The 539,153-nt window shown below is 62.1% G+C and overlaps 24 protein-coding genes and 2 long non-coding RNA genes across 107 annotated transcripts in view; 17 read left to right on the forward strand and 9 right to left on the reverse strand.

The window, feature by feature from the left end:
- On the reverse strand, positions 1,513-4,834 carry GRINA (glutamate ionotropic receptor NMDA type subunit associated protein 1). Of its 3 annotated transcripts, none has more exons than XM_021090537.1 (7): positions 4,682-4,834; positions 3,302-3,659; positions 3,106-3,218; positions 2,834-3,034; positions 2,558-2,686; positions 2,314-2,457; positions 1,513-2,229 (listed from the first exon to the last, which is right to left on the reverse strand). In XM_021090537.1, the coding sequence occupies exons 2-7, from the start codon at positions 3,633-3,635 to the stop codon at positions 2,080-2,082; spliced, it is 1,071 nt and encodes a 356-aa protein (XP_020946196.1). In that variant the 5' UTR covers positions 3,636-3,659; positions 4,682-4,834; the 3' UTR covers positions 1,513-2,079. The 3 variants fall into 3 exon arrangements, with proteins under 3 accessions (XP_020946196.1, XP_020946199.1, XP_020946197.1); XM_021090540.1 differs by lacking the exon at positions 4,682-4,834 and adding an exon at positions 3,979-4,036; XM_021090538.1 differs by lacking the exon at positions 4,682-4,834 and adding an exon at positions 3,898-3,918.
- Positions 7,201-14,498, forward strand: PARP10 (poly(ADP-ribose) polymerase family member 10). The gene is given in 11 exon segments (XM_003125470.6): positions 7,201-8,088; positions 8,169-8,423; positions 8,496-8,732; positions 8,815-9,398; positions 9,514-9,735; positions 9,856-9,919; positions 10,123-10,773; positions 10,872-11,005; positions 13,820-13,994; positions 14,067-14,195; positions 14,198-14,498. Coding segments are annotated over 11 exon segments (2,823 nt in total). The 5' UTR covers positions 7,201-7,922; the 3' UTR covers positions 14,404-14,498.
- Positions 15,045-72,549, forward strand: PLEC (plectin). Of its 30 annotated transcripts, none has more exons than XM_021090372.1 (35): positions 15,045-15,146; positions 16,383-16,581; positions 49,507-49,568; positions 49,804-49,818; positions 49,957-50,046; positions 50,334-50,369; positions 50,923-51,000; positions 51,084-51,176; positions 51,980-52,146; positions 52,836-52,951; positions 53,033-53,139; positions 53,221-53,340; positions 53,420-53,515; positions 53,669-53,796; positions 54,049-54,142; positions 54,552-54,706; positions 54,791-55,061; positions 55,143-55,220; positions 55,297-55,458; positions 55,580-55,684; positions 55,790-55,885; positions 56,111-56,236; positions 57,118-57,270; positions 57,351-57,505; positions 57,592-57,718; positions 57,804-57,987; positions 58,062-58,219; positions 58,309-58,487; positions 59,522-59,660; positions 59,765-60,121; positions 60,198-60,281; positions 60,438-60,542; positions 60,650-60,748; positions 61,679-65,059; positions 65,167-72,549. In XM_021090372.1, the coding sequence occupies exons 2-35, from the start codon at positions 16,389-16,391 to the stop codon at positions 71,383-71,385; spliced, it is 13,728 nt and encodes a 4,575-aa protein (XP_020946031.1). In that variant the 5' UTR covers positions 15,045-15,146; positions 16,383-16,388; the 3' UTR covers positions 71,386-72,549. The 30 variants fall into 30 exon arrangements, with proteins under 30 accessions (XP_020946031.1, XP_020946032.1, XP_020946030.1 ...); XM_021090373.1 differs by having other exon boundaries at positions 15,075-15,142; XM_021090371.1 differs by lacking the exon at positions 15,045-15,146 and having other exon boundaries at positions 15,605-16,581.
- Positions 98,966-117,450, forward strand: EPPK1 (epiplakin 1). Its single transcript, XM_021090394.1, is given in 3 exon segments — positions 98,966-99,071; positions 103,666-111,266; positions 111,269-117,450. Coding segments are annotated over 2 exon segments (13,533 nt in total). The 5' UTR covers positions 98,966-99,071; positions 103,666-103,718; the 3' UTR covers positions 117,254-117,450.
- On the forward strand, positions 119,412-126,721 carry NRBP2 (nuclear receptor binding protein 2). Of its 4 annotated transcripts, XM_021090472.1 has the most exons (20): positions 119,412-119,850; positions 120,322-120,444; positions 120,513-120,614; positions 120,709-120,798; positions 120,974-121,014; positions 121,110-121,204; positions 121,307-121,330; positions 121,402-121,485; positions 121,572-121,627; positions 121,722-121,817; positions 121,928-122,050; positions 122,833-122,965; positions 123,079-123,181; positions 123,285-123,335; positions 123,415-123,550; positions 123,934-124,116; positions 124,458-124,511; positions 124,605-124,668; positions 124,768-124,823; positions 124,916-126,721. In XM_021090472.1, the coding sequence occupies exons 1-20, from the start codon at positions 119,734-119,736 to the stop codon at positions 124,982-124,984; spliced, it is 1,800 nt and encodes a 599-aa protein (XP_020946131.1). In that variant the 5' UTR covers positions 119,412-119,733; the 3' UTR covers positions 124,985-126,721. The 4 variants fall into 4 exon arrangements, with proteins under 4 accessions (XP_020946131.1, XP_020946132.1, XP_020946133.1 ...); XM_021090473.1 differs by lacking the exon at positions 121,928-122,050 and having other exon boundaries at positions 119,413-119,850; XM_021090474.1 differs by lacking the exon at positions 123,934-124,116 and having other exon boundaries at positions 119,414-119,850.
- PUF60 (poly(U) binding splicing factor 60) lies at positions 130,827-143,011 on the forward strand. Of its 10 annotated transcripts, none has more exons than XM_021090440.1 (12): positions 130,860-131,054; positions 135,466-135,552; positions 137,719-137,814; positions 137,930-138,019; positions 138,950-139,000; positions 140,870-141,031; positions 141,103-141,195; positions 141,326-141,539; positions 141,625-141,815; positions 141,940-142,075; positions 142,269-142,504; positions 142,583-143,011. In XM_021090440.1, the coding sequence occupies exons 1-12, from the start codon at positions 131,031-131,033 to the stop codon at positions 142,880-142,882; spliced, it is 1,680 nt and encodes a 559-aa protein (XP_020946099.1). In that variant the 5' UTR covers positions 130,860-131,030; the 3' UTR covers positions 142,883-143,011. The 10 variants fall into 10 exon arrangements, with proteins under 10 accessions (XP_020946104.1, XP_020946101.1, XP_020946099.1 ...); XM_021090441.1 differs by having other exon boundaries at positions 130,917-131,054; positions 135,469-135,552; positions 142,583-143,004; XM_021090438.1 differs by lacking the exon at positions 130,860-131,054 and adding an exon at positions 133,679-134,956 and having other exon boundaries at positions 142,583-143,004.
- SCRIB (scribbled planar cell polarity protein) lies at positions 143,615-171,050 on the forward strand. Its single transcript, XM_021090546.1, is given in 38 exon segments — positions 143,615-144,109; positions 145,544-145,661; positions 145,766-145,844; positions 145,931-146,020; positions 146,116-146,172; positions 146,271-146,334; positions 146,426-146,500; positions 146,575-146,719; positions 147,121-147,239; positions 147,421-147,620; positions 147,697-147,866; positions 147,935-148,065; positions 148,151-148,245; positions 148,413-148,449; positions 149,083-149,250; positions 149,760-150,146; positions 150,797-150,859; positions 151,173-151,262; positions 151,689-151,766; positions 152,455-152,778; positions 152,864-152,944; positions 153,024-153,165; positions 153,168-153,280; positions 153,515-153,625; positions 153,727-154,020; positions 154,129-154,317; positions 166,526-166,636; positions 166,717-166,764; positions 168,206-168,265; positions 168,926-169,033; positions 169,118-169,277; positions 169,364-169,505; positions 169,595-169,783; positions 169,865-170,002; positions 170,077-170,119; positions 170,214-170,288; positions 170,508-170,559; positions 170,669-171,050. Coding segments are annotated over 38 exon segments (4,851 nt in total). The 5' UTR covers positions 143,615-143,950; the 3' UTR covers positions 170,815-171,050.
- On the reverse strand, positions 170,908-215,115 carry IQANK1 (IQ motif and ankyrin repeat containing 1). Its single transcript, XM_021090476.1, has 13 exons — positions 215,034-215,115; positions 213,313-213,469; positions 184,394-184,530; positions 183,958-184,122; positions 183,707-183,898; positions 183,494-183,619; positions 172,653-172,792; positions 172,513-172,567; positions 172,344-172,436; positions 172,052-172,160; positions 171,860-171,953; positions 171,635-171,769; positions 170,908-171,565 (listed from the first exon to the last, which is right to left on the reverse strand). The coding sequence occupies exons 2-13, from the start codon at positions 213,395-213,397 to the stop codon at positions 171,262-171,264; spliced, it is 1,635 nt and encodes a 544-aa protein (XP_020946135.1). The 5' UTR covers positions 213,398-213,469; positions 215,034-215,115; the 3' UTR covers positions 170,908-171,261.
- On the forward strand, positions 206,162-226,213 carry FAM83H (family with sequence similarity 83 member H). 4 transcript variants are annotated; one of them, XM_021090412.1, is made up of 5 exons: positions 206,162-208,741; positions 219,270-219,731; positions 220,536-220,700; positions 220,773-220,897; positions 221,191-226,213. In XM_021090412.1, the coding sequence occupies exons 2-5, from the start codon at positions 219,285-219,287 to the stop codon at positions 224,015-224,017; spliced, it is 3,564 nt and encodes a 1,187-aa protein (XP_020946071.1). In that variant the 5' UTR covers positions 206,162-208,741; positions 219,270-219,284; the 3' UTR covers positions 224,018-226,213. The 4 variants fall into 4 exon arrangements, with proteins under 4 accessions (XP_020946071.1, XP_020946068.1, XP_020946069.1 ...); XM_021090409.1 differs by lacking the exon at positions 206,162-208,741 and adding an exon at positions 210,911-211,487; XM_021090410.1 differs by lacking the exon at positions 206,162-208,741 and adding an exon at positions 215,113-215,262.
- On the reverse strand, positions 227,956-234,227 carry MAPK15 (mitogen-activated protein kinase 15). Of its 4 annotated transcripts, none has more exons than XM_021090469.1 (13): positions 234,025-234,227; positions 232,507-232,605; positions 232,285-232,314; positions 232,088-232,178; positions 231,121-231,251; positions 230,873-231,036; positions 230,588-230,727; positions 229,789-229,846; positions 229,343-229,480; positions 229,152-229,257; positions 228,670-229,044; positions 228,458-228,586; positions 227,956-228,363 (listed from the first exon to the last, which is right to left on the reverse strand). In XM_021090469.1, the coding sequence occupies exons 1-13, from the start codon at positions 234,091-234,093 to the stop codon at positions 228,175-228,177; spliced, it is 1,719 nt and encodes a 572-aa protein (XP_020946128.1). In that variant the 5' UTR covers positions 234,094-234,227; the 3' UTR covers positions 227,956-228,174. The 4 variants fall into 4 exon arrangements, with proteins under 4 accessions (XP_020946128.1, XP_020946130.1, XP_020946126.1 ...); XM_021090471.1 differs by lacking the exon at positions 234,025-234,227 and adding an exon at positions 232,983-233,859 and having other exon boundaries at positions 231,121-231,177; XM_021090467.1 differs by lacking the exon at positions 234,025-234,227 and adding an exon at positions 232,983-233,847.
- Positions 239,122-242,741, forward strand: CCDC166 (coiled-coil domain containing 166). The gene is made up of 2 exons (XM_013993490.2): positions 239,122-240,054; positions 240,148-242,741. Exons 1-2 carry the CDS (start codon positions 239,614-239,616, stop codon positions 241,084-241,086), a joined length of 1,380 nt encoding a protein of 459 aa, XP_013848944.2. The 5' UTR covers positions 239,122-239,613; the 3' UTR covers positions 241,087-242,741.
- Positions 247,476-269,607, reverse strand: ZNF623 (zinc finger protein 623). 6 transcript variants are annotated; one of them, XR_002343665.1, is made up of 3 exons: positions 269,435-269,607; positions 266,313-266,919; positions 265,226-265,618 (listed from the first exon to the last, which is right to left on the reverse strand). XR_002343665.1 is itself a non-coding variant. In XM_021090510.1 (2 exons), exon 2 carries the CDS (start codon positions 251,604-251,606, stop codon positions 250,191-250,193), a length of 1,416 nt encoding a protein of 471 aa, XP_020946169.1. In that variant the 5' UTR covers positions 251,607-251,676; positions 269,435-269,600; the 3' UTR covers positions 247,476-250,190. The 6 variants fall into 6 exon arrangements, 5 of the variants coding, with proteins under 5 accessions (XP_020946169.1, XP_020946167.1, XP_020946166.1 ...); XM_021090510.1 differs by lacking the exons at positions 265,226-265,618; positions 266,313-266,919 and adding an exon at positions 247,476-251,676 and having other exon boundaries at positions 269,435-269,600; XM_021090508.1 differs by lacking the exons at positions 265,226-265,618; positions 266,313-266,919; positions 269,435-269,607 and adding exons at positions 247,476-251,676; positions 259,294-259,384.
- Positions 259,457-268,550, forward strand: LOC102165528. 4 transcript variants are annotated; one of them, XR_002343674.1, is made up of 7 exons: positions 259,457-259,740; positions 260,710-264,534; positions 265,111-265,232; positions 265,584-265,697; positions 266,366-266,537; positions 266,692-266,793; positions 268,331-268,550. It is a non-coding gene; the product is annotated as an uncharacterized LOC102165528 (long non-coding RNA). The 4 variants fall into 4 exon arrangements; XR_002343673.1 differs by having other exon boundaries at positions 266,366-266,824; XR_002343676.1 differs by lacking the exon at positions 266,692-266,793 and having other exon boundaries at positions 266,366-266,566.
- TSTA3 (tissue specific transplantation antigen P35B) lies at positions 269,637-274,555 on the forward strand. 5 transcript variants are annotated; one of them, XM_021090527.1, is made up of 11 exons: positions 269,637-269,801; positions 270,760-270,916; positions 271,230-271,344; positions 272,321-272,449; positions 272,589-272,662; positions 272,866-272,999; positions 273,081-273,145; positions 273,467-273,533; positions 273,666-273,745; positions 273,913-274,012; positions 274,196-274,555. In XM_021090527.1, exons 2-11 carry the CDS (start codon positions 270,771-270,773, stop codon positions 274,249-274,251), a joined length of 966 nt encoding a protein of 321 aa, XP_020946186.1. In that variant the 5' UTR covers positions 269,637-269,801; positions 270,760-270,770; the 3' UTR covers positions 274,252-274,555. The 5 variants fall into 5 exon arrangements, with proteins under 5 accessions (XP_020946186.1, XP_020946187.1, XP_020946189.1 ...); XM_021090530.1 differs by having other exon boundaries at positions 269,679-269,785; XM_021090529.1 differs by lacking the exon at positions 269,637-269,801 and adding an exon at positions 270,212-270,304.
- PYCR3 (pyrroline-5-carboxylate reductase 3) lies at positions 278,399-282,885 on the forward strand. Its single transcript, XM_021090543.1, has 6 exons — positions 278,399-278,596; positions 280,439-280,503; positions 280,878-281,057; positions 281,265-281,477; positions 281,688-281,780; positions 281,984-282,885. Exons 1-6 carry the CDS (start codon positions 278,503-278,505, stop codon positions 282,161-282,163), a joined length of 825 nt encoding a protein of 274 aa, XP_020946202.1. The 5' UTR covers positions 278,399-278,502; the 3' UTR covers positions 282,164-282,885.
- Positions 283,417-288,081, reverse strand: TIGD5 (tigger transposable element derived 5). Its single transcript, XM_021090462.1, has one exon. The coding sequence runs from the start codon at positions 287,971-287,973 to the stop codon at positions 286,060-286,062; it is 1,914 nt and encodes a 637-aa protein (XP_020946121.1). The 5' UTR covers positions 287,974-288,081; the 3' UTR covers positions 283,417-286,059.
- On the forward strand, positions 288,222-300,940 carry EEF1D (eukaryotic translation elongation factor 1 delta). 3 transcript variants are annotated; one of them, XM_021090459.1, is made up of 8 exons: positions 288,222-288,538; positions 296,121-296,244; positions 296,497-296,568; positions 299,787-299,886; positions 299,964-300,064; positions 300,234-300,452; positions 300,563-300,757; positions 300,838-300,940. In XM_021090459.1, the coding sequence occupies exons 2-8, from the start codon at positions 296,128-296,130 to the stop codon at positions 300,874-300,876; spliced, it is 843 nt and encodes a 280-aa protein (XP_020946118.1). In that variant the 5' UTR covers positions 288,222-288,538; positions 296,121-296,127; the 3' UTR covers positions 300,877-300,940. The 3 variants fall into 3 exon arrangements, with proteins under 3 accessions (XP_020946118.1, XP_020946119.1, XP_020946117.1); XM_021090460.1 differs by having other exon boundaries at positions 288,229-288,538; positions 296,124-296,244; XM_021090458.1 differs by lacking the exon at positions 288,222-288,538 and adding an exon at positions 293,483-294,561.
- NAPRT (nicotinate phosphoribosyltransferase) lies at positions 302,118-305,440 on the forward strand. Of its 2 annotated transcripts, none has more exons than XM_021090465.1 (13): positions 302,118-302,413; positions 302,489-302,616; positions 302,714-302,796; positions 303,026-303,156; positions 303,264-303,379; positions 303,649-303,845; positions 303,921-304,061; positions 304,342-304,426; positions 304,523-304,603; positions 304,693-304,795; positions 304,878-305,032; positions 305,130-305,237; positions 305,325-305,440. In XM_021090465.1, the coding sequence occupies exons 1-13, from the start codon at positions 302,188-302,190 to the stop codon at positions 305,385-305,387; spliced, it is 1,617 nt and encodes a 538-aa protein (XP_020946124.1). In that variant the 5' UTR covers positions 302,118-302,187; the 3' UTR covers positions 305,388-305,440. The 2 variants fall into 2 exon arrangements, with proteins under 2 accessions (XP_020946124.1, XP_020946125.1); XM_021090466.1 differs by having other exon boundaries at positions 302,125-302,413; positions 302,489-302,577.
- Positions 307,057-313,303, forward strand: MROH6 (maestro heat like repeat family member 6). Of its 2 annotated transcripts, XM_021090448.1 has the most exons (14): positions 307,057-307,325; positions 307,454-307,606; positions 307,775-307,929; positions 308,520-308,637; positions 308,799-308,983; positions 309,072-309,209; positions 309,325-309,439; positions 309,549-309,692; positions 309,771-309,944; positions 310,145-310,312; positions 310,540-310,659; positions 310,911-311,013; positions 311,126-311,191; positions 311,340-313,303. In XM_021090448.1, exons 1-14 carry the CDS (start codon positions 307,074-307,076, stop codon positions 311,585-311,587), a joined length of 2,139 nt encoding a protein of 712 aa, XP_020946107.1. In that variant the 5' UTR covers positions 307,057-307,073; the 3' UTR covers positions 311,588-313,303. The 2 variants fall into 2 exon arrangements, with proteins under 2 accessions (XP_020946107.1, XP_020946105.1); XM_021090446.1 differs by having other exon boundaries at positions 309,549-309,944.
- Positions 314,443-320,654, reverse strand: GSDMD (gasdermin D). Of its 2 annotated transcripts, none has more exons than XM_021090506.1 (11): positions 320,502-320,654; positions 317,636-317,952; positions 317,263-317,455; positions 316,510-316,678; positions 316,286-316,388; positions 315,970-316,023; positions 315,559-315,657; positions 315,289-315,464; positions 315,067-315,208; positions 314,902-314,975; positions 314,443-314,798 (listed from the first exon to the last, which is right to left on the reverse strand). In XM_021090506.1, the coding sequence occupies exons 2-11, from the start codon at positions 317,850-317,852 to the stop codon at positions 314,559-314,561; spliced, it is 1,467 nt and encodes a 488-aa protein (XP_020946165.1). In that variant the 5' UTR covers positions 317,853-317,952; positions 320,502-320,654; the 3' UTR covers positions 314,443-314,558. The 2 variants fall into 2 exon arrangements, with proteins under 2 accessions (XP_020946165.1, XP_020946163.1); XM_021090504.1 differs by lacking the exon at positions 320,502-320,654 and adding an exon at positions 318,780-318,957.
- ZC3H3 (zinc finger CCCH-type containing 3) lies at positions 328,617-402,823 on the forward strand. 3 transcript variants are annotated; one of them, XM_021090417.1, is made up of 12 exons: positions 328,631-329,388; positions 330,763-332,089; positions 333,218-333,414; positions 356,907-357,060; positions 379,278-379,465; positions 383,696-383,738; positions 383,816-383,977; positions 384,062-384,131; positions 385,893-386,024; positions 399,863-400,032; positions 400,585-400,898; positions 402,384-402,823. In XM_021090417.1, the coding sequence occupies exons 1-12, from the start codon at positions 329,301-329,303 to the stop codon at positions 402,413-402,415; spliced, it is 2,877 nt and encodes a 958-aa protein (XP_020946076.1). In that variant the 5' UTR covers positions 328,631-329,300; the 3' UTR covers positions 402,416-402,823. The 3 variants fall into 3 exon arrangements, with proteins under 3 accessions (XP_020946077.1, XP_020946076.1, XP_020946075.1); XM_021090418.1 differs by having other exon boundaries at positions 328,617-329,001; positions 383,816-384,131; XM_021090416.1 differs by having other exon boundaries at positions 329,010-329,388; positions 383,816-384,131.
- MAFA (MAF bZIP transcription factor A) lies at positions 408,708-412,290 on the forward strand. The gene is given in 2 exon segments (XM_021090536.1): positions 408,708-410,528; positions 410,531-412,290. Coding segments are annotated over 2 exon segments (1,086 nt in total). The 5' UTR covers positions 408,708-409,934; the 3' UTR covers positions 411,023-412,290.
- On the reverse strand, positions 441,788-451,720 carry RHPN1 (rhophilin Rho GTPase binding protein 1). Its single transcript, XM_013993565.2, has 15 exons — positions 451,466-451,720; positions 449,161-449,276; positions 448,065-448,193; positions 447,768-447,849; positions 447,147-447,224; positions 446,690-446,814; positions 446,437-446,603; positions 446,037-446,230; positions 445,569-445,725; positions 445,379-445,492; positions 444,863-445,057; positions 444,403-444,479; positions 444,094-444,240; positions 443,843-444,001; positions 441,788-443,563 (listed from the first exon to the last, which is right to left on the reverse strand). Exons 1-15 carry the CDS (start codon positions 451,544-451,546, stop codon positions 443,405-443,407), a joined length of 1,980 nt encoding a protein of 659 aa, XP_013849019.1. The 5' UTR covers positions 451,547-451,720; the 3' UTR covers positions 441,788-443,404.
- TOP1MT (topoisomerase (DNA) I, mitochondrial) lies at positions 452,869-506,839 on the forward strand. 14 transcript variants are annotated; one of them, XM_013993526.2, is made up of 19 exons: positions 452,869-452,996; positions 462,395-462,493; positions 463,067-463,166; positions 463,644-463,690; positions 466,726-466,792; positions 466,895-467,727; positions 474,334-474,449; positions 492,310-492,431; positions 493,290-493,412; positions 494,068-494,255; positions 494,847-494,991; positions 495,784-495,927; positions 496,154-496,339; positions 498,135-498,203; positions 498,453-498,567; positions 499,089-499,233; positions 499,658-499,800; positions 506,132-506,281; positions 506,619-506,839. In XM_013993526.2, the coding sequence occupies exons 2-19, from the start codon at positions 462,411-462,413 to the stop codon at positions 506,771-506,773; spliced, it is 2,931 nt and encodes a 976-aa protein (XP_013848980.1). In that variant the 5' UTR covers positions 452,869-452,996; positions 462,395-462,410; the 3' UTR covers positions 506,774-506,839. The 14 variants fall into 14 exon arrangements, 12 of the variants coding, with proteins under 12 accessions (XP_013848980.1, XP_020946078.1, XP_020946079.1 ...); XR_002343655.1 differs by lacking the exon at positions 492,310-492,431 and having other exon boundaries at positions 466,874-467,727; positions 498,453-499,233; positions 499,658-499,743; positions 506,619-506,777; XM_021090419.1 differs by lacking the exons at positions 452,869-452,996; positions 462,395-462,493; positions 463,067-463,166; positions 463,644-463,690; positions 466,726-466,792 and having other exon boundaries at positions 466,874-467,727; positions 499,658-499,767.
- The window catches only part of GLI4 (GLI family zinc finger 4), a 27,043-nt gene continuing 1,993 nt past the window's right edge, over positions 514,104-539,153 (reverse strand). The window contains exons 2-17 of the mRNA XM_021090359.1: positions 538,781-538,920; positions 536,125-536,291; positions 535,534-535,650; positions 533,913-534,831; positions 533,337-533,344; positions 533,038-533,175; positions 532,931-532,974; positions 530,100-530,151; positions 529,059-529,176; positions 528,846-528,985; positions 527,216-527,333; positions 521,554-521,709; positions 520,880-521,244; positions 519,142-519,235; positions 516,045-516,214; positions 514,104-515,621 (exon numbers count right to left, since the gene is read on the reverse strand). Coding sequence (XP_020946018.1) covers positions 514,561-515,621; positions 516,045-516,214; positions 519,142-519,235; positions 520,880-521,244; positions 521,554-521,709; positions 527,216-527,333; positions 528,846-528,985; positions 529,059-529,176; positions 530,100-530,151; positions 532,931-532,974; positions 533,038-533,175; positions 533,337-533,344; positions 533,913-534,831; positions 535,534-535,650; positions 536,125-536,291; positions 538,781-538,920 — 3,807 coding nt within the window. The 3' untranslated portion in view covers positions 514,104-514,560. The remainder of the gene's footprint in view (positions 515,622-516,044; positions 516,215-519,141; positions 519,236-520,879; positions 521,245-521,553; positions 521,710-527,215; positions 527,334-528,845; positions 528,986-529,058; positions 529,177-530,099; positions 530,152-532,930; positions 532,975-533,037; positions 533,176-533,336; positions 533,345-533,912; positions 534,832-535,533; positions 535,651-536,124; positions 536,292-538,780; positions 538,921-539,153) is intronic.
- Positions 518,606-521,207, reverse strand: LOC110255235. Its single transcript, XR_002343678.1, has 3 exons — positions 521,138-521,207; positions 519,142-519,235; positions 518,606-518,888 (listed from the first exon to the last, which is right to left on the reverse strand). It is a non-coding gene; the product is annotated as an uncharacterized LOC110255235 (long non-coding RNA).

The following is a 539,153-nucleotide window of genomic DNA, read 5'->3' on the forward strand; positions in this document are numbered from 1 at the left end:
CAGGACACTGAGGCCTGCATCCAAGAGTGCCGGGCTGCTTCCCACGACGCCAGGGCCTCGCCGACAGGCCCAGCCCAGCTCCCGGGTGTTGGGGGCTGCTTCTTCCCTCGTCTGCACCATCCTGGTGGCTGACCTCACAACTGCTATGGCTCCTTCCACACACTCAGCCCCCAGCCAGATCATAAGCTGCCCCCTTTCTCCTTCTTGGGGGGCACACAGCAGACAGCAGGCCAAACTGCATTGGCAGAAATGTCCTGCCTACCTCCTCTGGGCCCATTCTGATCCTTGTGGCCCTGATGGCTGCCTGGTCCCAGGCCTCTCCGGATCTGCTCCTAGCTCCTCTTGGCACCTCTCCCAGCTTCTTCCTGCCTTGCTTTGCCTGCTCTCGCCTACCTCTTCTCCCGGGCATTCTCCTGCTGGACACAGACCCAGCAGCGGGTCCTGCCAATGTCCCATTCACCTGTAGAACAGGCCTGAGCTGTCCTCCGGTGTAGCCCCCGCCTTCCCCTCCAACCGGCCCCTGCTCTGCACGCCCCCCGCTGCCACTTCCTGGCCTGGCCCGAGCCTCCAGACCCTACCCATCCCCAGGGAGCCTCCCCCAAGGAGGAGCTCAGCCATGAGCTTGCCCCCTTCGAGTTCCTCGAGAAAAGAGTCCCTGCATGTCTTGCTTGGCATTCATCCCTGAGCGCCGCCTCCTGCCTCTAGGCGTGTTCTCTTTAACCACACGAAGGCCCCCGTCTCCTCGGTGGCGTGGCCGAGGCCGCGCGGGCTCCTGCACGCGGGGAGCACTTGTGGACAGGCTGCCCTGGATGAAGAGCCGCACCTGCTCAAGGAGCAGCCTGGGCTGCTGGTGCTCAGGCTTGTAGGGGCGAGGCCGACTCAAGGAGGGGCCCGGGGGGCTGGGAGAGCGGAAAGCACCCCTCCCTGGGGAGTGGGGCCACCTGTGGCCCACGCTGGGCCTTGGGCGAGGGGCGTGGGGACAGCAGAAGGCCGGCTGAAGCCATCAGGGCACGTGGACTTCGTCCCGCCGCCAGTAACCATCGGGCAGGTGGTGCCGTCAGTGTGTCAGGCGCACACCTGGCAGCCAGGCAGAGGGCTGGTGGGGGCCAGCCGACGGGTGAGCGGGAGGCCTCGGCAGGCAGGGGCAGGGGGGCTGGGCGCGGAGGCCTGGGCTGCAGGTCAGCCGCCCGCTGATGGGCTCCCTGGGGCCTTTCGGAGCAGAGGAGCAGCACTGCCCTGCCCGGGCCGGGCCAGTGACCTACGCCATCTCCCCTCAGGCCCCAGGGGAGAGGATGGGGGCCTCGCAGGACCCTCCATCGCGCTGAGCCGTTCCCAGGCACGATGCCTAACGTCCGGGACCCTCAGATGAGGTGGGAAGATTGGCCAGCGGAGGTGGGAGCCCGACAGAGAAAGGTCAGCCGCTGTCACTCATCTCCACCCCAGCCGACCCCCATCACGCTGGCAACACCGAGACCTGTGCCCCGGGACGAAGTGGCAGCGACAAGAGAGGGATGGAGGGAAGACAGAGCGTGGAAGGTCCCATTTATTGGAATTGAAAGACAGCACGTGAGAGGAAGGCGTCCTCCTCTGCTGAAACCGCCCCTCCCTCTGCCCTGGAGGACGCCCCCCGCCCCAAGCCCCCGGAGGGCAGCGCTCCAGCGTGGGGGCAGGGAGGGGAAGGGCTGCTCTAGGCCAGGCAGGGAGCTGGGACAGAGGGGAGACGTGCACCCTCACCTCTGGGCTCAGTCCCTCTCCCCTGGGACCTGGGGTTGCCGCCAGACCCCGGGGCGGGCTAGCGGTCGGGGCTCATGCAACAGTGAGTGGGCAGGGCAGGAGGTGGCACGGACACCCAGCTCCGCGGCCCTCGGCAGGGTGGGAGGCTAGGAGGGGCCATGCTGGCCGTGGCGGGTCCGGGCAGACGTGGCTGCGGTATACGCACGGGAGGGTGGGGGGGGCTCCCTCTGTCCCGGGCTGTGCTCGGGGGCGAGAGGGGGAGGTCCAGAGGAACTGCCACACCAAGGCCAGGGTCCGGGCCAGCCAGGCCACCTGAGCGGAGCCCCGCGCGAGCCGGGCGCCCGGCTACTCCTTGGCGCGGCCGATGATGGTGAGGACGTACAGGAAGATGTTGATGATGTCGGTGTAGAGGTTGAGCGCGGCAAACACGTGCTCCTCCGGGCTCAGGGACAGCTGCTTGTTCCCCAGCAGCAGCTGCGTGTCCACTGCCAGGAACTGGGGCGACAGCGCGGTCACGCGGAGGGACCAGCCCGCCCACCCAGCCCCCGGCCCGCCCGGCCCGCCCGGCCCGTCACTCACGCAGGTGAAGAGCAGAGCGCCGAGCGAGGCGTACACGATCTCCAGGATGCGGTTCCGGATGAAGATGCAGAGAAGGGTGAAGACGAGCAGCACCACCATGCTGACCAGCAGCACGCCCATGCAGGAGGTGAAGTCATAGCGCGTCTGCGGGCACAGCGAGGGTCAGGGGGCCCTGGGCGCCGCGCCCCCCGCAGGCCCCTGGGCCGCCGGGGCTGGCCAAGCCCTGCGCCGGGGGGCCCCTCACCTGCAGGGAGAAGATGACCACCGTGAAGCAGACGGTCGTGGTGATGCCGACGGCCATGATGACCGCCTCGGTGTTGTAGAAGCTGGCGATCATGCCCACCATGTAGGACAGGCTGACGGTCAGGATGGACTGCGGGGAGACGGCGCTGTGAGGCCCCTCCTCGCCACTGGGAGACGGAGCCGCGGCTGCTCGGCCGCCCCCCGCCCCGTGGCTCCAGGGAGTGGGGCGTGCAGAGGCCAGGCCCTGGGGGCCAGGGGCTCAGGGCTTGGGGGTTACCAGCGCCACGAGGTTCCAGGGGTGCTTTCGCCGGAAGTCCCCGCAGCAGCTGAGGACGATGAGGGAGATGAAGAAGACGGCGTAGGAGACGTAGTAGGTCCACACGTTCTTCCGGACGAAGCCCTTCACCTCCCCGACGAAGGTGAACACGGCCACGGTGGACAGAGTCACAGACAGCTGCAGCGTCAGCACCAGGAACACCTGGGGAGGGTGGCGGCTCAGAGCCCTGGCCGGCACCGCCGCCCACGCGCCCCCCGGCCGCCGCAGCCCACCTTCCGGATGAAGGCCTGGCGGATGCTCTTGTCATCCCAGTTGGTGGCAGGGAAGTCCTGGTTGTCGTAGTAGGACGGGGGCCCCTCCTCGTGATAGTTCCCATGCTCGGGTGCTGAGGAGCAGGACCGGCTGGGTCAGCGCCCTGCCCTGCTGCCTGGAGCCCCTGCCCGCGCCCCGCCCCTGTCCCCTACTCACAGCCAGGGTCCTGTACCGGGAAGACTTGTGGTTGTCCATAGGGGTTGGGGGGAAAGGGGCTCTGCGGATATGGCCCCTGAGGGTAGCCCCCTTGGGGGTAGGGGACCTGGGGGTAGCCCCCTTGGGGGTAGCCCCCTTGGGGGTAGCCGCCTTGGGGGTAGGGGCTGGGGCCCTGCGGATATCCTGGCTGGCCATAGGGGGAAGGCTGGAATGTGGGCTGTGGGTAAGGGGCCCCTGGGTAGGGAGGCATGGAGGGCTGGGGCCCCCCAGGATAGCCCGGGTTGGGGGGAGGGTAGCTGTCCGCAGACACCAGGAAACTCTTTTCATGGGACATGGCCTGCGGCTCTGCTGTCTCCCCCTAGAAGCGAGAGAGGGAGAGAGAGAGAGAGAGAGAACAGTTAGCCCTGCCGTGACAGGAACCCCCAGGGCCACCCACCCCACCTGCTGCCTGGAACCCGGCCGAAAGGAGGGGGACTCGTGACCTTTGCCCCAGGGCGGTAGGGAGGCGGTAGGGAGGCCCGAGCAGAGGGGCTGGGAAAGGCGGGTGGGAGCCGGCGGCTGGGCCTGGGGCTTCAGGAGGGCCGCGGCAGGCTGACCCCAAAGGTGGAGGAGGGAATGCGCGAGCGGATGACTGTCAGCCCCGGATTTCTGGATTTCTGGCTCCCGTGGTTTCTCACAAACAACTGGCGGGGCCTCGTCACCACTGCCGGCCTCTTCTGGGTCAGCGCTCGGCCCAGGTCGGGCTGGGGGCGCGGTCGGAGAGGGGCGGGGGTGTGCCCGGACCCTCCCCTTCACATCCCGCCCCTTAAGCAGCTTTAAGGGGCCAGAGCCGGCGGCTATTTCTATCCCAGGAAATCCCCTGTGAGCCATCTGTGAGCAGCTAGAACCCTGACCCCTCTCGGAGAGCAGGGCCCGGCTGTCCCTCGCTCCCGGGATGGGGGCAGCAGGCCTGGATCGGCTGCCGGGGTGGCTGCCAGTGGGGTGCGCCAGGAACAGCGGGCTGCGGGGGTGTGTGGGGGATGGAAGCGACCAGAGGGCGTGCGGGGGAACAAAGCAGACGTGGGGGCGAGGCTGGTGGTGGCGGCGGCGGCGGCGGCCGCGGAACCCGCACCGAGAGCGGGGTGGGCCCTCCTGCCCGTTGCGGGGGCGCTCGGGCCGCGGGCCCCGGTGTCGCCACAGCGCGCCGCCCCCGCCCTCCTCGGGGCCCTCCGGCTGCCCGCCCCCGCCGCCGTCCCCCGACCCGCAGGGGCCGCGGGCCCGGCCGGACCAACCGAATGACCCGCCGCGAGGCCTCTCCGCTGCGCAAGTCCCGCGCGGGGGCGGCAGGGGCCGGCCGGCTGAGCGAGTGGACAGGCTGCTGGGCTTGGGCCGGGGACTCACCGTTCGCGGGGCGCCTCTCAAGACGGTGCGCACAGGGTCCGCTGCGCGGCCGCGCGGTCAATGGCCGCTGTGCTCGCACCCGCGCCCGCACCTGCTCCGCGGCCGGCTTGGCTAGGCTTGCGCCTGCGGCGGGGGAGACGCAGCGGGGCCTTGTGACGGGGCGGGGCCTGGGCGGGGCCGGCGGCGCGGGGGCGGGGCCGGGGGGCGGGGCTCTGGGAATGCGGGGTTTCTCCCCGACGCACTGTAGCTGATGCTGCCGCCCTGCTGGCTTCTTGCCCGGCTCCCCGCATTGCCCGCGGAGGACGCAGCGGCGCCGGCGGTGACGGCTGTAGACTTCTGAGGCTGAGACCTAGCCTTGCCAGTTTGGTTCAGGGGGTTGAGAAATGTATTCCTAAATCTGGAGTTTGCTGAGTGGGACAAGCCCTCCTTGGCCTTAAAAACCCCACTTCTCCTTTCATCTAGGTCTGTCTCATATCGAGAGGCCTAATTGCTTAATTGCTCCTTATCAAACTAGTCCAGGTCCCTCCTAGACCGTTTATCCTCATTTGTCCTCATCGCGAATCCCCGAGCTGTAAGGGTGGCATTCTTAGCCCTGTTCCACTGCCAAGGGGGCTGAGGCATAGCGATGCCCCAGGACTGGAGGCCAAGTTAACTTCCCTGGACTTCAGCGGTCCTGAGGACGTGCTGACCGCCACAGCCAGGGTCATCCTCTGCAGGGCTGTCTCCTGGAGCCCCTTCGGGAGGGCCTCTCCACCTGGGGCCTGGCATCTTACTGCACTTTCCTGGCTCCCGGGCCCAGCAGTAGTTGGGAAAAGGCTCTGTCCTGTGTGGGTGGTGTGCTGGTTCAACGTTGAACTGACCCCTGAACAAGAAGGGAAGCCCCGATCTGTACTTTCTCGCACTTGTCCTTGGCATAAATACCCCATCCTGGCTGATTTCAAGCGACCGCCTGTTTTAACAACTGACTCATAATGATCCCCGAACACTTAACAGCGTGGTCATGATGAGAGCTGCTCCAGCACACAGGACAGATTTGTGTAACAAGTGGATTGCACAGCATAAGAGAAGGCAGCGAATCCTATGAGACGAGAAATATAGAGCCTGTAGTGATGACCTCGGGTTTTGTAGAACTGGAATTTCATACAATTTGAGGGGATTTCTTTAAGAAAAATAATTAAAACTGACAAACATGGGGAGTTCTCGTAGTGACTCAGTGGTTAACGAACCCAACTAGCATCCATGAGGATGCAGGTTCGATCCCTGGCCTTGCTCAGTGGGTTAAGGATCCGGCGTTGCCGTGAGCTGTGGTGTAGGTCACAGACACGGCTTGGACCTCGATTGCTGTGGCTGTGGTGTAGGCTGGCAGCTGCAGCTCCGATTCGACCCCTAGCCTGGGAACCTCCATATGCTGTGGGTGTGGCCCTAAAAAGACAACAAACAAACAAAAACAAATATGAAGTCAGGGCTCATGCAAGTCCCAGGTCCTTGAAGACTTTTAGGTTCAGGTTAAATCTGCCACTAAGAGCCTGGTAAGGTGAGTCAGGGGGAGGGGTGTCCCGGTGGCCCCATAGGAAAGGCTGGTGCAAGAAGAGGGAAGGGCCAGTGCAAGGGTCCCGAGGTGGGAGGGTCTGCTGCACTGGCCGACGGAGCTGAGGGCACGCGGCCAGACCAGAGACCAGGGCCCGGTCAGTCCAGCCTGGCGGGTCCGCCAAAGGACTCTGGCTTTACCATGGTCTGAGTTGTCGCAGCCCTTGGTGCCACTTCACAAGGTTCACTTTGCCCTCTGTGGAGAATGACAGTGGGCAGAGGGTGTGGGCAGGAGTGGCAGAGAGAGGTCAGTTAAGAGGTTAGCATAGTGATCCCGACGAGAGATGACGGCGGCTCAGACTACGGTAGGGACAACCGAAGTGTCGGCCGGACAGCTCAGGCTATAGGCTGGACAGGTGCTCAATCCCTTGGAGAAGTAGCTGGGGTGGAGGCTGGCTTTTAGTGGCTGAGGGGTCAGTGGGGGAGATGGGGAGCAGTGGTAGGCGCGACTCTTTGAGAGGCTGGAAGCAAATGGATCCAGGCAATGGGCAGGTTCAATGACAAGGGGCGCGTGGGTTCTAAAGGCGCAGCCTGTGTGTGCGGCTCCGCGCTGCCGTGGGTCCTATCCCTGCCTCCTTCTCTTCTGCGATGAGGATTTTTTCCTTTTAGGGTCACACCCGTGGCATACGGAAGTTCCCAGGCTAGGGGTCGAACCAGAGCTGCAGCCGAGGCCTACGCCACAGCCATGGCAATACCAGGTCCAAGCCACACCTGTAGCCTATGCCATAGCTTATGACGACGCCAGATCCTTAGTGCCCTGAGCGAGGCCAGGGATTGAACCCGAATCTTCGCTGAGACACGGGGGTCCTTAGCACTCTGAGCCACAACGAGAACTCCTGTGATAGGATTTGCTGCAGCCAGGCATGTCGGCCCAGCAGTGTGCCTGCTCCTTCTGGGGTTAGCCTTGGTGGTGTGGTGGTGATGACAACATCGGCTGGGAAGGCTGGGCAGGTGCACGGACTGGAGAGAGCCACAGGAGGGGAGTGCGGGGAGCAGCAGGAAGGCACTGGGGCAGAAGCTCCTGTAGGTCAAGAGCGGAAGCTGCTCACCCTCAGCACCCACAAGTTGGAGGTGTGGCCACCTGCTAGTTGTTTAAGCGTGAGCGATGCAGTCGCGAAGGCTGCCGGAAGAGTCCAAAGCCGGCCTCAGCCGGGGCCTGGCCTGGGGACCCAAGGTGCTCAGGCGGTGGAGGAGGGCCACGCAGAGGCTTGAGGTCCTTGACCCAAGTCCCCAGCCGGGCCCAGTAGGGAGGGTGATTGGCCGTTTTGAGGTTGACAGGGAAGGGCCCGTGGGGAGTGGAGGACCTCCAGGAGCCACTTCCCCCACCCTGGCGGCACCAGGCTGGGGTGGGGCAGATGGGGCTCGTGGGCTGGGCTGAGGACCTGGGGGGTGGGGCTGGAACATTCAGCAGGCAGGGCCTGAGAGGCAGCCTCTCAGCCCCAGCACTGCAGGCCCCTCCCTCCCTCTCTTCCTGCAACAGTTTCACTTTTGCTTTTGCGTCCCTGGCCTTCTGCTTCAGGGCTGGGGAGGAGGGGTCTGGGCTGAAGGCACGGGCTGGGCGGGCCAGGGGACACTGCCAAGGGGGAGGGGGCTGGGGGGAGCAGCCGGACTGCGGGGCTGCCACCCTACCCTCTCTTCTGGCCCCAGGGTTGCGATGGGGGAGGTGGGGACAGTGGTGGAAGTCAGCGGGCTGACCCCCGATGTCCCCGAGGAGCTGCTCATGCTCTACTTTGAGAACCGCAGGAGCTCTGGGGGTGGACCTGTGTTGAGCTGGCAGAGACTTGGCCCTGGGGGCATACTCAGCTTTCGGGAGCCTGCAGGTGAGGGCATGGACGGAAAGGGGCAGGCGGGCTCCCCGGCCGGCCTTCCGGCCTGACAGCCCCCTTTGCCCTGGCCGCAGATGCAGCGAGGGTCCTGGCCCAGGAGGAGCACACTCTGTGCGGTGCCCGGCTGAGCCTGCGGCCCGCCCCGCCCCGCGCCCCTGCGCGCCTGCTCCTCCAGGCACTGCCTCCCGGCCTCGCACCCCAGCGCCTGGAGCAGCACGTCCAAGCCTTGCTTCGTGCCACAGGTCACCCTGAGCAGCCCTGCCGTGCCCTGGCCAGTCCCCGACCAGACCGGGCCCTGGTCCAGCTGCCCAAGCCCCTTTCTGAGGCAGGTGAGAGGCGGGATGGGGGCAGAGGTGCCTGTTAGGGGAGAGGCTCTGAGCTGACTTACACCCTCCCCACAGAGTTCCGCGTGCTGGCGGAGCGGGCGCGGGCCGTGGGCCTGGAGGGGGCGGAGGTATCCCTGGCCTGGGTGCCCCAGGCCCGAGCGGTGCGTGTAGTGGGGGGCAGCCCCGCTGCGGACCCGCTGCTGTTGGAGCTGTACCTGGAGAACGAGCGCCGCAGTGGTGGGGGGCCCCTGGAAGGCTTGCGCAGGCTGCCGGGGACCCTGGGCACCGTCGCCTCCTTCCAGCAGTGGCAGGGTGAGTGGGGCTGGGTGGACCGGGCCCACCCCTCCCTGTGCCTTGGAGCCCTGACTCCTTCTGTCCTTTCCCTTCCTCCAAGCGGCTGAACGGGTGCTGCAGCGGGACCACCGGCTACAGGGCTCAGAGCTGAGCCTTGTCCCCCACTATGAAGTGCTGGAGCCGGAGGAGCTTGCTGAGGACACCCGTGGAGGGAGCCACCTGGCTGCGTTGGGCCCCGGGGCCCCCGAGCATGCTCTCCCGGAGGCTGGAAGGCCCACGAGGGCCCAGAGTTGTGCAGGGCCTGTGACATTGGGCTCGGAGGAGGCACCAGGGCCGTCAGGAGCTTCTGTGAGGACAGGTTCTCCCTGGCGCAGGTCCTCACTGGGACCGGCCGGGCCCATCAGCTCGGGGCCTATGGAGTCTTCAGAGCAGGCGGGGCTGGTAGGCCCGGGGCCTGGGGGCTCTCCAGGCCCAGTGGAGAACACCATGGGCTCTCCGGAGCAGGTGGAGTCGGTGAGCCTGGGGCCTGTGGGGTCACCGGGGCAGGAGGGCCCGATGGACACGGTGCTGCCGATGGAGCCGGGAGCAATGCGCTTCCTACAGCTCTATCATGAGGACCTTCTTGCTGGCCTGGGAGACGTCGCCCTCTTCCCACTCGAGGGATCAGATACGACTGGATTTCGAGTGAGTGACTCCTGAGGATTCCTCACCGTTTGCCCTCTGACCCCTCCCACTAGGGGCTCTGGGTTCCTTTCCTCTGCCCTAAACCTGCGCACAGCCCCTCCCTGTGATCCTGCAGCTCTGCGGAGCCCCGGGCCCGTGCCGGGCGGCCGAGGAGTTTCTGCAAAGTCTGCTTGGCAGCATCAGCTGTCATGTGCTGAGCCTGAAGCACCCAGGCAGTGCCGGGTTCCTGCTGAGCCCAGAGGGGCAGCACCTCCTCCGTGGGTTGGAGGCTCAGTTTCAGTGTGTCTTTGGGACAGAGCATCTGGCCAGGGCCGCCCTCCACACGGACCCTGAGGAGGTAGAGTTGCAGCCCATCCCGCCTCCCCTTCCTCACACCTCAGCCCCGGTGCCCCCTTCGCCCTCCCTGGGAGGCCCGGGAGGGGTGTGCCTGGCGGGCGCTGACATTCTCCCCCATCAGGTGGACCCCCGCGCCCTGGGGCCTCCAGATGACGCGGGACGTGACCAGGAGAATGTCAGCCTCGGTAGGGCTCCTGGGGACCCCCAGCACCTCCTGTGGTCCTTTCTTGACCTCACCCTCCATGCTGCCCTCCACTCCCACCTGCCTGGTGACCAGATGCCCTCTAACCCCTTCCTCCATCTTCCACTGGCCCCCTGACTCCTCCTGTCCCCCAGCTCCATCCTGGCTGGGCCCGACTCCTGACCCAGTGCATCTCCCCGCCCACAGAGGAGGTCCAAGAGCTGCTGGCCACCCTGGAGGGCCTGGAGGGGGAAGAGAGGCTGCCGCTGGTGCTGGGGGAGGAGGAGCCTGAGGGGCGGCCAGAGGAAGAGGAAGAGGAGGAGGCTGTGACTCCCAGGGCTGGCGAGGGGCCAGTGGCCCCAGGCACGGGGGTGCCTGGGCCGCTGGAGGAGGAGGCCGCCCTGCAGCTGGCTCTTTACCAGTCTCTGGAGCCACAAGACCAGGTGGCTGAGCGAGAGGAGGCTGTGGCCCTCCAGCGAGCCCTGGCCCTCTCTCTGCTGGAACCACCCTGGTTAGAGGAAGGAGAGCACGAGGGCCAGGGGCCTGGCGGCTGCGCCCAGCTGGTGGTGCATGTGGCCTTTGAGCAGGATCTGGACGAGCTGGACCGGGCACTGGAGGCTGCGTTGGAGGTGCACCTCCGGGAGGAGACGGTGGCGCCCCAGGGCTGCATGCTGCCCGCAGAGCTGTGCGCCCGCCTGGGGCGGTGCCACGGCGTGAGTGTTGCCCTTCGTGGCGACCACACTGTCTTCCGTGGCTTTGGGGCCCAACCCACACGAGCTGCCCGCCACTTAGCAGCGCTGCTGGCTGGCCCCCGGGATCAGAGTCTGGCCTTTCTCTTGGCAACTCTGGGCCCCACTTGTGAGTCTGCAGCCCAGACTGGAGAAGGGTGGGGTAGGCCAGCTACCAGGGACGGGAGCCCCGGCATGGCCTGCACTCCCTTTCGCCCTGTGTGTCAGGGCCACCGCAGAGGCCCAGGGAGCCCTTGGGCAGCCTGGAGCGACTGGCCGAGAGCAGCAGGGAGTTCCAGACGGTGGTGCAGGCTTTCTACGACACCCTGGACGCGGCCCACGGCAAGATCCTTGTTGTCCGGGTGAGTCCACGCTCCGTCTTGCCGGCCTCTGGCCTCCTGGGCTCCTGGCACCATTTTGCCTTGTAGAGCGCGTGGGCCGTCACCCTGCCCGTGTCAGGGTCAGCAGCCAGAAGTTGCCCTGTAGGCTGGAAACGGAGGGGGGCAGGGGACCCTGGGACTCCCCAGCCCCGTTCCCTGCCTGAAGGGTGTTCACAATTCTGGGACGGGGAGGCAGAGGGCTGCAGAGGCTGGGGAGGATGCAGTCCCCGCACAGGTCCCACTGTGCCAGTTAGAGCCAGTTTCCGCCTCTGGAGCACGGGGTGGTGATGCCATCTAGGGGCTACTGTGAGGATTACGCAGTCCGCGCATCGGACCCAGGGCTGCTCCAGCTGCAAGAAGGCTTGCCCCAGCGGGGCAGCCTCCTCCTACGCTTTCACCTTCGAGATGTGGCAACTCCGAGCACACGTGTGTTTCAGAAAAGGGTGCGAACAACTGGCAGTGGGGGTATAATGAAACTCTGGGAGCCCCAGGAGCCCTGGCTGTCCAGGCAGGAAGGGAGAAGAGGCTGAGGAGGCGAGGCTGGCAAGGCAACAGGGGATGCTGGAGGCAGCCCGGTCTAGAGTGTCTGCCTGGCCAGAAGGAGGCACTGGGGAGGAGCCTTGCCGCCTGGTCTGCCCAGGAGCAAGTGTGAGGGCGGTGCCCGGAGGCAAGGGTCACCGGGGAGAGGAAGGGCCGCGTCTGAGAAGGCGCTGGCTCCCGAAGCGAAGAAGCTGTGAGAGAGCCGTGGAGCTGAGTGCCTGGCCGAGGACGCGTCCTGGCGGCTGAGAGCTGGGCGGCCCTCTTGACCTGATGCACAAAACTGGGGGGGTTGGGCCCGGAGAAATGCAGACCCCCAGGCTCTTCCCACACCAGGCCGCACCCAGCAGCAGCAGCAGCAGCACCACTGCCGCTCTCCGGGAGGCGACCACTGCACCTCTGGGTGGAGGCCTGTCCCTCCATTTCTGGCCTCAGCAGCGGGCGCTTCTGCCCCTTGGAGAGGAGGGCGGGCTGCACTCATGCCCTGGACTCCTCTTGGGGTCTGTTGGCATCTGCTCTTGATTCTCTAGCAGGACCTTTGTGACTTTACATGGTGCGCCTGAGTCTTTTTCCACTGGACAGTTTTAGAGACTGTTTCTTGCCTCCCCGCTCAGAAGAGGAGGCGAATGGGCTTCCCTCCGCCCTTCGCCTCCTCCTCCCTCTTCCATCTCACACTTTGTCAGTGACCTTATTTTTATGTTGACGAGGTTGACGCAAACATCTTCTGTTCGGTGCCTGTCATGAGGCTGCATGCTCGGGCCATCGGTTGGTGGATATATAACGATAATGAAAAAATATTTACCTTTGGACCCTAGGAGAGGAAAGGGAAATGAAATCCTAGTTATTAAAACCATGTTGCATGAAAGAGAATATTCTAGGAGTCTAGGACTAATGGCTCCTAATTTTGTTTGTTGGCTTTCTTCATTTTTCTGTGTGGTTGCTCTTGGCGACCCTGTCACCCTCTTGCACAGGTTCCTTTTCTGTTTCGTAGTCTCTCCTTGAGTGTGTAGTAAACACCTCGGACTTTGACGTTTATTTTGCCTTTTACGATTAGACATAATTTGCAACTGTGATTTGATATTGGTGTATTTTTAAAACAAAAGACGCTATGTGTTGGGAGTTCCCGTCGTGGTGCAGCAGAAACGAATCTGACTAGGACCCATGAGGTTGTGGGTTCGATTCCTGGCCTCGTTCAGTGGGTTAAGGATCCGGTGTTGCCGAGAGCTGTGGTGTAGCTCGCAGATGCGGCTTGGATCCCCATGTTGCTGTGCCTGTGGTGTAGGCTGGCAGCTGTAGCTCTGATTCAACCCCTAGCCTGGGAACCTCCGTATATTGCAAATGTGGCCCTAAAAAGAAAGGAAGGGAGGAAGGGAGGGGAGGGAGGAAGGAAGGAAAGTCCTTCTGGGATGTCTTAGCCTCCAGCATCGGTGGTGAGGAGCAGGGAGGAGAATGCGAGGGTGTTTCCCACACGGGTACGTTGACTGGGAGGGGTGGACCCCTGTGGAGTTTTCTTTCGCTTTGAAGGTGAATTTCCCAGCGGGCAGGTCCGGGGGTGCCTCTCCCCACCGTCCTTCCTGGCGTTTGGTGGCAAGGTCCTTTCCCCCTGCATTGCCTCGCACTGCGCCCATCACTCGTCAGCTTCTGGAGCTCCCTACAGGTTTCCTTCAGATCTTTGAAAGACTTCACCTTTTCTGTCAAAGTCTTTCTTTGGAAGCCGGCTCTTTTCTCTGAGTCCCTTCCTGAGCTCGTCTTCATCGTCATCACCCACTGGATGCAGCTCAGCCATCAGTTCTTGATGCAGGAAGGCTCAGACCGCTTCTGTTTCACAGCAGGCAGTCTTGCTTCTTTTGCATCCCCCCCTGCCCCCGCAAGTGACTAGTTAGAATTTCTTTAGAATCTAGTTCCTGGTCCTCAAGTTGGCTCCCCTCCGGCTGCCTGTTGGGTTGGCCGCCGGGTCTCCCATCTCTGAGGTCCAGGGCATCTCTGGGGCACTGGGGGTGCAATCCTGCGCTGCAGGCACGGGGCTCTGCTTTTCCCGCAGAGGCCCGGTTGTAGGTGCGGGGTGCCGATGAGCGGCTGGGGCGCCCACCCACAGGCCTCCCTGGACGCCCTCTAGTGCCCCGTGGGGCCCCGTGGAGGTGGCTGACCTCGGCCCAGCGTCTGCCGCGCCCGCAGGTCTCCCCAGGCCCGGAACGCCTCCCGATTTCCCGAGGCGTGGAGGGCCCCACGAGCGTGGCTCTGACCGTGGCCGCCCCCCAGGTGGAGCGTGTGTTGCACCCGCTGCTGCAGCGGCAGTACGAGCTGCATCGGGATCGCCTGGAGCAGTGCTGCGAGCGGCGCCCGGCGGAGCAGGTCCTGTACCACGGCACCGCGGGGGCCACTGTCCCAGACATCTGCGCGCACGGCTTCAATCGCAGCTTCTGCGGCCGCAACGGTGAGGCCAGGGACCCCGCGGGGCGTGGGCTCTGCCGGGCGGGAGCCCCTGACCCCTCCCGTCCCGCCGCAGGTACGCTCTACGGGCAGGGCGTGTACTTCGCCAAGCGCGCCTCCCTGTCGGTGCAGGACCGCTACTCGCCCCCCGACGCCGAGGGCCACAAGGCGGTGTTTGTCGCGCGGGTGCTGACCGGCGACTACGGCAGGGCTGCCGCGGGCTGCGGGCCCCCCCTCTGCGGGCCCCGGGCCACGTGCCCCTGCGCTACGACAGCGCGGTGGACAGCCTCCGCCAGCCCAGCATCTTCGTCATCTTTCACGACACCCAGGCGCTGCCCACCCACCTCATCACTTGCAGGCACACCGCCGGGCCTCCCCCCGCAGGGCTCCCGGGCGACTCGACCCGAGCCTAGGGGCCCCCTCGGCCCCGCCTCTGTCCTCCTGCTCCCGGCTCCGCCCGGCCCTGCAGCCCCCTCCGCTGCCGGAGCCGCCCCTGGGGGCCCCCCTGCCCCCCTGTCGTGCTGCCGGTAAGGGCGGCGGGATGGGCAGAGCTGGGCCGTGTCCCCGCCGGGGCGGCCCAACCACCAGGGGTCAGCAGAGCACCAGGTGGGCCGGCCCGCCGCCTCCCGTCTCGGGCGCGACTGTGTCCTTTGAATAAACGTGTCCGTGAAACCCGGCGGGGAGCCTGCTGGAGCTCGGGTCCGACCTCTGCTTGGGGGTGGGGGGCAACCTCGGCGGGGCCAGGGTCGGGGGACCGAGGCCGCCGCTACTTCGGGGCGGCCCTGGGCAGCGGGCCAGGCCGGACTCGGCGCGCACTCGAGCGACCCCACGTCGCCTGGTGTCACGCACGCGCCCCGACACCGTCTCCTTGCCGACCGGCCGCCCTCGGCGCCCCGGGAGTGGGCCGAGAGCGGCCGCAGGGGTGCGCGCGGCGGGGGCGCTGCCTTCGCGCTCCGGGCCCGCTCCAGCCCCGCTGCCTGGGGGAGCCGCGGGCCCCGCGCGCACTCGGGCGCCGCGACCGCACGGGCGGCGCTCGGTTTGGGGCCTGGGCGGGGCTCCGGGCTCGCCCCGCCCGCGCAGCCTGCGCAGCCAGCCCGGCACCCGCAGTCAGGAGGCACCGGCCGAGCCCGCGGAGCTGAGCCACCGGACCCGGCACGTAAGACCGGGGCCCGGGCGGAGAGGCGCGCTGCGTGTGGGCTGGGGGCTCTCCCGCCGCGGGCATCCCGGAACCGGAGGCTGCCTCGCGGCCCATCCTCCCTCGGGAGGACGCCGCCTCCGCGCGGAGACTGCGGAACTGGACGGGCGGTGCCCGGGGTGTGGGCAGGAAGGGCTGCTGGGGAGGTGCGGCTGACAGCCGGACCCCGCGCGGGGGCCCGGAGCAGAGGCTGCCTGCCGAGGCGCCGGTGGGAGGCGGGGCGGGGGGCGTCCGCCTTCTCGTCCCCAGCCCTTAGCTTGAGGGCGGAGGCACAGAGCCCACATTGTGCCCCCACACCACCCTCCGCCGCCGGGACAGAGCCCCCATTCACCTCCTGCACGCCGGCGCTTGTGGGGACGGGGGGGGGGGGACGGGGCGCCGAGGAGCGTGCACGCGTGCACGAGGGCGCGCTTTGGCAGCCCAGGGGGGTGCGGGGGCGCGAGCTGCACCGGGTGGGCCGCTGGAGGGGCGGCCCGGGCTCCCTCCCAGCCCTGGCGCAGCAGAGCTGGGCGGCCCACGCTGATGCGGCTCCAGCTATTTATAGGCCTTCACTGCGGAGACCAAGGTGGGACTGCGCTAGGGCTGGGGTACGGCGCCCGGCAGCCCTATGCGCTCAGACAGCTTGGAGGCAGAGTGTCCGGGGTGTGGGGTCTGGATTCTTCCCTGCAGGCCGGGGGAGGGGAGAGGCAGCAGCCGGGGGTTGCCAGCGGCCTGGTTTGCCTACTGACCCGAGGATTAGAGGAGACAGGGTCCAGGTTTGGGACGGAGGGGGTGGCGGGTGAGATCCGTGTCCCCTAATGGGATGAGCCGGCCCCTGGGTGACAGCGAGGAGGGGTCGGTGTTTGGGTGACTAAGAGAAGGGAGTAGCAGTGAATGTTGGGCAGCAGGCGTCCGTGTCCTTGTGAGAGCCTGGAGGGAGGGAGGTCAGTGTCTTGGGGGAGAGGTCCCTGTGATGGCGTCTGAGGAAGGGGCTGGAGGGGTGAGGCCAGTTGAGATGGGGGAGAGGGTTGTCAGTGTCCTGCTTGGGAGGGAGGGGCGTCAGTACACAGACGAGATGGGACACGGCGCAAGTGTGGGTGTCCGTGTCCAGATGCTGGGGTGGATGGGGCGGGGTCAAGGTCCCGGTCAAGAACGTGGTGGGTTGGTATGCAGTTACCCCCCCGTACCCCAAGGTGTGACCTCCTGCTCCCTCTCCAGAAGGCCATGTCAGGCGAGGACCACGAGGTTCGGGCCACAGTGGAGGATGGCTCCAACGGCGGCAGCGGCTCGCCCAGCCCCGGGGACACACTGCCCTGGAACCTGGAGAAAACACAGCGGAGCCGCCGAAGCGGAGGCGGCCCTGGGGGTAACGGGAGCGTCTTGGACCCTGCTGAGCGGGCAGTCATCCGCATTGCAGGTAAGGTCCGAGGGCTTTGTCCAGCTCTCAAGCATCTGCTTGTGGACTGAGTGCTGCTGTGGGCTCCGTGCAGGTGTCTGGCCGGGGATGATCTGGCCCGAGGGTGATCTGTGGATAGGAGGGGGCCTCTCCTGTCCCGCTTGATGGCAGGCAGCACAGCGCCACCTGCTGGCCCCAACCGGCCTGCTGCAGGAGGCCTGAGGTTGAACTTGCTGCAGTGGCACCATCATTGGCCCCCGGACGAGGGTCCAGGGCCCAGATGTGATGCCGATCCTTTCTTGGGGCTGAGCCGCCTCACGGGCCCCTGGTCTTGGCTGCCCCCATGGGGTGGGTAGACGCATGTAGGAACAGGACGGGACCCGGTTGGCCAGGGCCCCAGCCCCTCCCTGAGCCAGAGTCTGGCCTTGCCCTCTAGGAGCTGGCCTACTGGGGGGAGGATGGGGAAGGTGCAGTGCCAGGCCCCCGGCAGTGCAGTGCTGGCAGCTGGACAGTGGCTCCTCCCTTTGGGAAGTAGGTGACCTAGGACTTGAGGCCATCAGGCAGGCTGTGCTGCCAAGGGAGGAGCCGGCTGAGGGGCTCTAGATCAGCCTGCAGAGTACTGACCACATTCCCGGCCAGGACAGAATAATGATGAGGCGTCCGGGGTGGGGGGTGGGGGGGCAGGCTGGCCCCGGCCGGAGACTGGGGGCGAGGCCTGAGGCCTGTGGGAGGCCTGGAAGCCCGGTGCTGCGCGAGGGTGCTGTTGTGGGCAGCCAGCAGCTTTGTGGGCGGAAGCTCAAGCAGCAGCTCCCGGGAACGCGGGGAAGCAGGACAGCGGGGAGGAAAACCGTCCCGGGCCGGGTGTGTACTTGGCGTGTGCCATCCCCCACATCTGGCGGGTGAAGAACAAGGTCCTTCTTCACCCACGTGGAAGTGCTTCCTGACTGTCCTCTCCCGCCGCGGCCAGCGCCCGGCGGAGGCGGGGTCCTCGGGCGCCCATCGGCCCTCCTAGTGCTGCTGGTAGAGCCCAGGGGGCTCCTGCAGTAAGCTGCGCAGTATTCTAAGTCGGAGACACATTGCCGGGGCCTTCCGGAAAGAATATCTTTTTTTTTTTTAACCAAGCAGTTTTCTTCTTAAATCTCCTGTTTCGGTCCTGTGGTGCGTAGTGAGATTTTTTGTGGCTCTGAGGGTTTTATATGGAAGCCCCCCCCCGCCGCCCCGTCCCCCTGCTGCAAGGCCGGCGGGATCCTCAGGAGCGGCGGAGGGAGCGAGCGGAAGGAGGTGGGACGGGGACGGCGCTCCCGGGCGCTGCCAGGTGAGGTCGCGGCGCCCCCGGGGGGCTGGGAGCCAGGCGAGGGCGATCCGGGCTGTCGGCGGCCCAGGGACCCGGCCGGGAGCGGGAAGGGCGCGTGTGCCCGCCGGGCCGAGCGTGGCACCGAGGCACGGAGCCGAGTGGCCGCCGCCGGGAGGCCGGGGCGCGCGGCCGCCGCTCCCCTGGGCCCCGCCCCGCCCGAGGGGCATCCTGGGTGCGGGGCGGGGCGGGGGCGGCCCCTTTAAGCGGGCGCGCGCGGCCGCGGGGCCAGAGGGGCCGCCGGGGCTGGAGGCTCGGTCTGCGCCGCAGCGCCCCGCCGCGTCCCGCGTCCCGCGCCCGCCCGCCCGCATGGCCGCCCTGCTGCCGCCCGGCCCGCCGCCCGACGAGCGGGACTTCATCCAGGCCTACGAGGAGGTGCGGGAGAAGTACAAAGGTACGCGCCGCCGGCCCCCAGCCCGCCCGCCCGCCCGGCCACCCTGCGGGCTGCCTGCTGCCTGCTGCCCCGCCGGCCCTGACGGGTCCTCCAGCCGGACAGGTCGGCCTCCGACACCGTGCCCGCGGGGGCGTCGCGATCAGAGCCCAGCCCCGCCCCCGCCCGCCTCGCTCGACCCCCGCAGCCGCCGGCGCCCTGCTCGGAGGAGCCCCGTGGTCATGCCCTTAATAGGGCATCGCGCGGCGCGGGCGGGTGGGGTGGGCCGCCCGGGCCAATGTCCTGTGTTCGGGCCTGTGCACGCCAGACACGTGGGTCAAGGCTGAGCTGTCCCCTGCCCCTCAGCTGGGTGCTTCCCGGTGGCTGCCACTGCCTGGCAGTGGGTCGCATAGTTGCTGCCTCTGCTCACCTCCCCAAAGTGGTGAGCACCTAGGCTGCCACCCTTCTTGGCAGGGACCCCTGTCACACCCGTTTACTGTCTCCTAGGGAGCAGCTGCTGGCTGGGGAGCGCAGGGCAGCCCCCTCTTCCTCTGTAGAGGAACCCACTCAGTGGCTTTGGCTTTGACAGACGCCCTTGCCCAGCTTCATGCCCCCTGGGCCCTCTGGACCCGCCCAGGCCCTCTGCTGTCACCTGCCTGCCGCCCAGCTGCTGGCATCTCTGGGCCCTGGCACCTGGCCCACAGAGGCTTAGTGGCCCGGGAGTAAGCTGCTAGAGAGGGTCGAGGTGGGGCGCCGGGCAGAGCTGACCCAGAGCGGGTTCCAGCTCCGCACGGCTGGCTGCGCTGGCTCTGCCCCCAAGGGCAGTTCAGGGAGAGAGGTCCTGCTGGGACCTTGCCTGCGGCTCTGGGCGGCCGCTTCCCGCCAGTGACCTCGCACAGGGGGAGGAGGTTTCCCCCGGGGTCGCGGGCTCGTCTCTGCCAGGCAGCCCTCCGCTGACAGCTCCTCTCGCTGGGCCCTGGGCAGGTGCGAGTGGTGTGTGGTCCTTGTCAGCGCTGTGGCCGAGCCATTTGCCTCTGTGACCAGTTCACCTGGGTCCTGTGACAGTGGGCTCCTGAGCCCGACCATGACACCTCCCGGGCACAGCTGGCCCGGCCTTGGAAGGTCCCTCTGGACAGGTCGGGGGCGGGGAGCTGCCCCCCCCCCCCCCCGGTGCTGGCTCTCCTGACAAACCCCAGGATGGACCTGTTTATGAGCTGGCTGCTCTGGTGAAAGTGCAGACACCTACCCAGAATAAATAGTGCCTTGTTCCAGAATCCTCTTTGGTCTGATCGCGTCACAGGACTGCGTGTGGTTCCAGAGCCCATCAGGGCATCGAGATGACGTGTCCTGGCCCGAGGAGCCAGGTTTCTCTGCTCCCTGCCTCTCGGGAGTGAGGGCCCCTCTCAGTGCCCCCCCTCCCCAACTCAGCTTCCTGGGACGCCAGGCTTGGTGCTGGGCGCGCTGGGCTACCTGGCCCATGTCTCTCTCCCAGGCTTGTATGGGTCTTGCCTGTGGTTGCCCAGGCACCGGCCTGCAGTGGACTCACAGCTCCCGCCTTGTGTGTGGCACTGGCCCGAGGGCGGCTGAGGGTTGGGGGGTGAGACTGCCGTGCAGCGCCGGGCCGGGGGAAAGCTCCTGGGTGCCCTGAGTCTCCTCAGCTTCTGGCTTGAGCCCAGGGCATGGGTGGGGGGCTGGGCTGGTGCCTGTAGCTGGGCCGGGGCCACTGCCAAGGCCGAGGCGTGGTCGAGAGGAGGCTGGAAGTGGCCAGGCGGGGGCTGCAGGCCTGATCCTTGTGCGCCCCTTGGACCTTCTAGAGGCCTGAGGCCCTGGCCCATCCGTCCCTGGAGCAGAGGGCGGCCCTGGTGACAGAGGGAGGGTGACACTTCTGACTCAGCCGTGGGTTCATTCCGGGGTGGTGGGAGAGATCCGCCCTCCTGGGGCCCGGCGGCAGTGCCGGCTCTGCCCTGAGGGAACCCCTGCCCAGCCCGGCACACACAGGGCTGGGCAGCACCGTCCCGTGAAGGCTCTGGCTTCTGCCTCCTGGCCTCTTCCCCACTCTGGCACTCGCCGCCTTGCCTCCCCCTGCCCTGCTCTCATCCGTGAGTGGGGCCTTCCTCCCAAATCCGGCCTCTTAGCCCTGGGCCCCAGTGACCCTACCACCCCAGGCACCTCGGGCCCCAGTGGGGACTCGTCCCTCCCCTGCTTTCCCTCTGGAAACCCCCAGTCCTCCCACGTGGTCCCTGCTGCTCCCAGAACATTCTCGGTTTCCTGTCTGCTGGAGCCCTGCCGTCCCTCGCCTGCCTGCCCTCTCTCCTGTGGGGCGAAGGCCCCTGGGGCCTGTGGCCGGAGAGCTCGGGGTTCTGTGGGCTGGTAGGGGTTTCCTCGTAGGGGCTGGGCCGGGGGAGCCTGGAGAGAGGCCTGGGGTCAGGCGTGGGAGGGCAGGATTTGGGGCGGGGAGGATTCAGGCGATGCAGGCAAGCGGGGGTGAGGGTGTGTGTGGAAGGACCCCCAACTGTGCTTGGCGCAGGGACCCAGAGGCCTGTCCAGGCCATCAGGGCAGGAAGTCCGGACAGGGCGTGGAAGGGCCAGCCGGACGGTCTGGGCGGCCTGGGTGGAGAGTCAAGGTTGTCTCCGCAGGGCTGGGAGCAGAGTGGCAGCGTGTCAGTGCGGATGGGCCCTGGGGGAGGGCTTGTGGGTGCAGACAGAGCTGCTTCAGTGGTCCTGGAGGGGGCCGTGGGCGTGGAGAGGGGAGGGCCGAGCGAGTACTGTTGGGGGGATGGCCGTGGGTACAGGTCCTCCAGGCAGGGGTTGGGGTAGGAGGCTGCAGGGGCCACTGCCCTGGGAGGCCCGCATTGGTCTAGGGGACCTGGGGCTGGAGGGAGGCAGGTGGGGTGGCGAGTGTCAGTCTGTCTGCAGGGCCTGCGCTTTTTTCGGGGTTCAGCCGGAGGGGTTCCCCCGCTTCCCCGTCTGGCCCTGGGCCCACGCGCTGCCCTAGTGCCTGGCGCCCTCTTCACCCTCTCCCACCCTGGACTCTGAGCTTGGTTATCTGTGTCCCTGGCACAGCCCAGCCGTCACCCAGCACTAGCAGGGTGCTTGCAGGAGTGAGGGGGTGATGGCATGGGTGTCATCTTTGGTGGCCAGAGCTTACATGGCAGGACAGGAGGCTGCAGGTTATTTGCAGCTCTTTGGGGAGGGCTTTTGGTCTGTTTATGGTCGAAGGCAAAATGTGCTGAAAACAAACAAATAAGCGCTCTGGAAGTACATAGAGAAGGAAGGTGGACGTCGCCTGTCTGGCCCCCGTTCTCCCGGGGCGGAGTGGCCCCTGCGCCGGAGGGGGGGCGCGGGGGGGAACGAGTGCGGTGGTTTTAGCATATTGATGGACCTAGGAAGCCATCCGTCCGTCATTTTCAGGATATTTATGTCACCCAGCTTCTGGCCAACACCGATCTGCTTTAGGTCTCCATGAATTTAATGCCTCTATCGACGTCTCATACAGCTTTCCGTCCAGCTTCTCTCGCTTCGCGGCGGCCCGCAGGGTTCAGCGTGGTGGGGTGTGCACGCGTACTTCATTCCTTTCTGGGTGGAATATGATGTTCCAAGGTACGGACAGACTCCGTTTAGTTTGCACAGAAGCTGGTGGATATTTGGGTTGCTTCCACCTGAGGTCGCCGTGGATGCTGCTGCTGTGGACTCCTGGGCGCCGGGTCTTGTGTGGACGTCCGTTTTCCCCCGTCTCGGGTGCACACCAAGGAGCGGGCTTGCCCGACCTTGTGTTTAACTACATTGAACTGTTTGAAGAACTGCCAATTGTTTTGCAAAGCAGCTGCATCCCAATCCTTCACAGCCTCACCAGCGCTTACCATTATTTGCCTTTTTGATTATAGACATTCAGTCCTAGTGGGTGTGAGGTGGTCTCTCTTGATTTTGGCTTGCATTTCCTGATGGCCAGCGATGCTGGGCATCTGTTCGTGTGCACATGGGTTACTTCTGTATCTTCTTTTGAGAGATGTCTGTCCAGAGGCTTTATCCACTTTTGAATTGGGTTTTCGTTTCTCTTTTCTTTTCTTTCTTTTTTTTTTTTTGCCTTTTCAGGGCCGCTCCCGTGGTATATGGAGGTTCCCAGTCTAGGGATCGAATCGGAGCGGTACCCACCGGCTTGTGCCAGAGCCACAGCAACGCGGGATCCAAGCCGCATCTGCGACCTACACCACAGCTCACGGCAACGTTGGATCCTTAACCCACTGAGCGAGGCTAGGGATCGAACCTGCAACCTCATGGTTCCTAGTGGGATTCATTAGCCACTGAACCATGACGGGAACTCCTGAATTGGGTTTTCTATTTTTATTATTGAGTTGTAAGTGTTCTTTGTGTATTCTATTTTTTTGTCTTTTTAGGGCCACACCTGTGGCATATGGAGGTTCCCAGGCTAGGGGTTGAATTGGAGCTGCAGCTGCCCAGCCTACACCACAGTCACAGCCACACGAGGTCCTTAACCCACTGAGTGAGGTCGGGGATCAAACCTTTGTCCTCACGGATGCTAGTCCAGTTCGTTTCCGCTGAGCCACAGCAGGAGCTCCTCTTTGTGTGTTCTAGGTACCAGTCCCTCATCAGATAGGTGATTTGCAAAAATATTCTTGATTCTATGGGTGGTTTTTTTTATTTTTTCGACAACGTCCTTTGAAGCACAAAGGTTTTTAACTGTGATGACTCCAGTTTGCTGTTTTTGTTGGTCGCTTGGGCTTTTGGTGTCAGACCTAAGGAATGCTTGTCCAAAGTAATGAAGACTTATGCCTGTGTTTTCTTCCAAGTGGTTTATGGTCTTAGCGCTTACATGTGGTCTTTGGTCTGTTTGGATTAATTTTTTTTTTTTTTTTTTTTTTTTTTTTGTTGTTGTTGCTGTTGTTGTTGCTATTTCTTGGGCCGCTCCTGCGGCATATGGAGGTTCCCAGGCTAGGGGTTGAATCGGAGCTGTAGCCACCGGCCTACGCCAGAGCCACAGCAACGCTGGATTAATTTTTGAGTGTGACGTGCGTGCTTCTGCCTGCGGGCCTCGGGGGCCAGCACCATTTGTTGCAGAGATTGCTCTTGCCCCGCCGAGAGCTCTTGGCTCCCTCGTGCTTTTTAACGGGTCCTAACGTCTTCTATTTCGTGGAAGCGCCTCAGTTGACTCCCTGATCCCTGTACATGGACCTTTGGACCTAATCCCTAAAATGACCGTATTTTGGGAGCTCCCGCTGTGGCACAGCGGAATGGGTGGCATCTCTGTGGTGCCAGGATGCAGGTTCGATTCCTGGCCAGGCACAGTGGGTTAAAGGATCTAGCATTGCCACAGCTGTGGCTTAGGTCACAACTGCAGCTTAGATCTGATCCCTGACCCGGAAACTCCGTGTGCTGCGGGGCGGCCAAAAAAAAACAAAAACAGGAGTTCCTGTCATGGCGAAATGGGAACGCAATGGGAAGGCATCTGACTAGGAACCATGAGGACGCAGGTTCGATCCCTGGCCTCGCTCAGTGGGTTGAGGATCTGGCGTTGACGTGAGCTGTGGTGTAGGTCGCAGATTCGGCTCGGATCCCATGTTGCTGTGACTGTGGTGTAGGCCAGCAGCTGTAGCTCCAATTGGACCCCTAGCCTGGGAACCTCCATATGCCTCAAGTGCGCCCTAAAAAGCAAAAAAAAAAAAAAAAAAAGATTTTTTTTTTTTTTGGTCTTTTGTCCGATAGCAACATGGGATCAGAGCCTCGTCTGCGACCTACACCACAGCTCATGGCAACGCCGCATCCTCAACCCACTGAGCGAGGCCAGGGACCGAACCCGCGTCCTCATGGTGCCTAGTCAGATTCATTAGCTGCTGAGCCATGACGGGAACACCAAAAGACCATGTTTCTGAATTGCCCTCTAGCATAGATGAGCCGACGGATACTAGGCATACTAGTTCCAATCCCTTGGCAAGTCATTGATGAGAAAATTCTAATTTATTCTAATTTGCATTCTTTGATTATTAATTACAGTGAGGATCGTTTCACAGTTAATTAAATCTGTATTATTTCTTTTATGAGTTTCCTATTCAAAAGCACTGTTCATTTCTCTGTACAGTAGTACTTTGTTTCTTTCTGAATTATGAGCTCTTTATATATTACCAATATTAACTTTGTCTGTTATCAAGTATGCAAATTTCTCTGTTCCTTTTTTATTTTTTATTTTTTTATTATTATTTTTTTTGTCTTTTTTGCTATTTCTTGGGCCGCTCCCGCGGCATATGGAGGTTCCCAGGCTAGGGGTCGAATCGGAGCCGTGGCCACCGGCCTATGCCAGAGCCACAGCAACGCAGGATCCGAGCCGCGTCTGCAACCTACACCACAGCTCACGGCAACGCCGGATCGTTAACCCACTGAGCAAGGGCAGGGACCCAACTCGCAACCTCATGGTTCCTAGTCGGATTCGTTAACCACTTCGCCACGACGGGAACTCCCTCTGTTCCTTTTTTAAAGTAAACTTTTAGTTGAACTATAATGTTCCGACAGCAATTATGCCTTTATAGCCTAAAGTTCTAAGTGGTCTGGTGACCGGTGCCCAGATCCGGAAACAGCTTTTTAGCCTATTCAGAGTCCCCTTGGGGTTCTTGCCATGGTGCAGTAGGTAACGAATCCCACTGCAGTGGCTGGGATGGCTGTGGAGTGCGGGTTCGATCCCTGGCTGGGCACAGTGGGCTGAGGATCTGGCTTTGTCGCAGCTGTGGTGTAGGTCACAGCTATGGCTCAGATCCAGTCTCTGGGCTGGAAACTTCCATGTGCTACAGGTGTGGCCATTAAAAAAGCAGTTCCCCTTGTCATTTAATTCTGTCTAGGTGCCCTACTAACCTGCAAAATTCACCAGTCTTTTACTTGTGGTCTCTGGGCTTTATGTCACGCTTCGAATGGCCTTCTTTTATAAAAATGTTCGCTGAGGATTCCCGTCATGGCTCAGTGGTTCATGACTCTGACTAGGAATCATGAGGTTGTGGGTTTGATCCCTGGCCTCACTCAGCTGGTTAAGGGTCCAGTGTTGCCATGAGCTGTGGTGTAGGTGGCAGACGCGGCTCGGATCCCACGTTGCTGTGGCTCTCGTGTAGGCCGGCGGGTACAGCTCCGATTCGACCCCTAGCCTGGGAACCTCCACATGCCGCGGGAAGCGGCCCTAGAAAAGGCAAAAAGACAAAAAAACAAAACAAAAGAAAAGAAAACGTTGGCTGAGAGTTGCGTCCAGTTCCGGTACATGGTTTTGTTTTTAACATCTTTGCTTTTAATCGGCCTGGAATTTGTTCTGGGCTGAGGGGTGTGGGACGCTCAGGGCCTGGATGTGGGTCCACGGGCGACAACGAGGGCTTTCAGCACCACCCCCCCAGCTCAGCTTCTCGAGGACGGGGTCCGGGAAGGTGCGTGCAGAGCTGGGGGCACCCGGCTGGGGGCCTGTGCTCTGAGCCTGGGGCTGCCAAGCCGGGCCGGGGGCGGGGGAGCCGCCCCCAGGGTCGGGCAGGGTGGTCCCAGGGAGGGGCAAGAGGCCTGGGTGAGGCCTTGGTCACCAGGGTTTTGGGGACCTTGGTGAGACCTGCTTGGGGGCGTGGTCAGATGGGAGGGGTGAGAAGGGAGGTGGAGACTGAGAGGGGCCAGCTGGCTGTGGACAGGAAGCTGCCCTCCAGGAGGGAGCAGTGTCGTGGGACATGGAGGTGGAGGCCATGCGGTCAGCAGCTTGCAGCCTTGGCAGGACGAGGCCCTGGGAGGCCCTGGGGAGGGGGACCTTGACCCAGGGGGGTGTCCATGGCCGTCGGGGCCTGGGCACCACGGAGCACTGGGTGAGTTCACGTGCTTGTTTGCCTGACCGCACATGTCGGGGGTGCCCGCGACAGCCCCTTGGCCCTGAGGGCCCCGTGGGTCATAAGGGGTAGAAACTTATCCAGGGAGGGGCCGTGGGCCAGGGGGATGGGAAGCTGTGGGCCGTGGTGCCTCCTGGCCTTAGTTTCCCCAGCAGAGCCTGAGGGGAGCTGGCAGCAGGTGGCCAGGATCTGGGCACCTGAGGAATGGCTGCACCAAGGCTGGGGAGGGTCGCTGCAGATGGGGGCCAGGTGCCCAGACCTGCCAGGCATGGGCCACAGTGGATGGAGATGCAGAGCTGGTGCTGTGGGTGCCTGGTGAAGTCGGGACTGCAGACGGGGGTGGGCTGGGCTGTCTGGCCGCCGCCCAGGGTGACGGTGGCCCTGGGGGGGGGGGTCAGGGCTTCATTCTGCAGGGTTTGCCCCCTCCATTCCTCCCCTTCCCTCCGGGGGAGCTTGGGTGGTGCTTTAGCTGTGCAAGGGTCTTCCCAGCTCTGTGGTGGGCTCTTGGCAGGGGCCTTTACTGCTATTCTGAGGCAGAGGGCATCTGCGGCCAGGAACGGAATGGGGGCATCTTCTCCCCACTCTGGTTCCTGGGCTGAGGCCGATCTGGGCCAGTGCTGCAGGGAAGGAAGGCCCTAGAAGCACATCGGTGTGGCCACTCTGGAGTCTGGGAGGCCTTGGGCAGGCTGATGGGTCAGGTGGGCTGGGGGCTGCACGGGTGCCTGTATGGTGGGGGCAGAGGAGGCCTCCAAGGAGGCCGCTTGGGGAGCTGGAAGTACAGGACCGCAGGGTGCAGGCAGGAGGCAGAAAGCCAGAAAGAGGCGGCCGCCTCAGGTGTCCGGCTTTCATGATCTTTATTCGGGTCTTTCGTTGTCTTTTTAGTGAGTGTGTATGGTTTGTTTTTTCTTTTTTTTTTGGCTGCCTCTCGGCACATGGAGTTCCCCGGCCAGGGATCAGATCTGAGCTGTGGTTGCGACCTAAGCTGCAGCTTCGGTCACGCCAGATCCTTAATCCACTGTGCCGGGCTGGGGATCGAACAACCTGCATCCCAGTGCTCCCAGGACGCCGCCAATCCTGTTGTGCCACAGTGGGAACTCCATAAGTGTGTACTTTGAAATATATCTTTTTTCTCCTTTCAAATTAAATGGATGGCTACATGGGAAGCTTATGGAAGGCCCAAGATTAAGCCTCAGGGAGACACAACCAAGCTTCACTGCTACTGTTGCCACGGGGCTCGTGGGCGTTTGCAGAATACAGATGCCCCCCGAGTACAGTTAGGTTCCTGTAATAAATTGCCACAATCTGGGTGACTTGAAACAGCCGAAATGCCTTCTGTCATGGTTTTGGAGGCTGAAAGTCTGAAGTCAGGGTGTCCCACGGCCACGCTCCCTCGGAGGCTGCAGGGCAGATACTATCTCTCGCGTCTCCTGGCTTCTGGTGGCTGTTGACACCCTTGGCTGGTGGTCCTGTCGCTGTGGTACCTGCCTCCCTCTTCGACGTGGCCTCTCTCCCGTGCCTTCTCTTCTGTCTCCTGTAAGGACACTTCTTATCGGATTTAGGGCCTCCCTGAGTAATCCAGGTTGACCTCATCTCAAGATTCTTAACTTAATTACAACACAAAGACCCTGTTTCCAAAAAATGTAACATTCCTGGGTCCTAGGGATTTGGAGGTAGACAGGGATTGGGGGAGCCACTATTCAGCCCACACAGTCAGCCCTCTGGCCTGTGAACGTTCACGTCCGTCATGTGCAAAATACGTCCGCCTCATCTCAGCATCTCCGAAAGGCTTAACCCCTTGCAGCAACAACGCTTAGGCCCAAATCTCATCTAAATCTCATCAGCTCAGAAGCCCCAGTCTCATCTAAATTGCCTAGATCAGGAAGTTCCCATTGTGGCTCAGCGGTGATAGACCCAGCTCGTATCCATGAGGATGTGGGTTTGATGCCTGGCCTCGCGTGGGGCGCGGTAGGTTAAGGATCCTGCGTTGCTGTGGCTGTGGTGCAGGCCGGCGGCTGTAGCCCCCATTCGACCCCTAGCCTGGGAGGGGCGAGGGCGCGGCCCTAAAAAGACAGAAAAGAAAAAAAATTGCCTAGATCAGGTATGGGTAAGGCTCTGCGGACGGTCTACCTGGACTTGCGAACCTCGAAAACAAGTTGCCCCCTTCCAGAATACGATGGTGGGACAGGCGCAGAAGAGACTTCCCCAGTCCCAAAGGGGGAATAAAGGAATAAAGGGCTCGTCAGTCCAACCACGTTGAAAACTTGGACTTCTCAGCTGAAAATCCGGGTTCAGCAGCGCAAATACTGTCAGATCCGAGGGCTTGAGGCTACTTCTCTGTGGCCTGACGCCCTGCTGTCCACGCCTTCAGCTCCCCCAGCCTCGGCCTTTGTGCCCAAGGCTCTGCCCTTGGAGTCTTTTGTCCTTTTTCTTGACAGGTAGCATATGTTTGAAGCTGAGTCGCTCTGTCACCCCATTTCCTGCCTGTAGAACCCCAGAATTCCAGCAGCTTTCCCTCATTTCATCCTGTCTCTGTCCTCTTCTGTCCCAGCTGGCAGCACTTCTGCTGATACCACATTCTCAGGCGCCTTGTGGGTCTCCCACGTGTGTCCCAGGGATCCACGTTGCTGGGTAAGAGGCTTCTCCAGAGACCTTTCGGGATGACCCCTCCCTGTCCCTAGCTTGTGCTGAGGTTGTTGAATGGATCTTTGAAAGAGTGTCCAGTGGACGCCTTGGCACTCTCTCCAGAACGCACCCTGACACGAGTCTCCCCACGTCAGTAGCTTCCGCCGCCTGAACGGGCTGCGGGTACCCGGAGCACCTGTGCTGGTTCCTTCTCTGCCAACATTTCCTTCCACAATTAACCTCTTTCCTCCTGCACTTTGCAACAAGGAACAAGAAAAAAACAGGTCCTACCTTTTGCGCTTTGCTTGGACAGCTCACCTAAAAATCCGGGTTCCTCACTTTTTTTGGCGGGCAGGGGGGAATCTTTTTAGGGCCTCACCTGCGGCATATGGAGTTTCCCAGGCTAAGGGTAGACTCAGAGCTACAGCTGCCGGCTTACACCACAGCCACAGCAATGCCAGATCCGAGCCACATCTGTGGCCTACGCCACAGCTCATGCAACACCCAATCCTTAACCCACTGAGCGAGGCCGGGGATTGAACCCCCATCCTCATGCATGCCAGTCGGATTCGTTTCCACTGCGCCGCAAAGGGAACTCCCAGGTTCATCACTTATAAACTGCACTTGCCACCCCGCAGTGGAACACTCGACGTTCAGCCAAGTTTTCTGCCAGAGTTTAATACACATCACCTTTCCTTCAGCTTCTGGTGACATGTGCCTCATTTCCTTCTGGGTTCTCACCAGCAACACCTTTCTTTTTTTTTTTTTTTTTTCTTGTTGTTGTTGTTGTTGCTATTTCTTGGGCCGCTCCCGCGGCATATGGAGGTTCCCAGGCTAGGGGTTGAATCGGAGCTGCAGCCACTGGCCTACGCCAGAGCCACAGCAACGCGGGATCCGAGCCGCGTCTGCAACCTACACCACAGCTCACGGCAACGCCGGATCGTTAACCCACTGAGCAAGGGCAGGGACCGAACCCACAACCTCATGGTTCCTAGTCGGATTCGTTAACCACTGCGCCACGACGGGAACTCCAACACCTTTCTTTTTTATTTTTTAATTTTATTTTTTATTTTTTTATTTTTAGGGCCGAACGCACGGCATATGGAAGTTTCCGGGCTAGGGGTTTAATGGGAGCTTCAGCTGCCGGCCTACACCACAGCTCACAGCGACAAACGTGGGATCCTTCCCCCACTGAGCAAGGCCAGGGATCGAACCCATGTCCTTGTGGATTCTAGTCGGGTTCGTTTCTGCTGAGCCACAAAGGGAACTCCCCATACGGTATTCTTTTGTATGGCAATCGTGTCCTATTTAAACTAATCTCCTCTCAGGGACCATTATGCTTGTTTTGGTTTGGTTTTTGGTGGTGGGAACTGCTGTGCTGAAGAGCTTTGTAGCCGCATCATTGTGTGTCTATAGCTATTAGAAACAGAACTCCTGGCTCATACAGTGTGTACACCTTAAGCTCCAGCTACACCAAAGTGTCGTTTTTATCACCTATCAGATTGGCAAAAATCCGGAAACCAGAATTTCTGGATTGTATGGGTGAAGCTGTGGGAACCAGGCCAGTGAAAAGGTCAGACCTAAAACGCAGCGCGTCGAGAGCAGAGGCCGGCAACCTGCAGCCTGAGGGAGGGCGGACGCAGACCCCCGGGCGCAGTGGCACCGAAAGGCAAGGGTCAGAAAAGTGCATGCGAGGCGTCACTTTTTGTGTTAAAAGGGTCGTGGCTCAGCGGGATCGAACCCAAGTGGCACCCAGGAGGACATGGGTCCGATCCCTGGCCTCGCTCAGTGGGTTAAGGATCCGGCGTTGTCGTGAGCTGTGGTGCAGGTCGCAGACGCGGCTCAGATCCCGTGTTGCTGTGACTGTGGGGTAGGCCAGCAGCAGCAGCTCCGATTGGACCCCTAGCCTGGGAGCCTCTATAGTCCATGGGTGCGGCCCTAAAAAGGCGAAAAAAAAAAAAGGAAAACCTAGAATCATGTTTGCATTGGCTCGACGTTCTATGTAAAGGAATTGCAGAGGGATAAACAGGAAGCCAGTAATGACAGTGACTTCCACTGTGCAGGGCTGGGGAGGCGACAAGCCAGTAGGACCTTCACTGCTGGGGTGGGGGGTTCCTGCTCAAACACAATCTTTTTAAAAAGTTTCCAAGTTATTTGCAAGGTATTAGCGGCGCCTGGAAGGTCTCAGGCCCTACACCTGCCAGCACCCAGTGCTGTGATTCCAGGCAAACAACAGAACCTCACCGAGCCGATACAACATCATGTGATCAGTAAAGGAGGCAATTATTAACTGCGGTGGCCAGTGGGGCGGGGTCGCAGCTCCAGCCCCACCGAGGGTCCCCTGCCAGCGGGGGTGTGGTGATGTTGCATCTGGCGACATGAAGCTCCTGCATCTGGTTCTTGCGCTTGCAGACCTTTCTGCACTGAAGTTCGGGCTGATTTTTATTATGTTAATCCAAGGTAGTTTATATCCTGTGTTGTGAACATTAAAAATATTAAGCAGGAGTTCCCGTCGTGGCGCAGTGGTTAACGAATCCGACTAGGAACCATGAGGTTGTGGGTTCGATCCCTGCCCTTGCTCAATGGGTTAAGGATCCGGCGTGGCCGTGAGCTGTGGTGTAGCTCGCAGACACGGCTCGGATCCTGCGTTGCTGTGGCTGTGGGGTAGGCTGGCAGTGACAGCTCTGATGAGACTCCTCGCCTGGGAACCTCCATATGCCACAGAAGCGGCCCAAGAAATGGCAAAAAGACAAAAAAAAAAAAAAAAAAAAAATTAAGCACTATTTTTTAAAATATTCTTTCCCTTGAGGTTTATTGCAGCCTATTGGGTATAGTTCCTCGTGCTGCATAGGAGGACGTGTTGTTTATCTTTTTTTTTTTTTTTTTTGCTTTTTAGGGACTCGCCCGCAGCATATGGAGGTTCCCAGGCTAGGGGTCGAACTGGAGCTGTAGCTGCCGGCCTGAACCACAGCCACCACATCTTCAACCTACACCACAGCTCATAGCAACACCCGATCCTTAACCCATTTAGCAGGGCCAGGGATCGAACCCGTGTCCTCATGGATGCAGGTTGCAGATGAGGCTTGGATCCCTCATTGCTGTGGCTCTGGTGTAGGCTGGCGGCTACAGCTCGATTAGACCCCGAGCCTGGGAACCTCCATATGCCGCAGGTGTGGCCTAGAAAAGGCAAAACAAACAAACAAAAAAACCACTACTACTTTGATCTATTAACGAAGTTCTACTGATAGAGCTGCTCGGAGGGACCCCATCTGTGAACTGCAGGATTCTTGCCTGGTTTCCCTGTGTGATGCCTCTGTGTCTAGGCCTGGGGTGCAGGGGTGGTGAGGCGGTGCCCCAGGGGCTCAGAGCAGCGTCTCTGTGTGAGAGCACGGCCCTGCCCCAGCTGGACAAGACCCCTGGGCTGGAGCAGGTGTGGCAGCAGGGCCGTGCCAGGACCTGTCTGGGCAGGAAAGCCCTCTGACTGCTGTCTGCAGAGCGCCTGGAGCTGGAGGGTGGGCCGGGGAGGCCGGCGCCGTCCTCGCCGGGAGAAGGGAGGCGGTGGAGACAGTGGGAGGACAGGTCTGGGAGGTTGCGGGGGGCAGAATGATGGGACCTCTGAATGGATGGAACGTAGGGGTGGCCCAAGGTCTCTGGTGCACACCTGGCAATGGTGCTATTTCTGCACTGGGCTGCATGGAGGGAGAGCTGGGCGGGGCCCCAAAGGGTAACCTCTCTGCCTCCCCAGCTTCACCAGGACCCCCAGGCCCCCAGCCACAACGCTGTGGACTTGGCCCTCCGAGGTGGAGCTGCACGGGGTGGCTGTCGGGCTGAGTTCTCGCTGTCCTCACCCAGCAGCTGCCCAGGTGGAGGAAGTTCTCCTGCCTCAGGCGGGCGGCCTCCCCACGGTGAGGGTTGACCCAGGGCCAGGGCCGTGGAATGGGGCAAGATGAGAAGGCCCCTGGTCCCACCGCCAGGGAGCTAGGTTGCAGGGACCATCACTGCAGGCACGGTCTGTGGTCCGGTGTCCCTGGGCCAGGCCGCCCCGGGTGATCGCGGTGGGGGTGGGGGAGCTATGTGGAAGGCGTCTGCTGGCAGGGGCTACAGCTGTCCCATGTCACCCCTGCACAGGATCACCTGCCCACCAAGCACTAGTGAGCTCCAGCAGGGCAGGCTGCCTGGGGTGGGGCACAGGTTTGAGGCTAGGTGCAGGCAGGCCAGCCGTGGGAACAGGTGGTGATCTGAATGGCAGGCGGGGGTGTGTGGGGGCAGGGGATTTGGCTCAGGCGGAGGGGCTGGGAGGGAGGGGGCCTGGCTGTGGCATTGGGGCTCAGGTTGTGGGGCCCACGAGGGTGTGAATGTGCAGAAAACTTCGAGAGGGTTCGGCCCTGCGCAGGACATGAGTCTCTGGCCCAGGGGACCTGAGAGGGCCCTCGCTGGGGAAGCTGTGCCAGGTCAGACACCTGCCCTCTTGATGACCCCAGAGTTAGGTCTCCGGGGCAGCCAGACTGTAACAGTTGGGCACTGCCACAAGGGTCAGGCCCTTTGCCTCTCACCCACCTACTGCCCACATCTCTTGCCCCAGGTCCTCGTCCTGAGTCTGAGGGACCTCCCTGGCCCGGTAGGGTCCCCACCCACAGCTCTGTCTCCAGGCCCCTCCCCACGTTCTTTGGGGTTGGCCGACCTTGGCCTTTGTACGTGTGCCCCTCTTCCTTGGCCGGCCAGCTGCCGCCCACCTTTCCTCCCCACTCAGCTGCCCCTTCCTCTGGGAAGCCTGCTCTGGAAAGGAAGCAAGGAACAGGCTTAGCGAGGCCCGTGGCATCTGTCCAGGGGCTGTGGCTGCACCCCACTTCCTGGGCCCTGCCACATGGCTGCTGTCGAGGGCCTCTTCCTGGGGCCACCCCTTCTCCATGAGCCCGTTTGCAAGTGGCCACTTATGGGTGGGCAGCCTGACTTAAGGGGGCCGGGGGCCTGGCACGGTCCCGTCTGCGAGGTCCCACAGAGTGAGAAGAGCTGCTGAAGTGGCCTGGTCCTCCTGCTACCCCAGTCCTTGCTTTTCTATCCTCACCTTTCCAGTAGCTTAAAATTGTAATCACAGGAGTTCCCATTGTGGCGCAGCGGAAACGAATCCGACTAGAACCCACGAGGTTGCAGGTTCAATCCCTGGCCTCGCTTGCTCAGTGGATTAAGGATCTGGCGTTGCTGTGAGCTGTGGTGTAGGTCACAGACGCGACTCGGCTTGGGTTCTGCGTTGCTGTGGCTGTGGTGTAGGCTGACAGCTACAGCTCCGATTCAACCCCTAGCCTGGGAATCTCCATGTGCCGTGAGTGTGGCCCTAAAAAGCAGGAAAAAAAAATTGTAATCGATTACGTGCAGTTTAAAAACTAGAGCCAGCACTGATTTTAGGTGTGCAAGTTTTTCCGTAGCTTTTTTTTTTTTTTTTTTTTAAGGGCCCCACGCTCAGCATATGGAAGTTCCCAGGCTAGGGGTCGAATTGGAGCTGTAGCCGCCGGCCTACGCCAGAGCCACAGCCACGTGGGATCCGAGCCGCGTCTGCAACCTACACCACAGCTCACGGCAATGCCGGATCCTTAACCCACTGAGGGAGGCCAGGGATCAAACCTGCGTCCTCATGGATGCTAGTCAGTTTTGTTTCCGCTGAGCCACAATGGGACCTCCTTGCGCATTTGCTTTTGGCTTCCTGCGGCACCACGAGGCAGAGCTGATGGCACCCTGGCAGTGCCAGCCCTGACAGTCTCCCCAGGGGGCAGGCAGTGACAGGCTGTGCCCGGGAGGCTGATCCTGTCAGCATTAGGGGTGGTGGTGCGGACCCTGCAAAGAGGTGTGCCAGGGCCTGGACAGTTAATGGCAGGTGGACAGACTGGAAGGTGGTGCCACCAGGACCTGTGGGTCTGGCTGTGGGGTGAGGTCACGGGGTGCTGGCCTGAGCCACCGTGGGGTAGATGGTGCCTCCACAGGGCTGGGAAAACACGTGTGTCCCAGGACAATCCTGGTGGGGATTTGCTGAGCGGGGGAGCAGCAGCTGGATGTGTCATCTTTGGGGTCAGAGGGTGGAGGGTATCTTTGAGTCAGGATGGGGCAAGGTGACCCAGAGGTGCACATGGGTGGAGAGGGCCCCCAGCCCAGGGCAGGCAGGACTGGGGGGGGGGCCTTGGCAGAGGAGGCCCCACCTTCCCTCCTCACTCAGGGTGCTGGCTCCGGAGGTCGCCAGGGGGCACAGACCGGTGGGTATCTCCTGCAGGGACTGAGTGACCATGACTTCAAGGCCAGGAAAGCCACATGCACAAGCAGCCAGGAGTGCACTCTGCGGGTGGCCAGGGGCGGAGGCCCGGGAACTGTGGGCTGCGGTGGGCGCCTGGATGCAGGCTGGTGGCCTGGCAGTCCGGCGGGAGTGAGCGGGGTCAGGCGACCGGGAGTTAGGGGCTGGAACGGTGGGGGCGGTGCACGACCTGAGCATGCGCCTGGCCGGCCTGGCCCTGCGCTTCGATCAGTTGAAGCCCCGCCCCGGCCGGCAAGCCCCGCCTCCCGGCTCCTCCTCCAGGCTGCGGCTCTGGCCGGGGCAGTGCGGTGCGGGGCTGGGCTCTGCTTGGCGGCAGCGACGCCGCCCTCAGCCCCGGCGGGGACATGGACCCCTCGCGAGCCATCCAGCATGAGATCAGCTCCCTCAAAGGTGCGGGCCAGGATGGGACTGAGCGGGGGCATGGGAGGCGTACCGGGCAGTGACCTCTGGCACGGCGATGCCCCCACAGGGCAGTGGTCGGGCTCTGCCGCCCCGAGGGCAGCCTTGCGGGTGGGGACCTGGAGCCGCAGGAGATCCCAGGCCTATACCCCTCAAAGACTGGTGCAGGGTCCGCCCGGGGCTGGCGGGGTAGGGGTGGGGGGACTCCAGACGCAGCCCTGCAGCCCTGCAGCCCTGCAGCCCTGCAGCCCTGCAGCCCTGCAGCCCTGCAGTGAGTGTCGGGGGGCGGGGCGGGCGGCTGCGGCGAGTGGGGGCGGGGCAGGGAGGAGGTGGGAGCGGGCCTCTGCTGCGGGTCTGGTAGGCACCTTCTCTCCTCTCTACTCGGCTGAGTCCCCGCCCCGCTTGCCGGCCTGCCCCCCAGCGTCCGAGGGGACAAGGGAGGGCCTTGGGGAATCACTGCGGGGAGGCGCCAGGAGGGCTGGCCCTGGGCAAGTCCACACTGCGGTTCTTTGTTCTGGGACGAGGGGGGCCTGGGGGCTGCCCGAGGGCCCCGACTGGTTGCCCTGGAGACCTGGAGGGGCCTGGAATGGGGCGGAGGGGGCCCCCTGCCTGCCCGCCCCGGCTGACCCTGTGCTGAATCAGCAACTGCGGCTGCGGTTTCCGCAGGGTGGGGGAGGGCAGAAAGGGCCGTTCTCCCAGCCGTGGGACCTGGGGGACGCCCCTACCCGGGCACGAGGAGGGATGTTGGGCAGAGGGAGGTATCCAGGGGCGGGCCCGGCGGGCCCGGCCGGAACTTTTTGCTGCTGGCTTGTCCCTGCTCCTCCGCCCACCCCCGAGGGCAGGGCTGGTGGGAGAGAGGGGGATTCCCCACCGCGCCCCGCCCCCTTCTCGGCGTCCCCAGTTGCGGTCCTTCTTCTGGGCGTCCTCAGTTGCGGTCCTCGGCCGCCGGGGAAGGCGCGGAGAGTGATGGGCTGAGGGGTCTGGCCAGAGACTCGTGCAAGCGTGGCTGGGAGGGGGCAAGAGCATAGGTCTAAGTGTTTGGGGACCCTGGACGTGGCTTGGAATTATTTGAGGAGGGGGACATGCTTTGCCGTTGGTTTGATGGGAGGCTTGGGGGTTGGGGAGGTTAGGTCAGGGGTCAGGTGTTGGGATGTACCGGGTGGCGGGGAGGGAGAGGTCAGTGTGCGGCTGTGCAGTGGGCGGGGGGGGGGTGGAGCCCTGGGAGTCTGAGGGGGGAGGCTGAGGGACAGGCCAGCCGTGGGCCTTCCGTGGGCACAGGGCTGGGCCAGGCCACTGGCCTGAAACCACGGCTGGTGCTGGTTCCCGCCGGGCCGCCAGGCTGAGGAGGCGTGGCCGCTGCCTCACTCCCGCGCAGGCCGGGCCTCTCTCTTCCCGCTGGAGTCCCGCGGGGCTGGCCCCCTTCCCGCCCGGCTGGCTGGAGGGGCGGGTGCAGGGAGAGCGGCGCCGCAGGGAGCTGGCGGGCCGGGCTGTGGGGACAGTTGGCTGTGCCTGCACTTTCCCCCGCCACAACTCCGCGTGTGTCTGCGTGCGTGTGCGCGCGTGTTGGGAGCTGGCCCTGCAGCGCCATGGTAACGGCCTCACAAACCCGCCCCCACGCGCTGCCTGTTGGCCGCCTGCCCGTCGGCGCCTCCCACCTCGGGATCCCCCCCCCCCCCGCCCTATTTATAACCAGTTCCGGGATGGGTGTGTCAGCTCCGAGGAGGGGGAGAGCGGGCGAGTGTGGGTGGGTGCTGCACAGAGTGGGAGGATGGGGTAGGGGGTGGGGGTGGAAGAAGGACCTCCGTGGTTGGAGCCTCACTTACTCTTAGGGGGGCCCTGGGGGGTGACTGCTGGGTGTGGCCCATTCAGGCTCCAGGGTCCTCACGTGGAACCTGCAGCCCCTCTTCCAGGCTGCTCGGGCCCCCTTTCACCTGGGCCCGCCGCTCCTCTAGTGCTCAGCTCCTCTGTGTCTGTCCAGCTGGCCCACAAGAGGCCCTCAGGCTGTCCAGGGTGGGGTGTCTCTTGGCGGCAGGGGCACCAGGCCTGGGGTGGCAGAGACGTGGTGACTTTGATTCCCTGTGGCAGCTGAGAGGTTCTGGCCTCCGACAGCTGGCCTGACGTGGTGGTGGGTGGAGGCCCCACTCAGCCCCCCACTTGTGCCCTGCTCTGAGCTGACTCCTTGCTCTTGGCCCGCTGTGATCTGGCCTGGCATGGCAAGTGTTAAATTGGGCGGTGGATATCTGGGGCTGGCCTTTGGTGGTGGAGGCTCTGTCCCCTTGCCTGCTGGATGGACAGTAGTGTCTGCAGCCCGCCTGTCCGTGTGCTGTAGCAGCTGCCCCAGCCATTCCCCTCTGCCCCCTAGACCCCAGCTCTCCTCCCTCAGATCTCGAGTGCCCCCCCCCAATAGCCCTGCACCCCCTTCAGGTCCTTGTGAATCCGTGAGGCCCGAGTCCACAAGCCCGAGTTGGGTCCTTGATCTGAGGACCCTCCTCCCTCTGCTCTGCCCTTCTGCCACCTTTTGGAGTCTTGGTCCTTGGCCACTCCTGGGTCCCCTCCCCCAGTCTTAGGAACCCCAAGGAAGTCTTTAGAAACTGATGTCATTTCTGACGCGGAGCTCTGGGTCTGGGAGGGGAGGGGGGCTGCCTTGGGGTGGCCGTCGCTGCGAGCGGGGTGCCCCCCATTCTACGAGGGGCCCCCCGCTGGCCGCGGGTGGGAGGGGCCGCCCTTGCTGCTGAGTCAGAGGGGGCCGGCCTGGGCGTCCTGGCGGGAGGGCCAGCCGGCGGGGCGGGAGCCTCGCGCAAGCGGTGGGCAGGCGGCAGTGCCGGCAGGATCACCAGCCCGCCCGCCCGGGAGCCAGGCGCCCGACCCACCAGCCCGGAGCCGGCGTCCTTGAGCTCAGTGCCACAGCCTGCCTGCCCCGCCGGCCACCGCTGCACCCTGTGCCCAGAGCGCCTCCTTGGCCTCCTTCCTGTGCCCCGCCTGCCGCCCTCCTCCCGACTCACCGGCTCCCAGCAGCCATGGTGGCCGGCATGCTCATGCCGCTGGACCAGCTGCGGGCCATTTACGAGGTCCTCTTCCGCGAGGGTGTGATGGTGGCCAAGAAGGACCGGCGGCCCCGCAGCCTGCACCCCCACGTGCCCGGCGTCAGCAACCTGCAGGTCATGCGCGCCATGGCCTCCCTGCGGGCACGGGGCTTGGTGCGAGAGACCTTCGCCTGGCGCCACTTTTACTGGTACCTCACCAACGAGGGCATCGCCCACCTGCGCCAGTACCTGCACCTGCCTCCAGAGATCGTGCCCGCCTCTCTGCAGCGAGTGCGCCGCCCTGTCGCCATGGTGATGCCCGCGCGCCGCCCCCCCCACGTGCAGGCCGTGCAGGGCCCCCTGGGCTGCCCACCCAAGCGAGGGCCACTGCCAGCTGAGGACCCTGCCCGGGAGGAGCGGTGGGTCTACCGCCGGAAGAAGCCTGAGGAGGGGGCACCTGAGCCCCCTGTGGTGCCCGCCACCACCCCAGGGACCCTGGTGAGGCCTGGCCCGGAGCCTGCCCCAGCCACAGGTAGCTGTGCCCTGGCCCCAGCATGGGGGATGGGAGGGGGTGCCGAGGTCTGAGCCTGGTGGGCTTGGGTGTGGGCAGCAAGTGTGTAAAAGGTTTGCTGCCGCCAGCAGGTGGCGTTGGGCCACGTGGCTCCTCCCAGCTTGAGGACCTTGGGGTGGCCAGGCCAAGGAAGAGCTGGCGGGTTGCTGCCAGCCCATCCCTGGGCACACCCTGGGGCTAGGGGTGGGGCTTGCAGTGCCTGGACTGGCAGGGCCAGCTGTTAGCACAGACCTGTCCTGCACCCTCTGCCCAGCACTGTCCTCGTCCCTGTGCCCTGCTCAGCCTTCTCCCCGCCCCAGGGACCTGCCTGCCCTGAGGCCCTCTTTGCATGCGGTGGGGGCAGCAGGGCAGGTGCTGGGTCGAGTAGGGCATAGCTGTGCCCTAGCAATGTGGGTCATGGCCTGACCTTGCTGAGCTGTTAGTTTGTGCACTGGGGGTGACACCTGCCCCCGTGGTTGTGTGGCACAGATGTGATATTGTGACTGTGCGCTTGGTGGGTTTGGGGTTGGCGGTGGCGTAGCGGGCAGCCTTGGGAGGGAGGGAGAAGAGCAGACCCCCACGTAGGACCATCCGCCACTGGGCCAGAGGCCAGGGCGTGGTGGGTGTTGGGCCCAGCCTGAGGCCTAGACAGAGCCTTCCCAGTGGGAGCGGGATCCCAGAACATGGAGCAGGTCCTGTGGTCCCAGGGGTGGCCAGCCGCCCCCTCACCACGCCCCTGCAATGGGGAGTCCCTCTGTGCCTAAGCTCTTGCCCTGCAGGAGCTGGTGGGCTTTGCTTCTGGGCTCGCTGGCCTTGGTGTCCACTTGGGCAGCCCAGCCCCCAGCACAGGCAGGCTCGGCTCCTGCTGCCATCCATGTCTCCCTACCTGGGGAGGAGCTTGGCCTCTGAGGGGTGGACAGGGGGCCTGGGGTGAGGCCAGCAGGGTGGGTGGGAGTTGGCTAGGTGAATGAATAGGCGTCAGGGGACCCAGTGCAGGTGCTGAACGGGAGCCCCAGCTCTGGCCTGGCCCGGGCTGGACTGGCTGGGGCCAAGCCCTGGGGAGCCCGCCTGGGAGGACAGGTGAGGTCGTGGGCTCCAGGGGTGGCCTCTGCAGCGCCTGCCTGGGGGTGACTGTGTCTCCCACAAGACAGTGGTGCTTGGCTGGGCACTCACAGCTCTGGCTAGAGGCTGGGGGCTGGTGTCGGCTTGGCCCGCTTCCTGCCTTGGCCTCGCTAGTGCCCAGCCCCTGCCCCACTCTGGCAGACCAGCCCCCTCCCCCTTCCCGGGTGGGGGGTGTGGCGAGCACCGGCCCCTCCCTCCTCTTCTTCCTTCCTTGTCTGGGGCCAGGCCTGGCGGCTGGGCTGGCAGTTGGCTGCAGGCCAGGAGGGGGACTGGGTGTGGCCGCAGTGGGCAGAGGGGAGGGCACCCCTGGCCCTGACGGAGGTGACTCAGTCTTCCCTTCCCGGCCGCAGCCGCTGGTGGCAGCTCAGAGTTTCCAACAGGAAATGAGCTCCAGCTCCAGGCTGAGTCAGGGCTGGCGGGCGTGGGCTCCCTTCCCCTCTGTTCTCCGGGGCTGAGCACGGGACCCGATCACCACTCTGGGCACAGGAGGACGCCCAGGGTGCCTTGGGTGCTGGGTGTGGCACAGGGCCACATGCTTGTCTGCAGGGGTGGTCACGGCTCCACACGGCTCAGGCTAGGCGGCTTCTCAGAATTTGAAGACTTACCCAGCAAGGAGCCACACAGCCCCTTCTTGCCCCTCCAGTTGGGCTGAGAAGGGCCAGGTCGGCAGCACGGGGGCTGGCTGCACTGCTCGCTGGCATGGCCTCCCCCCACCCCACCCCAGGGCCACCGCCGGCCGTGCCTGCTGTGCCTCACTCCCCCTCCACCGCGTGGGACTCTGTGCCCTGGTGCTCTGCTCTTGCACGTGGGAAGAGGTCCACTTGCTTGTTTGGCCACATACCAGCCAGACCCAGGCAGAGTCCCTGGCCGGGAGTCCCCAGCATCTGGGGGCAGTTAGGGAGGGGTCCTTCGAGGCGATGCCTTGAGCTGAGCCCCAACTGACGAGGACGGGGGTTGGCCAAGAGCTGCCCCTCAGGAGGGAGGGAGGCAGGCCGGGCGGCAGGAGAATTCGGGGCTCCTTGTGTGATGGAGAACTGGAGGGACGGGCTTGTCCGGGCCTGTACGTGTGAACTTCCTTTACGTTACAAACAGTACCACCTTGCCTGGCTCAAAATTCGGAAGGACTGATGCTCTCGTAGAGAAGAGGTGCCAGCTGAGCGCCCGCCTCGGGAGTGTGCCAATGTGCTGCTCACCCCCCCACCCCACCCCCCGTTTTATCTGTCAAATGCAGTGGCCCCCAGGGGCTTGCTTCTCCTGACCCCGCTGTGCACCTCTGTGCCCACGCCGCTTGTCCTGGGGACAGGGTCAGGTGCAGAGTGGCCATGCGGTGCCCTCTGTGCACTGGGACGTGTGGGTCCAGTCTGCTCCCTGTGAGCCCCAGCTTTGTGTCTGCCTTGTCTTTGCGCAGGCTCTGAACCTCTGGCAGGTTGTTTTCCTTGGCCCCCACCCCCGTGAGGAAGTTCCTGGGCCAGGGATCGAACCCGAGCCACAGCGGTGACGTCTGGCAGGTTTCCTAAGCAGGGTACCTCAGGATCAGGTGTGCCTTTGCCCGGGGCCTGCGGCCGCTGGGCAGGACAGCGCCTGGAGAAGGAGTGCCGGGCTGGACACGGCGAAGAGATGTCACGTTTGCCAGGGCTGGAGGCCCGGGGGCTGCGACGGAGCTGGTTGTGGGAGTGCTGCACGGGAGGGGCTGGGCAAGGGGGTGTCCAGGAGGGGCAGGGTGGGCTGGCCAGGAGGCGCGGTAGTGGCCCCGCTGGCTGCCCCTGAGGGCTCGGGGATTGCAGGCGGGCTGGTCTGACCCGTCGGTCCGCCGGGCTTGGGCTCTGCTCGGCCTGCTGACTAAGGGGCGGCGAGGAGGAGTCGCTCCCAGAGCTGGGTGGGGAGGCCAGGGCTCCAGCCCTCCCCCTGCCTCCCACCCTTCCCCTCCTTCCTGCTTTCCCTCCCTTGCCTCTCTGTCGTCTCTGGGAACGGCCTGGCCCCTGGTCGGCAGCCATGGACAGGTACAGCATGGAGGAACTGATTCAGCTGGGCCAAGGTAGGGCCGGCCGGGCAGGGGGCTGGGGCCCTGAGAGGCAGGCCTCGGGGATGTGGGGCTGAGCACAGCTCCCGCTCAGAGATGCCCAGGGTGTGTCTGACGTGGGGTGGAGGCGTCTGGGAGCCGTAGGTCCACCCCGTGGGGTGGCAGAGCTCTGCCCGTCCCCCTCGAGGGGCATTGGGCACTCGGTCCCCAGGAGCTGGTTCTCCTCCTGGCTGTTGAGTCACGGACTCTTTTGAGGAGGAGCCCAGCCCCAGCCTCAGCCCCCAGCGCTGGCCACTGCAGAGGAGTCTCCAGAATTGAGTATCTGAAGCACAGGCGGATGGGCAGGAGGCTTGGGTGGGCCTGGCCCTCCCTCCCCCTTCCCCCTCGTCGTCCCCACCCCGGGCGGTCAGCGGCCCAGCGCTTTGCTGTGTCTTGCTGCAGGCGGACTGCCGGCTGACGTCACAGCCTGTGCGTGACGGAGGGTTAGCTTCTCACTCCTTCTGGGCCGCGGTCTCCTCCTCTGTAGGATGCAGCAGGAGCACAGGGCTTACTTCCCAGCGCTCTGCGAGAATGAAGAGGGAACGGTGCCTGACACACCGTGCGATATACCGGGGAGTTCCCGGTGTGGTTCAGCGGGTGACGAACCCGACGTAGTGTCGGTGAGGATTCAGGTCCGATCCCTGGCCCTGCTCAGTGCGTTAGGCATCCGCTGTTGCCATGAGCTATGTGCAGGCTGGCAGCTGCAGTTCCGACTTGACCCCTAGCCTGGAAACTTCCATATGACATGGGTGCGACCATAAAAAGACAAAGCAAACACACACAAACAACTAGTGGGATAAACATAGAGGGATGTAAAAACCCTAAATGGCAATTCTCTGTCTGTAGGGCCCGTGGGGTCCAGGCCACTGGAGGAGGGGGGCAGGAATCGTGACCCTCCCCACGTCCTGTTTCCTGAGGACACAGGGGCCCTGGGCAGTCCAGGATGTGACGTGGGCCTGACTGGGGTTCTGGGGTGGGGAGGCCCGGCCTGAGCGGGGGGCCGCCTGGGTCTCGGGGCCAAGGTTGACTTTGGGGAGGCTGTTCCATCCCTCGAGGCGGGCATTGCGTTCGGTGACTTGTATGGGGACCCCTTGTCCCAGCCGCCTTTCCAAGCACCCCCTACTCCTTCCACACCCCGTAGGGCGAGCAGGGTGGGGCTGCGTCCCTTCACGTAGGGCCACCAGCCCCTGTGGTCTGAGTGCCAGTGCTCGGCCTTGATCCGAGGTGGACGCTGTCACCTGGAGGCTCCTTATTATTAGAATCGCCCATGGGAGCCCGGGGGGTGGTGGTGGTGGGTGGCGCCACCCAGGCAGACTGGGCTCCAGCGCAGGCTGTGGGTCCCGGTGCCCTCGCTCTGCACGTCATGTTCTAAGTCTGGACAAATGACGGGCCTTGCTTACCCTCCTGGGATATTTATATCCCCCGGGCCCCCTGCCCACCCCCCTCCCCCACGGACACAGGCACTGCTGCTGACAGCGGACAGCCGTGCCCTCCTCCACGGCACCGCCGCTGCCACTGCTCGGGCTCGCTGCCGCCTCCACCTCCAAGGGGCCTGTGACCCTCCCCACACCCTGCACCCACTCCCTGTCGGCCGAGGGCTCCTGCCGCTGCCCCCATGAAGATTGTGCCTGGTAGGTGGGGCGGCCTCTGACAGCTTGTGAGAGCCCAGCTGGGGCTGGGGACAAGGGCTCTGTCCTTGTGTCCTTCTCCCCTCCCCTCCGCTGTCCCACAGGGGGGCTTCGGGACTCTTGGCCGCTGGTCTTTGAGAGGGGTTGGGTCAGCTGTGAGCGCAGAGGCCCGTGTGGGCTGGGGCACCTGGCAGCTGTCACCAGGGGGCACCCTTGGAGGCAGAACGGGGTGCTTGGGCACCACGGTCACCGTCCTGGTGGGGGTGGCGTGGGGGGACGGAGCTGAGGCCGCCCAGGGCCCAGGCTGTGCTGGGGGGGCTGCGGTTTGGCCGTCTTCCCCGCAGGCGCCTCCTCCTGGCGGGTGGGGCCGCGGGCAAGCAGGGGTTAAGGCTCCCGCTAACCTTGAGCGTGACAGCTCTGCTCCAGGACAGCTGAGCCGGCGCCGCCGCGGGAGGGTGGGGAGCGCGAGCCGCCGAAGGCGGAGGGAGCGGGGCGGGCGGGAGCGCAGTTGGTGCAGCGGTGCGGCGGCGGCGGCGGGCTGGCCTCCGGGGCGCCGGACAGGCCGAGTGGTGGGGCGTGTGGCAGGCGGGGCGGTCCCGGCCTCCACGCCTGGCGGGAGGGGGCTGCCCGGCCCGCGCGCAGTCGGAAGGCAGCTCTGCCTGCCCGGCCCGCACGCGAGCGGCCCCGGAGCCATGGAGCCCTCGGGCAGCCTGTTTCCTTCCCTGGTGGTCGTGGGCCACGTTGTCACCTTGGCTGCTGTGTGGCACTGGCGCAGGGGCCGCCGGCGGGTGCAGGATGAGCAAGGTAAGGCCACTGGTGGCTAGCGCCTGGGGCTGCAGTCACTGGCCGCCACCCAAGTCGGGGGGCCTAGGGCGGGGCGGGCAAGGGGCCGCCTCCCTCCCGCCCCTGCATTTCCCTGTGCCCGCCCTTCCTGTCCCCAGTCCAGAACCTGCACGTGGTCTGAAAACCCCGTTGCCCCTGCCCCCAGCCTCCCACCCTGAGCCAAAGACCCTGCCGGCTTCCCGGAGGCAGGGCCCCGAGGCACCCTACTGGCAGGGGGTGAAGGGGAGGCTGCTCTGGACAGTGGGGGCAGAGCGGGCCACGTGGGCAGCATAGGAGCGTCCAGTCCAGTCCGGAAGGGCGACCCCTTCCTAGCTCTCAGGACAGGGTGAGCACAGGTGACTGTTAACACAGAAACCGCCCCTGGCAGGTGCAGGGCTGGTGTCCTGGGCTGCGTCTTGGGAGAGCTCCCGTGGCACCGAGGTGGGCGGGGCCTGGGCAGGGCCTCTCGGCCTCGTGGGAGGTCAGGCTTCACAGCTGTGAGGCAGGTGCCTGAGTGCCCTTGGCGAGGGCCTGGGAACACCTCGGGACAGGCCACCAGGCTGTGCTCTGCCCTCCTCCTGCTCAGATCACCCACCCACTCTGGGCTAGAGGCCTTGGAGACTGGTGGGGCCGAGGGAACGAGCTGGAGCGGGTGGTGGCATGGGGATCAAGGTTCTGGACACCGGAATGCCCCTTCCCCCACCACCAGGGACAGGCAGGCTGTGTCTAGGCCTGCTCAGGGCATACAGTAGGGTGGGGGGCTTGCCCTCAGTGGGGCTGCCTAGGTCTTAGCCTGGGCGCGTGGGCCTGTCGGATGGAGGTCTGAGTCAGGATGGGGCTTCTGGACTTGAGGCGTGGTTTGGGGGCTGGGGAGCAGCTGGTGACTCAGCTGCAGGGCTGGTTAGTGAAAACGCTCCCGCCAGGGCTGCACCCCCCCCCATTTGGCTTCCCTCCCTCGGCCTGCTTTTGTCCCCTGTCCCCACGTGGGGAGGGGTTCCCTGTCAGACGCTGGCCTGGCCTGCCCCTTGCCCCCGGTGCCCTCTGGGGCTTTGGCGCCTCCTGTTCTCGGCTGTTCTCAACCCCCCCCCCCCCCCGCGGGCTCCTTGCGCGCCCCCGGCCTCTCCTGGGAATCCTGCTGGGGGCGTTGTCCAGGGGAACGGCGGTCCGGGCTGTTCCCAGGCCTCTTTGTCCTGGAGGGCAGCCTCTCCCTGCCCCCGGTTCTCCAGGCCAAGCCGAGTCCTCCCCTCCAAGCAGGGGCGCGGCTTCCAGGCCCACATTGGGCGGGGCGCCCTCGGGGCAGGTTCTCCGCGTCTGGGCCAGGCGCCCGCAGCGGGGGAGGGCGTCGAGGGCAGAGCGGCCTGGCGGCGTGGGCTGAGGAGCAGACGGCACTGCCCTGTTTGCTGTCCTCGTGGGCGGGCGACCCCCGGCGCTCGGGCTCATGGCGGCTCCCGGCTCCCGGGGGGCGGGAGTAGCCTTCGCAGCGCAGGGGGTTGTGCTGGAGCGGCCCTGCTGGCTGGACGGGGGCTGCGAGCAGGCCCGCCGGGGCTACCTCTACCGGCAGCTGTGCTGCGTAGGTGGGTGCGGCTGCAGGGGCCGTGGCTCCGGAGGGGGCTCCCCTGGGGGGGGCCGACCGGGCTGGGCCGGGGGTGGCGCTCCTCCCAGGTACAGCCCCGCCCCCAGGCATGTTCCGGAAACACCTGGGGAGGAAGGCGGGCTGAGGTCCCCTCTGCCCCTTTGTTCCCTCCGGAGAGGGGGAGGGGGTGGTGGGCGGGGCCGGCTTGAGTTTTGGCCTCAGTTTCTGGGCTGCGGGGCAGAGAGGGAGGTGCCGAGGGCGGGGCTGCCCTGGGCGGGGGCGGGTACTCCTCTCCGCCGGGAGGCTTCCCATCCCAGGGTCGCGTTCGCCGGTGGTGGGACCACCAGCCTTTGTATGCACGTCTTAAAAGGGGCAGCGACTCTCTTCAGAGAGCTATGGGCAGCTCTAGGCGACATTGGACTGGAGGCAGAGGGACAGCTGCCCTGGGCAGGACGGGGGTCAGGCACCTGTGCAGGAGCAGCAGTGCTGGGCAGGCAGGGCCAGCTGAAGTGTGCCGCAGCACGGCCTGCTGGGGGCGCCAGGGCTGCCTGGGGAGGGGGGTTGTCTGTCGGTGCACGGGAGGGTCCACACTGGGAGGTGGGGGAAGAGGGTGAGCTCTGAGGCCCCTGGGCGGGGGGAACCTCGGGAGTAAGAGGCCCCAGAGGCAGGAGGGACCCCAGGGGAGACCCCGACCCCGACCACGACCATGAGACAGCATCCTTGGAGGCTCCTTCCCGCACAGAGGAAGCTGGAGAAGGGGTTTGGGCGGGGGGCTCACTTAAGTCTTGGACATCAGGCCCTGGTGCTTCAAGTTTCCTGCTTCTCCTGGGTCCACTGCTGCACGCTCCCAGCTCATTCCCTGGGGCCTCTGGTGTCTGTGCCCCTCAGCAAAGTGACACCCCAACCCCTGCAGGCAGGGACCCCGCTCCCCAGCGACTGCTGGACCTCCCCAGCGACTGCTGGACCGCTCAGCCTGTATATGCAGCGGCTCCTGCTGGTGTGAGGGGTCCAATGAAGGGGGCTGGGGGAGGGCAGGTGGGTGTGCTGGGACGAGGCTTCCTGGGTGTACCGCCCTGGGCGCTGGCCAGCCCAGCATCAGAGCTGGGGTTCCGGAGTGCCAGGGGAGCAGAGAGCTGTCTGGAGGGGGTCTCGTGGGGGGTGTTGAGAGCAAGGTCAGAGTCTGGGTTTGGGCCCCAGGGGCTCTCCAGAGGTGGGCAGGGGGTCCGACATCTGGCAGAGCCTGTGAGTTAGCCTGTGCCCCTGGGAGGGGTGCAGCCAGCTCCCAGCTTGGGCACCCCTGAAGCCCATGGGGTTTGGGCGCCCTCCCGTGGCCATAGAGGGGCAGCAGGGATGGGGGTGGGTGAGCTTTTCCCGGAACGTGGCCTGCAGGCTGGGGGTGGGGGGGGCGGCTCACAGCTGGATCACATCAAGCCAGATTCTGACTGGAAACTCCTGTGGTTGGTGGTGCATTCTTTCCTGCAGTTCCCAGGCGGCCTGGGCAGCCGTGTCCAAGACCAGAGGGAACCAGGCGCGCCCCTGTGCCCTTTGTCTCTCCACCTTTACAACCCAGAATAGCTGCTATCTGTGCGCCCCACCCAACTGCAAACAGCCCCCCACCCTCCTGCCCCCACCGCCCCAGGTGCGGTTCCCCTCCTGTGAGTCACCATGCCTGGACCCCTCCCCGTGCCTGACTCACTGGCCCCCTCGGGGTGCCCCCCACTGGCCCCAGCGCCCCCCACCCCCAACGTGGGGCAGAGTTCCTGCAGCTCAGGGCTGGGCGGTCCTGCCTGGTGAGTCAGCGCTCAGCTATGTGCCCCCTCCTGCCCTGCCGTGCGTGCTGCCCCCGGATGGGGCACGGCTCTGGGACCTGCCTGGTGGGCAGCTCGGGAAGGGCCAGCCCAGCACTGGACCTCGGGGCATAGCAGAGCCTAGAGCCTAGTGGGGGCAGGACAGGCTTAGGGCGTGTTGGCTTGTGAGGAGGGGTCATCTGGGGGCTTCAGGGCAAGGATGAGCCACCGGCCCTCAAGCCAGGTGGCATTCAGCTCGGGGTCCTACTTAGAGCCCCTCCGGCAGGTGGGGTGGGCAGGCTGAGGCCCGGCTCAGGGCTCCCTGGGCCCAGCCACACTCAGGCACCCCTCCCTGTGCCCGGGCCTTCTCCAGAGGGGCCACGGGGATGGCGTGTGGTTCTCTGCGGTCCTGGCACCAGTCTGTGTGCAGTGCAGGGTGCCAGGGCCCCTTGCACCCCGTCCCTCCAGGAGCTGCAGCAGGCCTGGCGGGTGCGGAAACCCCGGGGTTTCCTGTTTCTGGTGGCAGTGGGTGTGGCCGTGGGGGAGGGGTGCCTTCCTCCTTCCCGCGCCACCGGGACCTCCCTCTGGGGGAGGCGGGGGGGGGGGGGGGGTGCGGGGCGGGGCGGGGACAGCGCCGGGGAGACCAGCAGCAGGGAGTGGCCACACCGACTCCGCTCGACTCCGCTCGCAGCTGAGCTGAGCACGAGTGCGAGTGCTGAGCTGCCAGCTTCAGCGGCCTGTGCGAGGGGCACAGAGCGCGCAGCACCTGGGGGCTGAGGGACCGAGCAAGCGCCGAAGGGCGGGGCGGCAGCATGTCCCAGCACCGGCTCCGTGTGCCCGAGCCCGAGGGCCTGGGTCAGAAGAGAACTAGCTCCGAGGACAACCTCTACCTGGCTGTGCTCAGGGCTTCAGAGGGCAAGAAAGGTAGCAGGCACTCCTGTGGACAGGCCGGATGCGGGGCAGGGGGGACCCACGTTCTGAGGCAGGAGGCCTGGCCCCAGTAGCGGTGGGGCCCAGACCAAGGGTCTGGGTTTGGGAGGTACGGGGGCCATGGGCAGTGTGCTGTGTCCTGACCCAAGTGCAGAGTTGCCAGGGTGGAGGGTTGGGGCAGCGGGCGATGCCCAGCACAGGGAAGCTGCCAGTGGCCTCTGGGGCCTGGGAAAGGCCCGCTGCCCTGTTGGCAGGACAGAGCTCCCCCCTCACCACATCCCTGCCCAGTCCTGGGTCCCAGCCTGGAACCTCTGCTCAGCCCCAGAGGCGGCCTGCGTGGGGGTGGGGCAGGCTGGGACCTGCGGCCCGGGCGCGGCTGCCAGCTCCAGGGAGTGGAGCGGCACCTTGCATCCCAGCCCTGCCCCTCCAGGGCCTGGCCGACTGGGGCCTGGGTCTCCGGGTGTCCTTCAGGCACCAGCCGCGGGGGCTGCAGGGTGGTCACCTCCGGAGGGCTCCTGGGGCTTCTGCCAGGCTCCAGGTCACCTGGCCTTGTTTCCTCCAGATGAGCGGGACCGTGTGCAGAAGAAAACCTTCACCAAGTGGGTCAACAAGCACCTCATTAAGGTTGGTGGGGGCGCGGGTGGGCGCGGGTGAGGGAGGGTGCCCCTGGCCCTCCAGCCCCAACGCAGGTGCCGCGCCTTCTGCCACCCGCCTGCTCGCGGCCGTCCCTGGCCGCCAGGGAGCTCCCCCTTCGCCTCTGAAACCTGCTCTTTCTGTGCTCTTCGTCCTCCTCTGCGCCGCCTCCTGCCTCCTGTCTCTCTCCTCCTCCTCCTCCTCGCCTCTCCCGGTCTCTCTGTAGCACTGGAGGGCAGAGGTAGGTATCTCCCGGGGGCTGGTGTGTTCTGGGCCCCCCCCCGCCTCTTGCCCTCCGGGGTCGGTGCCCACTCGCCCCCCCCAGGGCCCGTGGGTGGCTCTGGAGACCTGCAGCCCGCCCGCCCTCCTGTGCTTCCAGGCCCAGAGGCACATCAGCGACCTGTATGAAGACCTCCGGGACGGCCACAACCTCATCTCCCTCCTGGAGGTGCTCTCGGGGGACAGCCTGGTAGGTGCACGCCGTCCCCCCACTCCCGGCCGGCCTTCCTTCCTTGGGTCTGTCCCACGTGCCCCCTCCGCGTCCAGCCTGGCCTCGCCCCCACCGCACCTCCTGGTCCAGAGTGTCGCCCGGCCTGGAGCGGCCCTGCCCCCCACGCCGCGGCACACGGCCCTGCTGCCCTCCGTGCCGGAGCCTTGACAGTAACCTCGTGCTCTGCTCTGCTTTGGTTTCTCTGCTGCTTGGACTCTGAACTTTGACCTCTGCCCTTTACCCTTTGCCCTGCTCTGGCCGAGCAGCCAAGAGAGCGGGACGTAATCAGGAGCTCACGCCTGGTGAGTGGTGGTGCCCGCCGGCCCTGGCGGCACGTGGGCTCCCTGAGACCAGGAGCCCAGCTCACCGGGGCTTGCGGCCCGTCTGGCTCCCCCCGCCCCAGCCCCGGTGCCTGGCGCTTGGGCAGGTGGATGGCGCTGTATCGAGCTCCCTCCCATCCTGCCCGCTGTGGCCTGGGGCCGGGCCTGAGACCCGCCCGGGCTGCCACTGCCAGGCAGGAGGACCCCTTTCCCCAAAGCCACGGGCCTCCGCCAGCAGCTTCCCGGCCATTGTCTCCTCCCCACCCCCGCCTTCCTTCCCGCAGCCTGGCCGCCGGACTTCCCAAGCACCCGCTGGGCCTGGCCTCTGGGCCCGTGGCCCGCTTTCCCAGCGGGGGTGGGGGGGTGGGGGGAGTGGTGGACCGGGGATGGGGAGGGGGCCGCTGCCCCCACGGGGGAAGACCCTCTGTCCAGCTGCCATAGACGTCTTGCGGGGTCCGAGGGAGGGTGGGAGCTGCACCGCGGGGCGCGTGGCGCGGTGCCGCGGGCATGCTGACCGGCTGTGCCGCCCCCACAGCCCCGGGAGAAGGGGAGGATGCGCTTCCACAAGCTACAGAACGTCCAGATCGCCCTGGACTACCTCCGGCACCGCCAGGTGAGGCTGCCCCCCGGCCGCAGGCCCCCGGGCCCCTTGCCCCGCGGCTCGTGGGCGGGACTGAGGACGGCCGGTTCCCGCAGGTGAAGCTGGTCAACATCAGGAATGACGACATTGCCGACGGCAACCCCAAGCTGACCCTCGGCCTGATCTGGACCATCATCCTGCACTTCCAGGTAGAGCGGCCGCCCTCGGACCCTCGCCACACCCCTCCCCGCTAGGCTGCGGCCTGGGAGCTGAGGCCTGTCCTGCCGCCTGTGCCCCAGCCCCCAGCTGATTGCACGGCCCGAAGGCCCAGGCCTCTCCCATCCCCTCTGGCCTGGCTGGGCAGGGCCCGCAGAGCCTCCCTGCACAGGAATGCATTCTCTGCTCCCGGGGCGCAGCCTTCTGCCCCAGGGAAGGTTCTGGAGAGGCACCCGCCACACTGGCTGACTCACCCACACCCTGCCCAGCCGCACAGGAAGCCACAAATCTGAGAGCTGGGCAGGCTGAGCCTGGCTGGCACGGCAGCTGACTCACACAGGCGAGCAGGCCGACAGACAGACAGCTAGGGAGAGGCGGGCGGGGGAACAGAGAGGCTGGCAGACCCAGGTCTGAAGGATGGGATGGCATGCAGGGCTGGGCCCGTTCTGTGGCCCTGCATGCCCAGCCCCCAGAGACCCATCCCTGGCCCGCGGCCAGAGAGGGGCTGACCCACTGCCCCCCACCTCCACCCCTTGTGACAGCCTTATCTAGGCCTGGGGCTTCCGGCGGGGGTGAGCTCTGGGCCCACTCTCCACCAGCGTGATTTGTGCACCCACCCTGGCAGCACTGGGGGCTAGGGGTGTGACATTCTCTGGTTGCTGCTGCCTTGAGTGGCTACAGAGGTGTGGCAGGCCCCAGCAGCTCCCTTGATGTGACATGAGCCCCTGCGGGCCCCGCTCTGCCTCAGCCGGGTGGGCGGCCGTGCCTGAGTGGCTGCCTCCTGCCCGCCGTGTAGATCTCAGACATCCAGGTGAGCGGACAGTCCGAGGACATGACGGCCAAGGAGAAGCTGCTGCTGTGGTCGCAGCGCATGGTAGAGGGCTACCAGGGCCTGCGCTGTGACAACTTCACCTCCAGCTGGCGCGACGGCCGCCTCTTCAACGCCATCATCCACCGGCACAAGTATGCGGCCCGGGACCAGCGAGGGGCTTGTGGGTTGGGGACGCCCCTGAAGCCTCGCAGCTGGGCGACTTCAAACATGATGGGGCAAGGAATGTGACAAGAAGGCGCCTGCCGCTTTCGGGAAACTGCTGCCCGCAGGGCCAGGTCCCAGTGCCAGCCCGCCTCCCTGGGGGAGGGTGCGGGCAGGGAGGCCCAGCCCTACCCACAGCCTTCCTGGCTCTGGGGCTCTTCCCGAGGCACTGCCGGCCTCCTGGAGGCCAGGGGACCATGGGCTGCTGGTTTTCCCAGCCGTGAGCATCTCCCCCATGTGGCCGCCCAAAGGGGTCTGGGCAGCTGGACCCTGGTGGGGTCCGCCCCTGGGGGACCTCAGCTCCCACCTAGGACCTGGGGTGTGGGGAGGGTGGCTGTGGGGAGCCCAGGCTGACTGGCACCCCGCCCTGGCCTGTGCCCTCTGTGGGACCTTGAGCTCCTGGGGGCAGGCCCAGCAGGCCCAGCACCTGCCCAAGGTGCCTGTGTGGGCAGGACGGGGCACGAGCGGGGCCGGGGTTTTTCCGGGGCCAGTGGCAGTTGCAGGGGTTCCGTGCGCTCGGGACCTGCTGTGGGTCTGCCGGCGTGCTGCCCTGCCCAGTGGGCCTCGGCGCTGCTCCTGCGTCCCCGCCTGCCTGCCCCACCCGCCCCGTTACCCGCAGGCCCATGCTCATCGACATGAACAAGGTGTATCGTCAGAGCAACCTGGAGAACCTGGACCAGGCCTTCTCTGTGGCGGAGCGGGACCTGGGGGTGACCCGGCTCCTGGACCCCGAGGGTACGTGCCGCTGCCCCTCGGCCCGCGCCTCTGCCCTGCAGCCCGCCAGGGCCCCGCTCACCCGCCCCACCTGCCCCGCAGATGTGGACGTCCCGCAGCCCGACGAGAAGTCCATCATCACCTACGTCTCGTCCTTGTACGACGCCATGCCCCGCGTGCCTGACGCGCAGGACGGGGTGAAGGCCAACGTGAGTGCCGGCCGGCAGGTCCCGGGCAGCGTGGGGCAGCCGGGCCTCGGCAGCGCCTAACGGCCCCCCTCCTGCCCCCAGGAGCTGCAGCTGCGCTGGCAGGAGTACCGGGAGCTGGTGCTGCTGCTGCTGCAGTGGGTCCGGCAGCACACGGCCGCCTTTGAGGAGCGCCGCTTCCCCTCCAGCTTCGAGGAAGTCGAGGTGGGCCGAGTGCTCCGCCAGGGTCCCGCGCCGGCAGCGGGGGCCCAGGCGTGGCTGCTGACGCCCCTCACGCCCACAGGTCCTGTGGTGCCAGTTCCTGAAGTTTAAGGAGACGGAGCTCCCAGCCAAGGAGGCGGACAAGAACCGGTCCAAGAGCATCTACCAGACCTTGGAGGTGAGGGGGCTGCCCAGGAGCTGGAGGCCTGCGGGCCCCGCCAGCAAGCCTGGCCTCCCCACCGAGCGGGAACCAGGGCTGTTCCAGCCAGGTAGTGCGGGCTGGGGCCCGGGTGGCTTGCTGGCCCAGGCCTGAGAGCAGCCCTGCCCACAGGGAGCGGTGCAAGCAGGCCAGCTCAAGATGCCCCCTGGCTACCACCCGCTGGACGTGGAGAAGGAGTGGGGCAAGCTGCACGTGGCCATCCTGGAGCGGGAGAAGCAGCTCCGGAGCGAGTTCGAGAGGTGGGCGGGCACTGCGGTGGGTGAGACAGCTGGCGGGTGGGGCCCCGCCGTGGCAGGGAAGCCACCCAGGGTGAGTCACTGCCTGGGGAGGAAATCCCCCCCCCAGGCTGGGAAACCCACACTCAGGGCCAGCTCAGCTGTGGCCGAGGGCCGGCAGGGAGGCCGGGCGCCGGAGGGAGCTGCAGTCAGTGCCGGGGAGCCTGGCGGCCCGACCCCACTCACGGCGGGTCCCGTGGGCGCTCTGGGCTGCAGACTGGAGTGTCTTCAGCGGATTGTGAGCAAACTGCAGATGGAGGCCGGGCTGTGTGAGGAGCAGCTGAACCAGGCCGACGCCCTGCTGCAGTCGGTGAGGGGCGGGGCCCCGGCTGAGGGGAGGCGGGGAGGGAGGCGCCTGAACCACCACGCCCGCTCGGCCGCTCCTCCCTCCTGGTGAGCAGCCAGCTCTGACCGCTAGCTTTGGGCAGAGGTGGCTTCTGGGCATGAGGCCCACCTTGCTGCCTGGGGGATGTAGGGAGGCCTAGCAGGGGCAGGACTGTGGGCCTGGGCAGGAGCTCTCGGGGACAACTCTCCCGAGTTCCATGGAGGAGGACGGGCTGGGAGGCCTCTGGCTCCTGGGACCCGAGGAGGCCTTTGGACTTGATCCCGCTTCCCAAAGAGAGCCAGGCCCAGAGGAGAGGAGGCCGTGGGGGAGACCCGTGCAGGCAGGCGGGAGGCGGGGCTGGCTGGGCTCAGATTCGGGGGCGACCACCTTCCAGGATGTGCGGCTGCTGGCAGCAGGCAAGGCGCCGCAGCGGGCCAGCGAGGTGGAGCGAGACCTGGACAAGGCGGACGGCATGATCCGGCTGCTCTTCAACGACGTGCAGACGCTCAAGGACGGGCGGCACCCGCAGGGCGAGCAGATGTACCGCAGGTGGGCCGTGCCCCTCTCGGGGCTGCGGGGGCGGGTGGGGCAGCCCAGTCCCGCTGACCGTCCTGCTGCCCGCACCGCCCGCAGGGTGTACCGCCTGCACGAACGCCTGGTGGCCATCCGCACTGAGTACAACCTGCGTCTCCGGGGCGCAGCGAGGCACCCGGAGCTGGAGGACTCCTCCCTGCGCTACCTTCAGGAACTGCTGGCCTGGGTGGAGGAGAACCAGCGCCGGGTGGATGGCGCTGAGTGGGGTGTGGACCTGCCCAGCGTGGAGGCGCAGCTGGGCAGCCACCGTGGCCTGCACCAGTCCATCGAGGAGTTCCGGGCCAAGATAGAGCGGGCACGCGCCGACGAGGTGAGTGGGCACCTGTGGGGCGGGCAGCGGGCAGGGGCCAGGTCGTGGCACGGCACCCTCACCCCTCCTCATCGCCCACAGGGCCAGCTCTCCCCGGCCACCCGGGGCGCTTACCGAGACTGCCTGGGTCGGCTGGACCTGCAGTACGCCAAGCTGCTGGTGAGTGGGGGGCTGGCGGGGGGCGGCGGCGGCGGCGGCGGTGCAGCGGCTGACACAGCCCCCCGCCTGCCCACAGAACTCCTCCAAGGCCCGCCTCCGGTCCCTGGAGAGCCTGCATGGCTTTGTGGCGGCTGCCACCAAGGAGCTGATGTGGCTGAGCGAGAAGGAGGAAGAGGAGGTGGCCTTTGACTGGAGCGAGCGCAACGCCAACATGGTCGCCAAGAAGGAGGCCTATTCGGTGAGACGGCCTCCGGCCTCCGCGACCGCCCGCCCCAGGCAGGGGCCCCTCGGGGTGGCGGGAGACGGGCAGACCCTGGCACAGCCCCGAGGCTGCCCCTGAGACCCTGCCTCCCTGTCAGGCCCTGATGCGCGAGCTGGAGCTGAAGGAGAAGAAAATCAAGGAGATCCAGAGCACCGGCGACCGCCTGCTGCGCGAGGACCACCCGGCGCGGCCCACGGTGGAGGTGGGCGGGGCCGAGGGCGGTGGCGGCGGCGGGTGGGCGGGGCCGAGGGCGGCGGGGGGCCGGGGCGGCGGGCGGGGCCTGACGACGGCCCGCCCTCTGCTGCAGTCCTTCCAGGCCGCCCTGCAGACGCAGTGGAGCTGGATGCTTCAGCTGTGCTGCTGCATCGAGGCGCATCTGAAGGAGAACACCGCCTACTTCCAGGTGAGAACTGGGCTCCCCGCCGCCGGGCTCTGCCGCAGGCTCCTCTTGGAGCCCCTCCTTCTGTCCCTGCAGGCGCAGATAACGGATCCTGCGCTGCAGCCCACTGATGTCTTGTCAGACCCCTCCCGGGTCCTTCGGCCCAGGCTCCTCCGGCCCATTGGGGGGGGAGGCAGCTCTGGCGGGGGGGCTCTGGATCCTTGTCGTGACCTCTTCCTGCTGGTCCAGTTCTTCTCAGATGTGCGGGAGGCTGAGGAGCAGCTGCGGAAGCTGCAGGAGACGCTCCGCAGGAAGTACACCTGTGACCGCTCCATCACTGTCACGCGACTTGAGGACCTCCTGCAGGACGCCCAGGTGAGCCGACCGCCCGGGCCTCCACCGGACCTGGGGCTCTGCAGCCTGGTGAGAGGCAGACTCTGCGGCACTGGCCCTCACGGCCTGGGTTCATGGGGTGGCGCAGGCCGGGCAGGTGCAGAGGTGGTGGGGGTCTCAGATCTGGGGTAGAACGCACGGAGAGGCTGACCCTGAGCGGCCCTCACGCTTCGGAGAGGTCCCCGTGGAGTAGGGGGTTGTGACTAGAGGAGCAGCAGGGATTGGAGGTGTGGGCAAACTGAGAAGTCAGTGGCGGGATCCTGGAGTGGGGCAGGTGGCTTGCCGGAGCTGGCATAAACTCCCCACCCTTGAAACCCCTGGAGTGAGTAGAGGCCGGAGTCGGCCGCACCACTGTCGGCGCTTTTGCTGGAGGTGGATCCCCTGGCCTCTTGACCTGACAGGGTCTGGGGCGGGCAGTCTGAGGGCTAAGGAGGACGGACAGGCAGCTGAGGGTGCTGCCCGGGTGCCTGGGGCTGGCAGTGATGGATGAGGGGAGGCTGCAAGGCTCCGCTGGCTGGGGGCTGCTGTGGTCAGCAAAGCACCCAGGGGTCCGGGTTGGCCGCAGCATTGCCCTGGGGGAGGGTGGGCCCAGCACAGGCGGCTTCCAGGTAGGCTGACCACAGCCTCAGTCCCTGATGTGCTCTGGTCCCTCATGGCTGGACCAGAGGAGGTGGGTGACTTTCTACGGCAGAGATGGGGGAGGGAAGAGGGGGCCCTGTCTGGGGACACAGTGTGTGACCCGGGCCAGGGGGAGGGCACTCGGTCCTGTCAGTGGGACCTATTGAGGGCCAGCCCCTGGCTGGGGTGCCAGCACATGGGCACTCATGTCTGGGGATGGTCTGTGACCCGCTCCTGCCCTGCAGGATGAGAAGGACCAGCTGAACGAGTACCGGGGGCACCTCTCCGGCCTGGCCAAGCGGGCCAAGGCCATAGTGCAGCTGAAGCCCCGCAACCCAGCCCACCCCACGCGGGGCCACGTGCCGCTGCTGGCTGTGTGCGACTACAAGCAGGTGGAGGTGAGGGCCTGGCCATGCGAGGAGAGCTCAGGAGGTGGGGTGTGGGCATGGCCATGCTGTGACAGCTCTGGTTGCTTCAGGTGACCGTGCACAAGGGTGACGAGTGCCAGATGGTGGGTCCCGCTCAGCCTTTCCACTGGAAGGTGCTCAGCAGCTCGGGCAGTGAGGCCGCCGTGCCCTCCGTGTGCTTCCTTGTGCCCCCGCCCAACCAGGAGGCCCAGGATGCCATCACCAGGTGGGGGCTGGGGCTGGGCTGGGGCCTTGAGTGGGTGGCACTGGGTCAGTGTCCAGACGCCTCTGATCGTGCCCCTGCCCCACCAGGCTGGAGGCCCAGCACCAGGCCTTGGTCGCCTTGTGGCACCAGCTGCATACAGACATGAAGAGCCTTCTGGCATGGCAGAGCCTCAGCCGCGACGTGCAGCTCATCCGCTCCTGGTCTCTGGTCACGGTACGCCAGCCCCTCCAGCCGGCTGGGTGGGTGGGGCTGGAGGCGTCTGCCTGCAGCCTGCACTCAGCCTGCGTGCCACCCACAGTTCCGCACCCTGAAGCCCGAGGAACAGCGCCAAGCCCTGCGCAGCCTGGAGCTGCACTACCAGGCCTTCCTGAGGGACAGCCAAGACGCTGGCGGCTTCGGGCCCGAGGACCGGCTGCAGGCTGAGCGCGAGTATGGCTCCTGCAGCCGCCACTACCAGCAGCTGCTGCAGAGCCTGGAGCAGGGTAGGCCCCAGGCAGCCTGGGTGGGGCGGTGGGAGGCCGGGCTGGGCAGCGCGTGAGCAGGATGTGTTCTCCAGGCGAGCAGGAGGAGTCCCGCTGTCAGCGCTGCATCTCAGAGCTCAAGGACATCCGGCTGCAACTGGAGGCTTGTGAGACACGCACGGTGCACCGCCTGCGGCTGCCGCTGGACAAGGAGCCCGCGAGGGAATGTGCCCAGCGCATCGCCGAGCAGCAGGCAGGCCCCGCCCCGCCCTGCCCGCCCGCCCCCAGGGCTGCTGTGTGCTGGGCTGGTGGCATCAGCTTGCTCCTCCCTTGTCTTCTCAGAAAGCGCAGGCGGAGGTGGAGGGGCTAGGCAAGGGGGTTGCCCGGCTCTCTGTTGAGGCCGAGAAGGTCCTGGCCCTGCCCGAGCCATCCCCTGCTGCCCCCACTCTGCGCTCGGAGCTGGAGCTGACCCTGGGCAAGTTGGAGCAGGTCCGCAGCCTGTCCGCCATTTACCTGGAGAAGTGAGTGCATGTGGAGCCCCAGGGCTGGGACATGGGAGCAGGAGCGCGCAGGCCACCGCGCGCTGGCCGAGAACGGGCTGAGGGGCAGGGGCGCGGGGGCTGTTGGGGGATCTGGCCTAGAGATGGCGGGCACAGGCGAGGGTGGGGGTCGTGGAGGGGCCGGAGGGATTCAGTCCTGACCTTCCTTAAAGGTAGGACTTCCTGATGACAGGACGGGGGTTGGGGGCTACGGGAGGAGGACTTGGGGGCGCAGGAACTGGGGTAGGGGAGTGTCAGGTGTGCCGGGCGTGCAGGTAGAGGGGAGGGGCCAGGGCGCACGGTGGGCAGGTGGGGCAGGTGAGGAGTGCTGCGAGGGGAGGTGGCCCACAGGGTCGGACCAAGGGCTCGGCCCCTGGGGGGCAGAGGGCGTCTTGGCAGAGGTGGAGATGAGGCCCTCCGAGGTGGGTGGGGTGAGCGGTGGGCGAGGCGGCTGAGGGCCCAGTCTCCCCTGCAGGCCCGCCTCGGCCCCGTGCACCGGGAAATGCAGAGTTCTCACCCGGGCCCCTCCCCACCCCCAGACTCTGGCGCCTCTTCTGTCCTCAAGGTTCATTTCAGGGTGTCTGCGGACATGGCTGCAAGGGAAACCCGCCCTCCGCCCTCAGGCCCACCTGGCCCACCCGCAGGGCCTGGCCTCCGTTGCAGTCTCTTAGCAGGCTTTCTCCACCCAGCCCCCTGCCATCCGTGAGCAGTGTCACAGCAGGCACGAGGTGCCCTCCCTTGAGGCCGGAAAACTGGCGGGGAGCCCCACCCCACAGTGCCTTGGCGCACGCTGCTCTCTGGCCAGCTCAGCCCCCTCCAGGACGGAGGCTGGAGCGGGGGCCACCTGCGTCCGAAACGTTCCTGACCACCTTCTGCCTGCACCTCCGTTTTTCTCCCCGAAGCCCGTGGACACAGGGGTCTGCTGGCCCCCAGGTCCCTGGTTGCACTGCGTTAGGCTGGCTTCCTCCAGCCCACCCCCGACCCCTGCCCCAGCGCTGAGCCCTCTTCTTCCTCAGGCTCAAGACCATCAGCCTGGTGATCCGCAGCACGCAGGGGGCCGAGGAGGTGCTCCGGGCCCACGAGGAGCACCTCAAGGAGGCCCAGACTGTGCCTGCCACCCTCCCAGAGCTCGAGGCCACCAAGGCTGCGCTGAAGGTACTGCTGCCAGGCTGGCGCCTTGTCACGAGGGCCCTAAGACGCGGGGGGCCAGCGGCAGGGGCCTCGGCCTGACATGGCGCCCTCTCCTCTGGTGTCCACAGAAGCTTCGGGCCCAGGCAGAGGCACAGCAGCCTGTGTTCGACGCCCTGCGCGACGAGCTTCGGGGAGCGCAGGAAGTGGGTGAGCGACTGCAGCAGCGGCACGGCGAGCGGGACGTGGAGGTGGAGCGCTGGCGCGAGCGGGTCACCCAGCTGCTGGAGCGCTGGCAGGCCGTGCTGGTCCAGACTGACGTGCGGCAACGCGAGCTCGAGCAGCTGGGGCGCCAGCTGCGTTACTACCGTGAGAGCGCCGACCCCCTGGGCGCCTGGCTGCAGGACGCCAAGCGGCGGCAAGAGCAGATCCAGGCCGTGCCGCTGGCCCACAGCCAGGCCGTGCGTGAGCAGCTGCGGCAGGAGAAGGTGGGCCTGGGCTGGGGGGGCAGGGGGGGCTCGGGGTGGGGTGCGCCCTGCGGTGCTGACCGCCCGGCCGTCCCAGGCGTTGCTGGAGGAGATCGAGCGCCACGGGGAGAAGGTGGAGGAGTGCCAGAAGTTCGCCAAGCAGTACATCAACGCCATCAAGGTGAGGCTGTGTGGCCTCGAGTCCCAGGGGACGTGTGCGTGGTGGGCCCGGGACCTCAGGGGACCCCAGCCCAGGCCATGCTGGGGGGAGCCTGGGGGCAGGTCCAGGGCCCGGTGGACAGGGCAGAGCTGGCGCCCAACCGGTCTGTCTCTGTAGGACTACGAGCTCCAGCTGGTCACGTACAAGGCACAGCTCGAGCCAGTGGCCTCCCCGGCCAAGAAGCCCAAGGTCCAGTCCGGGTCCGAGAGCGTCATCCAGGAGGTGAGGCGGGTGGGCGGAGGGCGGAGAGCGGGTGGGCTGCACTCTGCCCGGTAGGCTTGCGGCAAGGGCGGGGCTGACTCGGTGCCTCCGCCCTCCCGTCCCCCCAGTACGTGGACCTGCGAACCCGCTACAGTGAGCTGACCACGCTCACAAGCCAGTACATCAAGTTCATCACCGAGACGCTGCGGCGCATGGAGGAAGAGGAGGTATGGCTGCCGGCGGGGGCGGGGGGGGGGGGTGGCCTCCAGCTGCCTGCCCTGTGGCAGATGTAGCCCCTGGGGAGCCGTCTGAGACCAGGCAGCCAGCGCTCCCCACCCCTCCTGGCCCGTGCTGCCAGCACTCTCCCTTCAGCACAGCCTGCGCCAGGCTCTCCTCCCCCGTGGCCTGCCCCACCTCGGCCTGGCGCTGCACTGCTCTCCCCAAGGTGGCTGGCATCTCCTCCTTCTCTTCTCTGTCGGCATGTGCCCCGTGGGCATCCCACCCACTGGCTCTCTTGCGTGTGTTCCTCTTTGGGCTTCGGCGTTGGCCTCTTCACTCGGCCACTGGCTCTGGAAGGACTTGAGATCGTTGGGTTGGAGGGTTTGGGAGGGTGTGCCTGGGTGCTGGGGTGAGGCAGGGTACTGACCTGTTGTGTTCCTCCTACCTCCGGGGTGACCCCTCCATCTGGCCTGCCTGCAGCCTCTGATCAGAGCTTCTGAGGTGGCTCGGATCTGCACTGATGTCACCTGCTGGCCACCTGACCCCAGCCCGCTGGGTCAGGGAGGGGACCCCCCCCCTGCGTGAAGTCAGGCCGCGGGGCATCCAGCGGTGCCCAGATGGGGCTGTGGGGCGGGCCTGCACCCTGCCAACCTCCTGCTTTGCTCTCTCTCCTTGTCCGTCTCTGTCACCTGTCTGCGGGAAGAGGGGAGAACGCCTGGGTCCCCTTCTCCGGGCTGGCGAGCACCACGGGCCAAGCCGCACTCGCTGCCAAGTGCCCTGGGCGGGTGCACGCGCTCTCCCTCGGCTGGGCTCTGACCTCTGTCTTCCCTCGCCCCCCCCCCCCCCCCCGCACCGCGCTGTCAGAGTGAACCGTGCTGGAGCACAGGCTGTGAGCACTGCTCTCTCTGATTCTCTCCCTCTCTCTGCCGCGGCCGCAGAGGCTGGCTGAGCAGCAGCGGGCAGAGGAGCGGGAGCGGCTGGCTGAGGTGGAGGCCGCGCTGGAGAAGCAACGGCAGCTGGCTGAGGCGCACGCCCAGGCGAAGGCCCAGGCAGAGCGGGAGGCACAGGAGCTCCAGCGGCGCATGCAGGAGGAGGTGGCGCGTCGCGAGGAGGTGGCGGTGGACGCGCAGCAGCAGAAGCGCAGCATCCAGGAGGAGCTGCAGCACCTGCGGCAGAGCTCGGAGGCGGAGATCCAGGCCAAGGCCAGGCAGGTGGAGGCGGCTGAACGCAGCCGGCTGCGAATCGAGGAGGAAATCCGCGTGGTGCGGCTCCAGCTGGAGGCGACTGAGCGCCAGCGCGGTGGCGCGGAGGGGGAACTGCAGGCTCTGCGTGCGCGGGCCGAGGAAGCCGAGGCGCAGAAGCGGCAGGCCCAGGAGGAGGCAGAGCGCTTGCGGCGGCAGGTGCAAGATGAGACCCAGCGCAAGCGGCAGGCGGAGGCCGAGCTGGCTCTGCGCGTGAAGGCCGAGGCCGAGGCCGCTCGCGAGAAGCAGCGGGCTCTGCAGGCGCTGGAGGAGCTGCGGCTGCAGGCCGAGGAGGCAGAGCGGCGCCTGCGGCAGGCGGAGGCAGAACGGGCGCGCCAGGTGCAGGTGGCCCTGGAGACAGCCCAGCGCAGCGCCGAGGCCGAACTGCAGAGTAAGCAAGCATCCTTTGTGGAGAAGACGGCGCAGCTGGAGCGCACCCTCAAGGAGGAGCACGTGACCGTGGCGCAACTCCGGGAGGAAGCCACTCGGCGCGCACAGCAGCAGGCCGAGGCCGAGCGCGCCCGCGAGGAGGCCGAGCGCGAGCTGGAGCGCTGGCAGCTGAAGGCCAACGAGGCGCTGCGGCTGCGGCTGCAAGCAGAGGAGGTGGCGCAGCAGAAGAGCCTGGCACAGGCTGAGGCAGAGAAGCAGAAGGAGGAGGCAGAGCGGGAGGCACGGCGGCGCGGCAAGGCGGAGGAGCAGGCTGTGCGGCAGCGGGAACTAGCCGAGCAGGAGCTGGAGAAGCAACGGCAGCTGGCAGAGGGCACCGCGCAGCAGCGCCTGGCGGCGGAACAGGAGCTGATCCGGCTGCGGGCTGAGACGGAGCAGGGGGAGCAGCAGCGGCAGCTGCTAGAGGAGGAGCTGGCACGGCTGCAGCAGGAGGCGGCTGTGGCCACGCAGAAGCGTCAAGAGCTGGAGGCCGAGCTGGCCAAGGTGAGGGCTGAGATGGAGGTGCTGCTGGCCAGCAAGGCGCGGGCCGAGGAGGAGTCGCGCTCCACCAGCGAGAAGTCCAAGCAAAGGCTGGAAGCCGAGGCCGGCCGCTTCCGCGAGCTGGCGGAGGAGGCCGCTCGCCTGCGCGCCCTGGCCGAGGAGGCCAAGCGGCAGCGGCAGCTGGCGGAGGAGGATGCGGCGCGGCAGCGGGCAGAGGCGGAGCGGGTGCTCGCCGAGAAGCTGGCCGCCATCAGCGAGGCCACGCGGCTCAAGACTGAGGCGGAGATCGCGCTCAAGGAGAAGGAGGCGGAGAACGAGCGCCTGCGGCGCCTGGCGGAGGACGAAGCCTTCCAGCGGCGGCGGCTGGAGGAGCAGGCGGCCCAGCACAAGGCCGACATCGAGGAGCGGCTGGCGCAGCTGCGCAAGGCCTCGGAGAGCGAGCTGGAGCGGCAGAAGGGGCTGGTGGAGGACACGCTGCGGCAGCGCCGGCAGGTGGAGGAAGAGATTCTGGCCCTCAAGGCCAACTTCGAGAAAGCGGCCGCCGGCAAGGCGGAGCTGGAGCTGGAGCTGGGCCGCATCCGCGGCAACGCAGAGGACACGCTGCGCAGCAAGGAGCAGGCGGAGCAGGAGGCTGCGCGGCAGCGGCAGCTGGCGGCGGAGGAGGAGCGGCGGCGCCGTGAGGCCGAGGAGCGCGTGCAGAAGAGCCTGGCGGCGGAGGAGGAGGCCGCGCGGCAGCGGAAGGCTGCCCTGGAAGAGGTGGAGCGACTCAAGGCCAAAGTGGAGGAGGCCCGGCGCCTGCGGGAGCGTGCAGAGCAGGAGTCCGCCCGGCAGCTGCAGCTGGCCCAGGAGGCCGCCCAGAAGCGGCTGCAGGCAGAGGAGAAGGCGCACGCCTTCGCGGTGCAGCAGAAGGAGCAGGAGCTACAGCAGACCCTCCAGCAGGAGCAGAGCGTGCTGGAGCGGCTGCGCGGCGAGGCAGAGGCAGCCCGGCGGGCGGCGGAGGAGGCGGAGGAAGCGCGGGAGCGGGCCGAGCGCGAGGCGGCGCAGTCCCGCCGGCAGCTGGAGGAGGCAGAGCGCCTGAAGCAGTCCGCGGAGGAGCAGGCGCAGGCCCAGGCGCAGGCCCAGGCCGCCGCCGAGAAGCTGCGCAAGGAAGCTGAGCAGGAGGCAGCTCGGCGGGCCCAGGCGGAGCAGGCGGCTCTGCGGCAGAAGCAGGCTGCCGACGCGGAGATGGAGAAGCACAAGAAGTTCGCTGAGCAGACCCTGCGGCAGAAGGCGCAGGTGGAGCAGGAGCTGACGGCACTGCGGCTGCAGCTGGAGGAGACCGACCACCAGAAGAGCATCCTGGACGAGGAGCTGCAGCGGCTGAAGGCGGAGGTAACGGAGGCTGCCCGCCAGCGCAGCCAGGTGGAGGAGGAGCTCTTCTCTGTGCGCGTGCAGATGGAGGAGCTGGGCAAGCTCAAGGCCCGCATCGAGGCAGAGAACCGCGCGCTCGTTCTGCGGGACAAGGACAACACGCAGCGCCTCCTGCAGGAGGAGGCCGAGAAGATGAAGCAGGTGGCGGAGGAGGCCGCGCGGCTGACTGTGGCGGCCCAGGAAGCTGCACGGCTGCGGCAGCTGGCGGAGGAGGACCTGGCCCAGCAGCGCTCCCTGGCAGAGAAGATGCTCAAAGAGAAGATGCAGGCGGTTCAGGAGGCCACTCGGCTCAAGGCAGAGGCGGAGCTGCTGCAGCAGCAGAAGGATCTGGCTCAGGAGCAGGCCCGGAGGCTGCAGGAGGACAAGGAGCAGATGGCACAGCAGCTGGCACAGGAGACACAGGGCTTCCAGCGGACCCTGGAGACGGAACGGCAGCGGCAGCTGGAGATGAGTGCCGAGGCCGAACGGCTTAGGCTGCGCGTGGCTGAGATGAGCCGGGCACAGGCGCGAGCCGAGGAGGACGCCCAGCGCTTCCGGAAGCAGGCGGAGGAGATAGGCGAGAGGCTGCACCGCACAGAGCTTGCCACGCAGGAGAAGGTGACGCTGGTGCAGACCCTCGAGACCCAGCGGCAGCAGAGCGACCAGGATGCTGAGCGCCTGCGGGAGGCCATTGCTGAGCTGGAGCGCGAGAAGGCCAAGCTCAAGCAGGAGGCCGAGCTGCTGCAGCTCAAGTCCGAGGAGGTACCTCCCCACACGAGGGCGGGGCTCTGCGCTCAGGCGGGCGGCGGGTGGCCCCGGAGCCCCCGGCCTCCCTCACGGCCCCCACCTGCCCTCTTTCCCCTTTACAGATGCAGACGGTGCAGCAGGAACAGCTGCTGCAGGAGACCCAGGCCCTGCAGCAGAGCTTCCTCTCTGAGAAGGACAGCTTGCTGCAGCGGGAGCGCTTCATCGAGCAGGAGAAAGCCAAGCTGGAGCAGCTCTTCCAGGACGAGGTGGCCAAGGCGCAGAAGCTGCGAGAGGAGCAGCAGCGGCAGCAGCAGCAGATGGAGCAGGAGAAGCAGCAGCTGGTGGCCAGCATGGAGGAGGCCCGGCGGCGGCAGCACGCGGCTGAGGAGGGCGTGCGCCGCAAGCAGGAGGAGCTGCAGCGCTTGGAGCAGCAGCGGCAGCAGCAGGAGAAGCTGCTGGCTGAGGAGAACCAGAGGCTGCGTGAGCGGCTGCAGCACCTGGAGGAGGAGCACAGGGCTGCCTTGGCACACTCGGAGGAGATTGCCGCCTCGCAGGCTGCAGCTGCCAAAGCCCTGCCCAACGGCAGGGACGCACCCGACGGCCCGGCCGTGGAGGCAGAGCCCGAGCACGCCTTTGACGGCCTGCGGCGGAAGGTGCCAGCCCAGCGGCTGCAGGAGGTGGGCATCCTGAGCACGGAGGAACTGCAGCGGCTGGCGCAGGGCCGCACCACGGTGGCCGAGCTCGCGCAGCGGGAGGATGTGCGCCACTACTTACAGGGCCGCAGCGGCATTGCTGGGCTGCTGCTGAAGCCTGCCAACGAGAAGCTGACCATCTATGCAGCCCTGAGGAGGCAGCTGCTGAGCCCGGGCACGGCCCTCATCCTCTTGGAGGCCCAGGCGGCCTCCGGCTTCCTCCTCGACCCCGTTCGGAACAGGTGGCTCACCGTCAACGAGGCCGTGAAGGAGGGCCTCGTGGGCCCCGAGCTCCATCACAAGCTGCTGTCGGCCGAGCGCGCCGTCACCGGCTACAAGGACCCCTACACCGGGGAGCAGATCTCCCTCTTCCAGGCCATGAAGAAGGACCTCATCGTCCGCGAGCACGGCCTCCGCCTGCTGGAGGCCCAGATCGCCACGGGCGGCATCATCGACCCCGTGCGCAGCCACCGCGTGCCCGTGGCCGTGGCCTACCAGCGCGGCTACTTCGACGAGGAGATGAGCCGCGTGCTGGAGGACCCCAGCGACGACACCAAGGGCTTCTTCGACCCCAACACGCACGAGAACCTCACCTACATGCAGCTGCTGGAGCGCTGCGTGGAGGACCCCGAGACGGGCCTGCGGCTGCTGCCGCTCACAGATCAGGCTGCCAAGGCGGGCGAGCTGGTCTACACCGACTCGGAGGCCCGGGACGTGTTCGAGAAAGCCACGGTGTCCGCCCCGTTCGGCAAGTTCCAGGGCAGGACGGTGACCATCTGGGAGCTCATCAACTCGGAGTACTTCACGGCCGAGCAGCGGCAGGAGCTGCTGCGCCAGTTCCGCACGGGCAAGGTCACCGTGGAGAAGATCATCAAGATCGTGGTCACGGTGCTCGAGGAGCACGAGCAGAAGAGCCAGCTCTGCTTCAAGGGCCTGCGCGCCCTGGTCCCTGCTGCTGAGCTGCTCGAGAGCAGGGTCATTGACCACGACCTCTACCGCCAGCTGCAGCGGGGCGAGCGCTCCGTGCAGGAGGTGGCCGAGGTGGAGGCCGTGCGGCGGGCCCTGCGGGGCTCCAGCGTCATCGCAGGCGTGTGGCTGGAGGAGGCGGGGCGGAAGCTGAGTGTCTACGAGGCCCTGAAGAAGGACCTGCTGCAGCCGGAGGCGGCCGTGGCTCTGCTGGAGGCCCAGGCCGGCACAGGGCACATCATCGACCCTGCCACCAGCGCCCGGCTGACGGTGGACGAGGCGGTGCGCGCCGGCCTGGTGGGGCCCGAGCTGCACGAGAAGCTGCTGTCGGCTGAGAAGGCCGTGACGGGTTACAAGGACCCCTACTCGGGGCAGAGCGTGTCCCTGTTCCAGGCCCTGAAGAAGGGCCTCATCCCCCGGGAGCAGGGCCTGCGGCTGCTGGACGCCCAGCTGTGCACGGGCGGCATCGTGGACCCCAGCAAGAGCCACCGCGTGCCCCTGGACGTCGCCTGTGCCCGGGGCTACCTGGATGAGGAGACCAGCACAGCCCTTTCGGCGCCCAGGGACGACGCCAAGGCCTACCGCGACCCGAGCACGTGGGAGCCAGTCAGCTACAGGCAGCTGCAGCAGCAGTGCCGCGCCGACCAGCTCACGGGGCTGAGTCTGCTGCCGCTTTCCGAGGAGGCTGCCCGAGCCCGGCAGCAGGAGCTCTACTCCGAGCTCCAGGCCCGCGAGGCCTTCCAGAAGGCCACGGTCGAGGTCCCCGTGGGCAGCTTCCAGGGCAGGACGGTGACCGTCTGGGAGCTCATCAGCTCGGAGTACTTCTCGGCCGAGCAGCGGCGCGAGCTGCTGCGCCAGTTCCGCACGGGCAAGGTCACCGTGGAGAAGATCATCAAGATCGTCATCACCATCGTGGAGGAGGCGGAGGCCGTGCGGCAGGAGCGGCTCTCCTTCAGCGGCCTCCGCGCCCCGGTGCCGGCCAGCGAGCTCGTGGCCGCTGGGGTCCTCAGCCAGGCCCAGTTCGAGCAGCTCCAGGACGGCAGGACGTCGGTCAAGGACCTGTCCGAGGTGGACTCCGTGCGGACGCTCCTGCAGGGCAGCGGCTGCCTTGCTGGCGTCTACCTGGAGGACTCGCGGGAGAAGGTCAGCGTCTACGAGGCCATGCGCCGGGGCCTGCTCAGGCCCAGCACGGCCGCCCTGCTGCTCGAGGCCCAGGCGGCCACGGGCTTTCTGGTGGACCCCGTGCGGAACCAGCGCCTGTACGTGCACGAGGCCGTCAAGGCGGGCGTCGTGGGCCCCGAGCTGCACGAGAAGCTGCTGTCGGCCGAGAAGGCCGTCACCGGCTACAAGGACCCCTACTCGGGCAGCACCATCTCCCTCTTCCAGGCCATGAAGAAGGGCCTGGTTCTCAGGGAGCACGGCCTCCGCCTGCTGGAGGCCCAGGTCGCCACGGGCGGCGTCATCGACCCCGTGCACAGCCACCGCGTGCCCCTGGCCGTGGCCTGCCAGCGCGGCTACCTGGACGAGGAGCTGAGCCGCGTGCTGGAGGACCCTGGCGACGACGCCAAGGGCTTCTTCGACCCCAACACGCACGAGAACCTCACGTACGGGCAGCTGCTGGCGCGCTGCGTGGAGGACCCCGAGACGGGCCTGCGGCTGCTGCCACTGAGAGGCGCCGAGAAGGCGGAGGTGGTGGAGACCACGCGGGTGTACACCGAGGAGGAGACCCGGCGGGCCTTCGAGGAGACGCAGATCGACATCCCCGGGGGCGGCCGCCACGGGGGCGCCACCATGTCGCTGTGGGAGGTGATGCAGTCGGACCTGATCCCCGAGGAGCAGCGGGCGCGGCTGCTGGCCGACTTCCAGGCCGGCCGCGTGACCAAGGAGCGCATGATCGTCATCATCATCGAGATCATCGAGAGGACGGAGGTGGTCCGGCAGCAGCACGCGGCTTCCTACGAGCACGGCCGCCGCCGCCTCACCGCCGAGGACCTGGTCGAGGCGCGGGTCATCTCCCGCGAGGCCTACAGCCTGCTCCGAGAGGGCGCCAGGACCCTCCGGGAGGTGCTGGAGGCCGAGTCGGCCTGGCGCTACCTCCACGGCACGGGCTGCGTGGCCGGCGTCTACCTGCCCGGCTCCAAGCAGACCCTGTCCGTCTACCAGGCCCTCAAGAAGGGGCTGCTGAGCGCCGAGGTCGCCCGCCTGCTGCTGGAGGCGCAGGCGGCCACGGGCTTCCTGCTGGACCCGGCGAAGGGTGAGCGGCTGACCGTGGACGAGGCCGTGCGGAAGGGCCTGGTGGGCCCCGAGCTGCACGACCGGCTGCTGTCGGCCGAGCGGGCCGTGAGCGGCTACCGCGACCCCTACACGGAGCAGACCATTTCGCTCTTCGAGGCCATGAGGAAGGACCTGATCCCTGCCGAGGAGGCCCTGCGGCTGCTGGACGCTCAGCTGGCCACAGGCGGCATCATGGACCCGCGCCTGAGCATCCACCTGCCGCTGGAGGTGGCCTACCAGCGGGGCTACCTCAACAAGGACACGCACGACCAGCTCTCGGAGCCCAGCGAGGTGCGCGGCTACCTGGACCCCTCCACGGACGAGCGCCTCAGCTACACGCAGCTGCTGCGGCGGTGCCGCCGTGACGAGGGCAGCGGCCTGCTCCTCCTGCCGCTCTCGGACGCCCGCCAGCTGACCTTCCGCGGCCTGCGCAAGCAGATCACGGTGGAGGAGCTGGTGCGCTCGCACGTCATGGACGAGGCCACGGCGCTGCGTCTGCAGGAGGGCCTGACCTCCGTGGAGGAGGTCTCCAAGAACCTGCAGAAGTTCCTCGAGGGCACCAGCAGCATCGCCGGCGTGCTCGTCGACGCCACCAAGGAGCGCCTGTCCGTGTACCAGGCCATGAAGAAGGGCATCATCCGGCCGGGCACGGCCTTCGAGCTCCTGGAGGCGCAGGCGGCCACCGGCTACGTCATCGACCCCATCAAGGGGCTCAAGCTGACCGTGGAGGAGGCCGTGCGCATGGGCATCGTGGGCCCGGAGTTCAAGGACAAGCTGCTGTCGGCCGAGCGCGCCGTCACCGGCTACAGGGACCCCTACTCCGGGAAGCTCATCTCGCTCTTCCAGGCCATGAAGAAGGGCCTGATCCTCAAGGATCACGGCATCCGCCTGCTCGAGGCCCAGATCGCCACGGGCGGCATCATCGACCCCGAGGAGAGCCACCGCCTGCCCGTGGACGTGGCCTACCAGCGCGGCCTCTTCGACGAGGAGATGAACGAGATCCTGACGGACCCCAGCGACGACACCAAGGGCTTCTTCGACCCCAACACGGAGGAGAACCTCACCTACCTGCAGCTCATGGAGCGCTGCGTCACCGACCCCCAGACAGGGCTGCGGCTGCTGCCGCTGAAGGAGAAGAAGCGGGAGCGGAAGACGTCCTCCAAGTCCTCGGTGCGCAAGCGGCGCGTGGTCATCGTGGACCCAGAGACCGGCAAGGAGATGTCGGTGTACGAGGCCTACCGCAAGGGCCTCATCGACCACCAGACCTACCTGGAGCTCTCGGAGCAGGAGTGCGAGTGGGAGGAGATCACCACCTCCTCCTCGGACGGCGTGGTCAAGTCCATGATCATCGACCGCCGCTCGGGCCGCCAGTACGACATCGACGAGGCCCTCGCCAAGAGCCTCATCGACCGCTCGGCGCTGGACCAGTACCGCGCCGGCACGCTCTCCATCACCGAGTTTGCCGACATGCTCTCGGGCAGTGCCGGCGGCTTCCGCTCGCGCTCGTCCTCGGTGGGCTCCTCCTCCTCCTACCCCGTCAGCCCTGCCGTCTCCAGGACCCCGCTGGCCTCCTGGTCCGACCCCACCGAGGAGACGGGCCCCGTGGCCGGCATCCTGGACACGGAGACGCTGGAGAAGGTGTCCATCACGGAGGCCATGCACCGCAACCTGGTGGACAACATCACCGGGCAGCGGCTGCTGGAGGCGCAGGCCTGCACCGGCGGCATCATCGACCCCGGCACCGGCGAGCGCTTCCCGGTCACCGAAGCCGTCAACAAGGGCCTGGTGGACAAGATCATGGTGGACCGCATCAACCTGGCCCAGAAGGCCTTCTGCGGCTTCGAGGACCCGCGCACCAAGACCAGGATGTCGGCCGCGCAGGCCCTGAAGAAGGGGTGGCTCTACTACGAGGCCGGGCAGCGCTTCCTGGAGGCGCAGTACCTGACCGGCGGCCTCATCGAGCCCGACACGCCCGGCCGCGTGCCCCTGGACGAGGCCCTGCAGCGCGGCACGGTCGACGCCCGCACCGCCCAGAAGCTGCGCGACGTCTCCGCCTACTCCAAGTACCTCACCTGCCCCAAGACCAAGCTCAAGATCTCCTACAAGGACGCGCTGGACCGCAGCATGGTGGAGGAGGGCACGGGCCTGCGGCTGCTGGAGGCTGCCGCCCAGTCCAGCAAGGGTTACTACAGCCCCTACAGCGTCAGCGGCTCCGGCTCCACGGCCGGCTCGCGCTCCGGCTCGCGCACCGGCTCCCGGGCCGGTTCCCGCCGAGGCAGCTTTGACGCCACCGGCTCCGGCTTCTCCATGACCTTCTCTTCCTCGTCCTACTCCTCCTCGGGCTACGGCCGCCGCTATGCCTCGGGGCCCGCGCCCTCCCTGGGGGGCCCCGAGTCGGCGGTGGCCTGACCCCCCCCCCCCCGCCTGTGCCCTGCCCCCCACTCTGCATGTGGCCAGGCCCCCGCCCAGGGGCCGGGGTCTCTCTGTCCTGTTTAACGGTGTCTTCGTCCCAAGCGGTGCCTCAAGTCTAACCAAAAAGACCAGACTAACACATTAATATATACTCGCTGTCCTGACAGCCTGTTTCTCACGGGGTCGGGGCCCGTCCAGCCCACGGACCCCCCGAGTCTCCCTGCGCCTCTCTACCTGCCACTCACCACAGCCAGGTGCCTTGGAGGGTCCAGAGCTGGCTGGCCCCCACCTCCGCCCTCCCGCCTCCGCACAGGGTCCCGTCTGGGCGGGAGCCCCCAGCGCCCAGCTCGGGCCGCCCCACCAGCCCCGCCCGCTCAGGGCAGCAGAGTTGGCTCCCCCCCAGTCGCAGGGCCCCTGGGGCCGGGGAGTGGGGGTGGGGGTGGGGGTGGGGGGTCTCCTGTCCCCAGGACTGATCTGCTCGCTCGGTGGGCCTTGCTGGTCAGCCGTCTCCTCTAGCCTGCCCAGAGAAGCCCTTCCCCATGGGAAGGTGAGGTCCGGCCTGCAGACCCAGCTGCCCCAGGCCGGCCCCAGCCCGTTCCCGGAGCACTTCGGCCTCCGCCCCCGGCCCCCCACGCCCTCCGGGGACCCCAGGCCTCTGGCTGCAGCCTTCCAGCCTCAGCCCCCTCGTAAGTGCCTTTTGTCCTTCCTCTGCTCCTCAGGCCCCAAGGACCCCGACCTGGGGTGGGAGACAGACCCTCCTGGTGACGGGCAAGCCGGCTGGGCACCGCTGGGCTTCTGCAGGTCTCTCCGCCCGTGGGCCCAGTGTGCCCTGCAGCCCACTCGGGGCGGGGGGGGGGCTGGCCGCCACCTCTCCTGGGGCACCTCAGCCCGTGTTGGGCCCAGAGACGCCTGCCAGGTGTCTGTGCTGACCAAGGCCACCCAGCCCAGGGCCGCCCCCTCCTGTTCTCTCCAGCCCCCGGCCCTGATGGCTTCTCCCTGCCTCCACTTTGACTGAGCTTTTGCATGTTCCACTAACCCAGGTAGGCGGCAGGTGGAGGCGCCAGGCTTCGGCGGCTTCGGCTGCTTCGGCGAAGGCAGAGCGCCCACCTGACCGCGGCCAGGCCTGCAGCCCTCACCCCAATAAAAGCAGTTCCAACCTTCTGTGGCTCCCGCCTCCCTTTCTGTCCGGACATCTCGGGTGTATGTCGGGTGGGTGGGGAGCTGCAGCTCCAGGCTCTGTGCTCGGCCCCGGGTCCTGGCCTGGGGCGGAGGAGTGGGGACCTCCGTGGGGTGGCCCAGAGCACCGGGGCCGGGGTGGGGGTGGCGGTGTCCGCTGGGGCCGCTCCTGGCATGACCCAGCACCTGCCGGCAGGGTGCCGCTCTGCCTGGCCCCGGGCGGCTTGTGATCTGCCCTCACGTCCGAGGCAGGGTCTCACATGCCCATCAGCCGGTCACTGACCGTCCCCCACCGTGTGGAGGGAGCAGGGACCCCCGCAGGTAAGCTGGTCCGTGCCAGCTCCTCCCCCCCCACCACCCCTGCTCCTCACTCAGTTGATCCCACCGTCTCCAGGAGCCTTCCTGGGAAAACGTGGGGGCGTGCGTGGGGCAAACCGAGGCCCCTCCCCCGGCTTTGCCCCTGGCGGGGGTTCCCGTGCCTCAGGCGGGGTGGGGTCCTGGTTACCCCGCCCTCGTCGGGCTCTGCCCCCTTGCCCGCTTGCAGCTAAGCCAGGCGTGGAGATGCCGGGCCGCCCCAGCGGCGTGTCAGCCCTGCCTTCACCAGGAGTTTCGGGTCCTCCGGCGGAGGTGACCGCTTGACCTGCTGGACAGCTGCAGGAGCCACTGTCCTGGGAGCAGGGGCACGCAGCCGCTGTCCCCAGGGGGCGGTGTTTCCTGGGGGACTTAACACCGAGGGGGCAGGATGAGAAGCCCCAGTTCCCCCAGAGGCACTGTGGGGGGTGGGGGCAGGCCGCTCCCGCGTCCACTCCTCACTTCCCAGACCCGGTGGTCCACCTTCTGGGGTCCTTGACTCAAGGTCACGCCCTTGTTCACAAGCGCTCTGCTGCTGTCCTAAGGGTGTCAGCTGCTTCCTTTCCAGGCTGTCGGACATTCTCTGCAGGGTGCCGTGTCCCGTTACCCCGGGCCCGGGCTGTCCCACTTGCCAGAAGGGTGGTCAGAGGCCCACGGGATGCTTTTTTGCAGGCGCCCACGTGCAGGCCGAGGCGCAGAGGCAGCAAGGCCGGAGCGATTGCTTTCCCGCCCCGTTGCCAGCTGGTTTCTGGCGGGCAGGTGTGGCCTCTGGGGTCTCTTGCTGGGAGACCAGGGTGACCACGAGGGGCTGGGCCGGCCTGGGAGTGGGGGGCGAGTGGTCAGCCCGCCTCAGTCGGGGTCTCAGCTGGATGGGGACCCGCACCCACAGGCGCTCAGTCCTGCGGTCCACGGACGGCTCGGTGGCCCCTCTGCTCGGCGTTCCCAGCGGGCGTTGCATGTGACAGAGGCCGCGCAGCCCTGTCCACCTGGCACTTCCTTCCAGCTCCTCCAGGCCTGCTCTCAGGCCCTGGCCGCCTGCCCAGGCCATGCCTCCTGCGCTGTGCTGCTCCTCTCCCGCCTGGGTGCAAGCCAGGAGCTGCGGGAGTCCCCTCCCCAGGGGGACGGCCCCATAGCATGGTGACCATGGGGCCAGCCCAGGCTTGGTGCTCCTGCGTCACCTCAACGTGGGGGCCCTCTCCACAGCCGTGCAGTGGCAGGCACTGGGGGACGGGCGAGGGCCGCCTGCTCAGGGTGCTCTCCAACTCCGCGTGCACCTGGGCCTAGGCGTCCACCCCTCAGCTCAGACCCTCGCTGAGCGCACCGGCCCTGGGACGGGTATCCACGGCCCCAGCTCCTGATGGTCACCCGTGTACCGTGGTCAGGTGTCCAGTCCGCACCAACCGCAGGGGCGTCTCTGGGGAGCCTGCTGGTGCTCCGTCCTCACTTGAGAGCCGAAGCTCTGTGCTCAGCGCCCCCTTGGGGTCTTGCCAGAGGCCCCACCTCACTTTCTTACCCGCCCGCCACAGGCCCGAGGGCGTGCAGGCCTGTGGGGTCGAGCAGCCCCAGGAGCAGGACCTTCGTACCACAGCCTCCCAGGCGTGCTGCCCTTCTCTTCGTGAGCCCGACTCCGCATAGAAACTTCCATGTCACCCAAAAATGGACTGAGGTCACATCCCCAAGTGTGACACCCTGCCCCTGCGTGGCACACGGAGGCCGGCCAGCTGCAGCCTCTCCTTCTGTGGCAGGAAGTGCAAGGCCCCAAACTCGTCCTTGCGTGGACAGGATGTGCTGGCAGGAGGCTTTGGACCTGGAGCGACCGGCCCCTGTACCTTTGCCCAGGGCGTAGAGCCCGCGCTCAAACGCACGTGCCTGTGTGTCGTGTCCTGAACACCCAGGACACTGGCCGTTTGCCACTCGTCAGGCCTGTCGATTACGCTGTTGTCAGCAAGGGGACCATCTGTTTTCTGTGCGTTGACCAGATTCCACGGAGACCCAACGGGGAGCCAATGCCGCCTGGGTCCAAGTAAGATGGGCTTGTTGTCCCACAGCGCGGCCAGCTCTGCTCCTGCCCTTCCACCAGGGAGAGAAAGAATCCTTTTCTGGAGTTCCCTTGTGGCGCAGGGGGTTAAGGATCTGGCCTTGTCACTGCCGCAGCTCAGGTCTCTGCTCTGTCTTGGGTTTGATCCCTGGCCCAGAACTTGCACAGGTGTGGCCTCCCCCAAAAAATCCTTTGTGAAGTCAAGAGCCTTGGACCAATTTTCAGAGGCTGTGCTGATGTGTTCTGGAAAAGATTCCGCACACGGCACAAGAACTGGCCTTGGCGGGGCTGTGGGTTGTGTTTGGAGCACTGGGGCCGTGCGGTTCCTGGGAAGCTGGTGAGCAGCCCCCTTGTGTGCAGGGTTTGAGGTGTTGTTAGTCTCTGCTTCGTGTATTGTCCTGGCTGGAAATGGGAGCGTTTCTAGCTCTTGCCTCTGGGCTTGTCCGCTGCAGCAGTTCTCACAAAGTGAGCGCCTCCAACCATTAGGGTTGTCCATTCCGGGTCCATATCCGTGGGCTGCTGGGGGACTGCCCTGTGGACCCACTGGATCCTTTGTAGGGGGACCCAGACCAGGACCCCCTTTGTCGCCAGACACCCATGTTCCCCACTCCAACAGGGAGTCTGGCTTGGCACTCAGGATCCCCAGGCGTCAGTGCCAGCTCAGACCCTGACCTGGGTGTGCCCCTCTCCCCAGGATACAGCTGTCCAGATAGTGGCCTTGGGCCCTCAGAGAGGCGCTGTTTACACTGGAACACGGGTGTGCGTGTGTCTGGGTGTTCTGGGGCGATCGGTCCCTTTGGGACTCTGGGTCTGAGATTTGGCTTAGGGAGAGCGCGCCAACCTCAGCCTTACTACTCACTTTTAAATTTCTTCAGGAGTTCCCATGGTGGCGCAGCAGAAGGAATCCCACTAGGAACCTTGAGGTTGCGGATTCGATCCCTCGCCTCGCTCAGTGGGTTAAGGATCCGATGTGGCTGTGGCTGTGGCTGTGGGGTAGGTCGGCAGCCATAGCTCTGATTCAACTCGTAGCCTGGGAACCTCCATATAACCACGGGTGAGGCCCTAAAAAGCAAAAAAGCAAAAAAAAAAAACAAAAAACAAAAAACAAAAAAACCCAGCAAAGAAAGAAAGACAAAATAAAAATAATGGAAGTTTTTATTCAGGCCAAGTTTGAGGCTCATAAGCTGAGCAGAGCATCTCAGAGAGCTCGGAGGACAGTCCTGCCCGTGGGAAGTCCAGGCATAGTCCCTGAAGCTTCTTGGAGACCGAGGGCTCTCCGTCACATGACGTAATCTTACTGACAGTTTGCAAGATCCAGATCCTTCTGGTGGGTCACACGGCCCCTGAGGCCACCAAGGAGGAATGGTATCTGAGGAGGAATCTGGTGGAGCCGGTGTTGCCCTTCTGGCAGATTCCCGCATCAGCCCACGGGAGAGCTTGGCCGAGGCATAAAGCAGATACACGGTCACAGCAGGGGAGGGGAGGCCAAAGGGCAGGGATTTGTTGCTTAAATTTTTACTGTCTTGGCATAAGATATGAATTTTGTTTCACACCATGTAACCCAAGTTACTGCCAGCGGGTGAGATATTCATGAACTGAAACAAGCAGAGGTTAAAATGAAAGGAGGGAGTTCCCGTTGTGGCTCAATGGAAACGGGTCTGACTAGCATCCATGGGCTTCATCCCTGGCCTCGCTCATCGGGTTCAGGATCCGGCGTTGCCGTGAGCTATGGTGTAGGCCAGCAGCTATGGCTCTGATTCAGCCCCTACTAGCCTGGGAGCTTCATATGCCATGGGTGCAGCTCGAAAAAGAAAAAGAAAAAAAAAAAAAAAAGAAAGAAAGAAAGGAAAATGTGGGATTAAAATATCAGACATCAGGAATTCCCAATGTGGCTCAGCAGGTTAAGAACGGACTAGTACCCATGAGGATGCCATTTCTTTCCCTGCCCTGCTCAGTGGGTTAAGGATCCGGCATTGCTGTGAGCTGTGGTAGGTCGCAGATGGGGCTCAGATCTGGTGTGGCTGTGGCTGTGGCTGTGGTGTAGGCCAGCACCTGCAGCTCCGATTTGACCCCTAGCCTGGCAACTGCCATATGCTGCAGGTGCAGCCCTAAAAAAGACCAAAAAACAAAAAACAAAAAACAAACCCAAAACAAACAAAAAAATCAGATGTTGGCAGCATGTAAACATGGGAGGCACAGCCTGAGTTAAAACCTGTTCCTTCCTTTGTGTTTTCAGGACGGGGATGCAGCTTTCGATTGACTCTGGACTTTGTCAAATAGTCGTGATAAAAATATAAGAGGAAAACCATTAAAAGAATGGCCATGCTGGCAAAGGCTTTTAATCCCCAGCAGGAAGCCGGGGCGGGCGCGCTCAACTAAGGGAGGGTTTAGGAGGATATGGGCAGGAGGGCAGCGCTGGGACAGGCCTGGGCTTGCAGCCTGCCTGGGATCCGGTTTGGGAACTGCTGATCCCGCTGAAAAAAATGCACAACCTAGAAGCTCAGACTGTTTTATTTGGCGGACAAAAGCCAGTACTTAAGCCTGAGGGGCTGCTCCCTAGAGGCCGGGGTGGGGAGGAGCCAGGAGATAAAAGCGTTTTGCAGCAAAGACCAGGTAGTCAGAGCATCAAAGGATGAGTGTTAATTAAAGAAAACCAGATGTCTCAAGTTAATAAATTTAGGCCTTTCTCCCTGTGGGCGGAGGCTGCGCAGGCCGGGGCGGGGCTGCCGTTGCCTCGCGGGAGGGAGGGACCCTTTCATTAACCGAAAGAAAACCGGGTTTTCTTTCCCTCTTTCCAGGTCGGGGTCCTGCCGCTCAGTTGCCTTGTTCTGTAAAGTCCCAAGTGGCCACTTACTATCACACATTTCATTTCAAAACAGCTGACCCCAGTCGGGGAGCATGCAGGTGGCCAGAAGTTCTAGAACCCAGTGACTGTCAGAGATAAGATCCAGCAGCCTCAGGAATGGATTGAGGTGTGGCACGTGTGGGTGGCCATCGTTCAGAGACAAGGCAGTGCCATCCCCTGGCATGAAGCTGAGCCTGCTGGTCCTGGGCTGAGGCCCTTTGGGGACCCTGCTAGCAGGGGCCTGGCGTCGGGGAGGGAAGGCCCCATGCAGCGAGGAGGCAGCTTCACTCACCCACTGCTCAGTCCTGGAGAACCTGGAGACCTGAATGCTTCCCACACGCCGTATACAAAACCCAACTCAAAGTGGATCAAAGTTTTCATTTTAAGACCTAGAACCATAAAACATTTAGAATAAAGCCTAGAATAAAAAACACATGACTTGGAATTTGTCAGTGTTTTCTTAGGTATGACACCAAAGGCACAGGCAGCAAAAGAAGAAAGAGACATCTAGGACTCGGTGCACATTAAAAAATTTTGTTTATCAAAGACACGATCTACAGAGTAGAAAGGCAGCCCATAGAATGAGAGAAAATATTTGCAAATTATACTCCTGATGAGTGATTATTATTCCGAATATGTAGAGAACTCCTAAAACTCAACAACAAAACAAGCAATTCAGTAATGGGCACAGGACTTGAATAGACACTTCTCCAAAGAAGATACACAAATGGCCAGAAAATGCACAAAAAGAGGCTCAACATCACTGGCCATGAGGGAAATGCAAATCAAAACCACAGTGAGGGAGTTCCCGTCGTGGCGCAGTGGTTAACGAATCCGACTAGGAACCATGAGGTTGCGGGTTCGGTCCCTGCCCTTGCTCAGTGGGTTAACGATCCGGCGTTGCCGTGAGCTGTGGTGTAGGTTGCAGACGCGGCTCAGATCCTGCGTTGCTGTGGCTCTGGCGTAGGCCGGTGGTTACAGCTCCGATTCAACCCCTAGCCTGGGAACCTCCATATGCCGCGGGAGCGGCCCAAGAAATAGCAACAACAACAAAAGACAAAAGACAAAAAAAAAAAAAAAAAAAAACACAGTGAGGGGGAGTTCCCGTCGTGGCTCGGTGGTTAATGAATCTGACTGGGAACCATGAGGTTGCAGTTTCAACCCCTGGCCTCGCTCCGTGGGTTAAGGATCCGGCATTGCCATGAGCTGTGGTGTAGGTCGCCCCTGCGGCTTGAATCTGGTGTGGCTGTGGCTGTGGCGTAAGCTGGCAGCTACAGCTCCGATTAGACCCCTAGCCCGGGAACCTCCACAGGCCCCAGGAGCAGCTCTAGAAAAGACAAAAAAACCCACAAAAAACCCACAGTGAGGGCCAAAACAACCCTGAGAAAGAAAAATGGAGCTGGAGGAATCAGGCTCCCAGACCTCAGGCTACGCTACAAAGCTACAGTCATTGAAGCAGTATGGTACTGGCACCAAAACAGAAATATAGATCAGTGGAACAGGATAGAAAGCCCAGAAATAAACCCACACACCTGTGGTCAACAAATCTATGACAGAGGAGGCAAGAGCATACAGTGGAAGAAAGATGGTCTTTTCGGTAAGTGGTGCTGGGAGAACTGGACAGCTACATATGAAAGAACTGAATTAGAGCACTGAACACCATACACAAAAGTAAACTCGAAACGGATTAAAGACCTAAATGTAAGACCAGATACGCTGAAACTTAAGAGGAAAATATAGGCTGAACCCTCTCTGACATAAACTACAGCAATATCTTCTCAGATCCACCTCCTAGAGCAATGACAATAAAAACAAAAATGAATGGGACCTTACAACTAATTAAACGTAAAAGTTTTTGCACAGCAGAGGCTACCATAAACCAAATGAAAGGCAGCACACAGAATGGGAGAAAATATTTGCAAATGAAACGACTGACAAGGGATTAATCTCCAAAATACGTAAACACTGGCAGATAAATACCAAAAAGAACCACCCCATCAAAAAATGGGCAGAAGATCTAAACAGACAGTCCTCCAAAGAAGACAGACAGATGGGCAAAAAACACATGAAAAGATGTTCCACATCACTCATTATTGGAGAAATGCAAATCAAACTGCTGTGAGGTACCACCTTGCACCAGCCAGAACAAACGGCCATCATCAAAAAGTCTACAAACCATAAGTGCTGGAGAGAGTGTGGGGAAAAGGGAACTCTCTTACGCTATTGGTGGGACTGTAAATTGGTGCAACCACTATGGGAAACAGTATGGAGATCCTTCAGAAAACTCAAAATAGAATGGCCATTTGATCCAGCAATCCCACTCCTGGGCATCTAGCCAGAGAAAACCATGACTCAAAAAGATACATGTACCCCACTGTTCACTTTTGCAGCACTATTTGCAGCAGGCAAGCCGTGGAAGCCACCTAAATGTCCATCAACAGAGGAGTGGCTCCAGAAGATGTGGTACAGGAGTGCCTGTCATGGCTCAGCAGAAACACATCTGACTAGTGTCCATGAGGACACAGGTTTGATCCCTGGCCTCGATCAGTGGGTTGCCATGAGCTATGGTTTGTTTTGCAGAGGAGGCTTGGATCCTGCGTTGCTGTGGCTGTGGTGTAGGCTGGCGGCTACAGCTCTGATTCAGTCCCTAGCCTGGGAACCTCCATATGCTGCAGGTGCGGCCCTAAAAGACAGACAGAAAGAAAAAAGATGTGGTACCCATATACACAGTGGAATATTACTCAGCCATAAAAAAGAATGAAATAATGGCATTTGTCACAACATGGGTGGACCTAGAAATTATCATGCTAAGTGAAGTTAGTGAGAGACAAACATCATATGCTATCACTTACATGTGGAATCTTAAAAAAGGATACAGGGGTTCCTGTTGTGGCTCAGTGGGTAACAAACCTGACTAGTATCCATGAGGATGCAGGTTCGATCCCTGGCCTCGCTCACTGTGTTAAGGATCCAGCAGGCTGCGGTGTAGGCGGGCAAAATGTGGTCTAATCTGACAAAGGAACGGTATTCAGCCTGAAAAAAGGAAGGCAGTTCTGACACCTGCTGCCACATGGATGAACCTGCAGGCCCAGTGCTAGAGAAACAGCCCTTCACAGGACAAATACCGTGTGATTCCTCTTGTAGAGGTGCTTGGAATCATCAAAATCAAAGACAGAAAGGAGCTGGGCGGGAAGGTGGAGAGTTACTTTTCAGTGGATGTCGTTTTTGTTTTACAAGATGAAAAGAGTTATGGTGGGAGTTCCCATCATGGCGCAGTGGAAACGAATCCAACTAGGAACCATGAGGTTTCGGGTTCGATCCCTGGCCTCACTCTGTGGGTTAAGGATCCGGTGTTGCTGTGGCTGTGGTGTAGGCCGGCGGCAACAGCTCCGATTAGACCCCTAGCCTGGGAACCTCCATGTGCCTCAGGTGTGGCCCTAAAAAGACAAAAAAAGAAAAAAAGAAAAGAGTTATGGGCACGAGGGCATCTCATGCTGCGTTAACCATATGTTTTCCCGACATGTTTGAGACAGTAATTTTATGGCATGTGCATTTTACCTCAGGGGTGAAAAAAGGAAAAAGAGAGGACACTTATGAAAAATTGGAAACAACCTAAATATCCAAGCCGGAGACTTATTAAGTGAGTTATTTAATTGGAAAAATGAATCAAGCATTTATCTTGCTATTGCTCTGCAGACTGGGACGTGGGGCAGCCAGCTGGCAGGGAGGATGTGGAGCCCTGCTGGGAGGCGCTGGGCTTCCTCCGTGTCCCATTCTGATGCGCTCTGGGGGCACTCCCACCCTCGCTCTGGGCTCCCAGGGGCCGTGCTGGGTTGGACAAGGCCGGGTGAAGAGGGAGTGTGCCGATGGGCAGGGGTCTTGAGCACAGAGCAGGGAAATGGGGAGGAGAGGGGCTTCTCCACGGGCCGGACCTGAGGATGCTGGACTGAGATGGGGGCACCTTCCTCGGGACCGCCTCTGCTGCGTCTGAGCACCAGGGCGAGGGGCTGGGGGTGGGGGCCTCACAGCTTCACAGCTGGCGGGGGGAGACAGGTTTCGTTCCCGCTGGGCCTCCTTTATTTCATTTTATTTGGCCACGCTTGCAGCCCGAGGAAGTTCCTGGGCCAGGCAGGGAATCCCTAACCTGCGGCACCGAAGCAGGGCTCCTGGTCCAGCAGCGGGAGGGTCTGCCCTAGAGGCTTCTTGAGTGGCTATGAGTCACCTTCTTCATCCAGACAACTCCTTCTGATTTTCATTGTAGCATATTTCAAGCGTGGCTTCACGGCCTCCCACCATGCCTGTGGTCAAGGTGGGTTTTTATTGGGAGACGTTTCCAGCAGGTGGCAGCAAAGTGTCTGGTTGTGACAAAAGTATTTCACTGGGCTTTTCCAGCTGTCTGGCCCCAGGGACTCCAGACCGGCTCCTGAGAACAGTCTGGTGGCAGAAGGGCCTGAGGCTCTGATGTCATCTCCAACAACCTGTGCTTCTCCGGCCTGGAGAACTGACCAGCGAACACTGCGAGGAAATCACCCCCCGGGGACATCAAACCTGGGGCGGTGGCCTGGAACCTACAGTTCTCACCTATGCGTCTCTAACCTCCAAGACAGCGATCCCTGGTCGGAAGGTTTTAAAACGTATGAAACACATGTTCTTCCAAGTGGAGAAATTTTTTAAAATCTAGAGATTGTGATGCTGCGGAATATAACACTCAACAGATTATGTATCTCGCTTGTATTTCAAGTGTTTTCGGCATGAAAAACGCCACCTGATGAGGGAGGACGGAGACCAAGCCTTAACCCACAATCCGAGGATACAGGAGAATGGGGTCTGCACATCAGTCGTCCCCTGCGTGTTCAGAGTTCTCTTTCGGTTCGAAAATGATAATTTAGGCGATGGAATAGACACATGCGGAGAGCACGCAGGCCGTGTTTGCTGCTGGCGCACAGGTGTCTCCCGTTCCACGTGGAGAATCTCCTCCTGAGAGTGAGACACCCCCGCGCCCGTCAGCTGGGAACCGCCGCGGGATCAGCCGGGAAGTGAGCAGTACGCGCATGCGCGCGCATGCACCGCGCTTCCCGGACTCGGATGAGCCGGGATGTCCATCAGCCTCGGCAGGACCCTGCCAGCACCCGCACGGCCCGTTACCACCGCGGGTAAGGACGAGGCAGCCACCGCGTCGGAGGGGTCACTCGGGATGTATTCCTGCACGTTGTTTTGTTAAGTCACCGTGTTCGCTGGGGGCCGTTAACATAATGTTCCCGTGTAGAGGGTGCTGGAAAGAGAGTGGAGAGCTACGCATGCGTCCTTCAGCTAAGGGACGGCGGAGAGAAGGTGGTGTGGTTTTGCAGGGACCCCGCTCAGCCGCAGGGAACACTGGCGCCTGACAGCGCCCGGGGGAACCTCCAAAACAGTGTGGGGGCTGAGAAGCCAGACACGAGCACGCGTTCTGTGACCCCACTGATCTGAGCAAATCCACAGGGACTGCAAGCAGATCAGGAGATGGGGGGGGGGGGTCCAGCGGGGGTGGGGGGTGGGACTGTCGAATGTATGAGATTTCCTTGGGAATGATGAAAACATCATGGACCTAGATGGTGGTGATGGTTGCTCAGCCTTGAGCAATGCTGAGAAAGCCCCACTGAATCACGCACTTTAAAGGAGTGAGTTTTTGAGATGTGCATTATATTTTGAGAGAGAGAGAGAGGCACTTCGACAAGAATGAGTTGGTTGGGAGTTCCTGCTGTGACTCAGCAGAAACGAATCCGAACAGCATCCATGAGGACACAGGTTCAATCCCTGGCCTCGATCAGTGGGTTAAGGATATGACATTGCCTTGAGCTATGGCGTAGGTTGCAGACGAGGCTTGGATGCTGCATTGCTGTGGCTGTGGTGTAGGCTGGTAGCGGCAGCTCCAAATCGCCCCCTAGCCTGGGGTCCTCCATATGCCACGGGTGCGGCCCTAAAAAAAGACAAAAAAAAAAAAAAAAAAAAAAAGGAAAAGGGTTGGTTTGCAGCAGGGTGGCGGGAAGCGAGCCAGTGCATTGCTTCAGGGCAGGGACAACTGTTTCTCAGGCCTAAACAGGAATAATCTGAGTGACAGGAGCCTGTTAGATCTCAGCCTTAAGTCAGGATAACACCATACACCCACGGTTAAATCCCTGGCGGATTAAGCGGGCACCTGGTAAATCCTTTAAGTAACAAAATGGCTCAAAAGAGACTAAAGGTCCTGGATGGAACTGAAGGGTCGTGAGTCACGAAGAGGAGAAGTGACTTTGCAAAGACCAGTATTAAATCTTCAAAGTCAGGGAGTTCCCATCGCAGTGCAGCCAACAAATCCGACTAGGAAACATGAGGTTGCGGGTTCAATCCCTAGCTTTGCTCAGTGGGTTGAGGATTTGGCGTTGTCCTGAGCTGTGGTATAGGTTGCAGATGCGGCTCGGATTTGGTGTAGGCCAGCAGCTACAGCTCCAATTTGACCGCTAGCCTGGGAACCTCCGTACTCTGCGGGTGCAGCCCCAAAAAGCAAAAACAAAAACAAACTTTGAAGTCTTTCTAGAAAAGATCCAAGGGCATGGCACTGGCATGCGGCTCTAACCGATGGGTAAGAAACCAATTAGCTGTATGTCAAAAAATTGTTACAGGAGTTCCCTGATGGTTTGACAGGTTAAGGACCTGGCATCACTGCAGTGGCTTGGGTTGCTGCTGTGGTGTGGGTTCGCTCCCTGGCCCAGGAACTTTTACATGTCTCAGGCACAACCAAAAAAAAAAAAAAAAAAAAAAAAAAAAAAAAAAAAAAGAGAGAGAGAGAGAGAGAAAGAAAAAAAATGGTCACAGTGGAGAATCTGAAAGACTCTGAACACATGCTGACGTGGACAGAATAGGAAAGGGCTCTTCCATTCACCCGTTCCGGCTCCAGCAGGGAACTCGTGGTCATTAGCTGTCATCAAATAACCAGTACCCTTCCGTCTGTAAGTCACCCCCCCCCCCCCGCGGGCAGCACGCAGATTGAAGCCACAAATGCTCTTACAGCAGCGGCTCATTTGCTTCGAAGCGTCTGTTGCTTTTTTCTCTCCAGCAAGCACGGGTGTCATTTGCCAATAAAGACAGTTTCTCTTTTCCCCCACGTCTTTTCCGCCTTTATTTTTGTTGTTTCCCTGTAGAATCGGCCAAGATGCCAAGCCCATGCCACCTGGGTGGTTGTGAACATCCTTGCCCTTTTCCCGCTCTAAAGGGCAGGCATCTAAACTTCCTCCACCAGGCGAAACACTTACTGCTGGCTTTCGACAGCCAGCACAAAGCCAGTGAAAGAAGTCATGTTTTAGTGCTGAGGTGCTATGAGGTTGTTTTGCTTTTCAAAAAAAAATTAACGGGATTTTTATTTTTCCACTATAGTCGATTTACCGTGTTCTGTCCATTTCCGCTGTACAGCACAGTGTCCCAGTCCCGCATATATACATACGCATTTTTTTCTCATTATCCTCCCTCATGCTCCGTCGCAAGTGACCAGATACAGTTCCCTGTGCTCTACGGCAGGATCTCATTGCTTATCCACTCCAAATGCAATATCTGCATCTGTTAACCTCAGACTCCCAGTCCCTCCCAGTCCCCCCTCCCCTTGGCAACCACAAGTCTGCTCTCCAAGTCCATGAGTTTCTTTTCTGTGGAAAGATTCATTTCTGCCTTATATTGGATTCCAGATATTAGTGATAGCATATGGTATTTGTCTTTCTCTTTCTGACTTACTTCACTTGGCATGGGAGTCTCTAACTCCATCCATGTTGCTGCGAATGGCGTTACTTTGTTCTTTTTTATCGCTGAGTAGTATTCCATTGCATACATGTGCCACATCTTAATCCAGTCATCTGTCGATGGACATTTAGGTTGTTTCCATGTCTTGGCTATTGTGAATAGTGCTGCCATGAACATATGGGTGCATGTGTCTTTTTCAAGGAAAGTTTTGTCTGAATTGTAGTTTTTTTCTGGTTATATGCTCAAGGCTGGGATTCCTGGATCATATTGTGGTTCTATCTTTAGTTTTCTGTTTTCCATAGTGGTTGGACCAATTTACATTCCCACCAACAGTGTAGGAGGGTACCCTTTCTCCAGCGTTTGTTATTTGTGGACTTACTGATAGCCATTCTGACAGGCGTGAGGTGGTACCTCACAGTAGATTTGACTTGGCATTTCTCTAATAATTAGTGACTTGAGCATTTTTTTCATGTGCCTGTTGGCCACCTGTATATCTTTTTTGGAGAAATGTCTATTCAAGTCTTTTGCCCATTTTTCCATTGGGTTGTTTACTTTTGGCTGTCGAGTTGTATACGTTGTTTGTATATTTTAGAGATTAAGCCCTGTCAAGGGCATCAGTTGAAACCATTTTCTCCGATTCTGTAGGCTGTCTTTTTTTTCTTTTTTTTTTTTTTTTTAATGGTTTCTTTTGCTGTACAAAAGCTTGTCAGCTTGAGTAGGTCCTGTTTTTATTTTTATTTTTTGTCTTTTTATGGCTGCTCCCGCGGCATATGGAGGTTCCCAGGCTAGGGGTCGAATCAGAGCTGTAGCTGCCGGCCTGCACCACAGCCACAGCAACACTGGATGCTTAACCCACGGAGCAAGGCCGGGGATCGAACCCACAACCTCATGGTTCTTAGTCAGATTCATTAACCACTGCGCCACGACGGGAACTCCTCTTTTTTGTTATATCGACGGCTTGGTTTTATTTTTTAGATTCCACATGTAAATGATACCACACGCTGTGAGTCTTTCTCTGTCTGACTGACTTCACACAACACCCTCCAGGTCCATCCGTGTGCTGCAAATGGCAAAATACTATTGCTTTTTTAATGACTAATATTCCGCTGTACGTAGGTGCCACATCTTTATCCACTCATCTGTCAGTGGACACTTAGGCTGCTTTCGTGTCTTGGCTGTTGTACTTCTGCTGCGAACATTGGGTGCATGTGTCTTTTCGGATGCTTACCCAGGGGTGGAGCTGCTGGTTCATGGGGTCCTTCTGTTCGTAGTTTTTGAGAAGCCGCCATGTGGGTTTCCACGGGCTGGCACCAGTTTACCTTCCCGCTGACAGGGTACAGCGGCCCTTTTCGCCACAGGTTCAGCAACGTTGTTATTTGTGTTCTTTTCGACGGTGGCCGTTCTAACGGGGGTGAGGTTGGAGTTTGGATTTGCATTTCCCTGATAATTAATAATGCTGAGCTTCTATGGGCCGTCCGTACGTCCTTTGGGGAGAAAGGTCTAATCAGGTCTTCTGCCCTTTTTTTTTGTCCTTGTGCCTTTTCTAGGGCTGCATCCACGGCATATGGAGGTTCCCAGGCTAGGGGTCCAATCGGAGCTGTAGCCACCGGCCTACGCCAGAGCCACAGCAACGCGGGATCCGAGCCGCGTCTGCAACCTACACCACAGCTCACGGCAATGCCGGATCGTTAACCCACTGAGCAAGGGCAGGGACCGAACCCGCAACCTCATGGTTCCTAATTGGGTTCGTTAACTGCTGCGCCATGATGGGAACTCCTGTTTTTTGCCCATTTTTAAATCAGGTTGGTTTTGGTTTTGGTTTTGGTTTTTTGGGTCTTTTTAGGGCCACACCCACAGCACATGAAAGTTCCCTCTCTGGGGTCAAATTGGAGCTATAGCTGCTGGCCTACGCCACAGCCACAGCAATGCAGGATCCGAGCCCTGTCTGCAACCTATATACCACAGCTCTCGGCGATGCCGGATCCTTAACCCACTGAGAAAGGCCAGGGACCGAACCCGCACCCTCATGGGTACTAGTTGGGTTTGTTGCCACTGTGGTAAAATTTCAACTGGTAAAATTAACGCACTCCCAACATGCATCTTCTGTTGTGTTCGCATTGATTTCTGCCATCTTATTGCCTGTATTCCGTTTACTGTGTCTTATTTTTATTTCTTTTCCTTTCGTGCTTCCCATTGGATAAACCGGATATCCTTTTGCTGATGTTGAAAGGACTCCCTTGCGTTTTGTTGGTGTCTTGGCCGCTCCTGCTCGTTTGCTCAATGCCTGCCTGTCTGCTTGTCACCTTGGCCTCCCTCCGCTTGTCCCCTTCTTCCTCGAGCCTTATTCCCGTCTCCGTCCTTCCTGTGCATGTGGCCTGCTCCCCTGCCTCTGCCAGCATCCCCCAGGGTTAGGAGGTGCGGTGTCCCAAGGAAGGGCCGGGAAAGGGGCCTTGGCAAGTGGGACTGAGGATGGGCCACGCAGGAGTGAAGATGGAGACGGAGGTGGGGGGACCCGGCCCCGAGGGGCGCGGGCAGCCCACACCCGCCCTTGGACTCCTGGCCCCCACCTGTGAGAGCACGGGCTTCTGTGGTTTCAGGCGCCAGTTGTGTTTGTCGCAAGAGCCCCAGGAAGTGAAAACTGCCCCCTTTCCTGCAAGAAGAGGAGGGGCCACCAGGTGGTCCCTGGCCATCTCCTCACAGGTCCTACAGCCGCCTTCGCGGCTGCCTTTGCAACCACAGCCCGGCATCTGGCGCTGTGGGAAAACTGTGGCTTCTCGATCAGCCCCCAGTGATGTCTGAATCATTTCAAATCGCCTGCCCTTGCCAGCCAGGTGGCACTGAATAACCCCAAATAAAGTCTTTGTAAGACACAGGTGCACGTGCAGGGAAATGCCTGGAGTCACCTAGGATCACAGGTGAACTCACCTGAGGTTCTGCTCAGAGCTGCCAAGTTGCCCCTTGTGGGGTTGTTCCATTTTGCACCCTGGGAGGGACTCGGGAAGGAGATTGCCTTTGGCCCCTCGGCGTTTCTCTTCTTCCCTCTTGGTGTGTAGGTGTGACGGCGGAGCCCCAGCAGCCTTCTTCTGACCATAAGGGCTGACACGGAAGCTAAGAATGGCCGATGGAACCTGGGTCTCAGGGGACTTTGAGGAGCAGTGTGCCAGCCTAAAATGGCCCCCCAGGAACTCACTTTAGGGGAGAAGATAAATCGCTACTATATAAAACCCACAGTACTAGCAGCCAAACCTAGAAGGCACGAGCTTGAGGAATTTCTCTGGAGGATGTCACCCGCAGCCCACAGCCTCGGAACCCTCATGCTGCCCATCGCTCAGCCCTCGAGAGGCAGGGCACCCCTCTCTGCTGGCTCAGTGCCCCCACCTGAGAGGACAGGTCGTGCATGGTGCGCTGGGGAGACCAGCCAGCCCTGGGCGCCCTCTGGACACACACACACACACACACACACACACACACACACACACACACACACACACACACACACACGTGTCCTTTCTGTCCAGCACAGTGAGGGAGGAGCAGGCTCAGGGCAGCAACAGGAACGGCTCGAAGCACAGCCTGAGTGGAGCAGGAAGATGATGTTTTGGCTGCCACTCTCTGTGCCCGTGTCCCGTTTCCCAGTTAGCCTCCAGCTCAGAAGCCAGAGGCCCCCATACTTAACCCTGGGCCCCGGGAGGCAGGCTGTTTCCCCTCCAGAGCGAGGGGCCCCCTCCGCCCTGCACCCTGAGGCTGCCCCAAGGCCACACGGATCTGGACGCTTGTCTCCTGTGCCCCCCGGAAGCAATGTGGGGCCCTGGTCGTAAGCAACAGAAACCTGAGCCAAAGGATGATTTGGGAAGGATCATGAGGCCACGGGCGGCGCAGGCTGGGGACCGAGCCTGGGGAGATGGGCCTGGCGGGGCGGGGCGGGGGCGGGGACCGTGGCCCAGCAGCCTCGCATGTTTGCTCACCTGGGTCAGGTCCTCCAGGTCCAGGGCCCAGGAGAGAAGCTGACCGTCCAGGCCCAAACCGAGGGCTGAGGGTGAAGCCCAGCAGGGACCTTCCCTCACCCACAAGGGGCAGCCGTGGAAGGGGCCGGGCACCGGACGCGCATCTGCCCCAAAGCCCCCGTGGAGGCCGGCTCGGTCATTCTTCCCAGGAGCGTCCACGCCTGATTGGACACGTTGGTTAAGGCAGCACGAACTGTGCGCCACTGTGAGCCTCGTCCTGTGGTGGGTTCGGGGACACTGGGGCGGAAACGATGGCGCTTCTGAAGCGGGAGCAGACTGTAAGCAAAGCGCTCCACAGCGAGGGCGGTGCCTTCCTGAGAAGAGCTGGGGTGCACGCGCTGCCACGCCAGGAGGAACCCCGGGCCCTGGGCTGGGCTCCCGGGAACAGAGCCCAAGGCGAGGCCGTGCTGAAGGCGGTTTTCGGGAAGAGGAAGCAGAAAGGGCGGTGGGGTGGGGAGGGGGCCAGAGATGCGCTGCTCCACCCGAGGGGGCTCCGGGGGCAGCCGGATGGACCTGCCCTCCTCACTCCAGGACTAAGGCTGCCCCAGGGCACTTACGGGCTGTGCCCACAGGCCAAAGCAGCCGGGGCCTCCAACACTGGGGAAGTGGGGGAAGTGGGTGCCCGCCAGGTGTGCAGGGTGCCCAGAAGTGGGGGATGTAGCTTAGGTGCCCCAGCTGCCCACATTCTTAGGAAAGGGCTGGGGCCTGGGGGAGGGGCTGGCAGGGAGCCCTCCTGCTGCTGCAGCTGGTCCCCAGGCCACAGCTGACACCTGTCTCTTCATCCGCCCCGGATTCCTGTCTGCTCCAGCCCCCAGCTGCCACACCCAGGCCAGGTCTGGTTGTGTGGGGTCGCCTGGATTGCCAGTGACACCCACGTGCCCTCTGAGTGGCAAACGCTCTCCTCGACCCAGCGCCCCGGCCGCCTGGTGCTGAAGCTCGTGGCTGCTACCCCTGATGACCCCTCGCTTCGCCTGCTGGTCTGTGGGAACTGGGGGCCTTGCACTCGGGGGACCCCGACTGTGCCTGGAAGGAAACCCTCTGGAGCCAGGACCTTGGGCCTGTGGAGCCCACATACAGAGTGGGCGCAGACCCCCGGGCAGGGGGCCGCTGCTGCCGCCCGTGTCCAGGAACGACTTCACTGGGTGTGGTCCTGGGCTGTGACTAAGTGGCAGCTCCAGCATTGCAAGGCTGGCAGCTGCTGGTGTGGCCCTGGGAGGACAGCCATGGTGGTGCCAACTTCGCAGCCGCATGGCCTCTTTGTTTCAAATTATCCACGTGGGTACTTTTCTCTGAGCCCCAGGAATGCATTCTTTTCCATCCCTGTCCAGAAAGAGGACCACAAGCAGGTCGCATTTTCTTAGGATGAAGCACAAACAACGCCTGTCTTGCCCCTCCGCCCCCACATCCGCAGACGCCTGCCTGCTGTACCCCCGCATCTTGCTGGTTCTCCACTGAGGACCGTGGTCCTGGGGGCTGGTGGTGTGCTGTTTGCCCTGTATAGACACCTCCCTGTCAAGAGGGTGGGGAGAGGGGACAAAGTTGCAGGGGAGCAGAGCAGATGCAGGAACAGCAGGCACAAAACTTGGGGAATGGAGAGGGTGGTGGGCGGGGCAGAGAGGGAGGCCCAGGGGACCAGGGCACCCTTGCACCAGCCACTCACTGTCAGAATTGGGTCCTGAGCCTCTGCTCTCTGAACATAAGAAGCCTCTTAGGTTTTGTCACTGGTCATCTAACCGGCAGGACCTGGGCCACAGACCTAGGTGTGCAGGAAACGTATCAGTGCCGGCCGGCAACCACCTCCTCTGGACCCCAGATGGGCCCAGGTCAGCACCCTGTCCTCTGGGAACCACCCCCCAGCCCAGCCAGGGGGAGCCTGGCTCTTGAACTCGGCCACCATGATGGTTCCCGGGGGTGGGGGGGGTGCCGGTCCCTGGGGCCGCAACAACCAAGGACACACACTGGCTGTGCAGACGAGCCCAGCGCCTGACTTCAGGTGTGGGCAGGGCCACCCCCCCGAACTGCGAGCGGGGGCCCTTCCTTGCCGCCTCCAGCCTCTGGAATTTGCTGCCAGCCCTCAACCTGCCCCGTCAGCCCTGGGCGTTTGCCCTTCACGTGGCCTGTTCTCGTGGCTCTAGGAGGACTCCCGTCTCGCTGGATCACAGCCCACCTCGTGACCTCATCTCAGCTTAATCACATCACCCAAAACCCACTTCCAAATAAGGTCAGGTTCCCAGGTACTGGGGTAGGATTCCAACACTTCCCTTCTGGGGTCACAGTTCACCCCACAGCACCACGTGACCCAGTGAGCATCAGTGAGAGCCAGTGTTATTTTCCATAATTTCCGCAAGAGAGAGGGGAGTGGGTTTCTTTTTCTCCTGCCCTGACGATGTGAGCCTAAGCTGCCTCCTGCGCCACATACGACCTGAGGCTGTGGCCAAACTGCAGACAAGGCCAAGCAGCGTGACTCTGAGCCCCTAGATGCAGCCCTTCCTCTAGGCCTGCTGCCCTGGCTTCTCACCCGCGTGAGCTGATAGGTAAGTGGTGTGAGGCTGGGCCAAGGCCGAGGGTGCTCGAGAAAGCCAGACAAAGATTCTGGAAGCGTTGAGATGCTGTCCGCAGGAAGGGCATTTTTCCACATGACAGCAGTTGGGGGGTGGTCCCCATTGGGGCACGGCTCTGGGATGACAGGGTCACCACTGCCCCTGCCCCGGGGGTGTAAGGTGTGCCCCTTCCCAGAGACTCTGTTCGCGCCACCCACCTTGTTCTCTCCCGGCACTGCAGGGGGTGGAAGCGTGGTCACTGGATGGCCGGGGCCAGCAGCCCAGAGCCCGGTGACACTGCTGTCCTTGGCAGGCACCGAGCACAAGGCCTGCGGCTTTTGTCAGCCAGCGCTTCACAAGCGCCAGAGGGCAGAGCGGGGCGGGCACCAGGACCGCAGGTGCCTGGGCGCAGCTTGCTCAGCGCCCACGAGGGCCGAGAGCCGAGGGCCGGCCAGACCTTCCCTGGGTCTCCTGGGGGAGAAGCAAGAGGTTTTCTGGCTGGAGCTGCCGGGACCTGCCTCAGTCGGGTCTCCCTCAACTTCCTTGCAGCCTCTCCCTCTTCTCTCTCTCCCTTTTTCTTTTTTTTTTTCTTTTTGTCTTTTTGCCTTTTCTAGGGCCCCACCCGCGTCATATGGAGGTTCCCAGGCTAGGGGTCGAATTGGAGCTGCAGCCTCTGGCCTACACCACAGCCACAGCAACCTATACCATAGCTCACAGCAATGCTGGATCCTTAACCCATTGAGTGAGGTCAGGGATCAAACCCGCAACCTCATAGTTCCTAGTCAGATTCGTTAACCACTGAGCCACGACGGGAACTCCATCTCTCCCTTTTTCTTTCCCCCCCTTTTTCTTTTTCTTTGTTGGCCACCCCACGGCATATGGAGTTCCTGGGCCAGGCCATCTCTGACCTAAGCCACAGTTGCAGCCACGCCAGGTCCTTAACCCACTGCGCCGGGCCGAGGATCGAACCTGTGTCCCAGTGCTGCAGAGATGCTGCCAACCCAATCCTGTTGTGCCACAGTGGGGACTCCTATCTCCTTTTTTACAGCTAGCGTGAGTGGGTTTCTGGTGATGGACAGAAGCCCCTCCCTCGGCTGCAGGGCCCTGCCCCACCCCGCCATGTGGCACCTGTCCAGCGCCGGGGTGGGCCGCCCACTGAGATGGGGTGTGGGTCCCTGGTTCTCAGGCTCCCAGTGCCCTAGGCTGGTCTGTCACAGACATTTACGCTGGAAACCCAGCAACAGGACTCTTGCCCCATCTTCTCCCCCGGGAATCTTTGCATCATGCCAAAAACAGCCTCCTCTTATTTCCATGTACGCTCCCTGCCAATCTGGAAGGTGGCAAACAGGCCTCTCTGCCTGCATCAGCTCTCCCACCCCGGTCCCCGGGCCAGCCCCATCCTTGGGGCTCAGAGCGGCCAGTGAGAAAGGCCTGTATCCCCCAGCCCTCAGCCCCAGCCTGGGCGAAGCAAAGGATCCTCCCCCGGCCCCTCCTGGGCCACCTTAGCTTCCTCATCCCACCCCAAACCTTGGTGCTGCTCCAGCCACAACCGCACGGGGAGTGACCCCGCCGAACTGGCCTGTCCGCGCCGGCTCCAGCCAGGCCCTCTGCCGGCCACTGCAGCCCTACTTGGGCCCATTGTGGGTACCAGCCCTGCTGCATGGTGTTCACGGGCTAGACCAGCCCCCACTGTGGAGCCCCCACAAGGGCCAAGAGTCCCCATCGTGGGGCGTGGGGGACCAGCTTGGGCTGCTCATGGAGACCTGGCTCTGACCACGTTCTCTGCTGGGGGCCCTGGTCTGGCTCAGCCCCTGCCATGGAGAGTGCAGTGTGGGGGTGCCCGCACATCCCCTGCCGCTCCTGGGTATCCCCCAGGGCTGAGGGCTGGTGCAGGCAGGGCTCGGCCCATCCTTAGCCTGGGTTGGGGTGGGACAGGGCCCAGGGTGTGCAAAGTGCGGGCGCAAGACCCTGTGGAGGTGCAGAGAAGACCTGGGGGCTGTGGCCCCAACACCAGCCTCCACGGTGTGGCAGCGTGGGAGCTGGGGTCAGGGCCTCGGGCACCCCACCGACCGTCCACGTCGCTCACTGGCCGAGTGACAGGCCTCAGGGTGGGAAGGGAGCTGCCGGCGGAGCCGCCGCCTGGCCTGGAGGGGCTTGGCTCAGACAGGACCCCGGCCCAGGGGCCCCAGGGGAAGGGCTGGCCGTGTCCCCACATCTGCTCCAGGTCCTCCGGGTCCCCTGGTCTCTTCTTCTCAGTCTCGGGCACTCGGCCAGCCCTGTGAAGGCTCGACCACAAGGCTGACAGGCCCTGTCTCCACGGAGAGACGCTGCTTGGACCAGGAGTCGGGAGCCGGGCGCCTGGCCCCTCCTCCCACCTCGTGGGAAGCCCGGGGCAGAGTGAGGAGGAGGGGCCGAAGCCCACAGGTAGGCCAGTTGGGGACCCCCCCCTGACCCCGGGGTGGGCACTTGGACAGCTGTAGGGCCGGAGGGCAGGGCAGACCTGGGGGGGGCACTACCCCTTCAGGCCTGGGGGTGGGAGCTGAGGAGGGAGCAGGAAGGGCAGGGTGGGAGAGCCCCTTCCCCCCCTCCGGGAGACACCTGGCTCCATTCACAGGCGTCCCCTGGCCTGCCCCAGCCTGTCTGCCCACCCCACCCAATGTTTTCTGATGGAAAGTTCCCAGGGCAACAGCAACACGAACCCCATGAGAAAGACAAGCCCCGGCAGGTGCAGAGCTGAGTGGTCACAGACTGGGGTTGGGGGCCCAGGGCACAGACTGTGGGCAGCGGAGGGCCAGGCCAGGCCCCTAGCCTCTCCCCGAGGCTGGGATCGACCCCCTCGCAAACCGTACCAAGGGCACCTCTCCCCAGGCAGGGCAGGGCCCAGCATGGTGAGGACGTGGGGCAGTCCTGGCTTGTCTGTAGGAAACAAGGCCTCTTGTTGGGGTACAGAAAAATGGAGGAGTGAAGAAACGGGCCCCCACTAGTGCCCACCTGACCCCCTCCCATTAGGAAACGGGGCGCCAGCAGGCCCCGGAGCGCCCTCTGCTGGGAGCCCCCAGCCCAGCAGGCCTTCGAGAAGGGCTTCCAGGCTGCAGGTGGGGTGCGGGGAGGACAAGGTATGTGGTTCCTGGAAGCAAGAGCCAACCAGGGTGGGGTGTGGGGAAGTCTGGCTGGGTGGGGTTCAGGCCCTAGGGTCGGGTGGCAGGAGGAGGAGGCGGCAGCCCGGGAGTCCCAGGGTCCTGCCGAGGAGGGGTCTTTGTGGTTGCAGAGAAGGAGGTGACAAAACCCAGGGGTGGCTCTGCAGCCCCCAGCTTACTGACGCAGCCAGAGGGGCTCCCCAAAGTATGTCCCCTACTTCCTCCACCCCCAAGCCCAGCTCACTCTAGCGCAGGCTTGATGCCCAGCTCCCTTGGTCCCTCCCAGCCCCACAGCAGTGCGGGTAGGCTGGGCAGGGCTGGGTGGGTGGTGAGAGCCCCTGCCCCTCTCCCGGAAGCTCCGGCCTTACAGCCCCTCCCGCAGCCTCTCCCTAACCTTCATGGCTGGGGCTGGGCAGCCCTTTCCCAGGAAACAGAAGGCAAGGCCAAGGGGGGAGTGGTGGGGCCGGCGGCTAGACCTGCTGCGCCGTGGGCTGAGGCTGGCCAAGCTGTGCTGAGAGGGAAGACAGACACAGGCACACGTGGGCAGAGGTGGCTGCGGCTCCAGGGGCTCCTGGCTCCCAAGGTGACCCCCAGTCGGCGAGTCCTCCAGCGTGATCCTGTGATCCCAGCACCGCTTAGGTGGGGCTGCAAGAGGGGCCTGGTGAGCTGTGGGGTTCCACCATGGTTCCGGGTCCCCGGCCCTGCCACAGCAGAGCTGCACCGCCTACCCCTGCAGCTGCCCTGTGCATTCTGCGGGGCGTCTGCCCTGGGAAACTGGGCCTCAGAGCCGGGCTGCCTCAGGGCAGGGAGGAGCCGCGCCAGGGCCGGACCAAGGGGCCCCTCCCTGCTGGCATATTCCAGGGGCCAGCTCCCTCCAGGGATCTCCTGGACCTGGTGGGGGCCCAGGGCTCTGAAGGTTGACCGAGGGGATGCAAGTGGCAGAGGTGGTGAGGACAGTGGTTCCCGAGGCCGTAAAGGTGGGCCCCGCCCGCCAGGCCCCTAGGGCCCCTGGACACTACTCAAGTCTGGCTGGGTGGCATGGAGGAGCAGCAGGCCTCACAGGGACCCCGGCTCCCAATGTCACGGTGGCTGCTGCCCTGCTGCAGGAGCGGGAGGTACAGGGTGTGTGGGCGCGGCCGGGTGGGAGCACCTCAGGACCCCAGTGCTCCCCTGGCTTAGCCTGAGCGGAAGGCACAGTGATGGACTGCCGACCCTCCCCCGGGGAGCGCTGGGTGGGGGGTGGGGGCGCCCTTGGCCCAGCCCTCATGCCCACAGCTACTCCAGCGCCTGCAGGTGGAGTTGAGGCTGCAGGTGCAGAGCCGGGGGCGCTGTGGGCCCGGTGGGAGGGTAGAGGCCAGGGGAGGCCGCAGGGGGCGTGGGCAGAGGGCAACCACAGGGAAGCTGGGCGGTGTGGGGCTCCAGGGCCGGGGCCCTGGCTGCAGGTGGGAGCACCCATCGGGATGAGCTCTGAGCTCTTGGCAGATAAAGCGGGTTCCAGGAGAAGGGACGCTGGGCAGGCAGGGTGACTGTGGGGATTTCTGCAGCCACTTCCAGACTTGGCTCTCATCCCCCGAGCAGCCTCAACCCCCTCGACGAGGCCGCCCTGCTCTCCCAGTCCTGCAGGGCCAGAGGCACACGCAGGCCCTGGCTGCCAGCCCCCAGGTGGACCCGGCCGGCCGAGGACAGCACCTCTGGGGCCAGCACCGGCCTCCAGACGGTGTGGTGTGGGCGCAGAGAGGACCAGAGACTCCGGGCACACCTCGCCCCGCCTCTCTCACGCAGCTGCGCCCATGGAGATCGGCCATCCTGCCCCGATTTCCATTCACGCGGTTCCTGGAAAGAGCACGCGTTTTCGTATGCGGAGCAACACACGACGCAATTAGTTCTTAAGTAGAAACTGGGCTTCTCTCCCAGTTTAAAGCAACCTGGGAGTCAGCAGCCTCCCTGGTTCTGCCCCCTCCCCTCCTGGTTCCCCCCTCCCCCTGTGAAAGGGGGACGCTTGGTTCGCAAGCAGCAGCTTCGAGGTCTCCTCCTTCGTCTGCTCTACCAGGCTGAGTTCTCAGACGTGGGACTGTCACGTTTGCATAGGCTGCTGTGACCAAGCACCGCAGGCCAGGCGGCTGAAACAACAGAAACGTACTGACTCACTCACGGCGCCGGAGGCTGGAAGCCCGGGCCGGTGCTGGGGGACCCGACGGGCCGAGGGGGGACCAGCATCAGGCACAGGACTAAGACTTCGGGGTGTGGCAGGGACGCGGGGGACTGAGGCAGCGGGGCCTCTTGGAGGCAGGGAGGTTATGAGGCTCCTCTGGTGACAGGGGTTCCCTGGGAGGCGTGGGGACACTGGACCCTGTTAGCGCCTTTGCCGTGGAGGGAGCCAGCCCTACAAGGGAGGGTCCCCAGTGAAGGTCCCCACCTCTGGGACAAGGACCACCCACATCCACCTGCAGGTGAGGGGCAGGCAGGCACAGAGAGAGGCCCTGGCCTGGCCAGTCTCGCGCCTCGTTCCCAAAGCAGGGAACCGGCCCGTCTCGCAGCCTGGCAGCAGTGCAGCCTGTAACGGCTCCCAGGGTTCACTCTCGCCACAAGCCACGGTCAGCACAGGCACACGTCCCAGCTGGACGTCTTGGACAGCGTCCCGGTGTCTGGCGAGCAGGGCCAGGGATGCAGACACGGACACGGGTGGCTGAAGCTGGGCCCAGGGTCTGGAAAGCCTCCTTGAGCAGGTGTGAGCCAGAGCCTGAGGGGCGGGACTGAGGGCAGAGCCCTGGCAGTTGAGCCCAGCACCCTTCACCCTGTGCCCGCGGAGGTGTCTCTAGGTGTCCTCACAGTCATGTTGGAGGTGGCTGGGTGGCCCTGGATGAGCATCTGGTCAGGAAGAACCCAGGCACAGGTGCGGACTGGGGGAGGGGAGAGACTAACGCCTCAGAGTGGGGCTGGGGAAAGGGGACAGACCCTGGGCCCTAACCCCGAGGGCAAGGGGAAGCTGCCCAGCCCCATCCGTCTGGGATCTCCCGTCAGCAAAGAGGAGGCGTAGCCAGAAGATCCGTGAGGGGTTCTGTCCTGGGCTGTGGCCCCCAGCTTGCGGGCCCCTGATGCCTGCCCGCCTCCACACCTCTAGGAGTCCCCGCTGGGGAAGGCGGGGGCTGGGCGCTCCTGGGCGACCGGAAGACCTCCTCTGAGCCGGGCGGAGGGGCCGAGCCCAGGGGGCAAGGCCTTGCTCATCCTTTTAGGACCGACTGGATACCTGCTGGGGACAAGACACGTCTCCTCTAGGTCGAGGCGGAGAAGGGGCAGCAGTCACGGAGAGGAGCCTGGGAGGACACCCTGACCCAGGACTAAGCAGCCGCGCAGGAAGCCGGCCCCAGGGCAGGGAGCAGAGCCGAGCGGGGTCCGGGTCAATAAAGCCTCGTTTTGGAAAGTGAAACCACTGGCGCCCGCGGGCAGGTCCGCATTTCCCTTGCAAACTCCATTCCAAAGCCCAACGGCTGGGCGGGCGCAGGGCGCACCCAGCTCCCCGCGGCCGCCCGCCCGCGTGCCTTCGCGGTGACTCCCGGGGAGGGGTCGAAAGGGGCAGGGGACCCTGCTCCTCAGCAGCCGCCCCCTCCTCGCCTGGGGGCGCGCACAGCCGGGGGGGGGGCGCGCGTGGGGCGCGGGCCGGCCCGGAGCGGGATTCCAGGGACCCGCCTGCCCCACCGGTTCGCAGCCCCACGTGCCCCCGCCGCCCCAGACCAGGGCGGGGCCGCCGAGGGGCGGGGCCGGAGGGTTTAAACCGGGAGGCGCCGGGCGCAGGCGGAGGAGCGACCCGGGACCGCCGCCGCAGCGCTGGGGCCACCGTGCGGGCAGGTGGGACACCGAGGGAAACACCTGCGGGCGCGCTCGGCCCGGGGCCTGGGGGCGGGGGCGGGGGGCGCCACGCGCGGGCGGCGGCCCGGACTTTTGCTTTCCCAGCCCAGGCAGTCCAAGCCCGGCTCCCCGCCCTCCCAGCCCTCGTGGGCGGGGGTCCTGGCGGTCGCCCCCGAGGGTGGGGGCGGGTGGAAAGCCCGAGGTCCCGGCGCGGGAGATGAGGCCCCGCAGCGGCGCCGGGGTCTTTTGCCCGGCAGTTTCCGGGAAGGACTGGTGCGCTGCCCTGGGTGGGGTCGTGCAGGTCTGGTTCGTTCCTGCCCTGCCCGCTGCCGGGGGCGGGGGGCGGGGGCGCGTGGGCTGCTGGAGCGCCAGAGCACCTGCGGCCCAGGCAATGAGGCAGACGAGTTGAGAGGGTTGGGGTCTCCTGGCCGCGCTTCCTCATTGCCCGGAGCCGCCAGCTGTGGCGGGGTGAGGGTGGGGGCCCAGGGACTCCTATGTGGTGCCATCTCTAGGCCTTGGGGGGCAGAGGTGGGACAGGCTCCCTCGGATCAGTGCACCCTCCTGGGCTCCACCTCCTCTATCGGCTCCTCCGGCCAAGCTTCTGTCTGGCCATTGGTCTCTGCCTGGCAGCACCCAGTGCAGCTGGGCGGGGTCTCTCTGATGCTGCCAACGTACGCCAAAGGCCAAGGTCACTCATTCCCTGCATGGGCCTGAGGCCGCCTGGCCATCTGGTTCTGTTCTGATCTGGCTCAAGGGGGCAGCCAGACAACCCCTGCCCACCCCTGGCCCAGGCTGGAGTAGGGGCCGCCCCTCAGGGAACTGACAGATGGTGCCCCTCCCAGGGGAGTTGCCCTCCCACCCTTGTCACTGGGGTGGCAGGAGGGGCTCCTCTTTTCCATTTTAGGTCCTGGGAAGTCCCTGCGGCCTCTCCCCCGCAGCTGAGAGGCCATAGCCCCTTGGCCACAGCCCATGCCCTGTTCTGCTGGTGGCCTCCTCTCAGGGATTCTCTCTCTTCTGGCTTCTGTGAGGTTGGGCTGCCGGGCCTCCTGCCCTTGAAGCCACCTTGCCTGCCCTCTCCAGGCCCTGGATGCACAGCCCTCGGGAGCCCCAGTCTGTCTCCTGAGCTCCAGGCACCAGCCCAGCTGCTTCCCTGGGAACACAGCATGGGGGACTCAGGGCTGCTGTGTTCCCTGGGGTCCCCACTCCGACTCAAGGCATCCACTCCCAGGACCCGCCTCCTGTCCTGCAGGCACAGGGCCTCTCCCAGCCCCTTTTCTCATGGGCTACAGGGAGCTGGGGCCTCCTGTTCACACGGCCTCTATTGGCCCCGCTGGTTTTCCCATCCAGGTGCGCTACCCGCCTTGCCCCCCCAGCGCCCCAGCACAGCCTGTCTGGGCTCTGGGCTGGCTGCTCACGTCCAGCCAAGGGCCACCCACAGCTTTGCCTACCCGGCTGCTCCTGCGCCCCGTGGCACAGAAGCTCTCCTTCCTTTCCCGGGAGTGAAACGCCTCCCTCCCTGGTCCACTGCCAGAGGTCAGGTGACAGGCTCACTGTTCAGTTACCCTGGCGGGCCTGTCACCTGGGGCTCCTGGTGACTGGGTCCAGGCTCCCTCTGTCTTACAAACCCTCTGAAGGCCGTCTTGGAGCAAAATGCTTTACAAGGAAGCATGCAGGTCACTGTGCAGGCGGGCAGCGGACATGTGTCCAGGTCCGCGCCTGGAAGCTGAGAGCCTGGCGCAGCCTTAGGGAGCGGCCTCGGGAGGGCCCTGTGCACTGGAGGGGAGGAAGCAGGTGGGGCAGGGACAAGCCAGCCCGCCATGCCATCCACCTGCCCCTGGGAGGAGGTCAGGGCAGCCCTGAGTCCCCCATGCTGTGTTCTGAGACCCCTCTCCCAGGCCCCTGAGCTTCTCTTCCTGGGGAAAAGCAGGAGGGGACGGTGAGAGGATGGACCCCAGCCCCTGCCATCTGGGGTCCCCTCCTCCACTCCTCGCCCCCCCACCTCACAGTCTGCTCACCCCAGTGGGAGCAGACCTGCATCGCGGAGGCTCTGCTCGGGCCAGGGCGCTGCACGTGTCCAGGGCGCAGCCCCCTCCTGCTTGTCAGGTCAGCTCCCCTGCTGGGCAGGACCCCCTCTTCTGGCCTCTTGGTCCTGGACACCAGGAGCCAGAAGGCCCTGGTAGCAGTGGTGGCCGTCAGCTCAGTGGGACTAGCTGTGTCTCCTGGCAGAAGCCGGCCCCACTGGGGACCAACACATCCAAACCCTCTGACCCCGTAGCTGGGGGACGAGGAGCCCGTGGTCACCTGCAGTTCTGGAGCAGCGCACCCCCACCTGTGGGCTGGGGCCTCTGCGGAGGCTCTAGCCACCCTTTCGCGGTGCAGCCACCAGGGCCACCCTGCCCTGCAGGGACCAGGGCCTCTGCACTGGCTGCCGCGAGGCTCCAGGTGGCCAACCGGTCATTAGAGCCTTCTGTGATCTCTTCCAAAGCCTGGCTTTTGGCAGCGCACCTCCCCCACCCGGTGTCTTGACCGTCCCATCTTCTCACAGGCCTGGCATTGTGCTCAGAGCACCCGCCCACCCTGCACGGCCTGCTCACCTTGGGGAAGCGAAGCACTGCAGAGCCTCTGGAGCCTCTCCAGAGCCCCGCCTCTGTGTGTGCCAGGTCCTAGAACCAACTCTGAGCAGCCTTTCAGCTGCAGGCACCGCCAGGAGGCTCTGCCCGGCATCGGGCAGGGAAGGAGGGCGCAGAGTGTGCCCCAGGGGCTCAGCGGGCAGCCCGTGGGCTGTGAGCACCCCAGGTCGAGCTGAGCAACCCAGGAGGGGGACCGTGGGCGAGGCGCTTCCTGGAGGGCGGCAGTGGGGGCTGCCTGCTGAGCACCTGCCCTGAGGTGGGGCTGTGTCCTGCGTCCCAGATGGGATCTGGCAGCATCTTGAAGTGTCCACCCCACCAGCCCTGTGCGCCCTCAGCCCTGGTTTTGAGCTGACCTCAGGGAACTCGCTTCCGACTCTGCCCGGCTGCTGTCCCCTGTCCCCATATGCACTTGCTGACCCCCTGCTCTAGAAGCAGGAGGACGGGAGCAGCACAGCAGGTGCCCACGCGAGGCCAAGGGCTGCTGTGCAGGCCATGGCCACAGGCATGAGATGGGCCCGTGCAAAGGAGTGCCTCTCCCGGGGCCCCTCTGGAGAGCCGTCAGGGGCAGGCTCCGCAGGGTGGATGGGGCGCCACGGGATTTGAGCGTCCGTGTGAGACTGCTGGGCTTTTGGTTCTCTCAGATGACCTAGGGAACGGGGCTGGCGAGCGAAAGCTGGTGCCACGGGGAAGGGCCCCCACCTCCCATGGCCCAGAGGTGGGAGGTCAAATTCGCAATGCACCAGGAGTCTGAGGTCCTCTCGGCCGAGGCCAGGGCGGGGGAGGGGGCGTGTGGCGCCCGAGCCTTGTCCTGAGACGCCTGTGGGGTGCGGGGGCTGGTTGGGGGTGAGGACAGGTGTGGCCGGGCTCGGAACAGACTGCAGTGCCGGCCGGGCCCCAGGTGTGGCCCCGACCAGGCTGTGGGTGTGGTTCTGCGGAAACAGGGCGTGGCCTGGCCCTGCGATGGGAAGGAGCCACGGAGGGAGGCCAGGCCCTGAAGTCTGTGCTTCTGGCCTTTGGTGGCCATGCTGGGTCCGCCTCCGCGGGCCGGGCACTTCCTTTACGGACACGGCTCCCAACTCTAGCGTGCGCTCTGCTCAGCCTCACTGTATCCGCTAAGATCCAGGTTCCAGAAAAGCCCACGGTCTTGGGGACTGCAGGTTAGGGCTTGGACACTTCCTTTGAGGAGACACGTCCCCAGCCTAGATGGAGACAGGCCGGAGGTGGAGGGGTTGGTGTGCAGTTGTGTTAAGGGTGCGAGGGTGGGCACCTGTCGCCTCCTCAGAGACTCGGGACGCACCGCCGTCTGCCGAGAGGGGACAGCCATGAGGGGCCCTGGGGCTTTGAGCCAGCTGGCCAGGGACCGGCAGGGCTTGGAGACCCAAGTCTGGCCCTTCCCACAGCTCCTGGCAGGACCAGCACCTGGGCACGGAGTCTTTGGTCTCTGCCAGGCCAGGCTGGCATAGAGGCCATGGCCCAGAGGGCACAGGGCCAAGCTCAGGTGGGAGACCCTGGGAGTCCGTGGGGAGCCAGGAGGGGGGGCAGAGGCCGGAGCAGCAGTGAGTCCAGGCTGGGGAGCGATTGGTGCTGTGTCCAGGAGAACATGGAGCCCACCCGAGGGGTGGCAGGGAGGGCACTCTGGGGAGCCAAGAGAAGGACCAGCAGTGGGGAGATGTGGGTGCTGCGGCCAAGGGTGAGTGGAGGGACCCACAGCCTGGGGGCCCAGGGCCGAGCCCCTGCGCTAGGAACCGGGGGAGGGAGAAAAGGTATGCGGCTGAGACGGGGCCCGAGGAAGACAGGCCTCCCTGGGGTCCGTACACGCACATGGTCCTCTCGGGGCCCACCGGGCAAGGGGAGGGACCCACTGTGGACGCTACAGCCGCGCTGGCAGTGGGGTCCAGGGTCCGGGGGTGACCGCCCTGCCCCCGGCCTCAGGGCCCCTAACAGAGCCTTCCCATCCCCCACAGGGAGCAAACCGTGGATCTTGGCTGAGTGAGTCTTGCGCAGCCGCCCAGGCACCATGAATGGCCACGCCTCTTCTCTTGACGTCCTGGTCACCAATGGCACTGAGCTGGCCGCAGTCCCCAAGTCTGTGAAGGCCACGCTGGGAGCCGACGCCCCCTCTGAGCCCCAGGCCCAGGCGCCTGCATCCGCCCAGGCCAGGGGCATTGCCGGGGTGTACGTGGAGGCCTCCGGCCAGGCCCAGAGCCTCTACGCTGCCATGAAGCAGGGTCTCCTGCCCTTTGGGCTTGGGCTGGCCCTGCTGGAAGCCCAGGCAGCCACTGGGGGCCTGGTGGACCCCGCCCAGGGCCGGCCGCTCCTTGTGTCCGAGGCCCTGCAGCAGGGCCTGGTGGGCCTGGAGCTGAAGGAGAAGCTGCTGGCTGCCGAGCGTGCCGTCACGGGTTACCCCGACCCTTACGGGGGTGAGAGACTGGCCCTCTTCCAGGCCATCGGGAAGGAGGTTGTGGGCAGGGCGCTGGGGTGGAGCTGGCTGGAGGCCCAGCTGGCCACGGGGGGCCTGGTGGACCCCACCCGGGGCGGGCGTGTGGCCCCCGAGCTAGCCTGTCAACAGGGCCTTCTGGACCAGGAGACGTGGCGCGGGCTCACGGAGCTCGGGCCCGGCTCGAGTGCCCCGGGCTTCCTGGACCCCAACACGCTGGAAGAGCTGCCATACCGCGAGCTGCTGGGCAGGTGCGTGCGGGCCCCTGGCTCGGGCCTGGCCCTGTTGCCTCTCAAGACCACTTTCCGCACCCTGAGTGGCGCGGTGAGCTTGGCCGAGCTTCTGGAGGTGGGGATCCTGGACCCGGGGACGGCCCGAGGCCTGCGGGAGGGCGGGCTGGCCGTGCAGGACGTGAGTGCTCGCGCCGAGGTGCAGCGCTACCTGCAGGGCACAGGCGGCATGGCAGGGGTCGTCCTGCTGCCTGCGGGGCACAAGAAGAGCTTCTTCCAGGCCGCCGCTGAGCACCTGCTCCCCGCAGGCGCCACGCTTCCACTCCTGGAGGCTCAGGCTGCCACCTGCACGCTGGTGGACCCAGCCACCGGCCGGCAGCTCTGCGTCGACGAGGCGGTCCGGGCAGGCCTGGTTGGCCCAGAGCTCCACAGGCAGCTCCTGGCGGCAGAGCAGGCAGTGATGGGCTACCCTGACCCTTTCAGTGGCACCCGCATCCCCCTGTTCCAGGCCATGAAAAAGGAGCTGGTGGACAGGCCTCTGGCACTGAGGCTCCTGGATGCCCAGCTGGCCACAGGCGGGCTAGTGTGTCCCACCCGCAGGCTCCGGCTGCCCTTGGAGGCTGCCCTGCGCTTCGGCTGCTTGGACGAAGAGACTCAGCAGCACCTCTCGCAGGCTGCTGGCTTTTCAGACCCTGGCACGCAGGAGAGCCTCAGCTATGGGCAGCTGCTAGCCCGCTGTGTCACTGACCCGGAGACGGGGCTGGCCTTCCTGCCCGTCTCAGCAGGGAGCCTTGGGGAGGAGCCACGGGGGCCTCCGTTCATCGAGCACAGCACCCGGCAGGCCCTGAGGGCTGCCACAGCCACCATCTCTGTGGGCAAGTTCCAGGGCCGGCCGGTGTCACTCTGGGAGCTGCTCTTCTCTGAGGCGGTCCCCGTGGAGCAGAGGATAACACTAACCCAGCAGCACAAGGACGGGGCTCTCTCAGTGGACGAGGTGGCAGCTGCACTGAGGGCCACCCTCGAGCAGGCTGCAGCCTCTGCCAGGCCTACCTTCCCTGGGCTGAGGGTCCCGGTGACTCCAGGAGAGCTGCTGACAGCCGAGATCATTGACCAGGACGTGTTCGAGCAGCTGGAACGAGGACAGGCCACGGCCCAGGACGTGGGCAGCCTGGACTCCGTGCAGAGGTACCTGCAGGGCACCGGCTGCATCGCCGGCGTCCTGCCGCCTGGGTCCCAGGAGCCCCTCGGTATTCGCGAGGCCTGTGGGAAGGGGCTTCTCAGACCCGGCACTGCCCTCATCCTGCTGGAGGCACAGGCGGCCACCGGCTTCATCATCGACCCCAAAGAAAATAGGAGGTACTCGGTGGAGGAGGCACTGAGAGCTGGTGTCATCGGGCCTGAGATGTTCGAGAAGCTGCTGTCGGCCGAGCGCGCCGTCACCGGCTACACGGACCCCTACACCGGGGAGCAGATCTCCCTCTTCCAGGCCATGAAGAAGGACCTCATCGTCCGCGAGCACGGCCTCCGCCTGCTGGAGGCCCAGATCGCCACGGGCGGCGTCATCGACCCCGTGCACAGCCACCGCGTGCCCGTGGACGTGGCCTACCAGCGCGGCTACTTCGACGAGGAGCTGAGCCGCGTGCTGGAGGACCCCAGCGACGACACCAAGGGCTTCTTCGACCCCAACACGCACGAGAACCTCACCTACATGCAGCTGCTGGAGCGCTGCGTGCGCGACCCAGACACGGGGCTCTTCCTGCTGCCGCTCACAAGCTCGCGGCCCCAGCTGGTGGACGGTGCCACCCGGCAGGCCTTCCAGAGTTTGCTGATCTTGGTGAAGTTTGGGCGGTTCCGGGGACAGAAGGTCTCGGCGTGGGACCTCCTCAACTCGGAATACTTCAGCGAGACGGCGCGGCGGCGGCTCTTGCAGCGCTACCGGCTGCGCCAGGTCTCGCTGGAGGAGATCTCGGAGCTGCTGGAGAGAGAGATGGAGAGGTGGGCAGACATCACGCTGCCCGCGCTGCGGGGCCGGGTCACCGCCTACCAGCTCCTGGAGGCCCGCATCATCGACCAGGAGCTCCTGGCCCGGGTGCTGGCAGGGGCCGTCAGCCCCGAGGCCCTGCTCCGCATGGACCAGGTCCGCAGGTACCTGCGCGGCTCGGGCGCGGTGGGCGGCGTGCTGCTGCAGCCCTCCAACCGGCGGCTCAGCCTCTACCAGGCCATGAAGCAGAAGCTGCTGGGGCCGGGTGTGGCCCTGGCTCTGCTGGAGGCCCAGGCGGCCACCGGCGCCATCACTGACGCCTGCAGCCTGGAGGCCGTGTCTGTGGACGAGGCCGTGCGCAGAGAGCTGGTAGGGCCGGAGCTCTGCGGCAGGCTGAGACAGGCCGAGGACGCGGTCACCGGCCTGCAAGACCCCTTCTCTGGGAAGAGAGTGTCCCTGTTCCAGGCCATGAGGAAGGGCCTTGTCCCTGTGGAGCAGGCTGTCCGCCTCCTGGACGCCCAGGTGGCCACAGGAGGGGTCATTGACCCCACGGGCCACCACCACCTCCCCATGCCCGTGGCCATCCAGCGGGGCTGTGTCGACCAGGACATGGAGTTGGCCTTGTCCAGCTGCGAGCCCTTCCCCACGCCGGACGGCCGGGGGCACACCAGCTATGCCCAGCTTCTGGAGCAGTGTGTGAGGGACGAGGCCTCCGGCCTTCATCTCCTGCCGCTGTCGGAAAGCGCTCCCGCAGTCCCCACAGACGAGCAGCTCCAGGAGACCCTGCAGGCCACTCGGGGAGAGGACGGCACATCCGTCTGGGAGCTTCTGGGCTCCTGCCACTTCACTGAGGAGCAGCGGAGGGCCTTCCTGGAGGACTTCAGAGTGGGGAAGTCCACGGCACAGCAGCTGCTGGAAGCTCTGCAGAGGGGGCTGCGGGAGGCAGAGCTCCTGGCGCGGGCCCGCGTCGCACTGCCTGGCCCACGGGGTGAGGTTCCTGCTGTCTGGCTGCTGGATGCTGGCGTCATCACCCAGGAGACCCTGGCAGCACTGGTCCAGGGTGTGTGGTCACCCACAGAGGTCGCCAGGCAGCCTGGGGTGCAGGCCTGCTTGTGGGGCATGGGGTGCGTGGCCGGGGTGCTGCTGCCCTCGGGCGCCAAGGCGAGCATTGCCCAGGCTGTGAGGGATGGCCTCCTGCCTGTGGGCCTGGGGCAGAGGCTGCTGGAGGCCCAGGTGGCGTCTGGCTCTCTCATCGACCCTCTGACCAGCCAGAGGCTCTCAGTGGAAGGTGCCGTCAAGGCCGGCCTAGTGGCCGGGGCCCTGAGTGAGCGGCTCCGGCATGTGGAGAGGGTGGTGGCTGGGTACACGGACCCCTACTCGGGGGGCTCCCTCTCACTGTGGCAGGCTGTGGAGAAGGGGCTGGTGCCCCAGAGCGAGGGCTTCCCCCTCCTGCAGGCACAGCTGGCCACGGGGGGCGCCATGGACCCTGACCACGGGGTTCACCTGCCCCAGGCGGCAGCCTGCAGGCTCGGCCTGCTGGATGAACGGACGAGCACGAAGCTGACCTCAACAGAGGATGACGTGAAGTTCTTCTTTGACCCCAGTGCACGGGACAGAGTGACATACGAGCAGCTCAAGGAGCGCTGTGTCCTGGACGCCGACACTGGCCTGTGGCTGCTGCCAGTCCCTCAGGACGTGGCCCTAGCGGTGGACGAGCACACGGCGGTGGCCCTGAGGGCCATGAAGGTGCCCGTAGGCGCGGGGAGGTTCAGAGGGCTCAGCGTGTCGCTGTGGGACCTGCTGCACTCCGAGTACGTCGGGGCCCAGAGGCGACAGGAGCTGGCGGTGCTCTGCCAGTCTGGAAGGGCCACAGCCCTGCGGCAGGTGGTCCGTGAGGTCACCTCCCTGGTTGAGGCCTCAGAGGCACAGCCTTCGAAGGCCACTTTCAGAGGGCTCCGGAAACAGGTGTCCGCCAGCGACCTGTTCCGGTCCCAGCTGATCGACAAGAAGACGCTGGATGAGCTGAATCAGGGGAAGAAGTCGGTGCGGGAGGTGACAGCCATGGACGGGGTGAGGCGCTTCTTGGAAGGAGGCAATTTCATCGCCGGGGTCCTTGTCCAGAGCACGAAGGAGAAGATGAGCATCTCAGAGGCGCTGAGGAGGCACATCCTGCGGCCCGGCACGGCCCTGGTGCTGCTGGAGGCGCAGGCGGCCACCGGCTTCCTCATCGACCCCGTGGAGAACCGGAAGCTGACTGTGCAGGAGGCGTTTGAGGCGGGGATGTTTGGCAGAGAAACCTACCAGAAGCTGCTGTCGGCCGAGCGCGCCGTCACCGGCTACACGGACCCCTACACCGGGGAGCAGATCTCCCTCTTCCAGGCCATGAAGAAGGACCTCATCGTCCGCGAGCACGGCATCCGCCTGCTGGAGGCCCAGATCGCCACGGGCGGCATCATCGACCCCGTGCGCAGCCACCGCGTGCCCGTGGCCGTGGCCTACCAGCGCGGCTACTTCGACGAGGAGATGAGCCGCGTGCTGGAGGACCCCAGCGACGACACCAAGGGCTTCTTCGACCCCAACACGCACGAGAACCTCACCTACATGCAGCTGCTGGAGCGCTGCGTGCGCGACCCGGACACGGGGCTCTTCCTGCTCCAAGTCGTAAAGAAAGGAGAAACCTATGTGTACATCGACGAAGCCACGAGGCAGGCTCTGCGAAACAGAACCGCCAGGATGCCCGTGGGGAGCTTCGCGGATCAGACCGTCTCTCTGTGGGACCTGCTGTGCTCTCAGTACTTCACGGAGGAGAGGAAGAGGGCGCTTGTCCAGGAGTACAGAGCCCAGAAGCTGAGCCTGGAGGCCCTGCTGGAGAGCATCACCACGACCGTCCAAGACACAGAAGCGAAGAACCAGGTCATCAAGGTGGCGGGCATCGGTGGGGAGGTGACCGCTGCGGAGCTGTTCAACTCGGGAGTCGTCGATAAAGAGACGCTGGACCAGGTGGCCGAGGCGGAGGGCGGGGGGCCAGGCCTCGGCAGCCTGCCGCACGTGCGGGCCTATCTGGAAGGCAGCGGCTGCATTGCAGGGGTGACCACGCCCACGGCCCACGAGGTGATGGGCATTTATGACGCCAGCAGGAAAGGACTGCTCCCGCCAGAGGTGGCGGCTCAGCTCCTGGAAGCGCAGGCAGCCACAGGGTTCATGCTGGACCCCTGCCGCCAGCAGAAGTTCTCTGTGGACGAGGCTGTGGCCGCCGGCCTCGTGGGGGAAGAGCTGCAGGAAAGGCTCCTGAGCGCTGAGACGGCCGCCAAAGGCTACCCCGACCCGGAAACAGGACACACCATCTCGCTGTTCCAGGCCATGAAGAGAAAGCTAGTGAAACGGGACTGGGCGCTGAGGCTGCTCGAGGTGCAGGTGGCCACGGGGGGCCTTGTGGACTCAGAGCACCACCACCGGCTTCCACTGGACGTGGCCTACAGACGGGGCTATCTGCACCCCGACACTTACCCACTCATTGCGGATCAGAAGTGCATGAATAAGAGGTTTGTGGATCCCAGCAGGCGTGAGAAAGTGACCTATCAGGAGCTGCAAGAGAGGAGCCACAGGCAGGAGAGCACAGGCTGGGCCCTGCTCCCCTTACTCAGTAACCAAGAAGACGATGCTGTGATAGACGAGGCAACGAGAAGGGCCCTCGCTGCCGAGCAAGTGGAGGTCACAGTGGGAAGATTCAAGGGCCAGAGGCCAACGGTCTGGGACTTGCTAAACTCGGAATATGTGACCGAAGAGAAGAAGCTTGAGTTAGTAGCAAAATACAAAAGAGATACAAAACACGAATTAGAAAAGGTCGTAAAGGTTATTCTACAAATCATTGAAGAGAATGAGAAGAAGAAACAGCAGCTGTGGTTCAGAGGGATCAGGACACAGGTAACAGCCGCAGACCTCTTCCACGCAGCCGTCATCAGCAGGGAGATGCTGGCGGACCTGGAAGGGGGGCGGGCCTCCGTGGACGAAGTCCAACAGCAAGAACCGGTCCGGCGCTACCTGGAGGGCACCAGCTGCATCGCGGGCGTGCTGGTGCCGGCCAAGGACGAGCCCGGGCGCCAGGAGAAGATGAGCATCTACCAGGCCATGTGGAAGGGCGTCCTGCGGCCCGGCACGGCCCTGGTGCTGCTGGAGGCGCAGGCGGCCACCGGCTTCGTCATCGACCCCGTGCGCAACCAGAAGCTGTCCGTGGAGGAGGCGGTGGCCGCGGGCGTGGTGGGCGGCGAGCTGCGGGAGAAGCTGCTGTCGGCCGAGCGCGCCGTCACCGGCTACACGGACCCCTACACCGGGGAGCAGATCTCCCTCTTCCAGGCCATGAAGAAGGACCTCATCGTCCGCGAGCACGGCATCCGCCTGCTGGAGGCCCAGATCGCCACGGGCGGCGTCATCGACCCCGTGCGCAGCCACCGCGTGCCCGTGGACGTGGCCTACCAGCGCGGCTACTTCGACGAGGAGATGAGCCGCGTGCTGGAGGACCCCAGCGACGACACCAAGGGCTTCTTCGACCCCAACACGCACGAGAACCTCACCTACATGCAGCTGCTGCGCCGCTGCGTGCGCGACCCGGACACGGGGCTCTTCATGCTGCAGCTGGCCGGCCCGGGCTCCGCCGTGCACCAGCTGGGCGAGGAGCTGCGCGCCGCCCTGCGTGACGCCCGCGTGACGCTGGGCTCGGGCCTCCTCCGGGGCCAGAGCGCCTCCGTCTGGGAGCTCCTCTTCTACCGGGAGGTGTCCGAGAGCCAGCGGCAGGACCTGCTGGGCCGGTACCGGGCGGGCTCGCTGACCGCGCAGGAGGTGGGCGCCGCCCTCGCCTCGCTGCTGGCCCGGGCCGGGGCCGAGGCGGAGGCCGGGGCCGGGGCCGGGGCGGGGCCCCGCTCCCCGGCGTCCCCGACCCTGGGGCGGCCCTGCGTGCCGCCACCATGGAGGTCCGGGTGGGCCGCCTGCGGGGGCCCGCGGTGCCCGTGTGGGACGTGCTGGCGTCCAGCTACGTGAGCGGCGCCACGCGGGAGCAGCTGCTGGCCCAGTTCGGTTCGGGGGCGCTGGGCTTGCCCGCGCTGACCCGCAGGCTGACCACCATCGTCGAGGAGGCCGAGGAGGCCCGCGGGACCCAGGGCCCGCCGGCGGGCCACGGCCACGGCGACGCGGGCCCCTCTCCGGGCCAGGGCCAGGCCGAGGCCGAGGCCGCCAGGGCCCTGCAGGAGCAGACCCTGCGGGCTGCCACCATGGAGGTGTGGGCCGGGCGGTTCCGCGGGCAGCCGGTCTCCGTGTGGGACGTCCTCTCCTCCTCCTACCTGGGCCAGGCCCGCCGGGACGAGCTCCTGGCCCAGCACGCGGCCGGCGCCCTGGCCCTGCCCGCCCTGGTCGCCACCCTCACCCAGGTCATCGAGGAGACGGAGGAGCGGCTGAGCAAGGTGTCCTTCCGGGGCCTGAGGCGCCAGGTGTCCGCGTCCGAGCTGCACACGTCCGGGATCCTGGGCCCCGAGACCCTGCGTGACCTGGCCCAGGGCACCAGGACCCTGCAGGAGGTGACGGAGATGGACGCGGTGAAGCGCTACCTGGAGGGCACCAGCTGCATCGCGGGCGTGCTGGTGCCGGCCAAGGACGAGCCCGGGCGCCAGGAGAAGATGAGCATCTACCAGGCCATGTGGAAGGGCGTCCTGCGGCCCGGCACGGCCCTGGTGCTGCTGGAGGCGCAGGCGGCCACCGGCTTCGTCATCGACCCCGTGCGCAACCAGAAGCTGTCCGTGGAGGAGGCGGTGGCCGCGGGCGTGGTGGGCGGCGAGCTGCGGGAGAAGCTGCTGTCGGCCGAGCGCGCCGTCACCGGCTACACGGACCCCTACACCGGGGAGCAGATCTCCCTCTTCCAGGCCATGAAGAAGGACCTCATCGTCCGCGAGCACGGCATCCGCCTGCTGGAGGCCCAGATCGCCACGGGCGGCGTCATCGACCCCGTGCGCAGCCACCGCGTGCCCGTGGACGTGGCCTACCAGCGCGGCTACTTCGACGAGGAGATGAGCCGCGTGCTGGAGGACCCCAGCGACGACACCAAGGGCTTCTTCGACCCCAACACGCACGAGAACCTCACCTACATGCAGCTGCTGCGCCGCTGCGTGCGCGACCCGGACACGGGGCTCTTCATGCTGCAGCTGGCCGGCCCGGGCTCCGCCGTGCACCAGCTGGGCGAGGAGCTGCGCGCCGCCCTGCGTGACGCCCGCGTGACGCTGGGCTCGGGCCTCCTCCGGGGCCAGAGCGCCTCCGTCTGGGAGCTCCTCTTCTACCGGGAGGTGTCCGAGAGCCAGCGGCAGGACCTGCTGGGCCGGTACCGGGCGGGCTCGCTGACCGCGCAGGAGGTGGGCGCCGCCCTCGCCTCGCTGCTGGCCCGGGCCGGGGCCGAGGCGGAGGCCGGGGCCGGGGCCGGGGCGGGGGCCCCGCTCCCCGGCGTCCCCGACCCTGGGGCGGCCCTGCGTGCCGCCACCATGGAGGTCCGGGTGGGCCGCCTGCGGGGGCCCGCGGTGCCCGTGTGGGACGTGCTGGCGTCCAGCTACGTGAGCGGCGCCACGCGGGAGCAGCTGCTGGCCCAGTTCGGTTCGGGGGCGCTGGGCTTGCCCGCGCTGACCCGCAGGCTGACCACCATCGTCGAGGAGGCCGAGGAGGCCCGCGGGACCCAGGGCCCGCCGGCGGGCCACGGCCACGGCGACGCGGGCCCCTCTCCGGGCCAGGGCCAGGGCCAGGCCGAGGCCGAGGCCGCCAGGGCCCTGCAGGAGCAGACCCTGCGGGCTGCCACCATGGAGGTGCGGGCCGGGCGGTTCCGCGGGCAGCCGGTCTCCGTGTGGGACGTCCTCTCCTCCTCCTACCTGGGCCAGGCCCGCCGGGACGAGCTCCTGGCCCAGCACGCGGCCGGCGCCCTGGCCCTGCCCGCCCTGGTCGCCACCCTCACCCAGGTCATCGAGGAGACGGAGGAGCGGCTGAGCAAGGTGTCCTTCCGGGGCCTGAGGCGCCAGGTGTCCGCGTCCGAGCTGCACACGTCCGGGATCCTGGGCCCCGAGACCCTGCGTGACCTGGCCCAGGGCACCAGGACCCTGCAGGAGGTGACGGAGATGGACGCGGTGAAGCGCTACCTGGAGGGCACCAGCTGCATCGCGGGCGTGCTGGTGCCGGCCAAGGACGAGCCCGGGCGCCAGGAGAAGATGAGCATCTACCAGGCCATGTGGAAGGGCGTCCTGCGGCCCGGCACGGCCCTGGTGCTGCTGGAGGCGCAGGCGGCCACCGGCTTCGTCATCGACCCCGTGCGCAACCAGAAGCTGTCCGTGGAGGAGGCGGTGGCCGCGGGCGTGGTGGGCGGCGAGCTGCGGGAGAAGCTGCTGTCGGCCGAGCGCGCCGTCACCGGCTACACGGACCCCTACACCGGGGAGCAGATCTCCCTCTTCCAGGCCATGAAGAAGGACCTCATCGTCCGCGAGCACGGCATCCGCCTGCTGGAGGCCCAGATCGCCACGGGCGGCGTCATCGACCCCGTGCGCAGCCACCGCGTGCCCGTGGACGTGGCCTACCAGCGCGGCTACTTCGACGAGGAGATGAGCCGCGTGCTGGAGGACCCCAGCGACGACACCAAGGGCTTCTTCGACCCCAACACGCACGAGAACCTCACCTACATGCAGCTGCTGCGCCGCTGCGTGCGCGACCCGGACACGGGGCTCTTCATGCTGCAGCTGGCCGGCCCGGGCTCCGCCGTGCACCAGCTGGGCGAGGAGCTGCGCGCCGCCCTGCGTGACGCCCGCGTGACGCTGGGCTCGGGCCTCCTCCGGGGCCAGAGCGCCTCCGTCTGGGAGCTCCTCTTCTACCGGGAGGTGTCCGAGAGCCAGCGGCAGGACCTGCTGGGCCGGTACCGGGCGGGCTCGCTGACCGCGCAGGAGGTGGGCGCCGCCCTCGCCTCGCTGCTGGCCCGGGCCGGGGCCGAGGCGGAGGCCGGGGCCGGGGCCGGGGCGGGGGCCCCGCTCCCCGGCGTCCCCGACCCTGGGGCGGCCCTGCGTGCCGCCACCATGGAGGTCCGGGTGGGCCGCCTGCGGGGGCCCGCGGTGCCCGTGTGGGACGTGCTGGCGTCCAGCTACGTGAGCGGCGCCACGCGGGAGCAGCTGCTGGCCCAGTTCGGTTCGGGGGCGCTGGGCTTGCCCGCGCTGACCCGCAGGCTGACCACCATCGTCGAGGAGGCCGAGGAGGCCCGCGGGACCCAGGGCCCGCCGGCGGGCCACGGCCACGGCGACGCGGGCCCCTCTCCGGGCCAGGGCCAGGGCCAGGCCGAGGCCGAGGCCGCCAGGGCCCTGCAGGAGCAGACCCTGCGGGCTGCCACCATGGAGGTGCGGGCCGGGCGGTTCCGCGGGCAGCCGGTCTCCGTGTGGGACGTCCTCTCCTCCTCCTACCTGGGCCAGGCCCGCCGGGACGAGCTCCTGGCCCAGCACGCGGCCGGCGCCCTGGCCCTGCCCGCCCTGGTCGCCACCCTCACCCAGGTCATCGAGGAGACGGAGGAGCGGCTGAGCAAGGTGTCCTTCCGGGGCCTGAGGCGCCAGGTGTCCGCGTCCGAGCTGCACACGTCCGGGATCCTGGGCCCCGAGACCCTGCGTGACCTGGCCCAGGGCACCAGGACCCTGCAGGAGGTGACGGAGATGGACGCGGTGAAGCGCTACCTGGAGGGCACCAGCTGCATCGCGGGCGTGCTGGTGCCGGCCAAGGACGAGCCCGGGCGCCAGGAGAAGATGAGCATCTACCAGGCCATGTGGAAGGGCGTCCTGCGGCCCGGCACGGCCCTGGTGCTGCTGGAGGCGCAGGCGGCCACCGGCTTCGTCATCGACCCCGTGCGCAACCAGAAGCTGTCCGTGGAGGAGGCGGTGGCCGCGGGCGTGGTGGGCGGCGAGCTGCGGGAGAAGCTGCTGTCGGCCGAGCGCGCCGTCACCGGCTACACGGACCCCTACACCGGGGAGCAGATCTCCCTCTTCCAGGCCATGAAGAAGGACCTCATCGTCCGCGAGCACGGCATCCGCCTGCTGGAGGCCCAGATCGCCACGGGCGGCGTCATCGACCCCGTGCGCAGCCACCGCGTGCCCGTGGACGTGGCCTACCAGCGCGGCTACTTCGACGAGGAGATGAGCCGCGTGCTGGAGGACCCCAGCGACGACACCAAGGGCTTCTTCGACCCCAACACGCACGAGAACCTCACCTACATGCAGCTGCTGCGCCGCTGCGTGCGCGACCCGGACACGGGGCTCTTCATGCTGCAGCTGGCCGGCCCGGGCTCCGCCGTGCACCAGCTGGGCGAGGAGCTGCGCGCCGCCCTGCGTGACGCCCGCGTGACGCTGGGCTCGGGCCTCCTCCGGGGCCAGAGCGCCTCCGTCTGGGAGCTCCTCTTCTACCGGGAGGTGTCCGAGAGCCAGCGGCAGGACCTGCTGGGCCGGTACCGGGCGGGCTCGCTGACCGCGCAGGAGGTGGGCGCCGCCCTCGCCTCGCTGCTGGCCCGGGCCGGGGCCGAGGCGGAGGCCGGGGCCGGGGCCGGGGCGGGGGCCCCGCTCCCCGGCGTCCCCGACCCTGGGGCGGCCCTGCGTGCCGCCACCATGGAGGTCCGGGTGGGCCGCCTGCGGGGGCCCGCGGTGCCCGTGTGGGACGTGCTGGCGTCCAGCTACGTGAGCGGCGCCACGCGGGAGCAGCTGCTGGCCCAGTTCGGTTCGGGGGCGCTGGGCTTGCCCGCGCTGACCCGCAGGCTGACCACCATCGTCGAGGAGGCCGAGGAGGCCCGCGGGACCCAGGGCCCGCCGGCGGGCCACGGCCACGGCGACGCGGGCCCCTCTCCGGGCCAGGGCCAGGGCCAGGGCCAGGGCCAGGCCGAGGCCGAGGCCGCCAGGGCCCTGCAGGAGCAGACCCTGCGGGCTGCCACCATGGAGGTGCGGGCCGGGCGGTTCCGCGGGCAGCCGGTCTCCGTGTGGGACGTCCTCTCCTCCTCCTACCTGGGCCAGGCCCGCCGGGACGAGCTCCTGGCCCAGCACGCGGCCGGCGCCCTGGCCCTGCCCGCCCTGGTCGCCACCCTCACCCAGGTCATCGAGGAGACGGAGGAGCGGCTGAGCAAGGTGTCCTTCCGGGGCCTGAGGCGCCAGGTGTCCGCGTCCGAGCTGCACACGTCCGGGATCCTGGGCCCCGAGACCCTGCGTGACCTGGCCCAGGGCACCAGGACCCTGCAGGAGGTGACGGAGATGGACGCGGTGAAGCGCTACCTGGAGGGCACCAGCTGCATCGCGGGCGTGCTGGTGCCGGCCAAGGACGAGCCCGGGCGCCAGGAGAAGATGAGCATCTACCAGGCCATGTGGAAGGGCGTCCTGCGGCCCGGCACGGCCCTGGTGCTGCTGGAGGCGCAGGCGGCCACCGGCTTCGTCATCGACCCCGTGCGCAACCAGAAGCTGTCCGTGGAGGAGGCGGTGGCCGCGGGCGTGGTGGGCGGCGAGCTGCGGGAGAAGCTGCTGTCGGCCGAGCGCGCCGTCACCGGCTACACGGACCCCTACACCGGGGAGCAGATCTCCCTCTTCCAGGCCATGAAGAAGGACCTCATCGTCCGCGAGCACGGCATCCGCCTGCTGGAGGCCCAGATCGCCACGGGCGGCGTCATCGACCCCGTGCGCAGCCACCGCGTGCCCGTGGACGTGGCCTACCAGCGCGGCTACTTCGACGAGGAGATGAGCCGCGTGCTGGAGGACCCCAGCGACGACACCAAGGGCTTCTTCGACCCCAACACGCACGAGAACCTCACCTACATGCAGCTTTTGCAGCGAGCTACTCGTGACCCAGATACAGGCCTTTTGTTTCTTTCTCTGTCTGGAAAGTGATTGGATGTTATTTCTGTTTTTGTGTTCTTGTCTCTGAATATAATTGGAACAATTTGTTAACATTTTCTTATCCTTAATTGCTTTTTTCATTTTATCTCTTTAGTAGTTTTCCTGTTCTTTGCTCTTTACCCCCCCTGCATTTTTTTTCCTTATGACCTTACATTTGCATTATAATAAAGTCGCTCACTTGCACAGTATTTTGTTTCTGTTTAATTTTTTTTTCAAAGTATAATTGATTTAGAATGTTTCATTAATTTCCGTCTTATGAGTCAATGACTCAGGCGTACATGGATGAAGTATCTTTTTTCCTTGTCTCTTTCTTTCGGGCCGTGCCTATGTTATGTGGAAGTTCCCTGACTGGATTACGTTGGCTGCAGCTGCAGGCCCAAGCCACAGCCATGGCAGCCTGGGACCCAAGCCCCTGTGCGGCCTACCCCACAGCTTGTGGAAATGCCGGATCCTTCACTTCGAGCACGGCGAGGGATGGAATCCCCGTCCTCATGGATGCGAATGAGGTTCGTGCCCGCTGAGCCCCGATAGGAACTTCCTCATCATTCTTCTTTCGTATTTGCTTCTGTCACATTCTGTCACAAGTGACTGGTGTAGTTCTCTGTGCTACACAGCAGGACTCCTCTCCATAACGTTTCTGGGTCACACTTGGTGTTATCCCTTTTGCGTTGTCAATTTTTTTCAGATTTATCAGTGACCATTTCTGGAAAATTCTCGCGCACTGGAATGTAGGCCTCTGTGCTTTGGTTCTTTGGCCTGTCGCACTGAAGTGTATGCATCAATATTTTATATTCCTTTTTCAGTTAAACGCATTCCTCTCAAGTATCGATTACGTTCCTGCTTGTTGACTAGATGATTTTTCCATCGGTTTCTGGCCCTGGCAAATGGCTTTTGGCTCTCACGTCGGGGTTTCCCTGCTGTGGTTTTCCATTCTGTGGCTGTGCCCTGCATCGGCACAGGCTCATTCTTTCTTTTGGTGCAGCTTCTCCCGGTTGGTGAGACCACTTGCAGGTACCTCACCTGCTTTATTTTGGGTATGTGGCATTTACCATCTCCCAAGAATTGTTTGTACGTCCACTAAGTTCTGTTCTTTGATTTCAGCTTTTTGAAGTTTTGTCCACAAAACTCGATTTCATTATTGTCTGTATAAGTTATTAAACAAGGAAAATAAGCATGGAATTCCTAGGCTGACATAGAGCCGTATCTAGAATGGTCTCTGCATATGCTGAGGTTAGGTCACTCTCAAACGCTCAGAAGCGCTTAGAACTTCAGTCATTGATTGGAGTGGAACAGGACTTCAGGGCTGTGGTTGAAGTTGGAGAGAAGGCAGCACATGTGTCCCCTTCTTTTCTCTCCAGAAAGAGGAAGTGAGGGTGGGGGAGGGCTCAGCAGGTGTGAGAGGGAGACCACTTTGGGGAAGGTGGGGGGGGTTACCCAAGGCTCCTAGAGCACATCTCTGGTTGATGAGGCTGCGCGTGCGCGGCGGGGGGGGGGGGGTGTCCTCTCGGAGGGGACAGGGCTCCCTCCTAATGCCTCCGCTCATGCCAACCACCAGAAAGAAGGTAGGAAATCGCCATCCGGAGTGTGGGAAGGTGAGCATGTGGACACAGAAGGCAAGCCCGCAACTGGGGACAGTGGGAGGTCTGTGCTTGCTAATTAAAGTCGACCTGCTTGCATGTTTTTCTCCTCCAGTGACCCTCCCACGAGTTCCTCGGGGTAGATGGCCTCCCCCCAGACCGCGGTGCAACCAGGGCGGAGCGGGCTTCCCCCCAGGGCTGGGTTTCAGGATGCGTGTGGCAGGAGTGTGGTGGGAAAGGGGTGCACGAAGTAGGAGCGGCCCCCAGAGCTGGGCAGGGTCGGTTCGCGCACGCCGCTGCGCGCCCTCGGGGACCCGAGGGACCTGGCTCCAGGCGGGGACGGAAACCCCTGGGGCCGGGTTGCTCCACTCAGGCTGGTCCCGGGGCTTGGGCTTGCCACGGAGGGGCGGCTCCCGGGAGGAGCCGGGCTGGGACTGCGCAGCTCCGTGGGGCGGGGCCTCGGGAGGGGCCAGGGCCGGGGCTGGCGGGGGTGGGGTGGGGGGTGTGTCCCCCGGGTGGGCGGGGCCTTGGTGCTGTGGGCGGGGCTAGAGGGCGGGCCCTCGGCCGGGGCGGGGCTCCATCTGGTGGGGCCCGGGGCGGGGACGAGTGGGGCCTCGGCCGGGCACCGCGTGGGCTTTGCGTTCTCCACTCTGGCTCCGGCCCGGGGCGGTGGCTCTGGAGCGGCAGGCGGGCTCCACCCCCGGGCCGGCCGCGCGCCCGTGCCTCCCAATTCCCGGAGCCGGGGTGGGGGCTCGAGGCGGTGGCGGCGGCCCAGCTCCCGGCTGGGCGTCTGGGCGCGGGGCCAGGAAGAGCCGGGAGCGGCGGCGGCGCTCGGCGGCGTATTGCGGGGAGGGCGGCGGCCTGGGCAGGGCGGCGGCCTGGGCCGGCCGAGCCATGGCGGCCCCGGAGCCGGTGCCGAGGCGGGGCCGGGAGCGGGAGGACGAGAGTGAGGACGAGAGCGACATCCTGGAAGAGAGCCCGTGCGGCCGCTGGCAGAAGCGGCGAGAGCAGGTGGGCACGGCGGGGCGGGGCGGGGCGGGGCGCCTCCAACCTCGAGTGGAGGGCCCCTGAGGCTCCGCGGAGCTGTGCGGACCCAGGGGGGACCAGGAGGCCCGACACCTCTCCGAACACTCGCCCAGGAGGCCCCCTTCTTGATGGGCCCTAGCGCTCCTTTAGCCTGGCCCCCACGCCCTGGTAAGAAGGGCTAGTCTCCGGAGACCACCTCCCCTTGCCTTTGGGACCAGCTGTTAGCCTCCGGGGACCATCCCCAACCCCCTAAAACAAATCCCCAATCCCCTAGATATCACCGCCCCTTTGCTCCTGGGGGCGGCCCCTCTCCCAGGACCCCACCTTCCCCCCCGGAGCTACCCGGGCCTGCATGCGATACCTGGGCTGGTGAAGAGGATGTGAGCAGAGACCAAGACCCTGGCTCTCTTCCTCCCCACACACCGACCAACACGCTCAGCACCCCCATCCCACCAGGTGAACCAGGGGAACATGCCTGGGGTCCAGAGCACCTTCCTGGCCATGGACACGGAGGAGGGGGTGGAGGTGGTGTGGAACGAGCTGCACTTCAGTGACAGGAAGGCCTTTTCTGCCCACGAGGTAAGGCCTGCGGGCCCCCTCCCCGGCCCACCTCTCGTTTCCCTGGTGACCGCCCCGCCCCTTCCCAGGAGAAGATCCAGACCATGTTTGAGCAGCTGGCGCTGGTGGACCACCCCAACATTGTCAAGCTGCACAAGTACTGGCTGGATGCCTCCGAGGCCCGAGCCCGGGTGAGCCGCCAGCGCCCCCCGGGGTGGGATGCAGCCACTGGTGGGTGGGGTGGGTGTGGGCACCCGCAGGTGGTGGAGCCTGCCCACCTCGCAGGTCGTCTTCATCACAGAGTACGTGTCGTCCGGCAGCCTCAAGCAATTCCTCAAAAAAACCAAGAAGAACCACAAGGCCATGAACGCCAGGGTATGGGGCGTGGGCTGGGGCGGCGTCAGGGCCAGGATGGAGTTGGGTGCCGTTTGGGACAGAGATGGTGAGGGGCGCGGGGCGGTGTCGGGGACAGGCACGGGGTCAGGCCGAGGCACCTCAGGCCCAGCCGCCTTTCCCGCGCCCGCATCCCACGGAGCCCGTCCGCCGCCAGGCCTGGAAGCGCTGGTGCACGCAGATCCTGTCCGCACTCAGGTGAGGGTCGGGGCTGGCCTGAGCAGCTGCCCTGCGGTGCCGCCCCTCCCCGGTGAGCCTTGACCCGGCTTCCCCGGCTCTCCCGTCCTCCCCAGCTTTCTGCACGCCTGCAGTCCGCCCATCATCCACGGGAACCTGACCAGTGACACCGTCTTCATACAGCACAACGGCCTCATCAAGATTGGCTCCGGTGCTGGCGGGCTGGGGTCGGGCGGGGCAGGGCTGGGGGGCCCGTCGGAACGGAGGGCAGAGGATCCTTGACGCCTCTTTCTCCCCATGGTGATCGGCTCAGTGTGGCACCGAATCTTCTCCAATGGTGCGTGGGGACCCTGGGGGACGGAGGGCGGTAGAGAGGTCCAGGGTGCCCACTCTCCGCGCTCCCCGCAGCGCTCCCCCGTGATCTGCGAAGCCCCATCCGCGTCGAGCGGGAGGAACCTCGGAACCTGCACTTCTTCCCTCCAGAGTATGGAGGTGAGTCCCGGAGGCCTCGTCCTGCCTCCCCCTCTGCCGCGCGGCACCCGCCACCTTGTCCACCCGGCCTCGCTCTCCCCTTTCAGAGGTCGCCGATGGCACAGCCGTGGACATCTTCTCCTTTGGGATGTGTGCCCTGGAGGTACTAGCCCCATGGCCTGCTCCCCTCCCAGCTAGTGCCCCTCGGCTCACATGTGCCGTCCCTTCCCCATGCCTGACCTTGCCCTGCCCCCCAGATGGCAGTGCTGGAGATCCAGGCCAATGGGGACACCCGGGTCACGGAGGAGGCCATCGCTCGTGCCAGGCACTCGCTGAGCGATCCCAACATGCGGGTGAGCAGGCTGCCCCACCCCTCCTGCTGCTGCCAGAGTTCCAGGCGGGGCCGGTGAGGTGCTCTGGGCAGGCCCGGAGGTGCGGCAGGTCCGCACCTGGCCTGTTACAGCAGCCCTCACCTCCACCGCCCGTCCGCAAGGAAGGCCTTGGCGGAGTGGTACCGAGTCCAGATCCCAAGGCTCCTGGGAAAGGTTCTGAGCCGGAAGGACCAGAGGGCTACTGCGTGCTGGAGGTGCACTGTTTTGATGCCCATTTTGTAAATAGAGCGAGTGAGACTCAGAGACGCCTTAGATTGAGTGCTGGAGCCAGCGTTTGCATCCAGGTCTGCCCGCTCCACAACCCCGCCTGTCAGCATCCAGGAGGCAGGCTCAAAAGGATGCGGCCTTAGCTCGTTTGGGGCGGCGAGGCCGGGGGAGGGGGACCGGGCCAAGGGCACGTGGGATGGAAGCTGCACCTCTCCGGCCAGAGTCTGGCGACTGTCTGGCTTAACCGCATGGCCTGTGGGGCTGAGGTCCAGATGGGACTGGGAGCCCGGGTGGACAGGAGAGGCAGTGGAGGGAATGGACGTGGGACAGGGCAGGGACCTGGAGCGGAGCCTGGCCTGAGGCCACCAGAAGAGGGGCAGACTGCAGGTAGGTGGGCTGGCACGGGGCTACACTGACCTCCAGGGGCCTGGGCTGACCTGTGGGCGCTCCGCCGGGCCCCAGGGCTGCCAAGCAGGGCCTGGGGTTCTTCCTCCACGGGGCAGGCTTCGTCTGTGCTTTGGGGAGAGCACGCCGACTGGCCAGGATGGGTGTGAGGCTTCCTGGGAGCAGATCGTGGGAGTTCTGGGACCAGGGCCGGCTCGACTGCCCTGTTCGTAGAGCCCCGCCCTGCCCCGCCCCGGCTGCCGAGAGGACGCCTTTTCCTACCCACGTTCCCGCGTGAAGGCGCCCACGGGACTTCCAGGGAGGGGCCTTCGGGGGCCAGAGCAGAGGGACTGCACCTACTCTGGCCTCCTCTCCACACCCCCAGGAGTTCATCCTCTCCTGCCTGGCCCGGGACCCTGCCCGCCGGCCCTCCGCCCACAGCCTCCTCTTCCACCGCGTGCTCTTTGAGGTGCATTCGCTGAAGCTCCTGGCAGCTCACTGCTTCATCCAGCACCAGTGTGAGGGGCAGGCCGGCCTGGGGCGGGCCAGGGCCTGGGGTCGGATTGCGGAAGGGGGCCCGCGGGGCCTCGTGCTTCAGGGTGCCCCGGCCTGAGTGCTCTGTGGCCTGCAGACCTCATGCCTGAGAACGTGGTGGAGGAAAAGACCAAGGCGATGGACCTGCATGCCGTCCTGGCGGAGATGCCCCGGCCCCGCGGGCCGCCCCTGCAGTGGCGGTGAGCAGCCCGGAGCCCTCCCTCCACCGGCCCGCCCCCGGCAGGCCCGCGGCGCCGGCAGGACAGGCCGGCCAGCCCCCCGCGTGTTCTCACACCCGTCTAGGTACTCAGAGGTCTCCTACCTGGAGCTGGACAAGTTCCTGGAAGACGTCAGGTGAGAGCAGGAGTGAGGCTGGGGAGGGGGCAGCTGGCAGGCTGAGCCCTCAGCCACCCCACCCCCGTCGTGTCCCCAGGAACGGGATCTACCCGCTGATGAACTTTGCTGCTGCACGGCCCCTGGGGCTGCCCCGTGTGCTGGCCCCACCCCCCGAGGAGGCCCCGAAGGCCAAGACCCCAACGCCAGAACCTTTTGACTCGGAGACCAGAAAGGTCAGCCTCCACCCCTGCCGCAGGCGCCTGCCTGCTGCCGGGAGGGCTGCCCTCCTCGGGGCCTGCAAGTCTCCAGCCCAGCTCTCTTCCAGGCTGCCAGGGACCAGGGCCTGGCTGACCCCTTTGTGAGCTGGGGGGAGGAGCACAAGCTGGGGTCCCCCTCTTTCCCAGAGGCTCCCTCATCCCTGCCTCCTGCCCCGGTCCACGCTGCTTCTCTGATTCCACCCCCCTGGCTTGCTCACTCCTGGACCCTGGGCCGAGGCGTCCTCTCCACAGCCCCAGGCATGGTGTTTTCCCCAGAGTCCCCTCCTGCAAAGCTCCCCCCAACCCGTCGGGCTCAGCCCCCCCTCTGCCTTTCCACGTCCACACCCGCTGGGTTCCAGGGGCTCTGGCTTTGGCCTTGGGTGTGCCTCTACAGTCACCACCCTGATCTGGGCCACCTCCGTCCCCGCCTGGCTGCTGTCCGGGCCCCCAGCCTGGCCTCCTTCCTGCCGGCTTCCGTCTGCGCTCCGCCACGCAGCCCAAGGTCAAGTCCTGACGGCCAGAGCTGCCCAGCCATCACGAAGGTCCTCACCCCCCACTCCCAAGGCACCCTGAGGCCTGTGCTGCTGGCATCCTGTGCTTTGCCGTCACGTCCCTGCTGCTCTCTCTCCCTCTGCTTTCCACAGCTCTCTTTGTTCAGATGTTCTCCCTACCTGTGAAAACTCCTATTCATCCTTCAGTACCCAGCTTCAATATCTAATTTTCTGGAAGTTTTCCTTAAGTTGCCAGGCTGCTGGCAGTGAGACATGCTTCTCAGGCTCCCCATTTCCTATCTCCATGCCCGTTCTGGGCCCCTCTGTGGCAGCCCCTGCTCTGGCTGTGATCCAGGCTTTGTGGGTGACCTTGTCCTTCGCCCTGCCCCCAGGTGGTCCAGATGCAGTGCAACCTGGAGAGAAGCGAGGACAAGGCCCGCTGGCATGTGAGCATGGGGGTGGGGGGTGGGGGCTGCAGCTCACAGAGGCCTGGGGTAGGGCCGCCTCCAGGAGCCAACCGCGCCCTCCCGCCTCCCCAGCTCACTCTACTTCTGGTGCTGGAGGACCGGCTGCACCGGCAGCTCACTTACGACCTGCTCCCAAGTAGGCCAGGGATCCCTGGGCCGTGGTGGGTGGGGCGCAGGGCACGGCGGCGGTGGTGCTGCAACCTCACCCGACGCCGCGCCCCCTGCCCTGCCTCAGCCGACAGTGCCCAGGACCTCGCTGCAGAGCTAGTGCACTACGGCTTCGTCCACGAGGTGAGGTGTGCGGGCCAGGGGCGGCCAGCCTGGGAGGGCGCCTAGGGTGGGCCGCGCCCCTCCGTCCCCCCATGCCTCCCTCCACCCTGCAGGAAGACCGGACCAAGCTGGCCGCCTTCCTGGACAGCACCTTCCTCAAGTACCGCGGAGCTCAGCCATGACCTCGATCCAGTGCCTCAGTACCCCAGCCCCCGCCCCCGGCCCCCCACAGCCAGCCGTGGTGGCCCACAGGCATTGGCCCCTGGGTCTGCTCAGCATTGGCCCCTGGGTGGGTGGGGACCCGCGGCTGCCTCCTGCCCGCTTGCCTGCTAGTGAGGACCCTCCCCCCGCCCCACAGCATCCCCGAGGCCCCGGGGAGGGGCTGATGGGGAGGGGGGAGGCCCCACTGTCCCGAGGGCCAGGTCTCCTCCAGGCCACCAGCTTCCACAACCCCCCTCCCTCCCCTCCCCTTCATTTCCACCCCCTCTGGTCCCATGTGGTCCATGAAGGAGGAGGCTGCCCTGCAGGGAGCCCCAGCGCCGTGCTGGGCCGGCGGGGGACAGCCCTGGGCAGATGCGGGCCCGGGGACGTGCTCCATTCCGAGCTGGGACCACAGACCCACGCAAGGAACCACCACCTCAGACCGGCCAGTGTCAGGCCCACTGTCTGTCGGGTGCCAGGCAGGGCAGGAGAGACACTCCCGCGCCCTGGGGCCCCCGCAGGCCCACTCTGGAGCTCCTCTCTGACTTCCTGATGCTCTGAGACTGGGACTTGCCACCCCATCTGCAGACCTTCTTCCGGCTCCTGCAGCCCCTCCAAAGGGCTCCTTTCTCTCTGGTTCCCTGGCCCAGAGTGGGCAGGGTGCCTCCTCCGGGTCCTGAGGAAACCGGCCCCTGGCGCCCTCCCCCACCATGGCCCTGGCCACGCTCTCTTGGCCCATCTCCCTCCATTTTCAATTTTGGTTAATCACTCGTACACATTTTTAAGCTGCGTGTATAAATTTAGCCCATTCAGGTTTCTTTCTAAACATTTCTACTGGCACGCAAGAACAGCTTGCCGCCGCATTCTTTGTTGTCGCCATAAGGCTTTGCCACAAATCAGCGCATTTCTATAGCTCCGTAGGTCAGAGGTCTGGCACAGACCCCACCAGCCTGAGATCACGGAGTGAACAAGACTGTGTGTGTTCCTTTCTGATGCCGGAAGGAGAATCCATCTCCTGCTCCGTCAGGTCGTTGGCCTCGAGTGTCAGCCCAGTGCCAGGCGCCAGGCGGCACTTCGTTTCTTCCACTTCCTCGCGGTGAAGGGGCCCAGGTCCCCGCTTCCCCGTCTGCTGTAAACCGAAGGCCATTCTTGGCTTCCAGAGGCGCCAGATTCGTTGGCTCACGGCCCCTTCCTCCATCTTCAGAGCCAGCAACGTTGACGTGAGGCTTCCTTGTGAACCGTGTCTGGTTTTCTGCAGCCAGGGAAGAAGCTTCGTGTAATTACATGAGGTCCACCCAGATAATCCAGATAAGCCCCCCATCTCGAGGTCCTTAATCTTAATCCTAGCTTCACGACACCTTTCCCGTGTAAGGTCACATTCCCAGCTTCTGGGGTTTAGGAGGCGGATGTCTTTGCAGGAGCAGGGGTGTCACCCCTGCCCCCCCCCGCAGCATCACCCTAACAAGAATCCAAACACCTTTGACTAAGACATGTCAGCTGAATTACATGTACGAATACAAGTGATCGTAAGCATACTCCAATACTCTCTACAGAATTATTCAAGTTCTTGCAGCTTTCATTTTAAAATTCCAGTCTAACTTACACATCTAACTGAAATCCTAGTACGAAGCTGTCTGACTCTGCATCGTCGGAAACAGTCTGAGTGTGAAATGCATAACAGATTGTACCAGTGATTAAACCGAACTACCAGTACTATCTTTGCTGCATTGACTGTCTCTGTCAGGTTTTCATTTTCACTTTTTGTCTTTTCAGAGTTACATACATACTCTTTTGAAAGCGAAACTTTTTTTAGGCCAGTAATAAATACAGTCTCTAACCCTGATCTTTTCCAAACTCCACTTTCTTAGCTGTTTCTTCAGGCATTTGAGGTGCATTTCGCAAAAGCATGCACATGCTTTTATGGCTGGTGTCCTCTAGGGGAAGAGGGGTCACTGGCCTCGACCTGCTTACCCAGCATCGTCCCAGTACAAGGGCCGTCATACCTGGTGTGATGGGTATTGTCACAGCTTCACTCCCACCGATCTCAGCAGAGAGCAATGTGTCCCGGTGTTACATTTGCTTTCTCACCTAACTCTGTGTTTTCCCAGGAGTTAATGACTGCCTCTGGGGGGAGGATCTATATTTCTCACTGACTGCTCCCTAGATTTTCCTGCAGAAACGTGAACCGTCTCGAAATACCTGGGATCTGCTGCTTAATTGACTACCGTTCATCTTTTCCTGGAGCCCCCGGCATGCGACCTCTGCCCGGGTTCCTTGTCCTTGGGCCCGGGCCCCAGCTGTCGGCGGCACCCTCCTTTCTCTGGTCAGGGCCCATGAGTTCCTCTTCCCTCGTTCACTCTCTGCCTGAGGAGGGACAGCCTGCCAGCGTCCGAGAGACGATGCCTGGGGAGCCACAGGCTCTCTGCCTCTTTGTCCTTCTGCATCTGCTTATGAGTGTAACCGGGTGCAAAGCTGGGAAGATTCTTTCTCCCTAGGATTGCGGGGGTGTCATGTCATTTCTTTTCTAGTCCCAAGAACTTTCATGCCTTCCTGAATCAAGAAGAGCCTTTGTGATTTCTTCTCGCGCTCTCTCAACCTTCTCTTGAGTGCCCTGGAAGTTCTCTGGGATGTGTGCTGACGTAGCCTTTCATATATTGTCCAGAGAGCCCAACCCTTCAGTTCTAGGACGTTTTCTTTGCTTTTTTTTTTTTTTTTTTTTTTTTTTTCCTGATTTCTCCCCTCTCCATTCTATCCGGGACTCTTCCTTAGGTGTCCAGCGTTTTCTGAGAGGTGCAACGTGTGCTGAGAACACAGGCTCTGTGCCCTTAGCACTCTGCTGCTTCCCGCTGTGTGATATCAGTCTGCCCATCTGTGCCTCCTTTTTCTCACCTGTAAACATGGAGATAACGGTTCCCACCCTGGAAGGTAGTGAGAACAGTGCCCGGCACACAAGCCCCCTGAATGCACCACTGTCAGATTTCGCAGAGGGTGGGGCTTCTGTCCACCCCACACCCACCCCTTCATCCAGCCACCGTCTTGGAGGCCCCTGCGGTACTTGACCAGCTCTAAGCACTGGAGCATGCTGACGGGTGTGGTGATGCTTGCATTTTCTGCTTTCTGGCTCTGTGATTTTGTTGTTATGCATTCTGGAAGACTCCAACTTGATCTTTCAGCCCTTCTGTCTAACTGTCATGCTCTCATTTAGAGGGGCTCTTCCTGCTCGTCCTTATTGGCTCAATGTCCTTTTTTTTCACCTCTTGTTCTTGATTTTGGATGCAACATCCTCTTGAATATCTCTGAGGATATGGTTTTAGCTTTTCTTTTTTCCTTCTTCTGCTTGCTTTATTGGCTCTGTTCCTTCTGACTCCCTTTCCTTCTCTTGTTTTTTCCTCTTCCTCAGATGTCTGGTGATCCCAGGTTGCCCAGTTGCATTTAAGAATGAGATGAGAAGGGAGTTCCCGTCGTGGCGCAGTGGTTAACGAATCCGACTAGGAACCATGAGGTTGTGGGTTCGGTCCCTGCCCTTGCTCAGTGGGTTAACGATCTGGCGTTGCTGTGAGCTGTGGTGTAGGTTGCAGACGCGGCTCGGATCCCGCGTTGCTGTGGCTCTGGCGTAGGCCGGTGGCTACAGCTCCGATTCAACCCCTAGCCTGGGAACCTCCATATGCCATGGGAGCGGCCCAAGAAATAGCAACAACAACAACAAAAAAGACAAAAGACAAAAGACAAAAAAAAAAAAAAAAAAAAAAAAGAATGAGATGAGGAGATGGAGTTCCTGTCGTGGCTCAGTGGTTAACAAATCTGCCTAGGAACCATGAGGTTGTGGGTTCCATCCCTGGCCTTGCTCAGTGGGTTAGGGATTCGGCGTTGCCATGAGCTGTGGTGTAGGTCGCAGACGCAGCTCGGATCTGGCGTTGCTGTGACTCTGGGGTAGGCTGGCAGCAACACATCCGATTAGATCCCTAGCCTGGGAACCTCCACATGCTGTGGGTGAAGCCCTAGAAAAAGACCAAAAAAAAAAAAAAAAAAAGGTGATGAGATGATCTTAGTGGCTGGAGCTCATTGCCTGGTGAGCTTTGAGGTCAGGGATCCAGCCAGGCCATTCTCCTGACCACCCCCCGAGGCCAGTCTTTTCTTTTGTGTTGGGAGCTGCTGCAGAGATGCTCTTCTGAGAATTGTGGGTGGCACGTGCTTGGGGCCAGACTCGGAGCCAGGAGTGGAGGCGGTGGAAAGGGCAGGAATCTCCATGATGCCCGCATTTCCAGAACAGGACGTCTCCTCCGAAGGCCCTCGAGAGCTCACCTCCTCATCACTTCGGGCAGGGACTGAGGTCGGCCTGGTCTCCGGGTTACAACTGACTTTCACAATGATCCTTTGGGCACTGACTCCAGTGCACTTAAGCAGCTCCCATGGTCCCCTGCCTCCAGCTCCACAGTAGTCCACCTCCGCCTTCATGGGTTTCCGCCTTTACAAAATCCTCTCCTCACCACTTCAGAGAGCCGGGAGAGGAGGACAACACTGTCACGTTTAACTAGCGGTGTCTGTACTTCACGTTAAACTCCCAGCGTTGAGAAGAGGCACTTTCCAGAAAGACACCCAGCTCCTCAGGACACCTGAAGTCACTAGGCTGACAACCCTATGGCCGGAGCTTCACTGAGTCAGGGTCTTGGAATGGGTGTGGCATGCAGCAAACGCCCAGGGCACCCAGAGCCACGGAGGGACACCTGGAGCCTCTAAAACATAGTTCAGGAACTAAGGGGAGTCTGAGCGCATACCTTGCCCATGGGATTGGCTCACAAACATATCTCTTGGGTTGCAGTTCTGACGACTGTACACTGACTCTATGGGGCCATCAGCTTTAATTAAGATGCACTGCTTGGGCATATATCCGGACAAAACTCTACTTAAAAGAGACACATGCACCCGCATGTTCACTGCAGCACTATTCACAATAGCCAGGACATGGAAACAACCCAAATGTCCATCAACAGAGGATTAGATTAGGAAGGTGTATATACACACAATGGAATACTACTCAGCCATAAAAAAGAAAGACCTAATGCCATTTGCAGCAACATGGATGGAACTAGAGACTCTCATACTGAGTGAAATGAGTCAGAAAGACAAAGACAAATACCATATGATATCACTTACAACTGGAATCTAATATCCAGCACAAATGAACATCTCCACAGAAAAGAAAATCATGGACTTGGAGAACAGACTTGTGGCTGCCTGGGGGGAGAGGGAGGAAGTGGGAGGGATCGGGAGCTTGGGGTTATTGGATACAACTTGGAATGGATTTACAAGGAGATCCTGCTGAGAAGCATTGAGAACTGTGTCTTGTTACTTATATTGCAACAGAACAAAGGGTGGGGGGGGGAAATGTATACATGTAAGAGGAACTTGGTCCCCATGCTGTACAGAGGGAAAAAAATTAAATAATAAAACAAGAGAAAAAAAAAAAGATGCACTGCTGTTTTATGAATCACTAGGAAAGAAAATGCTGCCAGTTGGATGAAGACACACCATCCTCTGGTAGGCGCGTTCAGAGAGGGATGATGGAAAGAAGATGCATCTCGCAATCTGAGTCTGATACGGGGCGTTGTCACCTCTTTCAACTGAAGCCCTGGAGGGGGTGCGTGCCGCCCTGCGGGCTGACACCGAGGTTTTCCAGAGAAGGAGGCAGAGAAGCCGAGCGGCGGCAGGGGGCGGAGCGAGGGGCGGGCCGGGACGGACCAAGGCCAGCGGAGGGCGGGGCTGGTGGAGAGCGAGGCCCGGGCGGCGGCGCGCGTCCCCGATACCGGCCCAGCCCCGCCCCTTCCGGCTGCTTCTCCCGGGGAGTTAACTGTCCCTCCCCGCCCCGGAAGTGCGTTTCTTTTCCTTACACGCCGCTGGGGAAAAAGGGACTTTTATCGCGAGAGCTCCGTCCTTTTGAGAGCGCCTCCGCCGGCGCCCAGGTCGCGCGAGACCGCGGCAGGAGCCGAAGCGTGTGCGCGCGCGCGCGGCGGCCGCGACGGGCGCAAGATGGCGACGGCGACCATAGCGCTAGTAAGTGAGCCCCCCTGACCGCGGGCCGCCGCTCAGACGGCGGGAGCGGGTTGGTGGCCCCCCCGGGGCGCCTAGGGCCCCCCCGGGGACGCAGCGGTCGCTCCAGGGCCCCACGCGAGCTCCTGCGGCCTTCGGCCGCGCGAGGCGGGGGCGGGGCGGGGCGGGCGCGAGGCGGAGGCCGGCCCGTGGCCGCAGCTTCCGGCCCGTAGGCTGCAGCTTCCGGCAACGAGCGCGGGAGGGCCCTGCGCGGTAGGGTACCGGGCGCGGCGAGGCGCTGTGCCGCGCGCCGAGCCAGGGTTGTTTACGGTGGGCCGGCCAGGCCCCGACGGGCGGCGTCATGGCGGAGCCAGGCGGCCGTGGTCCCCCTCTGCCGACGGGGTGCGCCTCTGTCCCCGACTTGAAGGCGGGGCTCCTGGGAATGATGGCGTCTCTCCCGCCCCGGCGTGCGGGGGCCTGTAGGAGGGGATTCGGGCTTGGCGAGGAGGGAGACCTTGGCTTCTTGCGTACACCGCTGTGACTGCTCCCCGCTCACGGAATGGTTACCAGCTAACAAGGCCTCCGGCTTACACTCCTCTCCGAGGAAGGGAAGACGTGGCCCGTCATTACATGTTTCCTAAGCAGTTACTTTGTCCCGAGCGCTGCGCAAGGATTTGGGGGAACAGTAGGGAACCAGAGGCAGTCCTAACCCTGTACAGGAGTTTAGTGGACACTGGAGACCAGTTCTTATCCAGGGTGCTCATATACTGGGTGCCCAAAGGAGCCATGCTGGGGGCGGGCACCTGGAGGAAGGAGCTCCTGCGGTGCTTAGTGCTCACCTGCGACCGCCTCCCGGAATGATTAGCGTAGATGGACCACCCCGGTCACGCAGCACTTGCGTGGTGGAGTCCCTTTCACTCTTCTTTCTCCCAGGCTGGTGCCACTGACTACCCCCTAGACTCTTCATAAGACGCTGCATCCCTTTATTTACCTGCCGCCCTCCTCTAACTCATGCTTGGGGATGTGGAGAGGTCTGTTTGAGAAGCTAACTTCCGTAAGTGGCCAAAGGCTGGACTGACAGGGAGGCATCTGAGGGTCAAGGAGTGTACTTAGACTGTCTTGATCAAGCCCCGAGTTGGGGGCTGATGCCACTGGGGCGGAAGCTCCCAGTAGGAGAGAGGCCCTAGGCTCTGAGGTCTGGCCAACCTCACTGTCCTCTTTGTACCATGTGCTGCTTCCCTTTGAAGTCACAGGGGCCACCTGCCTCTGTAGGGAAGTTAGAGATAAAAAGAGAGGGAGGTTGCGGACTCGGCGACTGCCCAGGCCCCAGAGTTGGGTGATGGGAAAGAGGGAGGCTTGGAGACAAGGACCATAACTCTGGGGAAGGTGTGGGAGGCGGAGATGCCAGTGAGGGGGTGCCTCATGCCCGAGCATCCACAGACCTGTGTCAGCGCTGAGCCCTGGCCTTGGTGGGTGCCGGAGGCTGGAGCCTGCAGGACTTCTTGTTGGGGGACTGAGGGTGAGTTGGAGCTTAGCTCTGCGGTGGCATTGGGCCAGTCACAGGAGTGGATGTGGGCAGTGAGTCTGAATCCCATGTGCAGGGGTTTTATTTCTTTTCTGACTGCCCCTTGGCATATGGAGTTCCCAGGCCAGGGATCAGATTGTAGCTGCAGTTGCCACCTAGACCACAGCTGTGGCAACATGGGATCCTTAACCCACTGTGCCTGGCCAAGGATGGAACCTGCGTCCCAGTGCTCTCAAGATGCTGCCAGTCCCGTTGCACCACAGCAGGAACTCCTCGGGGTTTTCAGTAAAGGTGTTCATTGCCTATCCTCATTCTCTCAAGAGGTTAACGTACCTGTGTTAATAAGCACATGTTCACTGTAAAGGCCCAGGCTTAGCTCATCTGCTTCTGGGAATGAGGTCCGGCCTATGGTCCGACATGTTCCTCTTCTATCGTTTTGAATGGATAGGTTTCTAGAAGGGTCGCCTCTTTCGCTCCTGTCCTTTCGAGCATGGTGAGAGCTTATGGCGCATGCATACTGAGCAGTGCTGGCTTGCTGACCTAAGCTGTGGCTTTGGCTCTTGTGGAACGTGGGATGGGGTGGCCCTGAACTTGGCTGACAGTGATCTGCTGGGGAAGGACCTAGGAAGGCATAGAAGTGCCTCTTCTCTCTTGGGTGCCTTCCACCTGGTGGCTGCAGAAAGGGGCCACAGCATCTTCCTATGACCCCTGGACTCAGTCCCGCTTGGGGTTGTGACCCTTGGGTTCCATCTGGCAGTAGTCCCCTCTCCCCTCCACAGGGGCACAGCTGCTTGTCGCCTCGTAGAGAGGCCATCTCTGGCTGCTGTGGCCCAGTTTGCTTCCCTTCTCCCCACCCTGTGCTTGGCTCTCTTCTTAGTGCTCATTAACTACAGAGATAATCTCATGTAGGTGCTGGTTGCTGTGTCTCTTGTCTTGTTTTTGCTGTGTGTGCAGTGCCCTGCGCAGAGCCTGGCCGTGCCGGGGACAGCGTGGCACCAAGGGAAGGGATTGAACGCGTGGAGGCAGCGTCCTGCAGTGGCCCTGCTCTGGGGACCTGACTTGGACGGTCTAGTGACTCTAACAAGCACTGCAACCCATGGATTGCTTGCTTTGTGCAGGGACGCCCTGAGTGCTGGAAGGGGGCCGCCCGCCGTCTTCCCGCAGCCCCAGGAGACAGGCCTGAGGAGCCTGAAGCCTGGAGACCTTAAGTGCTTCACTTTTCTGGTTAGAGAAAAGTTAAGTCGGATGGAAATTATCATTTTGCCCTGGGTTGGTGATCCATGGCAGTGTAGGAGTTTGGTCCTAGAATCGGGGGGCAGTCCTGCACCCCCATTCCCCTGCCTGAGGGGGCGTCTCACTCCTCAAGGCCCTGCTGCCAGGTGCTTGGGGGCTGTGACTGTGTAGCCTGCCTTATTCGTTGCCGGAGGAGGACTGCAGGTGACTAGCTCATGTGTCTGCTTGGAACAGAGTCCCGGGCTCTGTGGGACTGGGGGCTTTGCTTCTGCCACGAATGGGGTGGGACAGCCTTGTTGAATTCCTGGTGGACTGAATTTGCAGAAGTCTCTTCTGAGCACTGTCCTGCTTCGTGTCTTGGCTTTTAGACTAATTTGGGAGGGTAGGAAGTTACTTACAGACGCCCTCAAATTGACCCTGTTAGCAGGGGTCTAGAGGTTGGATTGCACCCCCAGACTGGAGGTGACCTCTGCTCTGGGTGTGTTCCAGGGGCTGCCTGGGGCCCTGGCGGGAAAGCCAGACTGACCTTGTCCCCAGATGCATGCTCCCCCTGGGTGGGACCTGTGCCAGAAGGGCCCCCCTTTGTCTCTCTCTCGAGGGCGCACTTTCTAAGCAGCAGTGGTGTCACGCTCGGAGGGGTTCCAGGGCAGGAGCAGGGCTGGGGCGGCCGCAGCGGCCACCACCCCGGCCATGTCTCTGGTGCGGGCAGGCTCACGCTGCTGTTTCTCCTTTGAGGCCGGAGCTCCTGAGACATATGGCGCTGGCCAAGTCACCCCCACCTTAGGCGTTGTGCATGGGGCCCCAGGGGTGGGCCCGGCTGTTCCTGTGTTCTTTCTAGACGCTTGTGGGTCTTGTCTTTGAGCTGGGAGTAGGTTCCTGCTGTGTGGCTTCTGAGAAGGTGGGGAAGTCTCAGGGCCCTTCCACTAAGACCCTTGGCCTGTCTTTGCTGTGCCACCCTGCTAAGCCCAGTCCTTCCACGGCCCCTCTGGGTGTGGCCAGCTGTCGTTTGCCCTGAGTGAGACTGCCGTGGACAGCTTGCTGCGGGGAGGGAGGCGCGCACATGCAGACCCCTGCCCGGCCCTGCTGCTCTGCCTGGCGCCGTCTTCAGGAGGGGCCTGGGACCTGGGCCAGGCCAGGGACTGTTGAAGGCACTGGAGCTGATGCCCAGGTGTGTGTACAGGGTGCCAAGAGGTGCCCTCTCTCTGTCTCAGGAGGGGACGAGGGCCACCTGTGTTCCTTGTCAGCTTGTCCAGCTCAGTCTGGCTCAGCCTGCTAGCAGGGGAGGAAGCCTGCCCTACGACCCCAGCTGTGTGGCCCTGGGCAGCTCCACACCCAGGAGAGGGCATCTTTCCTTGCCCTGAGGCAGGAGCACGCCCTGTTCTCTACCCTGTCTCTTCCTGGGGGCTCGGTGCCTACAGTCTGTGGTGGTCTCTGCCAGGCCAGCCCCTGTGCCAGGGCCCCGGGCAGCTGCAGGTGTGCTGGGGGAGGGGGCAGGCCGGGGGGCGGTGGGGCAGCGTCAGGAGCGTTCAGGGCCCAAGTCTGAGCTGGTCCCTTCGGGACCCCTGCCTGGCCTCCCTTGCTGGTCTGTGGAGCTCGGCTCTTAACCAGGGAAGAGGAGAGGGCCTGGGCGGCTGGGTCTTGGGGACATCTGTTACAGCATCTCCTTCCTGCCTGCAGCAGGTCAATGGCCAGCAAGGAGGGGGGTCCGAGCCGGCGGCGGCGGCGGCAGCGGTGGCAGCGGGAGACAAATGGAAACCTCCACAGGTACTGACCTTAAGCATCCTCGCCCTCAGGCCCGCCTGCCTGCCTGCCCGCCCGCCCGCCCGCCTGCCTGCGTGTCCCTGGGCCCAGAGAGACTTGGCCAGGGGTGGGGCGGGAGGGGCCCGAGGGACTCCTCTCCATCTCGGGGCAGAGATGCCCGTCCTGCCCCCTCGCCACCCAGCCTCTGGCCTGGCTCCCTGCCTCCACTTAAGTGCCCTCCCTGCTTCTGGGGTGGGTCGCAGCCTCATGTGTCTTCAGACACCAGGCCGTGGTGGCTGTGGTGGCTGTGGTCAGGGGTGTTGGGGTGCTGAGTCTCAGCGGCTCGAGCCCTTAACTGGTGGTGGTGTCGTGCAGAAGGGCAGACGCGCTGCTCCAGTGCCTGCAAGGTGTTGAGAGCCCCTTCAGGTCCCTTGTTTCAGTACCACGTTAAAGCAGGACTGTGTGTGAGTCTGAGCACGGGGTTCGGGGGACGTGGGAGAGCTATCCAGCTCCGTCTGGCCCTGAGCAGCATGTCCCGGGGCAGGGGGCGGGGGGCGCTGGGGCTGCTTCGCTGGGTAATGCAGTTCTTCATGCTTCTCCATGGCAGCGCCTGCCTGCAGAGGGTTCCAGCCGGGGCTCTGCAAGGTGACCGGAGGCCCGTTGGGGCGGGGCTCCCAACACGTGGGGGGAGAACCATGGTTTGCAGCCTGGATCCTGGGACGTTGGGGGCTGAAGCTATTGGGCAGAGGGGTCCGTGTCCCTCTAAGCAGCCCTCCCCCAACGCTGGCTGGCTGTCTCCTCAGTCATTGGTTGGTAGGAGAAGGGCCTTTTGTTTACCAAGACAAAGAGGGATTGAGAAGTTTCTCAGGAGCTGAAGGGGGTGGCAGCGATTGCCATGGTGACAGTCTGCTCCAGAGGCCCAGCCCCTGGCTTCTCCCACCCAGGAGAGCTAGGCCTGGGGCCAGCTGGGAGGACGGGGAGGACAGCCTGGCAGGGGCCAGACTGGGCTGCCACGGGAGGCGCTTCCAGGGCTTCCTGCCCTTTGACCTCGTGCTGGAAACCCAGCACTCCAGCTGGTCGGGCTGGTGGTTCTTGGGGCTCGGGTCCGCCGGCCCCTTCTGCCTTCTTTGTACCCCGATCCTTGCTCGTCACCCCGGTGCGGGGGCCCTGCCTCTCTTCCCTGTGGTCTGTCCCAAGGCTTCGTGCTGGGGACTGCAGCACACCCTTCTGGAGTGAGTGGGTGCTGCCGCCCAGCACGGGGTACGGAGGCAGGCGTGCTCTGTCCCCCGGCACACGTGCTCTCCTTGATCTGGGGCCGTGCTTCTCTGCCAGTTTACACAGCCGCGTTCTTTCCCCTGCAAACGGCTTGGGAATGCATTTTGATGCAGGGCATGGAAGCCTAATCCTAGTAGCATTCACGTTGGTCTGTGATGGGCTGGGGACCCCACCCCAAGCGTCTCCTGGTCCGTGCTCGCCTAGGGCGCTGGCGGATGTCCACTTCTGTCCCTCTGGCTGGTCTGCTCCTGGCTTCTTTTGCCAGGGTGCTCGGCACAGCCCAGGCAGGGGTTTGGTGGACGTGGGCCGGAGCAGACACCTCCAGACGCACAGGGCAGCGCGTGCCCTGCGCGGGGCTGGGCAGGGCACTGCACAGAGGTGTGTTGCGCGGGAGGCCTTGCCCACACTGGCTCTTTTGAGTGATCCCTGGAGCTTGTCCCGGGTGGGGAAGCCGGCTGGGGCCAGGGGAAGGTGTAGGGGGCCTGGTGCCAGGCAGTTGTGGTGTGAGGCATGCCAGAGCCTCCAGAGAGCCCCCCATCCTCCCCGCGCCCTGGAGGACAGCGGGGCCAGCTCTCGCACTGCATGGGCTGGAGGTCCTGGGGTCAGGCTTGCCACAAGGGCCGGGCCCCTCTTACTACTTGCTGCCTGTCTTGGAGACTCCTGCTCTGGCTTGGCCAAGGGCCCCCACGTACCTGTCTGCCTCCGTGCGAGTCCTGCCCGTGGGTCCTGGATGGGCATGGGGGTGTCAGGTGGGCAGACACGTGCCCGGGCCAGACGGGAGACCGTTTGGGCCCCGGCCTCTCTGGCCGAGATGGGGCTGAGCTGGAGGCCGGGTGCAGGTGGCGGAGGGCGCCCTGGGGCCCTGCGAGGGGGGTCTTGAGCTTGGTCTTCATGACGCCCTGCCCCCCCCACCAGGGGACGGACCCCGTCAAGATGGAGAACGGGCAGAACACAGCCGCCAAGCTGGGACTGCCTCCCCTGACGCCCGAGCAGCAGGAGGCCCTCCAGAAGGTGAGCGTGCGCCTCCCGGGGCGCGGGGGCAGGGGGCGGGGGGCTGGCGGGGGCGGGGGGAGGCCCGTCTCCCCTCAGGCCGGGCCCCAGTGCTCCTCTCCGCCTCGTCCCGCAGGCCAAGAAGTACGCCATGGAGCAGAGCATCAAGAGCGTGCTGGTGAAGCAGACCATCGCGCACCAGCAGCAGCAGCTCACCAACCTGCAGGTGAGCCGCTGGGCCCCGCCGTCCGGCCGCGGCCGCGGCGCTGGCTCTGCTGGAGGCCGCCCTGCCCGCCCGGGCCGGGGCCTCGCCGCCCCTCCCCGCCACCACCACCCCTCCTCTGCCTTCTCTTCCTCCGCTCGGGCCTGTGGCCGTCCCCACGAGGTGTTGCGGTGCTCGGGTTCTCGAGGACTCGTTCTTGGGACGCCTGGGTTTCTCCCTGAGGCCCGAGTGGCCCGGCCTTACCCACCTGTCGAGCACCCACGGCCCCTCCCCAACCCTCCTCTGTGGCCCTGCGCCCCCACCCTTCCCGAATCGGCTCCTCTTCTCGGACTTCAGACTGTGGCCTCAGGGCACCCCTGAGCCCGTGTGTCCCCAGGCCGCATGGCTGATGGTGCAGCACGTGGGGGTGTTCCTCCCGCACCCCACGGCCTCGGGTAAGAGCCGTCAGGCCCCCACCCCTGCAGCGAGTCCCGCGCACCGGCCTGCGGCCCGGGGCTGGGAGGGCGGCTCTGCTGGGGCACCTCCGCGAGGCCCTGCCCTAGACCTTGGCCAGAGGCTGCAGTGGCTTTGGGGAAGAGGACAGGGTGAGGCTGACAGGTGCCTGGGCCTCGAGCCCCCCGCTCCCCGCCCGCCCAGCCCTCAGACATTCACGCTGCCAGGAGACGCCCTGGCTCTTGACCGCTCCAGCCGCTCCTCCCTCCTCTTCCTCCCCCTCCTTCTGCCCCGCCGGCCAGGCTGCGGGGCGGGGCACCTGGGGCTCTGAGGCCCCCCTGGGCAGGTGCCGGTGGCCGGCCACTGGCCGGCAGTGTGGGAAGGCAGGCGGGCCTCCTGGCAGGGCGGGGACTCCAGCCTTGCCGCTGTCTACGTGAGGTGTGACGAGAGCGGAGACTGCTCGGCTCCAACAGACTGAACTCTGTCTTTACTGTCTTTCAGATGGCAGCAGTGACAATGGGCTTTGGAGATCCTCTCTCACCTTTGCAATCGGTCAATAGACATGCTCACTTCTTCCGGGGCTCATGTCCTTAGTCAGGGCTAGAGGGGGGCAGTGCAGCCGCGTGCTGGGGACCTTGCTCCCCAGCCGGCCCTGCCCGCCAGCTCGGGACGAGCGCAGCAGAGCGCCAGGCGTGGCGGGGCCAGCGGGGTGGGGGGCACCCACCCCGGGACCGCCCCTGGGGAGGCCTGCATCTGCTCTGAGGGCCCGCCTTAAAACTAACCGGCCAGGTAACTGCGGAGGGCAGCCGGCCAGGAGGGTAGCTGCCCGCGCCAGGCCCACCTGCACCCATGCCGCCTGCACGCACAGGGTGCGCCGTCCGGGCCCCCAGCTCCCCAGTCTCCAGGCTGCCCGGGCTCCTGGGTCGGTCGGGGTCAGGCCCCCAAGGAGAGAAGGGTCTTAACTTTCGGCCCCATCAAACCCTGGAGGGGGGATGGATGGAGGGGGTGGGGGCTGGGGGACCCAGGCCAATGAGCGAGGGAAGGACAAGGACTCGGGCCTTGGGCCTGGCAGTCAACGAGGGGTAGAGGCCATGCGGCCAGGGCGCAGGCAGTGGCTGTGGCCCGAGTGGGCCAGGGAGGAGGCGGAGGCAGCGGCCTTGGTCTCGGCCGCCGTCGGCAGAGGCGTCTGGGAAAGAGATGCCCCTCCCCGCCGCAGAGGCAGGCTGAGGAGGCGGGCGTGCTGCCCTCCCTGGGGGACGCGGCCCTGTCCTCGGGGGCCCGGCAGACCCCGTGCCCTCCCTGGGAGGCGGCTTGTCTGTGGGGATGTGGCAGGGCGAGGGCTCTGGACATACCTCCTCTTGGGGAGCCCGTGCTGAAGGGGAGAGCTCTGACCTCAAGGGCAGATGGCTTCAAGTCTAGGGCACCCAGTGCGAGAAGGGACATGCTTCTACCTTGGGGGGGGTGGTCCTTGGTCTCAGCTGGGAGCCTGAGGCCTGTTTGTTGAGAAGCTCTTTGGGGCAGAGGTGGACCTCGTTTCTGGGCCCACTCTGAGTGTGGGTTGGGGAGGCCCGGCCTGTCCTAGGCCAGTTGGTGTGTCTGAAGAAAGAAGCTGGCCTCTGGTTATGGGGGGCCTCGTGGGGTGCGGGGGTCCCCTGCCTGCCCTGGGCCTGTGGCCTCCTCTCCCGGTGGCCCCTGCATGTGGCGCTGGGACCCTCCCTGCCTGGCACGTAGCGTGCGTGGTGGCAGGGCGGGAACAGTAGCCTCGAGGGAGCAGCTGCTGGGCATGCCCCGGCGTGGAGGTGGTGTCTGCCCAAGCAGGGCCCTGGGGCTTCTCCCTGTGGCGGCTCTGCCACCTCCCGCTGGTCCCCGGCTACAGGCAGCCCTTTTGTGAGGGTCGAGGCACTGGGGCCCTGCGCGAGCCCTGCTCTTGGTCTTCTCTCCAGAGAGCCTCCCCAGGGTCTCTCCTGGGCGGAAGCTCTCCTGCCTTCTGCCCCTTCTCTCGCCCCCACACCAGTGGGTCCCTGCAGCCTGGACGGTCACCTCCCCCCCACCCCCCGTCGGAGCGCTTGGCCAGGACCCTGGGAGGATCTCCCAGCCCACCTGGGTGCCCGGTCCCAGACCGGAGGGCACTCAGCCCTGCCTCCCGACCACCTGTCAGCTTGGCTGCCAGTTGGCCCAGGACCTGGGTGGGCCAGGGTGCATCCATGTCCTTCCTTCAGGCCTGGCTTTCCTTCCTGGGGGTGGGGTCCTGCCGACACCTACCACCCTGACTGCAGGGGCTCAGCCTGCACCACACGGCCACGTGGGGAGCCCTCCCCACGGTGGAGCTGGGTGGGTGGGCCCGGAGGGGAATGGGCTGCCCAGCCTCCCACCGCCCTCTCACAAGCCAGTGGCTCTCTCTCCCCTTGTGTCCTGCTCCAGATGGCAGCTCAGCGGCAGCGGGCACTGGCCATCATGTGCCGGGTCTACGTGGGCTCCATCTACTACGAGCTGGGCGAGGACACCATCCGCCAGGCCTTTGCCCCCTTTGGGCCCATCAAGAGCATTGACATGTCCTGGGACTCCGTCACCATGAAGCACAAGGTGAGCTTCGACCCGCCCCGCCCGGCCCCCGCCCGGGCTCTCCCGGCCTGACCGTGTGTTCCTGTGTCCAGGGCTTTGCTTTTGTGGAGTACGAGGTTCCGGAAGCGGCCCAGCTGGCCTTGGAGCAGATGAACTCCGTGATGCTGGGCGGCCGGAACATCAAGGTGAGGGCTGAGGAGGCAGACCCTCGGGTCACTGTGCTCGGTCAGCCAGAAGCTGCGGGGCGACTCTTCCAGGGACCCAAGTCCCCAGCCTGGCTGACGGGGGCCTCTTCACCTTCTGTCTCTCGCCCAGGTGGGCAGACCCAGCAACATAGGGCAGGCCCAGCCCATCATAGACCAGCTGGCCGAGGAGGCACGAGCCTTTAACCGCATCTATGTGGCTTCCGTGCACCAGGACCTCTCGGACGACGACATCAAGAGCGTGTTTGAGGCCTTCGGCAAGATCAAATCTTGCACGCTGGCTCGGGACCCCACAACTGGCAAGCACAAGGGCTATGGCTTCATTGGTGAGCTTGAGCGGCCGGGGCCCGGGCCGGGGCCCAGACCCGCCTGACACCGTGGCTGACCATCACTGCTGCTCCTTCTCTGCAGAATATGAAAAGGCCCAGTCGTCCCAGGATGCCGTGTCTTCCATGAACCTTTTTGACCTGGGCGGCCAGTACTTGCGGGTGGGCAAGGCCGTCACACCCCCCATGCCCCTGCTTACACCTGCCACACCTGGAGGCCTCCCACCTGCTGCCGCTGTGGCTGCTGCTGCAGCCACAGCTAAGATTACGGCTCAGGTGAGGGCTGGTGCAATCCTGTGGTTTGACTGTGGGCCACCGGCCCTTCTGGTCCTTTATGGCTGGCTCTGAGTGCAGGCAGCCATTGGGCAGGGACTAAGCATGGTGGTCTCTCTGGTTGCAGGAAGCAGTGGCAGGAGCAGCGGTCCTGGGTACCCTGGCCACTCCTGGACTGGTGTCCCCTGCACTGACTCTGGCCCAGCCCCTGGGGGCTTTACCCCAGGCTGTCATGGCTGCCCAGGCCCCAGGAGTCATCACAGGTGAGCCTGCTTGGGTCTCAGGGTTTCCTTCCTTCCCCTGCCCCGCTCCTCCTGGCGTGACGCCTTCAGCTGCCCTTAATTCGCTTCCTTGGCCGCCTCGGCCCAGGCAGTTCCGCTGTGCTCAGCGGCGCTCTCCTTCCTGGGAGTGGCGGGGCAGGGGGAGTGACCGTTGGACCTGGTGGGTTTGCTGCAGGTGTGACCCCGGCCCGGCCTCCCATTCCCGTCACCATCCCGTCTGTGGGCGTGGTGAACCCCATCCTGGCCAGCCCTCCGACGCTCGGTCTCCTGGAGCCCAAGAAAGAAAAGGAGGAGGAGGAGCTGTTTCCCGAGTCTGAGCGGCCGGAGATGCTGAGTGAGCAGGAGCACATGAGCATCTCGGGCAGCAGCGCCCGCCACATGGTGATGCAGAAGCTCCTCCGCAAGCAGGAGGTGGGCGGCCGGGGCCAGCGGGGTGGGCTGGGGTGGGGTGGTCCAGCCAGCCACAGCTCTCAGCTGTCCCCCCCACAGTCCACAGTGATGGTTCTGCGCAACATGGTGGACCCCAAGGACATCGATGACGACCTGGAAGGGGAGGTGACTGAGGAGTGTGGCAAGTTTGGTGCTGTCAACCGTGTCATCATCTACCAAGAGAAGCAGGGCGAGGAGGAGGATGCGGAGATCATTGTCAAGATTTTTGTGGAGTTTTCTGTAGCCTCTGAGACTCACAAGGCCATCCAAGCCCTTAATGGGCGCTGGTTTGCGGGCCGCAAGGTGGTGGCTGAAGTTTATGACCAGGAGCGTTTTGACAACAGTGACCTCTCCGCGTGACCTTGGCCCCGTTTCCCCGGACTCGCACTTTTTCCTTGTTTCCTCTGGGTTTTATAGAGTGATTCGGTGATACCTGGGGCTCAGCCGCCCAGCCTGTGGATAAAGGTGCAGATGCTGCTGGCCCTGAGAGTCCCTGTCTGACGGTGGTCTTATTGGCTCCGGGGGGGTGGGGGGGGCCCGGGCAAGCACCGGGCGGGTCTGGGGACTGAGTGGGGCGGGGGAGGCGTCCCCGGGGGTCTGCGGGGGCTGCTAGGTTCCCGGTCCCCGCCCAGGGCAGCGGAGGGTCGTGGGCGTGGCTTTCCTGCTGTGCGGGCGGGGTGCGGGTCGGGTTGCACTGTCACCTCCCCAGGTAGTGCTGGGAGAAGGCTGGCCCAGAGTTCCTCAAGCTCCCGGACACGTCAAGCCGCCAGATACCTGGAGCGCCGCCAAGGCCCGGGCGGCTCCATCTCGGAGTCGCGAGGCCAAGTGAGGGAGGGGGCCGGGTGGGCGAGAGGCTGCAGCAGGACGCTTGAGGCCCGGCCAGGTTGGGACTGGCTTTGAGCGGACTTCAGCTCCCACCATGCCTTGCGCCGGGGCGTTGGCGTCGCGGGGCGGAAGCCGGGCTTCCCGACGGGCCGTGCGCGGGGCCGCTACGGGTTCTCAGAGGCACCGGCACCGCGGGGCCTTATGGAGGTTGTAGTTCCCGGCGGCAATGGGCGGAGAGGGCGGGCCTCGGCTTCCCGGCGGGCTGCGCGGCGGCCGGCGGTTGTCGGCGGGGCAGTCCGGCGGGCAGCGGCGGCGGTTCCGGCTGGGGCACAGCGGCGGACGAGTGGACTGGCAGGGCCAAGTGGGCCGGGCGGGATGCGGGGCCGCCGCCGCCCCCTGAGAGTCTGAGCGCCGTCCGGGCCGCGCCCCCAGCTCAGGCCGCCGCGGTCCGAGCGGCCCGAGCGTTCCGAGCGTTCCAAGCGCGGGCCGGGCCCAGCGCCGCCGCCGCCGCCCCGGCCGCCCCCCGCTCCTCCCCCGCCCCAGCGCTCATGCGGGCCGAGCCCCGCCCCCCGCCTGCCGCCCGAGCCCGCGCCTGCCCGCACCATGCTCAAGTGCATCCCGTTGTGGCGCTGCAACCGGCACGTGGAGTCGGTGGACAAGCGGCACTGCTCGCTGCAGGCCGTGCCGGAGGAGATCTACCGCTACAGCCGCAGCCTGGAGGAGCTGCTCCTGGACGCCAACCAGCTCCGCGAGCTGCCCAAGGTGAGCGGCTGCCTCACCTGCCTCCGGCCCAGCCCTCCTCTCTGGTCCGTAGGGTTGGCCCGGCTGCGACCGCTCGCTCCTCCGAGCTCTCAGCTGGCGCTGGCCGGGGCGGGACACCACAGTCTCCAGCCGGCCTTGCTGGTTCTTACTGGCCAGAGCCCCACCCCGGCCAGCCGCACCTTCCTCACCCGCCGCGGGTGCTGGCACCAGGTGGCAGCGGTCATCAGGTGCCTGCTGGGGGCGGGGATGGTCACAGCCCAGAGGAGGAGCTGCAGGTTGAAAGCCTGGGGGCAAGGTGGATGGGATTGGAGTGGATCTGGGTGGAAGGTGAACCTGGTGTGGCTAATGGACGGGAACTTGCTGGACCTCCCTGGAGGTGGGGAGTCCAGCCCTCTGCCCGACTGCCCTCTTCTTCCTGTGGGTGCTGGGGCGAAGGTGGGGAGAGACCTTCGAAGGTGCTTGTGCGTGGCACGTCTGTGTCTTACCTGCCTCTCACCGCCTTGTTTCTTCCGTCAGCTTGGTTTTCCTCCTCCAAAGGCCACTTGGGAGAGGAGGTTAGAGGAAGCAGATCACAAAAGGATTTCCTTTTTGGAGATGGGGTGCTAAGTGGCCCAGCGCCTGGGGGCTGTGTGCCGCAAAGGGTGTGGCTCCACTCCAGGCTCGGGCCAGGGCTCCTCACCCACCTCGGGTCCCGCACTTTACCTGCAGATACTGCGTGCCGGCAGCACACAGACCTGTGCTCATTCGCTCTTTTTCCTTTGTAAGGGGGCATGTTCAAATCCCGGGCCAGGGATTGAATCTGAGCCGCAGCTGTGACTTACACTGTAGCTGCTGCAACCCCAGATCCTTAATCCACTGTGCCGGGCCTGGGATCAAACCCAAACCTCTGCAGCCACTCGAGCTGCTGCTGTTGGGTTCTTAACCCACTGCACCGCAACGTAAACTTCTCTCTGCTCTTTTCGTTATACTTTTGTTTTGGTAGTTGCCAAATTTTTGTCACAGGGTGAGGCTGGGCTGGTTTCTACTGGGAGGCAGCAGGAGAAACCCTGCAGGCCTCCGAGGGCCCACCTGTTGGGTGGGCAGAAGAGGGACTTCAGGTGTGGGGTGGAGTCCTGAGGGAACACGGAGGGCAGGGAACACGGGTTGACGGAGTCAGGAAAAGGAGGTGATTTCTTAGCTAAAATGCAAGTGTGGAAGGCTGGTTGTGTGACAGTGTTGTGGCAGAGAAGGTTTCTGGGATGATTCTCAAAGGAACCAAGTGTCAAAAGTTAAGGCGTTTGACACCTGCAAAAGCGCATGTGTGTGGTTTTTGCTTGCTTGTTCTACTTCAGACCCGGGTGACGTGACAGGACTCTGGGTTCCCGGGTGGCCTGGAACAGGGAGGGGGGCCCTCTGCTACAGAGCCATCACCCTGACCCTACCCCCTGCCCACAGCCCTTCTTTCGGCTGCTGAACCTTCGCAAGTTGGGCCTAAGTGACAATGAAATCCAGCGGTTGCCCCCTGAGGTGGCCAACTTCATGCAGCTGGTGGAGCTGGACGTGTCCCGCAACGGTGGGAACTTGGGGCAGGTCTGGGGGGAGTCTGGGGGTGGCAGGAAGGGCTTTGAACCCCTGGCGGCTGTGGGCATCTCTCCACGTGACCCCTCCTGATCCTAGACATCCCTGAGATCCCCGAGAGCATCAAGTTCTGCAAAGCCCTGGAGATTGCGGACTTCAGCGGGAACCCCCTGTCCAGGTGGGCGGTGGCTGCAGAGGGGGTGGCGGGGAGGGGGAGGCTCAGCAGCCCCTACCTGGACTCTGAACCCCCCCCCCCGGCTTTAGGCTCCCGGAAGGCTTCACACAGCTGCGCAGCCTGGCTCACTTGGCCCTGAACGACGTGTCCCTGCAGGCGCTGCCTGGGGACGTGGGCAAGTAAGTGCCCCCTGGGGAGGGGCTCCGCTCAGCCCTGTTCCCGCGCCTCTCCCCACCTTCCTGCCTCTCTCACGCCCCAACCTGATTTCTTGCAGCCTTGCCAACCTGGTGACCCTGGAGCTCCGCGAGAACCTTCTCAAGTCCCTGCCTGCGTGAGTGGGCTCGGCCCTACCAGCAGCCGGTGTCGGCGGCGGCCCCGGGAACCACAGTCTACGTGGCCGCGACAGAACTTGCTCTGTTTCCTCCGCAGGTCCCTGTCTTTCCTGGTCAAGCTGGAACAGCTGGATCTGGGAGGCAACGATCTGGAAGTGCTGGTGTGGAGAGGGTGGGGCTGTCCTGGGCGGGGCAGGGCCCGGCGGGGCAAGTGAGCCTTGGCCGTCACTCTGTCCCCGTCTGTTCTTGCAGCCTGACACCCTGGGGGCCCTGCCCAACCTGCGAGAGCTGTGGCTGGACCGGAACCAGCTGTCGGCACTGCCTCCGGTGAGTGAGCCTGTCCTTGTCGTCCCCCCCACCTCGCGTCTGTCCACCCTCTGACCCTCAGTGCCCGCCCCCAGGAGCTTGGCAACCTGCGGCGGCTGGTGTGCCTGGATGTGTCGGAGAACCGGCTGGAGGAGCTGCCCACAGAGCTTGGAGGGTTGGTGCTGCTCACTGACTTGCTGCTCTCCCAGAACTTGCTGCAGCGGCTCCCCGATGGCATCGGTCAGTGCTGGGTGACGAGCCCTGGCCTAGAGGAGGGTCCTGGGGCGAGGACGCTGCCTCTGGGGGTCTCTGGGACACATCCCTCCGGGGGGAGGAGGCTGGCCTGAGGCCAGAGCGGGACAACGGGTGCACCCAAGGAGCCGAGGCAACTTGTGCTGCCAAAAGTGGGATGGTGAGCTCGTGAGGGCACGGTGGCGGGGCCTGGCAGGGGCGGGGGGCGGGGGGCATGGTCGGGGCGGCCGGTTGGATGGGCGCAGGGAGGGCGGGGCTGGAGCTGGGGGCTGGGATGCCAGCTCAGCGTTCCGAAGGCACCCGAGGCAGGTCGGGCGGGCTGGCTCCGGGGCTCGGGTGACTGGGCTGTCCCACTACCGAGCCCTGAGGCCCTGTCTTCCCAACGCCAGGTCAGCTGAAGCAGCTGTCCATCCTGAAGGTGGACCAGAATCGCTTGTGCGAGGTGCCCGAGGCCATCGGGGACTGTGAGAACCTGTCGGAGCTGATTCTCACCGAAAACCTGCTCACGGTGGGCGCCGGCGCCCATGGGGCTTGGCTGCCGAGGGGGCGCCGTGGGCGGAGTGGGGGCTCCGAGGCCTGCAGCGCGAGGGCCGGGGCGCCGGTGTCTGGCAGGAGGCCAGTGCCTGGAGGGGGAGCCCCTGTCTCCCTTGTCACGCCCCACAGGCCTCTGACGCCCTCCTCCCGGCCAGGCCCTGCCCCGCTCCCTGGGGAAGCTGACCAAGCTGACCAATCTCAACGTGGACCGGAACCGCCTGGAGGGGCTGCCGCCGGAGATCGGAGGCTGCGTGGCGCTCAGCGTCCTCTCTCTGCGGGACAACCGCCTGGCCGCCCTGCCGCCCGAGCTCGCGCAGACGGCCGAGCTGCACGTGCTGGACGTGGCCGGGAACCGGTGCGTGCCCCCGCCGCCCAGCGCCCCCAGCCCGCGAGGCCGCTCCGCCCGCGCTGACTGTACCGCCCGCTCTCAGGCTGCGCAGCCTGCCGTTCGCGCTCACGCACCTCAACCTGAAGGCGCTATGGCTGGCCGAGAACCAGGCGCAGCCCATGCTCCGCTTCCAGACGGAGGACGACGCCCAGACCGGCGAGAAGGTGCTCACCTGCTACCTGCTGCCCCAGCGGCCCCCGCCCGGCCTCCTCGGTAGGTTGCGGGGGCGCGGCCGGGCGGGGCCGGGCCAGGCCGGCCGCCCTGATGCCAGCTTCCCGCAGAGGACCCGGCGCCGCGGGGCAGCCCTTCCGAGAGCTGGAGCGACACCCCGCTCAGCCGCGTCAGCGTCATCCAGTTCCTGGAGGCCCCCGCGGGCGACGAGGACGCCGAGGAGGCGGCCGCCGAGAAGCGGGTATGGGGGGGTGGGGTCCCCGGGCGGGCCCGCTCCTCCCGGCCCCGCCTCACCCCGCGCCTGCCTGCCCGCCTGCCTGCCGCAGGGTCTGCAGCGGCGGGCCACGCCTCACCCCAGCGAGCTCAAGGTGATGAAGCGGGGCGTGGAGCGTCGCAGCGAAGCCGCCTCCTGCAGGCCCGAGCCCAGGCCGCCCTCGCCCTCCCCCCGCCCTCCGTGGAGGTACCTCTGGGGACCCGAGGGGCCCAGGAGGGATGCCTGCTCGGCAGGCCCGGGAGCCCTAGGCCGGGTGTGGGCACGGGGAGCAGGGGGGGAAGGAAGCCCTCCCTCTGCTGTGAGCAGGTGGGAAGCTCAGGGCCCAGCGCCTCGAGCCTTCCCGCGGGCCAGGCTGTCTCCACTGTGGGGCGCTGGGCAGACACGAAAGTCGGGCAGTGTGGACGGGCGGGGCCACTGCGCGGCAGAAGCCAGAGGTGGCCGTGCCCTTGGTGGCTTAGGAGATGGAAGTCCAGGCCTATGAGCCCTTGTGTCTTGGGTGCCCGTGTTGCCAGCTCCTGTAAGGGGGCTGGTTGGCGCCAGGCAAGCCAGCTCTCGCTCAGGAGCCCTGGCAGCAGAGCAGCGAGTCCTTGGGGTATAGTGGGCATCTGTTGCCCAAGCAAGAAGTGATAGGGCTGGCAACGACGGTGTGGTGCCTGGCTGCCCACCCAGGAAGCTGCTGTGCTCCCCTCGGGTGCTTCCTCTTCTCAGGCAGTATTGTTTTGGGAACTCAGTTCCTGTGCTGCTGATGTTTTCTAGGAAGAGTTTTGAGGTTTCACCCCAGGAAATGGTGGCTCTGGGTGCCTGTGGTTATCTGGTGGAGCGTGGCTTCCCCGGTGGGGGACAGAGGGCGCCCCTGAGGGCTGAGCGTGGACGCTGCTCCCCGCAGGGTGGGGGGCAGCTGGGAGGGGGCAGCCCACGAGGCGCTGTGGTCAGGCACCAGGGCGTGGCAGGTGCGTGGCCTGACCCCCTGCCGGACCCCCGCAGGAGAAGAGGCTGAGTGCCGAGTCTGGCCTGAGTGTGGACGCGCAGCCATCGGCCAGCCCGGCCTCCCAGGGTGAGCCCGAGGGCCTGGTGGCCGAGGAGGAGGGCCTGAGCCAACAGGAATCCGTGCCAGCTGCCCAGGAGGAGGTCACAGAGGAGGCCTATGAGGAGGTGAGACTGGCCTGGAGGCTGCCCGCGCCCCCCTTCCCAAGCAGACGTGCAGTCAGGACCACACGCGGCCATGGTGGGCTCTGAGCCGTGCAGAGCCCTGCAGGGGCCGTCCCGCTCCAGGGCGCGGCGGTGAGAGGCTGGGCATGAGGGTCCCTGCAAAGCTGGGTCTGGCGTGGGCTCTGCCCTCCTGCACCTGTCACTTCACATCGCTTTGGCATTGTCCCTGGAACCCCCAAGAGACCTTTTTCCTGGCCCGGAGGGCTCCCTAGCTTCGGGCTCCTGAGAGCCCAGTGTGCGGGGTGGGAGGAGCCTCCTGGTCCCTGGCCTCTGTTTCTCTGAGCTGATCTGCTCTGCGCCCTTCGCCAGGCAGTCCCTTGTTCTTATTTGAACCGCAGGGAGCCTCTCAGAGGCCCTGTATGCTGCCACCTGCGTGGCAGGGCTTCCCTGGGCCCCGGCATGGGGAGGGCTGGGCCCGCCGGACCGGCGTCCTCACGCCCAGCCTCTCCCAGCCCACCGTGCGCTTTGCGGAGGACACGCTGCTCCTGCCCGGGGAGGACGGCGAGAGTGAGGAGGGGCCCCTGGAGGCCCCGTGGCCCCTGCCGGGTGGGAGACAGCGGCTCATCCGGAAGGACACGCCCCACTACAAGAAGCACTTCAAGATCTCCAAGCTGCCCCAGCCCGAGGCGGTCGTAGCCTTGCTGCAGGGGACACAGCCAGACGGCGAGGGCTCGATGGGGTCTGGGGGCTGGCACAACGGCCCCCACACGCCCTGGGCTCTTCGAGCTGAGGAGGAGGAGGAGGAGGAGGAGGAGGAAGAGGAAGCCGAGGAGGAGGAGGCAGGGGTGGCGGCGGAGGAGGAGAAGGAGGAGGCCGTGGCCTCCGCCCCCTCCGTCAAGGTGAGTCTAGCCCTGTGTCCCCGTCTGAGGCAGGCGGGCTGGGCCCCGTGGGCCCACAGCCATGGCTCTCAGGTGACGCCCGAGGCTCGTGTGCTGACACCAGCTGGCAAGGGAGGTGCCCCAGCTGCCCCACCACCTCTCTGGGCTGGGTGCTGACCCTGCCCGGAGCTCCCTGCTGGCCTTGCAGCCCCGTCCTGAGAGGTTCGGGTGGCCACTCTCTGCCCAGGCTCTCCTGCCTTCTCTGGGCCTCCTGAGGCCTGGCCCTTTCCTTTCCTCTGGTCCTCAGGCGGGTCCTGCTGGCTCCCTGGGATACCCGCACCCCATCACCTCGTGTCTGACGCTTCAGCGGTTCACAGCCGAGGGGGCCTGAGCTCAGCCCACAGGGGGCCCCCATGTGAGCAGCTGAGCCTGCCCTGTCTCGTAGGTGGCGGCAGCAGCCAGGCCTCTGGGCCGGATGGGACCCTGTGCCTGGGGGCAGTGCCAGGCACAGGCAGGAGGAGCCAGCGCTCAGGCTATGGGAGCTCGGTGTGGCCTCTTCTCTTTGCTGCTCGTGGCGGGGCCGGGCCAGGTGGCGGTGGTGGCGGTGGTGGTGGCGGTGGCGGGGCCGGGCGGTGGCTCACGTGCATGCCCTTGCTGGTCCGTCCTAACAGGGGGTGTCGTTTGACCAGGCCAATAACCTGCTGATAGAGCCCGCTCGCATTGAGGAGGAAGAGGTCTGTACGCGCTTCTCCGCGCTGGGCCCAGGCTGCTGCTTCTGGGCTGCGGGCGCTGCGTCTCCTCCCCCACGCTCCTGCCCTCTGCGCACATGCCCTCCCGCAGGAGCTCCTGCCCAGCTGCCCCCTTAGAGTCGGGTTGGGGCGGGCGCCCGCGGGGCCCCCCCTGGCTCAGCCAGAGTTTCCAGCCTCCCTCTGCCCCCGTCTCTGGGGCCGGGGCTGGGGGCGGACCTCCTAGGCCCCGGCCCCGCCCCCAAAGGTGGCCCCGCGCGAGGAAGCACTTTGCGACACCTCCCCGCTCTTCTGTTGCCAGCTGACCCTCACCATCGTGCGGCAGACCGGGGGCCTGGGCATCAGCATTGCGGGTGGCAAGGGCTCCACCCCCTACAAAGGAGACGATGAGGTGAGAAGCCGCTGCCCTGCCCGCTCGGCGCTCCGGGGCGGCCCCTGCTCTGGGTGTTGGTTGACCGGGGCTCCCTGTGCCGGGGGTCGGACGCAGAGCCCTGAGGCTGCCGGCTGGCGTTGGGTTGTCTTGAGGCGCCTGTGGCCTTCTTCACGCTCACCTTTCCCTCCCTCGGGGCCTCTGCCGGGTCAGGGTCGGAACCTTTTCTGGAGGGCCACTTGCACCTCCTGCCTCCCTGACCGGCACCTCTGACCACCCCAGCCCCGCTGCTGCCACCCTCTTCCCCTTGGGTGCTCTTGGGGCCCCGCCCGGGGCACCCAGTCCTCCCGTAGCTGCCAGGCACCCACACCCAGGGCCAGGCGAAGGCCCCTTTCTGCCGGCAGCGGTGGCGGCGGCGCGGGGGCTCACTTCCTGCCCGTCCTCCAGGGCATCTTCATCTCCCGCGTGTCCGAGGAGGGCCCCGCGGCGCGGGCTGGGGTCCGAGTAGGTGACAAGCTGCTCGAGGTGAGTCAGCGCCTGCCCTCCCCCCAGGGCGCTGCATCCAGTGCTGCGCCCTCTGCACCCTCAGACCTCGGTGCCTGCTGCCTCCCCTGCAGGGTCGCTGGGGGGCCAGCTCCTCCTCTCTGGGCCCCAGGCACCGGCGCCCGGCCGGGTGAGGTGTGGAGCTCACAGGCTGGAGGCCCGGGTACCAGCCCTGCCGCAGGGAGTCCCACTTGGGCAGGAGCCCTGGCGGGTGGGGGCTCTCACTGTGTCAGGAGCAGAGCGCTCACGAAGGAAGCCGTTCCTGAGGGCTGGTCTGGGAGGGGTCAGACCTCCAACAGGTTTGGGGGCGGGCGTTTGCCCTGAATCCCCTGTCTGTGCAGCTGGCCCCCCAGCGCCTGCAGGTGTGTTAGGGAGTTTGGGGAGGGCTCTGCTCACAGCTGTCGCATCAGCACCGGGTCCGAGGGCAGCGTGCCCTCCTGCAGGGCCACCCTAGCTCACGGAGGGACTGCCAGGCCTGATAGCGGGGAGGTCTTGCTGAGTCCAGGATGGGTGGAGGCCCAGGGTTCGAAACCCCAGGACCCCGGGTGCCCTTGGCTGTGGGCCTGCTTACTGGCGGCAGGGTCGCCAGGACCAGGGGCACAGGCGTGGAGCAACAGGAGGGCCGGGGCCCTGTGCTGCCTGCCCACCTGACGAGCACTGCGGCCCCCAGGTGAACGGCGTGGCCTTGCAGGACGCGGAGCATCAGCAGGCGGTGGAGGCGCTGCGTGGGGCGGGTCCCACGGTGCACATGCGGCTCTGGCGGGAGCGCATGGTGGAGCCCGAGAACGCGGTCACCGTCACGCCACTGCGGCCGGAGGACGACTACAGCCCCCGGGAGCGGTGGGGGGGCGGCCTGCGCCTGCCCCAGCTCCAGCCCGAGCCCCCCGGGCCCCTCCGCCAGCGCCACGTGGCCTGCCTGGTGCGCAGCGAGAAGGGCTTGGGCTTCAGCATCGCTGGCGGGAAAGGCTCCACGCCCTACAGGGCCGGCGACGGGGTGAGGCGAGGCCGTGGGCAAGGCTGGGGGCAGGGGGGCAGGACCAGGGCCGGCCTGCAGCCAAGCGCTCCCCCCTCCTGCGCAGGGCATCTTCGTCTCCCGCATCGCTGAGGGTGGGGCCGCCCACCGGGCGGGCACGCTGCAGGTTGGCGATCGCGTCCTCTCTGTAAGTAGGGGCAGTGGGTCCCTCCCAGCACCCATCCACCCCCTCGGCCCACTGGCCCCTGACGGCCACACTCTCGCAGATCAACGGCGTGGACGTGACAGAGGCCAGGCACGACCACGCTGTCTCTCTGCTGACCGCCGCCTCCCCCACCATCGCTCTGCTGCTGGAACGCGAGGCTGGGGGGCCCCTTGCCCCCAGCCCCCCACCACATTCCCCCCCACCCCTGCTGCTGCCACCACTACCCCTGTGGCCACTGCCGCCCCTGGAGAGCCCGGGCCACTAAGGCTGGCCCCCAGTCTGTTGGCCGCTGCCCTGGAGGGGCCCTACCCAGTGGAGGTGAGACCCCAGGTCCACTCGGTTCCAAGTGTGGGGTGCTAGCACCCCTGGGTGGGAAAGCAGGTCCTCACGCCCTCCCCCTCAGGCTGCAGGACACCAGGGCGCTGCCCTGCAGTGGTTTCCCGCGTGCCCCACAGTGGCTCTCCTGCAGTGAGGTGCTCTGGCCCCTCACGTCCTCTGAGGCGGAGAAGCGTCCCTTCTCTGCTCTGATTCCCAGGCCCTCCGTGTCCCCAGGAGATCTGTCTGCCGAGAGCCGGGGGCCCCCTGGGGCTCAGCATCGTTGGGGGCTCCGATCACTCCAGCCACCCGTTTGGCGTCCAGGAGCCGGGCGTGTTCATCTCTAAGGTGGGGCGAGCGGGCCCTGCGGGCACCTGTGCTGAGAGGGCCCAGCCCAGGCGCGGCGTGGCAAAGCCAGCAGCCTGCTGGACACTGCCCTCCCCTGACAGGTGCTCCCACGGGGCCTCGCTGCGCGCAGTGGCCTGCGGGTCGGGGACCGCATCCTGGCAGTGAACGGGCAGGATGTACGGGAGGCCACGCACCAGGAAGCAGTCAGCGCCCTGCTCCGGCCCTGCCTGGAGCTGGTCCTGCTGGTGCGGAGGGACCCGCCGCCTCCGGGCATGCGGGAGCTCTGTATCCAGAAGGCCCCCGGGGAGAAGCTGGGCATCAGCATCCGTGGAGGTGCCAAGGGCCACGCGGGGAACCCCTGGGACCCCACAGACGAGGGCATCTTCATCTCCAAGGTGAGCAGCCTGCCCGCCTTGCCAGCCCCGCTCTGCCGGGCTCCTCGGGTGGAGACGGGGCCCGGGCGGGAGCTGCTCCTGAGGACAGACAGGCCCGTCTCTCTGCAGGTGAGCCCCACAGGGGCCGCCGGGCGTGACGGCCGCCTGCGAGTGGGGCTGCGGCTGCTGGAGGTGAACCAGCAGAGCCTGCTGGGCCTGACGCACAGCGAGGCCGTGCAGCTGCTGCGCAGTGCAGGCGACGCCCTGACCGTGCTCATCTGCGACGGCTTCGACGCTGCCGCCCCCGCCCCCGCCGAGGTCAGTGCCCCGCCCTTTGGTGCTCTGCCCCGGGTGCAGGGTCCTGTCCCCGGGAGGGGTGGCGAGCTGCCTCCGAGCCTGGGCGTCAGCCGGCAGAGACCGTAGGGTGCAAGCTGTGCCAGGCACGGGGCTGTCCCCTGCTCGTGGTCCAGGCCAGGTAGGGTGCAGCAGGTACACAGATGACCTGCTCAGGTCTTTCAGAAAAGCCACCTCCCAGCGGTGAGGCAGGGCGTGTGTAGTGTGTGTGCGCGCGTGTTTGGACCTCATGGTGGCTGGGCCGGGGCAGGGCAGGGCACACAGCCACGCCAGTGCCCTCGCCATGAGACACATGTAGGGACCCCGTCCAGCTTGCCCAGGCACTGGCAGCCCCTCAGCAGGGAGCTCGCCACTCAGGACCTTCTGTCCCAGAGCAGACGCCTGGGGGTAGCCTGTGGGGGAACGCAGCTGTCCCCTGCTTCCGGCCCCTGGGGACAGTGTCTGCTGCCAGGACCAGGACTGGGCTCCAGAGGCCGGGTGCCGGCTGCCACTGGGGGCTCTGTGGGCTGTCGGCTCTTCGCTGAGGCCACCGCCCTGTCCCTGCACTGCACCGCCTCTGGGCCGGGAAGGAGCGAGGGTCTCTGCTCCAGGGTCTCCCTGCCCGTTCGCTGGAGCCCTGTCTTTCCGGGGGTCTTGCCAGTTGGCTTTGACTTCTGCTTGCGTGTCAGCACGCGCGTCTCGGCGTTTTCATGCGCACGTATACTGAACTCAAGCTTTTTATACAAAAGAAATAAACACGGCTCTGTGGTGAAGAGCGGGGCTGGGGTCCCGGACTTAGAGGGCTGCCCCCTGGTGTTCCCGGCCGGTGGGCTCAGGAGCCCGACCTTCGGCTTTGGGGCAGTTTCTGCAGAAAAGAGTCCATCCTGCCTCCAACTCCCCCCCCAACCCTACCTGCCACCGGGCTCAGGCGGGTGGTTGCTGTTGCAGTGGGACTGGACCGGCGGTGGGCCTGGACGCGGTGGGACTGGACAGGCGGTGCTGCTTCCTTTTGTCCTTCTTTTCCTTTGGGGAGTTTGTCTTTTTCAAGCAACTCCAGCTGCTCTTTCATAATTGTAGGTTTAGCTCTTTTGTTACGTTGGGGAGCAGGTGTTTTTGTCTCTTTTTGAGAATGGTTTTTTTTTGTGATTTGGTGGTAACGAACCTGACTGGTATCCATGAGGATGTGGGTTCGATCCCTGGCCTTGCCCAGTGGGTTACGGATCCCGAGTTGCCGTGAGCTGTGGCTGTGGTGTAGCCGGCAGCTGCAGCTCTGATTGGACCCCTAGCCTGGGAACTTCCACATGCTGTAGGTGTGGCCCTAAAAAAATAGAATGGTCTCTGTGGGGTTCCAGACACGGAAGCGTCTGTGGTGTGAGGCTCCCTGTCTTTTCCTTTGTGGTTTCTGGACTTGGGTTTTGTTTCGGAAAATCTTCCCCTTCGGAAGCTTGTTAAAGCACCGTTCTGTACTTTTCTCCTAGTACATAAAACACAGGAGTTCCTGTTGGGGCTCAGCAGGTTAAAAACTCGACTAGTATCCATGAGGACGCAGGTTCTATCCCTGGGCCCTGCTCAGTGGGTTAAGGATCTGGCGTTGCTGTGGCCGTGGTGCAGGCTGGGCTGCTACAGCTCCCATTCAACTCCTAGCCTGGGAATCTCCATATGCTGCGGCCCTAAAAAAGACAAAAGAAAAAGACCAAAAAAAAAAGTAGGTATATGTGTTTATACGCCGCCTGGAATTGCTTTTCTAGCCAGTGGATTTTTTGTGCCAGTCCCGTGCATGAACTTGGGGAAATGTCACCTCCTTGTGGTCAGATCTGTGTCCTGGTGCCTCCGGGACGTGACCCCAGGGAGCCGGATGTGTTGTCACCAATGCTGTCCTTAGTGCTGCTGCCACTGTAACTGGTGAAGGCACCCAGTTTTTTCTTCTTTTGAAAAGTCTTAGTCTGTTTTCTGTTTTCTCTTCCAAACAGACCGGCCGGTTCCCTACAGATGGGCCGGCACTCGGCAGGTAGCCTGGTCTCGGGATCTGTGGCCGCGTGTTCAGAGCTGGCTCTTGTCTCCTGAGTGGTGCCTGCAGGGCCCCTTTTCCCGGAGCTCAGGCCCCCCCTGGGCCCCATGCTGTGGGGACCACGGTGGCGGGTGGCTGGAGTTTATGTAACGTTTCTCAAATTCACAGGGCCGTCTCCGTTTTTAATCCGTAAGAATTGTTCTCTGAAATGGGCGTTGTTCTTTCCAGTCCTTTTATTATTTTTTAAATTCATTCTTTATTGTGACTTCGCCAACGCGCTCTTTTTCCCGCCGTACAGCACGCGGACCCCGTTACACATACGTGTACACGGACTTGTTCCTCCCGTGTCGCGCTGCGATGTAAGAATCTTGACGTGGTTCCCAGATTACAGGACCTCGCTGTAAATCCATTCCAGGAGCAGCAGTTGCCGTCCGTTGACCCCAAACTCCGATCCCTCCCCTCCAGTCCCTTGACTGGTTTTCACGGCCCTGTGCCCAGTGAGGTTGAGGTGTCCTCCGACTGGCGACTGGCGGCGCTTGAAAGGAGGGGGTGGCTTTTCCACTGGGGGGCGCAGAGGCCTCAGCCCCCGGGCTCTTCCCACCACAGGGCCGCGGGTCCGAGCCCTTCACCCCATTCTCTTCACCGGCCCCTGGCTTGTCTGTGCCACCCGCCTGCCCGTGGGAATCGGGCTTCCTCCCTGCCGGGCTCGTGCCCAGGAGCCTCTAGCCTGGGCATCTCTGTGTCCTCAGCCGCCGCCCGCCAGCGCCGCGGTCCCCCTGGCGGATGTGGCCGCCCGCGCTCGTTTGCTTCCCCGCGTGTTTGGCACGAGACCCAGGACACTCTCTTCCTCCCTGCGGTTGTGTCACCTCGGTCTCCTCCCCAAGCTGTGTGTGCTCCAGTGGCCTTTTCTAAGAACCAGCTTTGGGATTTTCATCATGACTGCCTTGGTTTTTCAGTATTTTCTTTTTTTGTTTGTTTTTTTGTCTTTTTAGGGCCACACCTGTAGCATATGGAGATTCCCAGGCTAGGGGTCGAATTGGAGCTACAGCTGCTGGCCTACACCGCAGCCACAGCCACGCCAGATCCGAGCCGTGTCCGTGACCTAAACCACAGCTCCCGGCAATGCCAGTTCCTTAACCCACTGAGCGAAGCCAGGGATTGAACCCTCAACCTCACGGTTCCTAGTCGGATTCGTTTCCGCTGCACCATGGCAGGAACTCCATTTTTCGGTATTTTAATTTCTGTCCCAAGGAATAATGCTTTGGTTAATTCTTCCCACATCTGTTGCTTTTGGTTGTTCTACTGACCTTTCTGTAAGGAAGCAATGTTATCAACTCTTTTTGCATTTGTTAATAAGATTTTGGTGGGGGGGGGGACGGCAGTCTTCCCTTTCCTTTGTCGATTTTCAACGTGGCTGGTGCCTTGGAGGCCCCAGGATGGTGGCAGAGATACTTTTCTGGTTTTGTTTTCAGGGTCTGTGTGTTCTTTTTTGTTTGCTTTTTTTAGGGCCGCTCCCGTGGCATATGGAGGTTCCCAGGCTAGGGGTCGAATCGGAGCTGTAGCTGCCGGCCTACACCAGAGCCACAGCAACACGGGATCCGAGCCACGTCTGCGACCTACACCACAGCTCACAGCAATGCCGGATTCTTGACCCACTGAATAAGGCCAGGGATCGAACTCACAACCTCATGGTTCCTAGTTGGAGGCGTTTCCGCTGTGCCACGACGGGAACTCCGGGTCTGTGGAGTCTTGGTGCGCCCCGTTGCTGGGCAGTGTGGCTCCCATGTCCCTGGAGCATGATGCCTGTCACTGGAGAGCATCCTGGCTCTCTGGTATCACCACGTATCCGTTTAGTCCCTGTCCCAGCCCTGGGAGCTCAGAGCCATTGCTGGCCGGGGACTGTGGCTCTGAGCTGTCACTGCTTCTGGGCCTCAGCGGCAAGTAGAGCCTGGGGAGTGGATATTTTTAGAAGCAGAAAAATCTTGACTTTCTACTGTTACTTTTTTGAATTGAAGTATAGTTGATTTACAGTGCTGTGTTAATTTCTGCCGTGCGGCCAAGTGATTCAGTTGCCTATATATGTGTGTGTACACGCACACACTCTTAACTCCTCTTTTTCACTGTGGTTCATCACGGGACATTGGACAGTCCTCTGTGTTCTTCAGGAGGACCTCGGACTTACGGCCTCCGAGGGTAATAGCTCACACCTGCTCCCCCATCCTCCCCTCCACCCTCCCCCCATCCTCCCCCATCCTCTCTCCCCATCCTCCCCTCCATCCTCCCCCATCCTCCCCCATCCTCTCTCCCCATCCTCTCCCTCCATCCTCCCCTCCATCCTGCCCCTCCATTCTCCCCTCCATCCTCCCCTCCATTTGCTCCATCCTTCCCTCCATGCTCCTCTCCATCCTCCCCCTCCATCCTCCCCCCCATCCTCCCGTCCATCCACCTCTCCATCCTCCCCTCCATCCTCCCCTCCGTCCACCTCTCCGTCCTCCCATCCATTCTCCCCTCCATTCTCCCCTCCATCCTCCCCTCCATCCTCCACCTCCATCCTCCCCCCATCCTCCCCATCCTCTCTCCCCATCCTCTCCCTCCATCCTCCCCTCCATCCTCCACCTCCATCCTCCCCCCATCCTCCCCCATCCTCTCTCCCCATCCTCCCCTCCATCCTCCCCCCATCCTCCCCCCATCCTCCCCCATCCTCTCTCCCCATCCTCTCCCTCCATCCTCCCCTCCATCCTCCACCTCCATCCTCCCCCCATCCTCCCCCATCCTCTCTCCCCATCCTCTCCCTCCATTCTCCCCTCCATCCTCCCCTCCATCCTCCACCTCCATCCTCCACCTCCATCCTCCCCCATCCTCCCCCATCCTCTCTCCCCATCCTCTCCCTCCATCCTCCCCTCCATCCTCCACCTCCATCCTCCCCCCATCCTCCCCCATCCTCTCTCCCCATCCTCTCCCTCCATCCTCCCCTCCATCCTCCCCCATCCTCCCCCATCCTCCCCCATCCTCTCTCCCATCCTCTCCCTCCATCCTCCCCTCCATCCTCCACCTCCATCCTCCCCCATCCTCCCCCATCCTCTCTCCCCATCCTCTCCCTCCATTCTCCCCTCCATCCTCCCTCCATCCTCCACCTCCATCCTCCACCCCATCCTCCCCCATCCTCCCCCATCCTCTCTCCCCATCCTCTCCCTCCATCCTCCCCTCCATCCTCCGCCTCCATCCTCCCCTCCATCCTCCCCTCCATGCTCCTCTCCATCCTCCCCCTCCATCCTCCCCCATCCTCCCGTCCATCCACGTCTCCACCCTCCCCTCCATCCTCCCCTCCGTCCACCTCTCCGTCCACCTCTCCGTCCTCCCCTCCATCCTCCCCTCCATCCACCCCTCCATCCTCCCCTCCGTCCACCTCTCCGTCCTCCCCTCCATCCTCCCCTCCATCCACCTCTCCGTCCTCCCATCCATTCTCCCCTCCATCCTCCCCCCATCCTCCCGTCCATCCACGTCTCCACCCTCCCCTCCATCCTCCCCTCCATCCACCTCTCCATCCACCCATCCATCCTCCCCTCCATCCTCTCCTCCATCCACCTCTCCATCCTCCCCCTCCATCCTCCCCTCCATCCACCTCTCCATCCACCCCTCCATCCACCCCTCCATCCTCCCCTCCATCCTCTCCTCCATCCACCTCTCCATCCTCCCCCTCCATCCTCCCTCCATCCACCCCTCCAACCACCTCTCCATCCTCCCCCTCCATCCTCCCCCTCCATCCTCCCCTCCACCTCTCCATCTTCCCCTCCATCCACCTCTCCATCCTCCCCTCCATCCTCCCCTCCATCCACCTCTCCATCCTCCCCTCCATCCTCCCCTCCGTCCACCTCTCCGTCCTCCCATCCATTCTCCCCTCCATTCTCCCCTCCATCCTCCCCTCCATCCTCCACCTCCATCCTCCACCTCCATCCTCCCCCCATCCTCCCCCATCCTCTCTCCCCATCCTCTCCCTCCATCCTCCCCTCCATCCTCCACCTCCATCCTCCCCCATCCTCCCCCATCCTCTCTCCCCATCCTCTCCCTCCATTCTCCCCTCCATCCTCCCCTCCATCCTCCACCTCCATCCTCCACCTCCATCCTCCCCCCATCCTCCCCCATCCTCTCTCCCCATCCTCTCCCTCCATCCTCCCCTCCATCCTCCACCTCCATCCTCCCCCCATCCTCCCCCATCCTCTCTCCCCCATCCTCCCCTCCATCCTCCCCCCATCCTCCCCCCATCCTCCCCCATCCTCTCTCCCCATCCTCTCCCTCCATCCTCCCCTCCATCCTCCACCTCCATCCTCCCCCCATCCTCCCCCATCCTCTCTCCCCATCCTCTCCCTCCATTCCTCCCCTCCATCCTCCCCTCCATCCTCCACCTCCATCCTCCACCCTCCATCCTCCCCCCATCCTCCCCATCCTCTCTCCCCCATCCTCCCCTCCATCCTCCCCTCCATCCTCCCCCATCCTCCCCCCATCCTCCCCCATCCTCTCTCCCCATCCTCTCCCTCCATCCTCCCCTCCATCCTCCACCTCCATCCTCCCCCCATCCTCCCCATCCTCTCTCCCCATCCTCTCCCTCCATTCTCCCTCCATCCTCCCTCCATCCTCCACCTCCATCCTCCACCTCCATCCTCCCCCATCCTCCCCATCCTCTCTCCCATCCTCTCCCTCCATCCTCCCCTCCATCCTCCGCTCCATCCTCCCTCCATCCTCCCCTCCATGCTCTCTCCATCCTCCCCTCCATCCTCCCCCATCCTCCCGTCCATCCACGTCTCCACCCTCCCCTCCATCCTCCCCTCCGTCCACCTCTCCGTCCACCTCTCCGTCCTCCCCTCCATCCTCCCCTCCATCCACCCCTCCATCCTCCCCTCCGTCCACCTCTCCGTCCTCCCCTCCATCCTCCCCTCCATCCACCTCTCCGTCCTCCCATCATTCTCCCTCCATCCTCCCCCCCATCCTCCCGTCCATCCACGTCTCCACCCTCCCCTCCATCCTCCCCTCCATCCACCTCTCCATCCACCCATCCATCCTCCCCTCCATCCTCTCCTCCATCCACCTCTCCATCCTCCCCCCTCCATCCTCCCCTCCATCCACCTCTCCATCCACCCCTCCATCCACCCCTCCATCCTCCCCTCCATCCTCTCCTCCATCCACCTCTCCATCCTCCCCCTCCATCCTCCCCTCCATCCACCCCTCCAACCACCTCTCCATCCTCCCCCCTCCATCCTCCCCCTCCATCCTCCCCTCCACCTCTCCATCTTCCCCCTCCATCCACCTCTCCATCCTCCCCTCCATCCTCCCCTCCATCCACCTCTCCATCCTCCCCTCCATCCTCCTCCCCTCCTCCCTCCCCCCTCCATCCTTCTCCCCTCCATCCTCCCCTCCATCCTCCACCTCCATCCCACCTCCATCCTCCCCCCATCCTCCCCCATCCTCTCTCCCCTCCTCTCCCTCCATCCTCCCCTCCATCCTCCACCTCCATCCTCCCCCCATCCTCCCCCATCCTCTCTCCCCATCCTCTCCCTCCATTCTCCCCTCCATCCTCCCCTCCATCCTCCCCCTCCATCCTCCACCTCCATCCTCCCCCCATCCTCCCCCATCCTCTCTCCCCATCCTCTCCCTCCATCCTCCCTCCATCCTCCACCTCCATCCTCCCCCATCCTCCCCCATCCTCTCTCCCCATCCTCTCCCTCCATCCTCCCTCCATGCTCCTCTCCATCCTCCCCCTCCATCCTCCCCCATCCGCCCGTCCATCCACGTCTCCACCCTCCCCTCCATCCTCCCCCTCCGTCCACCTCTCCGTCCTCCCCTCCATCCTCCCTCCATCCACCTCTCCGTCCTCCCATCCATTCTCCCCTCCATCCTCCCCCCCATCCTCCCGTCCATCCACGTCTCCACCCCTCCCCTCCATCCTCCCCTCCATCCTCTCCTCCATCCACCTCTCCATCCTCCCCCTCCATCCTCCCCTCCATCCACCCCTCCATCCACCTCTCCATCCTCCCCCTCCATCCTCCCCTCCATCCTCCACCTCCATCCTCCCCCCCATCTCCTCCCCATCCTCCCCCATCCTCTCTCCCCATCCTCTCCCTCCATCCTCCCCTCCATCCTCCACCTCCATCCTCCCCCCATCCTCCCCCATCCTCCTCTCCCCCATCCTCTCCCCTCCATCCTCCCGTCCATCCACCCCTCCATCCACCTCTCCATCCTCCCCCTCCATCCTCCCCTCCATCCTCCACCTCCATCCTCCCCCCCATCCTCCCCCCATCCCCCCATCCTCCCCCATCCTCTCTCCCATCCTCTCCCTCCATCCTCCCCTCCATCCTCCACCTCCATCCTCCCCCCATCCTCCCCCATCCTCTCTCCCCATCCTCTCTCCCCATCCTCTCCCTCCATCCTCCCCTCCATCCTCCACCTCCATCCTCCCCCATCCTCCCCATCCCTCTTCCCCTCCTCTCCCTCCATTCCCCCTCCATCCTCCCCCCATCCTCCACCTCCATCCTCCACCTCCATCCTCCCCCATCCTCCCCCATCCTCTCTCCCCATCCTCTCCCTCCATCCTCCCCTCCATCCTCCACCTCCATCCTCCCCCCATCTCCCCCATCCTCTCTCCCCATCCTCTCCCTCCATCCTCCCCTCCATGCTCCTCTCCATCCTCCCCCTCCATCCTCCCCCCATCCGCCCGTCCATCCACGTCTCCACCCTCCCCTCCATCCTCCCCTCCGTCCACCTCTCCGTCCTCCCCTCCATCCTCCCCTCCATCCACCTCTCCGTCCTCCCATCCATTCTCCCCTCCATCCACCCCTCCATCCACCCCTCCATCCTCCCCTCCATCCTCTCCTCCATCCACCTCTCCATCCTCCCCCTCCATCCTCCCCTCCATCCACCCCTCCATCCACCTCTCCATCCTCCCCCTCCATCCTCCCCCTCCATCCTCCCCTCCATCCTCCCCTCCACCTCTCCATCTTCCCCTCCATCCACCTCTCCATCCTCCCCTCCATCCTCCCCTTCATCCACCTCTCCATCCTCCCCTCCATCCTCCCCTCCATCCTCCCCTCCATCCACCCCTCCATCCACCTCTCCATCCTCCCCCTCCATCCTCCCCCTCCATCCTCCCCTCCACCTCTCCATCTTCCCTCCATCCACCTCTCCATCCTCCCCTCCATCCTCCCCTTCATCCACCTCTCCATCCTCCCCTCCATCCTCCCCTCCATCCTCCCCTCCATCCTCCCCTCCATCCTCCCCTCCATCCACCTCTCCATCCACCCCTCCATCCTCCCCCTCCATCCTCTCCTCCATCCACCTCTCCATCCTCCCCCTCCATCCACCTCTCCATCCTCCCTCCATCCTCCCCTTCATCCACCTCTCCATCCTCCCCTCCATCCTCCCCTCCATCCTCCCCTCCATCCTCCCTCCATCCACCTCTCCATCCACCCCTCCATCCACCCCTCCATCCTCTCCTCCATCCACCTCTCCATCCTCCCCCTCCATCCTCCCCTCCATCCCCCCCTCCATCCACCTCTCCATCCTCCCCCTCCATCCTCCCCCTCCATCCTCCCCTCCACCTCTCCATCTTCCCCTCCATCCACCTCTCCATCCTCCCCTCCATCCTCCCCTCCATCCACCTCTCCATCCTCCCCTCCATCCTCCCCTCCATCCTCCCCTCCATCCACCTTTCCATCCACCCCTCCATCCTCCCCTCCATCCTCTCCTCCATCCACCTCTCCATCCTCCCCTCCATCCTCCCCTCCATCCACCCCTCCATCCACCTCTCCATCCTCCCCCTCCATCCTCCCCCTCCATCCTCCCCTCACCTCTCCATCTTCCCCTCCATCCACCTCTCCATCCTCCCTCCATCCACCCCTCCATCCACCTCTCCATCCTCCCCCTCCATCCTCCCCCTCCATCCTCCCCTCCACCTCTCCATCTTCCCCTCCATCCTCCCCTCCATCCTCCCCTCCATCCTCCCCTCCATCCACCTCTCCATCCTCCCCTCCATCCTCCCCCTCCATCCTCCCCCTCCATCCTCCCCTCCATCCTCCCCTCCATCCACCTCTCCATCCTCCCCCTCCATCCTCCCCTCCATCCACCCCTCCATTCTCCCCCTCCATCCTCCCCCTCCATCCTCCCCTCCATCCACCTCTCCATCCTCCCCTCCATCTTCCCCCTCCATCTGCTCCATCCTTTCCTCCATGCTCCCCTCCAATCTCCACTCCATCCTCCCCCTCCATCTACCCCTCCATCCTCCCCCGTTTCCACTGTGCCACAGTGCGAACGCCTGTGTCATAGATTCCACATAGAAGTGATATCATGTGATGTTTGTTTGACTTTATTTCACTCAGTATGACAACCTCTACTTGCACCCACGTTGCTGCGAATGGCATTGTTTTGTTCTTGTTTATGGCTGTGTAGTATTCCATGTACCACATCTTAATCCACTCGTCTATTGATGGACATTTTACGTTGTTTCCCTGAGTTCACTATTGTGAATAGTGCTGCTATGAACATAGGGGTGCCTCTATTTTTTTTTTTTTTTCCTGTCTTTTTAGAGCCAAACCCATGGCATATGGAAGTTCCCAGGCTCGGGGTCAAATCCAAGCTGCACCTGTTGGCCTACACCACAGCCACCCAACACGGGATCAGAGCCATATCTGTGACCTATACCACAGCTCATGGTAGCGCCAGATCCTCAACCCACTGAGCAAGGCCAGGGATCGAACCTGAGTCCTCATGAATGCTAGTCAGATTGGTTTCTGCTGAGCCACAGTGGGAACTCTGCTTGTCTTTTCTTTCTTTCTTTCTTTCTTTTTTTTTTTTTTTTTTTTTGGTGTTTTTGCCTTTTCTGGGGCCGCTCCCGGGGCACATGAAGGTTCCCAGGCTAAGGGTCTAATTGGAGCTCTAGCCGCCAGCCCACACCAAAGCCACAGCAACGCGGGATCCGAGCCGCGTCTACAACCTACACCACAGCTCACGGCAACGCAGGATCCTTAACCCACTGAGCAAGGGCAGGGATCAAACCCTCAACCTCATGGTTCCTCGTCGGATTCGTTAGCCACGGAGCCATGACGGGAACTCCCTGGGCTTATCTTTTCCAGTTAGTGTTTTGTGCGGACGCGTGTCCAGGAGTGGGAGGTACTCTGCTATTTCAGTTCACACTTAGGTTATAGGAGTTTGACTTTTATGATTCTAAGTCCTTAGGATTTATCCAGCTAGGAGGTACAGTCAAAATACTGTGCTTTCAAGTCATCTGCAATAATTCTTTGTATTGTTTTACTGCCAACTTGATACACAGTTGGGCTTACTTGTTTTCAGTTTTTAGAGACGACTGTTTTGTTTTGTCTTGCTTAGCTTTTTAGGACCACAGCCGTGGCTCATGGAGGTTCCTGAGCTAGGGGTCCAGTTGGAGCTGCAGCTGCCGGCCTCCACCACAGCCACAGCAATGTGGGGTCTGAGCCGAGCCTGTGACTTACACCACAGCCCGCGGCAACGCCGGATCCTTAACCCACTGAGCGAGGCCAGGGCTCGAACCCATGTCCTCCTGGACCCTAGTCAGGTCTGTGAGCACAGCGGGAGCTACAACGGGAACTCCTAGAGGTGACTTTAAAAGAGCAGTTTCTTATTAGTATAAACCTCCGTGTGGCCCCGAAGCCAAAACCAGAGACGGGGCACTTTGAGGAGCCTGCGCCCACCTCTGGCCCACACGGTCGTGTCTGCGCTGGTGCTGGCTCGTGCTGCCCCGTGCCAGTCTCGCCGTGCCCCTGGGTCTCTGGAGGGGCAGGCTGCGCTTCCGGCCCCCACTCGCTCGCTCGCTCGCTGCAGTCAGTGCCGCGGGGCAGCCGCACCACATTTGCGTGGCCTTTTCTGACCCGAGGCACCATCACGGTCCTCGCGGCCCCCCCCCCCCCCCGTGCCTTCGCCTCAGGGCCTCGGTGCCGCCAGGTGCAGGGCTGCCGGCTGCCCCCACCCCGCGCCCCGTCTCGTCCGTTGTTTGCTCCCCAGGAGGAGCGTCGCTGCCTTGGGACCCCGTACAGATGCGACCCCTGGCTGCCCTGTGTCACAGGAGGCTGGCGGTGTCCTGAGCAGCCAGCAGCGCTGCTCACAGAGCCCGCCCCCAGCGGCCACCTCAGCTCTGCGTGGTCACTCGGCCCGCTCCCCCCGCAGGTGTCCCCGGGTGTCATCGCCAATCCCTTTGCTGCGGGCCTGGGCCGCCGGAACAGCCTGGAGAGCATCTCCTCCATCGACCGGGAGCTGGGCCCCGAGGGCCCTGGCAAGGTCAGCAGCGCCGGGCCGGCAGCCCAGGGCTCAGGAGCCGGAGGCCGTCCGGCCCTGACCGCCGTCTGCTCTCCTCACAGGAGAAGGAGCCGCCCGGGCAGACCCCACAGCGGGGGCTGGAGGCCATGGTGAGTGCCAGGTCACCCGCCTGCGGGGCGGGGGCCTTCCCACACGGCCCGGGGCTCCGAGCTCTGGCTGACCCTTCCCGCGGGGCACGCTCGGTGGCCGACACAGCCCCTTAGAGCCCTGCGTCCACTCTGCTCCCCGGACTCGGAGCCCCGAGAGCCTGAAGCAGGACCGCCACCCTCTGGCTACCACGCCCGGCGCTGGCAGCAGGCAGAGGGTCAGTCCCTGACTGTCCCAGCCTCTGTCTGCCCACCTGCACGCCAGTCCTGCCTTCTTTCCTCCAGCCGAGACCCTGCAGGACAGCTTTCGGGGCTCTGCCAGGGCCCTGCCCCCAGTGGGAGGGGCCTTTGTGGGCCTGGAGGGCTTGGGCCAGAGACAGCTGGGGACCACCAGAGCCACCAGGGTGGGGTTGGGCACAGGCCACTGTGGGAAGGACGGGCTGGAGCAGCTGCGAGCAGCCCTGGAGGAGAGGGTTGGGGCAGAGGCCTAGCACTCGGCCAGGGGCCGGGGGACTCTGGACAGGAGGCATGTGCTGCTCCTTCGTCCCCCGGGAGAGAGGAAAGCCCTCCCAAGGGGCGTGTGCAGCAGCCAGCCACAGCGGGGGACCCAGCAGGCGGAGACCCCGCGGACCAGCGGTGGTGGGAGGTGCAGTGGGGCATCTGTGCTGGGCGAGAGCCTTGGAGGAGCAGGGAGGCGCGGGCTGGGGCTTTGGTGCAAAGCGTGGAGAGTTGTCCCTAAAGGCCGTGGCCTGGAGTCCATCAGGCCCTCCCCCTTGCCCCCACACACCAAGGGGACAGGGGAGGCCTGGCACAGTCCCTCCCTCCCTCCCTTGGCCCAGACTGTGAGAGCCAGACGTCCCTAGCAGGGCACGGCTGCGGGGTGGTTGGCAGGAGTCGGCCTCCTAACTCGTGGACCTCAGAGCTCCTGGCGGGGGCGCCAGGGGCCTGCCTGTGGGGTGGCCAGCCTGCTGCGGGGACAGCCTGCCAAGCCAGTGGCTGTCTGCACCCTGGCAGCAGGCGTTGGGTCTGGGGGCTCTGCCCCTGGGCCGCCCCGTGCCCAGCTTTTTTCTGTCTCATTGCTTGTTCTTGTCTCTCCCCAAAAGCTGCAGCTTCCCTCCGGTGGCGGCAGCCCACTGCCATGGATGGGCAGCTGGCGCTCAGCCTGGGGTGGGGAGCAGAAGCCCCAGGCCTCTCTCCTGTCCCTGCGTGTTGGGGGGAGGGCCCGAGGGACTCCAGGCCACTGCCTTTCGGGGAGAACCCCTCCACGCCGGCCAAGCAATGGTGCCGACCTGTCCAGGGTTGTCCCCTGGGCAGTGGTCAGGCCAGGGAGCTGAGGACCAGCCTTGGAGCTGGGAGGGCCAGTGCCCCCCTGCCCCCGGCTCCTCCCTGTGGGGCCCCAGTCCTACTGGACTGTCGCCCCACCAGCCACCACTGGCTTCTCCAGGTTCCGTCTGGGGCAGCCGGAGGGATGAAGGAGGTGCCCTCTTCCCCGGGCCGCCAGCAGGTGAGTGCATAGTGGGTGCGGCTGGGGACCTCAGGGGCTGCTGTGCGCGGGGCTCCACTTGGCTGCTCCCCTTCACTCTGGGCACCTTCCTGGCCAGAGCTGGCTGGTGAAGGGGGCGGGGAGCTCCCTGTGAGTCCCCAGGAGGCAGCGTGGCCCTGCCCCCACCCCCCACTTTACCGCGGAGGCGCCCTGGCTGCACTGCGTAGGGAGGGCCAGGCCGTGGGCACCGGGTCTCGCTGCACAGCAGGCTGGGGTAAGCAGTGGTGGTGCCGCCTTGGAGCCGGGCCCCCAGCCTCTACCCCTTCCTGACAGACCACAGAAGGGTGAGTGCCAGCCTCGTGCCCTGGGCACCCACCCAGCCACCCACCTTGGCTCCATCTCTCTCTTCCCTCCGTCCCCCACACCCTCTTCCCCGAACGCCGCGGGCCCCTCCGCACCTGCCCTTTGTAGACGAGACTCGGGGTGATCCAGCCAGTGGCTCCGGCCTGGCCAAGGGGCTCCCTGGCCCCCAGGGGCAGAGGGGATCCCCAACCTGTGAGTTCTGACCTGTGGCGGGGGTGGGGCTGGAGGCAGTCAACAGGGCCAGCCAGTGGCAGCTAGGGCGGTGGCTGTAGAAGGGACAGCTGTCCCAGCACAGCTCACTGGCGCCCGGTCCCCCAGCCCCCCTCCCCGCCCTCCCCCGACGAGCTGCCCACCAACGTGAAGCAGGCCTACAGGACCTTCGCGGCCGTGCCTGGCCTGCACCCGCTCCAGGACGCCCCAGCGCAGGTAGGTGGCGGGGGACCCACGGTGGCCTCGACGCATGTGCTTGGGAGGCCCGAGGGACCAGGTCTCAGGGCGCGCTCCCCCCAGCCCCCCACGCCTGGGCCCGCGGCCTCCCCGGAGCAGCTGTCCTTCCGCGAGCGGCAGAAGTACTTCGAGCTGGAGGTGCGGGTACCCCAGGCCGAGGGTCCCCCGAAGCGTGTGTCGCTGGTGGGAGCCGACGACCTGCGGAAGATGCAGGAGGAGGAAGGTGAGCGGCCGGCTGGGGGGCCGGGGAGGGGGCGGGGGGGGGCGGTCTCGGGCCTGACCCGCCCCCACCCCCACCCCCACCCCCAGCCCGGAAGCTGCAGCAGAAGCGAGTGCAAATGCTGCGCGAGGAGGCAGCCGCCGACGCGGGGCTCCCGCACGCCGCCCAGGCCCCCGACGACGAGGAGCCCGAGGAGGAGCCGCCCTGGGCCGCCCAGAGCCCTGCCGCAGGGTGAGGGGGGCGAGGAGCCGGCACCCAGCGTCTCCCCCGCCGCTGCCGCCGGCGCCGCGCCCACCTGGCCCTCCTGTCCTGTCGCCCAGGCCCGGCCCCGCGTCCCCTCCGCCGCCGCAGGGAGGCGGCGCCCCGGTGCGAACGGCCAAGGCCGAGCGGCGGCACCAGGAGCGGCTGCGCGTGCAGAGCCCGGAGCTGCCGGCGCCCGAGCGGGCCCTGTCCCCCGCCGAGCGCCGCGCCCTGGAGGCCGAGAAGCGGGCGCTGTGGAGGGCGGCCAGGTGAGGCCCGCCGCCCGCCCGCTGCCCGCCGCCCGCCCGCCCCACCTCGCGCCGCCCAACCTCGCGCTCGCTCCTCCCCAGGATGAAGTCCCTGGAGCAGGACGCCCTCCGCGCCCAGATGGTCCTCAGCAAGGCCCAGGAGGGCCGCGGCAAGCGTGGGCCCCTGGAGCGCCTGGCCGAGGCGCCCTCGCCCGCGCCCACCCCGTCCCCCACCCCTTGGAAGGTCTGTGTGCGGCGGGAGGCGGGGGGCGCAGCCTGCACGCGGACCCACCCCAACTCCCGCTTCTCGTCCCTCCAGACCTCGGCCCCCCGACTGGCACCTCCCCGGGACGCCTGGTGAGGAGCCCGCGGCCGCGGCCCGCGCTGCCCCCCCGCCCCGCCCCCGCTCCTTCTCACGCGCTCGCCTCTCTCCTCACGCTGTCCTTTCAAGGCCTTGTCTGGCAGGAAGTTTGACTACAGGGTGTTTGCAGCCCTGCCCTCTTCCAGACCTGTCTATGACCTGCAGGTACCGGGCCCTCCTGGCCTTGGGCAGGACAGCCCCGACCGCCTCCTGCCGCCTTTCTGCTCTGCCTGTCGCCCAGCCCTGTCCCCTCCTCCTCCGCTCCCTTCCCTGTGTCTCTGTGGCCAGTCCTGCGCCGGCCGCGCCCAGCCCACGGGCCCCCCTGGGTGGGTTCCCGCCGCTCCGGGCCGGGCGGAGCCCTGACCAGCCCTTCTCCCATCACAGTCCCCGGATTTTGCCGAGGAGCTGCGGTCCTTGGAAGCATCTCCCAGCCCAGGTGAGGGAGGGGGCGGCCGGCCGGGGGTGGGGTGGGGTGGGGTGGGGGGTCCTCTCCCCTCAGGGCGCCTCGGCCCCTCGGCTCACTTCGGCCCCGTCCCGCTGGCCAGGTCCGCCGGAGGAGGACGGCGAGGTGGCCACGGTGCTTCTGGGCAGGCCCTCTCCGGGCACAGTGGGCCCCGAGGAGGTGACGCTGTGCAGCAGCCGCCGTGCAGTGCGGCCGGGGCGCCGCGGCCTGGGCCCGGTCCCCTCCTAGAGGGCAGGGGTACCTCCCCCGACTTGGGCCGGGGGCCCTGCCAGCTCCGACGCCGCCCTGGCCCCAGTCTTTTAACCTGGCTGTTAGCTTTTTAAAGAGGTCCCCTCAGGCCTTCTGGCCACTGACTAACCGCCCCTCCCCAGCCAGGCCCTCCTGGCGAGACTGTAACTAGTGATGTTTGTACAACCAAAGACTCTATTTTGTGGTTCAAGGAAAATAAAATTGACTACGTTTTACCTCTCGTCTGTCTGTCTGCCTCCGACCCCTTCTGTTCCTCCGAGTCTGGGGCGGGAGGGGGGGGCGGCCGAGCCCCTCTCCGCAGCTGGAGGACCGCGCCTGGGCTCCCGCCACCAGGCTCAGCCCCCTGCCCGGACGCGCGCGCAGTCGGGCGGACACGCGCAGGCACGGACCCAGCGCCCTGGGGGCGCGCTTTATTGGGGCCGAGCCCTAGAGGCCCCCGCCGGGCAGCTGCACGCGCACCGGGAGCAGCACCCGCAGCTGCTCGGCTGGAGGCCACCGCACCTTGGTGACAAAGAAGAGGCGGAAGTGCCCCAGGCGCGCCTCCTGGAACTGGGCGGGGCCGTACTCGGGCCCGTCGTTGGGCCGCAGCAGCGACAGGTACCGCTCCCGCTCCAGCAGCGCGCGGCTCAGCAGCTCCCGCGCCAGGCCCGGCTGCACCGCCTCCAGCTGCCGCTGCACCGCCGGGAACACGTCCACCTCGCGCAGGTCCACCACCAGCGGCTTCCCGAACCTGCGGGCAGCGCCGGGCGGGGCGGTGAGCGCGGGCGCGGGGCCGGGGCCCCGCCTGCCGCCGCCTCACCTGAGCGCCCCCAGCAGGGCCAGCCGGAGCCTCTCTGGCCGCAGGTGCTCCGGGTTCACGGCGTCCACGTAGTTGGTGTCCTGGTAGCGCAGGAAGACGGCCGCCTGGCCCGAAGGGTCGATAACAAGAGGCCACCTGGGGGCGGCCGCCAGCTCACCGCCGACCGCCGGGCCCTTGGCTCGCCCCTCGCCTGCCTGTCCCGCGTCCCAGACCCAGGCCGCTGACCTGCCGTCGGCGCGGATGCGATCACCCACATCCCTCAGCAGCACGTCGTGGAGCTCGGTGACCTGGCATTTCAGCCCGGGCGCCTCCTCCTCCCCTGAGGGGGCGTGAGGGGTGGGGCTGAGGCCGGCGCCCCTCCCTCCCCGGCCCCGCCCCTCCCCCCTCCCCCGGCGCCCCCGGCCCGGCCCCGCCCACCCGCCTGGGTCCGCTCCCGCTGCTCCAGCCGGGCCTGGGCCAGCGTCTCCTCGGCCTTCTGGGCCTCCTGTCGGAGCCTGTCCACCTGCGCCTCTGCGTCCTTGATGGCCTGGGGCGGGGGGGCACACCCGGCTCAGCGCGAGGCCGACCACCCCCCGCCACCCCGCACGTCAGGACCCCGAGGAAGGGACGGAGGGCCCCGCCCCGTCCTGCCCGCCCCAGGCGGCTGTTGGAAAGGGATGCCCCACGCCCGCCCCGCCTTCGGGAGCCCCGGACCAGGGAGAAAGCCCACCTGCAGCGTGAGCTCGGCCCTGGCGGCACCCCTCCGCTCGCACCTGTCGTGCTCCGCGACCCTCCGGTTGAGCTCGCAGTACGCCTGCTGCAGCTGGGCGGGCCGGGGCACAGCTGGCTGGCGCCCTTCGCACCCGCTCCTCCCGGGGCCGCCGGGGCTGTGCACTCACCTGCTTGTGACACTGCTGCTGTGCCTTCGCCAGCTGCTGCACTTTGAGGTTCACGCTGGGATGCGAGGGAACCAGGGGTCAGAGGCCCTGCTTGCCGACACGCACGCACACACCCCCGCACCCCCGCACCCGCGCTGCACCGCTTGGCCTCGGCCTCCTTGTGCTGCTCGGCCTCCTGGGCCCGGCGCTGCCGCTCAGCCTCCATGTTCTGCAGCATGACATCCGTGAGGCTCAGGTCCCACAAGTGCAGCACGCTGGCCACCGCATCCAGAGAGGCCACCTAGCGACCGAGGACACGGGTCAAAAGCTCAGGGCGTGTGCTGTCCTCTGCCCAGCCTGGAGAGAGGGGCTGTTACACTCCCATTTTAAAGAAAAAGGCACCACCTCGCAGAAATGGGGCTCTCGCGGCTGGCCAGGGGTGGGCCCTGAAGCGCTGAGAACCTGGAGCAGCTCCTCCCAAACTGAGCCCCGAGGGTCCTCTGGGTCCCCCTGCACGCCCCCTCCCCCACCAGCCCCAGGCGTCCTGCTTGCGTCGCCGCTGGCAGGGCCCTCAGGGCAGCTCCCCGCAGGCCCCAGCTGGCAGGCCACACTCATCCCAAACCTCTCCTTACCCGCTCCTCTCAAGCACCCCCCCCCCCGCCCCCGAGTGCGAGCGGGGCACAGACAGCCCGCTCTCAGAAGCAAGGGACAGGGATCCACAGGAAGCTTTTTTGCCTCAGGTGGTTCATCCAGGAGTATTTCCTTTATCCTTTAACAGAGCCCCACAACTTTGATTCGTACAGTGTTGAGTATGTGTAGTTTACAAAAGAAAGTTCGCAGCTGTGTCAGGAGCAGTGAATGGATGGCCAGACAGGAGAGAGAAGGTGAACGTGGGAAGAAGCCCATCCAGGATTACCTTAAAGAAACTGAACACGTAAAACTTCCAAGAGTAACAGCTGCCACGTATTGAGCCCTGTGTGCCAGGAATGTGCTAAGGGACTACATCTATTATCTCATTAATCTTCAAAGCACAGGGACTGCAAGTTCCCTGGCGGCCCAGTGGGTTAAGGATCCGGCATTGTCACTGCTTTAGTGCAGGTTTGATCCCTGACCTGGGAACTTCCACAAGCCACAGGGATGGCCAAAAATATATATAGGAACTGTCATTAGCCCCACTTAGGAATATACAGACCTGAGATTCAAGTAAGTTTAAAAATTTGCCAAAGATTAGTTTGTAAGTCGAACTGGAATAAATGGAAAACTATATGGGTGAACATATAAAAGAATAAATAAAAAAGCAAGCAACCCAATTGAAAAATGGGCAGAAGGCCTACAGAGACGTTTCCCCCAAGACCTATGGCCAAGAGGTACTCGACGTCACTTTCTTTTTCTTTTTTTTTTTTGTGTCTCTTTAGGGCTGCATTCGCGGCACATGGAGGTTCCCAGGCTAGGGATTGAATTGGAGCTGCAGCTGCCGGCCTACACCACAGCCACAGCCACGCCAGATCCTTAGCCCACTGAGCAAGGCCAGGGATCGAACCTGCATCCTCACGGATGCTAGTCAGCTTAAGCTGCTGAGCCACAGCGGGAACTCCCTCAACACCACTAATTATTAGAGAATGAGACTCAAACTACAGTGAGGTCCCCCTCACACCCGTCAGAATGGCTGTCATTAAAACGTTTACAAATAACAAATTCTGGAGAGGGTGTGGTGCAAAGAGAACCCTCCTTCACCACTGGTGGGAGTGGAAATTGGTGCCACCACTGTGCAGAACAGGCTGGAGGTTCCTCAGAGAACTAAATATACCATATGACCCATCGATTCCACTCCTGGGCAACTATCCAGAGAAAACTGTAATTTGAAAAGATACATGCACCCCATCAGTGCATGTATGTTCACAGAAGCCCCATTGACAATAGCCCAGACGTGAAAGCAACCTAAGTGTCCAATGACAGATGAATGAATAATGGGAGTTTCCTGGTGGCCTAGTGGTTAGGACTCGACACTTTTACCATTGCAGCTTGGGTTTGCTCCTGGTCTGGGAACTGAGGTTCCACGTCAAGCCACTGCACACTCCAAAAAAACCCCCAAAACAGGAGTTCCCGTCATGGCTCAGTGGTTAACAAATCCGACTAGGAACCATGAGGTTGGGGGTTCGGTCCCTGGCCTTGCTCAGTGGGTTAAGGATCCAGCGTTGCTGCGAGCTGTGGTGTAGGTCGCAGATGTGGCTCGGATCCCGCATTGCTGTGGCCCTGGCATAGGCTGGTGGCTACAGCTCCAATTCGACCCCTAGCCTGGGAACCTCCCTATGCCGCGGGAGCGGCCCAAAGAAATAGCAAAAAGACAAAAAAAAAAAAAAAAGACCAAATAAATAAATAAATAAATAAACAAAAATAAAAAGAATGAGGGACTCGGATCGATTGACAGAATGGATGAAATAATGAACTAAAACACAAAAAATTACGGGAAGAAGGGACTTAACGGATGAATAATGTAAGGTGAGGAGCTGGTGGGTTGAGCAAATGGAGAGATGACTTAATGGGTGCGTTTGACCGTCCAACACAGTTTCTGAGTGCCTTCCACATTTGGGCCAAAATGTACGACATCAGAGAACACATCCCAGCCCCTGCTCTCAGGATTTTCCCCCGAGTAGACGGCGGGACGGCGCGGACGGAGCTCGGATGGTAACGGACAGCGGGTAGAGGCAGGGGAGGCCGTCGACTAGGACGCGGCGCCCACCTTCTCCCCCGAGCGCATCCAAAAGACCCCGTCCACACGCAGAACAGCAGCACACGACGGCTCGAGGCTGGCAGAGGACCTTAAGCCTCCAAAAAGGGGAAGAAACCCTCCACAAAACTGCACAGAACAGAAGGAGAAAGAGAGAGAGACGCAGAAAAGGAAACAGAACAGCACTAGCACTGCTGAGAGGGAGCAGTGAAAGCAGAGAGAAACCCACGCCCTGGGAAGCCACCTAACGGAGGAGACCAGCTAAGACGAGGGACCTCAACGCCTAGAGAAAAGTTCACTGCCACGCTATTCACGACAGCCAAGACGTGGAAACAGCCTAAATGGCCATCGGCAGACGGATGGACTGAGAAGGGTGGTAGATACACACAGGGGAATACTACTCGGCCGTAAAAAAAGAACAAAACAATGTCATTTGCACCAACATGGGTGGACCTAGAGACCCTCATTTTAAGTGAAGTCAGAAAGAGAAAGTCAAATACCATTTAATATCACTTTTATCTGGAATCTAATATATGACACACACGAACCTATCTACCAAAAAGAAACAAAACTCACAGGACAGGGAGAACAGACTTGTAGTTGCCGAGGGGGAAGGGGAGGGAGTGGGGTGGCCTGGGAGTTTAGGACTCGTAGATGCCAACTGTTGCACCTGGAGTGGATGAGCAACGAGAGCCCGCTGTCCAGCACAGGGAGTCACCCGAACACTTGCCATGCAAGACGGTGGAGGATCACGTGAGAAAAAGAATGCACAGATACGCGGCGGGGTCACTGTGCTGTGAGCAGAAAGTGACAGAACATTGCAAATCAACTATAACAATTTTTTTAATGAACAGTAGGTAAATAAATGAGCAAACGAGGGATGGTTTAGGATGGAGGGTGAACTGGACACAGCAACGAGTGCGTGGACTGGTAAGTTATCAACAAACGACTCGTAAGTTAACGAGAGAATGTGTAACATGAAGAAAGAATAAACCAACAGCAAGGAAAAAGGATGGACTGAATGGAAAGCACGAGATGACGGAAAAGGGATGCGGGCAGGCTGGGGAGCAGTTTACAAGGCTGCCTCCTTCTCCTCCGTCTTTCCTGATTGTCTCCTGTGGCACCGATTACTGAGGTTCGGAGGCTGAAGGCCACTGCTGTAACTGTGGATTTAGTCCTCCCGTAGTTCTGTTCTCGTTTCTTGTACTTCTGTCTGTAGCTGCAAAAATGCGTAGGACGCTGGCATCCTCTTGATGCAGTGATCCCTTGATCTTGATGAAATGATTTTTCAATATTGGTTTTTGGCTGCAGGGAGCAGTGGCGTGAAGTGGGACCTCAGTTCCCAGACCAGGGACTGAATCGGGCTGCAGTGATGAAAGCGCTGAGGCCCAACCACCAGGCCACTAAGGAGCCTCCCAAAATAATTTTTATCCCTAGTAATACTTTTTGTTCCGAAGTCTACTTTTGTTTTCTTTTTTGGCTGCCCTGTGACATGGAGTTCCTGGGCCAGGGATCAGATCCAAGCTGCAGCTGCAACCTACACCACAGCAGCAGAAATACTGGATCCTTTAATTTTTTTTATTTTTTATTTTTTTTGTCTTTTTGCTATTTCTTTGGGCCACTCCTGTGGCATATGGAGGTTCCCAGGCTAAGGGTCCAATCGGAGCTGTAGCCACCAGCCTACACCAGAGCCACAGCAATGCGGGATCCGAGCCGCGTCTGCAACCTACACCACAGCTCACGGCAACGCCATATCCTTAACCCACTGAGCAAGGGCAGGGACCGAACCCCCAACCTCATGGTTCCCAGTCGGATTCGTTAAACCACTGCGCCACAACGGGAACTCCCTTTAATTTTTTAAATTTTTTATTTTTTTGCTTTTTAGGGCCACACTAGCACATGTGGAGGTTTCCAGGCTAGGGGTCGAATCGGAGCTACAGCTGCCAGCCCCCACCACAGCAACGCCAGATCCTTAACCCACTGAGCAAGGCCAGGGATCGAACCCGCAACCTCATGGTTCCCAGTGGGATTCGTTCACCACTGTGCCACGACGGGAACGCCTGCTGTTGTTTCCAACTGCTTCCATCTCTTCTTTATTTTCCTTTTCTTCTTCTCCTGCCTCCTTCTGGACGGCATGTGTTTTAGACTCCCACTATGTCTCACTTATCCTAATAGCCATAAGTCTCTGGATATTTAGTAGTTGCTTTAGGGTTTAGTGTACACATAAACCTTTTTTTTTTTTTCTTCCATTTTGTGGCCCCACCTGCAGCATACAGAAATTCCTGGGCCGGGGGTTGAACTGGAGCTGCAGCTTCAGGCCTGCACCACAGCCACAGCCATACTGTTGCTGCGACCTACACCACAGCTCGTGGCAACACAGGATGCTTAACCCACCAAACGAGGCCAGGGATCCAAAGTGCATCCTCACAGCGGCAGGACTGCGAACCCCCACAGGGACCCCGGGGCGCCCTTTCTCTGCCGTTCGCTCTGGCGCCTGCAGGCTGCCTGCCTTGGGCCCTCTGGACCCTGAGTGCTGGCCCCTTAACTCAGGGGTACATCAGGTCCTGGGGGACCCCTCCTACACCACAGCCTGGATGCTCTCCAAGCCGTCAGCTGGACAGGCAAAGGGCTCACACGCTCTATTTCCAGCCTCTCGGGGTCACTGATTGTTCCCTGATGTTCGGTGTCTTGGAAACCCCTGTTTCACAGGTTCTGCCCGGGTTTTGTTGTTACTTCAGGTTGAAGGTTAAGTCAGGTCCCATTTACTCCATCGTGGAAGCAGCATTCTATTTCTTTTCTTTTTTCAACCTTCTTCCTGCGCTTCGTTTGGGGTAACTTCTGTTGCTGTGTCTTCTAATTGAGTGATTCCTCTTTCACCGTCTAATCTGCCGTGAATCCACCCAGGGTATTTCTCACCTCAAGCACCGGAGCTTCCCGAAGTTCACGACAATGAGATGAGCCGGCAGCCGCGGCCAGGTGTGCGCTGCGTGCGCGGTATAGACGATTTCACACTCTTGTCGACTAATATGTCGTCTGCGTCGTTTCTGAGTCAGTTCTGGCTGATTTTGCTCTTCACTGTAGGTTGTATGTTCCTGTTTCTTTGTACGCCCGGTCATTTTATTGGCCTCTCCTTTGGCAACAATTTCAGATTTGCAGGAAGTGGCACGTGTCCTTGACACGCCCCCCCCCATGCCGACGCCAGCGCAACCACAGAGCCGTCGATGTACATACGCGGCGTGGACGGGGCGCGGTCCCCAACCCGCTTTCTTCCTCGCAACAATCCCGCCCGGCTCCTCTGTGTGTGTATAGTTTGGGGCACTTTTATCACGGGTGGAGGTTTGCGCACCCACCACCCCAAGGCTCCCTTCGGCCGCCCCGTCCTCGCCACGCCGCTCCCGCTCCTCTGGCGCCCCCTCCAGCCCCTGCAGCCACTGACCTCGTCTCCACCTGCACAGTTTCCTCATCTTGAAACTGTTCGGTCGACGGGCTCCTCTGGTCCGCAACCCTGGGAGAGGGCACGCAGCCCCCTTTCAGTGGGCACAGACCCCCGAGACCCGTGCGGGTGGTGCCCTGTGGCGGCCCCTTCCCGTCCGGCTGAGAAGCGCCCGGGGTGCACCCGCCGCCGGCGGCCGTCGCCTTTCACCCACCCAAGGGCAGCCAGCTTGTTTCCAGTTTGGGGCCGTAGCAAATAAAGCTGCTGGGAACACTGGTGTATCTGCTTTTGTGTGGAGACAGGATTCACTCTGCTGGGCGAAAATGCCCAGCAGTGGAGTCCCCGTTGTGGCTCGGTGGTGGACGCATCCGACGAGGAGCCAGGAGGTTGCGGGTTCGATCCCTGCCTTGCTCCGTGGGTTCAGGATCCGGCGTGGCCGTAGGTCGCAGATGCGGCTCGGATCTGGCGGGGCTGTGGCTGTGGTGGAGGCCGGCGGCTGCTGCTCCAGTTCGACCCCTACTCTGGGAACCTCTAAAAAGACCAAAAAGAAAAAAGAAAAGAAATGAAAGTGCCCAGCAGTGCGACGCTGAGTCTCGTGCGAACGCGTCGCTTCTTCAGAAGCGGCCACACTTCTCCGGAGCGGCCGCACCTTCACCCGCAGTCGCTGTGGTCACAGGCTTTCGTTTCCGCTCGTCCCGGTGTGAGGATGCTGACCGCCTCCCGGTGCCCTCGCCGCCTCCTCTGCCCGCTTTACCGCTGGGCTGCAGGACCTCGGCGCTGAGCGTGGAGCGGCGTCCGGCTGCGGGGAAGGTGGACCCTTTGCCAGATGTGCGGTCTGCGAAGACCGTCTCCTTCTCTGGGGCTTGTGCCTTTTCAACTTCCTACCAGGGGCTTCCGCTGGGCGAAAGTTTTTCTTTTACACACTCATTGTGCTTTTTGTTGAAGAACTTTTTTTTTTTTTTTTTTTTTTTTGGCCACATTTGAGGCAGGTGGACGTTCCTGGGCCAGGGATCAAACCTGCATCACAACAACGACCTGAGCCACAGATGTGGCAAGACCAGATTCTTACCCTCTACGCCCCAAGGGAACTCCCATAATCCATTGTGAGTGAGTTGTTTTTTTAATCGGGTGTGAAGTTCAGGTCAAGGTTCGGTTCATTCTTTCCCCTGGGGACCACCTGTTGAAGACAGTCCATCCTGGCAGCCAGGGGCCCCCGGCCCTCCCCTCCTCCACCCTGAGGGCCCTGCTCCTCTCAGGGCCCCCGACCCCTGATCCCCCTCAGGCACCGGCTGGCTGGACACCCTCATCAACACCCCGCAGACAGATGCCTGCACCCTTCTTGGCTCCTCACAGTGCTGGGCCTCCAGCCTGGGCCTCCTGCTGCCCCCACGCCCACCCCGGCCCCTCTGCGGCCCCTCTGCGGCCCAGGCCCTTTGGTCCTCCTGGCCCCACATTTCGCGCCTTTGTCCAAGAAGACTCCAGGAGCTGTTTGAGCCAAAACCTCTGCTGGCCCTTTAAAACCTGTCCTGCTGCTTATGAAAGTGAAGAAGCCAAAAAGAGCAGAGCGAATGCCTGCCAAGGTCAGGGGTGATGGTCCGGGGGTGCAGGAGCCCGGGGCATGGGGTCCCCAGCTGTGCAAAGGTCCTGACAGCCCACAGGGGGAAGCAGGGGCTCTGGACCTCAGGCCAAGCCCACATTTTCCAGGCAGCACCGCAGCCTTACAGACTGGGGTGGGGCCTACGACTGAGAGGGTTGGGGGCCTGAGGTTCAAATCAGACTCACTTAAAGAAATTAAAACTTCAGAAACCGTAAGATGCTGATGAAAGGAACTGAAGATGACACGTTAAACAGATGTAAAGATACACTGTGCTCTTGGACTGGAAGAATCAATACTGTTAAAATGACCATGCTGCCCAAGGCACGCTACAGAGTCAATCAATATTTATCAAATTGCTGATGGCATTTCTCACAGAACTGTAACAAAAAAGTTTAAATTTGTATAGAAACACAAAAGACCCTGAATAGCCAAAGCAATCATGAGGGAAAAAAATGGAGCTGGAGGAATCAGGCTCCCTAACTTCAGACTATACTACAAAGCTACAGGCATCAAAATAGCATGGTACTGGCACAAAAACAGAAATATAAATCAGTGGAACAGGATAGAAAGCCCAGAAATAAACCTACACACCTGTGGTTAACTAATGTATGACAAAGGAGTCAAGGTTATACAATGGCGAAAAGACAGTCTCTTCAATAAGTGGTGCTGAGTTCCCATCATGGTACAGTGGTTAACGAATCCGACTAGGAACCATGAGGTTACGGGTTCGATCCCCGGCCTCGCTCCATGGGTTAAGGATCTGGCGTTGCCGTGAGCTGTGGTATAGGTTGCAGATGCGGCTCGGATCCCACGTTGCTGTGGCTCTGGCGTAGGCTGGCGGCTACAGCTGTGATTCGACCCCTAGCCTGGGAACCTCCATGTGCCTCGGGAGCAGCCCAAGAAATGGCAAAAAGACAAATAAATAAATAAATAAATAAATACGTGGTGCTGGGAAAAACTGTGGACAGCTGCATGTGAAAGAATGAAATTAGAACACTCTCTACACCGCACACAAAAATAAACTCAAAATGGATGAAAGACCTAAATACAAGATCAGACACTATAAAACCCCTAAAGGAAAACATACACAGGACACTTTTTAACATAAATCACAGCAATGCTTTTTCGGACCCACCTCCTCGAGTGACAAAAATAAAAACAAGGAGTTCCCGTTGTGGCTCAGTGTTTAAAGAATCCAACTAGAACCATGAGGTTGCAGGTTCGATCCCTGGCCTTGCTCAGCGGGTTAAGGATCCAGCATTGCCCGTGAGCTGTGGTGTAGGTTGCAGACGTGGCTTGCATGGCTGTGGCTGTGGTGCAGGCTGGCAGCTGTAGCTCCGATTCGACCCCTAGCCTGGGAACCTCCATATGCCCCAGGAGCGGCCCTAGAAAAGGCAAAAAGACAAAAAATAATAATAATAAATAAAATAAAATGAAAACAAAAATAAACAAATGGGACCGGATGAAACTTGAAAGCTTTTGCACAGCAAAGGAAACCAGGAACAAAACAAAAAGACAACCTACAGACCAGGAGAAAATATTTGCAAACAATGCGACCAGCAAGAGATTACTCTCCAAAATACATGAACAGCTTATACAACTCAATACCAAAAAAACAAATAACCCAGTCAAAAAATGGGGAGAAGACCTAAATAGGACGTTCCTTCAAAGAAGACACACAGGTAGCCAATAGGTACCTGAAAACGTGCTCAGCATTGCTAGTTATTAGAGAAAGGCAAAGTCAAAACCACGATGCGGTGCCACCTTACACCAGAAAGAATGGCCATCAACAGGTCTACAAAAAACATGTACAAACAACACATGCTGGAGAGGGTGTGGAGAAAAGGGAACCCTGCTGCTGGGAAGGTCAAAGGGGTGCAGCCACCGTGGAGAGCAGTATAGAGGTTCCTTTAAAAACTAAAAATTGGGCTATTGTATGATTCGCAATCCCTCTCTTAGGCATAAATCCAGAGAAATTGTTAACTCGAAAAGATGCATGCACCCCAATGTTCACGGCAGCACTATACGCAATAGCCAAGACATGCAAGCAACCTAAGTGTCCACTGGCAAACGGACAGAGAAGCTGTGGTACATACACACCACTCGGCCGTAAAAAGAATGAACTCATGCCATCTGCAGCAACGTGGATGGACCTAGAGATGACCATGCGAAGTGGAGTCAGCTGAAGACAGTATGTCATATCGCTCACATGTGGACTCTAAAAACATACATACAGGGAGTTCCCGCTGTGGCTCAGTGTGTGAAAGACCCGACGTTGTCTCTGTGAGGATGTGGGTTAGATTCCTGGCATGGCTCAATGGGTTAAGGATCCATTGTGGCCACAAGCTGCGGTGTAGATTGCAGGTGCAGCTCATATCGGGTGTAGCCGTGGCGGTGGTATAGGCTTCAGCTGCAGCTCCCATTAGACCCCTGGCCCCAGGAACTTCCAGGTGCCACAGGTAGGGCCTTAAAAAAAATTTTTTTAATGTTAAAAAAAAAAAAAAAGCAAACACAAACGAACTTACTACAAAATCAGAAAAAAGACCCAGGGACACAGAAGGGAAACTTATGGTTACCAAAGGGGAAAGTGGGGGACGGGTAAATTAGAGAGACGTCTGCCCTTGGCCAGTCACTTTGGGCACCCCTGCAACAAACACCACTGTAAATCAACCAAACTTCAATAACTTTTTAAAAACATTTTTTTTAAAGAATCGAGGGATCTTAGCCACCAGGCTTCCCAGCTGCTCCCATACGCCGCACCTCAGCCCCATCTGATCTGGACTCCTGGGCAGGGGTCAAGTCCAGGCCCCTGTGTCCCCAGCCTTGGCCCAGAGGCGTCTGGGAGGAGACGCCTGGGGCAGGGGGTCGCGGCTCCCAGCCTTAGGGCCCAATCTTCTCAGAGACACAGACAGTGCCCAGGTGAGCGGCCAGGTGGGCGAGCCAGCAGGAGCCAGCCCGTGTCCCCACCTCCATGGTAACACGACCTCCAGGGTGTGCTGAGGGTCCGGGGAGATAGGTAGAGCCCCCACCCGACCCCGGGAAGCCCGCAGAGACCGGCGCCGTGTTCTCCATCCCGCGGGAAGCCTCAAAGCCAGGACTTCCGGGAGGAAAGGGCCTGCCAAGGCCTTGCGTGGGGGTTCTGGGGCCTGGACGGCGGGGACCAGCCAGCACGGGGCCACCCAGCTCCTGACAGCTTTCGGGGAGAAAGAGCGAGGGCCCCGGGCCTTCCGCCCAGCTCTCGTACCTGCTCCGGGGTGCTCCCGTCGTCCGCATACACTCGGGGGTCAGCTCCAAGCTTCAGCAGCACCTCCACGGCTTCCAGGTGGCCCCCGAAGGCCGCTCGGTACAGCGGGGTCCGGCCGAAGGCGCCCTGCGCGTCGCGCTGGATGAGCAGGGCCCGCCCCGGCGAGGCGCCGCCCGCGTTCTCCCCGCCGCCCGCGTTCTCCCCGGAGCCCACCTTACTGTTGGGACTGGCGCCCTGTTCGGCCAGCAGCTGGATAGCCAGGGGCTGCCCGCCCGCCGCCGCCTCGGACAACGGTGTGTTCCCGCCGCCGTCCTCGCAGTCCACCAGTGCCACGCGCCGCTGCAGCCGCCGCGCCAACCCCGCCGCGTCGGAGCCCACGCCCTCGCGGGTCAGCAGCTCTTCCACCTGCGCGGGGAGGCTGTCAGCGGCGCCCCGGCCCCAGGCCCCGCCGCCCCGCCGCTCACCTCCCGCAGGACGGCTTGGATTTCGCCCAGGTTCCCGTCGAAGGCCGCCTCCAGCAGGCGCGCCTCGCGTTGCCGCTCCTCCCGCCGCCGCTGCTCGGCTGCCGCCTTCTCTTCCCGCCGCCGCCGGGCCGCCTCCTGCTCCCGCCGGACCTGGGCCACGAAGGCCTGCGGGCAGCCCCAGCCAGCAGTTACGTCGGGCGCTGCGTGCCCGCCCCCAGCCCTGCTGTCCCCGCCCCCAGCCCTTCAGTCTCCGCCCCCAGCCCTCCGTCCCCGCCCCCAGCCCTGCAGTCTCCGCCCCCAGCCCCCCGCCCCCAGCCCTGCAGTCTCCGCCCCCAGCCCTCCGTCCCCGCCCCCAGCCCTGCCGTTGTCTCCTACACTCCGAGTCCCCTGCCCCAGCCGAGCGGTTGTCTCCCCAGCCACCCCCGCCTGACCCCACCTCCCTCTGCAGCCTCTCCATCTGCTCCAGGTAGTCCTGGTGCTCCTGCTGACGGCGGGCCAGCTCCTTTCTTGCCAGGAGCTTCCGGAAGGAACACTGGATAACGGTGGCTGCTTGGTCCTCCGCGGTTGGCCCTGCTAGTGGGGAGAGGGCTCACAGATCCCGGTGCTGCCGGCCGCGCCGCTGCGGGACCAACACCAGGGGTGCCTAAGCTCCAGGTTAACACGTCAGGTGGAGCAGGCGCACTCCCTCCTGACCGGAAGAAAGGCCCCAAGCTGTTCTAGAATCCACAAACATGACCAAAGCCAGAATAACCCACCGGCGGAGAGCATGAAGGAGGCGTGAAGAGTGGAGAGAAGAGCCGGGTCTCGGAGAAGCCTCCCGTCCTCCCCACCCAGACAGAGCTGGGGACCTGCAAATGGCCTCTGAGCCCGAGCTTGGGAAGACAGGCTGGAGACGTTGGGAGGAAACCAGAGGAAGCCTGAGAAAAATGGCCTCAGGTAGAGAAGCCCTGTCCACCCCCACAAGTCCCCTTCCCTCTGAGAACCACGAGGACCCCTTGCGAATTCAGGCACCGCATCCAGAGGCAGGGCGGGCTGGGCGGAAGTAGGGGTCTCAACGCCCAAGCCCTCCGGAACTTAGAAGAAGTGCTCAGAAGAGGGAGCCCAAGGCCCAGGGGAGCTGGGATCCTCGGGCCCCGCACTCCGCCTGGCCCTCGGTGGCACCCTCGGCCACAGCGGAGGGTCCAACTCGGCTCTGGGGAAAGACATCCGCATGCACCTGCCAATGGCTGCCCCCGTGATACAGCGACTTCTCTGGGACTCGGGGCCTTTCTCTAAAATGGGGCTTTCCAACAGTCCAATAACAGAACATAGGTCCTGGGAGTTAGTAACTGCGGACCCATGTTTCTGTAACTGATTGAGAAGAGGAGAGGCAGACCGAGTGTCATGCTCAGCAGGGCCAGGTGTGGACACGTTTCAGGGATCACACAGTGTTCAGAAGACCCTGGAATAAAACAAGCAGCAAAGCCACTCTCCAAAGGCACCACGAGCTGCGGAAGGACTTAATAAAAACAGAAATTCAGTAGAACAAGGGATCAAAAGTGAGATAAAGGGAGCTCCCTGGTGGCACAGCAGGTTAAGGATCTTTTTTTTTTTTTTTGGCTTTTTGCATTTTCGAGGGCTGTGCCCGAGGCATATGGAAGTTCCCAGGCTAGGGGTCTAATCGGAGCTCTAGCCACTGGCCTATGCCAGAACCACAGCAACACCAGATCCGAGCCTTGTCTGCGACCTACACCACAGCTCACGACAATGACGGATCCTTAACCCGTGCAGGATCGAACCTGTGTCCTCATGGATGCTAGTCGGGTCCATTAACTGCTGAGCCATGACAGGAACTCCAGGATCCACCATTATCACCAAAACAGCTTAGGTGGCTACGATGGCGCGGGTTCCATCCCAGCCCCAGAACTTCCACTCTCCTCCAGTGCTGACCAAAAAAAAAGACAAGATGGGGGGGAAAAAAAAAAAAAAACCAAGGAGGTAAATGATACAGTCATGAGAAGTTAAGTAATAGAGTCACCACAGAATAGAAAACAAACAGTTACTGAGTTCTGGAGTTTCTGGAGTTCCTGTGTTGGCGCAGCGGGTTAAGAACCTGATATAATGGGAGTTCCCGTCATGGCGCAGTGGTTAATGAACCTGACTAGGAACCATGAGGTTGCGGGTTCGATCCCTGGCCTCACTCTGTGGGTTAAGGATCCGGCGTGGCCATGAGCTGTGGTGTAGGTCGCAGACGCAGATCGGATCCCGCGTTGCTGTGGCTCTGGCATAGACTGGTGGCTACAGCTCGGATTCGACCCCTAGCCTGGGAACCTCCATATGCCCCGGGAGTGGCCCAAGAAATGGCAAAGAGACAAAAAAAAAGAACCTGACATTATGTCTGTAAGGGTGCAGGTTCTATCCCTGGCCTCACTTAGTGGGTTGAGGATCTGGGGCAGCCGAAAGCTGTGGCATGGGTGCCCAATGTGGCACAGATCTAGTGTTGCTGCGGCTGTGGCCTAGGCCAGCAGCTGCAGCTCTGATTCGACCCCTACCCTGGGAACTTCCATATGCTGCAGGTGTGGCCCGAAAAAGAAAAAGAAAAAAAATACTCAGTTCTACATACCAACAGCTAAAGCAGAAGCAGCCAGAACTAGAGTGGATATAGCGGAGCGTAGAGCTCAGGGCAGAAAAGGCTGTGGGGGGCTCACTGGGAGCGGAGACAAGGAGGTGGGAACAGGAGGAGAAACAGATGATGCTAACACGTGAGAATGATTAGCGTCTCTAGAACCTGGGGACTAGTGATGGGGAAAATACTGAGCAATGAGGTCCAAAAACTTCCTGAAATGAATCTTAAGACAAAAAGGACAGGGAATTCCCATCGTGGCTCAGTGGTTAATGAATCTGACTAGGAACCATGGGGTTGCGGGTTTGATCCCTGGTCTCACTCAGTGGGTTAAGGATCCAGCATTGCCGGGAGCTGTGGTGTAGGTGGCAGATCTGGTATTGCTGTGGCTGTGGCGTAGGCCGGCGGCTGTAGCTCCAATTAGACCCCTAGCCTGGGAACCTCCACATGCCATGGTGTGGCCTTAGAAAAGAAAAAAAAAAAAAAAAAAAAAAAAAAAGGACAAAGAATATACCAGCAAACAAAACAACTGGCTACAGATACATCCTGGTTAGGCTGTAGGTTGTTGAACCTTTAAAAAATAACTTTATTCAGGAATTCCCATTGTGGCACAAGGGAAACGAATCCAACTAGTATACATGAGGATGTGGGCTCAACCCCTGGCCTCAATCGGTGGGTCAGGGATCCGGCATTGCCGGGAGCTATGGTGTAGGCCACAGCTGTGGCTTGGATCCCGCGTTGCTGTGGCTGGGGTGTAGGCCGGCAGCTGTAGTTCTGATTCCACCCCCAGCCCGGGAACCTCCATATGACGAGTGCAGCCCTAAAAAAACTTCAAAAAAAAACCTTTATTTAGGCACCCACGTCGAAAAAGAAATCAAACTGGACTCTCCTCAGACCTTTTACAGCAAAATTAAAAGTAGAAGTCGGTGAGTCAGTGTTGTCCAAATTCCAAGGGAGAAGCTCCAGAAGCTTCTGCACATGGAGCTGCTTCTGCTATGGCAGCGAAGGAGGCTCAGACTGGACTTCCCAGTGATGCCATAGAAAAGACGGGCAGTGGGAATGGGATATAACCCCATCTGAAGGCAAAGCAAAGACCAAGGCAGCGAGGACTGGGGGCGGGTGGAGGAGGGCGTGGGGGCCTCCCGGACCTGCAGACGGGCGGCACCGGCAGCAACCGCCCGGGGACTGCAGGCAGCCACAGGAGCAGGGCTCCTGCAGGTCCCAGCGGCAAGGGACAGAATCTATAACCCAGAGCTCTGGGCAGGCCTCGGGTTTAGGGTTTCTGGGTTCAGCTAGGAAAAAAAGGACATGATTTTGAGGACATAGACTAAAAAGCGATTCATTGCTTATCTGAAATTCAAATTCAAATGGGGATCCTGTATTTTATTTGGCAACTCTATTGGGTAAGACGCCTGAAGAACTCCACGCTTGCAAATAGAGCATCTCTTGGGGAAACAGGAGCCCCAGCGTCAAATCACTGCCCCCCCCCCCCCGACTAGACGAAGATGATCTGGAGCTGCCCCTCGCCTGGGCTCCTGCAGATACGAAACGAACCTCCTCTGGAGGACACGGCGCTGCCCAGACCTTGAGCATCCCGCCAACATCTTTTTTTTCTGTCTTTTTACGGCCGCACCCGCGGCATATGGAGGTTTCCAGGCTAGGGGTCTCATCGGAGCTGCGGCCACCGGCCTACACCTCAGCCACAGCCACAGCTATGCGGGATCCTTAACCCACGGGGCGAGGCCAGGGATGGAACCTGCCACCTCAGGGTTCCTAGTCAGAGGTGTTCACCACTGCGCCACGACGGGAACTCCCAAAGAGAATTTTTTAAAACCAAGAGACCAGGTCACGGCTCTGATACGCGCACATGACGAACCCCAGCAGCAGGAGGGGTACAGAGGCCAGCGAGCGCGCACCCCAGGGCTCCCCAGAGTACAACGGCCAAAACCTTAAAACACAAACTAGAAAAATCTTTTTACTCCTTCAAAGGGGGAAAAAAAATTAACGCAAAATACACACACCTTTGGACACGAAACCTTAGGAGGATTCAGAAGCAGCAGAGCCGCGCTGGAGAGAAGGCCGAGGTTACTCCGCGTGGGAAGTGGAGGTGCAGGCAGGGGGCACGAGGGACAGAACACATGCGAGCGTGTGTGCAAAAGACTAACACCGATGCCCCAGGCTCACGGGCTCGAAAACACACACAAAGTAAGAGCATATCTATTGGGCGAGGCTACGGGTCTCGCAGTTAGAAAAGCGGACGGTCGCGGCGGCCTCGGAGCCACTGGGCAGACCCACCCCAGGCGGGCCCACGAGCCCCGTCCTCTCTCCTCGAGGGCGGGAGGGTCTGCAGCCGGATGCGGCAAAGGGGACGGGCTGCCACGCCTGTGGTCACGAGCCGACGACCTTCTGGAAGAGTCCATCTCCTCAGACTGCTCTCTTGCTGGCCTTAAGGAAGGACGAGGGGCGGGGGGCCTGTCCCAGGAGCCGAGGGCAGCCCCCGGCCCGAAGATCGCCCCCGGCCAGTGGCCAGCAGGAGGCCAGCCCTTAGTCCTCCCACCGCAGGGACAGGACTTGGCGGTGGGATCTTCCTGCTCAGGCCTCCGGGGGACCTCGGCCCCAGCTGACCCCTGCGGGGCACCTGCAGTCACACTCAGCTACTGGACCCACAGTCACAGTGAGATAATTGAAGGTGTGTTGTTTTAAGTTGCGAGTTTGTGGTGATTTGTTGTGTGGGAGAGAAAATAAGAATTTGTACCTAGTTGCTAAAAGGAGAAAGAATTGGAATAATAAAACATTTAGCAGAGCAGGAGAAGGCCAAAGGAGAGTAAAAGGAGTACCAAGTCAGCTGAAAAGTACGAAGCGGGAGTTCCCGGCGCGCCTCAGCAGTTGAGGAACCCGACTAGCAACCGTGAGGCCGAGGGTTCGATCCCTGGCCTCACACAGTGGTTGTTAAGGATCCGGCGTTGCCGCGAGCTGTGGGGTAGGTCGCAGATGCGGCTCGGATCTGGCGTGGCTGCGGTGTAGGCCCGTGGCCACAGCTCCAGCTCCAATTGGACCCCTAGCTGGGAACCTCCATAGGCCACGGGTGTGGCCCAAAAAAGACAAAAAGAAAAAAGAAAAGAAAAAGTATGAAAGGAACACTGAGGCGGGATTTAAATGAGCGCAAACCTGTGATGGATTAGTTACGTGTAAACGGAAAAGCTTCGGGGGAACCATGTACGCACTGCTTTTAAGAAGCGCATCTGGGACGCTCCCTGGTGGCCTCGCATTAAGGAGACTTAAGAAGCACATCTTAAGAATGAAACATTACCAGTAAGAAAAAATATATATCACTCACGAATGAATTAAAACAAAGCTGGTGAACTTCCCATTGTAGCTCAGTGGAAGCGAATCTGACTAGTATCCATGAGGACACAGGTTTGATCCCTGGCCTTTCTCCATGAGTTAAGGATCCAGTATTGCCAGGAGCTGCAGTGGAGGTCGCAGATGCAGCTCGGATCTGGCGTTGCTGCGGCCGTGGTGTAAGCCGCTGCCTACAGCTCCGATTCAACCCATAGCCTGGGAACCTCCAGATGCTGCAGGTGTGGCCCTAAAAAGACAAAGAAAAAAAAATCAAAGCTGGTAATGTTATTTTAATACCAAAGTAAATTTTAAGGCACAAGCATCACTAGAGTTAAAGCATTTCAGGGAGTTCCTGTTATGGCTCAGCGATAAAGCACCCGACTAGTACCCATGAGGATGTGGGTTTGATCCCTGGCCCTGCTCAGAGTCTGGCGTTGCCATGAGCTGTAGCATAGGTTGCTGATGTGGCTTGGATCTGGCATTGCTGTGACTGTGGCATAGGCCAGCAGCTGCAGCTCTGATGTGCCACAGATGCAGTCCTTAAAAAAAGAAAGAAAAGAAAGTATTTCAAAATGATACGGGGTCAAATGACCAAGATGAGATGACATGTGAGACTGTATGCAGCTAGCTACAGGGGTTCGTAATACCTCAAGCTCCACTACGAAGAGAAGCAGATGAGTCTACAGTCATAGTAGGAAATTTTAACACGTCTCTCTCAGTGATTGTCAGAACGGACCCACAGACCAGTAAGTCAGCAAGGGCGGCTCCAGGGGCGACCTCCGCGCTGGGCACAGGGGACAAACGAACTCAAACGAAGACACCCACCGTGAGGACGCCCAACACTGTAACTGCAGAGGCACGTTCTTTCTGAGTATTCATGGGAAATTTACCAAAACTGACCACGTGCTGAGCCACAACGCACGTTAACCAATATCACACAATCGAACTCATAAAGAACACGTCCGAGTGCCGCTGAATTAAGGCAAAACCAGATGACACAGAATAACTAGAGACGCCCGTATATCTAGACGTTGTGAAATACATGTTATGGTGAGCCAGGGCTCAAAGAAGAAATCACGATGAAAGCCAGCCAGCGCGGGAGTGAATGTTAAGGACGTGGCTCCACACGGAAGCAGCCGCGCTGCGCAGGCTCCCAGGGAACTGCAGCTTTTAGGAGGCATGTCGGCTCCTCTGTTAGCCTGGGTCCCAGAGCAGAGCCCTCAGGCCACAATGCCCAGGAAGCCCGAGTGAGAAAAAACTCTTGTGATTTTATTTATTTATTTAGTCTTTTTGTCTTTCCTAGGGCCGCTCCCGCGGCATAGGGAGGTTCCCAGGCTAGGGGTCCAATCGGAGCTGTAGCCACTGGCCTACGCCAGAGCCAGAGCAACGCGGGATCCAAGCCGCATCTGCGACCCACACCACAGCTCACAGCAAAGCTGGATCCTTAACCCACTGCGCAAGGCCAGGGATCGAACCTGAAACCTCATGGTTCCTAGTCGGATTCGTTCACCACTGAGCCACGATGGGAACTCCCAAAACTCTTGTGATTTTAAACCAAGAAATTTGTTCCTGGAGTTCCCACTGCGGTGCAACAGGATTGGTGTCGGTTGCAGTTGCAGCTCACCTCTGATCCCTGGCCCAGGACCTCCATATGCCACAGTGTGGCCAAAACGGGGGAAAATTCTAAGTGTGTTCCTGAAGGCCTAGCCTCTCCGGACAGATTCAGGGACTGGTAGCAGAGGAGGGCGGCCGGCCAGGCCAGGGCGTCGGCAGAAGCCGGGATGGGGCGGAGGGCCGCCTGCGCTTATTCCAGGCACCGCCGACGGGGCGGCTCCAGGGGCGTCCTCCGCGCTGGGCGGGAAGGCAGGTGCCCTGCGCGTGCAGGTGGAGGCGAGTGGGTGACACAGGGCTGGCAGCGCGCATCAGCCGTCACTGGCTGTTTCGACAGGAGCAGTGACAGCAATCGACCCAGAAATGTGAGGAAGTGGGAACTCTTTTCACCCCAGAGAGTGAAGGCTAGAACATCGAGGGTCAGGCCAGCGGCTGGCGCCACGGCCGCTGCGGAAGCGTCGCCGGGCGCGGGGGCGCGGGGGGCGCGAGGGGCGCGGGGAACCGAAGCTCCGCGCCAGCCTCCACCGCCCCCCCCCCCCCGCCCGCCCCGCTCGGTGAGCTCAGGGCAACCGCCACGAACGAGACAGAGGGGGCGTGGGACCCGGCCAAGAGGTGTCACCAGACCCCGCGGGAGAAAAAGCAGGGAGAACAATGTGAGAGGAGCAGCCCGGCCCAAGGAAGGGGCGCGCAGGGCCAGGTGCTAACTGCGTGCTGCCGACGGCTGGGTCCTGGGGGAGCTCCTGCTCCTTGCTTTGACTCCTTGGCACGGCCTAGAAGTTTCTTAGTAGAGGGGCTCAAGGGGGCTGTGCAGCAGTGGCACATCTCCCGTGCGCTGGTGGCCCCTCCACCGTGGGGGCTTCCTGGCAGGCACCCCCACTGAGGCAGATGTGCCCTCTGTCCGTTCTCTCTGCTGGAGGGTCATCCGAGAAGAACGTGAAGATTTAAGAACTGCAGTGTCCTTGAAAGAGAAGGTCAAGCTAAACATCCCTTGGAGTTCCCATCATGGCGCAGCAGTTAACAAATCCGACTAGGAACCATGAGGTTGCGGGTTCGATCCCTGCCCTTGCTCAGTGGGTTAAGGATCTCGTGTTGCTCTGGCTGTGGTGTAGGCCGGCAGCTACAGCTCCAATTGGACCCCTAGCCTGGGAATCTCCATATGCCGTGGGAGTGGCCCAAGACCAAGAAATAGCAGAAAGACCAAAAAAAAAAAAAAGGAAAAAAAAAGAAAAGCCCAGTGGAACAGTCGTGAATATTCTACCAAAATAGTAAAGAAAATGCATAAATAAGAAAATACATAATTAAGAGATTATGTACATTAATAGCACAATAGAAGAATTAAATGTGCCAGTTTTATTACTGGAGAAAATGGGTAGTTTTTGGAGAATGATGAAATTATTGTAAACGTAACCAGGAGAGGAGTCTAACCGCAGAATGTGTGTTCCACACGTGCTTTCTCATGAGTGGAACAAACCCACGCAACATTTAGCACCCGTCAGGAAGCTGGGGACCTGATGAGAAAGGTTTCCCAGCCCAGTAAACTTTCACCAGCACCAGATGCCTCTACACAGAAGTGACATCACTATACCTTCCCACTCTGCCCCAGAAGGATTCAGTTGTGTCACGACTCGCCCGCAGGCGCCCGGACTGTCTGTATAGCCCTCAGATGATCACGGTGGATCAGGACACCGATGAAAGAGTGCTGAGGGGACCTGGGGGGCAGAAAAGGCAGGCCCCCAGCTGCTTTGGAGAGACGCATTATGCACGAGCTGGCAAAACCACCCCACGGCACAGGAGGACTTATATCAGCGAAATTCTAAAAATCCAGTTGTCTAGAAGAGCCGTCCTCAAAAGTTTTCTTTTTTCTGTTTTTTTCAGGGCCATACTTGTGGCATATGGAAGCTTCCAAGCTAGGGGTCAAATTGGAGCCGCAGCTGCCGGCCCACACCACAGCCACAGTAACACAGGATCCGAGCCACGTCTACGACCTACACCACGGCTCACAGCACTGCCAGATCCCTGACCCACTGGTCGAGGCCAGGGCTCAAACCCACATCCTCATGGATACTAGTTGGGCTCTTAACCCGCTGAGCCACACTGGGAACTCCAACTTTTCTTGCTTGCATATTTCATTTAAAAACACAAAACTAGAGGAGAGTGTTTGTCGATGGCAGAGTGGAAAGACCCTGAGCTTGCCTCCTTTCATGGGCAGCAAAGTACAGCTATTTACAGAGCAACTCCTTGCTGAAAGAGACTGGAGGAGGTCCCATCCTGGCTCAGTGGAAATGAATCTGACTAGCATTCATAAGGACACAGGTTCGATCCCTGGCCCCGCTCAGTGGTTGTTAAGGATCTGGTGTTGCCGTGAGCTGGGGTGTAGGTTGCAGACCTGGCTCCAATCCTGCATTGCTGTGGCTGTGGCGTAGGCCATCGGCTATAGCTCTGATTTGACCCCTAGCCTGGGAACCTCCATATGTTGTGGGTAAAGAAAAAAAACAACAGAAAGAAACCATATTAAGCAGCTTTTCTAAGGACGATGCTATGAGACTAGAAATCAACTACATGGGAGAAAACCCTGCGAAAAACCACAAACACATGGAGGCTAAACAATACGATACTAAACAATCAATAAGCCACTGAAGAAATGAAAGAAGAAATCAAAAAATTTCTGGAAACAAATGAAAATGGAAACACAATAATCCAAAATCTATGGGGTACATCAAAAGCATTTCTAAGAGGAAACTATAGCAATACAAGCCTACCTCAAGAAATAAGAAAAATCTCAAGGAGTTCCCGTCGTGGCGCAGTGGTTAAAGAATCCGACTAGGAACCATGAGGTTGCAGGTTCAGTCTCTGCCCTTGCTCAGTGGGTTAAGGATATGACGTTGCCGTGAGCTGTGGTGTAGGTCGCAGACGCGGCTCGGATCCCGCGTTGCTGTGGCTCTGGCGTAGGCCGGTGGCTACAGCTCCGATTCGACCCCTAGCCTGGGAACCTCCATATGCCGCGGGAGCGGCCCAAGAAATAGCAAAAAGACAAAAATAAAATAAAATAAAATAAAATAAAGAAAAATCTTAAGACGAACAGACCAATCACAAGAACTGAAATTGAAACTGTGATTAAAAAACTTCCAACAGAAGTTCCCGTCATGGCGCAGGGGTTAACGATTAGGAACCATGAGGTTGCGGGTTCGATCCCTGCCCTTGCTCAGTGGGTTAACAATCCGGCGTTGCCGTGAGCTGTGGTGTAGGTCACAGACGCAGCTCGGATCCCGAGTTGCTGTGGCTGTGGTGTAGGCCGGCAGCTACAGCTCCAATTAGACCCCTAGCCTGGGAACCTCCGTATGCCATGGGCGGAGCCCAAGAAATGGCAAAGACAAAAAAAAAAAACAACAAAAAATTCCAACAAACAAAAGTCCAGGACCAGATGGCTTCACAGAAGAATTCTATCAAACATTTAGAGAAGAGCTAATACCCATCCTTCTGAAACTATTTCAAAAAATTGCAGAAGAAGGGATACTCCCAAACTCATTCTACGAAGCCACCATCACCCTCATACCACAACCAGACAAAGATACCACAAAAAAAGAAAACTACAGGCCAATTTCACTGATGAACACTGATGCAAAAATCCTCAAGAAAATAATAGCAAACCATGTCCAAAAATACATGAAAAGGATTGTACATCATGTTCAAGTGGGATTTATCCCAGGGATGCAAGGGCTCTTCAATATCCGCAAATCCATCAGTGTGATACACACATGAACAAACGAAAGAATAAAAACCATATGATCCTCTCAATAGATGCAGAAAAAGCCTTTGACAAAATCCAACACCCATTTCTGATTAAAAAAAAAAAAAAAAAAAACCTTCCGAAAGTGGGCATAGCAGGAACCCACCTCAACATGATAAAGGCCACATATGACAAACCCACAGAGAACATCATTCTCAATGCTGAAAAGCTGAAGGAATTCCCGCTGAGATTAGGAACAAGACAAGGATGTCCGCTCTCACCACTGCTCTTCAACATGGTTTTGGAAGTCCTAGCCACAGCAATCAGAGAAGTAAAAGAAATAAAAGGCATCCAAATTGGAAAGGAAGAAGTAAAACTATCACTGTTTGCAGATGACATGATACTATACCTAGCGAATCCTAAAGACTCCACCCGAACACTGTCAGAGCTCACCCGTGAATTTGACAAAGTCGCAGGATACAAAATTAATACACAGAAATTGACTGCATTTCTATACACTAACAACGAAAAATCAGAAAGTGAAATTAGTGAAACAATCTCATCTACCATCACATCAAAAAGAATAAAATACTTAGGAATAAAGCTGCCTAAAGAGACAAAAAACCCCTACTCTTAAAACTAGAAGATACTGATGAAAGAAATCAAAAATGACACAAACAGATGGAAAGATATACCATGGTCTCTGACTGGAAGAATCAATACAATCAAAATGACTATACCACCCAAGGTAATCTATAGATTCAATGCCATCCCTATCAAATTACCAAGGACATTTTTCACAGAACTAGAACAGAATATTTTCTAGTTTGTTTGGAAGCACAAAAGACCCAGATTAGCCAAAGACATCCTGAGAAAGAAAAATGGAGCTGGCGGAATCAGGCTTCCTATCTTCAGACTACACGACAAAGCTATGGTCATTAAAACTGTATGGTACTGGCACAAAGACAGAAATATAGACCAGGGGAACAAGATAGAAAGCCCAGAATTAAACCCATGCACCCACATTCAACTAATCTTTGACAAAGGGGGAAAGAATATACAACGGAGAAAAGACAGCCCCTTCAATAAGTGGAGCAGCCACATGTAAAAGAATGAAATTAGAACACTTCCTAACACCGTACACAAAAATAAACTCAAAATGGATTAAAGACCTAAATATAAGACTGGATACTATAAAACTCTTAGAGGAAAACACAGGCCAAACCCTCTCCGACATAAACCACAGCAGCAACATCTTCTCAGATCCAGCTCCTAGAGTAATGACAGCAAAAACAAAAATAAACAAATAGGACCTAAATAAACTTAAAAGTTTCTGCACAGCAAAGGAAACCCTAAACGAAACGAAAAGACAACCCACAGAATGGGAAAAAAATTTGCAAATGAACCAACTCCAAAGGGATTAATCTCCAAAATTTATAAACACCTCCTGCAGCTCAAAACTTATGGTTTCCAAATGAGACAGGTTGGGAGGTGGGGGGTGGGCTGGGGGTTTGGGCTGGAAATGCTATAATTTTGGTTGTGATGATTGTACAAGTATAGATGTGATAAAATTCATTGAGTAATAAAAAGAAAGAAAGAATAAAAATCTCAAATAAACGACCAAAACTTATTTCAAAAGAAATTAGAAAAAGAAAAAACCAAATAAAACCCAAAGTTAGCAAAAAGAAAGTAATCACAAAAATCAGAGAATAAATAAAATAGACTTAAAAACAATAGAAAATGTCAGTGAAACTCAGGGCTGGTTCTTTGAAAAAATAAACAAAATTGATTTACCTTTAGCCAGACTGATCAAGAAAACAAGAGATGGCTCAAATCAATAAAAGTCAGAAATGAAAAAAGGAGAATGACAGCTGACACCACAGAAATGCAAAGGATCACAGGAGATAAACGCAAACAACTATCTGCCAATAAAATGGACAACCTAGAAGAAATAGATAAATTCCTAGAAATGTACAATTCCCCCAAGACCAAATCAGAAAGCAATAGGAAATACGAACAGACCAATTACCCGTAATGAAACTGAATCGGTAATTTAAAAAATTCCTAACAGACAAAGTCCAGAACCAAATGACTTCACACATGAATTCTACCAGATATTTAGAGAAGAATTTCTCAAGTAAGTGCAAAGAACTGCAGAGGAAGGAATATGCTTCTGAACTCACTGCACAAGGCCAGCGGTGCCCTGATACCAAAAATCAGACAAAGACGTCACCAAGAAAGGTAACTGCAGGCCAGCATCCCAGTGAACAGAGATGCGGGAATCCTCAGCAACACACTGGCAAGCCCCAGCCTTTTGGGGGGGGGGCTTTTTGTCTTTTCGAGGGCCACACCTGCAGCAAATGGAGATTCCCAGGCTAGGGGTCGAATCGGAGCTGTAGCCGCCAGCCTCCACCAGAGCCACAGCAATGCGGGATCCGAGCCGCGTCGGAGACCTACAGCACAGCCCAGGGCAACAACACCGGGTCCTTCACCCACGGAGCAAGGGCAGGGATAGAACCCGCAGCCTCATGGTTCCTAGTCGGATTCGTTAAGCACTGCGCCACAGCCGGAACGCCCAACCCAATCTAATCATACATGAAAAGAAGCACCCACCATGGTCGAGTGCGGTCTACCCTAGGGATGCGAGGGTGTTTCAGGATTCATGAATCAATTGATAGGGTATACCGCATTAGCAAACTGAAGAATAAAAATCTTACAGTCATCTCAACAGGTGCAGAAAACGCTTTTGACAGACTTCAACATCCATTCATGATTTTAAAAAACCTCTCCACCAAGTGGATACAGAGGGAACATGCCTGAGCTTAACAAAAGCCCCACAGGACAGGCTCACAGCTAACCTCACACTCAGTGGTGAAAAGCTGAAGGCGTTTCCTCTAAGATCAGGAACAAAATCAGGATGCTCACTCTTGCTGCTTTTATGCAACATCGTCTTGGAAGTCCTAGCCATGGCACGCAGACAAGAAAAAGAAATAAAAGTAGTCTGAGTGAGAAAGGAAGAAGTAAAACTGTCACTGTTCGCAGATGACATGACACCATACATAGAAAATTCTACAGACACCATCAGAAAATGACTAGAGCTCATCAATGAATTCAGTAAAGTTGCAGGAAACAAAATTAATGTATAGAAACGTAAAGTATTTCTATATACTAACAATGAACTATCAGAAAGTGAAATTTAAGGAAACAATCCCAATTACCATTGCATCAAAAACTATAAACTGGAGTTCCTGTTACGGGTCAGCAGGTTAAAATCTGACATGGTGTCCATAAGGACGCAGGTTTGATCCCTGGCTTCGCCCCGTGGGTTAAGGATCCGGCGTTGCCCTGAGCTGCGGCATAGGGGCAGATGCAGCTGGATCCCACATTGCTGTGGCTGTGGCGATTTGACCCCTGGCCTGGGACCTTCCATATGCCGTGGGTGCAGACCTGAAAAAAAAAAGAAAAAGGATTACAGACCTAAATGTAAGACCAGAGACAATAAAACTCTTAGACGAAAAGAAAACATAGGTAGAACACTCTTTAACATAAATCATAGCAGTATTTTTTGGATCTGTTTCCTAAAGCAAAGGAAATAAAGGCGAAAATAAACACATAGCACCTAATTAGCCTTACAAGCTTTTGCACATCAGAGGAAACCACCGACAAAAGGAAAAGGCAACCTACTGAATAAGAAAATAGCTGCTCAGCAGGTGACCAATAAGGGGTTGATAGCCAAAATGTACTAAACAGCTCCTACACTTCAACACCGAAAAAAACAAAATTTTCTGATTTAAAAACATGCAGAATAGACATTTTAACAAAGAAGATACGCGGATGGTCACCGGGCACAGGAAAAAGTGCTCAACACGTCACTAATCACCCGCGAGATGCAAATGAAAACCCCACCGTGGCCCCAGCTCACACCTGCCAGAACCACCATCATTCAAAGACCACAAACGACAAATGCCGGTGAGATGTGGAGAAAAGGGAACCTCTACACTGTCGGTGGGAATGTAGCCGCTGTGGAAAAAAGCATGAAGGATGCTCAAAACACTAAAATTAGGAGTTCCCTTGTGGCACAGCAGGTTAAGGATCTGGCACTGGCACCGCAGCAGCTTAGCTGGCTCCTGTGGCAAAGGTTTGATCCCTGGCCCAGGAACTTCCACATCCTGCAGGCATGGCCACCCCCTCCCTGCAAGAAAAAAATATGTATAAAAGGAAAAAAGAAAAAAAGAAAGGAACACACAGCACAAATTTTTTTTTAAAAAAATTGAAAATTGAAAAAGAATTATTAAAAAAACCCTGGGAGTTCCTGTCGTGTACAGCAGGTTTACTGCCTGCAGTGGTGTCAGGAGCAGGTTCAATCTCTGGCCTCACTCATTGGGTTAGGGATCCTTCATTGCTGCAAGCTGCAGTGTAGGGCGCAGATGCAGCTCAGATCCTGTGCTGCTGTGGCTGTGGTGCAGGCCTCAGCTGAAGCTCCCATTCAGCCTCTAGCCTGGGAACTTCCATATGCGGCAGGTTCAGCCCTAAAAAGCAAAAAATGAAACAAAACACAACAAAAAACCCCCCAAAACCAAAACAAATAAACAAAAAACTATGTGCCTCCTTACAAATTCTGACATCTCAAATTTCTCATAACGAGTATGAATAGTTGCAGAAGATCAAATTTGTGGTGTATTTATGAACTTTTATTTTATTTTTAAAATTTTTGGGGGTGGAGGGTCCCACCCCCACCCCCGAGGCATATGGAAGTTCCCAGGCTAGGGGTCAAAATGAAGCTACAGCTGCCGGCCTACACCACAGCCACAGCCACAGCCACAGCCACCTGGGATTCCAGCCATGTCTGCGACCTACACCACAGTTCACAGCAATGCCGGATCCTTAACCCACTGGGTGAGGCCAGGGATCAAACCCACATCCTCATGGATACTAGCCGGATGCGTTTCCACTGCGCCACAATGGGGACTCCGTCTTCTTGCTTTTTAAGACTTCCAGCAGCTCTTCAGCCAGCTCGCATATTAAAATCCATCTTTTGCCGTTCCCGCTGTGGCGCAAGGGGATCGGAGGCATCTTGGCAGTGCTGGGACACAGGTTCGATCCCCAGCCTGGTTCAGTGGGTTAAGGATTCCAGTGTTGCCGAATCTGCAGTTTAGGTCGGGACTGTGGCTGGGATCTGATCCCTGGCCTGGGAACCCCATATGCTGCAGCACGGCCAAAAAGAAAAAGAAAAAAAAATCCACTTTTTAAATGTAGTTAGTCTGTACTTTGCAGACTGCTCTCTGACAGGTGCCGGGAAACAGACCCTGAAAGAGTCAAGCATGCAGTCTGCTTGGACATGTTCCTGTCCTTGGCCCTGAACGAGCTTCTCACCAACGGGAAAGGCCGTGCCAGTGACCCACGGCCAGAAGTGGACCTCAGCGAAACAAATTCACAGCTGCAGGTGGAAGGGAAGCCTGGGTCTCCTCAGGAGGGAGCCTGCAGCCATCAGAGTATGTACAGACCTGTCGGCAAGCCCCCCAGAGGGCCCTGGCCACTTACTGGGGTGACCATGCCCTGGAGGAAGGGCCACAGCCAGACTTTTTTGGGGACCAAATTCTGGTTTTGAATCACTTCCTGGGACCCCAAAACACCAGAGTCCACTAGTCACAGTGGAGGCTTATCATGGTCCGGAGGTGATGGAACTGGGGTCCAGTTCATACCACCTCCAGCTGGTAGTTCTACGGATCCACCCTGCAGCTATTTCCCCGGCGCCTAGAAGTGTTCAGTAAAAATTACACTGCCAGACACCCTCTGGAGAGGCCCACGTGACAAGACCGAAAGGCAGCAAGAAACGGAGGCCCCACCGTCAGCTCCCAGGGGAGCAAAGGCTTCCCCAGCCAAGCGCCGAGGTGAGACCACAGCCCTGGCTGACATCTGACAGCAGCCTGCGAGAGTCACCCAGCTGAGAGCTGTGCCTGGATTCCTGACGCTCGGCCGCCGTGAGGCAGCACGACCACCACTACAGCTGTGCCAGGTTCAGACGCCAGCACTGGCACTGCCCCAGCCCAAGGACAGGCCAGGAGCCAGCAGGCCAAGTGAACGTGGCTTTCCCCGCTGTCACACCGGATGATCCACCCAGGGCAGCCGTGCTTCCTCTCTCCGTGCCGCCGAGGCCTGCTGGCCAAGCAGTTCCAGGAAAGGAACGCTGCCACTAGGTGACATGAGGACGGCACCCTCTGGACATCGAGGCCTCGGCGTGACCACCCAACTAGCGACAAAGGGGTCATCGCACCGCCTGGGTGATAGATTCTGACCACCAAGGGCAGGGCAGGTCACTGCCTGTCTCCAGGATGCTATGTCAGGACCCCAAGGGTCCTGGGGAGCCTTGTTACCCACACATCTGATAGTAAACTCCAATGGGAACCTCAAGCAACTGATACACGGTGGAATATTACTCGGCCAAAAAAAGAGAATGAAATCATGCCATTTGCAGCAATATGGATGGACCTAGAGATTCTCATACTACGTGAAGTAAGTCAGACACACGCTGATACCATATGATATCACTTATATGTGGAATCTAATAAGATATACGAAAGAACTGATTCACAAAACAGACACAGACTCAAAGATTTTGAAACCGAACTTACAGTTACCAAATGGGAAACACTGGAGGGAGTGATAAATTGGGATTTTGGAGTTGACACATACACTTTTTTTTTTTTTTTTTTTTGGCTTTTTAGGGCCGTATCTGAGGCACATGGAGGTTCCCAGGCTAGAGATCTAATCAGAGCTGTAGCCGCCGACCTACACCACAGCCACAGCAACGCCAGATCCAGCCGCATCTGTGACCTACACCACAGTTCACGGCAACACTGGATCCTTAACCCACTGAGCGAGGCCGGGGATCAAACCCGCAACCTCATGGTTCCTCACGGTTTCCGCTGCACCACGACAGGAACTCCGGCACTGTTATACACAAAGTCAGCAACAGGAAGTGACTGGACAGCACAGGAAATCCAGCCAGTGCTCTGGGGCGGCCTAAATGGGAGATGAATCTGGAAGAGAATGGACATATGTATAGACGCATAACGGATTCACTGCTCTGTACGCCTGAAGCTAACACAACACTGCAAGCCACTGCACGCGGGAACATTTGTAAAAACTAAAGCAAGTGAACGCAGACAGGCAGCGATGAGGATTTGCATCTTTTAGGTACAGAACCCAGGGCAGCGGATGCCCCAGCTGAGGGCAAAGGGCACGTGAGCAGGTGGCAGAGGGCGTCACACCTGCAGCCCACGGTCAGTCACAGAAATAAGAACAGCAGTGGCCGTGTGAGTTTCCTTCCGCATTTTCATCTGTTTGGTGTATTTGTATAAATTAAGCAATTCCTTTTCCACTCCATCCTAGTCTCCTCTATCTTAGGTAAGAGTCGTTGGTGCCAGTAAGCTTTACAATTTCGTCTGTAATCTTCAGGAACTCCAGGTTCCAGGTGAGACCTGAATGAATTATCCTCAGCCGGGGATGCAGGGAACACGGGGACTTGGTGTCCACTTTTTGGAAACACAGCGGGACGGTCTCCGTCCACGCCAAGGACAGCTGCACCCTGTCGGGCAGAAGCCCCAGGGCGGGGTGCCCAGCACCGGGTTCCCCAGCGCAGAGCCCGCCCTTCCCTGTCCTGCTTGGCGACACGCCTCTGCCAGCGGCTCCCTACGAAGGGGAGCGGAAGGCAGGCGGCGGGAGGAGGCTCCTCGCTTTTAGGTGCCTGTCCTTCCTCTTGGGCTGTCCCAGCGACGGCCACCCTCGCCAGCACGGGACCCATAGCAGCCTCGCCCGCAGCTCCCAGGCCTCAAGAGACGAGCCCTGCCGCCCTCTGCTGCACCCAGGCCCGAAATCAGAGTCAGGGGCGGGAGCAGGTGGAGCGGGGACGGCAGGGCGGCTTCCAAGCGAGGCGGGGGTTCTGCAGGAACTGGCTGGAGCTGGCCTGGAGGCCTCTGCCTGCCGAGGACCCCTGGGAAGTTTCAGAAGACGCCCTTCACCAAACAACGAGACCCATGCCCGTGAGTTCCACGGTGACTCCGAGGGAGGCCGAGCTGGTACTGACTGTCCCCATGGCAACAGGGGTGATGGGACACCAGAGGAGAAGAGGTTCGGCGGCAGACGTAACCCGCAGCGGCAGGCGTCGAGCAGAGGGGTGGCCAGGATGCCCTCGGCAGGGCGAGATGCAGGGCGGCCTGGGCGCTGCTGCTCAGCTGCTGCAAGCAGAGGAACCCCGGACTCCGCCGGGCAGAAATCCGACAGCAGGCACCAGTCCCTCACGGGGCTTCCAGACACAAGTCCAGGTCAAAGACTCGCAGCTCCTGGACCAAAGGGGATGCCAGACGCCCTTGGAGAGGGACCTGCAATGGCTCTTCGGGGGGCCCCCAGTCCTCCCCCGGAGAGTCGGTGGCCTGGGAAAGGGGATACCAGACTTTGGGAGACCGTTCGGTATGGTATCTAAACTGACCCTGACACGGGGGTTTCGCGATATCGCCCAGGCCCTCGGCTCAGGGAACACAGGCCCGGGGTAGGCGGCACTGAGGCCCACGTCCAGCCGCGGGAGGTCCAGCGGGGACAGGTGCACTTAGCTGCTGGCAGAAAGCTCCCACAGCTCCTTGACCAGCAGGGCTGCCACGGCAGGCAGAGCCAAGCGGGAGCCCAGGAGCCTCCCCCTCCGACAGGAGAGTGAGCAAGACGGGAAGAGCGCTTGCCTGGAGGAGCTGCGGAGACCAGCGCCAGCCCGAAGTCTTGACGGACCCCAGCTGGGATCTGACAAAGGGCAGTGGCGCCAAGGTGGTCCAGACGGTGCCGAAACAGCTGGACGTCCACCTGGACGCAGACTTCACACCTTTCACAGCCATGAACTCAAGAGGTACCACCCTCCTAAATGTCAATACAACACGAAGCCGACTCCTAAACGACCTGATTTTTTTTTTGCCATTTCTTGGGCTGCTCCTGTGGCATGTGGAGGTTCCCAGGCTAGGGGTCGAATCAGAGCTTGTAGCCGCCGGCCTACGCCAGAGCCACAGCAACGCGGGATCTGAGCCGCGTCTGCAACCTACACCACAGCTCATGGCAACGCCAGATCCTTAAGCAAGGGCAGGGACCGAACCCACAACCTCCTGGTTCCTAGTCGGATTTGTTAACCACCACGCCACGACGGGAACTCCAACAACCTGATTTTAAAATGAGCAAAAGAGAGGTCCTATTGTGGCGCAGCGGAAACAAACCCGACTGGTATCCATAAGGACGCAGGTTTGATCCCTGGCCGTGCTCACTGGGTTAAGGATCCGGCGTTACCCAGCCTGTGGTACACACAGGCTGCAGACGCGGCTTGGATTCCCCACCGCTGTGGCTGTGGTGTAGGTGGCAGCTATAGCTCTGATTTGACCTCTAGCCTGGGAACTTCCCATAAGCCACAGGAGCAGCCTGAAAAGCAAAAAAATAAATAAAATGAGCAAAAAGGAGTTCCTGTCGTGGCTCAGTGGTTAACGAATCCAACTAGGAACCATGAGGTTTCAGGTTCCATCCCTGGCCTTGCTCACTGGGTTAAGGATCCGGCGTTGCCGTGAGCTGTGGTGTAGGTTGCAGACGCCGCTCGGATCCTGCATGGCTATGGCTCTGGTGTAGGCTGGTGGCTACAGCTCCAATTCGACCCCTAGCCTGGGAACCTCCATATGCCGCGGGAGCGGCCCAAAGAAATAGTAAAAAGACAAAAAATAAATAAATAAATAAAAATAAAATAAAATAAAAAAATAAAGAAAAAAAATGAAATGAGCAAAAGACCTAAAGAGACTCCTCCCCAGAGAACAGATGGCAAATAAGCACCCAAAAGACGCTCCGCATAATCTTGTCATCAGAGAAAAGCAAATTAACACGACAGTGAGCCACCACCACACACCTCTCGGAAAGGCCAGGATCAGACTCCGGCAACACAAGTGCTACTCAGGACCATTCACTGCTGGCGGGATGCAGGATGGCGCGGCCACTTTGGAAGACCGTCTGGCAGCTTCTGCCCCTCCGATGACTCCGTCACGATCCTTGGTGTCTTCCAGCCAAAGCGCTAAAAACGTGCATCCAGGCAAAAACCTGCGACGGTTGCCTGCAGCGGCTTTGGTCATAACTGCCAAAACCCGGAAGCAACCGAGCCCTTCGGTGGGCGAGTGGATAGACGGTGGTCCAGCCAGACGACGGGTTAGTCAGCAGTAAAAAGAAAGAGCCATCAGCCTTGAAAAGACAGAGGAGCCTAAAATGCACACCACCAGGTCAAAGAGGCCACCTGGAAATGGCTGCATCCAGTACGATTGCAGCTCTGTCACCTTCTGGAAAAGGCAAAGCCATGGAGACAACAAAAAGATGGGTGGATGGGAGGGACCGAGGGGGTGGGAGGAGGAGACAGAAGGCGGGGGCACCCAGCGCTGTGACAACACCGTGAGGCCGCCGGGATGGACACCCGCCATCATCCATCTGTCCAAACCCACAGAAGGTGCAGCACCAAGAGCCCGAACCGTGGCAAGCCAGCGCGGGCTCCTCAACCGCAGCCAGGGTCCCCGGGGGGCAGGGGCGGGTGGTGATCCTGTATCACCGGGGAGGCGCCACACGTGCGGGGACTGGGCACTTACGGGAAACCTCTGTGCCTTCCCCTCAATTTCACCTTTAAAAACAAAGCCTAAAACAAACAAATGAACAAACAAAAAAGCAAAAAAAGTTTAAAAAATTTAATTAAAAAATAGGAGTTCCCATTGTGACTCAGCGGAAACAAATCTGACTAGTAGCCATGAGGACGCAGGTTCAATCCCTGGCCTCGCTCGGTGGGTTAAGGATCCTGCGTTGTTGTGACTGTGGGGCAGGCCGGCAGTTTTAGCTCCTATTCAACCCCTGAGAACCTCCATATGCCGCAGGTGCAGCCCTAAAAAGACAAAACGTAAAAATAAATACATAATAAAAACACAAATGAGCATGAGGGCGGCCATCTTACTGCCTTTAAATTCACGCGTTTCTGGCCTTGGCAAGAAACAAATGGTGGTGGGAGACGACGGATGACAGAAGCGGAAGTGGTGTCTCCACCGCAGCAGATCCACGGCCTTGGGCCCTTTGCTGGGCACCTGCTCACTTGGTAAATGCCTGCTCCCATCACTGTGAGGGCGCATGCGGCTCGCCCCAGCGGGCGAGGGTGGCAGCAGACGCTCACTGCTTTGTCTCGGGACACCGGTTACGCCCAGGCTTCCCGTCACAGGACGGGTATCAGGGACTGCGGTGGGCATCACTCGGCAAAGGGGAATAAAGACTGCAGGTGGGGTGCGCCTGCCGAGGCGTTTTCGATGATTCCTGGCCCAGCCCTAGGGCGCGGGTTAAAGAACGCGGGGCAGGTCGCAGCTGCGGCTCGGATTCACCCCCGGACCAGGAAGTTCCATACGACGTGGGGGCGGCCGAGAAAAGGGAGCAAACGACTGGAGGTGAACTGAGCTTGCTAATCAGTTGCCCCCAGGGAGGGAAGCCGTCCTGGATTATCTGTGAAGATTCAGTGCGACCACAAGGGCCTTTCCAGCAGGAGGGACTCGGGAGGAGACACAGGGGAGTGGCCGACTTTGAAGACCTGGGGGGGTGGACACGACACGCTGACATCTTGCTGATCCAGGAAGTTCCAGAGAGTAGGAGATAAAGCCTCGCTAATGAAGCTCTCAGGGTCATAGATCTGGGACCTGCCCGGACGCCCCGAGGCAGAGTAAACTACTACACCTCGGACGGCCTTCCATCAGGGGCCAGAGGCTCTGGCTGAGGCGTGAGCTGCTGGGCTGCTGGGCTGAGCGACCGGCAGGTCTGATGAGCTGAAGGCACCGGCGGGAGAACCGCGCCGAGGGGACTCTGGCGAGAGCCCGGCACACACAGCATAGACTTCAGGCTCCAGAGCGAGGCCACGGCTTCCCCGGCAGAACAGCTCCCGGTGCCGTCGGCCCCGGCGCACCCGGGACTCCAGCCTGCGCACCAGAGGACAAGCAACCTGGGTTCCCCACCCCAGCCAAGGTCCTCGCTCCACGGACGGGTGGCACAGGCGGACAGAGGGATCCAAGGACACCCACACTCCTCTGGCCTGTGCTGCTGGAGCGGCCCCGCCCATGCCACCAGCACTCCTGGGGGAGGTGGTGGAGGAGGGAGGGACTCGGGCTGGATCCGCAGAGCTCAGTCCACGTGGGGCCCGCTGCCACATCACAGCTCCTGGCTCAGGACGCCCTGAAGGACAGTGGTGGGGGCTCCCCCGGGGGGGCTGCTTAGCCACTTCCCGTGGTGGAAAGAGCAGATACACGGACGCCAGGAAAACAGCGAAGGGCTTGGCTGGTCCATCGGGAGCCTGAAATGAGCAAGCCTCCAACCACAGTGACAGGCGGGCCTGGGGAAAGGCACACAGGTGGTGCTGCCGCAGGGCCAGGTCTGAGGGTACCGAGCAGCCAGGGGCGGCTCTGCGTCTCCCAGCCAATTCCCCCGACAGAGCCCACCGCGGAGGAGGCATCGGAGAGGCAGGTGGACATCACAGCTGTCCTGTGGACGCTGGCCACCAGTGCCTAGGCAAAGGCCCGTGAATGGAGGGGCCGAGGTGGCCGGGATGGTGGTGACACATGGGCCCAAGAGCACATGCCCCTCTAATCAAGGCCGATCTGGACCCGTTCTGCCGAGTAGCCTTTAGGTCGACTCAGACACTCTGGCTGACAATTGGGGCAGATCATCAGAAGCGCGGGGGGTGACAGGAGGGCAACACTGATCCACGCGATGCTGCCCCGGGGGACGAATGCAAAGAAGGCGCTGGGCCAGTGAATGGCCACGAGGCCTTGCCCCGGGCTCATGAGACTCCTGAGCAGGGAAGAAGGTGGGGCCCCGTGCACAGCCTCCACCCCGGGCCCGGGCAGAGCCGTCCCGCGTGACACCTCGCATGGCGAGGATGGCACGGCTTCCGGCTGGGATGGAGCCCATTGTACGGCCGCACCTGCAGACCCGCCCGCTCACCCCAAACGCAGTCCTGGCACCTGTCTTGCCTCTGAGCCGGCACCCACTTCTAGCAGAAAGAGGCGATGCCACGGCCCGCCCTGCCTTAGTCCTTGTCAGACAGAGCTCTGGCCTCAGAGAAGAGTGGAAGGCTGGAAGCCCTGACCGGGTAAGGTTGGGCTCGGTCTGGAAAGTTCCGTGGGGGCCCACGTTCCACCACAGAAATCAAAATGGGGGAGCGGGTGTCTGACCCCTCCCTGACACAGGAGTGTGGTTCAAGGCCGGACCACCCTTCCCACCCGGCGCCTAGATCTTGAGCAGTGACCCCAGGTCGGAACAATCAGAAGCGACACTCGCAGAGCCGCAGAGTCGAGAGCAGAGGCGCGGACGGCCGCTACTCATCCTCACCGGACACTTTCTGGGGCCTGAGCTGCCCTGTTCTCTGCTTCCCTCCCCTCTGCCTCTTTCTGAGCCCAAACCTCCTGCGGCTGGACAGCCTTCCGGTACGTACGCTGGGCGCGGGTAGCTTCTACGAAACCACGGTCAGGCCTCTGCAGACCTTCTGTGGTCTGCCTGTCCTCAGGGCAAGGTGGGGCTCCGTACTCTGGCCCTTGGCAGGGGCGGCGGTGCAAAGGTGACTGCCGGTTCTGGGAGCTCATCCTGGGCGTAAGGCCAGCACCACTCAGGGCAGGATCACGCGAGACAGGCTGCCCGTGGCCAGCTGACAGAAGGGAGAAGCCAGCTTAGCGCTGGAGTCTGGGGTGGGGAGACCTGGAGGGGCTGAAAGAAGCCGGGAGCTCACCGAGCAGCATGCTGCGGTGGGTGGGGTTCGGACACAGTGGGGGAGCAGTGGAGGAAGACCAGGCACGAGAAGTCAGGGGGACACGGGTCTGCAGTCTGGATGCGCCGTGGACTTTGAGGACACCCAGTGGAGGGCTGGGATGGACCTGAATAGGAGTTGGGCCCCAGGCAGAAAATCTGGATAAAGACGCAGCCCCGAGGCCCTGCCGGAGACCACGGAGGCTGCGAGCTGGGAAGACACAGCCCCCACACGGGCAGACACCCTGCAGCCCAGGAAGCCTTTGTGCCCAGGGAGACCTGGCCACAGCATGTAGTGGCCCCAGTGGGGGTGGCACCCCAGCCACCACTTGCAGCTGGAGGCAATGGGGAGAGGCTTCCGGAGGGCCCACCGTGGGCACACAGGCACCGCAGGTGTGTCCAGCCCAGGGCTGCCCATCCCCCCACCCATCCCAGCAGGGCCCAGAGCAGCCTGGGGCGCGCAGGCTCTCACCTGCTGGGGCCCCTGGGTCCTCAGGGGGCATGAGTCCCTTCGCCCGCCGTCCAGCCTCCCTCTACAGCTGGTGCCCCTCTCCTGGCTGCCCTGGAGAAGGGGGTGGTCAGTGTAGGGGGCTGGGGAGGTTTCTGGGCCACCTCAGGAGTGGCCCCGGACAGCTTCAGTGAACGAGCAGCTGGCCGTGGCCTCCCCAGGGTGCTTCCGGGGGTGGGGGGCGCCCCTGAGAGCCAGCAGACAGGACCTCCCTGCACCTGTGTGGGGAGGGCCGGGGTGGCGAGGCCTCCGATAGGAGGCCCCTCTGCCGCCCTGTCTGCCCCACAACGCTGCCCCCAGACGGTGGCTGCCTGGCCGCTTCCCAGAGGCCTCTGGGCCCGGCAGGGCTGGGCCAGGCAAACCAGTCGGGCCAGTGTGACAGAGCTGGCTGGGATGGGGCCCTGGGCGTGGGTGTGAGTCAGCGGCCCCAGGCTGGGGAAATGCTGGGGAGGAGCCGGGGGACGCCGGCACCCCGGCTGGCCCTGCACCCCTCCCGCAGTCGCGTTCCCAGGGATCCGAAGGCCGACCAGGTCGGAGCTCCTCAGGCCCCCCAACCAGGCGGCCTCAGAGCCCTCAGGGCCGGCTGGGCTCTTCCTTACTGCCCAGTTTGGTCCACGGAACACCATCTGGGCCTTTCAGGGTCCGATTCTTCCAGCTCCCGCGCAGCCTGGCCCCACGCAGGCGCCCACTGAGAGGGGCCGGTGGACCGTCGTCCCCACAGGGGTCCAGGGGACCTGGCCCCGGGCCTGCTCTGAGTGCTGGCCGGGGGCGGGGGCTCCTGGAGGCTGGGCTTGGCCTAGGACTGCCCGTGGCCAGTGAGCGTCTGGTCGCTGAGGCTGGGGACGCAGCCCCAGGCCCTGTGGGCTGGAGTCTCGGTCTCGTGGGACCAGGGGTGGACCGGGTGGGACGGGGGCGGGGGGCACCCGGGGCCCGCCCAGGGCAGGACCAGGCGCGTCCCTACACTCAGCCGGCGGTCTGGCTGCCGAGAGTCGCCTCCTCCAGCTTCTCTGTCTCCCTCCCAGTCTGGCCAAAGAGGCCTGTGCCCGGGCCGCCCTGCGCCGTGTCAGCGCGTTAGTCAGCCTTCGCGCCCGGGGGAGCCGCCGCGCCGCCGAGTCCCTATAAACTCCCCAGCGTGGCCCAGCCCGCCGAGTGGGGCCCGTGAGGCCCACAGACAGAGCCTGGCCAGAGCCTCGGCGCCGCGGGCACCAGCCAAGGGGCAGGTCAGGCACGAGGGGCCGCTGGAGCAGAGGGCCTGCCGTGGTCTCCCAGGGTGCCCTCTGAGCCCACCTGATCGAGGCCGGCCAGCCGATGAGCCAGGGCCCCAGGGAGCAGATTCCTGGTAAAAGAGGCGCCAGAGCGGGGCCATGTCTGGGAAGCGAAATCGAGCTCGCAAACCCCGGGCCAGGAGGGCGGGCCGGGCACAGCGGGCCACCGGGCAGAAGGGCCCTGGGGCCGAGCCCCCATCCCCCGCCCCAAGGGGCCCTGGGGACGAGGCGGGGGTGGCCCCTACAGGGCACGTGACCAGCAGCGAGCCAGCTCCCCAGGGACACCCCAGGGTGGCCAGACCAGAGCAGCCACAGGTAGCCGAGAGGCCGGAGCAGGCCGCTGCTCTGGGGTCCGAGCGGGTGCTAGTGCCCGCCATGGAAATGGAGGGCTACGGGGCAGGGGCTCTGATGCTGGGCCTGGGCCCCGAGCTGCTGAGGCTCCATGAGGTCCAGCTGTGCCTGGCCCAGGAGCAGCTGCTGCTGGAGGACCAGCGGCAGCAGGTCCAGCTGCAGATGCAGCTGTGGCAGGAGGAGCAGCTGTGGCTGCAGCAGCTACAGGAGGAGCAGGCCTGGGTGCGTGTGGAGGGGCTGGAGCTGGCCACGGCCCTGGAGCACCTGCGGAGCCAGACCCTTGAAGCGCTGCAGACCCAAGACCAGGTAAGGCCTGGAGGGAACGTGCAGGTGGGGGAGTGGTGACCATGGGAGCAACCTACGGGCCCTGCAGGGCACCAGAGGGCAGTGGACGTGCGCCGCCGCACATCTGTGGGCTCATTCTCACGTCCGCCGAGTGAGGTGGACAGGACACTGCAAAGACCACTCTACAGGAAGCTCTTGGGCTGGCCCGTTGCCTGACGGGGGGCAGGGGGTGGGGGGGCGGCCAGGAAGGGAGCTTGTTCAGGGCAATGGAGGCAGAGATGTATCTGCAGAGGAACCAGGAGCCCTGGCCAGGTGGGCCGGGCCAGCACCACAGAGCTGTCTGGGGCGGTGTTTGGGATGTACGGGCGAAGGCTGGGTCCAGGGCCTAGGCAGTCAGCAGGTAGCAGAACTGAGGAACAGCCGCTGCCCCCCCCGCCCCGCCCCAGCTTCCTGGCAGGCTTCCTGGTCCACCTGCCCTGCCTCCTGTTTATGGCAGAGCCTGCTCCCAGGGCTGGAGATGGCGGAAGCCAGAGGCGGCACCTGGGCCCATCATCCTCATTCCAGGAAAGCTGCCGCCTCCGACGCGGCTGGGGCTATTTTGGGGAGCTAGGGTCTAGCCTGGCTTGGCGTGGAAAAGTATCACTGCCACCCTGCCAGGTCCTGCAATCCCGGAGCCACTGGCGTCCAGGCCCACTCCCAGCAGAGGGGCTGCTGCAGAGCAACAGGCTGCTCGTAGCAAGCACGGACCCCAGTACTGGCCTGGGTGCTGGAAGGACCGGGGCCGCAGCCCGGACGCAGATGAGAGCCGTGACAGTGGGTAGGGGTGGGCAAGGGAGGGGATGCCCTTCCCACCCCATAGCAGCACTAAGCCAAGGGCAAGCTGGAAGTGGCTAAAGAGAGGGAAGCCTGAAGGAGCAGCAGCAGACCAGCAAAAGCATGAGATACTCAGGTGGAGCAGAGTGTCAGAGTGGACCCATACTTAGTCAGAGTTTTCCCAACATGGATTCAAGCCCTGCCCTGTTTCAGAACCCACATTCAGACGGCGTGATTCCCATCTCTGTGTGTTCTAAAGCTGTGCTCCTTGGAACACTGTCCCCAGGACCCCAGCCCCAGCCCCAGGGGTGCCAGACTCAAGGTCAGAGTCGGGAATGGACATCTGCTCTCTGAATCCTCAGCCACCACACCCGAACCCGACTCTGAGACCCCCCGAAGGCCACGCTCAGAGGGAAGGGCTTCCCAGAGGGAGTGTCCCTAGGCAGCTGCGGACCACGTGTCCAAAGTCAGAGTCCGGGAGTTCCTGCCGTGGCTCAGTGGTTAACGAACCTGACTAGGAACCATGAGGTTGCGGGCTCGATCCCTGGCCTCGCTCAGTGGGTTAAAGATACGGCGTGGCCATGAGCTGCGGTATAGGTCACACATGCAGCTCAGATCCCAAGCTGCTGTGGTGCAGACTGGCAGCTGTAGCTCGTATTAGACCCCTAGCCCGGGAACCTCCATATGCCACGGGTGCAGCCCTCAAAAGACAAAAAACAAACAAACGAAAACAACAAAGCCGGAGTCCAGGAGCTCCTGCCGTGGCTCAGCGGTTAACGAAACCAAATAGCATCCATGAGGACGCAGGTTCGATCCCTGGCCTCGCTCAGTCGGTTAAGGATCCAGCGTTGCTGTGAGCTGTGGTATAGGTCGAAGACGCAGGTTGGATCCTGCATAGCTGTGGCTTTGGTGTACACCAGTGGCTACAGCTCCAATTCGACCCCTAGCCTGGGAACCTCCATATGCCGTGGGTGACGCCTAAAAAGCAAGGGAAAAAACCAAAGTCAGAGTCCGAGTTGAGGCTCACACTCACCAGCAGCAGCTCCTGGCTTGGCTCTGGGGAAGAAGGTCTGCCACTTCCCCGACGCGCCTCTGGACCCCCGCTTCTTACTGCTCATTCTCCAGGGAGGGAGGAGGAAGAGTCAGCGTGGCAGAGGCGGTGGGGAGCAGCAGCACACACTGGCCTGCACCTGTTGGACAGACAGTCAGCAGGGGCTAAGCTGGGGCACAAAGGCTCAGGCCCCCCAAGGCAGCTTCCCGCGGCTTCCTGGCCCACCTGCCCGGCCCTGGTGTGCGAGCTCAGCAGCTGGAGTGGGAATGCTTGGCAAGAACACTGGGCCACAGCATGTCCCCTCCGCCCTGGCCCATTCATCCTCACCCCCAGCTCAGTGGTGGGCACCCATCTCCCTGCTCCAAACCACCGGGCTGCCAGCTGGACCAGCTTCATCCTAGACACAAGCCTCCGTGCCTCCCCACCGCCCCCAGCCCCTGTGGCAGGCGGGGCACGGCCACCAGAGGCACGGACCTCTCATGGCCCAGCCCTCTGTCTTGGCCTTGGCCAGGGTTGTCAGGACCTGGAATCAACACCCCTCTCCCCAGTCCACTCAGCTGACCCCAACGTTCATGTCCCTGGAGGCCTCCCTCCCCCACTGCACAGGCAGGGCACCCACTGCCGTGCTGCTTCCTAGGCATGAGTGTTGCTTAGTGTTTGGGGAAAGATCTAATGAAACTGGGAATGACCTTGAAAACTGAGACAACCAGAGGAAGGTGACTAGGGACTGGCAGAGGCTCAGCACTGTGGCAGGGGAGGGACAGCGCTTGGGGTGGGAGTGACAAGGTGGGGCTCTGGCTGGGACAGATGGTTGAGCACAGGGCAGAGGCCGAGTCAAGTGAGGGCCCCTCGGGGAGGGTCTGCCGGGGAGCTGGGGTTCTGAGCAGGGATCTGAGGTGGGGGGGGCCTGGGGGGCCAGCGCACTGAGGGGCAGCTGAGAGGCTCCTTGCATGTGCACGGGTGTGTGGAGGGAGCATGTGGGGCTCAGAGTGCGTGAGGGGGCCCTTGTGTGTTCAGGGGTCAGTGCCTTCGGAGTCCCCGGCTCCCTAGGGGCTCTCCGTGCTCACGAAGGGTCCTACACGTGTGCAGGGTTCTGGGGGGGGAGTCCCTGTTTGTAGGGGGGGCAGCACATGAGGGCTGTCCCTGGGCACGCAGTGTCCCGTGCGAGTGGACACTGGTGTGTGCCTGAGAATGGCACTTGGTGGCCTGTAGGGTTGTACGGATGTGGGGTCTTATGTACATGCAGGGTTCTGTATGTGCAGGGCCCATGTGTGTGCGCCCCTTCTACTGTGGGTCCTCACGTGCCTGTGAGGTCCCTTGTTCAGAGTCCCCTGCCTGTGTACCTGGCTGAGTTGGCGGGGTCCAATCATGTGTGAGTGTGTTGGGGGGGCACTGTCTCAGGATTGGGATCGATCTGGGAGGGGGCTGGTGCGGGGAGGTCCCCCGTGGGCGTGGTTCCCCCACCTGTGGGAGGCGGTCAGCGTGTGGTGGGGGTCTACGGGCGCAGGATCCCTGTGTGCCTGTGGGGTCCCAGGTCCTTGCGGGCATCTGAGGGGGTGGGGGGGGGTCCTCTGTGCAGGCGTCGGGTGGGAGGTGTCCGGCTGTGGGGGCAGGGGGTCCCCAGTGCTCACCGGGAGCCCAGGCTCTGCCCCGCCCCGAGCTCAGCACCGCCCCCACGGGCGCACCTGCCTCACCTGCCTCACCTGCGTCCCCCGCCTCTCCGCGAGGCCAGAAGCGCCGCCCCTGGCGTCAGGCTGGCCCGTTTCCTAGAGACCGCGCCGGAACTTCCGAATCACCTCGACTTCCGGGGCGAGGGTCAGGGGTCAGGCGTAGGGACCTTGCGCCCGGGGGGAACAGATGGGCGCCCGGGGGCGCGGGGCCCTGGAAGCCGGCGCCCTCGCGGTCTCCGGAGGGCGCGGGGCCGGGGCGCAGGTGGGGGTCCCGGGGCGGCGGGGCGGCGGCGGCGGGCGGCCGGCGGAGGAATGCGGGCGCGCCGCGGGTGGGGCCGCCCCGCCCCCAGGTGCTGCCCGGGCAGGCAGGCGGCAGGGGCGGCGGGCGGGGCGGGGGCGGGCGCGTGAATCAGGCCGCGCGGCGGGCGGGCCGCGGCAGGGAGTGGCTGCCGGACCGACCGGACCGCGAGGCCGCTGGGCGGCGGTCGGCTCCTGCTGCCCTTGTCCCGAGACCCCGCGCACCTGGCCAGGTAGGGCCCCCTCCCCAGGCTCGAGCCGGGCGGGGCGCGCGGGGAGGGGGAAGCCGCGGACGGGCGGGCGGGCGGGCCGGCGGGGTGGGGCGGGGTCTGCCCCACCGGCGACCCCCCGCCCCCGCGCGGCCGCACCTGGGCGGCGCGATCGCCCGCCCGCACCTGGGCCGGGGCCGCGCGACCCGGATCGGGGCAGGGGGAGTGCGAGCGCGGCCGCGTGCACGGCGGTCGGGCCGAGTCGGCCGGAGCTGGGGGAGAGGGGGCGCCACGGCCGCGCGTGCGGGTGTGGACGCGGCGCCCTCGCTCGACGCCGGCCCAGGAAAAGCCGAATGGGAAGGGGTTCGGGGCCTGGGTCGAGCCAGTCTAGGCCGCCCCGATTCGCTCCCGCCCTGGCGGCCTAGCTGGAGCCTGGGGAGGGTGCCGCGCCTGGCCTGGGCCCTTCCCTGGGGCTCCCCTTCTAGGCCTCCAGGGACTCAGGTGGCCCAGGTGACCAGGGCTCGGTCTGGCTTCTCCTGTGGCGTGGGGGGAGAGCAGAACGTGCTGCTTCCCTGGAGCCCAGATCCCTGGGCTGGAGTGGGTGGACAGGACGCCTGGCCCGGGCAGCCTAACTCTGGCGTGCGGTAAGCCCCTTTGGCCCCGCTGTGTGCACCAATGGGCTCCAGCCCACTGCTTCCAGCCCTTGAACCCTCTTCCGGAATCCACACCCTCTGATCCTCCAGGCTGCCTAACGATCGCCTCTGTGTGCTTGGTGCAGGGTTCACCGCCGCGCGCCCTGACCCCAGAGCGTCCTCCTCCCTGTCACTTAGAAAGTCCCCACCTGCGCTGGGAAAGACTAGCAGGTGAAGGCCCCTTGTTAGGCAGCCCACTAGTGTCCTGAGAGCCCTGGAGGCTTGGTCAGAGGTCAGAGGTCAGTCAAAGCGCGGGATTCCTGCTGAGTCATTGGCCTGGGTGGGATAAGCACCCCTCCCTCGAGGCAGGCGTTTGGAAGCAAATGTGCGGAGAGGCCGGCTGGTGGGCTTCTCCACTGCTGGGGGAGTGGCCACTGCCAGCCCATGGTTCGGGGCTGTGCAGACCCATGAAAGGAAACCCGCAAAGGAATAAGATGGCTGGGCTCACCGGTCTTGCTGTGTGAGGCAGGGCAGGGCCACCTTCCTGGCCTGTCTGATGAGAAGGGTCCTTGCCTCTCCCCCCGCCCCCGGCTCCCTACCCCCCACCACACGCAGCCAGCACAGTTGGTGTTGCTTCTCCCCCCTGGTGAAGTAGGAGGGCATGGAAGCCCACTTGGGAAGTGGCGCCCGTACCAGGCAGACTGCGTTACAACACTGGGCAGCCACAGGGTGAGACCCCCTCCCAACTGTAGTCAGACACAGGGTGAGACCCCGCTCACAGCAGTGTGGTCAGATTCAGGGTGAGACCCTGGTATACACAGGCCCGCACCTCACACCCCCGTGCCACCAGCCTCCTGGTGCAAGACAGTGTGGCCACCCCGGGTGTAACCAGGCAGTGAGGATGGTGCCCTCTAGGGAATGGCGGAGCCGCTTTTCCTCAGACAGTCAGGCCAGGCAGCATCTCCGCCGGGTGTGACTGGCACGCAGGGATATCCCTCGCCCCCCCAACTCCGTGCCACATTCCGTTAGCCTGTCACCCCCCGCCCCTGGGAAGGCGGACTGGAACGTGCTCCCCGGGTCATCCCAACCCCCAGCATCCTCAGGCAGCAGCCGGCCCTTGGGCCCATCCGTGGGCAGCTGCGGGGGCTGGGGCTCTCTCCAGGAAAGGAGGGGCGAATGCAGATCAGGGGTCCTGTGGAGCCGCCCTGGGAGCCAAACAAACACCCCCACGAGGCCGCCTTCTGCCCGGTCTCCTCCCAGCCCCTTTGGAGGCAGGTGGGCTGGGGAGGAGCCAGTGTGACTTTGGGGTGAGCCGGGAGGTGAGGAGACACATTTGGAGCCCAGGGGCCACAGCAAAAGATTCTGACTTCTGGGGTGCAGCAGAGAGCTAGGTGGCGCCAGAAACGTGGAAAGGTCGCCGCTGCCACACAGGCCGGGCCTTGGCAGGGACAGGCCTCTAAGCTCCTGCCAGGGTGTGGCCCAGGGAGGTGTCTACAATGGGCTGGTGGCCAGAGAGGTGGAGGGTGGGCCAAGGGAAAGGGGGTCCTGGGGACAGGGCAGGGCTCCGGGCTTGGAGGACCTAGAGGTCAGTGAGTAGACTGTGGGCTCCCTTAGGACGGGTCTGCAGGTGTGGCCAGGCTCTGGATGTCTTCACGCTGCCTCCCAGGGCAAGGGTAGTGACAAGCTCTGTACTGAGCTCTCCTTGTGCCAGGGGTGCTACCAGGTCAACCCTGATAGCTGCATTTAAAAAAAAATTGTACCCAATTTTAAAGGTTATACCCTGGAGTTCCCTTGTGGCACAGCAGGTTAAGGATCTGGTGGTTTTCACTGCAGCAACGTGGGTCGCTGCTGTGGCATGGATTTGATCCCTGGCCCGGAAACTTCCACATGCCACAGGCACGGCCAAAAAAAATACAAGTTACACTCCATTTACAGTTATTACAAAATACTGGCTCTATTCCCTGCGTTGTGCAGCACGTCCTTCAGCCACTCCCGCCCCAGTGGTTTGCACCTCATGCCACTAAACCTCTACGCCCCCTGCCACCCGCACACTGATAAGCACTCGTTTTTTCTCTCTTATCTCTGAGTTTGCATCTTTCTTGTTATATTCACTAGGTTTTTTGCTTAGTTTTGTTTTGTTTGCTTTTTAGGGCCGCACCCACAGCATATGGAGGTTCCCAGGCTAGCAGTCAAATTGGAGCTACAGCTGCCGGCCTACACCACAGCGCCAGCCACGAGGGATCCGAGCCACATCTGTGACCTACACCACAGCTCACGGCAACGCTGGATCCTGAACCCAATGAACGAGGCCTGGGGTCAAACCCACATCCTCATGGATACAGTGGGTTGGCTTCCGCTGCTCCACAGTAGGCACTCCTGTAGTTTTTAGATTCCACATGTAAGTGATATATCACATACAGTATTTGTCTTTCTCTGACCTGTTTCACAGTCCATCCAGGTTGCCGCAAATGTGGCAAAATTCCATTCTTTTTGTGGCTGAGACGGCTGCATTTTACAGTGGAAGAAACAGGACAGAGAGGCACAGGGAGCAGCCCAGGGTCCCCCAGCCCTGAGGTCAGAAACACAGACAGTGGCCCAACTTGTCCAGAAAGCACAGCACAGGGGCCATGAAAATGCGCTCGTGTCATAAGAGCAGAAGAAACAAGCAAATGTGACAATAAAGAATCCAGCCTGGATTATTTTTTCTTGATACCAACTGTTGTAAATTGTCATTACTTTTTTTTTTTTTTTTTTTAATGGAGGCAGGGGCCCACAAAGCAGAAGTGCCTGAGGCCAAAGAGGCCATAAATAACCCTGGGTGGGAGTTTGTGTGGGGCCAAAGCCCCTGCCAGAAGCCAGGGCACAAGGCACTCCCTGGTCCTGGCGAGAGCAGGGGCCCGGCCGGCCCGGCCAGAACTATGGGACAGCTGAGGTGCCTGCGTCGGGGTGTTTTGCTGTTCCCCTAGCTGGGGGTTTTCCTAGAGTCTGAGGGCACCCTGGAAGGCCTCTGGGCATGGGCTGAAGTCCACAGCCCGCCCAAGGTCACGGACAGCCCCTTCTAGGATGTGCGTCCGCATTGGGGCGGGGCAGAGCCCCTGCCCCTGTAATGTGTCTCCCTGCCCTTCCCCCAGGTCCCTGGCCCCGAAATGGCCCGTCGCTCCCAGAGCTCCTCACAGGGGGACAACCCTCTGGCCCCCGGGTACCTGCCACCTCACTACAAAGAGTACTACCGCCTGGCAGTGGACGCATTGGCCGAGGGCGGCCCAGAGGCCTACAGCCGCTTCCTGGCGGCCGAGGGGGCCCCTGCCTTCTTGTGCCCCGAGGAGCTGGAGCACGTGAGCCGCCACCTTCGGCCCCCGCAGCATGTAGCCCTGGAGCCCCCTGAAGGCAGCCCGCCCAACGTGGACTTCGATGGCTCCTCTGGCACCTACTGGCCTGTAAACTCGGACCAGGCCGTGCCTGAACTCGACCTGGGCTGGCCCCTGACCTTCGGCTTCCAGGGCACCGAGGTCACCACACTGGTGCAGCCGCCACCACCTGACAGCCCCAGCATCAAGGACGAGGCTAGAAGGATGATCCGCTCCGCCCAGCAGGTGTGCTGTCACAGGCTGCGGGGAAGGGCGCCCGAGTTGGACCTTTAAGCCTGAGCAGGAGTGGGCGGGAAAGGGAACTGGATGCGCAGGCCCAGCCGAGGTGCAAGGGTAGGGTGGGGCCGGGCTGGCCGGGCGGCTCCAGCTTTCAAGCTGCAGCGAGGGCTCCCTGGCAGACTTCTGCCAGGCTCACCGAGGCTTTGATTACCACAGGCTGCTGACTCTGCACGTGTTTGCTGCTGGTCACGGCCAATGCCCAGAAATTCAAGGGCTCTGGAATGGATTTGAAGTTCTGAGAATTCTCTCTGGTCCTGCCCTGACCGGGCTGAGGGCGTCTTACCCCCACTTCCCCAGGGCCACCACACAGTCAGCAACAGCAAAAAGAGTCTGTTCAGACAGTAAAGACCTCTGTCGCTGCCTTCTGCCTCTGCCCCCCCAAGGTGGCGACTGCCCCCCAGGGGCAGAACTGGAGCCCGGGCTCAGCCCCGATACCTGCCCTGGGGTCCTGGGAGCTCAGCCATCCGTAAGGCTGGGCATTGTGGGGGCCTTGCCCGCAGGGCTCCTTGCCCCATGCAGGGCTCTGCCCTGGGGTGAACCCCAACCCCCAGCTGAAGAGCAGCCTTACATCCCCTCTGATTCCACTACGGGGCCCCGCTCCCCCTCGGGATGAGCTGGTGGCCGTCTTGCAGTGTTTGGTGGCGATCCAGGGACGCCGCGGGGCGGGGGCGGGGTGGGGGTAGAGGTTCGGCCGGAGAAGGTGGGAGCAGTGGAGGGGTCTGCCCTCCGTCCCTGATCCGACCCTCACAGGTGGTGGCCGTGGTGATGGATATGTTCACCGACGTGGACCTTCTTGGTGAAGTGCTGGAGGCCGCCGCGCGCCGGGTCCCCGTCTACATCCTCCTAGACGAGATGAACGCGCAGCACTTCCTGGACATGGCCGACAAGTGCCGCGTCAACCTGCACCACGTGGATGTGAGTGGAAGGGATGGGTTGGGGGGAGGGGAAGACCCCCCCTTCGGGGACCTAACGCCGCTCCCGCCCCAGTTCCTGCGCGTGCGCACTGTGGCGGGCCCCACCTACTACTGCCGCACTGGGAAGTCCTTCAAGGGCCACGTGAAGGAGAAGTTCCTCCTGGTGGACTGTGCCGTGGTGATGAGTGGGAGCTACAGGTGCGCCTACCCCGCTGCCCCGCAGCCCCGGCACCTCCCCACCCGAGGGCCCCCTCTCCAGAAGCCCTACCCCTGGAACCCTGGCACAGCCCCACCCGCCCCTGCCCCTCCCGGTCCTGGGTTGGTGCAGACTTTACACCCCGGGGACAGCTCAGCCCGCCCGCCCTCGCCCCCCCGCCCCGCGTCCCCTGTCCCCCGCCCCGCGTCCCCCGTCCCCCGTCCCTCCAGCTCTGGCCCCGCCCCTCCCGGCTGGCCCCGCCCCCTCCCTCTGACTGGTCCCGCCCCACTCCCAGCTTTATGTGGTCCTTCGAGAAGATCCACCGGAGCCTGGCCCACGTGTTCCAGGGCGAGCTGGTCTCCAGCTTCGATGAGGAATTCCGCATCCTCTTCGCACAGTCCGAGCCACTGGTACCCTCCGCCGGGGCTCTGGCCCGCATGGACGCCTACGCGCTGGCTCCATACGCGGGGGCTGGGCCCCTCACGGGCGGCCAGGTGCCCGGGGCGCCGACCCCTTTCTCCTTCCCCAAACGAGCCCACCTCCTGTTCCCACCGCCTCGGGAGGAAGGCCTGGGCTTCCCCTCCTTCCTCGACCCCGACCGCCACTTCCTGTCAGCCTTCCGCCGAGAGGAGGCCCCGCGGATGCCCGGCGGCGCCCTGGAGCCGCACTTGGGGCTGCGGCCGCTGTCGCGGCGTCTGGACGACGCGGGCCCAGGCGGGGAGCTGGCGGGCCCGCGGGGCTTCTTTCAGGCGCGGCACCTGGAGATGGACGCCTTCAAGAGGCACAGCTACGCGGCGGCCGACGGTACGGGCGCCGTGGAGAACTTCGCCTCCGCGCGGCAGGTGTCCAGGCAGACGTTCCTCAGCCACGGCGACGACTTCCGCTTCCAGACCAGCCATTTCCACCGCGACCAGCTCTACCAGCAGCACTACCAGTGGGACCCGCAGCTCGCCCCGGCGCGCCCGCAGGGCCTGTTCGAGAAGCTGCGCGCCGGCCGCCCCGGCTTCGCCGACCATGACGACTTTGCCCTGGGCGCCGGGCCACGCTTCCCGGAGCTCGGCCACGAAGGCCACCAGCGGCTGGACTACGTGCCGTCCAGTGCGTCACGGGAGGTGCGCCACGGCTCGGACCCCGCCTTCGGGCCTGGGCCCCGTGCTCTGGAAGCCGGCGGGGCCTCCCGCCCTAACCTGGGCCAGCGCTTCCCTTGCCAGGCGGTGACGAGGCCAAGCCCAGAGACTGCGCCCGAGGCGGAGCCGGAGCGCAGGGGCGGCCCGGAGGGGCGCGCGGGACTGCGGCACTGGCGCCTGGCCTCCTACCTGAGCGGCTGCCACGGTGAGGACGCTGGCGAGGAGGGCCTGCCCGCGCCCATGGAGGCCGAGGCCTATGAAGACGACGTCCTGGTTTCTGGAGGCCGGGCGGCCGCCGGGGACCTGCTTCCCTCGGCCTTCCGTGTGTCAGGGTCCTTCCCAGCCAAGGGCCCGGTGCCAGGCTGCAGCAGCGGTGGTGGCGAGGGCCTGGAGCGTGAGGGCCCGGAGGAGGCAGGCCTGGCCAAGCAGGACTCTTTCCGCTCACGCCTGAACCCGCTGATCCAGCGCAGCTCCAGGCTGCGCTCCTCGCTCATCTTCAGCGCATCGCAGGCGGAGGGCGCGGGCGGGGCCCCTGCAGCCGCCACTGAGAAGGTGCAGCTGCTGCACAAGGAGCAGGCGGTCAGCGAGATGCTGGGATCCGGCGGTGAGACTGTGCGCTCCTCTGCCTCCACCAAGGTGGCCGAGCTCCTGGAGAAGTACAAGAGCCCGCCTCAAGACCCCGGAGGCACGGGGGCCGCAGGCACGGTCACCAGCCACAGCAAGGCTGTCCTGTCGCAGGCTTGGCGGGAGGAGGTGTCGGCGCCCGGGGGTCCAGGGACCGAGCGCCGCAGCCTCGAAAGCTGCCTGCTGGACCTGCGCGACTCCTTCGCACAGCGGCTGCACCAGGAGGCTGAGCGGCAGCCTGGAGCTGCCACTCTCACTGCCACTCAGCTGCTGGACACGCTGGGCCGGGGTGGCGGCGGCACTGACCGGCTGCCCTCCCGCTTCCTCTCGGCGCAAGGGCGGGACAGCCCCCCACTGGAGGGGCCTGGGGCACACCAGGCACCCTACTCTGAGCCAAAAGGGAGCTCCACCTCGGCCTACCCGGAGCGGAAGGAGAGTCCCACGCCTGGGCTTCCCACCCGCAGAGGCAGCCCCACCACAGGATTTACTGAGCAGAAAGGGAGCCCCACCTCTGCCTACCCTGAGCGCAGGGGCAGCCCGGTGCCTCCTGTCCCCGAGCGCAGGGGCAGCCCGGTGCCTCCCGTGCCCGAGCGCAGGGGCAGCCCGGTGCCTCCCGCCCCGGAGCGTCGGGGCAGCCTCACCCTTCCCTTCTCTGGGGAGTCTCCAAAGACCGGGCCCACAGAGGAGGCGGCTGGTGGCCCCATGGAAGTCCTGCGCAAGGGCTCTGTGCGGCTGAGGCAGCTGCTGAGCCCCAAGGGCGAGCGGCGTGCCGAGGCCGAGGGCAGCTTCCCAGCCCCGCAGGAGAACGGGCAGCCTGAGAGCCCCCGGCGCCCTTCTCTAGGCCGGGGTGACAGCGCAGAGGCTGCCGCGGGAGATGAGCGGGGCCCCAGGGCGCGTGTGGCCTCGGCCACCGCCAATGCCTTGTACAGCAGCAACCTGCGGGATGACACGAAGGCCATTCTGGAGCAGATCAGCGCGCACGGCCAGAAGCACCGGGGCGGCCCCGCGCCAGCCCCGACCCCGGCCCGCGGCAGCCCTGAGCTCGCTCACCCCCCAGCCGCCGGCGGCCTGGCCCCCGACATGTCCGACAAGGACAAGTGTTCGGCCATCTTCCGCTCCGACAGCCTGGGGACCCAGGGCCGGCTGAGCCGCACGCTGCCCGCCAGCGCCGAGGAGCGCGACCGGCTGCTGCGCCGCATGGAGAGCATGCGCAAGGAGAAGCGCGTCTACAGCCGCTTCGAGGTCTTCTGCAAAAAGGAGGAGCCCGGGGGCCCGGGGGCTGGAGGGAGCCCGGCGGAGGAGGACGCCAGGGACAGCAAGGTGGGCAAGTTCATGCCCAAGATCCTGGGCACCTTCAAGAGCAAGAAATGAGTCTCCCAGGGCAGGGTGCCCGCGTTCTGGCCCCCTGGCAGGCGGAAGACCTGGCCCTGAGCCGGAGCACCTGGAACCCGGCTCTACGGGAGGCTCACCCGCTGGTGGTCCTCCCTGCCCCTCGGCCTCTGCCCTCAGGCCTGCCGCCGCCAGGTGCCCCGGGCCTCCGTCCTCCAGGTCTGGCTCCTCTCCCTCACACCGGCGTCTCTGGACCCTCAGCCTCTTGCTTCTTACACATCTGTCTCCGTTGTTTGGACTTCAGGGACCCGTTTCTCTGTGCCTCTGTCCCCGTATTTTGGGGTGCCCATCTCTGTGCCTCAGCCCCCGTATTTTGGGGGTCACCTCTGTGCCTCAGTCCCCGTATTTTGGGGGTCACCTCTGTGCCTCAGCCCCCGTATTTTGGGGGTCACCTCTGTGCCTCAGTCCCCGTATTTTGGGGGTCACCTCTGTGCCTCAGCCCCCATATTTTGGGCACCATCTCTCTGCCCCAGTCCCCCATTCTGTGGGGGTCCTCGTGTCTCAGGGCTCGCCTCTGCTCACGGCTCCTGGCTGTGCTGCCCTCACCCTGCTGTCTCCGCTCTGCCTGGCAGCCCAGGACCCCACAGGACTCCCCCCCTGCCACCTCCACCTCAGGTCTCTGGGGACTCACTTCCTGCCTTGCCCCTCCTCACGCCTCCATCCCTGCCCCCTGGAACCTTTTTTGGTGGCCCGTCCTTTCACTGTTGGGGAGGGGGGAGTGTATGGCCACTGGGGGTCCTTGAGGGGCTGCCTTGTTGAGAACAGAGACACGTGGCCGGCACCGAGCGAGGAATGCGCACCAGGCTTTGCAGTAGTAAGTCGGATGGATGGTGTGAGGCCCCGGCCTCATGAAGGGTTCCTGACAGACGCATGTTCACAAGTGCCATCCTCAGCCACGCCCCTGACGGGGGCTGGAGGCGGAGCTCTTGTTCTGTGGCACCTGAGCCCCAACCCGCTACTCAGAGGGGCCCTGGTGCCCATGAGGTGGGCATGGTCCTTGCCCTGCAGACGCCCAGCAAACCCCGACTGCACCCTCTTCTGCAGCCTTTCCCCTTGGTCACCAATCCCAGAATCTGTCCAGGGTGTCCCCACTTAGCTTTCTTGTATCTTCTTTTAGCTCCAGATAGTAACTTTGATCTGGATGACACACTTTGGCACCAAATGCTCAGACAGTTCCCACTGTAGGTGCTAGTATTGTTAAATTAATGTTTGTGCAATTTTTTTTTTAATGGCCGCCCCCCCGGGCCAAGTTCCCAGGCCAGGGATCGAATCCCAGCTGCAGGTGAGATCTGCACTGCAGCTGCGCCAGCACTGGCTACAGAGCCAGGCCAAGGATTGAACCCATGGCTCCGCGGCAGCCTGAGCTGCTGCAGTAAGATTCTTAACCCACTGTGCCACAGCAGGAACTCCTATGCTGTTTCTTTTTAAATAGTTTTGGGGGTCTTTTTAAGCATTAGAAATCCCAGTTGGAGTTCCCATCCGTAGCTCAGTGGCAACGAACCCGACTAGTATCCATGAGGACGTGGGTTTGATCTCTGGCCTTACCCTTAGGGGCTTAAGGATCCAGTGTTGCCATGAGCTGTGGTGTGGCTCAGATTCCGCGTTGCTGTGGCTGTGGCTGGGATCTGCAGTTGCGATTCGACCCCTAGCCTGGGAACTTCCATATGCTGCAAGCGTGAATCCAAAAATAAATAAATAAAAATAAAAAGGTGAAAGAAACCTCAGTTGCTCAGACTGGGAAAGGACTTAAGCAACGAGAGCACAGAGTGAGGCTGCAGCCTTGACTGAGCGCCAGAAAAGGGGGGTGGAGATGGCAGGACCCTTCTGCTCCCTGGCAGCTCACAGTCTGGTTACCAAAGCCACTTCCCAGGCAGGGGTGACAATAGGGACTTCAGTCTGGGTGGAAAATGTCCCTGGGGAGCCAGACAGACTGGAGCCTTTCTGGGCCTCAATGTGCTTTTTGATCATGTTAGTTTGCCTGGCCTGGCGCACGGCTGTCCTGAGCAGACCTGGCCAGGCCTGTGGCTGGCGAGAGCCTTGCAGGAAGTAGAGGCTCTGCGAGTGGAGAGGCCAGAGCCCTCGGAGCCTCCCGCCTGCACCCTCCATGTCCTGTTGGATACGACAACTCAAATGTGACTCTGCACATTTTGGTGTTAATAATAAAACACTGCCAAAGTACTCTGTGTTCCCGAGATGTCTGTACAATCACCGGATTACGTACCGCGCGTGACCTTCAGTGGTACAAACGCCTCAGGTTCCCGGGACCCCACCACCCATCGCCGCGGGGAGTGCTGGAGACCCCTCCCTGGCACGGCCAGCACGTCTCCCCACATCTAACCCACACCCCTCTCAGCCCCTGCCTGTGACGGGCGGCGCGTAGCTGTCTATGACCCATCCTTATCACCCCCCCCGCCCTCTGGGTAGGCACACCCACCGATCAGCCCTGGCAGCCCCTGGTCACCAAGCCCAGCAGACACCTCCTAGCATCCACCTGGGGCTTCCTGTGGCCTGCGGGCCAAGCAGCCACACTCACCCAGCTGTCTGAGCCCCCAGGGCCTCCAGTCCCAGCAGCACCACCTCTGCACTCAGGGCTGGGCTTCCTTGGCCCCTGTGCTTTCCCGGGCAGGGGCAGGGGTAGGGGCATTCATCCCCACAGCCTCCTCTGCCCCCTTGTCCATCACCTTGGGGCTATGCCTCAGGCTCGAGGTTCAGTTCAGCAGACTGCCCCTTGGCAGCCCCATCACAAGACTGGCTCACCTCCAGGCCAGAGCTGAGACCCCATCCTTGGCCCTCTCCCCACCCCCATTCTCGGCTTTTTTTTTTTTTTTTTTTTTTTCCCCAGCCATACGTGTGGCATATGGAAGTTCCCAGCCTAGGGGTCGAATCAGAACTGCAGCTGCCAGCTGATGCCACAGCCATGACAACACTGGATCTCAGTGGCATCTGAGACCTATACGGCAGCTTGAGGCAACACCGGACCCTCAACCCACTGGCCACTCAGTGAGCCCAGGGATCCCCACAGACACTAGGTCAGGATCTTACCCACGGAGCTACAACAGGGCCGCCTCTGCTTTCTGAATCTCCCTTGTAGCTGCCAGGGCTGGGCCCACGCTCTGCCCAACTCTCCTTGTCCGCACCTCACCCTTCCCTGCAGCAGCCAGCAGCTTGCACAGTAGGGCAGAGCTTCCTACTCCTGGTAACAACGCACAGGCCAAAACCCTTTGGCTGTGAGCTCCTCCAGCCAGGCAGCGGGACAGTGGTCTCCCTGTGTCCTGACCCTGCCCAGGCTGGGGTTTGGTGCAGTGTGGCGCAACCACAAGACACCCCGGGCCCTGCTGGGCTCCTCCCATCTCCCTGGCCCCCACACCCCTGGAGTGGGCTCACACTGAGCCCTTTGCCTGGTGATGACCAGAGGAAGCCCCACCTGGCGGTTCTCCCCTCCCCCAACCAAAGCCTGGAGACAAACCAGTGCCTGGCACCGTGTAGGCGGGGCTTGGGCTAGGCTCTCTGACAGTGGCCACAGTCAGGGGCACTGCCCAACATCTGCTCCCCTTTCCCGCTTTGGCTCAGGGCCACAAATGTGGCCACTTGGTGGCTTGCACCTGGACCACAGATACGCCAGTCCCTCCCCTGGCAGGACCACCCTGGGGCCAGCCGCCCCCTGCAGCAACACCAGCTGGGAGCTGCTGCAGGCAGGCCCTGAGCGTCTGTGGGCAAAGGCGGCTCCGAAGCAACCCCCCGGGGCAGCCTTAACCTAACGGGGAAGCGCCAGACACGGGACAGAGAGGAGCCACAGGGTGACAGCATATGTGCCCAGGGCTCCAGGGCTCTGTCCTAGACGAGGCATGAGGGCCTCAGAGGAGGGCGGTACAACCTCAGAGAAAGTCCCTCACAGAGCGGGGGTGGGTGGACAGGCAGGCTGGGGACAGACAAGGCTTTATTGGAGGTGCTTGAGCCTGGGGTGTCAACCTCATCAGCTTCCCCAGAGAGGCCCAGGGCTCTGGGGGAGCTCAAGGGTGGCCAAAAGGAGGCAGGGGGGGGAAGGTGGGTGGGGAGCGCTGGGGTATGGGGTGGGGACTGGGGGAGGGGCACAGGGCTGAGAGGCCAGGGAAGGCCGGGCCGAAGACGCGCAGGGCAGCTCAGGCGCGGGGTCCGGGGAGCAGGGGCAGGCAGCCCAGCGCCGAGTGGCAAACGGTCCCATAGGCCTGGGAGTAGCCCCCGAGCGCAGCCCGCGCGGCCCCCTGGGCCCCCTGCGAAGCGGCCGCGCTGAACATCCTGCGGCCGGGCCGGGGCTCAGGCTGGGCCTCCCGGGGAGGCCGGGGAGGGACCTGCACGCAGACATGATGGGGAGGCTGCAGGCAGCGCCCCGAGGGGACCGAAGCGTGCGGGGGCGGCAAAGAAGGCGGAGGGGCGCGGGCTCACCTGTCGCGTGCCCGCCGCGTCCGCCCCGCCGCCCGGGGTCCGGTCACTCCGGGTCAGGGCCCGGAGGGTCACCCGGGCGGCGGCCTGCGCGGTCAGGGAGGGCGCCAGTCCGCTCTCGCTGGGCTTCACCTGGGAATGCGCGCGTGGCAGGATCACTGCCACCCTCGCGGAAGGATCGGCGGGTGGGTCCCTCTGCCACCCCCACCACCTACCCAGGAGGGGAGCCCTGCCGCCGCCCCACGGGGCTCGTCCCCTCTGCAGAGGCCTCCTGGGGGCGGAGGCGGGTTCAGCGGGGCCGAGCTCCTCCTGGGATGGTTCTTGGCTCCGCCGGGGCCGTCTGTGGGGTCGGGAGACCAAGCCCCAGGGCTAGGAGTCCCGCGCTGCTGAGGGGCCCCGGGTGCGGCGCGGCGGGTGGTGTCGGCGATCACTCGGTGCGCGGGGGTGGGAGCCGGGTCCCTCTGAGGCCGGCGGCCGGGGAGCCACGCCGGGCAGCCCGAGGGCGGCTGGGGGTCGGCCTTGGGTTTGAAAGGGGGCGCCCGGGCTGGCTCTCTCGGGAGGCGGCTCTCGTCCCTGCGCTCCAGGATCACCTGCAGAGGGGAGGGCGGCTCAGAGCGGCGCGCGGGGCGGGGGCGCCGGCGCGGGAAGCCCCGAGGGCGCGTGGGTGGGGGTCGCCGGGGGTCGCGGGCCCGAGCACCTGATAGAGGCGGCGGCGATACTCTGCGGCGGAGAGCTGGACGCCTTCCTGCAGCGGGAGCTGCACATCCGCCTCTAGTGTCCACTCACGGGCCGGGCAGTGGAAGCTGGGGGAGCCGCCGGGGGCGCTGGAGAGGCAGTCGCTCCCACCTCTTCTCCCACCCAAGTCCGACCAACCGCGGCCACCCCCACCTCTGCACGTAGGGGTGCTCCAGGGCCTGGGCTGCGCTGAGGCGCTTGTCTGGGGCAAACACCAGGAGTCGCCTGAGGAGGTCCAGGGCCTCTGGGGGGGTGTCCGGCGGCAGGAGTGCGTCCAGGGTCTGCCTCGGCCTGCGGGCCCTGCCTGTCATCCCTCTGCAGCTTCCAGCCTTTGACCCCCAGCCACTTTCCTGTCCCCGTGGCTCCTGCCAGGCACCGCCCTTGGGTTCCCTGGGAAGGTGGGCAGTCTCCTGCCTCCCTCAGGTCCCTGCCCACCCAGGCCGAGCTGGGCCCACGCTGGGCTCTCCTCGTCGTTCAGCCTGACCAACAGTTTCCGGGTTTGGGACCGCCATCAGGAGGGCAGGGCCAGCTCAGCTGACACACACTGGCCCCTCAGGTTGCAGAAGTGCCTGGAGGCTGCTCCCAGCCTCCCCACTCACCGGGCCGCCAGGTGCTGCAGAACCGAGGCGCTGTAGCCAGAGCCGAGAGCCAGGAGTTCTGGGAGTCGGGTCAGAAGGCAGCACCATCAGGGGTCAGGAAGGTGCCCGGGGGGCAGCCACGCCTTCTGTTCTGCCCACGAGGTGACCTTCTCTCTGCAGGGCCCTAGCTCCCTGGCAGGGCTCAAACCCCCAGTGTGTGGGTGCAGGCCGCCCCCGCATGCACCTGTCCCTGCACTCCCCACGCTCAATCCTCTGGCCGCCCACGTGTGCACACACCTCCACAGGGGAGCCCCTGGCTTCTCCCCACCGCCGGGCGGAGACTTGCAGAGAGACCCAGGCTCCCCAAGGGCTGCCCTTTGACCCTCTCCCCCAGGGAGGAGGAGAGACCCCTATGGCTCCATCCCCACGGCCACCTTCCTCTGCCTCTTCACCGACATCTCTGCCAACGTCCGCGTCTCCCTGCCCGCCCCCCTGCCCCCGGCCCTGTCCCCTGTCAGCAGAGCTAATGCTTTTGTCCTGAAGGACCCTTCGCGAGCGCTGCTCGACCCTCCTGGAGCCACAGCCCTTGCTCCCGAAGCCCCGCAGGGGCTCCCTGGGCCCACCCCCTGCAGGGCCTGCCCTCTCCAGTCTTCCGGAGGCTTCGGGACCCTCCCAGTGGGTGCCTCATCCTTCTTGTCCCCACCCCTCCTCCCTGGCCACCCTCCCCAGGCAGCCCTGGCCTGTCAGGTGCTGTCCTTCCACAGCTGTGTGCTCTGACCCTCAGTGTCCCTGGCGCCCACAGGCCTCAGAACAGGCTCACCCTCCTCGGACGGTGGCGGGACAGCCTCCAAGATCAGTTCCAGCTGGTGGAGCGTGGATGTGCCGGGGAACAGGGGCCGCCCCCGCAGCATCTCCCCCAGGATGCAGCCCAGGCTCCACATGTCCACCCCAGGGGTGTACCTGGGGCAGGAAGGGGTGGCGGCATGGGGGACCCCAGAGGCAGGGGTGAGGGCGGGAGGAGGGACTTCCAAGGGAGTCTGCGACGCTCGCTGGGACCGGGCTGTGCAGGAGGGCAGGGGGTGGGATGGGGGCGGGTCGCTGTTACCAGCTCGAGGACAGCAACACCTCCGGAGCTCGGTACCAGCGTGTGGCCACATACTCTGTCAGGGCCTGGCCCTCGGGCCCCTCGGAGAGGCCGCTGAGGGAGCGGGCGAGGCCAAAGTCGCAGAGCTTCACTGAGCAGCTGGCGTCCAGAAGAACGTTGGCTGGCTGAGGGGGGAGAGGTGGCCGAGGGCTGACAAGGGCCGGGGCTCGAGGACCCTGGGGTGGGGCTCAGCGTGCAGGTGGGGGCACCTTCTGGTCCCGGTGGATAACTCGTCCTGAGTGAATGAACTTGGTGGCCCGCAGGAGCTGGTAGAAGATGTAGCGCTTGTGGGCATCCCTCAGCAGCGTGCCCTTGCGGAGCACGGCGTTCAGGTCAGTGTCTGGGGACCCAGGGAGAGCAGGCGGGTGTGGCCCATGTTGAACCCCAGGGCCCACCGGCCAGCCTCAGAGCTGTGTCCTGGGTGTGTGTACTTCCTAGGCGCCCTTGCTAGCTTCTCAAGCCTGCCTGCTGCCTTTATCAGTACAGGAATAAAAGTTTGCAGCAGTATTTTTATACTTTCATGTTGACTTTGTTTTATAAAATGAGTAGAAAAAAGAAAATGCAGCTGCAAACAGTGGACAAAGCAGGAGCCTTGTCGAGTTCCCTGGTGGCTCAGTGGGTTAAGGATCCAGTGTAGTCACCGCTGTGGCTCAAGTCGCTGCTGTGGCGCCACTGGATTCCTGGCTCCAGAACTATAGCATGCCACGGGCATGGCCAAAAGTAAAATTAAATATGATTTTAAAATAAGTGAAAAAGCAGGAGTTCCCATAGTGGCTCAGCAGGTTAAGAACCTGACTAGTATCCACGAGGTTTCAGGTTTGATCCCCGGCCTCGCTCAGTGGGTCTAGGATCCAGTGCTGCCGTGAGTTGTGGTGCAGTTCACAGACGCCGCTCAGGTCTGGCGTTTATGTGGCTTCGGTCTAGACCAGCAGCTGTAGCTCTGATTCCACCCCTAGCCCGAGAATTTCCACATGCCACAGGTGTGGCCTCAAAAAGCAAAAAAAAAAAAAAAAAAAAAAAGCAGGTGCCTCATGGAGGGAAATGAAGGCATTCGGGCTGACACTCTCCAGCTGTTTTTCCTTAGGCACAGAGACAAGGCCCAGGCTGAGCCCGCTGGCCACCTTGGGAGCCAGGCGTGGGAATCCTGGGCTGGGGTCTGAGTGGGGCCTCACTCACCCATGGACTCGAACACCAGGTAAATGTCCCGGTCATTCTCTGCCTGGATCACGTCCAGGAGGCGGACGATGTTGGGATGGTCCCCAAACTCCTGGGGAGAGAGCAGGGGGCTGTGCTCTGGGGGTCAAGAGACCAGGCTCCCCCTTATTTGGAGAGGCAGCATCTGGGGAAGGCGGCGGATGGCCTCGGCCGCTCACCTGAAGCAGCATGATTTCCCGGAAGGTCCTCTGGAACGAGACAGAAACAGGCGTGTGGGTGCGGAGCAAGGCGGATCCCCCGGGACTGATGCTCGCCACCCACACCCCCCGGGCCAGGGATGGAGGAGGGCAGAGCTCTGAGAAGCGTCAGAAACAAGCTGAATCGTCCAGATACAAGGCTGCAGGGGTTGCCCTCAGCCGGCTTCATCCTTTCTCACTTACCTGGGCATCTGTCTTATTCCTGAAGGCATCAAAGATTTTTTTGATGGCCACAACCTCGCCGGTCCTCCGATCCAGTGCCTTCCACACAATGCCGTAGGCCTGGGAAGGACGGAGGGAGTCAGCCTGCCGGCTCGGGGCCATCCCCTCGCTCCCAGGCCGCCCCCTGCAGGCACCAGCCTCCTCCTTCCCACTCTGGCTTCTAGGAGGGGAGGCGGTGTGCTGAGGGCAAGGTGCCTGCGGGTGCAGGCTGCCAGCCTGCTCCTGGGGAAGGCGGGCAGCTTCCAGAGGAGTGGAGAGGAAGCAAGGGGCATCTGGTGACGTCCCCAGGAGGAAGCGAGGTCACAGATGGCAGGGAGTTTCTGGGCAAGAACTGGGGCCTGACCCTTCTCCAGACAGCCTTTCACCTTCCGGGCACCCAAATCCCTCTCCCATCGAGCCCATCCAGCCTGTCAGCACATCCTGTTGGCTCCACCTACAGAATTCATCAGAATCCAGTGGCTTCGTACCATCGTTGCTGCCCTCGCCCTGGTGCCCTGGTCTGTGCCTCTCACGCCTCTTGCCTGCGTCGCTGCACTGACCTCTAAGCTCCTGCTGCTCCTCCTTAACAGAGTGGGCGGGCCGAGCCTTGCAAAGTGCTGCCAAAGGCGGCTACCCCTCCCCATGTCACTCACAGTAGGAGCCAAAGCCCTGGCAGCTCCCCAAAGCCCCACATGATCCAACCATCCTTCCTACCCTGGCACATCAATTTTTCTTCCCCGAAGGCCCAGCAGGTCTTTGTCTCGGGGCCTCTGCACGGCTGTTTGCACCATCTGGAAGCCCTTTCTCCCCTCCCCCATTACACACTTGCACACACCAAGTCACACAGCTCACTCTCACACACAATCCCACATCCTCTCACACAATCACAAATGCACGTGGGGGAGTTCCCACTGCGGCACAGTCAGTTAAGGATCCAGCATGGCCATTGCTGTGTAGGTCACAGCTGCAGCTTGGATTCAGTCCCTGGCCCAGGTGCAGTGGGTGCTGTGGTGGGGGGGAACCCACAAACGTGCAGGGTTCTGGCCCCCACTCCATGCCCACCCATTTACCGGCTCAGGCCCTTCTACTGCAGAGGCCCTGGCATCTGCCGCTGCACAGCTGGGGTGGGTGTGCTGGCCTCCCTGAGCATCCTGTGGGCTCTGGGAGTGGCAGCCTGGGAGCCGAGGTCAGTGGGTGGGGACCGCGGGTGGATGGGGCACTGGAACCACACCCGAGACTGCTGGAGGCCTGGCTGTCACTTGCCTCCCAAAGCCAGGTAACAAGCTCCCTGGGAGTAGACACGGATAGGACCCTGACATAGGAGACAGGCACCAAGGCGCTCCGGGACTTGCCCAAGGCCGCACCAGCAGCTCGTGGAGGAGGCAAGACTCAAGCCCAGGAGACCCTGGCCCTGGGGAAGGCAACCGTCCTCAGACTGGTCCTGTCCACGCCCTGCAGGTGACCCGGTCCGGGGGATGCCCGGGCGCTTCCCCGACTCACCCCCTTCCCGAGCCTCCGCTTGAGCAGGTATCGCTCGGCGACGCGATGGTCCACCTCGGCGGCACACATGCCGGCGGAGGGGCCGGGAGGCCTCCCGACACGGAGGTGCACGAACTGTTGAATCCGGTTTCCTTGGGAACTGGCGGCGACGCCTCCCTTGCGCCCGCGCCGGGCGGGGCGGGGCCTGCCGCGCGAAGCCCGCCCACTCCGGGGCCACCCAGGGGCCCCTCCCTGGAGCCCCGCCCCCTCGGCGCTGGCCTCCCCCACCCCGCCAGCCAGGCCCCAGCGGGCGCCGCTCGCAGCTCCCCGGCCCGCCTCCGCCCAGGGGGCCTCCCGCAGCCTCCAGAACCTCTGCGCCGACGCCGGGCTTGGGCCCGTGTGGTGCCCGCGGCCCGGGACGCGGTCTCCTCCCGCCGTCTTACTGCCGGGCTCTGCTAAGGGCGTGCGGGGGTTGGAGTCATTCGCAGACAGTTTGAGGGCAGGCGCCGCGCCGCCCCGGCGAGTGCGAGTGCCTGAACTGGGTAGAGGCCCCGCGAGGAGCCGGGGCGTTCCAGGGCCGGGGTCCCGGCGAGCGGCAGCGGGGGTAAAGCTGGAGAAGGAGAGTGTTTGGGCGACTGGCTGAGCGGGGATGGCTGCGCGCCCAAGTCAAGCGGTAGACGGCGATCTGAGCCTCTGGTGGGGGCTGGCGGGCGGGGTGGCCAGGAAAGGAAATGGGAGCACATCGAGGGGCCCCGCATGGGGGTGTGTGCCTGGCGCGTCGGAGCCACAAGGAGGCCCGGGTGGCTGGAGACGTCCAGAGTCCGCAGGGGGCGGTGGGCCACGCGGGAGAGCGGTGACTGCGCGGAGAGAGACCCGGCGCAGCAGGGTGGAAGCAGGGGAGGGGAGGAGATGCGAAGGAGTGGGTTCTGGCTGCAGTGGAGCCCCTGGATTTGCTGTAGGGGGGCTGTGGGTGTGAGAGAAAGAGGAATCTTGGATGACGGCCAGGTTCCTGGGAAGGGGGTGTCTGGAAGGAGCCGGCTGAGATGGGAAGGCAGCCGACAGACCAGGTTTAGAGAGACTCGGAATTGAGACGTTTAAGAAGCTGATAGGACATCCAAGTGGAAATCACAGAAAGACCTGACTCGGGTTCAGGGGTGAGGTGACATACCCAAGGGGTGTGGGTTGATGCAGCAAGGCTTAAAGCAGCAGCTGGACAAGACTGCCAGGGCGTGAATGTGGGTACAGAAGCGATGAGGCAGAGCCCTGAGCTCTCCAGCGTTCAGGGTCAGCTGCCAAAGTGTCTGGAGCCCAGCAGTTTTAAAACCTTTCCATCTGTTATAGACCCATCATTTTGTAAAATACAGTAAAAATGAGTTTCTAGGGAAAAAATGTTAACCATATACATAAAAGCCCAAAAGCTTTTTATTAGATTCGGGTCATACAACTACTCCGTCCTATGGCCACGCTTCTCAACTCTTTCCATTTCTGAGTGACTTCATCGTAGACCTTAGCCGTTTGGGGGAGGGCACTACAGACGGGGGCGGGGGGGGGGGGCTGGGTGCTGTCTAGTGGCCACATGAGGACACCACGTCTGAAACAGAGAACACAGGGGTCCCTGGTGGCTCACTGTGTCAAGGATCCAGCGCTGTCACCACTATGGTATGGGTTCGATCCCTAGCCGGGGAACTTGCGCATGCTGCAGGTGTGGCGAAAAAGAAAAAGAAAGAGAACACAAATGAAAGAGCACTTGACATGGGCTGAATGCCTTCTAGAAAGGCTGCCCTGAAGAAGACTGGCCCCAGCCAGTGTTGATGAGGGTGTGTGTTGCAGACCACTGAACGGCTGAACTCGGCAGAAAACAAACTTGGCGCACGTGCAAGAGCACAGCCACTAAGAGGGAGCTTTATCATCGCCTGCACCTGATTTTGCTCACGAACCTACGTCACCATCCCTAATAAAAGGCATGAGGGCTAAAGCCTAGGCGCCTTTGTTCTGCGGAGCAGAGTGCCTCCCGGTCCCTCGCTTTCTAAATCTAAGAGTCGTGGGGGTCTTGCTATGCTGCACCCTCCCTCCTCCAGGATTCCCCGTGGCCTGCAGTGCTGGATGCGGCAGGTGTGGAGTGACTGAAACGCTCATTCTGCGATCATGGGACTATAAACTGCTACAACCACTTTGGAAAACGATTTGGTAGTTTCTTAAAACGTTTAACACAAAGGTACAGTGACCCAGGCATCACCCAAGAGAAACGAAGACATATGTCCACACAAAGAATGGCTCATGCAGGCTCACGCAGCTTTACATGCAATAGCCTCAACCGAGAATCAACCCAGTGTTGCTGCCAACGTTTGAAACAGAGAGATGGGTAAGCAGAATGTGATATAACCATGCGAGGGCACGTCACTCAGGAAAAGGCGAGGAAGTGCTGATGCCCATGACATGACGGATCTCAGAATCCTGATGCTGATTAAAGAAGCCAGTGTCGTCCCAAAAGGGAACCCTGTAGGCTGCCCTCTGTACCCCCTCTGTGCAAATTTCCAGAAAATGCCCGCTGCAGACCTCGGAGGGCCTTGCCATGGAGTGGAGAGAGGGGCAGACGACAAGCCGTACAAGAAAACTTCTGGAGGCGACAGACGTGCTCGGGTGAGGGATGGCCGACGAAGACTCGGGTCGAAACCGGTTAGATCAGACTTTAAATACGTGCTGTTCGATACGGACTCAGACCCTGAAAAACGTGCAGTTTCCAGGGGAGATGGGTGGGGGTGGGGGTGGGGATGGACGGGCTGTAACATCGGGTTGTGGTGACCACTGTAAACTATAAATGTGATAAAACTTGCTGAGTAATTTAAAAAATAAAAATCAGAAAAAATCCGCATGTGCTGTTTATTGTACTTCGCCTGCCTCTCACTGGAGGGGTGGGGCATCAAGGAGAGAAAAAGGAATGAAGAAGGGACGAGAGACTTCTACCTCTGGCCGGGACTGAGTAGCTGGTACTGGCCCCGCCCTCTGTCAACGAACAGCTAGGAAACCGGACAAAGTACATGAAACAACTGCGGAAACACCGGACAACAACCAGGGCTGTGCTCTCAGCAAAGGAGACACAGGTGACGTCCTGCTGATTCCACTGCCGACACCACATCAGGGTGGAGACGGAGACACGTCTATGAGTCCAAGCAAGGAACCACTGGGCAGGGGAGGGGGAAGCTGAACATTCCAGATTTCGCCTAGGTCGTAAGGGCTGGGCAGCCAGGGTGGACACCAGGCCATTCAGGAGAGACCCCAGGGGCGTCACGCCTCAGTGAAGGCTCTACACTAGCTCTAGACCAAAGGCCACTCCAGGTTCATCAGGAGTGTGGGAACAAGCCTCAAAGGGAATAAGACCATACAAACATAGCTTAACAGCCTGCCAGAAAGTCAGCCCTCTTTAAAGGGAAACAAGAGAACACTCAACAACAAATTCCACAATAGCCATCATCCAAGAAACGTTACTAGACTCACCCAATTAGAAATATGGACACGTGGCGTTCCCGTGGTGACTCAGCGGAAACGAACCTGACTGGCATCCATGAGGACACAGGTTCCATCCCTGGCCTCGCTCAGTGGGTTAAGGATCTGGCATTGCCGTGAGCTGTGGTGTAGGTCACAGACGAGGCTCAGATCTGGCATTGCTGTGGCCGTGGCGCGGGCCAGCAGCTACAGCTCCAATTCGACCCCTAGCCTGGGAACCTCCACATGCCACGGGAGCGGCCCCCTGCCCCCCCAAAAGATGGAAATTCCACATGGTCTTGAAGTTTGTCATTTTATTATTTATAAATTACATTTTTTACAAAGAGGCACATGCCCCAAATGTGTCCCCAAATTTAAAAGGCTCTGCCACACCTCTGGTGCAGGTGCCACTAGCTGGAGCAAGTCCAGCCAGAGGAGCGACTTACCAGGCTCCAAGAGCAACTTCCTGGAGTTCCTACTGCAGCGCAGTGGGATCAGCGATGTCCCTGCAGTGCCAGGACGTGGGTTTGATCCCCGCACGTCACAGTGGGTTAAAGGATGGGACGGTGTCACAGCGGCAGCAAAGGTCGAAGCTGCAGCTCGGATCTGATCCCCGCCCTGGAACTCCATATGCTGTGGGGCAGCCAAAGGGGGAAAAAAAAAGCCACCTCCTAAGACAGTTTTCAACATAAGCCTTCCTACAAATGTGGTTTCCTAAACCGTGCCCCCCACAAAGTTACAAGTCAGCAATCCTTGAACTTGTTTTTCTTGCAGCAAATGTGGGCAGACCTGGACAGAACCTTGACTGTATGACGGCAAGACCGAAACGTGTAGATTAAAGTTACTTGTCTAAGGCATCTGACAGGATGGGAGGCTCGACGCTCTGCTCACTCTCTGGGCAAGGAGGGGTTTACGATGTTGTTTCCGCAATGCTAATGGCAGAAGGAGCCCAGCCAAATCGCTGGACGTGCCCTTCCTCTCCAGCCACGCTGGCCAGCTGGGAAAGAAGGCCCAGGTCCAGCGGCGGGTGGGATATCGGGGACTGATGCTGCACGTGTGGGCTTAGGAGCCCAGAGAGGAAACCCCAGAGAGAGACAGACACACTGCACTGATGGATGGCATTTTGGCGTGCTCGACCCTCGCAGAGGCCCTAACTCCCACGAAGGCTCCAGGACAGGCAGGAATCATGAAGCGCCTCGAGGAAAACCAGGGTCCCCGGAGCGATAAGAAGCTGCGGGGAAGCGCTCTGTCCTGAAGAGATATAGGGACATTTCACGTGTGTGTGGTGGGGGAGGCCAGGAACCTGGCGAGGACTCTCGCCATATGGGGACAAGTGGGGGAAGAGCCCATTGGTGTACAGTCCGCAAAGGGCCCGAGTCTGGCACGTGGAGTGGGCGCACCTCTGACGGCTGCCGTCTGTTAGAAGCAAGCCCAGGAGTTCCCGTCGTGGCGCAGTGGTTAACGAATCCGACTAGGAACCACGAGGTGCGAGTTCAGTCCCTGCCCTTGCTCAGTGGGTTAACGATCCGGCGTTGCCCTGAGCTGTGGTGTAGGTCGCAGACGCGGGTCGGATCCAGTGTTGCTGTGGCTCTGGCGTAGGCTGGTGGCTACAGCTCCGATTGGACCCCTAGCCTGGGAACCTCCATATGCCGAGGGAGCGGCCCAAGAAATAGCAAAAAGACAAAAAAAACAAAGCAAGCTCAGCATCGCCCTCCAGGGAAAGCCGAAGTCCTGCGCGCCTGGGGTTTGCAGCGAGCACACAGGCCGTCATGCACGGACTCCTCCGAGTGAGGGAGTCGGGGGTAATGGAGAAAGGCGAGTCGGGCCATTGCCCTGGCAACGGGGCGCGGGGGGGTGGTGGTGGTGGGGAGTGGGGAAGAGCGACTACGTTCTGTTTCCATGCAGACCGCAACTCCACTAAAGGTGGGCGAGCCCCGACGGCCGGCCAAGATCCGGAAAGAGACCACTAGCAAAGGTTGGCGACGATGCCCTGACCCCTGATGGACCGCAACCCCCTGATTCCGGCCTCCAACCTCGTGACCCTGAGACGCTTCCAGCCCCGCCAGAACATTCGGGCCGGAGGAGGGGAAGGGCGGAGCTGGAGTGGCGGGCTGGGGGACCCCAGCCATGGCGCCCAAGAAGAAGCGCGGGACAAGCGCGGGGCGCCGGTCGGGCGCGGGGGGAGAGGGCGCCGAGCCGCCGCTGTCGGAACGCGCTCAGTACCTGCAGCGCGAGTACAAGCTGCTCTCGGAGCAGCTGGACGCCTGCGAGCAGCGAGTGGACCAAGTGCTGCGGGACAACGCCTTCCTCGACCGCGAGGCGCTGCGCCTGCGCGAGGAGAACCGGCTCTACGCCAGTTACGTGAGCGCGCGCGCCCAGCGCTGCGCCAACGCCGTCGTCCGGCTGGAGGAGCAGAACCGCGTGGACTTGACGCTGATCCACTGGCAGCGGGCGGAGCTGGCATCGCTCTACCGCGGGCGTGAGGACGGGGTGCGCGCGCAGCTGCTGGAGATGGAGGCGCGCGCGGCGCAGATGGCGCAGCAGGTGCAGGCGTTGCAGCCCTACAAGGCCAGTGCGCACCCTCCCGCGGGCGGGCGGGGCGGGAGCTGGGCGAGGTGGGTGCGCGTCGTAGACCCGCGCTGACCCGCGCGCCCGCCGCAGGAGCTGCAGCTGGAGCAGTTGGCCCGGATCCGGACGCTGGAGCGCGAGCTGCTGCACATGCGCGTGGAGCACACGCAGCTGCTCCACCGCGTGAAGCGGCGCTTCCTGGAGGACAAGGCAGCCTTCGAGCGCGAGGCGCGCCAGCGCGTGCAGTCCCTGGCGCGGCGTGCGGAGCGTGAGGCGGCGCGCGCGCTCTTCGCGCACACTCAGGCCATCAGAGCGGACAACGGGCGCCTGCGGCAGGAGCTGCTGCGGCTGCTCCGCCGGGCCCAGCTGCTGCACGACATGCGGCGCCAGTTGCTGGAGCAGCGGGAGCAGCTGCGGCGCGAGCACGAGGACACGCGGGACTTGGCGCGCGTGCATGGCTGGCTCTCCCGCGGCCCCGAGGGGCCGCCGCTGTGGCAACCGCCGTCGGCTGCCTCACCCCCGGGGCCGTTCGCCTCCTCCACCAGCCCGCTGCGCGCCTTCTCCCGCGTTCCCTCAGCCTGTGCCTCACGGAACCCGTCTCAGGTCTCGTGGCGCCCGGCCTCTTGGACGCTTGCGGCTTCCCGGGCCGCGTCGCTGACCCCGTCGCGTGTTGCCCTCAGAGGCCCGTCACTGGCCCCTTCGAGGGCGGCTTCCCAGGCTCCATCCCAGCCCCCATCGCAGGTGGGCTCCAGGGTACCGTCCTCGATCCCTTCGCGCCCAGCCTCCCGGGTCCCTTCCTGGACCTTGTCCCGCTCGGGCTCCCGGATCCTTCCCTGGACCCCATCCCGTCCGGACTCTCGGGTGTCGTCGCGGTCCTCGCTGGGTGAGCTTCACAGGACACCACCCTTTCTGGGAAGTCCGTCCCCAGAAGGGGCTCTTGCGGCCTCCCAGTCGCCGGAGACCGTGAAGGTGACGCTGGAGCCGAAGCTGCCTCTGGGAGAGCCTGAACCTACCCGGAGGGAGGCCAGTTAGGCCAGAGGGTGGGGGAAAACGCGTGCGCAGCACACGGATTTGGTGAGTGGATTATCAATAAAGGTGTGGCAGCCTCGCCCCACGCTGCTCTGGCACCACCTGCTTCAGTGGCCAGCATTTCTGGCCGGCAGGGGCCATTCATTATGCCTTCTAGTTTCCAGTCTGCTGGTGGCTTGTGTCTGCCAGGCATTCAGCGTCTGTTCACCCACAGCTAGTCTCCCGGCAGCTGGCAGGGGCAGACGAAGTCAGCGACGCCGTGGTCCTGCCCACAGGGCCTGACAGTCTGGTGGCAGAGAGGGACAGCGAAGGCGTGGTTGGACAGGTAGTGTGAGAGCAGGAAAGGAGTCTGGCGGACCAGGGAGGAGCTGGTCGGCTGCGTGAGGTGGCTGCGACGGCCGGCAGCCACGCAGGCTGCTCCGCGGGGACGGGTGTGGGCTTTTTGTTCCAGCGCCTTGGGGAGTTACGGGCGTTTTTGTAATGTTTAACCTGTTGGGGGGTTGGGGTTAATTCTTAATTGTGATATAGTTTCCAACCTAGAGAAAAGTTGCAAGAATAGTACAGGGAACTCCCATATACCATTTATTCAGACTCACCAGCATTCTGCACCTTTGTTTTGTCTATGTATCTGTTTGTTTGTTTGTTTGTTTTTCTTGGTCATGTCCTCCGAATTTGAAGTTCCAGCCAGGGATCAAACCTGAGCTACAGCAGCAACTCAAGCTGCTGCGGTGGATCCTTAATCCTGCTGCACTGCAAGGGAACTCCTGAGCAAACTTTAAGTCTGAAATATATTGAGCAGTAGTCCATGTTTATGGATATTAAGTTTTCAATACTCCCTAAACTGATCTAGAAATTCAGCATGACTCCAAGCAAAATCATAGCAGCTTTTTTGCTTTTTTTTTTCTTTCAGCGATAGATTATAAAGTTTATATGGAAAAGCAAATAACCCACCTTGAATAACAAAGTTGGAAGATTTACACTACCTGGAACTAAAACTACAGTAAATTAAGACAGAGTTCTGTCGTGGCGCAGAGGAAATGAATCCAACTAGGAACCATGAGGTTGTGGGTTCGATCTCTGGCCTCACTCAGTGGGTTAAGGATCTGGCGTTGCGGTGCGTCGTGGCGTAGGTTGCAGGTGCAGCTTGGATCTGGCGTGGCTGTGGCTGTGGCCGGCGGCTACAGCTCCGATTCGACACCTAGCCTGGGAACCTCCATATGCCGCGGGAGCCGCCCAAGAAATGGTGAAAAGACAAAAAAAAAAAGAAAAAAAAAAAGATAGCGAGATCAGTGGAACAGAATAGAGGGCAAAACAGACCCATGTAACACAGTTAACTGTTTCATGACAAGGGCACCAAGGTAATTCAAAGAATAAAAGAAAGCTGTTGTTTTTTCAATTAATGGTGCCAGAACTGTAGGGGGAAAATTAACCTTACCACCCCTACCCCACAGCATACCCCCAAAGAATTCAAGATCAACCATGGGCCTAAATGTGAAAGCCAAAACTATAAAGCTTCTAGGAAAAAAATACACAATATTTTCACAACCCTGGGGTAGGCAAAGATTTCACTGGTGGGACCCCAAAAGCACTAAGCTTAGAATTTTAAAAATTCACAAATTGGACTTTGTCAAAATTAAAATTTCTGCTTATCAAAAGACAGTTAAGTGAATTTTTTTTTGTTTTTTTGCCTTTTTCTAGGACCGCTCCCGCGGCATATGGAGATTCCCAGGCTGGGGGTCAAATCGGAGCCATAGCCACTGGCCTATGCCAGAGCCACAGCAACACGGGATCCGAGCCGCGTCTGCGACCTACACCACAGCTCATGGCAACAATGGATCCTTAACCCACTGAGCAAGGCCAGGGACCGAACCCGCAACCTCATGGTTCCTAGTCGGATTCGTTAACCACTGCGCCACAACAGGAACTCCGAATCTTTTAGAAAGAAAAGAAAATAAGGAAACACACAAATTTCCCCAGTGCTACTAAGCAAAACCAACTTGAAGGACTAGTTACAGTCTTGCAGACCAGGGGTCAGCAAACTTTTCCTGTAAAGAGTCGGCTCATATGTTTTAGGCTTTGCAGGCCATAGTCTCTGTCCGACCTGCTCCACATGGCCTGCCACTGAAGCATGAAAGCAGACACAGATGATGATACATCAAGGAATGGATGTAGCTGCATTCCAATAAAACTTTATTTACAAAAATGGGGCGGGGTGAAAAGGCAAGCCACAGACTCGGAGAAGAGTCTCAATACATGTGTCTAACAAGACGCATATCCAGAAATAGAACAAATCAATAATAAAAATGAAACAAAGTGAACAAAATATTTGGACTCTTCCGCCAAAAGATACGCATGGCCTATAAACACAGGAAAAGGTGCACTGGGCTCAGGTGTTATGGGTGGTGCTTATCATGAGAGCTGGAACTCCTCCAGCCTCCCAACAACTGAGCACAGCGATAAATAAGAACATTTTCCGGCACTGGGTAATCCACTACGTGCTACAAATGGGCTGGACCTGGCCGACTGTAAAGCAGAATGCGGGAGGCCAGGGTTTGCCGAGAGACAGCCAGAGGATCCGGCCGGGGCCGGCGCACCCAAGGCGTCCTGGGCCACGGTTTGACCTCCTGGAGCGAAGAAATCGGAAGGCCGCGGACAGGATGCCGTGGGGGACACGAGGAGAGGACCGAGCACCGAGTCCCTCAGGGAGAGGCGAAGGGTCCGGGGCAGGGGCAGAGGGTGGAAACGGAGGCGCGAAGACAGGCTGACGACGGAGTTCGAACGCCAGACCTCGTGGGTGGTGGGCACGGGGCGGGGAGGCGCTGCGAAAGGTGGCGTCTCAGCGGGCTGCCTTCTTCGGCCGTAGCAGCGATGTGGGGGAGCTGCCAGGCCAGGGACAGAGTCCCAGCGGCAGCTGCGACCCACGCCACGGCTGCGCCGGCCGGGGAGCGAAGCGCGCCTCCGCGAAGACGAGACGGATCACTGCCCCACCGCGCGGCAGCGGGCGCTCGGGCTCAGGGTTTCCGCTGCTGGGTCGGCAGCGGCGACAGCGCCCGAACCCCACCGAAGCGGGGCGGCCGGAACAGGAAAGGGGCCAGTCCGACAAGCGCCCGGCGGAGAGGGGACGCCCAGCAGCTGGGCCCCGGCGCGGAAACCGACGGCCCGGGCTCGCCCCTCCGCGGCCGCCGCCGCCGCCCCGCGCGGTGCCGCCGCCCCGGCGGAAGCGCTTCCCCCGCCGCCGGAAGCAGCGCGTCGGCCGCTCTAGGAACTCGTCTCGGTGGCGGAGTCCCGGCGCCCCGGCGCCAGCCCGCCCGCTCCCCCAGGGCCAAGGAGCACTTGCGCGAACTCGACAAATCTAAGCGTGGAGTGCAGCTGAATCCGTGTTAGCGGGAAAGTGTTGGCTTTAAATATTTATATCAGGAAAGAAGACATATTCAAAACTACTAGCCTAAGCCTCCACTTTATTTCTACTTACGTTTTTTAAGTTTAATTTTTTTAGAGCCGCACATGCGACATATGGAAGTTCCAGGCTAGGGGTCGATCGGAGCTGTAGCTGCCAGCCGAGGCCACAGTCGAGCGATCCGATCCGCATCTGTGACCTACAGGCAGCTCAGCAACGCTGGATACTTTAACCCACTGAGCAAGGCCTGGGGTGGAACCTGCATCCTCTTGGATTCTTAACCTGCTGAGCCTCGATGGGAACTCCCTAAGCTTCCACTTTAAGAAGCTAGAAAAGGGAAGGGAAAATTGTCTCCAAGTAGAAGGAAAGAAAGAAAATGATTCCACTGCAGTGAAATAGAAAAAAGACAAACAGTAGACAAAATAAGGGAAAACTGAAGTTGATACTTTGAAAGGACTAATAACGTCGGTAAATCTCTAGCTAGACTGATCAGAAAAGCAGAAGGAAGACACAAATCACCAAAATTGGCTGCAGTGCTGGCTCCTGGACAAACAACTCCAACAACAAAATACGAAGAAACTGTAGGTACTAAAAATGACTATGTACACGAGCAACGGGGGCAAATTGTGGGCAAGGAAATACAAAGAAACTAAAAACCCAGCTGCCACTTCTGAAGAGCTCTGAGCAAAAACAAGGTAGTACGCATGCTCTCTGCACCCACCGCCACCAAGGGGGTGGGCCGACCAACTAAGCTGCCCCTCTGGCCTGCCCCCTGGACCTGCCCCTTCCGTTGCCCCCATATAAAGAACCAGCTCACCACCCCCGTGAGTGAGCAAGCCTGGGAATCTGTTTATTTTTGCTCCCCAGTGCTGTAGCAGGAACCCCAAGAAAACCTTGCCTTAATTTCCCTGGCCGGACTTAGCAGTTTCCATTAGGTAAGAAGGCCAAGAGCCCTGGACGGTAACAGAGGAAGCAAAGAAGGGACATCATTTATTTAATTGATTTATTATTTTTTCTTTTTTGGCAGCACTGTGTCATGCAGAGGTTCCTGAGCCAGGGATGAAACCTGTGCCACAGTTGTGACAACACAAGATCCTTAGCTGCTAGGCTACCAGAGAACTCCCGCATCTTATTTTTTGTTTGTTAGTTTTTGTCTTTTTAGGGCCGCACTCTCGGCATATGGAGGTTCCCAGGCTAGGGGTCCAGTCAGAGCTGTAGCCGCCAGCCTACACCACAGCAACTCGGGATCCGAGCCTTGTCTGTGACCTACACCACCGCTCAAGGCAACGCGGGATCCTTAACCCACTGAACGAGACCAGGGATCAAACCCGAGTCCTCATGGATGCGTCGGGTTTGTTAACCCCTGAGCCATGACAAGAACTCCCGACATCATTTTAACTATAACTGATTAAGATAGAATTGTAAGAGGGAATGCACAAAGACAGTGAAATGCTTCAAACAACTTTATGCCAATATACCTAAATTATATTAGATGAATTAAGTAATTCCTTGACAGACACAAGTTATCAAAATTGGCACAAGAAGAAACAGAGAAATCTGAGTAGTGCTGTATGCCTTATAGAAATTGAATTTGGGGAGTTCCCGTCATGGCACAATGGTTAACGAATCCGACTAGGAACCATGAGGTTGCAGGTTCGATCCCTTGCCTTGCTCAGCGGGTTAAGGATCCGGCGTTGCCATGACCTGTGGTGTAGGTCGTAGACACAGCTGGGATCCTGCATTGCTGTGGCTGTGGTGTAGGCCGGAGGCTACAGCTCCAATTAGACCCCTAGCCTGGGAAACTCCATGTGCCGCAGGAGCAGCCCTAGAAAAGGCAAAAAGACAAAAAAAAAAAAAAAAAAAAAGAAGAAATTGAATTTGTAGTTTTCCCATTAAGAACTCCCCAGAGTTTCACTGGGGAACATCTATCAAATATCTAAGGAAGAAATGACATCATTACACGAACAACTTCAGATAACAGAAGTGAAGAGACTAATTCACAACTCTGAGAGCAAGTGTTTGCCTGATATCAAAACAAGACGAGGGCGTCCTCTCACCACTTCTAACGAAAATTGTACAAGACGCCCAATAGCAGGGCAATAAAGCAAGAAAAGAGAGCAAAGTCTATGCAAACTGGAAAGGCAGAAATAAAATTCTTTAATTGGCTACATAGAAAATGCTGACGAATCTAGAGAAAAGCTAATGGTATCAATGAATCAATTCATCTAGGCTGCAGGATACAAGGTCAATTGCAAAAAAAAATCAAATGCATCTCTACACACTGGCAATGAATCTGGAAAAGGGCCTTTAGAAAACCAAGACAGAGGGCTCTCTGGTGGCTCAACGGCTTAAGAACCTGGCGGTGTTACTGCCGTGGTGAAGGCTCAGTCCCTGGCCTAGAAGGTGCCACATGCCACAGGTGCAGCCAAAAAACAAACAAACAAACAGGCAAAACAGAGACAGAACCCAAAAAGCATAGCCATAAAACTTTGGGTAAATTGCAGCCCCGAATTGATATATCATTAAGAAAACCAAAAGGTTAGGCCAAGGATGAAAAGGAAGCGTTTATAATAAATAGTCTGGGAGAAGACTGACATGGAACATCAAGGACTCTTGCAAGTAAATGTTAAGGAAACATCGCCCCCCTCCCGTGCAAACATGTGCAAGAGACGCGAAGAGACACATCACAAGAGGTGATTCACACTCGAAAAGCTCTCATCCTCCCCAGCATCATCGCTCGGCAGGCAGCACAAGCCAGAAGCATAAAGAGCCAGCGTTATGTCCCCCTGGCGTGGATGAGACGTTGGCAGAGTGACAACAAGGGGAGGCGAGGGTGTGGACGGACCGACAGAACCCTGCAGGCAGGCGGGAACAAGGGCAAAGCCACGAAGGAGAGCTTCTGGAAATCTCTCAAAAAGGCAACACTCACGTATCTTATCACCCGGGAACTACATTCTACGCCTTCACCCACAAGAAACACAGAGGCAGGTCCAAATGAGCAGGTTAACACAAATGCTTAGAGCAGTTTTATTCACAACAGCCCAAGCTGGAAACGCCAATTTCCGCCCCCAGAGGCACGAGTAAGAGACGATGTCTACGAGGGACCCACTCACAGCGAGGAGCTCCCGAGACAGGACGCCTCGCTGAGGCCTTACGACGCCGGAAGGAGCGGCAGCAGACACGCGGGGTTACACACCGTGCGACGCCCTCCGTGCGAAGCCCCAGGACAGGCGGAACCCCCGCCCCGACGGAAAGCGGCGACTCAGGGCCCAGGTGGGATTCGCCGGGAAAGAGCACAAGGGAACTTTTTTGCGGGGACAGAAATGATGTTTTTCGCGGTTGTAACACAGGTACCTGGATCTGTCAACATTCTGCACACTTAAAAGAGGTGTTTGAGTGTTTGGAAGTTGGACCTCAACCAGACATGTTTGGTTCACGTGGCCCGGCTCGCTCTGTCTCTATAGCATTTGCGAATCTCCAGTAACGGGGAGTTTCCCAAGAGGGAGAACGCGTTCTTTTTCAGTAATTTACCCCCTCAAGTCTTCTAGGGTTACTGGAGTCGAAGGACTCAAAACATGCCCTCACGGGCAGGATGCTGTTTTATAACATTTCAAAACTGATCGTTGTTTTCTCGTTTCTCTTTTGGCTGCACCCTTGGCATGCAGAAGCTCCTGGGCCAGGGATCGAACTAGAGCCACAGCAGTGACAAGGCCACGTCCTTAACCTGCTGTGCCCCGAGGGAACTCCAGAACTGGTCATTTTGATTAACGGTCAGATAAAAGAAGCCTGGAGGCGACAACCAACAGTCCTGCTGGACTGGCGCCCCCTGTAACACAGCTGGCCTGCTCCCAGCAGCCCTACCAAAGAGGGCCCACCGTATCTCCTGTTTCTGCACGTGCCCTGCCTGGGTCACTCTCTTCTCTGGCTGCCGAGTGTCTCCTTATCTCTGCAGACCAGTTCGAATGGCGTCTCTTCTTTGAAGCCGTCCCAGACCCCCTGCCTCGCCTCCGCCCCTGCACAACAGGGAAGAGCACTTACCTCGGTGAACCCCGACTTTGGACAACTTCAGGACAGACTTGTTCATCCATCCTCCTCCGGTTTTTAGCACTGCGTCTTACAGGTCAATGCATGGCCAAGGCAATGACAAAGGGAACCAGAGAGCAGGCAAAGGGCAAAGAGCTGGGCTCAAAAAGGACAGAACTGCTCGGGCAGAAAAAGGGCACGGAGCACACCAAGACGGTGGGCCCTGTGCACGAATTAGAGACCCACGGCTACGTGGAGATCTGGCTTCCTGAGCGGGCAGCACAGATAAGCCCCGAAGGCAAAAACTGTGAGGGGCAAGGCCCTCCACTGCCGTTTGTTTCCTGCAACTGCTGAGCGAAGTGGGAAGACGACATCGCCAGGGCAGACAGGGGAGCTGTTTCCAGCAGATCACACCGCTAGACGACAACAAGAACGGCCAAAAGATAGGAGTTCCCTGGTGGCCTAGGAGTTAAGGACTTGGCATTGCCCCTGCTGTGGCGTGGCTTCCACCCCTGGCCCAGGAACTTCTGCCTGTCCCAGGCACAGCCAAGAAAAAAAAAATGTCAATAGCAGTATATAAAGAGGATGAAGGGAGTTCCTGTTGTGGCTCAGGGGAAATGAATCTGACCATGAGGATGCAGGTGCCATCCCTGGCCTTGCTCAGTGGGTTAAGGATCCAGCGTTGCCGTGAGCTGTTGCAGGTTGCAGACACCCCTCGGATCCTGCGTGGCTGTGGCTGTGGCGTAGGGCAGCAGCGACAGCTCCGATTCGACCCTTAGCTGGGGAGCTTCCACGTGCCATGGGAGTGGCCCTAAAAAGATAAAAAATACAATAAATAAATAAAGAGGATAAAGCAAGACAGGTGCCAAGGACACAGATTCGGGGTGTGGTTTTTACTGCCTTGCCCCAGACACTGCAGCGGACACGCAAACCAATGAGATATGCTCATTGTCCTCAAGGAATTAACAGTGTAAGGATGAAAGAGATAGTGTACAAAACACAATTTTGACACGTCAACGTGCGTGCAGCAACAGAGGTGCATGACCACTGAACAACGGAAGCCGAGGGGTGGCTGGCTGGGCCCAACACGACACCACACCTGGGGCAGGTCCTGACTGCTGATGAGGAGCCCACCAGGTGAGGAAAGGGGCACGTTCAAACACGCCCCAGGCCAGGAGGCAGGAGCAGCTGGGAGAAGGGGGGCCACTCCGCAGTTAGGGCTGCCGCCGTGCCAACCACGTGGCCAGGAGTTCACTGGCGGGAGAAGGAGAAGGCCAAAGGAGGGCAGCAAGAGGAGCCTGGAGTTTATCCTAAGGACGACAGGGAGCCCATTCGCAGTTTTAGATAAGAAAGTATCTTTCTCCAACTTGCCTTTAAGAGAGATCAAAATTTGCTACGAAATACTCTTTGCAAAGGAATGAGTAGATACATGACTCTGCTTTAAAAGAGCTGAACTCAGGTGAATTGCAACGGCACAGTCGCCGGAAGACGCCCCTCTTGGGCCTAGCTCCCCACCCCCCCAATCCCTCCAGCTCCGAGTCAGCTGCCCAATCACCGGCTCCCCTCAGGGCAGAGGTGCAGTCCAGCACTGTACCAAAGTGGCAGGGGACAGCCCGCTCCAAAGGCAGCCCCGTCCTTGATTCGGGGACATTCAGACACATGCAGAGCTGCAAGAATGAGGACTCTCTTAGGAGTCTGCGCCTTCCCCCTGACCCACATGCGTCTCGCCCAAATGCACGGGGGTCTTTTTCAAGGGAAGTCCCTCCGGGGGGTCATCCTGAAGGCTTTGGAAGCTCGGAGTGGAGCTGAACTCTTTCCCATAGTGACCGCATTCATAGAGTTTCTCTTCAGTATGAATTTTCTGGTGTTGGAGGAAGTTTGACCTCTGAATAAAGCCCTTCCCACAGTAACTACACACATAGGGCTTTTCTCCAGTGTGAATGATCTGGTGCAGGAGGAGCTTGGAGCTCTGAATGAAAGCTTTCCCACAGTCCTTGCATTCAAAGGGCCTGTCCCCAGTGTGGATCTTCTGGTGCTCGGTGAGGTGGGCTTTCTGGAGAAAAGCCTTCCCACACTCCTTGCACTCGTAGACCCTCTCTCCAGTGTGGATTTTCTGGTGTCGGATAAGGTAGGAACTCAGAAAGAAGGCTTTCCCACACTCGTTACACTCATAGAGCTTCTCTCCAGTGTGAATTCTCTGGTGCTGAGTGAAGTTGGATGTCTGGCTAAACCGCTTCCCACACTCGTTGCACACGTAAGGCCTCTCTCCTGTGTGGATCCGCTGGTGCTGAATCAGCTTTGAGCTCCGGATGAAGGCCTTGCCACACTCGTTGCACTCGAAGGGCCTCTCCCCAGTGTGGATCCTCTGGTGCTCGATGAGGTCTGAGCGGTGGCGGAAGGCCTTCCCGCACTCGCTGCACTCGTACTGCCGCACCTCGGTGTGGATCTGGTAATGCCGGATGAGGCTGGAGCTCCGGATGAAGGACTTGCCGCACTCGTTACACTCGTAGGGCCTTTCTCCCGTGTGAATCCGCTGATGGCGAATGAGCAGGGAGCTCTGGCTGAAGCCTTTCCCACACTCCTTGCACTCGAAGGGCCTCTCCCGGGTGTGAACGCGCTGGTGCCGAGCCAGGTCAGAGCTGTGACAGAAGGCCTTCCCACACTGAGCGCACTTGAGCGGCCTCTCCCCGGCCTGGGGCCTCTGTTCCGGGTGGAGAAGCAAGTCCTGCCCGCACCCGCTGCACGCGGGCAGCCCTTCCCCGCCCGCAGCCCGCCCTCGCTGGTCCCAGCCGGACTCCGGACTAAACGGGAAGCTTCGGCCACAGGCCCGGCGCCGGGCCTCGCCTTCGGCCAGTTCGCTCTCCAGGAGGAGGAGGTCCGAGCTCAGGCCGGGGTCTCCGCCCGCCGCGCGGCCCACCTGCGCTGCCGGGGCCGCTTGCATCTCCCCACGGGGAGGGGCCGCCTGCTGGCCACGCCCCTCCTGGGGGCGGCAGCTCCGCAGGCCCCGCCCTTCCAGGCTTCCCAACAGGCCCCGGATTCGGGGTTCCGCGCCCCCAGCAAATGCGGGGGCCGCGAGCTCCCTCACGGTCAGGGCTTCTGACATCGTCTTGGGCAGGTTCCCATGCTCAGCAGCTCAGGCTCCAGCGTGTCCCCGTCTAGTCACCAGTCGGAATCTGAAAGAGATGAGAGTGAGATTACCCCCCCTTCGTTAACAGGACTCTAGCGGAACACGGGACAGAGGAAGGCCTTCCCTCTGCCCACAAGTGACCCGCCACAGCCAGCCTCTCCCCCTGGCGGCCTGCTGCTGGCCCCAGGGGACAGACGGGCCGGGTGGCAGATGGGGAGGGAGAAGGCCTGGACTCCACGCAAAAATCAAGACTTATCGCCAAAGAAGCACAACCGTCTCCCGCCGTCCCTTGCGTCCTCCGTCCCTCCTTCCCCATGGGCGGGCTCTGGCATCATCCTGGTTTGGGTGATGTTACAGTATCTTCGTCCCCACTCCCCTGGCCCTTTCTTCGTCCGTCTTGCGTGGGAAAACCGCAGATCGGGAAGCGTCAGCTGGCTTCCCGACCTGCGTCTGCATCCCGGCTGGGTTCGCTCCACGTTTATAACCACGCGCCTGATGGGGCCCCGAGAGCTGCCAGCATTTCCACACTAATTCTCCTGTAAGACCATCTCCCTGTTTTTCCTCTTTTCTCAAACGTCCAACACCCCCTCCTCCCTCTCAGCTGTGGCCTTGCACCTTCTTTCAGTGAGAAGATAGAGCCAGGAGACAGAACACCCCCCTCTCCCCTGCATTGACCAACTGTGTCTGTGCCCACGCACACCCTCCCTCCTGATGTCATAGCCCTTGATCCAATCGAAGGTGAGCAGCTTCACCTGTGCACTAAAACCCACCTCTGCCCATAGAGAAATCGAATTGGCATGTTCCCAGCAGCACTATTCACAATTTCTCAGGAGTTCCCATCGTGGCGCAGTGGAAACGAATCCGACTAGGAACCGGAGGTTGCAGGTTGGTATCCCTGGCCTCGCTCAGTGGGTTAAGGATCCGGCGTTGTTGCGAGCTGTGGTGTAGGTGGTAGATTCCACCTGGATCCTGTGTTGCTGTGGCTGTGGTGGAGGCCTGGCAGCTGTAGCTCCAATTCGACCCCTAGCCTGGAAACCTCCATATGCCGTGGCTGCAGCCCTGAAAAGCAAACACACACCCTCCCAAACCTCCAGCATCCATCAACAGAAGAAAGGGGCAACTGAGGCGCCTTCCAAGGGGTAACTGCGGGCAGCCCTGCGCAAAAGCACAGGTGAGCCTCCCAGACGTAACGCTAGCAGGGTCCACGTGTGTCATCCTGCTCATATCAAGTTCAAAACAAAGCCAGTTCGTGGGGAGCACCAAGAGAGCAGTGGTCTTCAGGGAGCTCATGGCTGGCAGGGGTGCCTTGGGTTCCAGCGCTCTGCACGGCGGGCAGTGTCCCACAGGTATGTTTGCTTTGGAAAAGCTGGTGACAATTCTTTTTTTTTAAGCTGGTGGCGATTTAACCTTCAACTCCCTTTTTCAAAGAAATGCCTCCCTCCAGTTCTGGAATTCTCCCACTGGACACTTTTTCGGGTGGAACCACCAAGGTCATGCCATCTCCCTGCATCTCTCTACTGCACCACAAGCTACCTACCACCACCCAACACCACAGCACAAGCTCAGCAGCAGGAAATGGCACCTGCCATCTCGCCTTGCCCAGGTTTCAAGTCCAGCCTGCGAGGGCTGGGACCCCTGCTGAGGGTCACACAGGCGTCAGCCAGCTCTGGGTCAAACTCATTCAGGTTATTGGCAGAGCTCAGCTCCTGGCACTCACAGAACTGTCCCTGATTATTTGCTGGTGGCCCCTTGGGAACACCTGCATCTTCCCCGACTTCTCTTCTGCCACCAGCTGCAGGAAACTCTGCTTTCCAAGGGCTCCCTGGCTTAGCTCCACCTATGTCAACTGACTAGGACCTTAATTACATGAGAACCACCCCCCGCCGCCCAGAAGCTGCAGGTGTGCATACATTGGGCGACAGAAACCTTGGACCTCTGCCCACCACACCCCAGCTAACTTCTGGTCAATGGTGTAACCCAGGGTTCCCTGCCTCCATGTGGGGCTACTCTGAAGGATCACCCCAGCCCTAGAGCTCCTGGGATGTGCCTTGGCCTGTTTCAACCCCAATCCTGCCCCCCTTACAGGAGTCACCTGCCAGCTGTCCCTAGATGTGCACCAGTGGGAAGCAGACCGACTGCTCTGCAGCCACAAGAGAGGGTGCCCTCCAAGACCCACGTCCAGCCTGGCTGCCGAGGACAAGGACATGCCCCTGAGAACAGAGCTGGGCGGAGGGGAGCCACCCTGAGCGCAGGGGTGCAGTGTAACCAGGCAGCAAGGACCCTTCTTCCGCCTGGCAGGCCCTCTCCCAGCAGGATTTTTCTCCTGGGGCTACAGCAGCAGGTGCCTGCGCATATTAACCGCCTACATTTCCATGGCCCAGCAGCTCCGCCTCCAAGGCGAACCGTCCCCTGTTATAAATGTGAGTGGAATCAGTCATTTTGTTTTTATTCATTAGGTACCCACTTTTTATTGAAATAGAAGTCACACGCCATAAAGCTCACCATGTTAAAGCACACAACTCTGCTTTCTGGAGCATTCCTGCGGTTGTCGAACCTCCCCCACTACCGAATCGACTCCAGAGCACTTCCACGACCCCATCGCGGGTCTGCTCCTTGGCACTGCACCCGGGCCACCTGTGCTGGGACAGGCTCCCTCCACTGTATGAAACACCTCCGTGGACTTTCCACTCTGCGTCAACACTCCACGGCCGGTAGTGGGAGGTCAGGATAACGCTGCCTGGAACGTTCCTGTATTTGTCTTCCGACAACGGAGTGCTCGTCTCTGCTGGGTCCTGGGACTTGGCTTCAGTAGCCGCCAGTTCAGGCCGCCTCTGCAGACCGCCCTGGGCACCACGGCGGCTGTGGACCAGCAGCTGCTGGGGTGTGGGGCTCTCCCCTGCCTGGGGCGGCGGGGGTTGGGGGGTATCTGTGCAGCCATCCTGCTCCTTTGCTGGGTGGAGGAGCTGGCATTTGGGGAAGCCAGGGCGTGGGCTGCTCGTGCGACGGTGTGAAGATGCACGGGTGCCGGGAGAAAGCCACAGCCAGGGGCCCCAGCTCTGGGCTCTGGGCTGGAGGCGGAAACAGGAGGCTGGGACGGGGCCAGGGCAGCCAGGGGGGAGGACGGCGGCAGAGGCTCCCTCAGAGAAACTCCCGTGGACACACAGGTAGCAGCACGTGACTAAGTTTCCTCAAGTCCCAAGGTAGGCGATTCCAGCCAGGGAGACAGGAACAGAGGGGACATGTGGGGGCCGCCTGCCTCCTACCCTCCCGCCCAGCCCAGCCCACACGCTCAGGGCAGCAGAGCCTCCCCGTGACACGGAAGCTGAGAAAGCAAGTTTCTTGTTGAATCTGTTGCAGCAAAATGAACCCATGCTTCAATAAGGCTGTGAAAAGACAACCTGACTTTTCAGATGCAACGCTCCCGGTGAGCAAAGAGAAACTGAATCCGCACACCAACAACGGACAGTAAGAACGAGAAGCGGACCACGAGCCCGCGCGAGGCGGTCTCCCCACGCGAGATGCAGCCCGGCCCTGACCCCGCTGCCTGGTGCCGCTCACCGAGCAGGCTCTTCCAAGCTAAAGGCCCGCTACCTTGGTTTAAAAAAACCTTCCTCCCGCTTATAAAAATTAATTTAAGTAGTTATTTTTGCAAGGCAGAAAGGTAAATTATGCTAGTCGAGGAAAACTTAAAAAAATAAAACTACCTTTAACCCCACCACTCAGATCACCAGACATTTCCCGTCAGCATTTTTTCTGCTCCAATATACGATGAAATCAGGACCATGCTACTGTCTCATATCCTGTCTTACTTTACTTTTATATCTTGTTCTTAGTGATTAAAACATAAGATACACACTGTAAACCTATTTCAAGTGTAGCCAAAATACAGACGATGAAAACCCTCAGCAAGAGAGACCAACAGCCGTTCAGTTTACACGCAGCATCCCGACCTCCGCTTCACACACACGACTGACTGTACACGTGACCTTCAAACACAAACATGGATCACACTGTACCTGTCCGCCTGCAATACTTCCCTCGCTTACACGCTGTCCCGCTTTCTGCAAGTTCATTCACCCAGGCGCCCTGGTGCTGAGGGCACGGCCCTCGCTGGTACCGGGTCCCTGCTGCCCGGCAGGTGCTGGAGGGAGCACTCAGCCCGGTGCTCCCTGAAGTACTGTGCCCACTCCTCTTCCCCAAGAGGCCGGAGGAGTAGCCAAGGGGGAGGTGTGGGAGCACCACCAGGCATGCACGCCCAACCCCCTCCCCAGGGTGCAAGTTCTGCTCCTCTGATCCAGCAGCAGTGGGGGCAGGGCACCCCCACCCCAGGGGAGACTGTGGCAACTCAGCGCCCCCCACCAGCAGGCAGGGCTGCAGAACTGGCACTCAGCTTGAGAAACCCAGTCACTCCAGCCCCTCCAACTACAACCAGTGCCGCAGCTGCCCAGCCACAGGCAGCTCCAGCCTCGTGAGGCAGCCACCCTCTTGCTACTTCCTCTGTTACTAAGACCCCTCAGCCAATCAGCCCGGGAGCTCAGGGTCAGATCCAGGTTTGTCTGCCTCCAGTGTCCATTTCTCGCTGTCAATGACTTTTTTGGGTTTTTTTAGAGGCTCATCTGCAGCACATGGAAGCTCCCAGGTTAGGGGCTGAATCAGAACTGCAGCTGCTGGGCTAGGCCACAGCCATAGCAGATCAAGTCACATCTGCAACCTACACTACGGCTTAGAGCAACGCCAGATTCTTAACCCAAAGAGCAAGGCCAGGGATCGAACCCTCATCCTCATGGATACCAGTCAGGTTCCTTACCGCTAAGCCACAATGGGAACTCCAAAGATTTTTTTTTTTCCTTTGCCAAGCATGATGTTACTTTTACAGGCTATTTTGCTTAGATCAGCTAGGATTAGTATTACGAAAGTAATGTTTTAAATCTTTTTTTTTTTTTTTTTTGGTCTTTTGTCTTTTTAGGGCCACACTCACAGCATAAGGGGTTTCCAGGCTAGGGGTCGAATCAGAGCTACAGCTGCAGGCCTACACCACAGCCGCAGCCATGCCAGATCCGAACTGTGTCTGCGACCTACACTACCACTCACGGCAACGCCGGATCCTTAGCCCACTGAGCGAGGCCAGGGATCGAACCTGAAACCTCATGGTTCCTACTCAGATTCGGTTCCACTGTGCCATGATGGGAACTCCTAAATCTTGTTATTTTTCTAAATTAAAAAAAGGGAGGATAGCCTATTGGTTTTTTGTTTTGGAGGTGATATTTTCTGATTCTTTTTGTTTGTTTGTTTTTGTCTCTTGAGGGCTGCACCCGAGGCATATGGAGGTTCCTAAGCTAGGGGTTGAATCGGAGCTGTAGCTGCCCACCTACACCATAGCCACAGCAATGTCTAAGTTCCAGGCTGCCTCTGCGACCTCGACCACAGCTCATGGGAACATTGGATCCTTAACCCACTGAGCAGCGAGGCTGGGGACCAAACCCGCAACCTCAGGGTTACCAGTCAGATTTGTTTCCCCTGTGCCACGACAGTAACTCCTGATTCTTTTGTTTAAAATGACTGTCATACCACCTGAAAAAAATATCCTGCATCTGTTTACAAGAACATAGCTTTAAAAATGTGTGCCTTTTCATGATTCCCCTAACTTTTTTTAACTTTAGAGGAAGTGTTAAAAATTAAAATGCCTTGCTTTGAATAATATCAATCTGAAAATCAGCAATCTCTGTTTCTGCTTAGCTTCTTTTTCTTCAGTGAATTCAAGCGAAATTAAATTGATACTCTTTCATTTAAAGAAATCTGGAGGAAATGACCAAAGGAAGTAAAAATACACCAGATTTCCGGCTCCAAGTCATCTGGGGCTAACAGAGCCCACCCCTCTGTTATGAGAGAGAGCACGTGCTAGACAAAATACAACATGAAATGGTCTATATACACATTTGATGCTGAGAGCTGGGGTGGCCCCCTGTGCTGGGCAGGAAGTGGGAGCTTAACCTGGGAGTGGGGACCCGTGAGCAGCCTGTGAGTGGCTGAGATGGGGGCTGGGGGGTGCCCACTGCAGGCACCAGAAGCTGCACAGCCGTGCTGGTGAACAGGCAGTATGGCCTCAGGCTTGCAAGTTAGCCAGTCGCTGTGTGCTGCCTACAGCCTGAAGCAAGGAAGCAGGAAGGACTGGCGAGCTTCACCCTTGGGGACAAGGGGAAGAGTAACAGGGCACCCAAGTGAGACCAGCCGAGAGCTCCGGGAGGCCCTGCGCTCCCGCCAGCGCAGTGGTGAAGGAACCCAGGACAGTGTGTGCTGTTTGTCTCCTTCCGTCCTCCTCACAGCCACCGCGAGGCTCAGGGTGGTGACGTGCTCCAGGCCGAGCCCGCGGCTGGCCGCTGTCTCCCCCCAGCCCAGCCCGCAGCCATCTGGGGTTTGCTCCCAGGGTCAACGGCCTCCTTTCCTGACAAGTTCAGCGTCCTTTCCGCAGTCATCCTCCACAACCCGGGGCAGCGCTGGACACGTCTGACGGCCGTTCTGGGTCAGCTGCCTCCCTGAGCACACTTCCATCCCGGGCTCATGAACGGTGTCCAGGCCTTCTCAGCTCAGCCCTCTCTCGCTATCATCCCCATCACCCCAGGAGAGGCTGGAGCCATGAGATTAGCCTCGTGAAAAAAACAGAGCAGCCCCCCCCCAACTTCTCTCTGTATCTCCCCTAAGAGAAGTATTAAGATACTCTTAAAATATTACACCGACCACAGAGGCAAAAGTCCCGCCTCTGTGGACAGAAACAAGGCAGCGCCTGAAGACTCTGTTAGGCTGGCGGCTCTCAGATCCTAGGTGGGCAGAAGACATTCCCGCCGTTCATCGGGAGTGGACCTCAGGGCAAAGAGGTGCTGCAGCATGAGTGCCACAGATAAACAGCTGAGTTCAAAGCTGGCCTCCAGCTAACATTCCTGGAAACCACAGGCATGCTACTCAGGCCCTAAGAATCCCGTGCCCATGAGGCAGCCACTGGAGTAAGACGTCCAGGACATCGCAGAGATGGCCCCTGGGACTTTCAGAGAAAGGGAACCTTCAGGAAAAGGTTAGGACAGCGCAGCCACATCACCGCTCCTCACCTGCGAACCCCCTGCCGGGCCCAGCGTTGGAGGGAGTTCCACCAACACTTTCACCCCACCAGGGCAGAGGTGCCGGCTCTGCACCTCCGCCAGCGAAAACAGGCTCAAGGGCCCGGTCACGTTCCTTGCATCGTCTGGAGAGCTCCCTTGGGCTTCAGGGGAGAGGAGACAGGCTTAGAGCAAAACTGTAGCACTGCCCGAACCTGCACCCTTCACCCCCACCCCCAGGCCACCTCAGAGGGGCTACTAGGCTAGAGCACTGCGACACAAACGCTGAAGCCAGACTCTACGCGCAGCCCCTGGAGCCGGGGAGCTGGGTATTTACCCACACGAGGTTCCTTGGGGAGAAAAGCTGTGGGCCACGGGCCAGACTGCAGCCCTGCGGGGGCGGCCGTGACCGCTGCGAGGGGCCGGGCTCACCGAGGCCCAGGCTCCGGGACACCCGTGCGGAGCAGGCCGCGCTCAGCCCGCCTGCTCGCCCGCCCGGAGGCCCTTGCCGCCCCCGCCTGCGGCCCGGAACGCGCCACTCACCCGGCGCCCAGCGGCGAGAGGACGGCACGCACCCTGCACGCGGAGCGCCAACCGCCCGCCCCGCAGGCCAGCCGACAAAGCCCGCACGGCCGTCCGCACGCCGCGGCCGGAAGTCGACCCGAGGGCCCGCCCGAGGAGCTTCCGGTGCCGCTCTAGGCGCGCAGGGCCGGCCGGCCTCTCGGTGGTGCGAACTTCCGGGCAGACTTCCGGGCGGGCCCGCGCGCCACCCGTCCTCCAGGTGTGAATGGCTGCGAGGGGCCTGGCTTCCGGCGAGCTGCAAATGGCGACCGCAAAAGGCAGGTGCCCAGCCACTAACTTCGGGCTCTGGGCCGAGGGCCGCTCCCCTGAGAAGAGGCCAGTTTGGAGGCCGCGGCAGGCAGCGTTTCCCGCCCTGCTGGTCTCCGGGGTGGCGCTCACTGCGATCCCAGGAGGGTCGGCTAACATCTTCCTTTTACAGACCAGGGATTGAAGCAGGACAGGTCAGGTCATTTACTCGAGGTCGGCTAACGAGTGGCCTGGCCCACCGCTTCGAGGGCCACGCCCCTGCCTTGGCTGTGCGGTTGGTCCTGCGGGCGCAGATGTGGCCTCGGGGGACAGTCGCTTATCTCTGCCACCTCCCCGGTGGAAGAGCAGGCGTCCAATTACCAACCCCAGCCCCGAGCAGGTGATTGCGCTCTGGGGGATTTCGGAGAGCCCCGTGGGTTCGTAACCGCTCAGCCAGAGCAGGGGCTCCCCACTTAATTCTTTTCGATGTGGTGAGTCGCTATTCCTGGTAAGATAAACAATTTACCCTTGCACACATTGCCTTGTCATCGAAATAGTGTCTGTGGAGTTCTCACTGTGGCGCAAAGGGACAGGTGGTGTTTCTGCAGCGCCAGGACACAGGTTCCATCCCCAGCCTAGCACGGTGGTTAAGGCATCTGGCCCTTGCCACAGCTTCGGTGTGCCCGGATCTAACCCCTAGCCCAGGAACTCCATATGCCTCAGGGCGGCCGAAAAGGGGGTGGCGGATCTATTTGGAGTTCCTGTTGCGGCTTCGTGGGATAAGGACCAGACGTAGTCTCTGTGAGGATGTGGTTAGATCCCTGGCCTGGCTCCGTGGGTTAAGGATCTGGTGTTGCTATGGCTGTGGTGTTGCAGCCAGAATCCAGGTTCTCGTTTACGGAGCTGAAGACTGAACTGGGAGAACATACTCACACAGGCAAAAGACTTTATCACAGGAAAGAAAAGAGCTCCCAGCAGAAACCCTGGGAGGGGAGAAAGAGTCCCCTTTTCTCTTGTCTTACGGAGGTTTTTATCTTTAAGGATGGGGGTGCCGGTGTGGGCCTCCACACCATGCCTTTTCCCATGACCTTGTCCAGTCACCCATGTCAGGCCTTACCCAGTAGGGCTCTGAGAGATGGATATGCCCCTTGAGTTTGACGGCTGCTTTGTTCTTCTTTCCCTAGACTGGGAGTTGCCGTTCCTCTCATTCCTTCCCCATCAGTCAGGGGTGCCTGAGAGATGACGTCCACCCAGACGTAAAGCAGATGGTTTTTCTATGGGAAGCAAGGCCCGTGAGAACGTTCTTTCCTGGAACTCCCAAATCATGGACATTAGTCAACAGCCATGCCACAGCCTACCCGGACATACTATGTTCATGTAGAGTCATGTATTCATCTCCAGCTGTAGAAAAGAATATATCAAAGCCCATGTTTCTACACTGACTACCAGAGTTATTGTTCTGCCTCAGTGTAGACCAACAGCTTAACTCCACTTCAACCCCTAGCCTGGGGGACGTCCATAGGCTGCGGGTGCAGCAAGGAAAAAAGGACAAAGAAATAGCGTCTTGAGAACACTGGCTTGAGATGGGAAGAAATCAGGGCTGCAGGGCCGTAGGGGGAGGTGTGTGTCTGCTCCACTACACAGCAGCAGCGACGTAAGCATCAGAAATTAGGCAGGAAGGTTACAGAGACACCCTCCCATCCCCATTTAAGACTGGAAATAGGATGAAGTTGAAGGGAAGGGGTGAGAGCAGAGCTGGGCCCCTTCCAGCCGTCACCACAGGCCTGGGGCTGCACCCCGGCGGGAGGCTGCTCACTGGGACCCCTGGGTTCTGACCAACAGGAGGGCAGCCCAGCCTGCCCCTAACTCCACAGGGCCAGTGGGCGCTGTCCAGCGGGGCCTCCACTGGGGGCTGCCACCTGGCTGGAGGAAACAGGGCGAGCTCTCAAAACTGTAAGTGCTCCCTCTCGAGCCCACCAGAGGCTTCCTAGGGTTTCATGGTCTCCCTCGCAGGCCTCTCTGCTGTGTTTGCTATCATGACAGGGCCACTTACCATTGCCCGCCATGGTCCTTCGGGAGTTAATGCCAGACAGCTGCCTCGGAGACACTGGCTCTCTGCTGATGGAGCCAGGCTGGGGGGAGCCTGTCCCTGTGGGAATGTATAAAGGCCACCCAGGGGGACCAGCCATCCTGCCTCAGAGTCCCCCTGAGGAGGAGCCAGCTGTCTGCTCCCTCCCTGAGTTGCGCAGTAGACCCAAGTCCACGTCCGGGTTGTGATAACTATTCAGCCGGCCAGCAAGGCTTTTGAAGCAAAACGGTCTAACTGGAGTTGGAGAAGGACAGCATCCAGAAACACCAGTTCCGTAGGGGGTGAGCTGCAAGGAACAAGCAAGAAGCTCATACACTATGCATCGCCAGGAGTTCCCATCGTGGCACAGCGGAAATGAATCTGACTAGGAACCATGAGGTTTCAGGTTCGATCCCTGGCCTCAATCAGCAGGTTAAGGATCTGGCGTTGCCATGAGTTGTGGTGAAGGTTGCAGACGCGGCTCGGATCTGGTGGTGGTGTAGGCCAGCAGCTGTAGCTCCGATTAGACCCCTAGCCTGGGAACCTCCATATGCCATGGGTATGGCCCTAAAGAGACCAAAAAAAAAAAAAAAAAAAAAAAACATCGCCAAAGAGGGTCACTGGGCCCTGAGCATGTGCTCTCAACACCCCCACTCCACCCTTCTGCACAGCATTGAAAGCTTCCTGGAGGAGAAGGCCCCTTACAGAGGCCTGAGGGGAGGGAAGTCTGTCTAAGCAAAACATGGACAAAATGTATCTGCTGCAAATTACAAGAAGCTGATGAAAGATCAAAGAAGAACTAACTAAATGGAGACATGTTATCATGTTCACGGACTGGAGGATTCAACTTTTCCCCAAATTAATTTAAAGGTTTAATGCAATTCCTATCAAAATTCAAAAAAGAATGTTGGCAGAAACAGGTAAGCTTATTCTGAAATTTATACTGACAAGAGAGCAGGAGGTCTGGCTTGCGAGTGGCCACTTCTCTGTTGCGTGTGGGGAAAGAATAAATTTAAAGTGGGTGATGTTGAGAAGGGCAAGAAGATTCTTGTTGGGAAGTGTCCTCAGTGCTGTACCGTGGAGGAGGAAGGCAAGCACAAGACTGGCTCCAACCTCCATGGTCTGGTTGGACTGAAGACGGGCCAGCCTCCTTGGATTCACTCACCCGAGGAGAGGAGACGCTGGCGGAGACGTGGACAATCCCGCAAAGGACCTCCCTGGAACAAAAATGCTCTTTGCTGCCCTTAGGAAGCGGGGAGAAGGGAAGACGTGGTAGCTTATCTCAAGAAAGCTCCTGATGAGAACAGAGTGCCGTCGTGGCTCAGTGGTCACGAACCCAACTGGTATCCATGAGCATGTGGGTTCAAGTCTTGGCCTTGCTCAGTGGGTTAAGGAACTGGCATTGCCGGGAGCTGTGGTGTAGGTCGCAGACACAGCTCGGATCTGGCGTTGCTGTGGCTGTGGTGTAGGCCGGCAGCTACAGCTCTGAATAGACCCCTTGCCTGGGTATGGCCCTCAAGAAAAGACAAAACAAAACCCTGTAGGCGATTGGTTTTATATATAGATTTCTAGAACTCGTTTTATTAATATGTTTAAATACTGAGAAGATCCCTTTACGGTCTCAGAACAGAGCAAGATTCACCTGCGTTTCAAGCTCTGTTCACTAACCTGTTAAGGCAAGAGTGGAGGATAAATTGACACCGTCCCCTGTATCTTTTTGGTCTTAATGATGCTAATTTCATTAAAAGTTCTCTGTGTCTAAATAACTGCCTTTTGGGAGTTCCCTTCATGGCTCAGCGGTAACGAGCCCAACTAGCATCCATGACTCAGGTTCGATGCGTTGCCTCAATCAGTGGGTTAAGGATCTGGCATTGCCATGAGCTGTGGTTTAGGTCAAAGACGTGGCTTGGATCCCCAGTTGCTGCGGCTGTGGTGGCTGTGGTGTAGGCCAGCAGCTGCATTCGACCCCTAGCCTGGGAACTTCCATATGCTGAAGGTGAAGGTAGGTCGCCGACGCGGCTTGGATCTGGTATTGTGGTGGCTGTGGTGTAGGCCAGCGGCTACGGCTCTGATTGGCCCCCTAGCCTGGGAACCTCCATATGCCGCGGGTGTGACCCTAAAATAAAAAAATAAAAATAAAAACTGTAGAACTACTGAGTATGTGTGATTAGTAATGGTGCTTTGGCCAGCTCATTGGAAGGTTTAAAGCAGAGGAGAACAGATTTGTAAATTCTCTGATCATAAGGCTTAATAATTAGGAGAAATTATGTGGATAGGCCCTAGAATAGCTTTCAGAATTCTTTTTTCTTTTTTTTGTCTGCCCCTCAGCATAAGGAGTTCCCCAGCCGGGGATCAGTCCCAACCGCAGCTGCAACCAAAGCCACACCTGCAGCAACGCTGGGTCCCTAACCCACTGCTGGGGGCTGGGGAGGGAACCTGTGTCCCATTGCTCCCAAGATGCGTTGGATCCCCTTGCCCCACAGGAAGTTTGGAGCGGGAACTCCGAAACTTCTTGAACGAGAAGAATACAGTGGGAAGATCATCACCTGATGTCAAGACCTACGGCGGGCCCCTTGTGGCTCCGCGGGTTACGAACCCGACTCGTGTCCATGAGGATGCGGGTTCCAACCCTGGCCTATCCCGCGTGGCCGCGAGCCGCGGTGTCCGTCCCAGTTGGGCCGGGGCGGGGCCGTGGAGCGACCCGGGAGGAAGAACGGGAAAGGGGCGGGGCCTGAGGGCGGGGCGGGGCGGGGCCCGCGAAGACAAAGAGGGGAGCGCCCTGCGCCCCGCAGCGCGCGGGCTGGGTCCGCCCAGTTCGGGGCTCCCCGCGTCAGGCTTGGGGGGCGCGCCCCGCCTGGCGGGCTCTGGGCTCCGCTCCAGCGATGCGCACCGCTCCGGCGCCTCTGGACCGCGGAGCCCGGCCGCGGCAGCCTCTCCCCAGGTAGGCCGGCGGGGTGGTGGACCTCTCCGCCCGGCCCGGGGGCGCCCCGCCAGCTCCCCAGCCTTATCTCAGGTTGACCCGCGCGCCCTGGTGTTCACGTTAACGCAGAGCGTCGGTGTACCCGGGACCCGCCTCGTAGCGGGTGCCGCTGAAGGCCGGGGCTGGTTCGGAGCCCCGGGCCCACCGCCCTCCCCTGCCGGCTGTCCTCTCCCCAGCCCGCCCTGTCGCGAGGGACCGGGAACCGGCATCCTAGCCACCTGGCCTCGGCTGAGCGCGTCTGCCGCCAGGGCCTGGGCTCCTCGCCTCCCAGAAGATCTTTACTCAGAGGCGGCTCCCCCGCCCCCCCGGGGCCTCCCTGAGGCTGAGGAGGACCTTTCACCGAGGACAGTGGCAGGGAGCAGGTTGGGGGGATGGAGGGTGGAGAGAAATGAGGCCAGGTTGACTTGAGGGTGTCCTCAGGGGTCCCACAGCTGTCTGTCCCACACACCTGCTAGGAGCCCTGTGTCTCCCTGACCTTAAACTCCCCCTCCGGGCCCTGCTGTGGTCACCCCCTGGGCAGCACCAGTGTTGTTTCAGGGCCTGCTGACCTTTGGGGACGTGGCTACGCACTTCTCCCAGGAAGAAGGGGCACGTCTGGACCTGGGAGAGGGCGTTTAGAGAGGTGATGCTGGAGACTCGCAGGAACCCGGCCTCCTCAGGTGTGGTGTCTCAGCCCCCAGCTGTCCCTCCTCCCCACGCCCAGCCCCCATTCAGAACTGGGGAAGATCCCAGAGGGGCCTGACTGGCTGTGACTGGGAGACCAGAGCTGGGACATTCTGCTCCCAGGCCCAGGCGACCGGGGGCAGGGAGGGCTCTCCCGCACTTTGTTGTCCTGGGAGTGGAGCGGCCTCTCTCTCAGCTGCAGACCTCACTTGAGTCCACATCCCTCCTGGCTCCCTGTCCCTCAGCCGCCCTGTTTCCAAGCCTGCATCCTAAGGCCTACTCACCTCACAGTCCCAGGTTTCCTCTGGGGCAGGGAAGCTTGTGCTCACTCCTTTCCTCTCTGGCAGGAGTCCCAGGATCCAAACCAGATCCAGCCTCCCTGCTGGAGCAAGGAAAGCAGCCCTGGGGCTTGGACCTGTGGGGGGCCCAGGAAGGAGAGACCCCGGGAGGCCCTGGCACAGGTGACTGAGGGGAGCCATGGGCTCAGGCTGTTCAGTATGTACGGTCAGTATATGCAGCTGGAGTTGTGAGCAGCTGAACAGGACAGCCACAGAGTCCTAGTGCACTCTCGTTGGTTCATCCTGTGTGGTCACCCAGGTAATGGGCACCTACCCTGTGGCAAACAGGCAGCCAGGTAGCAGTTAAGGAGTAAAGGCTGCGGTTGTTGCCTCCCCGTCATTACAGGTTGCGGGAGGCTTTCTGGGAGCCAGCACTGTGCCAGGCGCTTTACAAATTGTGCCTCACTTTCCCCCCAGCAACCCAATGGGATGAGCTATCAAAACCCTCAACTGCAAGGAACCCAACCACCCTTGCCAAAGTTGGGGGGCTCTTGGCTCAAGCTGTGAAAGTTAGGGGTGGGGTTCTCAGTGCTATGGGCCTCAGGCACAGGGGTGAAAGCCAGAATATTTCACATTGCTGGGCCCGACATCCAGCTTCCTAGGTAGGTCATGGCCCGCTGGTGACCAAAGCACAATGGGGACCCATCTGCCCCCCCCAAAGGGAACCTTCTCTACTTCTCACCACACTTCTGACAGCAAATGTGTGTGTCTTGGGGGGGGTTGTGTTCCCACACCAACCAGCTCGCCAGAGCAGGAGCAGCACGAGGGACGGGATTGTTTCTCCACCGCAGTTGGCGTGGGCATGTCCGGCCATCTCCACGACGAGCGGGTCGCCCTGGTCTGCCTGCTCGGGCCAGCATCACCCGGTGGCCTGCGGATCGGGCGTGGCAGTGGCACTTCCCTGGACAGACGGATGCTCTGAAAGCCCGTTTTCAAGGGCATCCAGATTTTAAAACTTCAAACGTAGGTCGTGGGCTTTGTTTTCAGCACAGGTGTGTTCTAAATGCCTTCGAGGTCCGAAGGGGCTACGGGGCTTTCGGGTCGACTTTGATCACGCAGCAGCCCTGAGCACCTGGTCGCAACTCTAGACTTCATTTGGTTCTGGCGCTGTTTTCAGATGCTGATTTGCCGCAGCGGGATGGGATGTTTCCATCTTAGGCCGCTCGGCCCTGGTGCTCCTGTAGCACCGAAGGCTTTACTCGCTCAGCTTCACGTTCCTGTAAGCTGCCTTTTGGGTTATGTCGGGCAAGGTGAAACATTAAGAATGTGCCTTTCGTTTGAACTGTTCTTTTTTCAGCCACTGTTCTTAACTTTACAGAGTAAGGTTGCGTAGTAGGGATGTCTTCTGTAAATAATCACAGGAAAACAACTCACACCCATGGTGGTGAAGGTGAGGGACACGAAGTGCGTCAGGCCAGTGGTCCTCAAACACACAGGAGGAGATGAAAGTTTGTTGGCAAAGGCTGCCTGAGCTTCGGGGGAAGGGCACTGTGCCCGGGATCTCCCACTGACCCCTTGGCATTCCTGGATGCCCCCCACCCTGAGGCTGAGGGTCCCCGTGCACAGTGAGGCTCTAAATGTGCTCCGACATTCCATAAGCTAATTACGAAGCAACCCGTGACCATTGAGGAAATATAAAAAATGCAAATATAAAAGTAAAACATAACAGGGAGTGTTATCTTGGAGTCCTCTTATTTTGGCTCTTTAGGAACCCTTAGGCCGCCAGGGAAAATGGCCATGGAAAGGGGGTGTGGGATTTGGGTACCCCCGTGGCCACAGTGTTTTCATCCAGGCTATCTAGACTCAAAGCTTTAAGTAGAGAAAACGTCCCCAAACAAAAGAAACATGTGATCTCAATCCTGAAAGACCTTCTTGCAAACTAAGAAAAACAAGAGAGCTCTCGAGGGCTAACCTCAGAGGCACTGTGCGAACATCGAGAACAGACACGTACGCCACTGAGAGAGAAGTCAGTGAGACTCAGATTCAACGACAAAAACCGTAACGCTTTCTGCATGTGCTTCCTTAACACGTCATCGTCATCTTTTTTTGGGGGGGAGTCTTTTTAGGGCTGTACCCCTGGCATGTGGTTCCCAGGCTAGGGGACACAGCCACAGCAATGCCAGATCACAGCCACATCTACAACCTACACCACAGCTCACGGCAACGCCAGATCCTTAACCCACTGAGGGAGGCCAGGCATCAAACCCACAACCTCATGGTTCCTAGTCGGATTCGTTTCTGCTGCGCCACGACGGGAACTCCAGTTCGGGTTTTTTCATCAATGCTCTTTGTTAAGTTGAGGAAGTTCCCTTTTATTCCTAGTTTGAGTGTTCTTATCATGAAAGGGTGTTAGAGTTTGTCAAATGCTTTATCTGTATCAACTAAAATGATAGTGTGTTGGAGTTACCTTCGTGGTGCAGTGGTTAACCAATCTGACTAGGAACCATGACGTTGCGGGTTCGATCCCTGGCCTTGCTCAGTGGGTTGAGGATCCAGCGTTGCCGTGAGCTGTGGTGTAGCTCGCAGACACGGCTCGGATCCCGCGTTGCTGTGGCTCTGGTGTAGGCCGGTGGCTACAGCTCCGATTCGACCCCTTGCTGGGAACTCCATATGCCGCAGGAGCAGCCCAAGAAATGGCAAAAAGACAAAAATAAATAAATAAATAAATAAAATAGAATGATAGTGTATTTTTTCCTTTGTTCTATTAATGTGGTGTATTACATTGATTTTTCTTTTCATTTTTGGCCACCCCTAAGCTTCCTGGCCCAGAGATCAGATGCAAGCTGCAGTTTCAACCTAAGTGGGATCCTTAACCCACTGTGCAGGACCAGCCATTAAACCTTCGTCCCAGCGCTGCCAAGATGCCGCTGATCCCACTGTACCACAGCAGGAATTCCTACATTTATTCTTTTGAATATTGGACCATCTCTTGAATTTTAGAAATAAATCCCATTTAAGCATAGTGTATAATCCTTACTGTGCTGCTTGATTCCTTTTTTTTTTTTTTTTTTCCCTCTTAGGGCCGCACCTGTGGCATATGGAGGTTCCCAGGCTAGAGGTCGAAATGGAGCTGCAGCTGCCAGCCCACACCACAGCCACAGCAACGTGGGAACCAAGCTGAGTCTGCGACCTACCCCTCGGCTCACAGCAACGCTGGATCCTTAACCCACTGATCGAGGCCATGGATCGAACCCGCATCCTTGTGGATCCTAGCCAGGTTTGTTAAGTGCTAAGCCAGGAAGGGAACTCCTGTTTGATTCCCTTTACTATTTTTTTTTTTTCTTCCTGGCAGCACCTGCAGAATATGAAAGTTCTCTGGCCAGGGGTCAAATCCGTGCAGAAATGCGGCAGTGACAACACCAGATCCTATCACCTCCTGCCACCTGAGAACTTCAGCGCTCCTGTCCTGAGGTCGAATTTCTTCTTCATCAGTGAAACCTCAATTTGGTTCTTAAGCTTTCAAAACCGACTACATGAGGCTCACTTTAGGGAGGAAAGTCTCGTGTTCTTTTTTTCCTTTTTTGGGGGGGGGGGGCTGCAGTTGCGGCACATGGAAGTTCCCAGGCTAGGGTAGAATGGGAGCAGCTGCTGACCTACACCACAGCCGCAGCAACAGGGGGTCCGAGCGGCATCTTCGACCCACACCACAGCTCAGCTCACTGAGCAAGGCCAGGGATCAACCCGAATCCTCATGGACATTAGTCGGGGTCCTTAGGGCTGAGCCACCACGGGAACTCCATGGAGTATGTTTTGTCTTTTTAATGTCCTCCGGTAGAGTATCAGAGTTGCAACTGCTTCTCACAAACACGCGGTTTTTGACCTAGGAAAGCAATGAGGAGTCGAAGCTCCCGCATTCTTACCGGTTGTTGGCTCTGCCGCTACTCCTCCCCGACAGCCCGCGGCGTTTCAGAGATGTGCGGCTTCTCCGCCCTGCCATCGCCCCCTCCGTTCCCGAGCCTCCGCTGTGTGAAGGCGAAGTCCGGGTCCGCGTGGGGAGGGGTCGGGGACGCACGGAGCCGGCGAGAACTACACTTCCCAGGATGCTGCGCGGCCCTGGACTCCACTTCCCAGCAGCGCCCGGGGCGCCTTCCGAGGACTCCATTTACCAGAGGACCGCAGGAGGGCGCCCCCTGGTCCCGCCCCCTCCCCGGTCCCGCCGCGTGGCTGGAGAGTCGGCCCGCGCCGGAAGCCGCTCTCCCGGCCAGGGGAAGGTGGGGAAGGGTGCAGGTGAGGTGGCGCGGGGTACCAAGGGGACCCCGAGGGTGTGGCGTGGCGAGCCGGCGCCTGGGCCTTGGGTGCCCCTGACCGCCGAGAGGCCTGAGGGGTGCCCGAGGGGTGGCCGGAGCCAGGGCTGAGAGAGGCCTGGGAGTGAGGGAGGGGGCCCAGCTGCCAGATGCCGGTGGGCGTGGAGGGGGCCCCCGGAGCCCAGGAGGGGATCCGGGGGCGTGGGAAGCTCCTGCAGTATGTGGTGGGGTCTACCTGCGGGCCTGCTGTTGGACTGCCTTCTGGTCGGGGATGCCCGCGGGCCCCTGCACTGGGGTCAGAGCTGTACAGTAGGGGCCTGAGCAGATTTCCAGCCCCCAGGATAGAGTCCTCAGAGGTGGTTGCGCCCTGAGGTCTGTCCACTTCTGAGTTAGAAGCGTGACTTGTCCACAAGGAACCAGGCCCTTGAAGGCTCTCTCGGACCAGCCTTCCCCGGCTGGGCGCCGCTTCTACCCGGTCTAGAATATGTGAGTGGAGGTTGGGAGCAGAATGCCTAGGCCAGGAGCCCCCAGCCCCAAGGTTGGCTGCCCCCCCACCTTGTCAGCCAGGAGGGAGCCGGATGTTCCTTTTCTTGGCCCAGTGAAGGTCAGCATTGGGCTTGGAGGGCAGAGGCTGGCTCTCCTAGCTGGACGGTAGCCCCAGGGCCCCTGGTGCAGCTCTAGGCAGAGGGCTCTCTGGGGATCTGGGCTGGGAGGAGGGAATGACTCAGGCTAGCTGGGTCTGTTTAGTCCCTAGCAGGCAGTGTCCCTTCCCTGGTGACTTCAGTTGGTGCCACTCGCCCCAGGGAGTCTCAGGCCAGCCCTGGGAAGTCATAGCGGGGCCCAGCGCTGAGGGCAGTGTCCCCAGGCAGGGCGTCCAGGGGGAGTGGGTCCTGTTGGGTGGGAGCATGATGGCCTCAGCCTCACACCATTTGGCCCTACAGGTGCAGCCAGCATGGGCGAGCCCCAGAGGTCCACGCGGATCCTAGTGACTGGGGGCTCCGGGCTGGTGGGCAGAGCCATCCAGAAGGTGGTAGCAGATGGAGCCAGGCTGCCCGGAGAGGACTGGGTGTTTGTCTCCTCCAAGGATGCCGACCTCACGTGAGTGGGCTCGTCCCCGAAGCACCCCTCCAAGCCCACTGCAGCCTGAGGGCTCCAGGCCGGGCCCGGGAGCCTCACGTCCGGGCCCTCCCTGCCAGGTGGCCAACCTGGCCTGGGTGTGTGCAGCTTTGTTTCTGAGCAAACTTCCTGGAGGCCCACACCCGCACACCAGTAAGGGCCTGACCTGGCCGCTCTCCCGTTTGGCAGCCGCTCCCACTATTGGCCCTGCCTGGCTCATGCCCCCAATGCCTTGAGCCAGGATGCTCATTCCCTTGGGCCTCCAAGTGGCCCCTGACGGCCTGGCTCCCCCCAGGAATGCTGCACAGACCCGGGCACTGTTTGAAAAGGTCCAGCCCACACACGTCATCCATCTTGCTGCCATGGTGGGGGGCCTCTTCCGGAACATGAAATACAATTTGGACTTCTGGGTAAGCGAGGGGCTCCAGTGAACACTGGGAGCCAGGACCTGGGATTCTGGGAACTTCCTGGCCAAATGTCCATGCCACAGTCCTGGGGACACCCCTGAGGGTCAGGACCTGGCACAGCTGGGTGGGGCAGCCCCCGAGGGGCCCCCAGTGACCCACTCTTGGTCTCTAGGCAGAGGGGCACCCAGAGGGCCTGGGGGCATTTGGCCCAATAGGAAAGCCAGAAAGCTGACCTGGGGATGGGGAAGCTGAGAGAAACCAGCGTTCACGTGTGGCTGGCGCTGGCTCCTGTGCCTGCAGACCCTCCTGCTCCCCAGCAGTCCAGCCCGTGACTGAGCCAGGCCCGTGGTGCACCCCAGGGTGCAGAGGTGTGAGCTGGTCTCTGGGTCTGCAGCATGTGCCCTGAGGGCTTGGACGTGTGGGGCAGGGGCTGACGGAGAGCTGGGCTCTGCCCACGGCCTTGCCCTCACCTGGCTTTGCCCCGACAGTTGGCCCCAGCACCTCCGCCTCTGACCTTTGGTGTGGTTCGGCCCTGCATCAGGACTGGGGCCCCAGTCACCACAGGGCCCTCCTTGTCTTAGTGCCAGCCTTCCCAGAAGGCTGTCTGGCCACCCAGGTACCCTGGCCAGCTCAGGTCCCTGGAAGGGGGAGTGCGGTCGTCGGAGGGGTGTGGCTGGCTAAGGTTCACTGCTCCTGGGCAGCAGAGCCGGGGAAGCTGGGGGGTGGGAGCAGAGGGTCAGCCCTGAGTTGTAGGGGCCTTTCCTCCGGGCCCTCCCCCAGCCTCAGGGGAGGCAAGCGTGGACCCTCTTACAGCCGTGTAGGTAGAGCTGCCTGCCAGGACCACCAGGCTGGGAAGGGCCCCTCGGAGCAGTTAGAACCAGAACCGATGGCTCAGATACTGTCCCTGCTTCGGCCCCTGGAGGAGCCGGAAGGGCTGGGGTTCGGCCTGCAGGGCCCTGATCCCGTCCCCGCCCCGCAGAGGAAAAACGTGCACATCAACGACAACGTGCTGCACTCGGCCTTCGAGGTGGGCGCGCGCAAGGTGGTCTCCTGTCTATCTACCTGCATCTTCCCGGACAAGACCACCTACCCTATCGACGAGACCATGGTGAGGGGCGGGGCGGGGCCTGGCGGGGCGGGGCCTGGCGGGGCGGGGCCTGGCGGGGCGGGGCCTGGCGGGGCGGGGCCTGGCGGGGCGGGGCCTGGCGGGGCGGGGCTGAGCAGCCGCAGCTCCTGTGCTCCCACAGATTCACGATGGGCCGCCGCACAGCAGCAATTTTGGCTACTCTTATGCCAAGAGGATGATCGACGTGCAAAACAGGTCTTTCTTCCGCGCACGCGCGCCAGGGGAGGCCAGCGGGGAAGGGGAAGGGCCCGAGCAGCGTGCAGTGGGCGGCCGGGGCCGGCCTTCCAGACCCAGGCTCCCCCTGGGCGCCTTGTGTCTGCTGCCGCTTCTGTCAGACTCCGGGCGGGGCGGGCAGGCCGTCCCAGGCTGAGGGCAGAGGATACACTGTGCCCCCACAGGGCCTACTTCCAGCAGCACGGCTGCACCTTCACCGCCGTCATCCCCACCAATGTTTTCGGGCCGCATGACAACTTCAACATCGAGGACGGCCACGTGCTGCCCGGCCTCATCCACAAGGTGCACCTGGCCAAGAGTGAGTGCCCGATGCCTGGCGGGGAGGAGAGGCGGTGGCTGGCACAGCCCCTCCTGACACCCGCCCTTCCCCTGCCTACAGGCCGCGGCTCAGCCCTGACGGTGTGGGGCACGGGGAGACCCCGGAGGCAGTTCATCTACTCACTGGTTGGTGGCGCAGGGTCTATGGCGTGCCCCAGAACATTCTTGGGGCTGCCGGGCTGGCTGGGGAGGCCTGAGCAAGCCTAGGAAGGGCTGGGGGGTCCTGCCAAGCTGATCCCCGAGGGGAGCAGTCCCCCGTCCCTGTGGGTCCCTGTAGGTTCCTGTCCCCAGCACTGGGTACAGCTCCGAGTTCCTCAGAAGCGAGGACTTGGGCTGAGCTGGACAAGCAGTGCCCCAAGGGAGGGGTCCCAGGGGCCCTTGGGAGAGGTGCCCTGAGGCCCCACCTGGCCTATCTGTGGCCTTTGACCCTGGCTGTCTGACCTCTAGGACCTGGCTCGGCTCTTCCTCTGGGTCCTGCGGGAATACGACCAGGTGGAGCCCATCATCCTGTCAGGTGGGCTCCCAGCAGCCCCAGCCCCACCCCCGCCCAGCAGGCGGGACCCTCGGTCCCGGGAACCGCTGGGGGCGGGCAGTGGGTCCAAGTAGAGGAGGCCTGACCTGGCCACGGGCTCCTCACTCCCCACAGTGGGCGAGGAGGACGAGGTGTCCATCCGGGAGGCGGCCGAGGCCGTGGTGGAGGCCATGGACTTCCACGGGGAGGTCATCGTATCCTTCAGCTCAAGGCGGAGGCAGTGCAGGTCTCACCTGGTGGCACCCACCTGGCAGCTGGGGCGGAGGCTGCCGCTCTCCTGGAGAGCTAGCAAGGGTCAAGGGCAGGCTGGTGGCGGGGGGAGGGTGCACCCCGTCTGCTGTGGCCTTGACCGGGCACCCAGTTTGATACCACCAAGTCAGATGGGCAGTTTAAGAAGACGGCCAGCAACAGCAAGCTGCGGGCCTACCTGCCTGACTTCCGGTTCACACCCTTCAAGCAGGGTGAGCCCTCCCGCCCCAGCCCTGGGAGTCCTCCCAGCCCCTCCCGAGGCCTCAGCTCCCTCCCGCCAGGTGGGGTGGGCGCCCTGCAGGTTTGGTCTCCACACCGTCACCATGGAGGCAGGAGGCAGGGTGACTGCCCTATGGCCCTGGGCCCCCTCCCCACCTCCCCTGTTGCCTCTGCAGCCGTGAAGGAGACCTGTGCCTGGTTCACTGACAACTACGAGGAGGCCCGGAAGTGAAGCACAGCTGCGGCCGCGGGGCCAGGGGCCTCCTTTTCCTGGTGCCCTGGCGGCTGCTCAGCCAGTGGAACCCAGCGGCCACCACCCTCAGAGCCTGCCCGGAGTTGGGAGCACTGCCCCCCCGGTGGTGGGCCCGTGCTTCACCCCCTACCAGGGTAGCTCTGGGTCACTGTCCAGAGGGGCCATGTCCGTCCTCAGGGAAAGAAAGGCCCGGCCAGGCCGGCACCTTGCTCCCCAGCACCGGTCCCCGAGTGTGTCCATTCCTGAGTCCCTGGGAGCCAATAAAGTGCGTTTGTTTCCACAGGCCTGGCCTGGGCAGCTCTGTGCCAGCCCCCCCCCCCAGCGGGCCCTGCCCCCGCTCCTGGCCTGCTTCCCCCCCCCCCACCCCTGTCCGTAATGGGTGTCGCTCGAGAGTGGGCCTGGCGGGCAGGGCGTTGAGCACCACAGGCCTGCCCATCAGTGGGAGCACCCGGACAGGTTGACCGACCGTCCCGGCCAGCCATTCAGCTGGGTGTGGACCCAGGGAGCCCAGCTCCCAAGCCTCAGGCCAGAGCCCAGGGACGGACCTCCTGGCTGGGAACCCAGCCCCTCCCCAGGCTCCCTCCTGGCCACTCTTGCCATCAGCACGCCAGTGGCTCGGCGTCACTCGGGCCCCAGGTGTGCCTGCTGTGCGCCTGACCCTGGTTATGCTCAGGCGGTGTCCTCCTCCTGCCGGGCACACAGGCTCCACCTTGGTCCTAGTACCCGGCTGGGCGCTCGCTGCTTTTGTCACCAACCCCTTTCTCTCCCTTCCAGGCCTCCCTGGGGCCGTCCTACCCCTCCCCACCTTTTGGGTGGAGGTCTCTGCTGAGGTGGTTCTTTCTCTCTAAGCCCCTCCCCCACATACCTGTTTGCTTCTCCTGAAACACCCCCTTCCTCCACCCCAGGGACTTGGGGCTCCAGGACCGGGTCAGCCCTTCGTGGTGTAGCCTCTGGGTGAATGAAGGGTCTGCTCATGTGGGGGTTCGGGGACAGGGTGGTGGTGCCTGAGTTGGAGCTTGGGTCAGCCAGGTGAGAAGCGGGACAGGGGCCCGTCCCAGAGGCCTAGACGTGGCTGGCAGGACACAGATGGTTGTGTGTCCCGAGCTGTCCCCTGCGTTGTTCTGCGTGTGTGTTTGGTGGAGATGGGCTGTCTCTCCAGCAGGCATGCAGGCCAGCAGGGCGGAGGTCTGGCTGCCCACTGCACTGCTGTATGGCCTTCATTTCCAGCCCAGGGCAGAGCCCCAGGCTGAAGGGGCAGTGCTGAAGGAATGAGGCCATCTCATTGCTGAAGAGCTCAGAACACATTGGAGTTTACAGAAAATAACGAAACATTTTTTTTTTTTTTTTTTTTTTTTTGTCTTTTTAGGGCTGCACTTACGGCATATGGAGGTTCCCAGGCTAGGGGTCGAATCAGAGCTGTAGCCGCTGGCCTACACCAGAGCCACAGCAACACGGGATCCGAGCTGCATCTGCGACCTACACCACAGCTTGCAGCAATGCTGGATCCTTAACCCACTGAGCAAGGCCAGGGATTGAACCCACAACCTCATGGTTCCTAGTTGGATTCGTTAACCACTGCACCACAATGGGAACTTCCAAAACGTCTTTAAAGTGCAATAGTAGGAGTTCCATGGTGGCTCAGCAGTAATTAACCCAACTTGTATCCATGAGGACGCGGGTTTGATCCCTGGCCTCATTCAGTGGGTTAAGGATCTGGCCTGGGAACTTACATATGCCATGGGTGCAGCCGTAAAAAGACAATAAATAAATAACCATCATGAAAAGAAGAAAATGCAATACTAGGAGTTCCTGTACCAGCTCCGCAGTTCAGGGACCCAGCATTTCTATCAGGATACGGTTTTGATCCCTGGCCTCAGAGGGATAAGGAGCTGGCGTTGCTGCATCTGCAGCATAGGTCACAGACAGGGCTCAGATCCGGTGTTGCCATGGCTGTGGCACAGGCTTCAGATGCAGCTCTGATTTGACCCCTGGCCTAGGAACTTCCATATGATACAGTTGTGGCCATAAAAAAGACAGAAATGCAGTCTTAAAAACTACAATCTGAGGAGGTTTCCATTATCTGATTGCAGCGGTTTGGGTGGATGTGGAGGCACAGGCTCCATTCCTGGCCTGACCCGGTGGGTTAAGGACCTGGTGTTGCCACAGATGTGTAGGTTGCAGCTGCAGCTTGTATTCAATCCCTGACCCCAGGAGTTCCCAATGTATTGCAGTGGAAATGAATACAACTAGTATCCCTGAGGAGGCAGGTTCGATCCCTGGCCTCGCTCAGTGGGTTAGGGATCCAGCAATGCTTTGAGTTGTAGATCGCAGACTCAGCTAAGATCCCATGTGGCTGTGCAGGCCGGCAGCCGTAACCCTGATTAGATCCCTAGCCTGGGAACGTTCATATGCCGCCGGTGTAGTAAAAAAACAAACCCTTTGTGGCTCAGCAGTAAAGAAGGGGACTAGTAACCATGAGGATGCAGATTTGATCCCTGGCCTCACTCAGTGGGTTAAGTATCCAGTGTGGCTGTAGCTGTGGTGTAGGCTAGCAGCAGCAGGTCCGATTTTAGGACGTGTGGTCCTAAAAAGAAGCCAAAAAAAGATCTACAGTCTTAGATCTTTTTTTTTTGGGGGGGACGCACCTGTGTCATATGGAAGTTCCCAGGCTGTGGTTGAATCCTTGCTGCAGCTGCCTGCCTCTGCCACAGCCACAGCCACTTTGACCTATACCACAGCTCCCAGCTGGATCTTTTTTTTTTTTTTTTTTGTCTTTTTGTCTCTTGTTGTTGTTGTTGCTATTTCTTGGGCCGCTCCTGCGGCATATGGAGGTTCCCAGGCTAGGGGTTGAATCAGAGCTGCAGCCACCGGCCTACGCCAGAGCCACAGCAACGCGGATCCGAGCCGCGTCTGCAAACAACCTACACCACAGCTCACGGCAACGCCGGATCATTAACCCACTGAGCAAGGGCAGGGACCGAACCCGCAACCTCATGGTTCCTAGTCGGATTCGTTAACCACTGCGCCACGACGGGAACTCCTCACAGCCGGATCTTTAATCCACTGAACATGGAGGCGAGGGATTAAACCCGTGCCCTCATAGATACTAGTCAGGTTCTTAACCAGCTAAACCACAACAGGCGACACCTATAGTCATAGATCTTCAAGCCTTATTTTCCCAGGTCAGTGAAAAATAGGAAGTGCAGGAGTTCCTGCTGTGGTGCAATGGATTAAGGATCCAGTGCTATCCCTGCAGTGGCTTGGGTTCAGTCCCCAGCCAGGGAAGTTCCAAATGCTGCAGGTGTGGCCCTCCCCAAAAAAGGAAATTAGAAGCACACCCCACACACACCCTCCCTCTGTTAGTCTCTAAGCTGGTCCCTGGACCTGGCCTGGCCCTCTCTCTCCCCCAGGTCCAGCAGGCAGGGCCAGGTCTCTGCTGGGGGCTACACCTCAGGAAAGTTTCTCCTGCCTCTTCCCTGGGGCGCCCTGAGAGGCCCTCACAAACCAGAATCCAAGCTGGCTTGAGGAACTGTTTTGGCACACAAAAGCAGCAGATGCCTGGGGGCGCATTACACAAGCTGTGCTGGTTTTACCCTGTCACCTGAACCCCTTGGGGCTCGGGGAGGAGGTTAGGAAGCCCCGGCCAGGCAGCCCTAACCTCCACACCTGAGTCCATTCTCAGGCCTCAAACAGAACCAGGGGTCTCTGAACGCTACTCCCCACCTAAGAAGCTTCCGTAAGGTCAGCAAGGTCCCATTCGCCAGCACCTGACCTGTAACGACAGGCCAGGGTCCAGATTCTGACTGCCAGGTTTTTCATCAGAATCCGGTCATTTCACCCGTCCTGGAAGCTCAGCTGCCCAATGGCCACCATCAGTGGTTCGCCGACTCTGCAGAATCCCCGCGAGGGACCCCGCCTGAGACAACCACCTCTGGGGCGAGGTCAGAGAGCCCCCAACTTTTTGACTCTTCGACCCTCTAAAGTTGCCATTTAGAAAACCCACACACCCAGTCAGAACCCCGGCCTGGCTCTCCATCACCCCGGAATCCAAATCCTGGTCTTACAGGCTGGCAGGACTATTCAGGCGCCCCGCCCCCCGCGCCGCCCCGCCCCTCGCGGCGCCCCGCCCCCCTCGCGGCGCCGAGACTGGGGCGTAGCGTGAGCCAATGCGTCTGGGGCAGGTGCCGAGCTGCGTGGCCCATTGGCCGGCCGACGTCGGGACGCGGCGTTATGGCGGCGGCGGCGGAGACCGGCCCGCGGCGCGTGGGCTTCGTGGGCGCTGGCCGCATGGCGGAGGCGATCGCTCAAGGCCTCATCCGAGCAGGTGGGGCGCGTGGGGAGCGTGGGCATGGCGGCTAGCGGGCACCGTGCGAGGGACGGGCTTACGTGCTCGGAGCCCACCTGCTCGGACGGATGGAGCCCCGGGCAGCACGGGGCCCTCCGCTCAGAGGTCCCCAGGGTGGAACTGGCCCGGCGGGCCTGGGCGGTGGTGGGACGTGGACCCTGCCCCTCTGGCCTCTGCTTCCTTTGGGAGTGCAGCGGGAGTTGGGTGTGGTGGAGAGGCTCAGAGCCGGCCGTCCCCACAGTAGCCCCAAGCCACACAGGAATGTGGCTGGTCTGAATTGAGACGTGCTGTGAGTGCGTAGAATGAAATACATGCTGAATGGTGGAGACCTAGCTCTCAGCAAAAGGTAATACATGTTAGTGATTTTTAGTATCGATTACTAAGGCCAATTATTGTGGCTACATTGGGCTAAATAAAATTATTACAGTTAAGCTTCGTGTTTTTTTCCTCCTCGTTTAATATGATTACTAGAAAATGTAAAGTTACATGTATTGCTTGAGTGCTGTTTCTCTCCGACAGCAGTGGCTTAGAGCCTGGGGTCTCCTGCCACCTTCCTAACCTCATGCCTTGGTCGCGCTGCCTGACCTCTGAGCCTCAGAGTTGTCTCTGTGCCAGCTCCACTCCCGGTGGGATGTGGCAGGACTTCCGTGTCTCACACGGCACACATGTGGAGCCAGATAACTCTCCATCCTCCACGTTGTGGGGTGCTTGGTCCCTTCCCTGGCTTCTCCCAACTAGATGCCAGTAGCACCACTAGATGCAACAGTCGAAAATGTCGCCAGACATTGTCACGTGTCCCTTGTGGGGGTGGAACAGGGGTGCAAAATCACCCTTCCTGAGAACCACTTACAGCAGGGGTGCCAATGCTCTTCTAGTCACACTCCCCAGCATTTAGAAGCTTGTGTAAGTGATGGCTGGCTTTCTGCCTTCGGCCACATGTCAAAGTTCAGAAAGGTCAGTCATCAAAATAATTTACCGCGAAGCGCAGATGTTTTACCTGTAAAACCTGGCAGTATCGCTTGCCTCCCTGGGCTGTGCAGAGTCAGTGTTGATCACAGTACTGGCTTGTGTAGGTAGCACACAGCGATGTGTTCAGATTGTGGCCTGTGCTTCTGCCTTCCCCTGAGACTTACAGAAATCTGACCTCCTTGGAGTTCCCGTTGTGGCGCAGTGGTTAACGAAACCGACTAGGAACCATGAGGTTGCGGGTTCGGTCCCTGCCCTTTGCTCAGTGAGTTAACAATCCAGCGTTGCCATGAGCTGTGTTGTAGGTCGCAGACGCGGCTCGGATCCCGCGTTGCTGTGGCATTGGCGTAGGCCAATTCAACCCCTAGCCTGGGAACCTCCATATGCCGTGGGAGCAGTCCTAGAAAAGGCAAAAACACCAAAACAAAAAAAAAAAACCCTGATCTCCCAGTCTCCCCAACCCTGTACCCCACAAATGTAACTGGTTTCTATCAAATGGGCACTGAGCCTCTGCTTGGATGGCCCAACACAAATACGCCCCCTGCGAGCCCCTCACCTCTCGGGTCCGCCCTCCCCCCACACCCTTCCTGTTCCCAGAGGCAGGGGTCTCTGTCACCACACGATGAGCCAGGGCCTGGGACGCAGCAGCAGTGGGCAGGTGGTCATGGCAGCTGTAGAACCGGGTAAATCTGATTGCCTGGTCCCAGCGGCGTGGGGCAGCCCTGCCCAGCACCTGCGTTCTTGGAGGGGCCCCGGTGTGGTTGAGCCCGAGCGACACCCAGTCAGGGGCCCGCCAGGCTGTCTCTCCCCCACCCTCATCGACCTCCCCCCACCCGCCTTCGCCTTTCTCTCCAGGAAAAGTGGAAGCCCAGTACGTGCTGGCCAGCGCACCCACTGACAGGAACCTCTGCCACTTCCGGGTGAGCCGGGCCCAGCTCCTGAGTGGAGGCCTCCCCGGGGCCAGGCTGGCTCTTGGGACACTCCTTGGGGCCAGGGAAGTGCTGCTCACTCTGCTCAAGTCTGAGACGGGCTGGGCTGGGGAAAGGGAGGTCGTGCCTGGCCGGCTGGGGCAAAAGGGGCGCGTGCCTGTGTGTGCGGGACGGGCGGGCACTTGCCGTCATGGCACTCACCGAGGGCTGGAGGAGGCGCTGTCATCCGGGGCATCTGAGGCGCGGGCGCAGAGCCTGAGCGAGGGTGGGGGGTCTGGGCCAGGCCCGGGCACCGGGGCGGGGGGGTGGCAGGCAGCAGGGAGGTCGCCTGCTGAGCCCGGCTGGTGGCGGCACCCCTGCTGCAGGCCCTGGGCTGCCGGACCACCCACTCCAACCACGAGGTGCTGCAGAGCTGCTCCCTCGTCATCTTCGCCACCAAGCCCCACGTCCTGCCCGCCGTCCTGGCGGAGGTGGCGCCTGTGGTCACCACAGAGCACATCCTGGTATCCGTGGCTGCCGGCGTCCCCCTGAGCACCATGGAGGAGGTGAGGGCCGTGGGGGCGAGGGGGCGCTGAGGCTCTGACCCCAGCCTAGGCCGCGCTGGCTGGCCCAGACTGGCTGCAGCCAGAAACTGGGACGGCCTCGGCCAGCCTGCACAGGCGGCCAAGGGGCTGGGGTTCGGGCGCCGTGCCCGGGAAGCGGCGGGGGGAGCCCGGCTGCTGAGGCACTGACTGCAGCCTCTCCCGGGCCAGCTGCTGCCTCCCGGCGCTCGAGTGCTGCGGGTCTCCCCGAACCTGCCCTGCGTGGTCCAGGAGGGGGCCATGGTGCTGGCGCGGGGCCGCCACGCCGGGAACAGCGAGGCCGAGCTCCTGCAGACCCTGCTGGAGGCCTGCGGGCAGTGCGAGGAGGTGCCCGAGGCCCAGGTGGACACCCACACCGGCCTCAGCGGCAGCGGCGTGGCCTTTGTGAGTGCAGGCTGCTCCCCTCCCCACATCAGAGCCTTCGGGGGCCTTTGTGGCCGGCCCCCCGCAGGCCCCCGGGCTCAGGCCTCAACGCTGGTGGCTGGGGCGCCGGGCTAGTGCCCAAAGGCGTCCAGCCAGGGTGCTCTGTCCAGAGCCGGGGTGCTCTGTCCAGAGCCGCTGTGGCTTTGATCCCTGCTCCTCCCGCTGCTGCAGGTATGTGCCTTCTCGGAGGCCTTGGCCGAAGGCGCCATCAAGATGGGCATGCCCAGTGGCCTGGCATACCGCATTGCTGCCCAGACCCTGCTGGTGAGACCCTGCTGCACGGCCTGGGCAGTGTGTGGAGGGGGACGGGCCAGCCTGCTCCCGGGAGCAGTGAGAAGGAGCCGGCAGGCCTGAGCAGCCTGGGCCGAGGGGGCGGGGGCGGAGGGGGACATGCTTGAGAACCTGGGGCCAAGCTGGAGAAGGGGCTGCTGGCCTCCCCCGAGTCACCCCAAGGCCACCCTCCCCAGGGGACAGCCAAGATGCTTCTGCAGAAGGGGCAGCACCCGGCTCAGCTGCGGACCGACGTGTGCACGCCGGGCGGTACCACCATCTACGGGCTGCACGCGCTGGAGCAGGGCGGGCTGCGGGCGGCTGCCATGAGCGCGGTGGAGGCCGCCACGCGCCGGGCCAAGGAGATGAGGAAGTAAGGTGCCAGCGCCGGACCCAGGCCCCAGCCCCTCCCTTTCTCCCTCCCTGGCCCCTCCCGTGGACTCTCCAGCCTGCGGGCTGCTGGAGGCACTGCTTGAGGTCTGGGGCAATAGAGGGGACGGGTCCTGACCACACGACTGGGTGTGGACCCCTTCCCAGACCCCAGGCTCCAGGGGAGTGGCAGGTAGAGCTGGGTCAAGAGTCCTGCAGGGTCCCAGGGCCTCTGACTGCAGGATTTGGTTCTTTGGTGTGTCCGCGAAGGGACCCCCAGGCCGGGAGAGCCACGAGCTTGGGGCCTGAGCAAGGGCATGGCGCCTTTGGGGAGGCGGGGTTGTACTGCCCCCAACATTCACAGGGGTCCCCACCATGCCGCGCTGGTGCCCCTGCCTTCCACCCACCAGGTGGAGAGGCTGAGGCCCCCTTCTCTGCTGTACCCGCCAGCTGGGAGGCTGGAGGCAGGGCCATCTGGATTTGCATCTGTAAAGCAGCGCCCTGCACACAGCCTCCCACCCACTCCCCGCACTCGAGGCCCCGCCTGCCCTCCCTGGTGGTCTGTCCTCTACCCCGCCGCCTGGCCTCCACCGGCCAGCTGGCCCTCAGCCAGCCACAGCTTGTCCGACCCTGGTCCTTCCACTGTTAGAAGGATCGGTCCGAGTCCATTCCTGCACTTGCTGCCTTTACTTTTGAAACGCGAATAAAGACATTGTCCTTTTGTCATGGAGTGACCGATGTTCAATTGGAGGCTCTGAGACCAAGTTCTGAGTCCTGCAAACTCGGCTGAGGCCGGCACACCGGGCTCAGAGCTGGCCGGGGGCAGGAGGAGGCTGTGCCCTCTTCAAGGACAGGCTCACCACCCCCACACACCGGCCTCAACCTCAGCCGTGTCTGTGTGGGGAGCAGGTGCGTCTCTGCCCAGCCCTGAGTGAGGCACCGGGCACGCCCCTGGCCCAGCTGGAGAGCCAGAGGTGACCCTGTGGTAATGGCCCGTGGAGGGACACACACCGGTTGAAGAGGACCCAGCCCCCGAAGGGCAGTTGCGGGGGGGACGACGACGCGGATGATGGTGACGACGGGGACGGGGTCCTCACAGCCCAATCACTGGCTGGCAGAGTCCCTCATGTTACACCGCAAAGTTAAAACTCCTTTCCCAAGAAGGTGGCCCATCTGAGCGCCCGTCATCAGTGTCGTCTTCCCTGTTTTTTCTAGACCCAGTCATTGGGCAGGGTTACAAAAAGACTAGAAGGGGACCGGGTGAGGTTGGCATGCTCAGCCTTTATTATAGCGCCCTGGGCCCAGCCGGCCAGGGAATTCCACTGTCAGTGACCTTGGGTGTGAAAGGGCCCCTGGACAGCCTGGGTCCCATGGCCCACTTCCCAGGACCTGCCACTGAGCGAATCTGCCCTGTGGGCACCTCAGGCCCCAGGGTCCCCGTCATCCTGGCGTGCTCTCCGGCCAGCAGGCTGGGGGGCCCGAGCCCTCCCCTGGGGACACCCCCTCCCCCTTGCCCCACAGGCCACACTCCGGCCGCCTGGCCTCACCCTCCCAACCCCGCAGGTCGGGGTGGTGTCAGCAGCTTTCTTCCTCGGCCTATCGGGCCAGCCCTGACAGGGACTCTGACCAGGGGCTGCCTTGACGATTTGTCTAGGGCCCCGAGCGGGCAGGGAGAGGCTGGTGGCTGGATCCCTGAGCACCTCCCAGGCCTGCGAGGGGAACCGCGCTCTCCAGGGCATGGCGCCTGGCCCTGCGCAAGGAACCCCTCCCTCAGCCCAGCAACAGCCTCCCCCGCTGAGCTCACGTGCCCAGACCCAGCACGGGTCCGCTTCAACCATTCTCAGGGACCAACTCGGGCGTCCCCCAGAAGACACCTCTGACCAAGCTGCCCCCAGGTTTCAGAGCCCAGGAAGGTGGACTGCCAGCCAGGGCACGATGGGCCAGGGTCAGAGCTGCCCTCCACGTGCAGGGTTCGCATCCTGCAGCCTCCACCCCAAGGCAGTGCCTCCGTTCCAGAGGGCACTTCCAGAAGCCTCCGGTGCGGGGACCCCCAGCCCCACCTTTGAAGGGCCTCCTAAGCTCAAGGCCCAGCCTCGCGCTGTGCCTCCTTCATGTGCTGCACGCAGCCAGGACCATGGAGACTGGCCAGAGCCACCTCCTGGGCTGTAGCCCTGGCTGCCCAGAGGGGACCAGGTGGGTGCCCTGTCCTGATAACCGGTTCCCAGTACCAACCGCAGTCTCCCTGCCCAGGCCCCGGCACAAGGGGTTTAAAGGCTGAGCTGGGAAACTTGGTGCCCAGCTGGGCCCTGAGGTCTGTCTCTCTGGGCCCCTGCAGGCAGGCCTATCAGGGCAGAGCCTCAGTGGGAGCCTGGGTCCCTGGGTCCCCACCAGCCAGAAAGGCAGATGGTGTCAAACGCGAGCCGTCCTGAGGCCCCGTGTCAGCCACCTGGTTAGACCCAGGCCGACGCAGACCGCAGGTTCGAGACAGCTGAAGCGGCAGTGCCAGGCTTGGCTGGGCTGCATCCCCGGGCCTGGCTGGCCGGGCCCCTCTTTTCTTGCCCCCCAATCCTCCCTACATGCCCTCGGCTTTCAGATTTGAGGTATGTGTATGTTATATATATATATATCTCTATTTTGATTGCAGGGGGAACTAGGAACCGCCCCCAAGGAACAGTTTGCGTCCTTGCTCTAGGCCCCCAGCTGCCCCCCACCCAGCCGTTCCCTCCCACAGACACAGCCCGCGGCCACCAGGAGGACAGGGCAGGTGAGGATGAGGGAGAGTGCCAAGAGGCAGGGGACACCTCCGTTCCGGCCTCCTGGCTCTCACGAGGGTGCGGGGCATCTCCGCAGGGTGGCCTCTGAGAGACCTGGGTGCTTCTTGGCCGCAGGCCACCAGCGGGATCCTGAACGCAGCGCCAGAGGGAACACAAGAGCGTAGGAGCCGGGCGGCCACCCAGCCCCTCCTCCCTTCCAGCCGTGCTGGGTCCTTGGGAGGCAGCGGGGGCAGCAACCTTGGAGGGGAGGGAGCTAAGGCACTGAGGATTGTCCTGGCATGGCTGGCAGTGCCATGGGGCTGCTCCGGGGAGGCGGGCTGGCACCGGGCCCCAAGCTGGTGGGGAGCTGGTCCAGTCACTGGCCTGCTACCAGGGCCCAGGTCTTGTACTTGCCCACCGCACACAACAGAAGAGCTGTGTAGAAGGGGATTTTCTTAAGGAAAGTTAAGAACGCGAGGAACAGTAACCTATACCTCTCGCTGTAGTCAGAAGCTCGGGAGGCCTGGAGTGCTGGGCGCCATCGTCCCAGGTGGCCCCGGGAAGGGGTCCGAGACACCACCCTGGGTCCCTGAAGAGTATCTGTAAAAAATGGACCTAACACGCTAAATCCAAAAATGAGGGGTGTGCTTCCCGCCAAGACAACCCCTAGGCTCCGGCACCAGGTGCAGCACCAGGGCTGGGCCGGGGCTCATCCAGGGCAAGTGCTGGGCGTCAGGGGAGGGCAGGAGGTGCAGCCAGGAACGTGGCTGGAGGCCTCAGCCCCCCGGGGCCAGGGTGGGGACACAGCAGTGTTCCGGGAGGTGAGGGGTGTGGGCATCAGGCTCGCATGGGAGGGGACCCGGCTAAGACTGCAGACCCTGCCTGTGCACTTGCCCAGCAAGGAGGAGCAGGCGCCACCTGGGGTCTCTCTCTCTTCCACCTACCCCACGCGAGACTGGGGGCACCGGTGGAGGGACGACCCTTCACCAACAGAGCTCCCGCGAGCTGGGCCAGACTGGGATCCCGGCAAACCCCTAAGCCATGGGGCGGGCCACCCCCGAGGAGCGGAGAAGAGAGGAGAGGCTTTGTGTGGCCGCTCCCTCCGAGTGCAGCAGGAGAAAGGCCAGCGGGGGCTGCTGGGGCTGGCCTGGTCACACCCCATCGTCAGGGACCGCAGGAGAGGGCCCGATGCCCCCCAGCCTCCGGGCCATGCTGATCAGGGAGCGAAGCTGCACCAGCTTCAGCGGCCCTACCTCCTGAGGGTCCCGGCTCTCCAGCCATCGCAGCGCCGTCTCCAGACCGCGCACAGCCTCCCCAGCCGTGGGCACGGTGGCCTCCTCCTCCTCCTCCTCTCCACCCGCCACGACGGGGGGCGGGCTGCCCGGGGTGGGAGGGGCTCCCGGGACCAGCACGGGAGGACGGCTGGGGCCGGAGTCCTCCCTGCAGCCGTCGGGCAGCCCGCCGTCATCGTCCAGGTGCAGCCACTCGGCCACCTCCTCAGGGGCCAGGCGCTTGTAGGCCAGGGCCGCCAGGTGCGTGAGGTCGCTGAGCACCTCCTCGGCCTGGCCAGCTGGCTGCCCTGCGCGCTCCTCCACCGGCCGGGGCTCAAAGGCGGCTCGCAAGCCCAGCAGCCAGCAGCGCTCAATGCTGCCCGCCTGCACCAGGTCCCAGGAGAGGCCGGCCAGGTAGAGCATGTCCTTGAGCATGAAGCTGCGCATGAAGTCCAGGGGGGAGCCCCCGGCGCAGGACACGGCCAGCCGCAGCAGCTCCCGCTTGTACAGCTGTTTGAAGGCGGCCACCACGCCCTGCTCCAGGGGCGCAGGGATGTGTGCCCGGCTGCTGCCCCTGGACAGGAACAGCACCCGCACAGCCCCGTCGGGGGTCTGCAGCTCCTCCGGGGGTCCCTGCGGCTCAGGTCGGCACCTCCTGGGGGTCTCGTCACTATCCTCCAGGGCGGGCATCCTCGAAGTTGGGCTGGGGCAAGGCGGGTGGGCGACCAGCAGGACAGCCTTCTGCTGCAGGCAGCTGCGGCGCAGGTAGCGCCTGACCCCGGGGACGAACTCCTCGAAGAACCAGCCCCGCAGCAAAGGGCGGCTGAGCCAGGCGTCTGGGCTGTAGCGGTAGGAGGCAGGGAACTTGTCCTGGTTGTGGTGGCGCAGGCTGGGTGGGTCCGGCAGCTGCCCGATGACCAGTGGCTTCAACTTGTGGCTGCCGGTCAGGTTAGCGGCCAGCAGCACCGTCACCCGGTCGCCCCTCCAGCGACGGCCGCAGCCCCCCGCGCCCAGGGGCGAGGCCTGCTCCGGAAGCAGCTTCCAGTAGAGGCCGGTGACGTTGGCATTGTAGATCTGCTCGTCGCCGTAGCCACCCTCGGCGGGGGCCGGGGCGTTCAGGACGCGATGGGGCAGGGGGCCGGCGCGGGGGTGCTGCACCGGCTCCTGCTTGACAGGCGGGCCGGGCGCGGGACCGGCGGCCGGGGGCTCGGCCTCGCCGTAGATGCGCTGGCTGGAGATGCCGTGGCGCTTCTGCCAGCGCCAGAACCAGCCGTGGCTGGCCTTGAAGGTGCACTCGGGCCCGTAGATCTGGCGCGCGAAGGCCTCGGCCTGCGCCTGGATCAGCGGCCCTGAGAGCGGCACGCCATGCTGGCGCAGCGCCAGGAACCACGAGTAGACGGCGCGGTCGATCTCCTCCTCGTTGGCCAGGCGCATCTTCTTGCGCTGCGTGCCCACCTCGCCGCCCAGCTGCTCTAGGAACCAGCGCAGCTTGGGCTCGTCCTTGAGCCAGCCGCGCAGCGTGCCGCCGGGCACGCCGAAGTCGCGGCACACGCTGGCCTGCCGCTCGCCGCCCTTGACGCGCTCGATGGCCTGCAGCTTGTCCTTAATAGAGTAGGCCTTGCGGAAGGCCATCTTCACTGCCCCGCGGGGCCGCGGCCCCGCCGCGGGGGGCGGCGGCCGCGCGGCGGGGACCAGGGCAGGCGTGGGGGTCCGCAGAGGCTGCGTGGGGCGCCCGGGCGGGGGGCGGCGGCCGCGCCGCGGGGCCGAGCAGGCAGGGGGGCCCGCGGGGTACATGGTACGGGCGGCAGCGGCGGCGGCGGCGGCGGCAGAGGCAGCAGCGGCAGCGGGGGCGCGGGAGCCGGGGCCATACGCCCGCCCGGCCGGCCGCGCGGGGCGGGGCTCCGGGGGCGGGGCCGGCGGGGCCCTCCCCTTTGTCTGGCCCGCTCGGCGCGCGCAGGCGCGCTGACCCGGCCCGGCCCCGCCCCACCCCGCGCGTCACCGGGCGCGTGTTGGCCCGTCGGCCCCGCCCCGGCCCGCCGAGTCCACCCGAGCGGCGGCGGAGGGGGGCGGGCGGGGAGGGCGCCGTCCTCGGCTGTTTGCTGCAGCGTCTCCCGGAAGGAGCGAGCCCTGCGGTGGTCTCCTACTGGCTTCTGTCTTCGCACCCACGGGGAGCGTCGCGCGGGGGGCTCCGGCAGCGCGGCGGGGCGTGCACGCGAGCCTCTTCCCCCGCGTCCCGGTGCGTGGTAGAGTCCGCTGCTTCATTTCCCGTGCGCGGCCCGCGCGGTCCTCCTTTTCCTCTGCCGTCCAGCGTTGCCGAGCCTTCCTCTTTGGTCGCCGCGTCCTTGTCCTTGGCTGGCGTGTGAGTACCGCGGCTCGCGCCGCCAGGGCCCTGGGAGGGGCGGTCCGCACTGCGCCGGGGGACCCGGCCGCAGTGCAGCGGGCAAGCGGTCACCGGGGCGCGCGGCCAAGTGCGGGCGAGCAGGGAGCGCAGAGGGGCGGGGCCCTCGGACCACGTGCGGCCGGACCCCTGCGGCAGGAGGGCGGCTGCGGGAATGCCCAGCAGCGCGAGCCCCTCACGCCGTGGGTGACAGGAATGTGTGTCCAGCTGTGGCCCGCGCCAGTAGCTCTTGCTCTCCTTCCTTTGTCCGCGTTTATTGAGCGCCTCCTGCATGCCCGCGCTGGGTCTCGGGGTCGGACCCCGGCCCAACTGTCCGGGAACCTCGACAGCTAGCGAACGCGGGAAAGAATTAAAACGCGATTGCTGGGTGACTCAGAAGAGATTCACGGTCTTCTCTGTGATCGAGGGTCTTCACGCGGATAAGGTGGTCCGGGCTGGAGGCGATGTGGAGCGACCCCCGCCCCCCAGCTCTGGCGGCGGGCGTGCGCTGAGAAAGCCTGGCACGCAGACTCCAGGGAGCAGGTGCTCTCTGCCAGCTCTGCAGCGAAGTCAGTGTCCTGGGCCTCGACTCCTCACCCTGGAGTGGCTGCCGCGGGCTTCGCGGGACCCTGGGCAGAGTGGGGGTTCCCTTCCTTGGAGGAGGCTGCCGTGAGGCCGGCTCCCTTGACTCCGCTCCTGGGGAGCTGGGTGAGGCTGCCTGCAGGGTTCAGTGCAGGTGGGCACAGCGCTTGACCAGTGTTTCTGCGAAGGAGGGTTTTCGGAGGTGGTTGCTCCGCTCTGGTGTCAGTTTTCAGGGGCCTTAGGCAAGAACTGCTGACATAAGCCCTGGTTTTGTGCCTGTGTTTTAAGATGATAGGCATGAGTGCGGAGTGGACAGCAGGGCGACGTGTGCGTGTGTGTGTGTGTGTGAGGTACACGCATCGGGGAGACACAGATGCCCAGCTCCTCTCTCTGACTGGGAGCCTCAGGTCCCCCGACTCCCATCTCCAGGTGTGCGCAGACGCAGGGCCAGTGCTGGCGTCGCTCTAGGGAAGGAGACCCAGGTGCCTGGCGGTCAGGGCACATAGACCGGGTACCACGGACCAGCAGAACAGATGCTGATGGCCAGAGCGTTGCAGCACAAACAGTGCAGCTGGCTGGGCCTGGGGCGGGGTGATGGGGGCAGCTACAGTGTGGGCCCTGAGCCTTGGAGTCCAAGGGACCCCCTTCCTGCCAGCAGCACAGGTTGGCACTTTTGAGTGGGGCTGGGCTATCCGGGAGTCAGAGGTAGGAAAGCATCTGAGTAGGAACTTGGGGCTGTGGTTTGTCTCTGAAGAGAGAGGACTCCACTCCAGCGCACTTGCCCCAGCAGGCGGCTGAACGAAGTCAGGCCCAGCCACCACGCTGCCCTCTCGGACGCTGCACATTTGGGAAGGCCTATCGTGCAGCACTGATCCAGGCCACCCCAGCCCCGCTTCCCCTGGAAGGTGGGCCGAGAGCCTTGACCCTGGTGGATGGACTGGCACTGCCTCCGGTGCGGTGTGTGACCGTGGGCACAGTGCTGCCTGAGACAGTGGCATAGAAGGTGGAGCCAGGGGAGGGGACAAGCCCTCGCCCCTCCCAGAAACCTCACTCACTGGAGCTGAAGCTGCCGGGACACCCCCCTTCTCCTCCCCCCGGGCACTTGGGTGGGCACAGCTCTGCTGAGCTAGGTCCTTCTCCTCAGGATCCTCCAGCCAGGAGCTTCCTGGGCAGGGGTGCTGCCAGCTTCCCTACACTAGCACTGCAAGAGCTGCCCTCCCAGCCTGTCAGGCCAAGGAGGGCCCTGTGGCCCCCAGGCCCTGCCCTTGCTCTGGAGAGTGTACCTCAGCCCTGCTGTGCCTGCTTTCTGGGCTGGGGGAGCCACCTTCACCCCACATCCTGGTGGCACTGTGGGCGGCCTGCTCTCTGCCCTGCAGGTGAGCCAGTGGTCCAGGCCGCTTCCAGGAGCACAGGGTGGGGACTGGGGGTCCTTGCTCTGGCCTCTGTGGGAGCACACGGCCCTTAGGAGAGCTCGCTGCTTGCTGCTCGCGGGGAAGTGTCCAAACCCAGACTAGACCCGCTCTTCCCCTGGAAGGGATGGGCCTTGGCGGCACTGAGGGTGGGGATGCAAGGAAATAGAGGTGGGCCCTCGTGGCTGGTGCTGGGGAGGTGGTGTCTGGGGGGCCCCGGGGGAGACCCCCATGCACTCCCGCCTGCCTGCGCTTCCTCCCAAGTCCACCCCACCCCACAGGACACGTTGTGCGTCTCTGCCCAGTGGTGACTTGATGCTGGCACTCTGGTGCTGGCTGCAGCCTGGGGTGGACAAGAGAGGGCAGGGGCGTGAGGGCAGGACCCTGGTCATTGAGCAGCTGAGGGGACCCTGGGATAAGGCAGGGTGGGCGGAGCAGGCTGGGTGCTGGGGTCCTGGGCTGCCAGCTCTTGTGGGTGCCGCCTGGGGCAACGCACCAGGAAGGCATGGTGACCCTGAGAGTCCTTTGGTGCCAGCCTGCAGGGACAGTGGCGTCCTGCCCACCCCAGCAGAGCAGCCCTGTCCCAGAGTGGGCACTGGGGCTGGGTGGCTCCTGAGGCCTTCGGGGAGGTCGTCCTTGTCCTGTGCCTGGTCCGGCAGTCCGGACCCAGTGGCAGCGCAGGGCCTGGGGAGCCCCACCAGTCACAGGTCCAGGTGGACGGTCGGGGCGCCCAAGGTCGGGTCTGCTCAGGAGCAGGTGGGAGGGGAGCTGGGGTGGGGGTGCTCCCAGGATCTGCCCATTTCAAGTGATGCTGGAGCAGCTGCTGACTCGGCCACCTCGGTTTCGTTGGTGGGCCTTTCCCGTGCTCGCTGCCAAACTGGCCTCCAGCTGCTCGGGCCGCCCTGTCTGACTGCCTCTAACCTTCTGCTTTCTTTTCACGCTGTCCTAGGAGGTCAGAGCGAAAGTAAGTACCTGCCTGACCCACGTCCCGTGGTCCCTTCACCAGCCAGGGGACCGTCTGCCCAGCCCTCACCGCACCCGCGAGTCCCAACCGCCCTCCCTGGCCGGGCTGCGGCCTCAGTTTCCTTCCGGAACGGGGTCTGAACCCGTTGGTTGTGAGCTCAGCTGAGCAGGTTGGGACTGGCATGCCGGGTCCCCACCTGCAGACAGGGCGTGGAGTTGTGGCCCCCGCAAGCCCCTGGTCTCAGGCCTTGTCCCTCGCTCCCGAGCATCTCGGGAAGTGGCCTCTTTCCTGAACAGCAGCCCTTGGACCTCTTGCAGAACCTGGTCTGATGTTCGGGGCCACGGACGGCGTGCAGGCCAGTCCGTGCACGCGGGGCCTTGCACAGGGCGGGGGTGGGCATCAGCCCAGACCTGCACTGCTCTGGCGAGGGTCCTCCAGAGAGGCCAGAGGACAGACAAGCCCAGCCTAGGGGCACAGCCGGCGATGTCACAATGCCTTGCCCCCTTGGGCACACGCTCCTGCCCCCACCCCTGCCACTGCTGCAGCCTGGGGAAGAAGGCTCAGGGGCGCCCCAGGGACTTCTCCGCCTGGGGCCTGTGCCCCTGGGGCCTGTGCGATTAGAGGCGCCCCGTCAAGCCCCTTCCGAGCCCAAGAGGAATCTCCTGTGTCCAGGCGGGTGTGGGCCTTGCCCACATGTCCCACGGGGTAACTGGAGTTGGGGTTTGGTTTCCTTTGAGGGTGTTAGGAAGGGGATGCAGACCTGCAGCGAGTGGCAGGAGGGGTTTGCCCTCCAGGGAGCAAGTCTGCCTCCCTCTGGAGGCCTCCGCCCTGGGGCGAGGGTCTCCCTTCACTTAGGCTCCACCAGGCGCCCTCGCGGCTGCTGGAGACGGGTGGTGGGGCCGTCCCGAGGGAACATTGCTCAGCCCCCTACTCAGTCGGCCGGGGCTTCTGCCTCTGGCACAGGATCCAGAGTAGAGTCCGGGGAAGGTGTCCCTGTGCCAGTCACAGCTGGTCTCCAGGGCCTTCTGGGCTGGCGGAGTAGGGGGTCAGCCTTTACGCAGTGTGGGTCTGGGAGCAGAGGGGGGCGCCCGTACCAGCCATGTGGTCAGGGCCTTGCCTCGTGTGGCCGTTGGGACACACTGTCCAGCCCAGCAGCCTTGGTCTTGCTCTGAGGCAGTGGGGACCAGAGGCGCCTGGGGCAGAGGCTTGGCCAGGGGCTTCAGCGGCATCTCAGTGATGGAGCCCTGACGCCACAAGGTGCTGAAACGAGGGGAGGGGTCCTGACCTTCTAGGACAGGACCCGGGGTTTCCTGTGTGGCCCCTTTTAGTTGAGGTGCCCCAGAGATGCGAGGTGATTGGCTTCTGTCAAGAGGTGGCTGCCACTGGGCACTCCGCCCTCTGCTCCTGGCTGCCCCTTGTCTGAGACCCTCACAGCCCCGGTGGGGATGTGGGGTCTCAAGTCGGGCAGCGCGTCCAGGAGACTGGTGAGCACTTTTCAATGAGACAGAAGCCCCAGTGTCCTGGGGAGGGGCCAGACTCAGCCAGACACAGAACGTCCAGTTACAACTCGAGAGGGACTGAGCGGACCGGAAGGGAGTCAGTGGAAGGGAGTCTCGAGTGTTTGCTGGGACGGGCTTCTCAAAGGCTGTTTGCCGGTGACCGTAAGGCGTCCTGTGTTTGACCCGGCAGGCCTCCCCGGAGGCCCCTAGCAGAGGATTCTGCGCCAGCGAGGTCTGGAAGCTGCTCTCCTGACCCCGCTGGAGAGCCTGGGCGGGTGCTGGCTGAGGAAAGACAGGGTTTGCCGGGAGAAGGACGCAGAGGCACAGGACCACGCGTGCGTGTGTGCGTGCGTGTTTACCGCCACGCTGGGCTCCCTGGGTCTCGGGACCCCGTCGGCGGGCTGAGTGGGGAGGCAGGGCACGTGCACCAGGGGCCGCTGTGTTGCAACTGCCTTCTTGTGCTTGCTTTTTTAACGCTGCGCGGAAGATGAGGAGCGGGAAGGCCTCCTGTGCCCTGGAGACCGTCTGGGAGGACAAGCAGAAGCACGGGGAGGACGAGCGGCGCTGCCACGGGCCCGAGGCCGCGCAGGCCGCCGCCACCCAGCAGCTCCTGGCCGAGGCCGAGGCTGAGGCCGAGGCGCCAGCCGTCAACGGGCTGGGTCGGGAGGAGGCCGAGGCAGCGGGCCCCGACGGCGGCGGCGGCGGGAGTGACCCCGGGAGGAGGCCGCTGCAGAAGAAGAGGAAGCGCTCTCCCAAGGGCTGGCCCGGCCCGGCAGACCCGGCCCTCATGGGCCTCTCGGCCGACCACGTCTGGCTGGACAAGCCGCTCTTTGACCAGGCAGAGCGCTCGTACCGCCAGCGGCTGGCAGACGTGGCTGCCCAGGCGGGCCGGCCCCCCGCCCCAGCCGCCCGGGGGCCCTGCACCCATGGGAGCCAGGTGGCCTGCCACCACGTGACCTGGGGCGTTTGGGCCAACAAGTCGGCCTTCGACCAGGCCGAGCGGGCATTCGTGGAGTGGTCGCAGGCCCTGCTGCTGGCTGCCGAGGCGAGCGGCAGGCAGGGCGCCTCCGGGCCGCGCCTGGTCCGCCAGCCCAGCCCGCCGGCCGATGAGCAGCCCCCGCCGCCGGGCAGCCTGCAGGCGCTGGTGCGGGAGGTGTGGCTGGAGAAGCCCCGCTACGATGCGGCTGAGACAGCCTTCTACGAGGCCCTGGTGGACAGCCACCCTCCCGGGAAGGTGCGCCTGCAGGAGCGAGCGGGCCAGGCCGAGGGCGCCCGGCGGGGCCGCAGGGACCGGCGGGCCCGCAACGCTGTCGGGGGCAAGCGACTGGGGCCACGGCGGTCCGACGGGGAGGCCCCCTCTGCCCTGCCCTACTGGTACTTCCTGCACAAGGACGCCGAGGCCCCCTGGCTCAGCAAGCCCGCCTACGACAGCGCCGAGTGCCGCCACCACGCTGCCGAGGCCCTGCGCATGGCCTGGCGCCTCGAGGCCGCGTCGCTGGCTCACCGCCCCAGTGTCCGGTCCGGCCCTTCCATGTCCAGCCTGAGACCCAAGTAGGAGACACTTCCCTGCCCCGACCCCGACGGGGCCTTTCCCGAGACTCCTGGACCCAGCAGAGCCCTGCCCCTGGGGCGACCCTCGGGGGCGACCAGGTTGGGGAGGGTGGCAGGGGGCCAAGCGTCCCACCTAAGGTTTCCCTTTTGACCAGGCACCTTGCGGGTCGCCTCTGGCCAGCGCGGGGCAGCGGAGTGACGAGGGCACCTGGCCTCGGGGCCTCACTGGGCCGGCGTGGGAGCCGGCACCCCCGCCTGGCCTGCTGTGGGTCTTTCCCGCCTCCCTTGTCTGAGCCCCCCTGGGATGAGGTGGGCGTCGCGGGTGCTTGCGCCTGGGGCCTGAGTCTGGAGGACCCCCCCCCCAGCCAAGGCCGATGTGCCTGCAGCATGTGGGTCTTACCCAGAGCAACTGTGTGCAGCGGGGGCGGGGGGGGGGCAGAGACAGCTGGGCTCGTGGAAGCCAGAGCGTGGCTGTGGGGACAGGGCTCCAGACCCTCGGCAGGGGCTCCTCGGTGGGGTTGGACTTGCTGCTTTGATGGGATCTGGGCCTTGGTGTGTGGGGCAGGGCGAGGGCCCATTTCTGAGGGAGGGTCCCCCCACCAGGCACCAGGAGGGACCTGGAACTGAAACCATATTCACGGTGGGCGGGGGCGACTCACGGGGGCCCCTCCTCTCTTGGCACTGAGGGCACTTACCAAGGTTCTGTGATGGCTTGGGGTCCTCTTCTGTTGTGCTTGCCAAGGGGCCGGGCGGTCTTGGGTCAGCAGACCTTGTTGTCTGTAAAGGGCCAGGGGCTCTGGGCCCAGGTCCGGGGCGGCCCCCACCCTGCCAAGCCGCGGGGGGGCGGGGGGGTTGGACTGTGGACATGCCAGTGCGGCAGTTTGCAAAACAGACCATGGCTGGATCAGGCTCACAGGCCCACGGTCACCAGCCCCGGGTCTAGAGCAGCCGCAGTTCTCCAATTGACTGGTGTTGGGACGCCACAGAGCTTCCGTTTCATCGGTTGGTTTTTAGCACACTGGCAGTTAAATGCAGTTTATACTTGTTGAAAAATGACAGGCTTGTTTATGTTAATGGAAAATTTCTGCAAAAAATAGTTCTTCAGTAACAAATTCAGGGAGTGGAGCGGCATGGTTTTATGCTTTGTGAAGTTCGTGGCTGGCTTAGTGGGAGGCAGCTGGAGTCTGAACCCGCCTGTGCAGTCCGTCTGCTGGTGTAAATCATCTGACAGATTCAGCCTTGAACAGATGTGTGATTGGAAGAGGGCGGACCTTGGGGACCCCCCCGAGGTTCTTGGCCTTGCTTTGAGAGTCACTGGCCTTGGGGACGGTCCGGAGACCACTGGCCTTGGCGTTGAAGGAAGCCTGGGGTCGGGGGGTGCACAGGCTCCTTGGGGTCCGGGCTGAGAACTGCTGGTGTTCTGCCCTGGGGCCTGGAACCCTTGTCACCCAGGGACTGGATGGCCTGCCCTGCATCCTTGGTCTGGGCGTTGGAAGGGCCTTGGGCAGCCGGTCCTTCAGGCGGCTGCCAGGCCGTCTTAGTCTCTCCGCCCCTCCCAGCAGGAAGATGGCCACAAACTTCCTGGTGCACGAGAAGGTCTGGTTCGACAAGTTCAAATACGATGATGCAGAGAGGAAATTCTATGAGCAGATGAACGGGCCTGTGGCTGGCTCCTCACGCCAGGTAGGGGTCGTAGGTGGCTGTGCTTGCACCGGGAGGCTGGTGGGTCTTTCAAGGTGGCTGGCCGGCCCCGGGGTGCACGTCAGGCCAGGGACATGCGGCCTGGCTGGGCCTGCAGGCCACGCACCGGGAGCCCTGTCCTCGGGCCCCGCTGAGCTTTCGTTCTGCATAGCATGTTTCTGCTTCTCCACCTGAGACTTTTTTAACTGGAAAAAAAAACAAAAAGCAGCCCGAGTCTCTCTGTACCACCTGCAGGAGAACGGCGCCAGCGTGATCCTCCGTGACATCGCGAGAGCCAGAGAAAACATCCAGAAGTCCCTGGCCGGAGTGAGTACCCGCAGACTTGCGCTCAGGGCTGCGGCCCTTGTGCCAGCCAGCATGCCTGGCACTGCCCCAGCACTGCTGATGACCGAGCCTTTGGAGCAAAGTCAGGGAGAGACGTGCGGGGCTATCTATGTTCCCACAGCCAGGGAGGACGTCCCGCCTGCACCCTGGCGGAGCTCCCCGCCCTGCTGTGGCTGCTCCTGGGCTGGCAGCCCTGGGCACCTCATCCTGTAGGCCTTCCCGCTTCGGCGTGGCCCTGCCCAGAAAGAGGGCTTCACCTGGGGTGTTGCGTTCCAGTCGGAGTCAGCGCCACCTGGAGTCGAGGCCCAGCTCAGCCTCCATGCCCCTGTGACGTCGGGGGAGGATGGCCGGGGAGCGCGTCCCTGCAGGTGACAGCCCTGCTGCTGCACCTTCCTTGTCACAGGAGCCAGCACCTCCTCCTCCCTCCCGGCCTCCAGGGCCAGGTGTCAGCAGCGCCGTGTTCCTTCTGGACGCTCCGGGAGACGGCCCTTCCCGTCTTTTCCGACTTGGAGAAGCCCTGAGGCCTGTGGCTTCTCGGCCGCAGGCCTCACGTCTGCCTCGGTCGCCTTCCTTTTCTTCTCCGCCCTCCCTCGTGTGGGACTCTGTCATGACCCCAGTTCCCCGGGCCATCCAGGGTCCTTTCCCCGCGTCCAGATCCGCCTCTTCATCACGTCTGCAAAGTCCCTTCTGCCACACGAGGTCCCCTTTTTACAGACTTTGGGGCTTAGAAAGGGGACATGTTTGGAACCTTCTGCCTGCCACAGCTGGCTCCTGGCTTCAGGCTGGGCGGTCCTGGGTCGTGCCCCCAGGAAGGGGTGCCACCATGTCTGCCCAGGAGGCCCTGCTTTATATTGGCCCCCATGTGTTCCTGCCTCGCCTTCTGCCCACCAGCCCTAAACCCCACCTGCCGCCCTCTGCTTGCCCAACCAGATTCAGGCCATGCAGACACAGCAGCCAGGGGGCGCAAGATCTTTGCACTCAGGCCAGGCTTCGGGGCCAGGGCCTCAGCAGCCATGGGGCTTGGGGTCTGGGGCGGCCGGAAGCCTTCCCCTCTGGGCCTTGGGGCCCAGCTGTTGAGGTCAGCTGCCAGCTCCCCGCCTTCAGGGAGCGCGTGAGGGCTGCTGATGGGGCTGGGGGCTCGTTTGCTGGAGCCGCTGTGATGAAGCACCACGGAGCAGGCGGCCGAAGCAACGCAAGTTCGTCTTCTCATCATCAAAGGCCCAGAGTCCAACACCCAGGGGGAGGGAGTCGGTTCCTTCAGGGACCTGTGTCCGGGTTGTGCAGAGGGCAGCTTCTCCCTTTAGCGCACGTTCTCTCTGTTCACGTGTCCTCTGAGGACACCAGTCGTTGGCTAGGGCCACCCAGTACCTGAAGACCATTTGTTGGGAGATGAAGAAGCGTTTCCAGATGAGCTCCCGCTGAGGCCCTGGCGGCGGGGGCGTCCATGCAGTGAACGCAGGAGGAACGTCATTCAGCGGCCGGTGGACCCAGGAGGGGCCCTGCTGCCCAGCCGCACACTGAGATTTGGGTCGAGTGGGGCTCAGCAGATGCTGGGGGGCCAGCGTTCCCCAGGAACTGCACGCTGCCAGGCACGGGGCTGGAGCGTTCTGCATTTCACAGCTTTGGGGTGGGCACCAGGTGGCTGCCTGTGGCCTGCTCTTGTGGGCTCCATCTGGACTGGGTGGCCCCGGCCTACCTCTCTGAGCCAATGGCTACCTCAAAATGGTGGTGGGCAGGGTAGCCCCAGGGCAGAAGTGCCATGGAGTGGCCTGCTGCTCACTGGGCCAGGCAGTGGTGACCCGGTGGGCCCGGAAGCTTGGTCTCTCCCCACCGCTTCCTCTGGCCCTTGCCTGGAGCCTGCATCTCTAGGCCCCATCAACATGCCCCTGCTCAGTGTTCCCACCCGGGCTGTATTGGGAGGTCCCCAGTGCCAGGCAGCAGGGACAGCAGGGCAAAGGCTTGAGCACCAGCCAGCCACCAGGACCTGGTTCACTTGCTTGGCAGGCAGAGACCCCCGGAGAGACGGGGGTGCGAGCATGCCGGCTGGTAGAGCCTCCTCGGGGATCACCCCTGGGCCGTGGAAGCGGGTGGATGGCCTTAGCGTAGGTGGCACCGCAAGCCAAGTGCTGTGGGAGGTAGGCTGGAGAGGAGGTCACATTCCCGGTGGTGGTGGCAGTGGCTGAGACGTGGCGAGGGTGGCCGGCTGGGGTGGATGGAGCTGCTGTTTACTACTCAGAGCAGCAGCTGGGGGCGGACGTCCTGTCAGCTGATCTGAAAGGAGGGAGGGGTGTGAGCAGAGCCCCCCGCCCCGGGCCTGGTCATGCTGCTCACTTGGGCAGCTCTGCTGGTGGTTACATGTGCTGGGAGCTGGCGGCTCACCTGAGACAGTGACAGCCTGGCACCGTCTGGGGCAGGGAGCCAGGCTCCTGTCGTCTCAGGAGCCCTGAGCTTGGCAGTGGCCTGGGCTGTGCACAGAAGGGAAGGCCACGTGGCTTGCCGTGTGGCTGCTTGGTGGGCAGGCCTGAGGCCCAAGATCTTTGTCATGATTGGATGCTGGATGGGAGGACAGTGGCCCTCGAGAAGCGTGCTCGGTGCACCACCCATGCCGCTATTCCTTTGGGGGGTGGGTGCTGAATGACCTGTGTCAGCCCCTGGGGGTAACGGAGCTTGAGCTGTGGCACTCTGTGGGTGAGCTCCCTGGGTCAGATGGTAGGGGCCCCAGCCAGGGAGGAACCAGAGGAGGTTGGTGGCCAGGCAGGGACCCCTGGGTCACCCAGAACTTTCCAGGGCAGGCAAGTACCTGCCTTTCGGGGGGGGCAGGGGGCACATGAGATGCAGCGCTGCCTGTTTCCAGCACAAGGCTGTGCCCAGTCCTGAGGCTCTGGGCCTGGCTGCCTCTCAGGCTAACAGTTTGCTTCCTCTAGGCGATGGCAGCCATGGCTCTACTTGGCACGGTCTCTGTGCTGGGCCCGCCCTGGGCCTCCTGCTTCCTGTCCCATGCTCTCCACTTGGCCTGGAATGTCCCTGTGGTCTCCGGCCTGCAGGGCCTCTCCCCCTTCCCCTGGGTTGAGCATGGCGGGTAGACCCCGCAGGGCCCATGGGCTCATCACCCGGCTTACGGTGCTGCCTCGGGATGGCTGTGGGGGAGGGGCCTCGAGCGGGCTGGGGTGCTGATCCCTCCCTCACCCCCTGTCTTGCAGAGCTCAGGCCCTGGGGCCTCCAGCGGGCCCAGTGGAGACCACAGTGAGCTGGTCATCCGGATCGCCAGCCTGGAAGTGGAGAACCAGAGCCTGCGAGGGGGTGAGGCCCGGGGCTGATGGGCGGGCTGGCGGCCCCAGCCGGCCCTGCCCTCTGACCACGTCCCCTTTGCCCTGCAGTGGTACAGGATCTGCAGCAGGCCGTCTCCAAGCTGGAGGCCCGGCTGAGTGCGCTCGAGAAGACCTCGCCCGCCCACCGTGCCACAGCCCCACAGACCCAGGTGAGTGCCCTCCCCGCACCCAGGGACCCTGAGCCTGGCACTGCAGAGCAGGAGGCTGCCCACCTGGCAGCCAGAGCTTGGGCCCCCGTGTCCTCCAGGCTGGCCGGGGGGTGCAGCCCGGGGCCCCGGCCATACACGTCTCAGCCTCGTCTCCCCGCCCCCGTGGCAGCACGTGTCTCCCATGCGCCAAGTGGAGCCCCCCAGCCGGAAGGCGGCCACGGCCACAGAGGACGACGAGGACGATGACATTGACCTGTTCGGCAGCGACGAAGAGGAGGACAAGGAGGCTGCCCGGCTGCGGGAGGAGAGGCTGCGGCAATACGCCGAGAAAAAGGCCAAGAAGCCCGCCCTGGTGGCCAAGTCCTCCATCCTGCTGGATGTCAAGCCTGTGAGTGGCTCGCCTGACCCCCCCCCCGCCTGCCCTGGGCTCCCGGAGGGGGCAGGGGGGTGGGAAGGCAAATGCAGCTCTGAGCCAGCCTCCTCCCCTCTGTCCCGCAGTGGGACGACGAGACGGACATGGCCCAGCTGGAGGCCTGTGTGCGCTCCATCCAGCTGGACGGGCTGACCTGGGGCGGCTCCAAGCTGGTGCCTGTGGGCTACGGCATCCGCAAGCTGCAGATCCAGTGCGTGGTGGAGGACGACAAGGTGGGCACCGACCTGCTGGAAGAGGAGATCACCAAGTTCGAGGAGCACGTGAGTGGCAGGACCCCCCTGGGGGGGGGGGCGGCCCCCCGAGACCGGGCCCCATGTGACCCCCGCCCTCTCCCCCTCAGGTGCAGAGTGTGGACATTGCCGCCTTCAACAAGATCTGAGAGCCCCGGCCCGCGCCTGAGAGTGCGATGCCTTGCAGCCAATAAAGACTGAGATTCCAGCTCTGGCCCCTGTCTGGTCTGGTGTCGCCGGGGGCACGTTCAGTGAGCAGCACTCTGCCAGGCCCCAGGCCTCAGGCTTGGCCTGCAGCTCGGGAGTGTCCACCTGGGCCCCATCGGTCCTGCTGCTCCTGCTCCAGCCTCCTCCCCTTTCTCGGCCTCTTTCTCCATGGCCCTCTGCCTGCCCATCCGCTGCTCCCATCTCGCTCCCCTTTGAACTGCAAGTACCACGTGCACGTCTCGCTTTAAAGGGAGCACGTGCTGGCTCCGTCACCCCAGGAGGCATCCCCGTCCCCCAGCGTCTCCACTTGGTCTCCTTTCCCAGCCCCACGTGAGCGCAAAAGTGCCTGCCCCAGCAGGGGAGGTCCCAGTGGCTGTGCTGGCCTTGCTGTTGAGACCTGTTTAAAATCCTGCCATGCACCCCACCATCTCCACACCTCTGAGAAGGGGGCTGGGCTTTTTTGCCTGAGCCCTGAGGCCCCCACTGCCCAGCCCTGTGCCCCTCCCTTCAGTCTTGGGGGGGGTGCACACGTGTGCACACAGCTACCCCATGCGAGGCCCACACCCGTGGTCACCCCTCACCCTCCAGAGACCTGGGCCAGGCAGGTCCCACCACAGACTGCTGCCCTGTGGAGTTGTGCCTGCTGTCTGCCCGGGAGCCCGAGGCCTGAGCTGTACGTGTGCCACTAGTGAGTGGTTCTTCCCCTGGGCTGTTGGCCACAGGGCTGCTGAGGGAGCCGTTTTTGGCATTTGGGAGAAAGTGGGTTGAGCTTACTCTGGTCGAGCTGGTGTCCTCTGGGCCCCCCTCGGGTTTTTGTGGGGCTCAGAGTGCAGGACCTGGAAGCCTGTGGTGCCAGGTGGTTCGGGAAGTGGCACCACACGCCCTGCTCAAAGGGCAGGGGCCTGGCCTGGGGGGAATAAAGTTCAGCCGTGTGTGGGGTTTGAATTTCCCTCTTCGACCCTCTCCCCTGCTGCACGAACTCCCAGCCCGGCGGGGACCAGGATGCTCCAAGGGGAGCTGGGATGACCAGCGAGAGCGCACGTCCCCAACTCCAGCCCGCCGCCGGGAACCCCACGCCACGCCCCCAGTGTCGGGAGGTCGGCGGCCCGCCCGCCGCGGATTCTGGGTGCCAGGAAAGGCGGTCGCTGCCCTGTGCCCCAACCTCCCGGCCCCTGGTTGGACCAGCTGACAGGGCGGGCCCTGGGGAGTGCGGCGTCACGCGGGCAGGCGGGCAGAGTCCGGGCGCGGGGCCGATGGCGGCGGAGCAGGACCCCGAGGGGCGCGCGGCGGCGCGGCCGCTGCTCACCGACCTCTACCAGGCCACCATGGCGCTGGGCTACTGGCGCGCCGGCCGCGCGCAGGAGGCAGCCGAGTTCGAGCTCTTCTTCCGCCGCTGCCCGTTCGGCGGCGCGTTCGCCTTGGCCGCGGGGCTGCGCGACTGCGTGCGCTTCCTGCGCGCCTTCCGCCTGCGGGACGCAGGTAGCTCCCGCCCGCGAGCCCGGCCCGCCCCGCGGCCCGCGATCGCCACCGCCCACCACGGCCTCTCGCCCCCAGATGTGCAGTTCCTGGCCTCGGTGCTGCCCCCAGACACAGAGCCCGCGTTCTTCGAGCACCTTCGTGCCCTCGACTGCTCCGGGGTGACGGTGCGGGCGCTGCCCGAGGGCTCCTTGGCCTTCCCCGGCGTGAGTGCGGGGCGGCCGGGGGCGGGGGCGGGGGAGCGGAGGGGGCGGGGGCGGGGGAGCGGAGCGGGCGGCGCCAAGCTGACAGCGCGCCCCGCAGGTACCGCTGCTGCAGGTGTCCGGGCCGCTCCTGGTGGTGCAGCTGCTGGAGACGCCGCTCCTCTGCCTGGTCAGCTACGCCAGGTGGGGCCCCTCCTGCCCGAGGCCGGAAGGCTGGGCTGGCGAGCGGGGCCGGGGCGCGGCCTTCCGGGAGGGCCCTGCGGGGCGGGGCCCCACGTGGAGGGCGGGGCGAGGGGCGGGGCCGAGGCCTCCGCAGAGGGTCTCCCGCCGCCGCTGTGCAGGCCTGGGGGAGGCTGGCCCCTGGGGGGCTTCCTGGCCTTCCTCCGGGTCCCCTGAGCCTTTGCTCCCACAGCCTCATCGCCACGAACGCGGCGCGGCTTCGCCTGATCGCAGGGCCGGAGAAGCGGCTGCTGGAGATGGGGCTTCGACGCGCTCAGGGCCCTGATGGGGGTCTCACGGCCTCCACCTACAGCTACCTGGGCGGTGAGGGCCGGACCGGGAGGCATGGTCTAGGGAAGGAGGAGGCTTGGCCTGAGATGCCCCGCTTCAGGGCCTGAAGTCCCCTAACCCTGCCTTATGCTCTGGCCCAGGCTTCGATGGCAGCAGCAACGTGCTGGCAGGACAGCTGCGGGGTGTGCCTGTGGCCGGGACCCTGGCGCACTCCTTTGTCACTTCCTTTTCAGGCGCTGAGGTGCCCCCCGACCCTGTGAGTGCCCTCCTCTTCTGTGTGCACTCCAGAGGCAGACCCCTCAAGGCCCAGGGGCAGGTGGGCTGGGGCCGGGGCACTCTGGCGGAGGGGGGCCCCCCGTATGCATACAGGCAGGTACCGAGTCTGGCCCACCCAAGCCATGCTGGGCCTGGGGCCTCTGTGTCACACTGGGAAGCTGGCAGCCAAGTGGCTCAGACCCTCTACGGGGGTGAACCAGGCCCCACCCTGCGTCTGGGTCCTCCATCCTTCACCAACCCTCTCCTTAGATGTTGGCTCCAGCTGCTGGTCAGGGCCCCAGGGTGGACCTGGCCGCCTGCGTGGAGGTGTGGCTGGAGCGTGTGTGTGCCCACTTGGGGCTCGGGGCGCAGGAGCCACACCCAGGGGAGCGGGCAGCCTTTGTGGCCTATGCCCTGGCCTTTCCCCGGGCCTTCCAGGGCCTGCTGGACACCTACAGTGTGCGGAGGTGAGGCCCAGGCATCTCCCAGGGTGGGCTCAGCAGAGCAGCTGCTGACCCTGACCCCCGTGTCCCTGCCTGCAGGAGCGGTCTCCCCAACTTCCTGGCTGTAGCCCTGGCACTGGAGGAGCTGGGCTACCAGGCAGTGGGCGTGAGGCTGGACAGTGGCGACCTGCTTCAGCAGGCTCAGGAGGTCCGCGGGGTCTTCCGTAGGGCCGCGGCCCAGTGAGTCCCCCGGGAGGGGCTTTGCCTGCAAGGAGACCCCATCCGGGGCAGGAATGGGGTCTGGGAGGGAGGGAGGAGCTGTGCCCCTCCCACCGCGTAGCTGCCTCGGTGGCAAAACGGCGAGGAGGCCGGGTGTGTGCTCAGGGGCCCATGGGCAGAGGCCAGATCCAGGGTAGCTGAGGGCAGACTGTCTCGTAAGGAAGAGGGGGCGGGGCGGGGCGGGGGGTGGCGGGAGGACCGGCTCAATCCGGAGCTTCCGAGGGGCTGCGCCTCATCACAGGTTCCAGGTGCCCTGGCTGGCGTCCGTCCCTATCGCCGTCAGCAACAACATCGACGAGGAGGAGCTGGCCAGGCTGGCCCAGAAGGTGGCTGGGGCGGGGGCAGGCCAGAGGGTGGCCGGGAGGGCCCCGGCCGCGAAGGCTGGCTGAGCTCAGTGCCGCCTCCCCCGCTCCCCTCCCCAGGGCAGTGAGGTGGACCTCATTGGCATTGGCACGAGCGTGGTCACCTGCCCTCGCCAGCCTTCCCTGGGCTGTGTCTACAAGGTGAGGCGGGGACGGCGGCCCGTGGGGGTTAGGGGCGGGTCACGGGTCCGGGAGGAGGGCCCAGCTATCCCAGAACCCCGTGCCTGCAGCTCGTGGCCGTGGGAGGCCAGCCACGAATGAAGCTGACCGAGGACCCTGAGAAGCAGACACTGCCTGGGAGCAAGGCCGCCTTCCGCCTCCTGGGCGCCGATGGTGAGGACCCTCCCGGTCCCGGGTTCAGCCCCAGGCTCCCCACGGTCTCTGCGCTGCGCTCCTCACATGCACACATCCGCAGGGTCCCTCCTGTTGGACGTGCTGCAGTTGGCGGAGGAGCCTCCTCCCCAGGCGGGCCAGGAGCTGAGACTGTGGCCTCGAGGGGCCCGGGAGTCCTGTACCGTGAGGCCGGCCCATGTGGAGCCGCTGCTGCGACTCTGGGTCCAGCAGGGACAGGTGACAGACACTAGCCGCCCCTTTCGTCTGTGCCATCACCCTAGCTCAGGCTCCAACACCTGACCTTGAGCGAGCCCCTCCCTTCCCTCTTCCCCAGCTGTGTGAGCCTCTCCCATCGCTGGCCGAATCTAGAGCCTTCGCCCAGCTGTCCCTGAGCCGCCTGAGCCCCGCACACAGGCGGCTGGAGCAGCCTGAGCAGTACCAGGTGGGTGTGGGGCCCACGCCGTCACCCCGCCCCCTGTGCTCCCTGCCCCCACAGCCCCCCATTGGCCCCCCCCTGTCCTCCCTGCAGGTCGCGCTGTCTGAGAAGCTACAGGCCCTGGTGAACAGACTGAGGGCCCTGGGCCCCCAGTGAGAAACTCACGCTCGGAGCTGCCCAAGTGAACATGACTCATTCACTGTCCCCTACAACTTGTCACGTGTCATTTCTTAACCCAGCCTGCCTCTCCCGGGACCCCCAGGGCCTCCCAGGGTGGGCTGGAGTCCTGCTTCCAGGGGAGACCCCGGCCCTGTGCCGAGCCTGAGGGTGCTAAGGAGTTGGGCCGAGGCCAGGGAACTGAGGGGCAGGTGGGCTGTGGGGAAAGAGAGGGCTTTGGTGCCCAGCTGGGGGCTGGGGACACTTTCTGGGGAAGATCTCTCCATGCTAGAGGCTCCAGGGGCGGGGGCGGGGGTAGAGGTGCGGGCAGGGGATGGAGTATCAGAGAGAGGGGCTCCTGGATCCCTGGGACCAAGCCCTGCCAAAGACACTGCCCCTGCGCCAGGTTCCCAAGACAAGGAGAGACCTGTGTGTCCCCTGCTGCCAGCCCTGCGGGGCTCTGGGCTCCCCTCACCTGGCGCCCTCCCGGCCCGGCATCTGTCGTGGTGTAGACCAGGCCTGGGCCTTGAGAACCCAGCTCCTGACCCAGCAGCCCTGGACAGGAAGAAGCGGGGATGGGGGCGGGGGGGCAGCCCTCTGAAGAGGCTGAAGGTGCAGGAGTGACTCGGCTCCGGGCACCCAGCCAGGGTCCTGGGCCGGCCCTGCCTCTGTGCAGGTGGCCTGGTCAGGTCTCTAGCAGCTTTGGCTGCAGCGGAGCTGCTCAGGAGAGAGGTGCAAGGCTCTGCAGGACGCAGAGGGCGGGGCCTGGGCCACTCCTGTTGGCCTGCGAAGGTGTGGGGGAACGCGAGGGTGTGGGGTACTTCCCGGAGTGTCGCCCCTGTCCAGGTATTTGGCCCGACCAGCTCTTCCGGCTCCCCTGGCCAGGCTGGGTGAGGGTCACAGTGGGAATCTGGGGCAAAGGCCTGGTCAGGCCAGCCCTGGGAGCAAGAGGCTCCGAGAGAGATGCTGCCTCCACCCCCCACAGCACAACAGGCACCAGGCCCCAGGTGCCCACAGGTCACCATTTTAGAGCTTTGCACTCTCTGTGCCAGGCCCCAGAGCCCCCCCTCCTCCAGTGGCGACATTCGCCTGCAAGGGCACCTGGGAGGCTGGCTTCGGCCTCTGGCTCCACTCCAGGGCTGCCCAAAGCTCCGAGGGGCGACCCCATCCCCAGGATGTCCCACTCGGTGGGAATGCAGAGGGGACAGCCCAGCCCCTGGCTCCAGGCCTAGCCTGGACCCAGCTGTTTCTTTAAGGCTGAATCGGTGCGACTTCAGCTCAGGGCAGAGCCCAGACTTCTGGAGTTGCTGGGGCCTCTTCAGGGCTGTGGGTACCTGCCCAGAGGGGCGGGTGGGGACCCTTCCGCCCCTCCCCTTGCACGTCCACAGTTAGCTGGGGACCTTGCTCACCCTTTCCCAGGGCCCAGGGGACAGAGCCAGACGCTGGACACTCAGGCTTCGAGCCGGTCACTCACCACCAGCACACGCCCCCAGCAGGCACCACACCTGGGACATTTCGGTGTGGCTCCCTAGCCCCCACAGAGCACGCACGCGCCACCACACCTGTCCCTGGTCCCGCCTGCCTGGGGCCTGCTTCTAGGTCAGGCCCGGGCACGACTTCCTGGGAGGACCAGGGGCAGGTGCTACAGGCTGGGCCTGGCTGAGCAGCTCGGTGTGAGCGGCAGCCATGGCTGGGGGCGTGTGGGGCTGGGGCCGGGCCCGGGGGGGGCCCCTGGGTGCCCTAACCCTGACAGCTCTGGCTGAAGGGATCCGGGCCAGCCGGGGGCAGCCCCTGGGACCCCCTGACACGGGCCCTGAGCCAGAACCTGAGCTGGAACCTGTGGTGGAGCCTAGGAGGGCGGCCTGCATCCCCAGAGCCGGCAGCGAGCCCTTCCCCCAGCCCCCTGCCCAGGAGCCGGCTCCTGAGGGACCCCATCAGGTGAGCAGGAGGGGTGCCGGGGGAAGGGGAAGTAAAGGGGGCCGGAGCTGAGGAAGGAGCGGGGAGGGAGTGGACAGGAGAAGCGGCAGAGGCACGGGGGCTTCATACGCTCCCCTCCCCTGGCCCAGACTGCCCGGCGTTCCCAGGAGGAGGGGGCCCTCGAGGACCTGGCCTTGTACACAGCTGCCTGCCTGGAAGAGGCTGGATTTGCGGGGACCCAGGCAACAGCGCTCACCCTGTCGTCAGCCCTGGAGGCCCGGGGGGAGCGGCTGGAGGACCAGGTTAGCCCCCATACCCCTCCCTGCTCCTGTCTCCTGCCTGGTCCCCTCCAGAACTGGGGGTTAGAGGGAGCGGCCCCTTTCAGGCTGCCTCTGCTGGGTGGGGGCACGGAGGGCAATGTACAGGGGTCCAGGAGATCTGCCCGCTGACGCCCGCCCCCCCCACACCAGGTGCATGGCCTTGTGCGCGGGCTGCTGGCACAGGTACCCAGCCTGGCAGAGGGGAGGCCCCGCCGGGCGGCCCTACGGGTGCTGAGCGCCCTCGCCCTGGAGCACTCTTGGGACGTGGTGTGTGCGTTGCTGCCGAGCTCACTGCCCCCCGACCGGTAACCCACCCCGCCCCCGCCAGGGGTGCATCCCCGCCAGGCCCCCACGCAGCAGCTTCCTTCCCCTTCCGGCTTGGCTGCTTGGCGGTGGAGTCTGGCCCAGGGTGGGGCAGGTGGCGGTGGGGGCAGAGCCTTCCCATTCCCTTCCACTCACCCATCACCCACACCTCCCACTGCCCCCACCCCAGAGTCCTCCGTGCTCGGGGTGCTGGCTAGGGGCCTGCCCTCTCTCTCCTGGAGACCATTTGGGGGTGGAGCCAGCCAGCTGGCTTCTGCACCCTGTGCCCCCAGCTCTCGGGTTACTCTGCCCCAGGAGTTGGCTCTGGTTTTACTCTCTACGGTGGCTGTTTGTAGCGCCAGATTTGCTTCACTGTTGCTGGCGCAACAGGACTCTGAGTGGCCTCGGCCAGGCAGCTGACCTGGCGAGCCGGCTCTGTGGCCGTCTGCACAGATGCCACTCATTTTGTTTCTCTGGGGTTGGGGGTGGTTACCTGCCGCTCCTCCTGCTGGAGTCCTAGTGGCCGCCTCCCCAACCTGAGGACTGCCCCATCCCAGCACCAGACCCAGTCTCCCATGCCCCGTTCCCCCAGGGTGGCGGCTGAGCTTTGGCGCAGCCTGAGCCGGAACCAGCGTGTGAATGGGCAGGTGCTGGTGCAGCTGCTCTGGGCACTCAAGGGCTTGGCCGGATCCCAGTCGGAGGCACTGGCGGTAGGTGGCTCCAGCCCGCATTGCCAGGGCAATGCCACAGGGGGTTGGGGGCAGCAGGCTCACACCTGAGTCCCGCCCATCAGTAATGTCCCTCAGGCACTGAGGCTTTGTCCTCGTCAGGTCTGCAGTGCCGGAGCCTGAGTGGGCCGCTTGTCCCACAGGCCACTCGTGCCCTTGGGGAGATGCTGGCCGTGTCCGGTTGTGTGGGTGCCACACGGGGTTTCTACCCACACCTCCTCCTTGCGCTGGTCACACAGCTACATGAGCTTGCCCGGAGCACATGCCCCCCTGACACCCCCAAGGCTTGGGCCCCATCCCACCCAGGGCCGCCACATAGCCACGCCAGGTGAGAGGCACGCACCGGGGGAGACTGAGGGCTGGGTCAGTGCCCTCCTAGCCCTCAGTGCCCACTCCTCCACCGCCCCCACCTCCAGCTGCACCGTGGAGGCCTTGAAGGCCCTGCTCACCGGGGACGGCAGCCGCATGGTGGTCACGTGCATGGAGCAGGCTGGAGGCTGGAGGAGACTGGTGGGCGCCCACACCCACCTGGAGGGTGTCCTGCTGCTGGCCAGGTGCGGGGCGGGAGTGTGGGAGAAGAGGCAGGGGCATGAGGGTGGCAGGGCAGAAGCAGCTTCTTGGGGTGGGGCCGGGAGCGGACACAGAGCTCCCGTTTCTGCCCCGTCGCAGTGCCATGGTGGCGCATGCCGACCACCACCTGCGAGGCCTGTTCGCGGACTTGCTGCCCCGGCTGCGCAGCGCCCACGACACACAGCGCCTCACGGCTATGGCCTTCTTCACCGGGGTGAGCCTGCTTCCAGGATGGGTGCGGAGGGGTGGCTGGGGACTTGGCCCCCTAAGGGACCTGGCCTGCGTAAGAATGCGGGCCGGCTGACCCCGCGTCCCGCGCTCAGTTGTTGCAGAGCCGGCCCACCGCACGGCTCCTGCCAGAGGAGGTCATCCTGGAGCGGCTCTGCGCCTGGCAGGGCGACCCCGAGCCCACCGTGCGCTGGCTGGGCCTGCTGGGCCTCGGCCATCTGGCGCTGAACCGCGGGAAGGTGAGGGGCAGGACCGGGCGGGACCCGGCGGGGTCTGCGAGGGGCCGCCCACAAGTTCCTGTATCGCACGCCCTCCAGGTGCGTCACGTGAGCACGCTGCTGCCCGCGCTCCTGGGTGCGCTGGCTGAGTCTGACGCTCGGCTCGTGGGCGCCGCGCTGGGAGCCCTGCGGAGGGTCCTGCTGCGGCCGCGGGCGCCCGTGCGGCTCCTGAGCGCCGAGCTGGGGCCACGCCTCCCACCGCTTCTGGACGACGTGAGCCCCGCCCCGCCCCGCCGGCCCCGCCCCGCCGGCCCCGCCCCGCCGGCCCCGCCCCGCCGGCCTTCCTCTCAGGATCAGGCTCTCCAAGGGCTCCCCAACCTGGTGGCTCCAGGCCCCTCGGCCAAACCCCCAGCTCGCAGCCGCCGGTACATCCTCGCCCTGCTGGCGCTGCTCTCATCACAACCTCTTTGCAGGCCCGGGAATCAGTCCGCGCGTCGGCGGTCGGGCTCCTCGGGTCGCTGGTGCGGCGGGGCCGGGGTGGGCTCCGAGTGGGGCTCCGCGGCCCCCTGAGGAAGCTGGTGCTGCAGAGCCTCGTGCCGCTGTTGCTGCGCCTGTCCGATCCCAGCCGGGACACTGCTGAGGTCAGCCACCCCAAGACTGTGCCACTGCTGTCCCCATCCAGGCCCTGTCTCTCCAAAGATGGCTGGTCAGGGGCTTCCCCAAGGAGCTCAGGTGCAGGCAGCCAGGTTCCCTGTCTTTCCTGGGCCGCCTGCTTCAGCGTCTCCATCCTTCATGCTGGCCACCTTCTACCCAGGGCCCTTCTTGTCACTTTCCGGACCCCTAACTTTGTTCTCTTCCCTCGTTTCAGAGCTCAGAGTGGACCCTGGCGCGCTGTGACCAGGCTCTGCGCTGGGGCCTGCTGGAGGAGGTGGTCACCGTGGCCCACTATGATAGCCCTGAGGCCCTGAGCCGCATCTGCCAGCGCCTGGTCAGTAGCGGGAGGACAATGACAGTGACGGTATGGTCAGCTGACCACCTAGTGGTCTAGTACAGACCAGGGCCACTCCCCCGAAACAGAGTCTCCCCAACCTTCCAGTCAAGGTAGTGGCAGGTCTAAGGCCTTAGGCCCTGATGCCCTGCCCTGGGCGATCCCCAGGGGGGCTCAGCCCCTGGATTCACCTTTGCAGCCTCCTTTCCACGCAGAATTGACCCTCCTGCCATGATCCCTTCTGTCCCCAGGTTCAGTGGTACCCGAGTCACGTGCCTAGCTTCCTGAGCCAGACTCAGGGCTACCTGCGGAGCCCACAGAAACCCCTGCGCCGGGCAGCCGCGGTGCTCATAGGTGAGGCCGTCCTGGCGTCAACTGTCCCTTGCTCTGGGAGGGCTCTGGGAGCCAGGCCAGCCCCTGCCTGCTGTCAGCATCAGGCCAGTACTCAGGGTTTGCTTTGGTCCAGGCTTCCTGGTCCATCACTCAAGCCCCAGATGTGTCAACCAGGACCTACTGGATTCCCTGTTCCAGGGTGAGAACCCGCCTCACCAGGCTTTGGGGGTCCCAGAGAAGTGGTGGGGCCCAGGGCGGACTGGATGGGAATGGGTGGGTGGAGGGCCAAGGACCTTGGTCCATCCTGAGAGCCCTCCCCATCGCGTGACATGCTCTGTCCCCTGCAGACTTGGGGCAGCTGCAGAGCGACCCTGAGCCCGCTGTGGGGGCAGCGGCACACGTGTCCACCCAGCAGGTGGCGCTGCTGGCTCAGGCGCAGCACCACCTCTGCCGGCGGTGCCGCCCGGGCCTCCTGCGCCTCCCTCGCCTCCGCCGGTGCCACGCCCACCCTGCCCGGCCCCGACCCGTGTACGGAGACAGCCCGTTCCAGCCCCGGAGCCTCGCTGGTCGCTGGGACTGCTCAGGACTCGGCTGAGCCGCACTGCCCTCACCCGGGTGGGAGCCAGGGTTCTGAGTCGGGCACCCTGCCACTCTGTGGCCCTTCTTGGCAGGACCAGAGCTCCAGAAGAGGCTCCCCTTGAGGGGTACCCAGGGCTTGGTGCTGGACATCAATGCCTGCCATCCCCCCCACTCCCGGAGCATGCAAGGCCTGTTGCAGGGAGAGAGTTCTCTCCAGGAGCCCACCCCCCTGGACAGACCTGCTACCCCAAGGGAGCCTGTGCCTTCCGTCCATGCACCGTTTCCCCCTCAGCCTCTAGCCTCTTACGGCCAGGCCATCTCTCCTCCCTCGGGCCTGTGGCTCTCCGAGCCCCCTGCCAGGGTCTGGTGGGGGACACTGTGAAGCTGGCACACCCTGTGCTGCCGCTGTGGGCTGCCCTCTGCCTGGAGCCTGGCCAGGTCCCTCCCGGTGGCCCCAGCAGCCCGTTACCCCCCGCCGTGCGCTCTGCCCTCGCTGGCCATGTCCCCTCTGCTCAAGAAGCACTCATCTGTCCTCCTGTCCAGACCTGCTGCCCTGCCCTTGCTCACTGTGTCAGACCCCTCCGGGGCCTCCTCTGACCTCCCCACTGGACACCACAGGCCTGAGATGATGCCTGCGGGTTCGGGGAGGTGGGGGGGCACTGGCACCCTGGCCCTGGCTCAGGGTTGAATGAAGACTTGACTGCACGTCCGGGGATGAAGCCCCTGGGGAGGGCTCTGAAGCTGCAGCCCAGCCCCTCCAGACTCTGGCTGGGCAGCTGCCTCCACCTGGAGGCTCACCTTGCCATGTCCCCTTGCCCGTTCATGGCCCCCAGAGCTGCCTCCTCAGCAAAGGAGGCCTCAAGTCACACGGCCTCTTGGAGGCTGGGGTCCTGGCATCTCTGAGGGAAGCATTTAAAATAAACACGCAGGTCGCAGCAGTTCAGCATCCATCTGGGGCCGGGCCAGGGCCAAGGTTGGGGTTCCGATGAGCTAGGCCTGGTCCACGATTGGGTTTGGGCTAGGATTACAGATAAAGCAGCACGTAGCCAGCAGCAAAGGTCAGCCCGGGGTGGGCGTGGAGGTCAGGCGACTTTCACCCTGAGAGGGCGGCTACAGGGGGTCCGGCACAGGCTGAGCCGATGGGGCTCGGCAGGAAGGGGCCGGCTCGCTTTGTGGGTTAGAGGCAGGGGAGGCCAGGCTGAGGGCACGCTTCTGCGGGAAGCCAGAGGTGGGTTTTGGGGTATTAGTTTGTATCCTCCGAAGTAGATGCCGGAACAGGATTGAACGATAAGAAAGTCATCAAGAGACCTGCTGGAGAGGCCAGGAGGCCGTCAGACCGCAGTGAGGGAGCTGGGGCCGGGAGAGCGCAGCGCCTCCGTACCTGCTTACTGCACGCTTTCTAAGACCTAAGCTCTTTGGCTCCTCTTCACCTTGGTGTTGCCTTTCGAGTCCTCCCACCAAGGGGGCCGCAGGAGGAACACGGCCCCGGTGGACAAAGCCAGACCTGAGAGCCACCCAGCTTCCCCATTCCCGATATGAGGGTGACTCCTAGGGCATTTCTGTACGGGGATTGGAATGTTTGGGGCTCCCTCTATCTTCTGTTTTAATATTGCCTTCATGGAGTTCGCATCGTGGCTCAGCAGTTAGTGAACCCGACTAGAATCCATGAAGTTGCGGGTTTGATCCCTGGGTTAAGGATCCGGCGTTGCCGTGAGCTGTGGTGTAGGTGGCAGACGCGGCTCGGATCTGACGTTGCTGTGGCTGTGGTGTAGGCCAGCGGTTCCAGCTCTGATTCGACCCCCAGTCTGGGAACGTCTGTATGCTGCAGGAGCGGCCCTAAAAGACAAAAAGACAAAATATATATATATATATATATTAATTTTACTGTTGGCCTTGCTCCTGAGATTCCTTGGGGGTTAATGTCCCAGCCACAGCCAAGCCAGCCGTCCCTTCTCCTTGGCCAGTCCTGAGGCTGGAGGATGGTGGTGAGCTGGGCAGGAGGGGAGTGTGGCTTCCCCAGCCTGGCACTGAGCAGAGGCTGGCAGGCAGGCTCCCACCAAGGAGAGGCAGCTTTTTTTTTTTTTTTGGCTTTTTAGGGCCGCACTCGCGGCATATGGAAGTTCCCAGGCGAGGGGTCAAGCAACACAGGATCTGAGCCACGTGTGCAACCTGCTCCACCACTTACGGCAACACAGGGTCAGGGGTCAAACCCACATCCTCATGGATACGAGTCGGATTCACTTCTGCTGCACCACAACGGGAGCTCTGAGGCAAGTTTCTCCTGCTGCTCAAGCTCAGAGATGAAAACAGCTCCCGCTGCATCGGTTACCATCTCTCCCTGGACGTGGCCCATCCCTCCCCTGGAGGCCGAGGTCCTGTAAGGGATCCGAGCCCTGCCAAGTGCCCCAAGACTGAACCCAGGGGCCGGGCCTCCTCTCGAGAGACTCTCACCTTTGAGCGAATGAATTGGGGTGAGCCACACCCCAAAGGGCAGTTTCTCTAGTTCGGGCCACTCCACCAGGGCCCATGCCGCTGAGGGAGAGCAGGTGGTGTGCCCACTGTCAGTACAGCTGTTGGTGCCTCCGCAGATGCGGGCGGTGAGGACGGCCCGCTCCCTCCCCGCGTCAGCCTGTCCTCAAGTGCCCCGGGGCAGACAGAGGGCCTTCCTGGGGTGGAATTGCCCTGGCCCATTCCTTCAAGGCCAGCCTGCTGGGAAGGGGCCAGGTTCAGGCACAGGCCTCAGCCCCTTGGCCTGGCACGAGTGGGCCCGTGGAAGAGAGCCTGTTCTTGACCCCCACGTGCCCTATCCTGTGGGTGCACCATCCGCATCCCACCCCCACCCCAGATATAGGAGCCCCAGAAGTTCGGTGAGCCGTTTTTCCTGGGTCTGCATTTATTGGCTTTCCCCAACTTCCAGGCCTTGAGCTGCCACATGGCTGGGTTTGGCTCCCGGCAGCCGGCTGGGCCCGAGCTCTGTCCGGCTAGGACTAGCAGAGCTGGCTGAGCCTCAGCAGCAGTGCGAGGCAGGCATAAAGTGCACACGTGCAGCTCTGGGCCTCTGGCTCCCAGCACACCTGAGCGGTGCCCACCTGTGGCTCTAGGCCACACTCCTCCAGCAGGGCCCAGATGGGTGCCTCTGAGCCCCAGCTGCTCCCCAGCAGCGTGGGTGGCAGGGACACGGCCCTGCGCTCCTGCCATGGGGCACTCTGTTCCAGAAGACTCCCCACCTGGAAGGACAGGGTAGGAGGTTGTCAGGGGGGCCCACCCCAGATTCACTGGGCCCCACAGCTCCGGCCCAGCCCCTCCCCTCCTAGGCCTAGGCCCTCTCACCAGCGTGAGCGCGCCGGACAGGGCCCCCGTCTCCAGCACCTTCGCCAGCAGCACATGCTGGGTTTCATTCAGCACTGGGGAGAGGCCTTGGGTAAGAGGGGGTTCTGGAAGGCCCAGCTGGGGAAGCCCTATCCCCGCCCACCCTGCCCTGGCCGCGGGCCTCACCAGCTAGAGCCTGTACCAGGTAGAAGATGGGGCCGGCGACTTCCCTCTCCAGCCTTCTGCAGGCCAGCACCAGGCACTCGAGCATGGCACCCGCTGGACCGTCCTGAGGCTCCACCAGCCCACCGCACAGGCCCTGCTCCAGCTGGGGGCACAGGCAGGGCGGGTGAGCGGGCAGCAGGGGCAGGCCCCCGCCCGCCCCTCCCGGCCGCCCAGCTTGCTCACCGAGTCCTCCAGGGCTTGCAGGGCGGGCTCGTCCTGCAGCACTTGCCCCAGGCCCCCCAGCAGCTGCCTACATGGCTCCCTGGACAAGGCCTCCAGGCCCGCGGCCCAGGCGTCCACCTCGGCCTGCAGGCCCTGGAAGTCTTCGGTGGTCACCAGCTGGTCCTCCGCGGGCCCGTCTGTGGGGACAGGGCTGCCACTGCTGGGTGCCCACCAAGCCCAGGGTGCCTGGAGCCCACCAGAGGCCACAGGGGTGGTCACCAAGGTACTGACCTGACTGGAACTTCAGGTGCTCAGAGGGGAAGCTCATCCCGGAGACGAGGCGGGAGAACTGCGGCGGCTGCCCATCTGCACCGTGGGAGGCGCTATGGCCTGGGCGAGGCGGGGCTGGTCAGTGCAGGGGGTGGGCCCTGCGCCAGAGGGCTGAGGCCTTCCCTGGGCCCGCCTAGCCTGTCACCACCACCCAGTCCTGGCAGCCTTGGGCAGGGAGCAAGGCCGGTGCAGGCTCACATCAGCCTGTGGCCGTGTGTGTGTGTGTGTGTGTGTGTGTGTGTGTGTGTGTGTATGGGTGTGTGTGTGTGTGTAAAGGAGGGTGAGAGTACGCACCCCCGGCTGCCCGGTACTGCGCAGGAGAATGCCTCGCTGGCTGGGAGCAAACCCCCCGCCCAGGTCCACTGGCCTCACCTTCCCGCAGCGGCCTGAAGGTTCGCTGCTTCTTGTCCGGGAAGAGAAGGATGTCTGGCAGCCGGGCAGAAGCAGAGATAGGGGATGCGGGCTGGCAGAGCACCGGGGCTGTCCCTCACTGCTGGGCCCCCTGTGCAATTCCCCCGTGGGGCCCCAACCCCCCACGTGCCAGCACAAGGCGCCCTCAGCCACCCCAACCCAGGAAGCCCTGTGGCCCGATGCCCACAGCAACCCCAGCCAGCCGGTGGCTCTCCCAGGCCTCCGCGCCTCTCTGCCTGGGAGTCTGGGCCCCCAAGTCACCCTGAGGCCAGCTCACCCCAGTCAGAACCAATCACCAGCTGGGCCACCCGAAATGCAATGACGCTGCCCGAGGGGATGGTGACCGTCTTCTTCCGGCTCAGGTGGCCCTGGCCCTGGCCCTGGGGGGGACATGGGCTCAGGGCTGGGCTCAGGGTTGTGGGGCCGGGGCGAACAGGGGACACGGCCCGCCGCCCCCGCCCCGGCCTCCCTTCCTCCCATCGCAGGGCCCCAGCCACACACCTGCAAGGACACAGCTCCAGGAAGGGCAAACTGGCCCGAGCCCTCCTGCTTGTGGGTCCGCGTGACCTCCACCTCCTTCTGCGTCTGGAGCACCTCCGTCACCACGAACACATCGTTCCCGCGACTCCGCAGCTGCTGCAGGACTTTGTGCTCAGGCTGCCGCAGGCGCCTGCGGTGAGCGGGCCAGCGGGAAGTTCACAAGTTCATGCGGTGCACCTGCCCTGCCCTCTCCCCTCCTCCCCTCCCCTCTGGGGGACCAGCTTCCCGCCCCCAGTCAGCCTTTGTGCCCGGTGGGGGTGGGGTGATGCGGCCAAGGAGCCCACGAGCTCTGCGGATGCCCAGGCTCGGAACATGGTCGTCTCCCCCCGGGTGCTCCAGACAGTGTTTGTGGGAGGGCGGGGTTGCAGGAAGAAGGGACAAGGTCCAGCAGGGACAGGCAGACACCTGCAGGCCCCGGAGGCGCCCGGCCCCGCGGTGGCCCCTCTCTCCCTCCACTCCCCGCCCCTCCCACTCCAGAGTCTCTCCACCCCTGCAGCGCAGCCCCCTCGCAGGGGGGCTCGCTCTGAGCCCTGAACCCCTGGGCCCTGCATGGCTGTCCTGGCCCAGGATGCAGGCCCCGGTGCCCTCTGCAGCCTCGTTCCCTGCCTCCTGCCTCTGGGACTTCTCTCGCACAGTTCTGGCCCTCCCCCAGCACAGACGCCCTGTGACACCTGATACCCCAAGGTCGCGACACAGAGGCTGAAGGGGGCTCACCTTTCAAGGTGCATGGCGTCCCAGGTGTTGGGGGCCACTCGTAGCGTGCACACGTTCATCGAGGCGCTGGAGCTGCCAGACACCGCGGCCCCGCCGGAGAACTTCCCCTGTCCTGGGGCTGCCAGCTCCACCTGGCCTTGCAGCTGCCCGTCCATAGTGTCATGGAAGTAGAAGGGGCCGCCACGCTCCACAGCTGGAGCAAGGCCAGATCTGAGGCCCAGGCCTCCGGCTGCCACCTCTCCCACCCGGGCCGAGGGGCCTCTGAAAAAGGCTTGCCTTCTGGAAGCAGAGAACCCAGAGGCCCAGAGCAGGGGGCAGCCGGCCCACCCACTCCCCTCCCACCTGTTGCTCTGACTCAGGGCCCCATGAGTACCTGGCTCCGGGGCACTGGGCTCCAGGATGTCCCAGATGGACAGGTCAACACATGTGTAGCGGGGTCTCCAGAACCATGAACTCGAGGGCTTCCTGCCCAGAAGGCAGTAGGGCTGGAAGCGGTCAGAGGTCTGCAGGCTCTTGACAGGGGTCAGTTCCCTGCCGTGGTCCAGCTCCCGGACCACGCTCTTGACCACCCTCTCAAAGGCTGATGCCATGCTCCCGAGGGCAAGGGGCCAGGCCCTGCGCTCACAGGGACTTGGCTGTCTCCAGTGATGGGGAGCTCTTCCCCTTCAAAGCGATCCTGCGTGGCCAGGCCTGGGAGAGGATACACAGCCCTTGGTGGGACTCAGGCCACGCGCAACATCTGCTGTGTGGCCACAGTGCCACACAAAGCCTGAGAAGGCCCTGGGACTCCCAGCCTTTGGGGCGGGGAGGGGCCGCTCTGGCCACCTGCTGAGGCTGCCTCTGTCACCTTGTCACTTCGACAGGGCTTAGGGCTGCTCACAATGAGCAGCCACCAAGGAAGGATGGGGCAAGGCTGAGGCCTCAGAGGGACCCCAGGCCACTGCCCTGCCCGCTCTAGAGCAGGCCATGGCTTCCCTGGCCGAGGCATTCTGAGGGCAGGGGAGGAAAGAGAAGCCACCACCTTCTGGGCAGTTAGCGCAAGGGCCCACAGCAAGGCCCAGCCAGAGTGTCCCCAGCTCCTAGGCGTGCCCTCCACGTGGGCTTTCTCGATGCCCAAAGCTCCACAAACCAACAGTAGAGGACTGAGGCTTCAGGGGTCAGAGGCCAACACGGGCCTCACCCAGGACCCAGGACCTCTGGGCTCCAGGCACAGGCGCCTCCGAGCGGGTCTGAAACCCGAGAGTGGGCCAAGGGACACTTGGAGGGCCTGCCCAGAGATGGGCCCAAACCAGCCAGGCTGGGAGAGCGCCCCGGCCCAGAGGCCCCAGGCTTCCCGAGGCCGGTCTGGGTCTGGGACCGCGGGGAATCTGGGCCGGGGAGTCTAGGGAAACCCGGGGAGGGAGCCGGGCTCTGGAGGGCCGGCCTCCCGCCAACAGTGCTACCGGGGCCCCACGCTCCCGAGCCCGGCGGGCAGAGGGTGCGGCGGCGCGCAGGCGGGGTGGGGGTGGGGGGCTCACCTCGACCGTGCGTGCCCGCGCCCCGGAGCCGCAACCAGGAGCTCGGAGCTGCCCAGGGACCGACCGCCAGAAGGCTCCCAGCCCCAAAAGTGAAAGCGGGCCTCGGGCAGCTCCACGCCCGGAAACGCCCCCGGAGAGCCCGGCCCGCACCCGACCGCCGGGAAGGGCCGCCTCCCGCCCCCCGCCTCCCGCCTCCCGCCTCCCGCCTCCCGCCTCCGCCTCCGCCTCCGGCTGCGGGCCTTCGGCTTTCTTTCGCTCCGGAAACTCGGGGCCAGGGCCCGGCATGGGGTCTGAAGAGACATTTCTTCAAAGAAAAGGTGCAAACGGCGGCCCGCAAGCGAAATGAAAAGATGCTCTTATCGTTCGCCGTCGGGGACATGCAAATGAACCGGCAGCAGGATGCTGCTTCTCACCCAATAGGAAAACCGAGTGCGAAAGGGCGGGCCCAGGGCTGGGGAGGCGTCGGGAGCCTCTGGCTCTGCGCCGCCGCCGCCGCCGCCGCCGCCGCCGGCCGGGGCCTTGCTGTGGAAAAGCCTGGCAGGTCTTCAGGAAGGTACAGAGGAATTCCCTGGTGGCCTAGCAGGTTAGGGATCCAGTGTAGTCGCAGCGGTGGCTGGGGTCCCTGACCCCGGCACAGCCAAAAACAAGTTAAGCAGGAGTTCCCGTCGTGGCGCAGTGGTTAACGAATCCGACCAGGAACCATGAGGTTGCGGGTTCGATCCCTGCCCTTGCTCAGTGGGTTAAGGATCTGGTGTTGCCGTGAGCTGTGGTGTAGGCTGCCGACGTGGCTCGGATCTGGTGTGGCTGTGGCTGTGGCTGTGGCTACAGCTTGGATGAGACCTCTGGCCTGGGAACCTCCATATGCCGCGGGTGCGGCCCTGAAAAGACAAAAACAAAAACAAAAACACCCCAAAAAAACAAGTTAAGCAGAGAATGACCATAGGTCTCATCCATCCAGCTTCGTGCATCAGGAAATGCAGGGTGTGTTCAGGCCGGAGCATGGCGTGCATGCTCCGCCATGTGGTTCTCAGCAGCCGCACTGCAGTGGCAGCGCAAATGTCCACCAGCGGGGCTGTGAACAAACCCAACCCGGTGAATCCACGCAGCGGAAGAAGCAGGGCAGGACGGAATGGAGCTCAGCCCTGAAAGGGAACGAAAGTCTGCTCCTCCGTGTGACGCCCCTCGAGACGCTGTGCCAACTGAACGAAGCCGGACGGAAAGAGGGCGTCTCACAGGATTCCTGCCTGTGAAACGTTCCCTGCAGGCAACCCGGTGAGGACAGACAGCACCCTAGTAGTTGCTGAGGCTGGGGGAGGGGAGTAGGAGCCGCGAGGTCTCCTTGGGGTGGCTGGGATGTCCTCCGACCGCCTGCGATGATGGTTGCACAACTCAAGATGTGCTGAAACCCCGGGGAGTTTTACTCTTTCCCTGGGTGGATTGCATGGTATGTGAATTCTATCTCAATAAAGCTGTTATTTTGAAAACCGGGAGCCAAGTAACAAGATCCAGGCCCTTCTCAGGCTCCCAGCGCCCTCCTGTCCCAGGCCGCATGCGGATTCGTGTCCAGTGCAAGGCAGCCGGGAGCCCCGAGTCCCTTTTACTCCGCTGCTCCACTGCCGCATCCTGCCTCGAGGCCCTCTGACACCCTGGTGCCCACGCCAGGGCCCCTGGCGGCTGGCCTGACACTCATCTCACAGGCGCTGCCACACGCATTCACTGTACCTGGTACTACGTGCTCCTTCAGGAGGGTCCTGCCAGTGAACCAGACGAGGCCTCCACCCGGTCGAAGCCACTGGCAGAGGCCGCCGTGCTGGTGCCGGGAAGGTTCTGGTGGTGCGTGTTTTGGATTTTTGCAGCTGCAAATAACTGGAAATGCTGATTCAACCAGAACGGAAACATTCTTCAGAAAGCGGAAGTTTGGAACTGCCATGTGCTCCGGGCGGACAAAGGCAGGCCCGTCATCTGGGTGCAGAGGATGGGCAGGGGGCTGGGGCAGGGGGCTTGTCTGGGGTCTCTGAGGCTGCTTCTCTCTCCGAGCTGGGGGAATAGAGTGCAGGCCTGCGAGCTCTGCCCCTCTCCGCTCGGCCTGCTCCGCTCAGCCTGCTCCGATCGGCTCCCAGCAGCTCCAGTCCAGTCCCTGGTGCCCACGTGCTGATGTGAGCGGGGGCCCTGCTGGTGGTGGCAAGAAGCGCCAAGAGACTGAGGAGGGCCGGGTGTCTGTGTGTTCGTGTTCATGTGTGCCTGTAAGCATGTGTGTGTGCGGGAGTGTACGTGCTTCATGTGGGTACGTGCATGTCTGTGGTCATGTGTGCTTGTACACGTGCAGGTGTGAGTCTGTGTTCCTGTGTGCACGACTGGACGCGCTGTGTGTGTTCAAGTGTGCCCTGCACGGTGCTGTGTGGCCTGCACCGGCCCAGCCTTCGTGCTGGAAGGTGGTCCCCCCGCCACCCCCTGGACCTTTCCCTCCTCTACCCGCCCGCTTCTCCGTGTCCCCACGGCAAAGCTTCTGCAAAGCTGTGCAGCCTCTGGCCCCGCGGCCCCCTTACCCACCTCTCCGGGTGGCAGGCCCCAGGCCAGGTCAGGAAGTGGCAGCCTCCCCGGTGTGGGGTGAGCCTGCTGTGGGTTTCCAGCAGGGCTACGACCAGCCCTGGCTTATTTTTCTAGAAAGCCTTGGGTGCCAGGTGGGTGAACAGCTGGAGAAGGGGACGCAGCAGCCCTTGGGGGGGGGTCTGAGGCAGAGGTACCAGCTAGGTGACATCCACAGACAGGAAGGCAGTGTGGTGGCTGCAGTAGCCATGGCAACCGGAGACGGCGTGGCACATGGTGCCCACCTGCCGGGAGGCAGTGACGGGGGCTGCCACAGCCTCGGGCTGGATGATGTGTGGACAGGGCGTTGCTGCTGCTGCGGTTCCTGGTCCTGGTTCACATTTTCAGTTCTTTAGCGCTGGTTGCACAAGAGGCACTGGGCTTGGGGAGTGGGGCCGTCACGCGGCTCCTGACTCCGCTGGGGACAGATGTCAGCCTGAGAGGGTGGGACTGGAGCCCACTGGGGAGGGGCTGGCCCTGCACCGCATTTCCCCCCCCACCTCCATTCACAGGCTTGGGCAGCGCCAGGGCCGCCCTGCTCTGCCTTCCAGGGGCTGGGGCGGGTGGGGGTGCTGGCTGTGTGCAGAGATGGGTCAGGGCTCCCAGGGAGCTCTAAGGAAGAGGAAGCTCACTGCACTGGCCGCCTCCACCCACCCAGTGTGGGCTGGCATAGGACCAGGCTCGCTGGGCGCCCTGGGAGTAGCCAGCCCCAGGGAGGAACAGAGCAGGTGGTTATACCCAGAAAAAAACCAGGGAGCGGGGTGGAGGGAGCAGCTCAGAGGAGATGGAAGTGTGCGCCTAGGGAAAGAAGTGAGGCAAGGGAAGGCAGAGGCAGGCTGGCCTCGATGATGATGCTCCGGGGACCCACCACGTGTCACAGGAGGGCCGGGCAGGCCCCACCCAGCCCTGGAGGCCGGGCCCCAGGGCCACAGGGCCCAGCTGGGTCAGCCGTGGGGCGTCATGCAGCCCTGCGCTTGCTCCGCCCTGGGCCCGCCTCCCAGGGATACTTCTGGGCCACGGAGGGGAGCGAGCCCATCGCCCAAGGTCCCAAGCGTCCTTCCCTTTGGGGGTTGAATCCCCACAGGGCCTCGGTCCTGCTGGGCGCCCCTGCCCGTGCCCCTCGCCCCTCTTGCTGGCCTGGACCCTCAGGGCGGTGGCAGCCGACTGGGACCACGGGTCAGCAGGCCCTGTCCAGCGAGCCCTCTGTCAACATTCACGGATCGCTGGGCACTGGGGCCGCCCCAGGATAGGGATGCCCCGGAGTCAGGGGGGCCGTGGCCGCAGGAAGGCCCAGCAGACCTGGAGGGGTGGGAACTCCCCTGCCCACAGCTCACCCCAAAGCTCACAGTCTCCCCTGGGACAGGCGCAGGTGCCTGGAAGCTCCCAGCACCCACGACCTGCCTCCAGCCGCCCCTCCCTGTACAGCCCTCCGCATCCTGCTTCCTTTTGGGGTCCTTTGTCTCGAGGTCTGCAGCATCCTGCCTGGCTCCCCGGGCTTTCTTGGCTGGGGAGGGGGGGGAGCAGGTGTCCTGAGCCCTGCTTCAGTTTCACCCCAGTCGGAGGAGGCGCTCCCAGCTGGGACCCCGGCATTGCTGGGCGCTGCAGGGCTGGGGGTAGAGTGTGTGTGTGGGGGGTTTTCCACCCAGACGGGGTCACTGCCCAAGTTTGCCCAGTACTAGGGCACGTGGAAAATCATGCATGTGAGATTCACACCATCTGACTGCTGCGGTCCCTGAGAGCCTCGTGGCCATGCCACCCGCTAGGAAACAGGAGACCAATAAATAAACTTTCTGCCAGAAGGATCTGACTCCCGGGGTCCCCGTTGGAGGCTGAGATGAAGGGAGGACCCCCAGGGTCCTCTTCTACAGTTATTTCCTGCCCCTCGTCCTCTGGGGTCAGAGGCGAGGGGGCATTCAGGGCGTCGTGGTCCCAGCCTGCTGACCACCTGTTCCCACGGGAAGGTCTGGTGAATCGGGTCGCCCCACCCACCACCCAGCGCCTGCAAGTGCCTGGAGGGAAGGAGATGGTGGGAGGGGGATTCCCCGGGAGACGCGGGCTGGGTTGATGGGGGGGCAGACACTTTCGCAGGCTGTAGAGACGGGACAGGGAACAAGCCCATTTGACGTTTTGTGCCTGTGTCCCAGTACAACGCCCTGGGTACGGCTCCTTTACATTCCCTTTATTCTGCCCCCCGCCCCCACCCCAGGGGCTGGTGCAAGGCCCCGGGCACACGTGGGCAGCGTGGGCGGTAGGAAGGCTGCCCGGGCTAGTCTACTGCAAAGAGCAGGAAGCTGGGTGTGGGAGACGCTGGGGAGCAGAGGGAGGCGAGGGTGGTGGGGTGAGAAGACTCCCCGTAGGGAGGACAGGCTGCCAATCCCTGGATGCTGCTCCTGCTGGGAGCCGTTCGTGCAGGTCTGCCTTCTGACGTGGCCGAGGAGACCATGACCCCAAACTGCATGGCAAGTCTGGGAAAGCGACGGTCCTGCTGCTTCTCTGTTTAGTCATAGGGCCAACGGAAACTTTGGGAGCTGGGGAATTACAGCTTAATAAAGATCCCAAGAAAAAGGCCCAGGAGAGGCTAAACGTTGGGGATTAGTGCTTTCTCATAAGCCGCCAGAAACCCCTAAAGTCCCTACAATTCCCCCTTTGTCTATGTCCTCCTTTCCACTTGGGGGACTGCCCCTCTCTAAGAAAGTCCCCAGTAGAATGCTTTCTGATGACCGGTGCTGCTTTGAGAGTAATATGTTTAGGTTTGACAAGAGGCCAAGACGTGGGCCATTTAACCCTGTGTGTGAAGTTGGTTTCCCTCCCAGCGAATGGCCGGTAAATACAACAGGCACTGGGCATTGGCACGAGGAAAGCTGGGGCAGTTTATACCTCGCCCTAGAAACAAGTTCGGGAAATATGGGGCTGCTGCGGAAGCCGACCAGGGGTGAACTGATAGGTCAGGTCCATTAGCCCCAAGGAGTGTGGATGCCACGGCCTCTGTTGCTATTGAGATCTGTTCTTTGATCTGACCACCAGGACGAAAAAGATCTTCTTTAGAAACCTTTGAGAATATAATTTACCGTTGCTAATGAAAAATAGAGCTGAACAAAGAGCTGTCCATAGTCAACAAGCTGGCCCTTTTCTGTTCCATGAGAATTAGGTCATAGTCATAAGTACATTGAATACCGAGAAGTCACGTGCAAAGTACAGGAAAAAAGACCCTCGTGAATGTCCCTTGATACACAGAATCACGAGGACATAGTTGGCGGATTGGAAGGTTAAAAACTATCTCAGGATGCACGACACATAATAGCAGGAAACAAAAATGTACATAAGCTAAGCCTGTCCAAGCAATAAACGAGCCGTCCCACACATGCTGGCTCTGTGTCCATTCTCTCGCCGACGCCGCTCGTCCTCCGGGAAGCCCTGGACCTGCTGGAGCTGGACTCGGGCAGATGCGCCTGGCGCGCGTTTGCTGAGTGTGGCAACGCACGACTTTTCTGTGGCTCCGGACCTGCACCCGGGCAGCCCAGGGCGGGGCGCTCCACTTCGGGGAAGAAAGAAGCCGGCCGAGAAGAGACGGCAGGGAGGGGGCTGTCAGCCAGAGGGGACACGGAGGAGACACGCCAAGGGGCTGGCCTGGGACGGGCAGGAGTCTGGGGCGGGCCAGGCTCTCCGGCCAGGATCGGGATGGGAGGTTCAGCCCCCGGGTTGGTCTCCTCATGCCTAAGAGGGAAATGACCCTGAGAGGTGTCTTGGGAACTCATCCGTGCAACGACTGGCACGGGGCTCGGCGTGCTGCCAAGGGCTGCAGGCACGCTCCACATGTTTCTCCTGTGAACAGAAAAGCTCAACCCTGAGTTTTTAATTTTCTGTGTTGAAGTACAGTTGATTTACAACGTCATGTTCGATTCTGGTGTGTGGCAAAGTCATTCATGTCTGTCTATCTATCTACATATATATTCTCTCATATTCTTCTCCACGTTGCTTTATTACCGGATAGTAAACACGGTTCCTTGTGCTGGACAGCAGGGCCTTGTGGTTCCCCGTCTCATACTCAGCAGGCTGTATCTGATCGACCCCTCCCCTCCCCCTTTCCCCCAGCACTTGATTTTTTTTTTTTTTTTTTTAGAGCTGAACCCACGGCCTGTGGAAGTTCCCAGGCTAGGGGTCCAATCGGAGCTACACCACGGCCCAGCAACACCAGATCCGAGCCATGTCTGTGGCCTGCCCCACAGCTCATGACGATGCTGGATCCTCACTCCCCTGAGCAGGGCCAGAGATCAGACCGGTCACGGATCCTAGTCAGGTTTGTTACCGCCGAGCCCCAACGGGAGCTTCCAGCACCCGATGTTCTTGTTCCTAAAAGGCCTGGCGTGTGTTTCGTTATTTCCTCTGGGGGATATTCTGAAAAGTGAAATTGCTCAGAAGGTATTCAGGTCTTGGCATGTATCGCAAATTGTCCTTCAGGAGTTCCCGTTGTGGCGCAGCGGAAATGAATCTGACTAGTAACCATGAGGATGCGGGTTTGACCTGTGGCCTCGCTCAGTGGGTTAAGGATCTGGTGTTGCTGTAAGGTGTGGCGTAGGTTGCGGACGAGGCTTGGATCCCACGTTGCTGTGGCTGTGGTGCAGGCTGGCAGCTGTAACTCTGATTCGACCCTAGCCTGGGACTTCCAGTGTGCAGGTGTGGCCCTGAAAAGAAAAAAAAAAAGAAAAAAGAAAGTCTATGCCAGCATCCAAAAAGCGAACAGTGCAGTTCCCGTCGTGGCGCAGCAGAAACAATCCAACGAGGAACCACGAGGTTGTGGGTTCGATTCCCGGCCTCGCTCAGTGGGTGAAGGATCCGGCATTGCTGTGAGCTGTGGTGTAGGTCACAGACACGGCTTGATCTGGCGTTGCTGTGGCTGTGGTGTAGGCCGGCAGGTGTAGCTCTGATTCAACCCCTAGCCTGGGAACCTCCACATGCGCTAGGGTGGCCCTAAAAACCAAAAAAAAAAAAAAAGCCAAAAAACAAAAAGCGAACAGTGAGGCGAGGCTCCCCCACCCCAACAAACACAGAAGGCAGGTGTTTTCATTTTTGCCAGCTTGATGGGTGTAACTGTCAAGGTCAGTTTTACGCATTAACTGTGACAGCAGCTACATCCCGTTTCCAGTCTCACAACTCCGGGGGACGAATCCACAGAACCGGCCTGCCCCCACCACCCCAGGACTGAAATCCAGGAGCAGAGAGCTTGCCCGGCCAGAAGACAAGGTCAGGGCAGGACCGCGAATGCGTCAGCCTGTGGTAAGAAATCGCCCCAAATCTTCAGGGTGGAGTCACCGTCCACGGGCAGCTCACGGTTATGAGCTGCCCTAAATCATGACCTTTAGGCTCATCTCTGTGCCACGTGGCACCACCAGAGTGCAAGGACTTTGTCGTTGTTGAACTGGCAACCAACGGCCTTGTGTTTGGCAGCCGCCTGGCTGTCCAGAGGGGCTGTGGTGCTGACTGGGCGTGCGCGGTCCACCCTCCAGGGGCGGGGGGGGGCAGCCCTGGCTGGTTCATCAGGTGATAGGTGCAGCCTTCTCGAGAGAAGCAAGACAGGGCAAGCCCAAAGACGCACTTGCTAAGAGGGCTGGTGAGAAACGCCATCTCTCTCATTCTCTGAGAACTCCCCGAACTCGCCCTCAGCATTTCATCACAGCCTCAGGGTCTTAAACAGTGTTTGTATTGCTGAGGGCCCGAGGCCTGCCGAGCCCTACCTCATGGCCTGAGTGCAGGGGCCACTCTGTTGCCCGGTCTTCCCAGCCTGGTGCCGCCACTGCCCAAGAAGCCCCAGGGGGCCCACCACTGTACGTGGACTGACACTGGCCCCTGGGAGGTAGGAGGCAGGCCTGGGAGCAGGCTGTGGGCTGCACCCTTACCTGCAGGGCACAGTGCGTGTACCCCTTGCACCATCATTGGCATAGGTTGTACCTCTAAGGGTTATAAACCCGCAAAACGTTTTTATTACTTTTATTGAAACTTTTTTTTTAGAGAAAATAAGTAAGAATTTAAAAAATTAACGTGTTTTCCCTTCCCTGTCCTCTTTCCTCATGTAGCTGTTTCCATATTGCATCATTTCCTTTCAGCCTGAAGAATCTCTTTTAAACATTTCCTGTTGCTCAGGTCTGCGGCAGACATTGTCCATTATTTTTTTTGTGTGTGTGGTAAAACATTTACAACATATAAGCTGTCATACAATCATTTTTTTTGCTTTTTCTTTTTTTTTTTTTTTTTTTTTTTTGCTTTTTAGGGCCGCATTCGCAGCATATGGAAGTGTTCAGGCTAGGGGTCAAATCGGAGCTGCAGCTCCCAGCCTACACCATAGCCAGAGCAAAGCGGGATCGGAGCCGCATCTTCAGCCTACACCCTGGCTCATGGCCATGCTGGATCCTTAACCCACTGACTGAGGCCAGGGATCAAACCTGGGTCCTCAAGGATCCTGGCCGGGTTCATTACCACCGACCCACAATATCATTTCTTCGTGTCCAATTCAGTGGCCTTAAGTGCAGTGACAGTGTTGTACGACCATCACCCTACTTGTTTCCACAGCTTGTTCGTCCCGGCAAACGGAAACCGTGTGCCCGGGAGGCACTATCTCCTCCCGTCTCCTCCCTTCAGCCTCTGGTGACCTCTGATCTTCTTCCTCTAATTTTGCCTCTTCCAGATATTTCATGTAAGTGGAACCTCACCATTTTTGTCCTTTTGTACTGGCTCATTTCACTTAGCATGATGTTTTTGAGATTCACTTATGCTGAGCATGATTCGTTCTTTTTCAAGGCTAAATCCTATTCTGTGGTGTGGATGTGTGCGCCTTCACCCCTACAGACACTCGGGCTAGTTCCGCCCTCTGGCTATTGTGAATGGCTAGTGCTTCATCCGCTGTCCTGTTCTCACCTCGTCAAGGTATCTACCCAGAAGTGGACCTGCTGGGTCAAGCCGCGTTCTAGGCTGTTTTTGGCCAAGACCACCGGCACGTGGCAGTTCCCAGAGGGAACAGCAGCGACCCCAGCCGCGGGATCCTTAAGTGGCTGTGACAGAAGGGAACTCTGATTTTAACTTTTTGGGGAACCACCACACTGTTTCTCACGGTGGCTCAGCAACGTACAGGGGTTTTTACAAGCTTTTACAGCCCCAGCAGTGTACAGGACTTCACCCATGTTTTTATTTATTAACTTATTTTGCCTTTTTAGGGCCACACCTGCGGCATATGGGCGTTCCCAGGCCAGGGGTTTAATCAGAGCCGCAGCCGCCAGCCTGCACCACAGGCGCCGCAGCGTGGATCTGAGCCGCCGCTGCGACCTACGCCACAGCCCCCGGCAACGCCGGACCCTTTGCCCACCGAGCGAGGCCGGGAGCTCACGGCTCCTCGGCGGACCCGTTAACCACTGAGCCACGACGGGAACTCCACCCATCCGTTTTATACTTGTTTCCGCCGACACCCCCAGACCGCCCATGTTTCCAGAGGTGTAACCAGCCTCCTCAGGGCCGCCCCATTTTCAGACGTTTCTCCCGGCGACTCGCGCAACAACGACAGAGCCTCTTGGGCCCGCGTTCTACCAGGTCGCTCCCGCTAAGCCCCCAGAGCATAAATCTACGCCGAAGGAACTGCGCTGCGGCTGGGGTAGGGTCTGACACTCGGCCCCTTGCCCAGGCCTGAACGCACGGGAACTCGCAGCGAAGGCGGCCAGGGCGCGGACCAGCGCGGGCGCCGCCAGGCCCCTTCCCGGCGCTCGGTAGTGACGTCGCCCCCCGCCCCGGCTCTGCACGGCGCGGCCCCGCCTCCCCAAGGCGTTGCCAGGGCGACGGCGGGTCGCCCCCTCTCCCTGCGGAGCCCCGGCCCTCGCCCGGGCCTCGCCGCAGTGCGCAGTCTCGGTACCGCCTCGCGCTCCGCCCCGCCCGCGGCGAAGCGGTCGCGCGGCGATGACGTCGCGGGGGCCTGGCCGGGCGTCGCGGACTCCGGAGATGGAGGAAAAGGAGCAATTACGGCGGCAGATCCGCCTCCTGCAGGGTGGGTCGGGTAGGGCCCGGGTCGCTCGTCCCTTTCTTTCCTCTCGCCTCGCGGCGGCCCCCTGCCCGCCTCCCCGAAGGGGGTCGCTCTTCGCCCGCTCTCTCGGCGGCCAGGTCGGGTCGGGTGGGGAGGTAGGTGGGGTCGGGCTGGGGCTAGGGCACCCGGGGGCCTTCCTTGCCGGCCGGGGTCAGCCCCAGCTCGGGTTTCGTCCACCGATGGTGCGGGCGTTTCCGGCGCTGCGGCGGGTGGCAGTGGGGCAGTCGCTTTGTAACCGGCGGGAGGCGGCTCTGTCACCCCCGCGGGCGGGCTGGTCCCCTCGCTCCCGGTGCCCGACAGCGGGCGGCGGGGGTTGGGCTCTGGCGCGGCGGGGGGCCGGGGGGGCCTGTTTCTCCCCTGGAGGCACGGTCAAAAGCTCCTTTTTCTCGTACAGCCGCACTCCTTGATTTTCGGGGCCCAGACTCCCCAGGCTTCAGTTTCCAAACTTTTCCAATTTTAGACCTAAGTTGGTTTTCTATACTTAAAAAAAAAAAAATTCCCCTTTTAAAGTTATACCACAAAGAGAAGACTAAAGGACTTGGAAAGCATATGGGGGAGAGTTCAAGTGGGCTGACCCGCCTCTGGGCCGCTTCCTGGACCTCTGCCATACCTGCCCCTGGCGAGGTGTTCCCAGGTCTGGACGTGGCTCTCTTTGGGCCTAGGGATGGGACGTGTGGTGGGGGAGGTTGTAACGGGAGGGTGGGGGGGGAGGGGCGGGGGCTGAGTATGGTTTGTGGGCTGAGTTGTCACAGCTTGGGTTGTTGGCCTGTGCCCCACTGCACCAGGACGGCTCTCCCTGGGGGCTTCTTTGGAAAGGCTGTGTGGGGGTCCACTGCACTGGGGCTCCAGGGTCAGGCTTCACCTGTCCTGACATTCTTGTCAAGAGTGTTGTCGTCTTGCTGTCTCTGCCCCGTGTGCCGACTTGCCTCCTTTCTGTGGGCGAGCCAGAGCACCTCCTGTCTTGTCGAGGCGTTACAGCACGGGGCCTCGCTGGTCTCTTCATCTTGAGCGACACATCCCCTCGAAGGGTTGTGGACCCACTGTAACATCCCTGGCAAATTGGGAGTGTCATGCCACAGGGGTGCATCCTAAGGATAAGCAGCCAGAAATAGGGTTGAAGTAGAACTGATGGGAAAAGGCTCGTGGAAAAGATGGGCCTGGGGGTTTGGGGCTGAACTGTGGGTGGTTCTCAGGCCCCAGGGGCCGCCCCTCCTGCACGGGGCCCGGCAGGGTCCATTGGGGTCTGCCGAGTTTCTCATCAGCTGTCACCCTTCCCGGGGGTTCTTGCTGACTTTACTCACTCTCTGGTTAACTGAGCCTGTGCTCCTGTCTTCTCAGGTCTGATCGATGACTACAAAAACCTCCACGGCCATGTCTCTGCCCCAGGCACCTCTGCGGCTTCCCAGTGGCAGCCGGCCGCTTACAACAGCAGCAGGGCCTTCAGTGCTCACGACCCTCGTCCCAGCCGGAGGGGCTTCTCCCCAAGCCATGGGCCTGCCTGGCGCAAGAAATACTCCCTCGTGAACCGGCCCCTGGGGTCCTCCTCGGACCTGCCCGGTGACTGTGCCACACAGCCGCCCCTTGGGGTTGGGGGCAGCCAGGGTCCCACCCCCGAGCAGTACGTCTTGGAGAGGCAGGTCCAGCTCAGTCCAGATCAGAACATGGTCATCAAGATAAAACCACCACCCAAGCCAGGCTCGGCCAGTGCTGCAGGGGTCCTGCGGGGCTCCCTGGACGAACACGAAGGCCCTTCCTGGAGCCCCCACAGGCCTCAGGAGGGTGGGGGTGAGGCCCCTGGTGGGCAGTGGCAGCCCTCGAGGCCGGGAAGAGCCAAGGGCAGCTGCGGGGCAGAGGACCCGCTTCCAGTCTGCCGGAGGGCGCCCGGCAAGCTGCGCGTGGTCAAGTCAATGAGCAGCGTGAGTGACAGCCCCTCGGAGCCCCGGCGGACGGTCAGCGAGAGTGCGGTTGTGGCCAAGGCACGCTTCCTGCCCTCCAGCGCCCCCCAGCGGGGCAGCGCGGCCCCGGGCAGGAAGGTGGGCTCGCACTCTGTGGCCAGCTGTGTCCCGCAGCTCCTTGGGGACGGGCGAGCAAGTGCCGGCCACCCAGATCAGGCCGCTGCCTCTGGCTTGGTGGCAGGCCCAGCGCGAGCAGCCGCCGGACCGCGGCCGATGCGGGAGCCGTCACTGCTGGTGACCTGTCGAGCCAGCAAGTTCCGGAAGAACAACTACAAGTGGGTGGCCGCCTCAGCAAAGAGTCCCCGGGCCCCTCGGAAGGCCCTCAGTCCCAGAGCCGTGGCGGAGAACGTGTGCAAGGCCCCCTTCTCTGCAGCAGAACGAGCCGAGAAGCCGCACCTCCGAGCTGACCCGGATGCCAAGCCCAGGAGGGCGGCGGTGGCGGTGGCCGCCCTGCCCGGGGCCTCCTCCAGCAAGTACAAGTGGAAGGCGTCCAGCTCGTCGGCCTCCTCGGCCTCCTCCTTCCGGTGGCAGTCAGAGGCTGGCGCCAAGGACCGTGCCTCTCAGCCCTCCCCCGCCCCATCTCGGCCTCCGCCTGGGGACCGGCCGGCCGGGGGGCCCGGCAGCTCGGAGCTGCTCCTCGGGGAGACCCCACCCTCGGCTTACAGAGTGAAGAGCCGCACCAAGATCATCCGGCGGCGGGCGAGCGCTGGGTACGCGTCCCTGCCCGGCCCGGGGCCTCGTCTGGGCAGGCCTGGGCGCGGGGGCCTGGGCCAGGCAGGCCCTCCTTGGTCTGCGTCACGCCTGCTGGGGCCTGGGCTTGGCCTGCGGCCCCGTGACTGCTGGCCCGAGACCTGAGTGAGGGGCCTCAGCACGGCCCGGGCCTTGCCTGGGGCCCCCAGCCCGGTGGCGACAGGTGGGGTGCTGCCTGCAAGCGCCCCCTTTCTCCTGTGGGCGGGAGACTGGACGCTGCTGGGCGGCTTCCGTGCTGGTTCCACAGGGTTGGTGGCTGGGCTGCCCTGCGCCCAGGCCGGGAGCTGGGCAGGCGACCCTGGCTGCAGCCTGTCCGCTGGGGAGGAAGGCCTCCCCTTCGTGGCCAGCTGACAGGGTGCGCCACTCCCTCACTGAACGCGGGTCGCCTTCACCGCGCTCGCCCCCTCGGTCTCGTCTTGAGGAGGCTCCGAGGTGGGGTTGGGGCCCCGTGCTCTGTCTGGGCTCAGGCACTCAGTTGTGGGCGCTGCTGATAGCAAGGACAGACAGGGGTGGGGGGTCTGCTTCTGCCATCAGCGTGGTGATCCCTGCCGTCCTCCCAGCGAGGCCCACTCCCGAGGTCCTTCCTGCTGCCTGATCTTCATCTTGGGCCGTGTGCCCCGGGGTCGCTGCTGGCTCGGCTTCCCCGGGCTCCCCGCGCTCCTCGCTTTCTGCCCGGTGGCCTCTGTTTCCGCGAGTGGAGGGGGCGCCGCGAGAAGAGCCGTCCTTGGCGGCAGGCTGGCGGGGCTGGTGGCGGTCCTCCTGGGGACGGTGCCTGCCTCCTTTGCTGTCCCTCCCGCTCCACTCGGGGGCTCGTCTGCCTCGGGGGGTGGAGATGGCTGTGGACCTCTCGGGTGGGTCTCAAAGGCCACTTCCCTGTGCTCGCCGCCTGCCCTGCCTCTGGGATCCTCCAGGGTTGGGGCTGAGAGCAAAGGGGGGGCAGGGGTGGGGGCGGAGGGGGGAGCCGCAGGCTGATGCCGCTGAGGTCGATTGGGCTGGAAAGCAAAGTGAGGGGGGCCGGAACCCACTGGGGCTGGGGGGCGGGGGGGCGCGGGGGAGCCTGGTAGGAGCCGACCACTCTGTCTCCGCAGCCTTCCTGGGGACAAGAAGAGCAGCCCCCCGCATGCCGCTGCTGCCAAGAGTCAGTTCAGCCTGCGGCGGAGGCAGGCGCTGCGGGGGAAGAGCAGCCCCGTTCTGAAGAAGACCCCCGGCCGGGGCCCGCCGCAGGTCACCAGGCACCGGCTGTGCAGCCTGCCTCCAAGCCGGGCCCACCTCCCCAGCAAGGAAGGTACGATGGGATCAGGCCTCGGGGAAGCAGCCCGAGACAGGCCACGGCCACACCTGTCCCGGGCCTGCGGCGGCTCTGCTCGCGGGCTGGGAAGCACCTCTGCCAGCCGCCTCGTGCCCTGGGGCCGTGGCCCGAGAGCGCTCGGCCTGGCGGGCAGTGGGTGGCCTGTTCTGGGGGCCCCTGGCAGGCAGACGGGCGGCAGCCCTTCCAGCACATCCCTGCCTCCGTGGAGGAGCAGCCGCGTCCCTCTGGGCCGGAGGAGCGGGAAGGTGGGTGAGAGGGTGGCAGCTGCGCCGGCCTGAAGGGGAGAAGTCCCTGTCCTGTCCTCGCCGTCTGGGCTGGCCCGGGAGGGCTCAGCCTGCTCCTCTCTGAGTTGCTGGAGTCCAGGGCAGGGTGGGGAGGGCTGCGGGCCTTCCCCTCCCAGAGGCCGGCTCCCTGCCCTGGGGACCCCGAGAGGTCTGCAGGCGTTGCGGTTGGGGGCTGAACAGGCCTGGCCCAGGCGCTCCAGCTCGGGCCTCGTGCTCTGGCGGCTGCGCTGCGCTGCGCTGGGCGCTCAGGGAACCCAGCCCCTCGAGGGCCTTGCCCTTGGCCCAGCCAGGGGGCTTGGAAGCAGCTTCTGGAGGACGTGGTGGGCAGAGCTCTCCCTGGAGGCTGATCAGGGCCACAAGGGGGCACGTGAAGATGTGGGGCTGGAGGGCGCTGGCTGCCCGCCCATCCTCCGGCTGCCGCCTCCTGGGTGCCACGGCAGGTGGGGATTTCATCCCAGGTGACGAGCCAGAGGAGCCTGACGCGTGGTCCCTGGTGGGACAAGGCGGGTTGGGGGTTGGGTCTTGGCTGCAGGACTGCCTGGGGGTGAAGGGTGGAAGGCTGGCCCGGATCCACTGGAGAAGACAAGATGCTCCCCCTTTGGGAGCCTGGCAGGGGGTGGCTGAGTCCCCAGGGAGCTTGAGGGCAGGTGGGGGTTCAGGTGGCTCTCGGAGCGGCTGGGAGAGAGGCCAGGAGGTGGTGTCTGAGCATGTCTGGGCCTCTGCAGGCCCTCATGGCCCCTGTTGAGATCCTCGGTCCGGGGCGATCTCAGCCGCCGGACGGAGATGGGTCCCCACGGATGCGGCATCACACGGGGATGACAGCGTGCGGGCAGTGGCCGCGCTCAGGCTGGCAGTGGACAGTCAGGTACTGGGGTCCAGGAGGCCCGAGGCAGGGGTGGTCCCTCCTGCCTTCTGGGGCCTGTGTTCTGCGGGCGGGTGCGGGGACGTTTCCAGAGCCACTCCCCTTGAGGAGGGCGTGCGGGGTGAATGGAGGGGGCAGCAGCTGGGGGCCCTGGCAGTGGTGGCCTTTCAGCACGATGGGGCGTGGTAGGAGGTGGCGTCGTGGAGGAGGCCCCAGGCCCTGTCCTGCCTTCTTGGCTCTTTCTGGTACCCTTGCTGGGTCTGGAGGGTTTGTGGGGCACCCACCAGGCAGGGCAGCGTGGTGGCAGCAGACGGGGCCCTGCCTCTTGGCTCCTTTCCTGCCGCCCGGCAGGTGCTGTGTCCTGATGTAGGGATGGCCCGGGGGTCTTGTGGGCGTCCCAGGCGGGCACACCTTGATCTCTCCAGCCTGTGCTCTTGCCCTTGTCAGCTGCCCTCCCAGCTCAGCAGAGCCGGCCTTGGTGCCTGTGCGCTGGCACCCTGAGGAGCCTGGTCTGGAGGAGACGGGCTGAGACAGCGGCTGCCCTCCATGCGGAGCAGCCTGAGGAGGCAGCGCCTGCGGGCCGAGGGCCCCTCTCAGCCCTGGTGGCGGCGGTGGCACCGGGGACCCACCAGAGCCAAGCTCTCCCACTGGGGGTGCAGGCTGCCTGGGCGCAGGGACAGCCTGGCAGCAGGACCCCCGGGCAGGGGACAGAGGGGTCAGGGGCTGGCGGCCAGCTGGTGGGAGGGTGGAGTAGGGCTTCTCTGGAGCCGCGGCAGAGCAGAGTGGGGCGCAGGCCAGGCCACGGGGCACTTCTTGCTGGTGGGGGCGAGCGCAGTGCTCGCGGGAGGGACTGTAAGGCTCTGGTCACCATGTGGCTTTGGGGCGCGGGGTGGGCTTCTTTCCACTAAGAGGCAGGTGAACAAGCTCGGATTATGACTGTGAGGACCCAGCTCGGGTGCCCTGAGGGGGTGGAGGGCAGGGGAGGGAGAGTCCCGTTGGGGAAGGGCTGGGAAGCTGCCACTGGCTCAGCCCCACCCCCCACCCCGCGTCTCTGTTCTCTACCTGGTCCGCCGGTCCCCTCACCCCGTCCCACACCCCACACCCCCACACGGTGTGTGGGCCCGGGGCTGCTCTGCAGTGGTGGAGCAGGTGACCACTTGGCTGCCTGTGCGCAGCTCGGGAAGCTGCTCTGGGGGTGGAAGCGCGCTGAGGTGCCGGCGCCTTGGGGTGCGGGGAGGGTGGGCTTCAGCCCGGCGGTCCTAGCCAGGGCTGCTCCGAGACCTGTGTGAGGGGGTGGGCGGTGCGCGTCCCGGGCGTCACGGGGGGCTGAGCTTTGCAGGTTCCCGGAGCAGAGACCAGGTCCTGTGTGGCTGGCATCCCCAAGGGTGGGAAGGGGGCACTGCCTGGAGGGCAGGCGGGACCAGACCAGAGCGCGTAGGCCACTGCGGTCAGGAGAAGGTTCTGTCGGGAAGGCGAGTGGAGGCGCCCGGGACCTGCAAGGGGGGTGGGGGGCTCAGGGACGGGAGGCCAGGGCCTCCCCCTCTGCCTGCCTGTCCTGGGCAGGATCCCTGGCCAGGCTGCCTCCTGTGCAGGCTTTTATTTACTGATGGAGGTGCTGGGGTGAGTGAGTCAGCCCTTCCTGCTCTCCCTCGGTGGGTGGGCTGGTGGGCTCGCACACCCTCCTGGGGCCCCCTGGCTGGGCCTCCCTGGGAATGCGGGCAGGAGGCAGGGCTGTGTCTTCCTCTGGTCGCCTGGAGGAGTCTCTTCCTGGTTTCTCCACACAAACGCTTAGTGCCAGGGGCCACCTTCCTCTGAGCAGGGTCGAGTCCGTCTGCGGGTTCCTGCGGGGGGGCGGGGGGGGGGGGGCGAAACACCCCCCGGAGGGCGGCACTCCAGCCTGCTGTGCGGCCCAGTGGCCAGCAGAGGGCGCACTTGCCTCTCCTATTCCTCATCCACCTTTTTCTGGTAATTGATTGCCTAATTTCGTCTTTATGTGAAAGAAAGCAGATATCAAGTAATTTGCAGCAATAACCTGCTAATGCTGGGCCAGTATCGAAACTCCCCTGTTCATTTCAAGTGGCAGATAAAACACTAATACATAATTATCCTTGCAAATTGGATTGTTTTAAATAACCAAAAGGCTACGGCCAGGGGAAAGCCATCCCATCTGCCTTGAGTTACTATTGCAGTGTAATTGCCGCGTTCAATCAATTTCCCTGGCATTAGAAATTCCATCACAATCAACATTAAGCTTTATTCATTGTGATGGCTAAGAGCCGGGCCATCTCTCCTCTTTTTCTTAACTGGCAAAATTAATCAGGGAAAAGATTTTAAACATTTACCCGTGCGAAAGAGGTCAGCTCTGCCACTATATTGCTCAGCAGATAAGGGGGCTAATAAAAAGAAAATTGAATTACTAATGATCCCCAGGAACAGAGTATATAAAACCTGGCAATTGCCGGTTCAGGAAAAGGGAGAATCAATTTTCTTGGGACAAGGTGCGCTCATTTTTTATTTTGGTGCATATTATCAGCAATTTAATTCGAGAGCGCATAAACCGGGGAAACAGTTAGGGAATAATGAGCCTGGAGGTGTAAAGTGCCGCAGGATGTATGCTGTACACAATTTATTTGGCACAACAGATAATCACTTTAATTGAATTCAGAACTGCATTGTTCAGCAGCCGTGGCCACGTGCCTTGAGCCTTGGGGACAGAGCTTAGGAAGATTCTGCCCTGACCCCTCCTCTCCCCTCCCCTCCCCTCCCCTCCTCTCCTGTCCTCCCCTCTCTCCTCCTCCCCTCTCCCCTCCTCTCCTGTCCTCCCCTCCCCTCTGCCCTCCCCTCCTCCCCTCTCCCCTCCCCTCCCCTCCCCTCTCCTCTCAGGCCAAGCCCTCTGACCATAGCATCAGACTTTGGCTGGGAGCTGGCAGGTGCTCCCTGGGTGGGGGTCACTGTGTGACCCCTGCACTCCCTGGGGGATAATGCACCTTGGTTGCCAGAGACCCCACTTGATCCACCCCAGGGTGTGCAGACCCCCGAGAAGGCCAAGGAGGAGCGAGCCTGTCCTGTAGCCCAGAAATGGTTTCTGGGAGTTCTCGTGGCACAGCGGAAATGAATCCGACAAAGAACCATGAGGTTGCAGGTTCCATCCCTGGCCTCGCTCAGTGGATTCGGGATCCGGCGTTGCCGTGAGCTGTGGTATAGGTCTCAGGCACGGCTTAGATCCGGTGTTGCCGTGGCTGTGGTGTAGGCCGGCAGCTGTAGCTCTGATTGACCCCTAGTCTGGGAACTCCGTATGCCGGGGGTGCGGCATTTAAAAAAAAAGAAAAGAAAAGTTTTGCAGTTTGCCACCCATTTAATCGCGGGAGTCCCACACCCGCACCAGCGTGCTCTCTGGTGCCACACTGGGCCCAGCACGGTGACTCAGGCAGCCCCGGGGTGGCAGGCTCTCTGTATGGAGACGGGGCTGCCCCTCCACGCGAGCGCAGCCTTCCGCTTGTGGCGTTGGCCCCAGGCTAGGGGACTTCCTAGTGGCAACAGGCTCTTGGAAATGCTTGCTGTCACGTGTCAAAGAAAGGCCACAGGGACAGGCGGGCAGTGTGTCCTCCCCTCACGTGCCAGGACGGGTCGGGAGGTGATGGCCTGACACCCTCTTCCTCCCCTGCTGGCCTGGAACCCGGGCTGCTTAGGGCTGCGTGTGCGGGGCCCAGTTTTCACAGTGGCTTCGGGCGCAGCTCTGAGGGCTGCTGAGGCTTTTTCCCTGGAGCCGCCTCACACAGCCGCCTGCCGCCCAGCTCCTGAGGCACGTCTCCGCCACGCGGCCACATGGTCTGGAGGATCTGCTGGCAGCTGCTTAAGGATGCAGCGGGGTGGCCCCTTGCCCACCGCAGAAAAGGCGGGTGTGCGCTTGGGCCTCACCCAGTCTCTGACTCCCGTCTGGTGGCCAGTGCGCAGCGCCTCTGGCTGGGGTCACCCTGCCTCCCCTGCCTGTTGGAGCTCGTGTCCCAGATTCTCCAGGGAGGTAGTCGGGGGCCCCCTCTGGCCTCCCCCTGCATCAAGTACCTGGGCGGCCTTACCCTCCCACAGCCCCAGAGCAGGGGTCTATGGGGCCCGGGGGTCCCTCAGGCTCACAGTCCCTGGTGGCGCCTGGCAGGGGTGCTGACTGTGAAGGGGCCGCCTCCACGCCCCTGCTCGGTCATTTGGGCTTGAAGGGCCCACCCCCTTGGGGCCGTCCTCGTGTCCCTGGGGCGACATCCCTGGGGCCCCTGTGGAGGTCTGGGCAGGCCCTCCGCTGCCTGGGCACTGGCACCCATCTGTTGTGCTCAGTTTGCTCAGGGGCGTTTGTGGGGTTCTCCTTGAGCAGCACCAGCTCGGCGATTCAGGGCGTACATACCGGGAGGGGTCCGCCGGCCGGCCGGCTGTGCTCCAGCTGTCCCTCAGTCGCCACGGGGGCCCTGAAAGCCGCCCCCACTGCCCCTCTTCTGGTTCTAGGGGCCCCGCCCCCTGAGGGCCCGGCTGTGCCACACCCTGGTCCCTCTGCCCTCCCTGCTCTGACCAGGTGCGCCCAGTGGGCAGGGGTCGCGGTGGCCCACGTGGTAACCGGGGCAGCTCGTGGGAGGTGGCCCAGCACAGGCTGCTTGGCGCTGAGCAGCCCAGTGCGTGGCCTGTTCTGGCCTCAGGGCCGCGGGAGGGCCAGGGGTCAGGGGGAGCGGAGGGACGCCCGGCCCGGGCCTCCATGCCCCTCGCCAGCGTTTGTTCCTCACTTGTGCCCACTGAGAGCGCCAGGGCCCTGCCCGCAGCCCGCCCTGAGGAGGAAGGAGGCGGGCTTGCTGTGGCTGGTGCCGGCATTGCCTGGCCCCCTTTCCACATCTGTGCCAGGGCCCAAGGTCACCTGCTGGGGTTGCTGCGCGGGCGGGGGGCTGGGTGGGCCGGCGGGGGCGGACTTGCGGCCTTGGGCCCGGGTGGCCGCGGGGCGCCCCGCTGGCAGCCGGCTGTGGCGTGGTCCCGGGGCCGCCCTGACTGGCTGGCGCGCCGCTGGGCTGTTGAGTGTTTCTTCGGCAAACGCCGTAGAGGGTGTGCGGGCCGTTGGGCCGGGAGCCCTGCTTTCCTGAGGGACGTGGAAGTGCTGAAGCGGCCCTGCCAAAGGCAGCCACAGCCGTCCTGAGCGCTGCAGAGATTATCAGGCGCCTCGGAGGCCCCCAGTTTTACGTTTGTCAGGGTTGTGCTAAGTAATTATTCTGCAAGAGCTGCCGGGGGCGTGTGTGCGTGTGTGTGCATGTGCACACGTGTGGTGCCCGTGCATGCCCAGCAGGCTCAGGGCTTCTAGGGGAGCTGTGACCGCCCTGGAGCAGGGGACCCAAGTGACCTCATGAGGCCGAAGCCCCAGGAAGAAGGGACCACTTCTCACGGTGGCCAGAGTTTGTGCCCTTCTCGTGGGCCTGGGTCCCCCGGTGTCTGATGAATAGAGGTGGTGTGCGAGGTGGCATGCCCTGTGGCCTGGCCGGCTGAGTTAAGCCCAGCCTCTTTGCCAGCTGAACCTGGCCCCGCCTGAGGGTCCCTCTCAACTCATGGGCTCTCAGGAGCCCTCCCATCAGTGGGGCACGAGGTATGACTGCTTTGTCTCAGGCTGCTCTGAGCCCACCAGCTGCCAACTGTGGCCTGCCCCCCGTCCCCGGCCATGGGTGCCCTTCCTGGGACTGTGGCTGGCTCCTCCGGTGGCCTATCCCACCTGCTCTCCTGTGGGTGGGGGCCCCCTGGTGATAGGGTGTGGAGCTCCTTCCTGCCGGAGGTGGAGGTGGCCTTTCAGGTCCTGGACCCCGGCATCTTCTCTCTGCAGCTTCAGGATGTTGCCTGGCAACCCATCCAGGCCCAGGTCCCTCCTCCATCCGCCACAAGACCCTGGTCCGTGGACACGTGCCCTTGGGATTCCTAATTCTGCTGGGTCCCCCGGGGTGAGGCTGGACGTGGCCAGAGTTCCACACGGACGTGGGTGTGGGTCTTGGTTGGGGGACCCCACGTTCCTGACCGACAGGCAGTTTCCATGCCAGGTGTCACTGCTGCCCTGCCCTGCACTTCACGCTGAGGCGAGGTTCTGGCGGGAGGGATGCGCTCGTTCCCCTCGGCGTCTCCTGCCTGGCCGGCTGGGGCGCCGAAGAGCTGGCGAGCCGGGGCTGAGAAGGGAAGGCCTGTGGGCACAGCCTCAGCCCTGTTCCTCCTGCTGAGGGCACCTCGCTCCCCTGCCATTCACTTCTCCCTCTGTGTCATCCTCCCCGCCACAGCAGTCATCCAGTGTCCCCAAGACCCAGGTCCTGTGCTGGGCATGTGGCTGATGGGCCAGCCTGGCAAGGTCCCCGGCAGCCTGGAGACGAGAAGGGGTGACGCTAGCACAGACGTGACCCTTGGTGGCAGAAACAAGCCTAGTGAGTCTGGCCAGCTGATTGGAAGGAAGGAGGCCGCGCTGGGCTGGGCAGAGCACAGAGCCCGGGAGCTCGGGGCAGGAGTGGCTTTTCTCCGCCTGGAGGTGCCCGGATCGAAGGGCCGTCCAGAGGAGGGAAGCCTGTGACCTGTTGCTTCTCCAACCCCAGGGAGCTGTTCCCGAGCCACAGCCCCTTTGGCCTCGCCAGCCTCCTGCTGGCAGGCTGCCAGGCCCCTCCAGTCACCTCTGCCTGCGTGGTCTCAGCTGTGTCCCCTGAAGACCAGAGCTGGCCGCTGGCGCCCTGTCCTGGGGAGGGAGGAAACCAAGTTAAGCTGGTTCCAGACCCTGAGCTTAGGGCGACGCGCCTCCCAGAGGCAGCAGGCGGGGCTGGGAAGGCGCTAGCTGTCCCCTCCCGGGCAGCAGCCTGCGCCCGGCCGGTCACCCTCATGTGGCCTCGCGAGCCGTCCGCTGGGCCGTGCGCAGATGCTGGGCTCTCCGTTTTCTGAAGGGCGCAGGACGCAGGTGTGTGTCATAAATTCTACCCTGAGCGTAGCCCCAGCTATTAGTTCTCTGCAAATGTTTTTTTTTTTTTTTTTTCTGAAAATTTTTTCTAAATTACGTTGTGGACTTTCTCCTTTGGTCCAGGGTTTTTCAGAAAGGGATTGCTTCATTTCCAAACCCCTGGGACTTTGAGGTTCTTTGCAATGACTGCTTCCCAGCTCTGCCGGGCTCCCCTTCCACGTGCCTGTCCTTTGACGCCTGCCCAGGCGTGTTTTAAGGCCGGCTGAGGTTCAGCTCCGACACATCCCTTGTGTGTGGGTAGAAAACCTGGCTGCGGTGGTGCGTGTGGGGCATGGCAGGGTTCACGTGTTGTGTTGTCCAGACCCTCTGGGTGCCTTCTGATTGGGGCCGGGCCGGAGTCTGTTTTGCCGCCGCTGCCGCCGCCGGGTGTGCGTGGAGCTCTCGCTGCCTGCGGAGGTGCGCGTTTCTCCGTGGGCCCTTCCTCGGTCGTGTTTCGAAGTCATTTTACTGAGAGCAAAGCCATTTAGAATTGTTACGTTTCCCGGGTGGATTGACTCTCACTGTTACGAAATGCCTTTTGCTTTTAGTGCTTCTGTTGGGAGCAGGCCACAGCAGCTTCCCTTAGTTAGTGTTGCAAAACGTGTGGATGTGCCCGTGTGTCCACAACACACTGCCAGGGTCGTCCGTGACTTGTGCATACACCTGGCTGCCCTCACCTTTCTAGAGTATGTTCAGTTTTTTGTTTTTTGGGTCTTTTTAGGGCGGCACCCGAGGCACATGGAAGTTCCCAGGCTAGAGGTTGCACTGGAGCTGCAGGCTTACACCGCAGCCCCAGCAGCGCTAGATGCGAGCGTGTCTGCCACCTGTGCCTCAGCTTGCGGCAGCGCTGGAACCTTAACCCACTGAACGAGGCCAGGGATCACACCTGCTTCCCCACAGATGCTTGGGTCCTTACCTGCTGAGCCACAATGGGAATGCCTAGAATTTTTTTGTATCCAACAAATAGTGGGGTTTTTTGGGGGGTTTTTTGCGTCTTTTTAGGGCTGCACCTGTGGCATATGGAAGTTCTCAGGCTGAGGGTCCACTTGGAGCCATAGCCGTCAGCCTACCCGCAGCCGTCGCAATGCCAGATCCGAGCCACATCTGTGACCTGTGCCACAGCTGCAGCAATGCCTGGTCCTCAAGCCCCTGAGCCAGGCCGCGGTTGAACCCACGTCGTCGTGGGTGCGGGTGGGCTTCTCTTCCCCTGCGCCGCGTGGGCCCCTCCGGTCCCCGGGGAGGCTCTCAGAGCCGGGGACCCTGCGTGCGGTGGGCGTCGGCCTCCGCCTTTGCCCTCCTTCCTCATCCTCGCTCGCCTTCCCCCCGGGCAACGCGCCTCGTATTTCCCGCCGTGGCTCCGCTGTGCGGGCCGCTCTCGGTGCGCCTGTACCGGGGCCGTGCTCCTGCCGGGCGCTGGGGCCGGCGCTGCGCGGACGTGGCTCCCGGGCAGGTGGCGGGAGGCCGGGCTCTGCCACCTCCGGCTCCGGAGGTTTCAGCGGTTGTGCGCGGAGTTGGTCCTGTTCCTTTTGCTTAACCTTCTTGGGGTTTGTGATAGTTCCCGAATCTGTGGCTTGATGGTTCTCATCAGTTTCGGAAAGTTCCCAGCCGTTCTGTTTTCAAGTCCTGCCCGTCTCTTTCTGCACCGTGTCCTTTTCACCGCCTCTTACCATTTTCCGTTCTTTTCTGTGTCTTCTGAGACTTTCTCTCTCTGGGCTTAGATGGGATGGTTTCTTCTCATCTGTTTTCTGCTTCTCGTCTGTTCAGTTTCTGAACCCATCCATTGAAGTCTTAGTAACTTTTAGCTTCTGAATTTCCGTTAAAAAAAAAAGAGTTCCCAGGTCTTTGTCCAGATTTGCAGCCTCGGCTCTGTCTGTCTGGCATGTCAGTCATTTGTAAAGTCCACGCCTGGCCTCCCAGTTGTCTGGATCCCCGTTCGTTGCACTGCCTGCCTTTTTCCTTCTTAGTTTTGGCTCAGGTGTGATTGGCTCGCGTGTCGTATAATCTTGCGTGTGCCGTCGAGTGGGCGGCCCTGGCCGGGTGATGTTGTGTCCCCCAGAAGGGTTGTGTGGCCCCCGGGGAGACAGACCTGTAGGTCAGGGCAGTGTGGGGAGTGAGGTGCCCAGGTGGGTCCTTGGGGCTGTGTCCTGCCCAGGGAAGGGCCGTAGTCCGGTGGGCCTGGGGGGGCTTGCGAGCGCTTGGAGAGCTGTTGGCCCCGACTGTCCCTCACCAGCCCCGCCCTGGTGCTCCCCGTGCCAGCAGGCTGGCCTGGCAGGGCAGGGCCTGTGCGCGGGGGTGACGAGAGTTAGTTCTGCATCTGGAGGCCCACTCCCCCCCTGTCCCCAGGGTGTGGTTGGCGGGGTAGGAAGGACAGCTCTCTGTGACCCCCAGGGACCTGTGTGTTGGGGACAGGAGGGGCTCCCTGGCCTGTGGCCTCTGAGAGGTCCCCGAGAGTAGAGTCAGCAGGGCAGCCTGTGGGCTCCTGGACGGGGGCCTGCCTCCTGCAGGTTCTCCCTTCCCTGCTCCAGGCCGGGGGAGGCCTCTGGCGGCCACGCCTGGTCAGGATGCAGAGCCTGCTGGGCAGCCTGGGCAGGCCTGGGGTCGGGCATGGCGGTGGGGGCCGGGCGAGGGGCCTGAGGGTGCACCCTGCCCAGGGGCAGCCGTGGGGTTGCTGAGGAGGGTTGAGTGACACTGGAGTGGCCGTGCTCGTGTTGGCAGGGTCCTTGGGGCACTCCGGGAGGGTCTTCAGCTTCTGAGAGGCGGGGGCGTTAGGGCCCAGGCCGCCCGAGGGAGCGCTTTAGCCCAGGCCCTGGCAAGAGCCATCTGCCCAGGGCCGCTTGGGGGTGGGATGGCGCTGGGGGCTGCCGCTTGGGGAGGGCCGGGCTGCCCGAGCGAGGAGGGGCCCTGCCGTCACGGAGCCGGGAGGACGGAGGGGCCCTCTCCCTGAGCGCGTATGAGCTGGCCGCTGGGTCCAAGGCAGCTCTCTCCCTATTTCCGCAGCTCACGGTGGGTTAGAGCTGCTGGCTCTGGGTTAAAGCTCCAGTTGGACTTGGTGACACTGGCGCCAGCTTCGTGTATCTGAGGCCCTAGCCCTCCTTGTGGGGTGGCGGGAAGGGTCCTGGGCTCCAGGACACAGGCAGGAAGTGCCCGCTGCCCCACAGCTGGTAGGTACCCATGTCTGCGTGCCCTTGGTCACTCCCCCCACCCCGTGCCCTTGAGGGAGCACGTTGACACGGGTGGAGCCCACTCTGGAAAGGTCTCAAGGATGGGCCTCCCTGGGGGTCTGAGCCGAGACCCTCTGCTTCCCATCCAGCTGGGGTCCCGCTGCTTGCTCTGCCGAGGGAGGGCCACCAGGCTGTGACCCAGCTGTCCTGGAAAGGGTGGGGCCGCATGTCCCTCTACTGGGGACTTGGCCTCTTCAGCTGTTGGAGCTTCAGGGCAGGCCGTGGTCCTGGGAGGGCGCCGGTGTCCAGGGGCCCCTCCAGCTTTCTTGTTTCCTCTCTGGCGTCCCTGGGAGGTGGGCAGGGCTTCTTCCCAGACTGAGCCTTTTCTAGGCAGATCCCAGGCTGAGAAGCCAGCGCGGCCTGGCTGGGCCCGGCTGGCATGGCCTGCGAGACCCGGGGTCTCAGCACTCACTGGGCAGCCTTCCACTGGAGAATTTGGTCCCAATGCATAGGACTGATGGAATTTGCAAAGGAAGTCCATGGCTGTTGCGACGGCCATAAATCCATCAGCGTCTGAGCGTTAGGTGTCCAGTTGTTGGTTTGCCTAAGCGTCTGTCTCTCAGCCTGGCAAGAGGAGCCCCGGCCTCAGAGAGCAGGGCCCTGGGTGTCTCCGGCCCAGGGATCCACGGGGTCTGCACGGTTTCTGCTTGGCAGGGTGGCAGGTCCCCTGCCTGGGGCTTGCGTGCCTGGAAGGGAGCTGCTGCCCTCTGCGCTCCATCTGGGAGGGGCTGGGGTGGGTCTCTGTGGACCAGCAGGGCAGCTGACTGCATCCCCGACCCCTGCTGCGGCTCTGCTGGGGCAGGGGCAGCGGAAGCAGCCTGGGCCTGCCCAGTGTTGGCCACCTGCTCCGGTTCCTAGGGCTGGCCTGGCCCCCTGCTGGCCCTGGGCGAGCTGCACGTCCAGGCAGATCCTCTGGGCCTGTAGGCCTGGCAGACAGCGTCCCTGTCCCCCTCCCCCAGCAGCACTTGCTGGCCTGTTTGTTGTCCTTCCTTGGAGTGCTGTGCTTTCTAAATGAATTCCAGAGCTTCTGTGTCTCCTTGGCACAGCACGTTCCAAGCTGTGCGGATCCGTGATGGGCTCTGGCAGCTCTTCTCCTAATTGCCCTTTTCCGCGGTGGCGGCGGTGGCTGCGGAGCGGCCCCGCTCCTGTGCTGGGAGGAGGCAGCGGCCCGCGGAGACCACGCTCTGGGTGGTGCGAGGTGGGACCGCGACCGCTGCCCCGGGCCGGCACACAGCACTGGACCCAAAGGGTCACCTGACGGGGCAGGGGTGTCCGCAGAGTGGCTGCAGGTCGTCCTGGAGGATGGCATGTGCCCTTTCCTGCCGGGGAGTCCCAAGCTGGCCCTGAACCACCTTCCAGATGGGCGCGGGGAGAGGCCCGGGCCCTCCTGGAGGCTGACGGGTGGTTCGTTCCAGGGGTGCCTCCAGAGCACCGGGGTGCAGCAGGGGAGGTGTGCAGGGTGGGCAGCGGGACGGCCAGGCCGAGGGCACTGTTGGCTCTGCCTGCCGGAGTGCGGGGCCCGTTGGGCAGGCATAGAAGATGCCAGGTGACCTTGTGCAGCTGATTTCTGGTCCCCCGGCTGGCAGTCCCCTAGAGCCTCCGGGCCCGCCTGGCACTGGGGAGCAGGGCGCACGGACGTCTTTCTCCCTTGGCAGGCCCAGACCCGCGGCCCCCCGGGCGTGTGGGAGCCGAGTCTTCGTCCGGCTGCAGCCCTGCAGCCCTGGTGCCTGAGGAGACGTGGGTGCGGTCAGCCTGGGGACTGGGCTTGGCCGGGCTCCTGCAGAAATCAAAGCGCAGCATGTTTTTTTTGCTTTTTGTTTTTTGTTTTTAGGGCTGCGCCAACAGCACATGGAGGTTCCCAGGCTAGGGGTCCAATTAGAGCTGTAGCTGCCAGTCTATACCACAGCCATAGCAATGCAGGATCCTTATCCCACTGGGCGAGGCTAGGGATCGAACTTGTTTCCTCATGGATGCTAGTCAGGTTCGTTAACTGTGAAGCCACGACGGGAACTCCCAGCACATTTTTACTTTTATTTATTTTCTCTTTTTAGGGCCACACCCACCACATGTACAACCTGTGCCACAGCTATGGTGATGCCAGATCCTTTAACCCACTGTGCCAGGCCAAGGATCAAACCTGCATCTCCACAGAGATCTGAGCCACAGCAGGTTCTTAATCCATTGGGCCACAGTGGGAACTCCTGGGCAGCACTTTTTTTTTTTTTTTTAATGGCCACACCCATGCATATGGAAGTTCCCAGGCTGGGGGTCACATTGGAGCTTCACCTGCTGGCCTACACCACAGCCACAGAAACGCTAAATCCGAGCCGCTTCTTGGCTGCTGTCTCCACCGCACAGGCTCAGGGCTGGGAGGGCTGGCACACCTGGCACCCAGGGCTCCCTGGTGGCAGCTCCACCCCTGGCCACCCCAAAGGCCAGGGGAAGCCCAGAGGGGCAGGGTGGAGTGGCCAGAGAGTCCAGGCAGCCTGTGAGGGAACATGCGGTTCCCTCGCTGTGGCTGCTGCTTTTTATAGAGGGGTTATTTCCAGGCTCTCTTGAAAGCGACTCCCTCTGGCCCTGACTCCGGGGAAGCCAGCAGGGGCCCGAGAGAAGGCCAGGCTGGGGTGAGCAGGAGCTCTGTCCTGACCGCACAGCAGAGCTGGGACCGTGGGCCCCGGGCAGCCCCCCAGCCCCTGTGGGGTCTGGCAGGAGGAAGGCCCAAGTGACACTCGGGCTGCGGTTCCCAGGGGCAGCTGAGGCCCAGAGTCTGTCCTTCGCCGGCGGGCCTGCTGCCCACCAGGGGGCTTCTGCTATGTCTGCCGGGGGAAGCCCCTGCTCTGGGCTCCAGCCCCGGAGGAGAGGTTGGGGCCCTGGGGGCCAGTTCGGAGGAGGCGCTGCTCGTCCTGTGGCGTCACTGTTAGTGTTGCCATCCACACTCTCGGGGAGCACGGGGCACGGGTGTTCTGTACCGCTCCCTTCACAGCTGGCACGTCCCTGCCCACCCGGAAGCTGCCAAGGGGGGTAGGCCTTCACCTCACGGCTCGGCTGTGTCCCCGCAGGGCCTGGGGCTGTGGGTGGATGGTGGATGCGGACCCTGGCCTTTCCCTGGACGTGGGAGACCCCGTTGTTCCCAGGGCCCTGGACTTCTGGGGTTTCAGCCCAGTGGGGGAGGGACACCCCTTCCAGGCCACCTCCCCAGCCCTCCTGGCCTGTCTGGACCGGGCCCCCAGTTGGTGGGACGTGGTGATGGCGGTGACTGCCGTCTCGTGAGGACCCAGTGCGGGCGTAGCAGTTGGCTGCTTCTGGTCCCCCTGGGCGGTCAGGGGCCTCGGGCCTCTGCCCCCTGGCACGTCAGCCCCAGCCCTGGCACAGGCAGGGAGGCCTTGGCGTCAGGTCTTGGTCTGCTCTGGGGCCCCTCCTGCTGGGCCAGCTCACTTCCTGTGCCCTGGCAGGTGCAGGGAGCCGGGCCGAGCACTGTACCTGGGGAGGGGCAGCTGGGGGCTCCTGCTGGGTCTCGCCTGGATTGCGGGGAGTTGAGGACCGGCAGCCCGAGCCCTGCCAGGCAGGTGGAGGGGAAGCCTTGGCGCCAGGCAGGCAGGACTGCGGGGCCCTCTGAGCCCCAGGGACCTGGCAGGGAGCGGGGCCATCTCAAGAGGGGTTTAAGTGCTTGCTGCGGTGCTGGCCCCCCTGAGCCCCTGGAACCCGGGGCGGGAAGGGCTCTGTTTTGGATGCTGTTAACGTCCAGGCTGCCTCTGCCTCTCTTCCTTGCGCCCCAGAGGGACCCGCCCTTCTGGGAGTGTGAGAAGGGGTGTGGGGAGGGGAGGCAGGGGGCTCTTGGGGGGCTTGCCGTGCACCCTGCCTTTTGCCCAGCACCTGGGGGCCAGCGCATAGTGGGCTCGCCAGCTCTCTATTGAGTGACTGAGTGAGCTCAGTGTAGGGGCACGCTGGCGTCTGGGCCGCTGGCCCCTCTCTCCTTGGCCCTCTGGCCTCTGGGGAGGCTGGTGTCCAGCACGGGGGTCCCGTTCCCTTTCTGCTTCTTCCGTGCTCTGCAGTTACTTTTATTTAACTTTTTATTTTTTCTTTGCAGCTGCGCCAGTGGCATGTGGAAGTCCCTGGGGTCAAATCCGGGCCACAGCTGTGACCTACACTTTAGCAGCTGCAACACTGGATCCCTCACCACTCTGCTGGGCTGGATCGAACCTGTGCTGCTGCAGACGACGCAGGGTCCTTAACCCTCTGTGCCACGGCGGGAACTCCTGCAGTGTCCTTTTGAAATGCGCCATCTTCCCTTTTTCTAAGCTTTTTCATGTTCCTGATCCCTTGACTCCGTGTAAGTAACAAGGGGACCTCAGCAGCAAAAGCAGAAGAGGCGGGCAATGGCCCGGGCTGCGTTTGCTGCGGAGCACTGAACGCCGAGCATCGCGAGCTGTTGCCATGGATCCAGGGAGGGACCTGGGACGCCCGGTCAGAGGGCCGCAGGTGGACAGGAGCAGCCAGCCAGCTGCACAAGGGCGGAGGCGTCCCCAGGGTCACTGAGGTCAGGGCTGGGCCCTGAGCATAGGAGGGCATAGTCCTGTCTCGTGACCCAGGGCCGAGGGGAGGAGGGGACCGGCGAGGGCCCCCCGTTGTGAGCCCCCGTCTCTGGGAGGCTGGAGCCAAGCCCTGGGACCTGCCACGCTCCATGGGCAGAGACCTGTCTTTGACTGGTGCTGGCCCTCCCCTGTGAGCCCTGGCGCTCAAGTCAAGGCACCCACAGACACCCCGTCGTGCCCCCTGAGGTCCCAGGCCCTGCCCGGGCTGACGAGCCAGAAGGGGCGTGGCCTTTGTCTGGGAGGCGAGTTTGCTCCTCGGACCGAGTGAAAAGCAGACAGGTGTGGGCGCCTGATCCCGGGACTCCTGTCCTGGCTGCTGCTGGCTGGGGTCAGAGGGGGCACCGGGGAGCGGCTGGCCTCCAGGTTGGGTGCTGACAGGGTGGCCCCGCGCCAGGAGGACTGAGCACCAGACAGCCCTGCTGACCAGCCCGCTCCAGGCCTGGTTCCGGCCCTGGGAGGGGTCCTGGGCTGGTGAGCTGTCTGCCTGGTACGGACCCTGCCTCTGCCTCCGCTGGGCGTGCCAGCCCTGAGGGTGCAGCGGCCTCTTGCTTGCGTGGGCCCCGTGCAGCCTGTCGTCCCTGCCTCCCTCCCCCCCGGCTGCAGGCCGCTGTGTTGCCTTGGCTTGTGGGGTGCGCCCTCTGACCCCCGCCCGGGCCCAGGGCTGCCGGGGAGGTGGGGGCTGGGAGGTGCTCGCCTCCCCCCTGCATCCTTTATAGCGACAGTTCGAAGGGGAGGGAAGGCCCCCCCATGACGTACGGCGACTGTCAGGGAGCAAGGTGCTCCCATTTCCTAGACGGCTCAGCGTCGGCGAGCGATCGATGGCTCGCACGCGGTAATTACGGGAACGAGCGGCTGGCGTTGCTTGAGTGAGTTTGAGGAGCGTGGGGTCTCCATCTTCCCTCTAATAGGCCTGACAGTCCCGGCGCCGCGCGTCTCGGGCCGACAGTGTTGTCATTAAACACCAGGTAGCGCGGGACCGCAGGGCGCACGGCCGTGGGGACGGGCGGCTGGCAGCGGGGCTGTCACCCCCAGCTGCCCGCGCGCCTCCTGCCGCAGCGCGGACGGCTGCTCGGGGACTGGCCCTGTCGGGCTGCCCCGGGACGTGGCGATCAATATGTGCTGGTTGGAGGCTGGCCCGGGTTGGGACGACGGCGCCCGGCGTCTGCGGGTCTCAGGGTGAGGCCAGGGCCGGGAGGGCACCCCCTTGTCACGGAGGTGTGCGCTGTGTGTGTGCTCCGTGTGTGTGTGTGTGTGAGAGAGAGAGAGACGACACGCGTGTGTGCGCACCTGTCCGCCGCTGCCGCCGCCTGTGCCGATTCTGGCTGGGAACGCAGTGCCTGCGGCCACCCGGCGTAGGGACTCTGGCAGGGCCCTTCCACGCGCTGCCCGAGAGCGGCGGGGAGGCCAAGCCGCCCGAGCCATTCGCAAGCGGCCCGCGGGAGGGCAGAGCGGGGGCGTTGCGGGTGCCTGGGAAGGGCCTTTGGCTGTCCTGTCACCTCCAGTGTGGCTGGTGCTGGCACTGTGGGCCAGGCTGCCCGACTGCAGCAGGGCTTTTCCAGCGTTTGAAGTGCTTGGAACCATCAAGCACAGGAAAAGCGGAGTGATTTATTAGACTCATAAAAATTCATACTTCGCGATCCCCGTCAGCCCGCGTCTGAAGCTTGTTAAGCGTGCGGGCCTGGCAGCTCCCGCCGGGGATGTGGGGGCGGGGCGTTTGCGGCCTCCTGCCCGGCTGCCCTCCCTGCTCCTGCGGGGGAGCGGACGGCCCTGCAAGCGCAGGAGGCACCTTCCTAGCACGGTGGCTGCGTGTTAATCTCGTGGCCGTGTTTTTGCAGGTGGGAGCCGGGGGCCAAGCCCTGTCACCTGCCTGCTCTCTGCACCTTCAGGGCCTGGGCTGGGACCGGCTGGGTGCGGGGCCCTGGGTGCGGGGGGCCCAGGGCCAGTGCCAGGTGAGCAGTGCACCTGTGTAAGAAGGCAGATGAGGTCTTGGGGAACAGGGGGAGGTCTGGGGGTGCAGGGCGAGGTCTGGGGCACAGGGGGCACAGGGGGACGTTGGGGGGCACAGGGGGACGTTGAGGGGCGCAGGGGGCGGTCCGGGCGTGTAGGGGGAGAGCCGCAGGTATGTGTCTAGGCGGCTTTACGGGATGGACTGTTGTGTATCTTCTGGGCTGGTGTCGGTGGGCGATGAGTCCCTCTTGCATCCTTCCTGAGAGACCCCTGAGCAGAGGCCCCTGGGCCCAGCTCCGCCCCCCCATCCTGTTAGGTACCGTGGGATGTCATTTCCTTCTCTGGGCCTTGCCTTCTCCTCTGTGCTGTCCCGCTGTGCGGCAGGCATTGTGGGTTCTGTGTAGAGGCAGTGAGGGGACAGAGGCTCCCCTCTTCTCCTGACAAGGAGGTGTCACCCCAGCTGACCAGAGCCAGCCTCCCTGGGTCGTCCCCTGTAAACAGCGGAGGGGCCCAGAGGTCTGGGCGGGGGAGGGCACCTGCTTCCGTCCACCGCTGTGCATCCTGCTCTCTGCAGAGCCCTGCCTGCACTGGGCCTGACAGGCGGAAGCGACGCCCGTCAGCACCAGTCCCCAGCCCGCCCCGCTGCTGACCGGCCCTCAGGCCTCCTGCGGGGGAGCCCAGGGCGGGCGTTTTCTAAGCTGCTGAGTCTGGGGTGGGGGGCCGGGGCGGTTCCCTGGAGGTGCCGAGAGGTGCGTCCTGAGCTGGGTGCCCAGGGTCCGTATGGGTTGAGTCCCCCAAGCCGGCTCTCTCGGGACCCTCCCCGGCTCAGGATCTGTGGGCTTCTCTTCTCCCGCCTGCTGTCCGGCACCGCCTGTCCTGCTCGGCCCAGCCTGTCCTCATCCCCGTGGGGAGCAGAGTCTGGGAGCAGGGTGCCAGCCTTCCTCCATTCTCCAGGCAGCACAGGGGCTCCGAGCTGGCTGGCCCTTCCCTGGACTCCCAGCAGCCTCCGGCCTGGCACCCCACTCCTGCCAGAAGCTAGGGCATGCCTGCCCGTAGCTGGGCCCTGCTTCTCGTTGTCCTGGGGCCTGCGGCCCTGCTGCCCCTCTCTCTGGATACTGCCAGGCCAGGGCCGCTGCTGGGAGCGCTGCTCAGGGTCTGGCCTGTGGTGGGCGTGCCCCGTACCACCGAGCACCTTGCGTCGTTGCCCCAACTCTAAGCAGGTTAGTGTGAGAGGCCCGCGCCCAGGGGAGCTTGCGGGGGGTCAGGGCGCGCGCCCTAGGAGGAGGGCCTGCAGGGGAAGGCCCTTGGGAACTGCGGCCTTTCAGACCACGGAGACCCGGGAGAGTGAGCGGGGGCGGGGGTGCCTTGGTTGGCTCTGCCCACGGGCCTCGGTCAGGTGGTGGCCCTGCGTGCTCTGCCTCCCTGGTGTTGGGGGCCGCAGGTGGCCCGTGGGAGGCGGGTATAGTGGGGGCCAATGGCGAGCCGGCGCGGACCCAGGACCTGAGTTCTGGGGCGGAGGAGGGCTGGTGGGGCAGACGAGCAGAGGTCAGTGCGGCCTCTCAGAGGTGCCTTCCGCTGTGAAGTCAGAGACGCTGAAGATGGGCCAAGGGAGCTGTTGATGGAAAGCCGCTTCGGTGACACCGGGGGACTCTGAACTCCCACAGAACTGGGCTGGCGCAAGCCCGGCTTGGCAGAAAGCCCCCGGCCTGCAGCCCCGCCCGCCTGCTTCCCTGCCGCGGCCACCCTGCAGCGTCCCCAGAGGGCAGGCGCCTGTACTGGCCACCGCCCACTCCTGTGGCCTGCTCCGCCCGCTTCAGGAGTGGGGCTCAGTTTCCAGGGTGCCCGACAGCTGATGGGATTCTGTCCACAGGCTCTACCTGGCCCAGGCACCTTGTGGGGCTGGTTCTGGCAAATTCTGTGCTCAGGCATTGGTCCTTGGCCTTTGCTCAGTTGTCCTGCCCCCAGCTGGTGGAAGGGCTGGAGGTGGCCTTGTTCTCGGGCTCTGCCCTCACCGGCAGGGTCCCAGCTGTCTCCTCACGCCTGCCGGGCTCTCAGATGCTGGACAGGGTGGGAAGCCCAGCCGCGAGTGCTCCTGCCACCTTGGGCCTCCTCAGCCTTCTGCGTGTTTTCAGGCCCGTGTGGGGCCTTTGGCTGGGGCGAGACCCAGGGGCGAGTCCGGGCGGCAGGCCCTGCCCTTGGTGGTGGCCGGGCCCCCCCACAGCCTCGCCCCCGCCTCTCCTGATTCCTGCTCCGGTCCAGCCTCCTCTCCCACGCGTGGCCTCGGGCACCTCTGCTCCGAGGAGTGCTGTCACTGTTGCCCTCCACCAGCCACCCTTCTTCCCAGTTACCTGCCTTCGAAGTTCCCTAAAGAGCTGTGCTCCCTCTCCACCCCCACCCGTCCGCAGTAAGCCGCGTGGGCCGTGCCCACGGTGTCCCGGCTCCGCCATCTGTGGTGGCTCCTCTCTGAGGGGCCTGGGTCAGCCGGGTAGGAGCCAGACCCCCGGTCGTGCCGCCTGCTGGCCTCCCTGAACCTGGAGGCAGCTCCCGCCCGCCCCCAGCCCCAGGAGCGAGGGCCCCGCTGATAGATGGGCTCATATCCCATTCAGATATGATGCCAGCAGTTTTTTTGTAGTTTGTCTTCCATTGCGGTAGTAAAGTTTTTAATTAGGGAAGCTAATGAGATCGATTAGTCATTAGAAGTGACCTCTGCACGGCGGGGCGCAGAGGGCTGTGTGTGTGGGCCTGATAACGCGGCGCCCGGGCGTCATTGGCAATAAAGGCGCGAAGGGTTTGATTTGAGTGAAATGTGCCACGGGGAATACATCACGCGGAGAAAAAAATTACAGCCCTGGGAGTCTGTAATGAAGGGAATTAAACCAACCTCCTGTCTCAGTGGCGTGATTATCTGCACAAGCCCTCAGCCGGCGAGGGGCAGGGAGAGAGGGCTGCCTGGCGGGGCAGCGGCGAGGCGGCCCTTGGGCACCAGGGGCCTGGGGAGGAAGGGCAGCTTCGTGCTGTGCCCACGCCCGCCCTCTGCCTCAGCACAGACGGCCACCCCAGGGCTCTGCGGCCTGCGTGCGGGGTGTGGGCTGGGAACCTCCCTCCCACTGGCCAGTGGGGGCACGGGCGCCCGGCGCTGGCACCTCCGGGCGGCTGTTGTGAGCCCTTCCACCCGGCACCCGAGTTTTGGAGAGGGCCTTTGGGCCGGCTGTGGGGGTCACAGCCCCCTTTGGGGGTGGGGCGTGCGCTGGTGCGCCCTCCCCTCGGCGGCGATGTCTGGGAAGTGACAGCTGGGGCGGGGGCGGGGGGCTGCTTTATTGCTTTGTGTTTTCTTAGACGCGGTCATCAGGCGCAAGTAAGTAAAACGCGGTCCGGGGTGAGGACGTCGACTTCCCCGAGGTCCCGCTGTGGTGCAGCGGGCTACGCGTCCGACTGCAGCAGCCTGGGCTGCTGTGGAGGCGAGGGCCCCGTCCCGGCCCCGCGCAGTGCGTTGAGGCTCCGGTGCGGCCGCAGCTGTGGTGTAGGCCGCAGGTGTGGCTCAGCTTCAGCCCCTCCGTGTGTTGTGGGTTTGGCCACACACGAAAGTCGACTCCCGTTGGGCGGCAGCTCTGCGAGAGTGTGCTCTCTGCACTGATGCCTGTTCTCAGGAGGCGCCGTGTCCCAGCGCAGAGGCCAGTGCCTTGCGGGCACTCGGGCTGCCCGGCGGAGGTGGCGTCTGGTGGAAAGGGGCTGCGGGAGAGGGCAGTGCCGTGCGTCTGAGCCAGGGGCCTGGGGCTCCCGGTGCTCGGGATGAACACAGGGTTGGCGAGGAGGGGCCGCTGCCCAGCGCGGCGGGGCCCTAGGTGGCAGAGCCGCCGCCGTGGGGCTGAAGGCACGTGTCGCAGCCCAGGCAGGCCGTGGGAGCGGGGCCTGGGTGGGCTCGGAGGCTGTGGACTTGGTGGCAGCTTGGCCGTAGCTTAGGGAATTCCTGCGGTCCCGCGCTCTTCGTCGGAACCAGCTGTTATTGATTTTCGTTGGTCTCTTCTTGCTTGTGAGACCTTGAAAATTCAATTCAACAAACATTTATCTATTGATGCCCACTGTAGGCTTGGCTCTTCCCTCCGTCCCAGGTGCGTGGGGCTGCCCAGAGCGAAGGGCACGCTCGCTCCACCCCCTCGGCGAGCCCAGGCTCTGCGCAGCGCCCTGTGCTTCTGCCCGCTTCCCTCCTCCTCGACGCCCCCTGAGCTGCTGCCCTTGGCGGGGTGCTCTTGCCGTGTTGGCCTGGCCTTCTTGGCCCCCCAGGTGGGCAGCTGCTGTGGGAGCTCCAGCGCTCCCCGGGCCGCCTCTGGCTTGGGGGCTCTTGGGAGGGCTCAGCCAGGTCCTGGCCTCCTCATAGGGGTGGATGGGAGCCTTGTGAGAGGCTGCGGTGCCGTGGGGACGCGTTTGGGACACCCGAGGAGGGGGCTTTTCCAGCTTCTGGACACGAAAGCACAGTGCCAGTTCCCGTGGCCGGGCAGGTGTGGCCGCCCCTGTGGGCGGGCTTGTCCTGTGCTCCCGGCAGGCCCCTCCCACCCCAGCCAGGCTGGCGAGCCGGGAGAGGTGGCATCTGGGCCAAGGAGCTGATTGCCGACCGGCAGAGGACCTGGCGGGGGCTGGTGGTCCCTGGCGTTCAGGGCTCTGGAAGGTGGTCTTTAGTGAGTGTTGCTGTCGCTGTTTGTGGAGCGGTGACTGCGCCTTGTGGGGTCTGCAGGTGCGAGATGGTGCGTCCTTGGACGCGCGGAGCCCTGGTCTGCGCCGTCGGACAGTCGGGTGACGGGCCGTGGCCGTGGCTGGGACTGGGCAGTCGGGAGTATGGGGACCTGCGGGTCTGGTGCCCCCATCCCTGCCCGACTCCCTCTCCTGGGCCGTCCCAGACCTCAGGCCGCTTCAGCCAGGCTCAGCTAGCTCCTGCCCAGGTCGAGGGCCCGTCCTTGCGCCGAAGCTCTGATGTCACCTTGCCTGACAGACCGTCCCTCTTCCCTGCCCCGCCCCCAGGGCCCCTTTCCCAGCAGAGCCCTGGGCTCTGTGCGGGGAGGTTGGATGGAGCCCGTGCAGGAGCTGCCTTGAGGAGCCCGGGTCCAAGCCGCCTGGCCCACAGGGCTGGGCCGGGTCGGTCGCAAGAGGCGGCAGCGCCTGTGATCCTGCCCAGCTTTAGCCTTAATTATCTGGATGGTTAGAGCTGTGTGTTATGAAAGCCGGCAATTAGATGCATTCCTCGAAGCGACGGAAAGATTGCTGGCTGTCGAGTGGAAGGGAACTCAGGCAAAAACTGATCCCTGTTAATTGCGTGAAACATTCAGCAAGTAGAAAACCGAGGTGTCAGCCTGCAAAACCTCGTGAAGACAGGTGACTGAGGACGTACGCCTGAGTGGACACGAGGAGAGGGAGGCCAGCGCGCCGTGCCCTGACACCCCCTCTCCCGGAGGCCAGGCTGGCCCCTGTGGCTCTGGCTCTGGCCCTGGGCCGCCGAGCTCCCTGGGAATGGGCATGGGCAGCGGGGGGCCGGCCCTGGGGTGATGGGAACCCCCACCGCCCTCACTGAGCACCCGTGTCTGGGTTTCCCTGCAGCCTCCGGCCTGCACAGCCCGCGGCCCGCGCCTGCCAGCAAAGTCATCCAGACTCGCTACCGCATTGTCAAGGAGACCCCAGCGTCGCCTCTCAGCACCGCCCCCGGCCCCCCGGCCCTGCCCTCCTGGCGGGCACGACGGCTCTCCCTGTCCAGGTAGGAGGCCCGGGGCTGGTGGGGTTGGAAGCGCACAGCTGAGGCCTGAGGGCCGTGGCCGGCACTCGCCACCGGGCGTGCTTGGCCTACAGTTTGTCGATGGGGAGCAGGCTATTTCTTGTCTAGCAGTTTCTGCACCAGCTGTACGGCTGGCCGGGCTGACCACACACTCCCTGCCCTGTGGTCAGCAAGCTGCCAGCTGGCAGGGGTGGTCCAGGAGCAGCCGCCACGCAGGCCAGGAAGGCCACACCCGGACATCCCTCAGGGAGAACCTGGTGCGAGAGGCTGTGCCGGCTCGTGTCCTTTGTTCCTCGTCAAGGGCCGGAAGGGAGGCCGCGGCCCCTCCATGAGGCCGCGGCCGAGCGCCTGGCCTCGCTCCAGGCCACTTCCGGCCGAGGGCACCACCTTCCTTTGCGGGCGACCCGGGCCCGAAGCAGAAGGCTGCGGAAGCTGGCCCCGTCCTTCCACGAGGCAGGGGAGGGGCCGCAGCTTGGGAAGCCCTCCCCGTCCCCTGGCCCGCTGCGGGGGCCGGCCTTTGGGGAGCAGTGTGGGCACCCCTTGGCCTAGTGTGGGCTTACCCGCGGATGCTCCGGGCATTCCAGGCACGTGGCCTTGGGCCAGAGGCTGTGGGGCAGGGGGCTCTTGGGCCCTGAGGGGCCGGACCACAGAGCGGAGCAGCCGTAGTCTTGGGCCGGGGCCTTCCTGCCAGGCCCCCACGGCCCCTCCCCTCTGGCTGGCAGCTGCCGGCTCCAGGGCTGTGGGAGGGGAGGTGCTGGCCTCCCGGCCCTGGCAGTTGTGCCTGGTCAGCCTGCCCAGACGGCCCTCAGTGTCCATTGCCCTCCTCCGCACCCACTAGGCCACACAGAACTTGGCCCTGCTGCCGACTTTTCTGGAGGCAATAGCTGGAAGTATATTTTAAATTAATTTTACTGCACTTTTTGTAATATTTTTGTTTTAAATAGATTTATAAGCATCTTGGGGGCTATTTCTACAAATTTATGAAGATAATTTTCACTCTCTCGATAAGGTTAAATTTACACCTGCTATTTCCATATTAATTCACAGTGCTAAGTGGGTCTAATTTTCTTCCGTTCTCCTATCTGGTGAGCATGGCCTTTCCTAATGCAATTTCCCCCTCAGTAAATCACTGTGATCGGGAGTCATGATCGAGCTAAATTAACTTAAATTAATTTACTTAATAAGAGCCCCAGATCATCGTGAATGAGGTTCAGATTTATCGATTCTTTCTCCCGCCTCCCCCTCCTGCAGTCGGCGCTCCGCCCACAGTAGCAGCCCGGCCAGGCCCCTCGTCTCCCAGGAGGCCGGCTTGGGGCTGGGGTGGCTTGACAGGGAGGCACCAGCAGCCCTCTCCCTCCTCGCCTCTGAGCTCCACGGACGCCCCTGGTTTGGGTCCAGCTGGGCCAGTGCTCAGTGTGCCAGGCCTTGGTGGGGTCGCTGTGCAGAAGTGGGTGCCAGGCCCAGGGGGGCGAGGCCTCCCATGGAGGGAGGAGGCCGGGTGTGCCCTCGAGGCAGCCACCGCCTTGCCCTCGACTGGTCCAGCTGTCAGCAGCCGGGTGGGGCATGCACCTGTGCCTTGGTTGTGGTGACAAGGGGCAGGCGGGGGTGCTGCATGGCCAGGTGTCAGATGGCAGGACAGGCTGTCAGGAGAGGCCTGGACTGGTGGTGAGGCCGCCCAGCCCGGCTGCCAGCCCAGCGCGGCCACCACTTTCCTCGAGCTCCTGTTCCAGTGCAGGTGGGGCCCAGCGGCCGCCTTGGAGGGAAGAGCGTGACGTGGGTGTGGTGGGCGGGAGCAGGGAGGGCGCCTCCAGGACGGTGTGTGGGCACCAGGCTCAGTGGGGCCTCCCTCTGCCCTGACTGCCTCGCTGCCGGCCTGTCTGACCCATCCCCTGGCTCCCAGGGTGCACCCGGAGCCAGAGCCCTAGACCCCCCGGGCGGAGGGGGGCTGACCCCTGGGTGTGGTCTGCCCGGTGAGGGCTGAGCGGCCAGGAAGCCCTGGGAAATGTGGCTGCCGGTGGCCTGGGTGGCCCAAGGTCACCTGTGCCCTGGTGGGGCTGCCTCCTCATCAGAGTCGCCACCTGCCAGCTGCCAGCCCGCCATCAGCTGCACGCGTCAGGCTCGGCTTGTCGAGGCAGCGGAAGGGGGCTGTCTCCAGGGCTGGCGGCCAGTCCGACCCTGCCTCCCCTCCTCCTTCAGCTTCGTTGGACCTGGGGCCGCCTACGTGTGGTCGTGGTTGGCAGGCCTCAGGGAGGTTCTGGGGCCAGCTGGCTTTGGTCTCGCCGTGACTTCTGTCCTGCGCAGCTGCAGGTGCCTTGCTCCCTCTTGGGCTGGTGGCTGCTGCAGGGATGAGAGAGCAGGGCTGTACCACCAGGTGGCTGGGCTGCGCCCACAGACTGCGGGCTTTTCTTGGGTCTCCCGATCTGTACTCCCTACAGAGTGAGGACACCTCGGAGGGGTGGCGGGCAGGCCCTGGCAGTCCTGGGTCTCAGTGGGCAGTTAGGAGCCTTTAATGCGGGTAGGAGGTCTGGCCGGGGGCCCAGCAACTAAGAGCGCCAGTGTCAGCAGGAGAGGTTGGGTTGCCTCCCGCAGATGCTCACGCGAGTCACTGCAGAGGAGGAGCTGTGGGGGGCGGGTTGCTGCCATCCTGGGGGAGCCCGGGGGCCCTGGGGGGCAGGGGCTGGATTGGAGCCTGGGCTCAGTGCAGACCTGCCCATAAGGGCCATGGTTTTGGCAGGCCCCGCCCTCCCTGTGCCAAGGAGGACACACCCTCTCGTAGAGGGTGTTGCCCCGCTCAGCCGGCACCGTGAGGGACCCGGCATCAGAAAGACTTCAGAGGCAGCAGGGCCACTGCAACCCGTATCCCGAGAGCGATGGGACAGGGCCCTGCACAGGCTGGAGTTGGAGATGCCCTCCTCCACTCCGCCGCAGGCTCCCCCGTGTTGCGGCCCCTCGCTGTCCATGCTCTGGCACCCAGCTGGCAGCCTCAGCTACGACACGCGGCCTTGGAGTGGCGCAGAGTGCTGCTCCTCCCCAGGCCTGGCTGCTGGCCTCCGGGGACAGGCAGGGAGCTGCAGGGTCCTTGGCCGGTGCCTCTCCCGGAAGACCCTGTGCAGCGCTGTGGCCCGAGACACGTGGCTGTGTGGCCCCCACTGTTAGCGCTGTCCTGGGTGCCACGGGGGCACATTAGCCTCACATGGCGGCTTTGCCTTTTGTCTCCTGAGTTAGGGAGACACCTCCTCTTAGCCCAACATGTGGGAAGCTGAGGGGCCATGTGGTAGCCCCCATGCACCGCAGGGGCCTGGGGGCCCCCTCCTGCCACCGGCTCTGTCTGGCCTGGAGGTGGAGGAAGGTCTGGGGCTTGCTTGTTTGGCCAGGGGGAGTTCTGGAGCGTCTCTGTGAGGCCTCGACTCCAGAAATACCCAAGAGGAGCGAGCCGTGGGGAAGGGCGGTCAGCCCACCATGTTCTGGCGGCCAGCTGGCCAGTGCTCGTTGCTTTGGGCAGACGGAAGGCAGGAAGCCTCTGGGCAGCAGCTCCCAGACCCCGTGGGCACCGCTCGCCAGGCCTCTGGGGCCGTGTCTGACGTTCCTTCAAGAGCCGCGGGCTGGACGAGGTGCTGCTGCCCTGCTGGGCGTGTCGCGGAGTGGGACCCGGGTGGGGGGGCGGGTCTGGTGCCCTCCTGGGGAGGCCTCTCGCCCACCACGTCTCTGCCACCCTGGCCAGCAGACCTGGCTTGTGGCGATGGCCTGGTGGCTGTGCTCAGGACTGCACAGCACAGCTGCCCAGAGCCGTCCCTGGTCCCGAGCAGCAGAGGGGCCGCGAAGCACACCCCAGGGCCGAGGCTCAGACCAAGCAAGGGTTTATTTCTTTTGTTCCAAGATTTGTGGATTTGCCTGTGCCCTCTCGGCTTCCAGCAAGTTCATTAATCTGAACTGAAGCTGAAATGTGACTTATATCCCTAAACTGCCTGTCACTTTTTTTCTTTCCAAATTCATTTGACATGAAAGTGCGGAATAAACAGAAGCCGCTCTGCTTAAGCAGATGAGTCTGGAGGCCGCTCCATCCCGACTACAAATGGTGCTGTCACAGGGGCTGCCGCTCGCTGGGCTGCCTTCTTTTATTTTATTTTATTTCTGCGTCTGTGCGGTAAATCTTAAGTAATCTCCAGGCGGTTTGACGAGTTTTGGGCTGTGATTTTGAAGGCTCTGAAACGCTTCTGCCCAGGGATGGCTCGCCGTTAAAGAGGAATTCAGCACGAACGTGGCTCTGTGTGCCCCACCCCCAGCCCCGCGGCTCCTGCTCCAGCTCTGGTTCTTGGGTGCCGGGCGTCGGGCGCAGCGGGCTGCTCAGAGGACAGGCGTTGGCGGACGGCTGAGGTCTGGTGCTGGCAGGGCCCCCTCCTCCTCCAGGTTGCACATAGCCGCCTGCTTGCTGTGTCCTCACAGGCGGAGGGGTGCCCAGTGCCGGCAGAGCCCGCAGAAGGCTCCTCTGAGGGTGGGGCCGTGTCGGGAGGGCCTTCCGTGGGTCTGGGAAGAAGCCTGGAAAGTCTGCGCAGAGGGCAGAGGTCAGCCGCAGGCTGGTGGGGTTTTTTTCGCTTTTGAGGGCTGCGCCCGCGGTGCTTGGAGGTTCCCAGGCTAGGGGTCTAATTAGAGCTGTAGCCACCGGCCTACGCCACAGCCACAGCAACACCAGATCCGAGCCAAGTCTGCGACCTACACCACAGCTCACGGCAACGTGGGGTCCTTCACACACGGAGCGAGGCCAGGGACGGAACCCGTGTCCTCGTGGATGCTAGTCGGGTTCGTTTCCGCTGCGCCGTGATGGGAACTCCCCAGCTGGTGTTGAAGGTGGGCCGGGCCCTGGTGCTGGATCAAGCGGATGGGGGTGGGTGTGTGGCAATGGGGGCCTCTCGGTGGCCCTGGCAGCCCCCCTACCCAGGCTGCGACTGCTGTGCCTGCCCTGGACCTGGACTTGGCTCTTGTGGGCTGGGGTGCCTGCCTCCCGCCTTCCCTCTGATGTGGCGTCTGGGGGTGCCGCTTCCCCCTCCTCCCGCCCTGTGCTTTTGGCCGCCCCGCAGCAGCCCTGCCCGAGAGCGGCTTGTCCTGGCAGCCGAGGAGGGCGCCAGGTCAGGCCCTGCTTCGTCTGCCTGCGAAGGGGCTGACGGTGGAGGGCGGAACGGCAGCATTCTCTGCTGGTTTTGAACTGGCTCTCTCAGAGGCAGAAGTGTCCGTGTCAGGCCAGGGCAGTGGCTGCGGCCTCCGTGGGGACGCTGGTCTGGGTCCGGGGCGCCAGCCTCAGGCCCTGCCTGCTCCATGGGCAGCCGGGGCGGGGTCCTGGTGTCGCGCGCAAGACGCAGGCTTCTGCCCCGCGGTGGCTGTGCCGGGGGAGGGCTGAGCGTGGGCCAGGAGGAGGGGTCCCACTGCGCCTGCGCTCTGCCCCACGGCGCTGTCCTCTCTATTGATGGGCCTTCGACCTGGGCTGGAGCCGGGGTGGCCTGGGTCGGGCCCTTACCCAGGCGGGACCTGCGTGCTTTCCTTCTCTGGTTAGTTGTGCAGAGCAGGCCCGCGGTGCCCAGGCAGGCGGCTGCAGCAGCCTCGAGCCACCCCTGGCCTGCAAAGGAGCCCGTCCACTCCTGGCTTTTTGCTTGTCCACTCACTCCCCTAGAGCGTGTGGAGGGCCCACCCTAGGTCAGGCCCTTGCCTGCCTGGAAGTGGGGCACAGACTGTTGCTGGGCAGCGTGCCAGGGTGCAGCAGGCCTGGCTGCGGTGAGTGGGAGGCGGCCAGGCCCAGAGGGTCTCCCCTGGCAGAGGAGACGACACAACCACACGGGGGAGACTGGGAGATGCCCACGCAAGAGGCAGTGCAGGTTCAAGTGCAAAGGCTTGGCCAGGCCCAGGCTCCAGTGCTGACCCAAGCGGTGGGCACTCCAGTCCAGCTCTGCTCTGGGGGCGCCCAGCACCGCCTCTGTCTCTGCCCAGCCTGCTGCCTGCCTGAGATCTGCGCTGTGGCTTGTGACCTGAGGGGCCTCGGGCTGCCCCCCTGCTGCTGCTGACTGCCCTTCAGCCCAGGCTGGGAGCCAGGGGCTGGCATGGAGGCGGCGGGGCAGCCCGGTAAGCCAGTGCTGGCCGTTATGCCCGTTGCCATGAGTATTCCTTCATTTGTAAGCCTGTGGGCTCCAGTCTTGTGTTATCCTCTAGCTGTAATCCGTTTTCATTGAGATTCGTTCTGACCTGGCCTGCGGAGGTCCCCTTGGGCTGCCCAGGTCCTTTCCATGTGGACGGCAGGGCCTCGGGCTCACATGGGGCCTCCCCTCTCCCCCGGAGGGCAGCAGCTCCTGGCTGCTCGCAGCCCCGCAGCCAGGGGTCCTGTGGACAGTGCCAAGGGGGTGGGAGCATGCAGGGGTCCGTGCACGCCGTGTTCTGGACGGAGACCTGCCGGCCCCGCTGCTGCCCCAGCGCCAGGGCCACTGCCTCTGAGCCCCTGGGGCTCAGCATGCATGTAAAGCTGCGTCCGGTGAGGCGCGTCGCCTGAGCAGACAGTTGAGTTTGGACCGAGGCAGACTCTCTGTAAGAGCCCCGCTGCCGTCCAGGGGCGTCCCCCCTCGGCCCGCCCGGCAGGACCCCCGCCCCCGGGGCCTCTCCCGGCCCACAGCCCTGCTCTCCACCGACGTCTGGGCCATGGCGAGCCCGGGCCTCCTTCCCTCTCACCCGATTCTTTGTAAGACCCGTGTCCCCTTTCTCTGGGGAACGTTCGGGCTGGGGGTGGGGTGGGGCGGGGGGGTTGCACGTCCCCTTCCTGGAGCCGCGTCCCCTTCTGTCTTAGTTCCCATGCTCTCCGGCCTGGTGGCTTCTCATCTCAAGGTTCAGTTGCGTTGCCCTGATTGCCGGCGGTGGTTCTTCACGAGATCATTGAGGGCCGTTCCTTGGCCTTCTGGTCAGAGCTGCTGTGTCCTCGCCCAGTTTTATTGCTGCTCTGGAGCTGCGGGGGTGGACCACTTGTTCAAGCCCCTGTGCACTCGCCACCTGGGCCTCAGCTTGAACGTGGGCCTCGTTTGCTGCCTGGGAGCCTGGTGATGGGTGCCCGGGGCTCTCGGCCCTCTGGGGGCTGGTGCCCCGTGGCAGAGGTGCTGCCAGCCTCAGCCACATTCAGAGTGTGAGATCAGGCACCGCCTGCTCGGCTCTCATCTGCCCTGCTCTCTGCCAGCACTGCTTTTTCAGCCCTCAGGGAACCCTGCAGGCAGGGGTGGTCCTGGGCCCTGGGGTCCTGGACAGGAGGCCTGGCTTTTCTCAGCCTCTCAGGGCCCTCGGGGCCCACAGGGTCCCTGGGCTGGACCCTGTCCTCGCCCTCACCAGCCCAGGTCACAGTGGCCAGAGAGCACTTTCCTGCACCCACAGGGACCGCTGAGAGCATCCTCAGGGTGGAATTTGAAGAAACAGGTAAGAAATCAGAGCAGGAAGTTTGGCCTGAGGGTGATGGGGACCCTGGGGCCCAGAGCTCTGGGCTGAGGCTTTGCAGAGGTTGCGGTGGGGCCTCCTGCTGGGAGGACTTGGTGGGCGCCAGCCGGGGGTGGGGGGTGCGTGGGGTGACCCCGCCCCTGCCCCCGCCTGCTCCCCGCGTGATGCTGAAGCAGGTCTCCTCTGGCAGGTTTTTGAGAATGTGATTTTATGAGAACAGGCGGTTACAGCTCCCCAAGTGCTGTAAAAGTTAATGTGATGGCTCCCTGCGCCTGTGCTCATTTTTATAATTTTTTATTTTATGAAACAGGACAGAGAGCTTAGTGACTTATTACTATTCATTTCGTTTCAATGCAGTAAATATTGATTCAGTTGGGGGTTTTCAATTTAAACCACTCGGCGATTATATAAAATATTACTGGCCTCTGAAATTACGCTTACCGATCCCTTCGGCTGCTCGTTAAGGAAGGAGTGCGGTTGTAGGTCCCTTCGCCTTCATCATTCTAATAAATGGGCCGAGGTGAGTTTCTGCACGGGAGGTGCCGCGGAAGCTGCCGGCGGGGGCCTGACAGCAAGGATGCAACTCTTAATTTGGAAGTCGGTTCAAAGTGCGCCTTGGTTGTTTGTTTATTTCTCTGTGTGTTTGAGTCTAGCAGGCCTTTCAAGCTGTCGGCAGCCCCGAGCCTGAGAGCCTGTCCGTGCTTCCAGCGGGGTGTGGGGAGGGCCCTGGGCTCGGGCAGGGGTGTGGGGCCCCGATTCCTCGGCCCCGCGATGGCCTCCGGGAGGTGAGGGAGGAAACCAGCCTTGCCAGGGCAGGCACCGCTGGCCCCGTCCGCAGTGAGGCTGGGACACTGAGGAGCAATTACTGTTCCTCCGGAACCCGGGCCCGGAGGGTCCTTTCTTGGTGATGTTGGAGCCAGGCCTGGGGCGCAGGACCCTGAGCGGAGGGGCCGAGGTGGGCCCTGCTGCTTCCTTTGTCGTCTTCCGAGCCCACCGCCAGACGCCCACCCTGCTGGGTCCATGTTGAGGCCCTCCCAGGGCTCCTCTGGCTGCAGGCGCCGTGCGCCAGGCCAGCCAGGCCCGCTCCCTCCCTGTGTGGGCAGCTCTGGGAGGGACCCGCGGATGACAGAGCACAGCGGCCAGCACAGCAGAGGCCCGCGGAGCAGAGGCTCGGCACTAAAGGTCTGGAGCCCTGAGGGCAGGCTCCGCTCGGCTCAGCCACCCCAGGGCCGCCTGGCCCCTGTGCGCCCCGGCAGCGGCAGCCTGAGTCGTCCTCCCAGCCGCCGCCTGTTGGGCCCTCTCTGCACTGGGGGGGTCGGAGGCCCTGGGAGGCGTTGACCTGGGGGCCGCACGGGGGTCTGGCTTGGGGTGGGGCCAGGGGCCTCACTTGCTACCCCCCGATGGTCCGAGCCCCTGGCAGTGTCTGTGCCGCTGCCTCCTTCCTGGCCGTGCGCGCCGCCCGCGTGGGGCCTGGGTTCCATCTGTGGCTGGTGTGGGAGCGGAGGGCGCTGGCCCATCTCAGGCCAGGAGCTGCCGTCACAAAGGACTGGTCACTCCCTCTCTGCCCGGCGCCAGTGGGCCCTGGGTGCGCCCTGGTGACTGTCACCCCCTGCTGGGCGGGGGCTGCCTCCCAGGGCCCAGGCCAAGCGCGGGGTGGGGGCGGCTCACAGCGGCCCTCGGAGAGCCCCCACCCTCTCCTCACCGCCCTGGGCTCTGCCACGAGTCCCTTCTGGGACCGACTCTGTTGCCGGCCAGTGCCCCAGCCCTCTGGTCCCCCACGGAGGTGTGTGAGTCTCTGGCTGGCTTTCTTCGTTCTCAACCCCACTCTTCTGTCACTGCCTCCAGACGGCGGCGGCTCCTCTGCCCTCTGCCCGCTTCCTCCCGGACGTGTGCGCCCTTCCCTCTGTCCTGGTCCCGCTGCCTGGAGTCTCAGGCTTGGGCCGGGGCCCACTGAGGCAGGAGGCGTGGAGGGTGGGCGTGCTGGGCGCAGGGCCTCAGGCAGGCTGGGTGGGGCCGACTGCACCGCTCTTGTTCTGGAGTGTCTCCCGTTCCTGGCCCTGCTGGCAGCGGCCCTGCAGCCCAGGCTGGCCTCCTGCCTCCCCCTTGCTGGCCAGCCCCAGGTCAGTGTCCCCGCGGGCTGCCCTTGGTCCCTGCTGCATAGGGACCCCTCTCGGGGCCAAGCTGGCTCGCTTACTGTGACGCACTGCGCCTTGATTCCTTGCTCATGAGACAGGCACCACCGCTGCTCTTCGGGAGCTGGCTCAGGCCCATGGTGGAAGAGGGCCAGGCCGGTGGGCGCCCTGCCCAGGCCTGGCCCCCTGTGGGCAAGCCCCAACGGGATAGCACCCTGCAGGCCCGTGCAGTGCTGCCGCTTCCACTGCCGCTGCCACAACAGAACCCCGTGTGTGGCCTCGGCGGGGTCTCCCCAGGGGCCTTGGTACAGCACGGCAGCTCTGGAGGAGGTCGGGCAGGCCAGGTTGGGTGCTTCAGAATAGGCCTTGAGCACGTCCCTTGCGTCTGCTGAAGGGCAGCTTTGCTCTGAGGCAGCAGGACTGCTGGAAGGAAGCTGGAATGCCCTGTGGGGCCCTGTGGACCTGTGGACATTGCACCATGGGCCCCGTGCCTCTGGGTGGCCTGGGCCTGAGGAGCAGGGGCAGCTGAAAATACTACCGTGACAGGAAAAAATAAAATGTCCTTGTCACCCAGCCGATCCTGGGTCCCCCCACAATCAAACACCGTTTTAAATACGGCTTTTACCTTGGTTTTGGAGGCGGTGGTAAAGCATAATCAATACCTTCAGGCTGATCTCACCCCAAAACACGATTCTCACTCAGGGCTGGACCGGGCCTCTGCAGGTGGGGGGCGGGAGGCGCTGTTCGGGGGTCTGGGCAGCACAGGAGAATGGGTTCCCTGGGTTGGATGTGGGCCTGGGGGCTCACAGCGCTGAGGACCAGATGGCTCCCACGAGCGAGTGCTGGCTTGGGCCCCCGGGGACCTCAGGGAGCCTGGCCACCGCCTCTTCGAGGCCCCGCCTTTGGCATCTGCCCTGCCCCTTGTCACCCTCAGGTCCCCTGGGCCGGAGACTCCCAGGGCACCCAAGGAGGTGCTGGGCCCTGGGGGTGGGCATGTCCTCCCCTGCCGGGGCTCTGGCTGCCACCCCACCCCACCCCCACCCCGTGCTGCTGTGTGCGGCCTCAGAGGTGGGGCCTCAGTCAGCCCCCTTCACCCCTTCAGGGCTCCCACCACGAGCAGGCACCGTTCTTAGGCGGCCAGAGGGTCTCTTCAGCAGCCTGGTGTGCAGACTCAGGCAGTTCAGGAGTCGTGGGCTGTCTCCTTTTTAGCCTTTGTCCCAGGTGGGAGGGGCTGCCGTTGCAGAGACCTCTGTGTGTTGGGGACAGGCCCAGGGACTGCTTCCCTTCCCCCGGGGCAGTCCCCGTGGCCAGGAGGGACCCTGACCCCAGCTCCTGCTGAACCTGGCTCTGGCCGCTGCTCTCTCAGCTCCTGGAGCCGGAGCAGCAGGCTGCAGAGCCCGTCTGTTTGCTGACTTTCCTCCAAGTCAGCAAGGTTCTGGGGCGGCCCCGCCCACTCCCCAGAGTCCGGAGCCCCGGTTTAATTTGCGGTTAGATGTCTGTTAAGATTGCGTCCACTTCCCAAGTCAGCACTTAATTGGCAAGGCGCTTGATTTAACAGCGTGGGAGCCTCCACCGGAAAAATGGCTTGAATAAATCACTGCCTGACGCCAGAAAATAGATATAATCTCAGCATTAACTACATTAATAGTAGCAGGAGCCGAATTAAGAAAGCCATAAAGCATAGGCGGGGGAGCATAAATTACGGCCCGGCTCTGTCCCCTTGTTGCAGGGGCTTCTCTAGGGGCGGGGCGGGGGCACCGCCACAGAGGGCCGCCCAGCCCTGCCCTCCTGCCTGGCTGGTGGGCCTGTCGGGTGGGGCTTGCCTGTGGGCGCGGCCTGGGCACCTGCCCCGCCCCGCCCTCCTTGGGGCTGGGTCCCGGCCGAGCCCTTTCCACCCCCACCCCCACTGCCGCCACCTCCTCCCACCCACAGATGGCCTTTGCCCAGCGGGGTCCAGTGCAGGCTTCCTTTGACCTCCTCGCCGAGGCCGAGCCATCCAGGACAGACCCTGGTGGTTCTGCCTTTGAGAAGCCGGGCAGGTAGTGCCTCCTGCCGCTCTGGTTTGCATCCCCTGCCTTTTTCTCAGGGCTAGCACCACTAACAGAAACTCTCCGACAGTTTGCCAGAGGAGAATGTCACCCACTTCTTTGTTGTTGTGGTTTTGGTTTTGGTTTGGTTTTTGGGTTTTTTTTTTTTTTTTTTGTCTTTTTGTCTTTTCAGGGCTGCACCGATGGCTATGGAGGTTCCCAGGCTAGGGGTCGAATGGAGCTGCAGCTGAGGCCTGTGCCACACCCATGGCAACACAGGATCCAAGCCACATTTTTGACCTATGCTGCAGCTTGCAGCAGTGTCGGATCCTCGACCCACGGAGCAAGGCCAAGGATCAAGCCTGCATGCTCACAGACGCTGTGTCGGGTTCTTAACTTGCTGAGCTGCAACAGAAACTCCTTGCCTTTCATTTTTCAAGTGAGGATTTTTAGCAGAACTTTTCTTTTCTGCATATTTGTACCTGTCAGTCCTTTAAGACGTCACGCATTGATTTGCTTACTGTAGCGTCTTTATGCCAGGAGTACATGTGTTCCATGTGTGTTCTTCTAGTGTTAGGTTTTTAAGTTTCAGGTTTAAAACTTAAAAGTTTGGAGTTCCCGTCGTGGCTCAGCAGTTAACGAGCGCAACTAGTATCCATGAGGATGCAGGTTTGATCCCTGGCCTCCCTCGGTGGGTTAAGGATCCCGTGTTGGCCGTGAGCTGTGGTGTAGGTCACAGATGAGGCTCCAGTTCACCCGCTAGCCTGGGAACCTCCATATGCTGTGGGTGCAGCCCCGGAAAGACAAGACAAAACAAAACCACCCCACAAAACAAAACAAAACCACCCTAAAAGTTTTACACTTATTTACCAGGAGTTTCTTTGGGGATGTGGTACAAGATTAAAGGTCATATTTAATTTTGTTGAAGACTTACCTGGTTTTCTCCAGACCATTTATTAAATATCCAGCATTTTTCCCATTATTTAAAAATGTCCCCTTCGTCGTGTACAAATCTTGCTCCTGAACTTGGCTTTCTGCACAGATACTCCTTTGATTTTCTTTTGCAAAATATTTGTGGCTTGGAGTTCCTTGGTGGCTCAGCGGGTTAAAGATCCAGTGGTGTCACTGCTGTGGCTCAGGTCCCTGCCCTGGCACAGGAACTTCTGCATGTCACAGGTGGGGAAAAACAAAACAGAATAACAGCATTCAGGGCTTGTTTGTATTTCCAGTGGTCAGTTCTGTGGATTTTTATCTCGTGTGCCTACAGCACAGGTCAGGGTGGGCCCCTGTCCTGCCCCTAGAAGGCTCCTGCATGCCCCCTTGTTTTTGTGGGGGGTTTATTTGTTTGTTTGTTTTGGCTGTGCCCGCTGCATGTGGAGGTTCCTGGCCAGGGATCAAACCTTGGCCACAGCCGCGACCCGAGCCACAGCAGTGACACCACCAGATCCTTACCCTGCTCTGCCAAGAAGGAACTCCAGAAGGTACTGTTTTGTGTGTAACTTTTTCTTTTTTTTCCATGGGTTTTTAAATTTTTTCCATTATAGCTGGTGTTCTGTAACTTCTTTTGCTCACCAGTGGTTAAGGACTGAATCATCCAAGCAAATTCACAGGCGGCGGCCCTGACCCCAGAGGGGCTTTATTTGGAGATGAGGTCTTGATAAAGGGTTTAAGGTTAATGAGGACGTTCGGGTGGGGCCCTAATCTGATAGGATTGGGTCCTCGTAAGCAGGGGAGTGACCCCCGAGCTTGCTCCGAAAACACAGAGGAAGAGCCCGCGTGTGAGTGCTCAGCCGGCGGCGCTGTCTGCAGACCAGGAAGGGGCTTCACCAGGAACCCACCCTGCTGGTGCCTTGATCTTGGACTTGCGGCTCCAGAACTGGGGGAAGTCAGACCGCCGTCTGCGGTGCCTTCTGGTGTGTGAGTGGGGCTCCTTTCGCCTCTCAGGGCACCGCACTGTGCTCTTTTTCTCTCTTGATGGCACCGGCTTCCTGCCAGTCTCTGCTGCCCTCAGTCTTGTTGGCGTGCTGCCACGTGCCAGGAGCCCTTGTTGCTGTGGAACTGCGCCCCCGTGGGTAGGTGGATGCGGGCGGCCGTAGGAAGGCCGGTCTCCGCCTGGCTGTCCGCGTCTGCATTTGTGCTGCAGGGCGAGTGCCGGTTCCCCTTGCTGGGCCCTGTCTTTCCCTTTGTAGCTGTGCCGGGGCCGTGGTGACAGCTCACGTTCCCATGACTCACGGTGCTCAACATCTTGTCCCGCTTTGGAGCCACCGCTGCCCTCCTTTGTGAAGTGCCCTGTGGCGTCTTTCACCCACTTTTATATTAGTTTGTCTTTTTATTGGTTTGCTAGAACTCTTTATATATTACGGCCACAGTCCTCTGTCAGCTGTCTTCGCACAGTGTGGGGCTTGCCTTTCCGTGAGGTCTAAGTTATCCGTCTTCTCTCCTGAGTACTGCCTTTTGTGTCCTGTTTAAAAACATCAGCCTACCCCAAGGTCATGTTTCCTCTGGAAGCTTGGCTGTCTTCTCGTTTCTGTTTGGGCTTTGTCGCCAGGCACATGTGCTGTGACGTCGCCCTTGGTGTTTAGGTGTTTCGGTTTGTCTTGCTCTTCTTTATAATCTGCCAGTCTTGCTGGGGTGTCGGAGGCGTTGAGGGCTCACTTGGCAGGTAGAGCTACCTGCTCACTCTCTGACTTGGGAGCTTTTGCTGCTGAGCCCACAGGCCTTTCCCTGGAGTTTGCGGGAGCCCTGTCTGCCCGGCCATCTTCCCTCTGCAGGGGTCCAGGCTGTACTCAGCTGTGACTCTGGGAGAAGCCATCCCACCAGAGTCGGGGAGGGGCGCACCTGGGCTCCCCCGTCTCCTCTCTTCCTGGGTCTCTTTGGCAGCAGGGACACTGCTGTCCCTGAGGGCAGGGCTTGTGGTATCTGGGGTCTCATATAACGTTTCCACTTCGTCACGTGCCTCCCGCTTGGGCCGCCCCCAGCGCCTCTCAGCTCGGCCATGTCCAGGTCTGGGGCCCCTTCACAATACACACACGAGCGTGACCGTCCTTGGGGTCACCAGAGGGATGGGCCACTGGTGTGGGAGCCGGAGGTGGGGAGGGCCTGCGGCCGCAGGTGAAGAGAGGCTGGGCGGGGTGGGCGGCAGCTGTGGCCTGTGGAGCTGGGGTCAGGCCCACGTGGCTGGAGGGTGACCTGAGGTCAGCTGGCCAGGGCCGTCCAAGCCAGCAGTAGGTGGGGCGGGGGGCGAGGGGGCTGAGAGCACGGACTGTGAGGACAGAGGCCCCGAGCCGGGTCACTGGGCAGGTGACGGGTGGTTGGAGAAGGAGCGGGAGCCATCCACTGCAGGTCCAGTGGCCAGGCTTTTGAATGGGGTCCCCCTGGCGAGACCTGTCCTGCCAAGTGGCGGGTCGCAGTCATTGGCCACCAGGGCTTGGCGGGGGCACTCTCCCGGCTGTCCCCACACCCCTGGTGATGAGGGTCAGCGCTGGGGACCCCAGGGCACAGCAGGGGCTGCTGCAAGCTAGTGCGCCCAGCTTTGCCTAGGGAGCCTGAGGAAGGGCCCTCGGGAGCAGAGCCTGGGGTCTGGGCTCGGGGCAGGGGACAAGATGAGGCAGGCGGCTGGCACGGGGCCCCTCAGGGGCTGTCATCTGGGAGCCAGGCAGGGCCTCCACGTGCTCGGTCTTCCCAGAGGACAGGCTGAGCGCAGCCGCCTAAGCGTCCGTCTCTGCACTGCTGCCAGCACAGAGCCCCAGCCAGAGGCGGCCCTGGGGGAGAGGCCCGGGGAGGGGCGGGCTGGACTGCCGAGCCCAGTGAGCGGGGTTGGGGTGTTGGTGGATGCGGGATGGGGGGACTCGGAGAGAGACGTGGGGGGGGGCGAGGAAGCAGAGGACAGGCCAGTCCTCACCAGCCAGCTGAGCTGTTGGGCCCGGGAAGTCCTGGGTGACAGCCTGGCAGAGCTTCGAGGCCCCCCCGGGCCGCACCAGCCATGCGGCTGCCTGATCTTGGGCTCCCGGCCCATCTGCCCAGCAGGCTGAACTCTGCACTCTGAGTGGGCCGTTAAGGGCCAATAATACCTGTTTTTTGCAGCTGACATACAAAACACCAATTGCTTCAGCCGAAATGGATTTTTAAAAGTGTCATTTTATGGAGAATTTTACTTTCCATCCTGTTGTTTATTAGGCTCTTAAAGGGAAAGCTTGTAATGCGTCCATTGATCGAAACACCAGTTGGATAGATGTGAGCTCATAAAACCATCACGGCCCCGCCATCCGCCACAGCGCTTGTGCTGGAGGCAGTGCAGTGAGTGTGGCCCACCCGAAGCCGCTGGCCTCGGCGCCCCGATCGTTTCGGGGCATTACTGGGGTCCCCTTGGGAGGAGCAGTCCGTCCGTGCTGACGTCGCAGGTGGCCCCGGGCTGGGGGTCCAGCTCCTGCCCCACCCCCACCCCCCCGCAGCCTCCAGTTCTGCTGTCAGGGGTTCTGCCCACCGCAGGTGGGCGCCAGGGGCCACATGGGGGTGAGGGCTTGTGTGATGGGAGGAGGGTCCTAGGAGGTCAGGTGGCCACGGTCGCCCCTTGGGCCCTCCTGGCCCGAGGGACCCTGTCCCGCCACCCCTAGAGCCCAGAAGGATCTGTCAGCACCTGGCCACAGGCCGCCCCGCACGGCCGGGGGCCCCGAGTGAGGCAGGGCCGGGAGGGCACGGCGGCCCCCGGGCCCCGAGCCGAGCGCCCGTCAGCGTTTCTGCGGAAAGCCCACTTAAGCAGTTTGCAGCCGTCACGGTGGCGGCTGAGCCTGACCTACTTGGGATTCGCTGCGCACAGCCGCCTCCCCGGGCGCCCCTTCTGCTGACGCCGCACTCCCTGCTCGCCTCCGAGCTGCGCGGAACCGCGCTCCATTTCCTGAAAAATGCTGCCCCGGTTGTTTTCTCTGCTCCGCGGCCAGCCTGTCGGCCTCCTGCGCGGTCACTGCCGCCGCACACAGCCTGGCCCGGCCCCGGAGCCTGGTCGAGCCCCTCTGCCGCCCCCGAACGATGCCCGGAGGCCTTTCCTAGAGCAGGCGCCCCGTGCGTCCGTCCAGCAGCACCATCCGGGCTTCTCCGACACTGCACCCTGTTTGTTCTCGGGGGGCCTCTGCCACCTCTGCTCCTCTCTGCCTCTCACCTAACCCTCCACAGACCACTAGAGTGTGGGGCCGGGCGGCCCCCAGTCCCCCTCTTGGTGCCGTTCACACCGCACAGAGGCTGGAGCCCCCGCTCGCCAGCACGGCCCCTGCCCCGATGCGCGCTCTGTGCTGCGCTGTGTCGCGGCCCGGGGCCCGAGCCAGCCAGCCCTCGGGGGTCAGCGAAGGCTCCCCAGGGACCTGACGTTGAGCTCGGTCTCGGGGAGGACACTTGAGACTGGCGGAGGAACCACACATGCCAGGGCCAGGCTTGGGGAGGGGCCCCGGTGCTCCGCAGGAAGCGGAACTTCCAGGGTGTGGGCGCAGCGAGCGGTGGGGGCCCGAGCGCTGGGCCTGCAGGGTCTCCTCACAGATGAGCATGTGAAAAGGTGGAGGCCCGGCTGGGCGCAGGGGGGTGTGGGGTGGGATGGACTTGATCAGGCGTGTGGTTTTCATGCCAACTGCTGGGACAGGGCGGGTGCGGGGAACCCCCAGGGCAGGACCCAGCCTGCGTCTGGGGTCAGAGGGCAGGCTGGCTCAGGGAGGCAGGTGCCTCAGTGCCCGAGGTCTGGGCCTGGTCACCGGAGAGGTGCGGGTCCCAGGGAGGGAGCAGGGAACGCAGAGGGAAGCAGACTGTGGGGACGTCCAGGGCCCCGGGTGCTCCCTGAGGGGGTCAGAGAGACATGCCGGCAAAACACCCCTGTGCCTGCGAGCCCTCCCTGCAAAAATGGCCTTCGTTGCACCTGCAACTTCTTGTCCAGGTGCGGGGTCTCTGGCCTGGCCTGTCCGCAGAAGGGTCTGCCCCACCTGCCCTGGGTCCCCATGACCGGGTGCTGCGAGGCCTTGCACACCCTCAGGACTGGATCAGCTGGAGCAGGGCAGCCCTTCAGCTCCAGCGGGGTCCTGCCGCCCACCTGAGTCGGTGAGTTGGGGGGCAGTGCCAGCGGCCCGAGTCGGAATGAGTTGAAAGGCCGGTGGACGTGGCGAGGAGACCAGGCACCTAGGCACAGCTGCAGTGGGAAGCTCGCCCTGCCCAGGGTGTCCGGGAGGCTGGAGGCCAGCAGCCGGCTCCTTGCCCCTCGCCTCCCTGCCCCTGATCCTGCCCGTGGCCAGGAGCGGGCCACTCTGGGCGCCTTCAGGTGATGTGGTGGCCGGGCAGGCTGCCTGTCCTCAGCCCAGGACCTGGGGTGCACTCACCATGGGCTGCTGTGGGTCAGCTCCCATCACTGGGGCAGGCAGGTGCCCCAGGCTGCCCGGAATCACTCAGCCGAGGATGCCCTGGGGAGCCCGGCTCAGCGGCGCAGCCTGAGAAGCAGACACGCAGCAGGAGCACCCAGCGTGGGCAGGGAGCCTGGTGTCCAGGAGCAGCCTTCCAAACCCCTGGGCTGCGGAGCCCTGGTGGTCTGGGTGCTCTCGGCGCGGCCAGCAGTGCGCCCTGCCGGCAGGCCGCACATCTTGCTCACCCTGGCTCCTCGGCAAGAGCTGTCCCTCCCCGCCCAGCCCTTGAGGCCACTCCTCTCGGGTCCTTCTAGAGTCTTCATCTCGCTTCCCAGGTATAGCCGGTGAGCGGGCTGTGGAGGGCAGAGCCTGGCAATTTCCAGCTGCTCCCCAGGGCAGTGGACACAAGGGCTGCTTTTCTTTTTAAACCTACTTTTGTGGTGTGTGTGTCTTTCTCCCCGTTCCCCGTTACCACCGCTTTTCATTTAAAACGTTATCTCCCCCCACCCGTCCTTCGTGCCCCCCCCCGGGGGGGGCGCGGGTGAGGGGAGGCCCAGCCCTCACCCCGGTGTAGTCAAGGTTATGGTGATAAATCCTGGGGCATTGTCACTTCTATTCGGAGTAAATTGGCTGGCCGCTTTCGGGCTGAAGGCAAGATAATTTGCTGTAGTATTTCAAATGGATTAGAAATGGATTTGAAGGGAAAGTTCATGCCTCCCATTACAAAGGCGAGAAAGAGAACTATCTTAAGGCGCGGGTCCCTCCCTGGCCTTCATTATCCACGCTTAATACCTTTCCTATTTTCCAGCGTTAATGAAATTTCCTGGCGGCGTGGGCCTGCTGGACGGATGGGAGCAGCCTTTAGATCTGGGGCTCCTGTTGTAGAAAAGGAATTACAGGCCCTGCCGCGAGGGCAGGAGCATTCTGCGGGTCCTTGGCCCTGCTATTATCTCATTCATTTGACCCCTCTTCTCAATGCCATTGGCTTCTGAAGGCGGCCCTCTCCCTTAGGGTAGCGATGGGCTGCCGCGCTCTGACACCCACGGCCGTGAGAAGCTACAAGGCACTGCCCCAGCGCCCCCGCCCTGCGCCTGCCAGGCCGGAGGCCCAGAGTCAGCGGGACCAGAGGGGACCGTGCGCCTCTGGGCTGCGCCCGTTTTCCATGGGCAGGTGGGCCCTGGCCAGCCCTCCCCTGAGTTCTTGGGGTGCCTCCACCTCCCCTGGGCCACCCCAGGTCACCTTCTGGGAATTCAACTTCTCCCAGCTCCTCCCAGGCTGCTGGGTGTGTCCCCAGAGGCTGCAGCTCCAGGGCTGTCCCCGGTGGGCAGGGTGGGGCTTCGGGGCAGGACCCCAGTGCCTTCCTCTCCCAGAGGTTGCCTTCGCCGCTGCCCGCCCGCCACCGCCACCGCCACCGCCGGCCCAGAATTGCCGCCAGGGCCAGGGCCCTGGGCTGTTGGGTGGGAAAGGAAGGTTGGTCACGTTCGCTCTGCCCACGGGCATCAACCGCGTCTCGGTGTGGAGGAGGAAGTGTCCCCTGAGACATTAGCTGTGAGCAAATCCTGGAAGACAGTGGTTAACGGAGCCACCTCTCCTGGAGAGGGGCCAGCGACATCCCCAGACAGAGGTGCCTCTGTGCAGAGCTGTGGGGTGCAGGCCTCGTGGGGCCCCCCATGGGGCCGGGATACGCCCTGTCCTAAAGCTTCCCGTGTCGCCCTTTTTTTTTTTTTTTTTTTGGCTGCCCCGTGGCACATGGAGCTCCCAGGCCAGCGATCACGCCCGAGCCACAGCCACGAACTAAGCCACAGCTGCGACAACACTGGATCCTTAACCCATGGTGGCGGGCTGGGGATCGAACCTGCGTCCCAGCACTCCCAAGATGTTGCCGATCCCGTTGCGTCGCAGTCGGAGCTCTCTTCCCGTGCCTTCTGCCTGCTGGCTTCCCGCCCTGCCAGGCCCTTTCTGGCCAGGCTGCCGCTTCCCTGGGCCGCCACTTGCTACCTCTTGAGGGTGGCCTGTCCCTGTCCAGCCTCAGACAGGAGCACATGCCCACAGGTGTGGCTTCCTGCCCCCTCAAAGGGTGAGGCATCCAGGACCCTGCTTCCTCCCTCTATTCCCAAGGTGTCCTGCCACCTGTTGGTCACGTGTGTTTTGTGCTCGCCAGTGCTGTGGGGGGTGGGAGAGGGGCTCGGAGAGGAGGGAGCCCCCAAGTGTCTGTGTTCCTGGCCGGTGCAGTCTCTTCGTCTCTGTGCAAGGCACGCTGGGGCTGGGGGCGGGGGTACGACTGGCCCCTCACTCTCTGGGGCTGCCAGCTGAGCAGGCAGCCGCCCTGTGGGCCGGGAGACCACTGAGGCTCTGGACAGTGCAGGGCTGGCGGTGGCGGGGCTGGCGGGGCCCTGTCAGCCTCTGGCAGAGTGAGCTGTGGTGACCACTGGCCTGGACTCCCAACTCTGGGGATCCCCACCTTTGGGACAATAGCCACAGCTCCTGCAGAGGGCCTGGAGCCCCTGTCTGTCCTGCCCCTTCTCCACCTGGCCTCTGTGTGAGCCCAGGGCACAGAGCAGGTGCCCCAAAGCCAGGGTGGGAGGAAGCCTGGGGGTCTGGCTGCTGCCCCCAGAAGATGTTGCCCCACCTGGCCCTCCCAGTCCTTCGAGGGGCCGCTGGAGCCTGTCTGCACGGCCAGCATGGGCTGGGCTGCTGGGGACCTTTGGGGGGGGAATCACTCCCTCCACGGCGGGTGTTTGTGAACTTGAGTTTTAATTAAGGGAAACTGGGCTAAGTGCTGTTGGGTGGCCTCCTCGGCGCTTCCTGCCTGACGCTGCAGCTTCACGTCCCTGCACCCCGCTCGCACCGTGGGTGAGGCCCACCCCGACTTGCAGGTGGAGATGGAGGCCCAGGAGGGCTGCTGGGCTCAGCGGGGGCCTTGATGGCCACTGCTACCTGCCTGGGCCGGCCTGCCTCCCAGCCTGTGTGCCAGCGTGCCCTGAGGCCTGCCCATCCCGTCTGCACTTCCCACCCAGGTCTGGAGCACCCCTCCTGGCCCTGGGTAACCCGGAAAGGGGTCTGTGGCCGCCCAGTGGAGTTGGGTCCGTACGCCCCCCAGGGAAAGGCCTTACAGGAGCACACTGGAGAGCCCAGAGGGAGGGTGCCGTGGGGGCGCCCCCAGGACGGGCCCTGGCTCCAGCCGGCTCCCCCGCTGGGCCCCGTTGCCTGCAGTAGGGTCGCCTTCCTTGCCCCTGCCCCTCCTGCCACTTGGGGGTCTTCCAGCAGAGGCGGGGCACGCTGGCACAAACACCCTTGCCCCGTTTGGCCACGGGTGCCTGAGTGTGCACCGTGCGATAGTGTTTAGGAGCAGGGGCTGGGCCGGTGTGGAGTTCAGCTCAATTTGCATAACCAAATCCCTGCTGAAATGCACCCTGAGGGCCAAGGCCAAGTGCCTTGGGAGTCCTGAGTCCTCCGCCGCAGAAGGGCCCTGGACCCTTGTGGTAGCTTGGAGAGCAAGTCAGCCAGGGCAGCTGCGAGCCCGTGGTCTGTGGGCCTGAGCCTGGGGGTCTGTGCCCACTGCAGTCGTGGGGTCTGTGAGGTGTCTCCCCACCCATTTGCCCTTGGGCTTCTGGGCAGGGGCAGGGGGTGCACGTCTGGCGGGATGGGGCCCAGGAATGGGGAGGGAAGACATTGGCAGGTGGCAGTCAGAGCCTTGTGGCCCCACATCTGCCCTCCTGCCCTGGTTGTCCACACGGGGCCCAGGCCTCCGCCAGCCCTTGACCTTGAGGCAACTCCAGTCCTTCCCTGAAACAGCTTGCCTGGGTGGGGTCTGTGGGACTGTCCCCTCCCAGTGCCAGTGCCTGGCTTTCCGCACAGTGGGTAGAGGAGGAGGAGCGGGCAGTGGAGCTTGCCGACCCCGCAGCACGGCTGTCCTGGAGCCAGGGGTTTGCACCGGGGCAGCACCCCGGGGAGGACGTGCTGGGTGGTGGCCTTGGCCTGCACCCGCAAGGGCTGCCGTCGTGCAGGTGCCCAGGGCCCGGGTGCTTGTGTCCCAGAGGCATGCTTGTTTGGAGGGGGAGGTGTGTCCCCTGCTGGACCTTTGGGGGCTCCCATGGTCCCAGCCTGGTTGGAGGGTTGGGGGGGTGCCACTCCCTGGGCCGGTAGACGGTGGGGGACAGAGGCTCCTGACAGCAGGCCCCGGGGCTGGGCTGACGGGCTCCCCCCTGTCTCGGCAGGTCCCTGGTGCTGAACCGCCCACGTCCGGCCGCGGTGGGTGGGAAAGCCCAGACTGGCTCCCCGCGGTGGCGGAGCAGAGGCTACCGCTGCATCGGAGGCGTTCTCTACAAGGTGTCGGCCAACAAGCTCTCCAAGACCTCCGGGCGGCCCAGCGGCGACGGGGGCAGCAAGCCCCTCCTGCGCGCAGGTGAGGCTCCTCGTGGGCTGTGGGCACAGTCGCTCCAGCCTTGCTCTGAGGCCATGGCTGGCACGGCCCCCACCTCCACCAGATCCGAGGGAGGGCTTCCCAGATGGCGCAGCCCCCGGCCCATCACTCCTGCTGGCAGAGCCTTGGGGGTAGCCCCTCGGGGAAGTGGGTGGTGCCATGGGGAGGCCCCTGGGACCACCCGGGTGCACCGCCTCGGGGTCTCTTGCTTGGCTGAGCTGCCTCCGATTTTCCGAGGTTTGCTCCTGGACAAAGGAGATGAGCCAGGTACGGTAAACACGGCCCGGGCGAGGGAACACCTGGGGCTGCGGCGCCTAATCGCGTTGGCAACGCCTCCCAACTGTGTCTGGAGGCGGCCGCTGCCACCACGGGCGCTCCCGCGGCCTGCGGGAACAGGCCGAGGAGAGGGAAATGCTTTGGATTCACTTATTGTACAAATTAACTAGAAAACGATTTTGGTTTCAGTCCAATTTCACTCCCTTCCTTTCTGTCCAAAAAAAAAAAAAATGAGGTTGCAGGCGGTGTGGGGATTGTACGGGCCCAGCGCCCCGCAGGGCCGGCCCAGGGAGGAGGTGGGGTGGGCAGCAGCCAGAGGCCCTCCTCGAAGCCCTGCCTGTCCGCCCAGGGCCTGTCTGTGGGCCCGGCTGCCTGCTGCCAAGCCAGGTGTGTTGCCTCCTAGGGCAGGACAGGCACCTGCCAAGGCCCTGCTCCTCCTGTTTCCCGCCTCCTTCTCCAGGCGCTGGGCTGGACACCCCCCCCGGCCTCTGCTCCTGAGCTTCCCCAGGGGGCAGGCGGGTAGCTGGTGCAGCGCGGGGCCTCCTCAGGGGCCTTGGTGAGACTGGGGGGACCGCTCTCCTTCCGCTCGCTGTGGGCCTGCAGCCTGGGCGTTTGTGGTCTGTGGGGCCCCATCCGGCTGTGGGTCTCAGACCCTCCTCTGTCCTTTGCCTCCTCCTGGACGAAGCGGGGCTCTTCTCTGAGCTGCGCAGCCAGGCCTGCGGCAGTGGACGGGGCAGGGATGCCCGGGCTCCTCCTGTGGACGGGCCCATAGCAGCCACTGTGGAGCGAGGTCCTAGTTGGCCCCTCTGTGGGTCCTCCCCCACCCAGCTGCCCCGGGCCTCCTTGGCAAAGGGCCCCCCGGCACCTCTGCCCTCACTCTGCGCCTAGACCCTACCCATGGCTGGCCAGGCAGGCGGGGCCCTGGCCCCACTCCCCGCTGGCCTCCCTCGGGGCTGGACAGGGAGTGGTTTGGGGCTGTCCTGGGTTCCCACGTCCCCAGTCCCGTTGCTTCTGCATCCATGGTGGGAAGAGAGGTGCCTGGAGGGCTCAGATGCAGCCAGAGTCTGGGGCTATAGTCTGAGCAGGCGCTCGGGGCTGTGGGGGCCCTGCCTGGGCTGGCCGCTGGCTCAGGGGCTGTCACACGTCTGGCTGGGAGGACGCCACGCCGAGCCGGCTCCCTGCCAAGTGCTGAGCTCTGCAGAGGCAGGGACTCTCATCCTGGCCTCCCGGTTTCCCCAGCCCTGCCTCTGGCCGGCGGGCGGGGCCGCACTGTGGGGTCCCTGGGGGCCCCCTCCCCGCTGACCAGCCTCACCCCTGGGTGGGGGCAGGGCAGCCTTCTGGGGGCGCAGGGCTGCTCGGGCCCCCATAGGGTGGCCGGCTCTGGGCTGTGCGAAGGTAGATGGCTCTCAGCTGGGGCAGTGCCTGCAACCAGTGGCCCACTTCGAGAATAATTAAAGAAATAAATTTTCTCCTCCGGCGTTGACGGAACTTTGACCTCAGCAAGAAAAGTGCTGTCCTCCGGGAAGAGGCTTTGCCCTCCCCCTGCACACCCCCCTCCCCAGAACCTGGGGCCTGCCCCCAGAGGGCCCCACCCTGGGACCCTCCCCATGTGCTCTGGCCTGGGACCTGAGTGCCCCTGAGTGTGAGCCGTGGCGACTGCCCCCCCGGGGCGTGCTGGTCCAAGTCGCCTTGGCTGCCGGGCTGCTCCCAGGCCCCAGACTGAGGCAGGGGTAGACTGGGGGGCATCTCCCTGCTGCAGACCTGCCCCTAGGCAGGTGGGGGGGGTCTCTGTGCCTCATCCGTGACTCGGGACCTCCCGACCCCTCCCTGGGTGCTCCCAGGCCACACAGAGCACGTGCACCCAAGGCCCCACCCCACCCTCCCTTCCTCCTGGGCCCTTCGGGTGGGGGTGCGGGCTGGGGGGCTGGTCGCGCTGCCTGTCTGAATCCTCTGAGCCCAGAGGCCCTCCCCCGCCAGATGTGACCCTGCCAGGGCGGGGGTGGGGGGCTGCTGGGCGGGGCTGCCTAGCTGGGGTGTCTATTCTGGGACCATCCCTGGGAAGTGCCAGTTCTCCAGAAGGCTCAGCCCGCGGGGGTGCTCAGCTGAACTTTTTAGCGCCTCTCAGCGCCCCATGGTCTCTTTGAAGCCAGCTACTTTATGTGCATTTTTTAACACTGCAAAGCATTTGAAAAGTTGTCTCCTGTCCTTGTAAAAACTCCCACCTCAAGCCCTACAACCCCCCCCGGCATCTTTTAAGAGCAAAAGTGGAAAAGGGAGTAAATCCCTCCCCCCCGCCAGCAGCCAGGCCTGGGGGCCGGTCTGACAGGCAGACACAGGACGTGAGGGCAGCGGTCCCTGGAGGGAGCAGGTGACACCACAGCATCACCAGCAGCCTGGAAGACCGGCTGGGAAGACCGGCTCACCCACAGCTATCACACTGTACCATCACCCTCAGGCTGGCAGGTGTGGGGCCCGCATGTGCCATCTGGACTGGCCTCCACTGCCACCTCCAGGATGGGTGTCCCCAGCCTAGAAATCAGACTCCAGTATGGCCTGGAGCTGCCCCAGGTCCTCCTCAGCCCCTCCCCACAAGCCCCTCTCTCTCCTGTGTCACTGTCCCCTTCCCCTCCCCATTCACACCCTGTAACCAGCCCCACTCGTGTCCGGCCACCAGCCGGGCCTGGGACTCCCATGCGGCTCCCTAGGGGCGGCTCAGGGCCAGGCCCCTTAGGGGCATCCCTTTTTAAACCCAGGATGCTTTGTCCTCACCTCAGGTCCCTAGAATTTCTGCGTGCTGTCCGTTGCGCCTCCTGCCGCCTGATCCATTGGAGCAGCTGCCTGTGGGAAATCGGATCGGGCTGGGAGGGTCCTGTTGTGTTTGAGGCGCTGTGGCCGCCCTGGGGAGGCTCTCACCCTGTCCTGCCCACCTGGGTCCCGGGAGCAGCCTGGCACCTAGAAGCCAGGCGGGGCTGCGTGTTAGTCCAGACCCTCTTCTGAAAGACCACCTGACACTGCCCCCAGCTGTGCTGTGTCCCCTGCTCCCAACTCCAGCCCCACGCAAATCCCCGCTGTGGCCACTGGCCCCTGCGAACAGCTCCCCTCAGGCGCGGTCAGCCACCAGGGAGGCCTTGCTTGGTTTGCGTGCTTTGGGTTTTGAGGAGCATCTTGCTTTTTTAATATTTTTTTTTTGTATTTATTTATCGAGGAGCATCTTATAAGGCACCTCAGAATTGTGCAGAGCTGGCACCTGTCAGGGCCTGGGAGCTGCACGTGCTGGTCGGGGTCTGCGCAGGCTGCGGGGGACACACGGCTAACCTCGGGGCCTGCCTGTGGTGGGGGTTTCAGGGTTTGCAGCCTTACACTTTTTTGGTTTTAGTTTACGGTATTTTATGTGTTTGGGCCATGCCTATTGTCCTCAGAAGTTCCCCGGGCCAGGGCGTGAACCCGAGCCACAGCAGCGACAATGTAGGGTCCTTAAGCCCGAGGCCCCCAGGGAACTCCCGTCTATTACAGCACTTCAAGCCCTTCCCAGCTCCCTCCAAGCCAGGTGGCATTTCAAGACCCCACTCAGGTCACACAGCTCTGGGCTCTGCTCCAGGCAGAGGGAGGTGTCTGAGAGGTCTTGCCACCCACTGTGCCTGGGGCCACCTGTCTTGAGACCACTGACTAGCAGCCAGTATGGCTGTGGGGAGCCGTGCCCCCACACCTGGTCCCCAAGCCTTCATCCCTGCCCGTTTCTGCCGTCTGGCCTTGGCCTCTGCTCTGCCCAGGGCTGGGGCTGGGGGGGGTCGGCAGCTCCCGGCCTCCAGCACTGTCCCCGTCAAGTCAGGCGGTTCCTGGAGGCGCGGCAGTGCCCAAGCAGAGGCTGAGGAGCCTGAGGGGGCAGAGCAGAGCCCTGGGCAGAGGGCCTGGGGTGACCCCGCCTCTCTCCCCCAGGCCGACTGGACCCTGCGGGTAGCTGCAGCCGCTCCCTGGCCAGGTAGGTCCCTGGGGGCAGGGCTGGGGTGGGCCCTGCCTCCCGAGAGCCGGGCTCACGGGCCTCTGCCTTGTCCTCAGCCGGGCCGTCCAGCGCAGCCTGGCCATCGTCCGGCAGGCGCGGCAGCGGAGGCGGAAGAGGAAGCAGGAGTACTGCATGTACTACAACCGCTTTGGTCGGTGCAACCGCGGCCAGCACTGCCCCTACATCCACGACCCCGAGAAGGTGGCCGTGTGCACCAGGTGCCCCTCCCTGCCGGCCCTGGGGGTGGGGGGGGGGGCGGGGCTGCCCGCCGCAGCCTCTCGGTCCTCCCTTCCCGTTTGCAGGTTTGTCCGGGGCACCTGCAAGAAGACAGACGGGACCTGCCCCTTCTCCCACCACGTCTCCAAGGAGAAGGTGAGCATGGGGCCTCGGGGCTTCCCGCTGGCGGCACCCCCACCGCCCCACCTGCCCAGGGCCTCTGGGAGGCCCACAGCTGGGTGCCACCCCCGCCCCACCCCCCAGGCCCCCTGCGGTCAGGGGCAGCACCGACTCTGAGTGGGGGCAGCGGCGCTGCTGCCGCTGCCGCCGCCACCGCTGCCGCTGCTGGTGCTGGTGCAGCTTTTCCCCTTGAGGGACTTGGAGAGAATCAGCATTTTTCTCCCTAATAGAGCTTCGAAACTCTGTTGTGAGCAATTTGGAAATTCACGTCGAGTTTCGGGTTCATTAGCTCCCGGCTCCGGAGCCCGTGCACGTTCCGAGCTGTCTGAGGCGGACGCCCCGCGCCAGCGCCCTGAATTAATGTTATTGTTATTTGTGCGGACGTGCTGGGTGCAAACAAGGTTAATTGAAATGAGAACGCAGCTTCCTCCTGATAGCGTTGCTGACAGCTCGGAGGAGTTCCGTTTGGCGCAAAGTTGGCTTTATTATCCCTTTTTATTAGCGCTAATTTGGGCCCGTATCAAAGCGCACATTAAGGGAATTGTCTGCAGCCGCGGCACCGCCAGCCCCAGGCCGGCCGCTCCCCTCTGCGCTGCAGTTAAAAGACAATTAAAAATAAACTCTCCTCGCTAAATCACCCTTTGTTTCTCTGCTTTCTCCCTCCTTCCCTCCTGGCCTCAGTCTTCTGCCTCCACCCCACCCCAACCCCAGAAAAGTGGCTTTTTGAAGGCCCTGCACAGCCCCTAGGGGCAGGCGGGTGCCTTTTGGGGTGGGACGCCCTGAGGAGCCGGCCTGGCCTGGCCGCGGGGGTGACGGGCTCAGGGAGCACAGCAGGCCTGGCCAGGGCAGCAGGGCTCCCCGGGAGAGGTGTCAGGCCTGTGGGAGCTTGGGGCACAGTTCGGTTCCATCCCCCAGGAGGCTGGCCTGGGGGAGGGGAGGGCTCCCCAAGGGCCTCTCCCCCAGGTTGTCAAGGAGAACTGATTTCAGAGGACAGCGTGGGTGATGTCAGAGACCCCCCCGTCGCTGCCCCCCAGGCCCCGGGTCCCCCAGGGGCCATAAGATGGGCTGCCTTTCCCCCTCCATCCCAGCCTGGAGGCCCAAAACCGCTGGGGCCGCACTGCACTGCCCATGCTGCCCACCCCACGTCCCCACCAGGTCTCCCCCGGGCCCTCCCCACCCCCATCAGAAGGCCAGGGTGTGGAGCTGGCCCCTGCTGGGCCTGCGCCCTGTGGGCCTGGCGGTCAGCGCACAACCAGAGTCCACCCCCGGCTGAGTCGGGTCTCCAGCTCGCAGACGCGTCTGGCAGCTGGGAAACCTGCGGGTCTCAGGCCCTGTAGTACTGCCCCCAAGCTCTGCCTACCTCCAGACCCGCAGCCCTGCCCTTCCCCACCCTCCTCCTGGCCCTGGCCAAGGCTCTTGGTCTGGACACTGGGCAGGCTCAGGACAGGTAACGGACTCAGGTGACAGCACATCTGGGCCTGAGCCACCTGCTGGGCTGAGGACCCCCTCCGTGCCCCCATCTGCACCGTGCCAGGGTAGAGGTGCTCAGCCCCGTGGCCCTGCCTTCTGGGGAGGCCGGGGTTCTGACTCTGGGCTGGGCGGCGCCCCCTGCTGGCCATCACTGTTTATTTCACCCTGGTTGGGGCCCTGGAGGCCCCGTGTTCCTGCCTGTGAAGGGGGGTGACGGGCCGGGGGAGGGCTGTGCCCGTGGCCTCACCCCCCACCCTGTCCCCGCAGATGCCCGTGTGCTCCTACTTCCTGAAGGGGATCTGCAGCAACAGCAACTGTCCCTACAGCCACGTCTACGTGTCCCGCAGAGCAGAGGTCTGCACTGACTTCCTCAAAGGCTACTGCCCACTGGGTGCAAAGGTGAGGGGCATGGGTGGGGCACCCAGGCCCCCTGGAGCTGGCATGACCCCGAGGCGGTGGTGGTGGAAGCGGGCTCTGGGGTGAAGGCTGATATTGTGGGAAAGCCCCTGCGGGTGGGCTCTCCATCGTCGTTGCTGCCCTTAGGGGACCCCGGCCATGTGAGCCTGCGGGGCCTGGGGGAGGCCGCACAGGTGACGGTGCCCTGGAATAGGGCCCCTGGACAGGCCGCTTCACTCCCCAGCTCAGCCCAGCGGCTGCAGCAAGGCCCACTGTCCCCAAATGCTCGTGAGTCAGTGCGCTGCCTCGGGGGCACCAGCGCTGGGGGCTCTCCGGGGAGCTTCCAGTGAAGTTGAGGACGCCAGGCCCTCTGCTGCTGGTGCCTGGGGTGGCAGGGCTGGGCCCTGAGCTGGGGGAGCTCATGTCAATTGCTTCTTGCTCCCAGGGGATCACGGGAAGCACAGCACCCCGCCTCCCTCGCCGGGCTCAGCCCCCTGTGCATGGTATCCAGCCCTTCCAGGCATCCTCTTCCTCTGGCCGGGGGCTAAGGGCTGGCCTCGGCTCCGCAGACCCGGGCCTAGCAGGGAGCTGGCAGGCACCTGGAGGGAGGCCCTTCCCAAGAGGTGGGCCCAGCAGGCAGCTCCAGAGCTGCCCAGGTAGGGGGAGGCCAGGACCCCCACGGAGGCTGGGGGTGATTATTGTAAAAGATTCCAATTTAAATGAAAATATCAAAGCGATATTTAAGTTCTGCTTCTATTAGTGGAAGTGCTTACTGCGTCCGTTTCAGCGCGCCGGCGCTGCGCGGCTGCCACATGATGGATAGCGGCTTGTAATTATAGACGGGAAAAGCGCTGAGCAGGCCGGATCCGGCGGGAGGAGAGGCAGCAGCAGTCTGGGCCGGCGAGGGTTAATTTTATTCTCTAAATAATATCAAAAGTGCTGAGTCGTCGCCTTGCTCCTGGAGTCGAAGTCCTCGGATGGGCCCCAGAGAGTTTCTGATATTCCACTGAATCAAGTGCAATTGTTAACCCGGCTTCGCCAAGCCTGGGCTTTGCGGAGGCGGGCGGGCGCCTTCCCTCTGCTGGGGAGTAAAACCCCCCTGCGCCGTCCCCTCTCTGGGAGCCACGCGCTGCTCCTCCTGCAGGAAGACTGGTCGCCAGATGTCACAGCACCGTGGCGAGTCCCCTCTGGCTCGAGTGGGGGGCTCCCCTTGATCACTGGCTGTCAAGTCAGCCGAGCTGCTGGGTTTGGCTCCTGGTTGAAGCGTGTGCCGTGGGAGAGGCTTTGAGGCTCCGGAAAAGCCTGCTCATCGCTGGTGGCGACAGCGCTCTCTCGGCTGCCGGGACCCGTTACCGGAGGTGCCCAGAGAGGGAGGGCGCTCCCCCACCCCGATGCGCGTGTGTGTCGGGGTGGACTCCGGGGGCCGTACCCCACCCAGTGGGTCTCAGCCCCTTGCTGTCACTGTCCCGTCTCACGGCCACGTGGTCCTGGCGCTTTTCGGGGCTGCAGGAGGTGCCCCCCCAGCCCTGGAGCCGCCGTCTCTCTGGGCGGCCTGGCTCTTCCTTGTGCTTAACCCCTGCATTCTGAGTGCGGGCGGGGGCGGGGGGGGGGATGCATTGCAGCTGGGGTGTCCCGGCTCCAGCCCCTCCCGGCGCAGAGCAGGGAAGCGTCTGAGCACATGCGTGATTTATCTACGGCCACCTCGGTACCCACCCCGCCCTCGGCTTCCCGCCTCCCTCACATGCTCTCCAGCCCTTCCTTATCACTCTGCCCCCTGCAAGCGTCCCCAGGAGCTGCTCTGCCTCTAGGGGGCTCCCAGCAGTGAGCCGAGGTGCCGGCCCCTCTCCGTGGCCACCCCTGTCCCCTGCCTCGTGTCCCCTGCTTCGTCCTGCAGGACCTCTGCTCTGGTTACATACACTCGGCCTGATGACTTGCCCATGGTACCGATTCTGTGTGTGTGTGTCTTTCTTTGAGGGCCGCACCCAGGGCATGGCCAGGGGGCGAATCTGAGCTGCGGCTGCGGACCTGCGCCACAGCCACAGCAGCACGGGCTCCTCGACCCACATCATCGAACCCGCGTCCTCATGGCTGCCAGCCGCGGCGGCCACACTGAGCCACAGCGGGCGCTCCCTGTGGTGCTCTCTCTCAGGCCAGAGTCCTGCCTTTGGCTGTGGGCACAGTCCCTCTGTTTTTGTCCCTGTGGGTCTTGTTCCAGGATCTGCCCCTACCCGAGGCCACAGCGGCCGTTCTCCCTCTCCTCCGGGGCGGTGGCGAGCCCCGCGAGGTGGGGCCGCCGTCCAGCCCCAGCTCCCTTGCTTGTAGCCTCCACGGCCTCGCTGCTTCACCCTCAGGGTTCGACTTCCTTTCTGTAAAACCGGGACGGTGGCGGGAGCCCCCGAGTGGGAAGACCTGATGACTAGCGTGCAGCCTCCCGAGGGAGCCCGGGGGCGGGGGGCAGGCCCCCCAGGACCCTGGCGTCCCGGCTCCCTCCGCTGTGCTGTGAGGGAGCGCCCCGCCGAGCCCCCCAAGCGGCGGCCTTCCCCCGCCCCGGCTCCGCCCCAGCTGCCCGTTCTTTCCGTCGCCACTGACCTGCCGACCTCCCGGGGGCCTCGGGAAGTAGACGCCGCAGGTGGGCAGCCTCTCCCTCGGGGGCTCCGTCGGGCTTTGCCAGCCCTCTGCCCCCAGCCACACCCTCCCTGCCTCTGAGCTCTTTGCTGGCGTCTCACACAGCCAGGCCCTCAGTGCAGGCACGAGACCTGGCTTCTCTCCTGAGTGTGTTTTTCCAGCAGGACTGCAGCCCCTCCTGCGGCCAGGCCGCGCTCCGCCGTGTGCAGCAGCCACTTCCCGTCATGGATGGACATTCGGGTGACGCCAGTGGGGCTGGGTTTTTTCTTTTTTCTTTTTTTTCCTGGCCGCATCCGTGGCATATGGAGTTCCTGGACCAGGGATTGAATCTGAGCTGCAGCTGCCACCTACACCACAGCTGCAGCAACTCTGGATCCTTAATCCCCGGTGCCAGGCCAGGGATCGAACCTGCACTGCTGCAGAGACAATGCTGGATCCTCAACCTGCTGCGGCACAGAGGGAACTCCGCAGGGGGCTTCTCTGAGTGAGCCCGCCTGAGCACCACAGCTTGTGTGGACACAGGGCGACGGCCTGTGCTGGGCCAGCTCCCACCAGCAACGAGGGAGGGTTTCGTTGTCACCTGGCCAGCACCTGCCAGCCTTCCCATGGGCATGAGGCGGTCTCACTGGGGCTTTGGTGGCTGACGGCATCTGGCCCCCGTGGGCTTATTGGCTGCTCCTGTGTTCTCTGGTGAAGTGGGGCTATCCTCATGGATTGTTTTAGGTATTTTGACTTAGGAAGTGTCCATGAGGATGTGGGTTCGATCCCTGCCTGTTCAGTGGCTTAAGGATCCGGCGTTGCCGTGAGCTGCAGCATAGGCGGCACATGCGGCCGGATCCCACGTTGCTGTGGCTGTGGCGCAGGCTGGCAGCTGCAGCTCTGATTTGACCCCTGGCCTGGGCACTTCCATATGCCACAGGTGTGGCCCTAAAAAGAAAAAAAAATTTTTTTTTAATTAAAAAATAAACTTTTTCCCTCTTTTCCCAGATTGTTTTGGCTATTTGGGGTTCCTTGATCTTCCATATAAGTTTTTGGATGGGTTTTTCTATTTCTGTTTAGGACAATAAAAAGGCCTGTGGGATTTTCGTAGGGATTGCGTCTCATCTGTAGCTCACTCTGGGTCATGTTGCCATTTTAACCCTGAATCTTCTCATCCGTGAATGTGTGCCGAGTTTTCATTTATTTAGCCTTTCACTTCCTTCATCTCCAGGCCCTCAGCCTGCTGAGCCTCGAGGGAGCGGCCGCCATTCGTTTCTTTCAGCAATGTTCTGGAGTTTTCAGCATGTAGGTCTTCCGCCTCCCTGGGTGGAAACCCCTTCCTGAGAATCTCACGCGCTTTGATGTGACTGTAAATGGGTTGTTTCTGTCTCCTTTTTAGGTTGTTTTAGGTCGTACTCACTGTAAACGGAGAACAATGCCAGTGATTTCTTTGTGTTCATTTTGTCTCCGGAAGTTTTGCTGAGGTCGTTTATTAAACTCTGAGAATTCCCTCGTGGATGCCTCAGGGTTTCCACACGGAAGATTACGTCGCCTGGGGGCAGACGCTTGCCTCCCTTAGACTTGGATGCCTCTTGGTCTCCCCCCTTCTCCCCTTGCTTCCGGTTTGTGCCCAGCTGCCCTGCTAGAGCTGGCAGTACCGTGCTGAAGGAAGGTGCCAGGCGGGAATGTCCTTGTCTTGTTGGTCATCTCAGAAAAGGGTTTTCGGCCTCTCACTGGCGGGCGTGCGGTTGGCTGAGGGCTTGGCCTAGTGGCCTTTGTTATGCTGGGCGGTCTGTTCCCTCCTGGTCCCGGCGTATTTGGTGTGCTTGTTATGAAACGGGTTGAGTCTTGTCAGACCTTTGCATCCGTTGAGATGAGCGTGTGGGTTTCCCCTTCGTCCTGTTACGCTGATCAGACACTGGTCACACTGAAGCAGCTACGTCGCTTGGTTGTTGGACGTGAACCGTCTTTGCGTTCTGAGAATAAGCCCCGCTGGGTCACGAGAGCGAATCTTTCTAGTGCGCTGCCGAATTCAGTTTTCCAGCATTTGGTTGAGGACGTTTGCGTCTGTATTCGTAGGCAATATTGATCTGCGGTTTCCTTTTCTTGTATCTTTGTCTGATTTTGGAATCAAAGCGGGGCTGTCCTCATAGATTGTTTTGGGTGTTTCGACTTAGGAAGTATTGCCTCCTCTTCACTTTCTTGGAAGAATTGAGAAGTAGGTGTTCATTCTTCTTTGCACGTCTAGTAGGCTTCACCCCTTGAAACCATCTAGGCTTGGACTCTTCTTTGTTGGGAGGGTCTTGATAACCGTGCACTTGACCCTGGGCCAACATGGGGCTGAGGGGCACCAGCGCCCCACCCCACCCGCAGCACGGGTGAAGGTCTGCCTCTGGCTTCACCGTCGGCCTTCCGTAGACGGGGCTCCACATCCACAGAGCCAGCCGGCCGCGGACGGTGTCGCGCCCTGGCGCCTGCTCATTGGAAAAGGTCCCGTTTACACGAACCCTGCAGTTCACACCCTGCTGTTCAAGGGGCTCCTGTGTGTTCGTCTGTGGTCAGGTGGCCTCTTTCTTCTTGAGTCCGTTTTGGTCGACTGCGTGTGTCTGGCAGTGGCGCGCTTCGTCTCAGTTACTAAGCGTGCACGTGTAGAGTTATCTGAGGTATTTCCTAATTATTTCTGATGTCTTCAGGGTCTGTGGTCACCTGTGTTTCACTCCTGGTATCGGAAATTTGTGATTTTCCTCTTTTTCTCTTTGTTTTGCTAGACGTTTGTTATTGTTACTGTTACTGACTTTCTGTCTTTTTTTAGGACCACACTCACGGCACATGGAGGTTCCCAGGCTTGGGGTCCAATCGGAGCTGTAGCTGCAGGCCTACACCACAGCCACAGCAACGCCGGATCCTTAACCCACGGAGCGAGGCCTGGGATCGAACCTGCAGCCCCTTGGTTCCCAGTCGGATTCGTTCGCCACTGCGCCGCGACGGGAGCACCGACGTCTGTTACCACCATTGATCTTTTCCAAGAGCCTGCTCTTTGTTTCATGAGTTTTCTCTTTTTGATTTTATTGATTTCTGCACTTACCGTTGTGGTTTCTTTGTGTTGCTTTGCTTTTATTTTGCTTTCCACCCCCCGGGTTCTTGCGGCGGGAGCTTAGATGATTGACTTGAAAATTTGTCCTCTAGGCGGTGTCCTCGTGACTCAGAGGGTGAAGGATCTGTCTGTTGCCACAGCTGCAGCTCGGGTTTGATCCCTGGCCCAGGAACTTCCACATGCTCCGGCTACATCCCAGAAAAGAAAAGAAAAGAAAATTGTCCTCTCTAAATTTAGTTAGTTGTGTCCTACAAATTTTGAAATATCATGTCTTCATTCAGTTCTTTTTTTTTCCTCCCTTGAGACTTGCGTTTTACCCACAGATTCTTTGCAAGTGTGTTGTTTAATTTCAAGTGCTTGGAGATCTTTCTGCTCTCTTTTGAGTCCCTCATGGTAAAAAAAATACCCACTGTCTGATGTTATTTCTTTTAAATTTCTTGAGGTCTAGGATATAGTCTACCTTGGTATTTATTCCATGGGTACTTGAAACGAATGTGTGTCCGCCTGTTGCTGGGTGAAGTATTCTATGAGTATCAATTAGACTTTGCTGGTTGAAGGTATTTTAGTTCTGTGTCCTTGCTGATTGTCCCCTTGTTTAGTCACTTGCTGAGAGTTGGGCACTGAACTCTCCAACTCTAATCATGGGCTCGTCTCTTTCTCCTGACACGTCTCAGTTCTTATTTCACATATTTTTTGTTTGTTTTTTTGTTTTTGTCTTTTGTCTTTTTAGGGCTGCATCTGTGGCATATGGAAGTTGCCAGGCTAGGGGCTGAATCAGAGCTACAGCTGCCGGCCTGCACCACAGCTCAGGGCAACGCCAGATCCTTAACCCTCTGAGCGAGGCCAGGGATCGAACCCCATCCTCATGGGTGCTGCTCAGGTTCTCCATCCCTGAGCCGCGATGGGAGCGCCTCGCAGATTATATTTGAAGTGGCTTTCCTGGACACAGCAGGTCAGATAGCAGATAGGGGGTATGTTTTAAAATTTACTCTGCCCATCTCTGCCTTTCGGTTGGTGCATTCAGATCACTTAGTGTTAATGTAATTATTGCTACCTTAGGGCATACATCTGCAGTTTGATTTTTGTTTTTGTTCTTTCTCTTTCCTTGTCCTGCCTTCCTGTGAGTTACCTGAGCAGTTTTCAGACTTTTGAGTTGTCGGTAGCGTTTTGAGGACTGTCTTCATGTGGCTTCTGGTGCTCACGCCAGGCGCTGCGTGTGGGCTCTGTAACTCACCAGCGTTTCCTCGGGTTGCCTTGGAGCAGCTCAGGTGGCGCGCAGGAGCCTCACCTTCCCTGCGTCTCCGCCTTCCCAGCCTGTCGCCGCCTTCCCAGCCTGTCGCCGCCGCAAGGGTTTCCTCTGCAGGCAGCAGACACCGTGCGAGCTTTGGCTCCCACCGTCCGAGCCAGCAGGGGAGGCTCGGGGCGCTTTAACGCCCTCTTTGCCTTGTTTTCCTTCCTGTCCTTCGGGTTTGTCTGGGTCGCTTTCCTTTCTGTCTAGGGAGCTTCCAGGAGCCACTTGGAGCAGGTCTGCTGGCGACAGAGGCTCCCCCTTTTCCTTCACCTGAGCGCCTCTTGCTCCCCGCATGCCTCAAGTGCCTTTTCGCAAATGCAGGGTTCTGGGTGGGCCGCTCTTTCCTGTCACCCCTGGAAAAATGTTGTCCCAGAGTTCCCGTTGTGGCTCAGTGGTTCATGAACCCGACTGGTAGGCATGGGGACTCGGGTTCGATCCCTGGCCTCGCTCAGTGGGTGAAGGACCCGGCGTTGCCCTGAGCCGTGGTGTAGGTCGCAGACGCCGCTCGGATCCCGCGTTGCTGTGGCTCTGGTCCCATCCTTAGCCTGGGAACCTCCATGTGCCGAGAGTGCGGCCCTAAAAAGACAAAAAACGCTGTTATCTCACTTTCTCCGTGGCATCTAGTGAGAGGCCCCCTGTCTTTTGAGGTTTGTCCCCCATAAAGAAGTGTCATTTCTCTCCGGCTGATTGAGCTTCATTTCTTTGTCTTTAGCCTTTGTGGGTTTGACGGCGATGCGTGTTTGGGTAGATTTCTTTGGTTTTTCCTGTTTAGGGTTCGCTGCGCTTCTTGACTCTGCAGGCCTGTGCTTTTGCCCAGTTGGCAAGGTTTGCGGCCTCATCCTCGGAGCCTTTCCTGCTCCGCCCACAGCCCCCGCTGCGTGGCCGTGTCAGCCTCCGTCGTGTCCCCGCGGGCCCCGCAGGCGCCTTCTTCGAGTCGGCGCTCTCTCTGTCGCGCACGTTGCTTAGTCTCTGCTCTCTGGCTTCCGGTTCTGACTCTTCCCTGTGTTCTCCTTTGAACCCGTAGCCTGAGTTTTTCATCGCAGTTTATTTTTCATCGTATTTTTCGGTTGTAATACTTCCATTTGCTTCTGCCTGGCGTCGTCTTTTCCTCGTTGAGACGCTGTTTTTGGGGTTCTAAGCATGCTTGTGATTGCCTGTGGAGACGTGTTTGCGATGCTGCGTTGAAGCCTTTGTCGCCCAACTCCAGCGCCTCTGCGTCTCTGGCGCTGCCGGTCTTCTCCCATTGAGTTTGAGGTCTTCCTCGCTCTTGGGACGATGAGTCATTTCCTCTTGACGCCTGGACATTTTGTCTGTGATGAGTGTCTGGCTCTTACTAGACCTTCGGTTTCAGCTGGTCCCACTCTGGCAGCTGGGCAGGGGTGGGGTTGCTGCCTTCTTCCTGCCCAGTGGGGATGGATGCCCTGGTTCCCCACTCTGCCTCCCCTGGAGCCTCCCTGGCCGGGAGGGGAGGGGTCCTGTGCTCCTGCTCCCTGGGCCTCCCCTGGCACCACCCCCGCAGGGCAGGGAGGGACGCCAGGGCCGAAGGCCACCGCTCAGCCCTTGATGTCCGCAGTGCAGGGCCGCGGTGTTGGGAGGCACCTGGCTGGGCCGCCCCTTATCTGCACCCGCTGTCGCTTCCAAGTCGCCAGCTGCCTCTGCTCCAGGTCAGGCCGACAGGAAGCCCCAGGCCCAGTGCTGGGCTCACTGTTTGGGCCCCAGGCCCCTGGCCCCCTGCCTCCCTCCCCCTTGGTGTCTCCTCCCGGGCTCCCCTGTGCTTAGCAGAGGAGTGGGGACGGATGTGTCGGCTTCACCTTCCAGGCAGGGGGGTCTTTTGATGCCGCAGTTGGCTTACTTCCCCCCAGAAATTGCCCTGTGGCCTCGGGGCTTCGCCGTGTTGGTGGGCAGGTGTGTCTCACCCTCCGTCCTGCTCTCCAAGCTCTTCTCCTTCTTCCGCTCCCGGTGGGCGCTGGCTCGCCCGAGACTTGCCCGGGTAACCGTCCTTTTCACCCAACAGATGCCAGCCTTGGGATCCGCGCCCGAGGCCTGGGGCCCTGGCCCTCCGGCGGCCCCGTGGCCCACTGCCCGGCCTGCTGCCTGCTCTGGGCTCGGTCTCTGCGCAGGCCCCTCACGGAGTGCTCGCAGGGGCTGCTTCCAGGCTCCTCTGCAGCCTGGGTCTAACCCGACGAGCCTCTGTGGAAGCCAGAATACCGACCTTGGTTCATCCCACTCACCTCAACTCCAGGCTTTATTTGGATTTCTGCGAGTTGCCGAGAATCGCTGGTTTCGGCCCCAGGCTGTCCCATTGCTTTTGGTGGCCAGTTTGGGACTGAATGATGACGCGATTGGGGCAGGCCCTGACCCCGGGCGTCTGCAGAGCATGGCAGGGGTAGGCGGTCCAGGGGGCGGGCAGGCTCCAGGCTGGAGAAGGGGCGGCTGCGGTTGTGGGGGTTGGCAAGGAAGCTGGTGAGTCACTGAGGACTGGGGACCACGACCGGCCACCCCAGGGGAGGCATTGCCGGCCCCCGTGAGGGAGGCCGAGGACAGAGATGCGCTGACGGGACCCCGTGGCGTGGGAAGGCCACAGCAGTGGCGGAGGCTGCTGTGGACAAGCCAGATGGAAGATTCCGGTGTGGTCTTGGTGCCCGCGCCAGCTCTGCCATGCTCCACACCTGGCCCAGAGCAGACAGACAGCAGGCATGGAGGGGCCCTGGGACACATGTGGCCCCCAGGAGCCACCGTGGCTGTGGCAGAGCCCTGGAGTGGATTTTGTGGAGGGCAGACTGGCATCTGGGGAGCGGGGTTGTGCCCACCCCGAGGGGACCGGGGCCTAGGGCCCATCGCAAGGCCGTAGGTGCCGGGCAGCACGTGGTAGGAAGCCCAGGGCAGCTCCCAGGCAGCTTGTGCCCATCATGTTTGAGGACTGGCTTCCTTGCCAGCCCCTCATGCCACCAGCCTCTGTCCTTTTGATCATGTGTGGTTTTTTGGGTTTTTTTTTTTTTTTTTTTTTTTGCTTTTTAGGCTGCACCCCATGACATACGGAAGTTCCCAGGCTAGGGGTCAAATCGGAGCTACAGCGCTGGCCACAGCCACAGCAATGCTGGATCTTTGACTCAAAGATTTAACGCCAGGGATCAAACCCACATCCTCATGGATACTCGTCAGGTTCGTTGTTGCTGAGCCACGATGGGAACTCTTGATCACATATATTTTTAAATTTGCCTTTCTCTGATTTTTTTTTGTTTTTTTTTTTAGGGCCACACCCATGGCTAATGGAGGTTCCCAGGCTAGGGGTCGAACTGGAGCCGTAGCTGCCGGCCTACCCCACAGCCTCAGCAACGCTGGGCGAGGTCAGGGATTGAACCTGTGTCCTCATGGATGCCAGTCGGGTTCGTTTCCGCTGCACCGTGATGGGAACTGCACCTTTCTCTGATTTGAGTGAGGCTGGGCACCCTCCCGGCACGTCCCTTACACCTTCTCTTCTGGAAAATACCTGCAGGTTTGTTCTTTCAGGAGAGTGGGGACATTTTTCCCTTGGGTCAGTTTCCTCTTAATGACGCATGGAAATTTTATAAAAGATAAAATATTTTGGTGTAAAATATTCTGGATCTTAATCTTTTGTCCATCACATTAGTGCCAAGTGCCTCATTTCAGTATGCGCTTTATTTCTTCACTTCCTCGTGCTGTAGTTTGAAGGACAAAGGCTCCTGTTGTAATGGACGTCTCGCCCTCTCCACGTGCGGGTCCTGGCGTCTTGTTTGAGCGTCTTGTGTCGCCTCCAGGCTCCCTGTGGGATCGTTCCCTCCGCGACCTTCCCAGGTCCGGCCCTGTGCGGGAGAGCCCTCACCCGAGGGCCTGGCCTTGGCTCCTCTGCCTCAGGCTCCCTCAGTCCCGTGTCTTCTGCTCACGGCTCTTGTCCTGAGCCTGTCCCACACCCTCTGCTGATTTGAGCTTTGCAATAATTCACAACAGGGAAGGAAATTCCTGCACCTTTGTTTTTCATGGCTATTTTAGCTCTTCGTGCCCTGCCAGAAATGCATTTTGCATTCAAGGTAGTTCTGTAGAAGTCGGAATTTGGAGGCGGGTTGTGCGGAATCCAGGCCTCAGTTCGCTGACAACTGCTGCCTGTGTCTCCAGAGGGGCTTTTGCCCACAGCAGGGTCCCTCTCTCGTCACACGGGCCTCCCCTCTGCGCTGGTTTAGTGAAGTTCTTGCTTGTCTTGCCTTTGCTGGATTTACTTCTGTCGCTTTTATTGTTGTTACAGATACTACAGTCCTCAGCTGTAGTTTCTCACTGTTCATTGGTGCAGAGACACAGAATTTTTTTGGCTACACCTGTGGCACCGCAGTGACAACCCCAGATCCTTAACTGCTAGGCCGCCAGGGAACTCCTGGGCATACAGTTTTTAATATTGATCTTGCTTCTAGCAACTTTGCTGAACTACCTTAGTAGTTGTAGTAATTTATCCGCACATTCTCCTGGGTTTTTCTTTTTTCTTTTTTTTTTTTTTTTTGGTCTTTTTAGGACCGCACCCACGGCATGTAAAGGTTCCCAGGCTAGGGGTCGAATCAGCTATAGCTGCGGTCTACACCACAGCTCAGGGCCACACCGGATCCTTAACCCACTGAGCGAGGCCAGGGAGCGAACCAAAAACCTCATGGCTTCTAGTCGGATTCTCCTGGGTTTTCTACATAAATAATCATGTCTTTTGCAGAGAGTGACCATTTTTCTTCCTTTGAGTTTAAATGTATTTTCTTTCTTTGTCCACCCTGCCTGTAAGCCCAGTGTGGTATTGACTGGTGAAGGCAGTGGGATTCCAGCCATGCCCCTTGGCAATTGATGTTTTCTGGAAGGTTCTTTCGGGAACCTCTGTACCAAGCTGAGGAAGTTTCCTTTTGTCACCAATTTTCTAAACTTGGTTCTTTTCCTTTTTTTTTTTTTGTCTTTTTAGGACATCTCCTGAGGCATGTGGGGATTCCGGCTTGGGGTCCAATCAGAGCTGCAACTGCCAGCCTACACCACCACAGCAACACAGGATCCTTAACCCACTGAGTGAGGCCAGGGATCGAACCTGCGTCCTCATGGATGCTAGTGGGGTTTGTTAACCCCTGAGCCACAACAGGAACTCCGGCCTGAATGTTCTTTCATCATCTGGTTTTGGTCAGGTTTTGGCTTGGAGGTCGTTCCGGTGCAGTAACGAAGCTGAAAGATGTGTCCCCTGCTTTCCTCTTCTGTGGCCTGGTTCCTGTAAGCTTGGAACGAGGCGGCTCTGGACTCCGGTGGGCACCTGCCCAGCACTGTCCTTATTGTTCGACTGCTAATTCACGTTTCTCTGGGGGTGGGAATGGTCGTTCAGGTCTGTGCCAGTTCTTGTCACTGGTTCTAGGACTTGCAGGCTTCATCTGCGTTTCATCGGTGCTCTCGAGTCATGGGCGTCAGGCTCGTTGACTCCATCGGCTTGATGTCTGCCAGGCTCCCGCCACGTCGACAGCTGCCAGCATTGTTGGCATGTTCCTCGTAGCCTTTGTGTGCTCCTTGTCTTTTTCCCCTAATTTGATCCGATTGGACGGTTTTGTCACTATTTTCAAAGAACCAGATTTTGGCTTTCTTGGCCTTGTTGCTCCCTTGATTTCCATTCTTTCATTTCCTTCGTTCTCCTTTCTTTGGATCAGTTTCAACCCTGGCCCTGACTCGGGAGGCCCATCCTCTTTGCCGATGCTGCAAGCCTGCCTGGGAGGACTGCCCCCCGCGTGGCTTCTGCTGCTCCGCAGAAGGCGGGGCGTCACTTTGGTCGTCATCAGGGTCTAGAGGCCCCCCGACCGCCCTTGTTTCGTGGTGGGTCAGGGAGCGGCCTAGCAGCGACTCCGTCGTCTCCGGATCTGCAGCGCTTGGTCTGTGCTTGGTTCCGCTCCTTGCCCGACCGTGGTCTAACGCCATCCCGGGCCTTCAAGGTCGGGAAGAGCTGGGTCCTCCGTGGCTCTGGTGCCCACCCTCCTCCGCCACTCGCCTCTCTCGGAAGCTCTGGGACGAGTTGCGAAAGTTCTAGGTTTTGGTTGTTCTCGGGAGGGCGGCGAGTTCCGACCAGCCCCCTCCGTAGACGGTCAGCCAGTGTGAACCACGCGTAGGAGTTTGCAGGTTCTAGTAGCCGCTTAGGAAAGTAAAACAAAACCGGGGAGGGGAGCTGATGTGACCAGTGGGTCACGAATGTCAGGGCGACGGGGAGGAAACCCGAATGCCACCTTTGCATCATGCTCCCTGTGGTCCTGGCCGCTCCCATCCCAGGGCCGGAGGCCGGGGAAGGGCAGGCCTTGGGCAGAGGCTTTGTGGTCCCCGTGGGCCAGGCGGGAAGAGCTGAGGTTGCCTGGGCCTGCCCGATGGTGCCCCCTGCGTCTGCCAGGGATAGGTGACCCCTCGTGACAGGTGTGGTGATCGGGTGCGTGGCCAGCCTCCACCTCGTGCTTCTGGGCCTTGGCCAACCTGCCACACCTCTGGGCTTGAAGCCTAACCCACCCCCTCCACAGTGAGCACCCCCCGGGCCAGCGCCCCCCACCCCCCGTCCTCTGCCAGGATGGGTGGGCTGCGGTCAGGAGGAGGAGTTAGTGCCCCGGGAAGCCCCCAAGCCAGCCCTGCCGTAGGTCCAGGCCCAGGGCTGAGCTGGGTGGTGTTGGTACAACCAGGGCAGCAGCACCCTTGCCCCTCGACTAGCTCAGGGGGCATCTCAGAGCGGGGCCTCTGGCCTGCGGGCCTCAGTGCTCCAGCAGGAAGCCGTCCTGGACAAGCTCCCCTGACGGAGCAGGCAGGGCCTCCAAGCCGAGGCCTCCGCTGGCTTGCTCAACTGCACCCCTTTCCCCGCAGTGCAAGAAGAAGCACACGCTGCTGTGTCCTGACTTCTCCCGCCGGGGCGTCTGCCCCCGGGGCACCCAGTGCCAGCTGCTCCACCGCAACCGGAAGCGCCTCGGCCGGCGGGCAGCCACACCCACAGCCCCAGAGCCCAGGAGCAGGGCTTCCACCAGCCACGGGCCCAGGTGACGGGGACAGCGGGTGCCTCACGTTTCAGCTCCGGGAGGAGTCAGGAAGAAGCCCCCCTGCCCTGGGGGACTTTAGGACCCTCTGAGGGAGCTCCCACCCCATCCCCCATCCAGCCGTGGGCTTCGAACCCAAGGAGAAACCGCAGTCCAAAGTTGGCCAAGTCCCTCCAGGAGTGCCCCACCCCAGGCCCCGGGCTGGGCAGCCAAGGGCATCTCTGGCCCAAACCAGCCTATGGGGGCTGCCCGCCCCCGCTCCCCAGGAGATGGGGGATCCCGGGTGATGCTCACCTGCCCAGTGCGTACGAGAGCCCGTGTGGACGAGGAAGGCGCCAGAGGGTGAGGACGAGGTCCCAGCGAGCTGACTGCAGCTGCCTCAGGCTGGAGGCCCTGTCACTGTCACCAGCCTGGAAGCTGCATGGTGACACCTGCTGGCTGCTGGGACAGGCAGGGGTGGAGAGGGCCGGGAATCTAGGCGCTGGCACTCACCAGGTACACCCCTCGGGCCCTCGCTGCCCGCACTCACACCTCTGCTCCCTTCCTTTCCCGCAGGAAGTCCTCGGGCGCCCAGCGCCCCGCCAGACAGACCACCAGCTCCCCCACTGCCGAGGCTGCAGGCTCGGCCTCCCCCCCCTCCTCCCCGCGGGTGTTGCCTGCGGCCTCTTCCTCCCCCTCCCCCTGCTCCCCCCCTTCCGCCTCCGCCTCCCCCTCCGCCTCCCTGTCCTTGGACCAGGATGCTGCCTCTGCGGGGACCGGCTCCAGCAGCCTCTCCAAGCTGCCTTCCTTCATCTCCCTGCAGTCCTCGCCGAGCCCAGGGGGCCAGCCCGGGGCCCGGACCCCCAGGAGCCCCCCCACCAAGGACTCAGGTAGGCCGTCTGGCCCCCCAACCTCAGACCCGTGGCGGGGGGGGGGGTTGCAGAATTTGGAAGTGGTTCCGAGAGGCCCGCGCGGACCGGGCGCTGCTGTGCCGTGTCCACCAGGCAGGTGCCTACCTGCAGGGCCAGCCCGGGTGCGAGCGCAGCCGCATCGCCCGCACGGACCACCCGAGCCGAGGGCTGATTTAATTAGAAAGCACCCATTTCTGTTAATTTGTTCTGGAAGATCACCGCACACTCCTGGAGAGAACAGATGTTCCCTCTCCCCCGATGAGCATTTGGGGCTTGGTAAATGGCTCCACTCAGCCTTGTTTAGGAGAGAAAAGAGGGTTTTATGGCTGCAAACGACCCTTTCTGTAAACATTTTACAGCTCTCCGCGCGTTTGAGTGACGATAAACCCCACGCAGCTCGGCGGGCTGCAAATTTGCCACCATACGGCTATCATTTTATTGTCATATTTCACAGTCGTAACGTTAATGGGAGATGCTGGCTGCAGCCTCCTCTCACGGCTCTGCTGAGCGGGCTCACTCGCCTGCAGCGGCCCCACCACTGCCCGCTGCTGGGCACCAGCCCCTCCACCTCCCTCCCTCGGGTGCCGGGAGGAAGCAGGCAGCCTGAGGCAGCCGCTTTTTTTGTTTTTGGAGTTAAATCAGGAGCCCTGTAACCAGCCCCAGGACCAGAGGCAGTGGGCAGCAGCCCCCCTTCCCTGCTCAGGCCTTGCCTACCTCCTGGAAGCCAGAGGGTCAGAGGGCGGCCTGGGAGGGCCCTGGGGCAGGAAGCCGGGCCACATCTGCCCCTGCAGCCACCCAGGAGGGGCTGCGCCCTTGGGGCCCGAGGGGCGCTGGGCCTGACTTCCGCCTCTGGCTTGGCGGAGCCTGTGCCTGGAGTCCTCAGCCCTGCAGTGGGGTCCCAGCAGGAGGGGCGGGCTGCAGGGTGACCAGGACAGGGCAGAGCCTAAGGGCAGCTGCAGGGAGGTGTCTGGGGTCAATGAGTCTGCTGTCCCTCGAGGTGGCCTGCGGTGCTCATGGGAGGGCAGCGGGTGCCCAGTGAGACGCACAGGGCAGGAGCCCTGCTCTGCTGTGGGAAGCCCCTCGTGTCCCCAGGCCTGTCACCCGGCACAGGGGCCTTGTCCCCCCACCCCCCACCCCAGCAGCTGCTTGCACACACCCTGGCTTTCATGCTGACAGCCTCAGACCTGCTCAGGTCGGGGCTGGGCTGTGTCTGCGCGCAGGCTCCCTCCCCCTGTGCCTGCAGCTCGGCCAGTGACCCAGCCACTGCCGGGGGCAGCCGCTCTCTCCCCGCGCAGCCCCGAGGCCGGGCCTGTACCCTGCTGGGTGCTAGACCCTGGGCGGGCAGGGCTGGTGGGCCAGAGGCTGGGGGTGGCCACACCCACCTGTGCTGCAGGCCTGAGCTTGGGGAGCGGAGGCCTTCCTCCCGTCGGGGGCTCCTGCATCTGCTCTCTGTTCCTGGAACAGGGAAGTCTCTGCACATCAAACCCCGCCTGTGAGGGCCCAGGGGCCCGGCCCGCGCCTACCTCAGGCCTCGTCCCCGTCCCCGGAGAGGAAGGAGGCTCTGCCCGCCCCACCACCGCCCCAGAGGAGGCACCGCCTGCCCCCGAGCGCCCCCCGGGGGCCGCAGGGCCGTCGCCCTGTCCACCTGGCTCTCAGCTCTGCGTGACCAGTGCCAGGCCTTGCCTCCCTCGGGCTGGGCCCCGCCCGCCTCCCCTCCCCCAAGTCCTCGCTTTGCCCAAGGGGGTGCCGGCAGGGCTCACCCCCAGACCCATCCCAACTGTGGGCGTGGCAGCGGCGAGCAGCGTGCCCCCGGTACCCCCCAGGACTCCCGCCCGAGGAAGAGACTGCGGGCAGGCCTCCCCGCGGCCGTTTCCTGTTCAGCAATAAAGGTTTTGTCCTGTGTCTGCTTGGCTGTCCTAACTGCCACCATGCCGCCGCCCAGCCCTGCTGGCCACCAGCTCAGACGATGCACGTGGGCCCAGAGCCTCCTGGGCCGCCACCCCCCCTTCCTCTGGCCCCTGCTCAGCCTCCCGCCTGCGGCCGGCCCCCAGCCTAAGCAGGGCGCACAGAGCGAAGGCGCAGTCCTCGGCCTCCGGGCGGGAACATCGGCCTGAGATGGCCAGAGGGTTGGGGCAGCCTCTGTCCCCAGTGTGATCTGTGGGTGGGAGAGGCCCAGAAGGGGGCGCCGGGGACATGCTGATGCCACAGGCTGGGCCGAGTCCCCCAGGCTGAGGTGCCCTCTGGAGCCCCTTCTCCGGGCACCTCAGGAGAGTGGCTGGGCCAAAGCAGGGACAGAGGACAGCAGGGCGGCCTGAGGGAGGAGGCCTCTCATCCAGCTGCGTTGGCCCCAGGGCCCCGGGGGAGGCCTGGCTGAGGATCGTGGCCTCCGCTGGGGACCTGTGAGGCCAGGGCCAATCCCTGGGGGGAGACAGGGCAGCTCAGGGGAGGTCCCTTCACCCCGGGAGGTGAGGGGCGCTCTGCCCGGTGCCTCCACGTCTCTACCAGTCCACCGCTGCCCTGGTTCCGCTGCGCCGCGTCCCCAGCCACCCCTGCCCCGGGCCCTCCTGCCCCCCGCGTGCCCCCCACCCCCCCGGAGTTGAGTCCGTGGCGTGACCACTCATCCTGCTCCTTCTGGGCCCAGGCTGGACGGACAGCCCTGTCCAGCACTGGCTGAAGGGCGTGAGGGCCATCCCACAGGTGCAGCTCTCAGGCCTCTGCCCACACTGCGTCCTCAAGGGTCCCACTGGCCAGAGAGGGCCCCTCAGCCCAGCCCCTGCTTGGCCAGGGCAGACACTCGGCCCCATGAGGATGAGGCGAGGATCCGGGGTCCTGCCCTTCGCCGGCTCCTGTCCCTGTGATGGCACAGCCCTGCGGCAGCCCTGAAGCCACAGGAACCAAAGCTGAGCCTGCGGTGTCACCACTCCAGCTGTGGTCCCATGGTGCTTGTCGCTGGTACCACGGCCCAGGGCCCCGCGCCCTGGGCCGACGTGTGCCAGGATCCTGCCATCAGGCCTGGCTGCAAGGAAAGGAGACTGAGTGGACCCTGCTGGGCGCCAGCCCACCTCCCAGCCTGGCTCACCCCGGGCGGGATTTGCAGGGCCACGTGTTCTTACCCAGCTACCCCTCAAGCCTCTCTGTGGTGGCCTTGGCCTGGGCCCTTGGCGGAACCCGTGGACTGGCACAGTGGGCACCGGGGGTCCTGCGCCTTGGCCTCCTGCGTCTTCCTCCCCAGGCTCCCTCTGGCCGCCATCCGTGAGCTCCTCCAAAAGGGTGACACTTGGATGATGGCGGGGGGGGAGCTTTTGCTCCTCCGCCTGGACAGAGTGGCAAGCCGGGCTCAGTGACAGTGACAGCCCCTCGTGCTGGCGGGCAGGCTGGCCAAGTGAGGCCCGAAGCCATGTGTCCACCAGGTGGCATGAGCTGGCGATGAGGGGCCAGCTTCTGCTGGAGAGGCCGGGGCGGGGGGGCGCTGTGGACGGTGCAGAGGTGATTCTGGGTCGGGTCTGGAGGGGGTGCTGGTGGGCGGGGGGGGCGCTCCCACTCCCCAGCACCCCCCCAGAGGCACCACAGCCCCATCCTCCGTTTTAAGTGCAGAGGAGTCCCCCCAGCCCAAGTCCCAGAGCCCCCGAAGAAAAGCCCTTCGGGACAGAAAGGCTTGGGGCTTCACGTAGTGACGTCCATGAGGCTGGCTGGCCGATCACCACTCACCCCAGCTCAGGAGCCGCATCCAGAGGCAAAAATGACTGTCCAGACCCCGCCCTGTTGTGGGGGACCTGGTCCTGAGAGCCGGAGAGGGCCCCCCACCTTGAGACCCCAGCCCTGCGCACACCGACCACAGCACGGAGACAGCGAGCCGCGTGCAGTTTGAAGTTGCTGGAATTGCAGTGTTTGCTGCCCAGCAGTGGGAACCTGACAGGCTGCGCAGTGTCCTTACCGTGCGGCGGTTTCTTTCCCGCTTTCTCATCCCCACACCTGCAGGCTGCATTTTCCAAAGATGCTTTAGCCGTGTGGGTCTCCCTCTCCTGACCTGTAGGAGGTGGGGTCTGTGCCTCCTTGGATGTGGGCAGACCCCTGCTGCACCTGTCTTTTCGGTGCTCACAGAAATGCCAGGTGCCACCGCCCGGCCCCCTTGGACCCTCACCCTGGGGACCGGCCACCATGCTGCGAGGAAGGCCAACCACTCAGCTGCCGTGTGGAGATGCCTGTCCAGCTACAGCCCCATCGTCTGCCAGCCACCAGCTGTCCGGTCCCTCCAGCCTTCAAGTTCTCGCAGCTGTCAGGGTCAGAGGGACCCACCCGGCCGTACCCAGGACAAAAGATCCACCACAGGGCCCGTGAATGCGGTGAACCAGGGACCCCCGGGCCACCTCCCAGGTGGAAGATGGTGGAAGCCGCCCCCGGGCAGGTGGCCTGGCACACAGAAGGTGCTCAGTAAGGGCCCCTGGGGTGCCTTTAACGACGAGTCCCACGGGTGGTCCCTGTGGCACTCCTTGGGTTCAAGTGCTGACAGGTCGGTGGGCGGGGGAGGCCCCAGGACGGCGTGGTGGAGCTGGATGGGGAGAAGGTGCCCTGTTCCGGGGCAGCGTGGGATTGGCACGTGCTCCTCTCCTGGCTTCCAGCATCGAGGGAGCTGGGCAGACAGCCTTGTTCTGCTGGGCCGCCGTGGGCACCCAGCACACCTGCATGCCGACCCTGCGGCCCTCTTGCCAGCCACGGCCGTTCCTGGCAGATGGGGGCCCACGGCCGGCTGGGAGCACCTCCGTGTACTGGCCCCACTCTGGGTCCACCAGTGGCAAGAGGGACTTGCTTTCTCTCTCCCTCTCTCTTTCTTTCCTTCTTTCATCTTTTTAGGGCCGCGCTTGCAGCATATGGAGGTTCCCAGGCTAGGGGTCAAATCAGAGCTACAGCTGCCAGTCTGCACCACAGCCACAGCAACGCAGGATCTGAGCCACGTCTGCAACCTACACCACAGCTCGTGGCAATGCCGGATCCTTAACCCACTGAGCGAGGCCAGGGATTGAGCCCGCATCCTCGTGGACGCTACTCGGATTCCATTTCCGCTGGGCAACGACGGGAAGGCCAGGGGGGAGTTTCTGAAGAGAAAGGGGCGAGCCTGGAGCCACTGCCAGATCAGGAAGGGACAGCACCTTCCCCGGTTGGGAGAGCCTGCCTCGCCCACTCTCCACTCTGCAGGGCACCAGCCGGTCGTGCAAGCCCTCCAAGGCCCGAGGCTCTGCCAAGGCCACACAGAGCCAGGGAGCAGGCTGAGTGCAGCAAGTGCACCAGAGGGCTGAGGGCCTCCCCGGGGGCTCTGGCGCCCAAGGCTCGGGGACGGCCAAGGGCTGAGGGCAGGTCTCCTGGCCCAAGACCTTGTAGGAAGCCAGTCCGACCCCAAGGCTGAGTCCAGGGCTGGGGGAGCTTACCAGGCGCCTAAACCAGGCAGGAGCATATGGTGCTCTGCTTGGTGCCAGGGTGCCCCGCAGGCCCCTGTGCCACCCCCACCCCCACTTCGGAAAGCAGAGTCTCTGCCACAGGCCTGGCTCTGCTGTCCCTCCCCAGGGAAAGGAGTTCATGAAGGACCTGTGTGCGTGACCCAGTGGCCAGCCGGCTGGCGCGGGGCCAGCAACCCTTGAGCATAACATTTTGGGGCTGGGTGTGGGGACCGTCTCCGATTTGGTGTGGCTGGCTGTGGACCTCGAGGTGGCTCAGGGTGGGCTTGGGGGGGTCGGGGCTGACCTGCAGGACCACCCTGGCCTCACCTGCCCGACTGCACCTCTCAGGACAAGGCAGGCGAGTGGGTGAGACCAGAGATGTCGCCGGGGCGGGGCTGTGGATCGGTGTCCCTTGTCCTAAGAACAGGAGCTGTGAGGAAGGCTCCTGCTGGCACAGGCCCCGCCCCAGCACCTCCTGAGCTTGGCACTGAACCCCGAGGGGCCAGGGGCCTGGCTGGTCCAGTGGACTGGCTGGAGCCGCAGAGGCAGAGGCGAGATGGCCGGACAAGCAGCCCAGTGCAATGTTCTCACTCAGAAGGGCAGACGCACCACCGGCTCGACATGCGGCATCTCCCCTCTGAACACCGAGGGCTTTAAAGGGGACCTCGAAGTTTGCTGATGGGCAGCATTGTCACTGCTGTGGCTCGGGTTGCTGCTGTGGCACAGGTTTGATCCCTGACCCAGGAACTTCCACGTGCTGTGAAAGTGGTGAAAAAAACTTAAAAAATAAAAAGAGCCCCAAACCTGGCAGGGAATCTGGCCTGGAGCCCAAGCACCTGGCCTGGGGTCTCGGTCCTCCCACTGGCTGGACCATGCCTGTGGCGTGGGTCCTTGCTCTAGGTGTGGCCCTGCCTCGCCACAGAGGAATGTGGGGGCAAGGAGAAGGGGCGAGGGGTAGCCAGCATGTGCAGTGGGGCGAGGCCATGGTGTCTTAGGCTGCGAGGCTTCCCTCCTCATTGTATGACATGTCTCTTAGAAAATAAGAGACGGAGGGCTTCCCATCGTGGCTCAGCAGGTTACGAACCTGACAAGCATCCATGAGGATGCGGGTTGGATCCCTGGCCTCGTTCAGTGGGTTAAGGATCCGGCATTGCCATGAGCCGTGGTGTGGGTGGCATATCCCCTGTTGTTGTGGCTGTGGCGCAGGCCAGCAGCTATAGCTCTGATGCGACCCCTAGCCTGGGGACTCCCATATGCCGGGGGTGTGGCCCTCAAAAGCAGAAAAAAAAATTCATGCTATGGCACAGTGGGTTATGAATCCGACTGCGGTGGCTTGAGTCACTACAGAGGCATGGGTTTAATCCCCAGCCGGTCGCAGTGGGTTAAGGACCTGGCATTTCCAAAGCTGTGGCATGGGTAGCAGCTGCAGCTCAGATTTAATTCCCGGCCTGGGAGCTTCCATATGCCATGGGTGCGACCATAAAATAAAATAGACATCCATGCCAAGAACAAGGCAAAAACCCTGGTAGATAAATGCCCCCGCACAAGGCTAAGCTGCCCCTGGGGACTTCCTGCCCAAGTTCCTCCAGACTTTTCCTTCTGTGCATACATGATTGCATTGAAGAGTGAATCTTTAGGAGTTCCTGTCGTGGCTCAGTGGTTAACGAATCCGACTAGGAACCATGAGGTTGCGGGTTCAGTCCCTGCCCTTGCTCAGTGGGTTAAGGATCCGGCGTTGCCGTGAGCTGTGGTGTAGGTCGCCAACGTGGCTCGGATCCCCCGTGACTGTGGCAGTGATGTAGGTTGGCAGCTGCAGCTCCGATTGGACCCTTAGCCTGGGGACCTCCATATGCCATGGGTGCAGCCCTGAAAAGACAAAAGACAAATAAATAAATAAATAAATAAGGTGAGTTTTTAGGAGTTCCATTCGTGGCTCAGCAGTTAATGAACCCGACTAGAATCCGTGAGGATGTGGGTTCGCTTCAGTGGGTTAAGGATCCAGCATTGCCCTGAGCTGTGGTGTAGGCTGGCAGCTGCAACTCAGATTCAACCCCTAGCCTAGGAACTTCCACATGCCGCAGGTGCAGCCCTAAAAAGCAAAAGAAAAAAAAATTAAATGTCAAAGTCATATAACAACAGTACATAGAATGAGGGGCCCCTCCCATCTCAGTTGACCCTGGAGGGCGGTGGCAGGGACCACTGCCCTGCTCCGGGTGAACCCACTCCCCCACAGTTCCTACCCAGTCACCCAGGCCTGGGCAACCTCGTTTTGTGAGCCCAGCCCTCCCTGGCACTGGAGGCTCCCACCTCCACTCCCCCTCATCCCCCGACCCCACCCAGCACAGCGCCCCCGCCACCACCACTAGGTGGGCAGCTGGGGCTGGGATTCCTAATGTGGTGCCAGGCCTGGCACCCCATGCTCCTTCCGCCCCGGGGTCCCTCCGACCCCTGAGCCCAGGGCTTTCCCCTCCCGGAGGCTCTAGCTCCCATACTGGGGTCCCTGGCACCGACCCTTCACCGGCGCGACTCCCTCCCCACCTGCTCCGGCTGCAACCCTTGCAGCCAGGCGTCCTGCGGTGGAGCCCGCCCGCCGCACCGAGGTGCCAGCAACTTTGTTGACTAAATTCCTGAACCCGCCTGAACTGCGGAGCTAAAAATAACCGGTGCTCCCGCGCAGTGCCCGGCGGAGCTGCGCAGTGTCACCCGTGTCGGGAGGCCGGAATGTCCCGGCGCCACCTCGCTAGCGGGGCTGGACTCGGGCTCCCAGCTGGCCGGAAAAACCCTGGGAAGGGACTGCAGGGTCACGACCATCTGGGCAGCTGGGGGACCGAGGCACCGAAGAGCACTCTCTGCTCCCCGAGACTCTGTGGGCGCCCAGTCGCGGACACGAGGCCCAGGAGTCCGCATGCGACCTAGCAAGCCCCAGGAGGCCCTGGTGAGCCCCAGCCGCACGGAGCCCTCTGCCCGTGCTATCCCCCGAGACGGCCACCAGAGGGCCCTGTCCCCTCCTCTCACCAGCGGCGGCGGGTCACCACCCCTTCCCACAGCTGTTCCTCACAGGAGATTGACAGCTGGGCTCGGGGTTGCCATGGGGATAGGCAAATGAGAGCTGCGAGTCTCGGGCTCCTATTGGCCCGGGGGCGCGCGCCCCTCCCATAAAGGCGGAACTGAGCGCCCGGCACTATAAAGGGGAGCGCGCTGCGCGGCGCTCGGCGGTGGAGGCGGGGCTGGCGGTGCGCGGGCGGAGCGCGGGGAACCTGAGCTGCTGGAGGCGGTGGCCCTAAGGCCACCCGCCCGGCCGCCGGCACGGGAAAAGGGGAGCGCGGTTGGCCTGCGTCCGCCAGGGAGCGACCCGGGGCTGGCCGAGAGGGCTGACTGGCGGCATCCCCAGCGACCGCCCCTGAGTTGGCTGAGTGAAAGTTTTCCCCGCACGCCTCTGCCGGGACACCGCGCCCCCGGCCACCGAACCCGGAGGGACCCGCCGCCTCTGGGAAGCGAAGGGGGGGAGAGGCCCGCGGCTCCCCCCCTCCCGCCTCCCGTCGGGGCGCAGCCGGGCGCGGCGGCGGGGGGCCCCCCCCGGGCGATGGCCGCGGAGCTGGCGATGGGTGCCGAGCTGCCCAGCAGCCCGCTGGCCATCGAGTACGTCAACGACTTCGACCTGATGAAGTTCGAGGTGAAGAAGGAGCCACCCGAGGCCGAACGCTTCTGCCACCGCCTGCCGCCTGGCTCGCTGTCCTCGACGCCGCTCAGCACGCCCTGCTCCTCCGTGCCCTCTTCGCCCAGCTTCTGCGCGCCCAGCCCGGGCACCGGCGGCGGCGGCGGCGGTGGGGCCGGGGGCGGCGGCGGGGCGGCTCAGGCTGGGGCTGCCCCGGGGCCGGCGAGCGGGGGCCCCGGCGCCGTCGGGGGCGCCTCGGGGAAGCCGGCGCTGGAGGATCTGTACTGGATGAGCGGCTACCAGCACCACCTGAACCCCGAGGCGCTCAACCTGACGCCCGAGGACGCGGTGGAGGCGCTCATCGGCAGCGGCCACCACGGCGCGCACCACGGCGCGCACCACCCAGCGGCCGCCGCGGCCTACGAGGCCTTCCGGGGCCAGGGCTTCGCGGGCGGCGGCGGCGCGGACGACATGGGGTCCGGCCACCACCACGGCGCGCATCACGCCACCCACCACCACCACCACCGGCCCACCACCACCACCACCACCACCACCACACCGGCGCAGGCCACCACGGCGGCGCGAGCCACGGCGGCGGCAGCGCGGGCCACCACGTGCGCCTGGAGGAGCGCTTCTCCGACGACCAGCTGGTGTCCATGTCAGTGCGCGAGCTGAACAGGCAGCTCCGCGGCTTCAGTAAGGAGGAGGTCATCCGGCTGAAGCAGAAGCGGCGCACGCTCAAGAACCGCGGCTACGCGCAGTCGTGTCGCTTCAAGCGGGTGCAGCAGCGGCACATTCTGGAGAGCGAGAAGTGCCAGCTCCAGAGCCAGGTGGAGCAGCTGAAGCTGGAGGTGGGGCGCCTGGCCAAGGAGCGGGACCTGTACAAGGAGAAATACGAGAAGCTGGCCGGCAGGGGTGGCCCCGGGGCCGCGGGCGGGGCCGGCTTCCCGCGGGAGGCCTCGCCGCCGCAGGCCGGCTCCGGCGGGGCCAAGGCCGCGCCCGACTTCTTCCTGTGAGCGCGGGACCCCGAGCCCGCGCTGCCGCCGGGAGAGGCTCGCGCAGGCCGCCCAGGGCCTCGGCCCGGACTCCGCGGCCCAGGACGGGGACTCGCGGCGGGGCCGCCGCTGCGCGCGGGCCCTCGCCTTGACGCCACCGCCCCCGGCCCGGCCGGCCGGCCGGCCCGCCCCGCGCGCCGGGCTGCTGCGCCTGCAGGCGCCAGACCCCAGGCCCCTGCTGGCGGCGCGGCCTCCTCGCTCCCGGCTCGCGACCCTTCCCGGGCCGCCGTCCTGACGCTGCCCCGACTCCTCTGCGCGGAGCGCGGCGACGCCCAGGACAGTTGGGCCGGGTCGCAGTCCTTCCTGGCGTCCGCTTGTACATACGCGGAAGGCGGTTCTGCGCCCGCCCCCGCCCCCGCCGGGACTGCCGGCAGCCCCCGCCGCCCCACGCTCCCTCGTTTCCTTTCTTTGCGGCCCCTTGCCCTGCCCTTTTCTACTCCTTTTTAAAGCAGTCTTATTTTCGAAGTATTTATATTTATTTTGCTCGGTGATTAGAAAAGAAAGTCCCGGAGGACGCTCCCTCCTGTGCCGCCGCGGCCGCCCTCCGACGTCCGGGTGTCCCAGCATGTGTGGCTCGCTCGGAGCGGCCCGGCCCCTGCCTGCCCTCTTGCCCGCCTGCCCCCCACCCTGCCACCGGCGTCTCTAGAGACTGAGGCCGGAGGGCTTTATCTCTGCTGTGTTCAGTCCCGCTGCCCTACTGTACTCGAGGGGGGGGGGTGGGGGCTGGCCCGGACTCCCGTGCTGCTATTTGTCTATGCACCAGATTGTATTTATGACTCCTGGGGAAATATATCTTATTTTAACCCTCAAGAGAAGTGAAAGGGAAAAAAAGTAATGCACAGTATTTCTAGCAGAAGAAAAAAAGGGTTTTTTTTAAAGAGGAGGTTTCGCCTGAATCTCCTGGCATGGGGGCGGGTGGAGAACGTGTTTTTACTTTAATTTAAAATGTGTTTCGTTTTGTTTGTGGATTCTTTTTGAAAAGTCTGATGGCTTTTTGGAGTAGCCGGGATATAGGGTGGGGAGGCCTGTGCTCCCGGCCCTGCGAGCCGCCCAGCCCGGGCTCCAGCGGGTCCTGTGTTCCTTCAGCGCCTGCTCCTGCTGCGCGCGGGAGGTTCACCAACTTGTTGAAAGTTTTGTTGTGTTATTGGGTCTTGGTGGGTTCTTTTTCATTTGCTACGAAGCTGAGGAAAGAAGAAAACACAAAATAAACCCGTTTAGATCCAAAAGTCGCTAGAGCCTGGCTGGTTTTCTATGGCTTTTGTTTTTGCCATATTTCTTCCAGAACAAAAAGAAAAAGAGGTGCCCGACCCGGGCCCTGCCTTAACTCTGGTTGACCCGCCTGGGCCGACCGGGAGAGACTGACCAGAGTTGTGGCACCTGCCGGGCCACCCCTGGGCTGCCTCTCGGGGAGGAGGGCCGCACAGGGTGGCCCTGACCCCCAAGGAAGGCAGGCCCGGCGGGCCTCTGCCTGAGGCTCCTTGGCAGTGACCCTGCACGGGGCACCACGGCGTCTCTGTGAAAGGCACTGTCCTCAACTCTTCTGAGCCTGCGTTCTGGTCTCCTACCTGAAGCGCCAAGGCCTGGGAGGTGGGGGCACCCGAGAGGGCGGCCCCTCTGGGATTTCCACCCGAGGGGGCTCAGGGCCGCTGCAGGGCACCGGCCTTGGCTCCATTCGTTCACATCGAGATGGAGTCCGGGGAAGGTCTGCTGTTTGCACGCTTGGAGAAGGGTCTGCCGCGCCTCTTCTCTGCGGAGGGGGCTGTGCTGCTTTTCCGTCTGGGGACAGCAAGTCTCCCCCTGGGGGCTGGGACAGCTGCAGTTCCCAGGGGGACACCTCCTGAGTTTGGTTTAGTGTCTCCATCAGAGAGACGGAGGGCACGGCGACGGCTGCCCTCCCCTCTGACTTAGCGTGAAACTGAGACTGGGGGGTGTCTCGGAGTGTGAGCCAAGTGCTGGTGCTGAGAAGTGGAAATGCGCGCGCGCGGGGGCCGCTTAAAGGGACGAGATCTGGGCGCCGCCGCGCGGGGCGGGGCTCGGACGGCGGAGAGGAGGGTCGGCCCGCCGAGGCTCTCGCCCAGGAGGGGCCCGGAGTCTGCGCCCAGAGGCGAGGGCAGGGCACTGGCCAGCGCGGATGCGGGCGCCTTCCTTTCCCTGGGGGGGCCTCCCTCCCTCCCACCTTGGATTCCCCGGGAAGCCTCCCTCCTGGCCGAGACAGGGGCCGAGGGCCGGGCAGCTCGGCGGAGCTCTCGGGGGCCCGGGCGGGGGGCTCCCTCGCGCGCGGGGCCTCCCAGAGCCCAGCCCCTCACCCCCGCTCCCCGCGGCAGCGCTTGGGTTCCTCCGCCGGCCGGGCCTGAGCGCGAGCCGGGCTGCGGGCTGGGTTTGGTTTCCCTTCCCTCCTCTGTTCTCTCTTGCTTTTTCTCCGTCCCTCCCTCTTTCTCTTTGCCCCCCACCGCTCCCTTCTCTCCGTTGGTTTTCCCTCCAGGATAAAAAGGAGAGGAGAAAGCGCACCGAGAGCATGGCAGTAACTGGGGGGCGGGCGCTTATTTTGTGTTTGGAGACCAATCTTTTCCCAAAGGCATTGGGGGGGGGGCCCGCCCCAAGCTCCTGCAGGGAAGCACCCCAGGCTCCCGAGTCCTCCGGGAGTGCAGAGTGGAGCCGGGACCTCTGCCCGGGGAGGCACCGCTGCCGCGGGGCTGGGCCCGGGAGTGCGGACCAGTGAGAACTGGAGGCCCACCTCGGAGAGCGGCAGCCTGTCCCCAGGACCCTGTGACTGCGATGTGACTGGTGCCCTGGACGGGCCTGAGAGGGAGCTGGCCGGGCAGTGAGGGCCCTGGGCCCGGTCGGAGTGACTGTGACCGCCGTGTCCAGGCTGCAGGACAAGCCTCCACTCCGCGCCCGCCAGGATGCTCAGGGAGCCGTGTGGTGCCCTCCCCTCAGTCACTCCGGGCAGGAGGCAGGGGCTGTCCCTGTGCCTCAGGCCCTGTCAGCTCACACCTCCATCCTCTGTCATCACCTGGAGGACGCTCAGGGGACCATCTGGGACCTTGGGGCTCCCAACACACCTGGCGGCCTCCACCCCGCCCCAGGGGGATCCATTCTTCAGTTCCTTGTTCCTTCATATTCTGTCTGAGTCCCAGCTCTGTGCCAGGCCCAGTGAGGACCACAGCAGGGACAAAAATGCCCGCCCTGGCCCTGAGCTCCGAGGGAGGGACACAAGCTCCTTAGACGGCCGATGGAGTTGGGGGTGGCAGTATCTCCTCCCAGGCCTGAGGGGGAGGCCTGGTGGCCGCGTGTGTGACCTGTGACCAGTGGCACATGCACTCATTGCACACACACTCAACATAGGGACTCTCGCAGAGAAGACGGCACACCCGCGGCCCCCCTCCCCGCCCACCACGTGCGCTCTGGGCATTCCACACGCCCACCCCCTGCCCCCAGCACCGCTGCCCCACTGCTGTGGGAGACGGAGGTCCCTCTCCCCCGACCCTCACCTACCACAGCTGGGACACCCCAGCTGTTCCCCCCTCACTAACCACCCAAGCACCCCGCCCCCAGCCCAGCCCTGCTCCGCCCCTGCGGGGGCCTCTAGGGGCAAGCATGGGCCCCCACCCTCCACACAGAGCGCCCAGCTGGGCCTCATCTTCCAGGTCTGCAAGGTCCCTACGCCCCAAACACGCGTGCACAGGGCGCAGCTGCTCCCCTCGTCCTCCAGCTGCTTGACTCCAGGAAGGACTCTGAGCGGGAGCTTTGGCCCCTCCCCAGCGCTGGCCCGGGGTCCCCAGGGCTGCTCTCTGCCATTGCCACGGCAGCCCTGCTCTGCGCAAGGGTAGCTGTCCACGGCCCCTCCCAGCCTCCTATTTATAGCTGCCCTGGCCTTGTGGCCTCGTGAGCTCTGACACGGCCACCCCAGCAGGTGCCACCCTCAGCCGCCGTCTGGTCAGTTCTGCTGGACCCGGGACCCTGCAAGTCCTCTCTCGTTCTGGCCGCCAGTGAGAGCCCAGGTGCCCTCCAGGAGGAAGCCCCAGGCAGCCGCTGCCTGGGCTAAGAGCAGACACCTCTTCAGGCTCACCCGAGCCCACCATGTGGTGCACAGCCAGGGCCTGCCCCAGTGAGGACTGTCGCCAGTTCCACAGGCCTGGGGCCTCCAGGTCCAGAGCCCAGACCTCACTTACCCCTGGACTGGGCTGGCCTGGCCTAGAAGGGACAGGGACAAGTGTTCCGACCTGAAGACAGGCCAGTGACCTGCCCACCAGACAGGGGCCGGAGCCTGGGGCCCAAGGAAGGGTCATGCCATCCTGTGGCTGTGGCCCTGGGTCACTGCGGTCCAGGGCCTAGGCACATGGGACAGAGTGGAAGAGAATGCTGCCTTCGCCCAGACCCCGGGGGCCTGGGTCTCCTTACTTCCAGCCACTCTGGGAAGCAGGTTTGAGCCGGCAACAGAGATGACAGGCTGGGTTGTCCCCAGCACTTGAGGGGACAGTTGGGGGACAGGGAAGGGCCTCCAGTCCTGCGGAGTCCACAGCTGCCCCCTGCCCAGCCCCCAGCCCTGCCTGCTGCTCTGACCACAGGACTGGCCTTGTCACTTCCCTGGGCCCAGCTGCAAGATCAGCGGTTCCTGAGGCCATGGAGTCGGGCCATGGGCCAGGGAGGCCCTGCTGGGGTGCAGGCACCCTGCTCTCCCAGAGCCAAGGCCCGCTCAGCCTGCCCTCCACAGACACTCTGGGGCCCAAGGAGGGCCAGCCTGGAAGGAAGTCTCCCTTTTCTCCAGGGGGAGGGAACTCATTCATTCACTCAAAATTGTTGATTAACCACCTACTGTGTGCCAAGGCCTATCTAGGAGGTGGGGACAGAACTGGGAAGGGGACAGACAGCCCACCCCCTGGGGGTCCCTTTTGGGGGGGTAGGGCGGGGCCTGCTGGGGGAGGCGCTGGCTTTCCAGGTGGAAGAACAGGTGGAGGGGGTGGGGGAGGAAGCAGGGGGCAGTGGGTGGAGGCAGATGGGGGGGCGAGCTCTTTGGGGGAGGAGCTCTGAGCTGGGGAGGGGCGGGTGGGAGCGCCAGCTGCAGGGAGGGGCTGGGGGCACTGGGCCCAGACTGCAGTGTCACCTGGTGGCAGAGCTGGGTGCCATCCCGTCCCCTGGGTCCACTTTGGGCTCTTACAGCCAGAGCTGCCCCGGGAGAGGGCACAGGCTGCGCCCCAGGGCCAGGAGGACAGTTCCCTGGGGACCAGCCAGGGAGGGCTGGGGCCAGGGCCTAAATTAGGCAAGCACGGAGCCAGCGGGGCGGCCGACCTGCATTTGCGCCTGGTGAGCAGTAGGTAGCGCAGGGGCCAGGGAGGGGGACGGGGGTGAGGGGGACAAGCTGGGCTGGGCGAGGGCACATGCCCGGCAGAGGGGCAGGAGCTGGAAGGCCTGGGGGCGGGGGGGGGGCTGCAGCGCTGGGAGGGGCGGGCCGTGGGGAGGGCAGGGGGCTGCGGGGCACCCACTCTCCCGCCACACCCTCACTGGCACCGGAGCTCCGAACACGTGCCCACTGCCATTCCGAGGCTCAGGCGGCCACAGTCGCGGCCCGCGCGCGGCCGCTGCTCCAGCACAGCAGCCACGACGAGTAATTTGCTGTTGGCGGGCTCAGTGCCTGCCTAATTCGCAGTGACACCGCTCAGCTGCTGAGGGCTCGAGCTGTCACAGCCGATTAGCCCGCGGCCGGAGGAAGGAAGGCCGGGGGCGGGGGCGGAAGAGGGGGCGCGGAGGGGCGGTCGGAGCCCGACGGGGACAGGACTGAGGGAGCGGGCGCGGGGAAGGGACCGGCCAGGTGTGCCCGAGCTCTGCCAGTCTCCACTGCCCTGGGGGCGCTCCCCCTCCCCGCGCCTCCTAAGCTTCTAGGCGCCCCCCCCAACCTGGCATCCTGGAGGAGAACCTGGTGGGGAGCATTCTCAGGACATCGAGCTAGAATCCGGCTAAAATGCGCATCCCCAGACCTGAGGGTGGCCAGAACCTACGTTTCTAGGGCACTCGAGTCTGAAGCCACAGCCCGGGGGCAGAGACAAAAAGGCTGTGTTTATGGGGGCAGATCGCAGGAAGAACCAGGGTTGGGGGCACTGGGGGCTCTTCAGCCTGGGCCCCTGATAGGGAGACGCCCCCAGGAGGCAGGAGGTGGAGCAGAAAGCAGCAGACTGTAGGTGCAGGACCCCAACTTGGTGCCAGGGCTGGTGGGGGCGGGAGAGGGACACTCCAGCTGCCCGGGCAGCAGTTTTCCTCCTGTCTCTTTTGGCCCTGGCACTAGGCTGAGCCTCGCCACCTCCTACAGGCTGGCCTCCCTGGTGTTGGCACCCTGATTGGATGGCCGCCTGGTTAGGTGTCCTGAGGCCAGATGCCAGCCTCAAGGGGAATTGTTCCCCATCACCAGGCCACACTCTGCCCCGGACTTGCCTCTGTCACCCATCCCGCCCTCCCTTCTGCTCCCGTCCCTGCTCCCCAGGGGCAGGCCCCTCGACCTCTTGCCTTGTGGCCTCCTCCACGGGCCCTGCACCTCCTCCTTGACCTCGGCTTCGCTTCAGCCGGGTCTCGGCCCCCCTCCCAGGACTGGCCTCCCTCCCTTCCCATGGCCCTCTCCCGACCCCGGAGACCGGCCTGGGAAGGTCATGATGGGGAGGCCAGCACCTGCCAGAATCTAGAAACGGTCCTGGAGGTGCCCGTGGCCTGTTTTGCAGATGAGGGGCTGGGCGTGGGAAGGTCGCCCAGCAGGGCCCCGCAGGACCCCGGAGGCCAGCGGTTTCACCTCAGTAAGGAGGGTCCTGGGGCCCCTTCTGCAGGGTCAGGCCCAGTGGGGAGTGGCTGGGTCCCCTCCAGGCTCCCCCAAGCTCTTTTTTGGGCACGAGCACCCCAGGGCATGTGGCTGCATAGCCCACTATTCCCCTGAGACAGAGGGGTTTTGAGCACAACCGGCCACGGCTCCGTCGCCCAGACCCCAACCCCCGCTTCTCCCTGAGACCCCTGTCTCCTCTCGGGCTCAGGGCTGCCCTCTCCAGGCCGGAGCCTCCTGTGGGTCCCACAGGGCCCTGGCCTCGCCCCCGCCTCTGGGAGCCCTGGGGCCTGAGCGCTGCCTCCCAGGCGCGGTCCTCCTTCCCCGCTAACCCCCACCCGGTCCTCGAGCAGGCGTCCAGGGCACACTCGGGGGGCTTTCGGCCCGCACTGCCTGGGGCCACAGCACAGCGGAAACCCCTCCTTGTCCTCAGGGGACCCCAGGGGGTTTGGGGCTTGGGAGGGGACGAGGGCGCGGCCGGAGGGGGACGGGCGGTGCTGGGCTGCAGACGGGGCGGCCCTCACGCGCTGCGGAGGAGGCGGGAGCCGCGCCTTCCCGGGGCGGGCACGTGACTGCAGGTGCGAGTGGCAGAGCGTGCGGAGAGGTGGCACTTCCAGATGTGTGTCTCCGTGTGTGAGACGCTCTGGCTGGGGCGCCGCGGGATACGTACTCGGGTCACGTGGGAGCCCGGCGCTGGGACCTGTTACTCCAGGGGCGGGGAGGCAGGGGTGTGGGGTCACCGGGACTGCGGGGAAGGGGCTGATGGGGGGGGTCTGGAGGGAGTCCTGCGCTATTGGGGAGAAAGCAGGCGCGCAAGTTAAAGGAGTAAATGATACAGAGTAAGTCAGAGAGGCCAGCACTGGGGGGACTGAAGGTGGGGCGGAGGAGGGGCCCTTCAGACAGAGGCAGCAGGGGGGCCTGGCTGGGCCCGAGGGGAAGGTGGGGCCCACGGGGATGCAGGGGAGGGGCGGGGGGATGGTGGCAGGGGAGGGCGGAGAGGGAGCCCAGAGGGTGTGGGAACGGCGCGGGGACCCCTGGTTCAGTAGGGACGGATTGTGGGGGTCAGAGCTGGAGGTCACTGCCAGGTGCAGGTGCAGGGGGGTGGCCGGCCGGGCGGTGAGGCCGGAGATCTCATCCCCCCTCCCCTGTGCCTTTGTAGCTCAGAGGCCCAGAGACCTCCGGAGAGGGGCCTTCTGACTCCAGGACCTGCTCCCAGGGTCTGCTTGGGGCTGAAACAGGCCAGGGGTACAGCGTGGCATGGGCACGCGTGGCTCCTCAGCCCCTAGTTCCTCCTGAGGGCGGGTCCCCCCGCGCCACATCTAACAGAAGCCTGGCTTCCTGGACTTGAAGGGGCCGTGGGGTTTCCCCCCAGAGCCGGGCTGGGCAGAGCTGAGTCCCCTATTCCAGGGCTTTCTTCAAGGGTCCTAGCGAGGGGTCGGGGTGTAGGGGGGAGGCCCGCAGGGGGTGGCCTGAGCCAGCTGGCCGCGGGGGCGTTTGGGACCTGGGTTTGGGAGGGGAGGGCAGAGCCTGGGCAGCTCGGCCCCCACCGCATCCAGGCTGCAGCTACCCGCCCTGCCCTGGCCTGGGGCCTGCGTGTTCCCTCTTGGCTGCAGTTGGGGGGAGGGGGTCAGGTCAGTGCAAGGGGGGTGTCACTGCCTCCCCATCCCTCGTCCCCATTAAGGGGACAATGGGAGAATAAGCACTTTTCTTTCTTCATTTCCCCGCTGTCTGCTAATATCATATTGATGATAATTTCTCTTTAATGGGCTATTTGCGGTAATTACGATGCACTGAGTGAGTAATTGTATCTGACTCCCAGCGCCCACCAGGGCTGCGGGGGTGGGAGGGGGGCGTATGCGGCCTTTGGCCTTCTCAGCCCCTCTGCCTGGAACCAACTTCCGGCCCGTGACTGTGACCGCCTGGTGCAGGGGTGCCCCTTTGCCTGGCCTGTCTGGGAAATGCCAGGCTCTCAGCTCCCCAGCGTTGATGGGGCCTCTCTCCCAGGGCAGGGAGGGGCCCAGAGCAGCCCACTCCCAGGGCAGGGCACCCCTCCCTCCCCAGGGCGCTCTAGGCTCCCACGTGCGGGGCTTGGCCTCCTTGAAACTGTGGTTGCGGGGGGCCTCAGTCCCTGCGGGGACAGGAGCTCCAGCCCCCCCACCCCACCCCGCTCTGGCTGCATTGGGGGGGGCACAGTCACTGTTGGGCTGTGCAGGGCAGGCACCTGGGGACTCGCCCAGCCTCCCGCGAGGGAACTGTCAGTAGGGTGCCCGCCCCCCAGCATCTCTTTTCTCCCTGTGCTGTCCCTCCAAGTCCCTGTCACCTACCAGGCCTAGCTGGGCAGGGGGCATTGGGGCCCTCAACAGTGTGGCCCTGCTGTGTGCCGGGGACGAGCCGTGGCGGGTAGAGGTCAGAGGCCAGGCAGAGCTCCACCTGAGTTCCCATGCAGATGGTGAGCACTGGGGACAGAGAGGCCCCAGAGCCTGCTGAGTCCAGGACCTCCAGCCTCCCAGACCCTGGGGCCCACGCCCTGCCCTGCCCTTCCTCCACAAGGGCGACGTCCCACAGACTTGCCGGGCTGTGGCCGGACACCTGCCACATCCCGAGGCAGGGCCCCTGCCTCACCATGACCTCTGCCGCCACCACCAGCACCACCAGTGCCATCACCGCCCCCGCCGCCGCCACCACCAGCACCACCATCCACGCCTACGGTGGGCACAGCGCTTTGCTACACAGGTCATGCTCACGTGTTGGGAGAGAAGCACTCAGAGGAACAACCTCCTGAGTTGCTGCGAGAAACTCAACTCGATGCCAAACTGACTATTTTTGCCTGGGGAACAGGGAGCAGGGAGCGTCTCTGGGCTGGGGCCGTCCGGGAGTGCCTGGCCCGGCCACAATGCGCGCGCTGCTCTGGAAGAACATTGAACTGCTCTGGAAGAACATTGAACGAGCTCAACAGCAGGCCGGACAGATCGGGGGTGTGCCTGCAGAAAGCATGCCAGGCAGGGCACACACCTGCTCCAGGCGCCACCGAGAGGAGGGGCTGGCCTGGGATGTGGCCACCGCTCTGGGGGCTCGGGCCACGCGCCCACCCTGCCTGGGAAAACTCCGGCCAAGTGCAGTCTTCACGCGGGGCAGGTACGCCCAGAAAGGCGGAGGCTGGAGGAGTGGAATGCAGAGGGACTCCGCCAGGGACCTGGGCGGATGTGGGTGTGCCCCCCGCCGCGCTGAGGGCACCAGCCTCCCCTACCCCTCCACCCACCCGCACCCTGCCCTGTTGCCCACGGCCAGGGTCTCCTCGTGTGTCTTTTCTGGTCAATAAACCTCGGCTCCTGGGGGGCCTGCGGGGGGGTAGGCTGCTGGTGCTGCCCCGCCCCCACCAAACACTCTGTCATAATTAAGCACGCACAGCCTAATTAATTGAGTGGTCAGGATGCTAATTAGCAGCTTGATTGAGACTGGAGGAGGGTGAAGGGTAACCTTGGCAGTGGGCGCTCCTCCCAGCTGAGCTGCTGTCCGGCTCGCTCCCAGCTGGGGGCTCCAGGCCTGGCCTCCACCCCAGGCCTCACCCTCACGTCAGCCCTGCTCCCACCTCTCCCGGCCCTGCCCTGCAGCCTCTCTTGTCCCTCTGTGACCACCTCAGCCAGGTCGGGCCCTGGCCACTCCCTCCTGCTCAGCATCCCTACCCAAAGGAGAACCCACAGAGAGCCAGCTCCCTCGTGACAAGGCTTTTCCCGGGTAAGACGTGTGTCCTGGAGCCTCTGGCCACTGGCCCTAACCCTGACTCCTGGCCATGAGGGCAGCGTGCCCACACCTGATGGCAGGGTTCTTGCCCCTCTCCGGGGTCCTGGACTTCACCCCAAGCAGCCACAGACCCACAGGGATCTGGACACAGTGGCCTGACCAGCAGGTGTATGTGGCCATGCCCCCATAGCGTTTTCTCTCTTGTTTGGCATTTTAGGGCCACATCTGCAGCATATGGAATTTCCCAGGCTAGGGGTCCAATTGGAGCTGCAGCTGCCGGCCTACCCCACAGCCACAGCAATGGAGGATCCAAGCCATATCTGCGACCTACACCACGGCTCACGGCAACACCATGTTCTTCACCCACTGAGCGAGGCCAGGGATTGAACCCGCATGCTCACGGATGCTAGTCAGATTCATTACCGCTGGGCCATGACGGGAGTTCCCAGGCCCCCATAGCTTTGAAGCCCATCTCCTCTGAGCAGCCTCCTCCCCGCAGGCTCATGCGGGTGAGTAGAGGGCACGTGGGCTGCTGAGAAAGGGGGAGAGAGGAAAGGCTGGGGTGGGTGGGAAGCCCAGGGGTTGGGCTCCTTCTGAGAGGCCACCTGCCGTCCACGTCCAGCCCACACTGCCTGTGCTCCATCCAGCCCCCCCTGGCAGGAGGGCCACACCCCTCCTCTCCCTGAAGGAGCCAAAGGGCAGGAAGGGGCCTGCCGGAGAATGGCCACACCCAAGCCTCGCTGTCCTCATCCGTAAAGTGGGTGGTGGTGACAGGCCTCCCTCCAGGGACACCCTTGTGGTCCTTGGCTGATCAGCTGGATTCCTGGCGGGAAAGAGGAGGGATGGGGGGCGCCCCCCCACGCCTTTAGGGGCCACCCAGAGCCAGCCAGTGGAAGAAGTCCCCTCTAGGCTCGTGCTGCTCTGGAGCTCAGGCAGCGCAGGCTCCAGACGTCGGGGGTCGCAAACTAGAGGCGACGGCTACTCAGGGTCCAACCTGAGGAGGCTGGGCGGGGCACTGGAGACCCGCAAGCAGCACCAGGCAGAGGGCACCGGAGGGGGCGGGCAGGGGGGTGCTGGCCGCGTTCGAACCAGAGGCGGCCTCGGAGCGGGGACGACTGCGGGAAGGAGGAGCCCAGTGGCTCCGGGAGGAGGTCTGGGCACCGCACCTCCCGGCGCCCTCCCTCCCCTGCTTGGCCCCCGACCCCAGGGGCGTCACCCGGGCTGAGCGCGGGCTCCGCATTCCAGCCCGGCGGCGGGGACGGCAGGACGCGGGGAGGGGCGGCGGCGCTCTCCGGCCTGGCCCGTGGCCTGGCGCGGCTCCACGGCGGACAGATGGCAGCGGGCAGGGCGGGGTGGAGGGTGCAGGGGGCGTCAGATGGCGCCGCCCCGGGCGCACCCCGCCGCCGCCGCCGAGGAAGCCGTCTGCGGCCCTGGGCTCTGCGCATCTGGGGGGGAGGCGGGCCGCGTGCCCGCTGTGCTGCGCGGGTGGCGGGGGAGGTGACACGCCGAGCTGCCACCGCCGGTGCCCGGGGCTGTCCCGCCGCACGGGGCGGGGCGAGGTGGGAACTCGCGGGCGGGCGCGCGCAGCTGTCTCCCCGCAGCTGCCGGGCTGCCGCCGGGCCGCCAGTGCGCGTGCGCGGCCAGGGCTGGGGGGCGGGGCGGGCCGCCCGGGACCCGACGGGCGGCCTCACGGTCCCTCGCGTCGCGGCCACCCGGTCTCATTGCCTCTGTGGCGGGGCTGCCCTGCGGCCAGGTGAGCTGGTCACTCCACCCAGGCCCGGGGTGAGGAAGCCGCGGTCTAAGGGTGTGATGTACACGAAACCCAAGCCGAGGGGAGATAGAAAACAGATGTTTTTGGAGTTCCCGTCGTGGTGCAGTGATTAACGAATCGGACTAGGAACTATGAGGTTGCGGGTTCGATCCCTGGCCTCGCTCAGTGGGTGAAGGATCCGGCGTTGCCATGAGCTGTGGTGTAGGTCGCAGACACGGCTTGGATCTGGCGTGGCTGTGGCTGTGGCTGTGGTGTAGGCAGGCAGCCAAAGCTCTGACTTGACCCCTGGCCTGGGGACTTCCATGTGGTCCATCTGCAGTCTTAAGAAAAAAGAAAAATACATCTTGTCGTGTCCCCTCCCCCGACTCTTACAGCCTGCTGAGCACTTGTCTGTGGGCACCTGTGAGGGCCCCAATTTGGCCGGGGGCACTAAGGACCAAGGAGGAGGCCACAAGCCAGGCAGGCAGTAGGCAGGGCACACAAGCCTGGTGGGCAGTAGGCAGGGCAGAGCCTGGGGCTGGGGTTCCTGGAGCCCAGGGCCCGCCTCCCCGCAGCCTCCCCGGCCGCCTGCTCCCACAGGGGGCTGTGGGCAGGGGTCGGGGGGGGGGCAGGGGCTGAGGGGAAGGCTTGGAGGTCACAGGAGCTGGCTCTCTTGTGAACAGTTGAGGCCGCGCTGGGGCGGAGGCAGGAGGTTGGTGAGGGGCCTCTTCCCGTCCGGTCCCTCGGCCCCTCAGGGAGGCCAGGCCAGCTTGCTGGGTCCCCACACTGGAGGGGGCTCCCTGCCCTCCTGGCTGCGGTGGGTGGCCCCTGTGCTGAGGGCTGTGGACAAGGCAGGGGCGGCCACGTGTGGGGGAAGGGGGATCCCCAGAGGGGCAGCACCCTGCCAGGCCCGGAGGAGGCGGTGGTGCTGGGTCGATGGGGAACAGTCCACGCAGAGGGAGGCGGGGCAGAGCAGGCATTGGGGTTGCGGCAGCTCAGGGGCTACTTCGGGCAGCGGGGAGAGGTTACTGGGGTCAGGCTGCAGAAGGGTCTAGAGAGTCGTGGGACTTGATCCTGTGTCTGCTTCTGAGAGGGGTGTTCTGCGGTGCGGGCCGTGACGGGGACGCCTCAGACCAGGCTCCGGGAAGAAGAGTCCCTGGTAGAAGATGGGGACGTGGCATCAGGCCAGGCACGTAGGAAGCCAGACCCTGGGCTGGGGGTGGGAGGGGGCCGGCTGGGCCGGACAGGGGCGGTGATCCTGCCGGGGGCGAGCATCCATGATGAGGGGGTCCCAAGCAGGAGCCAGGCGGGGGCGGAACAGCCCAGGGGCCAAGGACCTGTGCGGCATTTGTCTTCAGGGCTCTGGGGAGGGCTGCCTTGGAAGGTGGAGGGACCCTGTCGGAGACGGAGGGTGCCTTGGGAGGTGGCGCTGAAATGACCTCACAGGTGACCTGCAGCCAGGGAATGGGGAGGGCAGCGCCCAGGCCAGGGGACTGAGAGCCGTGCCCCCTTCGCCCCCTCCATCTGCCCTCACCCTTCTTGCCTCACCTGCTCTGGCCAGTGATGGCAGCCCTGCCCCAGTGTTTTTGGGCAGCAGAGGACCGGCTGGCCCGGCCCTCGTGCCAGGCCTTGGGCGCTGCGGAGGGAACTGGAGCTGCGGGGTTGGGTTTCAGGCCACTCCGCCACAGCATGAATAATGCAGCTGGCTGAGATTGGAAGGTGACCTCAGCCTGGGGGGTGGGGGCACCCCCAGAGCCTCCAGCCCATCCTAACCTCCCCCCTTGCCAACCAGGACACCGGGATCCCAGCCCCCCCCCGGGGGGGGCATCCAGTCAGCTGCCCTGGGACACCAAGCCAGTGCCCCCCTAAGCTGTGTGTGGTGGAGCGGGCTGTAGGGCAGGCATGGGCGTGGCAGCTTGGGGACAGCAGCATCCTTTTCTGTGTGGGTCCCCCGGTGCCTGTGGCTCATCTCCTACAACACAGAGGAGACCGCGCCCGAGGAGGAGCCACGCCCGCTTCTGGATGCTTCTTCCTCTGACCTCTGGAGGAGAGAGGCCAAACGTCAGCCTGAAACCTCCCAACCTGCGGCCGAAGAGAATCTCCTATAACCATTGGAGGAAGGGTGGCCCCGGCCACACACAAGAAAAAGCCAGGAAGGGGAGGAGTCGGACGACAGCAGAGTGGCGGCCCCTCGCCGTTTCCAGCTAGAATTCGGGCGGCCACCCCTCAAGGTGGGCGGTGGAATCCGGACATTTTAAGGAGTGCCAGGGCCCCAAAGGCTTGCCTCTGGTGTCCCTTCCGGGGAAGTGAGCACACAGCAGCTGGGACAAAAAAGCAGGGGGGAGGAAGACATGGGTCCCCGAAAAGGGAACCCGGCAGAGGGGGGCCCTGGAAAGCAGCCCCCGAGTGGCAAGGTCCCCCCGGGCGAGGGCCGCGTGCAGACAGAAGGTCTGGAAGTGCGGCCCAGGGAGCCTGCGGGAGCCTCATGCTGCTGCCGCCAGTGTCCGGATCCTCAGGCTGCAGGACCGTCAGCAGGGTCACCGCACAAACAGGGAGGGTGCATGGGGACCGCCGCTGCTGCTGCCGCCGGCAGGGGTGAGGGCCTGAGCCAGGCGGGTCGGGCCGGAGACTCCCGTGGTGAGGAAGCCGCTGGGGAGGCCACGAGCTGGCGGCGGGGGCGGGGGGCGGCAGCCAGATGCCCTTGCCCAGTGGGGGCGAAAATAGCGCAGCCACTGAGGAAGGCAGCGTATGGGTTTCTTACCAAATTAACACACTCTCACCACAGGATCCAGGGATCCTGCTCCTTCTCTTTTCTTTTGGCCACTCCTGCAGCACGTGCAAGTTCCCCGGGCCAGGGATCGAACCAGCGCCCCTGAAGTGACAATGCTGGACCCTTCCCCTGCTGTGCCACGAGGGGACTCTGACCCCTTGGTATTAACTAAAGGCCACAGTTTGCCTTAGGGTCCACCCTTGGTGCTGTACCTTCTGTGGGGTTTGATCTAATGCGTCGGGACCTGTGTCCACCCTTACAGGGCCATAACCAAGGCTTCCACTGCCCTCCAGGTCGCCTGTGCCCATTCTGCGTGTCTGTCCCCAAGACACACACCCCTGAACCACTCTCTCCATAGTTCTGCCTTTTCCAGCATAGTCATACAGATGGAATCTTCTAGTATGTAATCCTTTTAGACTGGCTTTTAAGATTCCTCCAGCCTCTTCATGGCTGATAACTTTCTTTCTTCCTTCCTTCCTTCCTTCCTTCCTTCCTTCCTTCCTTCCTTCCTTTCTTTCTTTCTTTCTTTCTTTCTTTCTTTCTTTCTTTTTCGGCTGAGCCCACAGCATGTGGAAGTTTCCAGGCCAGGGATCAAACGTGCACCACAGCAGTGACAATGCTGGTCCCTTAATCCACTGAGCCACCAGGGAACTCCCCGTTTCTTTGAACACGAATATTCCATTGTCTGGACCGACCATGGCTCATGGACTCACCTGCCGAAGGGTATCTTGGGCAGTTATGAATGAAGCTGCTGTCAACATCCACACACAGGTTTGTTTGTTTTTTTTTCTTCATGCACGGGTTTTGTATGGACATAAGTTTTCAACTGCTTTGGGTAAATACACCAAAGAGCAGGATTCCAGGAGTTCCCTGTTGGCTCAGTGTGTTACAGACCCAGCATTGCCACTGCCGTGTCATGGGTTCAATCCCTGGCCTGGGAACTTCTGCAAGCTGCAGGCCCAGCCAAAAAAAAAAAAAAAAAAAGCATCAGCGTTGTCTCAGTCCTAACAAAAGTATCACACGGGTGCACTGTGTTATAGGAAGGAAAATCAGGGTGGTGGGTTAACATGGAAACTGTACTTTTGCTCATTTTTCTATAAATATAAAAATGCTCAAAAAATGTTACTTTTATATCCAAATTTATACCTACCTGTCTATCAAAGGGAACAACGAAAAGATGTGGGGCCTAGAAGGGGCAGAGGGCTAGGGCATCTCTGAGGGCCCAGGACCCACCCATCCGCCCAGTTCCCAGGCCACAGGCAGGGACGCTGTGGCAGCTAAGACCCCGGGGGCGGTCGAGGCTGGGTGCCCCCCCTCTACCCCACCTCTGAGCCCTGCTCACCTGGCAACCTGACCGGACTTGCATCACGGTCCCATGAGGCTCCTGCTCCGGATGGCGTTTTCCTTGGCACCACAAGGGCCCGGCCCCTCGACACCTGCCACCCCCAGACGAGTCCACTGACCAGCCTTCTTTGGCCCCCCAGGTCCATGACTCTCCCCCACGAGGGGCAGCACAGCTGAGGGGGGAGCCGGGGGGGCGGCGGCCTGGGAGGACCTCACTGAGGCCCCGGGGTAGAGCCCAGGAGGATGCCTCCAGCAGAACCCGCTCCCCATCCGCACCCCTGCCCCACCTCCAGCCAGCGTCTGGCCCTGGAAGTCTCCAGAACTGGAGTTCCCGTTGTCGTCGTGGCTCAGTGGAAACGAATCTGACGGGATCCATGAGGATGCAGGTTCGATCCCTGGCCTCTCTCAGCGGGTTAAGGATCCTGCGTTGCCACGAGCTGTGGTGTAGGTCACAGACGCAGCTTGGTTCCCATGCTGCAGTGGCTGTGGCGTAGGCTGGCAGCTACAGCTCCGATTGGACCCTTAGCCTGGGAACCTCCATGTGCCGCAAGTGTGGCCCTAAAAAGCAAAAAAAAAAAAAAAAAAAGATAAAAAAAATAAAGAAATATCTACCTGCGGTGCCTTCGGTCGCTGCAGAGGCACGAACTCCATCCCCGGCTCGGCAACTTCCATTTGCCACGGTGCCACCATTGGAAAAATGAAAGCCGGAACTCACCTTCTCACCGCTCCCCGGCCCTCCTGCCCTGCGCAGCCGTGATCGGCCCCCAGGCCACTAACTTCCAGGCAGCTAAGACCTGACGCCCAGGCCCGTGGCTGCCTCCTCATCACTGGGCAGGCGCTTAGTGGGCTTGGGATCTGATGTCGCTGGGTGCCCTGTCCTCTGGGGCCTCCGACGTCCCCTTGCCTGGTCAGATCCCTGGCCTGTGGGCCCGGCCACCTCTCCTGCAGGAGGGTGCGGCTGCTCATGGGACCACAGCAACGGGTGGGGGGCAGGGGGAACCCGCACCACTCTGCTCCCGGTTCCTGCAGCCCCTCCCAGGAGACCCCCAGCCCCCTGCAGAGCCAGGCAGCCCCAAGGTCAGTGTCTGCGTATTGACAGCGTCTGTCCACCCAGGGCTGGGGGGGAGCGTGCACAGCTCAATAAGGCCCGTCTCCTGAGACGATAAATTCGGCCATTGACCCGGCAAGCAGATGTCGATAAGCGAATGGTTCATATAAACACTGTCCTTCCCAAATGAATGCGGGCTCAGGGTGAGCGGGACAGGGCTGTCCTCTCCCAGCCCATCTCTGCCGGGGGGCGGGGGCTGCCCTCTCCTCCACGGGGTCCCGGGCAGCCAGATTTACTACATTAAAACCGGGGAGGCCTGGCTGCATTCAGATATCAGCTCGACAACTAAGCCCTGGAGAGGGAGAGGACCCCCGCCTGATCTGGGGCGAGGTCCCCGCACGGACGCCACAGAGAATAGCTCTACAGACAATGCGCCCACCCTGGGCCCCGGCGCTAAATTTAGCCCAAGACCCTGGCGGGAAGGGGAGGGCTGGACAGGCATTGTGACCGCAGCGCCTTCGGGGCCCACCCTGCCCCAGGCGCCAGGTCTGGGCCACCCCACCGGCCTCCCCAAGTGATGACCGGCGGGGCACCAAGAGGCTGCCAGCCGGTCCAGGGCGGGGGCACTGCAGGACCACGACCCTGAAGGACCTTTGAAATTGTCCAGCGTGAAGTGACCCGACCCTCCAGTGACCCCCATTTGTGCGGCCCCTGCTTCTCTACACAGGGAGGAGGGAAGGCACTGGGGGGCTGCTTCCGGGCCAGACATCGGCTACCTTTGGGGGGCTCCTCTGCAGGGGGGCCTTGAGAATCTCGGGTGTCAGGCCCCCCACAGCCAGGAGTTCCCGAAAGGTGGCTGGGCACCGCCCCGTGGGAGCCCTATAAATAAATGATCCTCTAAAGCCCAGTCTGCCGGGCAGTCCTGCCCTAGGGGCAGCTGCTGCGCCCAGCCAGGCCATCGCCTGCATCCTGCAGCCTCTGGGAAGAGGGAAGGCGCTGCCAGACATTTCCTGGGGCCTGGCTGGCCTCCCACACCCTCTAACCCAGGTGCACAGAGGCCCAGAGACCCAGCAGGGTCAGTCTCGGGCTCCTCCTGGCAGGGGCAGGGGCCCTAAGGGTTGGGGTTGCTCCCCATGGCACAGGCCCAGGCCCAGGCTCTGGCTGCCAGCCTGGGACTGGGCTGCGGACCTGGGGTGGCCATGGGGCTGCCCCCCCTGCCTCCAGGAGGCCCCTCCTCTCCGCGTGCTCCCCGAGTCCTCCATGATGTGCTTCCCGGCCGGACCACGGAGCCCAGAGCAAGGTGGAGGGGGCTGCAGCCCCCAGGGTCCATGATGGATGGGGGCCGGGGGTGGGGGGCGCGCTGTGCAGAGGGGAAGCAGCTGTCAGCACCTAATGGGCCCCTTGACAAATAGGATGGGGAAGCTGGCAGAGCTTCCGATTTGTCCCTGCCCCCGAGCAGGGCCCCGAGGGCAGGGCAGTTCCGGCCTGGCAGGCCGAGGTCAGCACTGGGGTCTGAAGACCCACAGGACAGGGCTCTGCCCCCCTCTCCTTGGCAGGTTCCGGTGGCCCTGGAGGGGAGGAGGAGCTGGGGGAGGGGAGGGGTGCGGAGGCGGGCCCCTCCCAGCCTCGCAGGGGGATGCTGAGCTCAGCGCTGCCTGCGCTGACCGACCGGCTGACCGACCACTGAGGGCTTTAGGGACCATTACAAACCCTCTTGGCCGCCGGCGCCTGGAGACATCAATTTGCTGCTGGAAGGTAGTTACCGCTGCGGCCTCCCCTCCCCCGTGCAGCCTCCATCAAGCTCCCCTCCACCTACCGGGTCTGCCCTGCCCCGCCCAGCACTCGACCTGCCGCCTTGGAAGCCTCGGGACACGCCCCACGACGTGGCCAAGGCTGGAGGACGCGTCACGGGGTGGAAGACGCCAGCCGCAGGCGGACCGAGCCAGGCCCGAGACACAGGGAGGAGGAGGGCGGCTGGCGGCTGCACCAGGGGATCAGGGACTTGGTGTTCAAGGGGGCAGAGCCTGGGTCTGGGGAGGCGAGGTCCTGGAGCTGGAAGGTGGCGAAGGCTGCCCAGCATGTAAATGCGCCTAAAGCCACTGACCTGAGCGCAGGAGGAGGGCGCACGGCAGGTTTTAACGCAAAGTAGCAAGAAGCGCTCCCACGTCCCATGTCCCAAGGACCCACCGTCCCTCCTGGCTCCCGTTCGTGGACGGGGTGTGGGCGCATGACTGCCTCGCAACCCCTTCTGTCCCCAGGCTAGGCCCTGCGTAAGGACTGTCCTTGGAGGGGTGGCAGCAGCTGAGGGGCCTGGGGGTGCAGGTGGGGATGGGGTGGGGGTTCCAGGCCAGGAGGGGACTGGGGCTCCCCAAGGCAGGCCGTCCTCGGGCTCAGACTGGGGACCAGCACTGCGACTGCAGGAAACAGAGCTGGGGGGCGTTTTTCTTACGGACTCTGGTTAGTGCGGGGTGATCAGAAGCAGGCCAGCTCTCAGGCTGGGCCCCGGCCCGCCCCTGGCCTGCCCCCCACCCATCCCCTCGACAGCCTGGAGGCAGGCCTGAGCCCCGACGGGCCCACTCCTTACCGGATCCCCACGTTGCCCACACGCTCGCTCTACAGGGTAGGTGGGGGATCCTTGGGCCTGGGCAGGGGACCTTGGCAGGGGCACTTGAGATGGACCGTGAGGAGCTGTTCGTCTGGGGCATCCCAGAGGTGGCGGCCACCGGCCCTGAGAGCGGGAGGCGAGGGCTGCTGAGCCGGCAGTGCGGGCGGTGCCCGGCGGGGAGGTGGCGGGCTGCGCGCCCGGAGAGGATTTAGAGCCGGGCTCGCTCGGCCATCGATCCTCCCCGGTGTCTCTTCCGAGGTGTATAAAACTGCTTGTTCTCCGAGTTAGAAAAACGGCCACGGTCCGGGATAATTGATTGGTTTTCCTCTTTAGGAATTTTCATAAACACCAGTTCCAAGAACAGGTAAATTCTGGTCCCCAGGCCACGTCAGACGTGGGGGCAGCTGACAGGCCCCACACAAACTCCCTCCAGGGCAGAGAGCAGGGGCCGCCCTGCACGTGGCGGGGTCACCCACGGCGAGGAGCGTGGTGGCGGAGGCTGGGCCTGCCCGGGGCTCCCAGTCAAACCCCAGCAAACTGCTCTGAGCAGGCCCACGGGTGAGTGTCCGGGACCCCAACCCTGCCCAAATGCTGCGTGACACTGGACAGGTCTCTGAACTTCTCTGGGCACTAAAACAGGAACGTACACACAGCCCCTCGAACCCGAGTGGCTGTGTCAGGGTTCCAGGACACTTCCCAACAACCCCTTAAACCCACATGGTGGCAGAGCCACCTCCTGACTGCTGCTCTGTTCCACAGTCCTCCTCTGGGGTCCCGCGAACGGGCCCTCCTACCCCACCACTGCCCTCCACCCTTCCCACACCAGGCTGTTTCAGGCCTCTTAGTCAGCCTGGAGAGCTCCTACTTGCTCCTCAAAATCCTTTGTAAGTGCCCCTCCCAGGCAGCGCTGTACCTCCCTTTTGTAATTCCAGCCTGGCGCTTGTGCACAGGAATATGGGATCCTGGTCCCCTGCCTGTGCCCTGGCCCAGCCCCTCGGGGTGGGGTGCTGGCCGAATGGACAGCGGTGGGCAGGCCCTTGGAGGGTCAGTGAACCAGCCCCAAGAGGGTTGACTTGTTAGCTTCTTTATCATATGCTCCCTCTTCGACTGAGTGATGTGCCACGTATGTTGTGAAACACACAGACGCAGACACTCCAGCAACAGCTGCGCCCGGGTTTCAAGCTCTCACTCCCCCCGCCACGCCTCTGCTTTGGGGACGTGGGAACTGTCACCGGGCAGAACTTGATCAGCGACATTCGGCCTTGGAGCCGAACTGGGGCTTCTGCATCTGGAACCCCCACACACCCTGGCAAACTCCTGGGACGTGCCTGGGGGGCCAGGTCAGGGGAGGGGAGGAGCGAGGCCGGGGTGGGGGGCAGGTGAATAAGAACCAGTGAAAGTGAGAATGGGGGTGCAGGGCTGGGCCATGGTCCTGACGGTCGAGGGGCCTTGGCCGCAGACCCGGTTGCCCACTCCCCACAGCCCTGCTGCCCTGGCCGGGACCCACTCCTCACTGGCCGCCTGCCCGGCCAGGGCCGCCTGTGGGCGGGCAGGACGTGGTGGGCGTGCTGGGGGGGAGCTCAGGCCCCTTTTCTTAGGATCAGTGAAGGGGTGGCGGGCCCTCTGACCAGACGGGGTCCTGGCCTCCTGCCATCAGGGCCACTTGGCTTCTTCAGGGACAGCCTTGTGCTGGGGAGCTCCCCCTCCATGGCCCCCACCACCTGCGACAGTTTGCCTCCTAAAAGCCCTCCACACTGGGAGTGGTCTGGCCGAGGAATCCCTCCCAGGGCCTCCCCCCCCAACCCTGGTGGGATTCTAAGGTCTTACCAGGCTCTTCGACTCAACAGACAATGCCTCAGAGGTTAGAGGTCAGCTGTCCAAAGCCCTGCCGGGGCTGGGAGTGAGGCCCAACAGAGGCCCCGGGCAGCTTCAGGGGCCCACCCTGCTGGGCCTTGGGGGCCACCAGGGAGCCAGGAGTGGGGAAAGGGAGAGGCTCAGAGGCCTCCTGCCGACTGCCCTCCTGCCCACCTCACTCTCAGGGCCGTGCCCCTGAGGTGGCTGCAGGGCCCCGCCGTCATCCTGCCGGGGGTCCCTGGGGGGCTGAGGACAGCTCCGGACAGGATGATCCGCTATCGACAGGCCAGCCTGCTCAGCAGATCCGTCCCAGGCTCAGGATGTCGGAACGTGCCTGGCCATTGATCTGACGGAGGACGGCCTGGCTGGGCCCTGGGGGAGGAGGGGGCGGGCACAGAGGCGGAGACGCACACCCCTCCTCGTGCCCACCCTGCTCTGCTTGGTCCACCCTGAGGGCCGGGGCAGCCTCCGTGGTCCTGGGGGCAGAGCTGAAGTCTGGCCGTTGGTGAGGAGCTGGAGTCTCTCTGGCCCTGACGGGGACTCAGGACACTCCCGGGGCACTGTCTTTCCTTGCTGGGCAGGTGACCCTGGCCTGGGCAAAGTAGGAACTCAGCTGTGACCTCTGAACCCTAGTAAGCACGTGCCAGCTGTTTCGAGGGGCCCGTTGACTGGGGCCTGGCTCCCTCCCGGGTTGGCTGGTCCTGGGCACCCCAACCCACCAAGGTGGGAGAAGGTGCAGACCCGGAGAAGAGACAGGTGCCCCGAAGGGGAGTGGGGTGCTTGGCGCCAGGGCCGCAGGGATGAGAGGCAGCACCTGTACCTGGAGAAGCAGAGACAGCACCTGAGACTGGTAGGGGAAGGGCAGGGGGAGCAGAGACCCCGGCTGAGCCCAGAGACGAAGGGGAGCGACAGAGACACCAGGACAGGAAGGGCGGGGCTGGGACCTGGCTCCCCTACCCGGCGGAGGCCGGACCAGGCTCGGGCCACCTTGGGCTGCCCTCGTGGTCTGATTCAGGTCTGGCACGCGCTGTCCTTGAATTGATCGCTCGAAGCCGGTTCGCTTGGTGGGGCCTGGGAGCTTCTGGAGCCAGGCAGCCAGGCCTCCTGGGAAACCGCAGACAGGGCCTCGGCCCCCTGCCCGCACCTACCCTCCCTTCCTGAGCTGCACCGCTAATGAATTGGGATTTGATCTGCAAGACCACAGCCCGCCGCCGCGAGGCGGTCTGGCTCCGGCTGGGGGGGGGGGAGTGAGGGGCCAGCGGGCTGCGGAGCCCGTGCTGCCCACCCTCCCACACGCTGGTGGCCTCTGGGCTGTGGCTCCCCACAGCCACGCAGGTGGGGGGGACCCTGGAGTGTACCCCCTCCCAGCACCAGGGCTCCCTGTGGGCCATCCCCACCAGCCCCAGGGGCCAGTGAGTGGGCACAGGGCCTGAGGGGCTCCTCCAGGCTCTGTCCTGCCCCGGGACCGGCCCCCGCACCATTCTCCACCTGCACCCTTAGGCCCCATGCCCAGGCCAGCCCCTCCTCTCCCCCAAACCCAGTCCTTGGCTGGGCCCCCACTCTGCCCCCCACCCCCACCTCCTCCCTCACCCCACAGCCCTCCGCTTCCCTGCCCGGCCTCCAGCAGCCCACCCGTGCCTTGGGCGGGGACGGGACCAAGCCCCTCTGGGCAGCCAGTCCTGGCCTGGCAGGACCCCGGGGCACGAGACAAGCATGCACGAAAGAAGGAGCAAGTGAGGAGAGCAGAGCCCCAGGAGGACACGGGAGGGTGGCAGCTCGGAGTCCCGGCTCCAGGAGAGACTGTAAAACCGGACGAGGGGCACAAGGGGCAGATGGGGGAGGCCACGTGGCCGTCACCACAGAAGGTCGGGCAGGGGTCCCAAGGAGCAGGACCCAGGTGAGGAGCCACCCCCTGGGCCCTGGGCTTTCCTGGGGGTCCTGCCTCCCTGAGCGCAGGCCCCAGGGAGCCCCTCCAGGGAGGTGGTGACAAAGCGACAGGAGGGTCAGAGGGAGGGGGCGGCGGACGAGTGCAGCCGTCAGAGCAGCGATTTTAAGGCAGGATCCAGGAGAGAGGGAGAAAGATCTGCCGGTTTAACGGGAAATGAATCCCTCCTGCCTCCCAGCCCAGCGCAGGCACCACGTTGGGCAGGGGGCCTGGGACAGCCCACCTCGGGCTGCCCTCCTCCTCTAGGGCCGCAGGAGGCTCCTTGGCAGCGCCCGTGTCTGGGGTCAGTCAGGACCTGCCTGCTGTTCCCGACCCCTGCGGCCTCCACGGAGCGACAGAGCACCGAGGCCTCCTGTCCACCCCACACGCACGGGAGGAGGGTCAGGCCTGCCGCCTGCTTCTGCAGGGAGCCAGCTCCCCAGAGAGCCCCCCACACCCTCTTCCAGGGCCCGGCACCCCCTGGCAGCAACCCTGACCCTCGTGGCCTCATGCCGCTGATCAACCCGGCCGTCACCACAGCCAGCCTTCTGCCCGTGTGGCCAGTGGTGTGGACGCCAGCAGCAGCAGCAGCAGCAGCAGCAGCGTCGCCCAAACTGCTGCCCTCTACTGGGGTCTTGGGGCCCCCGTCTGTGTTGGGGGCATAGCAGCTGACTCAGCTGGACTCGCTGGGGCCACCGAGCGGCTCCCGGGCAGGACGCCTGGGGGGTGGAGGTGGCAGGTGTCATTCTCAGAAGTAAGCTCGGGGGTGGGGGGTAATGAATGGGGGTGGGCTGCAGTATTTAACAGTCGCTATTGGATTGTGTGGCTCGGCCTGTAACCGGCGCATTATGAAGCCTAATGGATTTTTGAGGCCAGATTGATTTTTCATTAATTTGGTAAAAATCTTTTTCCTCTCCCCTATAATTCTGTCTTAAAACGCTCCCCCTGACAGCTCGATAAGTCACTCTTGTCTTAATGCATGTCTGGCTCACCCGTCCAGGGGCGGAGGGGGCGGGGAGCGTGGAGCCCGGGGGGCCTGCCCATCATCGCAGGTAAGTACTGCAATATGCACGGGCCCTCGCCCGGCCAGGGCCTCGGCTGGCCGCAGGCAGGACCTCCACAGGCCCCAGCCCCCCGACAGAGACGACATGCGGGGACACTGAGGCAGGAGCCGCACCCCCAGGAGGGCTGTCCCGCTAAGGCCCTCCTCCTGGTCATGGCAAGGCGACACGGGGCTGACCCCCGAGGGGCTGACCTGCCCAGGCCTTTGGTCCCTCCTCAGGGACCCTCCCACGCTGCCCCGAGAGGGCCTACCCCAGCCTGGCCTCCTGCCCACCTCATCCTCCAGAGAGACCTCGGGGCCAGAGGGGCCTGCGGCTCCAGCCACCAACCCTCAGCGGCTGACCGGGCTGACCCGGGGGCGGGGAGGGAGCTGACCTTTTCCTCCTCTCGCCCTCTGCTCTCCAGCACAGTGCCCCCTGCTCCCCCAACACTGCCCTCCTAGCCTTCTCTCACGGGGTCTCCAGGCTGCCGGACACCCTCTTCCAGGGCCTCAGGTGACCCTCCAGGCCCCTCCCACACCCCTCCCCCTCCAGCCGCAGACTGTGCCTACTGGCAGCCCAAGTCCAGGGTCTACCTTGAGCTGAACCACCCAAACCTGCTGGCCCTCCTGGAGTCACCCAGTCCCACCACACCTGGCCCAGGCACCCCCAGGGGCCCCATGGCTCTGCTTCTGGTCCTCAGAGTCAGGCCACCGGGGGCCCTCTGGGAGTGGGGTGGGATGGGGTGGGGTGCCTGGGAGTGGGGAGCAGCTCCATGGTTGTGCCCTCCCCAGGAAGGGGCCGGGCTTTCGAAATGAGGCCCTTCCCCCACAGTCCCACCTGGGGCACCCTGGCCCTGCCTGGCTCCATCCTGCCTCTTTGCCAAGCTGCCTCCTGCCCTCCTTCTAGGGTCTCCTCACCACCCTGTCCCTGGAGGGACCAACCTGAAACTGGGCAGCGGCATGAGGCCCCCTGTGCTCTGTCCCTGCCCTGAGATGCCTCTCTCGGCCCCTAGATGGTCTGGCTTGACCTCTCAGTGCCCAGACCGCTGAACGCGGTCTGCTGGCTCTCCAGAGAGGATCCTAGGCTAGCTCTAGCCGCTGCTGCCATCACCCCAGCGTCGAGCCCCAACCCCATCCTCTGTCCAGAAGAAGGGACGATGGTGAAGGGGGCCCTGGCCCGAGGCTCGTAAAGCTAGTGTGTCGTGGCACTTGGAGGGCTTAAGATCAAATTGGTGCTGACACTGATGGGGTGGTGGAGCTGCTGGTCCGGTGGCGCCCTGCAGAACTGGGGAGACGTGGATGCCGGCGATGGTGCTGACGGCCATGGGCATGGGGCGGAGGTGGAGGGGCTGCTGCGGGCTGGGAGCCGCCACGGGGCCGATGAAGACGAGCTGTCCCTGTCTGTCCGCTGCCCGGAGCAAGGGGGCCGTGGAGCCGGGGCCAGAGGGGCTGTCTCGGCGGGGGCGGGGCAGGGCCGTGGGACCCGGCCCTCTGCTCGCCGCAGGCCCACGCCTGGGAGTGGGTCCGGCCGTGAGGAGGGGCCTTCCTGCCGACCCCGCCCTCCTGGCCCGGGCGTCCTCCCCGCTCCTGTGCGCGCGCACGCGTGGCCCCGGGAGCCTGACCCCGGTGGGTCGGCGGGGCCTGGGCGGGTGCGCCTGTGTGCGCGCGAGCACGCGGTGGCTGCGCGGCCCCCAAAGGGGCTGAGTCAAGGATCCACGTCCCAGAGGAGGGAGCCGCTGGGCCCGGGCCCCTCCCAGACGCCGCCCGTGCAGCCGGGCTCTGAGCTCACAGGTAGGAAAGCGGAGACCCAGCCACCATCTCCGGGGGCTGGGCGCAGGGCCCTCTCCGGGTCCCCGGGCTCAGCCCCTTCCCAGCGGGGCCCTGGGCTTCAGCTGGGCAGTTCTGCCCGGCCTTCCGCGCCCTGTCGGAGCGCCCACCTGCCCTTCTTCCCACTCGGCCTGCCTCGACGCCGCTCAGCGGCCGCAGGTGAGCCCCCGCGGCAGCCCCACCTGGCCCGCGAGCCAGGTGCCACTGAGAGCACAGGTGGAGGAGGGCAGGCTGGGCCGGGAGGGAGGGGAGGAGGGCCGCCGTGGGGGGTGCTCACGAGCAGCGGGGGTCTGGACCCGGGTACAGCTGGTGCGGCAGGGCTGGGGCCAGCGGTGCATCGGGCGCGAGGCACAGGTCGGGTCAGGGGTGAGTGCCGCGTGTGCTTTGGTCCCTGAGAACTTAGGCAGGTCGCTGCCCTCTCTGCTCCTCACCTGTCCCTGCTGGGGTGTGAGCCGAGGGACCCTCTGTCTCAGGAGACTGGCTGGGCAGAGATGCTGGCCGGGACTCTGCTGAGGGGTTTCAGGAGCCCCCACGGAAGAGGTGGCTGCAGAGAGGGGAGGGGGTCCCGGGGGCCTGACGGTGGCTCTCCTTTCGCACACACCCGGGGGCAGGGGGCCACAGAGGGCAGAGCTGCAGGTTTGCTCCCAGAGGCGGGGCCAGGCCCTCACCCCTCATGCGGGGAAATGGAGAGTCATGGCGCCGGTGGGGGTTTAATGTGCTCTAAACCCGCGCACTACCCGTTCCCTGCCCTGGGCCGCCCTCACCCTGCCGGGACAGCAGCATCGAGTGGGCACCTCCGGGGTGGGCCCCCAGCCTTGTCCCCACCTTTAACCTTCACCCAGTGGCCTCAGGGGCGGCTAAAGCTCACATCCACCCTGGAGAGCCCCTGCATCCCCCGCCTCTGGCTGCGGGTGGCCTCCGGGCACCCCCCACACACACTGGCCATCACCCCGCTCCCTGCTCTTCGGGGTCTGGAGCCGGCTGAGCCTCCCCCTGAGCCCAGCCCCACCGCGACCTGGCGGCCTCCTCCCAGGCCCCAGTCCAGCTCCTCCACTGCCCGAGCGCCTCACCGACCACTGACCCTGACCTGGGCCGTCTCCACTCCGCTCTCGAGAACGGTCCCTGTCGAGCCTTCCAGGCACTCGGGTCCATCTCCTCCCAGGCGAGGACCCACGTGCTCAAGGGCCAACCGGCAAAGCTCAGCAGGTGCTGCAGGCTGTGTAAGGGACAGGGAGGTCCGGGCAGCCCTCCCGGCCTCAGACCCCCAGCCCGCCCAGCAGGGGCTTGTCAGACTGCCCCGCGGAGGCGAGCGACCCCACAGGCCTGGGCAGAGGCCTCCCTCTTCCCCTGGGCGGAGCCCACGGGGGCAGTGCTCAGGACCCTGTCTGGGGGGGTGGCGAGCTTCCTTGAAGGCCAGCCACCTGGGGAGCAGCTACACCAGGCTCTGGGCCCATTCTCCGAGGCCGAGGGCGGCGGGGCAGGGGGCGGAGGTGTGGCTGCTGGACGGCCCGAGAGGCCCACGTTCCGGCCACTGTGGCCAAAAGTGCCCAGGCTCTTGCTCCAGGGGCTGGGGGAGGGCCGGGGGTCCTCGTGGCAGCCGGGGTGGGTCCGCCCTGACCCGACACCTGAGGCCCTGTCGGGTCGGGTCCATCCTACAGAAGGACAGACCGAGTCCCAGAAACACAGGGACTTGGGTGGAGTGGGCTTCCTGTGAACGGGGGCGTTTACCACAGAAACGTGTCCTCTCAGAGCACTCGAAGCCAAAAGTCTGCGATCGAATTGTCGGCAGGGCAGTGCCCCCTCCAGAGGCTCGAGGGGGACCTTGCTCGTCCCTTCTAACTTCCGGGGGCCCCTGGCCTGGGGTGGGCTCTGCTCTCCTCCCCTGCCTCTTACTGGGAGCCGTGTCAGTGGACCCAGGGCCCGTCCAGGTTGTCAGGATGCTCTCATCCCAGGACCCTGAGCTCCATGACTCCGGCTGCGTCCTCTTCCAAACAGAGGCACGTTCACAAGTTCTGGGGTGTATTTTGCGGGCTGCCTTGAGCCCTCCGCGGTCAGGCAGCAGCTCCAGCTTTTCCAGTCAAAGCTCTGGCTCGGGATCCTCGGCCTCTGGGGCTCAGGATGCTCTGAACCCCAGCTCTCCTCTCATGTGCCCCCCCCGCCCCCAGAGCTCGGGTGGGAACTGCTGCTCCTCTCACTCTGCGCCTTCCACACCCCCACTTCTGGGTCCCCAGGGCCCTGGGAGCACCCTGGATGGCCCCCAGTGGCTGTGCGGCTTTGGGCGTCTTGCCACGTCAGACTGCTGCCTCCTGTGGGCTCAGCCCAGGGGCCAGTGTCCAGTGGGTGGCAGTGGGGACCACCAGGAGGGTGACCACGGTTAGTGGGGTTCCAGCTAGGGGGTGGCTTTGATCCAGGCCCCTGGTTTTGGAGGCTCCTGGGCGGGGGTTGCGAGGGTGGGGGTGGGGCAGGCGCCCAGGGCGCACTGAATGGTGGGGGGCATGGGCAAAGCCAGGAGGGTCCGCAGCCCGCGGCCCTGGCGCCTGCTCCGCCCGGGCCCCCTCCCCTGATGGCTGCGCCCGGCCCCCACCCGGCCCCCCTCCTCCGCCTTGGGGCTCCCTTCCGCCTGCTCCTCTCCTCACATCAATCTGTGCCGGGCTCGCTGCTGACCCAAGCGAAACGGAGTTTGCCTTTTCCCCTCTCGGCAGTTTTCTGTTGGCAAAGCAAAATGATCACAGCGCGCGCTCACCCCGAACTCCCTGCCCCCCCCCGGAAAACGAGACGAGGCCCCTTGGGCTGGTCGCGGCCCACTCCCTGGGGCAGGGGCACAGGTGCCTTCTGGGGACACGTGTGTCCTCCAGTCAGCGCCCAGGCGCTCAGCCCACGCTCTCCCGGCCTCCGAGGCACCAGGGAGGGGGCAGTCTTGGCAGCTCCTGGGCCTGACCCTCCCTCCCCGGGGGCACGTGGGTGGGACTCTCGCACAGGGAGGTGCGTCTTCCCAGGTATTCATGGGGCGGGGGGATGAGCTAGCGCAGTCCCTGTCCATCCGTGACGGTGACAACGGTGATGTGTGGACCAGAAAGCGAGGAACCAAAGCCGTGACCCAAGGTGTGGCCCTAGGGCGGGGTGCACAGGCTGTGGGCAGAGTGCGGCTGCGGCGCCCGTGGGGACAGGCTGGCGGGGGACCAGCATGGATGGGCCAGGCGGACACACGGCTCCTCAGGCGCACATACCCACGAGCCAGCCCATGAGGCAGAGGGCGCAGCCCTGTCCCAGCCCAGGCCAGGCCCCCAGCAGATGCCCCTCAGCCGCCTGCTTCACTCCTGGGCCGGGCTGGGCACTGACATGACCCCGAGCCACCCTCTGCAAAGCAGGTGTGTGTGTGGCAGGGCTCATGCCTGGGCGCCAGGAAGGCCACTCAGGCCACTCTTGTTCTGAGTCCTGGCCCCAAGGGAGGTGCAGCATTGTCCCTAGGGTGGGGGACAGGCTGCGACTGACCACTGGGGTCCTGCCAGGCTCCATGGTTGTGACCTCATCCCCGAGGCCTCCCGGAGCCAGCTTAGAACTCCGCCAGCTGCCAGTTCAGCTGTCGGGGGCACTAGGGAGAGGCCAGGAAGGTTGGACAGGCCGGTCCATCCTCGGGTGCGAGGTGTGGGTGGACAGTCCCCCCCCTCCAGGGACAGCTGCCTCAGGCGAGCAGAGGCCACGGCTGGCCCCGTGGGACACAGGTCGGTCTGCTTCTCACTCAGCACCCACGTCCCACCTGGAAAGGGGGTCCACTGCTTCCTGGGGAGCTGGGGCTCCCCTTGACGCCCGGCCCCGGGAGGCGAGCAGGCAGGCAGGCAGGCTGTCCACATCGGGAAGGCGGTGCGTGGCCTTGGGGAACGGGCCCTCCCCGCAGACGGGGCAGGAGCAGGTGGCAGCCCTCACGCCCCGGGGTCCACATCAGCTGCAGGGGGCGGGGAAGTTGCCGAGTCGTCCTGGACAGGACCTGCCAGCCCTGTCGTCCCTGATTAGCGGGTAATGGCTTCCTTGACGCACAGGTTTATTAATCAAATTAATACGTGGCGAGGTGACCTTGGCCGGTTCTGCTGAGAGGGGCATTCTCCCAGGAGGGGCGGGGGCGGGGGACGCACCTGGATGCCCTGTCCCCGGGCTCAGGCAGGAGGAGCGCGCGTTCCCTCCTCACCGCACTCGCCCACCCCTCACACACTCAGCCCCACTCGCTGCTCCCCCAGCTGTGCCAACGTTCAGGGAGGTGGTGATGGCCGGGCTGCTCCAGCCTGGGGGCCCCGTGGAGGGGCGAGGATGGTGCCTGCAGAGGCGGGGGGCGGGCTGCGCCTGGGTCTGCAGAGAGGGGTCCCTGCTCTCTTGGGTCTGCTGCCTGCCCCTTCCCAAAACGGTGCTGCCCGAAGACCCTGCCTCCTGTAGCCGCTTGAGCGGGCAGTGCCTGCCCCCTGGTGGCTGCCAGGAACCCCCCCACCCCACCCCAACCTGGTGAGGGCACCCCCTCCCACCTCACCCCTCCCTTTGGGGCCAACTCTGAGTCTCACGTCTGTGGGATCTGGGGCAAAGTGCCCCTCTGCCACCGCCAGTGTGCAGGCCTGGGGGACACCGAGGGCTCAATCCGAAGAGTCCAGTTTGGTGCCAGAGGGGCAGCTGAGGGGGCCGGGGTGGGCCGGGGCCCCTCCTCTCTGCTGGGCTTGGGTGCAGGAGCATGAGCCGGCCTCACAGACACCAGCCTGTGGGCTGGAGCAGCAGCCTCATGTGCCCAGGCTGGGATGCAGGGTGAGGCGGGGCAGAGCCAGGCCTGATGAGGAGTGGGGGCTGGGCCCAGCCGGGCAGACGGGCGGGTGCAGGGCTGGGTCCCATCTACACCCTCCACCAGGTAAAGGAGGGGTGTCAGGGCCACGAGGCAGGAAGAACATGAGCAAGGATGGCTCCCCGTCCTGCACAGAGCGAGAGTGAACACAGTGCCTTGGTGGCACGCGGCCTTGGCTGGGACTCCACCCAGAGAGGAGGTGGTGCTGTGGGTGCCCCAGACTGCTGTGGGGAGGCAGGAAGGGAGCTGAGGCTGCCCCAGCCTGAGGGGTGCCCAGGAGTCCCTGTGGGCCAAACAGGCACTGGGCTCCGGGCAGACCCAACTCTGTGGGCGGGCGTGGACGGGGAACGGCAGGTTGGGGGGCGGGGGAGAGCTCAGCTGAGGCCTCAGGGGCCCAGTGTGGGTGCGGGTGGGCTGCAGGCACCAGCTGCCAACTCGTGGCCCCTGCCTGCCCGGCTCTGGGGTCGGCTCCTTCCGGGTCCAAGAGGAGTAGCTAGACACCCATCCCCGGAAGCTGCCCTCCTCCAGAGGGCACTCGGGGCACATGTGGACAGGGCAGCCAGGAGGCGGCCTCCTGGCCCCTGGGCGGCTGTGATGTTTCCCACGAGGGGCTGTGGCACCAGCCCCAGCACTGGGCTCAGATACACCTCATCTGACACTGTCTTGAATGGGCACCCCGGGCACTGGGTGGGCAGCGAACTGGCCCGAAGGTCTTCTGAGGTGGGGGAAGGCACGAGCCGGGTCCTCCGTCCCAGGCAGGCAGAGCCCGGCCCCTCACTCCACCCTGGGCGCCCTGGAGGGTGAGGGCAGGGGCAGCTCGGGGCTAGGGGGCTGCAGACAACCGTCTTCCTGGCTTGCGTCTCCCGGCCTTGCGGCCCCAGCCAAGGAGGGGCCTGGGGCTGGCTCGTGTGGGCACTGGTGTCTCCCAGCCACACTCCTTCTGGCTCCTCAGAAGCCCCCCGAGGGCCGGCCGGTGGTCCCCCTGTGCTCGGGACAGAGACGGGCACTGGTCAGTAGCCCTGGCCTGGTTTGCCTGTAGCTAGCCTGGTGCATGGGACAAGGGACGAGGGGGCGACACGTTGGGGGCAGCCATGCTGAGGGGACAGGGCTCTGGCAGCAGCGCCTCTGCCGGAGCCTCCAGCAGGGTGGGGCTGGTGGCGGGCAGGGGGCCCCGTCGGGCAGGAAGTGTCCTCCTGGCCTCTGGGACTTCTGGAGGCAGGCCCAGGAGGTAGGGACCCCCTCCCAGGCCCCTGGGGCTCACCGGGCCAGGCTCAGCACTGGGCAGCAGCGTCGCCACCTGCAGGCTCACGCCCTCGTCGCCCACACTCTTCAGCTGGGCCACCACCTCCGCGTGCTTCCACCACCGGCACGGCTGCCCGTTCACAGACACGATGTAGCCACCCTCCTTCAGGCCGGCTGCCTGCAGGGCCACGGGAGGGTTCCAGGGGCCCCGCCTCGCCTCTGGCTGGTCCCACCCGCCCACCTCGGCCCATCGGCCTGCGGGGCCCTTACCGCAGCCCGGCCCCCGGGAACAACCGCCGCGATGAGAACGGGCGAGTCTCCCCGCAGCGTGAAGCCGAAGCCCTCCTCTCCTCGGGCCACATGGATGGGCCCCGCTAGCCGCCAGCGGTTCTTGACTGAGAACACGGACAGGGGCCCCTGCGGGGGTCAGCGGTCAGAGGCCTGGCTGGGCTGCCGCACCTGGAGGAGCCCTGGCCTGGAGCCCCGGGCCCCCGCCCTGCATCCGGGGCAGAAACCCTGGGGGGTGAGGCCACCACGGAGGGCAGAGCCAGGGTCGGGGGTGCCTGGGAGGGTGCTCACCAGCCGGTGGAAGATGTCAGCCACCTTCACCTGGGAGACGCTGGGGGCTCTGCCCTCCGGCCTCTGCTGCGTCTTGGCTGAGGGCGAAGGGCAGGGCTCAGCCCAAGGCTCACGGCTCCAGAGCCCTGAGACGTGGTCGGGGCCCCTCGGCCAGAGCACAGTGGGTGACCCCAGCGCGGCCCGTGCACCTTGGACCCCTTGCGGACCCGCGGGGCCCGGCTGCGCCCCTGCCAATCAGGAGCCCCAGGGGAGGCCTGGGTGTTTCTGCGCCGCCCCGCCTGGGGGGGCAGGAACCAGGTGTGGGGAGGGGGAGGGGTGGAGGGGGCCAGGGAGCGAGCCGCCGCCGGGGCGGGCTTCTCCCAGCTGCCCTGCTCCTTTGAGGGCTGCAGCTCCAGCTCCGTGGGGACTGGGAGGTAATTGGCCGCAACACCCGCCCCCCCCCAGGGGCCTGGCCACTCACGCCGGATGTCAGGGGCCTCGGTGGCCTCGAAGAAGTCGTCCTCGAGGTCGAGCTCCGAGTACTTGGCCAGTGAGCGCTGCAGCGCCTGGGCCAGCACGACCTGCAGCAGGTCCACCCTGCGCAGCGCCCGGCACACGGCGTGCAGCCGCAGTGCCTCCTCCTGGCCCAGGATGGCCCGCTTCAGGTGGGCCTTGCCTGCACAGGACCGAGCCGCCACACGCTGCCCGCCTGGCCCTTCCAGGCCGGGCCCCTGCCGCCCCCACCCCCAGATGCAGCCAGAGGAGGGCAGGTGAGGGCTTCTGGCTCATCCTGAGGGCCCCCCCGACAGGACCAGGAGGAGCTGCCTCCCACGTTGCCCCCGCCAGCCCAGAACACCACCCTCACCCAGGGCATCACCCACCAGGCAAAGGGTATCCAGGTCGGCTGGAGACCCCGTGGGAATGAAGGATGGAGTGGGTCATTTCTCCCCCGTCCCTGGGGCCCCCGCGCCCCACCCTCCTCTGGTGGCCGCCTCACCCAGCTTCCTGCGCTCCTCCCACTCCTGGGGCAGGGCGGGGGCCCTGGGCTCAGACGGGGCTGGGGGCCCGAGGAAGACCTGCTCCAGGGCTGGGAGCTCCACCTCGGCCGCCGCTGGGGGTCAGAGAGGGCGGTGAGCCACGGGTGCCCAGAGCCTGCGGGCACTGGGCACGCGGGGCAGGGCACTCACGGGGGCCGTCGCACAGGGCCAGGGCCGCCTGGTAGTGGGCCAGGGCCCGGAAGTACTCGGCCTTCACAAGCACCAGGGTGGTCCAGGAGAAGGGCACGTAGTCCCGGACGGGGGGCTGGACCATGGTCTGGTGCACCAGCCGGTACTCGGCCGCCACCTGCTGGCACACACGGGACAGTGGGGCCTCCCGTGAGCAGCAGCCGCCCGCCCCGCCGCCCACCCGAGTCCCAGCAGCTGCCCTGCCCCACGCCCCGTGCCGAGCTGAGTGCCTGACCCCAGTGTGGCCCCAGAAGCAGGGACTCAGGACCCTGGGGGCCTGACCAGCCCCACAGAGCCCAGGACAACAGCTGGCTTTGGGAGCCCCCTGGGCCCCTCAGCTCCAGCCAGCACCCCTGACCCAGGCCTGCTGCCCATTGAGCAACTGCAGCTGGCGGCCCGTTTTCCCGGGATGCGGGCTCCCCACCTCACCTGGGCGGCCTCCTGAGCCAGGTGCAGCTGGGCCAGGCAGGTGTGGGGGGCCGCGGGGGGCTGCAGCGAGAGGCCCTCGAAGACGCACTCCTGGGCCTGAGCCGTCATGAGCTGCTCCAGCACCAAGAGCGACCCAGGGCTCATGTCCGGGCTGGGCGCGTGGGAGAAGTTCTCCCGCAGGAGGCTGAAGACCCCTGCGGGGGGGAGGGGGCTCGCAGCGGCGCAGCAGGGCTGCCCCAGCGCAGGCTGGAGGAGCGCCCTCTGCGCCCCTCCGTGTGCTGAGCCTCTCAGGCTGGGGCGCCCTCCTCCCCGCCCCCACACCCCGGCCACAGAGACGTGGCTCTGCCACAAGCGCCTGGAAGCAGGGAACAGCTGTGGGCCAGGGTCTGGGCGCCCTCACCAGCAGCCCTCCGAAAGGCCTCCACGGCGCGGCTGGTGCCCTGCGGGCTGGAGCGGTCCTGGCGGGCGCCCATCTGGGTGTGGAGGGCGCCGATGTTGAAAAGCACACTGCCCTTCTCGAAGGCCAGGGCCCGCTGCTGGGCTGGAACCCCGGTCAGTGAGTCGTACCTGCAGGGTTGGGTCAGGCTGGGCAGAGTTCACGGCAGCGGGGAGTCCCGGGCGTGGCCCAGGGCGCCCACCCACCCTGCCCCTACCAGTGGAAGAGCGGCCCGAGGTTCCTGGCAGGGGTGGCGAAGCGAGCCTCCAGGAAGCAGAGCTGGTGGTAGTAGGCCGTGAGCAGTTCCAGACCCGCCTCGCTCCGGCTGGGGGTCCGCGTCGCCTGCCGGGAAGAAGTCGCCTGGGTCCCACCAGCCCAGCCCAGCCCAGCCTGGAACCCCCTGGATGCACAGCCCCACGGGAACACCCCGGCGTCTTGGGGTGAACATGGCCACACCTGCCTGCCCTGGGGCTGCTGGGGACCACATATGCCACCCCAGGGGACAGTATAGGGCCCTGGGGCAAGAGGCTCCGGCAGGGTCCCCGAGGGGGACCGGACCGAGCAGCCAGAGGACAGAACTTCCCGGTGTTCGAGGAGCTGCCCTGGGTGGGGACTGAGCCTCACCGTCCTGCCTTGATGGATCTTTCACCTGTGGCTGGGAGGACCCCACCCACCTGCCGTAGGTCCTCCAGCTCCCTGACTTCGGCCTCATAGGAGGCGCTGTCCTCTCCGAAGTGCTCTGAGATCAGCTCCTGGTTCGGAGGGACAGGTGCCACACTGCCCGGTGTCTCCCAGACCAACGCGGGGCAGGGGGGCCCCGGAGGAGGGCTGAGGCTGGGGTGCACAATGATGGGGCTGCCCCCCCCCGCCCCAAGACCCAGCGATGTTCCTACTGGAATGTCCTCATCAACCCCCTCCCCCTGACAGGCCAGGACACTGAGTCCAAGGGCCAAGGTGGCCTCCCCCTGGGCCTAGTGGGCAAGCTGCCTGGGGCGGCCTGGCTCCTGAGCCCCCACTAGGACCCTGCAACGAGTTGGGTTTCTCAGCACGGGCTGACTGGAGGGGGTGGCCTCCTGCCAGCAGGACTCTCAGAGCGAGACAGGGACCCTGTAGCTGACACCCTTCCCAGGGTGCAGAGCCCACTGGATCTGAACCCCTGCAGCCTGGGGGGCCTGGCAGCTCCGGGTCAGACCCTTCTTCCTTCCGGGCCTCAGAGTCTCCGAGGGCTCAATGAGCAGGCTGGACCGGGAGGCCTGCGAGACCCCCAGACCCCGGAGCTCAAGGCCAGTACCCACCTTCAGGGGTGTGGCCCAGTCCAGCTGTTTGGTCTCCTTCAGCCCCAGGGGGATCATGGGGACAGCGATCCCGTCACTGGAACTAGAAGGACAGAACTCAGGCTCCAAGGTGGACCTGCTGGCCCAGGGGCCAGCGTCCCCGGCTACTGCTCCTGCTACAGGTGCCACACCTCTCCTGATTCTGGTACACACGCACCCCCTCGTGCTGTGCTGGATCACGTCCCCCCAAACGTGCGTCGTGGTCGGTTGGGGTTAGGCGTAGGGTCCATCCTCCATCCGACGAGCACGCACACTCACCTCTCAGGCTGCTCGGCATCGGCGTTGCCATCGAGCCCCTCCAGCTCCTCCTTCAGCAGCTGCAGGCTGGAGTTGACGTAGCTCAGCTCCAGGGCCACGGTCTCTCTGACCTGGGCATTGCTGGTGGCCCTGGGGGCAGCCAGGCTCAGGTGAAGCCCCAGCTCTGCAGATGGACCCCTGCGCCAGCCTGGGCGCCAGAGCCCACTCCCAGAGTGACGAGCCAGCGGGCTCAGACCCTTAGGGGGACAGCAGCGGGGTCCGGGGTCCAGGACTCACCAGATGACCTCACCCTTCTCTGAAACCCCCTGTGGTTCCCGCGGATTCCTGTCCACACGTGCGTGTCATGACACTGGCCCGAGCACATCGCATCAGAGGCAGGACTCCCAGGGCATGAGTGGCCTCTGCCACCTCCCTCCCCAGGACGCAGCACACAGCTGCCCCCCACAGCAATGGAAGCCAACTTCCCTGGAGGGGTGGGGGTCAGACCCTCTCTGTGGCTGCCCGAGGGGCGGGGGGGGGGTCCCTAGGAAGGCGGGGCTGCTAAGGAAAAGGAGGGCCCCCCAGAGCCCTGTCCTGGAGCTGGCTCTGTGCTCACTGGCTGTGGCTTGAGCAGGCCTGGGCCTCGGGCCATCACCTGTAGCCCAGGCATGTGTGAAGAGCTGGGCACACATGCTGCCATGCACCTCCCCAGTCGGAAGGACTGTTTCCCGGGTCCTCAGCCTTGGGACGCCTGTCACCTGCCGCTAAAAAGTGCCCCAGCTGGTCACCATGTGCATTGGAGTCTCCCACACCGCGTGGGGTGTGGATACCTGCTCCAGCCCAGCATGGCACTCTGCCGGCACTGAGCTCACCCCTGCCAGTGAGGCCCCCCAAGGTGGGAGCTGGCTGCCCCAGCCCCTAGTGGGAGAGCCAGCCCTGCCTCCTGGGAAGCCACAGTCACGGACTCACATGTGGACCGAGAACAGGCAGCCACCGGGGTCACTGCCCTGCCTCCTTTACGCAGGGTGGGCCTGGCTCGCAGGGGCCTCTGGGAACGCGGCACCGCTCTCCTGTGGGGCAGGGGTGGCAGCTGGTACCCCAGGCAGCCAGCACGCACCTGTACAGGTTCTCGGCCCCTGTCCGCATCCGTAGCTCTTTGTTGATCTGCTGGTGGATCCGGGCCCTGCGGCTCTGCAGGGGGTCCCGCTGCATCTGCGCCAGCTGATCACAGCCCTGCAGAGAGGCCGCAGTCATGGGGGCCGGGCCTGGAAGGACGGGGCCCCAGGAAGAAGTTGGGCACATCTGCTGGGGCTCTGGGACTCAGCAGCCCAGCCTGGAGCCCCCACCAGGAGACAGCCGACCGCCCGCCCAGCACACGTCCTCCAGCACTTGCGAATTCCTGGCGTGACCCCCACGACCCATCTCGCCCTCGCAGTTACTCCAGGCCACACGTGTTTAGGTGGGGGGGTGACAGCCAAGGTGCTCACGAAGAGCGATCTTTCAGAGGAAGCGTGCCCTGTGGTCACACACACACACACACACACGGCCGTTTCAGACCCCGTGGGGACTCCAGCCTGTCCCGGCCCCACGCGGGGGGCACTCTAAACAAGGCTCCTGGTGCACGGCCACCTTGGACAACAGCCCAACATCTCCAGACACCAGCATTCTCCGGAGAGGTCAGTCAAGGAGGACTTCCTACAGGAGGAGGCATTCTTCTGGGACTTGAAAGACAGAAGGCTTCCAAGCGGTCCTAGGTGTTGAGGAGAGAACCTGCACCCCACTGACCAACGGGATAGAGAGCAATCAGCCAGGAGGACTCCCCCTCTGGAGCCCCGGGCAGGCCCTCATCTGGAGGTGGACGAGGGCTGGTGTCCCGATGGCACCAAGAAGGGACAAGACAACACAGCCTCCCCCTCCCCGCTCCGCCCTGCTGGCTGGCTGTCTTCCCACAGGCCCTTCTCTGTGGTGCCTCCTGTGCCCACTCCGGGCTCAGGAGGGATGAGCCCAGGGTGTGAGCAGTCACCCCCTGCCAGGAGGCCTGAGACTCAGAGGCAGGGGCAGGCCCCGCCGAAGCCACACCCCTCTCCCTCCCAAGGTCCCACTGCAGAGCTCCAGCAGGTTCTCAGGGCTGTGGAGGACAGCATGGCCATCCGCCTGGGGAGCAGGGCCGCACTCGACACAGTTCATTTGGTCTCCTGTGTCAAGGACTCCTGGAGAGAAGTGTTGGAGGCCGGAGACCGCGGGGTCTCCAGGGAGCTCTGCGGCCAGCACCCCTCAAAGCCTTGCCACCCTAACTCTCCCTGCTGGCAGCAGGCTGGTTGTGTAACCTGGGCGGGCTGAGAGCCACTCTCACAAGTGGTAAAGGGATCTGCCAGCTCGCCCACTTATGGCAGAACCCCCACCTCTGATAAGGCAGCGACCCCAACACACCCTCACTGCTGTGGCCCCGACGGGTGAGGGTCTAGTGGATCCCCCAGAATCCCCAGGAGAAAAATGCCATGGGCAGTGGCCAGAGCTGGCAAAGTGTGGGGATAGCTATGCCAGCACGGGTCTAGGAACAAACCTGCAGGACGGTGGGCAGGGCCAGGCCGCATGCCCCCACCAGGCAGGTGGCATGGGACTGAAACCCCTCGTGGATATGGATGCCCAAAGCCTGGAATAAGCACTGGGGCAGCCTCACGGTGACCCCCAGGGGAGAACCGGGCTCCGGGCTGCAGAGTGAGACAGCCAGGGTGCCTCCTCTTTCCCGAACACAGACTCCAAAGGTCTCCAACCCCCCCAACCCCCCCAGCGATCAGACTTCAGAAGGAGGCAGAGGTGCGGGTGAGGAGAGACAAACACCCAGATGGGAAGTCCTCCAGCCACTTCCTATACCCAGGAAGCTTCAGCCGCCTGTCTCTAGGCCTTTCATCAAGAGATGAGTGCCCCGGGGCAAAGTTGAATGGCCCTAGGGAAGAGAGCAAAGCTAGGAAACGAGTGCCAGGCACGAGGAGCAAACATGAGGGCCACGGGCTGCAACGGACCCAAGCCCAATCGCTGCCACAGAAGCGGTTCCTGGAGCATTGGAGAAAACCACAAGCTGGGCTGGCGCTCCCACCGGTTTCTGGTAAGCGCAGGGCGGAGGTGGGGGTGTGTGTCCCCAAACAGGAGGGAGAGAGAGGAGCACAGGCAGCCAGCCAGCCAACCCGGCTCTGGCTCCGCATGGAGCCCTGGGTTCCCCAGCAGTAAGACCACCTTGCCTCTAGGGGCGAGTGAGATTCTCGGGGACCGGGTGGGTCCGCCCCCGCCCCCGACACTAGCGGTGCGCTCAGACGGGAAAAGCCAGCGTGGGCTCCACAGCCCCGCCGGTGGCAGACAGCCACAGGAGCCGGCTGGGTCTGGGACCCCTCCTCCCGGCGCCCCCTGCCCCCGGGCGCGCCCACCTTGCGGGAGCTGCCAGCCGCCTGCAGCTGAGTGCTCTCCTCGCCAGCGGCCTGGCCATCTGGCCTCTCCTCGGGGACCATCGCCGCCCGCTGCTCGGGCCACGCCCACCTGGAAGCCGATCCCGGCGCAGGGACCCCCGGCGCGCGGGATCCCGCACTGTACTCTTCTCCCGGTGGCCGCCAGGCCGGGTGGAGAGGCGGGGCGCTAGCCGCCGGGCGTGCGAAACTTGTCCAATCGGCGGCGGCAGCGACTCTGACAGACGGAAGCTTCGGCCAACCAGAGCCCGAGGGAGGTGGCTTCGCGGCCAGACCCCGCCCGCCTGCGCCCGAGGAGCCCGGAGGCGGGGGGTGGAGGGGGATGCGGTCGCCCCTGGCAACCGCCGGCGGCGGAAAAGGGAAAAACAAGGCGCGGCGCAGGGCCCTGGGCAACGCGGGTTTCACCCGCCCAGCGGCGGGGCCTCGGGGCGCCGCTCGTAAAGATTCGCCAAGGGGTGGTTAACAGTTTTGCTGGAACAAGCGCCCGTGCAGGTCTCGATGTCCGCTTTTCTCTCTGCGTCGGGACCCAGGCTTCGGCCTGGCCACAGTGCTAACAGCGGTCGGCGCTCCATTGCCATGCCTCTAGATCCTGCTTCCAGAACCTGCCCCTGGAACCCGCCTCTGGAGCCCACCCTTCAGAACGTCCAAAACCCACCCCAAGAACCTGCTGCAGAACTCGCCAGTACAATCTGCTTCCCGAATCATCTTACTTTCACAGCCCGCTTCTAGAACTGACTTGCCTCCGGGACCAGCCTGCCTGCAGAGCTGGCCTGCTTCCAGAATTGGACTCTTTCCGTGCCCTGCTCTCCTGGTGGGTTTGCCCCAGCGTCCGGGTCCTTTCCTGACTTCTCCAGGTATGATGACTCTGGAACACGCTCGTTTCATGCCCGGCTCACCTCAGGGAAGAACACACCCCTTGTAGGGGCAGGAACACCAGAGCATAAGCAGTAACGCGGCTAATCTTTATCACGTTGCCCTAAAGTTCCAGCCTTGCCATCTTCGCCATCACCTGGGTTCCTGCCACGCCTCCGTTCTTCCCCACAGGCTCTTGCTTGATCCTGCAAATCCTGTGAGCTGAGCTGCTTGGGCCGCCCTGGCCATCTGCAACAATAACTACGAAATAAGGGAATCGTTAACTCCCGGGAAAATAAAAAATAACCAGAGACGTATTTGACCTGACTCAGCGGTGTACCACTGTCCTGTGGCATCTTGACCCTGGACAGCTTTTACGAGTTTCTGTGGGGAGGGGAGAGGTGAAAGGTGAAGAAGTGGGTGAGAGAAGCGCCTCGTCCTCCTGAGGCTAAATCAATAGATAAGGCCTGAATTAGAAGCAGAATTCCAGAGGCAGACGCTTGTGGGTGGAATTGCGGAATTTGCAATGGTGGAATTCAACACCGCATTGGCAGCTCAGCGACTTAGGGGAGGTCGCCTCGGGGAGGGCAGCGGGGCTCTGGAGGAGGCTCCTCTTTGGCCGAGTGGTTCCTGTAGAGCTAAGGTTGGTGCGACGCTGCATCTTCTATAACCAGACAGTCCTAAAGCTTGTGTTTTTCAAGAGTGGGTGTCTAGGAGTTGACAAGAAGAAGCATCCCAAAGCGGAGTTCCTTTGTGGCACAGCGGCTAAGGATCTGGTGTTGTCGCTGCCGTGGCTGGGGTCCTGCTGTGGTGTGGGTTTGATTCCTGGCCTGGGACCTCCCTGCCCCCCCCAAAATCTTTCATTTTATGGGAGCTTATTACTATATGATATGATGTATATGTGAAATAAGTATTCTCAGCCAAGAAAATAGGAGGAAGAAAAAGCTAAAGAGGAAAAGCTAGGAATGCTTGTTGTGGCCCTGCGGGTTACAGACCCGACATTGTGTCTTTGAGGATTTGGGTTTGATCCCTGGCCTCGCTCGGTGGGTTGAGAATCCAGCATTGCCACAAGCTGTGGTGTAGGCTGCAGATGCAGCTTGGAACCTGTGTGGCTGTGGCTGTGGTGTAGGCTGGCAGCTGTAGCTCCGATGAGACCCCTAGCCTGGGAACCTCCATATGCTGCGGGTGTGGCCCTAAGAAGACCAAAAAAGTTGGTCAGTCCCTCAGAGGCGCAGTCTGGGACAGAGATTCTCTCGGCTGGGCTTCGCCTCTGACTGCTTGAGACTGAGAGGCGTGAGGCCCTGGAGGCCCTGAGCCGTGACCTTCGGTCTCGAGGGGAGGCCACGTTGCTCCTCCCCTGGGCTCATTTCCAGGGAGGAAGGCGGAGCAGGAGGAAAGCCAGATGTCCCCAAAGCTCCCCCAGACCTTTGTCACCTGGCCACACGTAGCTGCGGGAGAGGCTGGGGAGGTGTCGGCCTTGCTGCCCGAACGCAGTGGGGGTTCTGTCTGGCAGGAGAGCCCGGAGTGGGCTTGGCTTCCCAGAAGGAGTGGCCGCGTTGGAGTGAAAGCACAAATACACCACATTCAGAAAGGAAAGAGAGCGATGAGCGAGACGGGGAGCTGGCACAGACCATGGGAGGACGTTGTGCCAGTAGACGGGCCGGGCCAGAGAAGACGGGCGACTCTGTACCCAAACACACATGGGAAGGGGGGAGCGAGGAGACCAATGACCGTGGAATCAGGTGCTGAGAGGGGCGCCAGGCGCCCCAAGTCCGTCCAGTCCAGATAACAGCTGCTTGCTGTGCTGCTCAAAGGCCCCCAGCCTGTGGAGGGCACCGAGGGCCATGGAGCAGCCGGCCAGGGTAAGGTGCCCACGTCTCCTTAGACGTGGGGACACTGCCCTGATTTCACCCACGCAGCTCAATGACAGATCCTGTTGTTGGCGGGTCCTGTCCAGTTGCCCCTCCCCGGTCACTACAGAATTCACAGGCTCAGGGAAGGATGGCCAAGCAGCCCCAGAGGGCAGAGACCCTGCTGGCGCCTCTGGGTTGTCACGGCAGGGTGGGAACCATGTTGGGGGCTGTGTGGGTCAGGAGCTGGGGGAGGTTAAGCACCTGCCACGCCAGGGAACTGCTGCACAGTCACCATCCAGCCCCAAATGCTGGCGGGACACAGCGAGCCACACTGGTCCCCTTAGTCCCCTTCCTTCAGCCGGTGGTCACCTGACGCCCGGGGGCTGAGGATGCAGCTGTGGCCAGTTGGACAAGATGGGAGTCTTCAGGGGGCTCCTGGGAGGGTGACCTCCCCCGACCCCCACCCTGGAGCTGTCGTGGCCGCATGCCACCCCGAGGCTTGTGGGGGAACCCGAGGGTGGCAGAGAGCCCTGGCCCTGCTCCCCTGACTTTGGGTTTGGGGACATAACCAGTCTCTTCTCCTTCTCAGTCACTTGGAGTTGGGCTTGCTGATGTCTGAAGCCCAAATTGTCCCACACCCAAGTTCCTGTTGCAGCTCGTGGGTTAAGAACCAGACAGTGTCCGTGAGGACACAGGTTTGATCCCTGGCCTCGCTCAGTGGGTTAAGGATCTGGCGTTGCCGTGAGCTGTGGTGTAGGTCGCAGACTCGGCTTGGATCTGATGTTGCTGTGGCTGTGGTGTAGGCCTGTGGCTACAGCTCCCATTAGACCCCTAGCCTGGGAACCTTCATACACTGCAGGTGCAGTCCTAAAAAGACGAAAAAACAAAACAAACAAACAAACATTAAAACAGAAAGAGAAGGAGCTGTCTACATTTGATGAAGACAGTGTATCAAATACTACAGATAATGACTATGTTACATATTGGAATTTTAAAACCATTGACATTTATTTATTTACTTATTGTTGTCTTTTTAGGGCTGCACCCATGGCATATGGAGGTTCCTAAGCTAGGGGTCGAATTGGAGCTGCAGCTGCCGGCCTACACCATAGCTCATGGCAATACTGGATCATTAACCCACCGAGCAAGGCCAGGGATCAAACCCGCAACCTCATGGTTCCTAACCAGGTTTCTTAACCACTGAGCCAGGACAGGAACTCCAGCACTGGCATTTAAATCAGGAACAAGATATGAATGCTTGCTACTACGATGGTTCTTCAGAGTAGTTTTGGGGGTTTTTTTCTCTCTTTTTTTCCCCCCAGGGCCATACCCTCAGCATATGGAGATTTCCAGGCTAGGGGTGAAATCCGAGCTTTAGCTGCCGGTTTACACCACAGCCACAGCAACTCGGAATCCAAGCCACATCTGCAGCCTACACTGAAGCTCAGGGCAACACCGGATCCTTCACCCACTGAGCGAGACAGGGATCAAACCCGTGTCCTCACAGACACTGGTTGGGTTCCTTACAGCCGAGCCACAGCAGGAACTCCCCGGAAGGCTTTTAAGTTAGGGAAATAATGCAAGAAAACCAAGTATTAGGGGAAAGGAGACAAAATTCTCTTTAGGTTCAGATGACATGATTACTTTTTTTTTTTTTTTTTTTTTTTTTTGTCTTTTTGCCTTTTCTAGGGCCGCACTGGCGGCACTGGAGGTTCCCAGGCTGGGGTGTAATTGGAGCTGTAGCCGCCAGCGTACGCCACAGCCCCAGCAACGCGGGATCCGAGCTGCGTCTGCGACCTACACCACAGCTCACGGCAACGCCGGATCCTTCACCCACTGATCGAAGCCAGGGATCGAACCCGAAACCTCATGGTTCCTAGTCAGATTCGTTAACCACTGAGCCACGGCGGGAACTCTTGGTTACATAATTTAAAATCCCAAGAAAATTGGGACTGAACTCAACCCAGAAAACTGTTAGAACTAATTAGAGGAGTTCCCATTATGGCTTAGTAGGCCGGTAGCTGTCACTCCAGTTCAACCCCCAGCCTGCAGACCTCCACATGCTGTAGGTACGTCCCGAAAAAGGAAAGAAAAAAACAATTAGAAAATTTGGAAAGGTAGCTAGTATTTTTTTGGCTGCACTCAGGGCATGTGGACATTCCCAGGCCAGGGATCCAACCTGCACCACAGCAGCCACTCAAGGCCCTGTAGTGACAAGCCAGCCAGATGCCCGACCCACTGCGCCCTTGGGGGATTTTTTTAAGGTAGCTAGTTTTAAGCTACTGTATGTTATGGATTGAATTGTGCCCCCTCCCAGATTCCTGTGTCGTCATCCACAGGCCCAAGGTGACCGGGCTGGGAGGGGTTTAGGGTTAGAGGAGGTCGTGGGGGTGGGGCCCCCGCGGCGGCATTACCAACGTCACTAGAGAAAAAGGCGCCAAAGCCTGACCTTTCTCCCCCATCTCCGCCCCGAGGACACAGCCAGGGGGTCTGCCAACCAGGGAGATGAGGAGGAACTGAATCAGCACCTTGATTTTTTTTTTTTTTTTTGGTCTTTTTGCCTTTTCTGGGGCCACTCCCCCGGCATATGGAGGTCCCCAGGCTAGGGGTCTAATCAGAGCTGTAGCTGCTGGCCTACGCCAGAGCCACAGCAATGCGGGATCCAAGCCGTGTCTGCCACCTACACCACAGCTCATGGCAACACCGGATCCTTAACCCACTGAGCAAGGCCGGGGATCGAACCCGAAACCTCATGATTCCTAGATGGATTCATTAACCACTGAGCCACAACAGGAACTCCGGCACCTTGATCTTGGCTTCAGCCTCCAATACTGTGAGAAAATAGATTTCTGTTGTTTAAGCCGCCCAGCCTGTGATATTTTTCTGATGGCAGCCTGAGCAGACTAGGAGACCATTTAAAGAATAATTGCTTTCGAGTTCCCGTTGCGGCGCAGTGGAAATGAACCCGACCAAGAACCATGAGCTTGTGGGTGCGCAATCCCTGGCCTCGCTCAGTGGGTTAAGGATCCAGTGTTGCTGTGAGCTGTGGTGTAGGTCGCAGACGAGGCTTGGATCTGGTGTTGCTGTGGCTGTGGTGTAGGTTAGTGGCTACAGCTCCAATTCGACCCCTAGCCTGGGAACCTCCACAGGCCACAGGTGCAGCCCTAAAAAGACAAAAAACAAAACAAAAAGGATTAATTGCTTTGATTTATTTATTTTTTCCGGCTGCACCTGTGGCATGTGGAGGTTCCTAGACTGAATCCGAACCACAGCTGTAGGCAATGCTGGATCTTTAATCCACAGTGCGACGGGGAACTCCCAAGATTAATTGCTTAAAAAAAAAAATCCCAGAAATACAAACTGGGAATTTTTTCATTCAGAATGTTGGCATTCCCGTTGTGCCTCAGCAGTAACGAAACTGACTAGTAATCATGAGGATTCAGGTTCGATCCTTGGCCTCGCTCAGTGGATTAAGGATCAGAGTTGCAGTGTAGGTTGCAGATCCGTGGCTCGGATCTGGCGTTGCTGGGATCTGGGGTTGAATACAGGGATTGGCACAAAAGCATGGGGTGTCTGGAGAAGCAGAGGCGGGAGGCGGGCTTGCCCAGAGCCCACCAGGCGGGGCTCCTGCAGACACTGCAAAATCCAGGAGTGTGCACCCGGGAGCCAGGGCTGCTGCCACCTGTGCCACTGCCTTTGCCTCCCCAGCACGGCTCTCCCCGAGGTCTCGCTGGAACCCAGCGGGCAGGGAGTCTGGGAAGGTAGTTTTCCGGCTTCCAGGCTCTCTGCTGGAGAGGTGCGTGTTGAAGTGCAGGTGTCAGGCTGGGGACCAACAGCTGGTGGCGTCACACCCCGGATATAAGGGACAACGTGTGTGAAAACCTGGTGTGCTGCACCAGGAGGCAGGGAAGGGCAGACCGGGCACCAGGGCACACACCTGTGAGGCTTCGGACAGGCAGGTGTTTGAGGGGTTGGTAGTGTGAAGCGGTGACAAGGATAAAGGGGCAGCAGCCTGTCCCAGGGGTGGAGAGAGAATGCCTGTGAGGCGTCACGCTTGAACGTGAATGGGCACCGCCGGCCCCTGTGACCCTGCATTTTGAAATCACGGCTGCCAAGTGAAAACGTCGGCGTTGACACAATAACAGACAAACAAAACCCGAATACGACCCCAGTGGCCCCTGGCAGCGGACTGGGTTTGGGGTCCTTCAGTTCAAAGCTAAATGTCCAGTGACTTGGTGAAGGCGGTGGCACTTCCGTCGGCTTTCTTTCTGGTCCCAAGTCTCTACGAGGGACGTTGCCGACACTGTTTATTTACATTTGCATTTTTTTCCGAACGAGGGGCAGAGGAGTCAGGCTCTGGAGGCACAGGACTGGCAAAGAATTCCATGACTCATGTGTTTGCTCACGGTTGTGGCACGTGGAGATTCTGGAGTTTTGGTACCTGCCTGTACTGAGAGGGGCCGCGACATACACTGAAGAATAAATAGCCGTGACGCCCGAAGGGAGCATGATATACTGCTGGGGGTGAGCCACTTGTCTGTGACAAATGGGGGATCAGGCAGCGCAGGACCACGGGAAGCCTTAATCAATGGTGGTAATAGCCTCCGATGCATCAGCCGTGCGGGTGTCACCAAGGGACCAACGCTGGAGAAGAGTCAACGGAACGTGAAAAAGGAATTGTTTGTAAATACAATCAACAATTTTGTGGTCGTGAGAAAGCCATTCATCTTTTGGAAACCGCCTTCAGTAGAAGATGCCCCCGGCTTCCTGGTGAGACGGGGCCATCAATCCCACGCAAGTCACGGGGCCAGTTCAGGGCTGTCAAAGGCTCAGGGAACAGACATTCATATTCATTCTTATTTAAAAGCGAGTTGAGAATCAGTTGGGGACAAAGGGCCACGGAGAGCCTTGGCTTGCAGAGGGCACATATAAAAGCCGCCGGGGAACAGAGAGAGGTCCACAGTCTATCTTTGGGGCTTCCGGCCATGGACCCCGGTGGGAGGGGCTCTGTGGGCCCTGGATGCCCACCACACGCGGGCCCTTCCCGGGCCAGGTCTGCGCTCTCCTCCTCCCGACACGAAGGTGCTGCGTGTCCACGTGGGGAGGGAGGGGGGTGTCTCTCTCCAAGCAGTGAAGATGGCATGTTTTGGGGTGAAGTCCAAGGAAAGGGGGGAGCCAATTACTGTCCTTGTAAATTTGGCAGAGTAGCCCGGCTCCGTGGGCATTTTTCTGGCCACTTTGGGGACCTAGTTCCACCCTTAGAACAGCAGGAGGTGAGGACACCCAGAGCTGCCCAGAGCTTCGGTGTGAGTAGCTGGCATGTACTGGTCTGACTGTGGGCAGACGGCTGGAGTCCCTGCGTGGCTCTCTCCCCACGTCCCGCCGTCCTCTGCAGCAGATCCCACAGCCAGGTGGGGAGCATGCTGCGGCAGAGCCACGTGTGCTGGAACAGTCATGGACAGAGGGCCGGGCAGGCCAGGAAGAGGAGGAGCGGCAGGGCTGGCTCAAAAGCCACCCAGAAACCTTGCGGGGGATGGGGTCCCAGGAGAGCCGATGACTGAGGCATGTCTCATGCTGCACACGTCAGCGGGATAAAGCTGGGGAATGTGGGGGAGCCGTCCCAGCAGCGGGTAGGGACAAGGGGCTGCTTTGACGGGGATGAAAAGGGAGACAGAGAAGTGGGTACACGTCTGGGGTGTTCTGTTCTGGGGTGGGGGGATAGGACTGCGAGCAGCTGGCTGTGGGGTCGGGACGACCGAGGGGCAGGCTGGCCTTTAACACAGGGACAAACAGTCCAACCACAGTAACAGGAGAAGGCAGAGGGATGGGCAGGAGGCAGGATCCGAGGTGGGAGGAAGTGGATGCCCCCTGTGGGCCGTTTCTGCGTGTCGGTGACTGAGGAAGCAAGGCCCCCGCTGAGGACGGGCCCAGGAAGCTTGCTGCAGGTCCCAGGAGCGGGGGTGGGGGGTGGGGGAGGTGGGGGGGATGGCTAAGGACAGGGCTGGGGCTCGGCCGGGCGGGGGCTCCAGCTGTCCTGTGGCTGCACAGAAGGCGGAGGGCGGGTTTGAGCAGGTTTAAGGGGTGAGAGGGCATGGGCAGCCTTGCTAGCTGGAAGAAAAATGCGTAATTTCCAGGACTCCTTCATTTGTGACCTAATGCAGGAAGATTCAGATTCTGGGTGGAGGTAACTCTAATGTCACAACTGAATATCATGCTGTCACACAGTTTGGGGTATAATTTATAAAAATTTTTTGACACCTGCCCAGTCAGTCAACAGACAACAAAGCTCCTACCCCAAACCCAGGACCACCTCGACATAGCTACCTCCGAAAGTATGTATCATCAGAAAATATGCATCATTTATTTACCAAGCAAAAAAGGGGCATAATTCAGTGGAACCAAAGCTTCCTTTTCCCTGAAAACCTGTTTCTATTTTCCACGTATGACTAATTTTTAATCTCAGTGACTGAGCGGTAATGCCATTGTCGCTGATGCTGACAACGGGGTTTTTTAAGAAGCATATGATAGATGTCGCCTTCATGGTATCCTTTTTTGGTTATCGTTCCTCTGGCGTTCGGAATAAAATGAGTTCGGCTTCCGTGGGGCTTGAGCAAATCCAGGCGCAATTGTAGATGAGATGCCATCTTTATGCAAAGCCGCCGCATCACATGCTCAGCTGGCAGTGTGTGAGGCCGTCGACGCGACAGAAGGCTTCCGACTGGCCATTACTCACCAAAGCAGGAAAACAGCTATTTACCTAACGTCCATTTGTTAAGAAGGCAGGCAAACGGCGTCTTTAATAACCTCAAACAAACGCACCAAATTGTAAAACGGGGAGCATGTTTTAACCATCGCCACCGTTCCCCCCAAAAGTGTGCTTTTAGGCCGTTTAACTGTGATGGGGCTTTAGGGTCAGAGGACAACCCCCCCCCCCCAACTCCTCCTGTTCCACCTCCCACGATCCTCAGCGGCCATCTGCACTGCCGGCCCTCATTGCACCAGGCAATGGGTGTCCTGCGAGGCTCCCTTCCTCGAGACCGTCCTGCCCATCGAGGCCCATTCGTGGCTTTAAATGCAACGGCAGCCTGTTGTTACCGTCCCTAACCTGGCACTGCCCCCAGGGCCTGCACCTTCACATCCATGCCCCACGGGGCCGTCTCACAGCCCCACACGCAGGTGCATGCACGAGCTCACACCCCTGGGAGACTCGGCCGGGGCTGCCCCCTCACTGGCCCCGCCCCTCCCGCGGAGGCCCCGCCCCGCCCCCTGCCGACTGGGCACGTCCCCACCCCGCCCCTCACCTCCCCTTGAGGCTCCCCCCACGCACTTGCACCGCCTGCCTTCCCAGCGGCCCCCGCGCGGCGTCGAGGTGCGGCACGTGGGGGCGACGCTGCGCACGCGCGGACCTCATTGCGGGGCGGTGGGCTCGTGGCGTCGTTGCGGTCGCGGTGGGTCCGAACCGCGAAGAGCTGCAGGTGGGACGGCCTGAGGGCGCACCCCCCTACTTCCCTGCAGGAGCGGCGGTGGCCCGCAGGGGCCTCCTGCTTCCACCCTGCGCCTGACCGACGCTCCCAGGAGCATTTCCGCTGGGTTCCCTGGGCTCCAGTCCTTGCCTGGGGCCGCTCTGGAGTCCACCTTAGGGGCTCGGTTGTCCGCCTGAGCCCTGATCCGCCTGCCTTTTCCTATCGCCTGCCTCCTCGTGCTCATCTTGTAACACCTCGAGTTTTCAGCTTTTTTTTCCCCCTTTTCTGTTTGGCGGATGCATCTGAAGTCATGAAGACTCACTCAGCCAGAATTGGCAAATGGGCTATTTTCAGTGAAGTTTATGCTTGCATTTCAGATGGTTAATTGTGATATTTAAAAATTTCAAGATGACATATAAAGCACAGGAGAATGTTCCTAGAGAGACTAATTCTGTAATGGTGGGTCAGGAATGATTGGCATGTCCTGGCGCAGCGGCTCTGTGGAGACTTCGCCAGCAGTGTGCCTTTGCTTTGCTCTTGGTTGTGGGTTGATGAGGTCGCTGTTGCTGTTTGGGAAGTAGACTCAGCCAGTGGGACCACCAGCCACGAGTAAGACAAGAGGGGGACTGTCCCAGCCACGTGGGCCCAGGATAACCTCCTGGAGGACTGACCTGCTGCCTCCTTGGTCTCCTCTGTGATGGTCTCAGCTCTGTGTTTTCTTATAGTTGAAGACACACAATTATGGATACAGAAGAGGTGATGGGAGACGGTCACACGTCCGATTTGAAGCTGTTCTCGGTGAAGGATAAGCTTGTCCCCACAAGGTAAATGAACACTTCTGGAGAGAAGTGGCCTTTGCTGGGCAAATGGTGCTTTTATTTTTTTTTTAGGGCCACACCCACGGTATATGGAAGTTCCCAGGCTAAGGGGTGAATCGGAGCCGCAGCCGCCAGCCTACACCACAGCCACAGCAAGGCCACATCTGAGCTGTGTCTGCGACCTACACCACAGCTCATGGCAACGCCACATCCTTAACCCACTGAGAGGCCGGGGATTGAATCTGTGCCCTCATGGGTACTAGTTGGATTTGTTACTGCTGAGCCACGTTGGGAACTTCCCTAATTGTGATTTTTAAATTACTGAGCTGCCTCACCTCTTGAAATGGCCGAGTCTAAGGACCCTGTCCCCCCCCTGGTGGAAGACGGGATGGGCACAGTGTGTGCACAGACACGGCCCAGGGGGCTGCGGGCAAGGAGTCTGGTGTCCGGCGGGGAGGGGGAGGGGCTGTCCTGTCACTTTTCTGTGCTGTTTGTGTTTCTTCCAGTGAGACCTCATTTCAATGTTGGCTTCGCATTTCCTCCCTTGGGACTCACATTAAAATATTTCTTTCATTAAAGGAAGAGGGAGAATCCTGACCAGATGAAAGTAAAAAACCCAAAGAAACGGAACGTGAAGGGGCCAGACCAGAAAAGTCAGGAAGGGCGTGGGAAAGGGCAGGTTTGACTCTTTCCTTTACGTTCAGCTTCCAGTTTTAAACTTAAGCGTCTTCCGTAGGTTTGTTTGCATCGTTTTTACGGGTTTCTTGGTTTCCACGTCATTTGGATGGTTTGTAAAATTCACCCTTTGTGTTCACTCAGAGGACGTTTATTTCCAGCCTCGGGAGGTGCGCTGCGCCCGGGTGGTGCTCGGGCCTTGGAATCAGTCCTGGGAGGGGGTGGGTGGTGCACAGCTCGAATCCTTTGACCCGGGGCCACCTCCCTCTTGCTGGGTTTTAAGGACCAGGCGGCCCCCCGCTCAGGGTGTCACGGTGGCCTGGACTGGTGCTGGTCCCTTCCTGAGGGTCACATTGGTCTTCGCAGGGGCCACACGCAGGACACATTGGTGATGGTCTTTTTAGTGTCTTCACAGGCGTTTTAACCACTTGCTGCAACACGGCCATAATCCTCAGTAACACTGTTTTCTCATGACCCGTAGCAGCGTCTGAAAGAAGAAAGCACGTTTTTTGTTTCAAAAGATACCAGGTACGGTTGGTTCTGTGTCTCTTTCTTCTCCACGGGAGGCGAGGCGGACGTGGTGATGCTGGGGCGGCGGGAGGGGCAGTGACGTCACCTCTGTCCTGGTCCGGCCTCGGCTGTGGAACCGGGACCCGAGTTCCCTGTTCTCCTCCAGTCTCTGCCCTCACTCAGGCAGAAGCTAAGGATCCGGTAGAACGTAGGACGAGGGGTAACGTGAGCTGCTGCCCTGCAGGAAATCAATCCCTGGACCTTCTGTGCCAGCCGGGGTGTAGGCTGCTGTCCTGAGGCCCAGCCCCTCAGCTGCGCTCGCTCCTCTTTTTTTGTGTGGTTTTTATTTTAAATGAAGGATCTCGTCGGCAGGAATTGTAAACTAGGTGACAATCAGTGTAAGCCCATCATTTTCGAAGGAGAGCGTGCATGTCACCTAAACGGCCTCAGCCTGCAGCTCTGGCTGCTTCCTTTAGGCGCTGGTCTGTTTTCCACCCCTTCCTTGTGTCAGATGATAGGGTAAATCACTCCCTTTGTCCAGTAGAACAACAACAACAAAAAAAAGCTGATGGAAAAAGCATGGTAGGTTTTGCTTTTGGAAACTTTGGTGCTGGAAACACACACCCGGCTCGATGACAGGATTTGCGTATCAGTTTGCCGTGAACGGAACCCAAGCTTTAGGATCAGGTGTTTGGGGACTTCCCGGGTGGCGCAGTGGGTGCAGGAGCCCTCGTTGTCACTGCAGCAGCTTGAGTTGCTGCTGTGGCATGAGTTCTGTGCCAGGCCCGGGAACTGCCCCATGCCAGGGGTGCAGCCAAAAAAAAAAAAGAAAGCAAAAACCGAAATCAGAGTCATGTAGTTGGAGCCCTGTTCTAAATAGTAGTTGCAGCCTGGGATGGAGCCTGGGGCTGTGGAGTACAGGAGTGGCTTAATGTCACATTTCCTCGCAGTCCTGTCGCATGGAGTTTATTGGTTTCTGGTGACCTGCTATCGGGGGAGCGGCGCCCCTCCCTTTAACTTCCGCCATTTGCGGCCTCCCTGGCTCCCCCTGGTGGCCGTGCTCTGGGCAGGCACCTGGGACGCAGGCACCTGGGGACACAGGCCCACGTGCGTCCCAGTGCAGGCTGTTTCGGGAAAGGTCACAGTGCTAGAGTGGCCGAGATGTTTCAGAACTGCTTGGACGCACAGAAGTGTGTGGCCCAGGCCTGGCTCACAGGTCACAGCGTGCGGCCCCTGTGCTGGGACATGGAGGCAGGATTTCTCCTGGGCCCGAAGTTCTTTCCCGGCTCTTCTTTATCTTTCACGGGACATGTCAGAAATTTGGGGGAACTTTCCTTTGTGTTTGTTTTCATTGTAGTCACGTTCACACGATGTAGAAGTCATCATTTTCAGGCGTGCAGTTTGGTGGCACTAGGTGCGTGCGCCGTCTTGCACAGCCGTCACTGCGAATTGCAGAGTGTTTTCGTCACCCCAGAGGAAACATCCGTGCCCCTCTCTTCCCTCTTCCCGAGGCCTTGATAACTCTTTTTTGGTGTGTTTTAGGGTCGCACCTGCGGCATATGGACACTCCCAGGTTAGGGGTCCAATCAGCTGCAGCTGTCGGCCTGCACCACAGCCACAGCAGCGCCAGATCCGAGCCACGTCTGTGACCTGCACTGCAGCTCACGGCGGTGCTGGATCCTTAGCCCGCGGGGTGAGTCCAGGGATCGAACCCTCTTCCTCGTGGATCCTAGTCGGGTTCGTCACTGCTGCGCCTCACTGGGAGCAGCCCCTAGACAACTTCTAATCAGCTCTTTATTTTTACGGATTTGCCTGTTTGGGGTGTTTCAAACGTGGGTCGTGTTCTTGGCCTCTCGTGCCTGGCTTCCTTCACCTGGCATCCTGTTGCGATTCGCCCACGTTGCTGCATGGGTATCAGCACTTCATTCCTTTTTTGGGTTTTACTCTGAACGGTCCTCTTTGTGCTTATCTGCTCATCGGCTGGTGGTCGTCTTGGGTTGTGAACGGTGCCGCTGTGGGCACTGAGGCACAGTGTCCGTGTGGACAGTGTGAGTAGAGTTGCTGGGCTGTGGCGACTCTGTCTGCCTCGCCTAGGGGCCGCCACCCTGTCCCCAGGGCGGGGGGCTGGTTTTGTCCCCCCGCCCCATCAGCCCTCGTTCTGGCCCATCTGGTTGGCTGTGGCCATCCCAGTGGCTGTGGAGACCCTGGCGGTCAGTCAGCTGGCGCTGGCCCTGCCTTGTCCTCACGACCTGGTGCCTGGCCCTCCGCAGGGCCTGTCTGTGCAGGTGTTTGGGTGACGGCCCGGGGCCCCCCCCGGCCATTCCCACCTGGGCCTGTCATGTCTGGTCTTTCTGTTTCGTTTGTGTCTGCATATGGCTTCTTACACTTACTTCTTCTTAAGGGCTAGTTCGCAAAGATCATTTTCTAAATTGCTGGTCCCTGGCAGTTGTGTAGACGGGGGCAGGGGCAGACTCGGTGGGTGATGTGGCTGGCTGCACGGCCCAGCAGGTCTCCTGCCGCAGGAGACGGGCTGGTGGTGCTTTTGCACCTCCAGCAGCCCGTTAGTGTCAGGCTGGAGTCTCGATCATCAGCCCCCTGCCCACAGAGGTCACACAAATAGGGACACGCTACTCCTGTTTACCACGTATATTGGGAACAACAGAAGAAGGGCCATTAAAAGACTGGAGACTTTGGGGAGTTCCCGTCATGGCGCAGCGGAAACGAATCTGAGTAGGAACCATGAGGCTGTGGCTTCCATTCCTGGCCTCACTCAGTGGGTTAAGGATCGGGCATTTCCGTGAGCTGTGGTGTAGGTTGTAGATGCGGCTTGGATCTGGTGTTGCTCTGGCTGTGGTGTAGGCTGGCGGCTACAGCTCCGATTGGACCCCAAGCCTGGGCGAGGCCCTAGAAAAGGCAAAAGACCAAAAAAATAAAAAAAGACTGGAGACTTTGTAGTCGACGCTGTGGGTTATTTTGAATCTTTCGCTCTCTTTTCAAAATGGTCGGCTAAGTGAGCAGCTGATGATGTATTTATGTCGAGTTTTGTGTCCTAGATCTGCACAGAGCGCCCAGCCACTGAAGACACATAACCATGAAAAACCATCCAAGAAAAAAGGCCAGGTAAGCTCCTTCGGGTGGGTTCTCAGGACCGACTTTGTCGGCACTCCGAGGCCACGAGGAGGCCCTGGAGACGAGAGGAAGGTGGCCCTTGGTGTTCTCCAGGGGTCCTCTGAGGACGGGGCGTTGCAGGCTGTGCCCAGCGGGCAAGACGGCGAGAAGGCCCTGAGGCCGGGCACCCTGGGAGAGGGAGACAAGGAGCCCACAGACGCAAGCCAGGGCAGCGACCGGCTGAAAGGGAAGCGCAAACAGACCAAAAATAGAGGGAAAAAGTGCGCAGAGGAGAAGCAGGAAGGGCGTGAGGAGAAAGGTGCAGGGAGCCGGTGCAGGGCGTTGGGGCCGCGGGAGGGCAGTGGGGACTGGAGGGGGGCTGCCGGGAGGGGCCTCGGGCTGGGAGCCAGCGGGGAGGCGGCACAGGCAGGCGACAGGGACACGGGAGCTGAGGGCTCCAAGGAGGACACGCAAGTGGCAGGAGAAGCGGCCACAGCGGGGAAGGCCGGGGACACGGAGAAGGCAGGAGGGTCGGCTGGGAGGACGCCGCTCCAAGGTGAGGGCGAGGAGGGCAGAGGCCCCTCGGCTGTCGTGGAAGCTAAGCCAGAAGGCGGTGCGGAATTCATTGCGGGTGGCAAGTGCTCCTCAGAGACTGTGGTGTCCAGAAAAGACAAAAAAAGGAGGAAGGGCAACGCAGCGGGGGCAGGAGCTCCAGAAGCAAAGGAACTGAGCGGAGGGGATGGAGCGCGGGGGAGAGAGGCCGCGAGGCCTGGCCGCGGTGCGCCCAGGAAGGACGTGCAGCAGCGGCAGGAGGGACGTCGATGTGGCCCGGAGACGGGCAGAGGCGTAGAGGAGCTGGTCGGTGCGACATCCGGAGGAAAAGTCAGGAAAAGGAACCGCGAGGCCAGCGAAGGGCCGGAGACCGAGGGAGAAGGCACGTGGAAATGGTAGGACCTGCGCCCCCACCCAGGCCCCGCCCCTCACCAGGCCCCGCCCCGGCCCCGCCTCCGAAGCAAGGCTCCGCCCCCGCAGCCCAGGCCCGCCCCCGCCCGTGGCCTGTCTCCACCCCCAGGGGCCTGCCCGCCTCCGCAGGCCCCCGGGGCGGGGGCGGGGGCGGGGTGGGGGGGGGAGGCGGTCTGCGCGCTGGCCTCTGCCGCCGGCCTTGTAGGCCTGTTGGGGTTTCGTGGAGGGAGGCTGGGGAGGGCTCTCGTGCAGGGGCAGCCCAAACGTAGCGTGTTGGGAGGTCCTGTCGAGGCTCAGGGGGAGCCAACCTGACTAGTATCCGTGGGGACGTGGGTTTGATCCCTGGCCTCCCTCGGTGAGTTAAGGATCTGGCATTGCCGTCAGCTGGGGTGTAGGTCGCAGATGTGGCTTGGATCTGGCGTGGCTGTGGTGTAGGCCAGCAGCTGCAGCTCTGCTCCAATTGGATCCCTAGCCTGGGAACCTCCATATGCCTCAGGTGCAGCCCTAAAAAGAGAAAAAGACAGGAAGAGAAAAAAAAAGCAACAAGACAAAAAGAAAGGTAGGTTTTAGGGGCCGCCAGTGCCGGCCGCTGTGATGAAGCGCCTGCTCTGCGTCTGCATCGCCTTTGCCTGGTCCTGGATGAGGCAGGTGCTGTTACCTCCACATTTCCTTGAGGAAACCAGGGCACAGAGACGTTAAGTAACTTGCCTGTGGTCACACAGCTCCTGACGTTGGACGCCGTGGTCTTAGCCATTACCCATGCGCTCTCCCACACGCAGCCGCACGAGGCTGTGACAACCCGAGATGTGATATCCCAGTGAGGACGTGCTCTGGGTGTAAACTGCACACTGATTTCAATTAGGAGCAAAAGGGTGTGTGAGCTTACTCACCGATGTTTTATATTGATTTGCGCGTTGTCATTATTTTAGATGTTTTGGTTGAGATTAAGTATATTTAAGAAATCAAATTCACCTGTTTTGGTTTCTAAACAGTTTAAAATCCGCATCTGGCACGGGTCGCCTTGCTGGGCAGTGCTGGCCCTGCCTTGTGAAGGGGTGTGATGGACACACAACTGGGCACTGGCCTGGGGTCACAGTGGTCTTTGTTGACGTCCGCTCCACGTTCAGCAGTAGTGTGATTCTAGGGAAGGTGGTTTTCTGAGCCTTGCTTCTCTCGTGTGTGAAAAGGGGTTATTTGTGCCTCCTCCTGAATTGCCACGTGCCAGGGGATGTGTGATGCCATATGAAATGGCTGGATGTGGCATGGTCCCTCGTTGTGGGTTTGATTTGCATTTCCCTGTTGGCTAAGGATGCACCCTGTGTGCTTATTGGCTATTTGTGTATCTTCTTTGGAGAAATGTCTGTTCGGTTGCTTTGCCTTTTTTTTTTTTTTTTTTTTTTTTTTTTTGGTCTTTTTAGGGCTGCACCCTTGACATATGGAGGTTCCCAGGCTAGGGGTTGAATAGCAGCTACAGCCGCCGGCCTACACCACAGCCACAGCCACGCCAGATCCGAGCCTCGTTTACAACCTACACCACAGCTCACAGCAATGCCAGGTCCTTAACCTGAGCGAGGCCAGGGATCGAACCCTCAACCTCATGGTTCCTAGTCGGATTCCTTTCCACTGCGCCATGACAGGAACTCCTGCCTGTTTTTTTAAGTTAGGTTATTTGTTTTCTTATTGTTAAAGTGTAAGAGTTCTTTCTGAGCAGTAGACTCATGTATAATTTGCAAGTATTTTTTCTCTTTCTGTATATTGTCTACCGTCTTTTCTTTTTTTCTTTTTAATACTTTTTAGGGCCACACCCATGGCATACGGAGGTTCCCAGGCTAGGGGGTCTAATTGGAGCTATAGCCACCAGCCTACACCACAGCAACGCAGGATCCGAGCTGTGTCTGCAACCTACACCACAGCTGACGGCAATGCCAGATCCTTAACCCACTGAGCAAGGCCAGGGATCGAACCCACAACCTCATGGATGGTAGCCGGGTTCGTTCACCATTGAGCCATGACGGGAACTCCTGTTTGCTTGTCCTTTTGGTGTCATGTGTAAAGACCAGAGTTTAATCCACAGTCATGAAAAGTCATACCTGTTTTTTTTTCGGGTTTTATGGTTTTGGCTTTAGCTCTTTAACCCATTTTAAGTCAACTTTGTGGTTGTCTCACTTTTTCTTTGCGTGTGGATAGTCCAGCACCACCGGTTGAAACGACCCCTTTCCGTACTGAATCGTCTTCCTTCCTTGGGGAAGGTCAGTGGCCATAGATGTGTGAGCTGATTTCTGGACTCTGAGTCGTCCTCCGTTGATCTGTGTTTTATCCTTATGCTAACACTGTGCTGTCTTTTCTGGGGCCTTGTCTGAGGCATGTGGAAGTTTCCAGGCCAGGGATCGAACCCATGCCATGGCAGCAACTCAAGCTGCTGCAGTGACAACACCAGATCCTTAACCCACTGTGCTAGAGCAGACCTCCTACTAGTAAGTTTTTTTTGTTTGTTTGTTTGCACCTGCAGCACATGGGAGTTCCTGGGCCAGGAGTGAAGTCGAGTTGTCGCTGCGACCCGTGCCGCAGCCGGAACTCCTGTGAGTCCTCAAGGTGGAGCGTGGAAATGCGCTTCGCTCCTTTCTTCCAGGAGTGGCTCTGCTCTTCTGGGTATTTTGTCTTTACGTGTGAACTCTAGGATTGTTTGCTAATTTCTGCCAAGAAGCCAGTCTTTCCAGAGGGGCTGGCTTTTCTCTGTGGATGGCTTCGGGGAGTGTTGCCTTCTTGGCAAAGTGAAGTCTTCCAATCCATGAATGTGGGGTGATTGCCATTTATTGAGATCTTCTGTAACTTTTTTTTTTTTTTTCTTTCCTGCTTTTTTAGAGTTGCCCCCATGGCATATGGAGGTTCCCAGGCTAGGGGTCAAATCAGAGCTACAGCTGCTGGCCTACACGCCAGCCACAGCCACTCAGGATTGGAGCCGCATCTGCGACCTACACTGCAGCTCACGGCAGCGCTGGATCCTTAACCCACTGAGCAAGGCCAGGGATAGAATCTGTGTCCTCATGGTTACTGGTCAGGTTCATTTCCACTGAGCCACGATGGGAACTCCCTGGTTTTTCTTTTTTATCATGAGAGGGGGTTGGTTTGTTTTGTCAGGTGTTTCTTCTGCATCTGTTTAGAGATGGGATGGTTTTTGTTCTGCCACATTCCTGTTCACTGAATTTGAGCAGAGTCTGAATATGAAAACAGAGTGGGGAGTTCCCGTCGTGGCTCAGTGGGTAACGAATCCGACTAGGAACCATGAGGTTGCAGGTTCGATCCCTGGCCTTACTCAGTGAGTTAAGGATTCGGCGTTGCTGTGAGCTGTGGAGTGGGTCGCAGACACAGCTCGGATCTCGTGTTGCTGTGGCTCTGGTGTAGGCCGGCAGATTAGACTCCTAGTCTGGGAACCTCCATATGCCGTGGAAGCAGCCCTAAAAAAGGCAAAAAGGCCAAAAGAAAAAACAGTGGGCTTTGGATTCTGATGGAGGAACCGGCTGGCAGCTCAGGCCCAGGTGTACTTGCTGACTTTAGTAGGATGAGAAGAGAGCGAATGCAGGGCCTCGAAGCTCACGTGGCAGCAGGTGGGCCTCACAGAGCGTTGGCCTGCTGTGTGCTCTGTGGGTGGAGGCTGACAGGTGTCGTGTGTCCTCTTCCCACAGTCCCCGAGCCCTGTCCTACGAGTCAGGGGAGCTGGGCACCTGCCCAGGGTTGACAAGAGGTGGAGCTTGGCCCGCTGCTGCCTCTGGGCTCCTGGAAGCAGCCCCTCCTGACCAGGCCCTCCCTGGAGGGCTTGCGGTGGTCTGTGCTGCCCAGGGCAGAGCTGGGAGGTCAGACTGGGGTTGGGGGGGGGGCAGCTGAGTGCGGGAAGGAGGGTTCAGCTGCACAGGGTGAGCTGGCCTTTGCACACTGGCCCTTACATGCTGGCCTGTGGTGCAGAGGGCCTGCTGGTAGTGTGAGCTTCCTCTGCCACATCTGGCCTGGTGTGCAGGACGAATGTGTGATTACAGAGACCTAGTCTGTGCCTTCGGGGCCTGGGGCCTGGACTTGGCGTGGCCAGTCAGGCAAGTGTGCCAGGCAGGGCCCTTTGCACCCGGGGGCGGGGCCGGCTTTGGCTCCTGGGGCCTGGAGAGCCTGGTGCACACGACAGCCCCGGGGCCCCAGCCACTTCAGACAGTCCTCGGGCTGAGGGTGTGGTGGCTCAGGGCTGATACGTCCGGCCCCTCCCAGGCACCGGACAGAGGGAGTGTGGGGCCCAGCGGGGCGCAGTGCAGGCTGCTCTTTGGTTTCTCCAAAGGTGGTTTCTTTTTTTATTTTTAAGCTTTTTTTTTGGTTCTGTTGCTTACATAGCTGTGTGGGGCCTTTCTGGTGGTGTTGGGTGCTGGTTTATTTTGAACTGGATGGCGTGCTCCCTGCTGGAGTCTCAGTTCCCGCCTGTTCCCAGGAGCTGTGGTTCATTCATTCTCATCCCGGGCAGGATCCAGGCGTCCAGTCTCCCCGTAGTGGCCACTGTGCCCCCAGCTGAGGCCTGCTTCTGCTCCCAGGGCTCCCACGCTCCTTCCTGGGGGATGAGGGCAGAGGCCCCAAGTCTTGTGGGAAGTGAGCTGTCGGGGGTAGCGGCGGCGGGGAGGACGGTGGTCCCTGGCATGAAATGCCACGTTTCCAAAGAGCTGCGTGCCCCGGGGGTTCCTGCTGTGGCGCTGACGTCATTAGCAGCGTGCTTATGGGCTGTGCTTTCCTGTGGTCTGGCCGGCTCGCTCCTGTGACCCAGGTACAGACAGTACCTCCGCTTTATCATCACGAGCCAGAAACTTGCCAGTGGAAACCTTCTGTCTGCCTCTGGGGGTCTGGGGCCTGCTGTGGGGCGGGGGGACAGGAGCGTAGGGAGGTAGGGAGGTGTCAGGCCTGCATGTGGAGCTGGGCCGCCCACTCACTGTGCTGGGTTGCAGTGGCCCCTGGGCTGGTACGCCTGGTACATGGCTTCCAGAAAGAGCAGCAGATTGTGGTTGCACAGGATTGGAAGTAGGTTGGAGCACGACCTCCCTTTGAAAGCGAGCTTGCTTCTCACAGCAGCCTTGGTACCGGGGTCTGCCCTGGTGAGCCCCACGGCCCCGGCCCTACTCGGGTCCTGGCCAGGGAGTTGCTGGACTTTGACCTCAGTGTCCTCATGTGAGGTAGGGACAGTGGTAGAATCTGCTGGTGGCTTTGGCGGCGAGGACCTTGGCATGCTGCCCAGCACGTGGCCGTGCTTGTTCAGTCCTGGGAGCCACACTTGGCTACGTTCCGGAATCTGAAACCGACGTGTCTTCCGTTGCTAAATGCTTGTCCGTTGTAAAACGTTGTCCTAGTTTCTGTTCTCACTGGCACGAATGGGGTGTCCTGGCAGGACGGCCAGCCTAGATCTCCTGGGCTAGGGCAGCAGGATAAGGCCCGGAACTCCGAGGACGTGGCCTCCGATTCAGCCGGGTCCCGCCCCACCGTTACCCCTCGCCTCTGTGCACCGTGGTTCCGCCCAGCATGTTCTTAAACTGCGCCGTGTCTTCCCGGTCACGGGCTCCACCCAAGCTCATCTCCTCTGCTCCGGTTCCCGGGTTCCCACGTTGCTAGCTGGGCCTTGTCACCAATCTGTCTCGCTTGCCCCTCCCCGTCTCCAGCCCTTCAGAGACTCTTCTGAGTCCACCGGGCTGCCTGAGCTCAGGGCTGAGCGTGAGGCTCCTGGCTGCACCTGGCGCCGCGTCTGCGCCGGGCGGGCTGCCTGCCTCTTGGCGCTGGTGCCGACGGCAGGGCCTGGCCGGGGCAGACTCCGAGGCCCCCACTCTGCCAGGCCGAGGCCGTTACTGTCCTGGGGCCTTTGCACTGCTCTTCCTCCTGCCGGGAGTTGCTTTCCTCCCCGCCCTGTAGCTCCAGCCCAGCTGGCAGAGGGCCCTGCCGAATCCAGCAGCAGCCACCCCCACCCCCCTTCCGCCTAAGCCAAAGCAAGTTTCTGTCTGAATTCATCTTATCTCCTGGGGAAAGGGCCTGCTGGACCTGGCAGGCCCTGGCCCAGAGCAGGCCCTCGGTAGAGCTCCAGGGCCGGGGAGGTAGGTAGCAAGGTCTCATGGAGGCAGGCCCTGTGTGGTGGCTGCTGGCGCGCCTCGCAGGTGGAAGGTCTGGGGCGGGTGGGGGCGGGGGTCTTGGCCGGGCTCCCAGGGACGCGTTGGGTGGTACGAGACCCACTGCCAACAGCAGACCCTCCCTAGCGTCCTCGAGGCTCACACGTCTGGGCCGCCTCTCCGCCGGAATATCTGCTCGGTCCCTGTGCCCTGGGGGCTCGTGGTCCTGCTGCCCCCTCTCCCCTGCCTCCTGCTCAACCCCGCACTGGGCGCCAGCCAGGCCTTTGTGGAGCAAAAACGGTCCCGAGAGCGCACGGCGGTGGCTCCCAGGGCGCGCTCTGGGGCAGCCCTGAAGGAGCCCCTCCAGGCCGCGGAGGTGGGGCTGCTGGGCTCGAGGCCCGAGCGGGGGGCTGACCCGCTGGGAGGCGGGGCCGCGGGCCGGGGGCGTGGGCGTCGGAACTGCTGGGCCTCCCGCAGGTGGGAAGAGGAGAGGAGCCCCCGCGGCGTGAGGTGGACGCAGCTGGAGCACAGAGGCCCGTGCTTCGCGCCCCCGTACGAGCCCCTTCCGGATGGAGTCCGCTTCTACTACGACGGTGAGGACTGCCCGGGGCCCCCCGCGACCGCGGGCCGAGCACCCCCCGGCCTGCTGCTCCGGCGGCGGTGGGGCTGCCCCTGGGGTCAGGGCCGGCCTGGGCCCTGGGAGACGCTCGCGCTTCGCCCAGAGCCGGGCCGGGCCCCTTCCAAGTCAGCAGTTGAGAGGCCGCCTGAGGGATCAGCAACTGAGGTCCCCAGCCCCGCTGCGGCCGCCCAGGGCTGCTCCTGCCAGGCGGGCGGGGGGTGGGCGCGGCCGTGTGTCCTTGAGCTGGCCCAGCTGGCTTCTGCCGCCGCCGCCGCCTTCCCGCTGTGCCCCCGGGCCTGCAGCCGGACCACCCTCTGGGTGAGGCCTGGGCCCTGGGGGTTGGGAGCAGGCTGCCCGCGGGCTCCCGGGCGTGCGGCTGCTTAGAAGCTGAGCGAGTTTCCGCCCCGCCCGGCCTCTGCTGCGGGTTTGACCGGGCCCCGGTTTTCCGCCGTCCCGAGGGCTGTCCCAGCCGTCCCAGCGCGCTGCCCGGGATGCTCGGCCGGCGCCCGCACGGCTCGCCGTTTCCTTGCCGTGGCCGCGCCCTCGACGGCGGTTTCGGTTGAGCACCTTTTTCTTCGGCTGGACTGAAATCCATGCCTGGCGGCGCTCAGAGCCCGTCCCCGGTGCCCCGGAGCCCGCTCTGCTGGGCGGGAAGGGATGGGGCGCGCCCGGCCTTGGGGGGCAGTGCGTCTCCGGCGGGAGCCCAGCCCCTCCGCCTTGGCTGCTCCTGTGGTCCCCTGGCCTCAGAAGCTGGTTAGGGCAAGAACTGCGCTGTTTCATCCTGGCTTTTTCCTTGTTGTCAAACGAATGCGTCTATGTTCCCCAGCGTTTTGTTAGGAAAATTTTCGAGCACACAACGCCGCTGGGAGAAGTCCCTGTGGCTCCCGCCTCCTGGCCGCGGGCCTGTAGGCTGCTTGGCGGGGACACCTGAGCGTCTCCACCCCAGTTCCTCGAGCAACCGCCACAGTAGTTGGGCGAATGGGAAGGTGTTTAAAAGGTTGCAGCTGCTACAGTTACTCACATTTTTCTGCTTTGAGGCCTGCAGGTGTTGTTGAGCTGCAAATGTCGGTGTAATGGTGGCAGCCTCCTTTGATGAAGGGTAATTGACTGTAGGTGTGTGGGTTTATCTTTGGCTCTGTTGACCCATATATGTGTTTTTGTGCCAATAGCACACTTTAGAATTTTTTTTGGTCAATTTTATTTGTGTTTGCACAGGTTGTGTGTGTGTGTACACACAAACTACTTGCACTAAAGAGTGTAATCTTTTAGTCATCAGAGTTGCTGTCAGTAATCTGTGGGCAAAGCAGGGCTCATCCAGAGCCCTGTGAGTTCCCCGTTTCACCTAATGGGTCTTTAACTGGAGGGGAGTGTGGCTGATTGTGTAGCTCCGTGTAGCGGAGAGGCTGGGCTGAGTGTTGGATGCTTAGCGTTTTCATCAGCCTGGGAGACTTGAATACCTCTTTTTGTGTATCTGCGCCTTAGATTCCTCACCTGGAAAAGGAACGCATTAGTTAAGATTTTCTTGTAGAGCTTGCAAGTTTAGAACTGCCGACCTTTTAGAAGTCAAGAATCTTTTTTTTAATTTGCTTTTTAGGGCTTTACCCACGACATATGGAAGTTCCCAGGCTAGGGGTCGAATTGGAGCCACAGCTGCCAGGCACAGCTGCCAGGCACAGCCACAGCAGACCTGCGCTGCGTCTCTGACCCACACCACAGCTCACAGCAACACCAGATGCTTATTAACCCTCTGAGCAAGGCCAGGGATCGAACCTGCATTCTCATGGATACTAGTTGGATTCATTTCCACTGAGCCACAGCAGGAACTCCGGAGGTCAAGAATCTTGCCACATTGTTTTTATTACTGTAGCTTTGTAGCATTGTCTGAAGTCTGGGAAAGTTATACCTCCAGCTTTGTCCTTTTTCCTCAGGATTCATTTAGCATTCTGGGTTTTCCATGCTTCTATATCCATTAAAAAAAAATTTTTTTTTTTTGTCTTTTTAGGGCGGTACCCATAACATATGGAGGTTCCCAGGGTAGTGGTCTAATCAGAACTGTAGCTGCCAGCCTACACCACAGCCACAGCAATGGGGGATCCGAGCCGCGTCAGCAACTTACACCACAGCTCACAGCAATGCCAGACCCTTAACCCACTGAGCAAGGCCAGGGATCGAACCCTCAACCTCATGATTCCTAGTAGGATTTGTTAACCACTGCACCATGACGGGAACTCTGCAACATAGTCTTTTAAAATTTTTTTTATTACTTAATGACTTTGATTACATTTATAGGTGTACAACAGTCATCGCAACAAAAATTTTATGTCTATCCCAAACCCTCAGTTCATCCTCCCCCCCAAACTGTCTCCTTTGGAAGCCATGAGTTTTTCAAAGTCTGTGAGTCAGTTTCTGTTCTGCAGAGAAGTTCATTCCGTCCTCTTTTCAGGTTCCACCTGTCAGTGAAAGCCTTTGATGTTGGTGTCTCACTGTCTGACTGACTCCACTTAGCAAGATAATCTCTGGGTCCATCCGTGTTGCTGCAAATGCCACACTTTCGTTCCTTTTTATGGCTGAGTCACATTCCATGGTGTGTATGGACCACCTCTTCTGGGTCCACTCCTCTGTCGATGGGCACTGAGGTGGCTTCCATGTCTGGGCCATTGCAAATAGTGCTGCAGTGAACATCGGAGTGCGTGTGTCTTTGCGAGTCGTGGTTTTCTCTGGGTAGATGCCCAGGAGTGGGACTGCTGGATTGAATGGCCGTTCTGTTTTGAGTTTTCGGAGGCATCTCCATACTGTTTCCCACAGTGGTTGCACCAATTTACAGTCCCCCCAGCAGTGTCCTGGGGTTCCCTTTTCTCCACACCCTCTGCAGCACTTACTGGTCGGAGACTTGTGGATGATGGCCGTTCTGGCTGGTGTAAGGTGGTACCTCAGCGTGGTTTTGATGTGCATTTCTCTGAGAATGAGTGACGTGGAAGATCTTTTCATGGGTTTCTCGGCCACCTTATGTCTTCTTTGGAGAAGTGCCTGTTTAGATCTTCTGCCCATTTTTGGATGGGGTCGTTTGCTTTTTTTGGTATGGAGCTGCAGAAGGTGTTTATAAATTTTGGAGATTAATCCCTGGTCAGTTGGTTCATTTGCAAAGATTTTCTCCCATTCTGTGGGTTGTCTTTTCATTTTGTTTAGGGTTTCCTTTGCTGTGCAGAAACGTTTAAGTTTGATTAGGTCCCATTTGTTTATTTTTGTTTTGACTGTCATTACTTGAAGAGGCGGATCTGAGAAGATGTTGCTGTGGTTTATGTGGAGAGGGTTTGGCCTGTGTTTTCCTCTAGGGGTTTTATAGTGTCTGGTCTTAGGTCTAGGTCTTTAATCCATTTTTGAGTTTATTTGTGTGTATGTGGTGTTAGGGAGTGGTTTTTTTTTTTTTTTTTTGGTCTTTTCTAGGGCCGCACCCGTGGTATATGGAGATTCCCAGGCTAGGGGTCTAATCAGAGCTGTAGCTGCTGGCCTACACCAGAGGCACAGCAACACTGGACCCAAACTACATCTGCGACCTACACCACAGCTCATGGCAACGCCAGATCCTTAGCCCAATGAGCGAGGCCAGGGATCAAACCCTCAACCTCATAGTTCCTAGTCGGATTCGTTAACCGCTGAGCCACGGTGGGATCTCCTAGGGAGTTATAATTGCATCCTTTTCCATGTGGCTGTCCCGTTTTCCCAGCACCACTTATTGAACAGATGGTCTTTTCTCCATTGTATATTCTTGCCTCCTTTGTCATAGATGAGTTGGCTGTAGGTGTGAGGTTTAATTCTGGGCTTTCTATCCTGTTCCACTGGTCTATATGTCTGTCTTTGTGCCAGTACCGTACGGTTTTGATGACTGTTGCTTTGTAGTATAGTCTGAAGTCAGAGAGCCTGATTCTTCCTGCTCCATTTTTCTTTTTCAGGATGTCTCTGGCTATTCTGGGTCTTTTGTGCTTCCAAACAATCTTTAAAATATTTTGTTTGAGTTCTGTGAAAAATGTCCTTGGTAATTTGATAGGGATTTCATTGAATCTGTAGGCTGCCTTGGGTAGTATAGTCATTTTGATAATATTGACTCTTCCAGTCCAAGAGCATGGTATGTCTTTCCATCGCTTTGTGTCATCTTGGATTTCTTTCATCAGTGTCTTACAGTTTTCAGAGTACAGGTCTTTTGTCTCTTTAGGTAGGTTTACTCCTAGATATTTGATTCTTTTGGATGTGATGGTAAACGGGATTGCTTCCCTGATTTCTCTGTCTCATCTTTCATTGTTAGTGTATAGAAATGCCATCTATTTCTGTGTATTAATTTTGTATCCTGCAACTTGGCCAAATTCATGGATGAGCTCTAACAGTTTTCTGGTAGCGTCTTTAGGATTCTCTAGGTATAGTATCATGTCATCTGCAAATAGGGATAGTTTTACTTCTTCCTTTCCAATTTGGATTCCTTTTATTTCTTTTACTTCTCTGATTGCTGTGGCTAGGACTTTCAAAACTATGTTGAAGAGTAGTGGCGAGAGTGGACATCCTTGTCTTGTTCCTGATCTCAGCGGGAATTCCTTCAGCTTTTCACCATTGAGAATGATGTTCGCTGTGGGTTTGTCACATATGGCCTTTATGATGTTGAGGTAGGTTCCCACTATGCCCACTTTCAGAAGGGTTTTGATCAGACATGGGTGTTGGATTTTGTCAAAGGCTTTTTCTGTGTCTATTGAGAAGATCACATGGTTTTTATTCTTCGGTTTGTTCATGTGTGTAGCACACTGATTGATCTGTGGATATTGAAGAACCCTTGCATCCCTGGGATAAATCCCACTTGATCATGATGTACAATCCTTTTCATGTAGTGTTGGATGCTAGTATTTTGTTGAGGATTTTTGCATCTATGTTCATCAGTGAAATTGGTCTGTAGTTTTCTTTTTTTGTGGTATCTTTGTCTGGTTGTGGTATGAGGGTGATGGTGGCCTCATAGAATGAGTTTGGGAGTATCCCTTCCTCTGCAGTTTTTTGAAATAGTTTCAGAAGGATGGGTATTAGCTCTTCTCTAAATGTTTGACAGAATTTGCCTGTGAAGCCATCTGGTCCTGGACTTTTGTTTGTTGGAAGTTTTGTTTTGTTTTGTTTTTGTCTTGTAGCCATTTCTTGGGCTGCTCCCACGGCATATGGAGGTTCCCAGGCTAGGGGTCGAATCGGAGCTGTAGCCACCAGCCTATGCCAGAGCCACAGCAATGCGGGATCCAAGCTGTGCCTGCAACCTACACCACAGCTCACGGCAACACTGGATCCTTAACCCACTGTGCAAGGCCAGGGATCAAACCGGCAACCTCATGGTTCCTAGTTGGATTTGTTAACCACTGAGCCACAGTGGGAACTCCTTTTGGAAGTTTTTTAATCGCAGTTGCAATTTCAGTTCTTGTGATTGGTCCATTCATCTTTTCTAGTTCATCTTGGTTTAGTCTCGGAAGATTGTACCTTTCTAAGAATTTGTCCATTTCTTCTAGGTTTTCCGTTTTATTGGCGTATAGTTGCATGTAGTAGTCTCTTATTATCTTTGTATTTCTGTGATGTCCGTTGTTACTTCTCCTTTTTCATTTCTAATTTTATTGATTTGAGTCTTGTCTCTTTTTGCTTGATAAGTCTGGCTGGGGGTTTATCAATTTTGTTGATCTTTTCAAAGAACTAGCTTTTCGTTTCATTGATCTTTTCTGTGGTTTTCTTCGTTTCTATTTCATTGATTTCTGCTCTGATCTTGATGATTTCTTTCCTTCTACTACCTTTAGGTCTTGTCTGTTCTTCTCGAGCTGCTTTAGATGTAAAGTTAGATTGTTTATTTGAGCTTTTTCTTGTTTCCTGAGGTGGGCTTGTATTGCTATAAACTTTCCTCTTAGAACGGCTTTTGCTGCATCCCACAGGTTTTGGAGTGTTGTGTCTTTGTTGTCATTTGCTTCTGGGTATTTTTTAATTTCCTCTTTGATATCTTCAGTTACCCATTGGTTGTTTAGTAGCATGTTGTTGAGTCTCCATGTGTTTGTGTTTTTTTGCAGTTTTTTTTTTTTTTTTGGTTGTTGATTTCTAGTAGTATAGTGTTGTGGTCAGAAAAGATGCTTGATATGTTTTCAGTTTTCTTAAAGGTACCGAGGTTGAATTTGTAGCCCAGGATGTGATCAATATTGGAGAATGTTCCATGCGCACTTGAGAAGAATGTGTATTCTGTTGCTTTTGGATGGAATGTCCTATAAATATTCATTAAGTCAATCTGGTTTAATACTTCATTCAGGGCCTGTGTTTCCCGATTGATTTTCTGTCTGGATGATCTGTCCATTGCTGCAAGTGGGGTGTTAAAGTTCCCCACTGTAATTGTGTTATTGTCAATTTTTCCTTTTAAGGTTGTTAGCAGTTGCCTTATATATTGTGGTGAACCTATGTTGGGTGCGTAGATATTTAAAATTGTTATATCTTCTTATTGGATTAATCTTTTGATCATTATATAGTGACCTTCATTGTCCCTTAAAATATTCTTCATTTTGAAGTCTATTTTGTCTGTTATGAGTGTTGATACTCCAGCTTTCTTTTGATTCCTGTTCGCGTGGAATATTTTCTTCCATTCTCTCACTTTCAATTTGTATGTGTCCCTAGAAGTGAAGTGGGTCTCTTGAAGACAGCATATATATGGGTCTTGTTTTTGTATCCATTCAGCCAGCCTATGTCTTTTGGTTGGGGCAATTAGTCCATTAACATTTAAGGTAATTATTGATAGGTCTGTTCTTATTGCCATTTTATTAATTGCTTTGGATTTGTTTTTGTTGCTCTTTTTTCTTCCCTTCTCTTGTTCTCTCCTCTTCTGGTTTGATGATTATCTTTAGTGTTGTATTTGAGTTGATTTTTCTTATTTGTTTATCAATTGTAGATTTTTGGTTTGCATTTATTCTGAAGTTTTGATATGAGTGCATATATATATATATATGAGATTGTTTTAAGTTGTTGGTCTCTTAATTGCAAGTGCATCTCCAGTGTCCTGCATTTGTACCCTCCTCTTTTCATGATTTCTGATTTTGGTGGCATAATTGTGCATGGATGATTTCATATCTTTACTGTATATATACCTTTACTGGTGAGCCTTGTCATTTGTGGTATCTTTGTTTCCTGTTGCTGTCTTTTCTTTTCTGCCTAGAGAAGTTCTTTTAGTATTTGTTGTAAGGCTGGTTTAATGGTGCTGAATTCTCTTAGCTTTTGCTTATCTGTGAAGGTTTTTATTTCGCCTTCAAATCTGAATGAGAGCCTTGCTGGGTAAAGTAATCTTGGTTGGAGGTTTTTTCCTTTCATCACGTTAAGTATATCATGCCACTCCCTTCTGACCTGCAGAGTTTCTGCTGAAAAATCCTCTGATAACCTTAGCGGGGTTCCCTTGTATGTTATTTGTTTCTTTTCCCTGGCTGCTTCCAATATTTTTTCTTTGTCTTTCATTTTGGTCAGTTTGATTAATATGTGTCTCGGTGTATTCCTCCTTGGGTTTATTTTGTATGGTACTTGTTGTGCTTCCTGGATTTGAGTGAGTGGTACCTTTCCCATGTTAGGGAAGTTTTTGGCTGTTACCTCTTGGAATATTTTTTCCATCCCTTTCTCTCTCTCTCCTTCTGGCACCCCTATAATACGATGTTGGTGCATTTAACGTTGTCCCAGAGTTCTCTGAGACTCTCTTCATTTGTTTTCAATCTTTTTTCTGCATCCATAATTTCTACTAATATGTCTTCCACCTCGCTTATTCATTCGTCTGACTCCTGTATTCTGCTGTTAGCTGCTTTTAGTGAATTTTTTATTTCAGTTATTGTATTTTGCATCTCTTCTTGTTTAAGTTATATCTCTTTGGTCAGTATTTCCTGTAAGTTATCCATCTTTGCCTCCAGTTTATTTCCAATGTCTTGCATCATCTTCAGCATCAACAGTATACAGTCTTTTTTCCTGGGGACTGAGAATCTCCTCATCACTTAGCTGATTTTCTGGGTTTTTTTCTTTCTCCCTCATCTGAGTTATAGTTCTCTTTCTTTCCATTTTCTTAGGTTTTTGGCGTGGTGACCTTTTTACAGATAATAGAGTTGTAGCCTCTTTTACATCTGGTGTCTGCCCCCCTTGTGGCTGAAGTCAGTATGGGGGCTTGCTGTAGGCTTCCTGATGGGAGGGACTGATGCCTGCCCACTGGTAGGTGGAGCTTATTCTAATCCCTCTGGTGGATGGGGCTTTGTCTCTGGTTAGGATTAGAGGCGGCTGTGTGCCTGGGGGGACTTGAGGCAGCCTGTTTACTGATGGGTGGGGTTTAGGCAGCCTGTTTACTGATGGGTGGGGCTGTGATCCCACTTGGATTGTTGTTTGGCCTGGCTCTTCTCAGTGCCGATGTGTTGGGCCAGATTTTCCTAAAACGGCCACCTCCAGAGAAAGGCACGCTGCTGAATACTCCTGAGAGCTTTTCTTCCAATGTCCTTCCCCCACAACAAGCCCCATTCACCCCTGTTTTCCTAGGAGGTCCTCCAAGAACTGCAGTCAGGTTTGACCCAGATTCTGATGAAGACTTTGCTTTACCCTTTATCCTGGGACCCAGTGCACATGAAAGTCTGTGTGCACCTTTTAAGCATGGGGTCTCCGTTTCCGTCTCCTGGAGCTCCTTCACACAAGCCCCACTGGCCTTCAATGCCAGATGCTCCGAGGGCTCTTTCTCCCAGTGCCAGATCCCCCATACATGGGAGTTTGATGTGTGGCTCAGAACTCACTCCTATAGGTGAGTCTCTGTGAACCAGTTACTTTCCAGTCTGTGGGGCTTCCCACCCGGGAGGTACGGGGTTGCTTATATCACATAATCGCTCCTCCTACCTCTTGATACGGCCTCCTCTTTGTCTTTTGGAGTAGGACATCTTTTTGAAGGTTTCTGGTCCATTTGGTTGAAGATTGCTCAGCATGTAGTTGTAAATTTTGTTTTTAGGAGAGAAGTTGAGCTCCAGACCTTCTATTCTGCCATCTTAATCCCATCTGAGAGTGTTCTAATTTCATTCTTTTACATGTAGCTGTCCAGTTTTCCCAGTGATGTATTGAAGGGACTGTCTTCTGTCTTTTCTCCATTGTATATTCTCGCCTCCTTTGTAATAGATTAGTTTTGATTATAGGTGTGTAGGTTTAATTCTGGGCTTCCTACCTTGTTCCACTGATTTATATTTCTGGGTTTTTTTGTGCCAGTACCAAACAGTTTTGATGACTGTAGCTTTGTAGTATAGTCTGAAGACAGGGAGTCTGGTTCCTCCAGCTCCATTTTTCTTTTTCAGGATGTCTTTGGCTCTTCTGGGTCTTCTGTGCTTCCAAACTTTTAAATATTTTGTTTTAGTTCTGTGAAAAATGCCATTGGTAGTTTAATAAGGGACTGCATTGAATCTGTAGATTGCTTTGGGCAGTATAGCCATTTTGACAATATTGATATTCCAGTCCAAGAGCATGATCCATCAGTTTATGTCATCTTTCATTTCTTTGATCAGCGTCTTAGAGTTTTCAGAGTACTTTTGTCTCTTTAGGTAGGTTTATTCCTAGGTGCTTTATTCTTTTTGATGAGATGGTAAATGGGATTGTTTCCCTAATTTTTCTTTCTGATCTTTCAGTCAATAAATGCAGTCAATTTCTTTGTATTATTATTATTATTATTTTGCTTTTTAGGGCTGCACCCATGGCATATATAAGTTCCCAGGCTAGAGGTCGAATCAGAGCTGGAGCTGCTGGCCTATGCCACAGCTACGACAATGTGGCATCCAAGCTGCATCTGCAACCCACACCCCAGCTTACAGCAACGTCGTATCCTTAACCCACTGAGTGAGGTCAGGGATTGAACCCACATCCTAATGGGTACTAGTTCAGTTCATTATGGCAGAGCCACAACAGGAACTCTGGTTTGCTAGTATTTTTGAGGATATTTGCATCTGTGTTTGTCAGTGATACTGGCCTGTAATTTCCTTTTTTTGTGCTATCTTTGTCTGGTTTTGGCATCTGGCTGATGGTTGCCTTATAGAATGAGTTTGGGAGTGTTCCTTCTGCTGCAAGATTTTGGAGTAGTTTCAGAAGGATAGGTATTACCTCTTCTCTAAGTTTTTGATAGAATTTGCCTGTGAGGCCATCTCCTGGATTTTTGTTTGTTGGAAACTTTTTAGTTACAGTTTCAGTTCTTGTGATTGGTTCATTCATAGTTTCTATTTCATCTTGGTTTAGTCTTGGAAGACTGTACTTTTCTAAAAATTTGTCCATTTCTTCTAGGTTTTCCGTTTTATTGGCATGTAGTTACTTGTGGTAGTCTCTTATGATCTTTTCTGCTTCTTTGGTGTCCCTTGTAACTTCTTTTTCATTTCTAATTTTATGGATTTGAGTCCTCTCTCTTTTTTTCTTGATGAGTCTGGATAAGGGGGTTTATCGATTTTGTTGATCTTTTCAAAGAACCAGCTTTTAGTTTCCTTGATCTTTCTCTGGTTTTCTTCGTTTCTATTTCATTTGTTCCCGCTCTGATCTTTATGATTTCTTTCCTTCTGCTAACTTTGGGTTTTGTGTGTTCTTCTTTCTCTAGTTTCTTTTCTTTTTTTTTTGTTGTTGTTGTTGCTATTTCTTGGGCCGCTCCCGCGGCATATGGAGGTTCCCAGGCTAGGGGTCGAATCGGAGCTGTAGCCACTGGCCTATGCCAGAGCCACAGCAACGCGGGATCCAAGCCGCGTCTGCGACCTACACCACAGCTCATGGCAACGCCGGATCGTTAACCCACTGAGCAAGGGCAGGGACCGAACCCGCAACCTCATGGTTCCTAGTCGGATTCGTTAACCACTGCGCCACAACAGGAACTCCTCTCTAGTTTCTTTAGGTGTAAAGTTTGATTGTTTATTTGAGCTTGTTCTTGTTTCCTGAGGTAGGCTTGTATTGCTATAAACTTCCCTCGTAGAACTGCATTTGCTGCATCCCGTAGGTTTTGGAGTGTCGTGTCTTTGTTGTCATTTGCTTCTAGGTATTTTTTAATTTCCTCTTTGATTTCTTCAGTGATCTGTTGGTTGTTTTAGTAGCATGTTGTTTAGTCTCCACCCATTTGTGTTTTTGCAGTTTTTTCTTGTTGATTTCCAGTCGTATAGTGTTGTGGTTGGAAAAGATGATTGATAAGACTTCAGTTTTCTGAAATTTACCAAGGCTTGGCTTGTGACCCAGAGTGAGGTCAATCCTAGAGAATGTTCCATGTGCACTTGAGAAGAATGTGCATTCTGCTGCTTTGGGATAAAATATTCTATAAATATTTGTTAAGTGCATCATTTAGGGCCTGTGTTTCCTTGTTGATTTTCTGTCTGGATGATCTGTCCATTGCTGCAAGTGGGGTGTTAAAAGTCCCCCACTATTACATTATTGTCAGTTTCTCCTCTTAAAGTTGTTAGCAGTTGCCTTATATGTTGAGGTGATCCTACCTTGGGGCACATGTTTACAATTGTTCTATCTTCTTCTTGGATTGATCCTTTGGTCATTATGTAGTGTCCTTATTTTCTCTTATAATATTCTTTAAGGTCTCTTTTGTCTGATGTGAGTATTGCTAGTCCATCTTTCTTTTGATTTCTGTTTGTGTGGAATATTTGCTTCCATCCTCTCACTTACAATTTGTACGTGTCCCTGGAAGTGAAGTGGGTCTCGTTGTTGTGTCCATTCACACAGGTCTTTTGGGTGAGGCATTTAGTACATCACATTGACGGTAGTTATTGATATGTCTGTTCTTACTGCCATTTTATTAGTTGTTTTGGATTTGTTTTTGTTCATCTTTTTTTCTTCCCTTCTTCTCCTGTTCTTTCGTGTTTTGTGTGTTTGTTTGATTTTTAGGGCCACATGTGCAGCATATGGATATTCCAAGGCTAGGGGTCAAATCAGAGCTGCAGCTGCCGGCCTGTGCCACAGCCACAGCAATACAGGATCTGAGCCAAGTCTGTAACCTACACTGCAGCTGATGGCCATGCTGGATCCTTACCCAGTGATCGAGGGCAGGGATCAAACCCCCATCCTCATGAATACTAGCCGGGTTTACTACTGCTGAGCCACACCGGGAACTCCCTCTCTTGTGGTTTGATGACTGTCTTTAGTGTTGTGGTTGGATTGCTTTTTCTTACTTGCGTGTGTATCATAAATTTTTGGTTTGCAGTTATCATGAAGTTTGGATATAGGAGTCTATATATATACAGGATTGTTTTAAGTTGTTGGTCTCTTAATTGCAGGTGCATCTCCAGTGTCCTGCATTTGTACCCTCCTCTTCTCGTGATTTCTGGTTTTGGTTGCATTTGTAATATTTTTGTTTCTAGTTGCTGTCTTTTCTTTTCCACCTAGAGAAGTTCCTTTGGTATTTGCTGTAAAGCTGATTTAGTGGTGCTCAGTTCTCTTAGCTTTTGCTTGTCTGTGAAGCTTTTGATTATTCCTTCAAGTCTGAATGCGAGCCTTGCTGGGAGAGTAATCTGGGTTGGAGGTGTTTTCCTCTTGTCTCTTGAAGTATATCCTGCCCCTCCCTTCTGGCCTGCGGAGTTTCTGCTGAAGAAACCCAGCCAGTAACCATATCGGGGTTCCCTTGTATATTCTTTGTCTCTTTTCCCTGGATGCTTTTGTTACTGTCTCCTTGTCTTTAATTTTGGTCAGTTTGAGTAATGTGTGTCTCTGGGTGTTCCTCCTTGGGTTTATTTTATACAGCCCTCGTTGTGCTTCCTGCATTTGAGTGAGGGGTTCCTTTCCCATGTGAGGGAAGCTTTCGGCCATTCTCTCTTCAGATGTTATCTCTGGCTCCTCTCGCTCTCTCTTCATTTTGGCACCCCTATAGTATGGATGTTGGCGCATTTAACATTGTCCCAGGGTCGTCTTAGACTGTCTTCATTTCTTTCCAATCTTTTTTTCTCTTTTCTGTTCCATGTCAGTGATTTCCACTGGTCTGTCCTCCACCTCGCTTATTCATTCTTCTGCCTCCTGTATTCTGCTGTTAGTTCCTTCTAGTGAATTTTTATTTCAGTTATTGTATTTTGCATCTCTGCTTGCTTAATCCTTAAACCTCTATTTCTTTGCTCAGTGTTTCTTGTAATTTATCAGCTTTTGCCTCCAGTTTATTTCCAAGATCTTGAATCATCTTTACTGTCATTAGTCTAAAGTCTTTTTCATGGAGGCTGATAATATCCAGATCACTTAGCTGTTTTTCTGGGTTTTTTATTTTTTTGCTTTGTCAGATCTTTAATTGTAAGGTTTTGTTCCTTGAAATGTTTCCTTTTTTTTAAAAAAAATCAATATATAGTTGATTTACAGTATTAGTTTGGGGTTGCAACATAGTGGTTTTTTGTTTGTTTGTTTGTTTTTTGTCTTTTTGCCTTTTCTAGGGCTGTTCCTGCAGCATATGGAGATTCCCAGGCTAGGGGTTGAATCGGAGCTGTAGCCACCGGCCTACACCAGAGCCACAGCAACGCGGGATCCGAGCCGCGTCTGCAACCTACACCACAGCTCACGGCAATGCCGGATTGTTAACCCACTGAGCAAGGCCAGGGATCGAACCCTCAACCTCATGGTTCCTAGTAGGATTCGTTAACCACTGCACCATGACGGGAACTCTGCAACATAGTCTTTTAAAATTTTTTTTATTACTTAATGACTTTGATTACATCTATAGGTGTACAACAGTCATCGCAACCAAAATTTTATGTCTATCCCAAACCCTCAGTTCATCCTCCCCCCCAAACTGTCTCCTTTGGAAGCCATGAGTTTTTCAAAGTCTGTGAGTCAGTTTCTGTTCTGCAGAGAAGTTCATTCCGTCCTCTTTTCAGGTTCCACCTGTCAGTGAAAGCCTTTGATGTTGGTGTCTCACTGTCTGACTGACTCCACTTAGCAAGATAATCTCTGGGTCCATCCGTGTTGCTGCAAATGCCACACTTTCGTTCCTTTTTATGGCTGAGTCACATTCCATGGTGTGTATGGACCACCTCTTCTGGGTCCACTCCTCTGTCGATGGGCACTGAGGTGGCTTCCATGTCTGGGCCATTGCAAATAGTGCTGCAGTGAACATCGGAGTGCGTGTGTCTTTGCGAGTCGTGGTTTTCTCTGGGTAGATGCCCAGGAGTGGGACTGCTGGGTCAAATGGCCATTCTGTTTTGAGTTTTCGGAGGCATCTCCATACTGTTTCCCACAGTGGTTGCACCAATTTACAGTCCCCCCAGCAGTGTCCTGGGGTTCCCTTTTCTCCACACCCTCTGCAGCACTTACTGGTCGGAGACTTGTGGATGATGGCCGTTCTGGCTGGTGTAAGGTGGTACCTCAGCGTGGTTTTGATGTGCATTTCTCTAAGAATGAGTGACGTGGAAGATCTTTTCATGGGTTTCTCGGCCACCTTATGTCTTCTTTGGAGAAGTGTCTGTTTAGATCTTCTGCCCATTTTTGGATGGGGTTGTTTGTTTTTTTGGTATTGAGCTGTCTGTGGGAGGTGTTTATAAATTTTGGAGATTAATCCCTGGTCAGTTGGTTCACTTGCAAAGACTTTCTCCCATTCTGTGGGTTGTCTTTTCGTTTTGTTTAGGGTTTCCTTTGCTGTGCAGAAACGTTTAAGTTTGATTAGGTCCCATTTGTTTATTTTTGTTTTGACTGTCATTACTTGAAGAGGCGGATCTGAGAAGATGTTGCTGTGGTTTATGTGGAGAGGGTTTGGCCTGTGTTTTCCTCTAGGGGTTTTATAGTGTCTGGTCTTATATCTAGGTCTTTAATCCATTTTGGGTTTACTTTCGTGTATGGTGTTAGGAACTGGGGTTTTTTCTTGCTCCCTTATCTGAGTCATAATTCTCTGCCTTTTCATTTTTTATAGACTTTTGGTGTGGTCTCCTTTTTGCAAACAATAGTGTTATAACCTCTCTTGCTTCTGATGCCTGCCCCCTTTGTGGCTGAAGGTCGGGGGCTTGCTGTAGGCTTCCTGATGGGAGGGCCTGGTGGCTGCCCCCTGGGAGGTGGAGCTGATTCTTATTCCTCTGGTGGGTGGGGCTTTGTCTGTGACTGGAGGTGGCTGTGTGATTGGGGGGGTCTTTGGGCAGACAGCCTGTTTGCTGATGGGTGGGGCTGTGTTCCCACCTGGCTTGTTATTTGGCCTGGGGTGTCTCAGTCCTGATGGGGGGGGGGGCACACCAGGTTGTCCCAAAGTGGCGCCCTCTAGAGGAGCACGCAGGGAGGATTCTTCCCGAGACCTTTGCCTCCAGTGCCCTTCCCCCGCAGTGAGCCACAGTCACCCCATTTTCCAGGAGGTCCTCCAAGAACTGCGGGCAGGTCTGACCCAGATTCCCTTGGAGGCTCTGCTTTGCCCGGGGGCACAGTGCACACGGAAGCCTGTGTGTGCCTTTCAGGAGTGGAGTCTCCATTTCCGCCAGTCCCGGGAGCTCCTGTGCACAAGCCCCACTGGCCGTCAACACCTAATGTTCTGGGGCTCCCCCTCTCAGTGCCAGCTCCCAGGCGTGGGGACCTGCCGTGGGGCTCAAACTCTCACTCCTGTGGGTGAGCTCTGCGATGTAGTTTAGTTCCTCTCCAGTCTGTGGGCTGCCCACCCGGTGGGTATGGGGTTGCTTATATCACGTAGTCACCCTCCTGCGGTCCCGATGTGGCCTCGTGCTTGTCTTCCGGTGTAGGATAGCTTTTTTGATAGTCTGCAGTCTGTTTTGGTGAAGGTTGCTCAGCAGTTGTTGTAATTTCGTTGCTGTTCTGAGAGCAGGTGGGCTCCAGTCCTTCTATTCTGCTTTCCTCCTGGGTCCTCTGCGCCACGTCACAGATTCCACGTGGAAGTGATAGCGCATGGTGCTTGTCTTTCTCTTTCCGACCACTAGTGTGAGACTCTCTAGTGGCATTCATGTGCTGCAGGTGGCATTATTTTGCTTTTGTTTATGGCTGAGTAGTCTTCCATTGTCTGTATGCACCACATCTTCTTAATCCGGTCGCCTGTTGATGGACATTTGGGTTGTTTCCTTGTCTTGGCTGTTGTGAATGGTGCTGCTGTGAACATAGGGGTGCAGGCATCTTTTTGAATGAAAGTTTTGTTTGGATATATGCCCGGGAGTAGGATTGCTGGATCATGTGATAGTTGTATATTTAGCCTTCTGAGGAACCTCCCTACGACTGTCGGCACATAGAGTTTACATTCCCACCAGCAGGGCGGGAGGGTCCCTCTGCTCCACACCCCCTCCAGCATTTGTTATTTGTAGACTTTTTAATGATGGCCACTCTGACCGGTGTGAGGTGGTACCTCACTATAGTTTTGATTTGCATTTTTCTAATAATTAGTGATGTTGAGTTTTTTGTGTGTGTATGTGTGTTTTTAGGGCTGCATCCAGCATATGGAGGTTCCCAGGCTAGGGGTCGAATCAGAGCTGCAGCTGCTGGTCTACACCACAGCCACACCAAGTTGCTGCCAAGGCCAAGTCTACAGCCTACACTGCAGGTAACGGCAATGCTGGATCCTTAACCCCTAGAGCGGGGCCAGGGATTGAACCTGTGTCCTCATGGATGCTAGTTGGGTTTGTTACCACTGAACCATAACGAGAACTCCCTGTTTTTATTTATGTTGCCTTGGGAGACTGGCCTAAAAGAAACCTTTGTACGATGGATGCCAGAGAATGTCTTGCCTGTGTTCCCTTCGAGTTTTGGGGTGTCTTCATGTTTAAGTCTTCAAAAGCCATTTTGAGTTTATTTTTGTGCATGGTGTGAGGGTGTGTTCTAGTGTCACTGATTTACATGCAGCTGTCCAGTTGTGAGGGTATAACAAATTTTAGGGTTAATTCTTTGGCAAGAGTCACGGGCAATTTGGTAGAGGCTGAATTCAGTCTGCAGATTACTTTGGGTGGTGTGGCCACTTTAACAGTGTTCATTCTCCCAATCCAAGAATATGGGGTATCTCTCCACTTCTTTGAACTGTCTTCCGTTTCCTTTGTCAGCATTTTCTAGTTCTCAGCATATGAGTCTTTCACCTCCTTGGTCAGGTTTATTCCTAAGGATTTTACCTTTTGGGGAGCAGTCTTAAAAGGGATTTTTAAAATTTTCTGGTATGTCATTGTTAGTGTAAAGAAATGCAGCTGATTTTGTGTAGTTAATCTTGTATCCTGCTGCCTTGCTGACTCCATGGATCAATTCTAGAAGTTTCTGTGTGGAGCCTTTAGGGTTTTCTGTACAGTGTCGTGTCACCTGCATGTAGTGACAGTGTCACCTCTCCCCCTCCAGTTTGGATGCCTTTTCGTTCTTGTCTGACCGCTGTGGCCAGGACTTCCAAAACTCCGTTGAGTGGAAGGGGCGAGACTGGGCATCCTTGTCTTGTTCTTGTTCCAGGTTTTAGTGGGAAGGCTTTCGGCTTTTCTCCCTTGAGGGTTCTATTGGCGGTGGGCTTGTCATACGTGGCTTTTTGTTACGTTGAGGTATGTTCCCTTTTTACCCACTCATGGATGGACGTTGGGTCTCATCAGGTGACTTCTCGGCATCTCTTGAGATGATGGCGTGGAGCTGCCTGTGTGGAACCGTTTTGTGACTCGGGGGTGACTCCAGCTTGGTTGTGGTTTATGATCTTTCTTATGTATTGTTGGGTTCAGTTTGTTACTATTTTGCTGAGAGTCGTCTTTCACTCAGAGCACATGCTTCCGAATTAAAAAAACCCGGAACGCGTTGGCCTTGGCGACACCTGTGGCAGGATACAGCCCAGGGTGGGGGCCACGATGGTCTGAGCAGCAGGATCTTGTGGCCTGGAGGACACAGCTGGCAGCTCCCTCAATCGGTGTGTCTTCTGCCGTTGCCAGGAAAGCCCATGAAGTTGAGCTTAGCAGCCGAGGAGGTTGCCACGTTTTACGGGAAAATGTTGGAGCACGAATACACAACCAAAGAAGTTTTCCGGCACAACTTCTTCCGTGACTGGCGGAAGGTGCGTGTGGCCCGGCGCCGGCTCTCCGGGGCCGCTTCGCAGCTCGGCCTGGTGCCGTCCGACGCGTGCCTGCCTCGCTTCTCTCCGAGCCGCTGGCGGGGCAGGCAGGGCCAGGCTTGGGGTCCCCAGGAAAGGCCGTTGCGGGGGGGGGCAGGGGTGGCCCCTTCTGGTCCCCAGGAAACAAACACTTGCTGGGAAGCTCTGTGGGATGAGCTGCTAGTTGCCTTTTCATTTCCCTCTTGAAAAACCGGCTCCCGTGCATGACGGCGCTCAGCTCCGGCTACGTCCGTGGACCTCACCCCGCGAAGGCAGGCCCAGGCCCCTTCCACCTGCGCTGGGGAGGACGCCAGCGCCATGTGTGCCCCTTTCCCGGGTGACAGGCCCCCAACGTTCTGTCACAGGGCGTGGTGTGGCTGTGCACCCACCTCTCCGCAGGGACCCGGGGGGATGGGGTCCACGGGCTCAGTGTGTGTGTGGCTGGACTGGGGCCTCTTCCGCTGTGGTCGCCGTGCCCGGCCCAGCAGGTGCGGGTGGCAGGCCGTCCCCCTGAGGGTGAGGGAGGCTCTCAGCGCCCCGGCCACGGGCTGCTGGTGGGGGCCGTGCCTCAGCTGCGGCCGCGGGGCTGATGCAGCCGTGAGGAGGGAGGGAGCGCCCCCGCCACCTTCCTGCAAAGGCTCTCCTGTGGGGACCCCTGCGGCGGCGGCGGGGTGGCCCGGCGCTCTCCGCCCAGTCTGTCCTCCTGCTTCTGGGGCGACCGTGAGCCTGTGGGGTGGGCCCCAGCCGCGCGGGCCAGGGTCTCGCTGCCACGGGATGGGCGCCGGCCTCCGGTCCTCGAGCGCGGGTCTGGCTTCGGTGCAGGAAATGACGGCAGCCGAGAGGAAGGTCATCAAGCGCCTGAGCAAGTGCGACTTCACGGAGATCCACAGACACTTCGCGGACAGGGCCGCGGCCCGGAGGGCCCTGCCCCGGGAGGAGAAGCAGGTCAGGCTGCTCGGGGCACCGTCTGGCTGGGGCCCCCGGGAGGGGGGAGGCTGCTGGCGCGCGGGTGGCCTCACGCGGGGGCGGAGCACACGACCCCTCCCCTTCTCAGAGGCCAGCCCTCTGCGGGGATTCTTCTAGACAAGCCCCCGGAGGGTGTGGCGAGGGGGCTCTGACTGCGCGCCTGCGTCCTTAGAGCCTTCTTTTTTCGTTTTTGGCTGTGCCAAGGCATATGGAGCCCCTGGGCCAGGGGTCAGATCCGACTGAGCTGCAGTCGCCACCCGAGCCGCAGTGCTGCAGCCCGCTGTGCCGGGTCGGGGATTGAACCCGGGTCCCAGGGCTCCCCGAGACATCGCCCATCCCTCTGTGGCAGCAGGGACTGCACGCTCAGACACTCGCGAGTCACACGCCTCCTAAGTGGGTGTGCACAGAGCTCGGTCTGTTCACCACGTGAACCTGTGGGATGAACCAGGGGGTCAGCAGCTCCCTCGCGCTGGACGTGGATGGGCATGGCTGCGGCGGGAGTGGGCGCGGGCGCTGCGCCCCGGGCTCAGCGGCTTCCTGGGCTCTGACGGGTGCTCCCAGAGCAGCAGAGGTGGGCACTGGGCTCATCCTGTCTCTTCTCTCCCGACACCTACGTGCTGTTTTATTAACACAGAGGCTCAAAGAAGAGGCGGAGAAGCTTCAGCAGGAGTTTGGCTACTGTATCTTGGACGGGCACCGAGAGAAGATAGGCAATTTCAAGACGGAGCCGCCCGGCTTGTTCCGGGGCCGCGGCGACCACCCCAAGATGGGGATGCTGAAGCGGAGGGTCCTGCCGGAGGACGTGACCATCAACTGCGGCAGGTGCGCTGGGCCCTCGCCCGGGGCGTGGTCGTGAGCCTCAGGGAGCACGGGGCCCGTCGCTGTCACTCTGGGCTCTGGGTGGGCGACAGGGCAGGTTCCCGCAGGTGCTGGCCCAGCCCGCCTTCCTGTGCCGCCGGCCGGAGGCTTTCTGCACCACGACAGCTTGTCTGCCTGATCTCAGCACGGCCCTTGCCCCTCACGTTTCAGGTTATCGAGATGCTCTGATTACACACGCGTGTGTGGCCCTTGTGGGCCGCGTTCCAGCAGTGGCTTCTGTGCCTCCACCATGTGGGCCCTGGCTGAGCGGGGTCCTTCGTGCTGTTGAAGCTCCTGGAGATGCCTGTGGCCCTGGGCCACACGTGGGGGCAGCCCTGAACGAGCCTGTCCCGTGCACGGTGCTGCCGGAGCTGAGAGGGAGAGAGGCCGTGACACGAGGGCTCTGCTGGGGCGCGAGGCGGCTCTGGGACAGATTCAGACCGCCAGGGCCAGCGATGCCAGGCGCGGTCCTGTCACAGGAGGTGGGAGAACTTGGCTCCCAGTTGAGCGCGCGGGGTCTTGAATTGTTGGGTTCAGGTCGCTCTCTTGATGCAGGGACTCAAAAGTACCAGAGCCCCCGGCAGGCCACCAGTGGAAGGAGGTGCGGTCGGACCGCACGGTCACATGGCTGGCGGCGTGGACGGAGAATGTGCAGAATGCCACCAAGTATGTCATGCTGAACCCCAGCTCGAAGCTCAAGGTGAGCCGGGCTCTGACTGAGCAGCTGGGCCACACCCTTCGGCAGGGCGTCCCCAAGGTCCTGGGCGTTACCAGGCCAATTCTGAAGTCACATTGTGTCCGGAAGCCATTTGCTTTAAAAACAGGGAATTTGGAGTTCCCGTTGTGGCACAGCATGAACGAATCTGACTAGGAACCTTGAGGTTGTGGGTTTGATCCCTGGCCTCCCTTAGTGGGTTAAGCATCTGGCATTGCTGGAGCTGTGGTGTAGGCCAGCAGCTGTAGCTCTGATGAGCTCCCTAGCCTGGGAACCTCCATTTGCCATGGTTGTGGCCCTAAAATGCAAAAAATAAATAAAAAATAGAAAAAGGAAATTTAAATTTTACACCTTCTTTATTTTTTATTTTATGTTTTGCTGTTTTTTTTTGTCTTTTTAGGGCCACAGCCTTGGCATATGGAGGTTCCCAGGCTAGGGGTCTCATCGGAGCTACAGCTGCCAGCCTACACCACAGCCACAGCAGTACCAGATCCCAGCCCTGTCTGCTACCTACACCGCAGCTCATGGCAATGCCGGATCCTTAACCCACTGAGTCAGGCCAGGGATCGAACCCACATCCTCATGGGTAGTAGTCAGGCTCATTGCCACTGAGCCACACGGGAACTCCTACGCCCTGTTTACATTTCAGTGAATTTGGGGGTCTGCTCTCCGCCCCCGCTGCGCAGGTTGGAGCGGCCCCATCCTGGATCAGAGTGTTGGCAGGTTCCTGCTTGCCAGGAGCACCCCGGGTTTTCCTTGCAACTTATTCTCATTTAGGGGGAGAGAGACTGGGAAAAGTACGAAGTGGCTCGGCGCTTGAAAGGCGTGGTGGACGAGATCCGTTCTCGGTACCGGGCCGACTGGAAGTCTCGGGAAATGAAGGCGAGACAGCGCGCTGTAGCCCTTTATTTCATCGACAAGGTGCGCATGGCCCCAGGCTTTCCGGCCTGCTCTTCGCGGATGGGCACCGGTCGCCAGGGCCGGGCTGGCCGGGCAGCTGGGGGACGGCGGGGCTTCCGGGTCCTGAGCCGCGGCCTCGTGCTTGTGGGGGCCGGGGTGCGCCTGGGCGCGGGTGGGGTGTGCGCGCGCTCCTGCTGCACCTGTGCCGCCCTGACCCCGCCCCTGCCCCTGCCCCCGCCCCATCCAGCTGGCGCTGCGAGCTGGGAACGAGAAGGAGGAGGGCGAGTCGGCCGACACCGTGGGCTGCTGCTCCCTCCGCGTGGAGCACGTCCAGCTGCACCCAGAGGCCGACGGCTGCCCCTATGTCGTGGAATTCGACTTCCTGGGGAAGGACTCGATCCGCTACTACAACAAAGTGCCGGTGGAGAAGCCCGTGAGTGCCTGTGTGGGCGGGGGCGGGTCTCGCCCCTCCGACGCGCGGCCCCCCCGCCCCCCACCGACGCGCGGCCCCTCCGACGCGCGGCCCTTGGCCTTTCCCGTGCGCGCGAGGATAACCAGGTCAGGCGGCGGCACGCGGGCGCAGGAAGGCCCCGTAGGCTGACCTGGACCCGCCGTCCTCCCGGTGGGTTAGTCTGGCAGCTGCTGTAACTGAGCCTCGACGTGCCTCTTCGGAGGTGGGGAATCCGAGACCTGGTTGTGGCAGGGCCTGGGCCCTTGGCCGCTCTGCAGAGACTCCTTCTGGGCCTCCCCTGGCGTCGCGGCCTGAGGCAGCATCACTGCAGTGTCTGCCTGCCTGTCTCTCCCCGCTCCCCCAGTCTTGTTCCCCTGTGTCTGCCTGTCTTCCTGCTGGGTGTGGGGCTTAGCCCAGTGTGAGCTCATCTTAACTGATTGCATCTGCAAAGACCCGGTTTCCAAAAAAGGTCATGTTTTGAAGTTCCTGCATGAAGGACACTAATTTGGGGGACATTGTTCACCCCAGCACACTTGGGAAGGGTCTTCTGGGCAGTCAGCTCACTGTGGTCACTCTGGCGGTGTCCCTGGTGCCTTTTCTGAAGGCTGAGGCTCAGGCGTGGAGCCTGCTGGCTGACCCTCGCGCCCACAGCGCCTGGCCTTTGCGGGCGGGGGGCGTTTCTGGTTCGCCAGGAGGTCTGGAGGGAAGTTAGAACTTGGGGATCACTGTCTCCTGGAGGGGTGGAGCCTTGCATGATGGTCGCCCTGGCCTCTGTCTGGGTGGGCACCGCGTCACAGCAGTGAGAGCAGACCCGCTGCTGACTGCCTGCCTGCCTTGTTTAGGCAGACATGGCTCCGCAAACACAAATGGGGACTTTGGGGAGCCTGACGGAGCAGCACGGAAACACCCACTTAGGTGGTGTGATGCACCCCGGTGCCTGGTGTGCCCAGGCCTCTGAAATCCATCCGGAGGTGAACTAGTGAGAAGCTGCCAGGCGATGAGGGGCAGAGGCCTCCCTGGGCGGGGGGCAGGGGGCTTTTCTGACCAAACACCAGGCTGGATGATTCATAAACGGGTGTTTATGTCTCACAGTCTGGAGGCTGGAATGGAGGGCTGTGAGCTGGCCTTCTGCCTGTGCCCATGTGGCGGTGGGGGAGGAAGTGCTCTGGGGCCTCTTCTATAAGGCACTGACCCACCCAGGGGTCTGGAGTATTGGGGGACATGGTGCTGAGAGCAGGGCCCATCCTGCCATGTCTGGACCTGGGCACCTGGCGTCCAGCCCAGTGGGGCACACACACAACTGCGTGGAGGGCAGTGCGGAGCTGGCTGGAGAGATGGGCCCAGGCCGACGCGAGCTGGGAGGACGGGAACGCCAGGCAGGGGGTGCGGCCAGGGCCCCCATGGAGCCTTCTCGCAGTAAGAGCAGCTTCTGCAGGGGAAGTGATTTCTCCCGGAAGGGCTCAGCGGAGGGAAACAGACAGTCTGTGAAGGTTGTCGGAGGTCCTGTGGTGTCGGGCGAGTCTGACTGTGGACCTGGGGTGACCTGGAGGAAGCCCAGCGTGGGTGGCGGGAAGGAGCTGGGGTGTGCAGGGCCGCCAGTGCCGGCGCGTGACCCCAGGGCGCTGCCCCCTGCCCCCTGTGGGAAGCGCAGTCCGCTGGTCTCCGAGTCCCGCGTGCAGACGTCCCTGTGCGGCCCTCATTTAACCCCTCCGCCTCTGGTTCCCAGGAGGCTGCTTCCCGCCTGCAGTCTTTCTGAAGGGCCCTCTCCCTGTGGCAGGTCTACAGGAACCTGCAGCTCTTCTTGGAGAACAAAGACCCGGGGGAGGAGCTCTTTGACCGACTGACTGTAAGCCCAGGGCCCCTGAGCCGTGCTGACGGGTGTCCCGGGGACCGCCAGCGGGCTCGGCCCGTTGGGGACGAGCCGGGAGGAGCGTGGGCCCTGAGTCTAGCGTGTTCTCTTAAACAAGAAGGTGTCCGTCCAACCAGCAGCCTCCTTCCACCCGGAAGCGTGTGTGCGGTGGGGGCTGGGAGGGACACGTGACCCTGTCCCCAAAGGAAACCACCTGCTGAGACCTGCCTTTCCGCCTGTGTTCAGACCGCCAGCCTGAACAAGCACCTGCAGGACCTGATGGACGGGCTGACGGCCAAAGTCTTCCGGACCTACAACGCCAGCATCACCCTGCAGGGCCAGCTGCGAGCACTCACCAGAGGTGCGTGTCCCCTGGTCTGGGACAGGGCACCTGTGCGTGGTATGATGCCTTGTGGCCAGTGTCTAGGGCAGCGTGGAGGTGGCCTTGCCTGGTCCAAGTGTGGGCTGAGCAGGAAGGGTCAGGGGTGTGTGTGTCTCAGCTGGAAGGGCCCAGGGCCCCAGGCTGAGCCTTCCCTGCAGGGTCCCCTGCTCCTGGCTCTGGCCTCCCCAGGGCCGCCCCACCGCTCCTGCCCCGCAGGCAGTCGGATCTTGTCTGCAGTGCCTGCCCAGCTGTGTGTGTCGCCTTCGTGTGCGGGAACCTTCTTCCTGCCACCTTCTGACCCCGTCATCCAAGCTCCCCCACCCTCTGGGTCCCCGGTGGGGGCTCCTGGCCACGGCCTGATGCCCTCATGGGGGTCTGGGGAGGTCCCAGCTCTGCCCCTGCTGTGGGCCCCGTGGACCGAATCCCTGTCGCTGGGGCCCGCCCCCGGTGTCCTCACTTGGTGCAGCAGTGACTGCTGAGCTGCGGTGGCTGCTGTCCAGCCGACCCTGTCTTTCAGCTGAAGACAGCATCGCCGCTAAGCTGCTCTCTTACAACCGCGCGAACCGGGCCGTTGCCGTCCTCTGTAACCATCAGCGGGCACCTCCCAAGACCTTCGAGAAGTCAATGCAGGCTCTCCGGTCGAAGGTGTGTGGTGGGCACCGTGGGAGGACCTTTGGGGACCAGTGGCCAGGGCTCTCCCCTTGCCTTCCCTGGGGCTGCCAGGGCCCCGTGCTGGCCAGGAACAGGCTCGGGGGTGGGTGCTGCCCTGTGTGGCCCCCCGGGGCGGAAAGGCCTCTAGTTCAGGGAAGAGGTCAGCACAGGGCTGGGTCTGGTTGGAGCAGGTGGTATGTCTGGGGCCTCTTGGACTCACCCTGTTCCCTGGCCACAGAGTGACCAGTCAGGGCCGGCGCCCTGGCACCCTGCCTGGGCAGACAGGTCCCCCTGCAACCTGGCTCAGCCAGGCCCTTTCAGGCTGTTAGGCCAGCTGGCTGTGGACGCTGGTCCCTGGGGCTGGCCCAGGTGTGGCAGGGGCAGCCTGAGTGGGCCCCTCTTTTTTTTTTTTTTGCAGATTGAGGCAAAGAAGCAGCAGGTGGCCGAGGCCAAGGCAGAGCTGGAGAAGGCGAGGGCCGGCCACGCATCCAGAGAGGACGGCAGGTCCGAGGCGCGGGTGTCCGGAAGGTGCGACCCCGAGTTGGGGTCGGCCACGGTCAGGTTTTCCCTTCACCAATTTCTCCTTCTAGTTGTATCTTGTGGCTGAAAAAACACAAACTGTCATTTGTGCCCCAAACCCCGAAGCAGTGGAAGTGCACGCGGAGGGCCGTGGCTGGCCTCGCTGGGCGGTCAGCCGGGGCCTGGCGCCCTGTGTCTGGCCCGCAGGCTTTAGGCCGCGGGGGTCCCTCCCTCCAAGGCACACGGTTCGCCCCCTGGCTGTGCACGTGCCTGGCTTTGGTGCCCCAGGACCACGCAGCCAGCACCACTCTGGCTTTTAGAACGTGCTCTCGCCTCACACAAGCCTGCTTCCAGGCCCTCGCGCTCCCTCCTCACCCCGGCCCCTGGGGTTCGCACAGGGGGGTCTCGCCCTCGGGGGGGCCAGGTCTGGCCCCTCGGGATTGGCATCCTGTTGCTAAGCTCATCCGAGTGGCAGCTGTCAGCGCTTCCCTGGTGTGATTGCCCGCCAGTCCGCTGTGTGAGGTGAGACCACGTTTTAGCATCCGTGCGTCTGGACGCGCGAGTGTTTCTACTTGGTGACATCTGTCTTTTCAGGGCCGCAACCACGGCACGTGGAGGTTCCCAGCCAGGGATCGAATTGGAGCTACAGCCGCCAGCCTACACCACAGCCGCAGCAACGCGGATCCGAGCCGCGCCCACGACCTACCCCACGGCTCACGGCAACGCCGGGTCCTTAAGCCCGAGCCCGGGATTGACTCCGAGTCCTCATGGACTCTCGTCGGGTTTGTTTCTGCTGAGCCACAACGGAACTCCTCTGTGTTGTGATTTTGTGGGTTTTTTGGTGTCTTTCTTTGATGTTTGGCTTTTGTGAGTTTCGTGGTAGAATTGTTGGGTCATCGGCAGCACCAAGGTTTATTACTTTAAGAGAGCGCCCGGCTGGTTCCCACGGTGGCAGGCACTGCCCCTCACGTTCTCACCACCTGGGCACAGGTGCTGGTTTCTCCAGCATCCTTGCCAACAACTGTCTTGTCTTTCCTCTTTTTGGTTTTAGCTGGGAGGGTGTGAGGTGGCGTCTCAGCGTGTGTTCAGTTTGCGCTTCCCAGTGGCTGGCGACAGGGTACCTTATGCGCTCACGGCCGTTTGTGTGCGTGCTTGGAAGACGGTATCTCCAGCCCTTTGCCCGTTTTCCAGTTGGTTCCTCGCCTTTTGACTGGTGGGAAGAGCTCAGTATTCATTTCAGGCACAGGCACCTGTTCCAGTGTGACTTGGAGAAGCTTTCTCCCGCTCTCTGTTTTTTCGTCTTATTTTTTTGGTAGTATCCTTTGAAGCACAAGATTTTAGAAGCTTGATGAGTCTAGTTTTTGTTATTCTCCGGGTCTAATAAAGCTTTGCTTGATTCAGGGTCGTGGAGTCATTCCTTAGCTGCTTGATCCACAGGGAGTTAAGTTTTGTACGTGACCTAAGGTTGGGTCCACGGTGGTTCTTTTGCATGTGGACTCCCAGTTCGCCCAGCACCGGCTGCTGAAAAGCACCGTTCTTTCGGCACCGAATGGTCTAGGCACCTTGGGGAAGATCGGGTGGTGCAGGTGCTCTGGTTTATTCTAGGCTCCGTTCTGCCCACGTTTGTTGTCCTCTTGCCACCGCGCAGTCTGGATTCCTGTGAGTTGGAAAGCAGGAAGTGTGAGTCCTCCAGTGTTTCTTTTCTCTTTTTTATAGTTGCTTGTTTTGTTTCACTTTCAGAGTGTTATCACGGTGGGGTTGACTGGCCAGGCTGTGTGCGTTTGTGCTGTACAGCAGTGATTCATCGTGCGCACAGCCACCCACCACGTTCCCGCCTGCATCCCTCCGTGGCGGCTCGGCCCGGGGTGTTGAGCGCGGCTCCCTGTGCTGCCAGCGGGACCTTGTTCATCCATGGATGACGTGCTTTGCGTCTGCGGAGCCCAAACCCCCAGCCCCGCCGCCACCACAGGGCTGCTCTCTGTGCCTCGGAGTCTTCCTGTCTTGTAGGAGTTCACTTCTCTCCTGTTCGAGAGCCCACACACGAGTGAGGTTGTGGCGTTTGTCTTTCTCCAGCTGACTCAGTTTCCTTCGAGTGATCGTCTCTAGGGCCACCCACGTTGCTGCAAATGCCATTACTTCATTTCTTTTCCTTTTCTGGCTGCCCCTGTACATATGGAAGTTCCCAGACCAGGGGTTGAGTCTGAACTGCAGCTGCAACCGACACTACAGCTGTGGTAACACTGGATCCTTTAACCCACTGTGCCCCAGCAGGAGCTCCCTCTTTCTTTATTTTTCGTGGCTGAGTAGTATTCCACTGTGTGTGTGTGGCCATCTTTATCCATTCTTTATCTGTGTCCATCTTCTTTATCTGTCAGTGGACATTTCGGTTGTTTTCATGTCTTGGTTGTTGTAAATGGTGAAGCAGTGAACATAGGGGTGCCTGTGTCTTTTTGAATTATAGCCCTTTTAAAATTTTTATTATTTATTTATTTATTTTTAGGGCTGCACCTGTGGCATATGGAGGTTCCCAGGCTAGGGGTCGAATTGGAGCTGCAGCTGATGGCCTACACCACAGCCACGCCAGATCTGAGTCATGTCTGCAACCTACACCACAGCTCATGGCAATGCCAGAGCCTCAGCTGACTGAGCAATGCCAGGCATCGAACCCACGTCCTCATGGATACTAGTCAGATTCGTTTCTCCTGCACGACAGTGGGAACTCAGTGGATGCAATTTTATTTATTTATTTATTTATCTTTGTCTTTTTAGGTCCACACCTACGGCGTGTGGAGGTTCCCAGACTAGGGGTCTATTCGGAGCTGTAGCCACTGGCCTACACCACAGCCACAGCAACGCGGGATCTGCAACCTACACCACAACTCATGGGAATGCTGGATCCTTAACCCACTGAACGGGGTCAGGGATCAAACCCGCAGCCTCATGGTTCCTAGTCAGATTTGTTTCCATGGTGGGAACTCACTTGATGCAATTTTAAAAGGGATTTTTTTTAACTTTTTCTTTCTGATATTTCATTGTTAGTGTAAAGAAATGCAACTGATTTTTGTAGTTAATCTTGTATCCTGCTGCCTTGCTGACTCCATGGATCAATTCTAGAAGTTTCTGTGTGGAGCCTTTAGGGTTTTCTGTACAGTGTCGTGTCACCTGCATGTAGTGACAGTGTCACCTCTCCCCCTCCAGTTTGGATGCCTTTTCGTTCTTGTCTGACTGATGTGGCCAGGACTTCCAAAACTCCGTTGAGTGGAAGGGGCGAGACTGGGCATCCTTGTCTTGTTCCAGGTTTTAGTGGGAAGGCTTTCGGCTTTTCTCCCTTGAGGGTTCTGTGGGCGGTGGGTTTGTCATACGTGGCTTTTTATTATGTTAGGTTTCCTTTATACCCACTTTGGTAAGTTTTTATCATGAATGGATGTTGAATTTTTTTTTTTTTTTTGTCTTTTTGCCTTTTCTAGGGCCGCTCCCGTGGCATATGGAGGTTCCCAGGCTAGGGGTTGAATCGGAGCTGAAGCCACCGGCCTACGCCAGAGCCGCAGCAACGCAGGATCCGAGCCGAGTCTGCAGCCTACACCACAGCTCACAGCAACGCCGGGTCCCTAACCCACTGAGCGAGGCCGGGATGGAACCCGCAACCTCATGGTTCCCAGTCGGATTCGTTCACCACTGCGCCACGGCGGGAACTCCGTGGATGCTGAATTGCCAGATGATTGATCTGCATCTTGAGATGGTCAGTGTTTTACCTTTTTTGTGGCTGATGTGAATTACGGTGATTTGCATGTTTGAGCCACATCCTGGGGCCTGGGGTGAACCCCACTTGGTCGTGGTGTATAATCCTTTAAAGGAGCTGTTGGATTTGGTTTGCCAATATTTTGTTTAGATTTTTTTGTTTGTTTGTTTTTTGTCTTTTTAGGGCCGCACCTGAGGCATATGGAGGTTCCCAGGCTAGGGGTCGAATAGGAGCTGCAGCCACCTACCTACGCCGCAGCCACAGCAACGCGGGATCTGAGCCGCGTGCTGATGGCAACACTGGATCCTTAACCCCCTGACTGAGGCCAGGGATCCAACCCGTACCCTCATGGTTCCCAGTCGGATTTGTGCTGCGCCACGACGGGAACTCCTGTGTTTTTTTGTTTTTTTATTGCACATTGACTCAAGTCCCTAGCAGTTCAGTCCTTACAGGTGCCCAGGAGGATCCCCGCTGGAATGGGGTGGCGGGGGGCGCAGCGCTCTTCTCTAAAGCTTTGTTCTGGGCTTGGGAACGGATCTAACAGTTTCCTCCCACTAGGCAGGGAGAGCAGTGTGAGCGGGTAGCATTTGGACGCATCTAAAGCCCAATTTTGAGTCCGTTCTCCCCCTTAGAGAGCAGAAGCCGGGCATCGTCTGGCTGTAGTTTAGCCCTGTGGGCAGGGCAGCCTGAGCACCCGGCCCAGTCTCGTCACCAGGCACAGCCCCACGAGCGCCACCCCAGCCCACCCAGTGACCAAGGGCGCGTCCTGCCCTCGCCTTTCATCCCTCCTTCTCCCAAGAGCGCCCTCCCCACGCTTCACGTCGCCGAATGCTCGTGAACCCCACTTCCCCACGATCCCCCAGACCATCTGTAGGGTCAGCGATTCCCAAACACTCACATGAGGCCTTGGCAGTCATGGCTTCGACTTTATACGTGAGAGGCCGCGTGGCCGCCCTCTGCCCGCACGTGCCCCCTCCAGGCTCCCGGAGGAAGGCGGGAGTTGAGCAGGAGCAGCACTGTTCGTGCACAGGAGCCCCCTCCGCCGCCGTCCAGCCTCATAAGCAGCCCTTCCTCCAGGTGGGCCTGGGTTGGCTCTTCTCTGCACACGGTAGAGAAACAGAGCTGATGCATGCTGGTCTCACACCCGCACCCTGTTGGCCTTACTCGTTAGTTCTGGAAGTTCCTTCGCAGGTCGTCATGGTCAAGTAGAGAGAGTTTGCTGCTTCCTTTCCAGTCGGTGCTTAATGTCTTTTTCTTGCCTGATGCTGTGGCCGGAGCCACTGGTGGTGTTGGGTCCAGGTGCCCTCCGTGGACCGGTCTTGTTCTGGAGGTCACCTGCGGGATTGCCGAGGTGCCCTTGTCGAGACAAGGACATGCCTTTCTGTTCTTATTGTCGAGGTTTGTTTTTTCGTGGAAGGTGTGGATTTTGTCAGGTGCTTTTTCTGCGTCTGTTGTGATGATGGCGTGCCATGGTTTTCCTGCCGCTCCGACGGTGGCGCCAGCTGGCACTCGGGCGTGACATTCTTTCGGCTCAGGGATGAGCCTGGTTTGGAGGGGGTGCAGGATCTGTAGCCAGGGTCAGGCTTGCTGGCGTGATGGGGGCTTTCCTTCTGTATTCACAACGGCTGAGGCTCTCTGGTTTTCTCGCTGCGTCTCCGGGTGATGCTGGTCCCAGAGTTGGGAGGTCTTCGCCTTCCTGCGCAAGTGGGTGAAGAGCTGCAGCGCTTCTCCTCATCCCAGTCGGTAGAAGCGACAGTGGCGGCGCCTGGACCTGGACTCCTCTTCGTGGGGAGTCCTGAATCGCCACGCAGGGGCTCTGCCTGATCCCTCGCGAAGTCTCCCCGGAGCTCCGCTGCCAGGGGCGTCTGCAGCCCTCACTGTCCTTGTGTCTAGGGGCGTCTCCTTTCACCTGCGGTTGCTGTGGCTGTGGCTCTTAAAGCGTGAGTTTCCTCGTGGTGACAAGTGTCCTCGGGGCGGAGGTGCCGTCTCCAGCCCTGGGGTGTGTGTAAGGAAGTCCGGCTGCCAGGCCCAGGCGGGTTCATGTTCAGTGAAAAACGAGGCTCCCGGGGGGCTGCTGGGAAACTCCCGGTGCCTTCCAGGGAGCTTCTGGCCACTTGCCCTCCCTCCGCCCCCTGCTACGTGGGCGCCCCCCACCAGTGCACAGCCTGGGGACAGAGGCCGCCTCACACAGAGTCTGTCGGGGCCACTCCGGCCTTTGCGGTGGCATCTCCCCTGCACGTGGGCCTCCCACACGTGTCAGTGGGTTTGGAGCCCGAGCGCCTGGGAGAAGGACTGGGGTTGAAGTTCAGGTACACGTGGGCATCATGGCCGTGGGCAGGGGCCTGCCCCACGGCATCACATCTGAAGGGCGCTGTGGGGCATGAGAAGGAGGGTCCTACCTTGATAAATCGGCGTTTCTCAAGAACAGCAGGAGTGAGGGCTTTCGTATTTGATTCTGTCTCTTCCCCTCTGGTTGGGGCCTTTGTGTGTTTCGTACCTTTCCCTCCTGCGAGGCCGTTCTGGGGGATGGGTCCCCCTCGTGCTGAGGGTGGGTGGGCAGCGAGGGCCAAGCACAGGGGGCCTGGTGGGGAGCGGAGCCATGTGGCACAGGGGCCCGTTTCCTTCTTCCACTAGCTTCCTGGAGAAGAGGCGGCGGCGGCTGGAGAAGCTGGAGGAGCAGCTGGTGCGGCTGGGCACACAGGCCACAGACAAGGAGGAGGGCAAGCAGGTGGCCCTGGGCACGTCCAAGCTCAACTACCTGGACCCCCGGATCAGCATCGCCTGGTATGTGGGCCCAGACTCCCTGGGGGCCCCACTCCAGCCCCCAGACCCGTGGTCAGCACAGGCCCTTCCTCTGATGGGACCCAACTGGCTGGTGTCCCCATGCTGAGACCTGTGCCACTGGTCCCTGGACTGCGAGCGCTGGGGCCCCGCAGCCTGTCCGCTGGGGGCGGGGTGGCTGGGGCGCCTGCGTGCCCCACAAGCGTTCCCTGAGCGCCCTGCTCAGAGAACACTGCCCTCCCTTCACCCCTGGGCTGGTGGCCGTGCGTGGGTGGCACCCCAGAGGGGCCGGCCGGTAGCCGGGGTGCCCTGTTGCTCCTGAGCCCTGGTCTCCTGGCAGGTGCAGGAGGTTTGGGGTGCCCGTCGAGAAGATCTACAACAAGACGCAGAGGGAGAAGTTTGCCTGGGCGCTGGACATGGCGGGCGAGGACTTCGAGTTCTGATCGGGCCTCCCTGGGCCTCATCGGATGCGTTTGGCAGCTTCTGCACTACTAAGGCACATCGGGTTTTGCACTACTAAAGCACATCGGGGGGTTTTGCACAATGAAATGTAAGGCTGCAGGTGTCTTCTGTGTCGTCGTCGTATAGGAAGGTGGCCGACACCCGGCCTGTCCCTTGACGTGTCCCCTCCTGCGTGAGGGGCCCCTTCAGGGTTTCTGCAGAGGGATGGTCAGGGGCTGTGCCATGGGGCTTGGCTGCGTGCCCACCTGTGCTCCTCTGGAGAGCCTGGCCAGCCGTGTGCAGGGCTGCGGGGCCAGTGGGCGGGACCCCTGACGGAGCAGATGCCACGCCCTGACGGTCCTTTGCCACCCCTGCTCCCGCACTGGTGCCAGCACCGGACAGGGAGCCCTCAGACGTGCTGCACCTCTTTCTTCAACAGGTGGGACAGTGGAGCCCGGAGTGTGTCTGGGCCAGTCTCCCCCGGGGGGATGTTCTGTCCAGGTGCCCTGGGCTGTCCCTCCAGACACTGACCTGGCAGTTGGGGACGTGGTGGCCTCGGGGGTGGGTGAAGCCCACATGTCCCTGAGGCAGCATGTGGGGCCAGGCTGAGTTCTTGGCCTGAGAGTTGTGGCAGCGTCCTCAGGCCACTGAGGAGCGTGTACAGGCCCAGAGGCTGGTCTCAGCGGAGTCCGGGGAGGTGTCAGGTGGCTGTGTGGCCTGGGACGCCCAGGGCCGGCTGAGGGGGGGCTAGGACCATCACCGACGCCCGGGGCGGAGGGGTCCTGACAGTCTAGGTTGGGGCACGTGACCGTCCTGTATTTAGTTCATTGCTCTGTGGCTCAGGAGGCCTCTTGTCTGCACCCAGGCTGGGGGAATCTCGGGTGAGAGCAGCCTTGGCCGACACGGCCCTTGGTCGGGACTCGGTGTGCTGTGCGCGTGAGGACAGTAAGTGGTCACGGCCGCAGGGTGGCCTGGGGAAGACAAAATGGTCACAGCGCTGTTCCCTCAGCATCCCTGGCCTTGCCCTCCCCTCGCGTGCAGCCCTCGCCGTCTGTCTGCGGTGGACCCCGCTTCCTGGACCCCGCCCCCCTGTCCCGGCCCCATTTAAATACTGTCCTGTTCTCTTTCAATGGACGGAGAGAACTCTTGATCCCTGGAGGTCACTGACCACACTGCTTTGTTCCCCGCGCTCTGTATCCTTTGAGTTTGTAAAAACTGCCTCTTCTCTGGTTCGACCTTGCACCCCATCGAGAGCCTCCCGTGGCTCCATCCACAGAGGAAGGGCAGGCTCTGGGCACGGGGAGGCTTGTTGCCTCGGGAGCAGCTGAGGGCGGGCGGCTCTTGAGGAGGCTGGTCCTTGGGCCAGGACTCCGCCTCTTCTCTGGGTGGTTCCTGTTCTCGGGTGGAGGCCCCAAACCCATCCCCTCCGGTCACGGAGCCTTTCCAGCGTTTGCACAGCAGACCCAGGCATCTTATCTTGGGGGGGGGCACCTAAGCCCCTTGCTGGACTTAATAAGCCTCTGCCTGCTTTTCGTCTGCAGGGGTTACTGTGGTTTGGGTACAGGCTCCCCCTTCCAGCCTTATGTTCTAACTGGCTGTTCTGTCTGGCCGGCTTTACTGAGATGCTGGACCTCTTTGGGGGTTCCTGCCATCTTACTCTGATTAGGTGCCCAGTCCCCCCCATTTCTCTTTTCCTTCTACTTGTTAACTGACATCATAAGGTTTTGTTCTTGTGAAGTTCTTACATTTGTTCTTTCTGTTGGATCGGACAGGTATTCGCTGTCTGTGGTTAGAGTGTGTGCGTATCTCATGTCCGCAGGCAGAGCGTGTCACAGCCCCTCCCGTGTTGGGCGTGGGCTGCCATCCTCACTGCGTGCGCGGTGGGTTTACTTTCGGGCCGGCCCCCCGCCTGCGCCACTGCAGTGGGCGTCGAAGACATCGGCCTGCGAGCATCTCCCCTCGTTTCCTAGTAAGACTGTGCAGGCAGTTCTCGAGTGAAGGCTGCCTGGTGAACTGTCTCGGGTTTTACGTCTCCGTCAGCATCTGTTCTCACTTTACCTGTAAAAAGGAAGCGAGCTGGGCATCCAGTTCTGGGTGGACAGGCAGTTCCTCAGCGCCGTGAAGACCTGACTCCACGGTCTCCTGTCTCTTGCTCAGGGCAGGTCACTGGCGGAGTGACTCTGCTGGTGGTGGAGCCCTTCTCGGGCCTCGGTGTGTCTGCTGCCTCCACTGTGCTGTGTCGAGGTACAGCCTCTGGTTTGTGCGGGAGGCTCACACATGTTATGCTTCCTGGGTCTGGGAGTCTTTCATTAAATAGAGGTCTTGGAGTTCCCGTCGTGGCTCAATGCTTAACGAATCCGACTAGGAACCATGAGGTTGCGGGTTCGATCCCTGGCCTCACTCAGTGGGTTAAGGATCCCGCACTGCTGTGGCTCTGGCATAGGCCGGTGACTACAGCTCGGATTTGACCCCTAGCCTGGGAACCTCCACATGCTGCAGGAGCAGCCCAAGAAATGGCAGAAAGACAAAAAAATAATAAAAATAAATAGCGGTCTTGCCAGAACAAGTGAGTGGGCTGTGCAGTGCAGTCCCACGACCGTGACAGTGGCTCAGGGCTGCCACAGGCTGGGGTCCATCCGAGCCTCCAGGCAGCCTCAGCTGTTGGCTTGCACTTGCTTACTCTGCTTACACACGCCCGGGGGGATCCTGGGTCCTGGGAATGGTTGGAACTTTGAGGATAGATTCCAGCACTCGCCTCTTTAACTGATGGCCTTGTCGGCCGGACTCTGGGGAGGCGGGCTCGGCTGTTCCCTGCCTGGCCTTCGCCCCCACTGCGGCCTATGGGGAAGCAGAAGCGTCTGCGCAACCCGGGGCCCCTGCAGGCCCGGCTCCCTCTCCTGTCTGTCGGGGACGCCCGTGACATCTCTGCCAGACCTTCTCTCCTACAGATGTCTGAACACTTCCACCACCGCTCTGGGCTCCAGAGGTTTCTTCCGCTACTAATGTGTCTTCAGCTCTGTCTGCTACTCAGCCTACTCACTGAGGTCCAGTTGCACTGTTTCCATTTCTAAAAGGTGAACTTTTTTTTTGTCTTTCTGCCTTTTCTAGGGCCACTCCCGTGGCATGTGGAGGTTCCCAGACTAGGGGTCCAGTCAGAGCTGCAGCTGCCGGCCTGCACCACAGCCACAGCCACGCAGGATCCGAGCCGTGTCTGTGACCTACACCACGGCTCACAGCAACCCTGGATCCTTAACCCACTGAGTGAGGCCAGGGAGTGAACCCACATCCTCATGGATGTGAGTTGGGTTTGTTCACCGCTGAGCCACAACGGGAACTCCTCGTGTGAGTTCCTGATGTACAGCAGTGACTGTCTTTATACATGTACTTCCTCACTTTCTCTTCCATTAGTTTATTCCACGATACGGAGTGTCCGTCCCCGTGCTGCATGGGAGCTCCTTGCTGGTCATCTGCCTGCCGCGTCGTGGTGTGGGTGTCACCCCCACCTCCTAACACCGCCCTTCTGCTCTCCCTTCCCGATTTGATGAGCATACGTGTGTTTTCTGTTTGTTTTGTGAATAAGCTTATTTGTACCACATCTTAGATTCCACATACAAGCACGATCACGTATTTCTCTTCACTCAGTGTGATAATCTAAGTCATAGATTGTTTCTATGTCTTGGCTACTGTGAGCAGCGCTGCTGTGAGCACAGGGGTGCATGTGTCTTTCTGAATGAGTCTGGTTTGGATATATTCTTAGAAGTGGGATTGCAGCATAACATGGTAATTCTATTTTTAGTTCTTTTTTTTTTTTTGGTCTTTTTAGGGCTGCACCCAGGGCATATGGAAGTTCCCAGGCTAGGAGTCTAATCTGCAGCTGCCAGCCTACACCACAGCCACAGCAACACCAGATCTGAGTGATGTCTGCAACTTACACAGGATCCTTAATCCACTGAGCAGGGACGGGGATCGAACCTGCGTCTTCATGGATACTAGTCAGGTTCCCTAGTGCTGAGCTACAGCGGGAACTCCTGTTTTTGGTTTCTTGAGGAACCTCCACACTGTTCACCACAGTGGCTGCACCCGTTTGCATTCCCCAGCAGTGCGGGAGGCTCCTTTTCTCCACACCCTCCAGCACTTGCTGTCTGTGGACTTCCCCTCTGGCCAGTGCAAGGTGATACCTCTCTGTAGTTCCAGTTTGCATTTCTCTAATGATTAGCAGTGTTGAGCATTTTTTCACGTGCCTGTTGGCCATCTGTACGTATGTATTCTTTGGAGAAATGTCTGTTTTGGTCTTCTGCCCATTTTCTGATTGGGTTGTTTGGTTTCTGGATATTGAGTTATAGGAGCTGTCTGTATATTTTAGAAACTAAGCCTTTGTCGGTTGCATCACTTGCAAATATTTCCTCCCATTCTTTAGGCTGTCTTTTTTTTTTTTTTTTTTTAATGGTTTCCTTTGCTGTGCAAAAGTCTGTACGTTTGACTATGTCCCATTTGTTTATTTTTGTTATTTCTTTAGCCTTGGGCGACTGACCTCAGAGGACACTGCTGTGACCGAAGCCAGAGAATGTCTTGCCTGTGTTCTCTCGTTTTCTGGTGTCATATGCCTTAGGGTTAAGCTTTTCAGCCACTTGGGTTCCCACGGCGTGAGGGGGTGTTTGACGTTGACTGATTTACATGCAGCCGTCCAGCTTTCCCAGCACCACTTGCTGAGAGACTGTCTTTTTTCCATTTCACATTCTTGCCTCCTTTGTTGAAGAGCGACCGTAGGCCTTGCAAGTTTATTTCTAGGCTGTTTTGTTCCATCAGTCCATGTCAGTTTTTGGGTCAACACCACGCTATTTTGATGACTGTGGCTTTGTGGTGTTGCCTGAAGTCTGGGAGGGTTATGCTTCCTGCTTGGTTCTTTTTCCTCAGGATGCTCTGGCAATTCTGGGTCTTTTATGGCTCCTAATACATTTTCATTTTTTAAAATTACATTTCTGTATGACTTATTGTGGTTTGCGAAGAGTCATGGGTACTTTGATGGGGATTTCATTCCGTCTGTAGCTCGTTTGGGTAGTAGGACCACTGTAACAGTGTTCCTCCAATCCCAGAATTGAGGTCTCTTTCCATTTCTTTAAATAATCTTGTTTCCTTTACCAACTTTTATTGTTTTTAGTGTGTAAGTGTTTCACCTCCTGGGTCAGGTTTATTCCTAAGTATGTAGATGTGTGTGGATACATACTGTATACATATATGTATATGATACATACAGATATGTATCATATACACATGTATACACATATATACACATATATAATATGTAGTAATATATAATACACATATATTAAATATGTACATATATACACAAAATATTTCTATATATATTTGATGCTATTTTAAAAGATTTTTTTTAACTTGCTATTTCATCATGACTGTAAAGAAATGCAACTGATTTTTGTAGTTAATCTTGTATCCTGCTATCTTGCTAAATCCATGGATCAGTTCTAGAAGTTTCTGTGTGGAGCTTTAGGGTTTTCTGTACAGTGTCATGTCACCTGCATGTAGTGACGTTACCTCTTTCCTTCCAGCCTGGATACCTTTTCGTTTCTTGTCTGACTGCTGTGGCTAGAACTAGTACTATGTTGAATGGAAGGGGTGAGAGCAGGCATCCTTCTTGTTCCAGGTTTTAGCGGGAACACGTCTTTCTTCTTTGTAACTACGCTCTTGCCTGCATCACCCTGTGGTCTCACCAGCTGCAGTTCTCTGTGCTTGTCTGTTCTTGGCTTTTTGTTGAGCCTCAGCCAGTGAGACACCCTCCTGTTTACCTGGTGGTTTCTGTAAGCCCCCAGCTCGATCTCATGAGCGGGCCCTACAGGGTCTAAGCAGGGGAAGCATTCCTCCAGACAGTGGGTGCTTTGGCATTTGGTGGCAGCTGGGGGGCACCATGGACCTGGGAAGACAGTTCAGCCCGTCTGAGGGTCTTGGCTCAGTGCAGGACTCACAGGTTCCTCTTCCCACCTCGCCTCGGCCCACAAGGCAGTAGCACAGTGGCTGTGGTGCCACTGAATCTGCTCTGAGGCAGCTCTGCCCCCACAGGCTGCACAACCTTGTAGCCTAAAGCTCACCCCTTAAAAAGAAATCGGGGCCAACAAGAGCCCCAGAACTGAGCTACTATTTTGGACATCCCAGCCGGCCACCAGACCCAGTGATTCAGTCAGTAGCTGAGCTAGAACAGAGACGGCTGGTGTCAGGGACACCAAACCAACCTGACCAGGAGGATCTGGGTCCTGTTCTGGACCCCGGACCAGGTGACCGCTCAGGTCTGTCTTAGTCATTCCAGTAAACTGTCAGCAACAGGACCTCACTCCTGTCTTTAGGGCGGAGTCTTATGATACGCACAGGGCTTGTCTCCAACAGAAACTCCCTTCCGACGGCAGGTGACGTCCACACGTAGCCGCTGTGCTGTCAGCGATGGGGTCACACACAGAGCTCACCCGGAGCAGTCTTACCTCTCATCTCGTCTCCCAGCTGCAAACCGCGAGGTCCTGTGAGCACGTGTCTTACGCGCCTCACAGTCCCGTGGGCCCTGACCTGGGCTTTGTACACAGCATCCAGTCCTTCTGCTGAGTAAGCCCTTCAAGCAGCCAGCTCAGGAATCCCCTCCCTTGGGCACTCCTGCCCCAGTCTTGTTTCCTCATCTCTCTGCCACTGGTTCTCTGCATGCGCTTCTGTTCCTGGGCTGTTAGCTGGCAGCCCTTGAGAGCAGACATCATGCCGGCCTCCCCCCACGGCAGTGGTGTAGAGCCTGGACAGGCAATGCTGAGGAAGCTGAAAGTATAAAGACCTTAAGCCTGCTCTGTCTCGGACCCTCCGGAAGCTGAGCAGCGCTCTGTGTGCTGAAAGGGTGCGAAAATGAGAGAGTCCGTTACCTCTGGTTCTGGCCAAAGCCCTGTGCGCCGCCCTCCGTCACGCTCCCCGCAGAGTTCGTGCACTTGACCCTGTGCTTCTGTGGAGGGCACGCCCTGTACCTGGGGCTGCGCTAAAATCATTCTGGCTGCAGGGTTCACACTTCCATAGAGACCTAGACGTAAGCACAGAGCGTTGAGGAGAGGTAGCAGGCGACTCTTGCCTTTTCAAAAGTGCTGTGAAACTAAAAACACCAAACCCACCAGAGTTCCCACTATGGCACAACAGGCTTAGCAGCATCTCTGCAGTGCCAGGACACAGGTTTGGTTCCTGGCCTTGCACAGCAGGTTAAAGGATCCAGTGTTACCACAGCCGTGGTGTGAGCTGCAACTGTGGCTCAGATCTGATCCCTGGCCCAGGAACTCCCTGTGTCACACGGCAACCAAAAAAGACAAAACAAAGCACACCTACTGATCCATGGACGAACCTGAAAACATTAAGCAAAGGGGAAGAAACCTAAAAGTGTGTCATCCTATTTATGTAAAGTTCTGGAACACACGAGACGAGTGACAGATCCCAGGGCACAGGCTGCCTCTGAGGATGTGGGGCCGATGCGAGGGCGCGAGGAGGTCATCGGGGGGGGGAAGTGCTGCAGTGGACGCTGTGGTCGTCCCACAGGCACAACTCACGAACCAAGCACTTAGGATCTCTGCGTTTCACCACATGTAAATGAGACCTCAGGAAAACACCAATGCTAAGAAAATGAAAAATTGATTTCAGAGGTGCCAGCACGCTCCTTTCCTTTGGGAAAACCTCTGCTTCCCTGGTGGAGCCTGCTTTCCCCAGGCTTCTCTCCCTCCCCCACCGCCCACAGAACAAAGCCCGCGGACCCGACGCGGGGCAAAGCCAGGCGGCTGCTCAGTTTTCTGCTGCGCATTCACCCCACCACAGGGTCACTCCGTGCCATGAACCCGCCGGTGCTGGATGAGATGAAAGCTCAAGCGGAAGGCCCTGCCGCACTCGGCACAGCGGAAGGGCTTCTCCCCGGTGTGGATCCTCTGGTGCCGGAAGAAGCCTGACAAGGCCCTGAAGGCGCGGCCACACTCGCTGCACTCGTAGGGCTTCTCCCCGGTGTGGATGCGCCGGTGCTCGCTGAGGAAGGAGCTGCGGCTGAAGGCACGCCCACACTCCTGGCAGGCGTAGGGCTTCTCCCCGGTGTGGACCCGCTGGTGCTGGATCAGGTTGGAGCTCTGGCTGAAGGCTTTCCCGCACTCCTTGCACTCGTAGGGATTCTCTCCGTGGTGGATGCGCTGATGCCGGACAACGTTTGAGCTGTGGATGAAGGTCTTCCCGCAGTCACTGCACTCGTACAGCCGCTCCCCAGTGTGGATGCGCCGGTGCTTCACTGCGTCCGACCTCTGCCCGAAGGACTTGCCACACTCGGCACATCCATACGGCTTTTCTCCCGTGTGGCTCCTCTGGTGTCTGACGAGGTTAAAGCTCTGGCTGAAGGCTTTCCCACACTCCTTGCAAATGTACGGCCTCTCCCCATTGTGGGTGCGCTGGTGCCTGACGACGTGGGAGCTGTGGATGAAGGCCTTCCCGCAGTCGCTGCACTCGTAGGGCTTCTCCCCAGAGTGGATGCTCTGATGCTTCACCGCATCCGAGTAGCATTTGAAGCTCCTGTCACAGGTGCTGCACTGATACGGCCGCCCTTTCCAGGGGCCTCGCCCATCAGTCACATGGCCTGTGTGCAGGGTGACCTCTGACCCGGACATGCTGTCCTCACGGCCACTCGGCCCTCCAGTTTCCTCATCAACAGCCAGGCCGGGCCTCTCTTCAGCTTCCTCCTTTGCACAGGGATCCAGAAACCCTGGGGCCTGGGGAGGCCCCTGGAACAGTCCTGGCACGGCCTCTCCATGGAACCCCCCTTCTCCCAGGGCTGCCTGCTGTGGCATCAGCCTTGTGCTCGGAGCCCCTTGCTCAGCCACTGAAGCAGCACAGCTGGAAGCTCAGCCGCCACTTGATGCTTGTGCTCAGAAAGCTGGAAAAGGGCAGAGACACAGGATGTAAAAAGAGAATGGCGGCAGCGCCACAGCTACCCCAGAGAGCCGTGTGACGACAGAGCTACCGGAGGGACACCAGAGGGGAGGAGATGTCCCCAGGGGCACAGGCATGGACAAGGGGCTGGGGGAGGGCCAATGCAGAGCCTTCCCTGTGACTGTGGACGGTGCCCACCCCTCTCACCTGAGACAGAGCCCTGGCCCTGGGAACGGCCTGGTTTGGTCTCATGGCCCGGAACACCAAGGACCGTGGCTGCCGCAAAGCCGAGGGGCCACGGTGGGCCCCGTAGGCACAGGGCGGCCGGGCGGATGGCACACATCCAGGCCCTTTCCCTCCCTGACCCCGGGCGTCCACAGCCACACGGCTCCCCAACCTGCCAAGATCCACAGGCAGCCTCCTTCCCCAGTCAGGTCGGCACGAGAGGCACAGCCCCTGCTGAGGGAGGCGGAGCTGACTGTGCTGAGGTGGCCTCCTGGTCCTGGCTCGGGGGTGGTGAACAGCCGGTTACACAAGGCCCTCGGCTCGTGGGCACCGAACACCCACCTGTTTAGACCAAAGCTTTAGCGGTGTGGCTCTCAGAATGCTGTGTCGTTACTGGAGCCACCACAGGGAGCGCGTGGGGGGTGAGACAGGGCCAGGGCCACCTGGGTGAGCACATCCCTGGGTTAAGAGGAAGCCCTTCTGCCTGCAAGCAGTTAAAAGCCCGGCCACACCTCTCGGCACTCGAGACGGCAGATGGGCTGGGGTCAGGAGGCTGTCCTGGGCAGGTTAGAGCAGACAAGTGCCCGCAGACTGTCGCCATCCAGGGGGCTGCAGACCTTGCAGCGGGGCGCTGGGGAGGCCTGGCCCTGGCAGGGAGCAGGGGAGGCCTGGGGAGGGCCGGCCCTGGTTTCGGAGTTTGAGAGACGTGGAAGTTCAAGAAACTGACTCAGGGGCACTGATTATGACGAATGGAGTTACTCAAGGTTAAAACGAGGCCACACGCTCTCTCTTCAGTCCTACCCGGCCAGGCTCCAGGTCCTGCCAGTGACAGCCCTCAGGGACCCTGAATGGCACCTGTTCTCAGTGGGGGCAATTCAGCCCCAGGCACGTGGGGCCACATTTGAAAACACTTTTGGTGTCACAACCAGGACGGGGTGCTCCTGGCACCTAGAGGGGAGAAGCCAGGGAGGCTGCTCAACACCCTACAAGGCACAGCCGCCCCCCAACAGAGACGCCCCGTCCCAGGGTGCCCACACGGGAAACCCTGACAGGCAGAGGCACAGGCCCGGGAGGCAGAACCTGGGCCGCCAGGTGTCCTGAGCAAGAAGCCCCGGCCGGCACAGATGCAGGTCACCGCGCTGAGGCCGAGACCAGCCCCCAGCCTGGGGCCCCGCAGGCCCTGTATCTCGGGCACAGCCCAGACAGGGTGCTTCTCTTTGCTCCTTTTCCAAGTGAATGGCTTCGCTGTGACTAACCTGTTTTCCTCCACACTATGGATGGCAGCATCTGCTAAAATTTAGCCCCAAATCACGCGACTGAAGAACCCCGTCTGAGCCGAATCTGGTGAGGATTAAGGTCAGACAAGGGGAGAAGCACAGAGTCCTGGGCCAGTGGGGCGGCTCCACGGCTGGGCCCCTGGGTCACCCCCAAAGGGAGAACACGCCTGACTTGGGGGTTCTGTGATTTCTGGAAGGACGGGACCATGAGTGTCCTGCAAGCCACAGCGGCGCCTCCCCTGGCTCCCACCACTGAGCCAGAACCTTCGGAGAGCATGACATACAACAGGCAGAACGGGGAGTTCCCATCGTGGTTCAGCAGCTAACAAACCCGACTAGCTTCCACGAGGACCGGGGCCCATCCCTGGCCTTGCTCGGTGGCTGGAGGATCCGGCGTTGCCTTGAGCTGTGCTGTAGGTCGCAGATGTGGCTTGGATCCTACGTGGCCGTGGCTGTGGCGTAGGCCAGCGGCTGTAGCTCCGATTGGACCCCTAGCCTGGGAACCTCCATATGCTGCAGGTGCGGCCCTTAAAAGACAAGGAAAAAAAAGAGAAAAGCCAGAACAGGGCATGTTTGCTAAGGGAAGGTGGTGTGGTTAACACTGGTCACATGACAATTTAGCAACAGGAAATTGCATATGAGCCCTCAGCTTCTGCCAGCCCCAAATGTGGCTTGAAATTCAGAACACAGAGGCCTGGAGCTGAGGGGGGAGGTGGCCAGCAGGTAGGAGGCCAGCTAGATTTCCATTCACCACACGCGTCCTGTCCACTGGCCCTGAGCCCAAGCCTGCTGACACTGCTGGGCCTTGGTGAGACACAACCGAGAATGAATATGCTCATTCTCCAGAGTTGGTGGCATAACCCTCCAAGACTTCACAGATCACATTACAAAGCTGCAGTGATTAAAACAGTGTGGCACTGGCGTGAAAACTGACACACAGACCAGAGTAGAGAGCCCAGAAATAAACCCACACACCCGTGGTCACTTATCTTTGACAAAAGAGGCCAAGGACACACAGTGCCTTTTTCCCGGTCTCTTCAGCAAGTGGTGTTGGGAAAGCGGCACGGCTGCATGCAAGTCAGTCAATTTGGAGCACACCCTCCCAGCACACACGCAACAATAAACTCCAAGTGGCTGCAAGACTTCAGTCGAAGACATGACACTGTAATGCCAGGAGAGGACACAGGCAAGACCTCCTCGGACATAAACCACAGCACTGCTTAGGCCAGTCACCCACAGCAACAGCAACAAAAGCAAAAATACGCACATGGCACCTGGTCAACCTTACAAACGTCTGTGCAGCAAAAGAAACTATAAACAAAACAAACACTACAGACTGGAAGAAAATATTTGCAAATGATGCAACCAACAAGGGCTTAATTTCCAAGATGTACAAACAGCTCATACGACTTGATATTCAAAAACCAAACAACCCACTTAAAAAATGGGCAGAAGACCTAAACAGACATTTTTCCAAAGAATATACACAGATGGCCCAGAGGCACATGAAAAGATGCTCAGCATTGCTAATTATTAGAGAAATGCAAACCAAAACTACAATGAGGTATCACCTCACACGAGTCGGAATGGCCATTATTACGAAAACCTAGACAGAGAAAATTTGTTACCAGAGCGGGGGGAGGGTAAATTAAGCGTTTGGGATTCGCAGACACAAGTGTCTACACATACAACCAACCACAAAGTCCTACTGTATAGCCCGGGGAACTGCACTCAGTGTCCTGTAATAAACCAGAACGGAAAATAATGTGAAAGACAAACATATAAAACCGAATCTATACGTAACTGAATCGGTTTCCTGTACCCTGGAAACTAACGATGCTGTAAACCAACTATACTTCAATAAAATGAGGGCAGAAAATCTTGTTCTCGGAAGTGTCCAGGTGGGGGAACCAAGAGAAAGCTGGAGGGGAGCGCGCCCGGAGAGCCAGGCAGAGAGGGGGCTGGGGAGCAGGACAGGGGAGGAGCCCTCACCTGTGCATGCGCTCATCAGGGCAGTCCTCTCTGGGCCACTCTGGCCCCGGGCTCTGCTTGCTGCTTCCTGCAGAGAGGCCAGCAGTGGGACAACCTGTGCAAGAGCAGGACAGGGGACAAAATGACAGAGGGGGGTGAGGTCAGGGTGTCTTCAGAGAAGGGAGGGCCCTACCAGAGCCACCTCCCTAAAACCAAGGGCCTGAATAAACAGACACCCCAGAAGCTAGAGTTCCATGGGACACACTGGGAACTCCGTCCCGGCCATGCTGGCTCCCCTCACCCCTGCCCCTGGCAGATTTGGAGCAAAGACAGGTGTGGTAACACGTGTTAGTGGCCTGCTGTGGTCTCAGCTCCAGGAGGAACTAACCAGCATTTTTTTTTTTTTTTTTTTGGCTTTTTAGGGCCGAACCCTCAGTATATGGAGGTTCCCAGGCTAGAGGTCCAATTGGAGCTGTAGCCCCAGCCTAAGCCACAGCCACAGCAGTGCCAGATCCGAGCCACATCTACAACCTACACCACAGCTCATGGCATTGCCAGATCCTTAACCCACAGAGCGAGGCCAGGGATCGAACCTGCGTCCTCAAGGATGCCAGTCAGGTTCACTTCTGCTGAGTCACGACAGGAATTCCTAACCAGCACCTTTAATCAGCTCTTAAATGCTAAATACATAGAAATGTCATGTATTTAAAATTTTTCTTGATAAATACAAAGATTTGAACGTGAAAGTATGAAACAAAAACAGTGACCTGAATGGTGCAACTTTGAAGAAAGCTTTTGCACAGCTTGACACGAAAGGTTTAGTCTGAGAGATTTAACTACACAAGGATATTTAAAGTAAAAAACAAAGATGGACAAATAAACAACTGGGCAGAGTTTCTGCTGTGGCACAGTGGTGAAGAATTCAACTGCAGCAGCTCAGGCGCTGTGGAGGGGAGGGTTTGATCCCTGGCCCAGCGCAGTGGGTTAAAGGATCTGGCATCTCCACAGCTGCAGCAGTTAGCAGCTGCTGCTCAGATTCAACTCCGGGCCAGGGAAATTCCACATGCAGTGGGTGGGCCGTTAAGAACAAAAATAAAGGCGTTCCCACTGTGCCTCAGCGGGTTAAACACCCTCACGTTGTCTCCGTGAGGACGCCGGTTCCATCTTTGGCCTTGCTCAGCTGGTTAAGGAACTGATGTTGCCTCAAGCTTCTGCAGATGGGATCCAGCACGGCTGTGGCATAGCCTTCAGCTGCAGCTGAGATTCGACCCCTAGCCTGGTAACTTCCATACGCCACAGGTGCGGCCATAAAAAGACCCAAAAAACTGAGGGAGGGGGATATTTGCAACATAGATGTTCATATCCTTAACATATAAAAACCACTATATACTCATGAGAAAACAAAAAATTAATAAAAGTTATAAACAAGTAATCTGCAAAAGAAAACAAGTAGCCAACATACTTTTTAACCACTGTTCCACCTTGTTTGCAATTAACAATGTAATTTAAGGCGTTCCCGCTGTGGCTCAGCGGTAACGAAGCCGACTAGTGTCCATGAGTACGTGGGTTCCATCCCTGGCCTTGCTCAGTGGGTTAAGGAACCAGCTCAGCTGTGTGATATAGTTGCAGACGTGCCTTGGCCCCCGCATTGCTGTGTAGCTCCGATTCCACCCCTGGCCTGAGAACTTCCACCCGCCGCAGGTGCGGCGGCAACAAAAAAGCAAAAAAACCAAAAACACACTTAACAGTGGCACCTTACGAGCACGGAGATTAAGGGAACCAGGAGGTCGGCCCCCCGGGGTCTCACCCCCGTCGGGGAGGCCGGCCCTCGGGGTCTCATCCTGGGCGGGGAAGCGGTCGCCGCCCGCGCGGGGGGCGTGCCGCTCTCCTCCCGGACGCGCGCCCTTCCGCGGAGACAGCCCGGAACGGGCAGGCCCCGTGCCCCGGTCTCCGTTTCCCGCGTCGGCAGCCCCGCGCCCCCTTCTCCCACCTCCCCGGCGCCCCCCGAGGCACTCACCCCGCAGCCTCCGCCGCCCGCCGTCCGCGCCGCCCGCGCCGCCCGCCGCCGACCGGAAGCGCCGTCTCCGCCTGCGCCTCGGCGGCGCGGGCACTTCCGGGGACGCTCTAGGCCCGGAGGACCGCGCACTCGGCGGCTCTGGAGGCCGCGGGCCGGCGCCGCAGACGCGAGGGGGCGATTCCCCAGCTTCGCCCGCAGGTGCCGGCCGCCGTCACCTCCACCTGCCCGCGGTCCTCGCTCCCCAGGCCTCTGGGCGCCTCCTGAGCATCCCCCCCACCCCGCGGCCTCCAACCAGGTTCCGAGGATTGGGGACCGATGAGAGAATGAATGGACGGGTGAAGTCAGCGCTCGCGGAGAAGGGGGCAGCGCCGCAGGGGAGAGGCCGGCAGAACCGAAGGGGCCACCGGGAGACCCACCCCATGGAGGAAGCCCGCCGAGGGCATGGAGCCTCGAACCTGCCCTGGCCCGGGCGCCGAGCCTCACGGCGGCTGGTGGTGCAGGTGGACTTCCCCTCGTCCTGGTGCTTCTGCCAGCGGCGCCGTCCTCCCTCCCGCGGCCCATGTTCGCCCTCGCTGCGGGCACACACCACCTGTCCCGGTGCCCCCAGCACTGGTTTTCAGTGACCGCACGCCCATTCAGCATCCCAGTTTCTTTGGGTTACCCGACTGCTGTGCTGGGGTCTCGCCTAGGCTGCAGTCAAGGTGCTGGCCAGCCCTGGGGTCTCCGGGGAGGGCTAGATGGGGGAGCCTCTGCTCGCAGGCTCTGCGGGTGGAGGTAGGATCCAGTTCCTTGCAGCTGGGGGATCTGGGGGCTGCAGGCCTTTCCGCAGGCACTGAGTCCTTCGGTCTCCTGCAGAATGGATGTTTCTGCTCCAAAACCTTCCTGCATCTGCCCCAGACAGTAAAGGGGGCCTGGGCGTGGCTGTCTCTCTGCTCCGGGCCCTCTCCTGTGGTCTCTCCTCAGCCACCTCGTTCTAACATGCTTCTGGAAAGCCCAGCCCAGAGAGCCCCCAGACGACTCCCTGCTCCCTGACAGTGTCCCTTTACAGGCGGTCTGCTGCTCTGGCATCCAGCCCATCGGCCTCTGCCTGCTGGTGCCGAACCGAAACGCAGAGACAGAGATATGGGGAAAGGAGGAAAAAATAGCTTTATGGCTTTGCCAGGCAAAGGAGGTTCACAGCAGGCCAGTGCCCTTAAGACTGTCCCCCCCACGGCCCCAAGAATTGCGAGGAGTTTTATAGCAAAAAGGAGAAAAACAGGCTTTCCGATAGGAATCAGGACGGGGACAAACATGCATTCATCCCTCTTTGGGGGGCTCTTAGTCACCAGAGCTGGAGTCAGGAGATCTCGGCTTCCTGGCGTGGTCTTCTGGGTTATTGCCGAGAATAACAGCACTTGCCAAAAAGGCCTATTGATCAGAGAAGATCAGAACAGACTCGGAAAGTTCCTGAGAAACATCGTGTGCTAATCATCTTCAGTGCACAGGCAGTTATGCTCAGGGTGCCTCATCTTTAGTTTACGGGCGACTGTGTTTATGGAGAAGGACGCGGAAAGACTCTAAGCTGTCCAGTTCTAAAGTATTCATTTCTAAAAGGAGCGTAGGGAATGTCACTTTTGTCTCAGGGGTACGAGGCGCCTGCATCAAGGGGGTGCCCCCACTGCGGGGGCTGGGCCGTGGACCGTGGCCAGAGAGGCCGGATCTCAGAAGCCTGCAACTCCTGCCACCTGCTGGCAGGTGCGCCCAGGGCGGGACAGTGGCAGGCGTTGCCTGATCAGCCTGATGCTGGGCCCTCCCCTCCACCCCCCTCTCCAGGGTCACCTCCTCCTGCATCTCCGCCGCCCCCCCAGCTGTGAGGCCAGTGGCCATTTCCCGAGGCCGCCGGGCTGGCCCCCCGCCGCCCCAGCCTCTGCTCATCCCATCCCTTCCTCATTGGACGAGGGCTGAGCGCCGCCGGCAGGAATCCCGCCACCATGTGTCCCCGGGTGTCACTAGAGGGAAGTGGCGGCGCCCGCTCCTGGCTGGATGGTGTTGGTTCTGACATGGGTGTGGTCTGGCTTTTCGGAGCTCCCGCCTCTTGCATTTTGAAGCCCCAAAGCTGCCCGTGGGCTGCGGCCGGAGCCGGTCTCGGGCGGGGCGGGCGCGCTCTTCCCCAACCGACCCAGCTTCTCCACCCGGGTGCCTGGAGGCGCCTTCTGTTCACGCGGCTGCCTTGTGGGATGTGCACGGCTTTTCTCTTCCAGCAGTTCCGGAGTGCCCCGGGGGCTGTCGTTAGCTTCTGCTCAGGACCCCTCCCTCATGCGGTCCCTTCCGGGGTGCTCCTCTCCCTCCATCGCCCCAGATGATTTTGGAACCCCCGCCCTCAGGCGCCCCAGGATGGGCCTGTGACCCGTCTCTCTGAGGGTTTTCACAGAGGCTGGGGGAGGGCAGCCAGCGGCCGGAGCCTGAGACCACATGGGGCTGTGGAGACAGGAGGAGAGGGGGCCTGGTCACCTCAGGGCTCCCGTCCCGGCCACAACACAGGATCCTTCGGGCCCTGAAGCAGCCCCTCGATGCGTCGCCCGCCCAAGCCAGGCCCGAGGGTTACTGTGACCTGCTGTGCCGCATGAAGTGGGTCCCCCTGGCTTCCACGTCCAGGCCCTGGGCCCCGGAGAGCTGGGCAGTGCCCAGGGAGGCAGAGAAGCTTCATGGTGCCAGGGCGGGGTGGGTGCGGAGAGGGGAAAGCAGGGCTCAGACTGGCCTGGGGCTCCGACCAGGCCTGTCCCGACCCTCCACCCAGCAGCCCTCGGGGACGTGGCAGAACCACTCCGGCCTCACCAGCCACACCCACCCGGGGCGGCCTCCTCAGAGCTCAGCAGCTCTTCTGATGTTAGCAAGTGCCCAAGGCTGCTCTGCAGACCAGGAAGTGTGTGCTTCCCAAGGGAGGCGCTGCAGCACGGAGAGGAGAAGCCACAGGCCTCAGCTGGCCCAGCTAAGCCAGGCTGCGCTGGGCTGACAGACCAGCTCCGAACCTCCTGGCTGGAAACCACAGGTCCCTGTTCGGTGCTGCTCTCGGGCTCGGCTCTGCTGGGCATACTTCCAGGGCTGGGCCAACAGAACAGGCATGATGGGAACGCGGCTGCTGGTCATGCCAGTGGAGGACGAGGCCTGCTGGCCCTTCAGGGTTCCCTTTTACTGCCCAGAGAGTCTTCGGCACAGCCAAGTTCAAGAGAACGCGGGCCTGGGGCCTCCCACTGCCTGGGGAGGGGGAGATGAAGGGGACGGGCACAGCAGGCAGGCCTTCCGGCGGCGACAGGCCTGGGAGGGAAGGAACCCAGGTAGCCCGAATCCCCGCCGACTGCCCAGGGCCCAGAAGGAGATTCAGAGCCCAAGAGCAGACAGCGGGAGGCAGGCAAAGGCCCCTCGTCACTGAAGGGGCAAAGGGTGGCCAGAGACTGGCCCCATCCCCAGAGGCCAGAAAATGGACGCACCGAAGAAGCCCTCCCAGTGCCTGCAGCTGAAGACCTTCCCCCCTGCACCTGGGGCTCCCAGCCAGCCCTGGGACCAGGGGACGCCCCCACCCCGAGTCCCCCACCCATCTCCTACCAGCCCCCCTCTGCCTCCTGTATCTGGAGGTGTTTCACTGCATGCTGCAGCAGGAAACGCCCAGTAAATGAGCACCGCACACTGCACTATTTATTTGTAACAAATTTAAAGAATCATGAAACATACACACAAATGAGACATCTAGGGGTTTTTTTGCTTTTTTTTTGAGGGCTGCACCCGCGGCATATGGAGGTTCCCAGGTTAGGGGTTCTAATCGGAGCTCCAGCCACCGGCCTACACCACAGCTCACAGCAACGCCGGATCCTTAACCCACCACTGAGCGAGGCCAGGGACCGAACCCTCATCGTTCCTCACTAGCCGGATTCGTTTCCGCTGCGCCACAACGCAAATTCCCAAATGAGACATCTTAAAGAGACGACCCAAAAAGCAGAGCCTTGCCCAGCACAGTACCTCCGGAACACAGGAAGGCCAATCGTCCCACAAACGACACGACAACCATGAGTCCAACACACCATTCCCCAGACTTCCATCCCACGGAAGTGCAGTCCAGGCATAAGAGCCCAGGAGGCCCAGGCAGAGGACCACCTCCAGAACACCGCCCACGCTAAGCGGGGCCTGTGCCCTGCACTCTTCTCCCGGCACCAAAAGCTCGGGAAGGAACACCACTCGGGGAAACCTGGGCCTGCGCTGCAGCTGAACAGACGCAGCAACCAACTCACGATTGAGGCTTCACCCCCGCCCCCTTAGCGCGCCCCGCCCCCTTAGCGCGCCCCGCCCCCTTAGCGCGCCCCGCCCCCTTAGCGCGCCCCGCCCCCTTAGCGCGCCCCGCCCCCTTAGCGCGCCCCGCCCCCTTAGCGCGCCCCGCCCCCTTAGCGCGCCCCGCCCCCTTAGCGCGCCCCGCCCCCTTAGCGCGCCCCGCCCCCTTAGCGCGCCCCGCCCCCTTAGCGCGCCCCGCCCCCTTAGCGCGCCCCGCCCCCTTAGCGCGCCCCGCCCCTTAGCGCGCCCCGCCCCCTTAGCGCGCCCCGCCCCCTTAGCGCGCCCCGCCCCCTTAGCGCGCCCCGCCCCCTTAGCGCGCCCCGCCCAGCGCGCCCCGCCCCCTTAGCGCGCCCCGCCCCCTTAGCGCGCCCCGCCCCCTCAGCGCGCCCCGCCCCCTCAGCGCGCCCCGCCCCCTCAGCGCGCCCCGCCCCCTCAGCGCGCCCCGCCCCCTCAGCGCGCCCCGCCCCCTCAGCGCGCCCCGCCCCCTCAGCGCGCCCCGCCCCCTCAGCGCGCCCCGCCCCCTCAGCGCGCCCCGCCCCCTCAGCGCGCCCCGCCCCTCAGCGCGCCCCGCCCCCTCAGCGCGCCCCGCCCCCTCAGCGCGCCCCGCCCCCTCAGCGCGCCCCGCCCCTCAGCGCGCCCCGCCCCCTCAGCGCGCCCCGCCCCCTCAGCGCGCCCCGCCCCCTCAGCGCGCCCCGCCCCCTCAGCGCGCCCCGCCCCTCAGCGCGCCCCGCCCCCTCAGCGCGCCCCGCCCCCTCAGCGCGCCCCGCCCCCTCAGCGCGCCCCGCCTACACGCCACGCCTCCTGACGGGCCCTGCCCCTTTACGCGTCCCCGCCCCCTAGCACGTCGCGACCTTCCCCTTACGTGCCCCTCCCACTACCCTCCACACCATGCCCCTTACGCCCTCTGCCCCTTTAGCGTGCCCCTGTCCTCTTAACGCGCCACGCCCAGCCCTGGTCCCCTATGCTGAGCCGTGGTCTAGGCCTCGGCCAAGGCTGCCTTCAGGGTGCCCACGAACCCCTCTGGCGCTCCCTACATTACCCTGTCAAGAGCAAAGCCAGGAGTTCCCGTCGCGGCTCAGTGGTAATGAACCTGACTAGTATCCATGAGGATGTGGGTTTGATCCCTGCCCTTGCTAAGTGGGTTAAGGATCCGGTGTTGCTGTGAGATGTGGTGTAGGTCACAGACATGGCTCTGATCGGGCATTGCTGTGGCTGTGGCGTAGGCTGGAAGCTACAGCTCCAATTGGACCCCCAGCTTGGGAACTCCATATGCCATGGGTGCAGCCAAAAGACCAAAAAAAAAAAAAAAGCAAGGCCTCCATGTCGTCCAGGGAGAGAAAGAGAAAGGGCACAGCCACCCTGCCTCACCTTCTCTCCTGTCCGCAATAGGGACTCTTTTCATGCTTGTTTCACGTGGAGGCCCAGAGGGCAGCCAAGGCCCTGCTGGAGGTGAGGGCGAGGGAGTAGGCCCAGGCATCTTCACCAGGGTCCAGGTTGTGGGCCAGCTTCAGTCGGGGTCCCATGGTGGTCTCCATGCACCCAGAGCGGGGAAACAGGCGTCACCAGCACCCGAGTGCTGTCCACTCAAGGTCTGCTCCACGTTGCAGAGGCCCCAGAGGACCTCTGGGACACACTGGCCACCTCAGTTCCAGCCGTGGGTGAAGTAGAAAGCCTTCTCCCCCATGTGAACCTGCTGGTGCCAAGAAAGAAGCCCGACAGGGCCCTGAAGGCCTGGCCATACTCGCCGCACTCGTAGGCTTCTCCCCGGCGTGGATGCACCTGTGCTTGCTGAGGAAGGAGCTGCCACTGAAGGTGTGCCCACACTGCTGGCAGGTGCAGCGCTTCTCCTGGGTGTGGACCTGCTGGTGCTGAATGGGGCTGAAGGCCTGGCCACATTCTGGAACCGCAGATGCTGCTTGAGTGAGTGGTGCACGAACCTCGGCTGCACTTCTGAGGTTTCTCCCTGTTGGGAAACTTCCGCTGCTTCAGGACTCCGGCCCTGCATGCGCGGAGGCTTGTTCTCCCAGCTGGGTCTCCCCACACTTGCTGGATTCTGAGTGGCTCCTCCAGCTGGGGTCACTAGGGCTCCCTCCTGCGCAATCTTCCTGGAGGGTCACCAGGTTGGCAGCGAAGCTGGCTTGGCTTCTGGGCTCAGGTTCGTGGTTCCTCTGCTCCCCAGGAATCGCCTGCTGAGGGCAGGTCTTGTGTGGCTGCCACACCCACCCCGTGACCCTCAATGGTTTCGGCAGGGCCTGGCAGCTCCCTGGCCCTGTTGTCCCCGGGGTGCCCTGGGGTTCTGCCTCCTCCAGGGTTTCCTGCCTGGGAATCTGCTCTCCACTCTGAGCTCCACCCTCTTGGTCTGAAACCAGAAAGAGAGGCAGCAAATGACACTAGACCCTGAACCAGAGCACGGAGAGACTGCAGGGAGGCAGCAGCATCTCACCTAAGTCAGTGTCAAGGGACAAAGGAAATTAGGCCTCCGTCTGGGATGGGGCTGTACAGGGCTCAAGGTCAGGAGAGGAAGGGTGAGAAAAGGGGGCAAACTCCCAAAACGCTATTTAAGAAAAAGAAACCTGGGAGCACGCCTAGCCAGTCCGGTTTGGTGCTGCCTGGTTCTAAATAACTTTTGCTCAAATAATCCCTTAAAATTAAAACAAAACAAAAAAGAATTTTGTTAAAACCTGTGCTCCTTCAGGACCAGCCTTCAATTTCCCCTGAGCTCAGGGACCGGGCTGATTTCCCAGGAGGGGAGGGAGACTGCACAGCCCTCCAGGGGGCTGCACACTGAATGCCAGACGTCAAGGTCAGGGCCTGTGGCCCAAGGGACAAAGACGGGGGCTGGGAGGGAGTACCCGGTCCCTGGACCCCGCCCCCAGAAGAGGAGAGCCTGGTCCTGTCTCCGCGGCAGGTGGAGGGCTGTGTGTATGTGTGTGTGTGTGTGTGTGTGTGTGTGTGTGTGTGTGTGTGTGTGTGTGTGTAAATCACAGCGGGTGACAGCGCTGCTTGCTATCCCCCGGGGATGAGGACTCCGTGCGGATCCGGATCCGTGGCAAGGTCTTGAGGAAAGCAAATCCCAGCCGTGCTGCTAGGTTGGTGCCCAGGGCCTGATGCCCTCCCCAGGGGCACAGCAGCCGGGACTTTACACTCTCAGCTTCTCCCAAAGGGAAACCTAGCCTTTCCCTGGATTTTCAAATCTCTCAGCGGACCCCTTAAAATAAGGAGGTGGGAGGAGAATATTTTGGGGGCCTATGCGCGGCGGGCGGGCTGCGCCTTTTTCTAGGGACGCAGCTCCGAGGCTGGGGGGTCGAGGAGCTTGTCGCGGGGCTGAGAGCGGCGAGGGGCGCTGCCGGCTAGTCGAGAAGACGGCGGGAGGGAAGGCCCAGCGCCCCCCACCGCGAGGGCCACTCACCTGTAGCCCGGACCTGGCTGGAGCCGAGCCGGAAGCGCGCGCCGCGCCCAGGGTGAGCCCCACCCCGCGCCGTTCGGAGAACTTCCGGGAGCTCTAGGAAGCTCGGGGGCCCCCGGGGGCCCCCCTCCCAGGGGACCGACCTGGGGGACGGAGCTGGGGGAGGGGCCCAGAGCACCGGCTCGGAGGAGCGGCCCGGGGACCCCGTCTGGAGACCCGGAGAGCCTCAGGGCGGTGGAGCTGCGCGCCGCGGCGGGCGCGCGCCGCTGGAGCTGTCCGAGGTGCTGGCCTAGGCGGAAGATGGGGCCTCGGAGAAGTCGGTGGAGCAGAGACTCTGGGAGGCAATGACCAAGAGGAAGTGGGTGTAGGCCCCTGAAAGGCCGTGGGCAGGGCTTTGGGAAGCAGGCGAGGGACACCATTCAACTCATGGCTCTAGAAGACTCTGGTCGATGGGGTGGGGAGTGGGAAGGCGAGTTCTGGGTTGTCGCAGTGAGTAGTTTCGGGGAGGAAGGGCGCATGCGGTCCTTGCAACAGTCTGAAGGGACTGAGTGCCCAGAAAAGAACCGCGGGGGTTACCCTGGCATAACCACTACCTTCGCATCCTGAGGGCTCTTCTTGCCACTGAGTGCAGCCGGGCTATGGCAGGCCCAGAGGGCAGAGCTGGCATTCTGGCCCAAGCCATTGTTGTGCAGCAGTTTGAGTTGCCTATCCAGGTGGTGACTGAGCAGGGCTTGGGCAACCACCTACTCAAGGTGCGCCTGCTTCGAGGGACTGGATGAGACCAGAGACGCCAAAGCTGGCACACTGTCAGCATCACTGGGGGCATTGGAACTAAGCAGATTCCCTGGCTCTACCCCAGGCCCACTGAATCTGTCCTCCCTGGTGGGGCCTGAGAAGCTTGGAGCCTTGGGTTTAAAAGATTTAAAAGAGAAAGTCAGGGGATGTGGCCACTGATACAAGTGGCCACCCCAGTGACTTTTGAATCATGCAGAGGTGCACAGGCTGAGGACAGCTGGGCGCGACATGCTGTATGCACAGCCCAGAGCAGGTGCTCCAGAAAGGCTTACTGAACGGATGGGGTGGGGATAGACAGACATCATCAGCTATTTTGAGGGGTTAATGCATTATTCCCCAGGTGGAAAGCAAGGCGTTAAAATTCTTACTTGCCACCTTCTGGTTCTGGCTTGTGCTCTGCCGGCTTGTCACATAACGATCTTGTCTAGTGCTCACAGAAGCCCTGTGACGTAGACTCGTTACTGACAATATACTGGTGCGGCTTGGCGAGCTTGTGGACCTTGCCCGAGATGGCCTAGAAGCCAAGGCAGAGCTGGGCTACGAAGTAGAGTGAGTGGTGTTAGGAGCTGGATGCTGGGACAGGCTGCCTGCCTGCCCACCTGCTTAGGGGCACACGGCACACAGCAGATGAGTCCATGGCTTCCACTTGTGGGTCATTAGTCCGGTGTTGCTCAGAGACACCATGGGATACTGAGGCAGCCCGATATGGAATGTCATGTAGCAACTCAAAGACCAAGCATGTGGGCAGCACCGGTGTTGAAAGTGTGTGCAGAGGGACTCATGGTTCTGCCTGCCCATCCCAGCATCTTGCACCCAGCCATGGCTGTGACCATGAGTCAGCTGAACGGCAACCTCTGAGCCCATCTCCCTGGTCACAACCCCTGGCCGTGGCACGAGGCCCCAGCAGGACCCAGCAGAGCCCTTCTCCGGGAGGCTTCTCTTAGCCCTCTAGGGGCTAAAACAGACGGACGGAGGGCTGGGGCCTCTTTGAGCTCTGCTCTGTGTCACAGCGAGAGAGCAAACCTGTAGCAGGAAGAACAAGGCCAACCCCATGGCATCAACAACAATTCTTGTCTGTTTGTGACAGGTAAGTTCCTCAGTCAGCTGGACTGGGCCCCAGGGCGTCCGCATAGTTGGTCAAACTTTACTCTGGGTCAGATCAACAACTGAGTCAGCAGCTGACTGAGTGAGGCAGGATGTTCTCCCTAACTTAGGGGGGTCCAGCCAGTCAGAGGAAAGACTGAATAGGACAAGGAGGCAGAGTGACAGGGAACCCCGCCTGCCTGACTGGAGCTGGGACATCAGTGCCATTCTGCCTTTGGATGTGGACGGAAACAGCGGCTTTTTCTGGGTCCCGGGTCTCCTGGCGTTCAGACCACACGACACTACCGGCTCTCCTGGGTCTCCAGCATCCCAGCTGCAGGTCTTGGGACTTCTCAGCCTCCATAATCTCATGAGCCAACTCCTAATATCTGTCTACCTACCTGCCTACGTACCCGACTGCTTCTGTCTCTCTGGAACACTAATACCTCCTTTTTTTTTTTTTCTAATTAGAACACCGATTTGGAGATTAGTAAGGTGGCCAACCTTAAAGTTAAGTGTAGAGTTGGGTTTTATTTTATTATATTTTTGTCTTTTTGCCATTTCTTGGGCCGCTCCCGCGGCATATGGAAGTTCCCAGGCTAGGGGTCGAATCGGAGCTGTAGCCACTGACCTACACCAGAGCCACAGCAATGCAGGATCCGGGCCGCGTCTGTGACCTACACCACAGCTTACCACAACAACGGATCCTTAACCCACTGAGCAAGGGCAGGAATCGAACCCACAACCTCATGGTTCCTAGTCGGATTCGTTAACCACTGCGCCACGACGGGAACTCCTAGAGTTGGGTTTTAAATTCCAAAGTTGATTTTCTTCTTCTTTTCCTTTTGGCCATGCCATGACATGTGGAAGTTCCCAGCCAGGGATCAAACCCTCGCCACAGCAGTGACCCCAAGCCTCAGCAGTGACAACGCTGGATCCTTAACCCACTGAGCCACCAGGGAACCCACAAAGTCGATTTTCTTTTTCTTTTTTTTTTCTTGTTGTGGCTGCACTGCAGGGTATGGACGTTCCCGGGCCAGGGACTCAATTTGATCCTTTGACCCACTGGGCTGGGCGGGGAGCAAAGCCTCACCTCCACAGTGACCTAAACTGCCACAGTCAGATTCTTAATCTGCTGCCCCACGGCAGGAGCGCCCTAAATCCATTTCCTAACCATTATGCCACACTGCTCATACTGATGCAAAAATAAAAATCCGTATCCAACTAAAAAGTCTCCACACTTAGGCCCGTTTCTGTCCATTGTTCGCTGACCCACAGGCAGTGCAGTCCGTCCCACGTTCCGCACACACAGCCAAGACGGTGACTAAGTCGGCTCTCGGGCCCTCCTCCCTCGCGTGGGGCTGGGAAGCGCCCGAGGACCGTCTTTCTTTCCAGCTCCAGCCCCTCTGGCGCCTTTGTTTCCTTCTAGGGCCCAAAGTGGACTCTGCCCTACAGATGATCCCTCTCTGGCCGCTGCTGCTTCTCACTCAGGGCCCCTGTGCTCGCCGGGGCCAGCCCCAGCCCCAGGTGGCTCTCTGCTCAGACTGTCCACTAACTGTCCTTGACCTGTCCCTGTCGTCGGCCGTCTTTCCTGCAGCCCCCTCTTACGGGACTTTGCTGCGCGCTTGGGGGCGTACAAAGTCCCTACAGCCATCCTCGCAAACACCCTAAGCAGCATCGAGAGACCGCTGTCCCCGTTTCCAGAGGAGGACACAGGCTCAGAGACAGACGGCAAGCGCCCAGGGCTTCAGGGAACATCTGGCCAGATGCTGACAAACAACAGCGGGCACGGAGGTGGCGACGCCCCAGGAGCCCAGGAGCCAGCCAGTCTGGGTTCCCGGCAAGCGCCGAGTGGATCTGACGGAAGGAACGCAACGCAAATGCCACTCAGGCCGTCTCGTGGGCTCTGCCGGACAAGGGGGGACACAGAGACCTTGCTGAGAGTTGACCACCCTCCCCTCCTCCCGGCAGCCTTCCTGACTTGCCTGCCCCGAAAATGGATGGGGGGGGTGCGACCACTCCCTCCCCACCTGGTGGCCCCTCTGGGACAGTGGAGGACTGCCGGGTTCGGCTTGCTCGTGGGGGTGCCCAAGAGGCCCAGTCGTGGCACAGGCATCCAAGTCCAGCCTCGGCGCTGAGGCTGCAGGACGAACCTTCTGGAGCACAGGCTGACCCCCTGCTCCCTGTGAAGCCCTGAGGACTCTGCTCACCCGCCCTGCAGCCTGGCTGCCCAAAAGCAGAAGCACTGCGATACCTGCGCAGAGTTAGGGTCAGGGGAGTGAGGAGAGAGCGGGCTTTCTCTTTTCCAGGGCCTCACTGTGCACCAGTGGAGAGGACTCAAGGAGTCCTTGGCCCTGGGGGTGGGGTGGGGTCAGAAGCCCTCGGTAGCTGCGGCCCTGGGAGTGCAGCCTGGAGAGGCAGGGCGGCCCATCGCTGGGCTGGCTGCTAGCGGCCTCTGGGAAAAAGGAAGGCTGGGGAGGTTAGGCCTGGAGCTGCTGCCTTGGGAGAGGTCGGGCTACTCCTCTACGTGGGGCAGGAGCAGGGTCCCAGCAGCCCAGGAGGGAGCAGGGGGGGGCAGGGAGAAGACACCCCCACTCACATAGCTGCCCCCTCTACCGCAGGGGCTGGAGGTGGGAGAGCTACAGGGCAGAGCTGAAGCCACCACCCAGCTGCAGCGGCCTGTCAGGAGGGGAACCCCTGGGCCTCCAAATTCCATAAAGGCTGGACAGGGGCGCCTTCCACTGAAGCCCGCTGGCCTCAGGCAGCCACCAGCAGGTGCAGAGGCAGGTGAGAAGCGCACAGAGCAGCCGGGAGGGCTCGAGGCTGAAGAGCACACTACACGCCTCCCCCAGACGCACGGGGTGGGGTGGGGGACAGGACTGCTGGAGACCGCAGTCCAGGGTGCCAGCGGGCACCCGGCCGGCCCGCCTAGCCTGGGTCTTGGCCTCGGAACACCCATCTTGAGGTGCTGACCACACCCGGCTCCTCCAAGTGGACACGCCCTCGGGGATGGGGCAGCCTCACGGCCTTCCTCGTCGCCGTCAGGTAGAAAAAATTTATTCGGGACACAGCGCACGGTGCCGGTTGTGCCAAATGGGTGGCGCGCAGAGGCCGGAGCCCTCCCCAGAGTCCCCTCCGCACCAGGCCGCTGTCCCCGGCCCCCCGCGGCTCCGCCAGGCCTCACGCGCACACTACTCCCGGGAGTGGACCCTCTGGTGCTGGATGAGCTGGGAACTCTGGCCGAAGGCCTTGCCGCAGGCGCCGCAGGCAAAGGGCTTCTCGCCCGTGTGGGTCCGCAGGTGCCGGAAGAAGTGCGAGCGGCCGCGGAAGGCCTTGCCGCAGTCGGGGCACTCGTAGGGCTTCTCGCCCGTGTGGATGCGCTGGTGCTCGATGAGCACGGAGCTCCAGATGAAGGCCTTGCCGCACTGGCTGCAGGCGTAGGGCTTCTCGCCCGTGTGCAGCCGCTGGTGGCGCAGCAGGTTGGAGCTCTGGCTGAAGGCCTGGCCGCACTCACCGCACGCGTAGGGCTTCTCGCCGTTGTGGACCCGCACGTGCTGCGTGAAGTGCGAGCTGTGGCTGAAGGCGCGGCCGCACTGGCCGCACTCATAGGGCTTCTCACCTGTGTGGATGCGGTGGTGCTGGATGAAGCCGGACCAGCCGCGGAAGCGCTTGCCGCAGTCGGGGCACTCATAGGGCTTCTCGCCCGTGTGGATGCGCTGGTGCTTCAGCAGCAGCGAGTTATACCTGAAGCTCTTGCCGCAGGCCTCACAGCGGTGCGGCTTCCCGCCCCGAGGGCCGCCCTGCCGGGCCCCAAGGCCCGAGCCCCTGGCACAGCTGCCCGCCAGCTCGGCGGCCCGCTCCGGGCCACCCTCCGTCCCCAGGGCTCCCTGCGGCCCCAGCCAGGGGCCTCCTCTCTTCTGGGTGCAGGGCCCGGCTCCCGGCGGCTGCTCCAAGCTGCACTCCTGCCCCAAGCCATCCCCACACTTGGGCCTCCGGGCGAGACGCCTCAGCAGGGTCCGGAGCGCGCCCCGGTCCCGGCCCCCGTGAACCTCCTCTCCAGGGCCGCGCGGGCGGGGAGACGACGGAGCCAGCTGGGGCTCCGACTCGGAATCTGGAGTGAGAAACGCGAGAGGCGGGGCGCACTCAGTGGCCCCCGAGGCCGTCCCTCTCGGGGACCCTGCCCCATTCCAGGTGATGTGGCCAGCGGGGAGCCCCCGCCCCGGTGGAGGCTGCCCAGAACCCCGAGGGAGGGAGGCTCTCGCCCCTGGACCGGCCAAGGTCTGGGCGGCAACTGCCTCTCAGTCCAGCTCTCCTGCCCACCTGGAAGGTCGGCTTTCCGGGGACCAGACCTTGGACACCTCCAGGCTTGGCGGGGGGTGGGGGAGCAGACCCCGAGGGGACACCCCAAGGGCTTCTCTGGGGGAGGGGGCGGCAAGAGGAAGGAGAACAAGGGGCTGAGAGCAGGGATGAAGGAAGCCCCAGCCAGGCCTTGGGGAAAAGGGGACCAGAGCTGGACGGAGGGGACAAGTGGAGGCCAAGGGCACTTTGCAGGGGGTGGGGACAGGATGACTTCCCAGCTGCCAGCCTGGGGTGGCAGTGATGCCAAGCTGGGCACTCTAGCTGGACAGGCAGGGGCCCATGGGGGTCTGGGCTGCACTCGCAGTCCAGAGAGAGTCACAGCAACAAGACTGGGACCGAACAGGGGAGGGCCAAGGGGGACAGAAGAGCACTGTGGTCCAGGGAGAAGTGGTGGGCCTGCAACCACGGGTAAATGCCCTTCTGGGCAGACCCAGGAGCAGGTCTGCTCACTCACCTGGCAGGCAGGTGTCTCTGGCGATCTGGTCCTCCTGCTCGTCCTGGAGGTCCAGGTCCCACAGCCCCTCCTCCTGTGGCAGCTGGGAGGGCACCTCAGGGCTGCAGACGGGGAAGCCTGGGGGGCACAAGAGCTGGGGCTCAGCTTCCCTTCTCTAGAATTGGTCATGACCCCCAACACACACACGCCTCCTCGCCCTCCAGAGGCTCCCCGAGAGCCGCCAAGGACTGGGGTGATCGGGAGGTGGTGCCCCGAGGCACTGCTTGGCTGTGCCGCAATACTGGTGGGGTTGGTGGGCGCCAACCAAAAGCCACCCCGGGCCTTTCAACTGCTCTCCCAGCTGCCCCCCGCCCTGGTATGGGCAGGCCTGGCAGCATGGGCTGCTCTGGGTGCTGCCCTCACCCATCTGAGGGCTCAGGGCCTGGCGCGGCCTGGTCTTGCCAGGTGGACAGGCTGCTGCTTGTGTGGCTCGTCGAGACGCCCTCCCTCCCACAGTGCCCAGTGCCGTGTCCCCCTAGGCTGGGCACCTCTGGGGCGGCTATGACGCAGGGACAGCTCGGCCACCCTCACTAGTGACAGTGACCGGCTTACCCGACCTGGGCCGAGGCCCCCAGGTCCAGGGCTTGAGTGGACACCGCAGCGCTGGGGGGTGGTGCTCCAGGGGGAGGACAAGGAGGCCGGGAGGACGATGGGTGCTTTTTCGGGGGGCTGGAAGCTTTCCTTGTTTATAAAATGGCACAGAAAGCGTGTCCTGAGGCCTGGACGTGGGGGAGAGGAGCAGGCTGGGCAGAGGACAGCCAGCGGGCACCAGCCACTGGGGTGCCTCCCCACCCCTGGGCTTAGGCCCCAGGTGTCCAGCCTCCGGTGCTGCTTTCCCTTGTTCGCACATAGGGCTCCAGACCAAAGCTTCCAGAACTCACTCTGGCAGCACCGGCTCTGGCGGGCACAGCCTGGGCACCAGTCCCCGAGAAGCTGGGTTTATCCTTGGCCAGCCCAGCATAGCCCGGCTCTGCTGCGATCCTCAGGGAGCTGCCGGGAGAAGCGGGACGGCGCCCTGCCCACCGCCCGCACCCAGAGGCTCGTGAGGGGCAGCCTCGAGCACATTACTGCACGACCCCAGCTTCATGCCCAGCCCAGGCCCCGGGGCCAGAGCCACGTCCCCTCTGCCCCTGCTGCTCCCTGCACCTCTTACAGCAAGGGCTCCCCTTCTGAGGAGGCCCTCTGCTCCCTGGCGCCCAGTGCTGCGCTCAGCCCCTCGGGCCTAGAAACTGGCTCCTGGAATGACCGAGGCTGTGGGAGGTTGGAGGGACCCCGGGCCTCTCAGGACGGATCCCCGCATGCTCTTTCCGGCCCGTCTCATGGACTCTGGTTTGAGCGTGGGGAGGCGGGTTCCTGAAACGCCGGGGTCTTTCCTGTGAAAGCCTCTGCGGACCCGGAGCAAAGCAGAAGCCAGCAGCGGAGGAGGGCGCGCCGGGCTGCGAGGGGACGTCTCCGCCCTGGATAACCACGTGGACGCCGGGCCTGTCCTGAGGAGGGGGCTGATGCCCCCACTCGGGCCTCCCTGACTCTGTCCCTGCCTGCACGGTGCCCTCTCCAGAGCCTGTGGTGGCCCCGTGTTGCTCTTTCATTCCAGCAGGGTCCCCCCACATGCTTCCGGCACAGCGCACAGAGGGCTGAAGCGGCTGGCTGCTCCCCCCTTCCTCCCACCGGGCAAGCCCTGGGCACGTCAGGGCACTTAGACACGGCTCGGGGACCCCAGACCAGCCTTCTGGGCCCTTCTGCCTTTGGCTGGTGGAGAGCAGGTGGGGCAGCCCCACCTGTGTGGGCTTGGGGCCTTGTAGGCGGGTACCAGCCATCCTCTCCTGCGGACAGCCCCTCCCGTCCTGCTGGGCCGCCTCCCCGAAAGGAGAAGCACGGCTTGCTGGGCCTGTGGGGGCCAAGGGCGTGGACTTGAGTCAGAGTGTTGTGGTGGGAGGGCTGCTGGCCTCCACGGGCTTCCGGGTCCCCATCGGAAACACAGACAAGAGGTCCTACTTGCCAGGCTGGTGTGAGGGTGACATGAGAAACTGAAGGTCAGGTGTGGGCCCCCACATTGGGACTGCAGGAGGGGCGGGGGCATGGCCCATGGGGACAGGGTGCTGCGAGTCCTGGGAAAGGTCTTGAAACCACTGCGGAGGGACAGGCGGCTGGCCCGGCGCAGGCCTGAACCCTGTATGTGCCAGGGCATGTGTGGGCTCCTGGCAGGCAGCACCCAGCTCTGCCCTCAATCCACACCCCTGGCCTGGCCACCACAGGGACGGCAAGTGGGCCAAGGGGGGTCCTGGAGGCAGGCTCGGCACAGGGCATGCTGGCAGCTCCTGCTCCACCCTGCACTGGCCAGTTAGCTCTTGCCACCCCTGAGCTCTCTGGGCCTCCGAGTCCTCATCTGTTGGCGCCCGTCTGGGAGCGCTGAGCCCGGGCTTCGAGAGAATCCACCCAGAGCCTTCGGCACGGAGCTGGCGCCCGGCACAGTTCTGCTCGACAAAGCAGCTGCCGTGACATACTCTCTGTAGCACCGGGACCTGCCAAGAGCCAGAGCCCCGGGCGCAGAGTGGGCCCTGCCCCTGCCCACTGCCAGCTCTTTAGGATAGCAGTGCAGGCTAAAGGGACTGGCCCTGAGTGGGATGTGACACCTCTGGGCCCTCGTCCTGGCTGTCACCAGCTCATCTGTGTCCTCGACTGTGAGAAGAGTGAGACCAGGTCTCCTGCAGGCCAGGGGGCATGGAAGGACCCCCCACCCCCGGACTTCCTGACCGCTGAGTGCGAACAGGGGCCACCACAGGCTTGGACGTCCTCCTCCAACCAGCTGTTGGCTAGTTCTGCACCTGGACACCCCCAGACTCTGCCAGGGGGTGAAGCAAGGCCAGCAGCTCCTTCCCTGCAGGTCCCACCCAGACCAGCTCACCCAGAACTCTGGACACTATCTTCCTGGCGGGGACAGAGGCTCCGAGAGGGAAATGACGTGACTCTCCCCTGTTGCACCGGGCCTGCCATTAAGGCTGCTTGTTACACCCCTACTCCCCCAAAAAAACACAGTCCAGGGGACTGTCCCCTAGGGAATCGCTGCTCATAGAGCTTGGTCCTCAGCCCCCATCACTACCCAAGGCCCAACCCAGGCACCAGGGCACAGGGGCCCCAACACCCAGGGAGCCACCTGCCCGCGGTGACAGTGCCCAGAGGGAGCAGGAGCACAGTGCAGGGCAAATACCATGTTGCTGACCGTGAAGCTGGGCTCCAGGTGTCCCTGGTGACTCGAGACCAACAGGGGACAGGACGTGAGGGGGCTCCTGACTGTCCACCAGGGCCGCCATCTTCCCCCAAGGCCTGCTGAGGTGTGCGCACCCGGACCTGGGAAGTGAAATGACAGCAGGATGAAGGGGTTAGAGGGATCCGAGGGGAGAGGGTGCAAGCCAGCTGCCCGTCAGCCACAGGGGAGCTGGAGGCCCCGCCACTGGGTCAGAGAACAAAATACCAAGAAGGTACATGTGAGGCCCGGGACGCGGGGCTACCAGGTCCCTGGCATGTTAGTTCGCCACGTGGATGGTGCCAGCACACCTACAGAAACTGAGCTGACGCTCCCA

The sequence above is a fragment of the Sus scrofa genome, chromosome 4, assembly GCF_000003025.6.
Source record: "Sus scrofa isolate TJ Tabasco breed Duroc chromosome 4, Sscrofa11.1, whole genome shotgun sequence".
Lineage (NCBI taxonomy): Eukaryota > Metazoa > Chordata > Mammalia > Artiodactyla > Suidae > Sus > Sus scrofa.

Excerpts from the sequence above, each read along its gene's own strand:
- GRINA (XM_021090537.1), bottom strand. The coding sequence starts at position 3,635 with ATGTCCCATGAAAAGAGTTTCCTGGTGTCTGCGGACAGCTACCCTCCC. Across the intron at positions 2,687-2,833 it reads CCTGGAACCTCGTGGCGCTG|TCCATCCTGACCGTCAGCCT; the intron begins GTAACCCCCAAG and ends GTCTCCCCGCAG. Across the intron at positions 2,230-2,313 it reads GCGCTCTGCTCTTCACCTGC|TTCCTGGCAGTGGACACGCA; the intron begins GTGAGTGACGGG and ends CTGTCGCCCCAG.
- PLEC (XM_021090367.1), top strand. The coding sequence starts at position 38,468 with ATGGTGGCCGGCATGCTCATGCCGCTGGACCAGCTGCGGGCCATTTAC. Across the intron at positions 55,886-56,110 it reads AGAACACCGCCTACTTCCAG|TTCTTCTCAGATGTGCGGGA; the intron begins GTGAGAACTGGG and ends CTGCTGGTCCAG. Across the intron at positions 57,719-57,803 it reads GCTCCTGGTCTCTGGTCACG|TTCCGCACCCTGAAGCCCGA; the intron begins GTACGCCAGCCC and ends TGCCACCCACAG.
- NRBP2 (XM_021090472.1), top strand. The coding sequence starts at position 119,734 with ATGGCGGCCCCGGAGCCGGTGCCGAGGCGGGGCCGGGAGCGGGAGGAC. Across the intron at positions 123,551-123,933 it reads TTGACTCGGAGACCAGAAAG|GGGCTCTGGCTTTGGCCTTG; the intron begins GTCAGCCTCCAC and ends GCTGGGTTCCAG. Across the intron at positions 124,824-124,915 it reads ACTACGGCTTCGTCCACGAG|GAAGACCGGACCAAGCTGGC; the intron begins GTGAGGTGTGCG and ends TCCACCCTGCAG.
- PUF60 (XM_021090438.1), top strand. The coding sequence starts at position 134,849 with ATGCAGACCCCTGCCCGGCCCTGCTGCTCTGCCTGGCGCCGTCTTCAG. Across the intron at positions 137,815-137,929 it reads AGCAGGAGGCCCTCCAGAAG|GCCAAGAAGTACGCCATGGA; the intron begins GTGAGCGTGCGC and ends CTCGTCCCGCAG. Across the intron at positions 141,032-141,102 it reads CCGTCACCATGAAGCACAAG|GGCTTTGCTTTTGTGGAGTA; the intron begins GTGAGCTTCGAC and ends TCCTGTGTCCAG.
- FAM83H (XM_021090409.1), top strand. The coding sequence starts at position 210,930 with ATGTCTGGGAAGCGAAATCGAGCTCGCAAACCCCGGGCCAGGAGGGCG. Across the intron at positions 211,488-219,269 it reads CGCTGCAGACCCAAGACCAG|GTCCCTGGCCCCGAAATGGC; the intron begins GTAAGGCCTGGA and ends CCCTTCCCCCAG. Across the intron at positions 220,701-220,772 it reads TCAACCTGCACCACGTGGAT|TTCCTGCGCGTGCGCACTGT; the intron begins GTGAGTGGAAGG and ends CTCCCGCCCCAG.
- IQANK1 (XM_021090476.1), bottom strand. The coding sequence starts at position 213,397 with ATGAGCAGTAAGAAGCGGGGGTCCAGAGGCGCGTCGGGGAAGTGGCAG. Across the intron at positions 172,793-183,493 it reads ACGGGAGCACCCCGGAGCAG|GTGGCCTCTCTGGATGCGGT; the intron begins GTACGAGAGCTG and ends CTCGGTCGCTAG. Across the intron at positions 171,566-171,634 it reads GCCCTGCTGGGGGCGCTCAG|GTTCGGGAAGCCGCTGGTGG; the intron begins GTGAGGCGGCGG and ends CGCTGCCCGCAG.
- MAPK15 (XM_021090467.1), bottom strand. The coding sequence starts at position 233,168 with ATGGGGAGGGGTAGCCGCCTTTGGCAGCACTTTGCAAGGCTCGGCCCG. Across the intron at positions 232,606-232,982 it reads ACTGGATTCTGATGAATTCT|GCCTACGGCATTGTGTGGAA; the intron begins GTAGGTGGAGCC and ends CGTCCTTCCCAG. Across the intron at positions 229,045-229,151 it reads ATCGCCGCCGCCTCTATCAG|GTGATCCTGGAGCGCAGGGA; the intron begins GTGCTCGGGCCC and ends TCCCCTCTGCAG.
- CCDC166 (XM_013993490.2), top strand. The coding sequence starts at position 239,614 with ATGGCGCCCAAGAAGAAGCGCGGGACAAGCGCGGGGCGCCGGTCGGGC. Across the intron at positions 240,055-240,147 it reads AGGCGTTGCAGCCCTACAAG|GAGCTGCAGCTGGAGCAGTT; the intron begins GCCAGTGCGCAC and ends CGCCCGCCGCAG.
- ZNF623 (XM_021090510.1), bottom strand. The coding sequence starts at position 251,606 with ATGTCAGAAGCCCTGACCGTGAGGGAGCTCGCGGCCCCCGCATTTGCT.
- TSTA3 (XM_021090527.1), top strand. The coding sequence starts at position 270,771 with ATGGGCGAGCCCCAGAGGTCCACGCGGATCCTAGTGACTGGGGGCTCC. Across the intron at positions 271,345-272,320 it reads AATACAATTTGGACTTCTGG|AGGAAAAACGTGCACATCAA; the intron begins GTAAGCGAGGGG and ends CCCGCCCCGCAG. Across the intron at positions 272,450-272,588 it reads ACCCTATCGACGAGACCATG|ATTCACGATGGGCCGCCGCA; the intron begins GTGAGGGGCGGG and ends GTGCTCCCACAG.
- PYCR3 (XM_021090543.1), top strand. The coding sequence starts at position 278,503 with ATGGCGGCGGCGGCGGAGACCGGCCCGCGGCGCGTGGGCTTCGTGGGC. Across the intron at positions 278,597-280,438 it reads TCAAGGCCTCATCCGAGCAG|GAAAAGTGGAAGCCCAGTAC; the intron begins GTGGGGCGCGTG and ends CTTTCTCTCCAG. Across the intron at positions 281,781-281,983 it reads TTGCTGCCCAGACCCTGCTG|GGGACAGCCAAGATGCTTCT; the intron begins GTGAGACCCTGC and ends CACCCTCCCCAG.
- TIGD5 (XM_021090462.1), bottom strand. The coding sequence starts at position 287,973 with ATGTACCCCGCGGGCCCCCCTGCCTGCTCGGCCCCGCGGCGCGGCCGC.
- EEF1D (XM_021090458.1), top strand. The coding sequence starts at position 293,498 with ATGAGGAGCGGGAAGGCCTCCTGTGCCCTGGAGACCGTCTGGGAGGAC. Across the intron at positions 300,065-300,233 it reads CCACAGCCCCACAGACCCAG|CACGTGTCTCCCATGCGCCA; the intron begins GTGAGTGCCCTC and ends CCCCCGTGGCAG. Across the intron at positions 300,758-300,837 it reads TCACCAAGTTCGAGGAGCAC|GTGCAGAGTGTGGACATTGC; the intron begins GTGAGTGGCAGG and ends TCTCCCCCTCAG.
- NAPRT (XM_021090465.1), top strand. The coding sequence starts at position 302,188 with ATGGCGGCGGAGCAGGACCCCGAGGGGCGCGCGGCGGCGCGGCCGCTG. Across the intron at positions 304,604-304,692 it reads CCCTGGGCTGTGTCTACAAG|CTCGTGGCCGTGGGAGGCCA; the intron begins GTGAGGCGGGGA and ends CCGTGCCTGCAG. Across the intron at positions 304,796-304,877 it reads CCGCCTCCTGGGCGCCGATG|GGTCCCTCCTGTTGGACGTG; the intron begins GTGAGGACCCTC and ends ACACATCCGCAG.
- MROH6 (XM_021090446.1), top strand. The coding sequence starts at position 307,074 with ATGGCTGGGGGCGTGTGGGGCTGGGGCCGGGCCCGGGGGGGGCCCCTG. Across the intron at positions 307,607-307,774 it reads GGGAGCGGCTGGAGGACCAG|GTGCATGGCCTTGTGCGCGG; the intron begins GTTAGCCCCCAT and ends CCCCCACACCAG. Across the intron at positions 309,945-310,144 it reads TCCCACCGCTTCTGGACGAC|GCCCGGGAATCAGTCCGCGC; the intron begins GTGAGCCCCGCC and ends ACCTCTTTGCAG.
- GSDMD (XM_021090506.1), bottom strand. The coding sequence starts at position 317,852 with ATGGCATCAGCCTTTGAGAGGGTGGTCAAGAGCGTGGTCCGGGAGCTG. Across the intron at positions 316,389-316,509 it reads CTGGAGCTGTGTCCTTGCAG|GGCCAGGGCCAGGGCCACCT; the intron begins GTGTGTGGCTGG and ends TGTCCCCCCCAG. Across the intron at positions 314,799-314,901 it reads TGTCCGGCGCGCTCACGCTG|GTGGGGAGTCTTCTGGAACA; the intron begins GTGAGAGGGCCT and ends CTGTCCTTCCAG.
- ZC3H3 (XM_021090416.1), top strand. The coding sequence starts at position 329,301 with ATGACGTCGCGGGGGCCTGGCCGGGCGTCGCGGACTCCGGAGATGGAG. Across the intron at positions 329,389-330,762 it reads GCAGATCCGCCTCCTGCAGG|GTCTGATCGATGACTACAAA; the intron begins GTGGGTCGGGTA and ends CTGTCTTCTCAG. Across the intron at positions 357,061-379,277 it reads CGACGGCTCTCCCTGTCCAG|GTCCCTGGTGCTGAACCGCC; the intron begins GTAGGAGGCCCG and ends CTGTCTCGGCAG.
- RHPN1 (XM_013993565.2), bottom strand. The coding sequence starts at position 451,546 with ATGGTCCCCGAGGAGAGGCCAGATGGCCAGGCCGCTGGCGAGGAGAGC. Across the intron at positions 445,493-445,568 it reads GGCCCTGTGCGACGGCCCCC|CGGCGGCCGAGGTGGAGCTC; the intron begins GTGAGTGCCCTG and ends TCTGACCCCCAG. Across the intron at positions 445,058-445,378 it reads GGAGGAGCGCAGGAAGCTGG|GCAAGGCCCACCTGAAGCGG; the intron begins GTGAGGCGGCCA and ends GGTCCTGTGCAG.
- TOP1MT (XM_013993526.2), top strand. The coding sequence starts at position 462,411 with ATGGATACAGAAGAGGTGATGGGAGACGGTCACACGTCCGATTTGAAG. Across the intron at positions 466,793-466,894 it reads CATCCAAGAAAAAAGGCCAG|GGGTCCTCTGAGGACGGGGC; the intron begins GTAAGCTCCTTC and ends GGTGTTCTCCAG. Across the intron at positions 493,413-494,067 it reads TGCCCCGGGAGGAGAAGCAG|AGGCTCAAAGAAGAGGCGGA; the intron begins GTCAGGCTGCTC and ends TTATTAACACAG.